We start from the raw sequence: 576,716 nt of genomic DNA, 5'->3' as shown, positions 1-576,716 counted from the left end.
TATAGAAATCGGAAGCACTTTCATTCGCTTAACGTGCAGGTGGTGTGCCTGGCCGACAACATCATATCCCATGTGTGTGCAAGATTTCCATTCTCCGCACATGACTCCCACATCATGCGGAGCAGCATTGTCCCCCAACTGATGGCAAATCTGCGTCCAGAACCTGCGTGGCTTGTTGGTGAGTATGCTGTGGGGACAGTTGTGTTTTCAGTGTGGCATGGGGTACCCACCAATTCTGGTTGTGATATTTGTGTCTGTCATCCCCCTACATAGGCGGCTCTGCGTACCCAAACCGGCCTTGGCTGCTGAGTCCCATATGTAATCCAACAACAGCGGGTGAAATGCGGTACAATGATGCCCATGGAAGGACACGTAGAGTTATGGAACGTACTTTTGGACTACTAAAGTCTAGGTTTCGGTGCCTGGATAAGACCGGAGGGGCCCTGCCTTACTCACCAGGCAAAGTATGCAGGATCGTGATTGCCTGCTGCATGCTCCACAACCTGGCCTTGCGTAATAACATTGAACTGATCTTGGACCCTGAAGACCAACAAGTTCCTTGGCCTCCCTTCCCACCCATTTCGACTGATGAGGATAGTGGTGAGGAGGAAGGTGTGGACCAGAGGCGTCAGCTCATTGATCGCTATTTCCCTTGAATGTGAGTAACTACCTCTTGTGCCGGTTGACAATGTGTTATGTAGTTTGCTGGTGGTGTGTGGATGTGGTGTTCATCAGCTGGCTGTTCTGGTATGTCATGTTTGCATGTGTGTGTGGTTATTCTTTTGGACATGCAAGTCTCCATGATGTGTGTCCTCTCATCCACTGATTTTGTGATAAGTGTGGTTTTTGGGATGTTGCACTGCAGTGTGTTGTGATGAGTGTGATTCAGTTCCTGACGTGTGTTTGCTGTCTCTCATTTTCCCTAGGTCACTCCCACAGAGGCATGATTCTCAACGACATGGATCCCTGCACCTGGTAACGTATTTTTCTGAGACAATCATGTGATTAAAACATGGAGGCAACACATCATTGAGTGTTTAAGTGAAATTTATTTACAGGTTGTGCATTGGTGCTGGTGGATATTTACAAGTAAGTGTTGGGTGGGGGAGTGTGAGTTGAAGGTCATGGTAGATGAAAAGACCGTGGTGACACCACATTGGGTGATGTCCAGCTAGTCCAGCTGACCTGTGCCAATACTTGGCGTAGTGGGACAGGATAGTTTGCGGGTGGATGGCAGCCTCAGGCAGTGTTAGAGTTATTGGCGGCCCCTCTTTGAGCGTGTAGATGGAGCATCCCCACTGCTCTCACCTACTTCCAGCCTCGGACGGCCCCTCTGTTTTGGAGTCGGAAAGGAGTCAGCTGGGGGGGCAGGTTGGTCAGGGGCCACATCCGTGTCCATGGCCTCAGGTGGCGGTGGCGGTGGTGTTGGTGACCGTGGCGGCTGGGCACTTGGTTGAGGGGGGGTGGTGTGGTGCGGGATAACCATTCCCTCCACAGTGATGTTTGCTGGCCCATGAGGTCCACTATTTGGCCAATGCGGCTGTCAATGGACTGCAACAAATTGCTGTTCTCAACCGAGTCCTGGTGGGCACGATCAGCCTGTTCCTGCCCACGCTCATAGGAGGCCTAGACTCTGGCTAGGGCTTCCAGTGAATCAGCACCAGGATGGGGTGGGTTTCCTTCCCCAGCTCGCCGGTGAGAAGTACTCCTGCTTGGGTGATGTGGCCTCAGCTCTCTCCTTTCCCGTCCACTCTCCCTGCTTGGCTGGGATTTAGATGGCCCTGCGTCATGCGGTGGGTCTGGCAGGGTGGCACAGGCAGGAGTGGTGGTACTGGTGGTGGTGGAGGTGGTGGTGGTGGCTGTACAGCTCACTGTGGCAGGTGTTGCAGGAGTGACACAGGCCAAGGTTGATGAGGCAGGGATTTCCAGTGAGCCAGATGGCCCTGGGAGTGTGCTTGGGCCCGCTCCCTCCTCCGCACCGGAGCTGGCTGTGGGATCGTCCCCAGAGAGTCCTGGATGTGAGTGAGGCGGGTGTTGCGGGCGGTTGCTGCCAAATTGCGATCACCTGAGGAAAAAGATTTTCATGATCAGTACTGTGGACGAGACATTTTTTATTTTTCATACATTAGATTTCACTGTCCTATCGCACACCCCACCCACTAAGCATGGGCGAATTTTGCAAATCTGGCGTTCGCAAATTTGCGTATTTGCGAACTCGCAATCCGCAAAATCCGCGAATTCTCGCGAATTTGCGTTTTTTTTTGTGTTCGCAAGGGTTTCTGACAATTTGCGAGGGTTTGGTACCAGTTTGCAATTGCGAACTTACTTGTCGGCTCGCAACGGTCGCGACTATGTTGTTTCTACGTCTGGTTCATCATCACAGGTTCCCAGCACCCTCTGTTTAACCACTGCCACCCTCTGTTTCACCCATGCCACCCTCTGGTACATCAATGCCACCCTCTGGTTCATCATCACTGTAGATTATGGGGGGGAAAAGCAAGCACACCTGCCCTGCTTCAACTGACATGAATTAATTTGGGGTTGGTTTATTAATGTGTCACTGTTTTAAAATTCCAGTCTGGCACCTGCTTCCTTATCTGTAATTTGCTTTCTGTTGCAGTGCAACTTTTTTTTCCAGGACCTTTGTGGCCTACTTGTAGCTATTCTATGAGCCTGTTCGACAACGGAGAAACAGCGGCCCTCATCCTCCTCGACCTCCCCGCGGCCTTCGACACTGTCTGCCACCGTACCCTAGTACAACGCCTCAGCAACGTCGGAGTCCAAGAAAAGGCACTGGAGTGGATCATCTCCTTCCTCGCCGGAAGGACACAGAGAGTCCGCCTCCCTCCGTTCAGATCTGAAGCCACCGAAGTCATCTGCGGCGTTCCTCAAGGCTCCTCGCTCAGTCCTACCCTCTTCAACGTCTACATGAGCCCCCTCGCAGACATCGCACACCAGCACAACCTCAACATCATCTCCTACGCGGACGACACCCAGCTGATCCTCTCCTTCACCAACTACCCCGCCACTGCCAGAGCCAACCTTCACGAAGGGATGAAAGAGGTAGCCGAATGGATGAAGAACAGCCGCCTGAAACTGAACTCGGACAAGACGGAATTCCTCATCCTGGGATCCTCACCCGCCGCTTGGGACGACTCCTGGTGACCCCCCGCCCTAGGCAGCGCACCCAAACCAACAGACCACGCAAGCAACCTGGGCTTCATCCTGGACTCCTCCCTCCCCATGACCAGACAAGTCAACGCTGTCTCCTCGTCGTGCTTCAACATCCTGCGCATGCTACGCAAGATCTTCCGGTGGATCTCCACCGAGACCAGGAAGACGGTCACCCAGGCCCTCGTCACCAGCCATCTGGACTACGGCAACTCCCTCTACGCTGGAACCACCGCCAAACTCCAGAAGAGACTCCAGCGGATCCAGCACGACTCATCCTGGACATCCCCCGTCGCAGCCACATCTCCGGACACTTGAGAGACCTGCACTGGCTCCCGGTCAACAAGAGAATCACCTTCCGTCTCCTCACCCACGCACACAAAGCCCTACACAACCAAGGCCCAGGATACCTCAACAGCCGCCTCAACTTCTACGCTCCCAAACGCCAGCTTCGATCGACCAGCCACGCCCTCGCCGCCGTCCCCCGCATCCAAAGAGCCACCACAGGGGGACGATCCTTCTCCTACCTCGCCGCCAAGACATGGAACTCCCTCCCCACCCACCTCCGCCAGACCCAGGACCACTTTGCCGTCAGGAAGCAACTGAAGACCTGGCTGTTCGAGCAGTAGCGGACCCCCCAGCGCCTTGAGACCCTCTGGGTGAGTAGTGCGCTATATAAATGCGATGATTGATTGATTGATTGATTGATTGATTGTTGTGAGGGTCAGAGCAGGGTCATACAATTGTTGCAACTAGCAACTGAACTCTGGAGGGGCCCCAGTCAGGAAGCACTACAGGGAATGGTTACTATTGCTAATGATGAGTTTGAACTTTTGCACCTGCTGAGTGCTTTCATTTTTGAAAATTCGTTTTTCTGCAGAGCAGCAACTGTAATGCCCCAAACAAACATAGGCAACTGAACTCTGGAGGGGGCCCTCAGGAAGTACTACAGGGAATGGTTTCTAATGATGAGTGAACTTTTGCACCTGCTGAGTGCTCTCTGCAGAACAGCAACTGTAATGCACCAAACAAACTTACTTATGAAAGTTGATTTCTAATCCAAAAGTGATCCAAAGAGAGTCAAAAGGCCTCAAATCCCAAAAAGTGCAGGCAAATGTCAACCTGAGGAGTTATTCTGATAAAAATCATAATTTTCAGAAGGTCTATGCTTTTTGCTAGTGGATTTCTTGTGCAGAATTGCAAATTTTGTAATTTCGCGAGCGCGAGATTGTTGCTGCCCGCCGCACCTACATGTTCGCAATTGCGAACTCTCGCGATGCGTCGCCAAACTCCCGCGGGATCCCGCAGCAAGATCCAAAATGGCGCAGCACTCGCAAAAATATCGAGAAAAACAACTCGGCAAACGCTGAATGACGGTAAGTGAACACCGCACGCCGTAAAATTGTATCACCAAGAAAAAAAAATCCGCTGCGTGCGAATTTGCGGATTTTGCGGGAAATTCGCGAATCTCGTGGATCGCAAATTTACCGAAAATCCGCAAAATTTGCGAGCGGAACGGATTTTCCGCCCATGCTTCCCACCCGCCCTGTGGACATGGGGGCCTGTTGGGAGTTGTAGTGCTGGTCTGTCACACACCCAACCCCCCACCACCCTCCCTGTGGACATGGGGGCCTGTTGGGAGTTGTAGTGCTGGTCTGTCACACACCCCACCCACCACCACCCTCCCTGTGGACATGGGGGCCTGTTGGGAGTTGTGGTGCTGGTCTCCAACACACCCCACCCACCACCACCCTCCCTGTGGACATGGGGGCCTGTTGAGAAATGTAGTACTGACCTCTCGCACACACCACACACCTCTCGACACACACCACCACCACCCTCCCTGTGGACATGGGGGCCTGTTGGGAATTGTAGTAGTGACCTCTCACACACCCCACCCACCACCAACCTCCCTGTGGACATGGGGGCCTGTTGGGAATTGTAGTAGTGACCTCTCGCACACACCACCCACCTCTCAACACACACCACCACCACCCTCCATGTGACATGGGGGCCTGTTGGGAATTGTAGTAGTGGCCTCTCACACACCCCACCCACCACCAACCTCCCTGTGGACATGGGGGCCTGGTGGGAGTTGTAGTGCTGGTCTGTCACACACCCCACCCACCACCACCTTCCCTGTGGACATGGGGGCCTGTTGGGAGTTGTGGTGCTGGTCTGTCACACACCCCACCCACCACCACCTTCCCTGTGGACATGGGTGCCTGTTGGGAATTGAAGTAGTGACCTCTCGCACATACAACCCACCTCTCGACACACACCACCACCACCCTCCCTGTGGACATGGGGGCCTGTTGGGAATTGTAGTACTGACCTCTCGCACACACCACCCACCTCTCGACACACACCACCACCACCCTCCCTGTGGACATGGGGGCCTGTAGGGAATTGTAGTACTGACCTCTCGCACACACCACCCACCTCTCGACACACACCACCACCACCCTCCCTGTGGACATGGGGGCCTGTTGGGAGTTGTAGTAGGTCTATGCTTTTTGCTAGTGGATTTCTTGTGCAGAATTGCAAATTTTGTAATTTCGCGAGCGCGAGATTGTTGCTGCCCGCCGCACCTACATGTTCGCAATTGCGAACTCTCGCGATGCGTCGCCAAACTCCCGCGGGATCCCGCAGCAAGATCCAAAATGGCGCAGCACTCGCAAAAATATCGAGAAAAACAACTCGGCAAACGCTGAATGACGGTAAGTGAACACCGCACGCCGCAAAATTGTATCACCAAGAAAAAAAAATCCGCTGCGTGCGAATTTGCGGATTTTGCGGGAAATTCGCGAATCTCGTGGATCGCAAATTTACCGAAAATCCGCAAAATTTGCGAGCGGAACGGATTTTCCGCCCATGCTTACCACCCGCCCTGTGGACATGGGGGCCTGTTGGGAGTTGTAGTGCTGGTCTGTCACACACCCCACCCCCCACCACCCTCCCTGTGGACATGGGGGCCTGTTGGGAGTTGTAGTGCTGGTCTGTCACACACCCCACCCACCACCACCCTCCCTGTGGACATGGGGGCCTGTTGGGAGTTGTGGTGCTGGTCTCCAACACACCCCACCCACCACCACCCTCCCTGTGGACATGGGGGCCTGTTGAGAAATGTAGTAGTGACCTCTCGCACACACCACACACCTCTCGACACACACCACCACCACCCTCCCTGTGGACATGGGGGCCTGTTGGGAATTGTAGTAGTGACCTCTCACACACCCCACCCACCACCAACCTCCCTGTGGACATGGGGGCCTGTTGGGAATTGTAGTAGTGACCTCTCGCACACACCACCCACCTCTCAACACACACCACCACCACCCTCCATGTGACATGGGGGCCTGTTGGGAATTGTAGTAGTGGCCTCTCACACACCCCACCCACCACCAACCTCCCTGTGGACATGGGGGCCTGGTGGGAGTTGTAGTGCTGGTCTGTCACACACCCCACCCACCACCACCTTCCCTGTGGACATGGGGGCCTGTTGGGAGTTGTGGTGCTGGTCTGTCACACACCCCACCCACCACCACCTTCCCTGTGGACATGGGGGCCTGTTGGGAATTGAAGTAGTGACCTCTCGCACATACAACCCACCTCTCGACACACACCACCACCACCCTCCCTGTGGACATGGGGGCCTGTTGGGAATTGTAGTACTGACCTCTCGCACACACCACCCACCTCTCGACACACACCACCACCACCCTCCCTGTGGACATGGGGGCCTGTTGGGAATTGTAGTACTGACCTCTCGCACACACCACCCACCTCTCGACACACACCACCACCACCCTCCCTGTGGACATGGGGGCCTGTTGGGAATTGTAGTACTGACCTCTCGCACACACCACCCACCTCTCGACACACACCACCACCACCCTCCCTGTGGACATGGGGGCCTGTTGGGAGTTGTAGTAGGTCTATGCTTTTTGCTAGTGGATTTCTTGTGCAGAATTGCAAATTTTGTAATTTCGCGAGCGCGAGATTGTTGCTGCCCGCCGCACCTACATGTTCGCAATTGCGAACTCTCGCGATGCGTCGCCAAACTCCCGCGGGATCCCGCAGCAAGATCCAAAATGGCGCAGCACTCGCAAAAATATCGAGAAAAACAACTCGGCAAACGCTGAATGACGGTAAGTGAACACCGCACGCCGCAAAATTGTATCACCAAGAAAAAAAAAATCCGCTGCGTGCGAATTTGCGGATTTTGCGGGAAATTCGCGAATCTTGTGGATCGCAAATTTACCGAAAATCCGCAAAATTTGCGAGCGGAACGGATTTTCCGCCCATGCTTACCACCCACCACCACCCGCCCTGTGGACATGGGGGCCTGTTGGGAGTTGTAGTGCTGGTCTGTCACACACCCCACCCCCCACCACCCTCCCTGTGGACATGGGGGCCGGTTGGGAGTTGTAGTGCTGGTCTGTCACACACCCCACCCACCACCACCCTCCCTGTGGACATGGGGGCCTGTTGGGAGTTGTGGTGCTGGTCTCCAACACACCCCACCCACCACCACCCTCCCTGTGGTCATGGGGGCCTGTTGAGAAATGTAGTAGTGACCTCTCGCACACACCACACACCTCTCGACACACACCACCACCACCCTCCCTGTGGACATGGGGGCCTGTTGGGAATTGTAGTAGTGACCTCTCACACACCCCACCCACCACCAACCTCCCTGTGGACATGGGGGCCTGTTGGGAATTGTAGTAGTGACCTCTCGCACACACCACCCACCTCTCAACACACACCACCACCACCCTCCATGTGACATGGGGGCCTGTTGGGAATTGTAGTAGTGGCCTCTCACACACCCCACCCACCACCAACCTCCCTGTGGACATGGGGGCCTGGTGGGAGTTGTAGTGCTGGTCTGTCACACACCCCACCCACCACCACCTTCCCTGTGGACATGGGGGCCTGTTGGGAGTTGTGGTGCTGGTCTGTCACACACCCCACCCACCACCACCTTCCCTGTGGACATGGGGGCCTGTTGGGAATTGAAGTAGTGACCTCTCGCACATACCACCCACCTCTCGACACACACCACCACCACCCTCCCTGTGGACATGGGGGCCTGTTGGGAATTGTAGTACTGACCTCTCGCACACACCACCCACCTCTCGACACACACCACCACCACCCTCCCTGTGGACATGGGGGCCTGTTGGGAATTGTAGTACTGACCTCTCGCACACACCACCCACCTCTCGACACACACCACCACCACCCTCCCTGTGGACATGGGGGCCTGTTGGGAATTTTAGTAGTGACCTCTCGCACACACACCACCCACCTCTCAACACACACACCCACCACCCTCCCTGTGGACATGGGGGCCTGTTGGGAATTGTAGTAGTGACCTCTCGCACACACCACCCACCTCTCGACACACACCACCACCACCCTCCCCTTTGGACATGGGGGCCTGTTGGGAATTGGAGTAGTGACCTCTCGCACACACCACACACCTCTCGACACACACCACCACCATCACCCTCCCTGTGGACATGGGGGCCTGTTGGGAATTGTTGTAGTGTCCTCTCGCACACACCACACACCTCTCGACACACACCACCACCACCCTCCCTGTGGAGATGGGGGCCTGTTGGGAACTGTAGTAGTGACCTCTCGCACACACCACACACCTCTCGACACACACCACCACCACCCTCCCTGTGGACATGGGGGCCTGTTGGGAATTGTAGTAGTGACCTCTCACACACCCCACCCACCACCAACCTCCCTGTGGACATGGGGGTCTGTTGGGAGTTGTAGTGCTGGTCTCTCACACACCCCACCCACCACCACCCTCCCTGTGGACATGGGGGCCTGTTGGGAGTTGTGGTGCTGGTCTCGCACACACCCCACCCTCCACCACCCTTCCGGTGGACATGGGGGCCTGCTGGGAGTTGTAGTGCTGGTCTGTCACACACCCCACCCACCACCACCCTCCCTGTGGACATGGGGGCCTGTTGGGAGTTGTGGTGCTGGTCTGTCACACACCCCAACCACCACCACCCTCCCTGTGGACATGGGGGCCTGTTGGGAATTGTAGTAGTGACCTCTCGCACACACCACACACCTCTCGACACACACTACCACCACCCTCCCTGTGGACATGGGGGCCTGTTGGGAATTGTAGTAGTGACCTCTCGCACACACCACCCACTGCTCGACACACACCACCACCACCCTCCCTGTGGACATGGGGGCCTGTTGGGAATTGTAGTAGTGACCTCTCACACACCCTAACCACTACCAACCTCCCTGTGGACATGGGGGCCTGTTGGGAGTTGTAGTGCTGGTCTCTCACACACCCCACCCACCACCACCCTCCCTGTGGACATGGGGGCCTGTTGGGAGTTGTGGTGCTGGTCTCTCACACACCCCACCCACCACCACCCTCCCTGTGGACATGGGGGCCTGTTGGGAGTTGTAGTGCTGGTCTGTCACACACCCCACCCACCACCACCCTCCCTGTGGACATGGGGGGCTGTTGGGAGTTGTGGTGCTGGTCTGTCAAACACCCCACCCACCACCACCCTCCCTGTGGACATGGGGGCCTGTGGGAATTGTAGTAGTGACCTCTCGCACACACCACCCACCTCTCGACACACACCACCACCACCCTCCCTGTGGACATGGGGGCCTGTTGGGAATTGTAGTAGTGACCTCTCGCACACACCACCCACCTCTCGACACACACCACCACCACCCTTCTGTGGACATGGGGGCCTGGTGGGAATTGTAGTAGTGACCTCTCACACACCCAACCCACCACCAACCTCCCTATGGACATGGGGGCCTGTTGGGAGTTGTAGTGCTGGTCTCTCACACACCCCACCCACCACCACCCTCCCTGTGGACATGGGGGCCTGTTGGGAGTTGTGGTGCTGGTCTCGCACACACCCACCCACCACCACCCTCCCGGTGGACATGGGGGCCTTTTGGGAGTTGTAGTGCTGGGCTGTCACACACCCCACCCACTACCACCCTCCCTGTGGACATGGGGGCCTGTTGGGAATTGTAGTAGTGACCTCTCGCACACACCACCCACCTCTCGACACACCACCACCACCCTCCCTGTGGACATGGGGCCTGTTGGGAATTGTAGTAGTGACCTCTCACACAGACCACCCACCTCTCGACACACACCACCACCACCCTCCCTGTGGACATGGGGGCCTGTTGGGAATTGTAGTAGTGAACTATCACACGCCCCACCCACCACCAACCTCCCTGTTGACATGGGGGCCTGTTGGGAGTTGTAGTGCTGGTCTCCCACACACCCCACCCACCACCACCCTCCCTGTGGACATGGGGGCCTGTTGGGAGTCGTTCACATTTTGGTGAGGTTGTGTTCCACATGCATGGGTTGGGGCCTGGGAGATGTGTCTTCTCAGTTGTGTGAGGCAGGCCATGTCGGTGTTATCGTCGTGCTTGCTTTGTACTTACCAGCCTCTTCTCCTTCGTCAATTCCTTCCAGGCTCTCTGGGTGCAGTATGCCCAACACCTTTTCCTCCCAATCAGTATACGGTATGGGCTCTGGGGGTGTGCCGCCGCCAGTGTGGTGTGCTCACAGGTGGTTTTTGGCACGGATGCCTTTGACCCTGGTTTTTAGGTCATGCCACCGCCTCTGGATCTCGTGCTTTGTCCTTGGCACGGTCCCTGACGCATTCACCCGACTTACTATCCTGTCCCACATGTGGTTTTTGGTTGCCACGGTGGTCTGCTGGACTAGTGTGCCGAATATGTGGGGTTCAAAATGGATGATTTCATCCACCATGACCTTCAACTCTGTCTCAGTGAATTTAGGGTTTTTCTTAGGTGCCATGGTGTGTGCTGATCAATGTGTGGGTGGAGTGGGTTGGGAAGTGCAGGTGTGTGGTGTGTAGGAATGGTGTGGTGGGTGTTTGTGTGGTGTGTGTGTTTGTGTGGTGGTTGTATGTGTGCAATTTGTGTCTGCTGTCCGTCGTATTGGGCCTCTTGCTAGCAGCTATGCTGTGATGCAAAGGATTGTGGTAGTGGGTGGGAGTCATTTTATACTCTGTGTTGTGGTTGTGTCCCAATGGTTGTTGCCAGTCAGGTGCTAGGTGGGTCTGTTGACTTGTGTGGATTTGTAGGTGCTTGGGGGGGTGTCATTGTGGCTTGTGATTGGTGTAGGTGTTTCAGGTGGGTAGTTGTCCTGTTTCGTGTGTTTTGTATTTACTTCCGTCGGACATTTTGTAATTGGTTTGACGGTAGAGATGTTGTTCGTGTTGGCCTTCCGCTGGGATGCACCGTTTCTTGTTGCATTATTTCCGCAGCAGCCGTGGATTGAGGTGAGTTCCGGAGGAGTGGTGGCATTATCCTAATCGCAGGCATGGAGCCTCCGCAGGTATTGCGGTGGCTGTGGCTGTTCCCGCGGTCATGTTCGTCCACGGCGGTCGGTGTTTCTTAGGTTCCGTCCGCTTGCGGCGGTCTCAGGTGTACTCCGTTCGCCGCGGACGGAGTTTGATGTGGTCGGTCCGCCGCGGTCGAAGTTTCGTTCCATTTTTATCCTAATCGCTATGAGAGGTTTATCCGCGGAGCGGTCCGGAGTATCTTGGCCGCTTCCTTGGCGGACGGAACCCGTTTCCGTCCGCGATCCTAATCGGCTCCTATATCTGGCTTGTCCTTGAAGCCAATCTTTTAATAGGTGACTGACTTCTGCAACTATACCGTGAATCAGAGAGGAAGGTCACAGAGATGAGAGAGGAAGAGGCAAGGGAGAGGACAGAGGCTGGGAGGGAGGAAGATGGACAGTTGTCAGGAAGATGCAGAGCAGAGAAGGTATAGGTGATAGCTTGCGACAGGCACAGCAGTGAAAATAAACTATGGAAATGTGCCATGGGGAGCGGTGAGGAATGGAAAGGGAGAGATAGATCAGTGGGGTAAAACTTGCCTAGCAAGAGCGTTGATACAGTGACCGTCTGGTAGAAAAAGCAGGTAGAGCTGGGGCAGAGTCAGTGTGACTGAAAGCGTCTGCTGCACTACCAGCCTTTTATGGGCACTAACTTGTTGCAGTATGCCCATAGAGGAAGACTGACCCATCAGCCACGAGAGAACAGGGTTCAAACAAACAGGAAAGCAAAATTTCCCAGGGTACCTATACTTCACAAATGCTCACTACTCACCAGACTCATTCAATCAACCATTATAAAATTCTAATAAAGATACACTCATCTACCACACAGGTTTTAAAGGGAAAGATATAGCTTTTAATATATTATAATCTATTATTTCAAAACAAACGTCGCCACATAAAACCATAACATATTAAAAACATTAAAATGACGCTGCACATAAAATCTTCAGGAGAAATATTTATAGACAGAAGAATTTGTCTCTGTAAACAGACACGTCTACTCAGTTCATCACTAGTTTTCTATGTATTCATTTCACATGTGCAAAACAACCAGTACCTTGTAGATTGCGACTTCAATCACTTTTCGACCCGTTTTGGTGGTTACTAGAAATACCAAGTACCTTTCTCAGGACCAAAATAATATCACTTCCCCAACCGTCAGTTCATTTGACATCTAAAAAAATCATCAAAGTGAAACTTTTTATAAATGTTGTATACCCATTTCAAATTGAAAAGTTAAAAGATTTATGATGGAGAAAGGTTTCACATATATCGAAACTTGCTCGTACTCAGCCCTCTCGAAATAACCTGTAATATATTAATTAACATGTTTTGTCCATTAACACCATCGGTGCGGTGCAGATTTACCCTGTGTGCTGACCAAAATAGATTCCCATTGCTCATGACGAGCTCAGCTCATCATGAGTGTACGAGAGGTGTACCTCATGACGAGCTGAGCTGGTCATGAGCATCGAAGGGGTTAATATTTGCATTACACAACATATTTAGTATCTAGGGGAAGCTTTTCTATGTGCTTTTACTAACAGTAACCCCAATGTCCTAATATGGCCTCCGAAAACGCAGTAAATTGACTGTTCATGCATCCGCCACATCTACGTGGCGTGATGTACCTCTGCTTTGGGTTTAAAATTCTTGCTTCTGCGCACTAGTGCCAGAAATGGCTGCTTCAAACCTCAAATGCTAATGCTTATGCTGCTGATTGTACTAAGCTTGTTCGTTCTGCTTAACTATTAATGCAAAAGTTAAAATTAATAGGGTTAGAATAGAGATAAGTGGTATACAGTGCATTAATTTATTTTTGTATTCTAATGTGTCTTTCTTTGACTTTGTTTCTAGCTCGTTTTTGGGCCTTGAATAAGACAAAACTTCATATTGAAAAGCTGCACCTGCGCAAAGAATCCCTGAAAGTCATGCAGGCATTGTAATTGAAGGACTGTCAACACCCTTCTTACCCACAATGTTCCTGGGAACCTGCTCAACTGATCTCTAACGAGGAATCGAGAAGACTGAAACAAATACAATGTATATAATTTGTATACCAATATTGATGGGTGGAATAAAATTGTGAGAAAATAAATTATGGGCGGGAACTTAATCAATACGACCTAATAAAGAATGATCTCATCTTAGTATGGTGTGATGACCTCTTTTCATCTTTCTGACCAATCATTGAAGGAGAACACATAGATTTGAAACATTTAGGGGTGGTAAATTGCCCTGAATATGGTATAACTAAGGTAGGTTTAGTTAGAAAAATTGTCCGACTTGTCTGAGTAGCTGACCTGTCACTGACAAAACGCATGCTATAGGAGATCGAGAGCAGAGGTGCTGGTGGAGCACTCTGTCAGAAGAATCGAGGTGTTTGTGGGAATTTGTCGATTACCCAGTCGGGTTCCAAATTTGCTACAGAGTAAGCATGGGCGAATTTTGCGAATCTGGTGTTCGCGAATTTGCGTATTTGCGAACTCGCAATCTGCAAAATCTGCGAATTCTCGTGAATTTGTGGATTTTTTTTTTGTGTTCGCAAGGGTTTCTGCCAGTTTGCGAGGGTTTTGTACCAGTTCGCAATTGCGAACTTACTTGTCGGCTCGCAACGGTCGCGACTATGTTGTTTCTACGTCTGGTTCATTATCACAGGTTCCCAGCACCCTCTGTTTCACCACTGCCACCCTCTGTTTCACCCATGCCACCCTCTGGTACATCAATGCCACCCTCTGGTTCATCATCACTGTAGATTAAGGGTGGGGAAAGCAAGCACACCTGCCCTGCTTCAACTGACATGAAATAATTTGGGGTTGATTTATTAATGTGTCACTGTTTTAAAATTCCAGTCTGGCACCTGCTTCCTTATCTGTAATTTGCTTTCTGTTGCAGTGCAATTTTTTTTTCCAGGACGTTTGTGGCCTACTTGTAGCTATTCTATGAGCCTGCTGTGAGGGTCAGAGCAGGGTCATACAATTGTTGCAACTAGCAACTGAACTCTGGAGGGGCCCCAGTCAGGAAGCACTACAGTGAATGTTACTAATGATGAGTTTGAACTTTTGCACCTGCTGAGTGCTTTCAGTTTTGCAAAACTTGTTTTTCTGCAATTTTGCGGGATTCGCGGGGCGCGAACGTGCGCGAGATCGAATGCGGAAGCCGCGAATTCGTGCGAATATGCGATTTGTTTTTTTGCGGCGTGTTAGTTCGCAAGGTTTTGTGCGTTTTAGCGAGCCACTTGTAGCGCAACGGCGCGAAGTTACCCTCACGGTCGTTCACGGGCGCGGCCATCTTGTTTGCATGACGTATTTCCGTTTCCGGGCGCGATGTGTAATCTCGCAAATTGTGCGGCTCGCTAGTACAATTTTGCGTGTGTTCGCGAGGAAAATCTTGCGCGAACGTACCCACGCGGTCGTGAACGGGCACAGCCATCTTGTTTCTCATTCATTGCTATGGTTCTGGGCATGCTTTTTCTATCCTCTCTGAATCTCTGCCATCCTTTGCTTGTTTGAAGCTTTTTTTAATCTATTTTACTTATTATCTATCCCTCTATTTTTCTAGCTCTATATTTTTGTGTTTTCTGCTACTTTTGGTTAATTTTAAACTACTTTTTTAAACTCTTTTCTTTTCTTCTTCCCTATTCTATTTTCTTTATTATTTAGCTTCCTTTCTGCCCAGATCTTGGTAAAGGGAGCCGGGAAGCATCCCGAGAAGGGGAAGGGTCCCGCACCCCTTGCCCGGCTCCCGTGCGGGCGTTTGAGGGGGGAGCAGGTCGCACCCCGGGAGATCTTCAGCCCGGAGGATGTGGCCGCACTAATTTTTTTATGTTCAGCGCCGCCTCCCCAGGACCATCATGGCAGGCGGCAAGATCGCTTGCGGGTACGGGATCCAGGAGAGCCGGAAGCGGTGGGAGAAGGTGTGCCGGGCCATGTACCAACACTCTCGGGTCCGGCGCACCTACAACCAGGCCACCCACCGTTGGACGGATCTCCTGGACCGGGAACGCGATCTGCTCGACCTGCTCGGCCTTGAGATCTCCGGGCTTGGTGAGTAGTAGTAGCTATTTCTTTACTACTCTGTTTTCTCCTGCTCTGTGTGTTATTATATTGCACATTTTTGTTTTTTACCAAGAGCATTAATGCTGCTGATTACATTGTAGGTAAATTATATTTCAAAATGTTCTGTGCATTTCAGGTGCACTGCTCTCCTTCTCAGTAGCGTTGCTACTATGCTTATTTGTTTTCGATTTTGTGTTAATTTCATTGGCCTGTGAAATTATGTATGAGTGTAGTTTAGAGAACTGCGTAATGCTAGACCGTAAGGGTCAGATTTTAAATTACCGGCGCATCCCTGCAAAGTAGCAGGGATGCGCCAGTAATTGTGCGCCATGCCACCACCACCCATGGTGCGCCGCATTTACAATTATTACAATTATTACGAATGGTAACTCCAGAATCTGATACAGAAATGTTAAATAATCAGAGTTTAGCTATTGTTCCGATCTTTAATCTATCCTCACATGAGCTTAGTTCACAGGAAGTGGAGATACTGAGCCATGGGCTTTCTTTTGTCCCTACTAACAGAAATGATGCTTTTCTGACATTTGTTGAGCTTTATAAGTTCTTCCGTACTATACGTTTGAAGTTCTTCTTCTCTGCAAATCCCCAAACAACTTTTGAATCCAATATCAGTGGTCTAAAGTGTCCCTCAACCTTTTTTCCACCGACCAGTATGATGCCAAAAGATCTTATCACGTTTGAGAATGCTGTACTTAATGAAATCCAACAAATGTTTCAAACCAGAAAATATGTTAAACATAATTTTTCAAAAGAGGCCAAAACAGTGCTACAGTCCCTGTCCAACCTGGATAATCTTATAGTGAAGCCAGCGGATAAAGGGGGTGGGATCATTCTGCAGAATAAAACGGATTATGATAAGGAGGTTCTTTGCCAACTTAACAACCCCATACACTATAGAAAACTTAGAGCTGATCCCACAATGAGAATACGAAAAGAGATCTTAGCACTTACAACCATAGGCCGGGATGGACTTTGGTTAAGTACTAAAGAATTTGACTATATGAACAAAAAGGATTTTATGATACCAGCGTTTTATACGCTTCCTAAGATCCACAAGGACAGTCAAAACCCCCCCGGTAGGCCTATCGTGGCGGGATGCCAGTCCATACTCCAACCCCTAGCGGAATATGTTGACTTTTTCTTGAAACCTTTTGTTCCTTTGACTAAGTCATATACACAAGACAGCAGAGACGTGATCACTAAACTTGAAGGACAACCATTTGATTCAACCAGCGATATCCTAGTAACTATGGATATTAATAGTTTGTATACAAACATTCCTCAAGCAGATGCACTTTCTATAATTAGTGACATTTTAGAGACACGTACACGACCACACCAGGTTCCCACTGATTTTATAGTTCAATGTGCGAAAATTGCTCTAAATGAGAATTATTTCATCTTTGACTCTGATTTCTATTGCCAAGTTAAGGGCGTGGCAATGGGCGCGATTTTCGCGCCTGACATAGCAAATCTCTATGTGGCAACCTTTGAGGATAGGGTAATATATAACAACAATCCCTATGCCAATAATCTACGTCATTATTTACGTTACATTGATGACGTTTGTCTAATCTGGAATGGCACTGAGTCCGTACTGAAAGAATTCCATCAATGGCTTAACAGACAAGACAACAACTTACAATTCACATTAGAGAGTGACAGCTCTACTATCAATTTTCTTGACCTATCTATTTACAATGATAACAACATCTTAGCTATGAGGCTGTATACTAAACCCACAGCGAGAAATACCCTCCTTAGATATGAGAGTCATCATCCGCGTAGCTTACGCGATAATCTGCCTTTTGGGCAGTTTTTGCGTCTTCGACGCAACTGCACTAAGAAAGCAGATTATTTTCGCGAGGCAAGAATACTACAACTAAAATTAACAATGCGATCTTATCCATGTAGACTAGTGAAACGGGCTATGAAGCGGGCCTGGTATTATGATCGAGAGGCCTTGCTGACAAAAAAAGAGGAAAAGACTAGCCTATCTGAGATCAACACAAGGCCTTTGACCTGTGTTACTACGTTTGGTTCTGAATCCCATCAAATCAAAACCATTATAAAAAAGAATTGGCACCTTATTTGTAAGGTTGAACCTCAATTGGAGTTACCTCGTTTTGCCTTCAAAAGAGGAAGAAACTTGAGAGATTATCTGGTAAGGGCTTATAATGAACCCTCACCCAACACTATCCAGTCTCAATGGGGGTTGCCACGTGTGATCGGGCATTTCCCATGCGGCTCATGTGCAGCGTGTGGGACTACTAAAACACTAAAAAACTGTATTGTGAATGGCAAAAATATTACATTGTATCACCACTCAAATTGTAACACTAAGAACGTTATTTATTGCATACAATGTCCGTGCATGCTATCATACATCGGTAAAACCACACAGCAAGTAAAGAAACGAGTGTTACAGCATCAATCAAGAATAAGATGCAATGTCTTAACTGCCCCTCTAGTAGAACACTATCAGAAAAAATTGCATATGCCTCATGAAATGCAGTGGTTTGTAATTGATGTCATCAAATGCACCAAACGTTGCCAGAATGTTGATCGTTTACTAACTTTGAGGGAGAACAAGTGGATCTGGACCTGTGACACTGTAGACAGAGGTTTAAATTCCCTTATTGAATGGCATACTGTGGCCATGATGTGAGTCAGCGAAGGACTTTGTTGACCTCATTTTATGCTCTTGTCTCCGTGAACCCTCTGATTGTGGTTTGGTCTTCCGTAAGTGTTTGGGTATATGTATTGCTACATTCAGTAGATGACCCTTGGAGATCATCAATACTAAACAGTGCTCTTAGGTGAAGTATGTGTAGTCCATTCATCACTGTTTTTATGCTTAGCTCTTTTTTGTTTGTTTTATGTTTAGTTTTGTTATAGTGGTAGACAATTCAGTTTCGGTTTCCCATTTATAAAAACTTTTATGGGACATTAACATAAGATGTTTCAACTTCTGAAGTGGAACGCTGATGTTTATTCACACTCGATCTATTGTTGATATATATTATTCATTTTTCACGTATTGAGCCCCACATTAGTGCCATGATTCGTGTTTTGCGCAGATTTTACTTAATACTGCTCCAAGATGGTCCTCGGGACACGGGACGTCCCGGCGTCTTTGACGCGGACATTAAAGCATATCCCTGCCCCTTGCGTGTGACGTCATTACGTGCTGCACGCATATATGCGGAAGTAGCCGCTTCTTCGGTTGAGATGCCGATACGAAGTTGTTGACTACGGCCCCCTCACCACCGACATTAAGTAAGTTGACTGCCAGCGATGGAGGTTAGATTACTAAGCCTGCTTACACTTCTGCTCACATCCATGCAATGTGGGTCATAATTATGATACTTGTGGGTTTTCTTTTGCAATTCGTAGGTGTTGCGAGTGACTCGGACTAATGCCAAAATCTCGCCCTTAACTGTTACATGAATTATTGGAGTTGGAATCTGCATTTTGGGAGTGAACATCCACATTGTTGGGTAGGTGTAGTGCCATGTCGACGTTTGTTGTTCTTTGAAAGTGAGATTAGCTCGTGATACTTATGGTGATTTCTTTGTTCAGACAGGAGGTTTATACAGTGTATAACCTTTCGATCATTTTGACTTCCGGCTGGAGGTCTTGGGTAAGCCCCCCCGTTTTGTGTATGTAATGTTTTTTATTTAGTTAGCTTTTAGGTGTTGGCACATGGGCTAATGGTTTATATTGGTGTTGGGTGTCATTTTATGTATCACACCTCAAGCATGTGTCACAGGTTCAGTCACAATTTTTGTTGGACTGGGTGGATGATGCTTTAAGGGCAAGGTTCTGATACTGCTATGTACATTTGGTTTTTAGATTAATATGTGCAGCGCATAGTCCTGAAGATGGTCCTGTGGATTATTTTAACCAATTAAGGACCGAAACGTCGACGCCTGGCAACGTTTTGCTTACTGTTGTCACATTAATTTGAATATCAAATAATTGTATTTTGGAAAATACTGGTTTCGACATGATATTTGGTTTTTCATGTGTATAGCAAAAGTTGCCTGATACTACTGAGAATTTTCGTCATCTGTATAGTAGTATTTTTGTTGCCATATTTTAGATTTGTGTATAAAAGAGAAAAATCCAAAAAGTGATAATTTTGAGTAATAAAAAACAGTTTAAATCTGTTCTCTTTTTTCCTTGCTCTATTTTCAATTGCTGACCACTTTTGTGGCAAGATTTTGAATTGACTGAATAGTATTGGAATAATTCCTTCAGGGACACCTGTTTAATTGTTATTGATAAATACCCAGTCCCTGTGGGAATATTGGGTGGCTCTATTGTATTTAGCATTTACAATGCGGCGCACCATGGGCCCAAAACGTCACCAAAGCGTTACGCATCTGTGCCGTAAAGGCGGGGCATTGCTGGAGTTGCGTCGCAACGATGGCGCAGCTCCAGCAATGCTCTGGGGTGCCCTATCTCCCCAATGCTGCGTCAAGCCGTACGTCTGCTTCAAGCAGGCGTAGAGTTTGAGTCACGCATCATTGTCCTCAAAGTGACTGATTGAAATCTTGTAGATTTCCCTCAGCCACTTTTAGGATGCGTTCCTGCGCAGGAATGCCCTCCCTTGTGCCGGAACGCCCCCTGATGGCGCAAGGCTTTACAACGTGATGCATCTCCCATATGCGTCACGTTGTTAATATACGCCACACCATGGCGCCTCTTTTGTTCTGCCGCTGCGTCACAAAAGTCACGCAACAATGGAGCAAAAGAGCCGCAAGGGGCTTCTAAATCAGCCTCTACAGACTCAAGGCCAGTCCTTCCTTTGTGCACATGGAGATAAGAAGAAATAGTGGTGGTGGATTGATAGTTTGAGTATTTTAATGACTGGTTAATGTACTAGGAAACTTTTTAGTGTTGTTGCTGATCTGCAATCACAATGGACTTTGTCTGTCACTTCGCGTGAAAATCAAGCAATACTAATAGCATAGTAGACCACATGAGATCGGTCAATATATCCCGTGGAATAGTTGCCTATTTGCTATTTCGCCAAAATATTTTGTTATTGTTCTTTTGAAATGTTTGATTTGGTTGACAAATATCATCCATGTTTTCTGGTCTTTCTTTCTTTCATGTTGTACATCAGCTCCCCCCAGGGTCAAGAGGACACAGGAGGAGGAGGCTGCTGTTCAACAGGATGCAGGCCAGGATTGGGCAGGCGAGGGCTCCTTTGCTGGCCCCGGTAAGTTTTAATTTTAATATAGAGTACCTATTTTTTCCTAGCGCTCCTCATTCGATTTTTTCTAAATCGCCTTTGATCTTCTTGTAGACTGTATCTAAATTCTTATCCTGCCTCGACTATGACTCCCTGTGGTATTACTAGATTATTCTTATTAGTCTGTCTGTGTAGCTAACTAAGATTGCACATTTGGCAATTCCATTGGACTCCCATTCTAGTCAGCAATAGCTCTATGCACTGAGTGCAGTCCTCTGGGTTTGTCCATAATGTCTTTTCAAGTCTTCTAAATGTTTATGCTTTGACAATTGCCAACAATAAAAAGGTGAATGACCACCAAGAAAGAATAGGATACTACTTTACTTTTGGTTTGGATAGGAGGACAATCCTTTCTACTACTGTTGCAGGGACAAATCTGCACAAACAGAACTATGGACACTAAATAATGCATTGCTTAGCTTATCAATTATAATAGGCGCTGTTAGACTTTCCACATACCTCAGTGATAACAGACTTTGTAGTTGAACCCCCAATCTCCTTACTGACTAGATAGTGTGGCAGAGTCATTTAGCTACCAAAGTCACAGATGATTGATCCCTAATGATGATTATCCAACGCAGGACAAGAGTACGGAGTCAGAGTCAAGAAGTGTCAGAGGCACGGACTCATGCTTACAAAAATTGCAAAACCTTTAGTTCAGCCACTCTAGTCTGAAGGACCAAACACCACAAAGTCTATTTAAGTTTAAAAGCTTTATTAAAAGTAAACACATTTATTAAAATCAAGTTTGTCATAAAACTAAACGTTTAACTAAAAATGTAAAAGTGCTTAGTGCTGACGATTAATTGAACACATTTCTTGTGGTCGAGCCGAGCTCTCACCTGGTTTGAACTTGATCTTGCTCGTGTTCTTAGAAGTCAAGCTTCTGTCTGTTAGGAGAAAAAGTGGTGCGTGTTAAAAATAAAAAGCAAGCATTCATCAGTTGTGCCAAAAAGTGCAGCAAGACAACAGCCTTCCCTGGAAAAAGGGACATTTTTACTTTAGAGTAGACAGTCACAAATTATTACATTGTTTTCTGTTTTTTTCACATTTCTTTATTCCTAGACCAAATATTATATAGTAGTGAGCGAGTGGTGTATTCTAACATTTTTAAATGTACTTTGTAGGTGGAACATCTGGTGGCGGGGCCAGCGCGGAGGTGGTGGTGCTGGATGAGGAGAAAACTTCTGGGGAGGAGGCGGTGCAAGTGCCGGACGACACCAATGTGCCTGTGAGGGTTCACACGGTGGTGGCGGGCAGAGGTAAGCTATATATTCCTTACTTATTGAGATTGAAGACTGCAGAGTGTGCTTTCTGCAGGGGTGTATTATAAATCAACCAGTTAGTAGCCTCTTCTAAATGTACTTCGACTTAGCTGTGAAGTTTTTGGCGAGAAGAATCCCAATCAGATCTGAGATGAACTTGATGGATGGGATGAATGAAAAGCGAAAGAAGAGTGTAAGTAAGTGTGGAAGGACGAGAAATTTAATGATGACTGGCAAAGAAGAATGATATGTGTTTGCTTGGTCCCCAAGGTGGCTGGGAAGGAAAGAATATGGTATGGTGCATGGCTGGGTGAATGATGAAGCAAGGATGGGTGGAAGGAGAACAGCCTGGGTGGGTGAAACAGAAACTGTATGTGTGCATATACTTTGAATGGATGGATGCCTGGATCATGGTACTATCTGACTCTTAGATAGCATATGTGTATCTAGAGAGAGTAGACGGTCACTGGATGAACTAAGTGTTACTTTGAAGAGCATGTAACACCGCACCCGCACGTCCGTTCCAGTGTAGGAAAGGCAAGGAAAAGAAGTTGTAATTTTGTCCAAATACTACCATGAATAGTAGCAGTAGTTTGTATTGCAACTGCAAGCACAGCATATATCCGGTTATTACGGTGGACACTCCCTACCTCTCTTAATAAGTTTAGTTTAGTAGTAGTACGTCATTCATGTGTGGGTGTATCACTGTTCACTCAATAAAAAGCAAAGCACCTAAAGTCATCCCATATGTAATCAAATACATCCCATGTGAAGTGATAGATAATCAGATTTAGCTTCTTCATTTTCCTTTTCTAGTACTCATTTGTTCTGTAGGGTGAAAGTTAAATTAATTAAGCAGTAGCCCTTTTAACAGAGTATTCTCAGTGCCACCCGTAATAGAAAAGTAAGAGCTTCACCACCTGCATGTACTGGACCGGTACAGTAACGCAAGTCTGTCTCACTCATCATGGTGTGCGTCTGTTTTTCTCGCGTGCAAGTTCACTGCGCTGGCATTATGCCGGCTTGCATAAGATAACGTACCAATTTTCCTAAACAAGAGAGAAGAAGAAGACTAAGACTGGTGTACTGTCATAGTCGACTGTAATGGAAGTCCATAGTGCTCGTAGAATTTGTTCCTTAAACTCCCACTAATGTTAGAGCAAGGATGAAGAAGTGGGAGGTTAGATAGATACTGGCCTCAATAGTTATGTACTGTGCTTTCAAGTTGCTAGTTGTACTGTGACACACCTTTCTGCTCAATCATTTTGTGTTAATCTTAAGGAGCATTGGTTACAGACTATGTTTTTCTTTCTTCATATAGTTGCTCCTTCCAAATCAACAACACCAACAAGGAAGGAGCGGGCTCGAATGGCCGGGCAACGGAGGCTGGATGCCACTGTCGCCGAATATCGGCGGCTGGTGGCCCTGGAGGAGGAGGACACGTAGTCTACTGGTACAACATCCATTGGGACAGCTGCATCCTCCTCCGTGCCCCCACAGGCTGCCAGCCAGCGCAGTGCTCTAGCGGTACGGAGCCGGACTACCAAAGCCAACTGCCACCGCCGAGCAGCAAAGACAGCAGCTGCCCCCCACAGGAGTTGCCAGGCACGCCAGCACCGCTTATGCCTCAGAGTGTCCTACCTGGAGCAGGAGGTCCTAACATATAAGACCTTGGTGGAGGGCCTCCGCTACGACCATGCCACCCTCCGTAAGGAGTATGATGCCCTGGCCGCTAAAGTGAACAGCATCCTGCCGTAGTGTCCCTTGCGCCTTTTTTAGAGACTTTTGGGGGGTGGGAATTGGGAGTTGGGTTGTTTTTGGGACTTTTGAAGGACAATCGTTGGGGTTAGGGAGGGTCTTGCGGGAGATTATTTTGTTAGGGCTACACAAATATACTTTTTGAAACTTTATCTGAGCATACCTTTTTTTTACTGCTTTTAAGTTTGGTGGGTGGGGGTTTAACTGTAAGTTTGTTTTCCTGAAACTTAAGTCTGTGTCATTTTCTTCCTTTAAGTGTAAATGGCTAAATGTTTTCAACACTAAGTGCCTCTCACAGAGTAAGTGAATTCAAGAGTCCTAGGACTTTAGTAGTACTACCGTCAATCTCTCGTCTCTCCTAATACTCCATTATACTACCTCCCACCAAACGCTTATCTTACCTGTAATTTGTGTTTGAAAGTAGGGCTAGGCCCAGGGCTGGCTCCACGGGAAATGGCGATTAAGGTTGGCAATCCTGGGCGGATGAAATGTCCTCATTGCGGTGGTACTAGTGGTGTGACACAGTGGCAGTTGCATGCCTATGGAAAAAAAGAAAATGAAACCTGGTTTGTCCTTACTGGAGCATTACAATGGTACGATAGAGAATATAGCAGGTGACAGTACACTAGAACAGTGCCACAATGTGGCCTAACAAATGGTAAAGTATTGAAAGTATAACTAGTACTTGCGTTGAATTTCTTTGACATTGGCTACTACTGTCACGGTCCAACGGCTCCTCAGGATCGGAAGATGCTATATGGGTTCCACCTCCAGCTTTCTCCGTGCTCTAGGAATAAATACCACCGAGCACGATAGTAAGCAGGCGAGGGAAAAAAGGTCCGGGACTGGAAACGATTGTAGACGAGGTTTCTGATTCTTCTCAGGACCTCTCCCTTCTACCTATGAGATACTTTCTCTCAACACCCGGATATTTATCCGATATTTTCCAGTCCCTTACTTTAAAAGGTTCTACTTCGGCTTTCTTTTTACTGACAAGAAGCCACAGGATTTATTCAGGAAACGAGAACTATAAAAGTTATGACTGTTCTGGTTTGATACCAAGTACCTTCTTCACCAGCTACCAATTATGGAACTACTTGAACAACACCCCATCATTTATGCTGCTCTTACCAGTCACCGGAATTGAAGAAGGAATTAAATGTCATTCCGAAAATACCATGGCACACCGACCATGAGAGGGGGCAATCCTGCGTCTCTCACGTCGGAAGAACTCAATCTGTTTACTGAAACAGATCAACTCGGTTGCGTCACTCGAGAGGGTGCAAATCCAGCGTCTCTCACGTGAACCCAAAAAACCCCACCACCAGTGTGTAAACAATATTCAAAACGCCGCACTCGAGAGGGTGAAATATGGCGTCTCTCCGAATGCCACAAAACGAGTTCTAACACAGTTCCCGAAATCACGAGAGGGTGCAATCCTCGCGTCCCTCGTGTTGGGTAGACTCGATCCCAGTACAAGGTAACCCCGCAGCCGCGGGTTACGGAAACACAATTTCGAACGCTTGTAATCCAGAAGACAGTCACTGAAGCTTCCAATCTCTGATCTCCGAAAAGACAAAATTACGTGCACCGCACTCCAATTCTCGCGGAGTTTTATGTTCTCATTCCTCACATATGCACGCTAGGCTTTCTGGGATCTGTAGTTTCTGGGCTATCATTGGGTAGGCACAGGTCGGATCCTGACAGTATGCCCCCCTCCCCCGTGCCTCCTAGCGCCCGGCTTCCCTGGATGCAGGCGATAGAAGTCCCGAACAGCCCTAGGAGCATGAACAGCTGTACTCGGCTCCCATGAATCATCTTCAGGCTGGTATCCCTTCCACGAGATGAGAAACCACAGAGTGCCCTGGCGGAATCTCGAGTCCAAAATCCTCCGGACCTCGTACTCCAACTGATCATCCCTCAGAATAGGAGGAGCCGCCGACATTTTCGCCCTCCCTGCTGGCTTCAACAAGCTACAATGGAATACTGGATGTATTCTCAAGTGTACCGGCAATTTCAGTTTATATGCCACTGGATTAATCTTCCGGAGTATGGTATAGGGCCCGATAAAACGTGGATGAAACACGCTATGATAGCGGAATCGGATATTCTTAGTGGAGAGCCATACTCTGTCACCTGCCTTGTACTCCGGCCCATCCTGGCGATGTTTGTCAGCCCATGCTTTGTAAGTTGCCTTAGATTGATTCAAGGTCTTCCGAATGACTTTATGGATTTTTGTCAATTCCTCCACATGAGATGCCACAGAGGGGTGGTTATGCACTTCACTTGGTATTACTATGGGCAAGGTCTTTGCATGGAAACCGTTATTAGCCCTGAATGGCGTTTCCTTGATGGAGCTATGCCAGGTGTTATTATATGAGAGTTCCGCCAGCCACAACATAGAGATCCATGATTGTTCCGCCTCTTTCGCATAACACCTCAGATATTTCTTAAGAGTTTGATTCATCCTCTCGGTTTGTCCATCCGACTGAGGATGGAAGCTGGTGGACAAGGCATCCTCTACATGTAGTGCTTTGCACCACATGTGCCAAAACCGGGCAATGAACTGGGGTCCTCTGTCGGACACGATGACTCGCGGAATACCATGTAGACGCACCACTTGTGTTAACAACAGGTGGGCAGTTTGTTTGGCCGTTGGAGGGTTATGGCAGGGTATAAAATGAGCCATTTTAGTAAGGCTATCCACTACCACTAATATGGTGCTGCAGTTCTGATCTTTAGGCAGCCCCACAATGAAGTCCACACTAATGGTATGCCAGGGATGAGAAGGCGTTGGTAGTGGCATTAGTTTCCCCTTTGACCTACACTGCTCCCCCTTTGCCCTAGCACACACCTCACACTGTCCTACCCAGTTCTCCACGTCTTTACCCATACCTCCCCACCAGAAATGGCGTTGTATTAGGAGAAGGGTCTTCTTGTTACCTGGATGACCGGCCACTACAGCATTATGACACCAGTTAAAGGCTTGCAACCTAAGGGAATGCGTGGGTAGATATAACTTTCCATTATACAAGGGTACCCCATGTTTCAGTACTCTGTTGTGATCCTGATTCGCCCAAGCGGACCACTGTATAGCACTCTTCTGCTTCACTACTTGGGACACAAACTGCTCTACTGCATTCGCACACAGCACTTTCTCTGAGGGAATGATGGCCTGTGTTTCTTGTATCAATGTTTCTTTTTCTGTCTGTCTTGACAGTGAGTCAGCCTTCTTATTGTCCGCCCCTGGACAGAACGTGACCACAAAGTCAAAACCAGCAAAAAACAACATCCATCTCATCTGTCTCTGTGATAAGTGGCGAGCTGTCTTCATATAGACAAGATTCCGGTGATCCGAATACACCGTGATGGTATGTCTTGCTCCCCATAAATAATGCCTCCACTCCAGGAAGGCCTTCTTTATGGCGAACAATTCCTTCTCCGCCACGGTATAATTGGTTTCAGCGGAGGACAGCTTTTTTGACAAAAAGGCCACCGGGTGTAATTGTCCAGTATTCTTGTCCCTTTGGGAGAGGATAGCTCCGACCGCGGCATCCGAGGCGTCCGCCTCTACCACAAACGGAACGTCCATTTGGGGATGTTTCAATATGGGGGCCGTACTGAACGCAGTCTTCAAACGATTGAAGGCTTCGTCCGCACCGATCGACCATTCGAATGATGTCCCTTTTCTCAGCAAACGAGTAATCGGAGCAGCCACTGCCGAGAATTGTGCTATGAATCTTCGGTAATAGTTTGAGAAACCTAAGAAACACTGCACCTCCTTCACACTCTTGGGAGTTGGCCACTGCTGAACTGCCTCCACCTTACGATCCGCCATACGGAAACCTAAGGGGCTCAATATGACTCCCAAAAACTCCACCTCATCTACTCCGAACTCGCACTTGCTAAGTTTGCAATACAAGCTGTTATCCAATAGCCTCTTCAGAACCAAAATGACGTGACTAGCATGTTGAGGAATAGACCTAGAATACACCAAGATGTCATCTATGTATACAATGACAAACTGGTCTATATAATCCTTCAACACGTCATTTAAAAAGTACTGGAATGCCGCAGGGGCATTGCAAAGACCGAACGGCATTACCAAGTACTCAAATAACCCGTATCGAGTCTTGAAGGCCGTTTTCCACTCATCCCCGCTGCGGATCCTCACCAGATGGTACGCACCCCGGAGGTCCAACCGAGTGTAAATGTTGGCCTCCCTTACTTGGTCCAATAACACAGGGATGAGTGGCAATGGATATCGATTCTTAACTGTCTGCCTATTCAACAGGCGATAATCGATACAGATTCGCAACTCCCCGTTGGCTTTGGCTATGAAAAACAGAGGTGAAGCCGCAGGGGACCGAGAGGGACGAATAAACCCCATGGCACAAAATTCTCTCAAATACTCCTGCAGGTGTTTTGTTTCAGGCTCCGAAAGGGCGTATTCTCTACATGAGGGTATCACTGCACCGTCCACCAGATCAATACGACAGTCGTATTCACGGTGAGGTGGCAACGACGCAGCCTTGATTTCACTAAACACCTCACTATACTCATCATAAACAGATGGTAGGCTAACATCTTTTTCAACGGCTGTAGCTACCTGATACCCTTGTGCTAGAGCAAGCAGATGATGGACCTTTTCTTTCATGCATGAAGCTCGGCATTCAGCCGACTGAAAGCTGATGGTTTTCTGTCTCCAATCCATAGTAGGATTGTGCAGACCTAACCAAGGCATGCCCAGGATAACCTCATATTGAGGTGCTTCGATGATATTCAGCACAATAGTTTCTACATGCTCCATAGGTTCTCCCGGGAGATGCAGCTCCACTTCTTCAGTGTGTTCTATAATGGGGCCGGACTTCAGCGGAGTGCCATCTACCGCCAGTACTCTTTCTGGTTTGTGCATAGCCACTCTCACCAACCCCAAACGAGCAACCAACCCTTCGTCTATGAAGTTTCCCGTGGCCCCAGAGTCCACCATACTATGGACTGGATGTAGCTTTCCTCGCACTTGTAACAACATAGACAATACGATGTGTGCTTCCGTATTCGTGGCAGAACCCCCTGCAAGAGACGGCAACCGCCATCCTTGTTCCTCGGGTTTTTCTTCCAGCAACAATGATGTACTCTCGGAGTCCCCCATGGCTGCTGGAACAGCCTGAGTCCTTCCCATCGAATACGGACGGCCTTTCTTGGGTTTCACCGTACAATCTTTGACATAATGGCCCTTTTTTCCGCAATACATGCAGAGCCCCAAGGTACGGCGACTTTCTCTTTCTGCTCTCGATAAAGGAGCCCTGATAGCTCCTACTTCCATAGGTTCAGCTCCACCTCCCTTCTCCGTGGGAAGACCGCCTTCAACTCTCCCCTGACCCCCAAGAGGACGATACCCACGTCTCCGTTCACCCGAACGATCCGCTCGACGATGGTCAAGTCTCAGTGTCAGATTGATAAGATCTGTACAAGTAACTGGCTGTGGATCGATCTGAGCCAGAACATCCTTCAGCTCGTCTGAAAGACCATGATAATATAACGCCATTCTCTTCTCCTCTGGCCAGGCCGTTTCTGCGATCAGACGGTTGAAGGCGGTCATGTATATAATTAAATCATTACGACCTTGTTTCAAATCAAGAATATCACTGTCTGCACTTAAGGTTGTGGCTCTCCTATCGAATATCCTTTCAAATTCTCTCCGAAAGGCACCCCAATCAGTTAGAAGAGGATCGTCGTTCTTAACTAGAGGCCCTGCCCAATTTGCTGAATCCCCGGTTAAATACGAAATTGCAAATGCTACTCTGGATAAATTAGTGGGGAAAGACGCAGGGCGACATGAAAAATGTAACGTTATTTGCGTCAAAAAGTTTTGTACAGATGTAGGACTACCAGAATATCGTTCCGGACTGGCCAACGGAATAGGCTGAGGGACTGTAACCTGTACCTGCTGAACACCTGCAGAAGCATTAAAGGGATTCCTGCCCTGTCTCTCTACCTGTTCCTTCAGAGCGGCAGCTTCCGCTCGTGAAGTAACCAACTCTTGTTGAACAAGCAACAATGCGGCCATTACATCTTCCAAGGTAGCCATCACTGGACTACCCGATCAGGAGGAGACTATTTCGTGGGCACGTAATTCTGTCACGGTCCAACGGCTCCTCAGGATCGGAAGATGCTATATGGGTTCCACCTCCAGCTTTCTCCGTCCTCTAGGAATAAATACCACCGAGCACGATAGTAAGGAGGCGAGGGAAAAAAGGTCCGGGACTGGAAACTAAGCATGGGCGGAAAATCCGTTTCGCTCGCGGATTTTGCGGATTTAAGGGGAAATTCGCAATCCGCGAGATTCGCGAATCTCCCGCAAAATCCGCAAATCCGCGAGCAGCGGATTTTGCTCGCACTGCTCGCACTGTTCGCGTGAGTTCGCGGCTTCCCAGTACAACTTTGCGCCCCGCGAATAAGTGCAAAATTGCAGAAATACGATCTTAGCAAAACTGAAACTACTTACCAAGTTCAAAAGTTCAGGCTCATCATTAGTAGCCATTTCCTGTAGTGCTTCCTGAGGGTCCCCTCCAGAGTTCAGTTGCCAGTTGCAACTATTATGTGACCCTGCTCTGAACCTCAGAATAGTTACACATATGCCACAAAGGTCCTGAATTACAGCTAAGGGAGACAAGCAGGAGCCAGGCTGGAAGTTCAAATCCATTAATCAGCCCCTAATTCATTATTGTAAGTTGGGGCAGGGCAGGTGTTGTAACTAATTTTGCAACAATGAAAGCACTTAGCAAGTGCAAAAGATCACTAATCAGGAAGCACTAAGGAAGCAGGTGCCAGCTAAAAAAATATTCTGTGACACATTAATCAGCCCCAAATTAATTCAGGTCACTTGAGGCAGGGAAGGTGTGCTTGCGTTGCCACAATAATGTACACTGACTGGACAACCAGAGGGTGCTGTGATGAAACAGAGGGTGGCATGGGTGGGCCAGAGGGTGGCATGAGTAGTCAGAGAGTGGCAGTGGTGACAGAGAGTGGCAGTGATGAAGAAGAGTGTCCCAAACAGGCTGGACACGTAGAAACAACAAGTTCACGAAACTTGCGACCCGACAGGTAAGTTCGCAATTTGCGAAAGTGTACAAAACCCTCGCGAACTGGCAGAAACCCGCGCAAACACACATAAAAAAAATCCGCAAATTCGCGAGAATTCGCGGATTTTGCGGATTGCGAGTTCGCAAATCCCCAAAATTCGCGAACGCGAGATTCGCAAAATTCGCCCATGCTTACTGGAAACGATTGTAGACGAGGTTTCTGATTCTTCTCAGGACCTCTCCCTTCTACCTATGAGATACTTTCTCTCAACACCCGGATATTTATCCGATATTTTCCAGTCCCTTACTTTAAAAGGTTCTACTTCGGCTTTCTTTTTACTGACAAGAAGCCACAGGATTTATTCAGGAAACGAGAACTATAAAAGTTATGACTGTTCTGGTTTGATACCAAGTACCTTCTTCACCAGCTACCAATTATGGAACTACTTGAACAACACCCCATCATTTATGCTGCTCTTACCAGTCACCGGAATTGAAGAAGGAATTAAATGTCATTCCGAAAATACCATGGCACACCGACCATGAGAGGGGGCAATCCTGTGTCTCTCACGTCGGAAGAACTCAATCTGTTTACTGAAACAGATCAACTCGGTTGCGTCACTCGAGAGGGTGCAAATCCAGCGTCTCTCACGTGAACCCAAAAAACCCCACCACCAGTGTGTAAACAATATTCAAAACGCCGCACTCGAGAGGGTGAAATCCGGCGTCTCTCTGAATACCACAAAACGAGTTCTAACACAGTTCCCGAAATCACGAGAGGGTGCAATCCTCGCGTCCCTCGTGTCGGGTAGACTCGATCCTAGTACAAGGTAACCCCGCAGCCACGGGTTACGGAAACACAATTTCGAACGCTTGTAATCCAGAAGACAGTCACTGAAGCTTCCAATCTCCGATCTCCGAAAAGACAAAATTACGTGCACCGCACTCCTATTCTCGCGGAGTTTTATGTTCTCATTCCTCACCGATGCACGCTAGGCTTTCTGGGATCTGTAGTTTCTGGGCTATCATTGGGTAGGCACAGGTCGGATCCTGACAACTACTACAAGAAATAGTACTGAAGCTGAGTAAGTCTAGAATATATCCTCGGATTCCTTCACCAGCCTGTTGCTATGACCTTATCCTCCCCAGCAAGTGTGTGGAATTATTGATGTCATTTAGTCACACATCAATCAAAACCACACAGCCCGGGGGAAGAGGGTTGGGGTTTGGAAAATGGATGGGAATGGGGGTTTCTTTTTGGGTAGGTTTTGTTGAGAGAAGAAAAAAAAAGCACAGCATGGACAAACAATAATTGAAGATAAAGAAATCTTTGGGTACAAAGGTAACCATAAATCTTTTAAGTGACATAAAGGAAGTGCATGCACTACTGCATGCATTGTTACTGAAAGTAAGTAGTACTTTCGACAACCGTGAATGACAGAATGCGACAGTACAGGGCTGCAGCGTTTTTACTTGCCTATCTCTGCACTCAGAGAAACACTTCTTACATTAAATTAGGTTTAAAAAATAACCGAAGTAAAACCTATAGAATGGCTGTAGGGATCAATTTAGAAGCAGAGAAAGATCCAAGAAATGCAGAGTCACACTCATAGAAGTTCACAGCAATAACATTACTTAAAAAAACATTACAAAAGAATGGATACTGTATCTGTATGTTGTTGTAGTTGTCCTGTTGAATTTGGTAAGTAAGTTGCACGCATCAAACCATTCCTCTTATTAGCGGCACTCCTCCATTCCAGCTGACGCTCCGTCCATTAATGTTGGTGATCAGAAGACACCCTGTCCACTGCCTGCCTGGCGGATGCTGAATTGCGGCTCGCTAATGTGAAGCCTGACTTCATCCTTTTTTTCCCATTGCACAGACTGATACCCGGCCTGTAATTATTGATGGAAAAACAGGAAGTGATATTAGAACTCCACTGACAAATAAATATAAGGTATGTACGATGTGTAGTGCAAAAAGTCACACTTTGAGTTTCCTAATAGACAGTACAATAATTTTTTTAAGTGTGTACTCTGTCTGAGTCTCTTTTTGAAGGATAAATAAGTATGGGCAAATTAATTTAGCGGATCTTTCCTCTCAAGCTAGATGTACTGTAAACTGTGTTTTAGAGCAAAATTAGACCTTCCCAGCAGTGCTCCCACACAGACCCTTACTAAAGCCAGTCGCGAAAATGTAGAAGAACCCCAATCAGATCTCAATAAACGAGGCCTAGTAGAAAACTGGTGACAAAACGTACTTTGAAAGTAAAAGTAGGCCCAAATACCCCCTTACCCACCGTGGATTGTATTCAAACCACTTGCAAGCAAGCAAAAGTATCCATACCCAGCATCGCTCCGAGACTCGCAAACCCTCCCACAAACAGCCCCCCACCCAAACACATGCAATACAAATACTGCTAACCCTAACAAGCCCTAAGTTAAGAATAGTGGAAAATGCTTTCTTTAACTATGCCAAATCCCCCCTTTCCCACCATGGATTTTCTTCAAATCACTTGCAACCAAAATTACACATTCCCACGAGTGCTCTAAGAACACCCCAGAACTCAGTTGCAAAAATCTAGAACACCCTGAAACACATGCAATCCTGCTGCTAGGGCTAACCCTAACGAACCCTAAGTTACAAAAAGTGCCAAAAGGCTTTTCCGCATGGATTTTGTCCAAACCACTTCTATCCGGTATTAGACCTTCCCAGCAATGCCCCAAGACCCGCCAACCCACCCGCAAAAAAGCACAACACCCCCAAACAGCCAAAAAGGAAAATATCATTCTTACAATATTTATCGGCCTTCGGTCCAAACGCGCTGTGCAGCTAGGTAATACCTCCCGTTTTCCACCACGGATTTCCTGAAAAGCAAATGCAATCAAAATTAGACTGTCCCAGCAGTGCTCCCAGACCCCAAAACTCACCCACAAACACCCGGAACCCCCCCAAAGAGCACCTCAAAGGCAAGCAAGTCAGCAAAAATGCAAAACAAAATGTGCCTCCGATTTGGTCCGGTATTAGAGCTTCCCAGCAATGGCCCCAGAGCCGTCAACCCAGGCGAAAACTAGTAGAAGACCCCCAAACAGCCAAAAAGCAAAAGTACAAAAATGGTGGACTCAGTCATTTTCATGGCAATTTCCAAAACCACTCCGCGCGCGCTCTGCAGCTAGGCCCTAACTCCCCTCTGCCAGCATGGATTTGCTTCAAACCTCTTGCAATCAAAACTATCCATACCCAGCAGTGCTCCCAGACCCCGAAACCCACCCACAAACACCAGGAAGCCCCCCAAACAGGCCCCCGAAAACGCTACATTGAGCAAAATGTCAGAAATAGCAACAAAAAAAATCAGCATGGATTTTGTCCAAACCACTTCTATCCGGTTTTCGACCTCCCCAGCAATGCCCCAAGACCCGCCAACCCACCCGCAAAAAAGCACAACACCCCCAAACAGCCAAAAAGGAAAATATCATACTTACAATATTTATCGGCCTTCGGTCCAAACGCGCTGTGCAGCTAGGTCATAACTCCAGTTCTCCACCACGGATTTCCTGAAAAGCAAATGCAATCAAAATTAGACTGTCCCAGCAGTGCTCCCAGACCCCAAAACTCGCCCACAAACACCCAGAACCCCCCCAAAGAGCACCTCAAAGGCAAGCAAGTCAGCAAAAACGCAAAAAAAAATTCGCCTCCGATTTGGTCCAAACCACTTTTATCCGGTATTAGAGCTTCCCAGCAATGGCCCCAAGACCCGCCAACTCACCCGCAAAGAAGTAGAACACCCCCACAAGTGCAGAGTCTTTCTTCATTGGGCGTAATCCAGCCCTCTGCTTTGAGGAAAATAGGAGTCTGGAGGAGGAGGATAGAGGAGCATGTTCTTGTGAACTTGTGAACCTGAGGAATGCACACTGCGGCACCTTCAAATCAATAAGCAAACAAGTGAAGACAGTTCTGCTGATGGGCTTGTTTTTGTGATTAGGTGAAAAAAGTTTTAATTATATTAACTGTGCAAAACAAAGAAATACAGACACACAGGAATAAAAGTGAAAAAGGACGAAAAAGAAAGTTATTGATTCATTGGCTCATTTTCAGGGCTCGGTGTCAGGGAATAAGAATAAGAGTTCGTCCTCATACTCTGCAAATTCAGGCAGGAGTAGGTCAGTGTCACCTAACAGAGAAGAAATTCCCTCATCCTCGTTGCTGTCCTCCTCGTCTTCATCCGGCGTGTGTTCTCGTACTTTGTAATCTGGTGGTATGAGGTGCATCTTGATCATTGTTAACCTCTCCACATTTTTGGGCGAGAGGCGGCTCCGTTTGGAAGTTACAATGCCACCAGCAGCACTGAAAACACGTTCAGAAGACACGCTTGCGAGTGGGCAAGACAAGTAGTTTATAGCCAGGTTGGAGAGCTGTGCCCACAATTCTTTTTTCCCATGCCAATACGCCAATGGGTCAGCATTAACATAGACCTCTGTTGAGTCATTCAGATAGTCCTGCACCATCGACTCAAGGTTCTCCAAGGTTCCTCCACTTTGCTTACTTTTTGCTGGGACCTTTTGAGAACCAAACCCAAGGAAAGTTAGCCAATCCTCTTCTTCACCCAATGTTACAGTTGTGTCTGGTGCAGATGATCCGGTTGCCGGTGTCTTAACGGCTGAGAGGTCACTTGTGCCACAGCCACATGTGCAGAAGTGGATTCTTTTGACTGGGGATGGCCTGCTGATGCTGATGTACTGCCCTTTCCTTCAATTTGCTGCCGTTCTCTTTCAAACCTCATGGCTGACAAGGTTAGCCAACGTTTGTACTTTGTAACATCTTCATCATCAAAAGCAAAGAATGCTCGGCCTGCCAGCGCCTTTTTGTAGCATGGATCCAGAATAGTAGAACAAATGTAATGCTATTCTGAGTGAATCATTTTAAGATGTTCATCGCCAAGTAGGCGCTCTAATAATTTCTCTGCCAAAACAAAAGCGTCTTTCTTTTCTTCATCTTTTTGAAACATAGAAGACACCGCCTTCAGTTGGTGCTCCAGCATGCGCAACAATGGGATAGCTTTTCCCAAATTACAGTCCTCCCTGCTGACTGCACGCGTGAAGACCTCAAAAGGACGAAGCATGTCTGTCAGGCTTTTAACTAGCTTCCATTGCGCCGCATCTAGCCTCAGGTCCTTCTGAGCTGTACCCAGTGTTAAGAAATAGTGATCGAGTACCGTATACTGCTCATACAGATGCTCAAGCATGTAGAAGGTTGAGTTCCAACGTGTTGGCATCTCCTGGATGAGTGCTTTCACTGGCATTCGACGTTCATGTAGCAGGCTCCTCAGATGCTTCCGGGCCTTAAAAGAATGGCTGAAATGGTTGCACATTCTTCGGCAGGTGGCCACAAACTCGCACGCTGGACTGTCCTCACTCAAGAATTTTTTTAACAACCAGGTTTATACAGTGCGCCAAACACGGCACTCTGAAATAGTGACCCAGATCCATGGCCTTAACTACATTGGCACCATTATCCGTGGAAACATAACCAATCTGGCGTTTTTTTGGGGACAGCCAGTGAAAGACCTTTGTGTTAAACTCATTCAAAATGCTTTCTGCTGTATGACGTTTCTCCAAGCCAAACATGGCTAGTGTTGCATGTTTCCGAGCAGCTTTAAAAACTTGGTCCGGGTCAACACCTGCGTTTAGCTTTGCTTTAACCCCTGAAAAAGAGATCCAGTGTGCAGTGATGCACATGTAATCAGCACCTGCGCCACTGGTCCACATGTCTGTTGTCAGATGTATAGTGTGAACAGCACTCTTCTGCAAAGCTGCCCCAATCACCTCCAGCACATCTTCATGTAGTGCTGGAACCGCAACTCTAGCCAAATAGAACCGGCTAGGAACCTTCCATTTAGGGCAGAGCGCTGCCACTAATTCTAGAAAACCAACCCCTTCTACAAAAGAAAAAGGGAGAAGGTCCAGAGCTAGCATTTTAGCCAGCTTAGTGTTATACAGACGCGTCAGTGGGTGGTTGCGATCATATGGCGCATCTGAAAACAACATAGTTCGAATGTTGGCCTGGACCATGCATTTACGGGATGATGATGATGATGACTTCTTTGACCCAGTTACGCTCACTGATGAACTTTTTCGCATTGGTGTCTCACTCTCTCCCACACTCTTAGTATGGCTCACATGGGGTGTGCTGCTGACAGGGGTACTGGGTGTAAGTGAAGTGTTTGACACGTCTTCTTCCTCCTCGTCATCATCAAATGAAACATCAACGTTTTCTTGACTTGCAATTCGGCCTTCCTTGATCTCCTTTAGGTGCGCAAACCATTGGACAGCGTGCTGTCTCTTAAGATGACCTCTCTGGCCTCCGGTACCATAGTTGGTACCAAACTTACCACGACTAACTGCAAGCTTACAAATGCTACAAATGGCGAAGTTTTCCTTTTTTGGGCAAACACTAAAGAAGTCCCAAACTGCGGACTTGAAATGTCTGTGGGGGCCGGAGGAGGCGGCGGTCATGCTTCTAATGCCAGATGCAGTGGAGGATGTGGATTGCCGAACTTTACTGCGTTGTGCACTTTCACCACCACTGATTGAGGTCGAGGTGGATGGAGGTCCCTTCTGGTAAAGAAGAAATATGGAAGCGGTAGGTGTTGGTGTACTAGTTAACTCCAATGATTGTGGTATTTCCATTGCCTCCTCGTCGACAACATCTTCACGCTCAGCAGCTTCTCGGGCTAGGGTCAAAATGTCTGTTTGCTGCATGCCCGCTGGGGCTGCAGTGACCTTTATGATGACTGGGTCGTAGTCGTGAGAGTCTTCATCAGTAGCAGTATCCGCCACTTCTTGTTGAGCCTCATCACACTCCATAACTATGAGACTTTGGACGAGCTTCCTTTTACGCTTAACTACCTTTGTCAGATCATGGTGTACCTCACTCTCAGACGGCAGTGGTGCTGGTTCCCAATTTTGATCCGTATCATCAGAAGGAGGTGTGCTTGAAGAAGATGTAGACCCCACCCATGATCTCTTCCTTGCTAGGGATGTGGAAGACAATTAATGATCATCAGGAGGAGTGGCTTCCTCAAATGATACCTCGGCTTGATTGTAGATTTCCTGTTGATGTGCCCCTACTTCGGGAGGAACAATTATTGTGGGCACTTGTGACCCTCCATGCACCTCTGCTTGCGCATCTCCTTGCGCTGCCTCTCCTTCCACTTGAACTTGGGCTTGTACTTGCACATGTGGTTGTTGTTGCGGCTGTGGTTGTTCAACACTCGTCAGATGAGTTACAACAACCTGTGTTGATTGAGGGACATTGCTGCTACTTTCTTGCGATGAGCCAACATCACTGGTCGATGGTGATTGAACAACTAGACTAAGTGCCTCTGCAGCACTCAAGGGCTTGGCCTTAAGTTGGCGTGGTGATGGTGGTGGCACTGAGCCCAGTGGAGCGGGGGTGCTGCTCCCAGCTTGGTCCCCAGCAGATCCCGCTGCTGCTGCAGGCTTACTTTTATTTACTCCCAAAAACTGTGGCGGGCGGCACACCAGTCTCCTTGGTAACTTGCTTCTTCTGCTCCTTACTGGCAACTTTCTTGCTAGAGGAGCTACGGGGACCTTTTTTTGGGGCCATCTTCTTCAGAGGTCAGAACAGCAGGCTGCAGTTGCATGAGTTGCAGTGGTGTCTGGGGCCAGACGTGACATTGCGTGACGTTATGCTGCACACACACACCGCTGCAGGACTTCTTCCTGGCACTGGTGGTTCTCTTGAGTCTTGTGCACCTAAAAGCAATGGAAGACAGAGGAAGATCAGTTCAGTTATACACCCCAAAAACTCGAAAACCACATACAAATCAGCACAATCCCATGCCATCCATGCCCTCCATGATGTTTAAATTCAAGACACCCCACAGAAAGACTAGGCCCATGCACCACTCACTACCCCTGGTCAAAAGGCCACAACAACAGCCCAAAAAACGAAAAACACAGAAAAATCAGCACAATCCCATGCCATCCATGCCCTCCATGATGTTTAAATTGAAGACACCCCACAGAAAGACTAGGCCCATGCACCACTCACTACCCCTGGGCATAATGGTTGAAACCTAGGCAAAATGGTTGCAGACCTAAGAACACTGCCTGCATTCAAAATGCCCCCCTGCCTCCCAGCACATGGCCTGCCTGTACCAGCACTCAAAATGGCCCCCACCCACATGGCCTGTCCCCATGAACACCCCAAAAAATCGAAAAACGCAGAAAAATCAGCACAATCCCATGCCATCCATGCCCTCCATGATGTTTAAATTCACGACACCCCACAGAAAGACTAGGCCCATGCACTACTCACTACCCCTGGTCAAAAGGCCACAACAACAGCCCAAAAAAACGAAAAACACAGAAAAATCAGCACAATCCCATGCCATCCATGCCCTCCATGATGTTTAAATTCAAGACACCCCACAGAAAGACTAGGCCCATGCACCACTCACTACCCCTGGACATAATGGTTGAAACCTAGGCAAAATGGTTGCAGACCTAAGAACACTGCCTGCATTCAAAATGGCCCCCTGCCTCCCAGCACTCAAAATGGCCCCCACCCACATGGCCTGTCCCCATGAACACCCCAAAAAATCGAAAAACACAGAAAAATCAGCACAATCCCATGCCATCCATGCCCTCCATGATGTTTAAATTCAAGACACCCCACAGAAAGACTAGGCCCATGCACCACTCACTACCCCTGGTCAAAAGGCCACAACAACAGCCCAAAAAAACGAAAAACACAGAAAAATCAGCACAATCCCATGCCATCCATGCCCTCCATGATGTTTAAATTCAAGACACCCCACAGAAAGACTATGCCCATGCACCACTCACTACCCCTGGGCATAATGGTTAAAACCTAGGCAAAATGGTTGCAGACCTAAGAACAATGACTGCATTCAAAATGGCCCCCTGCCACGAAGCACATGGCCTGCCTGTACCAGCACTCAAAATGGCCCCCACCCAGATGGCCTGTCCCCATGAACACCCCAAAAAATCGAAAAACACAGAAAAATCAGCACAATCCCATGCCATCCATGCCCTCCATGATGTTTAAATTCAAGACACCCCACAGAAAGACTAGGCCCATGCACCACTCACTACCCCTGGTCAAAAGGCCACAACAACAACAGCCCAAAAAAACGAAAAACACAGAAAAATCAGCACAATCCCATGCCATCCATGCCCTCCATGATGTTTAAATTCAAGACAACCCACAGAAAGACTAGGCCCATGCACCACTCACTACCCTGGTCAAAAGGCCACAACAACAGCCCAAAAAAATGAAAAACACAGAAAAATCAACACAATCCCATGCCATCCATGCCCTCCATGATGTTTAAATTCAAGACACCCCACAGAAAGACTAGGCCCATCCACCACTCACTACCCCTGGGCATAATGGTTGAAACCTAGGCAAAATGGTTGCAGACCTAAGAACACTGCCTGCATTCAAAATGCCCCCCTGCCTCCCAGCACATGGCCTGCCTGTAGCAGCACTCAAAATGGCCCCCACCCACATGGCCTGTCCCCATGAACACCCCAAAAAATCGAAAAACACAGAAAAATCAGCACAATCCCATGCCATCCATGCCCTCCATGATGTTTAAATGCAAGACACTCCACAGAAAGGCTAGGCCCATGCACCACTCACTACCCCTGGTCAAAAGGCCACAACAATAGCCCAAAAAACGAAAAACACAGAAAAATCAGCACAATCCCATGCCATCCATGCCCTCCATGATGTTTAAATTCAAGACACCCCACAGAAAGACTAGGCCCATGGACCACTCACTACCCCTGGGCATAATGGTTGAAACTTAGGCAAAATGGTTGCAGACCTAAGAACACTGCCTGCATTCAAAATGGCCCCCTGCCTCCCAGCACATGACCTGCCTGTACCAGCACTCAAAATGGCCCCCACCCACATGGCCTGTCCCCATGAACACCCCAAAAAATCGAAAAACACAGAAACATCAGCATAATCCCATGCCATCCATGCCCTCCATGATGTTTAAATTCAAGACACCCCACAGAAAGACTAGGCCCATGCACCACTCACTACCCCTGGTCAAAAGGCCACAACAACAGCCCAAAAAAAGGAAAAACACAGAAAAATCAACACAGTCCCATGCCATCCATGCCCTCCATGATGTTTAAATTCAAGACACCCCACAGAAAGACTAGGCCCATGCACCACTCACTACCCCTGGGCATAATGGTTGAAACCTACGCAAAATGGTTGCAGACCTAAGAACACTGCCTGCATTCAAAATGGCCCCCTGCCTCCCAGCACATGGCCTGCCTGTACCAGCACTCAAAATGGCCCCCACCCACATGGCCTGTCCCCATGAACACCCCAAAAAATCGAAAAAAACACAAAAAAATCAGCACAATCCCATGCCATCCATGCCCTCCATGATGTTTAAATTCAAGACACCTCACAGAAAGACTAGGCCCATGCACCACTCACTACCCCTGGTCAAAAGGCCACAACAACAGCCCAAAAAAACGAAAAACACAGATAAATCAACACAATCCCATGCCATCCATGCCCTCCATGATGTTTATATTCAAGACACCCCACAGAAAGACTAGGCCCATGCACCACTCACTACCCCTGGGCATAATGGTTGAAACCTAGGCAAAATGGTTGCAGCCCTAAGAACACTGCCTGCATTCAAAATGGCCCCCTGCCTCCCAGCACATGGCCTGCCTGTACCAGCACTCAAAATGGCCCCCACCCACATGGCCTGTCCCCATGAACACCCCAAAAAATCGAAAAACACAGAAAAATCAGCACAATCCCATGCCATCCATGCCCTCCATGATGTTTAAATTCAAGACACCCCACAGAAAGACTAGGCCCATGCACCACTCACTACCCCTGGTCAAAAGGCCACAACAACAGCCCAAAAATCGAAAATTCCAACATTGTAGTTGCAGCAACTGTAATGCCCCAAACAAACTTTCTTGTGAAATTTCTAATCCAAAAGTGATCCAAAGAAAGTCAAAAAGGCCTCAAATCCAAATATCCAGCAGCATCCACAAAAAGTATCCTTCCAGGTCAAGAATCCAAATGAAAGTGACCAGCACATGAAGAAAGCACTGGGAGGAGCCTGCTGGACAGGAACAGGAAGCTGGAGACTGTGGGGCACTTCCTTCCTCCCACCCCCCCACCCCCCAAAAAATTGACTCCTTGCAAAGAAAAGTGCAGGCAAATGTCAACCTGAGGAGTTATTCTGATAAAAATCATCATTTTCAGAAGGTTTATGCTGCTTGCTGGTAGATTTCTTGTGCAGAATTTCAAATTTTGTAATTTTGCGCATGCGAGATTGTTGCTGCTCGCCGCATCTACGTGTTCGCAATTGCGAACTCTCGCGATGCGTGCTGTGCAAGGTGGCAAGCCGCAATTACGTAATCGCGATCGCCAAACTCCCGCGGGATCCCGCAGCAAGATCCAAAATGGCGCAGCACTCGCAAAATATCGAGAAAAAAACTCGGCAAACGCTGAATGACGGTAAGTGAACGCCGCACGCCGCAAAATTGTATCACCAAGAAAAAAAATCCGCTGCGTGCGAATTTGCAGATTTTCGGTAAATTTGCGAGCGTTCGCGGATTGCGAATTTACCGAATATCCACAAAATCCGCGAGCAGAACGGATTTTCCGCCCATGCTTACTAGAGAGGGGTGTGAAGCTGGCATTGCACTTAGCTGAGGTCATCAGTCCTGAACTGCACCTGTCTTGTCCCGTGGGCACCTGACTAGTCGGGAGCCTTGTCTTTTGCCATAGCCCCTGACCAGGATTGGTCCTTGCACCTTTCTAGGTAAATATAATCCATGTGGTATGTCCTTGTGCTATTTCCCTTTCTCACCCTTCCCAGGTACCAATGTTTAAAGGTGTTACTGTGATTTCTTGCAAAATTTATATTCTATTAATCATATTCTTACTTATGAAATTTATGGTTTCTCTAATTTGGATGAAGACTCACCTAAAACTTGCATAGATAAAGCTTTGAAAACTTCTCTGAGTCTGTGGTTATTACAGGAAAGGTAAATTGTTTAAAACTACTTATTTATTCTAACACCCTTTTCGATCCCTAGGATTAATAGCTAAGGTGACAAGTATTGGTAAGTTATGGTTTACAGACATAAGTCCTAAAAGGACTCAAAGTACTGATAGACTGTAAGTAATAGAAAACGCAGGACTACTAGGTCAAGTGCGAATGTATATGGGCCCAGGTGAATATGGTGAAATTGAGCTAGTAGGTCCCACACGCTCTTTCAGTATACTTTTCTGGCAGCAGTAGTATGGTTAGGGTTTAGTTAAAAGTAGGTAGTTAGCTGCGTATCGATTATTGATTTTTATGTACTAACCAAAAATCTGCTTGTATTGCTATTTGTTGTCTGGAATATCCCGGGATAAGGAAAGAAGTTGGTAAATAGAATCCATACTGCTGTGAGGTTACTTGCCATGATGGAATAGGTGTGTAAAGTTAGGTAAAACTAGAAGCACAAAGGGCCAGATGTAGGTAGCCCTTTACCGATCGGAATCGGCCGAAAATACCGATTTCCGGCCGTTTCCGATCGGTAAAGGGCTATGGAGATGTAGGGGCACATATTCGGTAATTTTACCGAATCGTTATTATTACCAAATCTGTAATAAGTACCGATTCGGTAATAATTACCGATTCGGTAATATTTACCGATCCGGAAATATTTACCGATTCGGTAAAATTTCCGAAAATGCTATGTGGGTAGCCAATTTTCCATTGGAACATGGCTTACAGAATCGGTATTTTACCATGGAATACAAATCCATGGTAAAATACCGATTCCTGTGGACATGCACATCTGTGCATGTACACATGTGCCATGGGACAGACAGACGTGCCCTTAGGACATGTCTGTGTGCCACATTGCACAAATGCCCGTTTTGGGGGTGCTAGAGGGTGTCAAAGTGACACCCCCTGCACCCTTGACAAATTTGGTATTTACCGATTCAGTAAATACCGAATCGGTATTTGAATTGAATCCTATGGGCTTTAAGGCCCATAGGATTCTATAGCAAATACCGATTCGGTATTTACCGAATCGGTAAATACCGAATTTTTAAGGATTCGGTAACATATCCAGATGTTGGGACCTACATCCCATTTACCGATTTTGAAATACCGAATCGGTAAAATTCGGTATTTCAAAATCAGTAAATGGGATTTACCTACATCTGGCCCTAAGTTGGGGATTATTTTCTAGTATAAAAGTGAGCGTGATTGATAGCAAAGGAGTTCGCTGGTGAAACTTTGGTCTTATATCACCTAGAAAGGGTAATTCTGAAGGAGTAGCAGGTTCTTTTTGCTTAAGTGAAGAGTAAATGGAAGGTTGTTTTACTGGCAGTGCATAAAGAGTAGGCGGAATTAGGTTTACTTGTTGTGAAAGAAATTATCTTTTTTTTTAAATTAGTCGATCAGGCACAGTAGCGAATGTATTCATGTTGTCAATTAATGAAATGTATAATTGAAATTTTGAAAAGCAATTGAATTGTCGTATTACCTTACATAGGAGGGAGTCAGTCGCGGGTGCTGCACTGACGTCATAGAGAGCCGCGCTGGGTTTGGTAGAAACAGTGGGTGTGTATCTGTGAGAAAATTGTAAAGGAGCGATGAGTGCAGAGAGGGAGATTCATGTCACAAGAAAAGCCGTGCAATCATTGGTTAACGCTGCTTGTAAGTTTAAACCTCATTGGTCATTAAAATTAAAAGACGCGCTGGTATTGGAGAAATATTTCTGCAAAGTAAACAAACTGAATTAATTGAAATTACTAAAATTCTGTAGAAAATTAAATAGTGGTATATGTGGTATCTAGATCCAGCATTTATAAGAAATCGTCCTGATAGAAAATATTTGAGATTTTTTAAAGGACAACAGATTAGAGGAAGACCCTATATCATGTACGGAGGAAAGAGAAAAATTTCATTTTTCAAGAAAATAAAGAATGACTTTAAAAAGGACAAAGTTATTAAAACAAGAGAAGGGATTATTGTTCCACCACCCAATACGCCCCCATCATACATGATGGTAGAAAGGGGCTACCACACGTGTGTGGTTAGAAAACTGGATAGAATATACCAAAGGTGATGGCATATTAGCTCTACCAGAATATTGTACATTTACTGGTAGAATATTGCATAATTTGCCAACTCTCATGAATGAGCTACATCCCAGACCAAGATTAACCCAATATGAAGCCCTAGAGGAGTGGGAGACAGAAGCTTTTGAGTGAGATAGATCTCAAGGTGATAGAAGTCTTAGCAGATTTTATCCCAGATTTCCTAAAGATACTCGAGATAAGCAAATGAAGAGATGGAGACAGTCCATATTAGTGGAAGGATTGTATCCTGTAAGGACCCTAGAAGAACTATCATGAAGTAAAAGTACAGAGAAAACGAGAAATGTAATGACTAGTGGTGATTCGGATGATGATTATTTAGATGATTTGTTAATGAAAAATCCGCCACCTTACCAAGAAGAAACTCATAGAGTTACTCCCAGTGCTCCGTTTTTGCAACCACGCTTAGTTCCGCAGATTATACATGAAAACTCATTGGAAAAAGTACTCCAGGAAAGGAAGAAAGAAGCTTTAAACATACAGCGCAGTGAATTCATTCAGAAAATTTCTCAATTAAATACGAGTCCTGAAGCCCTGACAATATCAGTAACAATAGGTCCGGTAGTTCCTCTATATGGAGACAAGCAAACTAGTCATAAAACTCCCTTTCTAGCTACACCCATAGTACAGCCCAGGAAGGAAAATCTAATAGTCGATGACCAAGCAAGTGAGTGTGAGTTAGTAATTTTCTTGATGGATTTACCCATACGAGAACCAGTGGGGGATCCGATCAGGAAAATTACTCCCCGATGTTCAAAGGAAGTTCAGATTGAAACATCCTCAGGAACAAGAAATGCAACTGTAGTAAGCCCAGAAGAATTAGATTGATGGACCTGAGACATAGAGAAGCCAAAATCACAGCCTAAAGTATTGGACATATTCAAATTAAGGGTAGAATTGGAAGAAATGGTAGCCGGAAATGTGGGATTGGAAAGGTTAAATTCTTTTGATGAAAATGAATTGTTGTTTATATGCAGAAGTATTACTCAAAATACTAAAATATATCACGAAAAGTTAATGAATTTGGCTTCTGAAATGGGAATTGACATTGGCAAATCAAAGGTATTACACAAAACATGTAGAGCTGAATTTTCTGACAAGGATTTGGAAAATATGAATGTGTCAGGAAGGAAATTTCAGTTAAAGGATTTGTTGTCGTTGTTGCAAAAATGGGGAGATTTAGACAAATGGACTAGATGGACAAAGAAAAAGGAAGAGGCACATGCGAATAAAACCACATCTGAGTATTTACTAAAAGAAGCAGAAAAGGTCGAAAGATTGTGTCCGATGAGAGAAGTGCCAGGAGGAGGTTATGTACATTTCCCATGGTCCCGACAGGATATTTTATCATTTACTAATGATTTCCCAAAGCTCAGAGAAAAACCAGTAGAACTGTACCGACAAGTTGAAAGGTTTGTGAAAGTGTCAATGGTACTGTTGAAAGATTTAGATGGTTTATTTGACATTGTTGTTCCAGCTGATTTGTGGACCGAGTGTAAAATTACAGTAGATTGGCCAAATGATGAGTACCCTAGAGATCCAAAAACAGGAGTACCGTCAGAAGATGTAATGAAAAAATAAAATCAGGTGATAACTTACTTAAAGGGAAAGATTCTTCCAAAAGAAACTGATTGTACTAAAATCGACAGAACCAGCCAAAATAAAGCTGAATCTGTACATGCATATTATGAACATCTATTGCAGGTATTTAAACAGTACAGTGGTTTAGAAAACATTGATAATAAGGACATGACACATTTTATTTATCGTTTTGTGTCCGGACTAAAACCAGAAATCTTCAAAACGATTAAAGAGCATAAACTGTGTTGGCAAGCAAAGCCTGTTGATGAAGTCTCAAGTATGCAAAATACTGTGAGGATGAAATTGATAACAAACAAAAAAAAATTAAAGAAAAGGTAATGTGGGCTCAAGTAAAAATGGCAGAACAACAGGAACTTAAGTTAAGTCAGCAAGAAAATAATCAGAAAAGAGGAGAAGACCAAGGTGAAGGAAGTGGGGGCAAACCCAGAGGGAAAATGAGTAAAGAAGAGGTAAAGAAAAAGTTTCCTTGTCATGGGTGCGGAAAATTGGGGCATTGGAGAAACAAATGTAAATTAATACAGAATAATAATGTCCAAAATCAAAATTTTAATCCACAGGCGTAGAATGAGTTGTCAATGAGACAGCCGCAACAGGTAATACAGAATCAGTTACCTCAAGCCATTATGCCAGATTTTGTGAGTCAACCCAAATACAGTGTGGACACCGGATTTCAGGAGGGAAGTGGTAAGAATAATACGGTAACACCACAGGTTCTTTTACAGGACACATTTTTCGAGGACGAGTCCTACTGACAGAGGGTGGGGGGGCGAGGATTGTGTACTTGGCGCAGTTTGCCCAAATATTTGACAGTACAAAATAAGTCCGGAAATAAAAGCAGGTGTTGCAAAAGAAATAGAGTGTTTGGTTGAAATAGGCATTTTAGAAGAAATAATGAGCAGTCCTTGTAATTCACCCCTAATTGGCATAAAGAAACCAAATGGGAAGTACAGGGTGGTCCAAGACCTCCAAAAGATTAATAAAATTGTCGTCCCATGTTGCCCAGTGGTACCGAATCCAGCAGTGATTCTGTATTAAATACCATGGGAAGCAGGATGGTTCACTGTACTTGATTTATGCCATGCCTTCTTTTCCATCCCACTGCATCCAGACAGCAAGTTTTTATTTTGTTCAAATTTGACGAGCATGTTTACGCTTGGAATCGTATTCCACAAGGGTACCCTGAAAGTCCGTCCATTTTTAATCAGATTTTGAAAAGGTGTCTTGAATCACTGGTGCTGCCTGGACAATCAGTCCTTGTGCTGTATATCGATGACCTATTACTGGCTTAGAGAACCCGAAATGACTGTGTGATTGATTCCATTGCATTATTAAACCATTTAGCAAAAGGTGGACATAAAATGTCTCGAGAGAAATTACAATATTGTACAACCTCAGTCAAGTATTTGGGACCCCAAATAGAAAGAGGGGTCAGAAGAGTGACATCTCAAAGAATCAAAATAATTCAAAACATGAAATTACCACAAACTCAGAAAGAAATCAGAATGTTTTTCGGAGTTGTAGGTTACTGCAGGCAGTGAATTGTGGGATTTGCAGTGCTAGCAAAACCATTGATTTAAATGACAAAGAAACGAGCAAAGGACACAGTTGAATGGGTCAGTGAAAGCATGACTGCTTTCTTAAAATTGCGTAACAGTCTGTGTGAAGCCCCAGCATTAGGAACGTCTGATTACGCAAAAGAGGTTGCACTATTCTGTGACACAAGAGAGAATTGTGCCCTCTCAGTCCTAACCCAGACTTATGGGTTAATGCGACAACCTGTGGCATATTTTTCTACCACATTAGACCCATGGCATCAGCACTGCCAGGTTGTTTGAAAGTGGTAGCTCCAATTTGTATGAGTCTTGAGCAAAGTGAATCCATTATCATGGGTCACCCTGTAACAGTGTATATCCCACATTCACTTGTGATTCTGTTAACAAGGACACATACTCAGCATTTAACTCCTAGTCGGATGACTAAATATGAAAGAATTATCATTGGTTCAAAAAATGTGACAATAGTGAGGTGCACTATTCTAAATCCAGCAACCTTATTGCCAGATTCTCACTTTGAGGAAGTGAGAGAGGAAGTCGAACATGATTGTATCGACCTAACTGAATTCAGTACTAAACCTCACACAGACATACAGGAAGAAACTTTAAAAGTACCAGACCATGAGCTGTTTGTAGATGGCTTGTGTATGCACCATGAGGAAGGAGGACTACGCGCTCCTTATGCTGTGTGCACATTATCTGGTATAGTCGAAGCATCCTATTTACCAGGAGTCAAGTCTGCACAAGTAGCCAAATTGATTGCTTTAATAAAAGCGTGCAAAACTGGAAAAAATTGGAGAGTAACCATTTACACTGATAGCCAGTATGGTTACGGGGTTGTGCATGACTTTGGCCAACTATGGATGCAAAGGAAGTTCATAACTTCTTCAGGAACTCCTATTAAAAATGGACAATTTGTAGAAGAATTACTTGAAGCAATTCAATTGCCAAAAGAATTGGCCGTGGTCAAGTGTGCTGCTCATCAATCTGGAAATGACAAAGTGACAACTTGTAATCGATATGCTGACCAAGTGGCCCAACATTGTGCCAGATATAAAAAGGCAGTAAATAAGAAAATCAAAGTATGTGGAAACAGCTGCCAACTTATGCTATTGAGAGGTGTAAATACATGGGAGGAAGTGAAAGATTTACAAGATGAAGCAGAGCCCAAAGGAAAGGAAGACTGGCAGAAAATAGGTTGTCAGATCACACCTGAAGATGGTGTGATTCAATTCAATTCAAGCAAGCTTTATTCGACAAATGTCATAAAAGAATAAAATAGATAAAATTCATCTCAAATGTTAGAAACGTTTAAAATACATAATATCTAAAATACAATTCATCTTAAAAAGGGCATACATTTCATATTAACAGTATACCACAAAATACCACAGAAGCACAATTTGGTCAAATTAATCCCTTCATCATTTTACTCCTAATAGTCCAAGACCTCCCTAGGAACTTTGCCACTGCTATATATACACAGGAGGGTTAGCATTTGTGCAAATAATTCTAGTAGCTAACAAACCACTCCTGGTACCCAAAAGTTTACACATTGGGCGCAACCATGCCCTGCGGGGAGCGGAATACGCAGGGCACCCAAATAGCATGTGACCGATTGATTCCGGGGGGCCGGGCAACAGGGACAAGATACCTCTCCACCATTTGACCATCTAGATGTGAATGCTCTGATTGGTAAACTACCAATTCTGAGCTGGAAATAGAGTTTTCTATCCAGAGGCTTGGTTATATCATCCCAGAATGGTTCTAAAATGGTCTCATCTTTAAAATCCAGGAAAATTCCTGTAAGCGAGAGTGGAGCAGTAGTCCTGAAAGCTTTAGAGACCACCAACTCCCAGTAAATACCCTTAAGGACCTTTTTCGGTGGAAACCTAACATTGAGTGGATCCTCCCACAGCTCTTGCATTCCTAACTCTACAATGATCCGACCAATGCCCGATAACCATTTAAGTTTGTGGAAGGTATCACTTTTAATTATATCCATGAGTCCTGCAGCAAATATTCTTAGTTCAGGAGTTGACCATAAGCGCCTCCAGTACAATACTATTTACAACAAGGGGTGGTGAGGGACAGAGTCTCTGAATTAAGCAGGAAGCTCTCACCCAGTCAAGAGATCAGGGCTAGATCCAACACCGTTTTTTAGCTCACTGCACCATCCCAGTTTCAGAACCTGGCTGTATGCAAATTAGTCTGTTCCTGTCCCAGTGCATGATGGGAACAGGGCAAACCAAACTACAAAAGCCAATTCTTGGGAAGGAAACAAGCTCCCGGGGACCGGTTTCTGGCATTACATCCGTCTTCGGCCCGGTTTGCTTGAATCCTGATGGTGCAATGAGCAAGGGTCTCACATCTGAGAATACCCTTCCACGCTTAGGGTGGACAAAAATATTTACAACAAGGGGTGGTGAGGGACAGAGTCTCTGAATTAAGCAGAAAGCTCTCACCCAGTCAAGAGATCAGGGCTAGATCCAACACCGTTTTTTAGCTCACTGCACCATCCCAGTTTCAGAACCTGGCTGTATGCAAATTAGTCTGTTCCTGTCCCAGTGCATGATGGGAACAGGGCAAACCAAACTACAAAAGCCAATTCTTACACTGGGAAGGAAACAAGCTCCCGGGGACCGGTTTCTGGCATTACAGCCGTCTTCGGCCCGGTTTGCTTGAATCCTGATGGTGCAATGAGCAAGGGTCTCACATCTGAGAATACCCTTCCACGCTTAGGGTGGACAAAAATATTTACAACAAGGGGTGGTGAGGGACAGAGTCTCTGAATTAAGCAGAAAGCTCTCACCCAGTCAAGAGATCAGGGCTAGATCCAACACCGTTTTTTAGCTCACTGCACCATCCCAGTTTCAGAACCTGGCTGTATGCAAATTAGTCTGTTCCTGTTCCAGTGCATGATGGGAACAGGGCAAACCAAACTACAAAAGCCAATTCTTACACTGGGAAGGAAACAAGCTCCCGGGGACCGGTTTCTGGCATTACAGCCGTCTTCGGCCCGGTTTGCTTGAATCCTGATGGTGCAATGAGCAAGGGTCTCACATCTGAGAATACCCTTCCACGCTTAGGGTGGACAAAAATATTTACAACAAGGGGTGGTGAGGGACAGAGTCTCTGAATTAAGCAGAAAGCTCTCACCCAGTCAAGAGATCAGGGCTAGATCCAACACCGTTTTTTAGCTCACTGCACCATCCCAGTTTCAGAACCTGGCTGTATGCAAATTAGTCTGTTCCTGTCCCAGTGCATGATGGGAACAGGGCAAACCAAACTACAAAAGCCAATTCTTACACTGGGAAGGAAACAAGCTCCCGGGGACCGGTTTCTGGCATTACAGCCGTCTTCGGCCCGGTTTGCTTGAATCCTGATGGTGCAATGAGCAAGGGTCTCACATCTGAGAATACCCTTCCACGCTTAGGGTGGACAAAAATATTTACAACAAGGGGTGGTGAGGGACAGAGTCTCTGAATTAAGCAGAAAGCTCTCACCCAGTCAAGAGATCAGGGCTAGATCCAACACCGTTTTTTAGCTCACTGCACCATCCCAGTTTCAGAACCTGGCTGTATGCAAATTAGTCTGTTCCTGTCCCAGTGCATGATGGGAACAGGGCAAACCAAACTACAAAAGCCAATTCTTACACTGGGAAGGAAACAAGCTCCCGGGGACCGGTTTCTGGCATTACAGCCGTCTTCGGCCCGGTTTGCTTGAATCCTGATGGTGCAATGAGCAAGGGTCTCACATCTGAGAATACCCTTCCACGCTTAGGGTGGACAAAAATATTTACAACAAGGGGTGGTGAGGGACAGAGTCTCTGAATAAAGCAGAAAGCTCTCACCCAGTCAAGAGATCAGGGCTAGATCCAACACCGTTTTTTAGCTCACTGCACCATCCCAGTTTCAGAACCTGGCTGTATGCAAATTAGTCTGTTCCTGTCCCAGTGCATGATGGGAACAGGGCAAACCAAACTACAAAAGCCAATTCTTACACTGGGAAGGAAACAAGCTCCCGGGGACCGGTTTCTGGCATTACAGCCGTCTTCGGCCCGGTTTGCTTGAATCCTGATGGTGCAATGAGCAAGGGTCTCACATCTGAGAATACCCTTCCACGCTTAGGGTGGACAAAATAATTTACAACAAGGGGTGGTGAGGGACAGAGTCTCTGAATTAAGCAGAAAGCTCTCACCCAGTCAAGAGATCAGGGCTAGATCCAACACCGTTTTTTAGCTCACTGCACCATCCAAGTTTCAGAACCTGGCTGTATGCAAATTAGTCTGTTCCTGTCCCAGTGCATGATGGGAACAGGGCAAACCAAACTACAAAAGCCAATTCTTACACTGGGAAGGAAACAAGCTCCCGGGGACCGGTTTCTGGCATTACAGCCGTCTTCGGCCCGGTTTGCTTGAATCCTGATGGTGCAATGAGCAAGGGTCTCACATCTGAGAATACCCTTCCACGCTTAGGGTGGACAAAAATATTTACAACAAGGGGTGGTGAGGGACAGAGTCTCTGAATTAAGCAGAAAGCTCTCACCCAGTCAAGAGATCAGGGCTAGATCCAACACCGTTTTTTAGCTCACTGCACCATCCCAGTTTCAGAACCTGGCTGTATGCAAATTAGTCTGTTCCTGTCCCAGTGCATGATGGGAACAGGGCAAACCAAACTACAAAAGCCAATTCTTACACTGGGAAGGAAACAAGCTCCCGGGGACCGGTTTCTGGCATTACAGCCGTCTTCGGCCCGGTTTGCTTGAATCCTGATGGTGCAATGAGCAAGGGTCTCACATCTGAGAATACCCTTCCACGCTTAGGGTGGACAAAAATATTTACAACAAGGGGTGGTGAGGGACAGAGTCTCTGAATTAAGCAGAAAGCTCTCACCCAGTCAAGAGATCAGGGCTAGATCCAACACCGTTTTTTAGCTCACTGCACCATCCCAGTTTCAGAACCTGGCTGTATGCAAATTAGTCTGTTCCTGTCCCAGTGCATGATGGGAACAGGACAAACCAAACTACAAAAGCCAATTCTTACACTGGGAAGGAAACAAGCTCCCGGGGACCGGTTTCTGGCATTACAGCCGTCTTCGGCCCGGTTTGCTTGAATCCTGATGGTGCAATGAGCAAGGGTCTCACATCTGAGAATACCCTTCCACGCTTAGGGTGGACAAAAATATTTACAACAAGGGGTGGTGAGGGACAGAGTCTCTGAATTAAGTAGTAAGCTCTCACCCAGTCAAGAGATCAGGGCTAGATCCAACACCATTTTTTAGCTCACTGCACCATCCCAGTTTCAGAACCTGGCTGTATGCAAATTAGTCTGTTCCTGTCCCAGTGCATGATGGGAACAGGGCAAACCAAACTACAAAAGCCAATTCTTACACTGGGAAGGAAACAAGCTCCCGGGGACCGGTTTCTGGCATTACAGCCGTCTTCGGCCCGGTTTGCTTGAATCCTGATGGTGCAATGAGCAAGGGTCTCACATCTGAGAATACCCTTCCACGCTTAGGGTGGACAATACTGGTCGCAAGTTATCAATAAGTTTTATTGGTCTCATTCCTAAATCGTAAAAAACAGGACACATAGGGGTACTCTGGGGTAAATTAATGCGATTACGTAGGAACCTATTTTCGGATGCAGTCATTTTACCTAAATTCTCAAAACCCCAAATCTCTACGCCATAAAGGGCTAAGCTAACCACCTTTGCGTCGTAAACACGTAGAGCAGGGGGGACTGGTTTGGTGAAAGACTTTGCATTCTCTAGGGTCAACGCTCCAGCCAGTTGGTGTGCTTTAGCGTTGCCAGCTCAACCTGTTGGTTCCACCGCAGATCATGTTGGATGCTGACACCCACGTAGCTAAAAACCTTGACTTGCTCAAGGGGTAAACCATTCATGAATATATTGCCCTTATATGATTTATGTTGATTAAAAGACATACATTTGGATTTTAAAAATTAAAAATACCTAGTGCTTTTTGCAATCCACTTGGGGTCTTAGCAATAATTAGACAATCGTCAGCAAACATTAAGAAAGGTACTTTCACCCCTGCTAGAGTTGGGGCATCAACATTAGCTTCAGTCAGTAGCTTAGCCACGTCATTTACATATAGTGAAAAAAGGGTTGGCGCTAGCGCGCAGCCTTGTCACACCCCTCTTTCTACTGGAAACTGGCTGGTAACGCTTCCAGGAGGACCCCATCTTATCTGCGCATAATTATGCTCATAGAGTCTCATAATTAACTAGAGGAGGGCACGAGGCATACCCATATCATGTAGAATAGACCACTGGACCGAGCGTGGGACGAGATCAAAGGCTGCCCTCAAATCGATGAAGGCAGCATATAAACTACCCCCACCTAGTTGGACAGTCTTCCAATGAAGCATTGCAAAATGCAGTATTTGGTCAGCTGTATTAATACAGGCTCTAAATCCTGCATGAAGGTGGGACAAGATGTTTTGCTCACGCTCCCATTCCTGTACTTTGTTCAATATCAGTCTACCAAAGATCTTTTTCATGGTATCAATCAGACTGATTGGGCGGTAATTACCAGGGAGTGACTTATCTCTTTTCTTAAAAACAGGTATAATTTCCGCACCAATCCACGATTGGGGTATAGGTGCTCCCTTTGCTATTAGATTTACCAGCAATAAAATATACCTCTCCCAAGATTCCCTATCAGGAAAAAAAGTATCTGCTGGTACTCCATCTATGCCTGGCGCCCTGCCAGGTACCACAGAGTCTAGGGCACAATTTATATTTCCAATGTTAAATGGGTCTTCCAAGAAGGGTGAGCATATGACCTCTGCACTTGCATTTGGTTCCACACTTTTTGCATATTGCGGCTTAAAATAAGCCACCCACTCTTCTTGGGCTACCCAGTTTTGTGGCTTTTCAGGTTGGCCCTCACTACCCCACTTAAGTATATTCCAAAAACATTTAGAATTCTTTGGGGCGCTAGCTTCCTTGAGCTCTTGCCACCTCTTCTCATCCCAAGCTTGCTTAGATTTGGATATAGCACTTTTATAGGCTGCCCTTGCAAAGTGTACAGTGTTACTAGATCCAGACTTTATAGCTTGACCCAGATCATGACGTGCTTGTCTACATTCTTTGGAATACCAACGTGGAAAGTGATTAGTTTGTATCTTTTCATATTACATGGTCTAGCAAACAAACCTTTTAATTGGTTGAATAGTGTTTCATGTATCCTAGTACCAGTTTCCAAATCTCGATCCACGCCATCACTACTGGCAGGTACCTCCAGCTCCCTTGTTGCTTGCTCTAGCATGCTTGAAATAAAATCTATATGCTCCTGGCATTCTAACAATTTTACCCATGAACATGCATAGAGGATTGTGATCGCTCTCTAACCGATCAACAACCATCATATCCTCTAGGTGATTCCACATTCAGAGACTCACTAAAATATAGTCAATTCTGCTTTCCCGAAGCCCGCTCTTGAAAGTAGGAGCACCCAGCTTGTCCTGCGACGTCCTGCCATTAATTGCCCTCAACCCCTTGTTCAAGCACATTGAATTATTCTGAATTGTAAACTTAGTCCATCTTTTCAGGGGTTCCAATTCTAATTTAGGAACTCCGCACTGCTTATCTTCTTCATCCGTGAGGTTCCAGTCGCCATTTAACAACGGCTCAAAAGTCGTATTAAAATCAACTGCTACAATTATATGTGATTGTGTGGAGTATCTTTCTATAAGTTCTTCTAGGGCGGCATTAGTCTCTGATTTTTTTCCCCCTGTACTCCTCGCATATACATTGTAGGTATCTACAGGTTTAACCTGTGTGGACTTAAGGGTAACAATCTGTATATCCCTATGATTTGAAGGGAGCGCCTTTGCACTAACTTCTAAGTCCTGCCTGACCGAGATAGCTAAACCCCCTGAAGGTCGCCCTCTTTCACCCTTTTCCGCCGGTACACTAAAATTTAGGAACCCCGGGAAGTACTGCGCTTCAAGTAGCCAAGTTTCTTGGAATAGACAGATATTATACAAACTAATGAAGGAGGCCCACTCTGGAGTTTGCTTCTTCGCGTTCAAACCTGCAACATTCCAGGACAATATTGAGGGGAACTTATCTAGACCATCAAGGGACTTAAAATTCATACTTAGATTTAGGCCTTCTAGGACGCAACCTGGCATGGGGTTATCATGATCTTCCAGCAACCATGATGTTACTGGTGTGCAATAAATGCCTGGATTAGGATCTACATGCAGGATCGGACTTTTCACTACAATAGAGACTGGGAAGCCTGGTTGATCACCTTTGTCTAGTAGTCCATCATTGGACTCTAAGCCCGAACTGCCTTGTTCACTTTTGAATCCTCGCTTTCCAGTTTTAGCCAACCAATGTGTCGGGGGAGAAGATCTCATTTGAATGGTAGAATAATCTGGGGAGCAACTTCTGAATTCCAACAATATTAAATTTTCTGCCATGTTTTCCTGCTCAAAGACCAGTTCAATACAGTTGGTTTTGCCCCCTTGAATAATAAGCCTTTTTGCCCTGACAATATCATCTCTTATCACGGATCGGCAGCCCCTATTATGCCTGATCCAGTGGATAGCCTTATTAGTTAGAGATTCACTTGATTCTCGATCCCTGCCAGGGCCCAATTTCGGGACATTCACCAAATAAACTTTCGGTGTTTCATTCAGATTGGCATGTTGTTGTTGGTTACCTCCGGCCACTGTAGCAGCTTTTTTATTAATTTGTTCGGGCAAGCTAGCTTGGTCACGATGTCTACTACTCGATTCAAAATCATCGCCTTTTATCCATCTCTGTGTTTCCACTATCGTTGCATTAGGTTGTTTGGCAGCATTGGCATATGGAACTTGCTTCAACCCCTTCCTTTCCCTAGCTACTTCCCTATACAAAGAACCAGCCTGGTTCAAGACACTATCTGTACTTGAATGAGACACAATGCTTTGGGTTGCCACCTTTCCCTGATCTATTGGTATACCACTTGATTTCTTGTTTTCTAGACAGGTAAAACAGGGACCACAACCAAACATGGTGTTATTTACTGTGGCGGTAAGGCTTTCGATCTTAACCTGCATGCCCTCAATCAGTTTACATAATTGTTTGACCAAAGAGGTCAGGGCAGTGCTGTCTTCCTTAAAGGGAACGAGAGAGTCAAGAAGACCCCCCAGTAGTGATTCACTAGCTCCCTGGGAAACAGCCTTCTCATATGGACTTGATTGTGCCCCTTCACCGCCAATCGTGGGACTGGAACTATCAATGTTTTCTAAGGCTGAGAACCTATTCTTACAAATAATAATTGGATCAATCACAAGGGGGCATGTTGCTCTATGTTCTATGCCAGAATTGGTGGTCTCATTTTCCCCCTCAACATTCCCTGGTTCTTTGGCTCTGTCACCTTGTTTACTACCTAGGAACATATCAGGGACCACTATTGGACCTTGGTTAATCCCCCCTCTCAGCGCTTCCTCGGGGCTCCCAGATCCCCTTACTGGCTTCTCTTTGGGGAGGTGGTTGGTCGTAAGTAGTGCTCCTCATTCCTCGATCAAATCATTGATACGATCCATAACACAATTCCCCCCTGAATGCGTTGCAACTTTTTTAGTCTTTCTAGCCTTCTTCCCCTTTTCCAACACACTTGGGCCTCCCCCCTCCCTCCATACATTTTATTTTCCCCATTACTTTCACCTTCTTAATATTGTAGTACTCGTTCAATGTCAACAGTACCTTCTGGGGGCAGTAACAAGGGGTGTGGCCCAGCCCAGCCTCCTGCGGCCCCCGACGGCCACAGACGGCCTGCCTGTGACCCCGGCTTCTACCGGCGCCGCCCGAGCACGTCCCACGGGGCGGGAGGCGTTCCGCTGTTTTTTACGCCTCTGGGCGCAGGTGTTAGCGTCACGGGTGCGCCGGTGGTCCCCGGGGCACCTGGGAAATGTAGTTCTTGCCATTGCCCTCACGGCTGTGCAGAAGAAAGCTGCAGTGTTTGGCAGTTGTCCTCACGGCTGAGATTGAGGAAGCTGCTGCTTTTGGCATGCTTCGGTAAGTGTTCCTCACCACCCCTCGGTAAGTGTTCCTCGCCACCCGCCGAAGATGGTGTGATAGTTTTCCTGGATGGGAGACCAGTGTTACCTGACTGTATACTTGCACCAAGGCTAGGATGTACCATGGGGATACACACATAGGGAGAGATGCCATGATCCAATTGTTCAGACAGGATTGGTTCAATGCAAAGCTCAGGAACATAGCAGAGAGTCTTTGCCAGAGATGCTTAACATGTCAGCGAATGAACCCTGGTAAGAAAACTGTGGTTTGTCCCGGGAAAATTGGGAAGGAAGAAGGCCCATTTATCACACTACAACTTGATTTCATCCAGTAACCTGCTTGTCGAGGATTAAAATATGTCTTGGTCATTGTCTACCTATTTTCAAAATGGGTGGAAGTGTACCCTACCCGTAGGAATGACAGCCTAAATGTAGCCAAACTCTTTTTGAGAGAGCTTATTCCTCGGTTCGGTTTTCCAGTAACGATTGACTCAGACTGAGGGAAACATTTTAATAATGAAATTATTGGTATGATCTGTGAAGCATTCAGAAATGAGCAAAAGCTGCACTGTGCATACCGCCCAGAGGCTTCTGGAGTGGTAGAACAATTGAATGGAACAATTAATGCAAGATTGGGAAAGATGTGTGAATCTACCCAATTAGAATGGCCTGATGCTTTACCTCTTGTCCTGATGGGACTCAGAAGCATTCCAGACAAGAAAACAGGCTTCAGTCCCCATGAAATACTCATGGGAAGGGCAATGAGGCAAGCATGTGTGCCAGGACATCAGCTGTTCACTATATCTGATGATTTAGTGTTGGAGTACTGCAAAGAGTTGGTTGACCAAGTGCATTCTATCTCTCACCAGGTTGGGAAAGACACTGAAGCCAGAAATTCAACTCCAGCACATGATTTGAACCCTGGAGATTGGGTAGTGCTAAAAAATCACACCCGGGAATCTTGCCTAGCACCAAAGTGGGGAAAGCCACATCAAGTGATACTGGTCAGCACCACAGCTGTAAAGTGCAAGGGAATCCCCAACTGGATCCACACAAGTCACACCAAAAGGGTAACAGAACCTGACGAAGTTGAGGCTGAAGGTTGTGCAGCTGAAGGGTCTCAAGAAGTTGATCCTGAAGTAGTTGACAAAGAACAACCGAGCACCAGTCGGGATGAATAGATCCCAGTGGCTGACATACCTGAAATAAGAATAAGAACAAGAAGCCAAACATATTGAGACAGTCAGACTGATAGTGAGGATGAGATAGGTATAGAACAACGTACTCAGATTACAGAAATCCAAGTTAATGGTAATCATGAGGAGGACCAGATAAGGAAAGAGCAATATACTCAGACCAACGTAACCCTCACCAGAACATCTCTGTCTGAGGAGAAGCAAAATACTTGGGTGTGACCGTTATGGCCAACACAGACTCAATAGTGGAAGAAAATCTGATCCCACTATCATTAGATACGAAGAAAGCACTTAAGAAAATCGATCATCTGCATTTAACAATTATTGGGCGGTGCAACGTAGTAAAGATGACCTATCTCCCGAAGCTTCTATATTTCTTCAGAACAATCCCCTGGAATTCAATAATAAAATTCTCAATTTATTTGAAGAAATATTTTGCCAATTTATATGGGCCTATTCAAACACAAGAAGATCATACAAATTGCTTTCACTACCTAAGGAGAGAGGAGGATGGGCGCTGCCAAATCTTAAGCTATATTGCTGGGCTACTGTGTTACAGTATAGCTCGTTTTTACTTTATGATGACATGAACCGGGAGCATGCAGGCTTACCGTCCCCCTACAGAGTTTTACTTGGGGAAGACAGCAAGGGATGCCTCTGGAGACAACTTGAATTTGGCTATTACAAACGCGCTCGGTTTAAGTCCCTAAAGAACGCATACCGGGTTTCTCGAACTTTCGGAAACTTTTTGGCCTCGGTAAATTGAATTACTACACCCCTACTAAGAATAACCCTATGCTCCCTTCATTATTTGACAACTCATACTTTCAGAAATGGTATAATGCAGGCGTGACTAAACTGGGGGACCTGGTCACTCTAAATGGGATCCGATCCTTTTCGGATCTCAGAACTCAGTTCTTGTTTGAAGAAAATCAGGTCTTTCATTACCTGGCAGTCAAAAACTTCTTGGATCATAAGACTGGTGGCTTGGCGGGTTTTGATAAAATAGAAGTGATTGATAGAATTCAGGGGAATAAACCGCTACGGATTGGAGCGATCTATACCACCCTGAATGATAAGATGCCTGATCACCTAGGGAAAATAGATACAAAATGGCAAACAAAGTTAAATATCAGCCAGAATCTCTTTAGTAGTGCTCTGAAACTAGCCCATAAATACTTATTATCCATTAAGCTGCAGGCCCAATTCTACAAAACAGGGTTTTTTCTTTATATCACTCCGGACAAAATAGCGAAGTGGGGAACCGGAAGTGGAACCCTTTGCCCCAGATGCCTTGAATTTTCAGCAGACCAGGCTCATATGTTCCCCACATGCCCAAACCTAGCACCACTGCTACAACAAATACAGCTTTTTATGGGAGCGGTGCTGGGACAAAATATACAACTAACTTCGTCATTAATTCTATTGGGTCTGGATGACATTACCCGGGTCGGCGGGCCTCTGATTTTTGTCGCTATGACCATCTATAGGATTTGTATTGCGGCACATTGGAAAGATCCGAACCCCCCGTCATTCTCACAGTGGCAGGCAAGACTATTGGCGACATGTAAATTAGAGATGGAGATTTATTCAAAAAAGGGCAAACAAGGCAAAAGTATTGGGTTGGCGGTATGGGAGCACTTGGGCAAATGGATAAATGGGGCACAAGACTAAAACTCCATCATACGCTGTTCCAGGCCAAATCTAGTGGATATATATAGGGGAAGACTGTAGCATTCCGGCTTTGTCTAGGCTCCTTGCTATCAATGTAATTATTATCTTGTCTTACTTAATCAATCTTTTTTTTGTTTCATCTTTTCTTGTTTTCCTTCTCCATATTTTCTCTCTCTTTCCTTTTCTTTTCTTTTCTTCTCTCCTCTTTCTCTTGCTTCATTTATCTTTCCCTTTTCTCTTTTAGGACCACCTACTATGCATTGTGTAGCTGCTTTGGGTTGTTTTTCTTCGGTTGTTATGTGTCCAGATGGGGGAAAAAAAATGATGGAAGGTTTTTTTGGTGCCCGGGAGAAGGGGGGGGGGGGCGCTCTGGTCAAAAGTGATGTTAACTATGTACTTTGGTTTTTCTGTGGAAAAAAAAAGAACATCTCTGTCTGAGGAGGGACAGATAGGTACTAGACAAAGCACACAGGCAGACGACAATCAAGAAAATGCAAGACCTGTGCAGGACCAGACAGGATTAGTCAAAGGGGTTCAGGACGAAGATAAAATTCCAGGCCCATCAAAGTCATACCCTGAACCAGGTCAGATTAGTCTAGAAGAATCCATCCAGGCAGAACAGTCAACAATAATAAGCCCTGGACAAGGTCAGATAGCAAGGATACCTGAAGTTGATGAAAATCAAGTTGTACAACAACTGAAAGAAAACAAAAGAACATCTGAAGAAACTGAAAGCACTGTGCCAGCTAAAAGACTCAGAAAAGGCGATAAATGGCCAGGTTTTGTTAAAAGACTGAAATATTGCCTAGTTACAATAGATAAAGAACCTGAACAAGTGGACGAAGTAACCAGTCGAACTGAACCATCTACAAGCAATCTAAGGAGAAGTCCACGCCTGAAAAAGCTGAACAATAAATTCAAAGGCCCTGAATGGGCTTACATCATCCTTGAAGATTTCAAGAATCTGGAAATCAGTGATGAAAGGGATGAAGAATTGATTACTGATCAATCTACTGAAGAAGTGAGGCCAACTTGAGATAAAATCACAGGTGTATTCTCTGTGAAATTCTCAAAGAGGGGATAAGCCTCCTTAGTCAAAAATCATTGATAAAAGAGTTACTGGGAACTCGAAAAGAAGTTGTATAAAGACATGTTGTAGGATATGTATATGTAGTGTGCTTATAGTACTTATAGTATGGCTAGGATTGACAATAGCAATACCGCACTTAATGGCTGCTACACAGAATGACACTAGTATACACTGAAAGATAGCACACCACAAACAAGATAGAGTACACTTAGAAGCACCAGATGGGATAGAATTACATCACTTTAGAAATAGAAACAAAACTAATATGAATGAATTCACTAATCTATCCGTACACTATGGAGAGACAATGCAAATTAGTGACAGTTATGTCTGTATGAAATTACCAACTTCAGTAGCTGAAGGTGTTACTTACCACCATTTACCTCTGACCTATGGCATTTCCTGTAGTATATTAACTAGTTTATTTTATACAATAGGAAGGTTACAGTATTTCTATTCTAACATAGATGTCATTTGTTCTGAAATTCCTATAGGAAGAAGAATGAATCCGATCCTTAGTAGTAAAGATTCACAATTCATGGGTGAATATTTTCTAACGAACAAGGAAATAAATATAGATGATGCACAAAAAGACAATTTAACATGTAAACTACACGAAGAAGAAAATATATTATTACATTTAGTAGAGAAAAGGAGACAGGATTTCCATAGAAAGGCCACTGAAACAAAAGCCCAGATACACAAATGGGCTGAAAGGGAGGAATGTATGACAACTGGCAAAACTCATGCTGCTATGTCTTTGGACTTTGAAAAGAAGGGGAAAATCTGTCTCTATAGAAAGAAAACAGAGTATAACAATGTATTCATTCGTTCTAGTGAATGTGAACACAATTTCCTCATAATTGTGGGTTGGGGACTAAAAGGGGGAACTGATCCAGTATTTCCTGGAGTCTATTATTTTTGTGGGAACAAAGCTTACTTTAAGCTGCCTGATTATTGGTATGGGAGTTGCTATTTTGGAATAGTATTCCCAAAAGTATATCATGTAAAAAGAATTACTGGAAGCAATATAAAAGAGCTAGTTTCGCAGAAATTGTTGGTGATATATTCAGTGCATTGATACCTTCAGTGGGAGTAGTTCTGAATACTCAAATAATCTGTAAATTGTCTACAGTGGTGGATCGACTCACACTGCTGGAGGATTCTTGTTGATCAATACTGAATTTGTTGCGATCAGATCAATGGTTTTACTAAATCGACTTGCTCTTGACATATTATTAGCAAAAGAGGGCGGAGTCTGTAGAATGTTGAAGGTGCAACATTGTTGCACTTACATACCCGATAAAAGTGTTGAAATTGGAAACTATGGAAGAAATATTACTAATTTGGAAGAAGAATTGAAACCACTGGAGGTTGATAGTGCCTGGAAGAGACTAACAGGTAGTTGGATTTCTAATGTAGGTAGAAGTATTGTAGGTAAAGTACTGATACCAATAATGGGAATATCACTAGTAATTTTAGTGATAATGATTTGGTGAAAATGCTGCAGAAATAGAAAAAGGTATACTCTAAATGAGAACAAGTAGAAACGAAAATTAGATGAAATTCAAATGGAAGAGTTAAAGGGGAGTATATACAAAAGAATGAAAGTTTTCCAGAATGAATGTGGAGAAAGAACTCCCAAAGTAATTGAAGAAATTGAACTGGGAGAATGCTACGGTTGGCATCTGGTTCCTTAATTTGTGATGATATAAAATATCATCAAAGAGGAGACTGATAGAACAAGCTTGCTCGTACTCAGCCCTCTCGAAATAACCTGTAATATATTAATCAACATGTTTTGTCCATTAATATTTGCATTACATGGCATATTTAGTATCTAGGGGAAGCTTTCCTATGTGCTTTTACTAACAGTAACCCGAGTGTCCTAATATGGCCTCCAAAAACGCTGGAAATGTACTGCGCATTCGTCCGCCACATCTACGTTGTGTGATGTACCTCTGCTTTGGGTGGGAAATTCTTGCTTCTGCGCACTAATGCCAGAAATGGCTGCTTCAAACCTCAAATGCTAATGCTTATGCTGCTGCTTGTACTAAGCTTGTTCGCTCTGCTTAACCTATGAATGCAAAGGTTAAAATAAAGTAATGGGGTTAGAATAGGGATAAGTGGTATACAGTGCATTCATTTATTTTTGTATTCTAATGTGTCTTTCTTTGACTGTGTTACTAGCTCGTTTTTGCGCCTTAAATAAGACGCATCTCCATATTGAAAAGCTGCGCCTGCGCAAAGAATCCCTGAAAGTCATGCAGTCATTATCATTGAATGACGGCCAACACCCTTCTTACCCACGATGTTCCTGGGAACTTACTCAACTGACCTCTAGAAAGGAAGCGAGACGACTGAAAAAAATACAATATATATAATTTGTATGCCAATATTGCTGGGTGGAATACAATTGTGAGAAAATAAATTTGTGGGTGGGAACTTAATCAATACGACCTCATGAAGAATGATCTCATCTTAGTATGGTGTGATGACCTCTCCTCGTCTTTCAGACCAATCATTGAAGAGGAACAGATAGATTTGCAACATTTAGGGGTGGTAGATTGCCCTGTAAATGGTATAACTAAGGTAGGTTTAGAATTGTCCGACTTGTCCGAGTACCTGACCTGTCAATGACCCAACGCATGCTATAGGAGATCAAGAGCAGAGGTGCTGGCGGAGCACTCTGTCAGAAGAATCGAGGTGTTTGTAGGAAAGTGTTGTTTACCCAGTCGGGGGTACCAAATTTGCTAGAGAGGGGTGTGACGCTGGCGTTGCACTTAGCTGAGATCACCTGTCCTGAACTGCACCTGTCTTGTCCCGTGGGCACCTGATTAGTCAGGAGCCTTGTCTTTTGCCCCAGCCCGTGACCAGGAATGGCCCTTGCACAATTCTAGGTAAATATAACACATGTGGCACGTCCTTGTGCTATTTCCCTTTCTCACCCTTCCCAGGTACCAATGTTTAAAGGTGTTACTGTGATTTCTTGAAAACTTTATATTCTATTAATCATATTCTTACTTACGAAATGTATGGTCTCTGTAATTTGGATGAAGACTCACCTAAACCTTTCATAGATAAAGTTTTAAAAACTTCTCCTGAGTCTGTGGTTGTTACATGAAAGGTAAATTGTTTAAATCTACTTATTTATTCTAACACCCTTTTCGATCCCTAGGACTTATAGCTAAAGTGACAAGGATTGGTAAGTCATGGTTTACAGACTTAAGTCCTAAAAGGACTCAAATTACTGATAGACTGTAAGTAATAGAAAACGCAGGACTACTAGGTCAAGTGTGAATGTATATGGGCCCAGGTGAGTATGGTGAAATTAAGCTAGTAGGTCTTGTGCGCTCTATCACAATGTTATAAATGTTGTATACCCATTTCAAATTGGAAAGTTCAAAGATTTATACAGTACCCCCAATACTCACAATACCATCTATTTTTTTTCAAACATGTATTTCAGTAACCTAATGTAGTACATGTTGTAAGTTTGTATATCCATAAATCATACTGATGTTGCGAACAAGAACACAGGCTCCCATTGTAAAAAAAGGGTTGGTGGGGAAAACCTTGCACCCTGTGGGGGGCACCCCATGGTGCCTGCCACACTGTGCTTGGTTGGGAAGGGGGATCCCTTGGGTACTCCCACAGGCCCCATCTGGAGGCCTACGGGTGAAGGGGGGCCTGCTCCTGGCCCCCAATGTCCGATTCCCACAGCCATTTTGTCTTCGTCAAACTGATTTGGAATTGCTGTCCAAATCGGTCATCATAGTCGCTCGTTCAGAAACCATCACAGAGTGACTTGGGCTGCCTGAATCCCATTCGGAACTGATTCGGACAGCCCGGACGGCTTCCTTGCATCTTACTCAGTCATACAGAAAGGTAACCGATTTGTTCGGGAACAGAGGTACTGAATCACGTTAGGAGCCTTTCCTGACGACATCGTAATCGGCCCCTAAGTGGGAATCATGTGAACAATGTCTATTGCTTATTCCAGGAGATATACTGTTTTTTTAACAGATCTCCAATAATTAGTGCTATTGAACACACTGACTACACTTGATAGGTATGGTGAATGAATCATATTACAACATTCATCAAGTAGATTTTCATGAGAGGTAGGCGAGAATGTGCTTTTCCTTTCGATGTCTTTAAAATGCACTACTTCGGTCTTCATGAAAAAAAAGATAAGGAATGTTTTTTTTTAAATTCACATCTAGCTGACCCAACTTATGCTTAAAAAAAGTATTACCTCATCTTAGTCAAATGCCATCTGTTTTAGTTCAGAGGAACTTGAACAACACAAAGTCTTCTTGAAGTTGATAGGTCTCGCTCAATTGTGGACCTTAATAGACAATAATGTTTTCTTTATCACTGAAAGCACAACATAATCCTCACATAGCACTAATTTTAACCTCTTGTTCCAACATACAAAAACTGAGTTTGGTTTAAACCTATACATCTGTTCTTATGCTCCCGGATCTTCAAATGTTTAAAAGTCATGAATAAAAAAGAAATTAGTGAATAGATGGAGGGGATTGTGAGCAAAGTGAATAAAACGTTGGTACATTAAGTAAAGGTATGTTATACTTCCATTATAGTGATTGTTTATGTTGGTCAATTGCTACATCTTAAGTTTACAGCCACCAAAGATAGATGTAAATGAGACTTTCTTTACATTTCAATGAAGGATGTACCTGGACACTTAGAAATAGAACTATTTAGCAAGCCCATGGACAGGAATATGGTTTTACACTACACTAGTTATCATCCTAAAAGCCAAAAGGACAACATACCCTTTGGCCAGTTTCTCTGAAGAAACTGTACTTCTATTGAGGACTATATTAAACACTCCTGATCCTTACAACATAAGCTGAAGGATAGGGTTTATCCTAAAAAATTGCTCAATTGCTAATACAAGTGAGCCAGATATTATGGCTGAGCAAGCATGCTCGAGAAAAACAACAGAAGTAAAAATAAGAAGCTGATTGTATGTGTGAGCAGTTTCTCTGGGATGAGTAACAGGATTCAAAATGTGATAAAAAGGAACTGGAATAGTCTGAATAGTGGCGATCACACAAAGTTAGAGAAACCATTATTCAACTTTCAAAGAAAGAAATTTAAGGTGCAAAATGGTCCACATATACAGGGAACGAAGACCTCAAATATAGTCGAATTTGAACAATAAAAGGATTGAGGGCAATGCCCAAAGCATGTGCATCAAGTCTAACTGGTCGGCGTGACCCAATGGCAGCGGAAGGGCCCCGCAGGAAAGATCCAATGCATTTTCTGTGGTGTGAAATAGGACCTGGGTAATAATGAGAATGTAATAACTTAAATCAGGCGTTTCTGGGGATTATGGAGTGGTATGCTGTCAAAAAGTACAGTTCCTTATCATTTAGGGCTTGATCAAGGTTCCCTTCCCAATTTTTGCAAAGAGGTGTTAGGTGTAGGTGTGCACGCAAGCATTTATATAGCTATTTGACTAAGTACCTCCCAGCACCCATTTTGTACACTGCTTGGAAGAAGGAGTTTGTCTCGGATTCTGTGCCAGAGGGGGCCATGTGTGTCTGGATATAATGTGAAATGGTTGCATGCATTAGGAAGAGGAAGGTGGACAAGTCATGGTTTTGGGTAAGCTCTTGATGGGACATTAGTTCTCCATTGGCAAATAAATCTCCCAGTGTGAATGACAGCAGACTCCCAGGATTCCATTTTAAGGGAGGTGGGTGGGCCCATTGATGTCTTCAATCCTGCAGTGGTATATATGGAGCATAATGTGTAGATGTCTTCGTGTATTTTAGAGCTTGTCTCCAGTACGTTAGAGCATTACTTAAGAGTAGCGGTAGGTGCGGAGGACTTGACATACCCCGTAGCAGTAGAGCATGAAGTTTATCCTGTCATAGCGTCCGAGGAGTATAATCCATCTTGGTGAGATTGAAGCCTGGCAACCAGTATGCTAACCATTGTAATTGAGCTGCATAACAAAAGGCCCAAAAATCAGGGGCACGCATTCCACCCTTGTCCAGGGGTATTTGTAGTTTAGTCAGGCTTACTCTGCATCTCTCTGTAAACCATATGAGGTCAGTGAGTAGAGTATTAAATTGTCTAAAGTAAGTCATAGGGGCCACTATAAGTAAATTTATGAAAAAATACCACAGTCGAGGGAGCATCACCATATTAGACAATGCAAGCCGGCCTATTACTGACAGAGGTAGAGTGTCCCAGAATCCGACCTGTGTACGGAGAGAGGTAATAATCTTAGTTAAGTCACCATCTAGTAAGTCAGCCTGAGACCGGTAGATCTGTGCTCCGTATGAGAGGCAACTGGAAAAGTAGAAGTGCCCAACGATAATGCATCACCCAAGACTCGTTCCCTAAAGGAGAAGGCATAGGATTTGGTATGGTTAACTCAGAGATTGGCAAGATCCCAGAAAAGGTTTAGTAGGGTGGTGAGTGGTGCAAGATCCAGAGTCAAGTTGCGTAGATAAAGTATAATGCCATCTGCATACAGAGTTACAGCATGGCATTGGGGTCCCTGCATTATACCCTATCTGTAGGCTATCTGTCTGAGGCCCTGCTCTAGGGGTTCCATTGCAAGTACAAATATTGGTTGAGACATGGGACAGCATTGTATGGTGCCTCCGTAAAATGAATAAGTGGATAGGGTCCGTTCGTGCTTGTGCTGTTTTATTTCCTTTACAGTTTTATACAGTGTGAACTCAACCTGAAGGTATCAGAGCGCTTTGCATGAGCACCAGTTTCGTTACAGATGGACACATTAATTTTTTTTTGTTAGGCACGGGGAGATTAAGTGATTTGCCCAGAATCACAAGATGTTGAGCATCCCTGCCGAGATTCGAACCCGGATCCCCTGCTTTGAGATTGACCACTCTAGCCGTAAGGCTACATCCTCTTCCCTATCTGTTGGGTCCAGATACAAAAGTTTGAGCCATTTAATATATGTTGGGGGGGATGCTGAATTTGGTTATGGTGGTGAACATATACCCCCAGGGTATTGAATGCCTGCAGGAGGTCAAGGGAGAGATATCCTGCATGGGGCAGGTAGATTTAGCAACATCCATCACCTGATAGAAGCGTCTAATATTTAGGGAGGTGGTACGACAGGGAATTAATCCATTCTGGTCAGCACAAACTAAGTCTGGGAGTATAGAAAGCAGCCTTTTCACCAGAGTTTTGCTCAACATTTTTGATTCTATTACAGGACCGGAGGCTTCAGATTATGCTTCTTTTATCTTTCCTGCACAACACAGCAGCCAATAAAAACACATATTTTCTTGTATAAACAACTACATTGCCCATGATGCACACATATAAGCCACGCCTCCATAGTCCATAAGAACCATCTGCGTGGTCCCATCATCCTCTTTCTTTGCTGCTCACAGCAAGAGTTAAGGGTACCTTTCATGTTGTTATTGTGTATTGACATGTGTAGTCGCTTGGTTACATGCAGGGACTTGTGTTTTGTAGGGGCGAGCGTCCAACTTTGGCACGTTGCACGGTCCCGTGTTGGGGTTTAAATGAGCTTTTGCTGGTGCCCGGTTCCTACCTCTAGACGCGACGCTGCAGGTCGCTGGTATCAACGGTCTTTGGCCGGGCAGATCGGTAACCGGCTTCTACAAAGAGCCTTCGTCCCCGTTTTTTTTCTTCTTTCCCCCGATCGGCGCGCTTAACGCACGGGCGCCTGGGCTTCCCTGATTGCCCTTGTTGACGCTGCAAGCGCCGGGTGGCTCTTGGCCGACGCCCGCTCCCCAACGCACACATTTGGGCCACTTTTAGGTTCCTTTTGGGCACGTTTGGGCAGCGCGCCTCGGCGAGAATTCCCTGGCTCAACTGACACACATTCATAGGGGTTTTACCGGTCTGTTCAGAATCGCCTGCCAGGTTGTTAAAATCGGGGCCATTGGAGTGCGCACACGCTCCTGGAATGCATTGTATTGGCACAGGTCACTGACCTCTTGATTACAGCTTTTCTGAGGGGGTTTATTTGGCAAACTTTATATTTTATTGATTGGTGTGCAGGTGGGCTGACCCCCCCATTACTCCTCTTGGTGGTAGTATTACCAGTTTGTACAAGTGTTAGTGGTACTCCACCTGTAGTTATGGAAGACTGGGTGAAATATCCCAATGAGGATGAGGAGGAGGTATATGAAGAACGGCAGGAGGCTGTTATGGAGGATTCCCTTGTAGAGGCTCTAGATGCCTCGGTCCAATCCTCTGTCAATAAGGCAATAGAGAGTACGGTTCCCCAGACCGTCCATCAAGCTTTGGCCGCAGCCCTACGCCCTATTAAAAAACAATTGGAGAGTTTCGCCAAGCGTCATGGTTATGGCAGAGAGCCGCAGAGGAAGAAGTCTGAAGCTTCGGCTTCTGGTGAGGACACGGTTACCACAAAGCAATGGCCACATGCACAGGCACTGTCAACCCTACCCAGCAGTGGAGCAGGTGACCATTCTTATTCAGGTGCGAAGGCTAAGCAAAGAGTGCACACTGATACTGACACCACCACGATGGGCACTGACACAGATACCGACACTTCCGAGGAGCCTCCTCCTCAAAAGAAAGCAAAGACCTCTCTCCCGTCGACCTCGGAGCTTCCGAATACCTCCTTCCCGTTTGATCCTTCAGAGATCATGCACCCCGGTCCTCAGATTGGATCCCGCCTTCCCTGGTCTCTGACCACTTGCATGAGAATCTCATGAAAGGGTTTTCCAGAGAAGTTCGCAACCGGTTGAGGTCGGAATGCCCACGCCCGGATCTGCCGGACAAAGTGGCAGAAACGCCTGAAATAGATGCGAGTCTCCTCACCTTCTTAAACAACTTCTCTAAGGACCCCAAACGAGGCATAGACCGCGCCTGGCGCGGCTGTCAAGATAAAATGCTGAACGTCGTGGGCCCCTTAGCTAAAATCTTAGAGATGGCTCTGGCAGCCAAGGAGAGTGCTACTCCGGTAGACCCTGATATCCTGGCCGGCTGGACGCAATGGGCGATATGCCTGATTGGTAATGCCAATTGCGCGATTTCAGCGGAAAGACGCAAATCGCTGCTCATCAGGATGAATAGCAACCTCACTGAACTGGCGGACGCCGAACCTGGCCCCCTGGCGGGCGACAGCTCTTCGGATAGCGTTTTGTAAAGGATGTTTCGAAATATGTTGGCACCTTTACATCCCTGGATAAGGCGCAGACTGGCATAAAGCGAGTTTTTCAACAAGGTGTTTTTAACCGGGCCGGACGAGGCAGGGGCCGCTCGTCAGGCCGCGGTTACTAACAAGGCTCCCAAAGAGGCGATTTTGATCACGGCAGAGGGGAGTGGGACTCCACACGTGGCGGTACATTCTACCCTTCGCGCCGAAGATTCAACAAGGGAAGATTCCAGGATGGCAACAACAGGGCAAACTTCAAAGCCCAGCATTCCTCAGGTGAGTGTTACAGATCACTCTCATCTTCCTTTAGGGGGTCGTACTCAACACTGCCTTCTGCAGTGGCAGCAGCTGACTCAGGACGCGTGGGTGTTGCAAACCGTCAAAGGTTTTCACTTAGAATTTTATTCTCCTCCTTTTCAGCGTGATCTTCCCGCAAATCCCCATTTTTCCCTACAAGATCGCAGTTTTATAACCAAAGAAATTTCAGATTTTCTGCAGAAAAACGCGATAGCTCCGTGCAACGTGAGGCCTTACGGTTTTTGCAGAAACGTCTTCATTGTGCAGAAGAAAGGGGGTGGGAACAGACTTGTTCTAAATCTCAAAGACTTCAATCAATTTCTCACCTACAACCATTTCCAGATGGAAGGGATCCATCTGTCAGCGGACTTGTGGCAAGAAGGGGATTGGCTGGTCAGGAGAGACCTCAAGGACGCCTATCTCTTAATTCCAATCTTCCCGCCACACCGTCACTTCCTCCAATTCCGGTGGGACGGTCAGTGGTACGAATATTTGGCTCTTCCTTTCAGGCTCTCATCGGCTCCTTGGTGTTTCACCAAGGTGATGAAACCAGTGGTCGCACATCTACGGGAGCGAGGGATAAGACTGATAATCTATTTGGACGATATTCTGATCATGGCACAGAGTCCAACAACGCTCCTTCAGCATCTGCGTCTTGCAACAAAACTGCTCCAGAGCTTGGGGTTCGTGATCAACCTCGCAAAGTCAGTGGTTTCCCCAACGCAATTAATAGACTTTCTCGGTTTCACAATAGACTCCAGGGCGGCTCAGCTCTGCCTTCCCAAGGCGAAGTTGAGAGACCTCAAAAAGGAGATCCTTGTCTTACTGAGCAAGCAGACGGTCTCACTCAGGGATATTGCCAGAGTAGTGGGGATTCTTGCCTCGTAGATTCAGGCAATATTTCCTGGTCCTCTGCATTACAGGGCCCTCCAACGTCTGAAGATCAAACACATTCAGAGAGGGTTGTCTTACGCAGATAGCATCCCACTGTCTCTGGAAGTCAGGCCCGAACTACAGTGGTGGCTGGGTCACGTGTTAAATTTCCTGTCAGACAAAGCAGCGGAAGGCCTGGCTTACCGTTCAGTCAACAATTTTGGATCGGCCATTTCAGCGGGGCATGCGCTGGTGGATGGCGAACCGGTGGGTATGCACCCGGTTGTATGCAAACTCCTCAAAGCAATTAGGGTCACTAACCCACCTAAACCCAAGTATTCGGGTCTGTGGGACGTTTCCTTAGTTATATCCTTGTTCAATCGCTGGCCTGTTAATGCCCTCCTCTCTAGGAAGCAGCTTTCCGCCAAGTTGGCTATGTTGCTGTGCCTGTCGTCGTGCAGACGATCATCTGATGTGAGAGTCCTCGACGTTACAGGTAGAGTATTTACCCCAGAAGGGGTTTCTTTCACAATTACTGGACGTACCAAAACATTGTCTCGTCATATTGATTACAATGCTTTCCCAGAAAATGAGAAATTATGTGTGGTACAATGTTTAAAGACGTATGAAGAATGTACAAAAGTCTTGAGACCACAAGGTTGTTCTCAGCTGTTGATTGCGCTGCAGAAACCGTTTAAACCAGTAATAGCTGCCACCATTGCCTGATGGCTTCGATTTATAATGCAAGAGGCTGGCATTGATATCCAGATGTTTGGTGCTCATTCTGTAAGGGGCGCTATGGGGTCAAAATCATACATGTGGGTTCTAACATTCAGGACATTATGGGTTGTGCAGATTGGTCTTCTGAATCAACTTTTAAAACATTTTATTATAAGCCGGTGGGTGACATTACTTCTGTGGTTTTTGGTGAGCGTTAAACTAGCATAATCTGAAGCCTCCGGCCCTGTAATAGAATCAAAAATGTGCTAGCATTCGCGCCAAGAATTTTCAATTCTATTAAGGACACGGAGGCGAGGATTATCCCACCCGGCTTTATTAACGGTAAAAAAGCTTTCCCGCCCATATTCACTGTGATGACATTTTGGATTATACAGTGGTTACGGTTGTCTCATTTCCTTTATTTCAGGATCAGACAAGAAGTCTGAATAGAAGACGATGGATAGCATGAACTTGCGCTTAAAGACTTGTTTATTTTTCCATGTTGGAGGAGGTTTTTGGACTTATTCATGTTGATGTTTGGACTTGGTTCTCTGCAAAGAAAGAGGATGATGGGACCACGCAGAGGGTTCTTATGGACTATGGAGGTGTGGCTTATATGTGTGCATCATGGGCAATGTAGTTGTTTATACAAGAAAATATGTGTTTTTATTGGTTGCTGTGTTTTGCAGTAAAGATAAGAGAAGCATAATCCTCGCATCCGTGTCCTTAATAGAATTGAAAATTCTTGGTGCGAATGCTAGCAAATTTTTGATTCTGTTTATATTAATGATAGTGGCCTATGGGAGGACATCTCTCCTGGGTCATGGCTAACCATGGGCGTAGCGGGCCATGCAGAGGTCCACAGAGTTGTGAACAAACTACGTGAAACTTCACTACACCGCCTGCCTCCAACCCCCATAACAAGTAATTTAATATCAATTAAAAATACATTTAACACCATTTACCTCTGTACTACCGCATCTCTGGGCTGCCCTCTTCTCCCCGTCTCGGTAATCCTTGAGAAAACTGCGCAAGCGCATTTATTGCGAGGAATGCACAGGCGCACTCTGCAGATGATTCTGGAGCTCCCTGGTTTGCTCCATGACCGTGTTCCCTCTTACTCCCCATTAAACAGTGATTCAGGCTGCCAATATTATGCAGATATGAGGCGCCTGGACCACTCCAAAACACCCTTCAACAGGTGTCCCGAAGAAATATCAGTTCCTAGTCATTAGAAGGTTAGGAGACAGTGTGTGTCGGCAGGTGGTGTGCATAGCAATTGTTTGGTCCCAAGGGTACAGGCAAACAGTAGCAGGCAGTGAAGGGTGGGTCCCAGTGCCGGGGTGCAGACGTGGTGGGGCCACTTTGGAGTACTCAGGAAATTGAGGCCCACAGTAATAAAAAGGCCAGTGGGGCTGAGATTGCTGCAGGTTGATGACACCCACCTTATTTGGGAGTCATGGAGCAGATAAATCCACGAGGGAGGCCAGGTGTATGTGTTTTCTACCACCCACAGAAGGGGTCCCGTTCCTGGATGCCGTGCCGTTCACAGGTGAGAGCACCTCGGGCCGCTGTAGTTTCATGGGCCACGCAAGCCCGTTCTTGCCACACAGGCTCAGAGGGCCTCCAGGCCATCCAGCACCCGACTCGCTGTCCGAGGGGGGGGGTGGGGGGGGCGCCACCACTCTACCGGAAGCAGGCGCCCCACCCTCAAACAATTCTGTGGTCTCACCTTGGGCCCGGAGGCGCACCCGCCGAGCACTGCCGAGTCTGATGGGAAGCTCTCCACAAAGCGAAGCCCCAATTCAAGTCTCCAGACATAGGAGGCTGAGTGACGGATGTGGCTCCTAGGCCATCCTGGCTGCCTTGCCTACGTCAGGGCTATAAACTGCCCCACTGCCGTTCATTACAAGCACAGAGGCAGATATTCAGAGAGAGAGGGTAAGCAGCATCAAAATTTCTCCGGCGTTATAGTGGTGGTTATGTCTTGGAGAGCGACGGGTATTCAGTTAAATTTCCCAGTCGCCTCTCGGGAGCTTCACTGAATTCCATCAGCCATCTTAGGCAGCTGGCCACGTCCCCCCAGGAAAGTTTATGTTTGTGGTTTATCTTGTGCTTGAAAATGGAGAAGGATGAATAATCCAGCATAGTATCAGCCTAGCATTTTCTAATATACTACAATACCATTTATAATATAATACTTTTAAACATGTGGGGATCAGATTATTAGGGAGTAAAGGAACTGATATACAGGTTTATAATATACTTAGTTTTTGCATGTTGGAACATCAGAGATAATGGGTAAGCCCATTAATGAAAAGGAAATTAGTGTATGGAGGGAGGGCATTGTGAGCAAAGTGAGTGAAAAGTTGGGTAAATTTAGTAATGGTATGTTATACTTCTCTGATAATTGTCGTTATGTTGCTCAATCGCTAAATAGTAAGCTGGTGAAGGTCACATGAATCGAAGGTTGACACCATGCACAGGTAAAAATGTTATTGATAAAAAGTATAAAATAACATCACCAAGAGGTTCAAATTAATGCTATGTGGGGATTATTTTGCGGTTTCAGTGATAAGTTAACCTTTATTGTCTATTAAGATCCATAATTTAGAGACCCTATTAACGTATCCGCATTGAGAGGACTTTGTTTTTGTCAAATCCCAGTGAAATAAAACAGGTGATTTTAGACGAAGGTGAGATAAATAATATTTTTTAAGTATAAGTTGGGTCTGCTAGATATGATCCTTTTTGTTTTCAAACGTATTTTTATCAGACTTTTCCATAAAGACAATCAACAGTGTCCACCCACACTAATATCCACCAGCAGTGGGTAGAAAAGTGATTAAAAAACAATATAACATATAATCTTAACATGGGGGAGATCCACACTCAATAATTCACAGAAATCATATTAGTCAGTCGGAGAAATAGCAGTACAAGAATATTAAGAGGGAGAGAATTTACTACCAATTGATTTGTGTGCCGGTTGGGTAAGGCTAAATATGCGTGGGTATGTTGGGCAAGTTAATTCCTGAAATTCTTGAGAAAGGTAGTGTATCAATGGGCCCCAGGTATTAATGAAAAAGGATCATTTATGTTTAATCATTGCTGTCAGTTTCTCCATGCCCAGATGGGTCCAAACCTTATACAACTATTCTAACGTTGTTGGGATGTTATCAGTCCCCCATTTGGCCAAGATAATTTGCTTGGCAGCACAGAGGAGTAAAGTGATAGCTTGGACGCGGAGTGAATGCAGCGGGTAAGTGAACGTGTTGAGGAGTCCCAACAAACCATAACTGGGAAAGTGAGGCATATCTGTGTCATACATGGCATTGACCGTGGATAGGACTTCTGACCAAAAAGATTAAAGTGTTGGATAATGCCCAAAAATATGAGTGAGCGTTCCCTGTTGTCCGCAATGTCTCAAACATTGTCCATGCTTTCCCTGCATCAACCCGCCAGACAGACTGGCGCATAATACCAATAGATATAATACAAATAGTGTGTGACTTTTAAAAGCATTGCTTTAGTCCCCTACCCGTTTGAAGTCGGAAGTCTGCCAAAGAGTGTAGGATGTTCCTTGCATAGCAGGTGGGAAGTTTGGATTGCCCACAATTGTCGGTGGAGAGATGGGTGAGGAGAGATTCTTTGGTGTTTGTACCTATCCCATGTACCTAATGTTGCCCTAATCACTGGAGAGATATAAACCCCAACCGGTCTATGAACTTTGGGGAGCCAGGGCACCTTCCATATGTGAGTCCCAGCTATGGTCTGGTCTATGAAGCACCAATGCTTTTCCATCCTAGATCGGGACCACTCCACCATATAGGTGAAGCTGTGCCGCCTAATAGTAATGTATAAGATGGGGATAAGGAATTCCAACCCTCCCTTTCTCAAGGGCCAATGTTTGTTTTTTGAGCATGTGACCCATTTATTGTCCCAAATAAAAGAGCCTATGAGAAGTTGCAATTTCCTCAGCAATTGGTGGAAGTGGCAGTGTTTCCATTACATATAATATTTTAGGTAAAAAGGTCATTTTCATTGCCGCTAACCTTCCCAACCATGAAAGGAGGTGTAGAGAGGCAAAATTACGGTCCGCTGTGGTTCTCAAGGTAGAGTGAATGAAGGCCTAGGTCACTTTACCACTGGATTAATGCTAGCCTGGCTGATGAGCGGTGTTACCCTGAAACGGTCCCAGGATGTTTGTTTCCAATCCAGGGAAGACCTGGGTTGGCAGTTCGGGTTGGACTGTTCCCATGAGTCACAGGGTCAAGACTGATTTGTATATAGCTGGGTCTGAACTGGGGTGGCGAAGTGAGCTAAAGAACGATGATGGATTCAACCCAGATCTGTGAATGGGGATGAGTGTCTGAAACTTTTCAGCACTCCTTCCGTCCTCTCCTTGTGTTTGTTAGGTAAGCAACGCCATGGGTTTAGCAATGGAATGAAAATTGACTCTCAATATGGGCTCTGTTCGTCTGTGTGATTGTAATACCCAGTATTTGTGTTTTCTGATATTTGACATGAAACCAGGATATCCTGCAAAAAGCATCCAGCTCCTGCACAAGGTGGGATAGGGAGGTAAGCCACCATCACGTCATCAGCATACATGGCTAACTTATTTATGGTCCCTACCCCCATCTGTATCCCAGCTACCTGGGTGTTACCTTGTATCTTTCTCGGCCAAAGGCTGCATATATAACGCTAACACAAGCAGTGGGAGCGGACATCCTTGTCTGGTGCCTCGTTTAATGGCAAAGGGGTTCAAAAACCCCATTCACCCTAACACATGTCATCGGAGGGTGTAGCTGCTCCGTATCCATCTCTGAATGCGTGTCCCTACACCACATTTCTTCAAGATCAGGCAAAGGTATGGCCAATGGATGCAATCAAATGATTTTTCTGCATCATCGCGAGAAGTAGGGCCGGTGTTTGAGACTGATGTACCTTATCAATAAGGTGGCAAATACATTTAGTGTTGTCACGACAACCTAGTTTGGGTATAAAACCCACCTGATCCAGGTCCACTAGACATTGCATATAGAGGCTCAAGCAGGCTGTTATGACACTGGTGAATGTCTTAACTGGGGTGGCAGAGTGGGCTAAAGAACGGTGATGGATTAAACCCAGATCTGTTGACTGGGTGTGAGTGTTTGATTGGTTCAGATGCTCCGTCCATCACCACCCCCTTTTGTACCACTTTTTTCACCATAGGTTGGCAGGGTATGCTCAAAGGTGAGTCCCTAGCTCACTTTGCCACTGGATTCAAACAAGCCGGGCTGAAGACGGCTGAAATGCCAGAAACCAGTCCTCAGAAGATTGTTTCCGGTCCAGGGAAGGGATGGCTCAGCAGTTCGGGCTGGACTGTTCCCATGAGGCATAGGGTCAGACTGATTTGCATGTGGCCATATCTGAACTGGGGTGGCAGAGTGGGCTAAAGAACGGGGATGGATTAAACCCAGATCTGTTGACTGGGTGTGAGTGTTTGATTGTTTCAGATGCTCCGTCCATCACCAACCCCTTTTGTACCACTTTGTTCACCATAAGTTGGCAGGGTATGCTCAGACGTGAGTCCCTTGCTCACTTTGCCACTGGATTCAAGCAAGCCAGGCTGAAGACGGCTGAAATGCCAGAAACCAGTCCTCGGAAGCGAGTTTCGGGTCCAGGGAAGGCATGGCTTGGCAGTTCGGGCTGGACTGTTCCCATGAGGCACAGGGTCAGACTGATTTGCATATAGCTGGGTCTGAACTGGGGTGGCGAAGTGAGCTAAAGAACGATGATGGATTCAACCCAGATCTGTGACTGGGGATGAGTGTCTGAAACTTTTCAGCACTCCGTCCATCATCTCCTTGTATTTGTTAGGTAAGCAATGCCATGGGTTTAGCAATGGAATGAAAATTGACTCTCAATATGGGCTCTGTTCGTCTGTGTGATTGTAATACCCAGTATTTGTGTTTTCTGATATTTGACATGAAACCAGGATATCCTGCCAAAAGCATCCAGCTCCTGCACAAGGTGGGATAGGGAGGTAAGCCACCATCATGTCATCAGCATACATGGCTAACTTATTTATGGTCCCTAACCCCATCTGTATCCCAGCTACCTGGGTGTTACCTTGTATCTTTCTCGGCCAAAGGCTGCATATATAATGCTAACACAAGCAGTGGGAGCGGACATCCTTGTCTGGTGCCTGGTTTAATGGCAAAGGGGTTCAAAAACGCCATTCACCCTAACACATGTCATCGGAGGGTGTAGCTGCTCCGTATCCATCTCTGAAAGCGTGTCCCTACACCAAATTTCTTCAGGATCAGGCAAAGGTATGGCCAATGGACGCGATCAAATGATTTTTCTGCATCATCGCGAGAAGTAGGGCCGGTATATGAGAGTGATGTACCTTATCAATAAGGTGGCAAATACATTTAGTGTTGTCACTACAACCTAGTTCGGGTATAAAACCCTCCTGATCCAGGTCCACTAGACATTGCATATAGAGGCTCAAGCAGGCTGTTATGACACTGGTGAATCTCTGAACTGGGGTGGCAGAGTGGGCTAAAGAACGGTGATGGATTAAACCCAGATCTGTTGACTGGGTGTGAGTGTTTGATTGGTTCAGATGCTCTGTCCATCAGCACCCCCTTTGGTACCACTTTGTTCGCCATAAGTTGGCAGGGTATGATCAGACGTGAATACCTTGCTCACTTTGCCACTGGATTCAAGCAAGCCGGGCTGAAGAAGGCTGAAATTCCAGAAACCGGTCCTCGGAAGCTTGTTTCCGGTCCAGGGAAGGCATGGCTTGGCAGTTCGGGCTGGACAGTTCCCATGAGGCACAGGGTCAGACTGATTTGCATATGGCCATGTCTGAGCTGGGGTGGCAAAGTGGGTTAAAGAACGGTGATGGATTAAACCCAGATCTGTTGACTGGGTGTGAGTGTTTGATTGGTTCAGATGCTCCGTCCATCACCACCCCCTGTTGTACCGCTTTGTTCGCCATAAGTTGGCAGGGTATGCTCAGACGTGAGACCCTTGCTCACTTCGCCACTGGATTCAAGCAAGCCGGGCTGAAGATGGCTGAAATGCCAGAAACCGGTCCTCGGAAGCCTTGTTTCCGGTCCAGGAAAGTCATGGCTTGGCAGTTCGGGCTGGACTGTTCCCATGAGGCACAGGGTCAGACTGATTTGCATATGACCATGTCTGAACTGGGGGGCAGAGTGGGCTAAAGAACGGTGATGGATTAAACCCAGATCTGTTGACTGGGTGTGAGTGTTTGATTGGTTCAGATGCTCCGTCCATCACCACCCCCTTTTGTACCGCTTTGTTCGCCGTAAGTTGGCAGGGTATGCTAAGACGTGAGTCCCTGCTCACTTTGCCACTGAATTCAAGCAATTGGGCTGAAGACGGCTGAAATGCCAGAAACCAGTCCTCAGAAGCTTGTTTCCGGTCCAGGGAAGGCATGGCTCGGCAGTTCTGGCTGGACTGTTCCCATGAGGCACAGGGTCAGACTGATTTGCATGTGGCCATGTCTGAACTGGGGTGGCAGAGTGGGCTAAAGAACGGTGATGGATTAAACCCAGATCTGTTGACTGGGTGTGACTGTTTGATTGGTTCAGATGCTCCATCCATCACCACCCCCTGTTGTACCGCTTTGTTCGCCATAAGTTGGCAGGGTATGCTCAGACGTGAGACCCTTGCTCACTTCGCCACTGGATTCAAGCAAGCCGGGCTGAAGATGGCTGAAATGCCAGAAACTGGTCCTCTGAAGCGAGTTTCCAGTCCAGGGAAGGCATGGCTTGGCAGTTCAGGCTGGACTGTTCCCATGAGACACAGGGTCAGACTGATTTGCATATGGCCATGTCTGAACTGGGGTGACAGAGTGGGCTAAAGAACGGTGATGGATTAAACCCAGATCTGTTGACTGGGTGTGAGTGTTTGATTGGTTCAGATGCTCCGTCCATCAGCACCCCCTTTTGTACCGCTTTGTTCGCCATAAGTTGGCAGGGCATGCTCAGACGTGAGTCCCATGCTCACTTTGCCAATGGATTCAAGCAAACCGGGCTGAAGACGGCTGAAATGCCAGAAACCGGTCCTCGGAATCTTGTTTCCGGTCCAGGGAAGGCATGGCTTGGCAGTTCGGGCTGGACTGTTCCCATGAGGCACAGGGTCAGACTGATTTGCATAAGCCCATGTCTGAACTGGGGTGGCAAAGTGGGCTAAAGAACGGTGATGGATTAAACCCAGATCTGTTGACTGGGTGTGAGTGTTTGATTGGTTCAGATGCTCTGTCCATCACCACCCCCTTTTGTACCGCTTTGTTCGCCATAAGTTGGCAGGGTATGCTCAGACCTGAGACCCTTGCTCACTTTGCCACTGGATTCAAGCAAGCCGGGCTGAAGATGGCTGAAATGCCAGAAATCGGTCCTCTGAAGCCTTGTTTCCGGTCCAGGAAAGTCATGGCTTGGCAGTTCGGGCTGGACTGTTCCCATGAGGCACAGGGTCAGACTGATTTGCATATGACCATGTCTGAACTGGGGGGGCAGAGTGGGCTAAAGAACGGTGATGGATTAAACCCAGATCTGTTGACTGGGTGTGAGTGTTTGATTGGTTCAGATGCTCCGTCCATCACCACCCCCTTTTGTACCGCTTTGTTCGCCATAAGTTGGCAGGGTATGCTCAGACGTGAGTCCCTTGCTCACTTTGCCACTGAATTCAAGCAAGCCGGGCTGAAGACGGCTGAAATGCCAGAAACCAGTCCTCAGAAGCTTGTTTCCGGTCCAGGGAAGGCATGGCTCGGCAGTTCTGGCTGGACTGTTCCCATGAGGCACAGGGTCAAACTGAGTTGCATGTGGCCATGTCTGAACTGGGGTGGCAGAGTGGGCTAAAGAACGGTGATGGATTAAAACCAGATCTGTTGACTGGGTGTGAGTGTTTGATTGGTTCAGATGCTCCGTCCATCACCACCCCCTTTTTGTACCGCTTTGTTCGCCATAAGTTGGCAGGGTATGCTCAGACGTGAGTCCCTTGCTCACTTTGCCACTGAATTCAAGCAAGCCGGGCTGAAGACGGCTGAAATGCCAGAAACCGGTCCTCTGAAGCGAGTTTCCGGTCCTGGGAAGGCATGGCTTGGCAGTTCCGGCTGGACTGTTCCCATGAGACACAGGGTCAGACTGATTTGCATATGGCCATGTCTGAACTGGGGAGACAGAATGGGCTAAAGAACGGTGATGGATTAAACCCAGATCTGTTGACTGGGTGTGAGTGTTTGATTGGTTCAGATGCTCCGTTCATCACCACCCCCTTTTGTACCGTTTTGGTGAAAATGTATGCATCCACATTGAGGAGTGATATAGGGCGATAAGAAGCACATGACTTAGGGTCCTTTCCAGGTTTGGGAGTAACTGATTATGGCTTCTCTCATTGTGGTCATAAGTGTTTCAGAGCTGTTAAATGAAATTAAAAACGAGGAAGGATTGGGCTAGTTTAGGGCCAAGGAGTTTATAAAAATCAGCAATTTAGCCACAGGGCTCAAAAAATCCACACGCATTGTCGAGCAAGATTTATTCAAAACAAGCTATTATTAGGGGCTACTCGACCTTTCTGGCAAGCTGAAAATCCTCTAACTTCAGTCACAGACGAAGAACAAAAAGTAAATGTATGAAGACAAACTGACTTTTGATCTTTGTCCCTGAAAGCAGAGCAAACGTGACAAGATAACAAGATTTAAATGCATCTATATTGCTCACAGTGAAAGAGCAATAAAAATGCATTTAAATCTTACCTTGTTACATTTGCTGGTATTCAGAGACAGAGGTACAAAGTCTTCCTACATTTAAGTTTCTTTCAGTGACTGAAGTTAGAGGATTTTGTAAAGTGAACTGTGTCACAATTAAACTGTGCAAAGCATGTGAAATGAAAGGCTGTAAGATGCAGGGATGTGGAATTCCTATAGTGAAACGCCCAGGAGATATTATTTGGGGTCAAGGGCAACAAGTTTTAATGTGTATTTTGTCCTTGGGACAAGTAGGGCTAACCCCTTACAGCAGTGGTTCCCAATCTGTGCGCCGCGGCACCCAGGTGCGCCATCAAATGTAGCCAGGGGCGCCGCAAACAGTATGGGAACCACTGACTGATACACAATAAAAGTAATACTTGCGGTGAAGGGCAGGATGCTTCAGACACTGATTTGTGTTCGGTGGCAGTTTTGTTTATTCTTTCAGTAATGCAGTTCAGGAGCTGGGAAACTGGAGTTCAGGAGAAAGTTGAGAAATTCCAGACGGAAACGTGTAAGCACTGCAGCAGATGATTAGGAGTTCAGGAAGAGCCATTCAAGGGAGGAGGATGGGGCCTTCGTGGGGCACACAAGGTCAGCAAGTTGGTAGACAGGGCTGCCAGGATTTAGGTTAGAGGTGTTACTTAAGAACAGTGTTTAATGTGTAAAACATTAAGTCCTGGTGCTCAAAAACGGCATTAGTGGCGCCCTTGATTTTCCCATTGTATATGTACTGGGAGCTATCACCAACACCTAAAAGTTGCAATATCTAAGCAGACACAATTTGCGCCTAGCTCACACACACTACCATTACTGTTTTGTGACCATTTGTTTTCTATCACTGAGGCAGGCGACAGGAATGCACATTTGTTAACTTCTTCGAGAGAAGCCTGTGAAAAATGAATGTGCACTTGTGAAAACTAGAGTGGACATCCTCTGCACTATAAGTTCACTATGATGTCAAACTTGATCACTGACTGCAGTGACAAGACAGCAGGAGCGTGTAGTTTGACACAGCTTCAGTATCAGGAATTTTCTCTTAGTAAGGACGTGGGAGGAATCACAACTGTACACAGCGGAGTGGAGGCACCTCACATCGCCTCAGACAGGTAAAACTAGGCCCTGTGCAGACAATGGGAAGCAGAAGGGACACACTTCAGTTGCACGAGGGGGCCAAACGCTGGCGCATTCATGCAGCCAGGCATCTCGGTGCCAGCAGGCAGTCTAGCGCAGCCACCAGTCTGATGGAATCCCCCACCTGCTCCTAGTAACCGCCATCTGACTGGGAGCCAGTACTAGAACACATGCAGCAACTGACACCGGGGTGATGCTGAGCTTGCTGGAGTGAGTCGAAAAAATGCATGATTCCGGCCCTATAAATTAAGTGCCGGTGCTGAGCACCGGAAACCAGTAGCACAAATTAAGCACTGCTTAAGAAGGAAATAAAATGTCCTGCGGCCCTCAAAGCGAAACAAAACATTTGCAGACAACCTGCTTTTACACACAACGCACCTTGAAAAATAATGATTCACAGCGCCGGGGAGCCCTCTCTCATGCAGAAGCTGCACTCTTACACCTAGCGATCATGCAAAAGGTGCCAATGAGAATACGTTTTTTCATCCCTCGCCCATCTCCCCACATTTGGTTCCCAAGAGTGAGCCCCACATTAATCATTATAATACCTTTGTCGGCTTCATCCCAATTATTTTCAGGGAGAAAAATGGAAGGCTCGGTTTACATCCACCCACCGCCCAAAGAAAGTAACATAATGGGGAGCCGCAGCCAACGGCTAATAAGGCAAGGGAGCCGTGGGTGGAAAAAGTTTGGGAACCACTGCCTTACAGCACAAAGTCTTTGGCTGCCAGTTTACAGTAACACATTATGGATCAGGGAAGAGCAATGTCTGCAGTTAAGGTCATATTTGCGACCATGTGTTAATGCTGTTCAAACTTGTATTCAGGGTTCATTATTATTAGGGTGAGTGCTCAAAATGTTCGAAGCTCAGACTGTACTACTGACAGTGGTTCCAATAGAAAATGTGTACAAGCGTTTTTAAAGTTTAGCAATGTGAGGCTATGTATAATGCACAACGTTGGTATTGTCGCGTGGGACCTCACGATGTGTCCTGGGATGGGGGGCAATGGCCATTGTGTTTCAAGCCAGTCCAAAACTGATTTCGGGGTGTCAAAGAACAAAGTGCGCTGATCATGGAACACCCTTGAGCGACCCAGACACATGAAGGCATAAGGTGAGACCTTCTGCCCGGAGTTGCTTTTCAGCAGTGAGAAACGAAGATCGTTTATGTTGCACCGCTAGTGTGTAGTTGGGGAAGAGGGGCTCCACGATATTGTCAACTGGTATTGCAGCAATTTCTCTGGCTTTTTGGAGCACTGTGTCCCAGTCGCTGAAGTTTAGGATGCGGGCCTCAATGGATCTGGAAGACGCCCACTAGAGCGGTCAATGAGTGGGCACCCTGTGTGCCCTCTCCGCAGAAAATATGTCTGACAGTCCCTGTGGAGCCACCATGGTTTTCAGACAGGTTTATACAAACAGTCTGGGATTAGAACCCTTTTTGCCCTCAGGCATTCCTATAATGTGCATGTAGTTGTGTTGTCCTCTTCCTTCTGCATCTTTAGCTCGGTCATACAGAAGGCATATTTGGGAGCGTATGTCCTCCAATCATTTGTGTGAGCCTTTTGTTGAGGGGCAAGGGCCCCACGGTCTGTCTATGTGGCCCTGACACAATCAGTCAGTCTGCGATGTTCTTTGTGGAGAAGGCCCAGATCTGATGCCAATGTGCAAATGCATTGTTCTATGGCTGTTCTAGAGTCTCAAATTTCTTGCAATATTGGATCTAGTTTGTTAGGAGTTGTGTTGGGCACTACTGCGGGATATAGTCCACTCCTGTTTGGTCAGGTGATCCATCAGTATGGACATTTCCCGGCTGGGCGTAAAGGTTGATTTTGTTTGTTTAGAGTAGGAGAGTAGGCTCTGCTTACTATGGTTACCCCCACTTTTTGCTGGTGTTTCACTGTTTTTCGACTTTAGTCTGGCTGGGGCCCTGCTAACCAGGACCCCAGCCTAGCTGCTTTCTCTCTAAATTGATTGCATGTACATTAGGAACACTCCAGATTGATTACTGGGTTACCCTTGTGAGTCCCTAGTATACGGTACCTTAGGTACTAAGGGCATAGGTACCCCAGAGGCCTACCAGGGGCTGAAGCATGTATTATGCCACCACTGGGTAACCTTCCAAAATGGCACCACAGGTCTGCTACTGAAGCCTGGGTATGGTGGTGCTTGCACCCCTTACTGAGATATAGGTTACCTATGTCTACCTTATATCACTGACACATATAAACCTATAAGTCACTCCTATGGCAGGCCTTGACAATCCTGAAGGCAGAGTGCTTGGTTTTGTGTGAGAGGGTGCCCATGAATGAGCAGGAGCCCTCTGCAGATTTCGGAATCACTTCTCTGTAGCTGTTCTGTGATGCAGCCAAACCATATTCTCTTAAGTGCATTATAACCTCGCGGTTAATGCCAACTTTGGAATGGCTGCATGAAAACATGTGTTTGATTTCAAACACTTTCGAGTCCTTCCCCCCGCTAGTTCTGGCAGCGGGGGTAGAATTCCACCCTTTTAGAGGAAGAAGACATGTAGACACTTACCTAGTTTAAAAGAGCCCCAGCCTCACAAACTGGATGCTGCAGCCACAGACACAAGTTTGACCTCCTGCTGCTGGACAAAACTCCTGCAGGGGAGGCCTGGACAATAGGTTTCCTGTCACAGGGAGGTGTAACCACCTCCCAGACAGGCGTTAGTGTATTGGGGCTGGGTGGGTGCATTCAGTGAATGCTTTTCAGATAGTGCTGGTGGCACACTTGGTGTTCCAGTGCATACCTCAGTTCAAACCGGTTGCAGGGACACTCAGCCCCTGCTCTGGCGCGAAACTGGACAAAGGGAAAGGGGTGTAACCACCCCCTCTCTGGGTCCACCCATAGGTGGGACCCTACAGTTAATCCAACCCCTAAACTTAGTATAAGTATAGGAACCCAGTCCTTAGGACTTTAGATTACCATGGACGAAACTCTGCAACATATATCCTGTACCTTCGACATTCTATTTCGACTAGAAGACGGAAGAATCTCCCTTGGGGTCAAGGAGTGACTCCCCTGTTCAAACAGGCACCAAAGAAGCCTCTTGCTGGTCTGCATTTCCGAGGCTCCTGCCGGATCCCGGAGGTTTCGCGACACAGGACACGGACTTTCAGACACCTCCGAGGCCGACACGAGATCTCAGCAAAGCTGAGATCTGTAGCCAACACGAGAGACGTGGGACCGGAACTCCTGGACACAGCGCACATTTGCATGTGCATCATCTTTCCCGAGCTTTCCCGAAGTTGTGCATTGGGCTACTTGTAGTCCAAGCCCCGAGCACCATCTGCACTGAAGATTGTGGGCCTACACTCCACGAGTGTTCCATGGGCCCGCTTCTAGAATTTCCGCTCGAGGCTCCTTCGCGATCCCTGGTCCGTCGAATCGTGTGTCCACACAAAGGTAACTCTTTTGTTTCTTGAGCTTTCCTGGTTGCTCCAGACGTGCCCTGACTCCCCTCCAAAGGGTGAGTCCCTCAGACCTTGCTGGTCTGGATGGAAGCCAATCTTTGCTTTCTGCATGGGCTGCTGTTGTCAAGGCGTGTTGGGTCCAATCCGGAAACCGACACCGCAGCACTCAACATCCTTCGTGAGACAGCTCGAATCCAGCTCCTGGTCATCGCTGACACCTCCTGGTCCTCGTGGCTGAAGAGTCAAGCTTCACCTTCTTCACCTGAAATCACCTGACATTGGTTGGCATCTTCTCTTCGCCTTCCTGGTCACTGGCTAGTGACCCAGACTTTGTCCCCTCGGCTTTCAGGTGCTTCAGATCTCCGATCCACCCTTGGATCCATCCGAACACATTCCACTTGGTCGCCTGCAGCACTTCTTCGCAGCTCGCCATAGGAAACCACAACGAAACCAGACACGAAAAGACACCTATGCACCCGGCTTCCCTGGGGGAGGTAAAACGAGTACTCCGGTGTTCCCGTGGGTCTTGACTCTCAAACTGTCTAGTTCTGAAGGGGTTTGTTCCTAGTCCACTCCTAAGTGTCCTTAATCTATAATTTTCCAACTGCGACTTTCCCCATAGAAGTTAATGGTTATTCGCGGCTGTGTTTAGACACTGCATGCATCCCCCGTGGGTCCCCTGTGTCACTACCTTGGGTGGTTCCTGGTGGCCCCAGCGGTTCTAAAGGCTCTAGGCCTTGTATCTATGTCATTTGGTTCTTACACCACTTTCTTAGTATATGGTTTGTGACACCCCTAGGGCTAATCCTATATTGTGCTAATTTACTGTGTGCTAAATAAGTTTATGTTATGTACTTTTGCCTATAGCCTCATAAAGAGACTAGAGGGATGTGTTTAAAATAAATACATATATTTTAAATATATACCTGGTGTGGTTCTCCTTTCATTTGGTCATTACATGAGATTATAGACTGGTAAAACAAGCTGCTTTACATTCCTTCAAGACTTAGCCTGAAGGCTGCTCTCCACAGCTACCACTAGGAAAGCTTTCGATAAGGTTGTCTTTAACCTACATAAGGGTCTTTGGACTGGTGCAAGATGCCCACTAGAATAGTGGACAGCATATGCCAGTCCAACTTCTCACATTGGTGTGCAGCGTGTGGGATTCCAGCTTGCCATTTTTTTACCAGATAATCTCAAGTGTGTGATCATTTGAAAACCACTAAAGGTACCAGAGGTATATATAATACAAGCTTAAATACAGTAAGTTCTACTGAACTTAGAGTTGTGTGTCAAGGGCTTAAGCATACCCTTTCTACAACTCAAGAGAGTCCAGTAGGTACCCAACTAGAGTAGATAGTGCATAAACCACACCTCACTAGTTATGTCTTTAGGAGAAGGACATAGTATGTCCCTGCCAGATGTCAGTATGTTACAGACATCCAAGTATGACACATTCCATTTTTATGAATTAAGGGCTCTGTGTACTATGAGGAAACTAAAGACAACAAAAAATGCAACCACTCAGCATCTCAGAGAGGTGTTAAGGCTTGATGACAAGAGAAAGGCTTTAGAGCCTGAAAGGGTAGGCAGTGGGGTCGACTTGACTGAAGGGGAAGATGCCAGTGGTACCAATCCACAGGACTCAGACTCTGAAGTTGACCAGGGAGATGACAATGACCTAGACCTGGAGAACCCAACTCCAACTGGAGATGAAGATGGCCAGAAGGGCCTTCTCTTTGTCCCCCAGGAAGAGTTGGTGGTGGGCCCAGAAGATCCAGATCACCATCAGTGGAATCTGATCATTCTGTCTCATCAGTAGGAACTTCTGTTTCCTCTCCTAGGAGGGTCACCTCCCATGAGGGGAGAGAAAAAATGCTGGGGTTTGAAAAAGCCCAGCTGGAGATAAGGAAACAGAATGCATCCTTATAAAAGGAGTTCCTAGACCTTGAAAGACAAAGGAAAAAGATGGGACTAGCGTCCCATGGTGGCTGCAATGTCCCTAGAGGTTATGACCATAAAAACTTAAGCAAGATTGTCCCTCCCTACAAGAGTGGGGATGACATCCACAAATAGATAACTGCACTGGAGAGGGCCTGCAAAGTACAAACGGTACCCCAGGGGCAGTGGCAGTAATCTTGTGGCTCTCCTTTGTAGACAAAGGTAGAGACAAGCTCCTCGCTGTCAGAGAAAAGGATGCTGATAACTACAAAGTCCTGAAGAGTGCACTTATAGATGGGTTTGGCCTAACCACTGAGCAGTATAGGATACAGTTCAGAGATACCCAAAAGGCACAGACTTAGGACTGGGTTGACTTTGTTGATTGTGCTACTTGCTCTGGAGTGCGTGTTACTGGGCAGTAAAGTGTGTGACTATACAGGATTGTATAATTTGATCATGGGGTAGCAAATCCTTGCAAACTGTCAGAATCGGTTGTTGCATCAGCACTTGGTAGACTCTGATCTGACCTCTCCCCAAGAATTGGGAAAGAAGGCAGACAAATGAGTCAGAACCAGGGTGAAGCAGAAGGTACAGAACCAAGGTGGTGACCAGAAGAAGCAAGATCCTAATAAGGGTGGGGAGAAGGGTAGAGACTAGAGGTTTTCACAAGGTCCCCAAAAACCTTCTACTGGTGGGGATTCCCAATCTTCTAAGAAAGTAAAAAAGACAAAATAAACCATGGTGTAAAATCTGTAAGAAGAATAGCCATTGGACTAGTGATTGCACCAAGAAAGATGCAGCTCCAGACACCATTGCCCCTAAGGCAACTGTTCCCCCTAGTTCAGCTTCAAGTAGTGATACTCATCAGAAGGGTGTAGTAGGGGTAACTCTAAGTACTGAGATCGGCTCTGGCCTAGTCAGAGTTCCAACTCAGGCTGTGTTAGTCTGTGATGGAGGCATATCCTCCTTTTTAAGTCCCAGTAATCTGAGCAAGTACAGACAACAGCCTTTAGTTAATGAAAAAGAGGCTTTGGCCTACAGGGACACAGGGGCAAGTGTCACAATGGTGACACCAGACTTTGTGGACCTTTGACAGATCATACTTGGTGAGACTTACCAAGTGACAAATGCTAGCAATGTCAGGACCAACCATGCCCTGGCAGTTGTTAATTTCTCCTGGGGAGGGGTAACTGGCCTTAAGAAATTTGTGATAAGTGCAGACCTACCTGTAGAATGCTTGCTTGGAAATGATTTAGAGACTTCAGCCTGGTCTGAAGAGGAGTTGAGAACCCATGCAGAAATGTTAGGGATCCCTGCACATGTGTTTGCTGTGACCAGGTCACAGGTCAGAAAGTCTAACACTGAACAGGCCCTGGATTCTGGAATAATGGACCAGGTGCCTTCCAAGAAAAGGAGCAGTAGGGTTGAGGCAGTGCCTTCCCCCTGACTCAGAGTGATGATCAGTTTCTTGAGGGAGAAGAGTGTGCTCCATAAGAAGGAACTGTCCCAGAGGAGCTTGCGCCTAGTCAGGTTGAGTTCTTGGGGACAGGGGGCCCTTCCAGGGCAGATCTGAGTCAGGAACAGCTGAGCTGCCCTTCTCTTGAACCCCTCAGACAGCAAGCTGCTGCTGAGGCTGCTGGGAATGCTAGTGGCACCCAAAAGATGTATTGGGATGATGGACTCCTCTATTCAGAGAGTAGAGACCCTAAGCCTGGTGCAGCCAGGAGGTTGGTTATACCTTTGAATTTCAGGGGCTTCCTACTGACACTAGCCCATTATATTCCTTTAGCAGGACACCTGGGCCAGAACAAGACATGAGACAGTATTGTCCATAACTTTCACTGTCCCTCATGTCTGAAGAAACAAAGGAGTTTTGTCGCTCCTGTGTAACCTGTCAAGCCAGTGGTAAGGCAGGTGGCACCACAAAGGCCCCCCGATACCACTACCTGTGGTGGGGGTTCCCTTTGACAGAGTGGGGATTGACATTGTTAGACCAATGGATCCTCAGCCAGTATCTTGGCACGGGTTTATCCTAGTGGTGGTGGACCATGCCACTAGGTACCCAGAGGCAATTCCCCTTAGGACCTCTACAGCCCCTGTTGTTGCAAGAGCCCTCTTGTGAGGTTTCTCAAGAGTGGGTTTCCCTAAGGAGGTAGTATCTGACAAAGATGCAAACTTTATGTCTAGCTACTTGACTGCAATGTGGAAGGAGTGTGGAGTGAATTACAAATTCATCAGACCCTATCACACACAATGCAATGGTTTAGTTGAAAGATTCAACAACACCTTAAAGGGTATGATCAAGGGTCTCCCAGAAAAGCTTAGGCGGAGATGGGACATCCTGCTACTCTGCCTTTTGTTTGCATACAGGGAGGTTCCTCCGAAGGGTATTGGCTACAGCCCTTTTGAACTTCTGTTTGGGCATCCTGTAAGAGGCCCATTGTGTCTGGTGAAGGAGGGATGGGAGTTACCTCTCAAACCCCCTAAACAGGACATAGTGGACTATGAACTTGGTCTCCGCTACAGGATGGCTGAGTATAAGAAAAAGGCAATTAAAACCCTTGAGGCTAGCCAGGAATTACAGAAAGCCTGGCATGACCAAAAGGCTGTACTGACTGTTTACCAGCCAGGACAGAAAGTGTAGGTGTTGGAGCCTGTGGCCCCAACAGCTCTCCAAGACAAGTGGAGTGGACCCCACACTATTGCTGAACAGAAGGGAGAGGTTAACTATTTGGTGGACCTAGGAACTCCCAGGAGCCCCCAAAGGGTGTTTCATGTCAACAGACTGAAACCATATGTTTACAGGGCTGAAATACGCTTGCGCATGGCAACTGATGAGGGACAGGAGGAGGAGAGTGACCCTCTCCCTGACTTGCTCTCACAGAACCCTGGTGATGGGTCAGTGGATGGTGTAGCCTTGGCAGGCAGCCTCACTGCTCAGCAGCAAACTGATTGCAGACACGTGCTCAGTCAGTTTAGACATATGTTTTCTCTGACTCCAAGTCAGACCCCCTGGTACACTCATGAAGTGGACACTGGGGGCAGTCTGCCTGTTATAAATAAGATTTACAGGCAACCTGATCATGTCAGGGACTGTATCAGGACTGAAGTCCAGAAAATGTTGGATTTGGGAGTTATTGAAACCTCAGATAGCCCATTGGCTAGTCCAGTGGTCTTGGTACCAAAGCCTCACACCCAGGGTGGTAAGAGAGAGATGAGGTTTTGTGTTGACTACAGAGGCCTCAATCCAGTCACTAGGACTGATGCTCATCCAATTCCAAGAACAGATGAGCTCATAGATACTTTGGCCTCTGCCAAGTTTCTAAATGCATTTGATCTTACAGCTGGCTACTGGAGGATCAGATTAGCTGATGATGCAAAGCCAAAAACAGCATTTCAACCCCTAGCCGGCACTATCAATTTGTGGTAATGCCCTTTGGTCTGAAGAATACACCTGCCACTTATCAAAGGTTGGTGAACAAAGTCCTAACAGGCCTGGAAGACTACTGTGCAGCATATCTAGATGTTATTGCTGTCTTTAGCTTCACCTGGGGGGATCACCTGGTCCACCTGAGAAATGCTTTGGAGGCCCTGCAAAAAGCAGGCCTAACTATCAAGGCTACTAAGTGCCAGATAGGGCAGAGTCAGGTTGTGTACTTGGGCCACCTTGTAGGTGGAGGCCAGGTTCAACCATTGCAGAGCAAAATACAGACCATTATGACTCAGGTCAGAGCTTTCTTGGGCCTGACTGGGTACTACAGAAGATTTGTCAGGGGTATGGTTCTATAATGACAACCCTTAATGACTTAACTTATAAAAGAATGCCTAAGAAAGTTCAGTGGACAGTAAGCTGTCAAAAGGCATTTGATGACCTGAAGCAGGCCATGTGCACTGCACCAATTATGCAAAGTCCTAACTGCTCCAGAGGAATTCATTGTCCAAACAGATGCATCTGAGTTGGGGGTAGGGGCTGTGCTATTACAATTGAACGATGAAGGTCTGGACCAGCCAGTAGCTTTTATTAGCAGAAGGCTGACCCCTACAGAGAAACGTTGGTCAGCTATTGAGAGGGAGGCCTTTGCTGTGGTTTGGGCTCTGAAGAAGCTGAGGCCATACTTGTTTGGCACTCACTTCACTGTTCAGACTGACCATAAGCACCTCTTATGGCTAAAACAGATGAAGGGTGTAAACCCCAAACTTTTGAGGTGGTCCATTTCCCTACAGGGGATGGACTATACAGTGGAACATAGACCAGGAAGTAACCATACCAATGCAGATGGACTCTCCAGATATTTCCACTTAGAACATGAAGACTTAACTGGTCAAGGTTAGTTTAATGTCCTTGCATTTGGGAGGGTTGTGTAGGAGAGTAGGATCTGCTTACTATGGTTACCCCCACTTTTTGCTGGTGTTTCACTGTTTTTCGACTTTAGCCTGGCTGGGGCCATGCTAACCAGGACCCCAGCCTAGCTGCTTCTTCTCTAAATTGATTGCATGTACATTAGGTACAGCCCAGATTGGTTACTGGGTTACCCTTGTGAGTCCCTAGTATATGGTACCTTAGGTATTAAGGGCATAGGTACCCCAGGGGCCTACCAGGGGCTGAAGCATGTATTATGCCACCCCTGGGAGGCCTTCCAAAATGGCACCACAGGTCTGCTACAGCAGCCTGGGTAAGGTGGTGCATGCACCCCTTACTGAGATATAGATTACCTATATCTACCTTATTTCACTGACACATATAAACCTATAAGTCACTCCTATGGCAGGCCTTAAAAATCCTGAAGGCAGAGTGCTTGGTTTTGTGTGAGAGGGTGCCCATGCATGAACAGGACCCCTCTGCAGCTTTCGGAATTACTTCTCTGTAGCTGTTCTTTGATGCAGCCAGACCATATACTCTTAAGTGCATTATAACCTCGCGGTTAATGCTAACTTTGAAATGGCTGCATGGAAACATGTTGTATTTGGTGTCAAATACTTTGGAATCCTACAGTACTGGTGGTGGGGGTAGAATTCCACCCTTCTAGAGGGAGAAGACATGTACACACTTACCTAACCGGTAATAGTTTAAAAGAGCCCCAGCCTCACAACCTGGATGCTGCAGCCACAAACACACGTCTGACCTCCTGTTGCTGGATGAAACGCCGGCAGGGGAGGCCTGGACAATAGGTTTCCTGTCACAGGGAGGTGTAACCACCTCCCAGGCAGGCTTTAGTGTGTTGGGGCAAGGGTGGGTGCATTCAGTGAATGCTTTTCAGACAGTACTGGGGGCACACTTGGTGTCCCTGTGCATATACCCGGTTCAAACCAGTTGCAGGGGTACTCAGCCCCTTCTCTGGCAAGAAAGTTGGACAAAGGAAAAGGGGTGAAAAGCACCCCCTCCCTGGGTCCACCCATCGGTGGGACCCTAGAGTTAGTCCAACCCCTAAACTTAGTATAAGTATAGGAACCCAGTCCTTAGGACTTTAGATTACCCTGGACGAAACTCTGCAACATATATCCTGGACCTTCGACATTCTATTTCGACTAGAAGACGGAAGAATCTCCCTTGGGGTCATGGAGTGACTCCCCTGTTCAAACAGGCACCAAAGAAGCATCTTGCCGGTCTGCATTTCTGAGGTTCCCACCGATCCTGAAAGTTTTGTGACACAGGACAAGGACTTCCAGACATCTCCGAGGCCGACACGAGATCCCAGCAAAGCTGAGATCTGTAGCATTCACAAGAGACGTGGGACCGTAACTCCTGGACACCGCACACATTTGCAAGTGCATCGACTTCCCAAGCTTTCCCGAAGTTGTGCATGGGGCTACTTGTAGTCCAAGCCCCGAGCACCATCTGCACTGAAGATTGTGGGCCTACACTCCACGACTGTTCTGTGGGCCCGCTTCTAGCATTTTCTCTCTAGGCTCCCTCGCGATCCCTGGTCTGTCGACTGGTGGGTCCCCACAAAGGTAACTCTTTTTATTTCTTGGGCTTTCCTGGTTCCTCTAGACGTGCCCTGACTCCCCTCCAAAGGGTGAGTCCCTCAGACCTTGCTGGTCTGCATCGAAGCCAATCTTTGCTTTCTGCGTGGGTTGCTGTTGCCAAGGCTTGTTGGGTCCAATCCGGAAACCGGCACCGCAGCACTCGAGATCCTTCGTGGAACAACTCGAATCCAGCTCCTGATTGTCATCAACACCTGCTGGTCCTCGTGGCTGAAGAGTCAAGCTTCACCTTCTTCACCTGAAATCACCCGACATTGGTTGGCATCTTCGCCTTCCTGGTCACTGGCTAGTGACCCAGACTCTGTCCCCTCTGCTTTCAGGTTCTTGAGATCTCCGATCTACCCTTGGATCCATCCGGACACTTTCCACTTGGTCGCCTGCAGCACTTCTTCGCAGCTCGCCATAGGAAACGACGACGAAACCCGACAAGAAAAGACACCTATCCACTCGGCTTCCCTGGGTGAGGTAACACGATACTCCAGTGCTCCCGTGGGTCTTGACTCTCGAACTGTCTAGTTCTGAAAGGGTTTGTTCCTAGTCCACTCCTAAGTGTCCTTAATCGTAATTTTCCAACCGTGACTTTCCCCATAGATAAAGTTCATGGTGATTCGTGGCTGTGTTTAGGCACTGCACGTGTCCCCCGTGGGTCCCCGGTGTCACTACCTTGGGTGGTTCCTTGTGACCCCAGCGGTTCTGAAGGCTCTAGGCCTTGTATCTATGTCAGTTGTGGTTCTTATACCACTTTCTTAGTATACGGTTTGAAATGCCCCGAGGGCTAATCATATATTGTGCTAATTTACTGTGTGCTAAATAAGTTTATGTTATGTGCTTTTGCCTCTAGCCTCATAAAGAGACTAGAGGGATGTGTTTATAATAAATACATATATTCTATATATATATACCTGGTGTGGTTCTCCTTTCATTTGGTCATTATATGAGATTATAGATTGGTAAAACAAGCTGCTTTACATTTTTTCAAGACTTAGCCTGAAGGCTGCTTTCCACAGCTACCACTAGGATAGCTTTCTATAAAGTTGTCTTTAACCTACCATCAATAAGGGTCGTTTGGACTGGTGCAATTTAATTTAATTTAATTCAAAAGAATGTATAAAGCGCACGTATGCCATGCGGCTTCATGGCGCTAATGAACACTAAAACCAGAAACAGGGGAACAAGAAGATTTTTAGGCTGGGAAAGCTTCCAGGAAGAGAAAGGTCTTGAGTGATTTTCGGAACTCCATATAGGAGGCAGCTGAGCGTAATGCCAGCGGGAGGGAATTCCAGAAGGAGGGGGCTAGGACAGAAAATTTCAGGTCCCCCATCCGGCTCTTCTTAAAACGGGGAACTGTCAGAAGGCACATAGAGGAGGAGCGGAGCTCCCTAGTAGGCTGATAAACTTGAATTGCCGAGGAAATATAGGCAGGCGCCGTTGCCGCTCGGGCTTGAAAGGTGGTGCAACCTAGTTTGAATAAAGCCCGCTCCTTAATCGGCAGCCAGTGAGGGGACTTCAGTAAAGGTGAAGAGTGGTGAAATTTGGGCAGCCCGAAAATCAGTCGGGCTGCCTGGTTCTGAACTGACTGAAGGCGCTGGAGGGCATAGGCGGGAACACCGTTATACACGATGTTCCCGTAGTCTAGCCGGGAAAGAACTATCGCCATCAGAATCAGTTTAAGGGCAGGGACAGAAAAGAAACGGGAGATTTTCCGAATGGTTCGGAGCATAAAAAAGCAGGAAGACACAACAGAACTAATCTGGGAGTGAAGGGTGAGTTGATGATTGATGGTAATACCAAGGGTTTTAACAGAAGGGGAGGGTGAAGGGGGAGAACCTAGAGACGGAGGCTAAAAGATGGGGGACCAGGGACTGCCACTGCCGCCGGTCAAGACTAACTCAGTTTTATCCGGGTTGAGTTTCAGATGGTTGTGATTCATCCAATCCCGGATAAATAGCATGACCGACTGAAAGGAGTGAACACCGGATTGGGAAGGGGAAAGGTTAAAGATCAGCTGGAGGTCATCGGCGTAATTGTACACCGTGACCTCCATCTGTTGCAGGGCAAGCACGAGGTGGAGGATGTACAAATTAAATAATAAGGGAGAGAGGGAGGACCCTTGGGGAACGCCACACCGAACTTCTCGCGGGGAAGCGGAAAAGTCGGCTAGGTGGACAGCCTGAGTGCGGCCATTGAGGAAGGAACTAATCCAGGCCAAAGTCGAGCCCCCCATACCCGCCGCCCTGACACGAGATAATAAGATGGAGTGATCAACCGTGTCAAAGGCGGCGGATAGGTCGAGGAGGACAAGGGCCTGGGGAGTGTTGGTATCTAGTCCTTCCCTCAGCTGGTCCATGACCGAAATGACCACCTTCTCGGTCGAGAGTCGGTGACGGAAACCAGACTGGCAGGGAGCAAGATAGCCGCTGTCCTCCACTGAAAAATTCAGGGTCTGGGTGACATGTCTGGGTGTCCGTGTCAAAGGCGGCGGATAGGTCGAGGAGGACAAGGGCCTGGGGGGTGTTGGTATCTAGTCCTTCCCTCAGCTGGTCCATGACCGAAATGACCACCTTCTCGGTCGAGTGTCTGGGACGGAAACCAGACTGGCAGGGAGCAAGATAGCCTCTGTCCTCCACGAAAAATTCAGTGTCTGGGTGACATGAGTCTCAAGGACCTTACCCAAAAAAGGGAGGAGCGAGATCGGACGGTAATTAGCAGGGGAAGCAGGGTCAGCCCCTGGTTTTTTCAGAATAGGGATAATAGCGGCTGCCTTGTGGAGAGCAGGCACTGTGCCTTGACATAGGGACTCGTTCAGAAAAGTCAGAAATGGCAAGTAAGAATCAGAGAAAAATTTTCGCAGGACATGAGCCGGGCAGACGTCGGCTGGGGATCCTGACTTAACACGGGCCATGAGGGGAAGGAAAGACTCCTTGGTTAAAGTGGGTATGATGTTAATTGTCGACCTGTTAAACGGGGGCTGGGGATCAGAGAAAGAGGGGGGAGGGGGAAGGATGTTGGATTTAATCAGAGCGACCTTGTCGATAAAATAGTTATTGAGCGAATCACACAACAACTGAGAAGGAGGAATTTTAGGAGATGTCCTGTCAGAGGAGGCCAGCTCGCGCACTGTGGCGAAGATTTCTCTAGGCTGGCTCTCAGCGGCAAGGATTTTCTCTGAAAAGTAGTCAGTCTTGGCCTGTAGGATGCCATTTTTATATTCGTTACATACAGTTTTGTAGCGGGCTTTGCGGGAGGGGCAGTAATCAAGCCTCCAGGCGCGCTCCGCTTGGCGCACCTCCAGCTTTTTTGTCTTAAGGAGGGGGGAGAACCATTTATTTGCCTCATGAGCGCGTCTAACAGTGACACGTCTCAGAGGGGCTTCTTGATCACAAGCTCTCGAGAGCCAGCCATTAAGCATGGCTACTTGGGACAATGAAGGGGCGCCCGTTAGGTCAGGGCAGGAGGATGACAACGTAGCACAAAGAGCAGAAATGTCTACCTTGCTCCAGTTCCTAGCCCAGGAGTTTCTCGGGGAAAAAGGTATCTTTGCCAAGTTAAGGTCTAGGTGAAAAGAAATCAAAAAGTGGTCAGACCACACACAGGGAATAACAATAGGTGTGGTAATAGGGACGTTTAACGTCCAGATTTGGTCCAGAGTGTGGCCACGGGAGTGGGAAGGGGAGTGGACGTGGGAAACAAAATTAAGACTAAAAAGGAGCTGAGAGAAATCTCTTGACGGGGCGTCTTCCGCCAGGTCGCCAGGCCAGAAGTTGAAGTCCCCTAGAACTAAAACAGATGTGTTATTGACTACTAGGGTGGCCAATAAGTCCTGAAGAGCAGGAATGAACCCAGGATTGGGTGGGGGGGGTGGTAAACTAAGACATATGTAACGGGGACCTGAAAGGAAGCCGAACGTACCACTAGGCAGTCAGCGGAAGGTAATGGAGAAAAAGGAAGAACCTGAAAGTGAAGTCCAGTGCGGAAGATCAAGGCCACTCCATCCCCCATTTTCCTCTCGGGCCGGTCGGCCCGAAGGATTGAGTAGGAGGGGGGGAGGGTTGCCAGCACGTTGGGCAGAGAATCTGGTCTGTACCAGGTTTCTGTTAAAAACATAAGGTCAGGTTTATGAAGATCCAAGAAGCTAAAAAGCTCTGTCTGATGCTTGACTGCAGACCTAGTATTTAGCAGAAAAGCCGAAGTTGTGGGGACAGGCGTGTGATTGGGAAGGGAGGGAGGGGGAGCCAATGAAGGCAGCAGAGGGACCAGGAGGAGGGTGGAGGGCTTGGCCCGAGCCAGCCCAAGCTCTGTGATGCGAGTAAGAGTAGGGAAGGGAAGGACCCATGAATCCTGATATGAACAAAGTTGGGAGGCCGAATAAGACAGAAGAGGGGCATGGTGGAGTGCCCCTGGCCCCGGCCGGCCGTGGACGGGCGCAGACGGGCTTAACTTAGGCGCAACTTCGGCGCGCCTTCGTCGCGCCTGCTGCGCTCGTCCGCTGCGCGTCCGCATGGGGCGGTCCTTATGTGGGGAGAGGTGGCTGCCCTTCCCAAGATTGTGGACTGCAGCCCCGTCAGCCCTCAAAAGACCGACCCAGTGCCGGAGCGGGGCTAGGGGTGCAGCCAGCTGGAGCAAGGGGGAAGCAGCAGGTAAGCCCACTAGAATAGAGGCAACCTGTAAGGGCCAAGCCAAAGCTCCAAACTCCAGCTCATAAGGCCATAACCAGTGGCATTCCATAGGAAATGGTTGACAATGTACCCCTGCTCCAAAGGGCGTGTGTTGAGACCCAGTGGACCTCTCAGTCGGGTCTCACATACAGGAAGGTGGGACCGATCCAGTACACATTGGAGACAGATGCATGGAAGGTCCTGTGCCAGTAGACAGGAGCAACAGGAGCCCCTGTTATCAGGTAGGCCCGAGGGACTGGCAGGAGTGGTGGAGCAGTTGGTTAGAGCCGGTAGCAGGGCGCCAGGTGAGGTTGTCACCCATTGAGGCCTACAGTAATAAAAAGGCCCCTGGAGCTGAGATTGCTGCAGGATGATGACACCCACCTTTTTTGGGAGTCATGGAGCATATAAACCAGTGGTCGAAGTGGGGACAAAAAAGTAGGGGAACTGTCTGCGGAGACTCAGGGGGCGGGAATAAGCAGAGGATTGGATTAGTGGGCGGAGTCGGAGGTGTGGCTAAAAATAGCAAAACATACCAATTTTTAGTGCATTTGGCATTTCACTGACCAGTTACAGCTTATAACGTTATTTAATTCAAACAATCGATAAACATGTTCATTTGAGGTTTAATATACAAGTTGTTTATATTTAATTCATTTACAATGTGGGACATGTTTCCAATCACAGAATATTCCAAATATGCTTATAAGTGGAATCATAAGCCATTTGTCTCCAAGCCATGCAGTTTCTTTCATTGGCACTTCCTGCATTGCAAATCCCTGGTGAGTTTGCAATGCAAAATGGAGGCACCAATGGGTGAGGTCGAGCCTCCCCTTCCCACCATCATTCTGGCATCGATCAATACCCTGCTTTATACATACCCATGTTCTGTCCTCTCTTTGCCACCATTACTACCTGGCATCGCTCATTACCGTACTTCTGGCATAGCAGGGTTGAACCCTGCTCTTACCAACCTACATCTTGGCCTCACTCTTAACGCTGATTCCAGCCATCCCAGATCTAGCCTTCCCCAATTTTAATTCCTGCCATCGCACATTACTCTGCTTTTAACATACCCAGATCCAGCTTTGCTTTCGCCCCTCTCACTTCCTGGCATTGAACAAAATCCTGCTTCTGGCATAGCCAGGTTCAGCCCTACCCTTGCACCCTTAGCCCCTGGCAAAGTCGTTAGTATGCTTCTACCATACTTAGATCCAACCCTCATCTCGTCACCCCTAGGTTCTGGCTTCGCTTACTACCCAACTCCTTGCATACAGGGTATTTCCTTCCTGTCACCTTACTTCCTGGCATTGTCCTTTACCCTACTTCTAGCACTCCAGGATCAAACCATTCTGTTGCCACCCCTATTTAAGGCAACGCTAATAACTTTACCTTTAGGATGTCAGGAGCCAGCTCTCCCCTCACCATCCTCACTTTTTAGCACTGCTCATTACCATGCATCTAGCATACCCAAATACAGCCCTCCCATTACCACCCTTACTTCCTGGCACTCATTACCTTGCTTCTAGCATACCCAGCTTCAGCTCTTCCCTTACTGCCTTTACTTCATGTTATAGTTTATTGCCATGCATCTACCAAACTTGGATCTAGCCTTCATCTCGTCCTGCTTAGTTTCTAAAATCACTCACTACAAAACTTGGAGGATACCCAGGTACAGCCTTCCTCTGACCACCCTTACTTCCTGGAATTGCTCTTTACCGTAGTTCTAGGAGTGATTCAGCCCTTCCGGTGTCATCGCTACTTCCTGGCATTGCTAGTTACCTTGCTTATTGCATTACTAGAGTTAAACCCTATTTGCTAACCTTTCTTAAAGGTATCCCATATTACCTTACTTCTAGCATACCCAGATCCAACCATCCCCTCACTACCCTTACTTTTTAGACATCATTACCCTGCTTCTAGCATAGACAGGTTCAGCCCTTCCCTCGTCCTCTACCTCCTTGCACCGCTTATTGTTGGCCTACTCTAGAATACCCAGGTCCCACCCTCCTCTCGCCACCCTTACTGCCCGGAATCGGTTATTACCCTAGGTCTAGCCATAGTTGGATCTCGCCCTCCCTTCGGAAGCCCCACTTCCTAGAATCATTCATTCCCCCAGCTTCTAGCTTACATGGTTCATTTCTCCTCTTTCCACCTTTACTTCCTAGCACCACTCATTTCCATGCTTCTTCATACCCAGATTCAGCCCTTTCTTCACCCCTCTGTATCCTGGCATCCCTCATTACCCAACGTCTAGCATACCCAGATCCTGCAATCCCCCTTATCCTAACCTCCCGGCATCGCTCATTACCCTATATTTAGAGTACCCAACTCCAGCCCACCCTCACCACCCAAACTTCCTGGTATCACCCATTACCTTGCTTCTAGCATACCCAATTGTTCACCCTCACATCGCACATTACCCTGCTTCTAGCGTCCCCACATCAAACCCTTCCTCACCACCCATGCTCTCCGGAATTACCCTGCTTCTAGCATACCTACACCCAGCACTCCCCTCGCTACCCCTCACTTCCTAGCATATCATTACTCTGCTTCTAGCACACCCAGACCCAGCCCTCCCTCGACACCCTCACTTCCTGGCAATGCTCATTACCCTGTTTCTAGCATACCCACATCCTGGCCTCTCCTCGCTCCCCCTCACTTCCTGGCAACATTCATTAAACTTGTTCTAACATATCCACATCCCGGCCTTCCCTCGCTCCCCCTCACTTCCTGGCATCACTCACTACCCTACTTCTAGTATACCTGGATCCAGCCCTCCCTCACCACCCAAACTTCCTGGTATCACCCATTACCTTGCTTCTAGCATACCCACTTGTTCACCCTTACTTCCTCGCATCGCTTATTACCCTGCTTCTAGCGTACCCACATCAAACCCTCCCTCGCCACCCATGCTCTCTGGAATTATCCTGCTTCTAGCATACCTACATCCAGTACTCCCCTTGCTCCCCCTCACTTCCTGGCATATCATTACCCTGCTTCTAGTATACTCGGGCCCAGCCCTCCCTCGCCACCCTCATTTCCTGGCAATGCTCATTACCCTGTTTCTAGCATACCCACATCCTGGCCTCCCCTCACTCCCCCTCACTTCCTGGCATCACTCATTACCCTTCTTCTAGCATACCCACATCCTGGCCTACCCCCGCTCCCCCTCACTTCCTGGCATCACTCATTACCCTGCTTCTAGCATACTTACATCCTGCCCTCCCCTCGCTCCCCATCACTTCCTGGCATCACTCATTACCCTGCTTCTTGCATACCCACATCCTGGCCTCCCCTCGCTCCCCCTCACATCACTCATTACCCTGCTTCTAGCATACCCACATCCTGGCCTCCCCTCGCTCCCCCTCACTTCCTGACATCACTCATTACCCTGCTTCTAGCATACTCACATCCTGGCCTCCCCTCGCTCCCCCTCACTTCCTGGAATCACTCATTACCCTGCTTCTAGCATACCCACATCTTGGCCTCCCCTCGCTCCCCCTCACTTCCTGGCATCACTCATTACCCTGCTTCTAGCATACCCACATCCTGGCCTCCCCTCGCTCCCCCTCACTTCCTGGCATCACTCATTACCCTGCTTCTAGCATACCCACATCCCGGCCTCCCCTGGCTCCCCCTCACTTCCTGGCATCACTCATTACCCTGCTTCTAGCATACCCACATCCTGGCCTCCCCTCGCTCCCCCTCACTTCCTGACATCACTCATTACCCTGCTTCTAGCATACTCACATCCTGCCCTCCCCTCGCTCCCCATCACTTCCTGGCAATCACTCATTACCCTGCTCCTAGCATACCCACATCCTGCCCTTCCCTCGCTCCCCCTCACTTCCTGACATCACTCATTACCCTGCTTCTAGCATACCCACATCTTGGCCTCCCCTCGCTCCCCCTCACTTCCTGGCATCACTCATTACCCTGCTTCTAGCATACCCACATCCTCGCCTCCCCTCACTCCCCCTCACTTCCTGGCATCACTCATTGCCCTGCTTCTAGCATACCCACATCCTGCCCTCCCCTAGCTCCCCCTCACTTCCTGGTATTTCTCATTACCATGCTTCTAGTATACCCAGATCCAGCCCTCACTCACCACCCTCACTTCCTGGCATTTCATCCATAGACTGCAAACTGCCCAAGAGGCACATAGGGCGAGGGCATAAAAAAGACTTGAAGGGCATAGGCAGAGCCTATGTACTGTATTTGCAGGTTAAGCTGCACGTCTGGATTGAGATAGGCAGGGACAGCAGTGTCAAGCCCCTACCAGCAGCACAGCGAGCAGTGGCAGATCGGGATAGATGCCCTTCGGTGGAGCAAAATGCCAACCTTTTAGAAGAGTAAAGAGGGAGATTTGTTTAAAATAAACGGAAGAATGAATTTTCCCCATTGACTTCTGCAAAAGCAGAGGCCGCAGGCTGCAGAAATAAAGCTGGTTTTGGCTTTAAAGGTTGAGCGTCTCCCGCCCAAATCGGGCCTTTTGACATGTATGAATTTTAAATGCCCGCAGTGAGCCTGACATGGGTGGTGCCGCCAACTGCACTGGCTTCTGTGCAGGGCACTACACATTGAAAAAAAAGAACATAAAAAAAAGCAGATAAGAAAATTGACATTTTCTGTTTATTAAACAAAATGCAAGAGGTATTTTATTCCCCCCACTTACTTGATGTTTGTGGTGTTCAGCTTCAGAGGCAGCCCAGGCTCCTCGTGCAGGCCCTGGTTCAGAGAAAAGGGCAGAGCTGTAAAGGAGGGGTCGGGGACCTCTGGGCAGGCATGGAGAGTAATTTCCAGGAGAGGCTGGTGGGGCTGGGTCAGCTTTTCTGTGGCTGGCTAGAGAGCAGATTTGTAGCAAGTCACAAAGTCCCCCAGGTGGCGTCCGTCAGTATGCTTGACACCAAAGATTCCTGATGTGACCATTGTCACAGGCCACAGTGGGGCGGGCAGGCAGCGTCCTCACAAATGAGGTGTGAATCACGGGCTCATGGCAGCAGGGCCATCAGAAGTAGCCGCTTTCGCTATGCTACACTGATGTCCCTTTCCTTTCAGTCTCACTTTGCAGGCCCCTACACACAGCGGGGAAGGGGAGGAGGTCGGGCGCCCTGCAGAGGCCTTCGTCAATATTCACGTTGAGTGGAAAAAAAAGGTGTCATTTTAAAGTATGCCTATTCCTACAGTCCGGGTACGCTCTTTCAAAAACAAGAAGTAGGGGAACGGACTAGCATAATTTTTAGAAGTAGGGGCACGCCGTGTCCTTCCGTCCCCGCCCACTTCTAACACTGATATAAACCCATGAGGAATGCCGGGTGCCCAGGGTCTTCTACCACCCGCAGAAGGGGTCCTGTTCCAGGATGCCGTGCTGTTCACAGGCGAGCACACCTAAGACCACTGTAGTTTCATGGGCCAAGCAAGCCTGTTCTTGCCACACAGGCTCAGAGGGCCTCCAGACAGGGGCGTAACACAGGCCCCCGCAGCCCACGCTGCAGGGGGGCCCCTGCGACAGGGGGCCCTCTGCTCGCTCCAGAGCCCCTTCACTCAGCAGAGTAATTTATTAGTGTGATAGGCCGTGGTGCGCGCACGGCCAAGGGCTTAAGTTAACACAGGAGACCCCCGAAGCCCCGGGCCGTGTTGCAGGGGGGCCGTGCTCTAGGGGGCCCCTCAGTAATAAAATGGTGGTGGGGCACTGCTTGCCTGGCCTCTTAATTCATTAAACTGTCCGCCGTTTAAAAGGCAAGCTCTTTCTTAATTATGGCGCACGCAGATGCCTCCGCGCCTGCGTGTCTTCAGGGTGGGGGAGGCGCTGTCTCTGCAGCAGCAGCAGTTACGGGACTTTGCTGCTAGTCCTGGATGTTAAAGTAAGGAGTGCAGAGTTCCCGGTCGCTAGAGACATGCAGGGTCAGGTCAGACCTCGGTGCTTCGAGCAGTGCCACAAAGGCCTACAGGCAGGCCGCGCCAGTCGACGAGATTGAAGGGCAACAATGAGCAACTGCGAGGGCTGCCAACCAGATGTGAACTGAATTATAAACTGGAAAGTGAGGGCAGCTATTGTGTTAAAGTCCAGAAGAAGTCTTAAATATGGATCTCCCCCAGTGGTGTAACAAAGGCCCCCCGCAGCCCTCACAATGCGGGGCTCACCAAGCTCTTGAGTGTGGTCAGAGGGGGCCCCCTCCAGGAACTTTGCACGGGGGCCCCCTCAAGTTTCGTTACGCCACTGCCTCCAGGCCAACCAGCACCCGACTCGCCGTCCGGGCGGGGCGGCCACCACTCTGCCGAAAGCGGGCAAACCACCCTCGAACAATTCTGTGGTCTCACCTGGGGCCCGGAGGCGCCGCTGCTGTGCACTGCCGAGTCTGGATGGGAGGCTCACCACAAAGTGAGGCGCCAATCCAAGACTCTAGGCTAGGAGGCTGGGTGACGGATGTGGATCCTAGGCCATCCTGGCTGCCTTGCCTCCGTCAGGGCTATAAACGGCCCACCGCCATTCATTACAAGCACAGGAGCAGTTATTCAGAGAGAGAGGGTAAGCAGCATAAACATTTCTCCAGCGTTTTAGTGGTGGTTATGTCTTGGAGAGCGACAGATATTTAGTCATTCCAAGTCGCCTTTCTGGAGCTTCACTGAATTCCATCAGCCATCTTAGGCGGTTGGCCACCTCCCCCCAGGAAAGTTTATGTTTGTGGTTTATCTTGTGTTTGAAAAGGGAGAATTATGTATAATACAGCATAGTACCAGCCTAGAATTACCTAATATACTACCTTACCATTTATAATATAATACTTTTGAACTTGTTGGGATCAGATCATTAGGGAGGATAGGAACCGATATACAGGTTTATATTATACACAATTTTTGTATGTTAGAACATCAGAGGTAATGGGTAAGCCCATTAATGAAAAGGAAATTAGTGTATAGAGGGAGGGCATTGTGAGCAAAGTGAGTGAAAAGTTGGGTACATTTAGTATTGGTATGTTATACTTCTCCGATAATGATTGTTTATGTTGCTCAATCGGTACATAGTAAGGTGGTGAAGGTCTCATGAATCGAAGGTTGATATCATGCATAGGTAAGAATGTTATTAATAAAAAGTATGAAATAACTTCACCAAGAGGTTTAAATTCCTGCTATGTGAGGATTATGTTGCGGTTTCAGTGATAAGTTAACCTTTATTGTCTATTAAGATCCATAATTTAGAGAGACCTACCAACGTATCTGCATCGAGAGGACTTTGTTTTGGTCAAATCCCAGTGAACTAAAACAGATGGTTTTCGACTAAGGTGAGATAAATAATATTTTTTAAGTATAAGTTGGGTCAGCTAGATATGATCCTTTTTGGTTTCAAACCGATTTTTATTAGAATTTTCCATAAAGACCATTAACAGTGTCCACCCACACTAATATCCACCAGCAGTGGGTAGAAAAGTGATTAAAACAATATACCATATAATCTTAACAAGGGGGGAGATCCACACTCAATAATTCACAGAAATCATATTAGTCAGTCGTGAAATAGCAGTAGAAGAATATTATGAGGGAGAGGATTTACTACCACTTGATTTGTGTGCCGACTGGGTAAGGCTAAGTATGCGTACGTATGTTGGGCAAGTTAATTCCTTAAATTCTTGAGAAAGGTAGTGTATGCATGTGCCTCAGATCTTAACGAAAAAGGATATTATATGTTCGATCGTTGCTGTCAGTTTTTCTATGCCCAGAAGGCTCCAAACCTTACACAACTATTCTAACGTTGTGATGGTATCAGTCCACCATTTAGCCAAGATGATTTGCTTGGCAGCACAGAGGAGTAAAGTGATAGCTTGCACACGGAGTGAATGCAGCGGGTAAGTGAACGTGTTGAGAAGTACTAACAAACATAACTGGGAAAGCGAGGCATATATGTGTAATACATGGCATTGACCGCGGATAGGACTTCTAACCAAAAAGATTGAAGTGTCGGACAATGCCACCAAATATGAGTGAGCGTTCCCTGTTGCCCCCAATGTCTCCAACATTGCTCGGGCTTTCCCTGCATCAACCCGCCAGACAGACCGGTGTATAATACCAATAGATATAATACCAATAGTGTGTGACTTTTAAAAGCATTGCTTTGCCACCAATACAGCAGGCAGAGACGTGTGCTCTATGCAGGCTATCTGCCCAATCCTTGGGAGTGAAGGGCCTTTCACATTCAAATTCCCATCTACGCTGTGCTGATGATAGGTTTATTTATTTGGGGAATAAGGAAAGTGTAAATATCTGCTAACAATCTTCTGTCTGAGTCACAGGTGAGGAGCCATCTGTCAAAGGATGCAAGTGGTCGGGCAGTGTGTGATCCAATGTGTGGTTGTTTAATCTAGTGTGTTACAGGAGGTTATTGCCAGCGGGCAGTAGAGGGAAGACCATATATTGACTGAAGTTGGGGGTAATCTATAACACGCTCCTGTTCAAAATAGTCCCCTACCCGTTTGCAGCGGAAAGTCTACCAGAGTGTAGGATGTTCCTTGCATAGCGGTGGGTAGTCCACTATTGGTATCGGTGGAGAGAAGGGTGAGGATTTTTTGGTGTTTGTACCTATCCAATGTCGCCCTAATCACTGGAGATATAAACCCCAACCGGTCTATGAATTTTGGGGAGCCAGGGCATCCTCCATATGTGAGTCCCAGCTATGACCTGGTCTATGAAGCACCAATGCTTGTCCAACCTAGATCGGGACCACTCCACCATATAGCGAAGCTGTGCCGCCTAAAAATAATGTATAAGATGGGAATGGGGAGTTCCCAGCCCTCCCTCTCTCTAGGGCCAATGTTTTTTTTTGTATGCGGGCCCATTTGTTGTACCAAATAAAAGTCTATGAGATGTTGCAATTTCCTCAGGAATTGGTCGATGTGGCAGTGTTTGCATTGCATATAGTGTTTTAGGTTAAAGGATCATTTTCACAGTGGAGTGGTGTGGCTCACTGGTTAGAGGCGGCAGACCCGGAAGCAGAGGACGGCCTGGGACCAGGGTTCAATTCCCGACGCGGCAGGGTCGTGGACCAGGGTCAGCGGACTCGATAATTCTCGCCTTGGTGCCTACTCTAACCAGGGATCACACTTGGCAACTCTGGGCATTAGCTTGCCTTATCTCCACAACGGCCCCCCACATACGCTGGGGATGCCTGGTTTCACCTTGGAGATACCCAGCAGGGACCATCTCACAGGGAAAGCCAGGACGGGTTCCCCAGCGGTCTACAGTGCTGAGATACCCCATGGCGGGGTGATACATGCGCTTTACAAGACACCATTACATTACTTCCGCTAACCTTCCCAACCATGAAAGGGTTTATAGATAGGCATAATTATGGTCCGCTGTGGTACTCAAGGTAGAGTGAATGAAGGCCTAGCTCACTTTTCCACTGGATTAATGCTAGCCTGGCTGATGAGGGGTGTTACCCTGAAACGGTCCCAGGAAGCTTGTTTCCGATCCAGAGAAGACCTGGCTTGGCAGTTCAGTCTGGACTGTTCCCAAGAGGCACAGGGTCAAGACTGATTTGCTTATAGCTGGGTCTGAACTGGGGTGGCGAAGTGAGCCAAAGAACAATGATAGATTCAACCCAGTTCTGTGACTGGGGGTGAGTGCCTGAAACATTTCAGCGCTCCGTTCATCATCTCCTTGTGTTTGCTAGGTAAGGAACGCCAGGGGTTGACCAAAGGAAAGACAATTGACTCTCAATCTGGGCTCTGTTCTACTGTGTGATTGTAATACCCAGTATTTGTGTTTTCAGAAGCTTGAAATGAAACCCGGATATCCTGCCAAAAGCGTCCAGCTCCTGTACAAGGTGAGATAAGGAGGTAAGAGGATGTATAATAGCCACCATCACGTCATCAGGATACATGGCTAACTTATGGTCCCTACCCCCATCTGTATCCCAGCTACCTGGGTGTTACCTTGTATCTTTCTCAGCCAAAGGCTCCATATATAACGCTAACAAAAGCAGTGGGAGCTGACATCCTTGTCTGGTGCCTCATTTAATGGCAATGGGGTTCAAAAGTACCCCATTCACCCTAACACATGCCATTGGAGCGGCGTAGCTGCTTCTTATCCATCTGAAAGCGTGTCCCTAAGCCAAATTTCTTCAAATCAAGCAAAGGTATGGCCAATGGATGCGATCAAATGATTTTTCTGCATCATCAAGAGAAGTATGGCCGGTGTATGAGCGTGATGTACCTTATCAATAAGATGGCAAATACATTTAGTGTTGTCACTGCAACCTAGTTTCCGTATAAAACCCACCTGATCCAGGTCCACTGGACCTTGCATATAGGGGCTCAAGCAGGCTGTTATGACACTGGTGAAAATGTATGCATCCACATTGAGGAGTGATATAGGGCGATAAGAAGCACATACATTAGGGTCCTTTTGAAGTTTGGAAATAAATGTTCATGGCGTCTCTCAATGTGGCCATAAGTGTTTCAGAGCTGCTAAAGCAATTTAAAAAACGAGGAAGGCACAAGCTATTTTTACAGACTACTCCCCCCTTTCCAGCAAGCTGAAAATCCTCTAACTTCAGTCACAGACCAAGAACAAAAAGTAAATGTATGAAGACAAACTGACTTTTGACCTGTCCCTGAAAGCAGATGTGACAAGATAACAAGATTTAAATGCATCTTTATTGCTCACAAAGTGAAAGATCAATAAAAATGCATTTACCTCTCACCTTGTCACATTTGTTGGCTTTCAGAGACAGAGGTACAAAGTCAATTTGTCTTCCTAAATTTAATTTTCTTTCAGTGACTAAAGTTAGAGGATTTTGTAAAGTGAACTGTGTGACAATGAAACTGTGAAAAGCATGTGAAATGAAAGGCTGTAAGATGCAGGGATGTAGAATTCCTATAGCCCAATACCCAGGACATATTGCTTGGGGTCAAGGGCAACACGTTTTAATGTGTATGTTGTCCTTTGGACAAGTAGGCCTAACCCCTTAACGAACAAAGTCTGCCTAACCTCTTACAGCACAAAGTCTTTAGCTGGCACTTTACAGTAACACATTATGGATCAGGTAAGAGCTATGTCTGCAGTTAAGGTAATATTTGTGTCCGTGTGTTAATGCTGTTGAAACTTGTAATTTTATGGTTCATTAATGCAAAGCCTTTATTATTAGGGTGAGTGATCTAAATAAATGTTGTAAGCTCGGACTGTATACTGACAGTGGTTCCAGTATAAAAATGTGTACACACTTTTTAAAGTTTAGCAATGTGAGGCTATGTATAAAGCTCCCAGAATGCTCTCTGATTAGATGCATATATTTGCAGAGGCTTGAAAGCATGCTTGAGGAGTCTTTGCTTTCAAAATAAAATTTACACAAAAAATGCAAGTAGTAATAAAACATTTGGCTAAACTACTGTAAAATTATAAGTACCATTTCTTTGCAACATCATTTAGAAAGATGTGTTGATGTATGCTAGCATATCCCAAAGATATTCATAATGGAAAATCAGTGTAACCAGTTTCACTAAGATTGTGGGAAACATAAAAACAAACATACATTGGCAAAGCCAGTAGGTCTGAAATTGATGGTCAGCGTTTTGGTTTTGTCAAAGTCTGACATGGCATTGTTTTTGTAAAACCAAATTGGTCTGGACGCTGCCGGGTCCTCACCATTATAACAAACACTGGCAAAAGCAAAAATAGTTTTTGGCCTCAAAAAGCACACATTGCCACAGTAGTTCCTGGCACTGAACATAACTACTTTGTGTGCACCAGTATGTAGATCAGCAAAAACGTGCCAACATAAGGGAATGGCTAGTATTCAAACCCTACTATGGTATGAGCCTGACATAATTAGAGAGGCTAAATCAGAGATCGTATGTAACGAGATTGCTGCCATAATTTGTTTCCGCATTACATGGCACAAAAGGGACAAGTGGATTTTATTACAAGACAAGTAGATTTGTGAAGCAACCTGCCCCATGGGCAAGTGGATATTTTATTAAATTCCACACCCCTGAAGATGTCAGGCTTTTTTTGAATACGCCACTGAAATAGCTAAGTGAACTGTTCAAACATTTCAATTATATTTCACTAGTTATGAAGACCCATTTTTGCAATTCTGTGGTGATAAAAATAATTTTATAGGATCAAAACAAATTAGAACACTTTACTTGGTGATGTGCAAATTTTGAATATTTCTGCTGAAACCCAATTTCCAAAAATTGTTTATGCTCTAGTATCAGTAAAACTACATGTTACTAGGAAGGTTTTCTGACCATTTTAATGGAAATGATGCTATCTGTAGATGACAGTGCACTACCACATCATGCTATGGTAATTTATTTATGCAAAGTGAGTTTTTTATTTAAGCATGAACTGGGAATAGTTACTGCTCCTGCCTAGAAGGCAATGCTATTAGTGAACTAAGAGGCAAGCTAGGGATCATGTGTACCCTATGCATGTGCTCCGTTCTTGTTGTACATGGAGCAAACATTTAGCCTAGCAAATAAATAGGTTTTTTTTACAGCAGGAATAGTGAACTTGCATACTATTATGTGATAATAAAGAAAAAGGTGTCTCCATAAAACAAAATATTGGCTGGAGCCCGGTGAGCCCAATAGGTGTTGCAGCTTGATGTCAGTCATGGGGAAGTATGGTAAAAATTTATTCTGCTATATGTTTGATGGACAGCAGAATAATAGGTGTATGCTTTATCGGAGGGATGTATCTTGCGCCAAACATCCACAAGTCCCACATCTGCCGACCACTGGAGACCTGTAGCTGTAAATACTCTGGTGCCTACCATTCTCTGGGTCAATCTATCCATAGTGGGATTGGGTGCCAGATTAAAACCCCCACCCACCAATAAATATATCTGAATCAGGTGAAGTTAGTCACGACCCACTGCATCTTATATAAAAGGTCTCTGATGGTCATTAGGGGTATAAAATGTGGCAATCGTAAATGCAGTGGAATGTAAGGCAATATGGAGGGTGAGCAATCTGCCTGCAATCTCCGCCTGTGTTTATACCACTCTGCCTGAAAAAAGTGTAGCCAATAACACCGCGACTCCAACTCGTTTGTTGGGACCTGAAGACACAAACTAGTGATCAAACAAACGTGAGCGCATTCAAGGCCAGTCTCTCTGTAGGAGACAAACATTACATTTGGACTCCCAAAAAGTAATAAAAGATGGGCAATTTTATTGGGTAGCCCCAGTACTTCCTGCTTGCCCATGGCAGTCCGAAAAGGGTACTGACACTTACCACAAAAGAAAGGTTTTAGCAATACAACGAGATCCAGCGAGGGAAAAGCTAGGCACCGAGAGGGTGCAGAGCGTTGCGGGCAGTGTGCCATTGTCGCTCCCACCCCCCTCCTGAGTTCTATGGGGCGTGGCTCATTTTTCCTACAAACTTCTAGGTTCCTCGTAACTGAGGTAATTCCCCAAACTTACAAGTTTGTTTCTTTTTTGCACCTTTTTACACATAGTGCTATTTTTAACTTTCACCGCCTTTGGCAGGGTGGGCCTTAGCGAGCCCACACATGTCAAGGTGACACTCGCAAACTGGTCCTGAAGAAAGCCCTGTAAAGTCACACATACCACGGGCAGAAAAATGTTGACCTTTCTCTAAAAGGGAAACACCAGTATATTGTATTTGGTTAATTTTCCCTACACATAGCAAGTTTTTATTATGTCAGGTTGACCAGCCAATAAATGATTTTTTGGTACAACCTTGGACATTTTTAAACTCACTTTTTCACTCTTCACCCTCACAAGAACCTGCTCCGCAGTCTCCTGGCGTCGCAACACACCGGGGAGGTATTCGATCTCTCCCGGTGGACCTGATGATGAAGCATGTCACCACTAGGGTGAGTGAGGGTTTCCTGAAAAAATCTTGTATTTTTTCTTGAAATTGGTCTTTTCATCTGACCACTTATAACTGGCCTCATATTTCACGTGCTACAACCATTCTGAACCCTTCCCTAATGGACACTCTTCCTTTGTTTATTTGTTTAGCAATACAAAAGCAGCACTTCATCGCCACTACACAATAAACACCATTGCAGCCTGTGGTAGACGTTCTAGTTCGAATATTTAGTTTTTTTTAATTTTTATTTTTTACAAATTGTACTTGTTGCTGCATTAAAAAAACTTTCAAATTGGCTTTACTGTCTCCTAAAGTTAAGTTAAAACAGGAGAATCCGTACGATACAGGACCCTTTTAGCTCCGCGAGAAGGATCTTAGTCATGAAGTTCCTCAGTGACGTGAGACGCACCAAACAATCTATGCAGGAGGTGCCTCGGAAGAGATCAGGCGCTGCTGCTTCGAGCCCTCGCCGGGACCCGGACAGAAACAACGCCGGAATAGGCGAGCTCGTGAGTGCAAGAAGCCAGCAGCACGGCTGCTCCTTGTCCGACACCTGAGCTCAGGTCTCGGGCCCAGCAGCCCCTGCGGGAGGCGGCGCTGTTCCTGTATCCTGGCCGAGGTGAGGCACTTCCGGCTTACGGGCTCCGTGGCAGTGACGTGGCTCAACCGCGGCGGCAGGGGCAGCGGGAGCCGGGGTCGGGCTGAGCGTAGCGCGGAAGGTCGGGGAAAGGACCAGTGCTGATCGCCGTAAGAAGAGAGGCGCTCGCTGGCAGACAGGAAGGAGAAGCAGACAGGAAGAAGCGCCTCTCGGGCCCACTGCTACCAGGAACCAACCGGAAGCGGCCACTGAGAGCTGTCAGGCAAGGCCGCCGGGGGGAGTAGCAGCCGCCCAGCGGGCAACAGAATCCTCCGTGAGTTGCAGGAGCCCCAGGGATCTGCAGAAGCTACCCCGGAGGGAGACGGAGTAGTCACGGGAGGAAGATCCGGCGTCGGCGTGTACAGGACATGGACCCGTTAAAGATGCGACTGGCGATACTCCTCCTCTGCGCCTCCCCTCTGCTGCCCGTCCAGGCAGATGAACACGAGCACACGGTGAGTGGCACCGGACACAGAGGGCTGCCCTGGAGTAAATACAGAATGTGGTGTTACATTATAATGAAAGAGAGGGCTGGGGGTAGTGAAACCGGAGTTTACACTCTCGCCAAGGGTTGGGTTGATATTCGGGGGGAGGGGGTGGTATACAAGCCTGTATACTGCAAAGTGGGCCATAGTCCAGTCGAAGCTTGCAAGGGATAAACATAATCTCAGTCAAGAAAGCGGGAGGAACAGGGTTTGCTTTTTACTCTGTCTAAAGAAATGTCAGTTTGGAGTGGGGGAGGGAGCGGTGGCTTTTACTGGTCAACTTTTAAGATCTAGGTGGACAGGAATAACAACTAGTCATTCGAGTCGTGGGACTGGTATCGACGAAGTCGCAGTGCGTAGGCTAGGTGTTGGATGGAGAAACTACGCCTTGCAGGGGATGTGTAAGGCCTGGACGAAGCGAGACACAGGCAGAGCCGTTATTGACAGTCGCAGATTAAGTCATTTACTGAAGGAATAATGGGGAAATCAGTTCTCAGTGTCAGAGCTTTGAGACAACGAACGAGGGTGGCGTGTGGTTGAATCCTGAGGCTACCGAGTATTTACGAGTCGTGAAACATAGCTGTGAAATTGGCCTGTCTCATGAGTGATTTCCAATTCCTGCCAGTCCGTTTTTTGTTATTGTTGTTGTTGCTAACAACATCAAATTTTTCGAGCCTTGAAGGCCCATGCAATGAATGTGACCAGAGCTGCATATGACTTTTTGTTTCTCTTTAGTGCTGTCAAATAAAAACCCGGTCTGGTTGCAAGTCACCCAAAGACATAGGGCTACTTAACATCTGTGTAGGATAGGATAGAATTTGTAGAGTGCAATAACACCCAAAGGTATCATGGTGCTATTGAGGAAGAAAAGAATCGACACAAGTGAAGTGGCCAGGAAAGGGGGTACAAAGATTTGAAGAGCTAGGTTGTTAGGCGTTTTTTAAAGGCCGTAGAAGAGTCAGCATCTGAAATATAGATATGTAGGGCGCTCCATAATTTGGCGGCTGCTACCGAGAAAGAGCTACCACCCCATTTAGTTTTACAAAATTTGGGGATCGTTGAATTTTTGCAAGAAGTTGATCTCCTTTACCTCCCAGGAATTAACTATTGAAAACGCGTATTCAAGTGGGAGGGTACCTTATGATGCAGGGCCTTAAAAATCAGCCACAAAGCCTTAAAAGCAATGTGTTTCCTGACAGGAAGCCAGTGCAGGGACCGCATTCACGATCCTATCGGAATACTGGTTCGGGGTGTTCAAAATGAGATGAGCTGCTGCATTCTGTACAACCTGAAGTTTGTTCAGGGAGGAACTATTGATGTTGAGACACAAAGCGTAGCAGTAGTCCAGCAGTGAGGTAACCAGGGCAACGATGACTGACGGGTGCAGCTCCGATGGGATGTAGGGGACAACATTTTTCATGGTCCTTGTAATGTAGAAGCAAGTGCTGACAGTGCAGCTGTCCTGAGCATCAAAGCTCAGTGTAGTCAAAGATGACACCTAGGTTTTTGGCTGACCTGACCGGGGGTGGGCGGGTGGAGAGGCCACAGTCCTCTGGCCACCAAGTGCTTTACAAGATGGACTTTTGAGAACCAAGCACAAACACTTCAGTCTTGTCTGCATTAATCTTAGAGAGTTGTCCTTCATTCTGCAGGTGATACTGGACATACACTGATTGAACTTCCCCGCCACCCACTATAGGGCCCTAGAAATGGAGATGATATGCGTGTTGGTAGCTTTTGACTGCACTTGAAAACCAAATGAACTCACCAGGTCAGGCAGTGGGGCCACAAATACATTGAAAAGGGTAGGGCTCAGAGATGAGCTCTATGGTATCCTACAGGGAAGACTGAAAGACTTAGCCTTGAAGCCTCCCCAGCTGAAAGTTTGCGCCCTTTTGGACAGAAAAGGGTGGAGAAGCTGCAAGGCTGTCCCACTGACCCCCACTTCTTGCAGGCGTTGAACCATCTGTGCAGGAGAGATGGTATCGAATGCTGCAGAGAGGTCAAGCATTATCGAGATATGAGGATGACCCTACACTGGCGTCTACAGTCTTGGTAGGAATGGATTTGAGCCGGGACCTTTTAAATTAGCAGTCTAGAAGCAACCTAAACCTAGCCAGAAAGACGTTGTTTGTACTTCTTTTATAGGACCAATTCCAGCACCTGAGAGGATGTTAGATATGAGACACGAAGTAAGGCGCGCTACAGCATGGGGGTCGATTCACCTAAAGGCCAGGGTTGGTGGAACTGCCATTACATACACTTTTACCATAATGACATCACAGGAAGTGACAACACATGATTTTGTCTTCCCCAGGAAGCAATGCATATTTTTCCAAAGTAACACACAAACTATACCCTGCATTGCTTTCTTTTGCTTTAAGGGGGTAATACCCTGCTTTGCTTTAATGGGGTAATCCATGGGTGGTGCATGGGCCTTCCCATGCAACCACCCCTGGGTGTTGATGCAGATCCCTATCTACATACATTGGTAGACAGTATATGTTCTCTTCCCTTTTTTTATGTACTACTCCCGAGTATATTGAGTCACCTTGTTTAGATTTGCTACATATGTAATGAATTGTTTTTTAGTGTTTTGCTTGTATGATTTGTATTTCTCAAATCGAATAAAAGCTTATGACTTGACTTGGTAGACAGGAATTTGTGCCAAAGTGTTACTACTCCTCAAAGAGTTGCCGGTAGCCAGAACGGGTGGAGGAACTGCAGCTCCTCTGCACAAAAGGAGGATACATAAACTCATCACTGACCAGATCAAATATCTTGAAAAACAATACAACTACAGTACCCCGAGAACTGATCAGCTATATATTTTTGAAGATTTATAAAAGAAAAAAAGATCGCCATTGGATTAAATGGCCATTTATAAATATAGAACATCAGTCAGTAAATTATCAAGATAAAGAGTAATTACTCTACAAAGAGAGGAGGACTTTACTCACAAGATAATGTAAATCTGGTTTCTGCCTCCACTTAAGACTTCAGAATATGATGATAATAATTTCCAGAACTCTGCACTTTATGAAGTTTCTATAAGCAGATCAAAATTGTAGCACCAGCATTTGGCAATAGAATAACTAGTTTATTGAAGTCTGTTCATATCCAGAGAAACAGATCCGTCTAGTTGACTGGATATCTTCAAACATCGAGTTGCAGCCACAATTTACTCCAGCAAGGATCACATATACTTATATTAAACCACTGGTAAAGAAAAATCCTGAGGAAGGCAACTTGTCGAAACGCGTTGGTGGTAGTTTAACATCATTACCAGTGATGACAGCCATGAATTGATAAACAATGTTACAATGTTGATATAATAGTTGCTGTAACCAAGGCATAGAATTTGCATTATATGTATTAGATAGGATAGACTTTGGAAACAAATACAGTGGTGGTTGTTCATGTATGTATGATTACAATTTATTTAAAATGAATTTATAAATTGGAGAAAATTGATTATGTAAAAATAGGGCACATGATGTCTTTTTACTAAAAATATTTAAATATATAAAAAAATCATTTTTTCACTAAAAAACGATAAAGAGAATAATAATAAAAAAGTTTTTTATATCATTGTTTCCTTATGGTTATAATTTTGGATTTATAGTTTTTTCATGAACACATTATCTTGATATCAACATCGAACTTGATGTGAATTTAATCTCTTTCTTCCGTTTCCCAAGAGTTGTATTCCCTGATAGGGTTATCCTTCTTTCAGGGGCCCCGTGCATTGTCAATAGATACTACTCCTCAAGGTATGCATAACACAGAAAAATGTGTTTGTTTTTCCAACCTTGCATGTGTGCTGCGTTGTACAGCACACATACAAACTGGGAAAAGCCCTAAACCATAGTTTTTGTGTGGAAATAACTCTTTCCAGTACAAAACCTATGCTTCAGATATTGTACACACCATTGCATTGTGGTGCTAGGGTGCATGCGTTGGCACATGGCTGTAAACGTGCACCAGCGCTCAGTAAGAGGAGAAAAATGCACCATATCTTAATAGATATGGTGCATTATTGCTGCTGCGTTGCCTTGTCAAAGAACAGTACATCTGTGTCTCAGTCTTACTCTCACTCACTACCTGTCTTTTCTTTTCACCTGCACACACATTCTTGAAACCTCAAAAGTTTTGCAAAAAGAAGACCTATTAGAGAACTTTCTCTGGAATTGCCCCAAGAATTTCGAACTGTCTTCCTCTACAGATTAGGACCATCTTTTAAAAAACGAAGTAAAAACAAGTCTACTTGAATAACCTCCTTCCTATCTGAGGTGACTATCCATGCCAATTTGATTTTGTTGCTGATGTTTTCACTATGTCTCTTTGTATTATCTTTTCATTCTTTATATTCTATATTTTGTCCTTGTATACTTGATGCTATTCGTTAGGTTGTACAGCGCTCTTGACAACCCAAATCTTGGTCTTGCTCGCACTTTATAAAACAAATGAATAAAAATAAATTCTTACACGTATAGACAGATTCTCACGCTAACACTTACTCTCTTTCAAATAAACGCACGCTAACACCAAAGCATGAACACAACGTACATTTAAAGCAATTTTTACTTACAACTGTTTCCACCAAAGGTCTTGTACCAGCTAAGCGTGTTCCATTTTGTTTATAGCAAATAAATGATCAATGAAATGCTAACCATGCAAATATTCTCCCCTAGTCAAAAGATCTGGGTTAAATCCATTGTTCTTTTTCCCACTACCCCACCCCAGTTTGGACCCAGCCATATGCAAATCAGTCTCGACCCTGTGCCCCATGGGAACAGTCCAGACCGAACTGCCGGGCCAGGTCCTCCCTGGACGGCTTTCAGGGTATGTCACCCTTCTTCAGCCAGGCTAGCTTGAATCCAGTGGCACAGTGAGCAAGGGACCCACGTCTGGGCATGAATCCCACTTAGGGCAAAAAGTGTTACAGAAAACAAATGATGGACGGAATGCTGACAATGCAAAAATTCTCCCCCAGTCAAAATATCTGGGTTAAATCCGTTGTTCTTTTGGCCCAGTTTGGACCCAGGCATATGCAAATAGTCTTGACCCTGTGAACCATGGGAACCGTCAAGACCGAACTGCCAGGCCAGGTCCTCCCTGGACCGGAATCCAGCATCCTGGGACCGGTTTCAGGGTATGTCACCCTTCTTTAGCCAGGCTAGCTTGAATCCAGTGGCATAGTGAGCAAGGGACCCACGTCTGGGCATACCAATCCCACTTAGGGCGAGAAGTGTTACTGCAACCAAATGATGGATGGAATGCTGACAATGCAAACATTCTCCCCCAGTTAAAATGTCTGGGTGAAATCCGTTGTTCTTTTGCCCACTACACCACCCCAGTTTGGACCCACCCATATGCAAATAGCCTTGACCCTGTGCCCCATGGGAACCGTCCAGACCGAACTGCCAGGCCAGGTCAAGACTGATTTGCATATGTCTGGGTCCAAACTGGAAAGGCATGGTGAGCAAAAAAACCAATGCATTTAGGCCCAGATCTTAGTTCTGGGGTGGATGTACAACATTGTTCTGCATTCTGTCCATCAATTGTTGTTTTTACATTTGTCACTCTGAGTGGGACGGGTATGCCCAGAATTCACAGGATGTATAATAAATGATACACAGTGCTGATGGCGCAGTGTGCAATAAGAAATGAGTGGTTGTCCACAGAGGGTGTAATAAAGAGTACTATGCAGAATCATTATGGATAAGAACATACTGCATTTATTGTTCATCAAGGCTCCAAGCAATTTATACTTTGATCCAGTCTAGTGGCGTAAACGTCAACATTTCACCCCGTAGGACTAACGTTTGTGGGTGTCCTTTGGACAGGTATGTTATGTCAGGCTAAAACTATTCATCAGTGATTTTAGTGTTGTGTTCAGTGGCCAGATGACTGGCAAAATAAAAAGGAAATCCACTTGGTAGGCCAGTGTGTAATATTGGCCTACCATGTGGTTTGCACTGTCAGTGGTTGTTGTCAACTTAATTTCTATAGTCCAATGGATCAGGAAGTCTGGAATTGTTCTTGCTTCATCTCTTTGCGGCTTCTGACACAGGTGGCATGAGTAACTAGTAGTAATGAAAGTATTGCCGAAATTAAACTGGGATTGGCAGTAGATGGTTCTCTTCCTTTCTTCCCTATCATTGTCAATACGTTAGTTTGGGGAGTTTAAATTGGCTCAATCTGAAGTAACCTGTAGGGTTCCTAAGCATACTATGTCTCTTGCATTTGCAGTGCCTGCATGAAGCCATTGCTGGTCATTACCTCTGGTCATCATATTCTGTCATACACCTACGCAGATAACGTGCAATTTGTGGTACAAATTATTGGTCATAAACCTCACTTTTGATAACCATATAGCCTTAATCATGAATCTGGACAATTGGTTAATTCAGATATTATTCCATCTGAATCACTTTAAAATCAAGGTTATCCCTTTAGACTAGAGTAATGTTTACCATGCAGGTGTTTCCAATTCAACCCCATCCTCTCATATTTGACCTTTCAATTGCTCTCAAGTCTAAAGTCAAAAATGTTCTAGTTTACCTCGATGACAGCTTCACTGACTGGAGAGGTTACGTTTTTTTTGTCAGAAATAGGCTATACTTGGCATGAGCTATAGAAAGTTTGAGCTGCTTTTTATAAGGATGTGGACTATTCGGATAGGGGCATGTTAACTTTGAGTTAGAGTATTTCTTTGTCCTTAACTTAAGTAGAGCAAATAGGATTGCCCAGTTATAAAAATGCTGAAAAGCAGGGTTTCCCTGGACCATTTACCCAAAAAAAAGGAAACCCCTGTTACCTTCGAGCTTTTACTTTGTTACTTGTAGAAGCCGGGTGGTAGTAGTAGTAAACCTTTATTAATGTTTAGACTCTTTGTCTTTTAAACATAAATCTTAAAACAGGTTAAGATTGTACATTTAATTTAATCCCACCCAACCCCCAGTTCTTCTGTTACAGGCTCAAACGTCTTCACATACGCCAGTTCACCAACACTTGAACACACATTATCCATAAAACCCCTTCTTCCCTAACCCCCACAGATCTGACGTATCCATCTTAAAATACTTTGGCCAAGGCTCCTTACATCACTAACCCTAACATGTTTAAAAAAAAAAAATATAGAACACACACAACATCAAAAATTCCATGTTCATCAAAAATCCAAAGTCATTATTGCGATGATTTATAGCATTATAAAAAGTGGTTTTAAAATCAAGCGGCGAGTCCTATTAAAATGTCAACAATCATAAAAATTTTGGAACCTCAAACCATGTGTACAGTTATTCTCCTCTACCAGAAAAACGTAACATTTCTCAGCCCTTAAATATCTGGCATTCAAATATATCTGGAATTTAAATAGTAATAAACATAAATTGGCACCTGGAAGTGCTGATATGTGCAGGAATGCCTTTCTGTTTTCCCAAGATTCTAACATATACTTTGCAGAAGGTCTGTTTCCTACATACTCCGTATCAGCCAATCTAGACTCCCTTCCACTGGCCCTGTTAAATTTGGCTTTCGAAAGGTGGTAGGCCGCAGTTAGCTTGCAATTCTCCATTTGTTAGAGCCCCACAATGGTATCTAACCTATTTCTGACCTGCACCGCCCATCTTAACTCACTGCTTCCTATTTCAGTAGCACATAGAACGGATATCTTCTGTACCTTCGAGGACCAAAGTTTATCCCAAAATCGCAGGTTTGCTTTATAGGCCAAGAAATTCCAAGCCTGCAAATCCACATCAGTCCTAATACCTGGCCCATGGCACCTTTTGAGAGCGCCAACAATGTTTTCAAGTTCTTGTCCTCGCACCTCTCCCAACTTCCCTCCATACTTGGGGACAATACCTCAGCCCAACAAAGACATTGAGTAGGGACCATTGCATTATAGACTGTCAAAAGGAGAAACCAGGATGGGCCACCAAAGGTATTCTTAAAACAGACTAGGCCCCCTATCATTGCTGCATGTGTCGCCACCAATTCTTTAGGTACGGTCCAGTTCTGCTTTCTTCTAAACGTCATCCCTAAATACTTACAAGAGTATACCACCGCCATCCTCCTGTTACCCAGTACCCACTTATGCAGTTTAGATTTTTCCCCAAAGGGGTTTATTTTTTGTTTTTCCCAAGTTCACCTCTAATTTGTTAGCTTCACCATAATTATTCAATCTGTTCAATTTTCTCTGTAGGCCTACTTTGGTCAAAGTAAAGTCAAAGTCAAAGTTTTTTATTTTGTTTCGGTACTCTTTCGAGGACCACAAAATCATTAAAAAGAAAATACATATTACATTTACATACAATTTAATACATTTTCAGTGTTATTTTAAAAAATTTATAAATCTTATTACAAACATATTCGTTAGGTGGATTAGCACATATGGAAATGAAATCCCTTGCTTTCGTGATCCTGCAGGACCGATATATTGGTTCTATGCATGTTACCCTAGCAGTAACAACGACTTTATTTGGACATACAAAGAGCATGTGTTCTAAGTTCTGTTTACCCCCCGAACACAGGTTACATTGAGAGGAACTGTTTGGTTTCCAGGAGGAGGTAAAAGATAACAAAGGGAGAATACCCAGACGTAACATCATGGTCGTACGCCTTGCGCCATGGGTAAGGGTGTATTCAAGATATGGCAATTTTAACTTATATTCTTGGGAGTCAGCATAAGGTTTGTACAAAGATAGTTTAGTACAATGTAAATGATCTAGCTCATAACTTAGTCTTGGAGAAAATGTTTTTAAAAATAATTTGAGTTGTGCGGGTGTCCAAGAAGATAACATTTCTGCACTAATTTTTGCTAAACAGAAAGCCTCTCCCAAGTTTTTCACAAATGTAGAGTTGATGGCATCCTCTCTAAAGATCTCAATTTTTAGCAGATGTCGTAGGGTACCCGCATTAGAATGCAGAAGGTTATAGGCCCACCTTATGAGGCTTGCTATTGATATTACAAATGCGCTGGTGATCGTACATTCAAGCCTTAGGGCCTGTACAGGTGTTGAGTTGGAAACTTTCAATAGCTTTTTTAGTGTTTTCCCTTCATTTGTATCCATATAACTCCATTGTTTTAGGGGAATATGTTCTGAGGCGTAAGATAGAACCGGGGATATTTTGGCTCTATAAATTTTTATTAGTGCTGAGAAATGCCTGCTTCCTGTCTTCCTATACAAGCGTGATATTGCACCTGCGTGTAGATCACATTTCCTTTTTAGATGGGTGATTTGCTTCCTGTTACTCAAGTTATGCGAAAAGATTCTTCCAAGATAAGTATATTCCTTTGTCTGTTCCAAGATCTCTCTTCCCAGTTTCCATTGGTACTTCACTTCTTTGTTCTTTTTTGTAAATGCAACTACTTTAGTTTTATTTATATTCGGAATTAGAAAATGATCTTTTGAGTAATTGTGTAAAGTATCTAAGAGATTTTGTAGACCAAAGGGTGTCAGGTCGAACAAGACAATATCATCCGCATAAAGTAGACAATGTATCGGTTGAGCTGCCATTTTCGGTGGGGTGCTTTGCCCTTGTTGTAAATGCGACGGTAGGTCGCTCAGGTAAAGGGAGAATAAGATCGGGGCCAACAGACACCCTTGCTTTAGGCCGTTAGATGTATATATTATTTTTGACATGCCCCTCTCGCCCCCCATTTGGACACGGCACCAGGTATTGCTATGTAGGTTCACGATTAGTTGCAATAGAGGCTCTGAGATACCCATTTTTCTCAGTTTCGACCATAATGTCGGCCTATCGACCCTGTCGAACGCTGTTGAGTAGTCGATGAAGGCTGCATATATTGTTTGCGATTTCCCGGTTACGTATTTATCTAATAAAAATTGAAAGACAGCTATATTATCCGTAACCGAATGGTTCGATCGGAACCCGGCTTGAAACATGGGAATTAGTCCAATCGAAAAAGCCCAAAGCTTCAACCGGTCAAGAATTTCAGCCGCAAAGATCTTTCCGCCAGCATCCATTAAGGCAATTTGTCTATAATTGCCAGCTATACTCCTTTTTCCTTTTTTATAAATAGGAATTATTGTGCTTCCTTTCCACGAGTTTGGAATGTTCCCAGAGTCGAATATGTAATTGAATAATGGCGCTAACATCTGACCCCAAGCTTTATGGTCAGCTTGATAAACCTTTATCGGGATCTGGTCGGGACCGGATGCACCCGTACTTCTTGCCTTTTTGATATTCAAGGCAATTGACACTGCCGAGGCCCTGGAGAGTTTTATATCATTATTTTCCTTTTTCTGTTCAATTGCCTTTCTCGCCTTTCCCTTCATGTTGGGTTTATACAGATCGTTTAAAAATGTGCCCCAGTCTTCTTCTGAGACGGGGATTGCTTCGAGCTTCTTTTTAGTTCCCGTCATCTTAGCTATCAGGGACCAGTATTTTCGTTGGTTGCATTGCCTTGCTGCTCTTTGGATATCAATCCAGTTGCGGTCCTGTTTCAAACTTTCCTGTCTAGCACGTTGCCTACGAATTTGGTTCTTTAATTTGTTTATTTCGGCTTTATATAATGGTGTTTTACACAGGTACTGAGCCCGAATCATCCTGTTTAGCATTTTTACCGTTGGCTGATTGCAGTTTTTGTGCTTGCTGACGCACTTTCTTTGTGCAGGTCTGTCCTGTTTTAATTTGTTTTGTATTGCATATTTGAGTTCATTTAATACAATTTCATAGTTCTTGATAGGATCTTCAGAGTAAATATTGGTTAACAATTGGGATTGTGTAATTAATTCTTTCAAATAATCCAAGTTTTCCGCCTCCCAAGAAATCCGACGCTGGACTGGATTTACTTCTATTTTGGGATTACTGAATATTGGGTCGGTCTGGAAAGTGATTGGTGGCATCCAGAGTGTTGTTAAGCAAAGAATGGCATGATCGCTTTCCTCATTAAATTTAACAGACAAGTCAGAAATTTGTTCTCTTAGCTCATTCCCACATATAAAGTAGTCTAAAATGGAGGAGACTCCATTTCCTTGTCTTGTGAATGAAGCTGGCTTGTCTCCATTAATATTTCCATTTAATATTATCCCATTTATACTTGGGAGGAACGATAATAACAGGCTTCCTCTTTTATCCGACTTCACTCCTTTTGGAAGTTGCGGGAGTGCTATTTCCAGTGATTCCTCCTTAAATAACGTTGACCATTTCTTTATTTCGCTATTTGATATTTTGGCGTTTAGGTCACCCATCATAATATATGGTAGGTGATGTTGATCTTCGAGGATGTTGGATATAGTTTCTAAGAGATGATCGAATAAAGGGTCATGTTTTTTACTTGGTGGAGCATAAATGTTAAAAAGTAATATTTTCTTATAAGTGTCTGTTGGCTGTAATCTAAGTTGAACTTTGATACATTGTAGGTTGAGTGAATATGTATCAATACTTTCTTGTGACCAGCAATAGTCTTCTTTCAGTAGGATTGCCATACCTCCTTTCGCGTGACCCCTTTTAGATTTTTTTGCTGGGTTTTCGTAGACGTAGTACCCTTTTTGCGTAAAGGAGGTGGTTGACCATGTTTCCTGCAAAGCAAGAATATCTGGATTATCTTTTGTTACACCTTTCATTTTATTGTGAGTTTTCCCGGCCATATTCCATAGCGAAATTTTCAGACCTTTGCTAAACCTGACGTTGATGTAAATTGTCCATTTTGTTGCCGTTTAATACTTCTGGTAACCACGTCCAAGATTATGGTCAAATCTAGAATCGCCAGATCAGCTTAGAGTAGGCACAACATATGACCACCTTCTATTTTCAGCGAAGAGGACTGAGTTCCCGCCAGCACTCCCTGAAGGTCTGCTAGGAACAAAATGAACAAAGAAGGGGCCGGGACGCAGCCCTGCCATATCCAATTTCTAGAGGAATTCTTTTGAAAGGGCCTCATCCAAATTAAGCTCTACATGAGCCCAGTTTCAGAGTGCTATTCCTGCAGCATTGCCAGCACACATTGATGGATTCTGTGCTGAGTTAAGAGTTAATTTAGCCGAAATTATGCTGCGATCCACCAAAATCAAAAGCTGAGCTGAAATCAACAAAACATCTGAATAAACTCTGGGTTGTTCCATTAGCCTTTTTTCACCAGTGCCCGCAAACTGAAGCAGTGATCTATCTTTGAGTGCCCACGCTTATAACCCTCTTGTTCCATTGGGACTATTTCATTGCTCTCAATCCAATTATTCAAAGAGCTAAGGATGACTGTGGAATACAATTTTGCACCAACATCTAGCAGACTTATCAAGTGGTAGTTGCTAGGTACATCCATCCCCCTTTTTTATGTACTGGTTTAATTATTGCACCCTTCCAGCTGGACGAAAATATACCCGACTTAGATATGGTTATAAAAACTTTTTAAAACAAAGTTGCCCACAACATTTGATTAGATCTAATCACAATTGTAGGGAGATTATCCGGCCCAGCAGCTTTGTCACATTTATTAAAGTTATCAACTTAGCTATGGATTGGGCAGAGAAAGATTACAAAGTATCAACTGCCAATTTTGGCCAGGTATCCCACACCGTTGTCTCCCTGGCCTTATGAATATTGCTTCAAAAGGTCACTCAGTCAGTGTCTGCAACCATACATCGTACCAGGGGACACACTACTACACCCCATTTGAACTAGCTTCCATAACTTTCTTATATCTTTATCCCGTAGGGTGCTAATCATTAGGTCTCAATTTGACTGAAAAAATGTCTGCTTCTTTGTCCTAACCAGGACCTCATACTCCCTTTTTTTGAAATGATAGGTCTTAGTTTTATTTATAGGGTCCAGGAAGCGCCTGGCCATTCCTGCTTTCCTTAACTTCTTCCTTGACAATAAGAAGTCCTTATTAACCCTTTAAGTGCGCCCATCAGCCAACGGCCGTCGCAAGCACTACCACCGTAGTGCTGCGTACGTCAGTTGGCTGACGCTGCCCGCCCACTTAATGGAACGCCCCACACCGCGGCGGAAGGCGGGTAAACCACTGCTGCTTAGAGGGCCAGCAAGCATATCCTTTTTTGCCTCCTCATTGCATAACCTTACTACTGGTACCATATGATTAACTACCTCCGCAATGGTTTTAGAATACCATTCCTAAATTGATGGACCTACATCCCTTCCAAACTCCAACTCATTAAGGATTTGGTACTGCGTCAATTGGGCCATATGCCTTTCATCTATTCTAGTTGTTGGGTGTTTTGGATAATCTAATTACATCGGGACCACCCTCTGCCTAGATATTGCTGCTGCAGCTATGGCCATTTTTTGGCCCCAGTGCTCACTTCCCCTTATTCCTAACACCTTAAACTCTGTACAGACGTAAAAAAAACGCGCCGGAATGTACATATAATTAATTGGACACTGCTGGTTCCCATACAAAAACATTTGGGATGCTGGTAAATCCCCCTTAAAGCGGCCATCTAGGCAGAAAACCCCGAACTCAGAGAGGAATTGTGTTATTTTTTGTTCAAACGTAGACCGAACACATTCTAGGAAATTTGCATTGTGGATGCCATAACACTCGAACATATCTGAAACCCTGGGATCTACCTGTGCTGGAACAAGACGAAGATTAAAGTTCTCTAAAAGGAGAATCGGTGGGCCCCTTGGGAATTCTGTCAAACCCAACCGATCCCTCTGGAACACCTCCCACATCTCCTTCCGCGTCTCATCCTGATTTATATAGACATTAGCAACTATTACGTTATTTTGCCGTAGGCAGCCCTCCTAAAGATCCTGTGAACAAGCCAATCATTACTTGTCTGGACGATTATTTCTCCTTTACTGCAATTAGTAGATACCAGTGTCATTAGCCGACCTCTTAACCGCCTGGGCCCCATTTTAGTTCCTCCTTTTCCAAACTGTGTGAAACCACTCTGATGAAGAGTCACCCGCAACCAGGTCTCCTGGAAATAAATTCTCTCATTTCCTTCCCATAGTTGTGTGAGATCTGTTTTTATTAAGTTCCCCAACCCGTGAACATTCCGGGATTTAATCCCCAAGCTGGTGGTGCAGCAACTTCCTAGTCTACCTATCATCCCGCCCGCCCCCCCAAAAGGAACAATTAGACTCACAAATCTATTGCGAAGAGGAATCTTCTCTAACACACTCTCTCTTGGCTGGGATGGAATAGTTACCTTTAAGGTACCACAATTATATTGCACTACACTGGATCGGGTGGAGTTGCCCCTCCAATCACCAAACTCATTTGTTCATGATTTAAGCCAGCAGGATTTGCCAAGAGGGGCGTTTTTGGACGGGGAGGCGTATCTAACACAGTTGCCGGCACTGTTTTTATACCTAGTTTATTAAGCAGTCACTAGCCTCTAATACCAAGTCCACAAAAACAGGCAAACTAAAATTAACTTTAGTGACTTCTCTACCCGCTTTAGATTGGATGAAGGCTACATAATCCATGTCCTTTGACGCAACCTCCTCCAGTATCTTACAGGGTGAGAATGAGGTTAATATACTTGACCTGTTTAGCAGTTTCCTTTTATTTGGTTATTTTCACTTTTGGGTCGCCCTTAAATACACGTATTTCACCCTGGGCTTACTACAAATGGCGTATACCCGGCCTTGGGCTACATCTTCATCTAATTGCAGAGAAGCTATTATTTCTTGGCCCTCAAACTTCTTGGAACTCCTTACAATCTATAGAGGGAGTATAGTTCCCTGGGTACTTTGAATGGCATGACCTTAACTTTTTGGACTGGAACCTGCCCTTAGTTGGGCAAACTCTCTTCTACCTTACCGATCGGTTTCTGGCTCTTTGTGGTGGTAAACTGTTCTGCTTGGACTTCTACTAACCTATGCTTCCGAATGGGAGACCTTTTCTTTAAACCCATACTTTCTTTCCTCACATTTGATCGACCCATATGCCAACTTCTACCCCACCTGTAATTCCTTCTCCTCACCAACATTGGCCTTTTAGATGCATAGACAGTTGAGCATCTCTGTTCCCCTTCTTGGGACCTGTGGCACCTCGCTGTGCACAGATCGAGAAAATCACTGCCGTACCAACGAGGGCATAGAAGAATGATTGCTTTTAATTCTAAAAGGATCTCCTTTAGCAAACCAGGCTCTGTTACCAGCGACTCGTTTGCAGCAAGAGAAGCTTCAAAAAGTACATGTAATGTTTTTTGCATTAAAAGAAGTAGGTCCAACATTGAGTAAGGGGGAGTCGGTGTATGCAGCGGATAGTAGGTCCCTTGATCGCCACCCTGAAGTACCAAACTGGTTGTATCACGCGTACCAAGAAGCACTCTCCTCAACTGGCCGTTCAGATTCTTTCTTGCATAGTGAGAGCCCTTCTACACTCTCTTCTGCTCCAGTCCCCTCACCAGAGCATGCAATTCTCGGCTCTGACGGACGGAGCCAACAGGGAGAGGAGGAAAGCCGGGGTGAATCGCACCCGAGTTTCAAAAGCAGGTCTAAGATTTCCTTTTCCCGGGCTTCTAACCACTCCCGAGGGCTGCCCCCTGGGAAAGTAACATGTCCCACATTTACAGAGTCCTGCAACGCAAAGCGTTTAAAATGTTTCCCCGGAAAGTCCAATTCAAACCGCCAGTGATTTTGCTAACGAATGTGTTATATCTACAGGGTACCCCCAGCACCAGCTTTGTTTTCTTCATGGACTGGAGACCCGGGGTCAGTGTATCCGCTCTTATCACACCTACTCTTCTACCTTTTTCCTACTCACACAAGATTTACACCTTTTTCTTTGGCGGAGGCGTCTTTAAAGAAGCTTATACTGATTGCAATACAGTACATTGCTATTTCAACTCCTTAAGAGTGCACCTACCTCCCCCCTCCGACCATTGGTGACTGCAGCTGTATTGTGCTCCAACACTGTGCCGCCTCCCCGGTTCCGCTGTTTCACTTACAATTAGTGAAAGTCTTTCAGCAGGCCCCCCCATACCATGCGAGCCAAGCCCCCACTGGGCGTTCACTTCCAGCCACCTCCTCCTGCACGATTGAAGAAGAAATTCCCCTGATTCCAACCCCACGGCCACCAGCTGAGATTTGGGGTCTGGCAGTATCATACCGCCCACAGCACGTCGCTTCCTTCAGGCTCGGGAGGCTGGGTAGCAGCTGAGTTCCGTTTTGGTCACTCTGAGTGGCTGTCAGGACAGACTGCGATATTCAGATTTGCGACGTTACAGCTACACTTCAACCGCATTATTTATTATGGAACAGTAGTGATTAATAGCTGGATGGGCTTGTGAACAAGCATAGATTCGCTGCAGCGCACACACACAGCACATCAGACATCAGCAGGAGTGGGTGGAAGCTAGGATTTAATTTAAATTCCTGTACTTGCTCCTGGGATAGTAACACAATTATTTACATAGACCTTGCTGTTAAGTTTATTGATAACCTGTTAACCACCTTATTTATGAATCCAACAGACTATAACACTTTACTAAAATATCAGGGCTACCACACATGTGGCTTCAAAGATGGCCTTCCCTTAGGCCTTCTTCTGCTATAAATAAATATGACAAAAAGTTAACATGCTCCTTGAACAAAATAGGAGTAAGCACAATCGGAAGTGTGACTACCAAGGCCCCTGTAGTTGATCATTTTATGGAGACCTTCACACTAAAAATGGTATACAATGGCAAGTTATTGAAGTTGTGTTAAAAAAAAATAGCTTGAGGAGTTGAACCAGAGGACCTACTCTCCGACAAGTGTGTAAATGGAAACACCTCTTTAACACAATAATGGAATACTGAATACTTTGGACTTCCGTTATTAAATATTGATATATCATTCATCGTGCATTGTTTTGATTAATATACTCTGATTCTGATTTATGATGTATGTTTTTTGGTTTGTTATTCATCCATATTTCTGTTCCTTAAAGTTATTTGTTTGTTAAGCCATTTCGCTCTATCTTCGCAGGATCTTGATATATACTGTCCAGCCTTCGTTTATTCTGTCATGATAGTACCTTTTTTATGTTATCACATCTTTTCATTGTGTTTTGTATTGCTCCTCCCCGATATATCTATATATCTTGTCCACCTCTAAATATTTTTCACTGTTTCCTCTTAACTTGCTCCTCCTCACCCTTTCCTACAATACGGCGCCCTTGGTTCAGCAACACATGCGGATAGGTTCTTTTGTACTGGTACAGCGACGATTGCCCAGCCTCGCTAATCCAGTTTTTTTTGCGAATTATCCTGTGTAATTTTTGAGGGTAAGGTTTATATGTTTTCCCCATATATCAAGACTGCCGTTGTAAAAAAATTCTGTTGGGGATTTTATATTATTTTAGTGCCCCTTGAATCTTATCAGTCAAGCGTGTGTGTACACCGTTGGTTTTCTCATACTTTTTCACTTTGAACTTATTCATTCCCTTTATTTTGAATTACAGAATTTTAGGATTTTACGATCTTTGCGCACCAGCCAGTGAGTACGTTTTATGCTCCTAAGGTAGCCCAATTGATTTGTATTCTCCTGATACATTAAATTGTAACCCGGAAATCGCTTCAGTATATCCCTTATGTATTCCTGAACAGTATGTATATGTCACTGTTGCCCTTAAAATACATTTTGTCTTGATGACTATACCCTAATCCATATTGACAAAACGTCGTCTACAGAGGTTGAAGCTTTATCAGTGGCTGCTGTACTCACTAATAGTTAAAGATGAAAAGTCTAACAGACCCCTGGAATAGTGTAGCTTGTTTGAACACTAACTTATTATATTTATCTTGCACTTTGTTATAACGTTTGTCACTGTGTGTTTATCATAAGAGCTTTGCACCATTATTGTTTTTTCTTGTATTTGCAATCTTTTTTGAGTAAATGCCATTGCTGATTAAAAATAATGGGAGCATTTCGATTTACATTCTGTTTAGTTTGTAAACATTTAATGGCTTAAAATAAGTTCCCAGTGAACCGTTAATTCTCTTATTTATGTTTTACTCTGAGTAGTTTTTGGCATAAAGGGTTACTTACCCCAGTTTTATAAAAGTTAAAGCTGAGCTTTGAGAGGTCTCCCGTGTTGCCATAGGGCTGGATTTTTACAAGAGATACACGTAAAGTTACACTTGCCTAGAGCAAATGCATGTTTGAGATTTTTTAAATATGTTCATTGTAGAAAACTATTTCACATTTCCTAATAGCACAGACAGAAAAAGGGGTTGGCTACTACAATTTTCATCTTCTGAATGGATCTCAAAGAAATAAAGTGCTTTGTATAATGTCAAGTAAATCTAAATTTCAAGCAGAGATTGTAACACGGAGGCATGAACAGAAAATACTCCTCCCCTTGTGCCTTTTATTAAAATTTGAGTGCGTCTAACTTTGGGGCCTTGGTGAAGAATGGGGGAAGCCTATAACATTTCAGCCCTTAGATTAAAGTAATTAACTGTTCCTTTGATAGCATCTATGTGCCAGTACCAATATTTTAGGATGAGAGTCAGTGGCTCCAATGCAGCTGAACAGCTTGCGTTTATATATCAGTTTACCTTGGGTGATGGAAGCCTAGAAGCACGTTGTTCGAATATGCAATGAGTCTAGTGGGCTTCCTAGGTTGTGTACTATAGTTCTTATTTGTACCAATTTCCTTTTGCATTTATGTCTGCCAGTATGTTGGGTGATGTTTTGCATCTGCACCATTTTGGATGCGTTTCAGTCGTTGCAGGGGGTTCCTGGCTTCCCCAGAGGAAGCATGCTTTTTAGCTAGTGATTGAAATTCAGTATGTTATCCGTGGACCCTTTTGCTACTAGTGCTGCTCTCCGTGCCAAAAGGGTACTTTTTATAGAAGGCAGCTTTTGCTTGAGATACTTGATTCAAGTGCTGCTAAGTGCTGCTAAGTCTAGTAATGGGGCATGTTGGTATGCCTCCTTTAATGGTCTCTTCAGTATTATTTAAAGGAATGTCATTGATGAGAATGGTATTGCTTACAGGAGATCATTTGCAGAAGCTTGAAAGCAAGATTGATAAGCCTTTGCTTTAAAATTAAATGCTCCCATACAAATGCAACTAGGAAAAAACGTTTTCCTAAATACTGAGAATTTTTAGGTTCCATTTCTTTGAAACACCATCTACTCAAATATATTGATGCATGCTTGCATTGTCAAAAAGTATTCATAATGGAAAACCAGTGCAACCAGCTTCAACAGGATTATGGGAAACATGACAATAAACAATCATGGCAAACCTAATAGGTTTGACATTTGCGGTCAGCCTTTTGGTTTTTCTCAGTGCAAGTCTTGTGTTGAGATATTTTTTAAAACTTTATTGTTGTGGGAGATATCAGGTCCTCACCATTAAAACACCTTAACCGCGGCCGTTATTTCTGTCAGGTCTTTCGTTGTTGTTCCTCAGGATTGGATTGATGCTATAAAGGGGGCCCTCCTCTAGATCATCCCAAGTCTGGCTATCAAGTTCGCAGACTATTAAGGAGATCAAGCGGGGGAAAAAAGATAGGTCCGGAGGGGAACAGCTGGGCGGCTGGAACTGGAAACCTGTAAATATATAAAGCATGGGATAAGTGGAATCGTAACCCTAGGCTGATAACCTATCCACACAATAAGCTACGCTTTTCCTCACCTGAAATATCTTACAGGTATGCTGAAGCAAAGAGTAATAGAATGGGCGTCTTCTCAATTCCCAGGTTCTCATACTTAAAGAAACAACAAAAAAAAAACATAAATATGCCACTTTCTTTCCCACCTCTGGTGATAGCGTTCAAGAGAATAGGATATGTAGGTACACCTACCCAAATGGGAATGAAGAAGACCAGAAAGCCCCAGGATAAATAATGATCACCTATCACTCTTTTCCAAGTAACTTTAAATACAGTTTTTGTAAATATTTTCCCCTCCGAGGTGGATAAATGAATAGCAAAGTCAAGGGTCAGAGCAGAAGGCTTAAGTGTCTAACACCCTACACGTTTCATATACCACCTAAATGGAGTCAGCAATGTATGTTCCTGAAAACAAACGAATAAATGAAAAGCAGCCCAGCACAAAGCAAATGGAGTAAACCCAGCGTCTATGCAGATACGTCTCTGCAAGCGCAAGCAGGGACTGAACTTCTTCTCAAATCAAGCGGCACCTAAACCTAGGTGTCCGGCAGGGATAGGATCCAACCCCTAATTGGTTTGTTAGAGCAGAGAAAAAAGTAGTTTTCGCCAGAAATGTACACGACACAAGCACCCCCCAAACCAGAGGAAACCCGATACGAAGTTCTCAACTCTTGATGCGGGCGCTTCCTAAGCCCCTCCAAGGTAATCCAAGGTCTGGTGTCACACCGGTGAAGGTGACACGAAATCTCCAAGAAGCGGGCTCCCAGATACCAAGAACACGGGCGCTTCCTAAGCCCCTCCAAAGTAATCCACAAGGTCAAATGAACCAACGGTGTGAGCTTACCTCAGCCCACCGCAACAAGCACTGACTAGGAACTGGTAACTCGAGCAATCACTCTTGCTCGCCGGGAGGAATAATCGGCAGCGCTTCTCTCCGCGAGTGCCTGGATATTCCCTTCCGGTCGCATAGCGTCATTCCGGCGCGCCGCGCTAAGAATCATGGGTATTGTAGTTTTCGAGCCCATTACAGACTCGGACTGCAGGCAGTGATCTACCAGCGGCCGGGGAATCCTGACAATTTTGCAGCAGTGCGACGGTACCGCAGAGTGGGCGGGGATGCGTCAGCCGTTGACAGCACCAGCGAGGTAGTGCTCGCGACGGCAGCAGGGAAGGGGTAAACCAACATCAGCAAAAAACAATAATAGTTTTGGTCTCAAAAAGCACACATTGCCGCAATGGTTAGTCTCTGGCACTGAACAAAACTATTTTGTGTGCAGATGTGCTCCTTGTGAAAGAGCAGCATGCTGTCACTCATAGTGAAGCCAGTCTATTGATTAGGAGAGACAGAATTTTAATAAAAAACAAAAGGTCTTAGTTAACTTAAGACCAAATTAAGGGCCTAATTCTTAATAACAGTCACAAAAGTGCACCCATAACATATGCCCTTGCATTAGTGCAGATATACAGCTTTCATGAACTCACAATAATTTCTAAAAGTAGGCCAGGAAATTGTACTCCTAGAAAATATTTATGAAACCAATCGGACATCTTGGGATACCCTATTCCAGAAACCCCTGACTGTCCTCTGTTGGAGCTGCGGGATGACTCTCTAGAATGTCAAACATCGAGTGATGGGGCAGTACTGTGGCTATGCCTAAGAGTTGTCAAACTAGCAGCGTGGAAGAGGAAGAAGCGCCATCACTTTCTAAATGGCACTGCCAGACTCTGGCAAGCTTTTACAATAGAAAGAATGGCAGATATTTTTCTGCATAGCTACAATTTTTTGTAATTCATTTTGGGTTCCCTGGTGGAGTATCTCTCACGAGTCCTCCCCTTGTGCACATGCCCCACATGTACAAGAGATCTGCATCTCTTCAGTTTTTAGAGAGTATACCTCGACCAGGCCCTGCAGGGAGGCCTTAATGCAGAGATTTCCACCTAATGTCCCCTCATTGTAGGCTACTCCTACTTACTCTATTGTGATACATCCATGTACCTCTGTCATTCAGGGTTATTGCTTTGGGCGTTGGGAGGTATTATTGGGGGGCATCATTGTTTATGGGTACAATTTGCTTGATGACACCATAAGCAGAATGTGAACTGGTTCTTAGTTGTTTCCCTTTTAAAGAAGAAACTGAAACTTGCATTGCCAACCCTATTATTTGTAGAGGTGACTTGAAATGTGTTATCTACAGATGTTGCCTTTTTGCATAAACCAATAATGAAAGTTTAGGCAAAAAATATTTGTGAACTGCATTGTAGCATGAGCAAGGATGCATGTGTTTATTTGCTCATGTGAAAATCTGATGAGCGTTTACAAGTTTACTTTCCCTCCAACCACTTTCTCCCCAAGCATGTAAAAAGTTTTATTTCTGTGCGTGTCAGGAGTACATTTCCAACCTTTCTCAGTATGGGAAAAGACTGGAGCAGAGCTGCTGAAAACCCCATAACATTTCAAGTTAGTAGGTTTGCACAGATTACAAAGCGTATTCCAGCTCTGGCACTATTGCTTAATGCTACCTCCAGTCCAGTATGTAGATCTTTGGAAAGATGGCAAATTGTGGGTTTTGCGAGAATTCAAATCCTACTCTGAGCCCTGGCGTAATCAGAGAGGCTATTATTAGAGCTCTTATATAATGAGATGGCTGCCATAATTTATCGCTGCACTACTTTGTACTAAAGGGACAAGTGGGTTTCATTTTCTTTTTACACGACAAACACATTTATGAAGCAACCTGTCCCATGGACAAATAGATATCTTATAAAATTCCACACCCCTTGTAACTGACTTAATTTGTTCTAGTTATTCTAGTCCTCATACACATTACTTTTACAAATAGTGACCCACAGACCTGCTGGCAGTGATGGTTAAAATCCTTGATAACTATCTTAATTAGAATGACAGCTACTACAAATAATCTGATTGTTTTCGTATACTTTTATGCCATTCGTTTGAACATGGTCTCTTGAAAATAGTGCACATTATTCCTTATTTTTGCTACACTTTACTCGCACTGAAATTCTTCATATCTATCTTGCAACAGTGTTTATTTAAAAGAAAGTGTTCTCTGTAATAAGTCAGTAGAGTAGGTGTAATGGCCGGATTTTCCGCTTAGATGGGATCAGCCCCTAGGGGCCCCTATAACCCAGCCAAAACGTACTCACCTCCCTCCTTAGAACGTATTCACAATGGATATGGATAGATATATATATATGTAGATCGTACCTAAGGATGGGGAAATAGCAATACACATGCATAGATTTTCTACTATATCTTATTCACATCAGTTAGTCTCGCGGCCACTCTGACCCAGACTGATCTACCCCAGGGCAGATATGACACACAATCCGGTGCGTCTACACATGGGCCTGCAGAACCCAATGCTTTCTTTTCCAAACGGTTCGCAATCCGGCAAACCTACACACCAGTCATCCCCCCTGACGCTCTCACTTACACAAGCCACAATCCTGTGGGTATCCACGCTGGTAATCCCACCCAGCGTTCTCACTAACGCCGCATATCAACGACGACCACATTCCTATGAGCACTTATCGGAACAATGTCTCCTTTGTCTACTTGGGATAAAACTATAATAATAGAATTTGGTACGGTTTCCAAATAGTTCAATGTGCCTACTATCCTTGGCATCGAAGGTCCACGTTACTCCCTATTTATGTGATCACCTCTTACCTGATTGGGATTACTCGTCCATTCATATAAATGGAAACCACCTAGGAATGCTGTTTACCAAGATTGAACAAAAATACATGGCACATATTAGTTCACTAGAAACTATGGTATTTATTATCATCAACATATGTATAACACAATACTATGCAACACAAATTATGCAAAGAAAAGAAAAAGGTAAGGGTTAGAATGCGCGCTTATGGTGAAAAGAGCAGATGTCACCTTATTAACGTGAAGTCGGGACTCGGCAGTCATCTAGGTTCCCTTCTCGTCTCTGTGTCCTGGCTCGCCTCGCAGTCACACCCCAGCCGTCACAAGTACACGTCTGCACCGCTAGGCTCAACCTCGTCTGCTTCCCTCCAGGCCACCGGAACCTTGCTGGTTATTAACTACCGTCTCTCTCTCTCTCTGTTTCAGTGCGCTCCGCGCTAATTCTCCTTCAGTCTTTCTCAGAGAGTTTCAGTCTTAAATCTTTCTCGGACTTCAAAGATGGCGACTGTCCGCCATAGAATAATTAATGGCAGAGATGCTAACGGCTAGATGCCGCCTACGAACTGACTGACTAACACCTTCGCTAATATCAAAGCCTGTTCCTTCATGGAAAGCTACGGCCAGCAACCTGCCGCCCACCAAATTCTTGTACCTCCCCGTACCAAGGACACGTTCCCAGCCGGCCGGCCTGAAGTTGTGTCTTCGGAGTGGAGAAAAATACATTCCTTCGATAAGGGCCAGCCCGAGCTGGTTCTCTCCAAGCGAACAACAGCTTGAAACTAAAACATTACACTTGACCTAGAAGGCCTCTCGAGCTACCAGGCAGAGAGCAAGATGGAGTCTGTCTCGTTTAGGGCCTACAGGGCCCGCAATATGCGTAACTCCATGGAAAATATCCTAACACGTTAGCAAATGGGCAAATCATGATTAATACTCATGTATCTACCTCCTAACTTAAACTCATAAGCCCTACTCTAAGGAAAGGGACACGAAAATACTCTATTATATAAAAGGCAGGGATCCTGTCTATAGTCCTAATCCCTATGCTATGGGGGTGATAGGCTGGAGTCACTCTCCATCATTCTACCTCTTAAAGGAGCCAGAAAAGGGCAGCCATTACAGTAGGAACACTGTCTGCAAGTGTTGACCATCTTATCTTACTTCCCTTTGGTAAATGTAAGGTTATGTAATAATCAAAATGTGTTTATTGCCCTTTCATAGTAAATTCATGATTACCTTGTTGAAATTGTTAAAATTGTGGAATTAGTTATCTGAATACAAACTGTTACTGTGTGGCAAATTATCCAGAATTATCCAGAATTGTATTTTATGAAGCATTGTTTTAACATCCTATAACAGACCATGTTTAAGCTTATATTGACACAGTTGAAAGAACACTTCACACAATCATTTGATTGAGTAAAAAAACTGTCTGTTAAATACACTATTGCATCTGCCCAGCACCAATAGCCTAGGTGATTGTCAAAAGTCGTAAATTATTTTGACTAGTAGCAACCAACTAACTTCATGTGCTGCTCCTGTTTTAGAAGGATAACTGCACCATTTCAAAGCCACCTTGTACAGGTTAATTTTAAATGTGGAACAGTTACATAGGTCTGTACAAGCTACTACAACCTCCTGAGGATAGACGTTTATCTCATGGACTGTCAATCACAAGACTAGAGCATTTCTCTGTGGTAGTTCTAAAACCTTAAAACTTTCCAAATAGTTTTCATTGTCTGCCATGCTCCAGCACAAATTATTTTGCCCCTCTGATTCTTAATTGTACACTGATTCCATTTATATTTGATAGATATCTGTCCAAAAGATAACGTTTTTGTTCCTTGGCAACTTTTAATCTAACCGTAACCGGGTGTCAGTTGGTTTTCCAAACCTTTCCGAATGTACTCCTACATAAGCATTGAGAAGAATGTCGATTCTGCAGTTACTGATCTTTGACAAGACATTTCAACTACTGACCGCTACGGTGGAGTTCCACGCCTCCACGTAGCACCTGTGCACCCTGTTCCTGGCTCCTCCCTCCACGAGGATGATGGTGGCAGGTAGCTGGCGTTATGCCGGCTCCCGTTCTTGCTGGTCGGCTTGAGCGTTTTTTCGGCGGTTTTGGGTGTTTCTGAGCATCTCTTTATGCAACTTTTGGAGCCACAGCAGTGAAACATCTTGTATTCGGCTGAATCAGGAGAAAACAGGGCAATAAAGCGCTGGATTTTCTGCTTTTTTTTATGGGAGCTCTGATCCCTGCAGACAAAGCGATTTGCCTGGAATCACAGGGTGTTGAGCTGATGCCGAGATTCGAACGTAGCTCCCGAACTCTAAAGTTCGTAATTCTAGAACTTGTGGCGGGAGGTGTCTAAAAGTGTATGTCGGTGCTGGCCATCAATGAGAGAGACCTGTGCATTTTTCAAATGGGTGGTGAAAAAATATGAGTATGTTGCTGGAGATATGGGCCGCCGTGCCTCCAATGTACCTACCGGGGGAGGGTCAACACCCATTATTCCGCAACTTTCTTTCCGCATACCATCACTCCGCATACTTTCATTACGAAAGTACCATGACTCCGCAATGCCATTATAAGCGTGGCTTTACATTTTATATGCTTTTACCATGCATACATTTACAACGAAATTCGTTGTGAATGCATGATTGGTAATAGCATGTATTTTTTTTAAATGTTTGGATAAGGTAAGTATGGGTATAGGGGTATATGTTTTGGGGTACTGCGGTATATGTTTTGGGGTGTTTGGGTATTTTAAGGGTTCGGATATAGTTTTGGGTTATGGGGCACAGGGGTAGTTTTAGGGATAGGTAAGGGTTTTGGGTACAGGCGTATTTTTTGGGTTCAGGGCTAGGTTTGGGTTTTGTGGTATAGGATATTTTTAGGGTTCAGTGGTATGTTTGGGTTTTGGGGTACAGGGGTATTTTAAGGGTTCAGGGCTAAGTTTGGGTTTTGGGGTACCCAGGTATTTTTAGGGTTCAGGGCTAGGTTTGTGTTTTGGGGTACAGGGGTATTTTTAGGGTTCAGGGCTAGGTTTGGGTTTTGTGGTACAGGGGTATTTTAAGGGTTATGGGGTAGGTTTGGGTTTTGGGGTACAGTGGTATTTTTAGGGTTTAGGGCTACGTTTGGGTTTTGGGGTACAGGGGTATTTTTAGGGTTCAGGGGTAGGTTTGGGTTTAGAGGTACAGGGGTATTTATAGGGGTCAAGGCTAGGTTTGGAATTTCGGGTATAGGGGTATTTTTAGGGTTTAGGGATAGGTTTGGGTTTTAAATACAGGGTATATTTATAGGGTTTAGATGGGTTAGTGTTTAAGGATGTTGGGGTATTTTAAGGAGTAAGGGTGGGTTATGATTATGGGGTGCAGGGGTATTTAAAGGGAGCAGGGTGGGATTAACACACGATATGAGACGGCATGAAGGGCGGAACGTACCACACGCCCCCAGCGTTTGTCACGCCTCCAGCACACGCCCACAGCACAACGCAGACACGCCCACAAGGGACTACTTTGCTGGCACGGTTCTTTTACCTTTTAAATGTATATGGTGGGCGTCTGCATAGATAGCCTATGTCCTTCTGCTGCAACTGCCCTTTCCAACGTTGCATTGGGTGTTGTGATTGGTGCTGTGGTTCCTGAGATTACCCGCCTCAAAGGTTTGGGCACTCTATTATATTAGTATGGATATAATCACTGAAAAAAAACAGGTTTCATACATGTTATAGTTAGTTCAGCTAACTAGATCTCACGCGCCCGCATTGCACTGCTGATGACATCACATATTACATCACTCATGACATGGTCAGTGACATCATCCATTTTTAGGTTTCGCCTGGCGTTGCGCAGGTGAAATTTTGTTAGAACAGTATGTGGCTTTGTCCCGCCTCTCTCTTCCATTGGCTAGCTCCATAAATGGAGGCTAGCCATTGGAAGAGAGATCTGTCCGTCATTGTCCGAGGCGATTCGTGGGCGTTCTGGCGATTTCTTTTTTTTTTTCTTCCGCTCTCCGCCCCTTGTAGAACGTCATTGCGGCGGTGGGCGGTTGCTTTTTTTTTCTTTCTGCAAGGCGTGCTTTTGTCATTCCTCCGAAGATGGCGGCCGGGCAGTAGCCTTCATGGCGTGGTCCGCTTGTTTTCAGAGGTAATCAATGCTACATCCCTTGCCTATTAGTAATCTATGAGAATCCACGTAACGCAAGCCAGAACTAAAAACCATTTGTTGTAAATGGGTTACACGTGTACATTTCCGCGTTGCGCTGTAGGTCTGCTGGGGTTTTTTGCCTGACTCAGTGTTTGCTGCTCTGCCGGGAGCTGGGGGTGTAACTCGGAAGCGGTCACGAGGTGGCGGGGGCATTACTCGGGCGCAGTGTGTGCCGAGTCACGGCCCCTCCTCCCCGCAGAAGTGAGGAGAGGCGGCGGCCGTCCTGCTCTTGCACCGCAGTATTCTCGGCCTCCTCCCTCGCCCACCCCTGTGCCCCCACCCCCACTCGCCGTCACCCCCTCTCGCTTCTGCCCAGCCCTGCTTCAGTGTCGAGTAGTCAGCGCTCCACACGTGAGACGCACTTCATTTAGAAATCCCCCCAGGAGCGGGACACCCCCACCACCCCCGCCTGCGTGGCTCCCGCCTTCACTCTCAAGAACAGCCGGAGGAATCCCCCCGCTTACACTACGACACGGATGCATGTCTTTACTTTGACTGAGAATTTTTTCGGCAGTGCTTGTGGACTGGTGTGAGCTCGGAGGTGGGGGCCACCCTGAGTGAGGCATTTCTGACTGTACGCGACTCGGGGGGGCCCCCAAGAGCGCAGTTGCGCCCCCCTGCTTCCCGGGTGCATTATAGTAAATAAATGCCGTGGGGATGGTCGTCACACGAATGCCTCTTCCTGACCCTGTGTGCGCGTGTTTCTCCTGGTGTCTGCCGGTATCCTTCGCGCTGTGTTTTCACTGTAAGCCCCGTCCTTTTTGGATTGAGGGGCGTGTTTTTGTTCGTTTTTTTTTAAAAACACACCCCCCCCAGTCTGAAAAGGACGGGGCTTACAGCGAAAACACAACGTCATGGCGAGTGCTTGCTCCGTTCCTTTCCAGCTTCACACTATGATGTCAGATCAGCCCTTCGGCACTATCAGATTCCCCCACAGGCTTGCCTGACCCTTGGGGGCATAGTGTTCCTAGTGTATGAGAAGCATACCTCTCTTGAGGCTTCGATGACCCAGTGTCCGAGAGATGCACCTCTCTAGCATAAGAGCATATCAGATGTGAGGGTGGCATCCCGTCACAAGGAACTAACCCACCTCACATGAGGGTGGAGGCACTCTGAGGCATAAAAGCAGCAGAGGCTTGATTGTGAACTACGTGTTCCAAGGGCACCCTTACTTCACAGGAGGTATCGGCAAACACAACCTCGATAGCCCTGATTTCACCTGGGCCAGTTGCTCCTTGGTATAGGTTCATTACTAATAGGGTGCTGGGCTTTTTTTTGCGCGAACTCGACCCGAATGTATTGGAGCGCTTTACATGAGTACCAGTTATGTTACACAAGGACACATTTACTTTTAGTAGGCACATGGAGATTAAGTGATGTGCCCAAAACAACAGGATGTTGATACAACGCTGAGGCTCGAACGTGGTTCTCCAGCTCCAAAGTTGGCAGCTCTGAACGTTAGGTCACATCCTCCCAGTCAGTACTTCAAAAGCAGTGAATGCAATCTCACACTACTTCAGAAAGCAATTCCATCACAAAGGAAGTCCTCCTAACAAACTCTTCAGTTCACAGGAGGAGCTGGTTAAGAAATATCGGAGTGCCATTCCTCTACTTTTGGAAGCCACGAGTCAACTTTACTGAAATTTGCTGTTACTGCACCTATTATCTCCTCAAATGGTTACAGTAATATGTGCTTTGTGGAGCTCGCAGTGTGTGGGGGGGCTCTGTGTGGGTGTGTGGGGGGGGCTCGCAGTGTGAGGGGGGCTCGCAGTGTGTGGGGGGCTGTGTGTGGGGGGGCTCTGTGTGGGTGTGTGGGGGGCTCTGTGTGGGTGTGTGGGGGGCTCTGTGTGGGTGTGGGAGGGCTCTGTGTGGTGGTGTGTGGGGGGGCTCCGTGTGAGTGTGTGTGTGTGAGGGGGCTCTGTGTGTGTGGGGGGGCTCTGTGTGGGGGGGGGGCTCTCTGTGGGTGTGTGTGTGTGTGTGTGTGTGGCATTTGTGAGAGATTAGGCTATTGGCATTGTAAATGACTGCCATTTATTTATCTGTTTTCAAAACCAACACATAAATAAAAATGTTAGCCCTAACTTTTGCAAAGGCGAAACCGTTGCATTGTAAATGCTTGTTTATATGTATATCTAAAGGTTGATGGAAGAATAAATGGATAAATAAGTGTCTAAATGTTTTTTTTTTGTAAAATTGATTGTATAACTGACTTATTAAGTGTATCTTAGTGAATACATGTATTAGCGAGTCATGTTTAAATATTTAAATATCTGTATCGGTGTCTCACTTTGTATATAAGTGGCTGCATGGATTGGTGAGTAGCTACATGAGTGTCTATATGGGTTATTAGTTTGTTTTTTGAGTATCGGTATGAGTGTCTGTATGGTTTGGAGGGGGGTATTTTTTAGCGCATAGATGCATGAATGACTGACTCACTGTCTGTATGTGTTTTGAAGACAGCATGTGTGCAGGACTGTATGGGTGGATTAGTGTGTGTATGGGCGTGTTAGTGAGTGAATGACTGTCTCAATAGTATCCTTGAGTAACTACATATGTTTTAAACTAGTATATGTGAGTATTAATGTATATTAGTGAGTATATGTGAGAGATTAGAATAGTTCCTGTAAAAATAAGTATGTGTTTCTATAAGTAATTGTTTGAGAGCAAGTATGTGTACGTTTCTGTAGAAGTAAGTGTAGTGGTGTGTGTATAGCTGTATATGCAAGTACATGGATGTTTGATTTGCATTTGCGAGTATGTGTGAGTAACTCTATGGATGAGTGTCGGTGTGTAACAGGATGTATAGGTGTATGAGTACATATGATGAGTGAGTACATGTATGAGTGACTATATAGAACTGTTGGTGAATGGGTGGATGTGTATGTAGATGTTGGAATTACTGAATAGGTTGTTGTAAATGGTATTGGTATCCATTTTTTTTAAAAATGTTTGTTTCTATGTTTGAATGTGTGTATCAAAGGTTATATTACGGTGAGAGGTGGTCTGCTACTCTTTCACAAGGATAATGTCATCAGTGATGGCATTTGAGATGTCATCAGTGATGTCACCGACCATGTCATGAGTGATGTAATATGTGACGTCATGAGCAGTGCATTGCGGGCGCGCGAGTTATAGTTAGCTGAACTAACTATACCAGGAATTTCAATGGTTTTGTATGAGTGAAATGTCCAGCTAACTAAAACATGTGTGAAACCTATGGTTTTTTCAGTGAATTTCAAAGGTTTTGTAAATGATAATTTTTAAATGTATTAATTGTTATATTTTTTTTACATTGATTTACTACATTGTTTTAAACTATTTATTTTTAGATATTTTATTTTGTAACCCCTTGCATGGTGATGACGGCCCCGTCCGTCATGCATCACGGTGGGCGTGTGCTGATGACGGCTGGGGGCCGTCATGAATCCGCCCACTCGTTAAAACGGCCGCACATGCTCAGAATCTCAGCCGCGCCCAAGGGTTTAAATTACATAACATATTTTCAATATAAATTGAAAAAAAATGTTTTTAAAAATATTCAAATTGTAATATTTGTTTTTTTTAAATTTTATATATTTTTAATTTATGTATATTTTATATAGCAGGCAATGATATCCTATGGAAGGAAATTCAAGTTACTGTAAGTATGGTTAGAATTACTTTTCAGGATCAGTAGTGGGCTGAAAGATGCAGCACTGAGGTCTCTCCTGCTAACAGGTGAGTAAATCTGAATTCGTAGTTCGTCTGATTTTATAGGAATATTTTAGAGTTCCAAAACTCCACACTTAGAAGAATTTCCAAGTGAAACCACTCAATGTTAGCCTATGGAAGAACATTCAAGTTACTGTAAGTACAGTTAGAATTTCTTTTCAGGATCAGTAGTGGGCTAAAAGATGCAGCACTGAGGTCTCTCCTGAAAACAGGTGAGTTAATTGGAATTCGTAGTTCGGATGATTTTAGAGGAATTTTTTAAAGTTCCAAAAATCCACACTTTGACTGGTTTCACTTGGAAATTCTTCTATGTTAGCCTATGGAAGGAAATTCACTTAGCAGGTAAGTAGTGTTATCATTACTTTTTCTTACTCAGTGGTGGATCCTGGATCCAGCACTGGTGCATCTCCTATAAACAGTTGAAAGAATGCGTTTAAGTAATACAAGCGATTTTTAAGGAATATTTTTAGTTAGTGAAAATATACACTTAGAAACTTTTCTGGTGAAAACCAGACAATGGATTCCTATGGAAGGAAATACAAGTTACTGGTAAGTACGGTTAGAAATATTTTTCAGGGTCAGTGCTGGGCTAAAAGATGCAGCACTGGGTTCTCTCCTGATAACAAGTGAGTAAATCGGAATTCGTTTTTCGGATGATTTTAGGTGAATATTTTAAAGTTCCAAAACTCCACACTTAGAAGAATTTCCAGGTGAAACCAGTCAATGTTAGCCTATGGAAGGAAATTCAAGTTACTAGTAAGTATGGTTAGAATTATTTTTCAGGATCAGTACTGGGCTCGAAGATGCAGCACTGAGGTCTCCTGATAACAGGTGAGTAAATCGGAATTCGTAGTACATCCATTAAGCACCACAGAGCTGCATAGCAGAGAGAAGTAAAAAGGGGAACAGCATGCACCACCTCTCTGCAACGCAGCTCAGTGGTGCTTCCTGGAAGCACCTGGTGGACTACTTGGCCCCCACGGTCCCTCAGGTTTTAAGTTGAATTTTTTCCCCAAATTAAAATGCGCCACAGGGCGTGTTTGCGCACATCACGTCAGGCCCCGTCCCCTCCCTTCACCACTGTGTAAACGCGCCCTGTCACCGTTCTAATTTGAGAGATTAAGTCCCCTTCAATCCTAAGGATCCCTAGGGTCAAACTAGCACACTAGGTACCTCCAGTAAGCACCACAGAGCTGCGTTGCAGAGAGGTATAAAAAGGGGTGTGGCCTCTAAACACCTGTTAGGATTCCTCTTTAGCAGACTGATGAGTAACTACACCGCCGTTTTCGACCAACGTTTTTCCAAACTTCGGAAACACAAGCCATTGTGCTGTACAAGTTCAGGATGAGGGTCCCCGGCCTAGAAACCATCAACAAAACCAACCCCCCGTCCACTCCTGTCCCCCCACTCCTGTCTTGAAAAAGACCCGCCGTGACCATAGATTGCGGCACCATAGGGTCTATACGTTGACAATTGTCCTGGGGTCTAGCACGACCAGGATTCCAACTGAAAGAAAAGGATTCCTTGGCTAAAAATCAGTAGCTGGCCACCAACAAAAATTAAACCCTTGTATATATCTGTATATATGAAATTGTTTGCACTGTATATATCTTTCACCTTTTTGAGCACCTAACACAATTGTCACTCAATTGCACCTTGCCACTTATACTGACAGTCTACCCATGTACTGTATGACATCATAGAATGACTTAATTCTGATGAAAAGATACATTACAAACCATTCGATCTTATGACTTATTTGCTAAGTATTAATTTCTGAAGAAAGTGTGTACAGGAGAGTGTCCGTCCTAGATTGCATTTACTAGCAGTGTCAAAAGTAATTGTGTTTTACCCAACAGAACCACTTCTTTGTTTAACTATTAATTACCCAGGTTCTGAGGGACACAGGGTTACCCCTTTTCTTTAACCGCTAACCAGGCCTAGAGCCAGTGCTATGCTAAAAGACACTTAGAATACAATGTATAGGCATTTATATAGCGCACTACTTACCCGTAGGGTCCCAAGGCGCTTCGACCGCTGCGAAACCCTTCCTGGCTTCCCTGAGAGATGGTCCCTTAATGGGTATCTCCAGGGTGAGACCAGGCATCCCCGGCGGTCTGGTGGGGCCGTTAGTGAAGATGAGGCAAGCTAATGCCCAGAGTTGCCGAGTGTGATCGCTGATCAGAGTGGGCACAGAGGCGAGAGAATTATCGAGTCCGCTGACCCTGGTCCAGAAACCTGCCGCGCCGGGAATCGAACCCTGGTCCCGGGCTGTCCTCTGCTCTCGGGTCTGCCGCCTCTAACCAGTGAGCCACACTACTTCACTAATACAGTGAAAACACCTACATACACTAGGGAACACTATGCGTTGGGGTACCACTGTGATTTGCACGACCACGCCCAGGTTACCATTTATAAAATAATCCATTTCCCGAACTACATCCAGAGGGCTAGACTACGACTGGAGCTGGGCCTTCAAAGACGATCGATTTTCTGTGAGGCTGACACCGTGAAGTAATATATAAGGGCACTAAAAGCCGCAGATAACCCCCTTAAAGCCAGGTTAAAAGAAACCCTAGCAAGCCCCGGGAAGCCATGGAACCGTCAGTTTGTAAATGCCATAAGAACGCTACATCTTGACGAAACATCACTAAATGCAGACTCTATTCCATACACAGCCTGGAAAAGGGTCATTAACAAGCAGGTTAGACAAATTTCCTACCAGATGGACATTCGGGTCCTAAAAACATCAACTATTCTGCTCCCCTTGAACGACTCATACCTCCCTGGGCTACCACAACCTTGCCTTCTCGATAGTCTGAACGAGTGACCCGCAAAATATGTTTATACGTCTCCTAGGTCAACGCTCCACTGCATTCATCCGATGGGCTCCAATTAGTGAGGAGGGGGCTTGCAGACTGTGCAAGTATAGGTCTGAATCATGGCTGCTTCTTCTGTGCTGTTGTCCTGCCCTCGACGCTCTCAGAAGACTTCTCTTAAAACCCTTATATCTAAAAAAGGGGCATCAGCACATGTTGGGAGGCATCTGATCTCTGCTTTACTTCCCCAGACTTTCAAGGTCCGGGAAACATGTGAGACTCTTGGACAATCTGCTTTCTCCCCCTCCTGCCCCCGCCCTACCAGCTGCTCCTCCCCAAAAACTTATCACATACTATTTTTGCACTTTGCCCTAGTGTCTCTGCACCAAATCATTTTATCCTTGGTTTTAGAAGCTTGTCACGTGATTACAACAGTAACTATTATACTGCCTCGTCAGTAATATGCGTATGAATTGAAATTTGATGGTTTGCTTCTCTTTGCTTTTAATGTGGGAACAGAGCTACAAAGACATTTTATTGTAATGGATTTAATTAACTGTGCCAATTTAATAAACTAAACCAAACAGTGCCTACTGTGACAGTGTGTGCTTTTAGACCAAAAACTATTTTTGCATTTGCCAAGATTTGTTATAATTGTAAAAGCCCGGCAGAACCCACACTCAAAAGGTTTTACAAAAGGCTTACCAAAATTACCTTGTCACACATTCACAATACTAAAAAGTGGACTACTAATTTCAAACGTACTTGCTTTGCCAAAGATTGTTTATTTTTGTTTCCCATAATCCTATTGAAACTGGTTACACTAATTTTATATTATGAATATTTTTGAGGAAATACTAGCATGCATCAACACGTTACTAAATGATGCTGCAAAGAAGTGGTACCTGAAATTTTACAGTAGTTTAACGAAATGTTTTTTTCCTGCTTTCATTTTTAATGACATTTTGTTTTTTAAAGCAAAGAATCGTCATTCTTGATTTGAAGCTTCTGCATACATTTGCTTCAAATCAGAGCGCATTCTGAGAACATTATGCATAGCCTCATATTACTAAACTTCGAAAACGTGTGTACACATTCTTTTGACTGGGTCCACTGTCGGTAGTGCAGTCAGAGCTTACAACATTTACTTTTAGCGCTCACCCTAATAATAAAGTCTGTGAATTAATGAACAATAAATACAAGTTTAAACAGCATTGACATATGGACAAAAATATTACCTTAACACAGACCGTGCCCTTCTTTGATCCATAATGTGATACTGCAAACTGGCAGCCAAAGGATTTGTGCTGCAGGGGGTTGAGCCTACTTGTCCCAAGGGCAAAATACACCTGCACCCTCAGTTTCTCCTCCCCTTCCTCCTGCACATCGATCTGTAGCAACTCGCATGCTGCTGCCAAGCAATGAAATTGATACAGTTGGTCTTGCCAGCAGAAGATTATTCGGATAGGGTGCCCCAGGAGTAGGACTCCATATCCTGCAGGAAGGTCATGACTGGTCTTAACTGCCTCCTCTTCTGGAGGGTAGAGGCCGCAAGGTCTTGATATAGATGCAGAGTCTGATCTTGAAATGTGAGGGCCGGTGACACCCGGCCCGCCCTTAGGCTCCATTCATTTAGGGAGACACTGTAGACACAAGTCAGAATGTCCAGCGAGTGGGCAAATCCAAGGCCCTATTTACCTGCCCTGTGGGTCTTGTGTAGTAGGATCTCCGCCGCCGGTGTGTCGACCAGGATGTGAGCGAACAGGGCAGCCACGTAGGCTATTATGTCATCCCGCAGGGTTCGTATTCGTATAATATTTCGCCGGGGGCGGTTTTTCAAATCTTCTGCGTGGGCTGGCAAGTCTGTTTGCTGGTCCGACAATCTGATGATGTCCTGTTGCAATTGTTCAATCTCTTCATCCTGGGTGGTCCACCTGGACAGCCACGCTGTCGCCAATATCTGTGACCTCCTTTCAAACCACTTGCAGCTCGCTTGTTAGCTCTCTCTTGACTGCTAGGATGTAGTCTCTCAGAGCTGAGAATAATAACTCCAGGTAAGGTCGTGTGATAAGGCCTCCAGCTCTTCCCCAGCAGGTGAAGTGGCCCAGCGACTTCATCAGAATGTCTTTGATTGAGCTTCTTTCTTGGCCCTTGCCAGTGCCATCACCCTTACAGGCCCAGGCTCCCTGAGCAGGAGTCAAAGCACCCTGCGTGCTCTCCACTCAGGCCCGTCAAACACGGTCTGTTCCCCTATTAGAGTGCTGGTCTTCCAAGCGTATTTCACGGCTCAGACCTCCCCAGCATCGCAGCCAGGGCCCCCACCGGCCACGTGTCGACCGCTCCCTCTTCAGTGCCCTAGAGTAGTAAGTCCCAACTCAACTGGTTGATGAGAGCATGGGGACCCTCTAAAGGAACCCACAACTCTCCGGTCCAGCAGCGTTCACTTGCCTGCTCTCGGCGCCTTCCGCCGTCCTGCTCTCGTGGGACAGTGGCCTGCCTCTCCAGACTCCAAAGACTTGAGGCTCCATTGCGTGCTCCCCTCCGCCCAAGCCCTTGAATACTCTGGGACTCGCTTTTGCACGCCATTGGGACCCCACACCGGGGGCTGCTTCCCCCCATGCAATTCAAGTAGTCTTACTACCTCACCTCGGTCAGTCACACTGGGCTCTCTCCCGACCACTGCCCGGAGATGCTTGTAATATTGAATTCAGGCTCAACTCTGGTTCACTATTGTCTATGGGCCAACTGCCCTCCTTCCGCTAGCCTCACGTAGGCCTTCCTCTCCTCTCTGGATTGGGCGGGGATCGAGAGCGCTCACATGGGCCCCTGCCTACCCTCCTGGGTCGCCTGCCACACTTCCACGCTAGGCCCCTCGACTGGCTAGGCCTCACCTATCAGCGCCACTCGACTGCTGTCCACGATGGACTCCTCGGGATGGCTGCCCTTGCCCCTCCGCGAGTCTCAATCGCGGGGCAGCCCCACCTCCGCTCACCACGTCTCAATACTGTGATGATGTGGCGTTTTGCTCCAGAGGCCTCTCCTGCTTCATCTGGCCCGATGCTCCATCAACTTTTACCCCTCTGCTATACGTTATAGGGTCAGCGGAAGAGGCCGCGACAGAGCTGAAGATGCCGATGCCGAAGCACATGTCCTACTTGGCCGCCAACTTGGCCACACCCCTAACACATTCACTTTTACATGTCTGACCAACTATCTCTGGATAGTCTGTTTTGGCATCATATCTGGAGCCACAGCATTGAACCTTCCCTCTCTTTCACCACAAAATGTCTTTGGATTAATTTTCAGTAGAGATAGGATTTTTCCACCCTAGCTTCTTCACTCTCTCCAAATACCAGGACCCATATCTCAGTTAGTTTATGCAATTGTCTTCCACTTCTTCGCCTATATCTTCAAGGGGCCAAATCAGCTGAAAACACAATATGTGGTTTATTCTGTTTGTTAGACTGACAAAAATAATTTCGGTCATTGTACATTCTAACCAGAGAAATCTTAATTTCATTATTATGGATCAATACCTTTTCAGAATTTCTCAGAAGACTTGATTCTTGTTGTGATTCATTTGTTTCTTCTATTTTTTACACATTTTTTCAAGGATTTTTTCCATTGTGTACGACTTCTAGTATTTCTTGTTACAATAATAAAATATTTGATCATTTTCATTTATCAGTTTCAATCTTGTGTGAACTTCGTCTTGCCGTGTTTCTGCAGCATCTCAAACTCTTTTTTCCAACCACAGTTGATGGTAGCTTTTCTTTTGGATTAGCTTGGCATATGACAAATTTTGTTGTTGTTGGAGTCCTCAGATTTTGTAGTTAGCAACACACTGTCGGAAGGCAAAGATCCTCTGCCACCACCTGCTTCGCTCATGTATACGAATTTGAATCAAGGGAATACCTGAAACAAAAACAATATTAAAATAAATGAATAATATGATGGCTTAAACACAGCATTATAGAGCCACCAGAAGTATATAGGGCTCATGTTTTCTGAAATATTTCATCATCACTTCAACTCATCTGCTGTATTCAAAAATATCGTCCCAAAAAATCTGGCTTGGATTAGCAATGTCTACCCAAGCTAAATTACTTCTCTACATCAAGAGAGCGTGTGGTGCTCCTGAACTCTGTGCGGGCAGCTGCTGGACTGTGCAAACTGCTCCCGGGACTGTGAGCCAACTTCTCGTGGCACCCGCTCCGCGGGTGCCGCTCGTGGAAGAACTCTGTGGCAGTGACCAAGATCCTTATCTGACCCTGCGGGACTGCGAGGACCAGCGGGCTGTGCGGATTCCAACTCGCCACAGCTGGTCCTCTTCCCGCCCCCACCTCACACCGCGTTGAAAGGAGTGAGCCGATTTCCTACCTGTGGATTCCCTGCATCGAGAGAGCGTGTGGTGCTCCTGAACTCTGTGCGGGCTGCTGCTGGACTGTGTAAACTGCTCCCGGGACTGTGAGCCAACTTCTCGTGGCACCCGCTCCGCGGGTGCCACTCGTGGAAGAACTTTGTGGCAGTGACCAAGATCCTTATCTGACCCTGCGGGACTGCGAGGACCAGCGGGCTGTGGGGATTCCAACTCGCCACAGCTGGTCCTCTTCGCGCCCCCCCCACTTCTCTGACCTATTTGAGACAACAGGGACGGGCGCACGGGGGACGAAGCCCGGGCAAAAGGCGGGTCCTCTGAGGTCCTCAGAGGCCGGAAGACGTCTTTCAATCGAACTAATAAAGAATAAGCGGTCCTCATTGGGCCCTTTACAACAGGCCCTGTCTCCACTACCCTCTACTGATTGTGAAAGTGTTGGTAATAAAGTTTCTCCCACTAATAGTAACGGTATCCCACTACTCCTACAAAACTCTCTCTCACCAATAGTTACAACCAACGACCTCCTTATAGATCTTTTGTTTTCCCCAGAACTTATGACACAAGCGGCTGGGGGTTCGTTAGTATCACCACCTCCGGAGGTCAACACTGCCAACAGTGATATACAAGTCCCGTCAAATCCCAGGCACAAAGGACCTCCCTTCAAAAAAAGAAGGAAAGGAGGAAATAGACCCCGAATCTATAAATCAAATCATATAGATTGTACTAAATCAAAGAATCCTGCTTCCCCTATACCAGTGCCACCTGTCCTGCCCTCCGAACTACCCCTCCCAATACTCAACAATTAGGCACCATCTTAATGGGAAACATCGAAAAACTAATCAGATCGTTCATATTACCCCTGGTAGAGAGATTACAAAAAATAGGCCAACAACTGGGGAACCTGAAAAGAACATTAACCGACATTAAGGGAGGAACGAGGACTCCCGATCCTCCTCCAGTAGCACTGACTGCGAAGGAGGCTCCGTCAAATATTATAGACCTATCAGCTACTACAACTGTAAAGACCCCTACTTTGGAAGTTCAAAACCTAACACTAAGCAAAGTACCACTCACAACAGATAAAAACAGCGCTAGCGCAGGAGTACAAAAGGGTAAGCAAAACTCTCAAATTAGTGCTGATAAAGTCACCGTCCGTGAAGCTCCTGTAAGGTCTACCATCCCTAAGAGGCCAAACGTAGAGCTACCTCCAGAAGCACTACCATTAGTGGTGGTGCTTACTGGAGTCCCGCCCTTGGAGGAAGGTCTAGATGGCAAAAAGAACATTAATGAAAACTATAACCAATTAAAGAATAAGGTAATTTTTTGGCTAAGGAAAAATCGATCACTTCCCCCCACATGTTAACGGCGAAATCTTACATGTGAGGCGTCTCCCTTGGCTAGGTCCTAGCACAAAAAATATCTCGGGGGACATTGTTATAATAAACTTTAGCGATCCTAGGGCAGTCAACCACCGTGTCCTTCTGCATAGACTGGCGGATGCAGGACTTACCGGGACAGCAATCAACTGGATTGAATCCTTCCTTACAGGGCGCACTTTCCAAGTGTGGGACGACAATCATCACTCATTCACTCTCCCACTCACAAGCGGCGTCCCTCAGGGCTCCTCCCTGAGTCCGACGCTTTTTAATGTCTACATGGCCCCTCTTGAGGACGTGGTAACACCATTTAACATAAAAATGGTAAGCTATGCTGACGATACTCAGTTGGTCGTCTCCCTGTCCCAGTTGATCGACCATCCAGAAAACCTGACCAACTGCCTTACAGGAATTCACAACTGGATGAATAATTCATCATTAAAACTAAATGGGTCAAAGACGGAGGTGATGCTCCTAGGAAAACAATGGACGACCATCCCTCCAGCACTCTGGCCCGATGTGTTCGGGGAAATCCCCCCCCCGAAACGTGAAATTAAGACACTCGGTGTGTGGCTCGAACCAGAGCTTACTATGAAAACACAAGCAACCAAAACCTCGGGCACCTGCTTCGGGCTCATGCGCACGACCCGCAAGATCCTGCCCTTACTGCCACCTACTTCTAGGAAACTACTCATTCAGGGACTAGTACTGTCCCGCCTGGACTACAGCAATCTGGTTTATCTGGGAGCCCCTGAGGCCACCCTAACGAAACTCCAGCGGACACAAAATGCGACGGCACGCCTGCTCACTAACATCCCCTCCAGAATGTCCGCCAAGCCGGCCCTCAAAGCTCTGCACTGGCTCCCTGTGCGCCAAAGGGTGCAATTCAAAGCGATGTGTACGACACATAAGCTGATCAACGGACCTGGCCCGGCGATCCTCAGCAAAATGATCACCCCCTACACAGCTACCAGATCCCTACGATCCCAGAATGAGAACCTAGCTAGCATTCCTAGATTCGAAAGAACCCGCACAGGAGGACGACAATTCTCCGTTCAAGCAGCTACGGGATGGAACGCTCTTCCCCGCTCCCTCAGACTTGAACCTAACTACCTAGCATTCCGCAAGAAACTAAAAACTCATCTGTTTCCTAAATGAAGTCCCCTTGACTGTCTCCCCTCCCTCTCCTCCCCCTCAACAGGATCACAAATCTTATAGCGCGGGGATGCCCTTGGGTCACCAGGCGCTCTAGAAATCGTTATTAAATTAAATTAAATTAAATTCTTGATTGGTCTTCCCCAAATGGTACAAACGAAATCACAGCCCGAGACCTTATGTTTTTCTATCCTAAAAACCTGGTCTTTCCGACTAATACTAAGCATTTGACTAAATTTCAGGCAGATGAAATAAGATCTATATTTGACGAGGTAACTCCCCACAATAGACCATATTCTGATATATCTACGGAGCATTCCAGATTTCTACCGTATCAGCAGGCAGTTTCATCTAGGCCTTTTTATCCTTATCAGGCAAATTGTCATCGATCCATCCCTCAGCATTTTGCTGATCCGGTCAGGACTCGTTGGGGTCATTATTCCCTGCCATGAACTGGCTCTCACACATGGGAAGGGAGATATAACCACCCTCCGTCTGTGAGACGCTTTATGATTCCCACCCAGAACCGCTATGACACCCTTTCAGGCCTAGATTATAACGAGTGACTACATATCACCCCAGCTTTATTAAACAGTTACAACTCACATTTTCAGGGTAAGCCGATCACGGCGGTAAAATGCAATTTGAAGTAGGCCTATCGTAACGTGTCTACTGTTAAAATGGACCCCTTAAACAAAGTTTTGGATAACTGTGCCTTGACGGCCGAGCCCAGCGGTAAAGTCCGGGTCCCCCTCATGCCATCTCAAGGGCAGACTGCGGTGATGGTCCCTCCCTCTGAAGATCTTAATGTTAACACTCTATGTAAAACTGATCCCCCATATAACATAAATGATGCCGGTTTTCATTCCGAAGGACTCCATATCTTACAACATAACGCCCCTTCGTCGCCTCAAAAGCCAGCTGAACTCCAGATCACAAAGCGGCAAAACTCTACTAAGGTCCCAAAGCTGAGCACCCTGACCCTTTCAATTATATTCTAGAATGTCACAGGTCTGCGGACTAAAATTTAGCAACCTAATTGGCTAGAAATAGTCAGAAATCATACTGTAGTATGCTGTCAGGAAACATGGTCTGAAACCGAAATCCAACTACAGGGTTACAGACTGTATTTCTCGAGTGCCTGTCCTTCTTCTTCAGGCAGACCGAAGGGCGGCTTATCGGTTTATGTAGCTAACACCCTTCTACTTAAGAAAATCACAGTAATAGCATCTGAAGAGAACTATCAAATAGTTAAATTGTCAGCGGATCGGGGACCCACGTACCTACTGATAAACTTTTATAACAATATGTTACCCCCAGAATTGGTGAAAACTGTCAATAAGATAACTGCCACAGTAGAGCAGCAGCGGGAACATAGTCTTTCTCACCCAATTAAGTTAATCTGGGGTGGTGACTTTAATACTCCCTTATGTAGTGAACACTCCAACTCTAAATGTGGTATTGTGGATGAGGAGGGGAGCCCTTTATCTCACTTTGCTCATTCAAATGTTGGGAATGCTTTAAATGAGAAACTTTTTACGTTAGGACTGGGTTTTGCCAATGAGTTGGTTGTACCACCTATCAATGTCTCACCTACTTTCCATGGCAGGGGATGCAGCACCATAATTGATTTCATTTTGACTTCGAACCACATGAGGGATGATCTGCAATCATTCTGTACAGGAGATGACGCGAGCAGCGATCACTTCCCAAACAGCGTGATTATCAGAGCACCGTTTGGATCCTCCCCAATTGACAATTTGGGCCTGCTGAATCAAAAAGCCCTAAACCTGAATAAAAGTAATGGATACTCGGTGAAATGGGCAAAAGTTGATCCAGACATTATCACACAAAGTTATTGCTAAATCTCTCCCTATGCTAGAAGTATGTCTAAATCCCTTTTCCACCGCTGAGGAAACTTTGAATAATTTCATTGCCATAACTAAAGTGATCAGTAAGGAGCTCCTCCGTAAACAAAAACAGAATGCCCAACAAGAAAAAGGATGGTTTAACTCAGACTGTCGCAAAACCCTATCTGCCCTAAAATTAGCCCTACATAAAACAAAGAGGGATCAAATAGAAATTAGCAGGTTGAGAACTCTATAACAAGGCGTAAAAAAATTGTAAAAAAGAGAGGAAAAAAGAGCTCTGGGAGAAGCTCCATGAGAGCTGTAATAGGAAAGACAGCTTACAGTTTTGGAAAGTGGTTAACTCCCTCTTCCTGAACATAGTGAAAAATGGCCCCAGCGTGGAAGTAGCGATTCCCGCAGAGGGATGGGTTTCCCACTTTTCTCAGATCTTTGAGGGTGACAATCCACAATACTGTAAAAACCCTTATCTATCGCCCTACCCCATCGAACTTTCCTTTAGTCACGAGGAAGTAATTAAAGCTTTGTCTTCCTCAAAATCTGGCAAAGCACCTGGGCCGGACGGTGTGCCACTGGACATCTATAAGCACACCCAGGAGCTCTGGTCACCGGTACTAACCAGAGTAATCGAAGCCGCGTTAAAAGGAGGCCTTATAAAAACTTGGTCTACTTCCATCCTGCTCCCTATCTTTACGAAGGGAGACCGAAATAATCCAACATGCTACAGGCCCATCTCCCTTCTGGACTCCCTTGGAAAAGTGGCAGGTCGCTTGATCCTGGAGAGATTGCAGGCCTGGTCCAAAGACCATAACATCATGACAGACCTGCAATATGGTTTCCAGGAGGGTTTGGGTACCGGAGAGCAGGCTTTGAATCTCTCCCTTCTAATTGGAAAATATTTCCAGGCGAAGAAAGGCAACCTCCACCGGGTATACGTGGATTTGACCGCAGCCTTTGACTGTGTATCACACTCTAGGCTGTGGTCAATCCTGGCGGAAATGGGTGTGGACCCCCGTATTATATCTTTTTTACGTGAGCTGTACTCAGGTGCCTCGGCAAGGGTAAGATTTGGGGTAAATGGGGAGCTCACACATCCGTTTGGAGTAACTAAGGGAGTCAGACAAGGGTGTGTCCTGGCTCCTTTTCTATTTAACCTATATACAAATGGCCTTGAAAAGGCCATGTTAGAAGGGAGTCAGGACCTTCCAACAATCGCCCGTCGCCAGATTCCTGCATTACTCTATACGGATGACGCAGTAGTTATGGCCCGAACCCCAGTTCAACTCCAGATCCAATTAAATTCATACTGCAAATTCATGGCCTCGTTAGACCTAAAGGTCAACATAAAGAAAACTTTAGTCATGCATTTTGGGAAAAAGAGATCTAAGCATAAATCGATTTGTATTGATAATGCAAAGTTGGATTGTACCAAGACTTATCCCTATTTAGGTATACTTTTTGATAATACCTCCTCCTGGAAATCGGCCACTGATAGTAGATATTTCCTATTCTTAAGAGCCTCCTCCGCATTGATTGCCTTCTCCCGTAAAATAGGTAAGCCGCCCCCCCAAAGAACTTCTGCAAATATACTACCCCAAATGCCATAGCGCAGCTATATATGGCGCTGGGGTGTGGGGCTATGTACCTGTGGCTAATTTACAAAGGATTGAGAACATCTTCATCCGATATCTTCTGGCCGTTCCCCAGTCCTCTCCAACCTATGCCTGTCACATGGAATTAGGCATGGACTACATTGATGATCACATAAAAATCCAGCCAATACTATTGTGGCATCGCATTTGGACGACGGAGCAGTGCCACCTAACCCGTACATTAATTGAAGACTGTCTGGTTTTAGATAATTGGTTGAATGTTCCATGGCTGTTATATGTACATAACTTCTTAAATGACCTGGGCCTCTCTAAATATTTCAAAGACCTGGCAGTCTTAAATACTATTACTAGCAAGGCCCTACGATTGCTGTGCTTATCTCATCTGGGGGAAATCCGCTTGGCTCAAGAATCCCAAAAAGCCACAAACTGCCATATTTTAACCATCCAACGCTCCTTGGGCATCCAGCCGTATCTTACTTTCTGTTTGACTACTTACGAGAAGTATCTGTTGACTCGGTTTAGACTTAATTTGTTTTTCTGTTTGGTTATATTTCCAGGGAGACAGGACTGGTCAATCCCCAACATCCAGTGTCCCTGTGATAGTACCTCTGAACAATCAAATATACATGTACTACTGTTCTGCAAATATTATCTTGTACCACGCAAACGATGGATTATTCCTATCCTATCGTCCCTTAGTTTGAGAAGATGTCGTCCTGCCTTTATGGCATTACAATTCTTAGATACAGCATCAAATGCCAAATGTATAGCCATGTATTTAAAAACCTGTCTGAAAATCCGAGCCACTTTGGAGACTAACAGTAATTTTATAGAACAATTAGATCATTGTTGATCGACATGCTTGACTTTGTATTTTTAGCTGTTAGAATTATAGTATGGATGTAAGGCTTTATTGTACGTGTGTTCACACACTTTGTTTAATACTATTTTTATTGTGTAATTATGATGTATATGAAATTGTATATACTGATTGCCGCTTTTATGATTTTATATTTGCTCTAAAATCGAATAAAGCTTTCTTCTACTACTACTACTTCTCTAATGATAAAAAAAAACACAAATCAAAAATGAAAATTTCAGGACAGCGTATTTTTTATAGAGGAATATCAAAAGGCCATGACTACTATGTGTGATGGAACGTCCAGGCTCTGCAGTCTCATTGGTCTCAGAACCTAGGTAACCAGTCAGATTCCATCCATGATTTGGACGCGACTGCAAAGGGCCTGCAGTGGTGGTTTACCGACCACAGTTGAGTCGGCAGCAGACCTCTCTCCCTACTCAACCCAGAGGAGCTGACAGTGGTGACAGACCCCTCTCTGCTCAGTTGATAAGGTCATGTGGGTGAGGTGGAAATCAGAGGACTCTGGTATCTGGCTGGGACCCAGCTTCCACCTCAGTCTGTTGGATTTGCAGGCCATTCATGTTGGAGGTCTACCACCTGCCCAGCATTCTTTGCTCTGCATCACCCCTCGAAAGAGGAGAGTCGACTGCTTGCATCCCAGAGAAGCTCTGAGCTTTTGCATCAATCTTAGCAAAGACCATAGGATGGAGGCTCAATTGTGGGGTTCACTTAAATGAAAATGGGCATGCCAGTGCAGCAGAGGGCCATATCTAGTTGGAAAGTCTTCTATATAAACATCTGCTGTGCATTGGCCAAGAAGCAGCCCCCCAGAATGTCTGAGAGCTCATTCAACCAGAGCCAAGCCTGATATCACTGCATTGGAATCTGAGTTTCTGTTCAGAACATCGGTCAGGCTGTGAAATGGATGTCATTCTATATGTTCACAAAGCCAATCCTCAGACCATCCATCTTATCAGGTACTGCTTTGGTATCTATTCATGAGGACAGGAATCTGTGGTTAGAAGTACCCATTAGAATTGCAAGTTAATTACATTCGGTTACTCATTTTAGTGGTTACTCTAACCGCTGATTCTTCACTGCCTTCTAACCTTCTTATTCTGTGCAATGAACTCTGCACCGCACACAAAAAGATTCCAGATTAGCGATCTGCATACTGTTGCATCTGAACAGTTCATACGCACTGTGTCCGACTAGGCAGACCGATTCAATAAAGAAAGTGACAGCAGCTTGCTAAATTGATGCTTGTATGTGGCTCCCCCGTCACTTCCGGGGTGTAACGAAGGTAAAGCAGAGGCACACAACAGCACCTACCAGCATAAAAGCAGTGCTGAGAAAAATATGCGTATCCAATCTGGTGACTGGCAGGATACACAAGGTGAGGAATATGCAGTTAATATCCACCAGAAAGAGCATTACCAAGGGTACGTAACTTGTTCTTTTGTACACCGAGAACAGGAATATACTATTGAAGTGGTAAGAGCAGATATACAGAAAGCCCTAAATCCAACATACTTTACAATTAAGTCTAAAGGTATATGTACATGAGTAAACTGTGCACAGTGTTCTAATGTGATTAGAGGAGAGCAAATGCAACGTCCAACAATGGGCAAAAACTGAAAGTGAAACATTTTCCAACCTGCATGACAAGTAATATGGTGTATTTGGTATAATGCTCATGCTGGTAAGGTTATGTGGGCCAAACAACTGGAATGGTAAAAACTAGAATCTCTGAACATGTCTGATATCACAATTAAAAATAAGAACTGTCATTTTCTGGCTTAGACATCAATCACTAGCATATGTTTCCTCTAAATATCCAGTTTGCTGTTTCCGCTACCTTTCCAAAGATAACAGTGCTTTTACTTTATACTGTGAGTGGATAAAATGGCTTAGAAATCTAGAGTGGAGCATGAAGACAGGAATATGGGTGGGCTACGCTTGCACCTCAGCTTGGTGAAAGCTGTAACTGCTATTAATGGTAGTTCTAGTCGCCTCCCCAATTTCAATGGACTGTATAATTATAAGAGAAATGAGGGTGTTGCTGATACGTTTAGTGTGCATGTCTCAGCGTTATGTTAGCAGCATTTGTGTTGCACAGTTAAACCAAATGTATGATCCTGTACCATGTACTGATTTACTTACAAATTAAGAAGTTTACACAAGTAAAGTTATCTTTCATGCTGAAATGTATAAATTGGATTATAATTTCTGTTCTAGTATCAGGAAAAAGAAGAAGTGGTCTTATGGATGAATACAGTTGGACCATATCATAATCGGCAAGAGACTTATAAATACTTCTCACTTCCATTTTGTGTGGGTAAAAAAAAAAGTATTAGCCACTACCATGAAACACTAGGAGAAGCTCTGCAAGGAGTTGAATTGGAATTTAGTGGTCTAGACATCAAATTTAAAGGTAAGAACTCTGATTTTTGTTGTTGAGATCTGTTTAGGAATATATTTAATCCAATGAATTTACTTTCTTTACATTTTAATGTACAAAATGAAATTTTGTAAAAATATCATATAAAATGTATGCATTGCTTTCCAAGATAAGCATAGTTTTCTTCTTATTTTGTAAGTTTAATGACATTTCATTCCACCGTTTGAAGGTATTTGGTTGCAATTAAAAATGTACATGTCTTAGTCTTGTTTTTCCTAAACATAGCTGAGTGGATCTTTTTGAACTTGCGCCATAAGTCTTATTGAATGTTTTGTACCCTGTATGTTCAAACCTTGCAGCAGATAGACATTGACACACACCAACAAAATTAATTTGAGTGCATTATGGAAACTTTTTCTGTTTTGGTGGTTCTTTCGTCCCTAGCAGGAGCATCTTTTTTCGAACTAGAATGTACGGTCTTCGTGTTCAAGAGGTGTAACAAGAAAAGTGTTTTTCTTCTGTTTAAAAGGCATACTGTTCAATTTAAAGCTGCTTAAGATCTCTTTAGACAAAGGAAATAGGACCCTCAGTTAATTGTATTAAAATTCTCTTAAATAATGGTTACAATTTTGACTATTAACTATGCTACAATTCAAAGCAGCTCACTTCCATAAAGTGTATTCTGTGGAGACACACAGTCTTGATTATGACTGGTTATTTAGAACATGCTTATCCAACGAGCAGTTTGTGAGCTACTGGTAGCTCTCCAGTTACCAGTAAGTAGCACTCCTGAGTACAGCCCAGCCTACTGAATTAGAAGCATTTGCTTTGTTGAATTAATATTTTAATGTACCACCATTGGAAAGTATGTGCTTGAGATGAAAATGTGCATGTTTTCAAAAGTGATGAGCTGATATTTGGAGAAGATTGGCTGGCTGGATTTCAAATTTCCAGTTCCATTTTCAATTTAACCATTTGAACCATTGAGTTGGGTGACCGCAAACCTGTATTTCAGCATCTAGATACCCTTCAATGAGAACACGTGCTGTACAAATAACCTTGTTATGTTATACTTGAAGCTGATGGTTGAGTGAAAACATATGCAGCATTGGTGAGACTTTGTTGCATTAAACCTATGGCTGTTATGGTTTACGTAGGTAGAGATATGTCTGCTTCCATTTTAAAGTCATTAGAGCATCCCGTCATAAAATTGTAACAAAGCATTTTTAGATCAAAGAAACCCATGACACTTTGAGCTGCTCACACACTAGTCGTCTGCAGGAAATTTTGATATTGGTGTTTGTAAGGCAAGATCCTGGGTGAATAAAAAGCCACTTTAATGGAAAGTCTGTGTCTATGAAATAATCTTTGCCTGTTGCAGTTTTCGGTTATACCACCACAAAGATCATAATAATTTGTTAAATTCAGTGAGCATAGCCTCTTAGCACCAATGCCAGCCACCTGTCGCAGATGCTCCGAGTCCATTGGAAGACATCTGAATTTTGGACTATAACATGCTGTTTGTGACGTCCCCTGGACCACTAGGTTTTCTCTCAGGGGACTAGAGTCCGATTCAAAACAGACAATAACACAGCCATACGATTATGAAAAATTGATGCAATAATGCTGCCTGGTTAACTGCTGCGGGATGCAATCCAAGACAGAAACCAATAAAAACATTTATAGCAACCTATGATAAAGCAACATCAAACAATGAACAGGGTGCCATGGTTTTGTATCAGCAATGGACCCCAGATGTTTTATATCATCTGGAAACAAGGAAGTTCCCATAAACAGTAAAAACATTATTTTGCCGAATTAATATTTTCTGGAGTCATATGCTGTGCAATGTTAAAGGTGGTGTCAAGACTTATCTTGTTAGTCTCTTTTCTTCTTCTTCCCCTCTGGGTCAAGGCAACCATTTGGAGCTTAGTCTTCTTTCTGTGATAGCAGATGCCCGCTTCGGAATCCCCTTGGCGTGGTTGCCATCTTCAGATTTTTATTTCTGCCATTGGGTCTGGAAGCAAACCGAAAAGTGCGGAAGATTTTGGGCAAAAGGAGAGTTTTTCACTGAGGGATATTTGGGAAAACACAGAGAGGTTGCTGCAATGACATTGAGAAAAAAACGATTTCCCCAGAGAAAAACTAATCGTTGGATACAAATAAATCACAAGGGGTGGTCAGTGTACATAGGAGGATGAAGCATACTAACTTTATTTTTCGCTTAAAGTGTCACCATATATATAAGTGCAAAAAGACAGCCACAAGGTCTGCAACCTTTGCTTATGTAAAAACCACAATGCCCAAGGCTGTGACACATGTGCAGAATTCTAACTGACGACCATGAAGACTGGGTTGGGAGAGGGGGGACATAAGGTGAGCATGTTACACCATGGCGCAGGCAAAACATTTTTTAAAGACCTTGGCCTCTGCAGTGATTAGGAACTGCTCAAAGACATCAATGTAGTGCTGGGTGAAGACACAAACAACAAAAGGGTCACCGCAACAGAGCAGGAGAATTCGAAGAAAATGTCGGAGTCATCAGAGAAGCTCCAGGTAATACACAGGTGCAGACTGAGATGAAACATGTGAACTATAAATCAGAAGCTACCCCAACACCAAAACAAAGGGAGATCGAGGGTAAGCATAAACTTGTGCCGGGGCTGAAAGACACTGTTGGCATTACGTCCCTAAAACTGACCTTGAACCCGAAAGGCAATCCGTGCCGGAGGGAAAAAAAGCCCCAAGAAAAGACCTCCGCTCCATAGAGAAATGGCTTGAGGCTCGTGCCCTAACAAAGAATTTTAAGTATTTAAATAAAGAAGCGCAGACTTGAAGCAGAGATGGAATCCATCATGAAGAAGAAAAGGGAGTTTGACGATTCCTTCAAGGGAAATTGTATCACATTGAAGACACACGCAAAAAAGAGCAAGAGGTACAGCTAGTGGATCTTAAGCCGTCATTCCTTCAAGGGATATCGCATCACATTGAAGCCTCAAGCAGAAAAGAGCAAACGGTACAGTTGGTGGAGCTGGAGCCTTCAATAACACCTAGGTTCTAGGAGGCGTAAGAAGAGGAACTCTTCTGTGAGTAGGGAGGAGGTCAGTTTGTTGAAGGTTGCAGGACATATAGGCTGACTCCGCTGAGGAAGAAGTGGACACCTACCCCAGCAGCCCCTCTCCACCAGATGATATTGCAATGTAAAGCGCCCTGGTCAAAGGGGAAGTAGACACACATGGTGTCCAATTAGATGAGGAACAGTCCTGCTTCTTACAGAAAACCCTCTTACCAGCACAGAAGAGAAACCAGTTTCTCCCTATTCTACCAAGGGCCCTGGACCCAGGACGAGAAGCCCTCAGTGAGCCAGCAAAAACGGTTAAATCAGAGGCAGTGTGGGGGGCAGACTCCATTATTGTGACCGCCGCACCTAAAAAGGCAAATAGTCCAACCACTCAGGGGCCGCTACTCGACAAGTAGAGCATGTAGATGGAGATGATGAAGAGAAAAATAAGAGAGGTCAGCATTGACTCAATGATGCATCGCCAACTCCTAACTCCCACCTTAACAAATATTCTCACCAAGGAGTGGATATAGAGAATCTGATGCAGCATCTTCTGGACCAATGCAAAGGCAGAGCAAAAAAGCTCACCTAGAGTACAAGGCAGTCTAGAACACATGCCTCTAGTCAGAACTAGATGAGGCAGATACAGCGAGCAGACATCTATGTAAGGGTTCCACCCTGAGGAGACATGCATGGATACGAGGTTCAGTGTTCAAACAAGAAGTGTAAGCAGCGGTTCTGAATCTACAGTCAACTGGCGACAACGTATTGGGCTAAGCGTAGGCCCATTTGCTGAAGCAAATGAAAAAGGGTAGCAATGCTTTCAAGGTGAAGGGAGCTCTCCAATTCAAGGGACCTTGAGAAGCTAGCCACCACAAAGAAGGGCTTCAGTAAAGGGGAGAATCACAGCCAAACACAACTCATACCAGCTTTGGGCCCCAAGCCAGCTCACAAAACACACCACATAAGCGGTAATACCCTAGCGCACAAAGGGAGCCCTTTCAATGCAGATCTGGAGCCAGAGGTTACCTTCCGCTATGAGCGGGCATCAAAGCAATTGACTTAACATCAAGCCCCTCTCCTATATAGGGGTCAGACTCTGAGGATTCCTCAGGGAACGGGAAATAATCACCTCTGACAAATGGATTAAAAACCTAATACAGCATAGCTATTGTATAGAACTGTTAACCCCAACAAACATAGGACCAAAGACAACGTTTTGCAACAAAGACAAGAATATGCAACTACTACCTCCTAAACAGACATGCAATGGAAAGGTTACAGAAGGAAAGGAAAACCAAGGGATCTATTCAGTTTACTTCCTGGTACCAAAACCAGACAACACCCTCCGACCCCTTCTGGATCTGCATACTTTGATCAGATTCATAAAGATGAAAATGTTGAAGATGGTCACTCTGCAAGAAGTCATCTTGTATTGTGGAAGGGGAACTGTGTGGCAAACATAGACCTCGACGATGCCTACCTACATGTGTCAATGAAAACCAGACAAAAGTTGTTCCTGAGGCTTGTCATGGACAAGGTACTCCTACTAGTACATGATACTACCCTTTGGAATCAAATTTGCATTAAGGATTTTCACAAAGCAGCTTGCTGTAGTGGGGGTACCCTTGAGAAGAGGGGGGATACAGATCTACTCCTTTCTAGTGTACTGGCTAGTAACGGCAACATTGTTCATACAGTTCCAGGACAATATAAATACTGTTATAGGAGCACTCATCAAATTGGAGTTCTCCCTAAACATGGTTGCACAAAGAGAAAAGAAGTTCCTGGGGCAATACTAAAGTCGAATGAGGCAAAAGCCTTCCCAGCCTGCAAAATAAGACTGTCACTGGGGGGCCCGTTTTGGCAAGAGAGTACCTGCTCGTGTGGGGGCATTTCGTTCTTGCCCTAGTTCCAGCGCCTCATCCTCCTTTGCTCTTCTCACACCCTCCGCCGCCGCAAGCCATCTTTCATCTGCTTGCGGCCGCAGTGCGGGGGAGGGCTCTTGACTTCAGGCCAGCAGGGACTGCAGGGAAGCCGCACCGATACCGCCAGGAACGCGCCAGGAGGCGCTACAAAATCCGCCCCTTCCCCGGTGGAGCGTGGGCCCGTTTTGGCAAGAGTACCTGCTTCTTTTTAGGGGCATTTCGTTCTTGCCCTAGTTCTAGCGCCCTCATCCTCCTTTGGTCTTCTCACTCCCTCCGCCGCCGCAAGCCATCTTTCATCTGCTTGCGGCTGCAGTGCGGGGGAGGACTCTTGAGTTCAGATCAGCAGGGACTGCAGGTTCCAGCCTCCAACGCGGCCGGAAGCCGCACCGACATCTCCAGGAACGCGCCAGAGGCGCTTCAAAATCCGCCCCTTCCCCGCGTCGCGGGAGCGTCGCCGGGCTAAGCCCGGGCAAAGGGCAGGCCGTCTGTGGCCGTCTGTGGCCGTCTGAGGCAGGACGAGGCTGGGCTGGGCCACGGACCTTGGTCTCCGGACAGTGTATTTGAGCTTCAGCACCCCCAACAAAGTGAGACTTGTAACTATTTAACGTATGATTGTTTTGAATGCTTGAATTATAAGGTCGTAGGTCAATGAGTTGAAATAAGCCTTTTATCATCGTATTTAGGTCTTTGTGACGGTTGAAACAATTGTAAGTACCAATAATGTCAAAAGCCAAAGCAGTTAAAAACCCCCCTGTAACAGCCACGTTAGACCATTATTGTTGCAAAAAAGTTGTACATAAAATCAATAGTGAGCGACGTAAATCATTAGGCCGGGGGACTTCCTCTCTCTCACCGCCTACATCACCCATTGTATTGTCTGCATCCCCACCGGATGATAGTTGTGATGTTGCTCAACCCGACTTCGTAAATATGGAATATTCAGTTCTTTCACTCATAGAACCAATGCATAATCAGGATAAATCGGGTGTTCCTTATGATTCCACAGTTCAGCGCTCCCCGGCCCCGAGAACACAGAGAGTACTGAGATCTCGTAAGAACACTCAAATCAAACGAGGGGGGGGCGTAATAGCAAAAGAGCAGAATCGCCACTCACTAGTGTAGGAAATGCTACCGAATCAGTAGTTAATAATGCCACAGAGCAATTAGATCTCGTGATTGGCATTATAGATGCAAATATTGCCAAGCTAGATAAACCCCTATTGGCCAAACTTGACCTGCTGTCTGCAGAAGTTGTGAGATTAGGTAGCCTTCTGGGACCCCATATTGATACAACTGAAAGCGATAAAGCTGTTGAAAAGGGTCCTAGGGTTAATAATGAGACCGGCAGTATCTGTAGCTCCGTAAACTGTGCGTAAAATCCCATCGCCAGTAACCGGCCCAGAGAGAAAGATAGGGCGAGCAGAAGTGAAGAATAGATGCCTGGCTAACTTACAACCAGATCTACCACCAGAATGTGCACCGTTCGTGGCAGTCCTGACTAATGTTCCAGCCAGAATCCCACGATTTATTTATTTTGAAAGTTTTATATAGCGCGAACAAGATCTTTGCAGATATCAGAGCGCTTTACAAGGGCACGGGGGTGATGGTGTAATAGAATGTAATAGTTGAGGTAGTTAGGTACAAGGTGCATAGTTACATAGGTAGGTCAAAAAACAGGAGGTAGATCATAGGTGAGGTAGTGTCAGTACAAGGTGCATAGTCAAACAGTTGCGCCAATTCCCTGAAGAACAAAACCGTGTCATGGCTTAATAGAGAGTGCGGGTTTCCAGTGGCACTATCACACCAGATCTTAACCACTAGAAGAGTCAGCTGGATAGGAAGATCTCATAAGAATATTAGGGGTGACTGTGTCATTATTAATTTTAGAAACCCACATCTTGCCAATACTGCATTGTTAAGAGGTACCTCTCTACCCCATAACGACCAGGGTATTACACTTCGATCATTGGCATATTTTTATAGACATTTAACTCAGCAGCCCCTTAATGATTTACTATGGGGCAGAGGTAACAGCACTGATGGGTCTACTGGCCGTGGGGTTGCCACATTCGATCGTTATCAACTACTGAGTGGTCTAGATTCCAATGATTGTCTCGATCTTGGTGGGGTCCACCCTATACCTGGTGCAGAAGCTATTTACCGGTTATGGGGGAGGAGTGTGGAAATGCTGGAAACTCAGTGAGTACACGTGGGGGTGGAAATCCTAACATCACAGACATTTTGGGGGATGTAAATGGTGGTTGCAGTGATGGTATGGCGATAGCTAAGGTCCCTCGTCTAGGAACCAGGTTCCTTAGCTGGAACATTGCCGGGTTAAACAGTAAGGTAAATGACGCAAAGTGGAGGGACTGTCTCATTGATTGTGATATCGGGCTCCAGGAAACTTGGGACACAAAAAATACCTTTTTCCTGGACGGGTATGCGGCCTTTTGGTCGCCAGCAGTTGCTTCCCCTATGGGGAGGGTGAAGGGTGGACTCTTAACCCTTATCTCATTAAATATTGAGGGGACTTACACCAAAGTGGAGACAGGTACACCATACTGCTTGGCTGTGGAAATTTTAACCAAAACCAACGGTAACTGGCTCATTGTTAACTTTTACAACTCCTTTGATAAGGCCATTTGTAATGAACATTTAGTCAGTTTATATGATTTCTTAGAAATGTATAATGTTAACAGCACAAATTGTTATTCAGTTATAGTGCTTGGAGATTTTAATGTTCACTGTTGCAACAGTAATTGTTTTGTCTGGGACAGTCTAGGCCCAGCTAACCAAGATAATATTCATTTTGAGCATTCCCCGCAGGGATCGTATTTAGAAGATTAGGTCGCAGGAAACGATTTGATCTACCCTACCCAATTTAGAGGGGAAGTACCAACTTTCAAAGGCAAAGGCTCTGGGTCAACTATTGATTATGTCTTTGTCAGCCTAAATGTGGCAAACAGGGTTTGCCAGTATAATGTTTCTTGGTCCTCTTATGGCGATCATAACCCTATAAGGCTGACCTTGACAGATGACCTAAAGAAAAAAGATACAACTAATTTGACAGTTGGACTCCTAGATTTAAGACCCACCGAGCAAGCACGACGCTTGAAATGGTGCCGGGTGGTGCCTAAGGACTTTAAGGACAACTTGCTGGCAAAGGTCGGGCAAGATATGTCTACCTGTTTAACAGATGGTATTGTCGGTGAAGATGTCTTTATGGCCTCCTGTAGAATTTGCACCCAGATCGATAGCTATCTCAAAAAAGTAATCAAGGGGCCATCTAGGAATGGGGAGAAATGGTTTGACCACTATTGTTCAATTGTTACAAAACAGGGGTTGACCCAATTTAGTCCAAGGACCTGGGTATTCAGCAGTATAGACAACAATTGGTCCTTGACATAATTTTACCATTGAAAATAATCATAACATTTTATCAATTTAATTCACTCCACATCAAGACTGAATCTATAGTCTTAATTACACCGATAATACTAGCCCACATCAACAAAAAATCACACAGTAAGTGCCAATAAGCCAATGAAATCAAGAAAAGTCCAATCAGGATAGTCAATTTAATATACAATATAACAACGTTTGAAAATCAATGTATCTATGTACATATATTTACATGAATCATAAGGCAAAATACACTTTTATAAAAAGAGAACGTGCACAGAGAAAGAGGTAAAGTAGGTGCTCAAGTGAATGATCAAGAGGATCAGAAAATTAGTGTAGGTCATTTATATACAAAGAAACATGAGCCTGTCCTGGGTAATGCTTGTAAAAAATACTTCTTTTTTACTAGCCTAAAGCTATGTACAATTCCTTGGTCCTTAATTTGCACCAATTTGCAATAGGATTGTCAGGAAGAAGGGAGGGCAAGGGACAAGGGTCAACAGGTACAGGCTCCCAAAGGGGAATGTCGTCGACGTTTCGACCCAACCATATAACGGTTTGTTCAAGTCCTCAATAACGGGTCTTCATCAGGACAGTGTGATAGGGGGATGTCTCTCAGAGTGCACGTCAATTAAAAATTACTATCATTAGGCACCTGTAATGATAAATGAACAACGGGGCTAAGTATCACTGTATAGTGTCAATTGAGTCCACTAGTGACCATCATAAAAGAGCACTCACCCTTCCGTGGTGCTTTGACACGAAAAAACGTGCGACGATTGGTCCGCACTACAATTCTGATAATATCCAAAGTTATACTGTGAAATGGAAAGAAAAGGTAGCCATTAGTGCTACATAACCTATCTCCCATTTGTGTAACTATACATCAAAGAGAGTTGCTTTCATATGGAAGAACGGCGAATCCCATTTGGTGATTCCCGGTTTGTCAACCAAAGTCAATAATTCAAAATCTCAGCCAGAATGCAAGAATTAGAAATATAGATAATTACGGAGTCTAGGGGGGCCCATATATACATCGGGGTCTATTGCCTATCAAACAAAAGGGTTTGGCTGTTCAATAACTATGTATCCCCCAAACAATCTGGCAGTGGTAACTCACCCAACGTGTACATTCACGGGTGTTTTCAAAGTTGCTATCCAAACGAATCAGACATCGAATGCTGCAGAGGGGAAAGACGAAATACGTCTCCGTTAGAAATGTTGCAAAGGTGATTGTATCAGAGATTGCCTAAAAACCTGGTAAAATTACCCGGTTTCTGAATTCCAACATACCCCTTGTTTTTTGGTGGAAGCAAATAGTCTACGCTTTCACCAAAAAACAAGGGGACCTGCACAGGGATTTATCTGCAACAGTGAGGTATGACCAGCAGGGTAATTGTACGGAAGGTATACCCATTTCAAATGGAGTCAGGCAGGGGTGCATTTTGGCGCCCCTGCTCTTTACATTACATATTAACAACTTAGATACCACCCTAACTGCCTCGTGTAAAGATATTCCCTGTGCAGGGAAACGCTTGATTTCCGCACTTTTATATGCGGACGACTCCGCCCTCCTTGCGAGAACGGCAGTGGGACTCCAGTCATTGTTAGACTCTTTTTCGGCCTATATGAAGTCATTAGACTTAAGTGTAAACTTTACAAAATCTCACATAATGGCCATTGGACAGAAATCGTTAAAAGTCTTGACAAGAGCAACATCGGCTGTGTTGGGCTTCGCCAGGAAGTTAGGAGCCAGGCCAATGAAGGCCCTAATTCAAATATACAGAGCAAAGTGTATATCACTAGCCATGTATGGGGCCGACCTGTGGGGCATACAAAACACAAAGGCCATACAGATTGTTGAAGATAGTTTTTTAAAGAACAACAGCAAATTACATTGTCCACCAGGAATGTGGAATTGGCTTTGTTGAAGATGCAATTGCTGTGGCACCCCTACAGAAATGGTTAGCTACCTGGTTAAATCCTGACTTAGTGCTTAACCATAATATTCTGAAGGATTGCATGTCACTTGATCGTGGGTTGTCTATACCCTGGCTCAAATACATTCAGAAGCTATCGTTTAAGCTGGGTAGACCAGAATTATATAACTCCCCAGAAACATTAGAGAAGGGAGATATAAATTGGTCCAAGGAAACATACCTGCGCAGAGCTACCATGGATAGAGAAGAGAGAGAGCTGGTAAAGGTGACAGGAAGGGCCCACCAGCTATGTAAAACAACACTATTCATGGAACCATATCTGGGCTATGTTACAATTAACAACCACCGTTTCTTATTGACCAGATTCAGACTCGATCAACTTCATTTCCTTCTTGGTGAACAGAAAGGTTGGAAAAAGGTAGATGATCTTGGCCCCTGTACCTGCGATAACTTTTCGGGACAGGATCTCATACACATCTTATTTTTCTGTGAACACCTTACTGTCATTAGGAAACGTTTTATTTTTCCAATTTTAAGAAACAAAGGCTTTATGCATGTGAGACCAGCCCTTCTCTATTTGCAAATGTTGACAGATGTTTGGGAAACTTTTAACATTGCCAATTTTTTATCTGTTGCTGTACGAACCCTGAGGAAAATAACCTAATATTTTATTATGTACATTTTTATCATTGTGTTAAAATGAAATTAGTTTGTATTCATTGATTTTATGTGTATTTATGAGCTTTGATTGTGTTTTATATATTCGGGATTTACATTTGTTGACATAATCTGTTTTTTAGAATGCTTTTATGGTTTGCACATAAACCGAATAAAGATATTTGACTGACAGACTGACTGTCACTGGCAGAACAAACTTGCCTTTACCAGAGGGGACGGTCTCTGACAGCGAGTATAGTCTGGAAAATAATGGGAATTATGGTATTCCACATACTGCTGTTATCACAGTCTGATATTCTTCATTCGGTCAACAAATTAACCATAAAGGAAGCAAACGTACATTAAAAAGAATGATGTATACCAACTCATGACCCCACTTGTTGATAAAAAGCAAAGTTAAAATGATATTCAGCTCACTGAAAAGTTACATTAAAATTTGCTTAAACTTTTTTTTTAAATTCAAGATTGACTCGACTGGAGTTGGGCGATACTAAGCCAAGGTAAATAAGTTATTTGCAAACATCATAATAAGTAACAAAGCGGACGAGCACAGCAGTTCTCTTTTCACAGGGTAGTCCTACTTTTGATTGCATATTGTATTTAGATGCTGACAAACAAATATAAATAGAAGGCAGTGATTGAAAAAACTACAAGGCTTATCTGCAGTGCTCAAAATGAGGGTACCTCAGAATCGCCATCATGTAATATTTCCTAGGAGGTACATACAATTTGTAAAGAGCATAAAATACATTGTAGTCTGAGGGTAGTAATAGCCACAGGGGCATATAAGAAGTTTAGCAAAATATAGAATGGGAACTGAAGAACAGCCATGTAATCTACAGTATTCAGCCACATGAGTAAATATCTATGGTGGTTATTTGGGACCCAGATGAACCCAGTGGTGGTAGTAACTAGCGTGTGGTTTATCAAAGTTTGCTTTTCAAGTTGATTGTGGTCTCCAGCATTACTGCACTAGGCAATAAAAACCTTTACTTTTGTTTTTGGAAGATTTGCCTCCAGATTACCGAACAATTGTGGCATATGCAGACAATGACATTTATTCTTTATATAACCTAACCCTGGAATCTTCGTGACATTGTCTAATTTTATGCAGTCTGATAATAAAGGACAATTGAAGCTTGTTTCCTTCTTAGTCCAGCCATAGAAGGGGAGGTCACTTAATGTGATCCATAACATAATCCAGCCACAGTTCTTTATGGCATAAATAAGTAGACATGCTCTGGGGGACTGCCAGCAGTCTACTTATAAACCCATTCTCTATTTTCTGAATGACTGTATAGTCCTGCACGTCCCACAGCCCTGCACCATAGGTGGCAATCAAAATGCATTTAGATTTATATACAGCGACAATTTTACGAGAGGTTTTATCCCACTTTCTAGGCAAAGTTGAATAGAACCTCCACTCTTCTTGCAAAGTCAAGTGACCTAGCTTTTCCCAGAACTTCAGCTCGAATTATCCGTGAATAGGACCCCCAATTCAGGAAACATTGGGACAGGACTGATTATTAACAATATATTGAGCTTGGTTTTATTTCCACAGACCATTATGAGTCTTAGAATGATCTGCTGTCAGGTCTAAATCAGCAAGAAAGCTGGAAAATTGATCCGGCAATCTCTAAACCAAGTTGGGTTCTGGCAATGAGTACAGCATATTCAGTGTAGTGCAACACCGGTCTTTTGGGGGTACCTGCTTGAGTCAGATCTATGCTCAAGGTGGCCAGATGTTTATATAGAGTGAATAAAAATGACACAAAAACACGGCCCTGCAGCACAGCAACCCTCTCACACCTTTGAAAGGTTTTTGGTCTTACCATTCAGGTCACATATGACACTAGCGGTCATTTCATTAGGCAATTGCTTAAGAAAACACTATGAACCTCCATTACCATATCGGACATGATGTCCCAGAGTTTGGAACAATTTACATGGTCTAAAGCCAAACTTAAATCTAAGAAAGTAAAATTGAGCCCCCCTCTCTTTGGTAATGGCGTATATGTTTATTAAAAGGTGAGGGAATTACATTTCTGTGGACCCTCACCCCCAGGTAGTCTAAAGTAATGCTTCCCATAAATGTGTTAAATCAGTGAGGGATATGGGGAGATAACATTTCCCATTAGTGCCCTTTTAAACATAAGGCACAGTAATCAAAAGTGGCCAGGATTGAGGCAGGCCACACCTAGATATTGCCTTCTCCATTTTGGTCAAAGGGGGACCCATCAAGTGGTATTCTTCGTGAATTTGTCTGCTGTGACTCAATTGGAGCCAAAGCCTTATAACTAGGGCACCTATTTATTACAGATATTACTAATCTTGAGGCTTTATGAAATATCTTCACAATGCCCTGCTACGTTGTCCCCTATGACTGTAGAAGTCTCATCATTCACAGCTGAGCCAAAGTAGACCTTCGTAAAACAGTTTAACCGCTTTTCGGTAGAGATCACTTCATCAAGGCCAGACTCTAAAGAATCCTTAAAAATCTTTGAGCAGTAGCAGCTTATAGGGACTCGCAGGAATCTCCTCTAATGGCTTCCTTTCTGCGTTCAAGAGCCCTCTTGCAAGTTGTCCTACAGTAGCTTACATTCTCCATGCTCTTATGCACCGGTTTAAGACATTTGGTGAGATTTTCATGTGCCTTTGAGCAGTGCAAATCAAACCATCATACTAGCTTCGGTCTGCAATATTGTAAAAGAAGAGACTAAAAACTCCCTAATATATCTGCGTATGGTGCTATAGGACCTAACAATATTATTCGGGTCTGCTTCTTCATCCAGGCATTGGCAAACACAACTTTATTACTTAAAATGAGATTGGAGAGCAGTCTTCCTTTATCAACTCAGTCCCATCTCAACAAAACACCCTTATTTTTGTCCGCAATCAAGGGAAGTAGGTTAAGTTGTGTTTGCTAAGCGGTAGAGAAGTAAGTAATTGAAAATGTTGTTGTCACTAAAATTATCAAATACTTTTAAATGAAGGAAGCATCCATACAAATCCCATGAAAACAATATAACGTCAATTATATTGTATTGATCCCTACCAATAAATATTGGCCTTAATTAGCGAATGAATAAAAGGTAAACACCAAGCAAAATATTTGAAGACTAGCTTGTCCATATGCGAAAGCGGGTCAAAACTTCTCCTGAGATGGCCTGTTATTTGACAGGACTTATTACTTGATAGATGGCAGTGTTGATTATTACAAACCCTCATCCATACCCTAGATACCTGGCCATCGCTGTTACTTACAAACACCTCTATTTCCCTGCTCCGTAGATTAATAATATCACCTCTGTTAGGATTAAAGTTCTTATAAAAATTAACAAAAACATCTTTTGACTGCAATCAAACCACACTATTTGAAAATCGTTTGACCAAGTAATTCTTCTTAGGAATAAAAGTGAGACCAAAGTAGTCGGCCCACCCTTTGCTTTACCAGAGCTTGCAGGAATCGCCGGGATAAATTATGAGGTAAAGCAGTCTGTATGTTGATGATGTGTGGCCTATGTTTCCTGGCAACAAATGATATCAAAACCTTTTATGAAACACAGGCAATCAAGATTGTTTAACCCCTTCCATGCTGGTGACGAACCCCAGCCGTCACGCTCCACGGTGCTCGTGTGCTGATGACGGCTGGGGTTCGTCACGGCCCGCCCCTGTTCGTCCGGCGGCCGCACACGGGGGAAATCGCGGCCGCACGGAAGGGGTTAATTTTTAAACCATGCCTGCTATGTTCCATGAGTCAAATATTCAGGTACTCTGAATCGGTGTGGGAGACATTATAATGTCTGTATTGAGAGCAGGAAAAGAAAGATGAAAAGTGGACGAAAATAATTGACCTTTATGGTGAACCATAAGGTTGTGATCCAGAAAGGCTCCTATTGCAGGCCTTGATGCAGATTTGTTGTTTTCAGTCTGTATTGTCAGTCTGTGCCACATGGCATCTCTATTGGCCACCGGCATAGAGTACGATTGGGATGGTGAGAAGTCCCATCTTGAGTTACTCAAAGTAGGAAATGCTGCTGGATTAAAACTGAATCTATAGAAAACCCCTAATGGAGAGGCCTCAATCCTACTGTGACCCACAATGAAGAAATTAAACCTATAGATACAATTGCAGACATTTTAATTCCTAAAGTTAATGACAACAAAGTCGTTAGCACCACTTTTGGGTCTATTCCTTATCATGGAATTCTCTGCACATATTTATCTAATTGTGCAAAGAGTTTGTCACCTAATCTCCCTTTTATCCAGTGTGTGACTTTATTATTTACAAGTTGGATACGTTTCACCAAATGCCTCAGTCAAAGCGGTGGAACCCCTTTGAGGACGATAAACGGTGTTGCTCCAGGTGGAAGTATTAAGAGCAGAACATTTCTCTACACTTCTTGTTTAGGTCAGCTGACACATTTGGGTGGAGAATGTTAGATTGAAAGTCGAGGGTGATTGTCCATGAGTAGGTACAGCTAGTACAATAGTGTGGCGGCCGAAATATGCCCACTCCTTTGGAGTGGAAGTGGATGCTGCTTTTTTCAAATCAGACATGCTAAATCACACTTGCATTTGTTCCCAAGGTGTGACTTTCGGTGATTTTGGATGATTTTCAGATGATTAGTAACAGTCCTTAAACGGTCTCCTTCCTATAGATTATTTAGTTCAATACTGATCAAAGAGAGTTCAGTCTCCCTCTCCCCCCCAACTCCTGTATTCAATGTGAAACTCCACTCGAGAGAGATTTAACCACTGGTTTCCTCTTTACCTATAGAGGGCATCTGCAAGCTTTTCCGTTTTTAGCTGGAGGAGCACAAAGAATCCATGTTCAATGTAGAGCCTGCATTGTCTACTCAATCTATTGACGGGCTGCTCAAGGACACACAAAATATCCTTTTTGACATCATCTGAGACTCTGTGGACTAGTGGCAGAGGAATAATATTAGAGGGTTTTTGTTTTTTAAATGGTTTTTTATTGCAGTTTTCCTAAAGATGAGCAGTAAGGTACAGATTTAGCAAATCGGAGTGAGACTTGAACAACGGCACACAACCTTAGTACACTGGAGTGGTAAGGAACCTGAGGCATAATAACAAGGCCACCTTAATGATTGCGTGTCACATTCACATCTTTCACAGCAGTCAAGCCAGCAGGTTTCCCTCTGGGCCCAGGCCAGCACAGGCAACAGAAGTGACACTGGCAGCAACGGCGAGGCACTGGGCTCCGGCGACTGAACACTAGAAAGCCCCTTTTCCACCAGGATCCGACCCTGGGCATCAATTCTGAGGTAGGCCAACAAACTCGCAGCCCATGCATATGTATATTACCTGGACCTTGCGTACCCCTGTATGCTGCTCCATCCGAATCCGCTCCCTCTCAGAATTCACCCACTTGGCCAACTCTGTTCACCATCTATACAGGTTGAGCCCCTGGTAGATTTCCAGCGCATTGTCAGTTGCCTGTGGTCTAGGATAAGTACCAAAGCCGCAAACCTGTCAGTCATTCTACAAGTAGCCCTTAGACTAAAGAATGCCTAATAAGCACAACTGTGTAGAACACTTAAATGGTCTGTCTGTGGCCCGACAGATAACCTGCAGGACAGTGCCCCAACATGGAGCCAGTTGGGCAGGCCCAGACCATATGATTAAAAACCTGTAATGCCTGCTTCGAGGCAGGCCGATGAAGCCACCCAAAGCTGGTGCAACTGAGACCGATTAGCCTGTGCCCCCTGCAGTCGAGCCCTATAGGGAAATGTAGTAGCTCTTGTTCTCCCCGTTATGAAGTAATACATATCGAAGGCATTCATGTTCAGGGGCTTCATTAGCCCATCCCCCACCAAGCACACATCTTACCCAGCAGAGCCCTGTGCAGTAAGAAATGTCCAGCCACAACATCGTAGGCCTCTTTCAGATCCAGAAAGGATCTAGTCTCACCCCCGTAAATAAATCAACCAGAATGGAGAGTTTTGCGTCAGTCCACAACATCTGCAGGCCACTCCAGCCCCCTAGGTGCCACAAGTTCTGAACAATCATCAAGGGGAGTATGGAACATTGGCGTGCTTCCTCTGTAGTGCCCTCACCCAGACGTATCTTGCCGTTTTAACCAACAAATTCTCTCCACCACCAATGCCGCATGGACTGGTTTTAGCAGGATCCAGCAAAAAAATGCACAAAAAGGCATCCATGTTCTCTGTGACCTATAGCACCTCATGTAGTCAGTCAATCACCAACGTGCCACCCACTGCTATTGGGCAAGTATGGAGCAGCAATTCCTCCCCCATCCACCCCGAGCCACATTTTCCCCAGTGCCACCCTACGTTCCATGTCCCCCAATATAACGTAAGAAGGATGCTATCCAACTCCCTAAAAACGTTCTAGGGCATTAACCTGGTAAAGCTGCATACAAATGGAGCAGCCGCGGTTTTACAGATCCTCTTGCCGCTTAATGTCCGTGTATAGCTGGGTGCGCACACCCAACTTATTAGAGATACAATAGCCCTGCACAACCACCTTCAGGGCCTCCCACTCAGTCCCCACTGATGACGCTGTCCTGGAGTTCTCCTGCCAAAAACTATTAATTACTTCCCCAAGTGAGGCTCGAAATGCCGGATCATCAAGCAAGGCCGAGATAAGCTGTCAAGTTTGGGACACAAGGTATGTGAGGCGACTATCGGAAAGTGCATAATTAGAGGTTATGGTCATAATAGGTTCTCGCCAAATACCCCGCACACCCACCTATTCATACACTGTATCACAACATTATGTTATTATATGCCTCCTAAAGTTTACCTCGCTACCATAGTAACATACATTAGAGGTGTCATAAGAAGTTTCTTCAAAGCCCCAGAGATTAAGAGCTTTCTATAAGGGACAGAGAGGAGAGCTCTACCAAGGACGTTGCCCGCACCGCTATGGATTCTAAACCTATTATTAACACAATTTATAAAGACCTAATTTCAGCGGATGCATAAACATAATCTCAGATGCCCGAAAATAAAGGTGTTCATCTGCATATCCATCATGGACTTGCAACTAGTTAGTGAATTACAAGCAGTCACAACGTAAGAACGTTACTTACAAATACACAATGTCACAACGGTAATTTAGGACAAACGCACAATTGTTACCAATAGTCATTTCACGTTTCCTCGTTAGCTAAGCATTGCAACTGCTAGCCTAATCTAAAAATACAGACAGAAAGAGCCTTGAACGTGCTACCTACTATATAACTGTCAGAGTGCCATGAACAACTGTGGACTGCCTTTTTTGCAAGGGTTCATAGGTAAAAAAAGATGCCAGACATATATAGGCTTTTCAACTTTAGCTAAGTGGTAATGTAGTTTCTTATATAGCGCACGTATCACCACAAAGGGTATCTCTGCGCTTGCTTTGGGAACCCGTCCTGGTTTTTCCCTGTGGGATAGCCCAGCTGGGCACCCCCAAGGTGAAAGCCAGGCATCCCGCCGCGGGGGCCGTAGTGGAGATTGAGCAAGCTATTGCCCAGAGTTGCAGAGCGTGAACCCCTGATTCAAGTAGGCACCGAAGCGAGAATTATCAGGTCCGTGGACATTTGGGCTCCAAACCCTGCCGCGTCGGGAATTGAACCCTGGTCCCGGGCCGATCTCTGCTTCTGGGTCTGCCTCCTCTAACCAGTGAGCCACACTTCTCCAAAGTGGCTTTGAGAGAGCAGCGTATGCTTTTGTTGTTGAACCAATCTTTGACCCACCTGCATTTCATGTGGGAGTGGGAGCACAGGTTTTTCATTTCTGAAACGGGAAGAGGAGGGAATTTAAGAAAGTGGCCCTTGTTTTTCTCCTTTAATAATTTTTTGCTCCAGTAACACTGATTTCCTCTTAGCTTAGTGTTTCAGGATATAAGGTACAAGCAAGTATGTGTAAAGGAAGGCGAATGCCACTGTGTTAATTCAAAACAATCTCTCCTTAAAAAAAATACAATCCTAGTTATCAAATGTCTCAAATTTGAATCTTTCACTCCTTTATTAATACATTTTGTGACTGCTCATTTTTTTTTAAATTTCTTTTTATTTTAATAGAGCAGAAATAACAACTTGACATTTGTGAGCATACAGTCATAAACCAAACAGTACTACAGCACAGTACAGGGTATGCCTCAGCCCTTCTCAAAACCTTCCAGCAATCCAACCTCTCCTTGCTGCAGACTACCATCAGTCTCTGCCTGAATCCAGGGAAATAAAGTTTCTCCCACCGGTAGAGTACATGGATTGCCACTGTAATCATTCCATTTGGACCAGATCCCCCCCCCCATTTTTTGGGGCACCCAATCTTCACATAAAGTGCTTTTTCCTCCCACCATACACCAATCCATATCTTTCTTCCAATCCCAGAGCCTGGGTAGCAAGGCTGCACCCATTGTTATGCTATGTTGCATTTCGCCACCATTAAACCTAACGTAGCCCAAGTTTGTTCTGCACGCCCCAGATTTGAGTCCTCCCACACATTTAGGAGGCACAGTTTGTGTGAAGGGTTAAGCTCCTCCCCCACAATCTCCGACATGCAAGATATTATCGCCTGCCAATACATCTGAATCCCTGGATATGTCCCGAATATGTGGTAGAAAGACCCCACTGCACAACAGCTCCTGTTGCAAAGATAGTCAGTTCTGCGTCCCATCTTTACTAGGGTGGCGCATGATATGTAAGTTCTATGTAGATTTTTAACTCGACTAGTCGAAAACGGGCCCTAATGGCCACCTCTCTCAGGGAGGCCAGTGCCTCAGGCCAGTCCTCGTCCTGTACGTCTGTTATATTGTCTGACCATAGTTCTTTTAGTGTTCCGAAGGTATCGGCAAGATTATTGATCAGATTTAGATATGTGAATGAAATTGCTTTACGCTTCCAATGTTCTTCAAGCAGTCTACACTCAAGTGGGTACGACTCTGGAAGCTCCGATCCCCTGGGCATCACTGCTTGTATGACATGTCTGATTTGGAGGTAGTGAAAGTACTCGGATTTGGCCTAGTCGTAAGTCTTTTGCAATTGCTCAAAAGATAGGATTTTACTCTCTGTGTGCAAGTCCCCCAACTTCGAGGTTCCTATCAGGTCCCATTTACTAAAACTTTGTTGAAGTTTTCATGCACCTGGTTGTTGGGACTCCCAGAGCGGTGTGGCCCTGGTAAGTTTATTTTTCCATCCCAGCTTGGCCAATGCGAGATGCCACTTTCGGACTTTGACCGCCGTGGGCCCTCAATAGAGAGGCGGCGCAGATCTGTATGTAATGCATGGAGGTAGCCTCTCAGCTGCATCAATAATCTATCCACTGTATAAGCTGGCTCTGTCAGTGGCTGATGCACCCATTGATTGACCGTTGTCAGTTGAGCTGCCCTGTAGTATGTTTGAATGTGTGGTAGTGCTATTCTGCCGCCATACCAGCTATGCGTCAGTTTACCTAGAGCAATCCCCCTCCCACAGCAACGTATGAAGCAAACTATCAATAGTATTGAAATACATATCTGGAACTGGGAAGGGAGTATTTTGAAGAACATACAAAAAACGTGGGAGCGGCATCATTTTGAACAATGCCGCTCTACCTAGCAGTGAGAGTGGGAGGGCCAGCCAGTGATGGATGTCGCTTTTGAGGTGGTCCAGAGGGGGTTGCAAATTCCTGGACGCATAGACCACGGGGTCTCCAGTAATAAAAATCCCCCAGTATCTAAAACCTTCCAAGGTCACTTTGCCCTCTCAATCTGCTGGCAAAGTTGTACCCGGTCCGTTAAGCACATAGACCACTGACTTTGTCCAGTTGATAGTGTATCCAGAGTACCTTCTGAACGTGGCAAAAATATTTAATGTTCTCACTAGGGAGGCTCTGGGGACGCGACATACAGTAGGACATCGTCTGCGTAGAGCGATATCCTGTCCTCCCAATCTTCCAACCACAATAGGTCCTGAATTATTGGATCCCTGCGGATCCATGCCGCCACCGGCTCCAACATCTGTGCAAAAGTAAGTGGGGATAGGGGCGACCCTGTCTTGTCTGTAGATCTAAAGAGAAAGTGCAAGATCTTACCCCATTTACCATCACTTGCGCACAGGGGTCTGTGTATAGAAGTCCCAACCATGAAAGAAATCGGTGCCCAAATCCCATGTGTTTGAACACTGCCATCATGTAAGGCCACTTGATAGTATCAAACGGCATGCGCGCATCTAGGGACAGCACTATCATGTTTGCCCTAATTCTATGTGCGCGTCCCCTGACTCCATGCAGGCGTCTGAGGTTAGGGGCGTGCTATGCCTGGGCATAAATCCGGACTTATCCGGGTGGACCAGTGCCAGAAGTAAGGGTAAAAGCCGCTGGGCCAGCAGCTTCACAAGCATTTTTTGCTTCTGCGTTTAGTAAAGAGATTGACCTGCATGAGGCACATTATTCTGTGGGTTTTCCCTCTTTGCGTATCACAACTATCGTCCCTAATCTTTGATCTGATGGCAGTGTTCCTATGTCTCTACTTTACAGAAACATGGCTAGCAGATGGGTGCTGTAAGTTCGGCTTCAAGGCTTCTATGACCTGAGCTACTTCAATCACTGTAAAGTCTTCCTCTAACTGCCTACTTTCCTCTGCGATTAAGATTTGAAGCCTAATATCTTTCAGGAACTCAGAGGTTTCCTGTTCTGTATATTGTGTTTTGGCCATGTAGACCGCTGCGTAATAGTTTGTGATGGTCTCCGCAATCTCTCTTGGATCTTTAATCGTTTCTCCAGTTTGGGCAACCACCTACGGAACCCATCTGTCCCCCCTTTGGCGCTGTTCCAGCCAGGCCAAGAGTTTACCTAATTTGTCGCTTGCCTCATATGTTCGTTGATGTGTCTCCCTAATTTTATTCCTGGCCTCCTCTTTTACATGGTCTCTATAATCTTGCTGTTTCAATTTGTGCCTATGTTGCAATGCTTCGTCCACCTTTCCCACTACTTGAAGTTCGAGGTCCATATTTCTTGCTCAAGTGCCGTGACAACTGCCCTTTTTTTTCTTTTTAATACCCTCTGTTCAGCGAAAGGGCCTGGCCTCTCACCACCGTTTTGTATGCCTCCCATAATGTCTGCAATGAGGCGACTGTGTCCACGTTCTCAGGAAAATAGAAATGTGTGGCCTCTGTCAGGCCCTTTTCTATCTTTGGGATCTTAATATACCAGGGGTTTATGGGCACGGGACCCGAACATTGCCCCCTTCCCACTGTATATCTTGCCCACACGGGGGAGTGGTCAGAGATGCCTCTAGCCAGGTGCCTAACTCTGTGAATTGGGAGAGGAGGACTGAGGGGGAAATTCATAGGTTTATTTGCGACCGGCTACCTTTCGCCCCCAAATGAAATGTATATTCTAAGGCAGTTGAATTGCGCGCCCTCCAGATGTCTATCAGGCCTAGTGCTAGGAGAAATTTGGTTAGTCGGATTTTGCTGGCGTCTGCATTTTGGGTGGGAATGTCTCTTTACGAAGTGAAGAACTACATCACGCTTAACCTTACTCCACAGTCCATTGACATTCCAGGACAGAATTTTCATTTCAGCCGGAGGTTGTGCCTGCATTTATTAATAAATCTGGTGACTCTCTTGCCACTATGTTGCTAATGTCTGGATCCATGTTTTGTCTTAAGGATTCTAGGCCTTCAAAATTAAACTGTAGGGTTTAATCTGGGTTCGAAATATCATCTGCTCTACACTGCTCATATTTGATACATTAATAAATATTAAGCATGCCTTGAATATTTTTTTTTCAGTCAATCTTTAGAAGTACATTTTCCGTTGATATTCTTTGTTGGTTGCGATTTCAAGTAGTTTTTTAGAGTGGTTTACAGTGTGATCTGTTCTAGATTAATATTAAGTCTGGGCGGTGGGCTCCACTCCGCTCGCGGAGTTTGCAGAGTTTTCCTCACTCGGCGTTATGCGGAGCTTGCGGAGTTGGAAAAAAGCTTGCGCTCATCAGTGTCAAATTGGCGAGCGTGAAAAATCAACCTCCTGGAGAGATTTTTCCTCATTTCCAATCGTCCGCGTCAAGTTGCAGACCGCGAGCGTGGAAAATCAACCTACCGGTGAGATTTATCAACATAGGTGTTCGGATTTCTCATTGAGTGGTCGTGTATGGACGTGACCACTCACTTTGAGAAACCGTCCGTTTGTGTTGAGAAAGCTGCTGCTCGAATAAAAAATCTACTCGAGTGGCAGAAAAGAAGCATTGCCTGCTGACATTGTGCATAGTGCCCTTCGGAATGAATGCATAATGCGGACAAACACCCGGCGCTGAAAATCACAGCGAACATTATTTATCTTACACACTCCGTCGATTGCGGAGCTCCACGTAGCGCAGCAGAGGTTTTTTTGCACTTTGAACTCCGCGATCTCTGCCCAGGCTAAATTAATGTACTGTATATTAGTCCTGCATCTTTTTCTTTTTGTTGGACCCTAATAGCCCTATTTAAGTTTTAAAAGAAAAAAAACTTTTTCTTTTTAGTTATTGATTAAGGGGAAAGTGCGTGTAACAAGTAATGTCTGTAAGCTCAAAATGTTCAATTTTACATCTGCAGTCTTGAAACTTGTAAAAGTTTCCAATTTGAATTCACAACAAAATTATACCAAAAAAGGACCAAAAGCATGCACGTTGGACATTCCTTGAAAATCTTACCCAAGACTTTCTTTTTTTAAGATCGTTACTGTAGTTTTTGCTCATTGTAGGTCTACAGGTCATATAAAATGTTTGTTCTCTGCGAAATTGTTTAATCTGTGTAGTTTCTCCATTTTTAATTTATGTATATGAACATGATTCCAATTAGAATTTGCCCTAAGTGCAGGTGTACGTTTTTGTTGCTAACCAAACCATAAGTCTACAGTGGACTAGACCTCCATTGGGTGCAAAGCCTTTTCTTTTTTAAACTTTCCGAATTGGAACAAGAGGGAAAATGTTCAAGGCGAGTAAACATTTCAGATTGCAGGGTGCAGTGCTCCGTCTTTGAGGTTGGTGATTTAGATATAGAATGCACAGAAAAGATAAAGGGAACAGTGCTCAGAGTGCGAACGGGAAGAAGATTCCTAGTGGGTCTCCACCTCTTTCAGTACCAAAAGTAATGTAAGTGGTACCAAAGTCTTTTAAGCCTAGGATGTTTCTACCAAACATTTCTTAACTGAAGCACAGGGACAATCTTCTACTTTAACTGTTGAAGTAGAGAAACAAACTTTACATTGAAAAGCATAATGATGCACAGAAAAAGATGGGCCAGACTTCAACAAATGACAGTCTGAGTTTAAGGGACCTGAAGAGAAGTTGAAAATCGAAATGCATATTTTGAATAGCAGTAGTGGTTTAAATTACTACTTATACAGTTTGTTGAAAAGCAGCCAAAATGCAGAAACCCAGGCAGAAACAAATGTCATTAAAGAGGTTTGACTGAACCAAACTACAAGATGGCACAATAATGCACAGCATTTGATTATGGTTTGCCTCAAGTTGCCAAATTATTTTCATACATATGTACCTTGTTTGACTTCCTAGCTCTCTAAATGATTTTAGTGCATTATGACTGCTCACAGAAGTGCATTATTGGCAGGGTAAATTTGAAGTAATAATCCAAGTCCCCGTATCCTGGACTCGTGGTTTCTGCTACTTTATAGTCTGAGGAGGCTTTCACTGTTATGTAGTGCAGAAATCGTAACATAGACAAATTAGGATTTTTAGGTCATGCCTGCAAACTTCTTTCAGCTTCATGAGGAAAACCTCTTGTGTCCCATGCCAAAAATTTCTTGGTCTTTGTGCCAGCCCATTGCTTGTCATTGTCTTCTCACTAATTTGCTAGCTTAAGTGACGTTCTTCCCTCTTTGTGTGGTTGTCCCTCTCCCTTTTCTTCTATTGCACACATTCAGAGTTTAGCGTCAAATCCACTCCAATCTGTTCCACTCCAATCCTAAACAATCTCCCAAACTCCGATCCTAAACAATCTGCCACGCTTTAAAACAATCTGTCCCACTCCAATCTGCCCCACTCCTGTCAAAAACAATCTGCCCCACTCCTGTCAAAAACAATCTGCCCCACTCCTGTCAAAAACAATCTGCCCCACTCCTGTCAAAACAATCTGCCTCACTCCAGTCAAAAACAATCTGCCCCGCTCCAATCAAAAATATTCTGCCCGCTCCAGTCAAAAACAATCTGCTCCACTCCAATCAAAATCAATTGGGCCCACTCCCATCTAAAGCAATCTGCCCCACTTCAGTCTGCCTCATTCCAGTCTGCCCCACTGCAATCCAAAATCATGTGCCCCACTACGGTCGGCCCCACTCCAGACCAACACGGTCGGCCCCACTCCAGACCAACACGGTCGGCCCTACTCCAGACCAACACGGTCGGCCCCACTCCAGACCAACACTGTCGGCCCCACTCCAGACCAACACTGTCGGCCCCACTCCAGACCAACACTGTCGGCCCCACTCCAGACCAACACTGTCGGCCCCACTCCAGACCAACACTGTCGGCCCCACTCCAGACCAACACTGTCGGCCCCACTCCAGACCAACACGGTCGGCCCGCCTCCAGACTAACACGGTCGGGCCCACTCCAGACCAACACGGTCGGGCCCACTCCAGACTAACACGGTCGGGCCCACTCCAGACTAACACGGTCGGGCCCACTCCAGACCAACACGGTGGGCCCCACTCCAGACCAACACGGTGGGCCCCACTCCAGACCAACACGGTGGGCCCCACTCCAGACCAACACGGTGGGCCCCACCCCAGACCAACACGGTGGGCCCCACCCCAGACCAACACGGTGGGCCCCACCCCAGACCAACACGGTGGGCCCCACCCCAGACCAACACGGTGGGCCCCACCCCAGACCAACACGGTGGGCCCCACCCCAGACCAACACGGTGGGCCCCACCCCAGACCAACACGGTGGGCCCCACCCCACTCCAGTCTACGGTGGGCCCCACCCCACTCCAGTCTACGGTGGGCCCCACCCCACTCCAGTCTACGGTGGGCCCCACCCCACTCCAGTCCACGGTGGGCCCCACTCCAGTCCACGGTAGGCCCCACTCCAGTCCAACACGGTGGGCCCCACTCCAGTCCAACACGGTGGGCCCCACTCCAGTCCAACACGGTGGGCCTCACTCCAGTCCAACACGGTGGGCCTCACGGTGGGCCTCACTCCAGTCCAACACAGTGGGCCCCACTCCAGTCCAACAGGGTCGGCCTCACACCAGTCTAATCCACTGTACACCTGACTGCACTCTGACACACTTTACTCCCCCTACTCCACTCCTACTCTCCCGTCTCCACTCTACTTACTCTCCCTACGACACCTTACTGCCCCCTACAACACTCTCCTTACTCTCCAAACTCTACCCTAGGACACTTTACTTCCCCCTAACTCCACTCTAGGGCACTCTACGCCACTACGTTTTAGCACGCTGAACACATGCCACACTGGTGTACAACATGGCAAAAACCTTGCCAAAGCTAATAGCTCTTGTATAGGCCAGACCTATTGGCTTTGCCAATGCCTGTTTCATTTGCTGTTGGTACTCCATGTGAGTGTATTTATTTGGTTTCCCACTACACAATGTGATTTGTTTTTACATTACATAGTGCCTGACCGATACACACTTCATATAATGCTTATTGCTCCCTCCTCCTGTCCTGTACATTGCTTTCCCCATCCCAACGTGCTTTTTTATTTTTTTTAACTCCGTTGCCTTAGAGCCATTGATCAGTTTTGGAATGCTTCCAAAACGAAAATACTCCAATGCGACGATGGGAAAAAGTATGCCCCACTTTTCTCCTATCCTGATGATCTGGGACTGCCTCCTAAAAATATCTAAGAAAGAAACTTTGCAATAACCATGGCCTCCAAGTTATCAATAAATGCCCAAGTGGACAAATTATCAAGATCAAGCTTCATTACTATGAAAACTCTGTGACGCATGTTCCCCCACCTGGGCTTTCTACAGAAGGTCCAAGCCTTTATCTATCTTGTACTGTCTAAACTTTTATTACTCCAATCGCCTTTACCACTAATTATCTTTATCAACTATGAAAAAACTACAATGGATTCAGATGTCTGCTGCCATACTACTCCTACATGTAAAGCCACGGGCCCAATCTCCCCTGCCTTAATAGTCCTACATTGGTTATTGGTTGCTGTAAGATACACATTCAAGCTGCTTTATATCACCGGCAAAGCAATACATTGAACAGGTCCGCTTTTCAGCAGGAATAAAATTACCAAATACTTTCAGCTAAAGAACCTCTGCTCCAAATTGACCCCTAGTCTTGAAATTCCACCATACAAGAAAAAAAACATAGGTGGCACACCTTCAATGTTCAAGCGGCCAAACTATGGAATTCATTACCCCCAAACACAAGATGCACAGATAACTAATTTTTTCAGAAGTCTACTCCAGTTGGCCCTTACCTACATAACCACCATGCTCAAATACATATGTATATAAACATTTAATGTGATTGTGTATGTATCTAGATGTGTCTTTCTTGATGTAAATATGTATCATATGTACTTGTGTATTTATATATTCATTGCTTTACTCCGAATGTAAAAACAAATTTCCAAAGCACTACCCTATATTTTACCCTGTACCTCTCTCAATATTACCTCTACCTTCACTCTCTGACTCATCCCAAACTTAATTCTACTACTATGAACTCTAAAAGAACAATTTCTAGACTCTTCCTTCCTCTATCCCTCCTTGGATCACTCCAAACTTTATTTTAATACTATGATCCCCCAAGCAAATCTTCTAAATTCTAAATTCTTCCATTTTTCCTTTGATTTATCCCACACCTCATCTTACTACTGTGATCTCCCAATAAACACTTTCTAGACTCTTCCCTCTTCTGTCCTCCCATTATCCTTTTCAATCCAACTAACCAACTTGCATTCCTGCCGCTCAGTTTACGCCATAGTAATCCACAACAAATCATTTCTAGGTTCCGAGTAGCATGCTACTTTCCAAAAGCACTTTGACACCTCATCGGGGGTAGTAAGCACGATATAAATGCAATTACAATTCCCACCCTGGTCCTCAGGCTTGTCTGTTTTAATAGTTCTCAAAAAAACCCTAACCTACAACACCACCCCTGCCCCCTGGTACTATTTTTCATTTTTTTTCTTCTCTAGTTTTTGGTGGACTAGGCAGCTGCCAAGCTGCACCTTTTTTTGTTAAAATCGTTTTCTTTTTACTGCTGCAAGTGCTATCTAACAACTCTGAACTGTAAATAAGAAAAATAAATAATATGAGCCTGTACATTCCCTAGGCCCATGCATGCATAGTGACACATGTACTATACGTAGGCATTGAAATGACCCCCAGCAGTCACATGCCGCTGTGCGTGCATGCATGCAATCGTGCCCCCCCCCCCCCGCTGTAAAGAATCACCAGAAGGTAATGGCAAAGCCTATAGATCAAGAAATTGATGCTTGTTTGCTTTGCCAGTGCTTGTTTTATATATTTTGTAGGTCCATTCTTGAATGTTAGTACTTTTAAATCTGCAAACCATGGTTGATCTGGCTAAGCTGCTCTGCCTCATCTATGTTGTGATGTATGTCAATCTACAAGCAAAGTACATATTTGATTGAGAAGAGCGTGGGACCATGTATCTGCTGTTAGTACATTTCCATACATCTTTGAACATAAATAGCTGCCCTTCATGTAATTGGGTGTTTTTTAAGAAACATACTCCAGTTACTATATGGTTTTGGGTAAGAAAATTGGACATGAACAAAATGAGTGTTCATATACTTGGTACGTCTAAGTGTTTTTTCTCTTCGGCTCTACACCAGAAGCTGTGAACATGTCACTTAGCTAATTTTAGTAAAGATTGTAATCTGTAAATGTTGTTGGTACAGGGATTCCCATCCTAAGTGTTATTGATTGGCAGTAATAATGCCCAAAGCTTATTAACTATATTTTTCTGTTGATAGCAACTCTTTACAACCGTCCCTTCCAATCCGTTCAAGATTTTTTAAAATTCCATCCTTGTGGCTCTCAAAGGAAACTACATTGTTTCATAGCCACTGTGGAGCAGTTTGGAGGCATCATACATGATTTGCTCCTCAATGTTATATAGTCAAAAATATGTATTCTTTTAAATAAATCTTAGTAACAGTCTGTGAATGAATCTTCTAATTCAAATATTTGGAAACTAGTACAGTTGTGTTCATTATAATTTGTTAAATTAGTTTAAAGTTTAAAGATTGATTGTCAACTATTTATTTAAATTGTATATACTGTAATCTTATTAAAATGTAACATTAAAAATGTACAGCTTATTCTTAAATGTTTTGCTTTTGTTTTACTCAGATGATGTCATGCAGACAACCTACTGTGAAATTGAATTGGACAAAGCTTACAAAGATGCATTTGTGTATGCTATTAAGAATCATTATTGGTACCAGATGTACATAGACGATCTACCAATCTGGGGTAAGTCATTGTTATGACCAGATTCTCAGACCAGATAGAACCAGCTCACCAGAGCAACACCAACCTGGCCAAAACGTAACCACCTCCCTCCTCAGGACCCATCTATCCAGGCACCTGGGTACCTACCTGACAATGGGGAACTCGCAATATACAAGCTCATATCATTAGAAACACCACTAAATCTATAGGGATTACTAGGAATACTCACTGATTACTAAGGACGCCCATGCCCTACACCACACTCATACCCTCGCGACCACATGGGTCCATACTAATCTACCCTGGGGCAGTTCTGATTATTTACCATTACACACTGATCACCATCAGTGCTCACTCGACACGCAATCCGGCGTGCCATACACACTGAGCTGCAGCCCCAGTGCTCTCTTTTTATCCGATCCACAATCCAGCGGACCTACACACTGACCACAATCAGTGCTCTCACTAACGCCACTTTCCCTAGAGGCGATCTCATTACACACCGTATCTCCCCGGTGCTCTCTCAAGCCACAATCTTGTGGGTATACACACTGACCACAATCAGTGCTCTCACTAACGCCGCTACACAGCGACGATCACTTTCCTATGAATACCTTCAGCTCTCTCTCTCTCTATGTTGGGAAGTCTCTCTCACTATTCACTAAAGGTTCGCTACTACAGTAATATTATGGGATGGCCGAATCACTTAGTGTCAATAATTCCCTAGCTAAAGGGCTCCTCTCTCTCCCTAATTATTCAGTGGCTACTTACCGGATCAGGGGCAGCATCTGTTCTGGCTGTAACACCTGACTAGAAGGAAAGGTTACCTGTGCTTTAAGAACAAGAGACACACACTGTATGCAAGAACAACACATGCACACTGGATCACTAAGAACTGGGGTATCTTTATTACAATAACAATAGAAAAGGATTCATACACAGATCTGCGGGGTCTCTGTAACTAACAGGAACTGTAACACACCACTGAAAGGAAAGGGATTAAACATACAGTATAAGGACAAGGTTATCTGCGGGGTCTCTGTAACTAACAGGAACTGTAACACACCGCTGAAAGAAAAAGGATTAGACATACAATAGCCTAGGGAATAAAGACAAGATTAAGGTGTAAGTGTAAAGCAAACTAATTTAGACTACCTCACCTATTAGAAGGAATATCTCTCTCTCTCTGGTAGGATCAGGGATCTCTGTCTCTCCCTCCGTCACCACAGCTTCACGCCGATGGCTCAACTGCTTCAGCTGACAGCCTCAACTCCTCCATCTGCTTAAATGCATTCTGATAAACTGGCAGCCCCAGCTGATAGTTTCAGCTTTGTTCATATGACTGCTCTCTCCAGCTTCAGCAATCATCTGCCTTCTTTCTCCATTCCAGAAAACCAATAGAACTGAACTGTACTCTGCAGCTCCAGCAAACATCCTACTCTCCACTCTTCAAGAACCAAACTGACCACTCCTCTTCTCCTGCAATTCGCTAATATGGAATCCTCTCCTCTAGTGGAAAGCTCCAGCCAGTAGCCTCCTCCCACCAGGTCCATGCACCGGGCTCCTTGCTCTAGACGCTCCCACAGTGATCAGCTGCTTGTTTCGTCTAGAGACCTGAGCCCAGGGACACTTCTTGATTAGATTCAGCTCTGGCCGGTTCTCTCCGGTTCGCTTAGGACGAAAAACAGCTCAAAACCAAAATATTACCTTTCCCCTTCAAGCATCTCAGCACTGCAGGGACAGAAAGCAAAATGGAGTCTCTCTAGTTCTGGGCCTTGTAGGCCTGAGAAGGATGAAATAACCCTTAGCTCTGTCAGAGTACCTACACAAACCATACCAATATGTAATATAAAGTCAGGACCACAGGATCCACCCTCTACTATAGGCAGGATAATGAAAGGACACATAACTATGTCAAAGCCAATAGGCAATAGATGGATTAGAGTCAAGAATAAGGGATCTATCATCATATAAAGCAGCTATCCTCTTCTAGGTCTGGAAAAAGGGCTTAAACGGGCCAACACAAGGTAAGAATACAGATCCTAGATGAGAGCAAGCTTAAAGTCTACATCACTCCGAAATAGAGCCAAAAAACCTGTCAAGACATTCCACCCTAGACTTTATCTTGCGAACATCTATAAACAACAACAAACTAATAAACAAACATCAACACAATCTATCAACAAAACTAAAAACCAAAAAACTCCCTACAATAAATGACAACTTAAGGAAATTCTACCTGAAACTCGATATAGGTAATACAAATCTAACAACCAACTGAAAACAAATCAAAGCACCCTAGACCTGAATGCTAAAATGTAACTAAGATTGATCTGATAACAACAGAAACTAACCAAAGCACCCTTGAACTAAATGAGCCTCAACTTCTAGTGATAACTGATGAAAGCTATTGGTGAAGGGCCTTGTTTGTAAAATGCAAACAGCAAGGGGCCTAAATGGGGCCTACCTACTTCGGTCAACTTAAGAACTAAATGTGCCTCAACTTATGATAACTCATGAAATCCATTGGTGTAGGGCCATGTTTGTGGAACGAAAAGAACAATGGGCCTAAATGAGGCCTACCAACTTTGGTCAACTTAAGAAAGAATTTGGTGAAATCTAACAAATAAACATGACAAAGGATCCTCAAGGTCTGGGATAACATTACTAATAGATGTAGGACATAACCTGACTAAAAGACACACCTCCCAGGACAACTTAAAGTCTAGGATGACCACCCTTGGAACTAATCCCACTGTTCTAATTAAGAGTTGATGAATCAAAGTGAAAGTGTAATAACAGGAACATAAGGATAACCCCATTCCTACAAAATAGCTGGTGTAGCACTATGCATATCCAGCAATAAAATCAAAGAAAGTTATCTAAATGTGGTGTATATATATATTTTTTAAATCCCTGTAGCAAAAATAGCTAAATCATAGACATAAGCTTGGGAAATTGAGTAATAGGAGACTATGCCAAAGGCAATAGACAAAGGTCATAAATCGTAAAACAGTTTGCACCTAGTTCCTCTCTGTAACACGCTGTGGAACACGTGTGCACCATCCTTTAAAACAGTGCATTCTCTTCCATTGGCAAGACTGTTTTGCAGAAAACAGGAAAATTATGAAATAGGTGAAAGATAAACAAGTGTAAAGTCATTTTGTATCAATGATAGAATAGCATAGCATACTAAAAGCAAAATATATATGAACTATTTCATTCGTGTGGCACTGCATAAACATCAAAACCATGAACAGGACTGTGAGACTTTTTTTAAGTGGGGCCTGTATATGGTAACTGCAAAAGTGGCATAATGTCCATCTGAAATAGAAACATGGGAAAAATGCAAGGCTCAAGAATGCAGGCCAAGAAATTACATTTCAGACTCCTTCTGTTGGAAACATAATTATAACCAAATAGAAATGGGTTCAGCATTTCATCATTAGGGATCATAGCACATGACTCGTGCAATACTGTAATTTAGGGTTCAAAAATATATATTTTTTCAAAGAATTGAATATCTGGTTTGAACTTCAACCTGACTGCTAAGGCAGTCAATAGTCAATTTATAAAAAGTCTATTTGCAAAGGCCATCATTCTCCATCTTCATCTGTATCCGGTGCCAAGGAAGCACTTCCTCCGATCTGGTCATTAGTCACCAGCTTCCGCCGTTCATCCGCCACCATCCGGTCTGGTCTGGTTCCATATTCCAAAAACAACAAACTAACATAAAAATAAAAACAATAAACTAAAATAACAAAGGGAGTGGGAGGGGGGTGGGCCGACGCACACACCAAACACCACATCCCAACAACCTGAAACGAAAAACAAGTATCATTAATCTAGCAAAAATACATTTTCCATTTAAAAAGCACCCCAAGTGCTTTTTATTTTCGAAGAAACCTCCTAATTTATAAAAGGAATTCTTCTAAATTCAAGGAATAATTTAAATCATATTCTTTTAAATTTGTTTGGGCAAAATCCAATCTTGTCATACACAGCCAGAAGGGCTGGGGCCTAGCTACTCCTTACTCATCTGAGAAACAGCCCCTCCCTTCAGAAAGTTGTTCGCGCTCAGAGTTTTGAATCCGCTCCAATCATAATAAGCTACAGTGCGATGTAATTTTGAATCACTGCCAAATGCTGATCTCATTGCTGGAGCAAGGCTACTGCCAACCATTCTGTCCAAGCATCTCTAATCTCTAGTCAGGGAAGCTCACTTAGGCCTACTGTATTTATCTAACTCCAAGGGCCAAGCGTCTGCCAATTATTCTACATGTGCAAGGATCCCTTATCTGAAGTCAATGAAGCTGTCTGCACCGACAGCAAGGAAGAGCGACTTGACCCCCCCTTACATAAACATTTCTCCGCTGAAAGAAATTGGAACATAGCCAAGAATAACAAGCTGGCTCTCTCTGCTCTCAGGGAGCCTCCACCCTTTCAAAACTCAGAGCGCGAACAGATGCAGGGCTCATATCAGTCAAGGTCAAAGCAGATGCCTTGAAACTGAAAACATTACAGCCTTTCCCAGGGCAGAAGCACAGACCATTATTTTCTAACTAACTGAAGCAGATTTAAACGTGGTAAAAAGCAAATTAATAAAGACATATTTTTATAACTAAGTCACACATGCTAGCATTTTAAAATAATTCTATTATAAAATACTGCTACTAGCTGCAAGGGAAACATATTAGAAAAACATTGCATGCAAACACATTACATTTTTTCAAATTAAACAAGGGGCAACATTTAATTTTGCATTGCATAACCAAGAATTCATAATTTAGTGTGCCAGCTTTTCTATTCAACCTATTAAAAAGGGCCAGATTCATTTTCTGTTGAAATAGCCATTTTTTCTAACTGAGTGGGTTAACTTTCACACGCTATTCTAAAGAGCAGCTTGCATTGGAAAAAATAATCATGTATATTTTCTAGAACACATTTTTTTTGTAAAAGCACACGGTTGCATTTCACTAATTAAAAGCACATTCTATGATGGGTCTGTTTTATTTTGTTCTCAACCGCGAAAGCATAAATTAAAGCACCCTCCGTGCAAACCCTTATCTCAATCCGACTGGTTGATTTACAACTTTCCGACCTGCGAGTCAGACACATTAAATCATGTGTTCCAAGGCAAACCCACACAAATTCGTGGACGCATTCCAAATAGAATGTTAAATGAACACTGCTTTTCTCTCCATGCAAGATGTTACCAAACTGTCGGCAAGCTGACAAAGCACATAGGCAGAACCCAGCAACCAATGAAAAGTTAAATCAAACCATCATTCATCTAAACACTCACTGACTTTCAGTGTCAGCTCACATAACCATGCATGTTAAACTGCATGGTAAAATAAATACTGCAGTCTCAATCTAAGATATTAACCCTTTGGCAGCTCAAACACAATCATTCCCCAATGTCTACAGTACATGAGAAATCCAAGAACTTATCACTCCACGTTTTCAAATAACACGCGCGCACATCTACAAAACATTTTCCCCAAGCATTTGAAAGAGATCCAGCTCTCTCCTGCCTAACGCAACAATAACATGCACTGTACAAGCCATATCCACATGGCGCTATTCACAAGCCATATTTACAAGAAAGTCAACAAGTCCAAATAATGACATGCTCTTCACAAGGAATATATTCAAGGCGCAATTCACAAGGAACACAGCAAGCCAAAATGAGAACACGCTCCTCACAAGCCATATTTATATGGCGCTATTTACAAGCCATATTTACAAGAAAGTCAACAAGTCACAATAATGACATGCTCTTCACAAGGCATATATATAAGGCGCAATTCACAAGGAACACAGCAAGCCAAAATGAGAACATGCTTCTCACAAGCCACATTTACATGGCGCTATTTACAAGGAACTCCACAAGTCATATTACAATGAACACATTTCACATTGCACAGCATAAGCAAACGCAGCAAGCAATTTAATGGGCAATTTAAAAGCATTTTTCACACACATTTGTACAATTGCATCATCACAAAGATGTAATTGGCTCCCTCATGTAATGTCACCCTTCAAGCCTGACAGTTCAAACACCAAGATGAAAAACATTTCTTCCACCCTGCATAAGTCAAATGCCATGATGTACTGCAATCTCCTTACACTCCAACTGTTCAAGCCCATAGGCCAATTTTCGTGCCAAGTGCCAACCAAAAACAATACAGCGCACACAGGCTACGTAAACATTTTCGTGACGCCAGATGTTATGACCAGATTCTCAGACCAGATAGAACCAGCTCACCAGAGCAACACCAACCTGGCCAAAACGTAACCACCTCCCTCCTCAGGACCCATCTATCCAGGCACCTGGGTACCTACCTGAGGATGGGGAACTCGCAATATACAAGCTCATATCATTAGAAACACCACTAAATCTATAGGGATTACTAGGAATACTCACTGATTACTAAGGACGTCCATGCCCTACACCACACTCATACCTCATAGTCTCGCAACCACATGGGTCCAGACTAATCTACCCTGGGGCAGTTCTGATTATTTACCATTACACACTGATCACCATCAGTGCTCACTCGACACGCAATCCGGCGTGCCATACACACTAAGCTGCAGCTGCAGTGCTCTCTTTTTATCCGATCCACAATCCGGCGGACCTACACACTGACCACAATCAGTGCTCTCACTAACGCCACTTTCCCTAGAGGCGATCTCATTACACACCGTATCCCCCCGGTGCTCTTTCAAGCCACAATCTTGTGGGTATACACACTGACCACAATCAGTGCTCTCACTAACGCCGCTACACAACGACGATCACTTTCCTATGAATACCTTCAGCTCTCTCTCTTTCTATGTTGGGAAGTCTCTCTCACTATTCACTAAAGGTTTGCTACTACAATAATATTATGGGATGGCCGAATCACTTAGTGTCAATAATTCCCTAGCTCAAGGGCTTCTCTCTCCCTAATTATTCAGTGGCTACTTACCGGATCAGGGGCAGCATCTGTTCTGGCTGTAACACCTGACTAGAAGGAAAGGTTACCTGTGCTTTAAGAACAAGAGACACACACTGTATGCAAGAACAACACATGCACACTGGTTCACTAAGAACTGGGGTATCTTTATTACAATAACAATAGAAAAGGATTCATACACAGATCTGCGGGGTCTCTGTAACTAACAGGAACTGTAACACACCACTGAAAGGAAAGGGATTAAACATACAGTATAAGGACAAGGTTATCTGCGGGGTCTCTGTAACTAACAGGAACTGTAACACACCGCTGAAAGAAAAAGGATTAGACATACAATAGCCTAGGGAATAAAGACAAGATTAAGGTGTAAGTGTAAAGCAAACTAATTTAGACTACCTCACCTATTAAAAGGAATATCTCTCTCTCTCTGGTAGGATCAGGGCTCTCTGTCTCTCCCTCCGTCACCACAGCTTCACGCCTCTGGCTCAACTGCTTCAGCTGACAGCCTCATCTCCTCCATCTGCTTAAATGCATTCTTATAAACTGGCAGCCCCAGCTGATAGTTCCAGCTTTGTTCATATGACTGCTCTCTCCATCTTCAGCAATCATCTGCCTTCTTTCTCCATTCCAGAAAACCAATAGAACTGAACTGTACTCTGCAGCTCCAGCAAACATCCTACTCTCCACTCTTCAAGAACCAAACTGACCACTCCTCCCATCCTGCAATTCGCTAATATGGAATCCTCTCCTCTAGTGGAAAGCTCCAGCCAGTAGCCTCCTCCCACCAGGTCCATGCACCGGGCTCCTTGCTCTAGACGCTCCCACAGTGATCAGCTGCTTGTTTCGTCTAGAGACCTGAGCCCAGGGACACTTCTTGATTAGATTCAGCTCTGGCCGGTTCTCTCCGGTTCGCTTAGGACGAAAAACAGCTCAAAACCAAAATATTACCTTTCCCCTTCAAGCATCTCAGCCCTGCAGGGACAGAAAGCAAAATGGAGTCTCTCTAGTTCTGGGCCTTGTAGGCCTGAGAAGGATGAAATAACCCTTAGCTCTGTCAGAGTACCTACACAAACCATACCAATATGTAATATAAAGTCAGGACCACAGGATCCACCCTCTACTATAGGCAGGATAATGAAAGGACACATAACTACGTCAGAGCCAATAGGCAATAGATGGATTAGAGTCAAGAATAAGGGATCTATCATCATATAAAGCAGCTATCCTCTTCTAGGTCTGGAAAAAGGGCTTAAAAGGGCCAACACAAGGTAAGAATACAGATCCTAGATGAGAGCAAGCTTAAAGTCTACATCACTCCGAAATAGAGCCAAAAAACCTGTCAAGACAGTCATACAATGTGGTTTGGTATTCCCATGTAAGCTGGCTTGTACATCCTTAAGTTTACAGGTTCAAATAATTAATCCATATAAAACGTTTAACTACCTGAATGGTTGTTCAATCAGGTGGTGATGCCAATTAATTAGGGACTGGCAAAGAAGAATGGAACATTACAGCACTTTCTTCTGTATTTCACTGTTTGTCACCCACAGTGAGATGACCTCAGAAAATATTTCTTCGGAGGTTGTGCCTTTTCAATAATTGTAGAGACGAATATATGACGTTATCCCGCAGTAAATTAGTCCGCATACCATCACTCAGCAATTTTTACAACGCGGTTGCAATTACTCCGCGATACAATCTCCCCGCATATTTTTACCCCACATATGACTTTACCACGCATGCCATTACAACGCAAAGGCATGCGTGGTGAAGGCATAAACTTACTAAAAGTAATATATATGCGTCAAGCATTGGATGCGTTTTATTGATGACATTTTTTGTGTATGGGAGGGGGATATCCTGAGTGATCAAAATTTTGTAAATGCGCTCAACCAGAACCAATTTAACTTGTTCTTCACCTCCAGTATCAGCAACACTACGGCTGAGTTTCTTGATGTCTCCATTAATGTCGTAGACAATAAGATCATTACTGCCCTACACAGGAAGGCCACTGCTGGCAATAGTATTCTACATGCCAGTAGTGGCCACCCTAAACACGTCATCATGAGCATCCCGCTTGGCGAATTGTTGCGCCTCAAGCGAATATGTAATACTCAAGAAAAGTTTGATGAAGGGGCAACTGCAATGCTTGAAAGATTGGAGGCAAGGGGATATATAGCAAATCCTGTCTTGCTACTGCATTGCAGAAGAGTAGTGAAAGATCTAGGGACTCTTTATTGTCATCTAAACCCCCTAACATGGACGCAACATCCAATGCCAGCAGACTAATAACTACTTACAGTAGACAGCACCGCAAGATCAAATCCATTGTTAATAAACACTGGGCAGTCTTAAAGACTGATGGAGTTTTACGTGATTTAACTCCAGACAAACCTACAATCACATTCAGGCGTGCATACAGCATGCGCAGTAGGCTAGTACAATCCAGCCCTGAATTGCCTATGATTGCTCAATGGTTTGGTGGAAAGGGATTCCACAAATGTTCCTCATGTCGGGCATGCAAGTTTGGACAAAATACTACCCATTACCGCACTCCGTTTTCTGAAACCGAATTTCCAATTCACGGTAATTACAACTGCCGCACGGAGTTTGCGGTTTATGTCCCAATGGGTTGAATGCGACAGAGGACATGCACAACTTTCTGTAGGAATATTGACCCAGTACACACACTCTGTATATAGTAGATTAACTGAATACAAACGTGCGAAAATACAAAGAATTGTATATAGTTTGTATATATGTGAAATCTTGAATTTAAACACCTATTTTAGGTATCCTGTAGTCCTATCTCTTAAAACAGAGCAGTCTGCTTAGTTTTCTGAACAGTGCAGTTTTTTAACAAACACTTGGGGAATTCTTTTTGTTGGTGCTTCTTTTACACTGTACATTTACTCGAGCACTTTTTTTCAAACACAATTGTCTTGTAAATAGTTCTTATAGATTTATGAGATTTAAAGAAAATAAAAATATTCTCTTAAAAAACAAAATACATAGGACTGAAACTTATATTTGTGTTTTTTACACGAAGGTGCTGTTTTTTGGTGTTACACATAAATTGTTTTTACACAAGGTTGTTCCTGGCCAGGGCAGCATATTACACTGTACAGCTATGATTTGCATTTCTACAATTATTTTACAAGCTTTAGTTTAGTTAATAATCCAGAATTGTTTTTCTGATGTACTGTGAGGTATATAATGCATTCATGCAGATCATTGTATTTCAGTTACTAACGTAAAATAACATTTGCGCATTCATGCAGCAATTTTGTCACTTACAAATTTGTTTTTCTGAGAGTATTTACGTTTACAGAAATCAATCTGGATTGACATTGACAAACCAGTAAGCATATAATATTGTTTCTGTTTCCGATGCAACAAAGTTACAAGGACATAGCGTTATTGTGCACTGTTTCTTTAATTTGTTTGTACCTGGCATTGGTAGAACCATGTGACTCATGTTTGGAAGGTGGGCCCGGAAGGGTGAGTCTACACTGCATAGATAAAAGAATTTTCCATTTTGTGTAATGTGGTGTGTGAACAAGACTACGTTAGTAGTCGAAACGTTACATTTTGGGAGGCACAAGGAATAAATAACATCTTGCCTGGAGAACGTGGGGTCTGTCTCTTCTGTGTGTAAAATACATAGATGTACATAGATATGTATATCTATATACATCTATGTATTTTACATATGCATATATATTTGTACATATATACATATAGGGGTGAGTGATCGGTGTGGGAGCTGGAGGGCATTCACATTATAAGGTAAGCTCCTCCGAGCGGGAGTTTTTGGATGCCGAGTGAGAATTGAGTGGTGCCTGCTGGGAGAGGTAGTCTCGTATAGAGAAGAAAACAGGCAGTGAGTGACACAGAAGGTAATTGCATATTCAAAACAATGGCTGAGGAATGGAAAAGAGAGTGCGAAGAGGCAGCTCTTGATATTTTCAACGATGTGGACAAGAACAAGCGCAGTCTGCCAACAAAGACACAGAGCCAACTGCGACAAATAACAGGGCCAATATGATTCATGAGTTAGAAAAACTCAGAAAAAACGAAATGGTGGGAATGTAAGTCTCTACAAAGATGTATGGATGTGGATCCTTGTGGAGCCGACATATGAAAATCCAGACCCTGAAATGCTTAAGGACTGGGCTGATAACAGCGCTAAGTCATCCAGAAAGATGCTTCAGATCTTGATTAAATACGCCTATAGTGACCGCAAGACAATGCTAATGAAAATAGAGGCACTGTCTACTGAAAGACCTTGAAAAATGTAAAAATCAAGAAGAAATCAAAAAGAAACTGGGGGAAATGACAACCAGACTGATAAAGCATGAAGACTCAATCAAAGAAAGAAAGAAAGACCTCAAAATTCCAACATGATAGGAACGACTACATTCAAGGCAGAGTCTATACGTTTTCAAAGAAATTCGAAAATATCCGAAGGCAACAACTGTCAGCCACTGCTGAAATCCAAACAAAGGAAACAGACCCGAGCGCTTCAGAACTAAGCTCAGAAGTTGAATCTGAAAAAGAATTATTAAGCAATACGGCGCAAAGCCGAAAACCGCCGACAGTGGTCCAAGAATTGGGTTTTTTACGCTTAGAAAGACGTATGAGCCTACGCCCGCGGCCACCACGCCAAGAACAACAAAAAGGTGCAAACCGGGCGCAAAAAAGGGAGGAAAGAGAAAAGCCAGACGCTGGGGCAAGCAGTGCTCAAACACAACAACAAAAAACAAACAAACAGCCATACAGGAGAAACCAGCACAGATAAAAGAAAAGAGACATTGAAAACACAGTAATCAATCTAACAAATATGGATTTAATGGAAAATGAATGAAAAGCCTTAGGCCTTTCTTTTTGTGAAAAAACAAACTTTGAATGCTCACAAACACGAATAGATCTCTTCCAATTTGTAAGGAAATTGAAATTGCAAAAACACTTTTTTAACAAAACGAATACAAATGCTATTCAGTATGTGCGAATACACAAATAAGGGATTGACAGTACCTGATGAGACTCTACTACAGGATTTGTTAGAAATGGAATATGAAAACCAAGATACTTTTGAAGATGGGATGTCAAACACAGGGCCGGAGACACAGGGCCATATAAGCACTTCCTTTAAACCAAAGTCAGTATTCACTCCGATGATGCCAAAAGGTGGACTGGACATTTTCACCGAAAATTTGGCCAAAGACTTAAAAAACCTGGCCCTCAAAAGCGACAAAGAATTCACCAAGACACACAACATCAACAGGACAAAGTACAACAATGTTATGAGCAAAATTAAAAAACGCCAGGATGTTGTTGTCAGATGGTCGGACAAAGGGGGAAATGTGGTCCTTTGGCCCCTGGATGACTATAATGCGGAAGCAATGAAACAACTTAGCGACAAAGATTGTTATTGCCGCATAGCTCCAGCCGTCATTGTAGGCATAAAGGAGAAATATCATAAATCACTTTATGAATGGAGAAGTGCCAATTTGATTACTAAACCGGAATTTGAATATTTGAAAACTGATTACCCAGTGACACCCCAACTTTATCTAATCCCAAAAATCCACAAGAACGCCACAAAGCCATCAGGGTGGCCAATCATCGCAACCATTGGGGGCCTGTTTGAAAGTACATCACAATTTATTTACTTTTTCCTACAGCCATTAGTTTGTGAACTTCCATCACACATCAAGGACACTGGCGATTTCCTGACTAAAATTTACTATGTTAATTGGAATGATGACTGTGTGTTAATGACCCTTGACGTCAACTCGTTATACACGAGCATCAGACACAGGGATGGGCTCAATGCCCTACAACATTATTTGAATGAGAGACCGATCAACTTACAGGAACATTCACTAATGTTGTTGGATATGGCAGAATGGTGCCTTGAGAACAATGTATAAATCTTTGACAAATTGTTTTACAAACAGCTACAGGGCACAGCCATGGGTACTTGCTTCGCCCGCTGCTATGCTAATTTGCATATGGGCTGGTCGGAGGAGCAAGTACTCATGACGACACAAAAAACGGCTATGACTGAAAATGTGGACATTTATGTCCGTTACATAGATGATATATTCATTCTATGGCATGGAACAATACACCGTGCCGAAAAATTTGCCAAAGAACTCCATACAACAATCTAAACCTGTCATTCACCAGTCACACCAGCAAAACCTGTATTCAGTTTCTAGATATAGAAATGTATATAGAAAACAATTGTTTACAGACCAGAACATACAGAAAAAGCACAGCAGGGAATGCAATACTACACACTCACAGTTTCCACCACAACAGTGTTAAGGAAGGTATCCCCTACGCAGAGTGTCTCAGAATGAGACGTAACTGTAGCACAGAAGAAAGCTTAAGGAAATCCACCAATGAGCTCTTTAGCAGACTACAGAGGAGGGGGTACAAAACTGAAACTCTAGCCAAAGCTAAAACCAGAAGTGAGCTAGTAACAAGAGAAGACCTCTTGTTTAAAGATAAAGAACAAACTAAAAGTAATGCAGCAGGTACACCTAGACTCATCACAGGGTTCAATGCCTACCACACCACAGTCAGAAAAATACTTTACAGACATTGGAACACTGTTTGTAGTGAGCCAATATTGGGACCCACCTGCCCCAAAGTTCCAGCTATCAGTTTTAAAAGGGCAAAATCTATGCGCCAGGAATTGGTATGTAATGCACCTTCAGTAGTAAAAAGCCATAATTGGTTACAGTCACCCAAAGGCAATAAGTGCAGTAGATGCAAGGCTTGTAGACATGGTACCAACATGAAATCTGTCATCATGCCTTTCAGACAAACACCGTACATAATCCGTGGTACCTACAATTGCAAAACAGATTTTGCTGTATACATTTTGCAATGCACATGCTCTAAGGTCTATGTAGGCAGCACCATCCATCAGGTTCACGTTCGCATCCTACAGCACCTAAGGGCTATTGCGAACGATGACCACACATACCCAGTGGCACACCACATTAGTTCGTACCATGGAGGTAAGTCCCAGGACATCTCCTACTTTGTCATTGACAATGTCCCCAAAAATCCAAGGGGAGGAAACCGACAACTGGCATTACAGAGATTGGAATCGAGATATATAATTCTCCTCAACTCCAAATTCCCGCAAGGGATGAATGCAGATGAAGCGCTGAATGTCCACCTGTGATCCCTCAGTCAGGCACTCACGCCTCTCCTCTGCTATCCATTCCTCAGAGCGTAAAAGTTCTCACACCTTATTCATTGTCTCTATCGCATCCTTATCCCTAACTTTTTATTTTTCAATTATATTTTATGTTTTCACTCTTGTACCACGATACACTTTGCGCCCCGTCCAGGTTCAGTTTAGATATAGTTTTTGTTCCCCTATTGTAGTCATCTATTTGGTACCGCAAGCCCACTTGGGCAGGACAGTCCCTGCGGTGTGATAGCGCTTTTTCCTTCTATCCCCCTTTTTTCATTTAGTATCCGCACATCCCATGGTAGAACCCGTCTTCCCCTATGGCCTTTCACTTCCGTTCTAGGAGCAGACATTCGGAACCGTAAGACATTACCTTAGAGCCGCATCCCCAGCCAAGGGGGGAGTTGCTACATCTGCATCAGGAACAACATTTAACGCGTTACCACAGTAGCAGCTTTGTAAATCCCTGATGTAGCAATTGTCATTTACAGTTTACCTTAGTTTGTGCGTAACTTACTTAATTGATTATATAATATATTTCCAATACAGAAGGGAGGCAACACATGAACTACCTGTGTCCCTTCCATGTCCATGACAGGTATTTTCTTTACATCACACTCAAGGTTATGTCTACTCGAGATGTAAGGACGTAGGTAGAATAGATACATTTCTTTTGAACTACACATGAGTGTTTAATCCAACACTTACTGTATTATTAGGGGAACACAAATGTCTTATATATTATTTTGCAGTTTGTGTATTTTTTCCTCACTGTGTTTCAATTTATGCACTGTCATGTCTCATAGTCGCTGGCAAGCCTCTATGTCTATGAAATGTTATGGTTGCCACAGTAACCAAAGGATAATGGTGGCTGTTTATTTAAGCATTTTCACTTGCAGAACTTTTTATGCAGTGAACAAGGTGGTCCTGCCGCTTGACCTTGTTTGAATAAATCGCCTTCTGTGCCAAAATTATTCACGGAGTTGGTGTCTGTTTGTTGGAAGACTGTCAGGATGGAAATATATACATATATCTATGTATATTATATATGCATATTTATACATATCTTTTTTTAAATGTATCAATTTTTTATTTATTATTTTTAAATATACACATATTTATTTATATATACATATATATTTATATATATTTTTTAATGATAACCCTTTACACCATAAAAACAGAACCCACTGTGATTCCTTAAAATACCCCTGCACCCCAAAAACTTAACCCACCCTTACAAAAACTTCTGTACCCTAATACCCCTTAAAATTCACCTGTACTCCAAAACCCAAACAAACCCTTAACCCTAAAAATACCCCTGCACCCCAAAGCCTGAACACACCCTGACTCCTAAAAATACCCCAGTACCCCAAAACCACCCTGAACCCTAATACCCCCTGCACCCCAAAACCATCTCTGCCTGAACCCTAAAAATATCTCTTGCACTCCAAAACCTTAATACCCCTTAACCCTAAAAATACCCAAGCACCCCAACACCAAAACCGACCCTATACTCGAAAAATAACCTTGTGCATCCCATAACCCAAACCCACCCTCAACCCTTAAAATACCCCTGAATCCCAAAACATATACCCCTACACCCCAAAACTAAAACCACATACTTACTTTAAACTTAAATATTTAAAAACATGCTTTTACCATTCATGCTTTTACAATGAATTTCGTTGTAAAAGCATGCTTGGTAAAAGCATATAAAATGCAATGCCATGTGTTATTATAGTATTGCGGAGTAATGGTACTTTCTTTATAATGGTATGCGGAGTCAAGGTATGTGGAATGAAAGATTCGTTGTGAAGGTGTTTTACCGTAGAGGCAGCTTTCCTTATTTGCTACCACCTGTGCTTGCTTTAATCTTTTTTGATAGGTGAAAACAAATTGATTATATTAAACAACTTGGCAGTAATTTGTGGGAAAGTCATTGATTTCACTAATGTGAAGTAGGACCCCTGAAAACAGTTCAAACTAGGTTTGTTTCTTGTTAATCAAGAACAATACAAACCCATTAATGGTTGCATCTCATTTATTCATCAAGTGCGATTGTTCTTTTGAACTTATACTGCTATCTAAATAAGCTGCTGCTCTTAAGCTTCTTCCGTGAACCATATAAAATCTAACAGTGTGTAATGCTGGAAGGTTGCTAGTGCTTCCATTGTTTACATTTATATGTAATTTCCAATGTAAAACCAATATTTATTAATTTATATCATGGCTTCAATGTAGCCAATCCTGAATTTGTTGTTTTAACTTTGCTATCAATTAACATTTCAGTTTTCCAAGATCGACACAGCATTATATATTCTTGCTATCATATGTTTCCCTTTTTGAAGGAGCAAGCTTTCCATTTCATGACTAATTATCCAGAATAATCCAATAAAGGACACAAAGGGGGGATATTTTAGTCTTTTTTGTTTTTTTATTTACAATTTAAGAGTAAAGTGATTTCTTGAGGACTAAAAAAAAGATTTTTTTGTGATAACATTTTTAATTGTTTGCATGTTTTGCTGTAATTCATAGATTCGGAATTTCTGGCAATTCAGATAAGGGATTGTTTCACTTAAAGCTCCTCTTCAGATAAAGTAGTAGTAGAGCTCCTCCTTGTGGCACATGAAACTTTGGTTTGTTAATCTGGACATAAAAGCTAGGCAAGATTTGTAGATGATTGGGAATAGAATCATTGTTTGGATAATACAAATTCAGAGCTGTACAATCAACAGCTGTTGCTTTACTAAGTTTTTTGTGCATGTTTCAGAAATAGGTAGGTTTCCTTCATACCCAGTTTTTTAGGTCTCGCCTGGCGATGCAGCGCAAAAGCGCTGTCACCAGCGAGATCTATTGTCATTGACTTGCCTCTGAAGGGAGACAAGAGATGGGCACACGCAGGGCCAATGGAGGCCGTGAACATGCCATGCACCTCTCCTGTCTCCCTTCCGCTCTCAGCAACCTTATGCACTTAATTTTTTTTTTATGCACGCGTGCTCTTAGCACGGCACGCTTTGCAAGTACAGTCAGCATGCCCCACTTACCAGCTCCTGTGGGGACTCTGCAGCAACACGCGGGGCTCCGTTTTGCTCACAGGAGCCCCGCCTAAAATGTTGGTTGCGCTTTGGCGGCCCCCTCCCTGGGCCGCACGAGCCCCGCTGCACTCATGAAACTCCGGCGGCTTCTGAAGTCCACATGCGCAGCCACTGGGCACGAGCCGCAAAACATGCGAAAATTACAGGTACCGCACGTGCACCAACTAGCCCTCACCCTCCCAGGTTTCATATGTATAGCTTTCACTTTCAGCGATCGAGGGTCTTGTGTTGCTTCTCGCCAGTGGCGTTTTTTGACATCTTTATTTCAATTCCACTTTTAGAAAGTGCGTCGCTGCAACTTCACACGAGGCACAGACATGCCATGTTTACTGACCCTTTCACAAACTCTGGCGTAGTTGGTAGAGGAAACGGGAGCCTGCTCACTCCGCCTCACATCCTGCCCCCCTTCTCTCCGCCGCTCCTTCATTGCACCTCCCGTTCCACTGCTCCCGGTTTTATTTAATTTCAGTTTCCCCAGTTCATGGAAGTGCGGGTTTCATTGTTTTTCATGCCCACTTTTCGCGCACTGCTAAAACTACACGCTCCTCCCTTGCACTCACGCTATCCGTTGCTGCTGCACCCCTCCCTGGTTCCAATTGTATTTTTTAATTTTCTTTTTTTTAAATGGTTGGCCGGGGAACGAATATCTAGGACCTCAAGGTAAGAATAATAGTGGCGCCAAGCAGCTCTCGACAAGTCAGAGGGAAATCCCTGGAGTGTATTCGTTAACCTAATGTATCTATACCCTTACAGTTGCACTATAGCATCTAGGTTACAGGCTACTATAGATCACTGTATTACGGGGAGAAATTACATAATAACTTCCACAAAGAAAAAGAATTTGTTAACAATCTGTTTTTAATAAAAAGGATTTTTTACAATAAAAAAGGCACAATGTTAAAATTTCAAAGGAAAATTCCTTGAAAAGTAAAAAATACATACAGCTAATTTCTCACATGTGTAAATGCACAATACAGTAATTAATAATATGGAGCATAAAAGTACATATATAACACATTACATATCATAAACAGCAAATAGTTTTACCAAAAACAACCTATAAACCAAAGCAAAAGACCCCTATTATGACGGTGGCACCTAGATATTTTCACCACTGTAGATTTCTAGATCCAACAGCCTAGAGTTGCATAGACTATCATACACAAATGTGACAGAAATGTATGTACATCCAGTGTGTATTTAGGCTTCAGATGGATTCTTTCATTGGGAAATGCGTCGACGCGTTTCGGTGCAATACATTTAATTCTGTGGCACCTTCCTCAGGATTTCTTGATAGGGGTTTCTTGTGTCAATAAGATTTCACTCTCCCTGTTTAAGGGGCAAAATAATAGCGTGTCAGTATCTATTTTCTCAGGTTGCACACTATTTATTACTGACAAGTTGTCTATATATCCTCAGTTCTCCTCTACTTGTTGCAATCATAAACTTGTACACCATGATTCGGGATCTTGTAGACAACAGTATACATTACTGACATACAGCTGGCTTTTCTATTGATGTAATCTCATATTTTACCTCCTAATGCGATGCTTACATAAACATTTATGCACATTGGATCTTACACCCTCCAAATACATTTCATTGTGGAAACCATTATTATGGGAATCTCAGGTTAAAAAAGGAGAATTTAGGTGTCTCAAGCACTTCTCACAAGCAGCTCTCGCCCATTGTTTTTTTTTTCGCACCTTTCTTTGTTTGCCTCCTGCACTTTGCCTCCTCTGTTTCTTTCTCTCCCTCTCCTTTAACCTATTTTCCCCTCTCATTTTTTCGCTTTTTCACTTTGTTTGTCTCCCCCGTTTCCCTTTCTTTGTCACTGTTGCTTAGTTTCCCTTCAGCCCCTGTCTCCCCCTCTGCGCGCCCCGCCTGCTGTAAGGTATGCTGCGTGTGCGGATCCGAGAGGCCTGCGGTGTTCGGTCTCCCCATAATGCCGTAATCCCCCCCCCCCCTTCTCAGCTCCCCGGTGATGGACATTTCAAATCTATCCCAGTAGCACAGCCTGCTATTCTTAGCGTCCCAGCACCACAAAAGACTGTAGACAGTGTGCTTAGGGGTACCAGGAAGGTGGAGCTACTTCATCACCAAAGACATTAGGCCAACATTAGACAGATGTCCTTTTATACTTGGTAGCATCCAAGTTGCCCTTCCTTCTATCTCGACCATGCTGCTCCTCTTTCTTTATTCACACCTTCACCATCTTTCTCTATCCTTTTTACTCTTGCTTTGCCCCCTACTTCCTCCCTCATCATCTTTTGCTATCCCTTCCTAACTTTCTTTACCTTTTTACCCTTGCCTTGCCCCCTACTTCCTTCCTCCCTATCACCATCTTTTGCTATCCCTTCCCAGCAAGCAGATGTGCACTCTCAGCTGCTCAGGCGTGTGTACCTGTGAATGGCAGCAGGGGGCCCTTTTTGAGTTGACAGGTCAGTCACACATCAGCAGTGACTGGCTCTGAGCACGAACATCTAGTCACCTCCCCCCCACTATTCTGATTCACTTACAGTTTAGCTGGATGATGCTAATGCCAAGTGGTTTGTGGTGCCTATGCTGGTGTTGGTGAGTGGCGGCAGGGGTTGAGAGGGAGGGGAAGGAACGAGTTAAACGGATGTAATACGTTAGCTGTGGCAAGAAAAACAAGTATTTGCAATGCAATAGGTTTCGCATTTGCGAGAGTTCAAGCTATTGGCATTGTAAATGACGATGCCTTTTATTTATGTTTTAAAAACCTACAAGTAAATAAAAGGCATTGCCATTTACAATGCCAATAGCTCAAACTCTCACAACTGCGATACCTATTGCATTGCAAATGCTTGTTTCTGTCAGAGTTTACTATATGAATAGCTGCATGGTCGGTAGGCTATGGAAATTCATTATAAGCTGGAGCTTAGTTGTTGACTGAGTATCCTTGTTTGTTTGAAAACCTATATACCTTGCTTCCAGAAGGGTCTGACAGGTGTAACTGTATTATGCTTTTCTAAATTTGACAAAAGAAATTGCACATGAAAACGTCACCAATTGCTATTTTTTCTACTTATTTTTTATTTACAACTGGCAGTTTGATTAATTGTTTAGAAATCTACATAAATAGCACTGAATTCAGATTCATTGTAATTTATAGAAATGTACAGCTTTCCGGGCCCGCCCATTAGTTTCATACCTGTTACCAAAACAAACTGCAAGTAAGTTGAGGAGAACTACCTCCTTAAAAAAATGCAAAACTGTGGTTACCATTTTTTTTATTGATACAACTCTGCTTGTACCTGAAAGCTGGGAGGATGGTGATGCTAGCACAGCAAACCTTTTGTTGATATCATTTTTTGAAAAAACTCACGCTTTCTTGTGCAACACTTTATTTTCCCATTTTTTTCCCCCATGAAACCCCAATTTAGCTCTGTTTTGACTATTTTCTCTGTTCCCTCCAAGGGAATCCTCAAACTCTATGCACATTTATAATCCCCAGGGTGTTTCGGGGAGGTGTGGGGGAGATAAACACAACTTTGGCATGGATACTTATGCATTAGATCAAAATTTCCCAAATAAAAAGAAGGCTCAGCACTCTGGATAGAAAAACTGCAGCAGCTAAGAGGATTAGCCTTCGGAGTACAAATATGAAGAGGCTTTCACAGTGAATAAGTGATGTAAACCTGAACGCGCATTAAACATTGAGCCATAGGACAAATCTGAACATGCAGAGGGGTAGTCCTTCTTGACATATGGTGGAGATTATTGGTACAATTATTGCCACTATCACTTAATTCCTCCAGTGGCATAATGACAGTAATTATTGACTTACTCTAGGCACTGTAGGAATGCTTGCTGCTTGCCTTTGGTGCAATGCTTACTTATGATGGCATACTGTTACTAATTATAAATATGTGTTGTGATAAAATGGTGCCCGATTCTGGGGTAATGCTCAAAATGGCGTAAAATTAATAAATGCTGGAATTTTTAAAACCCTGTTACAAATACTGCCTGTATGTTTGATGTAGTTTGCCTGCATTCATTCATTCACTCATTGCCATTTATCCCTTTACCAGTGTATCCAGCCATTAGCCACTGCACTCGCCTGTTATCATTCTATGAATTTTCTCTTTGTAGTTATACATGTACTCAGCCATTTATTGATCCACTCTCGCTGACCATTGTATCCACCTGTCCAATCATAATTGTACACACAATCTTGGCAATGAATGAAGTATCACTTTAACTTCTAAAATAACTAGACTTATTGGCTTTTCTTGTTTTTTTGTTGGAAAACCATGCTAAAAAGTTTAATTTAAGGCTATTAAAAAACTTGCTATATCATTCTTTAAATGTATTTAAATTTGTATATTTTTCTTGTGTCTGAGCTGAGAACATAAAGCATGTCATCTGTTGTTTAGGTGCTACTTAGGCATGTTATAACAATTTGGGGATATATGTTCATCTCTTTAGCCCCTTCGAAGCTCATGACGAGCTCAGCTCGTCATGAGGTACACCTCTCGTACACTCATGACGAGCTCAGCTCGTCATGAACAATGGGAATCAATGACTATAAGCACAGGAGGGGACAACTCCAAGCACCAAAGGTGTTAGAGTCCGAATACACTAAAAGGTTGGCAGTGAGGCACTGCATAGTGTGAGAGTGGTCCTTTTACATGTAATTTTTTTCCCAGTTTTTGGAAAACATATTTGTTAATTCGGAACCCGATCATGTAGTTCTTAGCCAATTCTTATCTCTCCTGAATTCTGGTGGCCTGTTGGACAGTATATTAGTTCTCGTTGGAAATGACATGCACATTGATGGTACAGTTTTTAACGTTATCTTATCATATTCTTGTCAAGTGTTCATTAATAGGCAGGTGATCTCCTAAGAAGAGCTTTGTTAACCTCTAATACCTGTCTTTTTCATACTTTGGCTTTACTCCTCCAGCATCCATACGTCCAAGACATCTGTTGCCTATTGCATAGTGTCAGTCCTCTAGTGCCATCATGAACATCTTAAATGAGCATCTGAAATGCGTGTGTGTGGAGCGGGAGTAGGGGGTATCCAATGGGCCCAATTAGCTAATAGGCTGGGTTCCCAAAACACTTCTTAAATATTATATGGGCTTATTTTGTCTGAAAACATGCAGAAAAAAAATCATAAATAAGGATGTAAAGGAAACTTATGTTACCGGTGGTATGGGCCTCCCAGACTTTAGGGCGTACAACTATGCGTGCCAACTACAATGGCTGGCCTACTGGGTGGCGGGCCGCAACCTTCACGAGCTCAACATGACAGAGAGGGAACATGAAAGAGGGGACATACACAAGTTGCTCCTACCCCATTCGGACATGCCGAGAAATGCCCCACCACTCCTCCGGCTGGCGGTGTCATACTGGCGGAAGGCAGTGAAATACACTTCCTCCACGACATCTTATGCCCCCACGATCCCGCTTCTGGGCATCCCACTGGGCTCGGGTACACTGACAACGAACAGGCTGACGCCGTGGCAGGACGCAGGGGTGACCCATGTGGGAGACCTGTTCGCGGAGGGGCGCCTACTGTCCTTTACAGACTTCAGGGCTGTGCATAGCGTCCCTAGAGGCTCATTCCTATTACACGCAGGCCTTCGGCACTATATAACACACACCTGGGCGCCTGAGGGACGGGAGCCAGCTACCAACCCCCTGATAACTATGCACTACCTCATGGGCACGGGCGGCCACCTAACCAAATGGCTCACTGCTAGCATAAAAGCGGGGAGGGCGGTCCCTCTAACAACACTCAGGTCAACATGGGAAGGAGACATTGGTAGGCCACTGAGGGACAAAGAATGGGAACGCATCCTCCAGTTTCCCAAGAAGGTAGCCAGAAACCCCAAATACAAGTTTATTCAGCTGATGCTGCTGCATAGGGCCTACCTGACCCCACATCGCCTGCATATGATGTTCCCCGACGCGCGCAGCAACTGCCCCCGGTGCGACGCAGATGACGCATCACTAATACACATGCTCTGGCAATGCCCCAAGTTGGGTCATTACTGGGCCACCATAGCTGACTCGCTTGAGAGTGCCGGTACCCTGTCCCGATCGCTCACCATAGAGCACACACTACTAGGGTTGGGACCGTCAACACGCACAAGGACCGTGGCGGCACGTTTCACAGACCTGGCCCTACTACTAGCGAAGCGAGCAATCACGATGAGGTGGAAGTCCCCCAGACCCCCTGACCCGGATTTATGGAAAGCAGAGGTGATTAGATGGGGCAAGGCAGAGGGCGAGGCATTACAACGAGAAGAACACAGAGGTCTCAGGAAAACACTGATCTCCCTAGACTGGTATACGGTGCTGGGGACCTTCGAGACTGGGGGGGAGGAAGACGGGGGGGACACAGATGACTCAATACAGGCGGGATGATGGGGTCCGGCCCCTTAGGACATTCATGATGTATGGTGCACTGTGCTGGGGTGCGGGGAACCCCGTACCATTGATAATTCTATGGCAGCCGGCCTCTGTATGTGGGGAGAAAAGAGGAAAAGTCAGAAACACTATACTACACGGAGCAACAGGTGACCAGGATGTAAATGTCACATTTATTCGCATATGAGGGGAGTGCCGGGAGGGATTTTATCGGGTGGGGGAGGAAGTGGGTATGTTAGGGGATTGTTCAGTTGCTATGATTCCAGACGAAAATGGAAAATCAAGGATACTACACGCTTGTGAATACTGAGCAGACATATGAATGTGACGTACTGATTATTACTATGCCCGAATATGTATGTAACTGCTCCAATTACTATGCTAATAAACAGATTTTCAAAAAAAAAAAGGAAACATGTTAAAAGTCTGGCTGAGGGTCCCAGGGCTGCCAAATTACCCAAGCATGGTAAAGGAAATTGAGAAGTTGGTTTAATGAAAATGGTTGTAAATGCTCAGATAGAATTGGAAATGAAGCCAGGCAGGGAGAAAGAGAAAACGCAAGAAACAGCAAGTAGGAAAGGAAAGAAACGTGTGGGAAGATAGAGGAGGATAGGAAGGAAAGGTGATCGTAAGGAAGCATGGCTATGTGAATCTGAGTACAAATTGATAGATGAATGGAAGGGTAAAAGAATTATTGAATAGAAAGGTGATAGGATGTGTGCATGGATCGATAGAGCGATTGAAGGGCTGTACTTGTTATATCAGAAAGGGAGATAGTTTAATTTTCTGGCTACCCCTTTCAGTCATCACCAGTTATTCCTAGTCACTCAGTCATAAAGCTAAACCTCACCTTTGGGAATGTTAATGCCCATGTTTTTTGTTTGTACAACAGCAATAGAGTCTGCCTAATATTTTCCTCACTTGATATTTCAAAGTGAATGTATTTGTCTCACGAAAATGTGGTCAGATTTTGTACAAAGATTACATTCAGCAATTAAGCAGTATCATTCAGGAAGTTAAACAGATGTATATTCAAATTGTTTTTGTGTTGCAGGCATTGTTGGAGAAGCTGATGAAAATGGAGAGGATTATTTCCTTTGGACTTACAAAAAACTAGAAATAGGCTTCAATGGAAACAGAATTGTTGATGTAAATCTCACCAGTGAAGGAAAGGTTAAACTTGTACCAAACACCAAAATCCCAATGTCCTATTCGGTAAGTAGTCAAGTCAAAAAGTTTATTGCATTAATTAATTAAAATTATTACAATTTTCACATGATAAAATAACAGTATAGAAACAATTAAAATTTCCTAGTCATTTTACAACTCCGCATCCAAAAAATGTTATAAAATACGATTTTTTAAAATGTGAGTCAAGGCCGGCTTCAGCCATCTCTAAGGGGTCTCAATCAACTTTTGAGTTCAGTTTATGATTTTCATGAGAGTCCCAAATGTATTCGGTAAGTAGTTAAATAGGAATGTAACAATGAAAAAGTATTCCCAGTACCCTTGAATTGAGACCTTACTTAAAAGACCATTCTGATGGAAACTTCTAATTGCAAATTCCTCTCCTTGTGTACACCCCATTTTTTTGGATCAGTTTATTAGACTTTTAGCATATGTGCTACATTCAACAGGCAAATACATTGGACCAAATAGGACCAGTAGGCAATCTCTGAAACAAATTATTCAAAACATGATAGCGGTAATTCAGCATATAACGTATACCGATCCAGATCCATGTTGTATATTACCTTATCCCTAGTATAACCAGTAAATAAAGTCAATCCAAGTTTGTTGCATTTTCCTCATTGAAACACCCTATAATCGTATTATACCTGAACATTTTAATACCATACATACATCTTAAAGTGTTCCAATCAACCCTGCCGCTTTGACCCAGTGTTCGATCAAATGACCATACACATAGTTCTTTAACTTCAAAACAACCAAATGAGGAACAGGAAGGAAGAGCAGGGAAACCTGTGTAGGGGGAGGGTGGTCGATGTCCGTTGCAATATTGCTGATTACACATTTGTGCATAAGCATACTTAATCACCATTCCTTGTGTATACCCCATTCACCAGATTGAACCCGTATATTTTTCTCTTCCTTGCTCCCACCTGCCAACAGGTGGTGCAGCTGTGCATTGACTTCATCACGCCCCAAAAGTGATACAGCAGCCACAGATATCTGCCACGCATGCTTGCTGACATAGTTCCTTTTCTTCTGCGACTTCAGGCACGGATTTGGAGCTCGTGCCCTAGTTTTTTTTTCCTGGTCAGATGAGATTTTTTTGTGACATTCTACTTCAGTGAGAAAAATAATGTATCCCCACCTAAAACCACAGGATTAAGCCTTGTAGGGACTGTCGCAAGCAGCTGTCTGTGATAGCTTCTCATGAAATCTGCCTCAGGTGTCCATTGTCGTCATCACAAACCCAAGTTCTGCTCCTGCTTGAATCCCAAGGGGATCTGGCACAGTGAAGCACAACTCTCACTGGACACTGGCGAAAGGGTTGGTAAGTTGAACCGGTATTACTCCCCATCCCGCCACTGTTGTCCTGAAAAGTTGCACGGGCATCAGGGTTCGTCTCCGTTTAAATCTCGGACATGGTCCCATTTCGAGTGATCGGTCCATAAACTTGTCCTGATGCATACCAAATTTCTGGGTCTTTAAGCGACATTGCAGCAGATAAAGGCTTTAAGAGAAGCCATGCTGGCCATATTTGACACCCTGCCGGCTCGCTGTGGTACACCTTTGGGCCCCTCGGGTCATGGAAGCCTCCAGTTTGTTTTCTTCAGTGTGGTCTGTGCTTCATGTCCCCGCTGCAGTGTCATCCCAAATCTGGGGCAGATAAACAACCGGAGTTCAGTTTCCATTCCTTTCCCCACAATGCTCCCTGCTATGTCTGGTCTGGCCAGATGCTGCTGAGGCCAGAGGATAACCAATTGTATTGTCTGACTCCTAAACAAGTCTGACTTGACTTTGACCGCAACTGGTCCTGCCCCATTCAGACTCATATAGAACTCTTCCCATATAGAAACTATATAAAAACTGTAGGAGAGTAGGATCTACTTCTTATGTTTACCCCCACTTTTTGCTGATGTCTCACTGTTTGCGACTTAGATGGACTAGGATACTGCCATCCAGGATCCCAGTCTAGCTGCTTTCTCTTTTAAATTGATTGCATGTACTTTAGGTACACTCCAGATTGGATACTGGGGTACCCTTATCAGTCCCTAGTATATGGTACACCATGTACCCAGGCCATAGGTACCCCAGAGGCCTCTCAGGGGCTGCAGCATGTATTATGCCACCCCTGAAGACCATTCAAACTGACACCACACGTCTGCTACTGCAGCCTGTGTAAGGTGGTGCATGCACCCCTTACTGAGATATTGGTTATCTAGATCTATCCTAAATCAATGCACATATAAACCTTTCAGTCACCCCTATGGCAGGCCTTATCAATCCTGAAAGAAGGGTGCTGGGTTTTGTGTGAAAGGGTGCCCAAGCAAGAGCAGAGCCCCTCTGCAGCCTTTGGAATCTATTCTCTGGTGTTGTCTGTGATGTAGCCAAACCATATATACTTAAGTGCATTATAACCTCGTGGTAAATGGTAACTTTAAAACGGCTGCACAGAACCATGTTGTGTTTGGTGTCAAACACCTTGGAATTATACTTCCACATCAGTAACTGGTGAGGGAGGTATGATTCCTCCCTGTAGAACCACTAATGTGGGGCACCGGACCTGGGCAGCACAAAATGGATGCTGCTAGCCACAGACACAAGTCTGCCCTCCTGCTGCTAAGCCAAGCTCGAGCAGGAGAAGGTTGGACAATAGGTTTCCTGTCACAGACAGGCATTAGTGTATTGGGGCTCAGTGGTTGCACTCTGAATGGGCCTGAAGGTCTGCACTGGGGGCACCTTTGGTGTCCCTGTGCATAGTCCAGCTCAAACCGGTTGCAGGAGTCATTTGCTCCTGCTCTGGCGCGAAACTGGACAAAGGACATGGGTGTAACAAACCCTCTGTCCTGTCCCTCCACTAGGAGGGTCCCCAGAGTTTGTCCAACCCCTTCCTTGGGTATAAAGTAGGAAACATGACTACAGAACTTTAAATTTTACCTGGACTAAACTCTACAAGCAGAAACCAAGTACTTTGACAATCTAGACTACGCTGGAAGACTGAAGAATCTCCCGTGGTGTAAAGAAGCTACTCCCCTGCAAGGCAGGCACCTTTAACGCATCTGACCGGTTTGTATCTCCCGAGCTCCTTAGGACTCCGAAGATTTCTGCAACACAGGAGGTGGGTTCCCGAGCATACCTGATGTTGATCTGACTTCTCAGCAATTCTGAGACGAGTATCCCTCGTGGGGACCGTGCAACCCAAACCCCTGTGCACAGTGTACTTTTGCAGCAGGGTATGCTATTTAGTGATCCCTGAGGCTGTGCTTTGAGCTACATGTTGTCCTGACCCGAGCAGTAATTGCACCGAAGATTTCCGGCCTACGCTCCACAAGTGTTTCCTTGGACTGGTATTTCATGATTCAGCTCAAGGTCCCTTCGCTATCCCTGGTCCGTTGGCCTGTGGGTCCCTGTGAAGGTAACTTTGATTTCTCTTGGGCTTTCCTAGTTGCTCCAGACGTGCCCTGACTCCCTATAGCTTGGAGAGTCTCCAGGACCTTGCTGGTCCTCAACGTGACTGGTGTCCTCTGACCGCATGGTTTGCATTTGCCAAGGCTTGTTGGTGTTCAATCCGGACACTGACCCCTCAGCACTCTATATCCTTTGTGGGACAGCTCACCTCTGGACTTTGGTCGACGTCTCCTGGTCCCTGTGGCTGCAGAGTCAAGCATCCCGTTATCTCCCCTGAAGCACCCGACATCGGTGGGCATTAGTCTACTGAGCCCCTGGTCACCCTGAAGTGACCCCAGACTCTGTCACCTCTGCTTTCAGGTTCTTCTCACTTCGGATCCAGGCTTGGATTCCACCGGACACTTCATCTCCACAGCAGCAGCACTTCTTTAAGTCACGCCATTGAAAACAACGTAGGTTTCCGACACCACTTGACCCCTATGCACCCGGCTCCCCTGGGATAGGAACACGGGTACCTTGGTATTCATAAGGGTGCTGTCCTTAGAAACTTCTGTCTTCCAAAGGGTTTGCTTGAAGTCCTCTACGAACTGTAATTTTCCAACCGTGACTTTCCCATATAGTTGAACAGGTGGCAGACCCCTCTCCCTACCACACTCAGATCTGAGTCTGGTGACGGATGCATCTCTGTTGGGTTGGAGTAGCTATCTGGGAGTAGAGAAGACCAGAGGACTCCGGTCTCTGACAGAGTCCCAACTCAACATCAGTTTTATGGCATGGCGGGTGTTGAAAGTCTTTTACTGTCTTTCAAAGGGAGTCTGGTTCAGATTCTCGAGAACATCACCTCCCCCCCACCACCCCCATCAGTAGTATTGCAACAAGCAGGGCGGGTGGGGTTCTTGGTCTTCTGTCTGTTGGCACTGTGGCTCTGGAACAGGCTGAGTCGGCAGGGTATTTCCCTGCTTGTGAACTACCTGGCCCTAACTGTAAACGCCAGGCGGAGAAACTCAGATGCTGACATCTAGCGGATCATGATTGGCGGCTGCACCCAGAGGTGTCTCGGGGCAACTTCCGGCAGTGGGGAAAACACGCTCTAACAGCACTTTATTTCACTGGAGCACCCTAAAAGTCTCCCTTTCTGATATGTATTCTGCCTCGAGTGAAACACACAACTTCTGTGTGCCTTCCCGCCTTTGCCTCTCCTTCCCAGAGTTCTGAAGAAGATCAGGAACAACCAGGCCCAAGTCTTCTTAGTGGCTCGTTAGTTGGCCAGTAGGCTGTGGTATCTGGAACTTATAAACATGAGCATCTGTCCTCTGATCAACTGTCACTTTGGGAGGACCTCCTTTTGCAGCAGCAGGGCAGGGCTCTCCACCCGGTCCTGTGCAATCTGCACCTCCATGCGTGGGTTTAGCAGTGACAGTTTTCTGCTTTGGAACTTGCACTGTTTCGGGTCAATGTAATCTTTTAGAGTCCAGGTGACCAGTCACCATAACTATTTATCGTGGATCCTGAGACAGTTTTGTAGCTTAGTACACTCCCGGTCTACATATCTATTACAGGTACAGTTGTATGTGTTGCTTTTTGTACTGTCTTTAGCCCAGGAAGGACTTTCTTTGGCCACTGTTTTTTTTGTCTGCCCTTTTGCTTAGCTAATAAGTTTTCATTGTGCCATATGTGTGGCATTTTAAGAATATCTTTGTGACACCTAGTGTGATGCTTTATTGTGCGTGGAAATAAGGGAAGTATCAGGAAAAACTGAATGTAAACAATTAAAGCGTTTAGAAATGACATTAACACAGACCGAAATCCAACTGTGATCTTTTATAAAAGTCACAGGCAGAATGAACATTTCAGTCATCCAAAGCACAGGACTTCCTGCCAACTATGTCATGGCTTGCCACCTTCTCATCATGCCCCCATGCATGAGAACAAAAATAAATCTCTCTTGCGCTCTCTTTCTCGCTCTCTCTTTCTATTACTGCAAATTGGTCGTTTAGTTTGCTTTTAGTTTACTTTTGGAAATGTAGAGGCTGTAAACATCAATTTAGTTGTAGCAAACCACTAAACTCTGCTACAGTACTAAATAGGCCTGAGCCAAAACTACAGTTGCCAGAATGAAGTAGGTTATTAAATTACTGCTCTAGAGGGGGGCAAGCTTTTCACAATAGCACTACAAGGCTGCTGAGTATCCGCAGTACTCCTTCTCTTCAGTTTAGAAGTTGAAAGATGGAGTAGTCCCTGGTGGGAGCATATGATCTGATTATGAACAATGTTTGACAGCAAGGACTTAAACTACTGAGCTACATTGCAGTAAATTGATATCATACCATTAATTATTAAAGAGAATACAATTGTCCAAGATCCCTCTAAAGTGACAGGAATTAAAGACAATTTCTCTGATGCATGGCGATTATCAGATTGTGAAGGTACTCCTTTGGTATCTAATCACAAGGTGAGGAATCTGCAGTTAGAAGTGTCTACCTTCTGTAACGCTAGTTTTGGACACTCTATTTAACCACAGATTACTTACTGCCCCCCCCCCCCTACCTTTCCGTTCTGCGGAATAGACTTTTCTCCAGTATTGTATCTTTTATAGATTCACATATTTGATTCTTCCCTGTCGTCGTGGTAGGAGTCCCTCGGTAACAGTAAACAATAGCAGTGCTAAAGCAATTGCCCTAATCTCCATTGAAAACAATAGTATCTAGCAATCTATTTACATTGTTTTAAATATCCAAACTTCATCCAATCAGAGTAGAGACCCTGGAGTATTTATACCCTGAAGAGCCAACATACCTCTGATTTCTTACTGCATGTTGTGTCTTAGGGAGTCTCCCTGAGACTCCCTAAGACACATATGGGGAGGAAAAAGGGCACACATTTGGCCTTGGTGTCCTTTGTGGAAAAAAGAAATGAACCCTTATCCATGAACTGCCTCAAATGTGTGACACTTTGCACTAAAAGGGTTAAATATTAGGGTCGGGATAACAGCTACACATTATTTGTGAACGTAGAGGTTTATAATGCCACCTGAATTTTCTGTTAACTATTTGATTGCAAACAGAATAAAAGTGTTTCTAAGTAATTCAGATGAACATCTTTTAAATCTGGATATAGATTTACCTAAAGTAAGATTTTATTTTAAGAATTTTGATTTTGAAATAGTAATACTGAAAAACATGAGAAATATTGACTAAAACCTCTGCAATTTTCACTCATGCCCTGATTATTTTTTTTTAGGTAAAATGGAAAAAATCTGACGTCAAATTTGAAGATCGATTCGATAAGTATCTTGACCCATCGTTTTTTCAACACCGGGTAGGCAGCTGTTCTTGACACATTCATTTGAAGTAGTTTTGCCTCTTCTATCTTCACTCCAGATATGATGCGAATTGTTGCTGTTTGAAAGTTAGTTTAGACAATGACCTCTTTACAGTTAATTTTCCTCTTTTAGCTGTGTGTAAGAAGTGCTATCTATTGACCTAACATCCTAGAGCCATTAGAGGGTTTGTGATGATTCCTCTCAATTAAAAAAAGTCACGTTTTGTGTACATCTTTTGAGGTACTGGGTGGTGGAGGTGGGGGTTTAATTGAAGAATGCATACAAAAAAGGTTGGAGTTTCTCATTTGAATTCCTCAAACATTTGCTTTCCTCTACAGCAAAAACTGTGGCACAGAATTATACCAGACTTTGCATGCATCTAGAACTTTACTCACAGGAGTGTGTTACTTGGTTTTGTGCATATCTGTTCCTTTGTGTGTTTGAGATATTTGCTTTACAAAGCATGTTGGATGGGCATTAAGGAGTCAATGAGCCAGGTACAGCTGTACGTGTTTTCAGTTTATTCACATATCTACAGCCATCAGTCCTCCCAGGATTATGCATTTCAAAAATAAATCTCTTTGGAAAAGGGAACATTGTTTTCCCTTTGTCAAATATCGGAGTAATAGCTCTTCAGAGGGCTGAGGATCCAGGCAATCAGATTGGATGACAGCAATTGAAGCATTGAAAATTAGTGTACCCTCTGCCATTTGAAGAATCCATGGGTATACAACACAAGGAGAACCCTATATGCCCACCGGAGCCAGATTAATATTATGTAAACTAAACAGTTGTCCCGTGGTACCCATTCAGATTAATACCTTGCTTATGATTAAGGGGTAATTAAATGTATTTGGTCCGTGTGTATTCCTTTAATTTCTGAATCCTTTGTATGCATGTACCAGAATTTCTCCTCCCTGCAAGCCTGCATCCACTCAGGGATTCTGGCATCTTTGTCTCGAGGACATAGTAATACTTACGCTCAAGATGGGCCTTCTACCATCGGGCATAGAGCTTTGGAAAATTTTCCTAAAAGCCCTATGGATTTTGGACTGGTTATATAACAACTTGTTGTCGGATCTGTATAATTGGAGGGTTTGTGAAGTAAGTCGGTCAGAGTTGGCTAACCAAGCTAGAAGTCACCCCATCTTGTTGTGTTAGTTTTGTGCTGTGATGTAGGTTTACAATTAAAAGTCCGAAGGCGTTCAGTTAACACCAGAAACTTTTTCCATTCTGTTTGTAGGCAGTCTGGTTCTGCAATGTTACTGACTATTTATTTCCAAGTCTGCTAGAATATCCTCTAGTTGCTTGATCTCCCTGTGAGTTGGATGTCAATTCCTACCGTGTTGTCTATACAGTGACCTCTAATAACCAGATTGAATACCTCCCATTCTGCATGTGGTGAGGAGGCAGAGCCTCATTTTCTCAAAGTAATCACAAATCATGTCTCCAGGGCTTTCTGAAAAATATGGGAATCTAGCGCTAGAACATTCAGCCTCTAGGTGGAAAGGTATTCTGCCTAGGTAGTATAAGGCAGCTGAGCACAGTAAAATGTTGGATCGAAAAGAGAAGTCATGTATGCCAAAATATTAGGAGTAGAAATTACACTGAGGGTTATGCACTTTCCAGGTGTTGCTTAGTTTCCAGTCCACAGTCCAAGAGCGAAAGAGCTGAGCAGGTTTGTGAATGGGGGTTGTAATTTGCCGAGTTTGACATCTGCTATACAGTTTAAGTCTTGCCCTACTAGGAGTGAGAATTGTGTGACCATGGGGATATGCAGTGCTATGGAGAAAAGGAATGTGGGCAGATCTGTCTTCATGGCACATATGTTGTTGAAAGTGATGTCGTCCCTATCAGATTGACCCCCACCACCATGAAGCGTTCCTCCCTGTCAATAATCTTCACTTGAGGAAGAAAGGGGGTTTCAGGGAGTTCCCATATTTTCACTCCTCTACTAAGGGAAGAGTAAGTAGTGGTATAATCTTTCGCCTCCAGTGCTTTTGTAGCACAAAACTCTGCCTGAGTGAGTCCTGGAGGAATGCCACCTGTATTTCTCGCCTCTTAAGATACGTTTGAACTATGTAACACTTAGTTGAGGAATTGAGGCCTCAGACATTCCAAGTAATTACTCTGAAGGTAGCGGTTTTTCCGACCAGGAGGAGGGAAACAGGGATGAGAGCAAAGACGGCTGCTTGCCACCGGCAAACCTATTCAGCCGTTCCCACATAATGAGGTGATAGCGAGCATCTAGGTGACGGCGAAAATTGGAAAACTTCCAAAAGGGACAGAACAACTACAGAACTCGCCAACAACCCCCTCCCCCCCTCCCAAGGACAATCACGCCAGGATGCTCCGTCTAAACTACATGGAGCCATGACGAATTCTCACTGCGGGTGGCACCACTGTTGACTAGTCAAGTGAAAGCAGTGAGATGGAGGTGAGGTCTCAGTAGTAAACCCGTGCTCCTCTGCCCAGAGGCCTCTGAACAAGCCATGCAATGTCTATACCCAAAACACCACTAGAAGAACAGTGCTGGTAGTCAATTCCCGTGCTGGGGCCATTAGGGGAAGGGGAGGTCTCAGGGTGGCCCTCCAATAATGTCATCAGCATGGAGCATGGTGACTGTAGGAGGGACAACGCTGGAATCTGAGTAGGAGACACTCTTGGATCCAGAATTGGAGTCCTCTATGGAGGTGATGCTTGTGTGTGCCCATCAAGGCCGCTGCAACAAGTGTGGTTTCTGTAATTGTGTGCCTGATGTGGTGCGCGATGGACCGCGCCTCTGTGAGCTTGGCTATTTGTACCTTGTTGTCTTGTGCGAAAACGTTTGGTGCGATGGATGAGGGCGTACAATAAGGTGACGAGCCAGCTCCAGAAAGGGTGTAGGGATAGAGAGTTCTTGTAGTCTGTTTTTGACAGCCAAGAAGGAAGCCCTTTGTCATTGCACCACTGCTGTGTAGTCTGGGAGAATGGATACTTATGCGTTCTCCAACTGGAAAAGACCTGCAGTGTGGGCCTGTTGAAGCAAAAAGTCCAGGTCATGGAAATTCTAGAGGTCTGCCACCAACTGCCTCTGTGCAGCGCCCAGGGCGAGCAAGTCACCCCATATACATGTTCCAGAGCATAGAACTTTGAAAGGCCCTCTGGGCAAGCAACTATCTCCTGGAGCCAGTCCTCGAGGAAAATGAGTTTCAATGCCCTTGGGCATCCCAATCACACAGATGTTGCGTTTTGTCCTGCCCTCTTGGTCTTGGATCCTGGCCTTAAGTGCTTTCATGTGTCCTGTCAGTGCTTTGAAACGTATGGGAAGCCTTCTTGTTTTCTGTGTGTGCACCCCACAATGTTATGAAAGGTGGGTTGTCGACAGCTGGAGCTTGCCAACTTAGGCGTTCCTTCTAGTGCAGTCATACTCTGAGGCTCTGTGGTAATAATGGAACTTAAAGTAGTGTGCAGCTGGAGTGGAGCAAATAAGGTTAGGTGGCACCCCTAGTGCCCCACCAGGAGGATGAGGGGGGCTGTGAATAAAGTTCCAGAAGGTCGTCGCCAGTGGAGGTAGGTACGTGCAACATCACTTTAACAGGTGTACCAGGAGTTATGGAGAATGTAGGTCAAGCACTCCTCTGGTGTCCAGTATTGCCCACTTCTCTCATGGGGCCTCAGTGGCAGACAGGAGGTAAGGTCGAAGAGGGAGTGGTAGATCTAGCCCTCCAGGTAGAGCTGTGGGGGGTATCCTCCCTGTGATACGCCAGCAGAGACTGGAGTACGGTAGGAAAAGAAGTGCTGGGTCACCCCTGCACCTCATGTCGCTCACAAAAAACTGGTGTCAAAGATTGGATGGGAGCCAATCCATTGCTGGGTCCCCCTTTTTAGGTTTCGCTGGGGGGCGGAGCCGTTAGGCTCCTCCTCCAGAGAAATCTATTGAGTACAGTAAGCACTCTGGAACACGCCCCCCCCCGTCCCATTGGCTAGCTCCATAAATGGAGCCTAGCCATTGGACGAGGGGCCTGTCCATCAATGCCGGACCAGACACGGGGGCGTTCCCGAGATTCTTTGGCTTTTGCCGACGTCACGCGATGCCGGGAACGCCCCCGAATCCATCGACACGTGTTTGGTGCAGACTGAAGGTTTGTGAGCCTTCCCCGAGCAGAGCGCACTAAAATAACCTGTGTGCAGCTTCACCACCGCAACCCGGGATCAGTAAACCCCCGACGAAGGGCCCCGTACCTTGCCGGTACCAACGCGACCGAAAACGAGCCCGCTGCTCTCCGATTGGACGGGAGAGCCGAGCCCCCTCACCAAACGCCGCGACGGGATTGGCCCGTGCGGCGCAGCGTCACCAATGTTGCCGTGTGGTGATTGGATTCCGGGGTTTGCAGTAATTTGGTACCCCCGAGTGCTTCGTTGCACTTTATTCTTAATTGACGGGTGCCACCCCGATTATGGCGCCCTTTGCGAGTGCCCACCTCGCTTCACTGTTTACTTTTGGTCTCGAGGGTGTCCACCCCTCTTAAATGCCCGAGAATCACCGCCACGGCCCGAGCGCCGCAAAACAGGAAGCCAGGCACTACGGTGCCTGACGCGGGGCGGGACTTCCGCATTTGGAGGGAAGTCCCGCCGCGCACCGATTGGCTGCTCGCTGCCGCCGGGAAAAAGAAACAAACAGCGCGAGCCATTGACGGCCCGGTCCCGAGATGGGGGACCGGGGGAACAGGTAGCGGGCCGGGAGCATTGTGAAGGCGGGGTAGCAGGCGCTATTTAAAAGCAAGGGCGACACAGTACAATCTCTCAGAAAGTTCAACAAACAGACACTTTGCGGTGAAGCGTTCAAAGAGGGACATTTTTCTTTCTTATTCCTGTCTTTTCTGTGCTGACTTTAACCTGTAATTGTGCGAGAAAAAACTGCCTGGGTTTAGGGGCTTAAAGGAAGGTTTCATTCCGTCAAACAGCATTTCTGAACTGACACGGAGCAGTTAATGAAAATAAATCTCCCTAGAATAGGATCTTTAAAGGAAGAATTATTTTCATCCTCTCCTCAAGCAAACAATATCTGCGTCTGTTTGAAAAAGCAATTTCTCCACCGTGTTTTGCTTTGAATTTAGATTCGTGGACTCTTCCGGCTCTAGTGCGCAGAGCACACAGGCTGCTGGGAGGCACATGTTTATTCAGATGAGGGGTCTCAGGGATGCTGGGTTTAAAGCATAATATCATGAATAAATCCCTTCCTTCTCCAAATGCAAGCAGAAAGCTTGCTGGATTTCTTCTGTATTTTTTTTTTAAGTCCCCTGATGTATACTTTGGTGGCACGCGGCATTAACAGCATAATTTGATAATACGATCACCTGGGAGGATTGGATACAGGCTATGATATAGTTCATCTGTATCACATGTATGCGCCGAGAAGCTGCCTCCAGGCACTAACAGTCACAAAGGCCTAAAGAAGCTTGAGTTCCTAAACCATGATGCATTTGTAAGGCGCCAGCATGACACTGAGGTGCCTCCGAGGCGTGGGCCTCAGCTAGGGCTAGTCGGGGTTACCTGCTACTCGAGCCTTGCTGCTAGCACCTGGTGCTGTCCTGGATGCTCCTTCACTGGCGGGATAGTAGCAGGTGGTAAACAGAGCTCTAACCGCCATCTTTACTTTCTTTACCGTCCTTTCCTCCTCCTTACTTCTGGAGTCTCTCTGCAGACAATAAGAGGCTGCTTTGGGGGTAACGATGGGGAAAAGGGCCTGTCCTGTAATGTCATCGGAGGACAAAGGCTATCTGACATCACGTGTGCTACCCCTCAAAGTTTGGTGAAACAGCGCCCAATGTATTAGGGTCTGTTAGGATGCAACAACATTGAGGGAAGGCGGATAGGATGAGAGTGTTGGGTGGTTGTAGAGTAAACTATTTAGTTTGATCTCAAAGTAGACTTCCAAATAGTTCATGTAATTTTTTTTAGCTGACAAACAATTGGTAAATCCAGTCTTTACATTAGAGATGCAGTGATATGTTCTCACTCTGCCATCACAGCATACTGTTACACAACTTTCTGACTTAACAATGCTCTTCCTGTTTATATCGCCGTGTGATGTCACAGTACCCTCATTGTTTATACCACCCAGCTGTGCTCAGTTTCTTTATAGCACCTTGTGACATCACAGTGCTACTTGTTTACATTGCCCTGTGTGGTATCACAATGCTCTGCTTGATTACATCACCTTGTGACATCACAGTGCTACTGTTGACATCGCCCTGTGACATCACAAAGATCTGCCTGATCACATCACCTTGTGACATCACAGTGTTCTGCTTGTTTATCTCACTCTGACATCACAGTGCTCTGCTTGTTTATCTCACACTGACATCACAGTGTTCTGCTTGTTTATCTCTTTTCTGACATCACAGTGCTACTTGTTTACATCGCAATGCTCTGCTTGATTACATCACCTTGTGACATCACAGTGCTACTGTTTACATCGCCCTGTGACATCACAAAGCTCTGCCTGATCACATCACCTTGTGACATCACAGTGCTCTGCTTGTTTACCTCACTCTGACATTAGAGTGCTCTGCTCTTTTATGTCAGCCAGTGCTCTACTTGCTATTACTACCTAGTTATTTACATCGCCCTCTGACATCACAATGCTCTGCTTCTTTACATCACCCTGTGACATCACAGTGCTCTGTTTACCATCGTACTCTGCTCTTTTATGTCACCCAGTGCTCTGCATGCTTATACCACCTCGTTATTTATTTCACCCTATGATATTACAGTGCTCAGTTTGTTTTTCGCACCTTGTAACAGCAGGGTGCCCTGCAGCTGTACCTCACCCTAGTGTTCTGCTTGTTTTCTTTACTTTGTGACATTACACTGATCTGCGGCTCTGCTGTTAACATCACCCTATGACATTACAGCGCTCTGTTAGTTACCTCACCCTTCTTGCCCTTGTCCTGTCAGCTTCTGGAGGACCCTATAGACAATAGCTGATTCATTCAGTGATTGGTTGCTCTAACTAACCAGCATTCTAGCCGAGATGGAAATATATATTTCAATTTGTTATTCAATTTGTGTCGCAATGTATGGTGGTGCAGTGTATGACTGGGCGTTCTAGACCAAGTGAGTTGGGAAGGGAGCATGAATTGTATTGCACAGTCTTGAATACACTACCTCCTACAGGGACACCTGCTGACTCTCCTCTTGATACTCTTCTGCAGGAGTAAATGCACAAGCCAGTTTTCATCGTAGTGCAAAATGATAACTGAAATAGTTGCAATCCAAATCGCATTTGCGAGAGATTAAGCTATTGCCATTGTAAATGACAATGCCATTTATTTATCTGTTTTCAAAACCAACACATAAATAAAAAGTTTGTCATTCACAATGCCAATAGCTCAAACTTTTCCAAAGGCGAAACCGTTGCATTGTAAATGCTTGTTGCCTACTGGAACCAAGTAAGACCGGTAGTTTGGGTAAGTCATTATTCCACTCTCCTGCTTGGGAGGGGAGGGTCTCCTCCAAACAACTTCTCCAAGCAGCTGTGCAACAGACTCCAGAGTCATGGGGGTGGGGATCTACAGACGTTCTTATGCTGGGGTCAGTGATAAACTGGAGGGGGCGGGAATTGAAATAATCAATGCGTGGGGCAAGGTCTCTGCATTGTGGCGTGTAGATCGCTCCGGTGCTCCTCCTCAGATCTCTGCCCTTCAGCTACGCCGGGGGCATTCAATGGGATATTAGGTCTGGGGCAAGCCACCCCGTTCAAGGTCTCAACAGCCGGCAGGCCCTCGATCTGTTGGTCAGGCGGAACCCAGGCTGAGAGAAGGGTTGGTGTTGATGGCCAGGGATAATTTGTGGAATGAGGTGGGGTGAGGGGGAGCGATATGTAAGTCATGCCCCCCAGAGCTGTGACAAAGGCTTTGGGTATTCACTTGGGTCAAATTGCTGCCGACTTTTTGTCCACCGAGTGCGGTCTTGGTCTCAAGGCAGGGGCGTCTGACGGAGCGGCGCTCGGGGATCACCAGGCGTCTGGGGAGGTTTGGTGAACTTCCCCATCGAATTGAGCCCCCTCGGTCCATTGAAGTGGGGTCCAGAATTCATAGTGAGACAGAAGTCCCCAGGGATACTGAGGAGTTCTGGCAAGGCACTCCTCACAGCATGGCAGATGACTCGTCCCCACCTCCACCTTCTTGCGTAATATTGGGCAGCGGCACTAAATTTCTTTTCAACAGCCACCGGAGGTGGTCAATTTCGTTTTGTCTGTGTGTCCCCCTTCTACCAAGACTTTTTTTCTGCAATATGGAAAAGATTTGTTACTTGGTGACCTGATAAAGATCTGGATCACTTGTGGATTGCTTGAAGGCTCACCTGTAAGAGCTCCTTCACTTTACATTCTGTCCAGCTCTGCAGGGTTGTCCGGTGGGCAATGTCATGGAATACATTTCAGTCTTGTCAGTGTTACCTGCCATCCATACCCTTCCCTCTTTAAGGGCCAGATATACGACCTTTTTAGGTCTCGCCTTTTCCATTGGAAAATGGGGAGAATTCATGTCGGCAAAATAGTCTTCAAACCAAGGGCTTTCAGCCCCGCGGTTTTCTTGCAGTTCATGTGAATCACGTGAATAAACATGCACGCTCATCGGCAGCATTTCTCCAGCACAAGGCTCGCAAAAGGCTCTCCTCCCTCCCCACATCAAAGGCATCAATCACCCTCCCACAGGCTTCCCCAGCGCTGCCCCGCCCCCTGCTTCACGGCCAGGCCATCTGTTCCCTGCCAGACCTCTCACACCTCCGTCACAGCATGCCTGTGTACTTCAAAGGCTTATCACTTCACACGGCCACAGGCCGTGCAACCAGAGCACTTCAGTTGGTGCGCAGCCCCCCTCCCAGCACTGCCTTGGCAGCCGTGACTCCCTAAACACTTTTTATACTTAATTAGCAGCAGCAGCATTTTCCTGCGCCAGGCCACATCAATGGCTCTGTGCCACTTTCACCCACACAGCACCACTTTCAGACATGCAACGCCACTCACACCCACGCAAGCCCACTATCACCCACGCAACACCACACTCACCCACGCAACGCCACTCACCCAAGCAACACCACTCACACGCAACCCCACTCATCCACGCAACCCCACTCATCCACGCAACGCCACTCACCCATGCAACGCCACTCACCCACGCAACGCCACTCACCCACGCAACACCACTCACACATGCAACGCCACTCACCCACTCACCCACGCAACGCCACTCACTCACGCAAAGCCAGTCACACCCACGCAGTGCCACTTTCACACACACAGCACCACTTTCAGACACGCAACGCCACTCACACCCACGCAAGCCCACTATCACCCACGCAATGCCACTCACCCAAGCAACGCCACTCACCCAAGCAACGCCACTCACACACGCAACACCACTCACACACGCAACACAACTCGCCCACGCAACGCCACTCGCCCACGCAACGCCACTCATCCACGCAACGCCACTCATCCACGCAACGCCACTCATCCACGCAACGCCACTCATCCACGCAACGCCACTCATCCACGCAACGCCACTCATCCACGCAACGCCACTCATCCACGCAACGCCACTCATCCACGCAACGCCACTCATCCACCCAACGCCACTCATCCACCCAACGCCACTCATCCACCCAACGCCACTCATCCACCCAACGCCACTCATCCACCCAACGCCACTCACACACGCAACGCCACTCACACACGCAACGCCACTCACACACGCAACGCCACTCACACACGCAACGCCACTCACACACGCAACGCCACTCACCCACGCAACGCCACTCACCCACGCAACGCCACTCACCCACGCAACGCCACTCACCCACGCAACGCCACTCACCCACGCAACGCCACTCACCCACGCAACGCCACTCACCCACGCAACGCCACTCACCCACGCAACGCCACTCACCCACGCAACGCCACTCACCCACGCAACGCCACTCACCCACGCAACGCCACTCACCCACGCAACGCCACTCACCCACGCAATGCCACTCACCCACGCAACGCCACTCACTCACTCAAAGCCATTCACACCCACGCCCACACAGCACCACTTTCAGACACGCAACGCCACTCACACCCACGCAAACCCACTATCACCCACGCAATGCCACACTCACCCAAGCAACGCCACTCACCCAAGCAACACCACTCACCCAAGCAACACCACTCACACACGCAACCCCACTCACCCACGCAACGCCACTCACCCACGCAACGCCACTCACCCACGCAACGCCACTCACCCACCCAACGCCACTCACCCACCCAACGCCACTCACCCACCCAACGCCACTCACCCACGCAACGCCACTCACCCACGCAACACCACTCACCCAGGCAACACCACTCACCCAGGCAACGCCACTCACCCACGCAACGCCACTCACCCACGCAACGCCACTCACCCACGCAACAGTAGGAAAGTTGGAGCTATTGCTTTTGTAAATGACAAAGCCCTTTATGTTTTTAAAATGAAAACAAAAATAAAAGGCATTGTTATTTGCAATTGTAATAGCTCCAACTTTCCTACAGCGAGACCTATTGGCAACGCCAGTGCTTGTTTTGAGGTTGCAAACGGGAAAAAGGCCAGTTTGCGACCGCAAAAAATGGTGGTGGTGTGTACAAATGCTATTTTGCTAATCGGTGACTCGCAAAATAGTGTTTGCAAGTTGCTATTAGGAAGGGGCGTGCCAAGGGTAACCCCCATTAGGAATCGCAAACAGTGTCTGAGACACTGTTCTACATTCCATTTTGCGTGTCGCAAAACGTCGCAATTTGTGACTTGCAAAATTGAATGGTCATACATATGGCCCCAAGTCGTCTATTGTGAGAAGACTTTTGAAGGGAATTACTTAAAGGAATTCAAACGTAATGTTCTTTCATTCTTAAGGCTATCTATTGTGGCTTAAAATATTTAATCTTGTAACAGTTACTTAGGCAAGATGTTAGTGTCTTGCAAGCACTGAGCGTCTGAGCCCCATACACAGGCTGTTGACTTCTACTGATTAATTCATGCCTTTCAAAATTTTGGATTTCTTTATTTCCAGAATTTTAGATAAAATTCTGGCATAGTTATTTTGAAATAATGTAGTTCATCCTCTTCTATTATGTAAATGCTGAAAATGTGCCTCTCTACCAGCTTTCTGTTGCCTGCCATCCAGTTGCAACCAACAGCTTCTGTGAAGGTGTCTTGATACCTTCAAACACTTTCAGCATGATGTATAAACTATCTACCACCTTTGTTGCTAAGGATATTTTGAGTTCTCTCTACCTAAAAGTCTGTCCAAAAATGTCCAATTGTCAGGAAGGACTCAAGCGTGGCATACTTCAATGGTATGTATTCCTTCTTCCTTATGTTCTGGAATTGATTTTCTTAACAGCTACTGCATTTAAGGTTTTGTGAAGCTTCTGGGATTATCTGGTATAAATGCCCCTCCTTTTTAATAATACTTTTCTTCCTTGAAGAGTGTCCTTCACCTTACAACTGGACACATTTTCTGACTTCTGAAAGGAAATTCTTCTACATTTTATTACCAAAGCCTGCCTTTCACCATCTTACTTTTGATCTGTAGTGTTACACCCCCAAATTTCGTGCATCTGGAGTTCTACTTATAGCCTTTACGTACCATGTCAGTTGGACAGTTTTTTCTTTAACTTGCACACTTGTTTAGGAATCACTCTTTATAGTGGACTTTCCTGTGTTATGCAGGACACGTGCTTTTCTTTGACATCTTAAAGGAATTTGACCTGTTTTGTGTGACAGTCTATTAATTTTATTTCAGTTTTTTTTTATTCTACATCCTTCTCCCACTTTGTTCTTCCGACTTGTGTTCATCTCTTCCAATCCATTTTCCTCTTTGCCCAGTTCTTTGCCTCGTGATTGTAACCTATATGCAGCTTTTTTTGCCCGTAGACTAGTAACTCCTTTAATCTTTTGCATCTGGTTCTGATTGGAGAATAATGTTTCTGTTTAATTGGTACCTGACCTCACATTGAGTTGAAAGTGTGGATTCTTTATCTGCTGTAACTTCTAAAATAATACCTTATTCTATCAGGCTTTTGCCCACCTAACCTGGCAGTCTATCCACCCATTTGCAGGTTTAGTGGCACTCTATATGATGTAATAATTTATTTGTAAAGAGGTGTTCTACTTTAAAAAACTTAGATCAGCTTTTGGTCTACCTCCTCCGTAGGGCATGTTGCCTTCCATTATCTCCCCCTCCCCCCTTTCAAATATTTTAAAACTTCACTGCTAACTTTCGTAATTGATCTTATTATTTTATTTATTATGTTGCAGACTGTATTGTCAGTTGTTACAATTTCGTTTTTTTGTCATTACATGGTAGTGTTTCTTTTCATTATGGCTTGGAAACTTACGGTTTTGATGGAGAATTCTTTTGGAGCCTGCCAGCAAATACGGTGTTGACTACATTAATTTGCTTGTATTTTCTTTCTTCCGGTCTGTACATCAGCAAATTCAATGCTCTAATTCTTGATGATGCTTTTACAGTTTTTCAAAGTGATGAGCCAATTTTTGTACTTCGTGCGAAGTTTCACATGCTTGACTTCTAGTTGCATATGAATTAAGGTATTTATTTGCCTGTTTTGGTTCTCAATCTGGTTGAGCCAATTTGGTAGGGCATTACATATGCTTTCTTCTGCGGTTCCTATCAACTGCATTTCTGTTTTACAGTTCCTTTTATAGCTTTTGTGTGCTAATGACTGTTATCAAAGCAGATGTGCTCCCTGCTGCACAAATGGATCTGAGGGGTCACCTTGGGGGTGGGTGTCATTGGATCCCTCTTGATGTTATTAATGTGTTGTAAGCACTTCCTTCTTATGGCATTATGAGTTTGAATAGATGTGGAAATATTATTGAAGTATTCATGGAGTTCTGAAATTTGTACCTAGTAAAAATAGAGAAGATAACCCACTCTGGAGAACAGTGGTTACAGGTAACAATGGTTCCTTCTTTTTAATACATGCAAGTTTTTTCACATATCTTTTGCTTCTTGTAAAAAATGTTTTATTTCTTTTAGTAGTGGTATAATAGGAGAACGTCATGTTCCAGCCACTGATTTGCCCATTAGGTTAATCTCCAGGGATAATGGTGTTGATGTGGTCATTACTAATGCTTCTGTTCTCAATATGTATGTGTGTTCATGTGCTTGGATGGTGATTCAGGAAAGAGCTTTTCAGGCAGTTTGGTAGTTTAACTTGACCTAGAAGTGAGAATTTGTATTTTTATTTGTTCTAGCAGCGCTTGCATTTTAAATGTTTCTAGCTATAAAATCTTCTTTATCACCAATATCGCTGATTACAGTACTTTTTCGTGGTTTAAACATTTGGGTAATTAGCATTGACCTTTTCTTTCCCTTTAGATACACTGGTTTTCCATCTTCAACTCATTCATGATGGTTATATTTCTTGTGGGCTTAGTTTCCATGATTCTTATGAGAACTCTGCGAAAGGATTATGCACGATACAGCAAAGAGGAGGAAATGGATGACATGGTAAAATATTTTAACCTGACTTTTTTTCTGTTTCTGTACATCACACAGTTGATATGTTCTGATCCACTTAACTGCTCCATTACTTTCTCTGTTAGTCTTAACTTATAATCAATGAACATGGCATATCACATGATTATTGAAAATTGATAAGATTTGTTTTGAACATTTATGTTTAAGTGACACTGCTGTTCAATTGTGATCATGTTGGTTTTACTGGGAAGTAAAGTGGGAAGATGGACACCTTTGTATGTGCAACACCATGCTTGTGGTTTTATTTGTGACCGTGATATCTAGACCTATTATGTAGACTAGGATACTTGCAAACCTTACTGTGTAGGACAGTGTTTCTTGAGTCCCAATTAAGTACTAGACTTGTAAAGTCTGTGTAGTCACCCCAGGATGAGGTACACCACCTTCTCATTGTTAAATCCTTACATTTGTCTATGTTACCAAATAGTATAGTAAAGGTTTAACAGGCAGCTCCTGTTTAACGGAGCCGTCTGTCAAACTTAAGCTACACTGACCACAACTGCTGTGACTACAGTTCCTGCCAATGTTAAGAGTGGTCAGTGGGGCTGGTGGACAGCTCCTAGATTACCTCAGGATGGCAGGGGTAATATCTTCTAAATCACACCTCAGTAAGCTAAAGATCTTTCACTCCACCTTAATGTCATCATTAAATACAGGTAGAATTAGACAAAATGTGTGTTGTATTCCCATTTTGCCTTGGTAACCAATTCCACCGAGATTTTCCTGAACCCTTGCTTGCTGACTGTTATCTCCTTCTTTTTTTTTTTTTTAAATATTTTTTTATTAAAACAAGGCATCAATAAACACATCAGTGCATAGTACAGAAGAGGGTCGATCACAATGTCAACATGCGACACTAAGTATTGGCAAGGGGGGGCGGGGTACATGCATCATAAGTATTCACTTCTGAGGGACATTTGCAGGTGGTACACCGATATTTCCCCTGTACTGATTCCAAGAGCCCCAAATATTTTTCCATTTCCGAGCGCGGCCCCTAGCCAGGTACAGTTTTTTCACGGAACATGCACCAATCCATACTTTCTATCCACCCCTCTATAGTTGGCGGCCTTTGAGATCCCCACTGCTGTGCTATGTTTCGCTTAGCAATCATGGCCCCCAAAGTGACCCATTGGGTCTGTGCAGTGTTCAGGTCATTAGGCTCCCAAATATTCAGCAAACATCTCCTAGCTTCCGGCAAGAGAGCAACACCCGTCACTTCCTGCATAACATCATGGACCGTGCCCCAGTAATCTACCATATATCGACATTCCCATATGATATGGAGGAACGTCCCCAATTGACCACATCCCTGCTGACACAGACCTTCCTGCGTAAACCCATTCTAATCAGGCGTGGACCCGTGACATAAACCCTGTGTAGTATTTTCAGCTGGACCAGTCTCAGCCGAGCCGGAATCGCAACCTCCTTCAGGGAGGAAATTGCCGATTGCCAGTCCCCGTCGTCAATTTCAAGGCCGTCTCGGGTCCACTTATCCCTTAGTTCTACTAAGAGATCAGCTCTGTGATTAATCAGTTTCTTATAAACAAGAGAAATGGTGCTATCAGGCAGATGTCCATCTAGTATGCGATCTCCCAAAGGGGTTGCCTCCGGTATCTCTTCCCCTTCGGGGAATACCGATCTTATTGCATGACGAACCTGCGCATAACGAAAGTACTCTGTCCCACTCAATTCGTATTCAGTTCATAATTCAGCAAATGACTTAACCTTTCCCTTCGCCCAGAGATCACCCACAGTAGTAATCCCTATCAGGTCCCCAAAACCCTTCGTATTCCATAGCCTGCCAAATCTATCAGATCCAAAAAGCGGGGTCGCCAATGTCAAACGATCCTTCCAACCAAGCGAACTAGTAGCATCATGCCATATACGTACTGCCACCCTGGTCGGTCCCGTCAGACTTTTCTCTACTGATCTAGTGTACAGCGCTCTGCTATAACTACCGCCAGGAAGTGTCCATCTATCCATGGCATAACCGGGATCCGATTCGGACCCGTATGTACCATGGTTAATAGCCCCCAACTGCGATGCCCAATAGTATCGCTTAATATCGGGGAGGGCAATCCCTCCGTCGTACCACGGGAGTGTCAGCTTAGCTAACGCTATACGTGGTCTACCATCCCACAGCAAAGTACGCTGCAGACCCTCTACTTCTCAAAAATAGCTAGGCGGTAACGCATCTAGAGTATTTTGGAGGGCATAAAGAAAACGGGTAGAGGCATCATTTCAAAAAGGGCCGCCCGTCCTGGCATCGAGAGCGGAAGTTTCTTCCAGCCCGCCACATCACTTTTCTGCCGAGCCAATGGAGGGAGAAGCTTTTTCTCATACCGAACTGTGGGATCCTTGGAGATATAAACCACAAGACAGGGCTCGACAAATGTACTCGCCCGCTCGCAAATGCGAGTCAATTTCTTTCAGGGCGAGACAGTTTTCAGGCCTACTTGACCGGCCTGGCGAGTGAGCTTTATCGCTGTGCTAAAGTGCAGTGCCGGTAGAAGTCTTTAGAGGGCAGCTGGGTGAAATGTTCAGGAACTGACGTGACAAAATGCGGGAAAAGCAAAGGTGTTGATTGGCTGATTGCAACGCGGGCTCGGTCGGCTGAGGCCTAGTTGCAATCAGCCAATCAGATGGTTGCTAATCTCTGCACAGTAAAGTTTACAGACTTCTCGTTGGCTGATTACAGCCGCAGCAGGATAAGCGTGTAAACTGCTTTTGCCAACCCCTGTTCCCAATACACTTAACCGGAGGCAGGCCATGAACGACACTAGTGCCCTAGCGAAGCAGAAGTTCTCCTGCTGCACCTTGGATGTTTTATCATGAGCCTGGGAGCCCTGTGAGTGGAGCTTGGCCTGTGATGTAAGCCTGCGCCTGCCGAGGACGGCTCGATCTCTCTGCGGGGAACCCTAAGGTATGAGCGCTTGGATGGGAACACCGCCGCGGGTCAGGGACTTTTGCTCAGATTGTTGGGGAGGGTGGCTTTGAAGGGGCTATTGTTATGCTTTTTATTGTTTCAGACTTCAAGTCTTCTGGAAAACCACAAACTTACCGGCATCGTAAATAAACTGAGGTGACTAGAAATTAGCATTAGACATAATTATAATTAACGTGTGCATTAACATTAGCACTGCTAACTGCCTGTGATCAGAAGGTTGATAGTGCTCAGAGAAGCACAGCTAGATGAGGCACATGAGAACGGTTTGAGATTTGGAAACTGCGAACCATTCATGATATCTAATGAAAGGCGGCACAGGCAGCCATAGAGTACTTTCTGCACGTGCCTCGTCCAATGATAGGACACGAGATGCCAACAAGCTGCCTACGGTGCCCATTAAGGTGCCAGATGTCAGCGCAGGAAAGTTTGTGTTTTCTCACAGCTTAGAAGTTGGTTTACCCAGCTCTACAAGGCTGGTGCAGTCAGGGGTGCACCAGCGGGATGCAGAGGGTAAACAGCGCCCCTCGATTCCCTCTGTTCTTTTAATTACAAAAATATTTAGCTGCGTAATACGATCTATGGTAAGGAAGGAGTGAATGGGTGGGTTGGGAAAGATAAAAGTGGTATAAATATAAGGAGGCTGGAGAAAAGTGGACAAGAACCAAAATATATGTCCACTCCAAATTGTACAACCAATCACGTTAAACGCATATCATTTTATTTCCCTGGGTGATTTGTAATTAACTGTATATGAAGCATGGCCGTTCACAAGGGGGACCTGGCTGGCGCCGACTTCATTAAGTTGAAAGGCCAGGCCGTGAAGCACACCAGGAAGTAAAACATATGTAATGGGCAGATTGTACAATCTATGGTGTGTAATCGCACTGAAGGGCTTCACCGTCGCTTAACAGACAGGTCCCATGTCAGCGACCTGGAAAGGAGAGTGATGGAAAATGACGATATCATGTCATGAGCAAGCACGGCAGTATTGTTTATGTGGCCTGGGATGTGCTTACACAGCATGCCTGGTCGGATAGCTGGGACATAAAATACAATGCAAGACTCCGTAAAAACGTTCCAGTCATACAGTTACTTCTGTCCCAAGCCATGGCGCGATCTGCCCTTTCCTAGGCTGTGCACGTTTAAGGTACAGTAGTGTACCGAGTACTGGGAAGAGTGTTTTTCCTGGGCTGTACTACTCTAATATGTTTAAGGTACATTGGTGAACCCAAGTATTGCTAAGTTTTTATTTTTTGCAGATTCAAATAGCGCTTACTCGACCTGAAAGTATTAGAGTGATTTACATGAGCACCAGTTACGTTACAGACACACTCATTTTTGTTATGCACTGGGAGATTAAGTGATTTGCCCAGAATCACAGCATGCTGAGCCACTGGAGCCAAACTCTAGTATGTTTCAGGTTCAGCAGTGAACCTGAGTTCTGCAAAGAGTATTCATTATGTACCACCCTCCCCCATTATTCAATACAGTTGACATTAGAAACTCTCTTTACCCCCACCCCTTGGGCAGCAGCGCAGGTCCAATCCCATCCCCTGAATGGAAAGTTCGAACTGTCCGTTGCCAGCCCATTCCCCAACAAACCCATAACATGTACAACATCAGTATCCAGTGCACCATACTCCTCATTTTGTTGTGTTTGTTTTGTAGCTTAGGTTGGTGCATAGTATCCCATACTCCCTTGTTTAATGCCATGCAAGTGGTCGAGCAGACAGAAGAGTACGAGGCTAGGGCCTCCAGCTCTCTTCCTGTGTCTCTGCCTCTTAGGAGGGAAGAGCGAGGCCTCCCGCAGACAGCGAATTGTTTAACACCGTAGTTCCCACTCTACCCCCATCAGTAGCTTGTATACTGCGGGCCATGCTCTAGTGTGTGTTATGTACAGTAGTGTACCCGAGTACTGCTAAGAGTGTTTATCTGAGGCCGTACTCTAGTATGTTTAAGGGTCAGTGGTGTACCAGAGTACTGCTGAGAGTGTTTATCCAAGGCCGTGCTCGTAACTTTCAAAACATTGCAGTGAGAATAGTAATGAGGCAAAAAAAATCGATCATGTCTTACTGGTCATAGACCAACTGCGCTGCAAATGTTTTGAAGAAAAAGTGAATACAACCAATTTGTGGGTCAAGTGCATTGATGTTAGGTCGAGTAGAAAATTCTAGTCACTAGGCCTGCAGGTCAAGTGCGATTTTTAAGATTTGTCGAGCCCTGCAAGATACTTGAACCCTTCCTTTGCAGTTTGAATGGGACAATTCCGAGGTAGAATGGGAACGTCACCACATAAAACGTACAGATAGGATTTCGGCCAATTTATTATCAATCCAGAATTTCTACCTTAGGAGGCCAAAACATCACAGAGCACAGTAAGGGACTTCCTAGGAGAGGACAGATAAAGTAATATGTCATCTGCATATAAAGAAATCCGATCTTCAAACTGCGGAGACCAACGAATACCCTTGATCGAAGGTTCCCAATGAAGCCAGGCTGCGAGAGGTTCGAGGACCAACGAAAACAAAAGGGGGGAAAGCGGGCAGCCCTGCCGAGTGCCCCGCCCAAGACAAAATGGCGTCGAACACGACCGTTAACAACAACCTGCGCAAGAGGCTCAGTATATAATAGATGCACCCAGCTAATGAACTCGGAACCAAAACCAAATTTAGCCAGAACAGCCCACAGATATGGCCATTCCACCGTATCAAAAGCCATTGTCGCGTCAAGGGACGCTATTATTGCCGGCTCTCGCAGGGTATACGCCCTCGCAAGAACCCCATGCAATGGTATCTCATTCTTAATGGAGTATTACTATTCCACCCCCAAACCTAGCCTGAAATTTTGTCAAGCAGTCAATGTGACCATCAAATAATGCATCATGACTCCGTATAGAGGGAATGATGAAGAATGAAGCATTTATTCCCCACATCCCAAGTTAATCCTAAATCTAATTTCAACTTCATATCTTGATATTATCCTAAGGTTGATTCACAAAACTTTGCTCGCATTCATAAACCGTGTTAATAAAGGAAAAAAATGCAACAACACTAAGTTTTGCAGCGTGAATCTTTCTGGATTCACTATGCTGTGCATTATTCCGCGATCTGGTGGTTGGGTCCGGATTCGTAGTCTTTTTTCTCTTTTTTTTTTTTTTTTTTTGTAGCCCAGGTGGGCGTCGACGTCCCACCATTTGGTGCACCTTCGTGACGTCGGCACGCTTCCTGCGGAAGCTCCCACTCTTGGGCGCCATCTTCAGATTCTTTTTTCCGCTGTTGGGTCTGGATCGTCGCATGAAGCTCCGGAGAAGTTTCAGGAGAAAAGAAGGAAATACACGAGTTTTTGGAAGAAAAAGGACCGAGGAAGGTCGGAGAAGAAGACCTCCTAGAACCAGAACGGAGAAGGAGGAAGAAAACATCGAGGTTTTCGACAGCCAAGGAGAAGGAGCGGGCAGGGGACCCCCTGACCGAGCACATGGACAACACTCCATTAAAGTTCTGCCGTAATTGCCACCACAAGTACGCGCAGAAGGACCAGCATCCAGTCTGCAACCTCTGCCTGCCGGTCGACCACTCCAGCGAGGATTGCAACGCCTGTTCAGTCTTCACGCCGAAGACTTTGAGAGTTCGAGAGAGACAGAGGGTGGCCCACCAGACGATGCAAGGGAAAGGGACCACGCCGACGCTTTACGACCTGGGCGCCTCCTCCGAGGAAGAGGAGAACATCGCCGAGGGACCAGATGACTTCACGGTCGTAGAGACCGATGTGAGACCTTCAAAAAAGGTAGGAGAGTCTACGACCCCGAAAACCCAGACAGGGCCTAGAAAGCCTGAGGGAGAATCCCGAAAAACAGAGGCTAAGTCCTCGAAAGGAGCACCGGCGACGAAAATTTCGACGTCCGAAGTTGCATCCTCCGAAAAGCCCAGCGGATCCTTCGAAAAGGACTCCCAGATGGCGAAGACCAGCGAAAAGCATAGGTCGTCGAAGCAGGCCCTCGAGAAGGGACCCGCGAGCGAGAAGACGCTCAAAATGGCCTCCACGTCGAAGGCGCCGTCGAAGAGACCGGCCGAGAAGCTCGACGCCGAGCAGGCGGCACAGATGGAGAAAAAGAGAAAAAGGCACGAGGCCGAAATGGAGAGTATGCTCCAGAGGAAGAGAGACTTCGACGAAAAAATGAAGAACTACTCGATTCCCTCGAAGACCGCGACTGCCGCCTCGAGCACCGCAGCGCCAGCCGAAGAGGAGTACTTCGAGGCCAAAGAGCCGCCGAAAACTCCAGACCCCACAGATGAAGGGGAAGAGGAGGACTTCTACCGCTCGGAGGGAGATTACCTCCGCGAGAGCTACTACTCAGAATGCTCGGCGTCCTTAGACGAAGAATGGCAGGATCTCGAGGCCGATAACCCCGAGGAACCTGTGGAGACGTATCCGCCGAGGCCTTCGCCGCCAGATGACATCGGGGCTTACTATGAAGTCGTCAAGAAGGCTGCAACCGTCTACAATGTAAAGTTGGAGGAGGAACAGACAAAGGCAGACTTCCTGCTGGAAACATTGCTCCCCTCACAGACAAAAAGCAGTTTCCTGCCCATGCTGAAGAGCGTCACTGCACAAGGAGCTGAAGCCTTCAAGGAACCGGCTACATGCAGGTCGGTGACCCCGAGGACGGAGAAGAAATACAAGTTCTCCTCCGGGGACCCCCCTTATATCCAGGGCACCGTGGCAGCGGACTCTATTATCGCGGCAACTGCCAGGAGAAGGGCCAACGTGCCAACCACATCTGGTCCACCACCTGATAAGGAAAGCAGGAGGATGGACCTCACTGGAAGGAAAATAGAAAGGAATGCGGCCATGCATTGGAGGATGGCAAACTCCAACGCACTCCTGAATAGACACCAATACCAGCACTGGGATGAGATGAGCCAGTTGCTGAAACACATGCCTGAGGAGTACAGGCAGAGGGCAGCCCACCTCGTCGAGGGGGGAAAGGACATAGCAAACGCATGCCTGAAGACGGCCCTAGACGGGGCAGAAACATCAAGCAGACTGATGGCCATAGGTATCACTGAGAGAAGGCAGGCCTGGCTCAGAATATCAGGTTTCAAGGCTGAAGTACAGAACAACATCCTGAACACCCCCTTCAATGGGGAGACGCTGTTCGGAACAGCGGTGGATGACAAACTGGCCCAGCTGAAGAAAGACAATGAGACAGCCAAATCAATGGGAGCCCTACAATTCAGGTGGATGCGGAGAGGCACCCCCACGAGGAGACCAAATGGTAGAGGTGGAAACCAGCAATCACATTCGCATCAGTCGCACCACCATGGTCAACAAGGGGACAACCAATGGCAACAGGGTCAACAGAGACAGAATTGGAGCTCCCAGAATAGGGGCCAGTCCTTTCGAGGGAGAGGAAACGGACGGGGCCAAAGACGGAGAGGTGGTGATCAACCCCCCCAAAAATGACTCCACGAAGAGGGAGGCGCTCACCCACCCAAAGCCTCCGGGGGGAGAGCACCTACAGCTAAGGAGAGGCTCACACGGACACGGCTCAAGAGAACACACAACACCAGTAGGGGGAAGGTTGAGATTTTTCCTACACGAGTGGAGAAAAATAACCACAGACAAGTGGATACTAAGCATTATACAACACGGATACTGCATAGAGTTGGAAAGATACCCACCAAGCAGGAGGCCAAAGAGAAGGGGTCACAAGGGCAGAGAACTGCGCCTGCTCCAGGAGGAAGCTCAAGAACTGCTCCTCAAAGAGGCCATAGAGCCAGTCCCGCAAAGAGAACGGAACAAGGGAGTGTACTCAAACTACTTCCTAGTACCAAAGGCGGACGAAAGCCTAAGACCCATCCTGGACCTACGCTTCCTGAACACCTACGTAAAAACTCAAAAGTTCAAGATGACTTCCCTGCAAGAGGTCATCCCACAAATAAGGCCCGGGGACTACTTGTCCACAATAGACCTAAAAGAAGCATACCTGCACATCCCCATGAACAGGAAACACAAACACTTGTTAAGATTCAAGGTGAACAAAGACCACTATCAGTTCACGACCCTGGCTTTCGGGCTCAAGTCAGCACCAAGGGTCTTTACCAAATGCCTCGCGGCGGTGGCCGCACACCTGCGAAGGGAGGGTATACACGTGTACCCCTACCTGGACGACTGGCTCGTGAAAGCAAGCTCTTACACGAGGTGCAAAGCCCACGCAGAACAGGTCACAAGAACGCTCACGAACCTGGGCTTCTCCATCCACTGGAGGAAGTGCTCCATGGACCCAGAACAAGTAAAAATCTTCCTGGGAGCCCTGATCAACACTGTCGAATGCAGAGTGACACCCAGCGAGAAGAGAACACTCAGCCTGCTGAGGGAGAAACGTCACTACCAGAAGGGGCAAGTTCTGACAGTGAGGACGGTGAGCAAGATCTTGGGGATGATGGCGTCGTGCATCCACCTGGTCCCCAATGTTCGCCTAAAGATGAGACCACTACAGGAGTGGCTGCAACAACAATGGTCACAAGCAGAAGGAAGTTGGGAAGATCTAGTGGTTGTTACGCACAATGTGCAGGAGGAGATGACATGGTGGACGAAGGAGAATATAACGATGGGTAAGCCTCTAACGCCACCGGACCCAACTGTGACCATCACCACAGACGCATCCCAGAAAGGATGGGGCGCACACATGAACAGGCTCAGAGTGAGGTGTCTGTGGAACCCAGGAGATGCGGTCAAGCACATCAACTACCTGGAACTGAAAACAGTGTTGCTGGCCCTCAAGGCCTTCCAAAAGCACCTTTACAACAAAAAGGTGTTGATACAGACAGACAACACCACGACGATGTTTTACATCAACAAGCAAGGGGGGACTCAGTCATTCCCTCTGTCGAGCTTGGCTCAAGAAATATGGAGATGGGCGATCCCACTCAGGATAGACCTGCTGGCCATACACCTGCCAGGGAAGGACAATGTGGAAGCGGATTGGCTCAGCAGGCAAGCATCAGTGTCCCACGAATGGGAACTGAACAACCAAGAGACGGAGAACCTGTTCAGGAGGTGGGGCACACCAACAATAGACCTGTTTGCAACACGCCGGAATGCAAAATGCCAACACTTTGCATCAAGGGAACAAGAACCAATGTCCCATGGGAATGCCCTATGGATAAGCTGGTCAAAGAAATTTGCCTACGCTTTTCCACCGACGCCACTGATCCCCAGAGTCCTGAACAAGTGCAGGTCGAGCAACATGACTCTCATCCTGGTGGCTCCCCAATGGGCGAGGCAGACTTGGTACTCCCAGATTATGGAGATGGCGCAGGGCAGAGCACACAAGTTCCCAAAAAGAAGAGACCTTCTCTCCATGGAAGAGGGACAAGTTCTACACCCAGAACCAGAAAGCCTCTGCCTGTCAGCGTGGCTCCTGAGGACTTAGAGTTTGCTCATCTGAAACTACCAGAGAGCACACTTCGGGTGCTGAGAGAAGCAAGGAGACCCAGTACACGGAAGTGCTATGGGGAGAAATGGAAGAGGTTCACGCAGTGGTGCCATAAGAAAAACCTGGAGAAAAAACTGACTAGAGAGTCTACAGTACTCAGATACCTCACGCACCTGATCAAAGCCAAACTAAGCTCGTCCTCGCTGAGGGTTCACCTGGCAGCGATTGTGGCATACACAAGGGGAGAAACGGGGAGAAGTTTCTTCACTTCCAGAGTAGTGAAAAGGTTCTTGGAAGGAGCAAAGAGAATAGCGCCACCCAAGAGGATGCCGCCGCCGGCATGGAACTTGAACGTGGTACTGACGGAACTCATGAAGCCGCCGTTTGAACCCATCCATAAAGCGTCACTACAAATACTGACAATGAAGACAGCCTTTCTAGTAGCAATAACATCGCTACGCAGAGTGAGCGAACTACAAGCTTTAACGCTGCAAGAACCGTACATACAAATACACAGTGACAGGGTCGTGATGAGGACAGACCCGCATTTCATGCCCAAGGTAGTATCTAAATTCCACATGAACCAAAGTATCCAGATCCCTAGCTTCTTCCAGAAGCCCACATCAAATGCGGAGAGGGCGCTCCACACTCTGGATGCAAGGCGGGCAGTAATGCACTATATAGAAAGGACGAAAGAACACAGGAAGACAAAACAATTCTTTGTGTCCTTCGCAAGGAGTCTCCTAGGTAGACCAGTGACTAAGAACACCATAGCAAGATGGATTGCAAAAACAATACAGCTCTGCCACATGCAAGCGGGCGAGGAGCTCACGGAGGGGCCACGAGCCCACTCAACCAGGAAGAAAGGGGCAACAATCGCCTTCCTGGCAAACACGCCCATCCAAGACATATGCCTGGCGGCAACATGGGCTTCAGTGCACACTTTCACTAAACACTATTGCGTAGATGTGCAGATGAACAAGGAAGCACAAGTGGGCCAAAGAGTGCTTCAACATATCTTTAACAACCAACGCTCATCTTCCACCCAGCCGCCACATGAGTGACAAAACCGCTACGAAATCAATGCACAGCATAGTGAATCCAGAAAGATTCACGCTGCAAAACGAATAGTTTCTTACCTGTCGGTGTAGTTTTGCAGCTTGAAGATCTTTCTGGATTCACTAGCGAACCCACCCACCTCTGCCAGAAAGATGAGGCTGGAGAAGGTGGAAGGACATAGAGTAAGATGGGAACGCTTTAACAAGACAAATATACGTGAAGAAGTTTACGTTGAAGGAAAGTTTTAATACACATAGCCATGGATTCACCACAAAGGAGGAAAGAAAAAAGAATCCGAAGATGGCGCCCAAGGGTGGGAGCTTCCGCAGGAAGCGTGCCGACGTCACGAAGGTGCACCAAATGGTGGGACGTCGACGCCCACCTGGGCTACAAAAAAAAAAAGAGAAAAAAGACTACGAATCCGGACCCAACCACCAGATCGCGGAATAATGCACAGCATAGTGAATCCAGAAAGATCTTCAAGCTGCAAAACTACACCGACAGGTAAGAAACTATTCGTTATTATGGGTATTGTTTTCAGCAATATTAGGATTTAGACTTTAGTCCCCCATGGACTGAGATCCCAGTCCCCAAGTCATCCACTCTTTCAAGGACCTGTCCCCTCTACTTAAGGAACTTCTTACTGCAGATCCCCTTCAAGTCTAGAAGTTCTAGCCACATACTAATGTACGTTTTATAGACTGAGCCTAACTGATGTGAACTATCTTATTAATGGCTATTTGCAAAGCATGATTTCCTGTTCGCGTTTTCGTTGCATAAATAAGGATCTGAAAGAGACCGTTAAAGATTCCTTACCTTAGAATTACCCCCAGGTGTCAGACTGAATCCGGAGAATTTGTTTTCTCTTAGCAGTATACCCCTGCGCATCGGTAGGTGGTGTTTGTCGACTCCACATCCTGCATCATGGTCGCTGGGATGACGTCGCAGTGCCTACTTAGGCGCCGCACTGTGCACTGACGTCATTTTTTTCTTTTTCTGCGCCAGCCTAGCGCAGATCTGGAAAGAGCTTGCCCCTTAGTCACTTTTTGACTAAACATTTTTTGACTTGTGCCGACCCTCTTTTTTTTGAGTCATCGCCTTCTTGTGCGCGAGTGATGTCCCATTGATGTCTGGGACGGACCCGCACCTCATTTGCCTTTTGGTGTCTGGAGCGCGACCACAACCCACAGTCGTGCTCCGACTGCCGGGCCATGAATCCGAAGTCTTTGCAGCCGGCTCCGCTATGTTACTGGTCTCGCTCCAGAGGACCGCTTGTGGAGCCCCACACTTCGTCGCAATCTTCGCATTCATCGGGTAAGTCAAAGCACCAGAAGAAGGCATAGTCGCTTTTCACCTCCCCCGACGGACGCGACACGGGATCCAGAGCATTGGGCTCTGTCCTTGGAGCCTCCTTCAGGGACGACTCCGCGCCTCCCCCCATTTCCGGGAGCCGGGGCGTTCCCTGCCCAGCTTTGTGTTTTTTACCAATCCCTTCACAGCATCTTTGGGCAGCCCAACTCAGCAGGCGCACCTGCGGATTCAGTCGGGGATCCTGGGCTTTTGATGCTGGCCGCTCCGGCCCGACGCCGGAGGGCCCCCGAGGATCCGGGCCTGGATTCAAATCAATGCTGGTCGACATTACCTACCCTTCCCCGCACTGATATTGCCGACGATCCTCATGGCTCAGCTGTGTCCCTGTCCGACGCGGTCCCCATCCTCAGCCCTGAAATGGACCTGGAGCCAGGTCGACTGACGTTGAATCAGACGGCGGAGGGTACTTTTGTTCCCTTGTACAACCCAGGTGTTACCTATCGCCCTGAAGGTGGTGATGAGGATTGGAAGGGGTCGCTGGACCCTTTGGTAGACCGGCTGGAAGAACCGGACTGGAGAAAGGAATTGGGTGACACCAGTGGTCTGGATACTTCCCCAGACGTTGGCATGCTTTCTCCCCTACCCTGGATATGGAGAAGGGAGAGTACTATGCTGTAGAGGTGCGTAGGGCAGCCGAAGCCTTGGGCCTGGAGCTCTCTACAGTGGATGTCAGAACTAATCTGACGGAGGTGCTCCAACCTGCGGCAACTACCTCAGAACCCCTCTTGCCTTTAAACAAAGTCCTCACTGATGTCCTTCTGGGCACTTGGTCCAAGCCCAGTACAGGAGCTCCTGCGGAAAGGAAGGTTGCCCTCCGCCACCGTCCGGCTCTGGCCGATCCTATTTTCCCCACCCAATACCCTTCTCCCAAGAGCTGGGTGGTCCAAGATTCCCCTTCCAAGGAGCAGTCCCTTCTGCCCTTCCAGACAGGGAACCCAAGAAGGTGGATCATCTTGGGAAGCACATATTCTCTTCCTCCAGCTTGGCACTGCAGTCTGTGAATACTGCATGCCTCTCGGGCGATACTCCTACACCATCTAGGTTACGATACGCTGTGGGCTGTATACCACCGACTCACTGGGCAGAACGATTGCCACGTCATTAGCCCTTCGACGCTACACCAGTTTGAGGTCATCTGGCTTATTGGCTATGCCTTTCGATGGCCGTCGCCTTTTTAGTGGCAAGGCAGACTCTGCGCTGGAGTGGTTCAAGGATTCTTGAGCTACGGCCAGATCCTTGGGCTTCGCTGGGTCCTCCTGTCCACCACAGTCTACTTTTTGCCCCTTTCGTTGCTACAGTAGGGGCACCCCACCGTGTCCGTTCCAGTCTAGCCACCAGTCCTCGCAAGCTGCCCAGCTTCTGCATGGCCCAGGGACCCAGCAACCTCTGGGAGCAAGCAGGCAGGCCAGTCCACCCTTCCTCTACCTGCAGCAGCCTCCAAACCCTCCTAGTCTGACCTGTCCCATCAGCGGCCAGTGGGTGGCAGGATTCGCCATCACCTCCCCCATTGGCAATACATCACGTCATACAGGTGGGTTTTGCAGTTATTCCAAACGTGCTACTCACTCCCCTTCGAAACTACCCCTCCCTCCATGCCACTGTCTTTCGACCGTTTGTCGGAGGATTATTTGGAGCCTCACTGCCAGTAAGTTTCAACCCTCTTGGCCAAGGGAGCTATCAAAAGGGTCCCTGTGCCAGAAGTAGGTTGTGGTTGCTATCCCCGCTCTTACAAATATATCGTTACAGAAGGTAAGTAACTTGCTCTTTTATTGAAGGGGATCCGCATCAAAGTCAAAAGCATTAGAATATTGCCTCCCATAGAAAAACAGAGAGCATAAGGCCTTTATTGAAGAGAAAATTGTAAGAGAATGCAAAGGCAATATTAGCCAATAGGCAGCTTTAAAAGCATAACAAGAGAATACTGGTGACAAGACAGCTCCTGTCTAGGGGCGCACCGGCTGCAATAGGTGGATTTCTTTGACTTAAAAAAGAGCTGTGGTTAAAAAAAAGAAAGATCCTGAGAAACAGAACTCTTAATCATAGTAAGCTTTACTTACTTTTAATACAAGATTTAAAAAGGCAGTCTCCCTTTTTTCAAAGCACTGTGTTTTACATAGTCTTTTCTTTCATTTCCTGTTTTTTAGGTCGAGGTAATATCCGGTGTGCCGAAGGCAGACCGGAAGTACTGAGATTTAATGTTTCTAAGTGTGGACTATTTGTCCCGCCTCTGTTTTTGCCTCTCTCCCATTGGCTGGCTTCCTAAACGGAAGCCAGCCATTGGAGGAGAGAGTTGTCCCTCCGAATAGGCTCCGTCCTTTTCTGATTTGGAGGTGTGTTCAGTGTTCTTCTTTCCACTTTTAGGCCACGCCCATTCTGAGAACACCGAACACGCCCCCAAATCCGAAAAATTTCGGAAGCTTGAGGCCGCCATTTTGCTGCTGGTAAGGTTGAGGTAGGCTGCTCTCGCTCCCGCCGTCTTTTTTCCCGCCCCCTCCCCCTGTTCGTGTCTTTGTTCCCCTTCCGCTGATGAGATCGTCTCGCTGTCCCTCCCCCGCCGTGTCTTTTTCCTGCCCCCCCTCCCGGCACTCAATAGAGCTCTTGTTCCCCATCTGTCCCGCCAGCTCTGCTGTCTCTGTGCTCCGGAGCCTCCTGAAGTCCTACTTCTGTTTGTATCCGTAGTTATCTGTTCTGCACAGTTGGGTGATTAGTTACATTCCTCTCTACCCCTCCGACGGTGTTGGTCTGCCCAGTGATTGCAGGTTTTGAAACCTCATTGTGTGGTTCTCAAGTCGCAATCGTAGGACAGTTCGGGTTTTCTTTCTAGGACAAAAACAGTTCTATTCTGTGATCTAAAATGATAATTTAATAGAACACTTCACAGTGAAACTTTCCAAGCTGAAACAGAGCGATGCCCCCTCACTGCAGGTCAGGCAGCGCTGGTCGCCTCTGTCCCGGGGCGGATTGGCAAGAGTCGGCGTGGAGTTCCGGTCTGAACCAAGCCCCTCGCGCATGTACAGTGCAGAGGGAGAGGCCCAGAGTGCCGGCGGTAGAGCAGAGTGGATCCAGGAGGGCAGGTAAGGGCCGGGGCTGAGAATGTAAAGTATCGCGGGTGGGTGAATGGGGGTGAGGGTTTACACCTATGTATAGGGTCCGTGGCCGAGCACTCCTCAGAGCGTCGCGTCAGTCACTTAACCTCCCACAGAGAACAGACCATGAGAGTGAATACCTCCCAGGGAGGAGAGAGTTAAGAAACAATAGCCTTGCGTCACTAGCCCAGCAGAATGGACCCCTGTGGAGCAAAGTGTCCTCTCAGAGAGGAGCCCCTCGTTGTTAGCTATATTGAATAGCCTCGCCACACGAGCCCTGTCCCCGGGGTTTCTGTACACAGTTGTCTTGCATATTCCACTTTTTAAATGCTCATTTTCATGAGACGTGTTTCACTTGCCTTGTGCAAAACGCGTTACTGTATCGAATGTTCCCTGCTACACAGTACATTGGCATCCTTGCAGTGACAACCCTCTACCCCCCCATAATAAATAGTACCCAGCAGAGTCCCATACCCCGGATTTGAGACCTCCACCCAATGTGACAACCCCCCCCCCCCCCCCCCCCCCCCCGAGAGCAGCACTGATTAGCCACAGAAAAGAGCCTCAACTAACAAACAGCCCAATACCATGCCTCACATCCGGCTTTTCTGCCATTTTCACATGGCTTGATCTGTAGAACTGAACGAATTCTATTGGAGCAATGCCCCCCCCCAAACCCCCCACTAAATTATCGACCCTTTACTTCCGTAATTCACTCGTTTCTTCTGTGTTGTTTGAAGTTGTGCAATGACTCAGGTGCGCAGCACTTGGGCAGTTCCAGGAGAGAGCGCGAAGAAGGTGTTTCCCTCACCTATTGCCTTTTATCTGTGCCATTCCGCCTTGAGCGTTACTGCCTCATCAGGGTTGAGCTAGTCAGATCATTGTGCACATAGGCTACTTTACAAACCAAACTGCCTCTATGCGCGGGCCTCTAGTTTAACAGTGGTCAAAGCGCTACAAGAACAACTCTGAGTTGTGTCCGCTACAAGTTTTCTGTTTTTAAGTCCCAGAAGGCGAATCTAGGTGCAAAAAGCAGGGTACCGCTGGTTGAAGTGAGTGGGCACAAATTAACTCTTCAAAGACTGCTGAAAGGGACATGGGTAAGAGGCGTCTCCCTGTGCCTTGTTTGCTTGCCCCTTCCGCTCTGAGATCGCAGCTCCTTGCCTCTACGTTTAAAGATAAAATCAAACAAATCAAATCAAACTCTCATTACCCATGCGCTTGTGTTTCTGTGTGTGGTACATTGTGTCAATTAAAAGGTGTGTGCTAGGACAAGTAGTATTCCCCTTGGGCACTGAGCTGAAAGTTGCACCATGATTTTCAGTATGCTCCCTTCCTGTTTATCATTACATTTTTTTGTGACCGATGTCGCTCCGAGCTCCGTTACCGTTGTTGAGCACTTCACTCATGCTCTAGTGTGTTTCAGATTTCTGACAAATGTCTGCTCTGTTTTCTTTGTGCTTGGCGAGATGGAACATTTTGTGTGCACTCCTGCCTGCACAAACCATTTTTTATTTTTTAATCGAACATGTCGTCAGACGGTCTGGCACTAAGTGCATTTTTATTTGTGGTTGTCTATTTCTTTTTTTGTTATACGAGCATACTTCAGTAGCCCGGTCTGCACTTCTGACCTGTGTTTAATTTTGAGGGTGGAACTTACAGGAATATTTTACCCAGCAAGTTTATAAGGTGCATTGTAAATCACGAAGAGCACTGTTGGAATTCAGTGGTGTGTGTGAGACATCTGGTTGGTGGTGAGCGGCCCCAAGTTGGGACAAAGGGTAGCATGGGCCCGCTCACATCGGTTAATCGCAAATGAGACTCCTTTCACACCTTTTTTTCGTTTGATGAAAGGGCGTCCCTACTTTCTACTAAAAGCCAGTCTGTGCGTGTGTGGCTCTGTGTGGATAGATTTTTTTCTAGGTGGCTCTATGTGTGGGTGGCTCTGTCTGTGTGAGGGTGGCTCTGTGTAGGTGGCTGTGTGTGTGTGTGTGGGTGGCTCTATGTGAATGACTGTGTGTGTGGCTCTGTGTGGATGTAAATGCAATAGGTCATGCATATGGGAGCGATTAAGCTATTGGCATTGTAAATGACAATGCCATTTATTTAACGATTAAGCTATTGGCAATGTAAATGACAATGCCATTTATTTATGATTTAAAAAAATAAAAAAATCATGAGCAATGCCAATAGCTCTACCTTTAATAATACCGAGACCATTGCATTGTAAATGCTTGTTTTAAAGTGATATTAAAAATGGGTGGGGACAAACATTGCATCACTGTTAAAATTCTTGGAAAATGCAATTTTGGGTGTTTCCAAGGTGTATACTGGTGGCTGGGAACTATTGGAAGGTTATGTTTGTCCATAGGGCACGCTTGCTGTCGAAGAGTTGTTACAGGTCAGTAACCCTTCTGTTTTTAATGCTTTGGAATGTGCTGATCTTAACTCCTGAATAGTAGTTGTGATAAGCTTAGCTTGCATTGAGTATGTTGGTGATAAGTACCTTTTGCATTTACTTTTGTATTGTAATTTCAGGACAGAGATCTAGGAGATGAATATGGCTGGAAACAGGTTCATGGCGATGTTTTCCGACCATCTAGCCATCCCTTGATATTCTCATCGCTCATCGGTTCAGGCTGCCAGATTTTTTCAGTGTCTCTAATAGTCATCATTGTTGCAATGATTGAAGACTTGTACACAGAGTGAGTATACTTTAGCGATTGATATAGCTCATCAAAATCTGATTTTACATCTTTAAAAAAAGTATCCAAGAAAAAAAACATTGTGCATTCAAACATAATCTATACACTAGCTTATATGGAAATGGGAAAATGTAAAGCTTGCTTTCCTCTGCAATAAGTAGGAACTTCAACATTTTAATGTTGTGCAGTGGAAGTTACAAGAGAGAAGTATTTAATGAAAAAGGTGTTAACTTATTTCTAGCTCCACATTCCTATAACATTTTCTGACAGAGTTTTCATCTTAGAAAGATGTACTACCGAAACAAATTAAATGTTCTTTTATATGCATACATGTAGCCCCAATGTACATATCTTTTTGTGTATATTCTCTTAAGTTAGATCTTTTCAATTAAGTAATTTTGAATAACTCATGTGTGGCTGATTATCCTGAAACTCATTTGCTTTCTTTGTGTGTTTTTGCATTAAATAACCAAAAAGTTACCAAATTGCACCAGTAATTCTACTAGTAGTCCCTCCACCCTTCTTATTGCATGAGAATGTTTTAGTGGAATGAGATCACGTGCCGTAATGTATCAACACAAGGCTCTTATGTTGCCCTTCAACCCTAAAACCAAAAGGAAGTCCCTATCTTGATATGCAGCTAGTCCACAAGAAAGCTTTAGGTTGGTTACACCAAAATGCTCTGCTTCCCCAGTCAAGGGATATCCCATGTACCATAGATCAAAGTACCTTTTGCCACATAGAAGAAAGAGAATTGATAGTGGGCGACCCAGTATACCCTTGAGGGTTTGGGCAAAGAGTATGATGGGGTAAAGATACCTTCAAGGGATTTTAATAGACACAGGAATTTTGCAATCACTTAAAGGATGAGATTGTGTGGGCTTAGTGATTTGGACCCACTAATGCTGGTTATGCAACAACAAAAATGACATATATTCAAAGCTGTTACTTGTGAGTAATCAGTCAGGAGAGAGAGCAAAAAAAGATTGAAAAACGGGTGTATATAAACAAAGAGTATTTAATCTTTTTTTCAAAACAAGTTAAAAAGTTGTGTACAAGATAAACAGCAAATATGTAAAAGGGTAAAACCATTAATCCATACAGCCCTTGTTACATCAAATGCTCAAGCTTTTCTACCTAACACAAAATAAATTCAATTTTCAGTGGTAGATAAAGCCACAGTCGACGTTTCGGTCTTTATTCTTTCGTGTAGGAGACCATCCTCAGGACATGGATTTCATATCTTGAGTACCCTCAATCATGTAGGCGCATGTGTCAATCATGCAAGCGTCCGGATCATAAAGTCAATTTCCTAGCGCTGATACCGATTCAAGAATTATCGTATTGCGCTGAAGTACCCTTATGGGAGCCAACAGGTGTCCCTGGTAGATGGAATAGTTTGCACCATAGAGATAACAAATGCCGTGGCGGTATCTGATACAGCAGTGGATGCATCCACTGCTGTATCATTCGCTGCGTGAGGACGGACACATTGAACTCAGAACTGACTACCTCACTGAAAAAGATTTACAAGAAGGCGTCGCTATACCTTCGAATGTGTAAGGGAGTCCTTTAAAATTAACGAGGACCCCTCCCTAAACCCGTGGTTTCGGAAACGACCGACTTAACAGATACCGCCACGGCATTTTTAATCTCTATGGTGCAAACTATTCCATCTACCTGGAACACCTGTTGGCTCCCATAAGGGTACTTCATAACCAGCATTAGTGGGTCCAAATCACTAAGCCCACACAATCTCATCCTTTAAGTGATTGCAAAATTCCTGTGTCTATTAAAATCCCTTGAAGGTATCTTTACCCCATCTCACATAGAAGAAAGAGCAATACATTCCTTATAAGAGATGGTGATAACCAAAGTCCATTTTTGGATTAGAAGCAAGAATGTCATGTTTCCATATGTCACAGTTGAGATATTGAAGAAATTCTGACAATTGGGTCTAACCTTTTGTTTTCTTCTATACTTTTTGTTAGATATCAAACATTACAGAGTAAAGTGGATACAGCAAACCTCTTACAATTCAATGGAGCTATGACAATAATATGTCCAATACAGAAACTGTAATCCATACTGTATCGGTAATAGAATAAGAGAGAAAAACGGAGGGGAAATAAGACATATAGGGAGAGAATTCACTCAGCAATGAACATGAGGCATTTAGAGGCAGAGCGTTTTGACATGTGAACTTGTGATGTACATTATTTAGCATATGCCACCAGTGTTTGGTTTCTAACAAATAGAGACTATCCTGAGTCACCTGATGTCAGTTACTAGGGCAAATTACAGACCCCGCCACACCCCGTATTGCAGCGGGGGGCATGAGCTGTTCGAGAACAGGCTGACTGTAGGCCAAAAGACAGCAGCGCAGAGTAATCCTTGCAACGGTGATGTCTGTGTGGCCAAATCTAAATTGGTGTGCTCAGTGTGGTTTATACGGTTGAGCTGGCCAGACTCATTCAGACCCGCTACTCTTCAGCTCCACAGGGGGCATGAGCAGGTCTAGTAGTACCGTACAAGTGACCTCAGCTCAGCAGGTCTCACAGAGGTGGTATTTATTTGTTGTTGCCTCAACAATACAGTGGGAACAACCTCACCGCTGCCTTATTTTTTTATTTAGGAGATTTGTAGACCGTGTAGCTACCAGAGGGCCTCTCAGCGCTAGGAGACTGATGCTAAACGAAGGCAAGAGGTCGGTTAGTGATACTGATTGGACAGCCACGTTTTGATTGACTTCCTGAATGCTGCGTCCTTAGGCAGGATTTGAGATTTGCGTGGTAATGAGTTCCATAACTTGGGTGCTAGGTGAGTGAATGATCTGCCTCCCCACCTGGCTCTCCTGATTCTTGTTGTTTTTAGAAGTTGGTCGGAGCCAGATCTCAAGCTCCTGTTTGGGACATAAAGGGTCAGCAGGTTTCTCCTGTTTGGAACATCAAGAGTTAGCTGGTTTCTGACCTTTCTTGGACCCATGTTGTGTAGAGCTCTGTGAGTCATGACGAGTGCAGTGAATTTGATTCTGTACTCCACCGGGAGCCACTGGAGTGCTTTGAAATGCCTCTTGGCTGACTCCTGATTGGGTTTTTTACAGTAGCCTTGCTGCTGCACGTATTTGGGAGTTCCTAGGAAAAGTGAATTTCAGTTGGACAGGCGTGACGTGACCAGGGAATGGACCACTGTCTTTCTAAGCTGTATGATACTAGTTTCTTGGCTTGGGTCACCATTGTTAAATGCTTTTCGAGCCAGAAACCCAGATTTTTAATTGATTCCTTCAGAGTGGGTTAGCTTCCTAGGCAGTTGGGCCAACTGATTGAAGGCCTAGGTACTGCCTTATTCCCGAGGACCATTAGCCAGTTTTATCTTCATTAAAGTGTAAACATCTGCCATCTATCCCATCACTCTTTCCATACCGGGAGCTAGACTATCGGAGTCCCCATTGATTCTGGGGTCTAAGGAAATCACCAACTGGGTGTCGTCAGCGTAGGAAGTCATGAAAACATCAAGCTCTTGGGTTATCCATGAAAGTAGCTCCATATAGACATTAAACAGAGTGGGACTCAGCAAGGAGCCCTGAGGCACCTCGCAGGTCAGAGGCATCAAACAGGAGAGGAGATTGTTTTCCATAACTTGAAAGGTTCTCCCTTCCAGAAACTAATCCAGCCACTGTAGAGTGTTGCCTTGGACACCTGTGGCCATCAGTCTATTTCGCAAAATGTGGTGGTCCACCGTTTCAAACGCTGTGCTCAAGTCCAGAAGTAATAGAGCTGCAGAGCTTCCCCGGTCCAGAGACATTTTAAGTTCCTCTACAACTGTTAATAGTGCTGATTCTGTGCTGTGCTGAAACAAAATTCCATCTGCATGGGGTGAAGGCATTGGTTTGTTTCCAGGAACTCTGTCAGCGCTCCGTTTACGTGTTTTTCCAACAGCTTCCCAACAAATGGCAGCATTGAGATGGGGCGGTAGTTCCCTAATTATGCTGGGTCTAAGTTGGGCTTTTTGAGCAGAGGTTTGATAACCTGGGAGAACCCAGTTACATCCTCAGCACTACAGCAGCTATTAACAGTCCGCCTATTTAGGATTGAGTCCTGCTATACACTTGGTGGCCCTTCACTTCAGGCGGTCAAACAATCTCTAAGCCACATTAAAATCAATCGCCTCTGCGAGGCAGTAAGTCTTCCATAGTTCGCCAGTCGGTCCAGCGTTAACACATAATATATGCCGCACATGGAGTGCATTTACCGGCCAAATTTTAGGCAGTTAGTTGCAGTGAGGCACAGGCACCAGCTTTAGCAGTCATCAGTGAGGCGCTCCTGACACCGCAGTATCGCGCACCTCAGCATGGCGCCCAGGCCTCAGGTCATATTGGCGACATGTCGCTTAACCGTTTCGGGGGCCACACTCTGCAAGGTATCAGCGCAGAGTAATGCTGCTTCCTGTCTGAACCAAGGCCGCTTGGAGATTGGCAGCCAGCCTCCACCCAGTCTCCCGTTACCAGTTCTGCCTCCTCCCAGGCGTGGACGTCGGAGGCAGACAGGGAAGCCGCTCATGCCTTTGCGCTCAAAGCAGCTTGGAAAGAGGAACACAATGCAGTTCATAGTGTTCGAGGCATGTTGGCTGCTGAATTCATATCTGTGCATAGATCGCCGCCTAGTGTTGGGTCCGGATGATTGCACATTGTTGTCCTGGAAGAGTCTTCGAAGTATCACGAGATAGGTGGCTCCTCCCCTGGACTACAGTGCGCATGGGCATCGACTCCATCCTCAGATTGTTTTTTTCCGACATTGGGTTCGGATGTCTTTAATTCCCTCTTGTCTGAATCGATAGAAAACTTTCTTAAGACCAAAAGGTCTTTAGTCTATACGTCGGTATTGTCTTGCGTTCGGCATTACTTCTTCTAGTTCGGCTCCGAGCCGGATTCTCTACTCCTGCGTGCTCTCGGCGCGGAAGACCCAGTCGACGCTCCTGACCTATCGACCGTCCATCATGGAACGAAGTCCATTCAAGAGATGTCCGATCTGTTACTCGAAGTACCCCCACATCGACGTCCACCCGGTGTGCAACAAGTGTCTGTCGCCGGACCACAATGAGGACAAGTGTATGGCTTGTTCCCTCTTCAGGTCTAAGAAGACGCTTAAGCTTCGACGAGCTGCGCGCCTGGAGGCCCAGCAATCTGCTCCGGCGCCTGTGGACATCTTCGATGCAGGGGATGCCGAGGACGAATCTATCCAGGACGTTTCTGAATCAAACCCCGCGTCGGACGTCGAAGATGACTACGACGTGGATGCTGAGGTGTTCGAGGCGAAGAAGTCGTCGACGAGGTAGGAGACGACGACGACGACGGGGCCCTCGGGGCCATGGAGGATAGCTCGGATGAGGAGCTTCCTCAAACTGACTCTGGGGCCGTGCCGATTTATAAGGCCCAGGTCGAGGGATCTCCTTCGGGCCTTACCCAAGATCTCGGTATGGGTTCCACGGCCCCGCTTACGGGCCCAGCCACGGACATTGTTGCCGAGCCACTCCCTGGCAAAACGAAACCGAAAGTGAAACCTACGGTCTCGACGCCAGATACTGCGCAGGTGCTAACATCGAAACCGAAAGTGCGCATCGCTTTGGTCGGCTCCAAGGCCTCAGAGGCTTCGACGCCGAAGAAGGTGGCTGTCGAGCCGAAAACTCCAGTCAAGGGCGTTGAGACGAAGTCTGCCGCGCCAAAGGCTAAAGTGAAGGTGGTCGAGTCGGGCGCGTCGGCGCCGAAGACGATCGACACCGGCAAAAGCCTTGTCGACCCGAAGGAGGCTGTCGGCGAGCCGAAGAAGACTATCGGTGACCCGAAGAAGCGACTCAATGACCCAAAGGTCCTCACGACCCCGCGTCCGCACGACAAGGCCAAGGGCGCTGCGCCTCGAGAGTCGACTTCGAAAGTGGCCTCGAAGGATTCCATTGAACCGGCACGCCCATCCGCCTCGTTCACCAAGAAGGTGACTGACTCCCTGCAGCGCATCCGTGAAGGCACCGCGTTGGTCGATCCGAAGGATCCTCTGCCTGCGAAACCTGTGGAGAAACCACCTAAGGCATCCACGCCGATCCACTTCACGTTGTCGCCTAAGACGGCGCCGAAGGCTTTCGCTCCTAAGGCAGTGGCCGGCGTTCCCGAAAAGGTCTCCTCGGCGCCGAAGGCGTCATCGGTGGTTCACGGCCCGAGACATCGACTACCTTCGGGGGATGAGCGTCAGGAACACTTCATCGACGCCAAAATGGGCAGGCTTTCCCTCCTGAAGCGGAAAATCACCCCAGAACCCCAACTAGAGTCTTGCAAGATCTCTCTCAAGAAGAAGAAGGACTCTGCTTGCTCTCCCGTCTTGGTGGAACCCCTTTCCCCACAGACCCATGATGTGTCGCCCACTTACTCAGATGTGGACGCTGGTGAGGGAGATGATGAGGATGAGTACAGTTATCCAGTCTATACAGACCCTGAGGATACCAATGAACCCTGGGCAGCTGGTGACCCTGGGGATCCTCAATCAGGCCAAGACCCTCAACTCTTTTCTGCTAAAACGTCACCTACAGAAGACTTTACTGCTTTCAATGCCCTCATTGAATGGGCAGCTCACAATCACAACGTCCAGCTACATGCTGACCCTGTGGATGTGGATTTCCTCTTTGACACCTTTTCGGTATCAGAAAAAACTGTTAAATCTCTGCCTGTGCTGAAAGGTGTTTTAAAGCATGCTGCTGAGATCTTTAAAGAACCTACCAGGGCAAGGGTGATAAACCCTAGGATTGACAAGAAATACAAGTCAGCGCCTACTGATCCTACCTACATTAAAGGACAGTTGCCTCTGGACTCCCTTGTCGTCTCGAATGCCCGGAAGAGGGCTAATTCTCAGACTACGGGTGATGCTCCTCCCCCAGACAAAGAATCCAAGGTCTTTGAGGCTTCGGGGAAGAGGGTGGCAGCACAGGCAGCCAACATCTGGCGCATTTCTAACACACAGGCGCTTCTGGCGCGCTATGACAGGGCACACTACGATACACTGGAGACCCTGTTGCAACACCTGCCTGATCAATACAAGGAAGGGGCTGAGATGCTGATTCAGGAAGGGAAGCTAATCTCTAACGCTTCCATAAAGTGCGCTCTGGACGCAGCTGATACCGCTGCCAGAGCTATAAACACTAGTGTTATGCTTCAGCGACATGCCTGGCTGAGAATCTCTGGATTTAAGCCAGAAATCCAAACCACCATCCTGAACCAAACGGTTAACCCAGATCACCTGTTTGGCCTGGAGGTTGACACCACCCTAGAGAAGAATAAAAAGGACACTGAGACTGCAAAATCCATTGGTGCCTTACAGTCCCAGCAGTTTCGGGGTGGGTCCTTTCGTCGCTCCAGCACTAGAGGCGTCTCCAGGGGCCAGCTCTCCCAGTCCACGCAATACTACAAGGGCAACACTCAGACGACTTACACCAACAAGAGTCGAGGTGGATATCGTGGCAACAGCGCCAAGGGCAGAGGACATGGAAACAACAGCTCCAGATCCTCTGCCACCAGCAAACAGTGACGCCTTGTCACTACCCCCGACCACACAACACCGGTCGGGGGGAGACTCCAGCAGTTCCTGCCCGTCTGGAAGTCCATCAACACGGACAGGTGGGTCAGAAAACGTATCCAATACGGTTATTGTCTGGAGTTAAAATCCACTCCACCCAACATGCCCCCAAGACACCGTCCTATGTCGGACGAGCACTTGCACTTATTGCAGCAGGAGGTCACCGTCATGCTGCAAAAAGGAGCAATAGAGCTCGTGCCAGTGCAGGAAAGAGGCACAGGGGTCTACTCCCTGTACTTCTTAATACCAGAAATACCTCAGTTTCACCATACAAAACCAGCACTACCAGTTCAAGGTTTTGCCTTTCGGTGTCACCACAGCACCCAGGGTTTTCACAAAGTGCCTGGCGACAGTGGCGGCGCATCTCTGAAGACGGAATATCCACATCTACCCTTATCTGGACGACTGGCTCATCCAAGCAAAGTCGGCCCAGCAGTGTGCCGACCACATGTCCCACACCATTCACCTCCTGCACGATCTGGGATTCTCACTGAATTACCCGAAATCCCACCTCCAGCCCGCCCACGTACGGCAGTATCTGGGTGCGACCATAAACACTCTGGCTTCCACAGCACAGCCGAATTCAGTGAGGGTCAGCAGCATTCAATCGCTGATACAGAAATTCAGACCTCAACACTCGCTTCCAGCAAGAGTGTTCATGCAGTTGATAGGCATGATGGCCTCCTGCATTTCCATAGTCCCGCACGCGAGGCTACATATGCGTCTGCTTCAGGAGTGCTTGGCGCGTCAGTGGACTCAGGCTCACGGGCAGTTGAAAGACCTAGTGTTGGTGAGCGGTCGGGCATACAACTCTCTGCATTGGTGGAATCCACAAAACCTTTGCAAGGGCCGACCGTTCCAAGAGCATGTGCCACAGATCATCCTGACGACGGACGCCGCTCTCCAGGGATGGGGAGCTCATGTCCTCCACTACACGGTGCAGGGACTGTGGACGCAACAGCAACGGAAGATGCACATCAATGTTCTCGAACTGATGGCAATCTTCATGGCACTCAAAGCCTTCAAGGTACATCTGTGCAACAAGGTTGTGTTGATCCGGACGGACAACATGACAGCCATGTACTACATTCAAAAACAGGGAGGAACACACTCTCCGCAGCTGTCTCACCTGGCTCAGAGCAGCTGGCGGACCTGCTCAGCAGGCACAGCCACCAAATGCACGAGTGGGAGATACATCCATCAGTACTCCAACCGTACTTCCAAATGTGGGGTCATCCAGAGATAGACCTGTTCGCCACAAGGGAGAACGCAAAATGCCAAAGCTTCGCCGCCAGGTTCCCACACCCACAATCGCAGGGCAATGCGATGTGGATGAACTGGTCAGGCAAATTTGCGTACGCTTTTCCCCCAGCACCTCTGATACCACTGGTGGCACGCAAGCTCAGGCAGCACTCGATGACTCTCATCCTGGTTGCTCCAACGTGGGCTCGCCAACCATGGTACACCACGTTTCTAGAACTGTCCGTGGTACCGCATCTAAGGCTACGTCTCACACCCAGCCTTCTGACGCAGAGCCATGGCGACATTCAGCATCCAGATCCGCAACAGCTCAACCTGGCGATCTGGCTCCCGAAGTCTTAGACTTTGGCTATCTGCACTTGCCTTCTGCCTGCATGGACATCATTCGGGAGGCAAGGAAACCCACCACCAGAGCATGCTATGCGGCAAAATGGAAGCGGTTTGTAATTTATTGTGCAGACCACAACATTAACCCGCTGGATGCGTCTATTCAGAATATCATTTGTTACCTTTTCCATCTGTACAAATGTTCTCTGGCCTATGCTTCCATTCGCATACATCTGTCTGCAATGGCCGCTTATCTCCAGAACAGACAACACCTCTCCCTTTTCAGGGTGCCTGCCATTAAGGCCTTTCTGGAGGGACTCTAGTCATTCCTCCACGGACTCCACCAGCTCCGGCGTGGAATCTCAATGTGGTCCTCACCCGGCTGATGGGTCCTCCCTTTGAACCACTGCATTCCTGCGAGATTCAATTCTTGACATGGAAAGTGGCTTTCTTCATAGCGATTACTTCACTGCGACGAGTTAGTGAGCTCCAAGCACTAACTATCCAAGAGCCATTTATTCAAATTCATTCTAACAGGGTGGTGCTTCGCACTAACCCTAAATTCCTTCCTAAGGTAGTCTCTCAATTCCATATTAACCAAACTATTGAATTGCCTGTTTTCTTCCAAAATCCTGAGTCATTGGCGGAGCGGATGCTCCACACCCTTGGCGTCAAAAGGGCCCTGATGTATTACATCGATAGGACCAAGGATTTTAGGAAGACTAAGCAACTCTTTGTCGCCTTTGCCCCACACCACAAAGGTAACCCTATTTCCAAGGCTGGTATTGCTAAGTGGATCGTTTAATGTATCCAGATCTGCTATCTGAAAGCCAAACGTACACTCACCATTCCACCAAGGGCCCACTCCACCAGAAAGTTGGGGGCCTCTATGGCATTCCTTGGAAACATTCCTTTGGAAGACATATGTAGAGCAGCCACATGGTCTACCACACACACATTTACAAAGCATTATTGTGTTGATGTGCACTCCAAACAGCAGGCAGCTGTAGGGCAGGCTGTTCTCAAAACACTTTTCCAAACTGCTGCAGCTGGCACGGGCGGCCACCGTTAATGGAGGAACTGCTATGTATTCTATGCACAGATATGAATTCAGCAGCCCACATGCCTCGAACCTAATATGCTACTTACCAGTATGCATCTGTTCTTGGCAGCAATGTCACTATCCCCACTCTGCATCGGCCGCACAGTCTGCCATCAGGCCTCCTTCCTCCGAGGCTGCAAACTGCTCTACTTCAGGGCGAAATGTTGTAAATCTGTGCGTCTGGGTTCTGCGGGTCGTACACGTTTGCATTGCACTACAAGGAATAATGAACCCCCACTTTTTGGATGAAAAGCCAGTACCGTTATTGGTTGAACTTATGGTTGAAACTTACAAGTATGAACTCGTTTGGATATAAATTTACTTTGAATTAAACTTGTGGAAATACAATGGTTTAAAATGGTTTATAGTGAAAAAATATTTTGGAACTCATCTGTCGGAGCATATTCTTCATTGCTGTAACATCCTGGGTTGGGACCTGGCCAGGCTCCAGCACATTTTCTATTTCAAGTCACGCGCATGGACAGAGCACATTCCGGGATGGCACAGAACAATTGCAAGCCTTTGAGCAGTCAATCTAAAATGCGTGAAACCAGGTGTGCATTCTACCATTGTTTAACCACATCAGTGCTAAGGGAATTCCCCGGGAGTGCTGTTACTCCAGGATCCCCATTGTTCATGACGAGCTCAGCTCGTCATGAGCACACGACCAGTGTACTGCATGACGAGCTGAGCTCGTCATGAGCAGCGAAGGGGTTAATAAATGTGACGCATCCCTGTGTTCCATGTCCCTTAACTCTACATGTTCTATTTGTAAGCTACCCCTACACCAGCCCTATCTGGAAGAGACACGTTATTGATAGAGTCCTTACCTTAGAATATCCCCAGGCGTCAGACTGGATCCGGAAAGTTTTCGCTAGCATTACCTCTGCACGTCAGTAGGTCGCGTTGTGCGGCATCGAGTCCATGGCTGGCGTATGCGCCGAGATGATGTCACAGAGTCTACTTAGGTGCCACCCATGCGTGCTGACGTCAGTTCTTTCTTTTTCCGCGCCAGTAAGGGCAGATCCCGTTATCCCACGTACCTTAGTCACTTTTTGACTATTCTTTTGAGATTTTTGTCTCCTGAGTCTACTCTGGTGCACGTAGGGATGCCTGGTTTTAAGTCTTGTGGGTCCTGCCGTCGCAATATGTCGGTGGCAGACCCCACAAATTCTGCCTCTACGGCCTGGAGTGCAACCACGACTCTGTCCTGTATGGACTGTCTGACCATGGCCCCAAAGGCCTTGAGGGAACGGCGACAGAAGCTGCTTGAGGTAAGCCACTCGTCCCAGCGCCATTCACGGTCCAGGGGCCGCTCCACAGAACACTTGTGGGGCCACCATCATCACTCCTCGGGCTCCAGGTCTTCACCCTCTGATTCGGGTAAGAGACTGCACAAAAAGAAGTCGAAGAAGCGTTGTCCCTCTCCGACGTCCCCCATTGGTCCCCACCTTCAAACGAGGGGGACAGGGGTTCTGCCCGGGAGTTGCGCGGTCTTCCCACCTTATCCGGGTCCGTCAGCAACTCCCGCACAGGTCCTAGAATTCCTTGCTACCATGGACCGCCTGTTTAGGCCTCGGGATTCATCTGGTGCGCCTTCGGGACCAACGGTCCCGTGTCAGGATCCTGTCGACCCGTCGGCGCTGCAGGCCACTCCGGCGCCACAGGATCCTGCGCCGCTGGCTCCAACCACGGCGCCACAAGGTCCCACGCTTCCGGCCCGACACCACCCTTGGCTCCGCTGCCGCAGTGGGTGCCATTTGTTCCGCCCCTGCCCAGGTTCCAGGATATTTTTGTCCCTGCCTGGGATCTGCATTGGGACACGGCACCGGTTTGGCTCCGTCCATCGCCGTTTCCGGCGCCATTTGTTCCTTCCCCGGTCCCTGCCGCCGCAGTCTGTACCACATACGGCGGAGGTGGATGACGACTGGAAGGGGTCCGAGAATCCTCTTGCTTGTCAGTGTGACTCTGAGCAGGACTGGGCGGATGAGTTTGAGGAGCCCGGCGGCCTTGATGTCTCCTCTGACCAGAGGTTTGCCTCTCCTCCACCTACCATGGAGGAGGGCGCCTCTTACACGGCGGTGCTCCGTCGGGCAGCTGAGGTTTCAACCTTGATCTCCCTACGGTGGCCCTAAAAACTGATTTCCTCACTGAGGTGCTCCAGACGGCGTCCACTTCATCGGAGCCCTTGGTGCCCTTTACCAATGCACTGACGTCTTACTGGGCACTTGATCTCGGCCAGCCACAGGGGGCCCCTGTGGATAAGAACGACGCCAGGCTTCATCGCCCGGTGAACCTACCTTTCTGACCTCTCATCCTACGCCAGAGAGCCTGGCCATCCAAGCTTCGACGTCCCAGAGTGCCTTTCCCACGGCTCCGCCGGATAAGGACTCTTTAAGAAACTGGAGCAGTCTGGCAAGCGGTTGTCCTCTTCGGCCAGCTTAGGGCTGCGGTTGGTTAACACCGCATGTCTCTTGGGCCGCTATTTCCACGCGGTGTGGGATACAGTTGTACAGGTGTTGCCTCAGTGTCCTGAGGAGGTTCTAGCTGTGGTGTCCCAAGCTGTTGCCGAGGGTAAAGATGATGCTAAGTTTGCCATTTGGTGTGGTTTGGACACCGCGGACTCACTTGGTAGGGTGATTTCTACGACTGGCGATTCGTCGCCATGCCTGGTTGAGATCTACCAGGTTCTCGCCAGATGTCAAGAGCTCGCTCATGGACATGCCCTTTGATGGCACTCGCCGGTTTGGCGATAAAGCCAACAGTGAGCTGGAGCGTTTTAAGAACTCTCAGGCTAAGGCCAAGTCCTTGGGTCTCTCCACCACGTGCCCGGCCACGTCTACCTTTCCTTCCTTTCGTAGCCACTGAAGGGGTGCCCCTGCACGCTCGTGTAGTCAGAAGCCTGCGCAGAACCCAACTCAGCACTGCCGTGGCGGCACAGAGGGCCAGCGTGCAGGTCAGTCCACCTCTGCTCCCGCAGCATCCGCCTCAAAGCCTTCCTAGTCCGTGCTTTGGGGTGCACCCCATGCCTGTGGGCGGCAGGATTCGCCATCACCCTCCCCAATGGCGTTCTGTCACTTCAGAGAAGTGGGTGCTGCAACTCGTCCGGACGGTTACTCCCTCCCCTTCGAGTCTACCCCACCAGCAATGCCACCTCAGTTCCACCGCATGTCGGGGGATCACTTTGCGCTTCTCCAACAGGAAGTTATGGACCTCTTGGCCAAGGGGGCCATCGAGCGCGTTCCTGGGCCAGAAGTTGGGCATGGTTGGTATTCCCACTACTTTCTGGTCCCCAAGAAGGACAAAGGGGGCTTGCGCCCCATCTTGGACCTCAGGAAGATCAATCACTTCCTTCGGAAGGAGAAGTTCAAGATGTTGACTCTGGCTCAGGTCTTGGCTGCCCTCAACCCTGGAGACTGGACTTGCAGGACACATATTTTTACATCCCCGTCCTGCCAGCCCACCGGCGTTACCTGCAGTTCATGGTGGGCCAGGAACATTTTCAGTTCACCGTGCTCCCCTTTGGTCTTACGAGTGCCCCTCGGGTGTTTACAAAAGTGATGGCGGTGGTCGCGGCTTACCTGCGCAGGTCAGGGTTGTCCGTCTTCCCCTACCTCGATGTCTGGTTGTTGAAGGCGGGTTCTCCCCAAACAATTGTCACCCACCTTCAGACTACGGCCGACCTCCTGCATTTGCGGGGGTTCTCCATCAACGTGCCAAAGTCGCTCCTGATCCCCTCTCAGAAGCTCCCCTTCATCGGAGCGGTTCAGGATTCGAAGCAGTTTCGGGTTTATCCTCCTGAGCAGTGAGTCCGGGATATTCAGGCTATGATTCCGATCTTTCAGCCTCCATCCCGGGTTTAGTCAGGATGACCCTCAGGCTCCTGGGCCTGATAGCCTCCTGCATCCTGTTAGTGCAACATGCCAGGTGGCATATGCAGACTCCGCAGTGGGACCTGAAATTTCAGTGGGCGCAGCGTCAGGGCAACCTGTCCGATCATGTCCAGATCTCGGAAGGCACTGCACGACAATTGCAGTGGTGGTTCACGAAGCGCGATTGGGTCATGGCAGATCCCTCTCCTTTCCCCAACCAGACCACACAGTGGTGACGCATGCGTCCCTCCTGGGATGGGGAGGCCACTTGGGAGAGGCGGAGAACAGAGACCTCTGGTCTCCGGCGGAGTCCCAGCTCCATATCAACCTTTTGGAGCTACGGGCGATCCGACCTGCACTGAAAATATTCCTTCCCTCTGTCCGGGGAAGTGTGGTGCAGGTGTTTAGGGACAACACCACTGCCATGTGGTATTGCAACAAACAGGGCGGGTGGGGTCCTGCACCCTATGTCAGGAGGCTCTGCACCTCTGGACATGGCTGGAACGTCAAGGCCTCAACTTGGTGGTTCAACACCTGGGAGGTTCTCTGAACGCCAGGGCGGACAAGCTCAGCCGCTGGTGATTGATAGATTACAAATGGCATCTGAACTCTGACATGGCGCAAGGTCTCTTTCAGCAGTGGGGAGATCCTTAGTTATCTCTATTTGCCACCGAAGAGAACACGCTATGTCATGAGTTTTGCGCGTTGGAATTTCCAAGGCGGCACTCGCTCGGTGCCGCTTTTCGTCGCGAGTGGAGTTGCTGTCTATTTTACGCCTTTACACCTATACCTCTTCTGCCCAGAGTGCTGAAGAAGATTCAGCGCGACCGGGCCCAAGCCATTCGTGTGGCTCCGGATTGGGCACGAAGATACTGGTATCTCAAGCTACTCAACATGGCGATCGATCCCCCGATCCGACTTCCTCTCCGGGAGGACCTTCTGTCGCAGCAGCAGAGGATGGTCCTCCACCCGAACCTGTCCAGCCTCCACGTCCATGCGTGGAGATTAAGCGGCGACAGTTGACAGCTTTCGATCTTCCTCTTGAAATCTGTGATGTCATTTTGGCAGCCAGGCGTCCCTCCACTAAAACAGTACACGCCTGCAGGTGGAACAAGTTTGTGGCATGGTGCACAGCAAAAGCTGTGGATCCCATTTTTGCCCCTCTTTCCGAGGTCCTTCTGCTCCTTGTCTCTTTTGCCCAGCAGGGCTCGGCTCTGGGCACTATCAAATGTTATCTTTCGTCCATCTTCGACTTTCTAAGGCTTCCATATCAGCCTTCTCTTTTTGGTGCGCGGTTGTTGACCGTTTTTTGAAAGGCATTACGCACACATTTCCTCCTGTGCCATTCATCAGGCCTCAATGGGACTTAAACCTTGTCTTTACATATCTGATGTGTGCTCCCTTCGAGCCCCTTCCTAACTGTCCTTTGCGTCTTCTTACTCTCAAGACGAATTTCCTGGTAGCTATCACCTCTGCCAGAAGAGTGAGTGAGATCCAGGCTCTTTCTTCTAAACCTCCTTTCCTTTCTGTTCATTGGGACAAGGTGGGTTTTTTTTTGTAAAATTTTTATTTTGCAGTATATCAGATAAAACAGTAAGGGGGTAGGGAGACAGTAAGAAGGGAATCAGGAAAGAAAGTGAGAAAGACAGGCGACATACCGCCACAAAACCCCACACAGGGGGCGCAAAAATAGGGAGGGAATCATTCGCAGAAGAAGGGCAGCAAGGCTCCAAAGTCCACAAAGAGCTGGCAATAGTCCAAAAAAAGCAACGGGGGAGCGTCCGCCCAGTTCAGGCCCTCGTCCAGGACAGATATCCCAACAGTGGACGCGGCATCCTCGGATAGAAAGAGCAGCTCGGATTCCACCCAAAGCCAGTGGCCATCCCCAATCAGAGCTAGTCGCACCCAAAGAAAGAACAAGGAAGAAAGAAACAATGACCCCAACGACCCCCCTCCCTCATCCCTCCCCAACATCGCCCTCCCCACAGTGGCGGCAACCAGCAAGCATACAAAGCACTACAGACACTCGTGAAATCAAATTTCGAAGAGATGAAGGGACCGCAGCGCTGATGGACACACTGCGGAAGGCAGACCCCGGGACAGAAACCTCACAAGCGGGCCCCAGTGGCACATAAAGTTCTTGAAATTCCCTAGGAAAATGTCAGAGAGGCGTTCCATGCTCAACAGACGCCACAATCGGGCATGCCACAAGGAGACAGCAGGGGCAGATGGTGACTTCCACGCAGCTGCTAGAGTCATCTTAGCCGCACCCAGACACAGCCACATAACACGCTTATCCGCCCTAGTCTGGTGCTCGAGCAGCGGGTCTCTAAGCCCTAATAAGACAAAGGCCATGGAGTCCGGGATCGGGTAACCCAAGATGTCCTTTTTATGGGATAGGATCTCAGCCCAGAATGGTTTGATGGTGGGGCACTCCCACCATATATGGCTAAAGTCTCCCAACATCCCACAGCCCCTCCAACATTTATCAGAAGCAGTGGGGAAGATGCGGTGCAATTTAGAGGGATATAGGTACCAATCAAAGATGAGTTTCATATGTGCCTCCCTGAGGTCAGTAGAGTGATAATGTGCCGTCACGTCCCTCCATAGGCCCTGCCATTCACTAGTAGAGATGTCCCTCCCCAATGTGGCCTCCCAATGGTCTTGGTATTGCGGTCGTGGCGACACAGCAGAGTCCAGCAACAGTTTGTAAAGGAAGGAAATCGCTCCTTTCATGGTGGAGGTGCGGAGGAGGAAGGATTCAAATTTCGCTAAGGGTCTGGTGGCCCCATCGACCACCGCAGGTGACGTCGCCCAATGCAGAAGTTGGAGATGTCTGAAGCGTTCCGTTGGAAGAACAACATAATCCCGCATGCAGTTGTGGAAAGTGAGAGGTTCGACGCCATGGAACAAGTGGGTGAGGGCTCTACAGCCACCCTCCCTCCAAGCGTCAAAGGGACCTTCCGTCTGGGCAGGGGGGAAGGCCGGGTTGAAATGAATCTGGGTGAACGGGGACGGGAAGGTGGTCCAGCGGTCATCGCCGCTCACCGTGTCCCAGACCTTCAGCACTGTGCTCGTGGGAGTGCTAATGTAAGCGTTTTTGGGCCGGTCTGCTTTAGGTTTCCAGGCCAGATCCCAAATGGAGCGGCCCGCCACGCTCCGATCCATGTGGAGCCAATGCTTCTCCGACATCTGTTGGGACCACTCCACGATGATTCTCAGCTGGGCAGCTTTGTAGTACAAATGCATGTCCGGAAAGCCAACCCCCCACTCCAAGCGTGGGCGCCGCCGAACCGCAAATGGAAGCCGTGCTCGGCCCCCCTGCCAGACATATCGCAGCATCACGGTCTTCAATCGGCGAAAATAGTCGAGCCCGATCGGGATAGGCAAAGCCTGAAACAGGTATAACAGTTTGGGAAGGAGCACCATTTTAAGGGCGTGCACCCTGCCTAGCCACGAAATGAATTTAGGCTTCCACCGTTCCAGCTCAGTCTTAACGGAAGATAACATTGGGGGGAAGTTAGCGTGGAACAGAGCACCCACGGTGGAAGTCAACCTTACGCCCAAATAGAGCAAGGACGCTGATGCCCATGCGAGCGGAGTAAGCAGCCGGGTTAGTTGCACCTCCCCCGCCGACAGAGTCAGATTTAGGATGTAGGATTTATCAAAATTAACTTTGAAGCCCGCCACCTCCTCGTAGGTGGAGAGTACCGAGTGGACATGGGGTAGCGACAAGGCCGGGTCTCTGATGGACAGCAGGACGTCGTCAGCAAAGAGCAAAATCTTATGCTGTTCGCCTGTAAAAGGAAGGCCCAGAATCCGCTCGTCCTCCCGCACCGCCAGCGCCAACGGTTCTATACTAAGGGCGAAAAGCAGTGGCGAGAGGGGACACCCCTGGCGCGTCCCTCGAGAGTGACGAAAACTCTCAGATCTATGGCCGTTGACCAGCACACGAGAGGTAGGGCTACTGTAATTGGCTTCAATCATCCTTATGAAAAGGGGCGAGAATCCGAAGGCCACCAACGTCTAATGTAAAAACCCCCAGTCGACGCGGTCGAAAGCCTTCTCCGCGTCAAGCCCCACTAGCACCGCAGGTATGCGAAATCGTTCCGCCTTTTCGATGAGGTGGACGACGTGGAGCAGGTTATCATGAGTCTGCCTGCCCTTAATGAACCCGGACTGGTCGGGATGGATCAAGGCAGGCATCAGATCCTGCAGTCTACCCGCTAGTATAGAAGAGTACAGTTTGGCGTCCAAATTGAGAAGCGCAATCGGGCGATAGGATGTACAATCAGTGGGGTCCTTCCCCGGCTTAGGGATAATGGTGATCAATGCCTCGGCCATAGAGTCCGTGGTCCTACCATCCACCGCCATCGCGTTAAAGAGAGAGACTAAGTAGTTACAGATGTTGGAGGCGAACGTTTTGTAGAAGAGGGCCGTATAGCCGTCAGGCCCAGGGGCCTTGTGCAACTTCAGGGCTTTAATGGCATCCAGGACCTCCTCCCGGGTGATGGGGGAGGACAATAAGTCATTCCATTCGTAAGAGACTTTCGGGAGAGGTAGGCCCTCCAGGAATCTGGACTGAGCCTCCGGATCGAGAGCGTCACCCGAGTAGAGCGCCGCGTAAAAGCGCCCGAATATGGCTGCTTTGTCCGTATCTTTATGCTGAACAGAGCCCGCTCGGTCACGAATCCCCCCTATATAGTCTTTCTCACGTTTGTCCCGGAGTTGTCGGGCAAGATGGCGCCCGATCTTGTTGCCCTGGGAGTAGGAGGTGCGCCGAAGGCGCAAATGAGTAAATTCCGCCCTGTTATTATAATGGGCCCTCAGTTTCCCTCGTACCGCCGTCAGGGGGCGCAGTGTCACTCTGGAGGGGTTCGCCTTGTGGGCCTGTTCCAAAGAAGCCAGCTCCTTTTCAAGAGCCTCCCTCTCCTCGCGACTTAGCTTATTCAAGTTCGCGTTGAGAGCGAGGCACGTGCCTCGCAGAGAGGCCTTGCACGCGTCCCACGTGGTATACACCGATGTGTCCGCCGGGGGATTGAGGAGCAAAAAACTCATCAATAGCCTTGCGTAAGGCCTTACAGGACACCTCATCCCGCACCAGAGCCGCCGGGGAAATACCACTTACGCCAACCATCCCCCCCAGTGGCCCAGTGTAGTCCCAGAACCACGAGGCTATGATCCGATAGTGAGAGTGGAAAAATATTAGCCAATTGAATGTCCCCCCGAAGAGCCTGGCTAGTCAAGATATAGTCTATGCGGGAGTATGATCTATGAACGTTGGAAAAAAGGTGTAATCCCTAGTTTGTGCATGGAGAAAGCGCCAACTGTCGATTAGTCCCATATCACCCAACTGACGTTTAGTGTCATCTGAGAAGACACCAGTGTCCGCCCTGCGGGCCCCAGAACTATCCAAACCCCTGTCCCACACCATATTGAAATCACCCAGCAAGAGTAAGTGACCCTCCACAAAGTCCCCCATTTTGTCCAGTAGACCCTGCAAAAAGCCATTCTGACCCGCATTTGGGGCATACAATACAGCAAAAGTACACAGGCGGCCACGCAACAAACCTTTCACCAGTAGCCAACGGCCTTCCTTATCCACACTCACTCCCAGGGGCTGAAAATGCAGGGAAGCCCGGAAGAGCAGGGCCACCCCCCTATGTTTTGTGGGCGCAGATGCCCTGTAGATAAGAGGGAACTGTCTGTGGCGAAGCCTCAACTCGTCCTTCCTAGCCAGGTGGGTTTCCTGGAGGGCGACCACATCTAGATGGTGATCCACAATATACTTCCAGAGCTTCTGCCGTTTCTGCGGGGAGTTAAGGCCCTTCACATTCCAAGTTCCTACGCTGATATGCATAAGGGAAAGTTAAAACACCACGCCATGCAAACCTCCATACAGCCACAGTGCTCGTACCGGTCATGCACGTGAACCAGAAGCCGCATCCAAGGGAGACGCGCAAGCACAAGCATTCGAGGGGAAGAACCCAGCCACAACCATCCCAAAGAGACCGCAAGGTCACCTCCCCATCCCCGAGAGGCATCCACGCTTGCAGAGCTCGTGGGGGCCATAGAAGTCACACCACAGAGCAACGTCCAAAAAACAGGAGTGAACATCAAAAAATTTGTTGTCAGCACGCATTCAGCACACACGGTCGCCGCCACTACCCCCCCAGTCCCCATCCCCAACCCAAACCGCCCTGTCATGACATCCACACGAAGAGCATTAACAAACCCACCCTCCCGCAACAACCAAAGAACCAAAAAAACCGGGCACAGGGCCCGCAACCTGTAATGTACAGTCGACAGTTCCAATGGGCCACAGGTCACACGGTCCACATCAGACTGGAAATGGGGTGGGGGCACCAGATCAGGGCCCCCCAGGACCAAGACCTGGGGTGTCTTCTCCAAAAGTACCATAGTACCCCAGGGCCTCAGGAGTAGAGGCGCCCCGGCGCCCAACCAGCACAGAAAGCAGGGATCATGCCGCTCCAGAGGACTGCTGGGAATCCGCAAGGGTGGCCGAGGCCACCGACGCCACAGCCGATCCTCTTTCCTGCAGGCTCACAGAGTGGTACGGGCGCAGCCGCTCCGGGGAAGTCCCAACTCGGTGCCAAGAGGACGAGCGATGTCGTCGCCGCGAAGGTGAGGACTGGGACGCCTGCGATGATGGGTCCTCCTCCAGTCCAAGCAGCTCCCTCGCAGACTTCAGAGAGCGGATCTGCACCAACCTGTTCTGCCAGCGAAAAATGATCCGGAAGGGGTGACCCCAGGAGTAAGAGATGCCGTGCTCCCTCAGATAGGCAGTTACCGGCCGGAATTCCCTTCGTTTTTGAAGCCTGGACGCTGCCAAGTCTTGGAAGAGCTGGGGTCGATGTCCCCGAAAGTCCAAGTTGGAGAGTGTTCTGGCTTTCTGGAGAATGCGTTCCTTAGTCTGGAAGTCGTGTACACACGCAAGAATGTCTGGAGGGGGACCCCCTCGCCTGGGCAGGCCCACCCTGTGCACTCTGTCCAGTTTGATCTCCCGGACGTCTTCATCGTCCAGAACCTGTATGAAGAGGGCCTGCACGTAGCCCCTCAGATCTCCAGCCTCACCGTCCCAAGGGACCGCTCTGATACGAATGTTATTTCTCCTGGAGCGGTTTTCCAGGTCCTCGGCATACGCTTGCAGGTTCAAGTTCTGGTCCGTAAGGCGGAGAACATCTTGCTGAAGCTGGTGCACGTCATTGGCCATACTTAAATCGTGGTCTTCCAGCACGGCCACCCGTTCCCCAATGCCATCCACGTCCCTCCGGACCTCACGTAGATCTGAAGCCAGTTGAGCGCGGAGCTCGGAGATGTCCTCCTTGATCGAGGCAAAGAGTTCAGACATGAAGGCCTTAGTGGCCGGTGCGTCTTCATCTGATTGTCTAGTCGAGCCACTTGCCCCAGGGGAATTCGGTGGGTGCGATGTTTTGGCGGTCCCCTCCTTCACCGTCCTCCCCTTGCGCGGCTGTTGCGACATAGTGGCTGAGCAGCGGAGGCAGGCCGCGCTGGGACACCCGCGTTACCAGCGGCAGCTGCCCAAGAAAATGGCGGCACAGGGCCTCCCGCCGAGGATGCCGAATTCTCCGCAGCACGGGGTCAGGCCTGGGGGGAGGACACCCGGGGAAGCCGGGCGGAAGGCACCGCTCCTGGGCCGCGTGAGTCTAAAAAACAGTCCGTGGGACAGAGCGAAGACATTACGTAGCACGTGTCCAGTCGCAGGCGATCTCACAAGACCACCACCGCAAGCCGCAGGGAAGCTGTAGGAAACGCAGGTGAGCTGTAGGAAACGCAGGTGATGGGCCTCCCAAGGCCGAGCGATGTTCACACTGGAGGGGACCGGTGGGGTCGTCTCTCCAGTGGACAGAGGTCATCAAGGGCACCGATGCAAGGGGCAGGCAGAACCACTCCCAGTTCGTCCGGGCTCGCTAGAGTTCCACCGTCCAGGCGCACGTGGCCAGCCGGCCGACAAGGCGTCCAATCGCGCAGGACACGCCACAAAACAATCAACTCGCTGCAGCAAGGGGGTTGATGGCTGAGAAGGGCAGAAGACACCCTCCGGTCCGCGAGGCCTCACCAAGTCGATGCCGTGCAGCTGCATCACACCGCGGCTTCACGTTCACGCTAGGCCGGTACTCCGTAGGCCTCAAGCTGAAGAGCTCCCGGCGGCGTCGCTAAGCCACTCCGGGACGCACCGATGGTACCAGATCACTCCGCACAGAGCCGTTGATGTCTGTGGCTGCTCCAGAGTGGAAGGAAGCCCCGCAGGCGTTGCTGTACAATGCTTAGCAGGTCGGGCGCCGGAGCGACTCGAAAGCACGTCTTACTCCGACGCCATCTTGGCCACGCCCCCGGACAAGGTGGTTTTAAGGACCCGTCCTTCTTTCTTGCAAATGGTTGTCACGCCCTTCCAAATCGGGCAGACCATCACTTTGCCCTCCTTCCTTCCGCCTCCGCATCCTTTAAATGAGGAGGAGAGACTCCACCGTCTGGACCCAAAACGTGCGCTCTCGTTCTATCTGAAGCGCACACAATAGTTACGGGTGGATGACCAGCTCTATGTTGGCTACGTGGGCGCCAAGAACGGTCTGGCCATGCACAAACGGACCATCTCTCGTGGGTCGTTCTGTGCATCAAAGCCTGTTACACGTTGGCTAAGAAGGAACCTCCTGTGGGGTTGTGTGCCCATTCTACCAGGGCAACAGCAGCCACTACTGCCTTGGGACGCGGTGTTCCCATGCAGGACATTTGTCAGGCAGCTATGTGGACCTCGCTGCACATGTTTACCAAGCATTACTGCATTGACAGTAAAGTGCGGAGAGACGGCTTCTTTGGCCGTTCTGTTCTCCCTGACTTTCTGGTGTAATCTTGTTCGCAGACCCACCACCGGGGTTGGTATTGCTGGGGCATATATTCTAAGGTAAGGAATCTATCACTAACGTGTCTCTTTCAGATGCACAAGTTACTAATTGTGTAACGATACATCTGTGAGTCATTAGTTAGTGATAGATTCCTTACCGCCTCACCCATCCTCCCCGTTCTGCGATCTGATTTCTAGGGTTAAGGACATCCCTTTCAGGGCCCTAGATTCTTGGCACCAGTGGCCAGTTTTTTGCATGGCCCTGCATTCCTGGCGCGGAAAGTTGTTTACAGAACTGACGTCAGCGTGCATGGGTGGCGCCCAAGTACTCTCCGTGACATCATCTCGGCGCCTATGATGCCAACGACGGACGCGGAGCCGCACAACGCCACCTATAGACGCGCAGAGGTACTGCTAGTGAAAACTCGTTTGTGGCGCAAGGCCTATTTCAGCAGTGAGGAGAGCCTTAGTTAGATCTATTCGCCACTAAAGAGAACGCGCAATGTCGTCAGTTCTGCGCGTTGGAATTTCCAAGGCGGCAATCGCTGGGGGCGCTTTTCAACATGAGTAGAGCTGCAGTCTACCATACGCCTTTCTGCCTATACCACTTCTTCCCAGAGTGCTGAAGAACATCATGCGCGACCGGACCCAAGTCATTCTTGCTACTCAGCATGGCGATCGATCCCCCACTCCGTCTGCCTCTTCGAGAGGATCTTCTGTTGCAGCAGCAGGGGAGGGTCCTCCACCCGAACTTGTCCAGCCTCCTCCTCCTTGCGTGGAGATTGAGCGGCGGCAGTTGACGTCTTTTGACCTGCCTCCCGAAGTTTGTGATGTTATCTTGGTAGCCAGGCGTCCCTCCACTAAAACGGTATACGCCTGCAGGTGGAATACATTTGTGGCATGGTGCACAGCCAAGACTGTGGATCCCCTTTCTGCCCCTCTTTCAGAGGTCCTTCGGTTCCTTCTTTCTTTGGCCCAGCAGGGCTTTGCTCTAGGCACTATCAAGGGCTATCTCTCGACCATTTTAGCCTTTATACGGCTTCCAGATCAGCCTTCCCTTTTCAAGTCCCCTGTTGTAAATAGATTCCTAAAAGACATTACTCATCTTTTCCCTCCTGTTCCTTTCATAAAGCCTCAGTGGAACTTGAACCTCGTTCTAACTTATCTGATGTGTGCTCCTTTTGAGCCACTTCACAACTGTCCTCTTCGTCTTCTCACTTTAAAGACTGCTTTCCTGGTGGCCATCATCACTGCCAGAAGAGTGAGTGAGCTCCAGGCTCTTTCTTCTAAGCCTCCATTTCTCTCAGACCATCCGGACAAAGTTGTTCTGCGGACTCGTCCACCTTTACTGCCAAAAGTTGTCACTGCCTTTCACATCGGGCAGACTATCACTTTGCCCACCTTCTTTCCGCCTCTGTATCCCTCAAAAGAGGAAGAGAGGCTCCACCGTCTGGACCCAAAACGTGCACTCTTTCTATCTGAACCGCACACAACAGTTCCGGGTGGATGACCAGCTCTTTGTTGGCTACGTGGGCGCCAAGAAAGGCCGGGCCGTGCACAAGTGGACCATCTCTTGGTGGGCCGTTATGTGCATTAAGGCTTGTTATTCTTTGGCTAAAAAGGATCCTCTGGTGGGGCTATGCACTCATTCTACCAGGGCGACGGCAGCCACTACTGCTTTGGAACGGGGAGTTCCCTTGCATGACATCTGTCAGGCAGCTACATGGGCTTCGCTGCACACGTTTACCAAGCAGTAATGCCTGGACAGGCAAGTCCGGAGAGACTGCTTCTTTGGCCATTCTGTTCTCCAGGACTTTGTGGTATGCTCTTGGTTCGCAGACCCACCACCGGGGTTGGTATTGATGGGGTATCTATTCTAAGGTAAGGAATCTATCACTACGTGTTTCTTTCAGATGCACAGGTTACTTACCTTAGGTAATGATGTATCTGTAAGAAACATTAGTAGTGATAGATTCCTTGCCGCCCCACCCATCCTCCCAGCTCTGCGAACTGATTTCTAGGGTTAAGGTCATCCCTTTCAGGGCCCTAGTATCATGGCACCAGTGGTCACACTCTTGCATGGTTCTGCCTTCCTGGCACAGAAAGTCGTGTACAGAACTGATGTCAGGGCACGTGTAAGTAGCTCCAGTGACGACATCTCGGCGCCAACGACTCATGAAGAGCTGCACAACGGCGCCTACCGACGCGCAGGGGTACTGCTGACGAAAAACTTTCCCGATCCAGTCTGACGCCTGGGGGTAATTCTAAGATCAGGAATCTATCACTACTAATTTTTCTTAGAGATATATCGTTACCGAAGGTAAGTAACTTGTGCATTTCATATATATGGAGAGATACACAACAGCACAATATGAACCTCAAACCTACATTTCATAGAGCAGTGTTGCTTAAACTTCGGGAAAATACCAACCACTAGGTTATATACCCATTTAATACCCCTAACTCCATTGAATTATGAGCTTTATTAGAACAAATTAACAAAATGCTCTAGAAATGTCTTTCCAAAAGATTGATGTTAGGAGGATTTTTGTGCACTACATTAATTCTACTAAATCCATGACAACGTTTTGCCAGATGTTGTATTAGAAAAAGGAGATACTGCTTATAAATCTGTGTGCAGTATTTGTCACGTGCTGTACATAACAATTTTTGACTGTAACAGTAGGTTTGCAGCTTGCGTTGTAAAGCTGAGTCTGGTGGCTTAGTGGACTAATGTGTCCACTATAGAGGCTTGTGCTTAACTTCATAGTCACAGGTTAAAATTCCTGGCGTGTTCACTCAGCCTTTCATCCTCCTGAGGTTCATAAAATGAGTACCATTGAGTTGGATAACAATAAGCATCTGTTATTCTAAGCGAAGATGCCCACAGTAAACTTGTGCTTTAGAAATACGCGTGTTATGGTATGATGATGTGGTGGTTTTGTGTTTTGTTATGTGTTGTTGTTATGCAGTGTGTTATTTTTTATGTTATGTATTGCGTTATGTTTCAGTGTGACCCTCCCACGGTCCAAGCAGAAGCAGAGTTTTAATAAGATTATACAAGTTAGAAGCGCGCAGTCACCTATTCCGCTGGGGAAAAAATCACAAGCCATTCAATCTATGGCAGAAACCGAAACAAAATCTTAAACTAAAACAATTTGCAAAATTGTGAACCCACCACTGGACGGCAGTAGAGGACACAGCATGCAAATCGACTTAACAAAAAGCTTCCAAGCAGTAATATCTGAAACAAACAGGTTAGTGTTAGATGCCTTACCTTAGAATATCCCCAGGCGTCAGACTCGATCCGGAAAGTTTTACAGAGCAGTACCCCTGCGCGTCGGTAGGCGTTGTCTGCGGCTCAGCATCCGTTGTCCGCGTCGTGGTCGGCGGGATGACATCGTCGGAGTACTTAGATGCCGCCCTCGCGCACTGACATTAATTCTGGTTCTACTTTTTTCTACGCCTGGGTATATTCTAAGGTAAGGAATCTAACACTAAATACCTTTTCTTACAGATATATCGTTACCGAAGGTAAGTAACTTTTGCGACATGTAAGTATTATTTTCTTTACTGCTACTTAATTTAATAGAAAGCACGATTCCCATACTTCAAGATGCTAATTTTTAAAGCATATTAAATATCATAAAATATTGAAAATAAGTTATATTTACCCTATTACAGGAGAGGATCCATGCTTAGCACAGCGATTTTTGTATATGCAGCTACATCTCCTGTGAACGGATACTTTGGCGGAAGTCTTTATTCCAAACAGGGAGGTGAGTTTATCTGCTCTACTGATTACTTTTTTTTAAATATTTTTTTTAGTTTCCTGATTTACTATGCATGATATAGTTATGATGTCCTTGTGCACAGTGTTCCTAAGTATTTTCTCCAAAATACGGAGTGGTGAATCCACGTTGTTTGCTTAGCAGGTCACCATGCCGGTCTCGAGTCATTCCTGAATACCCATAGGATTTGACAGATTCTACAAGTTTCTCGTGAAAACCAAGAATTCTTCAGCCCATACCACTTAGTGTAAAGACAGGTGTTTTGAGCCCTGAAGAAGTCTCAGCAAAAGAGACGAAACGCGTTGGCTAGAAAAGAGAAAAAAAGAAAAAATTCATTGTGATTTGGATCATTTGTCTACAAACAATAAAGGATTGAAAATACACGTTGATCCAGCTCGGTCCTGTTCATTTGATACGGATGTTTCCTATTGTCTTAAAGGACATTATTTGTATTTAACAACAACAACTTTGTTGATGGGTGCTGATTCCAAAGTGTATGCTATATATATATATATATATATATATATATATATATATAATTTTTTTTCCATAACGCTCTGCTTAGACGCAGAATGACGGGCGTAGACCTTCTCATGTGCAAGCATTATTTATTGTAGCATGCTAGTCAAGACGCGTTTCAGCCGTCCAAGCGGCCTTCATCACATGATATATGCATTTGTGGCTTCTACTCTTTTCTTCAAAGGTGGTGCGCACATACCAATTCACCGTGTTTTGCATGTGACACGGTTTAGAAGCCCCCGCTTCACAAGTGACACCGGAATCATTGGCAGCGGCAGCTCCGGCTGCTGTATGGGCGTTTCTGTGGTAGCAGATTTCCGGAGTCCACCCTATGACCCCAGGAGAAGGAGAAGCGATGTTTAGGCAATTCCGCCTCACACTGGGCCCGGTGCATGGCCTCTCGGATCCTCGCGGAAAGGATCCCTGGGTGCTTAAGGTTGTTGCGGTGTGGGGACCCGAGGGAGCGTTTTTACTCAGGAATACAGAAACATGGTGGCACGCTCCACTCCTTGACTCACCTGCCTGTTTTTTACCTCCAGTGTGGTGTTTCCCTACCCTACATATCCTTTTCGCTGGAACCTAGCATTCTGGGACGTGTAGTCCGTGGCACTCCCGGGGACTACACGTCCGACATCCCGCTCCGGCTGGAGTGGGAGGGAATGGGTGACAACCTATCAGAACTGAGCAGGACTATTATAGCAGCTCAGGGAAGGGGCCTGTTCATTTTAGCATTACTGGGCACTGAAGAAGGCCTCACGGCCGAAATGCATTTGCCTAATGCACTCATGAGACTAAAACGGCTCCCTGATACTCCCCATTTGTGGCTTCTACTCTTTTCTTCAAAGGAGGTGCGCACACACACACATATATATATATATATATATATATATATATATATATATATATATATATATATATATATATATATATATATATATATATATAATTACCTACTGGCGGTCGCCTGTAGGTAGTTATAGTTAGGATTTTTTTCAATGTTAAATCTCAAAATTCTATTTGGAATAACTTTGGCGCCGGTTGACGAATCTGCCTGAAAATGTCCTCAAAATGGCCTTGTCGACCTCCGGTCCTTCCCTGAAAGTCTGGGGGGGATGCGTCAAGCGGGGGCCGAGATAAAAGGCGGGTCCCAAAACGAGTTTTCCCCATGTTAAGTTCCATAGGGCGGTCGACCTCACTTTTAGCCCGAACGGCTGAATGGATTTCCACCAAACTTGGCAAAATTGTAGGGACTGGTAGCCCGATGTGCCTTTGCCATGTCTCAAGATATGTGTTCCAGTGGATTTTGAGTAATGTATGTTCAAAAAAATATATATATCTATAAGCGCGCCCCGGTACGCGCTCCGGGCGCGCCACGCGACTTGCGCACGGAAAGCTGATTGGCTCGCGGGCGTCGGTAAACATTCCAAACGGTCCGGAGCGGCCGCCATCTTGTGTCTCGGTAGGATCGATACACAAGAGGTGGCCAAAACAAAGGGGGAAAAGACTATTAGGGGGCAGAGTAGGCCCCCCTGACCCCCTAGGTTTCATGTGGGGGCTATAAAAGGGCCCCGCGGGGCAAAAAAACATTAAAAAAAATTCCCGATTTGCGCGGGGGGAGCGCCCGGTACGCGCACCGGGGAGCGCACCGGGGAGAAAAGAGAATGGCAGAGTTTAAAAATGTAAGTCATTTTATATAAATGGGAGGTAGTTCTGAAAAGAACTGTTTTTTTTTTCTTTTTGTTTTATATTTTTTTTATTGTTTTTTTGAATTGTTTTTACTTTTTATGGCTTTTCTGAACAGTTTTATATTTTTTTTGTATTTTCTTGGGGGAGAAACAAAAAACAGGGAATTGTAAATGGCTCAACTGGAGCAAAAAAATTCTGCAAAAAATTAGGGTTTTTTCGGGCACTTATGGTTATTCCAAGCACAGATGATAAGTTTAACACTTTGCTCACCATAGCAAATTAACTTACCACAATATTTGCACATGATTTTAGAATCGTTAAATTTGGGTTGTATGATAGGCATTGTCTCTGTTGCCTCTGAACCCGATGGAGTTGGTTCTTTTGATGTTGAGGGTCTAGATGATGATGGGGGTAGCTTACTGCAGAGGTCCCTTACCTCTGCAGCAGAATAGTTGATTGGGTGCCAACGGATCATGTGCCGAATCATGGTATGATTCCCGAAGGAATATTTTTTGTTAGGGTTCCCCCTGGACAGCTCAGCATCACAAATCAAACAAGTCACCTTCGCAGCGTTGACTTTTTTGAAACCCCTTGGGATTTTGTAGAACTGCCATACAAAGTGCTCTTTTGGTTTGTAAGGTTGATGAACTTCTTGCAGGAACTGCCTTGAGCTTCCCTCCTCTTCCTCCTCCTCCTCCTCTTCTTCTTGACCACCAATGTGATCTTCTGGTGGTCTTTTTGATGGTGGTGGTGGTGGTGGTGGGGCAGATGCTCCAGCTGCTGCTGCTACTGTACCCATTTTTAATTAGAATATATTAGAGACAGATCTCCAAATAGGTCTTCCTCAGTCAAAGGACAAAGTCAGAATAAAGAAAAAAGGAGGGGGCTTTCATCATTTGGAAAAAAAACTGTTCTGGACCAATGAGAAGTGTTATTTTCAAGTCACATGACCAGGGCTTTCATCATTTGGAAACCAAAAGTGTTATTTTCAAGTCACATGAGCAGGGCTTTCATCATTTTGAAACCCAAAGTGTTGTGAACCAATGAAAAGTGTTATTTTCAAGTCACATGAGCAGGGCTTTCATCATTTTGAAACCAAAAGTGTTGTGAACCAATGAAAAGTGTTATTTTCAGGTCACATGACCCGACGTGCTTACGCTACGCGACCCGGGGCGTATGCGCATGCGTACTTCCGGGTGCGCTTACGCTGTGCGTCATATGACGCATCACGCGGCTACGCGATACGTCGCAATGTTGTTTTCGTTCGCGGCAATAGCGCTAACTGGACGCTCACCGGTACGCGCCCCGGGGCGCGCCTTAGCATTGCGCTTACCGGTGAGCGCATCGGTACGCGCCCCGGGAGCGCACCGGGGCAAACAAATAAAAATATATATATATATTTCATACCTATACCTACGGCGGGTAACACCATATTACACTCACGAAGTTACCATCCCCGTAGCGTCATCAACAATATCCCTTTGGGAGAGTTTTTGCGAATCAAACGCAACTGCTCGACCGCAAAGGAGTTTGCGAGTTCCAGGGAACAGTCCAAAACTAGATTCTCTCAAAGAGGCTATGGAAGAGGAATTCTCAAACAAGCAGAAGTGAGAAGCAATTTGGTAGAAAGAAAAGACCTGTTGACTGATAAAGTCAGGCCCTTAGATAACAAGATCAGACTAATTACTGACTTCTCTGAAAAATCTCCAGAAATCTTCAATATAATGCGCAAGAACTGGAAGATTCTTAAATCTGATTCTGCAATCTGGAAGTCATTGTCAGATTATCCTCTGATTACTTACAGAAAGGGGAAGTCTTTCAAAGACCATCTTGTAAATAGCCATTATGAAAAAAGAGAAAAATAACTGTTTCAGGCTTCTTTCCTTGTATGAAGTGCAAGGCCTGTAAGAATTCTCAGAAAGTCAAGGAATACTATATTCCGGGTAGAAAGAGGAAAGGCAGAATAACTAAACTGGTGAACTGTAATTCTGACTACACAGTCTATTGTCTGACATGTCCCTGTGGGAAGAGGTATATAGGGAGTACAGTGAAACAAACTAAACTCAGGGTCCTAGAGCATATGAGGGCCATCTCGTCAAAGGATCCAAACTACCCAGTAGCCCGTCATTTCGAGCAGAAACATGACAGCAATAGCAACCTATTGACCTATTTTATTCTGGACCAACTAGTCAGAACAGAAAGAGGGGGCAACTGGGTAAGGAAACTGAGAACACTAGAATCAAGATTCATTATCCAGTTGCAGACCAAGACCCCGGGAGGGATGAATAATGAAGAAGAGATGTGGACTCACATCTGAACATTCCTCCTGTTTTTCCTTACCTTCTTTCCACAGAATCAGGAATATAGACATGTACATAGTTCCTTCCATACACAGAGTAGTGTGACCCGTCACCACAAATGTTTTTTGTATTATTTCATTAATTTGGTAAATTTTGATGAAGCGCAGTATAAAATTGGATAAAACATGCTCAGTTTCTCATAAACAGAAACGCCCATTCAGGGCTAGACTGTAAACAATGCCAATGCCCATCCAGGGCTAAATTGTTAATAATCCAACTGCGACACCATTTTGGTAACTTGAAATTATGTGAACTGATGTGATTTTCACTAAAAAATTGAGAATGGAAATCACAGACTCAGGTACTTGCGGCATAAATACCATCTAGACCTATGGTTAACAAGTGAGAACAAACATTGGAGAAAATGTGATTTCATGTTTTGATTTTACTTAACAATGAATTAGTTATCGCATTCTTCTTACAATTGTATATATGTAAAATAGTAAATTATCTGTTAAAAGATGGCCGCCGCAATAATAATGAATGAATTACCTTATGTACCGTTTTCTATGTTTACGTTCATGACTGTAGACCACGTGACTGATGATGATCACGGTCTTTGATTTAAATGTAATGTGTAAATAATGTCAGTTTACACTGACGAAGGCGGCAACGCCGAAACGCGTTTGCAAACTGACTGCTGAGGAGGTCTTTGATCAATAAAAGACTTGGCGAACCTACGCCGTATTGGCTTGGAGTGCTCTCATTTCCTAACCCACAGTCTTGGGTTTTGCGTTTTACAAATATATATATATATATATATATATATATATATATATATGCAAGCTAACAGAGGAAGGGTTGGAGCAAAGTACCTGCACCTGTCGTAGTCCGTGACTATGAGTAATATGATGGTGCTTGAGAGACCTAGGAACACAACCCTATATGTTCCTCTCAAGGACAAAAGTCCTAAACAAAACAGCATACACTTTGGAATCAGCACCCATCAACAAAGTTGTTGTTGTTAAATACAAATAATGTCCTTTAAGACAATAGGAAACATCCGTATCAAATGAACAGGACCGAGCTGGATCAACGTGTATTTTCAATCCTTTATTTTTTGTAGACAAATGATCCAAATCACAATGAATTTTTTCTTTTTTTCTCTTTTCTAGCCAACGCGTTTCGTCTCTTTTGCTGAGACTTCTTCAGGGCTCAAAACACCTGTCTTTACACTAAGTGGTATGGGCTGGAGAATTCTTGGTTTTCACGAGAAACTTGTAGAATCTGTCAAATCCTATGGGTATTCAGGAATGACTCGAGACCGGCATGGTGACCTGCTAAGCAAACAACGTGGATTCGGAGTGGTGAATCCACGTTGTTTGCTTAGCAGGTCACCATGCCGGTCTCGAGTCATTCCTGAATACCCATAGGATTTGACAGATTCTACAAGTTTCTCGTGAAAACCAAGAATTCTTCAGCCCATACCACTTAGTGTAAAGACAGGTGTTTTGAGCCCTGAAGAAGTCTCAGCAAAAGAGACGAAACGCGTTGGCTAGAAAAGAGAAAAAAAGAAAAAATTCATTGTGATTTGGATCATTTGTCTACAAACAATAAAGGATTGAAAATACACGTTGATCCAGCTCGGTCCTGTTCATTTGATACGGATGTTTCCTATTGTCTTAAAGGACATTATTTGTATTTAACAACAACAACTTTGTTGATGGGTGCTGATTCCAAAGTGTATGCTATATATATATATATATATATATATATATATATATATATAATTTTTTTTCCATAACGCTCTGCTTAGACGCAGAATGACGGGCGTAGACCTTCTCATGTGCAAGCATTATTTATTGTAGCATGCTAGTCAAGACGCGTTTCAGCCGTCCAAGCGGCCTTCATCACATGATATATGCATTTGTGGCTTCTACTCTTTTCTTCAAAGGTGGTGCGCACATACCAATTCACCGTGTTTTGCATGTGACACGGTTTAGAAGCCCCCGCTTCACAAGTGACACCGGAATCATTGGCAGCGGCAGCTCCGGCTGCTGTATGGGCGTTTCTGTGGTAGCAGATTTCCGGAGTCCACCCTATGACCCCAGGAGAAGGAGAAGCGATGTTTAGGCAATTCCGCCTCACACTGGGCCCGGTGCATGGCCTCTCGGATCCTCGCGGAAAGGATCCCTGGGTGCTTAAGGTTGTTGCGGTGTGGGGACCCGAGGGAGCGTTTTTACTCAGGAATACAGAAACATGGTGGCACGCTCCACTCCTTGACTCACCTGCCTGTTTTTTACCTCCAGTGTGGTGTTTCCCTACCCTACATATCCTTTTCGCTGGAACCTAGCATTCTGGGACGTGTAGTCCGTGGCACTCCCGGGGACTACACGTCCGACATCCCGCTCCGGCTGGAGTGGGAGGGAATGGGTGACAACCTATCAGAACTGAGCAGGACTATTATAGCAGCTCAGGGAAGGGGCCTGTTCATTTTAGCATTACTGGGCACTGAAGAAGGCCTCACGGCCGAAATGCATTTGCCTAATGCACTCATGAGACTAAAACGGCTCCCTGATACTCCCCATTTGTGGCTTCTACTCTTTTCTTCAAAGGAGGTGCGCACACACACACATATATATATATATATATATATATATATATATATATATATATATATATATATATATATATATATATATATATATAATTACCTACTGGCGGTCGCCTGTAGGTAGTTATAGTTAGGATTTTTTTCAATGTTAAATCTCAAAATTCTATTTGGAATAACTTTGGCGCCGGTTGACGAATCTGCCTGAAAATGTCCTCAAAATGGCCTTGTCGACCTCCGGTCCTTCCCTGAAAGTCTGGGGGGGATGCGTCAAGCGGGGGCCGAGATAAAAGGCGGGTCCCAAAACGAGTTTTCCCCATGTTAAGTTCCATAGGGCGGTCGACCTCACTTTTAGCCCGAACGGCTGAATGGATTTCCACCAAACTTGGCAAAATTGTAGGGACTGGTAGCCCGATGTGCCTTTGCCATGTCTCAAGATATGTGTTCCAGTGGATTTTGAGTAATGTATGTTCAAAAAAATATATATATCTATAAGCGCGCCCCGGTACGCGCTCCGGGCGCGCCACGCGACTTGCGCACGGAAAGCTGATTGGCTCGCGGGCGTCGGTAAACATTCCAAACGGTCCGGAGCGGCCGCCATCTTGTGTCTCGGTAGGATCGATACACAAGAGGTGGCCAAAACAAAGGGGGAAAAGACTATTAGGGGGCAGAGTAGGCCCCCCTGACCCCCTAGGTTTCATGTGGGGGCTATAAAAGGGCCCCGCGGGGCAAAAAAACATTAAAAAAAATTCCCGATTTGCGCGGGGGGAGCGCCCGGTACGCGCACCGGGGAGCGCACCGGGGAGAAAAGAGAATGGCAGAGTTTAAAAATGTAAGTCATTTTATATAAATGGGAGGTAGTTCTGAAAAGAACTGTTTTTTTTTTCTTTTTGTTTTATATTTTTTTTATTGTTTTTTTGAATTGTTTTTACTTTTTATGGCTTTTCTGAACAGTTTTATATTTTTTTTGTATTTTCTTGGGGGAGAAACAAAAAACAGGGAATTGTAAATGGCTCAACTGGAGCAAAAAAATTCTGCAAAAAATTAGGGTTTTTTCGGGCACTTATGGTTATTCCAAGCACAGATGATAAGTTTAACACTTTGCTCACCATAGCAAATTAACTTACCACAATATTTGCACATGATTTTAGAATCGTTAAATTTGGGTTGTATGATAGGCATTGTCTCTGTTGCCTCTGAACCCGATGGAGTTGGTTCTTTTGATGTTGAGGGTCTAGATGATGATGGGGGTAGCTTACTGCAGAGGTCCCTTACCTCTGCAGCAGAATAGTTGATTGGGTGCCAACGGATCATGTGCCGAATCATGGTATGATTCCCGAAGGAATATTTTTTGTTAGGGTTCCCCCTGGACAGCTCAGCATCACAAATCAAACAAGTCACCTTCGCAGCGTTGACTTTTTTGAAACCCCTTGGGATTTTGTAGAACTGCCATACAAAGTGCTCTTTTGGTTTGTAAGGTTGATGAACTTCTTGCAGGAACTGCCTTGAGCTTCCCTCCTCTTCCTCCTCCTCCTCCTCTTCTTCTTGACCACCAATGTGATCTTCTGGTGGTCTTTTTGATGGTGGTGGTGGGGCAGATGCTCCAGCTGCTGCTGCTACTGTACCCATTTTTAATTAGAATATATTAGAGACAGATCTCCAAATAGGTCTTCCTCAGTCAAAGGACAAAGTCAGAATAAAGAAAAAAGGAGGGGGCTTTCATCATTTGGAAAAAAAACTGTTCTGGACCAATGAGAAGTGTTATTTTCAAGTCACATGACCAGGGCTTTCATCATTTGGAAACCAAAAGTGTTATTTTCAAGTCACATGAGCAGGGCTTTCATCATTTTGAAACCCAAAGTGTTGTGAACCAATGAAAAGTGTTATTTTCAAGTCACATGAGCAGGGCTTTCATCATTTTGAAACCAAAAGTGTTGTGAACCAATGAAAAGTGTTATTTTCAGGTCACATGACCCGACGTGCTTACGCTACGCGACCCGGGGCGTATGCGCATGCGTACTTCCGGGTGCGCTTACGCTGTGCGTCATATGACGCATCACGCGGCTACGCGATACGTCGCAATGTTGTTTTCGTTCGCGGCAATAGCGCTAACTGGACGCTCACCGGTACGCGCCCCGGGGCGCGCCTTAGCATTGCGCTTACCGGTGAGCGCATCGGTACGCGCCCCGGGAGCGCACCGGGGCAAACAAATAAAAATATATATATATATTTCATACCTATAGAGATTGAAAATTTGAAATTCACTGAAAAAAAAATAGGGTTGAGGCCCTATATGTAGTTAGAAATTAGCATTTAAAAAACCTTTGAAATTCACTGAAAAAACCAAAGGTGTCACACCAGTTATAGTTACCTGGAAATTTTACTGACATAAAACCATGAGTGATGTCACTGACCATGTCATGAGTGATGTAATATGTGATGTCATCAGCAGTGCATTACATGCGCAAGTTATAGTGAGTCCAACTAAATATAACGTGGGAATTTCAATGGTTTTATGTCAGTAAAATTTCCAGGTAACTATAACTGGTGTGAAACCTCTGGATATATATATATATATATATATATATATATATATATATATATATATATATATATATATATATATATATATATATATATATATATATATATATATATAATCAAAAGCTCCTCCTCAGCTCGCTCTGCGCTCGCAGACACTGCCTCCACGCCAGCAGAAATGAGGAACGGACCAACGAAGTCAGCAAAAAGGTGTTTTTATTTTTCCAACAGAACCAGCGACGCGTTTCGAGCGAAAAGCCCTTGTTCACGCTATATATATATCCCAGAAAAACAAACACTCAAAGGTTAAGCAATGCTGTGGGACCTTGTCTTTGCCATATACACAAACCGGGAGAACCAGGAGGCCCAAGAGACACTTGAACTGCCTTTAATGAATAGTAGCAAGGTAGTCCTGCAAAGAAACAAACAAGCATTGTTAACCCAAAGGCTGCATTGGAACTTTGTAAGCAAATGCAGTACATGAAAAATAGGCACCGTGCCTTTGAAGCAGCCATGACCCCTAGCTTCCCATCATGCCTCAGTGGTGACAGTTAGGTCAGTTGTTCTTTCCGGCCCCTTCAGTCAGCACCCTGATTACTCAGCTACACAGATGTTTTTGACTTTTTTGTCAGAGAAGATCTAAATGTTTCCTGGAACTTCCTTTTGTTCAACATACATCTGTTAGGCAGTTACTTCATTCCAAGCAGTGCGGCTGTTTGTTCACTCAGAGATGCCTTCTCTCTATTTGATCCTTGCCCTTCCTGTGGCAAAAAGAAGGCTAAAACACATTCCCATTCTGTTTGTTTTCTATGCCTTCCTGAGTCTCATTCTCCTGATTCCTGCCAACATTTGTCAAGACGCACTCTCAAGCAGAGAGAAAGGATTAGTCTTCATGGTCTCTGAGAAATAGAAATCCACCACCTCCAGGGCCAGGTCTCCTGTGAGACGCAAGAAGAAAAGGCGCAGGTCGACCTCCAGAAGTAAAGTCCTGGTCTGTTCTTATTTGGCATCTGGTTCAGCGTCCAATGCCTCCACCTGCGAAGAAAACGACTACGACAACCCCTCCGATGGCGGCATCTCCGCCAAGAGCATCGGCGCATCGAAAACTTTGAAGCACATCACGATCATCGAATCCTCCGCGACCATCAAACCGGCGACAGTCGGAGTTGAGGAGTCGTTCTCTGTTGGTGCTGGTTCATTGGCCAATGTTGTCACCGTTGTTACTGCGTTCAATGTCGAGGCGCAGACCTCCGTTGCAGTCAACCAGGCGGCGGTCCACTTCGAGGCCTAAGTTAAATACGACGTCAAGAAGGGCTCAACGTCGAAGTAGACTCCTCCGTTGCAGCGACGGTGACAACGTCAAGGCCTAGGTCTAGGTCGACTGTGTCCAGAGGAGGTTCGTTGTCAAGAATATGCTCCCCATCACCTTCTCGTATGATTTCGAGCCTCAGTACTCCGTTGGGTAATCCTCTCCCAATGTCAAAACACCAGTCTCCATCTACGGGGCATCGGTCTACGTCGAAACAGAAGACTGCTCCACGATCTCTGATGTCGAGGCCAAGAACTCAGTCGGTGGACTCTCAAATCTTGGTAATGTAATGTATAGGCATTTATATAGCGCACTACTTACCCGGAGGGTCCCAAGGCGCTTCGACCGCTGCGAAACCCTTCCTGGCTTCCCTGAGAGATGGTCCCTTAATGGGTATCTCCAGGGTGAGACCAGGCATCCCCGGCGGTCTGGTGGGGCCGTTAGTGAAGATGAGGCAAGCTAATGCCCAGAGTTGCCGAGTGTGATCGCTGATCAGAGTGGGCACCGAGGCGAGAGAATTATCGAGTCCGCTGTCCCTGGTCCAGAAACCTGCAGCGCCGGGAATCGAACCCTGGTCCCGGGCCGTCCTCTGCTCTCGGGTCTGCCGCCTCTAACCAGCGCATAGCTGCTCGACGTCGAGACACTCAGCGATCAATGTTAACATATCGACTGACCTAGATGAGACACCGCTCTGCATCAAAGTGCCTCTCTGAGCCTTCAGTGTTGGGGGCAGGATATAATCAGGTTATCTCAACGTTGAAGTATCTCTTCTCCATCTCCAGAACGGCGATTGCAAAAGTTCCCTCTGCAGACCACTGCTCCTCCTGCACAACGGGAAGAAGAGCTTAGATCTCCTTCCGTTCATCTTTCCCCAGGTGGCTCCTTCCAGTACACCACTGGCAGAAAATGACAGCTACTCAGATCCAACAGCCTCTGGACTATTCTAGCGCAGCAGCTTTATTAGGCCGCTATGACAGAGCCTTATGGGACTCCTTGGAAAGTTCAAGGAAAAGCTTCCTAAAGAAGATCAGAAGGATTTCGAGGAGGTCATCACAGAGGGATCCCATAGGGCCAACCAGATGATTAGCACAGCAGCGGATGGTGCTACTCTGTCGGCACATTCGTAGGCGCATGGGATTTGCACTAGGAGGTCTGCCTGGTTAAGACTGACCGCTCTTAAACCAGATGCACAACAGAGGATTCTTAAACTTCCTTTTTCTGGCTCCTCCCTGTTCGTCGCCCACACCGATGAGGAGATGGCTAGGATGAATACTGAACTAGACACCCTCAAGGCGTAGGGATTAGAAAAGCAGAAAGAATTCAAATGGAGATACAGACCCAACCAGCGCAAGGGCTGCCAACAGAGGGTTCAAACCCCTCAATGGTCACAACGCAAAAACCAAAGAAAATCACAGTTCCAAGGCCGTAAGTCTAACAGAGGTAGAGGAGGTCACCAGCAGCAATCCTCTAACACGGCCAGATCAGCAGGGAAGCAATGAGCAGTAGTTTCCGCTGGCGCCGTTGCCCACTCCAGTGGGAGGAAGTGTATCACATCATCTGAAAGAGTGGTGCAACATAACAAAAGATCGTTGGGTGCTCAGTATACTGCGCAATGAATACACACTACGTTTTCGTGTGCCTCCAAAGGACATTTCTCCGAAAAGATCTCGTCCTCACCAACTAGCGCTACTTTGGCAGGAGGTGATAACCCTTCTACGAAAAAAGGCCATAAAAGAGGTTCCTCCCGCTCTGCGAGGGAAGGGAGTTTGTTCCAGATACTTTCTTGTGCCAAAATGAGATTAGGAGCACAAATTCAGACTATCCTGGACCTTCGACTGCTGAACAAGCTCATCTTGAAAGAAAAGTTTTGCATGTTGGCGCTTCATCAAATATGTCCACATCTGCAAGCAGGAGATTGGATGTGTTCGATGGACCTCCAAGACGCGTACTTCCACATAACTATCGTGCCACGTCATCGCAAATACCTACGATTCGTAGTCTGCAGCAAGCATCATCAATTCAAGGTCTTGCCCTTCAGGCTGAAATCTGCCCCACGAGTCTTTTCCAAGTGCATGGCAGTGGTGGTGGCGGCGGCTCTGCACAGAAGGGATCTGTTTCTTTACCCTTACTTGGACGATTGGCTCCTGAAAGGGCCATCTCCTCGGAAAGTAAGGAACGATTTTCAAGTTTGCCTGATGCTGCTCCGCAGGCTGGGTCCTCATGTGAACATGGAAAAATCAGTTCACCGACCTACCCAGACAATCCATTATTTGGGCTCCACTCTGGATTCAAGCATAGGAAGAGTGTTTCCTTCGGAGGAGAGACTTTCTTCGATGCAACAGAAGTGCAAGACTCTTCTCCAGACAGATCACCCAAAGGTCCGGCAAGTGGCATCTCTGCTAGGATCAATGGCCTCTTGCATATTTCTCATTCCCAACGCCAGACTGAGAATGAGGCCTTTGCAGCAGGACCTGGAGGACAAGTGGAACCAAGCATCGGGTCACTGGGAGGACTGTATTGTGCTCTCTCAAGCAGCGAAATCCTCCATTCTATGGTGGACTCGACCAAAGAACCTCTTGATGGGAGTCCCCTTCCATCAACCAGTTCCGGCACAATCCTTTATAGCGGACGCATCTCTTCAAGGATGGGGGGCACACATGGATTGCCTGCAGATGCAGGGACAGTGGTCCATCAAGGATCAGTCCTATCATATAAACATGTTAGAGCTGCGAGCGGTCCACCTAGCTCTGAAAGCTTTTCATCCCTCAATCAAGGCCAACTCGATTCTTATCCAAACAGACAACACGACCACCATGTATTACCTCAACAAACAGGGTGGTACGCATTCACGACCGCTCTCCCTGGAAGCTCAAGCGATTTGGCAATGGCTCCTGGCCCGCTGCCTCTCCATCACAGCAGTGCTTCTACCAGGGGAGCAGACGCACTCAGTCGCCACTTCGAAGATCAGCCAGACTGGGTGCTAAAACGACGAGGTGGTGGCGGATATTTTCCATCAGGGGGTCAACCTTCCATAGATTTGTTTGCAGACGACCAAAACAAAAAATGCCACGCCTTCGCATCCAGGTTCCACCGTCCAGGACAAGGGGGAATGCGCTTTTTATGAATTTGTCCGGAATATTTGCGTACGCCTGCCTATGATCCCGATGGTGGTGTCCGAGCTCATACGATCCAGCATGACGATGATCTTGATAGCTCTGGATTTGCCGCGTCAGTGGTGGTACTCAGACCTGTTGCAGTTGTCTGTACTCCCCCACAAGAGGCTACCTTACAGACCGGACCTGTTGACCAAGATGGACAGGAAGATTCTCCATCCCAGCCTTCCCTCACTGAACTTGGCAGCATGGCTCCTGAGGCCCTGCAATATGGACACTTGAATTTACCGCAGGACCGTATGCACATCCTGAAAGAGGCAAAGAGACCTTCCACGAGGGCATTGCACTCTTTTAAGTGGAAGAAATTCTACTTGTGGTGTACACGTAATCATTTTAATCCTACAACGGGGCAGGAAGAGGTAATTCTTCCTTACCTCCTTGAATTAGCCAAAGCAGGTTTGAAGTATCCCTCAGAGTGCACTTGGCGGCCATTAAGGCCTACTGAAAGTCTCCCAACCAGACTTCCTTTTTTCAACTGCAGGTGGTTAAGGATTTCCTACAGGGGTAGAAGAAGGTGTGTTCGAGGCATGTGGGCTGCTGAATTCATATCTGTGCATAGATCGCCTCCTAGTGTTGGTTCCGGATGATTGCACATTGTTGTCCTGGAAGAGTCTTCGAAGTATCACGAGATAGGTGGCTTCTCCCCTGGACTACAGTGCGCATGGGCATCCTCTCCATCCTCAGATTGTTTTTTTCCGCCATTGGGTTCGGATGTATATTTGTTAACTCAAGGTCTGAATTGATAAAAAACTTTATATTTGGCCAAAAGGCCTTTAGTTATCGTCGGTATTGTCTTTGCGATCGGTACCCAGTACTTTTTCAGCTCTATCCTCGAGCCGGACGTCAAGAAGAGCCGCGTGGCTTTTCAGCACTAAAGGCCTGGTCGACGCCCGATGCCTTATCGACGATCCATTATAGAACGGAGCCCTTTCAAGAGATGTCCCGTTTGCTACTCCAAGTATCCTCACATCGATGTCCACCCGGTGTGCAACAAATGCCTGTCTCCGTATCACGATGAAGCCAGCTGTATGGCTTGTTCTCGGTTCCACTCCAAGAAGACGATTCGCCTTCGACGCGCAGCGTGAAAGGAGGCCCAGCAGACGGCACCTGACCCAGTGAACATCTTCGATGCCGAGGAAGATGAGGGAGTCGAGCAGGAAGTTCAAGAGAACCTGTCTGATTCTGCATCGGAGATCGACTCCAGTTACGACGCAGATGAGGAAATGTTCGATAATGAAGATGTCGTCAACAAGGTAGGAGACGACGATGAGGTCCTTTGGGGCCGTAGAAGATAGCTCCAGCGAGGAGCTAGGCCCAACCGTTGGTACGGGGGCCGAGACTAAAACACTCTATAAGGCTCAGGTCGAGGGATCGCCACATGGCCTTCCCCGAGATCAAACGCATAGTTTTACAGCCTCGCCTCAAGGCCAGGCTAAGGACATTTCCAACGAGCCATCGGTTGAACGATCGAAATCGAAACCAAAAGCATCGGTGTCTACAAAACCGAAAGCACCGGAAGCAAAATCGAAACCGAAAGTACGCATTACTATGGTCGGATCGAAGGCTTCTGAACCATCGGCACCGACGAAACAGAAGAGTGTTATCGACCCGGGGAGGTCGCTAAAGGGTGTCAAGCCGAAGGCCGGGGCACCGAAGAAAATGGTCAAGGACCTCGACCCGAAGAAGTCGGCGCCGAAGGACGTAGACACAAACAAGGGACTCGAAACTCAGAACGTTCTCGATCCTAAACGTTGACTCGACAAGGCTAAGTAGTATACAAGGGGGTTACCCAACAGAGTCACTGGGACCTGGGTTAAGTAAGTATTAAGAGGAAGGGGTCCCAGTGTGAACAGGGAGCATATAAAACACGTTTTAACATGAATTAATCAAAAACAATCGTTGGGATCCACAGAGTTTTATTCACCATGGGATCAAGTGTAATTAATACACATATTGTAGCAAACGATCAACTGTATTAAAGGTCATACAGTGCCCCAGGAAGGAGAAGGGGAGTGATGGTGTGAAGGTAGGGAAGTGATGGGATAATGTGACTGTAAAATCAGCAATTCGAAACATTTTTCATGCAATAACCAGTATCTCAACAACTGCCATGACAAAATGGCGACATTATTTAGATGGAGGCATACAACACAATGTACAAAATGTATACAAATATTCGCTTGTGTGGTTGCCGGTGCTAGAAAGACCGTCGACGTTTCGACCCTCTAAGAATGCAGGAAGAATTAGCCTTGCTGCGGGGTCTTCATCAGGACCAAGGAAGGGGCAGAGGACCTAATGATACAAGTATAAGGGACTAACGTTAGAGGTGTATTGAATAAACCCCTAATTATCACATAGGTAGTAGCGAATATCGAGCGGAAGCATCAATTGAAATGAGAAATGCAGACAAATCAAAAATATTATTATCACAATCAGCTCTTAAGATAAGGGTTCCAGTGTGGAAAGAGGTTAAGGTGCCTGCATGTATGAACTAGCAGGGCAAACGGCAAGATCCTAGGTAGTAGCGAGCGAGAAATAACAATCTCATCAAATAAATTAATGGTGGTTAGATTCAAGTCAAAAATAATAATGTCACAACTCAGCGTGGTTCACATTACATGTGGTCCAAAGTAGACAGAGGTCAGAGTGCCTGTATGAATAAGCTAGCAAGAATGGGCGGTGGACTACCAATTACTGAGCCAGGTATTAGGAGGTAAGGACAAACATACGTTACCAAATTGGGTCGTGTGAGCCAAGAGTAAATCTGAAAACGTAGCGATTAGATCAGCCGGGATCGAGGGAGTGACTAGAAACATTAAATAAATTAAATTAAAACGACGTACCAAAGGGTCAGAAAATGTCCGCTTGGTCTTTGGGTGATATGAAGCAGTTGCGGTTTCTAAAACTGCACCTATAATAAGCAAGCCTTGATTAACACGAACCGTTATAGAGTAAATGACAGTCAATCAACAATGGATTTGGATTCCAGGAGAAATGCTTACCGAAAAGCGGCGAAGCACGAGTGGCTGGTATTTAGTCGATTGGAGTGGCGGTAACATCCATCTTCCATCTAGTGATTTAATGATTGAACAAAGGGAGATCAGGGACGCCGCCGAGTACCAGTAAGTTAAACAGCGCTAGGGGCGGAGGAGACATGTACTCACTTGTCGGTATTCGGTCAAAGTGCTCCGTTGCAGGGCAGCCGATAGGCGCGGCATTTCCTGGTGTGGTAAAATAACCATGGAAACGGATCACGTGGTGATCCATATTGTAATAGAACAGGAAAACAGACTCATTTGAAGTCGGGCAGGCAGTTCTAACAAATTGTGAAAGGGATTGTGGACGTCCAGGTTGACCACTATATGTACATTTTCACGATAATAAACTGAAATAGTAACTAAGTTTGGGAGAAAGGTAAAAATACATCAAGTAATTGTGAATACCGGGCGTACCTCTCCAACATGAGGGTAGAGCCCTGCAGTAAAGTTTACAATGGTTAGGATGCCAGGTTGACCACTATATGTACATTACACGATAATAAACTGAAATAGTAACTAAGTTTGGAAGAAAGGTAAAAATACATCAAGTAATTGTGAATACCGGGCGTACCTCTCCAACATGAGGGTAGAGCCCTGCAGTAAAGCTTACAATGGTTAGGATGCTAGGTCATGCGGTAAAGCCAATGTACACACTTGAAGAATGACGTTCTGAATAACTGAGAAGTAAATAACACTTCTGAAGATTATTTAGCGATGACAGCCCACACAGGCTGAAATACTAAAGATAATCGTTAAATTCATTGGACTTATTCGGAATGACAGATCAGGTAATACATATCAATTCAGATACATAAAAGGTCACGTACCTCTCCAGACATGAGGGTAAGGCCACCTTAATAGGACCAATGAGTAATGTAGTCAGGTGTGATAGAGAAAGCCACAACCTACAAAGACAGATATTAAGATAACTCATTACTGAGAAAGAATATGAGTATAGCATACACAGATTGATCGATCATGTCAATGTGGCCAATTGGGTGAAAGAGCTGTCAGATTCATTGAGGCCAGTTTCAACCGAGTTGAAGAAATATATCCATTTCAACTCACGGATGTTCAGGATATCAGAGATATTACCACCTCGTGGTCCTAGTGAGGTTTTTTCTATGACCAACCATTGTAGGCTTTCTGGGGGATGAGCATTAAGCTTAAAATGTTCTACAAGAGGTGCGCCTGGAACATCACATCGAATTCGACTCATGTGTTGGAGGATACGAGCCTTAATTTTTTGTTGAGTCTGTCCGATATAGATCTTATGGCATGGGCATACAATCGCATAGATAAGATTATTGGAGTTGCAATTACTGAAGGCTTTTAGTTTGACAGTTAAATGAAGATGCACAAATTCTTTCGTTTGGATGGTTAGGTCACAAGCCTTACAATGGCCACATTTGAAATGACCTGTAACTGGTGGTAGATTCCACAGAGTATTGATAGTGGGTTGGCTGTTGGGAGGTAAAAACGAGCACACAACCAAGTCTTTTATGCTCTTGGCCTTCTTGAAGGCATGGAGTGGAGTCGCAGATTGATTAATCTCATCGGACACCAGGTGCCAATGTTTGTTCCTTCCTGGGGCACTGTATGACCTTTAATACAGTTGATTGTTTGCTACAATATGTGTATTAATTACACTTGATCCCATGGTGAATAAAACTCTGTGGATCCCAACGATTGTTTTTGATTAATTCATGTTAAAACGTGTTTTATGCTCCCTGTTCACACTGGGACCCCTTCCTCTTAATATATATATATCGACAAGGCTAAGAGCAGTAAAGACCTCAAGTCCACGACTAGCAGTGGCTCTAAAGACCCCGTCGAGTCAACACAGCCATCCGCCTCTTTTTCGAAGCAGGTGTCGGACTCGCTGCAACGCATTAAAGAGAAGGCTATTGCTGTCGGACCGAAGGCCATTCCACTCCCGAAGCCAGTCAGTAAACCTCCGAAGTCGTCGGCACCGATTAAGTTCACACTGCCGCCGACAGTGGTACCTAAGGCGTTCGCCTCTAAGACGGGCGTCGAAGCGGCCAAAAAGGTGTCCATGGGGCCAAGCCTAAAACTATGGAAGGGCCCACCAAGCATCGACAGACTCCGTAAGAAGATCAGTTGAGGCAATTCATCGACTCTGAGACTGGTAGACTTTCCATTTTCAAGCGAAAGATCGCCCCAGAACAGCCTATGGAGTCATATAAAATTCCATTGAAGAAAAAGAGGGATTCTGCTACGTCACCTCTTCTTTGTGAACCTCTACAACCATATGGACAAGACCCTGCTCCTGTTTCACCCACACATTCAGATGTGGATGTAGGGGATGGTGACAATGAGGATTACAGTTATCCTGTAGACACTGATCCAGAAGATCACACTGAACCCTGGACAGGCGCTGTTGACACAGGGGATCCACAAACTGCCCCGGACAGTCATGTCTATGCTATTAAAACCTCACCGACAGAAGACACGGCTGCGTTTAATGCACTTATTGAGAGGGCAGCAAAAAATCCTGATGTCCAGCTCCATGCTGACCCTATTGAATAGGACTGTTTGTTTGACACCTTCTCAACCTCCGAGAGAACTGTCAAGACTCTACCCATGCTAAAAGGTGTCCTGAAACACGCTGGAGACATCTTTAAGGAGACCGCAAGGGTAGTAAACTCCAGAATTGAAAAAAAATACAAACCAGCTCCTGTGGACCCTACGTATATCAAGGGACAGTTGCCGTTGGACTCTCTGGTTGTTTCCAATGCTCGTTAAAGAGCGAACTCGCAAACAACGGGTGATGCTCCTCCCCTGACAAGGAATCTAAAGTGCTAGAAGCATCAGGAGAAAGGGTGGCAGCTCAAGCGGCCAATGTCTGGCGAATCTCCAACACACAGGCACTCTTAGCCAGATATGACAGGGCTCATTATGATGCACTCGAAACCCTGTTACAACACTTGCCAGATGAGTATAAGGAGGCAGCAGAGATGCTAATACAAGAAGGGAAACTTATATCGAACGCATCTATTAAGTGTGCACTAGATGCAGCAGACACTGCAGCCAGGACGATTAATACAAGTGTTATGTTACGAAGACACGCCTGGCTGAGAATCTCCGGCTTCAAGCCTGAGACACAAACCACCATACTCAATCAGCCTGTTAACCCGGATTACTTATTTGGCCCAGAAGTGGACACCACCTTAGAAAAAATTAGGAAGGAAACAGAGACTGCAAAGTCTATGGGGGCTCTACAGTCGCAGCAGTTCAGGGGTGGTTCTTTTCATCGCTCCAACAATAGAGGAGCTTCCAGAGGCCAGGTGTCCCAGCAGGCACAATACAGTAAAGGAGGCCCGCAGACCACCTACAACAAGAACAATAGCGGTGGCTATCGTGGAAACAGCACCAAGGGCAGAGGTCGTGGAAACAACAACTCTCGATCCTCCGCCACTAACAAACAGTGACGTCTTGTCACTGCCCCCGACCATATCACACCGGTCGGGGGGAGACTACAACAGTTCCTGCCGGTCTGGAAATCCATCACTACAGACAGGTGGGTGAGGCAGCTTATCCAGTACGGTTATTGTCTGGAGTTAACATCCACTCCACCCAACATACCCCCAAGGCACCCTCCTATGTCCGCAGAGCATTTACAGTTATTGTAGCAAGAAGTAGTCAGCATGCTGCAAAAAGGAGCCATAGAGCTTGTGCCTGCGGAACAAAGAGGTACAGGGGTGTACTCGCTGTACTTCTTGATCCCAAAAAAGGACGGGTCCCTCAGACCCATACTGTACCTCAGGCCCCTAAACCAGTACATCCGATCAGAACACTTTCACATGCTCACATTACAGCAGGTTTTACCGTTACTCAGTCAGGGAGATTTCCTCGCAACACTAGATCTGAAGGATGCATATTTCCATATACCACTACACCCGTCACACAGAAAATATCTCAGATTTACCATTCAGGATCAGCATTATCAGTTCAAGGTCCTCCCTTTCTGAGTGACGACAGCACCCAGGGTGTTAACCAAGTGCCTAGCGACAGTGGCTGCACACCTACGGAGACAGAACGTTCACGTCTACCCTTATCTGGACGACTGGCTTATCCAAGCAAAGTCGGCCCAGCAATGTGCCACCCACATGTCCCACACCATTCACCTTCTTCACGATCTGGGGTTTTCACTGAATTATCCAAAGTCCCACCTTCAGCCCGCCCAATTACGGCAGTACTTGGGCGCGACAATAGACACTCTGGCAGCCAAAGCTCAGCTAAATTCAGTGAGGATCAACAGCATGCAATTGCTGATACGGAAATTCAAACCTCAACACTCGCTTCCAGCACGAGTGTTCAAGCAGTTGATAGGCATGATGGCCTCCTGCATCTTCATAGTCCCGCACGCGAGACTACATATGCGTCCTCTTCAGGAGTGCTTGGCACATCAGTGGAATCAGGCTCACGGACAATTGAAAGACCTAGTGTTGGTGACCGGTCGCGCATACAACTCTCTGCATTGGTGGAACCCACAAAACCTTTGCAGGGGCCGACCGTTCCAAGATCCTGTGCCACAGATTATACTGACGACGGACGCATCTCTCCAGGGATGGGGAGCTCATGTACTCCACTACAAAGTGCAGGGCCTATGGACAGCACAGCAGAAGAAGATGCACATCAACCTTCTGGAACTGAAGGCTATCTTCATGGCAATGAAAGCATTCAAAGTACATTTGTGCAACAAGGTAGTGTTGATCCGGACGGACAACATGGCGGCCATGTACTACATACAGAAGCAGGGATATACACACTCGCCACAGTTGTCTCATCTGGCTCAGAGCATTTGGAAGTGGGCCATTCAGAGAAACATCTTCCTCATGGCAGAACACCTCCCAGGCAAGGACAATCAGATGGCGGACCTGCTCAGCAGGCACAGCCACCAGATGCACGAGTGGGAGATACATCCATCAGTACTCCAACCGTACTTCCAGCAGTGGGGTCATCCAGAGATAGACCTGTTCGCCACAAGGGAAAACGCAAAATGCCAAAGCTTTGCCGCCAGGTTCCCACACCCACAGTCGCAGGAAAATGCGATATGGATGAACTGGTCAGGCATATTTGCGTATGCTTTTCCCGCAGCACCGCTAATACCGCTAGTGGCACGCAAACTGAAGCAACACTCGATGACTCTCATCCTGGTTGCTCCGACGTGGGCACGCCAACCATGGTACACCACGTTTCTAGAACTCTCCGTGGTACTGCATCAAAGGCTGCACCTCACGCCCAGGCTTTTGACGCAGAGCCATGGCGACATTCAGCATCCAGATCCGCAGCAGCTCAACCTGGCGATCTGGCTCCTGAGGTCTTAGAATTTGGCTTCCTCAACCTGCCTCCTGACTGTATGGATATCATAAGGGAAGCAAGAAAGCCCACCACTAGAGCATGTTATGCAGCGAAATGGAAGCGGTTTGTCATTTATTGTGCCAACAACGACATTAATCCGCTAGATGAATCTACTCACAACATCTGTTATCCGTTGCATCTTTACAAATGCAATCTGGCCTATGCTTCCATTCGTATACATTTATCCGCAATAGCAGCTTATCTCCAAAACAGGCAGCATCTCTCACTTTTCAGAGTGCCTGCCATCAAAGCTTTTCTGGAGGGACTCAAACGAGTTATTCCTCCCCGACACCCACCAGCACCTGTATGGAACCTGAATGTGGTCCTTACCAGACTGATGGGACCACCTTTTGAGCCTCTACACTCATGCGAGATACGAATCTTGACGTGGAAAGTGGCTTTCCTAATAGCAATCACATCGCCACGACGAGATAGTGAACTTCAGGCACTAACTATCCAGGAGCCATTCATACAGATTCACTCCAACAGGGTGGTACTAGGCACTAACCCTAAGTTTCTGCCTAAAGTGGTTTCACAGTTCCATATGAATCAAACTATAGAACTGCCAGTGTTCTTCCAGAATCCAGATTCAGTGGCAGAGAGAATGCTCCACACACTAGACGTCAAGAGAGCTCTAATGTACTACATAGATAGGACAAAAGATTTTAGAAAGACAAAACAACTGTTTGTTGCCTTTTCATCACAACACAACGGCAACCCCATTTCAAAAGCAGGTATCGCCAGGTGGATCGTTAAGTGCATACAAATTTGCTATCAAAAGGCTAAGCGCACATTAACGGTTCCCCCAAGAGCCCACTGAACAAGAAAGTTGGGGGCATCCATGGCTTTCCTTGGAAACATTCCTTTAGAGGAAATCTGTAGAGCAGCCACATGGTCTACCATACACACATTTACAAAGCACTACTGCGTAGATGTGCACTCCAAACAGCAGGCAGCTGTAGGGCAGGCTGTTCTAAAAACACTTTTTCAGACTGCTGCAGCTGGCACGGGCAGCCGCCGCTAATAGAGGGACTGCTATATATTCTATGCACAGATATGAATTCAGCAGCCCACATGCCTCGAACCGAATATGCTACTTACCAGTATGCATCTGTTCTTGGCATGTAGGGCTGCTGACATTCATATCGCCCGCCCTCCTCCCCGGCGCCTGCAGCGGCTGCAGCACTCAGAATTACTCTTAGCATGGTCATCACTTACTGTACTACACTCCATCTCTGCCACAATGGCGAAAAACAATCTGAGGATGGAGAGGATGCCCATGCGCACTGTAGTCCAGGGGAGGAGCCACCTATCTTGTGATACTTCGAAGACTCTTCCAGGACAACAATGTGCAATCATCCGGACGCAACACTAGGCGGCGATCTATGCACAGATATGAATGTCAACAGCCAAGAACAGATGCATACTGGTAAGTAGCATATTCGATCCCCCAGTTCGGCCTCATTTTCCTCCTTGGGAGTTGAATCTAGTCCTTTCTAAATTAATGGGTCCTCCTTTTGAACCCATTCATAAGGCCACGTTGCAGCACTTGACATGGAAGACCGCTTTCCTAGTGGCGATAACATCAGCACGCAGAGTAATTTAGATCCAAGCGCTATGTGCCAAAGAACCATATACTGTTTTTCACCACAACTGGGTAGTGTTAAGGACTCACCCTGATTTTTTGCCAAAAGTTCTATCTGATTTTCATGTTAATCAGTCGATCTCCCTTCCTTCCTTTTTTTCCCCAATCCTGCCACTCTTGCGGAAAGGTCCCTTCACTCATTCGACCATAAGAGAGTGCTCAAGTTCTATCTGGAGGGAACAGAGGCCATAAGGAGATAAGATCAATTGTTTTTAAATTATGGTTCCTTGAGGACAGGCTTTCCAGCTTCCAAAAGGTCCATTTCAAGATGGATAGTGTCCTGTATAAAATTGGCCTACCAGTTGGCAAATAAACCCCTATTGTTTAATTTTCAGTTTTGCCACTGAAGCACTAAAGTGTGTTATTTATTTTAATTGAACTTTTTTGTCAGGTGTTGGTTTTGTTTTTTCTATCAGAGTGTGATAATACCTTTTCTATTCTAGGCAGGCGCTGGATAAAGCAAATGTTCATTGGAGCTTTCCTTATTCCAGCCATGGTGTGTGGCACTGCCTTTTTTATCAACTTTATTGCGATGTACTATCATGCTTCAAGAGCAATTCCTTTTGGAACAATGGTAAGTGGCTTGATTGGTTAGTTTGTTTTGTGTGGATCTTATCCCATTATGTATTTCAAAACTGAGATTCATAGCATAGCTACGGTATCTTAAGTATTAAAAGTATGTTGTGCGCTTACGTTTAACATATTGAAGAAGTCCATTTTCTAGCACTTTAATTTGGTTTAAAATCGAAGTCCAGTTATCCAGATTAATACTACTATACTTTTGGCTGAAAAAACACTGTACTAATCCTTTTTTAAACCTTATAATTTGAATAAGATGAGCACAAATTGTGCTAAATAATAATGCATCTTTAAGAATTTAAGAGGCTTCTAGCTTGCCCATCTAGGAGGGCAGTCAGTGAGCTGTTTAATTTTTCTGGTTCACTTGAAAGGATCACCAACACTGCTACCCTTTTAGTCTGTTTTATGGCTAAAATCTATCGGGTATGTGTGTGGGTTTATTTGTCTTTTTTTTGCCATATTTGACGTTTTCTAATGTTTTCTTGAATGTTCAATATTTTTTTATTAATGAAGCCCGTTTTCTTTTGTGACATGTTCCAGAGATGTTTTTCTCCTCAATACTTTGTCTCTGTGACCCATCTTTTTAACAAATGTCCTTTGTATTCAGATAACGAGGTCCTGGCAGGATGAAAACAATGTGCACACCATTTTTCTTTTAGATTATTTCTCAATCTCATGGTGCAAAATATTATATATGAAATCACACTGGTATGTGAGGTGTTACTTCCAAAACCAGAATCTATGCTGATGGTGCCTTTGATTTAAGTGTTATTGGTAACCACTATGCACATGTTCCAGACTCTTGCAGCCATAAAACCTTTAAACAGAAGATAGGATGAAAAATTGAGACCTGTAGTCTCTGACCTGTTCCCCTTTAAAGTCTTCTGATTCTCTAGTTGTGTCTGCAGCTAGGAAACATTACAGTTTCCGCAACTCCACTTGGGGATATAGTCGGGAGCTTTGGGATTCCATGGATTATTGCTTCCTATAGATAACATGAACATGATGTTCGAGGCATATGAGCTGCAGATTACACACTATGCATAGATGGCCACCTAGTGTTGGGCCCGGATGTTTGCAGTTTGTTTTTGTCCTAGAAAGTCTTTGGAAGTCACAAGATAGGTGACTCCTCCTTTGGATCATACTGCGCAGGGTCATCGGCTCCATCCCCAGATTGTTTTTTCCGCCACCGGGCTCCGATGTGTTTCCAGCACTCCGTTTTGGAACCGATTTCCTCCGGTGCGCAATCTTCACCAGCTTCGACGGTATAGTTTTGAAAGCGTGTGCAGTCGATGCTACTCTTAACATTCGAAGTCTTCGATTCCGGTCGTCGACAAGGCCTTCGGGCCTACCTAGGCATCAACTTCCAACTCATGGAAAGTACCCCATTTAAAAAGTGTCCTCGATGTAGGTCGAAGTTTCCCCACACAGACCTACATGAGGTGTGTAACCTTTGTCTCTCACCGGAGCACGAGGCCAGAGACTGTTCCGCTTGTGCCTCTTTCCGCTCCAAGAAGACGATCCGGGACCGACTGGCTCGAAGAACAATGGCTCGTTCATCAGCTCTGATTCCGGACGACATCTTTCAAGAGGGCGTCGACGTCCCAGAACAACATCATGGCGTCAACAGCGACTCCGAGGCAGAAGATTCCGAAGTCGAGGACATCACTCCAGCACAGCGGGTCGTAAGTAAGACCGTCGACCCCGACCCTTCCTCAACACCCTCCAAAAAGGCTTCGGTCACACCCTCGCGCTCGGGTGCATACCGGGACACTGCTTCCACTCCCCCGCCTTCGGGCTCGGCTAAAAAGCTTACTAAGCCTTACGGCGACTCTGGCTCGAGTCAGCCTGCCCACCGTGCCGGCGCACACCTACCAGTACTGAAAAAGACAACAGCCTCCACACCAGCATCTAAACAATCGGCACCGAAACCTAGTGATAACCCCTCGTCACCGAAACCAAAATCGGACCCAAGCAAAAACGCGTCGGAGTCGAAAAAATTATCAGATCCAAAAGACCCATCGGAGCCGAAAAAGCCATTGGAGCCGAAAAAGCCATTGGAGCCGAAAAAGCCATTGGAGCCGAAAAAGCCATTGGAGCCGAAAAAGCCATTGGAGCCGAAAAAGCCATTGGAGCAGAAAAAGCCATTGGAGCAGAAAAAGCCATCAGAGCCAAAAAAGCCTTCGGATCCGAAAAAACCATTGGATCCGAAAAAACCATCGGATCCGAAAAACCCGTCGGAGCCGAAAAAATCATCAGAGCTGACTAAACCATCGGAGCCAAAGAAGGCTCATACTTCTCCGGCTAAAGACACTGCCAAACCACAAGCTCCAAAGCCAAAAGAAGCTCCCAACTCGGTGCCGAGAAAGCCCTCCGCACCAAAAGATCTGCCTCCTGCAGGGGACTTATTTCATCCAGACCCTACACAAAAGACTCTTGTTAAGGACCCAACCACTGGTCGACAAACTCTCAGTTAAAAAAAACGACCACTGGATACACCTACAACGGCTCCTCATCCAAAGAAGGACTTTGCTACCTCCCTTCTAAGGATTCCTTCTTCTCCTCCTCCTCCTCCTCCACATATACCATCACCACCTCCTCCTCTACCACAGCACTCCCCTGCATCTTCTATCATACCAGATGATGACAACCGGGATGATAGCTCTGACGACACAGGGGGTGGTGCACATAGTGAGCCACTAGATCACTCTATTCCTCCGGGCTCACCGTAACCTTGAGATGATTACAACACCCCAGACGTCCCTAACGTTCCTCAAGACTACATATATCCCTCTACGCCTTCCCCCACCAGAAGACACTATGGGATTTAATCAGCTAATACACAGGACTGCACAATACCATGGGGTTGACATGCATCCTGACCCTGTAGAAGAAGACTTCCTAATGGATACCTTTGATAATGCACAAAGGTCCTTGTCCGTTTTATTAATGCTTAAAGGAGTTATTAAGCATGATCCAGAAGTCTTCAAAGTTAGAACTCGGGTCATCAACCCACGAATAGAGAAGAAATATAAAGCTGCCCTTTCAGATCCAGCATATATTAAAGGCCCAGTACCATTAGACTCTCTTGTGGTCTCTAATGCACTCAAAAGAGCAAATTCACAAACATCAGGTGAAGCTCCCCCACCAGATAGAGTCTAAGCTCCTTGACGCATCAGGTAAAAGAACTGCGTCTCAGGCAGCAAACGTGGTGTATTGACAATACTTAAGCATTATTGGCAAGATATGACAGGGCACATTATGATGAATTAGAATCTTTAATGCAGCTCCTCCCCGATGAGTAAAAAGACAGAGCAAATGAGCTTATCCAAGAAGGGAAAAATATTACAAACACCTCTATTCGTTGTGCACTAGATGCATCAGACACTGCCTCCAGAGCCATTAATACAAGTGTTCTGTTGAGTAGACATGCATGGCTACGCATTTCATGTGTTGAGTAGACATGCATGGCTACGCATTTCATGGTTCAAACCTGAAGTCCAAAGTGCCATACTTAACCAGCCCTTTGATAAGCAACACTTATTCGGACCTAATGTAGACGTATCCCATGAAAAAGGATACAGATACAGCCAAATCTATGGGAGCCTTGCAGTCGCAGGCTCCCAGACACTCATTTCACCGCTTATCTTACAGAGGCACCAACAGGGGATACTCTTCAGACACACCCTCTACCTCTTACAAAGTCCCCACACAGTCCACCTATAGTAGGGGCTACCAATGGGGTGGTTACAGAGGTAACAACAATAAGGGCAGAGGTAAAAACAACACCCGCTCTGCCTCCACTTCTGCCCAATGACTTCCCTTCTCCCGCCCCATTCCACTCCTGTCGGGGGAAGACTACAACAATACCTACCAGCCTGGGAAAACATCACATCAGACCGGTGGGTGCTACAAATAATTCATTCAGGTTACTGTCTCGAACTAACATTTACCCCCCCAAACATACCACCAAAACAGCGTCTAATGTCACAAGAACATTTGATACTGCACAGTCTGAAGGTTCTATCCCTCCTCCAGAAAAATGCAATAGAAATAGTTCCACTGCATCAGCAAAACAAAGGAGTATACTCCCTTTATTTCTTAATTCCAAAGAAGGACAGATCTCTAAGGCCTATTCTAGACCTCAGATCTCAGACCCCTAAACCTGTACATACAATCAGACCACTTTCATATGGTCACACTCCAGCAGGTCCTTCCACTCCTTGTACAAAACGACTTCCTTGGCACTCTAGATCTCAAGGATACCTACTTCCACATTCCTATCCACACAGAAAATATCTCAGATTTTTACTAGACAGTCAGCACTACCAATTCAAAGTACTCCCATTCGGAGTCACAACAACTCCAAGGGTGTTTACCAAATGCCTAGCGGTAGTGGCTGTTTTAGAAGTGTATGCAATATGCATTACAAGGAAGGAAGAACCAAGGAGTCAATTGATTTTTAAAGAAGGTAATGTTATTTACCAAGAAGCAAAGGGGGATATTTCACATGACAATACAGTTAAAACAGCACTGTACAGAACGGATCATGTGACAACCCAGTGACACTTGGTGCAAGGTGCTATATACAATTGGTGATGGCGAATGTGCAAGTGCTAAAAACAGCAGTGTAGTCGACGCATGAACCAAAGTATTTACATCAAATAATGGCTCCCCAAAATAAATTGTAATCACTTAAAATACAATTATTTGTATAGAAGCACAAAACGTGAAATGCGTCGTATAATTCAAGCTGTACGCATGAACCAAAGTATTTACATCAAATAATGGCTCCCCAAAATAAATTGTAATCACTTAAAATACAATTATTTGTATAGAAGCACAAAACGTGAAATGCGTCGTATAATTCAAGCTGTACAGCTTGAATTATACGACGCATTTCACGTTTTGTGCTTCTATACAAATAATTGTATTTTAAGTGATTACAATTTATTTTGGGGAGCCATTATTTGATGTAAATACTTTGGTTCATGCGTCGACTACACTGCTGTTTTTAGCACTTGCACATTCACCATCACCAATTGTATATAGCACCTTGCACCAAGTGTCACTGGGTTGTCACATGATCCGTTCTGTACAGTGCTGTTTTAACTGTATTGTCATGTGAAATATCCCCCTTTGCTTCTTGGTAAATAACATTACCTTCTTTAAAAATCAATTGACTCCTTAGTTCTTCCTTCCTTGTAATGCATATTGCATACACTTCTAAAACTGTCTTCGCATAATACCTGTTGGGAATTGTTTTTGCTTACACGATACACCCATCCCAACGAGGTCTATGGGTTTTCTCCTGTTGTTCTTACACATAGCGGTAGTGGCAGCACACTTAAGAAGACAGCATATTCACGTCTTCCCATATCTAGACGACTGGGTCATAAAAGCCATCTCATACAGCCAGTGTGTACAACACACGGACGCCACAATTCAACTGCTCCACTACTTGGGATTCACAGTAAATCACATCAAGTCACATCTGCAACAACAGTCACATGTACGACAATATCTTGGCGCTACAATAAACACTGAATTAACACTATCCTACCCTTCTCCAGCCAGGATAACAAGTGTACAAACTCTCCTAACAAAATTCAAAATGCAGCAAACTCTTCCAGCTCGAATGTTCATGCAGTTCATAAGAATGATGGCATCTTGCATATTCATAGTACCTCATGCAAGACTACAAATGCGTCCACTTCAAGATTGCTCAACAAGTCAATGGAACCAGGCTCACGGTCAATTAACAAACCTAGTATTGGTAGACAGTTGGACTCCTCGCTCTCTGCAATAGTGGAGCACCAACAACCTTTCAAAAGGCCGACCGTTTCTAGAGCTAGTTCCTCAAATAGTCATAACAGCGGACGCATCGCTCTCCGGCTGGTGAGCTCACCTACTGCATCACACCATGGAAGGCAGGTGGACAGTGCAACAAAAGCTACTCCACATCAACCACTTGGAGTTACTAGCTGTATTTCTAGCCCTAAAAGAATTCCAAAAACAAGTATCTGGTAAGGCTGTCTTAGTCTGCACAGACAATATGACAGCCATGTACTACATAAACAAACAAGGGGGGACACAGTCTGCAACTCTCTGTTAGTGCAGCAGATATGGAGATGGGCTATACCACTAAAGATCTTCCTCTTAGCCCAACATGTTCCAGGAGTACAAAACACCGTAGCAGATCTGCTAAGCCGACAGTCACAGCAGATCCATGAGTGGGAACTTCATCAGCAAGTTCTTCAACTGTTCTTTCAACTGTGGGGGCAACCTCAGATAGACCTCTTCGCCACCCACGAAAACGGCAAAATGCCCAAACTTCGCCGCCAGATATCCACACCCGCTGTCCAAAGGCAATGCGATATAGATGAACTGGTCCGGAAAATTTGCGTATGCTTTTCCTCCTCTCCCACTACTTCCGTTAGTGATACGCAAACTACAGCAACATTCCCTAAATCTCATCCTAGTTGCTCCAACTTGGGCCAGACAACCTTGGTATACCACGCTGCTGCAACTCTCTGTGGTGCCACACCAGAAACTAAGCCTATCTCCACGCTTATTAACGCAGAACCATGGAGAGATCAGACACCCGGACCCAGCTTAGCTCAACCTAGCAATCTGGCTCCTGAAGTCATAGTTTGGTTACCTTAACCTCCCTCCAGACTGTATGAATGTGATTAAAGAAGCTAGACGTCCCACCACTAGAGCATGTTATGCAGCTAAGTGGAAACGGTTTGTAATATACTGTCAAAACAACCACATCATTCCATTAAATGTGTCTATTCAAAACATTATAGGATACCTATTACACCTGCAAAAGTGTAATTTAGCGTACACGTCTATCAGACTGCACCTTGCTGCTATTGCAGCATACTTACAAAATAGACAACATCTGCCTCTTTTTAGAGTGCCTGCTATAAAGGCTTTTATGGAGGGACTCCTAAGAATAATCCCTCCCAGAACACAACCTTCACCAGTGTGGAACTTAAACATTGTTCTCACACGGTTAATGGGACCTCCCTTTGAACCATTACATAAATGTGAATTGCAATTCCTAACTTGGAAAGTAGCTTTCCTAGTAGCTATTACTTCTCTCAGAAGACTTAGTGAACTACAAGCATTCACCATTCAAGAACCTTTTTTGCAAATGCACCATGATAAAGTGGTCCTCCGTACTAATCCTAAATTCCTTCCAAAAGTCATTTCACCCTTCCATCTAAATCAGTCTGCTGAGCTGCCTGTATTTTTCTCGCAGCCACAAACAGTCGCAGAAAGAGCTCTTCACACCTTAGATGTCAAAAGAGCATTGCATTACTACATTGAAAGGACACATACTTTTCGTAAAACTAAACAACTTTTTGTGTCTTTTTCACCACCACATAAAGGTAACCCCATATCGAAATCTGGAATAGCTAGGTTGGATTGTCAAAGGTATACAAATGTGTTACCACAAAGCTAAACGTACGTTATCTATTGCTCCTAAAGCCCATTCTACAAGGAAAATAGGGGCTTTAATAGCATTTTTAGGAAACCTATCCCTAGACGATATATGCAAAGCAGCTACATCGTCTACACCTCACACATTCACAAAGCACTATTGTGTATATGTGAATGAATGAATGAATGAATGAATGAATAAGGCTTTATTTCGATAAAAATATATCATAAAAGCACACATGTATTATAAAACATCAACATCTTAAAACTTCACAGAGGAAATACTTTTGCAAATAGTTTACAGAGATAGAGTGCAAAATAATATCTAGATGAGACGCCTAGTAATAAAAACTACTACATATGCATAGTTTAACATATCAAATTAAACAATTTCCTTTAACCTTTTCATTCTAATCAGCCATGCCCATCTCAAAAACTTCGCAAGGCCACATGCATACAGTGCTCTTGTGTCAGACTTAAAAATACGGAGCGCTACTATGTGGGATTTAGTGCCCAATTCTCTACATAGTGGTTTGAGCCAACAATTTATTGGAGATTTATATGCCGGACTGTCAAAGAAAATATGGGCCATTGATTCCAGCCTGCTAGGACAATACGTTCAAAAGGAGGATGTTTGGTAAGGAACTTTCCAACGAGCAGTCAATTCTCATATTGGCAGTGAACCCACCCGGAATCTAAAATATAGAGCCCTGTCAAAGGGTTTCTGGATAATATCAAGGTAAGGTTCACAAAATTCAACATCCTTGGCTATTAGGAATTCATCAGTTATTCTACCCAGCTTAGGTCAGAGTTGCGCTTACTAGTTAACCAGTTCCAATATAGCTTCTTCAAAGCTGCTTTAGATATTCCTGCTATATTCCAGCTAAGGATCTTTATCTGAGGATTATCTACTACTATAGCCGAGGATACTTCTATTTGGACTGGTGGGAATTTTGCATGCGGGTCGTGGAGTGTATTTCTAGAGACGATGTGGTAATAGTCTTCGCACTAGTTGTATTGCCCCCGGTAAGCAGGGGGACTATCCTAAGTAGGGTTGATTCATGAGAACCGTTAGAAGAGACCAGAGAGTTGGCTATGCCTGTCCCTGACTCTTGGGGTTTGCCCTCTAGTGGTCTGGCCAATACACCGCATGCTTTGTGTATCCATACCTAGGCTATCAGTAGGGCTAGTTAAGCTAGTTGCAAAGTTAGGATCAGGAATTTCCAAGGTCTCTTGCTGTTCTAAGGTCGTCCTGCTGCAAGTATGCCAAGACCTACTAGTACTGTTTACTATTAGGGCAGAGGTGCAGTAGCGATCGTGTCAGAACCCATAAGCCATTCCAAGTTGATTAAAATTTCTGTTGATGGCTGGTACTAAATGGGTAGGATACTCATTCTAGTTGTTAGGGAAAGGCCTCCCTCCATAGTGGGTGATAGGTAACCGGATCGTGCTGCAAGTAGGTGGATTGCAAGTGGAAATGGCTTAGAGATCATAAGTGCCAATTCCACTACTGGCCTGGCCAAATTGTTGTCTACATATAAACCTTGCAACACGTGCATCCTTGAAATTTACACAAGAATGCAATCTCCGGTGGTGTCCTTAACCCTGTTGCCCACCCAGTGTACCCGTCTCACAAGCAGGATCTGTCCATCAAGTCCGCTAGGGAGAGCTCTATTCTTGTTCAGCCAATGCATGGATTTGTTTTTAAGTCCATGGTAAGTTTCTATCTTACCAGGCATTAGCCGTGGTACGCCAGTTAGAACTACTACATAGGGGAGGCATTCGGGCGGTAAGTTTACATGGCCTAGTTTTTCGGGCACAGGCATGGCAAGGTCTTTAGCTAATATTGGGATATTTTGTTTAGCTACCTCACTGCCCAGCGCAAGAGGGCCTCCGACTGGGTCTCCAACCCCTTTGGCTGTAGACTCACTCGGAGGGCTCCTGCCAGGTTTGGTATTACTTTTTGATTGTCCTGTCACTGGACAATTTACTGCAGGCGGGGGAGCAGAAATTGCAACATTAAGCTGTTAGTGCAGGTACAGGGATAGTCGTGGGTTCTACCATAAGATTTTGTTTTGGGTCATACTCGTCCTGTCTACTCCTAGAATGGAGCTTAACTAATGCTTTTACAGAAAAGAAATTGTCTAGAGTGGCTTGTTCGAATCTATCTAGCCTCTCTGCCAATATCTTTACCCTCTCTAAGATCGGGAGGATAAGTGATTTTATGATCTGCTCTACTTGGGCTATGGGAGGGATCTGAGATGTACTATTTGTGGTAGTCGGTGGATTTTGGCTCAGGGATACCAGCTCAGGTGAAGTTGAAGTTAAAATATTTATTAAGCGCACGACTACCAAGCAGTTTTTTGGCGCTGGGGAAACCCGGGGGGAGCGAGGCACGGACGTTAAGGCGAGAAGGCTTGTGAGAAGAGGAAGGTCTTCAACGCTTTACGAAACTCAGGGTAGGAGGCGGAAGATCTAATGGAAAAAGGGAGGGTGTTCCAAAAGGAAGGGGCAAGGACAGCAAACTTTGTGACACCAGCTTTTTTTTTTCTAAAACTGGGCACAGAAAGAAGGGACTGGGAAGGGGATCGTAACTCTCTGCCAGGGTTATAAGATTTTGAGTTCGGAAGTGATGAAATCTGGAGCAGGGCCGATGAAGGCCTGGAAAGTGGTGCAGCCCATCTTAAAAAGGGCACGTGCTCTGATAGGGAGCCAGTGAAGGGCTTTAAGTAGGGGGTGTGACGTGATGCGATTTAGGAAGACCATGAATAAGGCAGGCCGCTTGGTTTTGGACCAATTGGAGGCGCCGAAGGCTGTAGGCTGGAACACCATTGTACAAGATGTTGCCGTAGTCAAAGCGGGACAGAACCATGGCCATCAGAATGAGTTTCAACGCGGAAAAAGAAAAAAACGGGAGATTTTACGAATTGTGCGAAGTGTCAGAAAGGAAGATGAGACCACTGCGGTAATCTGGGAATGCAGAGTGAGATGATTATTAAGTTTTATCCCTAATGTTTTGACTGAGGAGGAGGGTGATGGGGGGTTCCTAGGACAGACTGCCAAAACGAAGGGGTCCAGGGACTGGGGCAACCACCTACAAGTACCAATTCGGTTTTATCAGGGTTTAACTTGGTGGTTGCAATTCATCCAGTCCCGGATAAAAATCATAACAGATTGGAAATTGTGAATGGAACTTGGGGAAGAAGAGAGATTAAAAATGAGCTGGAGGTCATCGGCATAGTTAAAGACCGTGACCTCCATCTGCCTTAAAGCAAAAATAAGGGGGAAGATGTATAAATTGAACAAAAAAGGAGAGAGCGAGGAGCCCTGAGGGACCCCACATTGGACCTTGCGTGAGGGGGAGGAATTGTCAGCTAGGTGGACAGCCTGCGTACGATCACTCAGAAAGGAGGCGAGCCAGGCCAGGGCAGGCCCCCTGATGCCCGCCACCCTGACACGGGTAAGAAGGATGGAGTCGTCAACCGTGTCAAAGGCGGCGGGCAAATCAAGGAGGACCAGTGCCTGAGGCGAGTTAATATCTACCCCCTCTCTGAGCGTGTCCATGACAGAAAGAACCACTTTTTCGGTTGAGTGTGACGGACGGAAGCCGGCCTGGCACGAGGCCAGGCTGCGGCTCTCCTCCAGAAAAGCCCTGAAGACTTTGGTGATGTAACGTTCCAGGACTATGCCCAGAAGGGGGAGAAGGGAGACGGGGCGATAGAAAGGGAAGAAGGATCAGCTCCAGGCTTTTTTTAAATGGGGACTATGACCGCTGATTTATAGAGGTCTGGGACAATCCCCTGCTCGAGAGAGTCATTGAGGAAAGTGAGAGGAGGCGTCGGACAAGCCGAAAAAATCTCTTTCAGGACATGTGCAGGGCAGATGTCGGAGGGAGATCCTGACTTGACTTTAGCGAGCAGGGACAAAACATTTTCCTTAGTAAGAGGGGGTATGAGATCAAGGTTTGATAGGTTAGGCGGTGGTAGAGGGTTGGAGACGGAAGGGGAAGATGGAGGTATATTGGCCCTAATGACAGCGATCTTCTCAATAAAATAGTTGTTGAGAGAATCACAGAGGGATTGAGAAGGGGAGGGTTTAAGGGTAGCCCTGTCTGAGGAGGCCAGCTCTTGAACAGTTGCGAAAATTTCCCTGGGTTGATTTTCGGTTGCAAGGATTTTGGAGGAAAAATAATCCGTCTTGGCGAGGAGGATGGCTTTTTTATAGTCAGTCAAGATGGAGATATACTTTAGCTTTAAGGTAGGACAGTATGCGCGCCTCCAGGTGCGCTCTGCCTGCCGCACTGTGAGTTTTTTTCCCTTAAGCTCGGCATTGAACAATCTGTTGGGGTCATGGGCCAGCCTAATTTTGACGCGCCTGAGTGGAGCCACTTGATCGCCTGCTCTAGAAAGCCAGTTGTTGATAGTATCAACTTGGGATGATGATGGTGGTAGGTCTGCCAGGTTGGGATAAGTGGCAGAGAGAGAAGAACAGAGAGAGGGCTTGTCTACGTGATTCCAGTTGCGGGCCCAGGTATTCCTGGGAGGGGAGAGTCTTTTTGCAAGACTTAAATCAAGAAAAAAAGAGATTGAAAAATGATCAGACCAAGGACAGGGCATAACAACAGGGGTAGAGACAGGGATGTTGAGTGACCAAATTTGATCCAAGATGTGACCTCGGACGTGAGTCTGGGTATGGACATGTGATAGGAAGTTTAGACTGCACAAGAGTTCAGTAAAATTTTTCGACATGGTGCCCTCGGCAGGGTCAGAGGGCCAGAGGTTGAAGTCCCTCAGCACCATGACAGATGCATTGTTCACTGCTAGAGTCGCCAGTAGTTCCTGAAAGGCTGAAATAAAATGTGGTGTATGCTGGGGAGGACGGTAGATGAGTTCACAGGTAATAGGAACCTGAAAGGAAGCAGATCGGACAACTAAACAGTCGACCGCCTGAATGGGAGGGAAGGACAGCTGTTGAAAATGAAGTCCAGACGAATAATCAAGGCGACTCCACCTCCAACCTTCCCCCGGGCCGATCTACGCGCAGGGCGTAGTAGGAGGAAGGGAGAGCCGCTAGAACATTAGGTAAAGAATCTTGAGTCACAAGAAATTGTGCTGCCATCAGTGGCATTTGCTCTTTGGGGTGCTTGTATAGGTTTTGCCGAGATCCCCTGCCCTGTTGGTTTCTCATTCACGCCATGGAGCTTTAGTTTAAGTTTTTTGCAAATTTGTGTGGACTCTGCAGTTCAGACACAGCTATATGCAAATCAGTCTGACCCTGTGCCTCTTGGGAACAGTCCAGCCCGAACTGCCAAGCCGTGTCTTCCCTGGACCGGAAACAAGCTTCTGAGGACCAGTCCTCGGAAGCTTGTTCCGGTCCAGGGAAGGCATGGCTTGGCAGTTCGGGCTGGAGTGTTCCCATGAGGCACAGGGTCAGACTGATTTGCATATAGCTGTGTCTGAACTGGGGTGGCAGAGTGGGCTAAAGAACGGTGATGGATTAAACCCAGATCTTTTGACTGGGTGTGAGTGTTTGATTGATTCAGATGCTCCGTCCATCACCACCCCCTTTTGTTCTGCTTTTGGCCGCCATAAGTGTGGCAGGGTATGCTCAGACGTGAGTCCCTTGCTCACTTTGCCACTGGATTCAAGCAAACCGGGCTGAAGACGGCTGGAATGCCAGAAACCGGTCCTCGTAAGCTTGTTTCCGGTCCAGGGAAGGCATAGCTTTACAGTTCGGGCTGGACTGTTCCCATGAGGCACAGGGTCAGACTGATTTGCATATAGCCATGTCTGAACTGGGGTGGCAGAGTGGGCTAAAGATCGGTGATGGATCAAACCCAGATCTTTTGACTGGGTGTGAGTGTTTGATTGGTTCAGATGCTCCATCCATCACCACCCCCTTTTGTACTGCAGACTGGTAAGTAGCATTTTCCTTTTGGTGAATTGTGAAGAAGGAAGGGCTGGAATGTCTAACCAGATCATCAGTTCAGCAAAGGACTCAGCAGTTCGAGACATCATCTCCCCATGAGCACTCTACAAGGTTATGCGTGACATCCTTAATGCGACAAGATCAACAAAAGGTCTAGGTCATATGTTTCTCTGTCTCTTCCTTTTTCAGTCCACATGCAGATAAAATAATTCCTTCCATTCATTCGAGTGACAACTGTACTGTTCTAGAATTACAGAACAATACCCATGAACTATGTCAATAAACTATGGGGAAAAAGATCAAGAGTCCAGATTAGTAGAGTTACTTGCATTGGGCTTGGAGTAGAAACATTGCTCTGTCAGCAGTCCATCTTCAATGCTTGCAGTACTGGAAGGTGAATGAGCCTAGAAAGTATCTTTGAGGATAGCCACAGTTGGAGATAGACTGTGGTGTTCTGCAAGGGTTCTTTCTTGAAGTGGGACACTCTGCAGATCAGCTTGTTCTCTACAGAAGAAAACACAGAATGTGAAGCCTTCACATCCAGCTTCTCAGAGTTCAGGTGCAATGTCCTTTTGACGGACTTCATCCAGTGCCTTTGTACCTCAAAGTCCTCATTAAGATGATGTGGTGCAAGATGATAATGATTCTTTTTTCCCTGGATTGGCTTAGACACTATCGGGACCTACTTCACCCACTGTTTCAATCCCACAAGTCTGTTTTAGCTTGCTGTATGAGTGCATGAAGGTTCAGAAAGAAGCTAAGAGTCATTTCACTCAATCAATCAATCAATAAAAACTTTATTTGGTTACATATAAATAACCATAAAAGCACACAGTAAAACATATTAAAATGTACAGGGCAAATATCAGTATTTACACCAATGAAGACCGTTCTTCATACGCAGCAAAAATTTTATTGTCATAATTATCACATCACAATCGACTTCCTATATCTAAAAACATTTTTTTTAAAGGCGGGAACAGAGGCTACAACAAATATTGTATCTAATTGTTGAAGAGCCACAAAAGCTGGGCGACACAATCTCATACCAAGTTTTTTTAAAACTCGAACAATCCACCTTTTTCTTTGTACAGAGTAAAATTTACAGAAAAATAAAACATGTATGGTTGATTGATCAGAAATGCCGTCACACGGGCATTTACATAGCTGTTTTGACCAGTCATTAATAGTTGGGAAACGTAAGTCCCAGAGCAGCAGCGCATCAATAAAAATGTATCGTCGTCGTTAGTTAGAAGGCATAGGTATGGCTGAATTTTAAAAGTTGTTAATGTAAGGGTGTGTGCTTGTACCGTAACCGTACTCAATTCAGCATTAAGTCTCTGTTTGCTCAGATAGCGCAAACAATCGTTCTTAAGATCTTTCCTAGAGTGCCTTGCCATAGTGGGCGGATCATCATAGAATTCTCAATGGCCTATATTGTATAAAAACATTTTAACATAAGACTGCCATCTAATATTTGCCACTCCATCTAGGCCCCCACATTCTAATATGATCCCACGATTAAACTGTGTTTCCTCTGTTGTCCATATCCTATGCCACAACAAAACCAGCTGAGTCTTTAGGATGTCTTTCAAATATGGCAAACCTAGTTCCGTGTGGCATATGAAAGAGGAGGTACCATTAGGGACCATTAATAGAAATCTCAAAAACGTGTTTTTAGCTACCTGAAGGAAGCTTGCATCCGCATGTCCCCAAACACCCGCTCCATATGAAGCTACAGTAAAAAATGTTGCCTTATAAATATTCAGTAGTTCCACCGTGGGGCGTCTGCCTAGTTTCCTACTAAAATTAGCGAGTGCCGATAGTTTTTATGTACAGTAGTCTCCTAGTTTTTACAGCCTGCACCCATGACCCGTACGGTCAAATAAAATTCCTAAATAAGAAAATATCTTAGTATTTTTGATCCGTTTCTTCTCGATGAAAATTGATCTGGTCTTAATACATCCAGCTCCACAATTCATAATAAATCTTTTAGTTGAATTAATAGTAAGTCCCCGTTCTGTCATAAAATTCGTAAAGCCGGATACAACTCTTTGGAGTCCTAGTGGTGTGTGAGCATTAGGACCGCATCGTCAGCATATAACAATGCGGGAGGCAGGTTGTTACTTTCCTTGACTAAAATCTTTTCAAGGTCGTTTATATATAAGGTAAAGAGGAATGGGGCGAAGACGCAGCCTTTCCGCACACCACGTCTTACATTAAGATGACCCGTGTATTCCCCGCCCACCCCACATCATACCCTAGCCTTTGCCCCTAAATATACCTCTTAGAAAGGAAATTAAAACTGCTTCAACACCCAGCTCCTCTAAAATCAACCATAATTTATTGTGCCTCACACAGTCAAATGCCGATGATAGGTCGACAAATGTCAAATACAGGGCTCCGCTTGTTGCTTTAACATATTTATTCAGCATAATATCTAAATTCAGACCTTGCTCAACAGTACCTAGCTTCTTACAGAAGCCAAACCGCAGATCCCTTATCAGAATCCTTTCCTCCGCCCAGTCCTGGAGTCTATTCAATATGACCCGGCCCATAATTTTCACAGTTGAGTCCAACAGAGATATCGGACGATAACAGGCCAGGTCAGACCTATCCTTTTTTAAATATTGGTACCAATTGCCTATCTTTGAACTCCAATAAAAAATTATGACACAGAATGGACTTGTGCCATGTCGAGACGAGGCCGGCAGAGATACAGGCATTAAACACTTGTCAGCAATGGGCTCCACAAGGTGGTATAAGCTTTAAAGATGTCGACAGGGACACCATCAGGCCCAGCTGCCTTCCCGCCCGTACTTGAAGCAATGGCTGAATTTACCTCGTTTCGCTCAAAGTTGAGTACGTTTCCTAAAACCTTAAGGGAATTACGTGGCTCGACCACAGTAATTATATTGTCATATGACACAGAGCATAGCTCATCATACAACTTAGAGAAAAGCTCTATCCACTGGTGCTCTGAATTGCCAACTCAATAGTCACTACTTCTTTGTCCCTAAAGAAAGGTGCAGTAACTGCCTTCCAAAAGGCACTGGAATCTCTTGAACTGGAGGCTTCACGCAAGGTTATCCATGCATCTGCTCTTAGCATGCCTCTTCTCCTTTTTAGTGCACATTTATATTCTCTCCGTACCTCTCTAATCTCGTTCCTATCAAATACTTTCCTGTGTAGGGCATTCTTAAATTTTCTATAGGCCTTAGTACAATTTGAGTCAAACCACCCTTTTTTTCTTTGATTCTTTTTCCTATTATTTGCATTGACAGTGAGAGCCCTCTTTATATACTCTGTGATGTGAATAAAACCATCGACAATTCCTTTCGATGAAGTGGACTCATCCAAGCAGGCCATAATATTGACATAACAGTTTGTTACAACATTGGCTGTAAAATCTTGGGTTCCGCTTTGTCCCAGCTTAGCGTAACCATTTTGCCTAGATAATGATATGTTCTCCATTGTGGGGTTACGACTATCAGTCTTGCTATTCTCCTGATTAAAAAGCAGCATACCCACACATTGAGCAAAATGATCGCTCAATATAACCTGGTGATTATGAAAATCTACAATGCTTCAGCCATACCGGTTTGAAACCAGAATAAAATCTATTATAGAAAAGGTTCCACGACCATTAACGGTAGGGCTGAAAGGAACAGGGGAAGTACTTAAAGTATTGGTGAAGCCCAAATCAAGTTAGAATATTGTTTCATTTAAACTATTGCCATACCTTGAGTGCGGGAAATGAGAAAAAATAGTCTCAATATCATATGTGATTCCACAGTTCCCTGTGTCAGCAAAATGACAAAGAGAAGTGTTGAAGTCATCCCCCCAGACTATAGTCAGATCTTTACTCCCCAGACTCTTGCAGATATTGCAGATGGGAACATATAGCTCTTACAATCCCTTCAAGTTGATTAAGCGGAACATTATTATAATAATTCACCAATATTACTGCGCAACTTCCATTTACCCGTAATCTAATAATGTGATCAAAACAATCCTCAAATAACATATCAATTTTCTTAAAATTTGCTAAATTAGAAACATAAGTGCAGAGCCCGCTTTTAGCCCTGCCATGTAAAGAGGTTATCGCAGGTGTGTGTAGGGTTTTATAGCCGGTGATATGAATTGGATAAACTACCCATGTTTCCTGCAAACTTATAAGATCGAACTTCCGAATAAACTCCTCCCACAAGCTATTTGTCACCTTTAATTTTAAGCCAGCAATGTTCCAAAACATAAAATTACATTCCCCTATTCCTTTTTCATAACCATTGTACTCCAAAATTTCCTCAGTACTTGATCCCAAAGAATTGTCCTCCATTATATGCAGCAATATTGATACAGGCATAGTTAGTGAGGGCGTGCAACTTATATCACTATTAGTAGCTATATCTTCCCCCCCCCCCCCCCCCCCCCCCCCCCCCCAGGAACTTATCTGTGGGCATGAAGTGGTCACAAGGGAGACAATTGGTGGGTAATAGAATCCACTGCCACCACTAAAGGTTCAAAGGACAGTCAATCAATTGATTCTAGACCCGACAACGGAGCAAACCTATTGGTGTGGTTGAAGTCAATAAGACTGTCTAGAGGTCTTTTAAATGTAGGTCGATTTCCCCTCCCTTGCATAATGTGATGGAGCGGTCTATAAAAGAACCCCAATGGCAACAGGGACATTTTCCCTGTATGATATCCTAGGTTCCAAATCCCTAAATGCTCCAATAAGAATCTAACAACATGCCCATTGTTAAAGTTAGCTACTACACAATCACCCCACCCTTCCTTTTTGAGGTGTCCAACCCATGGGGCACGTCTGGCCAAAATCATCTGATTAAAAATATCCCAGGCCCGTATCCCATCCGCTTTCAATTGTGCAGTGACCCAGTGCATTGTTTTGGCCATTAGCTGTTCTGCAGATTCTATCTGCCCGTCACGTAGAATGGGAACATTCTTTAAAACCACTGCGAGAGGGGCAGCGGATGGTGGAAGATGTAGGGCTTTTGGTCCGTGTTCATCTATACTATAGAACAAAGGATTATGCACAGCTGGGTAATCGCCATCTAGAGGGCCATAAGCAGTGGCAGGTTGGTTACCTATCCCATGATTAGAGTTGTGTTGCATTGGGTTACTGAGTGTCCCACCCCGGACCCTGATGCCCTCCTCCCTAGGGGTGCTTGGGATGAGCTGAGTGAACTCACTAGATATGTTCTCTAAATTACCCACTTGTCCGGCCGGGGGAACTGGATCAACAACATGGACTATTCCTACTCCATCGTTCGTACCAGATGATACAGGGATTGTATTAGATGATAAAGGGATTGCACAACCAGACTTCGGTATAGCCTGATTGCACATGACACTTGTGACGGGTATTACGGGCCGATCAATTTTACCTATAGTGTCCTTAAAAGAACAAAGATGAGGTACAATTTGCAATTCAAAGTTTGTTAGTCTGTCCTCAATCAGCGTAAGTCTCTCCAGGATCGGGGTCAAAGATGTCGCTATTATAGCCCCCAGTTTAGTTAGCAAAACCTCATAAGGTTCAGAAGGCAAAACAATAGGTGAATCTTGGTTCGAAACTACATTGCCAAGGCTTACGGGCAGGGAGATTGATGACGAGGGCGATCCAGTCCCACCGTTCCTGTTAGACGTTGGCCTTTTTGCACTTTTCTGCCTCTGCGGGCCCCCTCCCCATTTCCTCTTTTTGGGCACTGTTGATGACAAATCCATAGATGGAGGATTATGTTTAGGTGTTGATCTCGTGGCAATACGTGAAAGTATACCACTAGGTGCACCTTCACAAGCATTCTCCATGGCCAATGGACTAAGTAAGTCCTCAGTTATTATTGACAAGTCCAAGGGGATCAATGGCAACTGTGTAGCACCTCTCGTTGGATCATGAAGCTCAGTTTCAGGTGCTGGTAAGTGCTCTGGCGTACGTGCCAATTTCAAACCGCCCAGCGATGAGCGTTTACCTTGTGGGAGATCTAAAGAGAGACGACGCTCGGTCAGTGCTATTTCATGGGCTAAGACCGATTTGACTGTAATCAGAAATTGATCTAAGGTCCCTGCGACGCTCCCGCCAGGGAACACATATCTGCTCTTTCCCTCGCGAGTGCTCATTATAATAATGCGTCTACAACAAGTAAAAAGGAACAAGTAAATCAGAGGAGAAGGATTCCCTGGATGATGAACAGCAGTAAACCAGTAGTACGTAGGTGTCCACTAACCTGAGTAGATGCAGGTGTCCGAGGGGGGGCCCAGACCGGCCTCTTCCGGACTCTAACAGGCTCAAACGGGCCCGCCCTTGGCCCTGGCGAGCCCACGTGCGTCCCGCGCCGTCGGAGCCCTGTCCCCCTTTTATGCGCCTCCTGAAGCGCTGTTGGCAGTACGCGGCGTCAAGCGCCGCAAGGGGTGATGGAAGTTGTGGTTTTCTACCCCCGGTCGGGCCGACTGACAGCAGGCAGGCAGGCAAATGTCACCAGCTCTCTCCGAATCTCCGTGTGTGCTTTTGTGGCAGGTGAGCAGAGTAGAAGGATACAAGGCAAAATGCTGGGCTCTCTTCATACACTTTTAAGTTTAACAGATATTGTGTTTGGTGTTATCAATGATAGGTGGGCTTGAAAACTTGCCATGAAGAGATTAATCTTCGGTACCGTACTTATTTAGTTAAATCTGGCGTTCAGATCTCTTCCGTAAAAGTGCATTTGGCTGTCATCACTGCTTATGTGAAGATTCTTTCCCAGATAATTATTCAGCTTCTCACAGTTTCAGGATTTTTTTTAGGTTGAACTCTGCAGTTGAAACCGTGCATATGGCAGATCTGCAATGCCTTTTAGGACAACATCTTTGCTCGAGCCTAAGATATCACCCATAGGCATGACTGAGTTTGAAGCTTCAGGTTTGCAGGAACCGTGTTTGGTTTTACACCTTAATGAATTTTCTTAAGAAATCCTTCTGCTCATATTCATGTAATGTAGTGTTGGGCTTGAACTGTTGCAATTTGTTTTTCTTCAAATAAGTCTTTTGAGTCGCAAGGTCTTGGTGGCTCCTCCTCAGATGGATTTAGGCCCAGATCCTTGTACTGTCGTGAATGTAAGACATTGATCTACATTCTGTCCATCAAATTGTTTTTTGTAATTTCCTCCTCAGATTGTAAATGCGCATGGGCACTGAATCCATTGTTAGATTGATTTTCTCTGCCATCAGGTTTGGACGTACATCAACTTTGTCCCTGATCTCATCATGTTGGCCGCTGACCATCGTGGTCCCAGAGCTCCTTGCCTTTTTTCCCGGAGCCAAGAAGACTTTTAGTCACATCTACCTTTCATTCAACTTACTCCTTTCAAACCGCTCAGCACATCGTTGTCGAATAACCAAGCTTCACGACCCTTCGGGTGCCCCCTCCTCCGCCCTTTCAGGGCAAGGCATCGTCCTTACCAACGACAAAGAATGAATGGAAAGGACTCATCAAAAAAAGATGCTCTCCATGTCACTCAAAGTACTCTTGGGCTGACCTCATCCTCGGAGACACTAGACATTACGGTGAGGCAGACGCGCTCCGACCCAAAGATGATGATCTGGTGTGTCAGTGATCTCCCACCCACCAACCCATTCTCAAGACTATCGGATCTGACTCCTCAGAGCCAGAGGAAGGAGTTCAAGAGGAGAAAGAGGTTGCTAAGGATGCCCCATCTAACTATGTCGATCCCGGACCTCATCTAAAAACCACGCAGAGATGTGTGAGTACAGTCAACACCAAACCTCTTCTAAGACACATAAGCGACTGCATGTTGAAGCCAAACACTGCCCTGTACATAGGCCACCACAGCTCTCTGGTGCGCCACCGGTTTTGTTCTCTGACCATCACTGAAACAAGAGCTGAGACAAGATGCAGCCAAAAGCCTCGACTCCCAGTGACTCAGGAGACCACGTGTCTGCGCTTAAGTCTTGAAGTTAATGCCTCTGTCGAGGCCGAAGCCAAAGACAGCCGACTCCGAGGAGAGTCAGTGAGGAGAGGAATGCTCCAGTAGGATCAGGGTTAAGTGCAGCAGCACATCATCATCCACACATGCAAAGGCAAGATTTCTACTTCAGAAAATACGTACCATCTTCAGACAGCTCTGCCGCCACCACATCCCAAAAGACCTAAGGACCAGGCTGTTGGTTTCACTCCTACATCCATTCCACTTTCTCACCCTCCTACTTCACCACCTCCTGTGACTTCCCCTTAGATGTCACCTGAGTCGTACACAGACACAGGCAGCGCTAGCCCCTACTCATCATCAGAATGCTTTGATGCCTCAGTCTACCCACACTCAACTGATGGTCCTTGGGACAGCTTTGATGTGGATCCTCCAGGGGCTTCTGACGTTTACCATGTCCCTGTTAGGACTTCCTCTCCAGACGGCTCCACAGCATACTATATCTACCTATCACACTAAAGAATGATGACTTTTTGGTGGAGAAGCACTCCAATACTGAGCTCTGTCTTCAGTATTTGCCCATGCTTAAGTTGATGATCAAATATGCCCCTGAGACCTTCAAGAAGACAGTGAAAATCTGGGTGGTAACAGCCAGGATTGAAAAGAATCTCAAGCTCATACAGTTCCTACTTTCGCATTAAGTTGGTGTATTTAGGCAACATATGCTTCACAACTGTGTGGGACTGAATCCACTCATATCCTAATATTTTAAATTAATTCCAGGATAGCTCACAGTGCGCATCTAGGCCCCTAAACTGACAAGGCACCTGATGGTGTCCGAAACTTCACATGACCAGTGTAATTCCCACAAGGAAATTGTGTAACAGATTTTACCCTTTTGTTAGTAACTCAATTTCAAAGGGAGACAAAAGTAGTAGGCAAACGGACATTCCGAACATTTATTGAAGGAAAAAAAAAGTTGTCCTCTTGTGTAGAATACATGCGCTGCAATGTTTAATAGATTGGAGCAAAACAATGTTACCACCATTACAAGTATGGTGGACAGAATAAATAATTCAAACATCATGCCTTTGCATTAGATTATATGAATACATATAAATGCACTCCTACCTAGGGTTGCCTATACTTTAAAGCATAGGATGTGCATGTTTGCCAGAATACCTCAGAGAGGTCCAACTTCCCATTTACCTGCCGATGTTTGTCATCAAGTAGCCAGCTTTGGTGTAGAATAGGCCTTTGTCAAAAAAGAGAAATTCCCTTTGGGCACATTACCAAGGACAAAATAACATAACATATAACAATCCTTCAAACACAATCAGAGCAATGCAATAATTAACCAAATTCTGAAACGACGAATAAATTCAATATGCACAGTTTATTCTTATAGTTAAAAGTAAGTTAAAAACAGATTAAAAAAGTATATAAATCAAGGGAAAACAGACAATATACAGGGGAACAAATGATACACAAAAGTTCATCCAATAAGTTCCTAAAACTAATCAGAGGGAGATACAAAGAAGGTATATTCAGCACCAGTCAGAATACTCCTTGATTAATATAAGATGGATTTTCTCCCCAATTCTCAACGCGTTTCGACGGACATAATGTCATGCAGCCGTCTTCCTCAGGAAAAATATTAGCTGTCTTCCCCAGATAACTTTAAAGGAGGCCTGCTTAATAGGTAGGGGATAGATATCTCCCTCCTCTCTGATAAAACGTAATTCCAGCTGCTAGCGGTATTTGTATTGATCTTTTTGCAGAAAATCCTATTTTTCTCTCAAGATCCTATCTGTGGATGCTAGATCCTGCCTCTTCATAGAGTGGATATATGCATCTCTTCTTTTTTATCTCAATCTTTGAGAATCCTTTTTATCTTGCTTACACGCGGTAAAACGTTCAGATTCTTAGAATTCGAAACTGATATAGCAATTAAATTCCAAGCAGGCGCGCTAAGACTTTGAGAGAGTGCCTTGATCTTCTCAGTCTTTAAAATCGCTGCCTCTCTGAAGCATGAAGGCCTTGATTCCCGCGTGCAGCTCCAGTGGTGTTCGATAGAATAGGCCGCCAACCTCTTCAGCAGGTTGTTGGAATTCAGTTGGGCTAGAATTCAGGAATGGGGCGACCTTCAACAATCCATCAAGATGCTCCTCTGCCTAAACAGAGGTGTTGTGTCATTTATATGCTAAACTGCACTATTTCGTTCTATGCCGGAGCCCTGCTCCTGGAGTCATTGTTGATCTTAACCATTCAGCGCGGTCGCCAAATAGACAACAATAAATAACATTTTGCTCAGTGTACAAGTCCTTGTACAGAATTTTCTAAGGCCTAATAATGTACCTTCGAAGAAGTGTAACTGTAAGTAAAACCATTTCTGAGCGCTTGATCTCATTAGGCTGCACTAGTTAATCTGTGTTAAGAGTTATTGTCTAAAAAAATGCCAACTCTAAACGTGAGAATGCAGAATGGAAGTGTGTGCACCAGGGCTATGTAACCAAACAACAAAACTGGCACCCACAGATCCATTCGATATCGGGGATCATGTCTCAATGGCTTCCAGGGTCTTTTCCACTGACTGGAAAAGAGCAGCAGCCCAGGCCACAGGTGAAACCCAGTCTCCTGAGAAGGAGATAAAGCGTATCGGTGCGCTAACAAAGGTAGTATTCGGTGCCGCCTCACACTGGTGACTCGCCAGTTCAATCGACCCCCTGTTTGGCTATGACAGCACACAGTGGGAAGAGATGGAGGCTGTACTCCAACATGTCCTTAACTAATACTGCAAAAGGGATGAGAAAGTAGTGGAAGAAGGGAAAGCCACTTCCATCAGATTTGCCTTGGACAACTCTAACACAGTTGGTACGGGAGCCGAGACCTCGGGCATCCTCTGCTGCCACTCCTATCTGCATGTGTCTAGCTTCAAGCAGGAGGTACAGCAGCAAGCAGCATCTCATCGACCTTCCTTTCGATGCGGAACTCTTCAAACCCATTCTTTCGGGGGCTCCTTTTGAAGGCAACAGACATGGGGTGAATCCAGGGACACTTCCCCGGAACCAACTCCGTCCTATCAATAACAGCAGCAGGGTTACCACCAACAAGGCGGTCGGTAGAAATTACCCTTGAGGCTCCCTCAAAGGAGAACAGCTCCAAAGGTCAGGCAAAGGCACTCCCACCAATAGAACCTCTACCTCCAAGTACTGACTTACCCCATGTCCTCCAATCACACTTCATCAGGGTAAGCCACCAGGGATTTGTTCCCCAGTGGGTTGTATCGAGCATGCCTACTGGCTCACGCTCACTTCACCCCACCAAATATCCCACCCCTCTCACACCCCCAGCCCAGATCGCCTGACTCTATTTCAAGAGGAGGTTCAGGCGCTCCTCCCCAGAGTAACCATAGAGCTAGTGTGTTTTCAGTCAGTGGCACCAAGTCCCAACACAAGTCACTTTAGGTCCAACCCTTCCTGTGGTTTGTCCGAAACTCGAAGCAAAGCTTACCCAAGCGTCTAAAAGATAGCGCCATTTCAGCAGCCTCTACCTCTTTTTCAGCCACTCTGTCCTCTCACAGTTCGAGCCAGTAATGTGCCTCCTCATTTGGATGGCCTCATGCATAGCCGTAGTCCATATGTGGAGGAGTGTGGCTCAATGGTTAGAGCGGCAGACCCTGATGCAGAGTTCTCGCCCGGGACCAGGGTTCAATTCCCGCCTCGTGGGTCTTGGGCTCAATTTCCTCAGACCTGACAATTTTAGCCTCAGTGCCTATTCTAATCATGGGCCCCACGCTGCAACTCTGGGCAATAGCTTGCTTAACCTCCACACTGGCCCCAACAGCTCTAGGATGCCTGGCTTCACCCTGGGGGTGCCCAGGAGTGGACACTTCACAGGGTAAGCCAGGAATGGTTCCACAGCGGTATGAGTAATAGCGCCAGAAAACCGCTTATCAGCAGTGCACTCTACAAATACCTTGACATTTGACATATGTGCCTGTTCCAAGAGTGTCTTTCAGGTCAGTGGTCACAAGCCCCGGGTCACTTGGAAGATCTAGTGTTGATAAGGGCCAGTAACCAATGCTCTCTGCATTAGTAGAATAGCAACAATCTGTAGTGGCGTAGATCTTTTAGGGACCTCAGGTGACCATCACTGTGGACTCAATAAGCGTGCACTGAGGGGGCGGGGGGGGGGGGGGCATTTCAACTACAATGACAGTCCAGGGTCGGTGGCGACCTTGCCAATAGGGTGTCAAGATCAACCATCTGGAACATTTAGCTATTTACCTAGCTTGCTAAGTCTTTCTTTATCAAATTCAGGGCAACTTGGTTCTGGTGCTGACCGACAACATGACTGCCATGTATTACCTATTAAAGCAAGGTGACACTTGCTTTCCTCAGTTGTCAGCCCTAGCACAACAAATTTGGCTTTGGACAATGCACCACAAAGTACACCTACAGGCAGAGTATCTCCTGGGTGTGAATAACGCCTTTGCAGACCAACTCAGCAGGATACAGCAACAAGTCTAGGAGTGGGAATGCCACCTACAAATCCTATTCCCTTGCTTTCATCAGTGCAGCACACACACAAATGCAAAATGCACAAATTTCACCTGCAGGTTTCCACCTTCCCAGTCCGTGGGCAATGCTCTGTGGATTCACTGGTTAGGGATCATAATGTAGGAAGCTGGCTCTGTATATACTATACCAAAGTGTGGTATAGTGTGCACGGAGTTCAGTGTATCCCCAAAGGTAGGCTGAGGTGAAGTTAGATAGCACCTTACTCTCTATTTGTGGTATTGTAGTCGAGCATTAAGGCAGTATCAGAGGACAGTGTTAAGCATGTGTGTACACACTCAATGAGCAAATGAATTCATACACTCAGACTGAACTTCAGACCAATTATTTTTGTATAAAAAATATTCTTGTAGGTATTTTATTTCCTAGAACCAAGCAAGCCTTGTACATGAACGTAATAAGTACTTTGCAGTAAAGATACAAATTGTAACACAGTTTGAATTGCAACTGTAAGTGTACTTTGATTTGATTACAGTAGTGTTGCTGATAAAGCAATGCTTTTCAGTATACAGTACATATACTTTGAATTGAATTTGCAGTAAGATTTCAGGTAAGTAACTTTGGGATTACTTTTCTTACTCAGAGGAGTATACCTAGATACTACTCTGTGACATTTCCTGTAAACAGGTAAGTAAAATCGTTTTTGTACAAAAAGTACAATTTTAAAGAATTTCTTTGGATTTTTAAACTCCACACTTAACTGTTTTTCTGTGAAAAATGTCTATCACAGAAAAACAGTTAATGTTATCCTGTGGACGAACATAGTGTTATCGGTTTTGAGGTAAGTATTTGGTAGTGGGAGTTGTGGTTCTGGGGGTAGACTCAGGGGTCCCCCAGGGTCAAGGATGCACTCTAGTTACACACTCAACAGCACTAGGGCGGCCGGGTGCAGAGTGCTGAGGTCCAATGTTATTCAATGGGCGATAAGGGGACTCCGGTTGGTGGCTGCTGGCAAACAGGTCACTTGGTTCTGAGAGCAAAGCTCAGCTCAGGGCAAATGGGGAAACAAAGTAGCACCAAAGGTGCACCCTTAGCTGCACTAGGGCGACCGGGTGCAGGGTGGTGTTTTGACGTTGGGGCGCCCTGTTGTTTTCAATGGGGAACCTCCGGTTTTCAAAGGCAGTGCAGGCTTGGGGATGAAGGTCTTTTGGGTGTGACCACCACTTCGAGAGGTTAGTTGGGAAGTTAGAGGTTGGTTAGGCACCAGCGGTTTGGCCACCCAAGGCTGTGGGGCGTCCGGTGAAGGGGGGCCTTTTGGGGTCGGATCTTCTTACCAGCTCCTGGTCACAGTTGGGGGGGACCTTCTGGGTTTAGGGTGCAGGCATTGGCTGGAGGCTTGAGCCGGTCAGGAGTCACCAGATCTCGGGTCAGGATCGCCTGGGAGACCGCCTTGTGGTGTTTGCTCACCCCAGCTCAGGCCGTGGACGGCAGGTGCAGATTGGGGTGGATTTGCGGTGTCAGGTTGGAGCCAGAGGTTGCAGATGAACAAATCTGGTGTTCACAGGATACAAAGTCTTTGGGGTAGATGGCAGGCAGGTCCTCCAGGGTTTTTGAGGTGGCCAACTGCAGGACGCACCGGGATTTCGCTGGAGCAGGTTCAAAGTGGAGACAGGCCAGTAGGGCTGGGGCCAAGTCAGTGGGCGTCTTCCTCTTGTTAGATGCTGCACGGCTGTTCGGTCCTTCTTCTTCTTGTCCTTGTAGTTTCTTCTTGTTTGAGGAAGCAAGGTTCAGGGGTGCCCCTAAATACTAAAGTTTGGGTTTTACAGGTAGGTAAAAGGCAGGGACCAATGAGTCCCTTCCATGGGGTGGGTACACCCCCCTAATATGCCATCCTCCAGTGGGAGGGGGCATGAGCCTGAATAAACGGTCCCGCTGAACTAATCATGCAGAGGGCCAAATTACAAAAAGTGCAACAATCTGTTTTTTGATTTTTGGTATTATTATTTTATTTAACTGGAACCTTTGTCGGATGAAGGGAGCACATAAGGATTGGGGAAAAGAGGTAAGGATCTGGGTAAATAAAATTACCAGTATGTATTCTAAGAATTTTTCATGTATAGTTTAAATACTTTTTGTAATGATATTCCAGTGGTGTGTAAATAAAAATTTTCAAACTTTGTTAGCGTTGTCTAAACAGTCAAATCCTGGTAATGGATTATTGGCCCTGTATGCAGTCAGTGAGTTCACATTTAAATGATTTGAGTTTATGGATTTAATTGCTAAAAAATAAAGTGTCATTACTGTACAGCTCTCAAGATAATTTGATATTCTTATTTTTTTTATTTAAGGTTGCTGTATGCTGTATTTGTTTTTTTGTTATCCTCCCCTTGAACCTAGTTGGAACTATTCTTGGCAGAAATTTGTCAGGGCAACCTAATTTTCCTTGTCGTGTCAATGCTGTGCCTCGACCTATCCCTGAGAAAAAATGGTGAGTTATTTTTAAGCATTTAATTTTCTTTCATTAATAGTTGACTTGTTACATCAGTATAGACCTGCCAACACTCAAAGGCGAAGGGGCCGTTAGAAATGTGAATGTTAGAACATCATTTTCACATTTCCTAGAATCTTTCAGTGCATAAACCGAGCTAGTGCCCAAGGTATAAACATAATATTCCATTGTACCAACTTAAATGTGTAGCTGCTATAAACCCAGCCCTCCTTAAAGATCTTATATATGTGTGTTGTCATCTGGCAAATCAGGATGGAAGTGATCCCTGGAGCCTGGTTGACCCTTGAAATCTGAGGTTTCTCCAGCATTGGGGTTTCCATACATTCATGTGGCTGGAAGGCCCACTGTTATTTTAGTTAGCAGTATAATAATAAACATAGCTTGGAAAAGCTTAAAACTGCCACATTGTTAGCCTACTTCCATTGTTTGAAAAGAACAAAACTTCAACCAATCTGGAGACCTTTCAGAAAACACAACATCCCTCAAGTACCACAATATCTCTGATCTTTTAATGCACCTTGTGTGAAGGGAGTCTCCCTGAGCTCTTTTCAGTTTATTTCTCTGAGAAAGAGATTTATTTCAACGTTTGACCTTTCTTCTAGCTAACACAAATCTGTAACTGTATCGTGGTGTTTTTCTCACAGAAAATACGTCCATCATAGCCTAAAAAGATCCCTTCAGGACTTGTGACTCATAGGGCAATGTAATGCTGCATTCTGATGAACCCCACACACAAAAAAAATCCTTTACTGCCCTTATCCTAAACATAAGGCCAAGTATACATTTTGCCATACTGTCTTAGCTAAAACACTGAAAGAGAAAACAGATTACTATTATAACTTCAGAAGATCAAAGCCAAGGATACCTTCTCTTCTGAGGATGAATAGGAATGTACCTTAAAGTTTCCCAAAAGGCAAAAAAAGAGAATGTCGCTCAAAGGGAGAGTCATCTGGTTAACCTCCCCGTAAGGTGCACAGAGAGCATGAACTGAGGCCTTCAGTACAGCAAAGCCTACCATTAGACATAATAGAATTTCAGAAGATGGTGGAATCATCTTACGGGACCAGAGAAAGCGAATTCTGAACTCTCAACGCGTTCACTAAAGGTACTGTTGTATGAGAGTTCAAAATCCAAGGTCAAAGCTCCAACAACGGCCCCTTTGTGGACGAGAGCAAAATCGTTGATTAATTATACGTTCGAGGCATGTGGGCTGCTGAATTCATATCTGTGCATAGTCCGCCACCTAGTGTTGGGTCCGGATGATTGCACATTGTTGTCCTGGAAGAGTCTTCGAAGTATCACGAGATAGGTGGCTCCTCCCCTGGACTACAGTGCGCATGGGCATCGCCTCCATCCCCAGATTGTTTTTTTCCGCCATTGGGTTCGGATGTGTTTCGGTTCCCTCTGTCGGAACCGATAGTTGTTCTACTTTATACTCGAGACCAAAAGGTCTTTAGGCTGGGCGTCGGTATAGTTGCGTACGGTTTTCTTTCTGACTCTCAGCTCCGATCTCTTACTGCCCTGCCACGTGCTTTCGACGCGGACGGGCCTACACTACACCCTTTGCTATGGAGCGGACTCCGTTCAAAAAGTGTCCGCTGTGTCACTCTAAATATTCTCACCTCGACGTGCACCCTGTGTGCAATACCTGCTTGTCACCGGATCATCGCGAGGACACCTGTATGGCGTGTTCGAAGTTCCGAAGCAAGAAGACTTTGAAGATTCGCCGGGCCAATCGGCTCCAGGCTCAGTTGTCTGCTTCGGCACCCCCACCAGATGACATTTTCCAGGAATCTGTCGAGGGAGAAGACGACGTGCGAAGGTCGGACTCTGGGCCCGCGTCCGAGGAGGAGCCCTACAACGCGGGTGAGGAGGACTATACCGAAGTCTCCGACGAGGTAGGAGACGACGACCTGGCTTGTGCCACGATGGGAGATAGCTCGGAGGGGGAGCATCTCCATACAGACTCAGGGGTTATTCCCCTTCATGCGGCCCAGGTCGAGGGATCGCCTTCGGGCCTTACCCAAGATCTAACTATGAGTCCTACGTCCCCGCCTACGGGCCCGGTCACGGACATTTCTAAGACATCACTTATGTTGAAGAAAACGAAAGTGAAGCCAACGGGTCACGCGCCTTCGGATGCGAAACCGAAACTGAAAGTTGCGCTGGTGAAGAAGGTTCTGGAGGCGTCAACTTCCAAGAAAACCAAAATGGCCGACTTGAAGAGACACGCCAAAATGGCCGACCCGAAGCCCTCTGGGTCGGCGCCGAAGGCGAAGGCCCCCGACGCGGCTGCGTCGGCGCCGAAGGGGGTCATGGACCCGAAGACGGTTCCGAGGAAACGTCAGGCCGATGACGCGCCTGGACATGGGGCGTCGGGGCCGAAGAAGAAGTCTACCGGTGATCAGGCTCTCGAAGATGAGGGGTCGCTCGAGCCGGTCCAGCCCTCGGCAGCCTTTACGAAAAAAGTGGGGGACTCCCTACAGCGGATCCGGAAGTCCACTGAGGTTCATGCTCAGGACACCGTAGCGCCTACGCTCACGCCTAAGCCTACTAAAGAGCTAACGCCCATTCGTTTTACCCTTCCTCCCAAATCGGCGCCGAAGGCCTTCGCGCCGAAACAGGGGCACGCAAAGGAGGTATTGACGCCGAAAGCTGCCTTGGTGGTGTCGAAGCTTCGGCTCCAGCCGCTTGCGGTGGAGGAACGTCGTGAGGTGATCATCGACGCCAACACTGGAAAATTGTCGCTCCTCAAACGAAAGATTACGTCGGAGCCGGCCTTGGAACCTTTTAAGATTCCGCTCAAGAACAAGAAGTACTCTGCGGACTCTTCGGCTCTAATGGAACCTGTGTCCCCACAGGCCTTGGAACACTCGCCAACGCATTCCCCCGCGCCTGATGCGGACGAGGACGATGCCGAGTACACCTATCCTGCGTACTCGGATCCGGAAGAGGAGCATGTGCCCTGGGCCGCAGGAGGCGACGCAGAAGACCCGCAGTCGGGTCAGGACACTCAACTTTTCGCCGCCAAGACGTCCCCGACAGAGGACTCGGCGGCCTTCAATGCCTTAATAGAGAGAGCTGCAGCGAACCATGACGTCGAACTGCACTCGGACCCTGTGGATGCGGACTTCCTATTCGACACCTTCTCGGTAGCCGAAAAGCAAGTCAAGACCGATGCTTAAAGGGGTGCTGAAACATGCACAGGAGGTTTTCAAGGAGCCCACCCGGGCGCGGGTGGTCAACCCTCGCATCGACAGGAAATATAAAGCGGCGCCCACGGATCCCACGTATATTAAGGGACACTTGCCATTGGACTCCCTGGTGGTTTCCAACGCTCGGAAGAGGGCGAACTCGCAGACTACTGGTGACGCTCCTCCCCCAGACAAAGAGTCCAAGATCTTTGAGGCATCAGGCAAACGCATTGTTGCACAGGCAGCTAACATCTGGAGGATCTCTAACACCCAAGCCCTGCTTGCACGTTATGATAGGGCCCATTATGACACATTAGAGGCCATTCTGCAACACTTGCCTGACCAATACAAGGAGGCGGGAGAGATGCTCATTCAGGAGGGTAAACTCATTACAAATGCATCCATCAAATGTGCCCTAGATGTGGCAGACACTGCCTCCAGGGCTATCAATACAAGTGTGTTACTTAGACGCCATGCCTGGCTTCGAATCTCGGGGTTCAAACCCGACATCCAAACCACGATATTGAGTCAAACAGTTAATCCTGACCATCTGTTTGGCCCTGAGGTGGATGCCTCCCTAGAAAAGATGAAAAAAGATACTGAAACTGCCAAATCTATGGGGGCTTTACAAAGTCAGCAGTTTCGGGGTGGTTCCTTTCGCCGCTCCAATTCAAGAGGCACCTCAAGGGGACAGGCATCCCAGTCCACACAATACTACAAGGGTAACACCCAGCCCTCGTATAACAACAACAAGGGCAGGGGTGGCTACAGAGGCAATAATATCAAAGGCAGGGGACGTGGAAACAATGGCTCCAGGTCCACCACCTCCAACAAGCAGTGACGTCTTGTCACTGCCCCCCGATCACACGACACCTGTCGGGGGGAGACTCCAGCAGTTCCTGCCGGCGTGGAGGTCCATCACCACGGACAGGTGGGTGAGGTCTCTTGTCCAGTATGGGTACTGTCTAGAACTTACGTCCATTCCACCGGACATACCGCCAAGAAGCCGTGCTATGTCCGGCAAGCACTTGACCTTGTTGCAGCAAGAAGTTCTAATCATGCTGCAAAAAGGGGCGATAGAGCTCGTTCCACTGCAAGAGCGGGGAACAGGGGTTTACTCCCTGTATTTTTTGATCCCCAAAAAGGACGGATCACTCAGACCGATCCTGGACCTCAGGCCCCTGAACTGGTACATCAACTCGGAGCACTTCCATATGCTCACATTGCTGCAGGTGCTTCCCCTGCTTCAACAGGGGGATTTTCTAGCTACGCTGGATCTGAAGGATGCCTATTTTCATATTCCCCTGCATCCTTCCCACCGAAAGTATCTCAGATTCACGATCTTAGACCAGCATTACCAGTTCAGAGTCCTGCCGTTCGGGGTCACCACGGCACCAAGAGTATTTACGAAATGCCTAGCGACTGTGGCGGCGCATCTCCGTCGCCAGCACGTCCACGTCTTTCCATACCTGGACGACTGGCTCATTCAAGCAAAGACGGAACAGCAGTGCGTAGACCACGTGTCACGCACCATTCACCTCCTGCACGATCTGGGATTCTCTCTGAACTACCCAAAGTCCCATCTCCAGCCCGCCCACGTGCGACAGTATCTGGGCGCGACGATCGACACTCTGGCAGCCACTGCGCAGCCGAATTCAGTGAGAATCGCCAGTATCCAGGCGCTGATCCAACGATTCAGACCCCAACACTCGCTTCCAGCGAGGGTGTTCATGCAGTTGATAGGCATGATGGCCTCCTGCATCTCCATTGTCCCGCACGCGAGACTACATATGCGTCCGCTTCAGGAGTGCCTAGCACGTCAGTGGACTCAGGCTCATGGGCAACTGACAGACCTAGTGTTGGTGAGCGGTCGGGCGTACAACTCTCTGCATTGGTGGAATCCACAAAACCTTTGCAAGGGCCGACCATTCCAAGAGCCTGTCCCACAGATCATCCTGACGACGGACGCCTCTCTCCAGGGATGGGGAGCGCATGTACTCCACTACACTGTGCAGGGACTGTGGACACTTCAGCAAAGGAAGACGCACATCAATGTGTTGGAACTGATGGCAATCTTCATGGCCTTAAAGGCGTTCAAAGTACATCTGTGCAACAAGGTCGTGTTGATCCGGACGGACAACATGACGGCCATGTACTACATCCAGAAGCAGGGAGGTACACACTCTCCACAGCTGTCTCATCTGGCTCAGAGCATGTGGAAGTGGGCCATTCAGAGGAACATCTTCCTCATGGCAGAGCATCTCCCGGGCAAGGACAATCAAATGGCAGATCTGCTCAGCAGGCACAGCCATCAGATGCACGAGTGGGAGATACATCCATCAGTACTCCAACCGTACTTCCAAAAGTGGGGTCATCCAGAGATAGACCTGTTCGCCACAAAGGAGAACGCAAAATGCCAAAGCTTCGCCGCCAGGTTCCCACACCCCCAATCACAGGGCAATGCGATGTGGATGAACTGGTCAGGCAGATTTGCGTACGCTTTTCCCCCAGCACCTCTGATACCGCTGGTGGCACGCAAGCTCAGGCAACACTCGATGACGCTCATCCTGGTTGCTCCAACGTGGGCTCGCCAACCATGGTACACCACGTTTCTGGAACTCTCCGTGGTACCGCATCAAAGGCTTCATCTCACTCCCAGCCTTCTGACGCAGAGCCATGGCGACATTCAGCACCCAGATCCGCAACAGCTCAACCTGGCGATCTGGCTCCTGAAGTCCTAGAGTTTGGCTACCTCAATCTTCCTCCCGATTGCATGGACATCATTCGGGAGGCAAGGAAGCCCACTACTAGAGCTTGTTATGCGGCTAAATGGAAGAGGTTTGTCATCTACTGTGTGGACCACAGCATTGACCCGCTAGATGCTTCCATTCAGAACATCATATGTTACCTCTTTCACCTGTACTGATGTAATCTAGCGTACTCTTCCATCCGCATTCACCTGTCTGCTATGGCAGCATACCTCCAGAATAGGCAGCACCTGTCACTCTTTAAGGTCCCTGCTATCAAGGCTTTTCTGGAAGGACTCAAAAGGGTCATTCCACCAAGGACTCCACCAGCTCCAGAATGGAACCTCAATGTGGTTCTAACAAGGCTGATGGGTCCTCCCTTTGAGCCACTGCACTCTTGTGAGCTCCAGTTTTTGACTTGGAAGGTTGCGTTCTTAGTAGCAATTACATCGCTACGGAGGGTTAGCGAGCTGCAGGCGCTCACCATCCAAGAGCCTTTCTTCCAGGTACATGCTAACAGGGTGGTGCTCCGCACTAACCCTAAATTCTTACCCAAAGTGGTCTCACAGTTCCACATGAACCAAACAATTGAATTGCCGGTGTTTTTCCAAAACCCAGAGACGCTGGCGGAGCGTATGCTCCACACTCTTGATGTGAAAAGGGCCTTGATGTACTATGTGGACAGGACCAAAGATTTCCGCAAAACCAAACAACTCTTTGTTGCTTTTGCCACACAACACAAGGGAAATGCAATCTCCAAAGCGGGGATTGCTAGATGGATAGTAAAGTGCATTCAGATCTGTTACGCTAAAGCTAAGCGCACTCTCACTATCCCACCAAGGGCCCACTCCACTAGGAAGTTGGGGGCCTCTATGGCCTTCCTAGGTAACATTCCCTTAGAAGACATCTGTAGAGCAGCCACATGGTCTACCACACATACTTTCACTAAGCACTACTGTGTAGACGTGCATTCCAAACAGCAGGCAGCTGTTGGTCAGGCTGTTCTAAAAACGCTTTTTCAGACTGCTGCAGCTGGCACGGGCGGCCGCCGTTAATGGAGGGACTGCTATGTATTCTATGCACAGATATGAATTCAGCAGCCCACATGCCTCGAACTGCAAATGCTACTTACCAGTATGCATCTGTTCTTGGCATGTAGGGCTGCTGACATTCATATCGCCCACCCTCCTCCCCGGCGCCTGTAGCAGCTGCAGTATTTATTCATATACACACATATGCTCATAGCATGGTCATCACTCACTTTCTTCACTCCATCTCTGCCAATGGCTAAAAACAATCTGGGGATGGAGGCGATGCCCATGCGCACTGTAGTCCAGGGGAGGAGCCACCTATCTCGTGATACTTCGAAGACTCTTCCAGGACAACAATGTGCAATCATCCGGACCCAACACTAGGTGGCGGACTATGCACAGATATGAATGTCAGCAGCCCTACATGCCAAGAACAGATGCATACTGGTAAGTAGCATTTGCATCTCTATCCACTGAGGGACCCAGTGTTCTGTGTTGAATTAAGAACAGTAGGGGAATGGTACTTCACGGACGGTTGAGGGACTTCTAAGATCATTGGCAATGAGTGAGAAGATCTGAAAGTAGCTTCTGGGGGAAATGACTCAGTAAAACATATTGCATATTAACCTGGCTTTGAAATGGGAACGGCCAAGGCCTATGATCTTGGCATTGGAGAATGGGAGAGGCAAGACAATTGCGATGCAAGCTGTAATTAACATTACACTGCAACAATATTTAACGGTGGGGGGGGGGGGGGATGGCGGCCGGTTAAGAAGTCCGGTCGGGAGCTCCATGCTCGCCACCGCACGGATGATCGATTAAAGGGAAACAGTAATGCCCAGGAATTGCCCGATTTCACAAAGCACGAAGAGAGCCACTGCACGGCATTAAATTTAACAAAAGGAATGACATTTCTGGTGTCAGGGCCGGTAGTAATATGCAGAGACAAACCTGAGGAGTCCCCAGCGGTGGTGGAGGAGACGAACAGAACTGCAACGAGATCTACCCTGCACAGAGCGCTATGAGTGTACGCCGGCTTGTGGGCGTCTTCCGAGGCACGGAGAAACTGCCGGAGGGCTGCCGGGAGAATTCCCTTCCTGTTACGGGGGAGCGGGGGCAGCGCGAGCTTGACGAGAACTGCAGCCGACGAAGGTGAAAGCACACGAGCGCGCTTGGGGAAGGATCTCACACAACTAACCCCGTATTGCTCCCTGTGATCCCGGGACCCCACGCAGAAACAAGACCACCCGAGGACTGGAGAGAAGCATATCCTATGAACAGGGTAAGTGGTACAGTGGGCGGTGAGGGGGTCGAGGAGCACGAGGATCTCAGAGGCAGCAGCCGTCTCAATAGAGTGGGGAGTACACAAGACATCGACCTAGAGGGGTCAGCTCCGGGCGTAGTTAGAGAGGAGGGTGGGGGGGGGTGGTCCTCCAACCACCTCAAGCTCCCCTGAAAGAATAAAGGAAGCAGTAGAAGAGGGGCAGAATAAAGACAGGTGCACAAGCTACTGCCTAAGAAACCAGCAGATCTTTAAACATAACCAACCAGCACCTCTCAAACAGAGTGTTGCTCCCCGCAGCACAAAAAGAAAAGCCAGAAGGCAGCCAAACACAGATACCCATACCCCCAGAGCAAAAAAAACAGCGAAGGAAAAGGTGGGGCCTGGAAGGCAGCCAGAGCCAGAAATTAGGGTAACCCCCTCATTAAGATCTTTTTTTAAGGTACAGCTGCAGGTACAGGGGTTGCAGAAGCAACAGACTAACTCACAACGGACCGGAGACCTTGCCCCTACAGCGGGCAACCCCATCTCTAGCCCTAAATCTAACTATAACCTCAAACTAAATACAGACAATAGAACAAGCATGAATAAAGCGACAGAGCTGACCTCACAACCTCCGCTTAACCTGGATGGGGGCACAGCAAAAGGGCGCCCCACCGAAACCAAAGGGGACACAGCGACAGACAGTGCTGAACACGCCACACAACCACCAAGCCAAACTCAGAGCCAAACAGAGAAGATCCTAGAAAAAATGTAGGGGGAAATGAGGGAAAATTTTGCAGTATCAGAAACCAACCAGAACAAGATCCAGGAGGCCTGTGAAGTGGTGGACACCAAGCTAAATGCTTTGGGGAAAAGAGTGACAGCGGTAGAAGCAGAGGTAGGCACCCTGGGTAAAAAAGTGGAGTCAAATCAAAGAGTTCAGAGCTCCGAGAGCAAATGACAAAAGCATCAATGAAAAGCTCAAATCTTTGGAAAACCAGGCAAGGAGGAACAACTTGAGAATTCTAAATATACCAGAGAGTCCTGAGGGAGCTGATATTAAAAAAAATCATAGTATTACTCCTTGCCAGAACACTTTCCATGGGTGAAAGCGGCTGAACTGGAAAAAGACTTACAGAGGGTACATCGAGACCCATTTGGCAAAAACAAAGAGAGGAAGACTCTGAGGAAAATACTAATAAACTTTAAATCCTACACCCTCAAGGAAAAGATCTTGAGTGAGGCCCTAAAAAAGGGAACTTATAATAAAGATGAATGGTCCTTCAGAACCTGCTCGGATATCTCCAAGGCTACCCAGGACAAGCAATGGTAGCTAGGGCAACAGATGCGGGAACTAAGATCCCTCGGGCCACAGTACGAATGAAGTTTCCAGCAGCCCTCAGGATAATGTGGAGAAACATAATGCACAACATCAGGGATCCAAAAGAGGTTGAGCATTTCCTGGAGCAAATGAAAGATAAAATGCGAGAACATCAATAGAAGATGTGCAGTATTAAACGGCGAAGTAGGCGAAGCAGGGAGCTCAAAGAGGGCGAGTAATACAGCCCCAAAAAGAAAGAAGGGAGGCTTCCCCAGAGAGGAAAATTTTAACGCACACAAAAGAAAAAATAAACAAAAAATGCAACACAGGGGTGGGAAGCAAACTAGGGAAATTTAAAAAAAAAAAAACATGTCCTCCAAGGAGAAAAAAAAGGAGAGTACGAGTCCGGCAGATATGACCAGGAGACCCCTAGGAAAATACAGAGAAAATAGAGAAAGACATGAAGTTAGTCCATATACTCTCATGGAATGTTAATGGCCTCAGAACCAAAAGCAGGAGAAGGAGGATTCTCGAATACCTGAAGACAATAGATAGCGAAGTTATTATATTACAGGAAACGCACCTCTTAAACAAGCATTTACAATGCAATGGTCTCGGCATTATTAAAGGTAGAGCTATGGCATTGCTCATGAAATTTTTTTTCTTATCATAAATAAATGGCATTGTCATTTACATTGCCAATAGCTTAATCGTTAAATAAATGGCATTGTCATTTACAATGCCAATAGCTTAATAGCTCGCAAATGCACAGAGCCCCACACACATATTGTCTATTATATTGACTGCCATGAATTCCAGTAATATAAATAAAAGCTTGTTTGTCGCCCCCCAATATTCCTAACAATCTGCAGAGAACCCATATTCCTATAAAATGGTGTCACTGCTTAGCCCCTTGCATTTATTTTAGTCTCATTACTATGGTTGTGGTTGAGAACCTTCATTGGAGTAGTTACAATTGTATGAAAAGATGATTGTAAGATCATTTATTCATAAATACTCTCTACACTGAAAGCTAGGGTAAGAACACGTGAAAAGAAACGCGTCAGGAAATTGGATGCATAACTCTTGTGACTGAACCATTCCCAAACCATGTTCTCCCTTCAGCCATTTCCCAGGAGTTCCCACATTCTGCACACCCACTCCAGTTTTTACACCTTGTGGAACGGGCAACATCTTTACTTTGTACGCAGGTGCGGTCAACAAGAATACGATGAATAAGAAGACGAAACAGGATGAATATAAAAGAAGACAAAAGTAAAATCAATACTAGGCAGGCGGATAATCCCGTGTGAATTTGCTGGATCTCAATGCACATTCGAAACTAGCGTGCTGCCAAGTTATTTTATTCTAGCACGTCTAGACTGTAAAATATCATCCCTTCACTAAGTGTACAACACTACAATGCAAAATACAATGATCGTGTGGACTCGCACCCCTGGGGTCAGATGTGCAGTCTATGGTTTAGAGACGGCAAGTCACCTGCAGGAACATTTTTGAAAGTAAAACTGGCACATCAAAAGCAAAGAAGTCTCATTTAACGACATTTACTCAAACTAGAAATGTTCATTACTAAACAAGAGCCAATGGATGCTCTAGCTGCTAAACAGCCCTTTTCTGCAGTCATTTTTTTCATAGTATATAGATGTCAGTGTTATCAGTGTCTAGCAATAAAACATATGCATTTTTAACAATAACCATTTTCTGTCACAATGTAAAACCAGCGACATCAATTTTACATAACAGTTTGCCTTTTTGAAGCTCATCTTCTAGCAGCTGGCAGTTTGTAAAAAAAAGTCCGGTGCATTGGGCATTAGAAGATAATTTTCAGGGGGTAGGGGGGGCGAAATTTCGACTGCCTAGGAGGCTCCAAATGGTTTAATCCTGCACTGCTAGTCTGGCCCTGCCCCAGTCTACTGCTGATTCCGTCTTCCAGCTTCAGCATCTCTGTGCCTGCTCCGGGTGCTCCTGCAGCTCTTGCGCAGTGCTTGCTCACAACCTCCCGCTATGCCTGCTCCAGCTTCTCTTTGGCCGCTTGGACACCTAGCTGTTCCTCTTTGTCAAGTGTTGTGCTCTCCCAGCATGGGCCGTTAGTTCATCCTGCAGGGAGGTTACTGCAGGCACAGTGGGGGGTGGCATAGGGCGGGGTTGGGCCCTCCACTTACCACTTCAGTCCTTTAATTGTTCCCTGCAGCGGCACACAATGGTAGCGCCGGCTCCCTGCGCGCGGGTGCAAAGCCGGGCGGGCGCTATAAATAAAGTCTTGTTGACGTGTCCAGATTCTGCGGCCTCATCCTGTCAGATCAGCCTGACTCGGCTCAAGCACGGAGAATGGCCGCCACTGCTTGCTGATTGGGTAACAAAAGACAACCATGTTTGGAGTACAGTGGGTGCTCACAGCCTTGGGCGGCGGTTCCACTGCACCTACTGCACTATTTTATAACCATATCCCCCGCTCTGTGCCCGTCATCTGTGGTGTCTAAGGTTGGGGTGGTGAGTCTTTTACAACCCCTGGCAGTCTTCAGAGCCGCTTCACGTGCTCGACAGCTGCAGGAAGAGGCGCCATGATAAAATAAAATACTCCGTGCAGGGAAAGGTAAAGGCTTCGTTACGTAAAAGTATGTATCTCATACTGCATATTTAAATTGTATTTCATTTTAAAGTGTGTGCCCCCGTTATGTTATATGCAGTCAAATGTACTCTGCTTGTACCTCACACCCGGACACTGCCCACACCAATGCCCACCAGACATGGGGGCCCATGTTTAAATTTTGAGCAGTAATTTGTTAGATGAGATTGCCTTACACTGTTGGCCTGCTGTCTTTTAACACAGTGAACGTGACACGATAATGCACATTCACCTTCTTAAGTCAGGATTGGTTATTTGAGGGCCCGTAGTACCCCAATCCTTCCTTCACCTATGTCTTCCTGTGAACTAATTAGATGAAGACATCAGAAATAATCTGTAAGAGCAATGCTTTTAATCTCAGAGTGAGGTGGTCATGCTAGTTTCAAACCTAAACCTTGCAAGAACTTAAAGCACAAACACGCACATGCATATCGACCAGCAATGGCGAAATTGAAGTTCGACATCGCCCTTTCCTATGAATCGAGTGCACACATAATGGGCGGTCGCACCGGGATACAGTTCATTGCAATATTATTTTGAAGAACTTTAGTGACTGCTAACAAAAATTACTAAACCCTATCTAACTCACTGTCTGTGAGGTGAGGGTCGGACACTTCCAGGAGAACTTCCCAGCCCCGCCGCGGCACATACCACTGCGCAGCCTGCCTCTGGTCAGAGAAATATAGGGAAATAATTACCTAAGTCTAAAGTCTTCTGACAGTTTGGCAAGCCACGATCCTGGCCACCAGCGTCATTAGGCTGTGGGGGCTGAATCGTGCCATCTAATGAAAAGCTGCAGGCTGTGACACCAACATACTCGCTGCACTGTAAATAGTGGTGCAGGCAACAGCGGAGGGCTCCAGACAACTTCCTGCTCCCCCGAACTGTTAGCTCGCTTGCGCCGCAGGCGCCAGGCCTGCCTAGAACTTCTCTCTCAGTATTCTCATTGGCCAAATCACGGGACACACACTGTCTATTGCAGTCCGTGAGGCCATCATGTAATTAAAAGGCCAGGGCCCTTAACTGATGATGAAGATGCCTTGCGCGGCATACCACCATTTAATTCACGAGGCCGAGTGCGCACCATTTAGGCTCCTTACTGGCAGGCTCTGCTGAGAGTGAGGGGGGCCCCCCGCACCGTGTGGGCTGCGGGGGCCTTTGTTACGCCCCTGCTCCTCCGAGCCACCTGTGGCTTCCTCGGAGGAAGTCGCAGCGTCCACGCCTATCTCCTACGCACAGGCACGGCTTGCAACACCAGCGCTGACCACCAGTGTGCAAAGCCTCCTCCAATCACAGCGCAGCGCTGCCTGTGACGTCATGGGATGTCCCTGAGGTTCCCGGGCTCGTGGCGGACCAATAATAGCGCGGCTCCTCCAGTCGAGCCCCCCCAGGGCGACCCAATCACAGCGCGGCCGCTTTGAGACTGATCGCGCGATACAGTTTATTAAACCAGCTAAGTTAGTAAGTTAATGGACACGACGGAGGAGAGCTGCAGCGGGGGAGGAGAGCTGCAGCAGGGGGGGGGGCGAGAGCGCGACGGAGGAGGGCAGAGGGGAGTCGAGCGGAGCCGAGCATCTCCTAAAAGCAGAAGGGAAGGGAGGCGAGCAGGGACAGAGAGGCTCACCTTCCTTGCGAACAAAACGAAATGGCGCCGCCGGCAAGCTCCGGGTTTTCGGATTTGGGGGCGTGTTCGGTGGGCGTGGCTAAAAAGTGGAAAGAAGCACACCGAACACACCTCCAAATCCGAAAAGGACGGAGCCTATTTGGAGTGACGGCTCTCTCCTGCAATGGCTGGCCTCCATTTAGGAAGCCAGCCAATGGGAGAGAGCCAAAATTAGAGGCGGGATTAAGAGCCCCTCTAAGAAAGATAATATCTTGCTACTTCCGGTTCTGACGAACCGGATAGTACCGAGACCTAAAAAGGAATGGGAACAAATTATAAAGAAGTTGAGTTGGGTCGATGCATATGTCTGTACTAACCAAGACTGCGTCATCAAAGGTATAGCTATACTTTTCAAGAAATCGCTCAAGGCCAAAATAGAATCTACAGAAGTGGATAAAAAAGGAAGATGGGCAGTCACCAGGGTAAGACTACACAATAAACTATACACCATTGCGGGATATTACGGCCCTAATACAGATGACCCAGCTCCCTTACAAAAGCTGTACACGCAATTACTATCTACAACCTCCCCGGTAATACCAGGGGGTGACTATAATATAATCATAGATCCTAAGGTCGATCGATACCCCCAGAGGAAGCAAGTAAATCTGCAAAAAAATTAGAGAGTGGTTGGGACTCTGTATAAAAGATCTGGGTCTGGCGGATATTTGGAAGGAGAAAGGCGACAAAAAGCTAGCCTTCACATTTCATAACAAAAAACTAGACTCAAGTCCAGGATTGATTATTTTCTAGTCGATAGAAGCCTGGCAGAAAATGTGCAGAAAATATAACACTTGCCAGCCCACCTATCCGATCATTCGGCGGTCCAGCTAAAAATACAAATGGAAAAAACAACTCCTTACCAAGATGGACCGTTGATCTTTCTATTCTATTAGACCCGCAAACTATAGAAGAACTTAAAATAGAGACCGATCATTTTTTGGAGAACAAAAATCTGACACCTCAAAACAAGTCACCTGGGACGCATGCAAAGCAGTAATCCGGGGCAAATTACTAAACCTGGTAGCACACAAATCAAAGATAACAAAACAAGAGATAGGATATTTAGAAAACACCATAAAATCACTGTATATACAAATAGCAGCAGAAAACATAATAGCCAGTAAGGAGAAATTGTAGACTGACGGGTTAAAACAAAGGGAACTACTTACAAATATTCTAGAGAACAAAGTCAGAGAGAAATGGGAAGCCAGTATATTGTCTCACTATGAATATAGGGAAGAGTGGAGCAAAATGCTGGCGTGGAAAACAAAAACTGGCCAAACCAGGAACAAAATAGCCAGCATCCAGCAGCAAAACCATACAGAACTAAGTATCTTTAACCTTACTGATAAACAAATCAGTTTGGCACAAAAAGGAGCAGATTATACAATTCTGAGCATTTAAAAACTCGAGATATTACCATTGACAATGTCAGAAAGACCTGTCATTGAATGGATAATACATGGAACGATTACAATTCCGATAACAACTTTCCAGTTTAATTACTGTCAAGAGTATATACCAGCAGGCCAGTATGAAAGGTTGGGTGAAGAATACATCAAATCAACCTGAGATTTACCTTAAACACACAGATGTTATAGTGAAGGAAACAAGGAGGTATTTCTTAATGGTAAAAATTGTAAAAAATCACTAAGCGGCACACTTCTGTGTCAAGGTATTAATTTGCATGGAGCCCGCGAAGGGTCTTCAAACAACCTTTCATGTCACCTGCATGGCACTCCTGCAAAACAGATAAGGCCATTTTTTAGACCACTTTCTAACGGTAGTTACATTTTAATAAGTGACCACAGCTGTTGTGGCATGCTGCCAGTAAAAGCCTATCTGACAGCTGTAACTTTCAGGGCCATTTGCTGTATGCAAGTATTGTATCCACACAGCAATCCAGATATGGGGGCTGCTTTATGGCCTCGGCTGAATATCTCTTCTATTCAAATTGATACTTTAAGCAGAATGAAGTCTATTCTTTTACAAACAACTGTACCTCTAACGTCATCAAAAGAAACATATGATCTGTAAGTTGCAAGGGCAGCAGCAGAGATACATACCCTTTTATTTATTTATTTATTCAAAGTTTTATATAGCGCGAACAGGATCCTTACAGATATCAGAGCGCTTCACAAAGACAGGGAGGGGCAATAGGAGTAAACAGAGATAATGGGAACAGTATAATAGTCAGTGACATGGTAATAACATGGATGATAAAAACAAACATAAAACCAATCCATATATGATCAGGTAAATAACATGGTAACATGGTAATAACATGGTAATAACATGGTAATAACATGGTAAGTAACATGGTAATAACATGGATGATAAAAACAAACATAAAACCAATCCATATATGATAAGGTAAGGGAGTAGTATAGAGCAGCACAGGTCATTGATCCGACTACAATGGCGTACAGGTGGATCAGTAAACCAACGTGTATCATATCTTGGTCGGTAGTAAGAGAGTAGCGTAATAGTGCCCCCAACAAGTCAAGTATAGTGCCAGGGGATAGGCAGAGCAGCGGTACAAGCAATGCAGAGTCTCTGACCCAACATCTGTAGCGATCAGGAGATCTTGGCCAGAAGCATTGTTTTCACCTCTTTCTTGAAGAGTGCAGTGGAGGTGATTAGCCTTGTTTCAGGAGGGAGCGCATTCCAGATCCTGGGTGCCATTCCAGAGAAGGAGCGTTTGTAAGTTTTCGCTTTCCGAAATCTACGAGGTTTCAGGAGTAGATTTTTAGTACTCCTATTGGATCTCGAACCTCCTGATATAGACAGCTTTTGAGCGAGGTAGTTGGGTGCCTTGTGGTGCACGGCCGCGTGTGTCATAGTTGCAATTTTTAGCTGTATTCTGGCTTCAAAAGGCAGCCATTTTAGAGACTTTAGGTCTGGGGATATGTGCGAGTGCTTTCTAGAGCCAGTAATGAGTCTCGCGGCAGCGTTCAGGGAGGCTCTTAAGGGTGCTGTTGTGGATAGTGGGAGACCGCTGAGGGTCGCAATTCCGTAGTCTATTCGAGGGATGACTAGAGCTTGTACAGCAGTTTGGAAGTCTTTGGCCGGGAGGAAGGGTTTAATTTTCCTCAGCGTGTTAATTTGGAAATTAGCTGCTTTTGTGGCTTTGCTGACGTGCTGCTGCATGTCAAGCTTGGCGTCGAGTGTGATGCCTAGGGATTTCGCCGAGTCCACGATGGTAGGTTGGACATTGAGTGCTGTTAGGTTGTTGAGCCAGGTTTGGGTGGTGGAGATTTTCGCCGGAGGTGAGATGAGTAGGAACTCAGTTTTTAGAGCATTCAGTTTGAGGTGATTATCGGCCAGCCAGGATTGGGTGTTAATAAGCGTGGAATTCAGCTGTTTGATATCTTCCGGGGACTGTAACTTTTTATCAACAAATTGCCCCGTACATTTCGTAGAAGTGTTAAGCCAAATCTTAAACATGTCTGATACCAGTGGCATCGCACATGTATTTAAGACAATTCTTTCGGGACTGTTAACACCCTTTGAAACAGTTCTGGGCATCTTCCCGAATTTTGTCCATTCTGTCTTTGGCGACCTACCCTTGGGACTCGTGGCAGGAATTTTATTTTTGCTTCTTCTGCACCGATATGGCAAGCCAATCCACAGGCAAGACTCTAGCAACGATGGAAGAAACAATCCTAGCAATACGATACCGAGACCGTATCACTAAGGTCCTCGGATTGGCCCGGCTAAGAGATCGGAGTACAACCGGGTTTCTTTCATTCAGACCGATCTGGCAAAATTGCATCATACCTGTGCTTCAATGTCTGCTATGCGGAGAAGAATGCGTGTTGGACATCTGTCTTACACTACAATCAGCAGGACCAATGGATATCGATAATTTGCTAGGTCCTGTAACGACTCATGCATGGTGTTGTCCCCAGCGACTACCAATTCTGATGACGGCATTTGTTGAGACTTCCCCACTACGAATAGGTGGCGGTGAAGTACGAGAGGAAAGCAGCACCAAACAGGTACAGCCTTCTGTGAGCATTGCTGATCCAACCATCGATGATAGCAATCACGCAGAAAACTGCACAGTTGCAGTATTTTCGAACTTGGTCGAACTTTCACCTGATATGGTAGACCAATTTTTTGCGGGTCTGTCTGAAATAATGTTCTCTCCAATCAACGAGAATAACTCTTAAATAAAAACAATGAACACACAGCGTTCCCTGAACTCTGAATTCGGCCTTCAGTTTTTGATAAACAAAGCTACAGAAAATATTTGGAACTTTTCCCCTGAAAGCGAAATTATTTTTGCCCATATTTTCAAAATATTTACCTTTTTCTTGGCACATGGTACTCTGCTTAAAGTAGAACTATTCTTAGAGAACAGAGCTTCTATTGTAGGATACTAAAGACCATATTTTACCTTAGCCTCTAGCACATATATAGCAATTTGTATAAATATGTGAAGAAATGGTCTCGACCTTCTTTTCTGTATTTAGAGCCATTTCATGTGTAATTTTCGCAATTCATTCAGCTGATATATATATGTCTTTATCTGAATGATAACACTGCTTGAAAAGCGTACAGTACAAATACTCATTTTTCATGTATTTACCTTATACCATTCAAATGCGAAATATGTATTTTGGGGTGGGTCGGAAAAAACACATGCATCATTGAATGTTTACTATTGCTTCGTTTTTAGTAATGATGGACATCAATCCGTGGAGTGGGTGTCGTGTTCATATCTAGGAGCCTAATTCGATATTCCCGATTTATGCCCTTGTGAGGTTATAATCAATAATGTCCTGACAAAGACATAAGAATCACGTTCATATTCAGTAATAGCCCATGCAATCCAAAGCACAGCACGGCTACTCCCATCGACTCCTAGAAAGCACAACGCGTTCTTTAAACAAACCAAGCCTCCAGCAGCCCGGGAAAACCCCCCTGCTTTTGTTTTGATTTGAACAAGAACTCCTGCAAGAACTGTTAATTCTTGGTGACGTCTTATGTCCAACCTTACGTCAAACCCGGCCCCTTTCAGGTATAAAATACCAACAGTTGCCTTAAGCAAACACACGGTGGTTTGGAGCAGAGCGGCCATCTACTTGCCCGAGAGCCCAGCTGATGCGAGTGCCCACGGAAGCCGCCCCTCCTGTTTGACGCACTGAGAGAGACGCTGTCTTTTTCTCCAGCCGAGAAAATCCAGCTCCGGTGTTTCCAGCCTACCCTTACGGGTTGCTGGGATATCGAGTCCTGAGGAAAGAGATACCAGACCTCCCACATTCTATTACCAAGGTACGGAGCTGACTAAACCCTTGAGAGAATTCTTGATGCAGATTCTTGGCAAAATAATCTTAACCAACTTAACTTAAACTGCTACTTACTTATCCCTTCCCACGTATTAGGCTTAGGTCAGGTACACCGGGGTAGGCTTAGTTAGAAGCACCAGTTGAGCCTTTTAGTCAATGTATTTATGTATGTATAGATTTTATCCATTTTAAAGTATCATATGGCTAAGAAACCGTATCAATGCTTTTACAGTATTATTTCATAATACTACTTTTACTGTACGCACTTTACTTTAAGTATTGCAATTGTGGCAATTCATTTCTCTTGCATGAGAAGGAAGACTGCTCAATAAATAACACCTTTTATTGAAAACGCCTGTCTCTCTATTTCTCTGCATTCTGGTGAAACTAAGTATGCACTGCTGACTGAGTGAAATAGCTGTCTATTGTTTTCACACGATTCTAGAGATATACTCTTATTCTGAGGGAGCAAAGTTGTCATGTTTATGCGGTTGTCGGAAACTGAATCCCTTCTTGTCTGAGCCAGGGGAGCTTGTCCCTCCCTATTCATTCAAGAAAGTTTCCAGTGACCTCTGAGCTAGCTAGCGCAAACCTAAATTAAGTTTAACATAGTCAGTAGAGACCTAGATGTCCTCAGTCCTACGTCTACACTGCTGTTTGTTATTCCAATGCGCAGAGCCTATTGGGAAAATAGGAACTACACTACAATAGGGATAGGCATTTTGGTTTCGGTCGGTTTAGGATTAGGTCTTCCTGAAAATGGTCCATGGAGGGTCCCTCCATTCCTTGTGGCACCCCCACCACCCTAATGTTGTTCCTGCGGGACCTCCCTTCTTGATCTTCTAACTTCACTGCCTTCCCTTTCTGCTGCTGCCCTAGTCGTTGCACCCTCCAGTATTTTAATGACCACCTGCAAGTCTCCAATATTTGTTTCTGCCAGTTTGACTTTTCCTGAGGTTTTATTTATGTTTGCCTGGAGAAGATTGACATCTATTGTTACTTTATCTATTGATATGCTGATTATTAAACATCCTGCTTGTTTCTGATCTCATAGAGTGTGGACTTGATCCTGCAGGGGATCAGAAACCTGTCTGTGGTGTCTGGCTTATCCCTACCAGTCAGCCAGCACACAAGAGGTTGGCAATATTTAAGGGGTACCTCTAATATTAATAAATCCAACTTTGGAATCAGTGTGGGTTTATTAATACAGGATGTTTGATACTAAGCATCTTTAGTTCCAGTGAAGCCATCATGTAGCTGGGGAAATCTTAATCACCAGTGCTCAATGCATATACTCAAGGCGGCTTCCCTGTTCATTGACAATGTTCAAGAATCGACATGGTCATCAGAGGGGAATATCATGTGGAGAAGTGTGGCTCAGGGGTTAGAGGTGGCAGACCCGGAAGCTGAGATCGGCCCTGGACCAGGGTTCAATTCCCCACCTCGGCGGGTCTTGGGCTAAAAAATTCCATGGACTTGATAATTCTCGCTCCGGTGCCTTCTCGACCCACGGGTTCACACTCTGCGACTCTGGGCAGTAGCTTGCTTAATCTCCACAACGGCCCCTCGCGGCGGGATGCCTGGCTTTCACCTTGTGGATACCCTGCCGGGGTTATCTCACAGGGGAATACCAGGACGGGTTCCCTAAGCAAGCGCCGGGAAACCCACTGCGGGTAGCTGTGCGCTATATAAGCTCAAATACATTTACATATCTGCGCTTGCAGATATGTCATCACATGTAATATAATGCATCCTGCACTAGGCCTGGAAGGCCAACTATGGGGGGAAATGACATATGGTGCATGCAGTGTCTATAAGCATGGCACACAGGAGGTGTGCCATGTTGTGTCTTAACTATTGTCTGCACCATACCACACAGCCTGCTATGGAAGTTTGCATGAGTATGGTGTGGGGAACCTTTAGGTGGTACAATATATGCTACAGCGATTAGAGACCCTCTTTAGTCTACCTGTCCTAGGTACCAATGTTACCATTTACTAGGGTCTTACAGGGGGTGCTAAAGGTATTGCCAATTGGGGGAACATTTGTATAGTTTTATGGAAACATATCTGGCAATGAGGACCTGGATAGCAGGATCCCAGTGCATGTTTGTCAACATTGTGTCATTTACCAGGCAAAAAGTGGGGGTGACCATGTCAGAAAGGGGTACTTTCCTACACAACCCCCTCCCAAACGACAGAGAATGAGAATAACCTTTCCCAAGTGAATCTGTTGTATTTGGTTTATGGTATGATGCATATTTCTTGCTTCTCTGCCCTTGCTGCTCAGTCAGTGGGCATCTGTGCTGTGGAATGTTGGTGTGCAAGGTGATGTATTGGAATTTGAGGATGCCTGGATGTGGAGTGTCAGTTGGAGTATGCGCTGAGCAGCAAGGAGGCTGCTCCTGGTGGGGATGAATACTTATCTACTACAAGACCATTTAAGAACTATTAGCAATAAGCCTTCATCTTTATTCTACACCTAGACTACTGGACTTATTACATTACAACAGTATACTCCTCATCTAAGTGGAAAAACAAGGAAAGGCTTTGGCATTATCAGTCTCAGGTCTGTGCGCCACTGTAAAGTCCATATCTTGAACGGAGATGTAACAATTTGGGGTTTTCACTTTTTATTTGCATCAGCCATCTGAGAGGCCTGTGGTCAGTTTGGACAAGGATGTGAAAACCAAACAGGTATGGTCTCAACTTCTTCAGGGCCCAAACCACAGCAAAGGCTTTCCTATCAATGCACTCCAACGCTGCTCTCTGGTAGTAACCTCCTGCTAATGAAAGCAACAGGCTGGTCAAGGCCATCATCATTGGTCTGGGATACAACTGCTCCTATCCCATGTTCAGAGGCATCCATCTGCACTATGAACTGCTTTGAGTAATCTGGAGCTTTTAGAAGGTGTGCTAAGCACTTTGCTTCTTTCAGTGTGTCAAAAGCCTTTTCACAGCTCACTGTCCAGTTAACTTTCTTTGGCATCTTCTTGGAGGTCAGTTCTGTTATTAATGCCATAATGGGGGTCATACCCTTTCTGAAACCTCCTTGTAATAACCAGTCAAGCCAAGGAATGCCCTGACTTGAGTCTGGGTGGTTGGAGATACCCAGTCCACAATTGTTTGGGTCTTTGGTTTTAGTGGTTGAACTTGGCCTCTACCTACAATGTGGCCTAAATATACAGCAGAGCACTACCCTATCTGGCACGTACTTGCCTTGATAGTGAGGCCTGCATTCGGCAGAGTCTCAAGCACCTTTCAGGTGATCCCGCCTAGATGAGCTATAGACCGCAGTAGCATCTAGATACGCTGCTCTAAAAACTTCCAGCCTAGCAAGGACTTTATTCACCAACCTTTGGAAGCTGACAGGGGCATTCTTTAGTCTCCATGCATTACTGTAAATTGGTAATGTCCATCTGGGTTAGAGAATGCTGACGACCTTTGCTCCAGTGGTCGGACCAAACATTCCTGTAGCCTGAAGTTAAATAAAAAGTATAGAGAAACTTACCTGCCTAGCCTGTGAATAAGTTGATCTGCCCTTGAGATAGGGTGAGCATCTGTCTTGTTGACAGCATTGAGACCTCTATAGTACACAAAAAAACTCAGCTTTGGTTTACCACCCTTGAAATGAGGTTTGGGGACCGAGAACGCTGGTTTAGCCCAAAGACTTTCAGAGGGTTCAAAAACCCATAACTCCATTATCTTACTCAATTCAGCCCTGATGCTTTCCTTCTCTTGGTCCGACTATCTGTATCTTATTTTTGATAGGCATACTTTCACCGGTGTCCACATCATGGGTAATCCAACTAGTCTGACCGGGGGTTGATGGAAAAGAGCCCAGCATACTGCTCCAGGGCTTGCCTGCAGCCTGCTTGCTGTTGGGCAGAGAGGGTGTCCGAAAAGACCACTTGTCCTAAAGCTGACCCATCTTTAGGACTTTGTGAGAGGAAGTCAGGGAAAGTTCACGATCTTCTTCCTGATCCCCATCAGTGACCAGTTTCAGGCGGTTCACATGGATGACCTTGTGAGGGCTTGTGCTAGTGCCCAGGTCAGCTAAGTAGGTAACCTCACCTTTTCTTTCAAGGATAGGGTAAAGACAACTCCATTTTTCCTGAAGTGCCCATGTGGCCACAGGCTCTACTACCCAAGCCTTCTGCCCTGGTTGGACCTCCACCAGTGCAGCCTTTTCATCATACCAGAGCTTCCGAAGCTCTTGGCTGGCCTCAAGCTTTTTGGATGGTTTCTCCTTGTTCTCGGGTATTCTTGAACGTAAACCAAGTACATTGTCCACAATGTCTAGCTTAGGCTCTTTGAGAGTGTTCTCCCAGCCTTCCTTCCCCAAACACAATGGTCCCCTTACAGGATGACCAAACAGAAGTTCAAAAGGACTAAAGCCCCCTCCCTTCTTGGGCACATGTCTGTAGGCTAAAAGCAGGCATTGCAAAAGGACATCCCATCTTCTTCTGAGTTTTTCAGCGAGTCCCATGATCATGCCTTTCATTGTTTTGTTGAATGTCTCAAATAAATCAATGGTTTGTGGGTGATATGGGGTAGTGAACTTGTAAGTCAAGCCACATTAATTTCATAAGCCATTTAGGTAGCCAGTCATGAAGTTATTACTTCTGCCCGGCACCACCTCCTTAGGAAAACCCACTCTTGTAGAAATATTCAAGAGGGCTCTGGAAACTGCAGGAGCAGTGACAGCCCTAATGGGTGTGACATTGATCCACATTCGGTCCATCACCTGTTGTGTTTGCATATTCCGCCCTAAGTGCGCTGGGGATGCCCAGACGTGGGTCCCAGGCACTCCACACCACTGGAGTCAAGCTAGCCGGGCTGATGAGAGGTGTTACCTCGAAACCGGTCCGGTCCTCGGATGCTTGATTCCGTTCTGGGAAGGACATGGCTTTTGTAGTTCGGACTGGACTGTTCCCATGGGGCACAGGGTCAGAGCTGATTTGCATATCGCCATTGTCTAACCCGGGGTGGTGTGGAGTGCAAAAAAACAATGGATTTGGGCCCAGATCTTTGGACTGGGGTGAGTGTGTGACATTGATCCACATTCGGTCCATCACCTGTTGTGTTTGCATATTCCGCCCTAAGTGCGCTGGGGATGCCCAGACGTGGGTCCCAGGCACTCCACACCACTGGAGTCAAGCTAGCCGGGCTGATGAGAGGTGTTACCTCGAAACCGGTCCGGTCCTCGGATGCTTGATTCCGTTCTGGGAAGGACATGGCTTTTGTAGTTCGGACTAGACTGTTCCCATGGGGCACAGGGTCAGAGCTGATTTGCATATCGCCATTGTCTAACCCGGGGTGGTGTGGAGTGCAAAAAAACGATGGATTTGGGCCCAGATCTTTGGACTGGGGTGAGTGTGTGACATTGATCCACATTCGGTCCATCACCTGTTGTGTTTGCATATTCCGCCCTAAGTGCGCTGGGGATGCCCAGACGTGGGTCCCAGGCACTCCACACCACTGGAGTCAAGCTAGCCGGGCTGATGAGAGGTGTTACCTCGAAACCGGTCCGGTCCTCGGATGCTTGATTCCGTTCTGGGAAGGACATGGCTTTTGTAGTTCGGACTGGACTGTTCCCATGGGGCACAGGGTCAGAGCTGATTTGCATATCGCCATTGTCTAACCCGGGGTGGTGTGGAGTGCAAAAAAACGATGGATTTGGGCCCAGATCTTGGGGTGAGTGTGTGACATTGATCCACATTCGGTCCATCACCTGTTGTGTTTGCATATTCCGCCCTAAGTGCGCTGGGGATGCCCAGACGTGGGTCCCAGGCACTCCACACCACTGGAGTCAAGCTAGCCGGGCTGATGAGAGGTGTTACCTCGAAACCGGTCCGGTCCTCGGATGCTTGATTCCGTTCTGGGAAGGACATGGCTTTTGTAGTTCGGACTGGACTGTTCCCATGGGGCACAGGGTCAGAGCTGATTTGCATATCGCCATTGTCTAACCCGGGGTGGTGTGGAGTGCAAAAAAACGATGGATTTGGGCCCAGATCTTTGGACTGGGGTGAGTGTGTGACATTGATCCACATTCGGTCCATCACCTGTTGTGTTTGCATATTCCGCCCTAAGTGCGCTGGGGATGCCCAGACGTGGGTCCCAGGCACTCCACACCACTGGAGTCAAGCTAGCCGGGCTGATGAGAGGTGTTACCTCGAAACCGGTCCGGTCCTCGGATGCTTGATTCCGTTCTGGGAAGGACATGGCTTTTGTAGTTCGGACTGGACTGTTCCCATGGGGCACAGGGTCAGAGCTGATTTGCATATCGCCATTGTCTAACCCGGGGTGGTGTGGAGTGCAAAAAAACGATGGATTTGGGCCCAGATCTTTGGACTGGGGTGAGTGTGTGACATTGATCCACATTCGGTCCATCACCTGTTGTGTTAGCCCTAATGGGTATAGCTTCAGGGTACCTGGTGGTATGATTCAGTGTGAATGTTCCCTGATGCAGTTGGAGGGTGCAAAGGGGCAACAACATCGACCCCCTACCCTTTCAGAGGGAACCCCAACCACTGTAAGTGCAATTGATGGGGCCTTTGGGTGGTTACCCGCTTTCCCACTTGCTTGGCAGGTGCAAAAACAACAATAGATGGACAGAATGTAGAACAATGTCATACATTCACCCCAGTACAGAGAACTGGCCCTAAATCCATCGTGTTTTTGCTCACCATGCCATTCCAGTTTGAAACCAGCCATATGCAAATCAGTCTTGACCCTGTGCCCAATCGGAACAGTTCATCCCAAACTGATGGACCAGGTCCTCCCTGGACTGGAAACAAGCATCCTAGGACAGGTTTCGGGGTTTCATCCCTCTGCAGCCAGGATAATTTGACTCCAGTTGCATGGATAGCATGGGACCCACATCTGGGCATACCTGTCTCACTCTGGGTGACGAATGCAAAAACAATTATTGATGTACAGAATGTAGAACAATGTCATACATTCACCCCAGTACAGAGATCTGGGCCTAAATCAATCGTTGCTCGATGGGTAACACAGGAGTTACAAAACTCCTTCACCTTCTGGGACATGCCTAGAGAGTAGAAGTGGGTGACTAACTTACTCCAAGGTTTGGTCTAGTCAAGATGCCCAGCTAAGGGGGATGTCATAAGCTAAAGAGAGTAAGAACTCTCTGTTCAGCTGAGGCACCACCAGTTCTATTGGCACCATGTTTGGCATCTCTGACCTCCTTGTACAGGAGTCCCTCCTCCCAATGTGTTTGGTCGGAGCCACTGACATCTCCCTTTTCCTGGTCAGTAGCTGGCTATCACAGGCTCTCAAGAGTGGGACAGGCCCCTGTCCCACTCTTGAGTTGGACAGATCTTCCCTGAGCCTAGGAGCACTGCTGTGTAATGTCTAAGTTCCTGGAACTTACTTCCCTCTGGGGCTGACATATCTGCTCCCCGAGGAGAGGGGACCTGAGCTTGTGTCTGATTAGAAGCTGGTTTCCCCACCCTTCCTGCCTTTTCTGTTGGGGATTTGGGCCATTATTCCAGGCTCCAACACTTCTTTTTCACCCTGGGCATTGCTTTGTGCCGGTCTTGCTGATTGAGAGTGCAAAGGAATCACAACAGCTGGGCCACTCTCTACATGCCCACTTTTTGTGAACTTAAATTTGAGTATAACCTGACCAAGTTAACCTAATTCCACCGAAAACCAAGACGGTGGAATTCTAGTTTTCGTGTTCACATCAACTAGCCCACCTTAAGGGTGGAAGCCTCCTGGTAAGCTAATTTTCCTGCCTGTCCAGCTACCAAATGAGCCAGAGGCATGGGGTGCATTTCTCCTCTCTTGGGAAAGCCTTGGTCGCATATCAAAGGCTGCAAAAGCCTTTGAAGCCTCCTGCCTTAATATGCTAATTATTAGCCATCCGGCTTGTAGGCGTTGACAACACCTCCGGCTGGAGCAGGCATTATTTCGTCTCCCTCGGAGAGCATGGTCTCTCACCTGCAGGGGGTCTGAAAATTGTCTGTGGTGGCAGGCTGGTCTACATCAGTCAGCCAGCACATTAGAGGTTTGTAGGTTTTCAGCTGGTGCCTCTAAGGCTCTGGGTCAGTTTGTTAATAAATCCAACTCTGGAATCAGTGTGGGCCTATTAATATGAGATTTTTGCACGGGAACTCTTAATCACAAGTGCCTAGTACATATTCTCAAGATGACTTCCCTGTTCACTGGCATTGTCCAAGAATCTGCATGAACTTCACAGGGGCATATCTGCTCTAGCAGATATGTCCTCACATGTCATATAATGCAACCTGCCTTAGGGCTGGAAGGCCTACTGTAGGGATGAATGGCATGTTGCATGCAGTGCCTGTAGGCGTGGCATACAAGAGGTGTGCCATGTCGTGTCTTCACTTTTTCCTTCATCATGCCATGCAGCCTGCTATGGCAGTTTGCAGAAGTATGGTGTGAGGTCCCTTGGGGTGTCACAATACATGCTGCAGTTCTTAGGGAAGTGCTTTAGTCTTCCTGCCCTAGGTGCCAGGGGTACCATTTGCTAAGGACTTAAAGGGGGTGCTAAAGGTATTGCCAATTGGGAAAATAATTGTACAGTTTTAGGGAAAGAGATCTGGCACTGGGGACCTGGATGATAGTAGGAACCAGTTCACTTCTGTCAAAATTGGATCAGTTACCAGATAAAAAGTGGAGGTGGCCATGTCAAAAAGGGGCACTTTCCTACACTGAACAGCCTATCAAGGAGACCGAAGACTTTTGGATATTTATTGGTATTTGGAAAGGAGTGCACTGACTTTACCTCAGCCACCCAATTGTATAAAATTAATATATTTTGAGAAATAGCATATATTATTCAGTGAAAGTCTCATTGGGTTGAATATTATTAGCTCCTTGCCAGCTGTTTTCAAATCAGTAAAAGTCTGGTGATCTTGCTTAGTACTTTTACTTGGCCAATATTTTTGCCAAGTAGCACAACTGGATGTACACTTATTGGCATTGTATTGAATGTTGGGCTGCACAAAGATCAGAAATATTCTTGTTTGTTGCCTGCTGATCCATAAATCTGACATGAATGCATGACGGAATCACGCTCGCCTTTTTCAGGCATGCCTTCAGAACGCCATCATTAGAATAAACTTATTGTTTTGACGCGTTCCTTTTTCCTTTAGCACGAAAGTCATTATAACGACTTGCCATGTATGCTAAACGAATGCCTGGTAATGATGCGTTTGTTCTATTGCCGATGCTGTAAAGGATACAGCGTGATTCCGGCTTTGTTCCAAAGAACGTTTCCCTTCTGAAACAGTGCAACAAAGGTCTATTGAGGATCTAGATTGCTCGGTGAGGATGAAGAAACAAAATGAGCACTTCATGAATACTATGCAGCTGAGATATTGTCAATCAAGTCTGAAAGTTTTACTCAAACCGTATGTGGACTGTGTGAAGAATCTTTTACTTCAGCTGCCTGTCGTTACATGGCGCCCTGCGAACAAAGTTAACATGCATTCCTTGTTCACAGTGTTTTGTACTTTTTGACAGTGACTAAATTGTAAAATCTCCTTTAGAAAGTTTGAAAAAAACAGGTGTGTTTGACTAGTACCATGGCTGGGTTGAATTCCATATTATAATTTTTTCTAATCTATTATATTCTAAATGTTGGAATGTGCCACATTAACTTATGCAAATCTTTTAATATTCAGGTTCATGGAACCAGCGGTCATTGTCTGCTTGGGTGGAATTCTACCATTTGGATCCATTTTCATCGAAATGTAAGCATAAACCTGTTCAAATAATGAATCCTAATAGGATTTTCTTCACATGAAGCAGACAATTTCCTTACATGGTATATGAGTATCTAACTGTCTCATTTTATTTCATTTAGGTATTTTATTTTCACATCCTTTTGGGCTTATAAGATATACTATGTCTATGGATTCATGATGTTGGTCCTCGTTATCCTCTGCATAGTTACTGTGTGTGTCACCATTGTGTGTACATATTTCCTGCTAAATGCTGAGGATTACAGGTGGTAAGTATGTGTGCCTCTTCAAACTGAATGTGAAATGAGATGCGATAGATTTAAGAAAAACAATGATATTTAATGTCAACATTTGGAACCTCATCTCAGTTGATTACAACCTTAGTCTCACCCTTTATTCTTAGAGTACTTACTTTGTCACGTGGTACTCATTTGTGACTGATTGTTTTAATTTTTTGAGGTGGTATTATATAGTGCAGTGGCATAAACTACAAAGTAATATACACAGATATCTGGAAAGCGGAGTCACATCAGAAACGGTCAGGCACAGTCAGCTGTTTTCTGAAGCTGATGGACAAAAAAGTGCATCACACTCAATAAATCTTTACAATTGTTTTTTAATGTTGCATTGTTCTTTTTGGGTGGGTCCCCATATGTGTTTTAATGACCGGCTGGGGTGAATGATGTCTTTCCTGCCCTTTCACCTAGGGAATATGTTAAATGGAACCTTCAAGCATCTAAGTCCTACCTTACTTTCAGCATTAGCCTTCTCTTGGACTCATGAGTAATTTAAATGCATTGCTTTTTTGTCCTCTCTTTCGCATGGGGCAGCATCTGGTTGTTGCCAGAACTGGGCGAAGGAAAGACACTGTTTATGTTGGTCTGTGTGCTCTCTCTAAGACATTAAGGGCCAGATGTAGGTGGGTAAATACCGGTTGGTAACGCCGAAATAAATTTCAACGTTACCGACCGGTATTTAGCTATTCCTAATGTAGGTAAGGAATCTGTAAATAAGGAATCGGTAAATACCAATTCCTTATTGCTCTTGCATTTAAGGAATCGGTAATACCGATTCCTTAAATGCAATGTAGGAAGCATTTTGAAGAGTGCTTTTGAGCCTTAAGAAATCGGTAATTACCACCAACTTAAAGTTGGTGGTAATTACCAATTTCCCTTTCCCTTAAAAAAACACTTTAGGGCATGTATGTGCGCCACATGTGCACACATGCACATTTCAGGGGTGCAACAGTGTGTCCTTTGGACACCCTGCACCCCTGAAATACCTCCCGGTATTACCGATTCAGTAATACCGAATCACTAATACTGAATGTCTTCACATTCATTCTTATGGGCCTCCATGCCCATAGAAATGAATGGGTAGGTATTCCTTATTACCGAATCTCAATTACTGATTCGGTAATAAGGAATATTAAGGATTCAGTATTTTTTGCCGAATCTTTACCTATATAGGAAATACCGATTTCTTAATAGCGAATCGGTAATATTCGTTATTAAGAAATCGGTATTTCTCATTTACCTACATCTGGCCCTTTGTGTCATGCACTTTCTACTCTTCCTCCTCCTGGTTGATTGTCTCAATAAGTCTTCTCTTAAATGGCTCCTTCTGAGTATAGGCATTCAGACTGTAATGGATAGTAGATAGTTCTTTTACTCTGCATTAAACCCCATTGTAGTGTTAAGCGTTTTGCAATTGTTATCACTAAATTTGATATCATTCTATTTGTGTCTAAACCTTGGCAGCCTAGTGGTGGTTGTATTTTAAACGGTCTAAGAATTTTATAATTGTGTGGTAGTATTCTGAACCCTGCAGTTTTGTCAAATTTAGCCACGATGCTTTTAACTAACGAAGTGCTTTTGTATTTTGATGTATGTATTCTAATTCTATGCAATACATTGATCTTGTAGGCAATGGACGAGCTTTCTGTCTGCTGCGTCAACTGCAATATATGTGTACATGTACTCTTTCTACTACTACTTTTTCAAAACCAAGTAAGTGTTATTATCCTTTTCTAGCACCTTTGAGTACAATAACCTGCCCTCGTTTTACTTGTCTTTTATCTATGCATGTACCTCTTTTATATACTAAGACTGCCGGAGACGGGGTGACATGGGAATATGGGAAATTGTAAACAAATGTCAACATGTCCAGATTCTACTACGCAGAGCCTAGCAGGATAAAATGTTTTTCGAGCATGAGGTCTTCCTCAGATTCTTATGTTGTGAGAATTATTTTCTTTAGGCAAGGAAGATATTAGAATAGTTTGAGAATGCAGCTTTTTTTTTTATAAAACCTTTTACACCACATAAGTGATCAAACTTAATGGATTCAAACACATTTTAATGTGCTGAATGAGACTTCTCCCTTTGGAGACCTGCACAGTATTAAAATGAAGGACGGAACTCCTAAAGCAGTAGGCCAACAGTTTTTATTTTTTTAGCTTAATTTGTCCGCATTTTGCACCGGAGGATGTTTAAACATGGCATTTTAAAACTATATTTCAAATATTTTTGGTGCAGAATTATTTTCCAGTTTTCTGTTATGTCTCCAGTTTGGCTTCATAACAAGATTGCAGTTTCTACTTCACGAAGGTATTTTTAAAAATCTTTTGTATGCAATAGTGCAGGTTTCTGCAAGAGTTTTCTCTTACTCACTGTAAACTATTGCAGGCAATAACTTGTCACATCTCTCCAGTGCTACATGGCAAATATTCAAATAGCTCTTCATCTCTGAAGGGAAGATGGCCCACATATACTGTCTGGGACATGTCTGGGATATTAGGAATACAGCAACATTGCAAATGTGGACTATTGGAAGTTGTGCCAGGTTTTTTCAGATGGAGGCATTATTTACGTGTCTGCCTCAAAGGTAAAGGTTTTGGCTCCCCTGCCAAAGTCTTATCTGTTTAAATAGAGTCTTGTTCTGGGGCATAAAATGTGGGTAATTCAAGGGAGGTTTTTATTCTCCTCCTGAAAAAGAGAAGTGTGACCATCACTAACAAACACCACCTGCCCCTTTCATGTTATTGTGTCTGAAATCTCCTGTGAGGGGGCCCCAACAACTTTGCAGATTAGGCATTTAATGCTGCTTTCCTTGAGCAATAAATCAATCAATCAATGACATTTTTATAGCGCGCTACTCATCCGGAAAGGTCTCAAGGCGCTTGGGCAGGGGGGTGGGGGGGTGGGGGGGGGGGGCAGGGGTCCGCTACTGCTCAAAGAGCCAGGTCTTGAGATGCTTCCTGAAGGAGAGGTGGTCCTATGTTAGCCGAAGGTGGATGGGGAGGGAGTTCCATGTCTTGGCTGCCAGGTAGGAGAAGAATCTTCCCCCGGCGGGGGCTCTTCGGATGCGTGGAACGGCGGCGAGGGCGTGTCTGGTCGACCGTAGCTGGCAGACAGGCGTGTAGAAGGTCAGGCGGTTGTTGAGGTACTTGAAGCCCAGGTCGTGGAGACCCTTGTCTACGTGGGTGAGGAGTCTGAATGTGATCCTCTTGCTGAAGGGGAGCCAGTGTAGGTCTCTCAGGTGGCCGGAGATGTGGCTGTGTGGGGGGATGTCCAGGACGAGTCGTGCGGAGGCGTTCTGGATGCGTTGGAGTCTTTTCTGAAGTTTGGCTGTGGTTCCGGCGTAGAGGGTGTTTCTGTAGTCCAGTCGGCTGGTGACGAGTGTCTGAGTGACTGTCTTCCTGGTTTCGGTGGGGATCCATCGGAAGATCTTTCGGTGCATGCACAGGGTGTTGAAGCACGATGATGAGATGGCGTTGACTTGTCTGGTCATCGAGAGGGAGGAGTCCAGGATGAAGCCCAGGTTACGAGCGTGGTCCGTTGGCTTGGGATTGGTGCCCAGGGCAGGGGGCCACCAGGAGTCGTCCCAGGCGGAGGGCGATGACCCCAGGATGAGGACTTCTGTCTTGTCTGAGTTCAGTTTCAGGCGGCTGTTCTTCATCCACTCGGTCCTTGACATCATTCGGCCTCTCACTATGGAGCTGTTCCATCTTGGACTCTGGTACCTAATAGGCCATGAGGTCTAAGCAGCAGTGTGAACATCAGACTGCCTAAACTGTGGTAAGAACCATTGTTAAGTGAGTTTATATGGGGGGGGGGGTGGCCTTGAATTCACTTAGTGTTGATGCTGAAGTGTCTCGTAGCTCTCCATGGGGGTTCCAGTGTTGTATGGTGTGGTGGTGCTCACGCTACCTGCGTTTCTGCTATTCACTCACAAAGTTTGTGATGGGGGAGTGGGGTGATTGCTGGATGCAATTGAACAAGAATTTCCTATGGAGGACTGCGACTGAGCGATTGAGCTGCCACAATGTCTCTCCCGGCAGCATTTTGACTCATGCAGATTTGCATCAGAAGGTATTGGACAGGTTTGATATTTATATTCAAGCTCTGCAGTCTTGTTTCCTTGGGGTGACTTCTTTTTGTTTGCATGGATTGATTTACCCAACTAAGAAGTTTTTCCTGACCCCAGGGGCGCTGACAGTCTTTTCCTTGAAACTCCGGTAAAATAGCAACAGACCTTGTTTGTATCCAGTTTTTGTAAGGGTTACCTTTTGACCGATACAATCAAAAGTGTACTTTTAGCTGAAATGCTTTGGCTGTTGGATCTGGAAAATGGAAGAACGTGCGTAGTAGAAAGAAAGGTGCATTCTCAGCTGAGTGGCAGAGAGGATGGATACTGTTAACTTGTGACCACTTTTGGACGGTTGGACTTTATTGATTCTGTTCTGCAAATGCAGTGTCATTCAGATGTTCACGGGTTGGTACTTAAGTGAAGTCAACTAGTTGTTCACCTTATTTTGTTCTTCTTGACTTGGATACTATAGAGGTCAGTGCTGAGGAGAATCTCTTGTTTAAGACTTAACATTTAAGGCAAGAGGTAAGGCACCGTGTATTTAATCCACCCTTCACCTTTAGTACTCTGTTCAAGAAATATGAATGCCTGAAGCCATGCAGGGTGGTTATTTATTTATGTAGAAGGTTCAGATTGTACAGAAGGAAACCGAGGGAAACCAACATCAGCTTGGGCAAACCGACATGGCATCATTAGTAGTAGCAATGGTGCAGACACCAAGTTCAACCACATGGTTTTTTGTCTGGTGAACCCTCTCACAAAGTGGTGCAGTTAACCTAAAACATAATGGCTTCATCTGAACGCCCTCTGTTATAACATGGAGGCGGAAGGCTATTGTCACCACAGAGTATTGCAAACTGTAAATCCACACAGTAGTGCAAACCCTTTAAGCTTGTGGGTGACCTTCCAAACCACTGTTCTCCGAGGAACAAAACTGTAGAGAAAAGGTTTAGGTCATTTTGTTAATTAAGACATTGAGTCACTAGTTTTGTGTGGATCCGTAGAGTTTGCATCTCCACAGAAAGGAATTTAGATGTGCTTCTACATTTTTCATTAAATAAAAGGTTCCATCCTTGATCTCCTTTTGCTCAACAAGTTGATCTTGGAGTGGACATTCTGGTTGATAATCCAGAATCTCCTGTCTTGATAAAATGAGATTTTTCTTTGTCTCTTCATTTGAAGCTGCATTGGTAGGTATTCCAGCCTTCAATAGTTCCAACAAGGTTCCTGAATTCTAATGGGTAAATGGATAATTTTGTGTCCTCTCACTTTACCTAGTATACACGACCCTATGATGAGGAGCTAACATTGGCAAGCCTTTGCCCTTATGCTTGGCAAAGGCCTACTATGTTGGCTGAGCAACACAGAAGACAGACTACTTGAATATTTGTCTCGTACTAGATGAGTAATCAGACTATGTACTGATTCAAGGTGGGACACATGTTTAAGAAACATAATTCCATCATCTAGAGGTTTCCATCAGTTGGAGGAAAGCTTGCATTGTTTCTGAAATTAAGATGTTAGAAAGAGCTAAAGGTTGACTTAAAGTTCAACTGTTTAAAGACCCGGGGTGCTAGGTGGCGCACGACCAAGATGGCCGCATACTTGTGAGGCTCAGGACCCATGGCTTATTATTTTTACTTTTATCCTGGATTAAACGGCCACAGCACTTTCCCACTGTATTGGAATGGCCTCCTAAGGACAACCGCTACCTGCCGCTACAAAATCAGCTCCTGAAAGCGTCACCCGGCACAGTTACACGCTGAAGAAACCCACTGCGGTCGGCGACGGCATCTTGAAGTGATCCGCGGGCGGCTGTGCTGCTTGGGAGAAGGCCGGGGCTCCATACGTGGCGTCAAGGCCACGCGGCCTGTGATACTGCCTACTTCCCTCCCCCTCCTACGACCTGGAGCCTTCCGCTATGAACGCTTGCCATCAACGCCAGCAATTCCGTTTACCACCACGGAACCCACGACTGAGAGATCAGGCTCTACGACCCTGTCACGCTTCATTCATTACGGTGAGTCAGCCAAAGCTTGCATTTGCTCTCCACCTTCTCCACCATCTCAGCTTTCATAACAGCTGTCCCTCAGCTCCCCCGTAGAGCGCTGCAGCTCCTGGTGGCTTGTTTCCTCCCCCGGCACACCAACCGTGCTGTCTCCATTGACACTGCTCCAGGCTATTGGCAGGCGGGGGTGAGTCTTGCGATCATGCTGCAGGACGGCCCACCCGCTGCCGCTGCCACTGAAACTCGATGAACCACCTGGTGCCATTGTCTAAGGGAGATACTGATGCTACCACGCTGCTCTGCGGGAGGGCTGCCTTCTTCTCCCTGCTTGCTGGAGCTTTGACAAGGCCACATGAAGCAGGCATACAACGCCATCCTCCCCCAACAACACTCCTAAGGTGGCCCCACGGACACCGCCTCCTAGGTCCCAATATTTTATAGCCCTACACCTTGTGCTCCAGGAGGAGGGGTTCGGACCGGGCTCTACACAGGAGGCGACTGCATCGTCTTTTTACCACAAAGAACTGTTTGGCTGGTTTGTTGCAGAGATTGCCCCGCATTGTTATTGAGACACTTAACCCTGATTCCCTTCCAACTGTCAAATTCACTGGCCTGCTGCACTCGGGGCCCCGCTCTCCTTGCCTGCCGGACGCCATTACTCCTGGGCTCTCACGTTTGCAGCTCTGACCCGTGCTGCTGATCCCTTGGCTCTACCTGTAAGGGACCAGCGTGGCACCCCTCTCCTGTGCTGCCATACTCTTGCAGTCCCTGCTGTTGGGGTGCACAGCTGTCTTCTCCTGTGCCGACTCCCCTTTCCAGGACACCTTCATCTTGGGGAAGCCCGAGGGCCGCCAAACCAAATTTCCCTATGAAACAAAGAGAGCTGTCACCGCTCTTCCGCTGAGTAAGCTGACCCCCCCAGCAACCACATCTCACTCTATCTCCCCACCAGCCCCGGAGAATGAGGTCCAGTCCCTCCTACTGGCAATGCAATGCAGCTTGACTGATCTTTCCACCAAAATGGACTCAGTAAGCACTCACATGGATTACATAGTACTGAAGGTGGAGAAATCTGATGAGCGGCTTAAGGAGGCAGAGAGGCGTATTTCAGACACGGACGATACCAGCTCGCAGGTGACCCAACAAATGACCCAGATGGATAAGCTCCTGAAAGTAATCTCCGCAAAAAACGAGGATTTAGAAGCTAGAAGCCGACGTAACAACATCCGCGTTACAGGAATTCCTGAGAGCGCGAATACTAGCCGGATGGAGGACTTTCTTGCACGTCTCTTACGCACCACCTTCGAAGCACACTCCTTCTCTCAATTCATGTAGAGCGGGCCCATCGATCCCTCGCCCAGCCCCCGGAGCTGCCCCGCGGCTGATAATTGCGCGCCTCCTAAATTACAGCGACCGAAATGCTGCGCTGAAGCTAGCCAGGGAACATCAGAACTTACAACTTGAAGGCGTCCATTTTTTCAATATACCCTGATTTCACGATGGCGGTGCAGGAGGCCCGGCCCAAACTTTTCCCGGCTACGCAGAAACTCTGCAAGATACAGATCCAGTATGCTCTACTGTACCCCGCCTGTTTGAGAGTCACCTACCGGGATAAATATCCCTTCTTCACAAATGAACAGCAGGTGTACGATTTTTTGGGAACTGTCAAAAAGGAACACTCAGACAAGAGAATCCCTGGTCCTCCTCTCCCAATCACCATCATTGAGCGCTGACTGAGCTTCCTTAGTTCTGGTCACAGATGTTTCTTCTAGTATGAGTAGATTGGCTCTGTTGGAGTTTGTCCCCATTGCTCGGAGGCTGGCTCTGTCTGCTGCATTCCCGACCCCTCGGCTGAGCTCTGAGTGCGATGCGAAACTGTATGTACTCTAACCATAATCCGCTCATGCCGAAGTGGAACACTTTACGCCCTACTCTCAGACCACAAATAAGTGATATTGCTGCATGCATATTGACTGAATAATTTCTCCTGTTAAATACTATTGCCTCGCCATATCTCATATTGGTACGATAAATCTCCCAACAGACGATGTCCTTTCATATGTACTACTCCGTTGTTGCTGGATGTACATAATACACCAAGATGCAAACAACCATACATAAAGCCCATGAGCTCACTGATGTCTGGCTCCATGTACATCCCGGAGAAAAAGAGGGCACCATTACACTGCTCTACATGCCTCCTGGGCTTGACTGGATTACTGGGTGGTCTCCTGGGGCGCTGTTTCCTGGGTCAAACGTGCCACCCATCTTGCCAGGACTTATTCCGATCACTCGCCAGTGCTCATAACATTTGCCCTTACCGACCTGTGGTCCACTCCCCGTCTTTGGCGGCTTGCTCCAGAGACCTTGCTTGATACGGTGTTCAGAGCTGATATCAGGGAAGAAATTGCTGCTTTCTTTCAGACCAATATGGACTCAGTCTCCTCAGTGGGTGTGGTGTTGGAGGCCTTCAAGGTCACGATACGCTGGGTTTGTATGGCCAAAAGCTTTTCAGTTTTGCGAGATTTGCACCGTACCCTTAAACTAGAGAATGAACTCAAACAGCTGGAGACCGACCTCTGGGGGGCTAACTCAGCCTGGACCCTTTCAACATTTAGGGATAAGCTCACAGAATATAAAGAAGCAGCCAACTTCGAGTCACGCTTTCGCTGTAAATACTACGTTGCACGTAAATATGGCGATGGCGAACGCCCAGGCAGGCAGCTAGCGCAATCAATCCGACGCCCTTGATTCGCCAATTATGTCCTTGAGGTTACAGACTCGTACGGAGTACGGCACAGAGATCGCCAAGACATTCTACACACCTTTACTGAATTCTATACTGCCCTGTAAGGCACCTGCAGAGATAAATCCCCTGACTTTGGCCCCTTCTTGCAGGATATTGCTCTTGGTTGTCTGGGTGACGTACAGCGGGAATTCCTTGTGGCTCCTTTAGAAAATGATGAAATACAGGAAACGATAATGCAAACGCATTTCGATAAGGCCCCGGGTTCGGACGGCCTCCCTGTAGATTTTTATAAAGCATATATTGCCCAGTTACTTCCCGTTCTTACACTCGTCTGTAACGAAGCACAGGAGTTCGGCTGTCTACCCCCCTCCATGAGTCTGGCATTGATATCGTCCCTCCTTAAGCCTGGTAAGGCATCGCATCTTTGTGACTCATACCGACTCTCTATCCTTAATTAATACCGACACAAAAATCCTCTCAAATACTAGCTAATCGCCTCAGCCTCTTAAACCCTTGCATGCTTGTGACGGAACCGTTCCGTCACAAGCCTCGGGTGAGATGTGCTTGTGACGGAGCGGTTCCGTCATGGCCCGCTCGCAGCGCCTGCGCGGCGCGAATTCCGCGCCTGCACTGACAAATTAATGGGCGGGCGGGTTCGTGACGGAACCATTCCGTCACAAGCACAGCTCACCCGCGAGCCGTGACGGAGCGGTTCCGTCACAAGCACGGAACCGCCGCGCGGCCGCCCTACCCCCTTAGCGCTGCGACGAAATAGCCGCCGCAGCGAAGGGGTTAATGGACAAATTGGTGTTCCCCGACCAGGCTGGTTTCATCCCAGGCTGGGCGACTACACATAATCTTCGCACGCTCTTCTCCACTCTCCGCACGGTAGACCCAAAGATACCCCTAGCCGCTGTATTCCTCGACGCCACAAAAGCGTTCAATTCAGTGGAATGGGACTACCTTTTTGTAATCTTGCAAAACATGGGCTTTCGCGGAGATTTATATCTGGAGTTCGCCTGCTTTACAGCAAACCTGTAGCCAAAGTCCTTATTAATGACTCCTCCTCCCCATCCCGATTTCTCGTGGAACCCGGCAGGGATGTCCTCTGTCGCTGCTCCTGTTTGCCCGAACGATTGAACCCTTTGCTGCCAAAGTCAGACAGTATCATCAAGATAAGGCGCTCCGCTGCCCACTCTGACATATTTTTATTTCTCTGTATGCGGACGATATCACATTATATGTCAGAGAGCCCCAGATAAACCTCAATCCGCTGCTTCGAGAGTTTGTGAGATACGGGGGGCTATCTGGGATCCATATAAACTGGTCCAAATCTCAACTCTTTCCCCTTACCTCCTCAATCACGAATTCCCTCCGGACTTCCCAAATGAGTGGTGCCCTGACTAGGTTAAATACCTGTGCATCTGGAGCTCCGCAAATCACGACGAACTGATGCAACTTAACTACGGTCGTGCCCTCGATGGGATAAGGGACAACATCACGTGCTGGATCGCCCGGCCGCTATCCATTGCAGGCCGCATATCCTTAATAAAAATGGTTATTCTTCCTAAACTTCTTTATTTATTCATGAGCATACCCTATAACCCAAATAGGACCTTTTTCACGATGCTCTGGACAGTACTCATCCTACTCACTTGGGGTGGCAAACAGCCCAGAGTACAGTGGGACATTCTCACCCCGCCCTACTCACAAGGGGGGTTCGACATACCAAATTTCGAACTTTATTACACCTGCGCGCAGGCTCATTATGCACACTTCTGGTTCCACACCCTCAGATATATGCCTCAGGTGGCCGCCAAGCATTGCTATCGGATCCCATACCTTTAGATGGAGCTATATTCACTGCCATTGCTGCATGCGCTGATGCTCCATCCCCGATCACCAGTACTGTTAAGGCGTGGCAACATATTGCTACAAGAACTCAGGCCCCTATGCTGTACTCACCTTTGCTCCCATTAACATATCACCCGACAATGCCAGTCCTCCAGGAGGGAGTTATTAAAAAAAACTCTAGCCCAATATGGAATTAAGAATTGGGGAAATTCTGTACCTCGCAACAACTCTTCTCAGAGCAGCCCCCTTCCCCTATGGTCATCTTTTTATACATCCGGTTGCGTCAGGGACTTAAGGAACATATTCCTTCCTTCCCCCGAGAACCTCCGGACGTTGCTGCGATTTGCCTCATATTGGCCAGAGACGCCGCACCCTATTTAGTTTCTTCCCTTTACCATTCGCTGTACACCACTCAGCACTCCTTACAGAACATGACGTCCCGGCAGTATTCCGCCTTTCAAATACTTTCATTCAGTCAGAACTGGAGCTAGCTATTATTGAGGAGCAGTGGACCTATTGTTGCAGGAAAACGGAGCAGAGCACGTCCAGCATCCGCCTCCGGATGCACATACTTACACCGTACATATTATACACCAGCGAAACTCCATCGCTTTAAGCTACAGGATGATGATAGATGTGGCTGATGTTGGACTACGGAGGCTGACTTGCTTCACTTGGCTTGGGACTGCACTGCGTTGCAGGAGTATTGGCTCCTGGTACTTGAAGCTTTAGAACAGATGACATTGCTATGCCTCCTACACACTCCCCTCTTCGCCCTCCTTGGCTACACTGAAACTATAGCAGTGACACACAGAAAATTTGTTTCATTCAGCCTCCTCCTCGCCAAACGGTGTGTTGCATGCCGATGGGGTCGGGGACGGGCACCTACATTTAAGGAGTGGATCCAGGACATGGTGTTTTGGCAGGACCAAATGTACGCTTTTGCTGAGCTGCTCCCCCTAACCTCCCTTCCTCTGGACAATTGGGGTCCCCTCACAACATAACTGCTTACATATCCTATTGCTAACCCCTATAATACACAGACTGATACAGTGCCACCCACTTGAGCCCCTCATACCTGTAATAAGCTGTTATAAGGCCCAACTCTCCCACCCCCCTTTTTTTTTCTCTCGAACTCGCCTTACTTATTATATTGCCTCTAATGTTTCTATGCATGGATTATTTTCCCACTGTGTTTTATTGGTCTTCAGGCCTATTTCACCAATTCATTGTATTTGTTCCATCTGTATATCTGTAATGATACCCTGTCTGTACTTGCGTCTGCTTACTGTTTTTTTTTTAAACGTATAAATAAATTCATAATTTTTTTTTAAAAAACGTTGTTTAAAAACTGTCTAAATACCCATTCCAGGCTAGCTCCTTGATTGACCCACACCTTGTGTGCCTCTGGAGCTTGGAACATGACCAGAACATGAAGATCTACGCTGATTCCCATGCCATGCACCCCAAGTTCTTGAGGGAGTGATCCCTCAAGCGCCTTGCTGCCCGACTAGCTACACCATTACAGTCTCCATCCCACTCAAGAAGAAAGTTCCTGGATCTGTCACAGAGTCCTCGTTGCATTCCAGGTTGTCGGACCACTTGGACAAATCTCACTAAAAGTAGTAAACTCGTCCATCTGCCGATGTGAAGAGGGAGCGTCTGCTTTGTGGCCTGGCTCCACAGTTGGGTTAGCACCTTGGTCAGCTCCATATTTCCAGAGGTTCTGGGAGTCGGAGCAACCCTTGCTCAACTACACAAGTTTTAAGAGGCCATGCGCCTCAAATTTGAGCAGCCCGCGCCCGCTGGCGTACCTTCATTCCCCACGGGTTCAGGAGGGGCCTGCTGGCTCCACACCAGCGGCCCCAGCTCCAGTCGGGGCCTGTGGATCCACAGATGGATCCGGACCAGCGAAGAATCTACCACCTTGAGCTTTCCCAGAGCCAGCTCTAATACAGACTCACCCCTCGCCATTGGCAGCGCCGTACCCATTCTGTTCTTCGACACTGAACAGGAGGGTAGTCATCCAATGCTGACTGGAGCCATGCCTTTCAGGCCTGGGCCCTCTTCCCCCGGGCTAGGAAAGGGCACGATTGACAGGCGTCGCTGGATCTTCAGGTATACCAACCCTTAGAGCCTCAGATGGACTGGAGTGAGGACTTTGTGGAGGCCAGTGGACTGAACACTTCCCCAGATACTAGTATGCGTTCCCCTCCTACTGTGGCTACAGAGGAGGGAGCATCCTTTGCAGAGGTAGTGAGAAAGGGGCCAAGGTCCTGGACCTTAGCCTCTGTTTAGAGGCAGAGAACTGAGCAAGAAGCAACCTTCTGAGGGCTTGTGTGCTTATTCCACCAGAGCCAAGTCGCGACCACTGTTATAGCACGCAGAGTTCCTTGTTTTTCACCACTCCCAACATTCTCCACTCAGTCTTATCTACTGTTCATTGCCACACAAATCAGGGTTTGGTAATGCCTTTCTGTGGAATATCGCAATTGAGTACACTAATCTGTGGATCATAAGCGATATCAAGACCTGGGTTATCTTGCCTGATCTCCTAAATCTAAACCTTCCGCAAAAATGCACTTGAAGCGCTCCTTTATAACCTGCCTGTCACTGGGGCCACACATCATACATGCCATATGCTTCACACCAATTTTGCTTCAAAGGATCTTATCTCAGTCAGAGGAGCATAGACCATTACCTGGAGCGATCACCTCTTAACTTGCTTCAAAGACAGAGCAGACCTGATGTATTATTCCTTTGTGTGCATGTGTAGGAAGCATAGCTGTTTGAAGTGTAAGTGAGGCTGGGTACAGCTCCACCCCCTAACCATCCTGCCAGATTTCTCATAGGCCCCATTTGTGTCACTGTCTAGGAGAAATACACAAACCTCAACACCAGAGCCATGCATAGTCCAGTGACACCAGACCGTGGCAAAAGGCACAAATGGTTGGAACAATAAAATACCATCTTTTTAAAAGTGTATTTTTCAGAATTGTGACTTAAAATCAGACTTTACCATTAAAGAGGATTGTAAATTGCAAATCATTTGAGTCTAAGCACCACATCACACCTCTCTCTACTCCCAATCCAAAGTTAGCAGTTATTAAATGTAATAAGGTAACCCAGTGTTAGTCATTGGGAAAGATAGGCCTTACCACAGTGAAAAAGTACATTGTTTTTCACTGCCAGAACATGTAAATTGTAAGTACACATGTCCTACTAGTTACATACCATTCATCCTGCCTACATTAGGAGTGACTTAGTATTAAAAAGGAATGTTTAGGCCTGGCGAAAGGTTTAATGTGTTATGTCAATATAGCGGTTTAAAACTGCACTATAGACTGCATTGGCAGTTCTAAGGCATATTTTAAGGTGCTACTTTAGCAGGTGGCACAATGAGTGCTGCAGGCCCACCAGTAGCATTTCATTTGAAGGCACTGGGTATATGTAGAAACAAATCCAGGGTCTTAAACCTTAAACCCAAATTAAATATGCCAACTGGGTGTTGGCCAATTTTACCATGTTTTCGTGAGAAAGCACAAGCAGTTCAGCACTGGTTAGCAGTAGTAAAGTGAACACAGTCCTAATGCCAACTAAAATGAATTAAACAAAACCGGAGGAGTGAAGGCAAAAAGATTGGAGCAATACCTTGCAAAGGATGTGAGAATTATATAGATCCTTTGAAGTGTTGTCTCCTCCACACTGGTCTTTGTCAAGGGGACATTCTGCTATAGCAGAAATCCATAATTTCTGAATTGGCCACTACACAGGCCAAGGGAGTAACCAGGGATCAGACCTAGTTTTTCGCCTCCACTGAAATATACAAAAGGTGCAAAGAACCAAGTCTTCCATTCTCTCAGTATTCCCTATTAGTGCCAACCCTATTAGTCCTGCCTGTTCCTTGACAGTGAGCCTATGCCCCACATAATTTTGTTTGTGTTTAACTAGCTACACTGATTTTCCATTATGAATATGCTTCATGAAAATGGTAGTAAAGTAAAACTTGTTTTTTTTCCTAGTTGCATTTATGTGTGAACATTTTATTTTGAATGCAAAGAATCATCAATCTACTTTCAAGCTTCTGCAAATATTTGCATCTAATCAGAGAGCATTCTTGGATTGTTATACATGGCCTCATATTGTTAAACTTTACACACGTGTACACATTTTTGTACTGGAACCACTGTCAGTGGTGCAGTCTGAGCTTAGAACATAACCTTAGAGTGCTCACCCTAATAATAATTAATAAAGTCTTTACATTAATGAGACATAAATACAGGTTTGAACAGCATGGCCATATGGACACAAATATTACCTGAACTGCAGAGAATGCCCTTCCCTGATTCATAATATGGCACTGTAAACTAGTTACAAGGAACTACCATTCAAAGCAACTTGTGAATTTTTTTGAATGTTATTGAAACGAAGGGGTCATTGGGGACGTTACTGTCCGTCAGTTTATTTACCCTCACGCTCAAGAGGGTTCACCAATGAGGCACCCAGAAAGGGTTTAATTTTCATTACCTTAACTTACCAAGGAGCGCAAACGCCCACGTTCCAATTGGATTTCTCTGTAAACTAGAAGCCAGAGGGTTTGTGCTGTAGGGGGTTCATCCTACCTGTCCCAAGGACAAAATAAGCATGAAAACCTGTTCTTGACCCAAAACAATATATCCTGCACTTCAGTCCATAGGAATTCCACACCACTGGATGCATACCACCCACCACACACATGCAAGAATCACACGCTGTCTGGTGCTAAACCCAATCCATGCAGGCCAAGGATAAGTTAAATGCACAGCCACAGAGCTTTAATGAGTGGGCCAGTAGGCCGCACTCCAGTGATGCTGGTAAATGGAACCTTTCACATTACTGATTCTTCTGGTCACAAAACTGGTGTGCTGCCACCACTGCTCTTGTGTCACTTAACACCAGTAGGGTAGTAGCACTCCATCTACACAAGAATAGTGCTTGGTGCACCTCTCCAGTTCTAAGCAGACTGCATTATCGTGAGGCAAGCCTAGGTCATGTCACATGCACATGATCTGTGTTCGTCCATGACTAAAAATGTGTACCAGGAATTCAGATATTTATGCAGCTAGGACACTCCGGGCAGGGATGCATGTCATTCCTCATGCAGGGGGCTTTTCTGTCCCAACACCACCTTGTACAACATTTTTCCCAACTAAGTTGGTGTTGAAAACCCAAAATTCCTTTCTGCTTAAAGCTGTCCTCCATTTCATGTCAGGCAGACAATCACTCTCTGAATTCTTATCTCCAGCTAATCTCTCTTAGGAGGAAGAGAGACTCTATTGTTTGGAACCTAATGAGGGAACAATTTGTTCGAGGCATACGAGCTGCAGATTACACACTGTGCATAGATGGCCACCTAGTGTTGGGCCCGAATGTTTGCAGTTTGTTTTGTTGTAGAAAAGTCTTTGGAAGTCACGAGATAGGTGACTCCTCCTTTGCATGATACTGCGCATGGGCATCTGCTCCATCCCCAGATTGTTTTTTTCCGCCACCAGACTCTGATATGTTTCCAGCACTCCGTGTTGGAACCAATTTCCTTCGTCGCGCAATCCTCACCGGCTTCAAGAATCTAGTTTCAAACGCTTTTCCAGTCGACGCTACTTCTCCACATCGAGAACTTCGACTCCGGTCGTCGTCGAAGGCCTTCGGGCCTAACTAGGCCTCGACTCCAGCTCATGGAAAGGACGCCATTTAAAAAGTGCCCTCAATGTGGTTCGAAGTTTCCCCAGACCCACCTTCATGAGGTGTGTAACCTCTGCCTCTCCCCGGAGCACAAGGCTAAAGACTGTTTGCCTCTGCCTCTTTCCCCTCCAAAAAGGCGATCCGGGACAGAAGAGCCAGGAGAACAATGGCTCGATCTTCAGCTCCGATTCCAGACGACATCTTCGAGGAGGGCGTTGACGTCCCAGAACAACATGGCGTCAAGAGCAACTCCGAGGCAGAAGATTCTGATGTCAAAGAAGTTACTCAACAGCTCAACGGGTCGTAAGTAAGACAGTCGACCCCAACCCTTCCTCGACACACCCAAAAAAGGCTCCGGTCACACCCTCGCCCTCGGGTGCACACCGAGACACTGCTTCTACTGCCCCACCTTCGGGCCCGTCTAAGAAGCTATTGAAGCTTTCAGGCGACTCGGGCTAGAGTCGACCTCCCCACGGTGCCGACGCGCACCCATCTGCACCAAAAAAGAGAACATCAGCTTCCACGTCGACATCTAAACAATCGACACCGAAGCCTGCCTCCACTACCTTGGCACCAAAACCCAGGTCGGAACCAAGCAAACACGCTTCGGATTCGAAAAAACTACCAGATCCGAAAAAACCATTGGATCCAAAAACCACACCGGAACCGAAAAAATCCTCTGAACCGAAAAAAGTTTTGGATCCGAAAAAGACTCCTGCTTCCCCGGTAAAGGACATTGGCAAGAAACCAAAACAAGCTGCATCGGTGCGGAAACCTTCCTCCGCAACAAAAGATCGATCTCCTGCAGAGGATTTACCTCCTCCAGACCCTGCTCAAAAGACTCTTGCTAAGATCCAATTATTGGACAGTTAATTTTGGCTTTAAAAAAGCGACCACTGGACACACCAGCTCCGCATTCAAAGAAGGAGTACATGGCTACCTCTACCTTAAGACTGCCTTCCCCTTCTCTTTCACCTGTACCATCACCACATCCTCCCATACCACAGCATTCCCCAGCATCCTCTATCATACCACAAGATGACTACAGGGATGATAGCTCTGATGATATGGGGGGGTCATATACCTGATCCAGCCACGCCTACAGGATCACCTGACCCGTGGGATGATTATACCACTCCAGATGTCCCAAGTGTCCCTCAGGATGACTTATACCCCTAAAGGCCTTCCCCACCAGAAGACACTATAGGGTTTAATGAATTAATCCACAGGGCTGAACAATATCATGTTGTAGACATACACACAGACCCTGTAGAGTAAGACTTCCTAATGGATACCTTTGATAATGCACAAAGGTCCTCATCCATTTTACCAATGCTTAAAGGAGTGATTGAGCATGCTCCTGAAGTCTTCAAAGACCCAGTTAGAACTCTGGTCATCATCCCTCGTATAGAGAAAAAATATAAAGCTACCCCCTCAGACCCAGCATATATTAAAGGTCCAGTACCACTAGACTCCCTTGTAGTTTTCAATGCACGCAAGAGAGCAAACTCCCAAACATCGGGTGATGCTCCACCACCAGATAAGGAGTCTAAGCTACTTGACGCATCAGGAAAAAGAACAGCGTCTCAAGCAGCAAACATGTGGCATATCGCAAATACACAGGTATTTTAGCCAGATACGACAGGGCACATTATGTTGAGTTAGAGTCATTAGACACCTCCCTGACAGGTACAAGGATAAAGCAAACAAGCTTATCCAAGAGGGGAAAAACATCACAAACACCTCTATTCGGTGTGCAGTTGATGCAGAAGATACTGCCTCTAGGGCAGTTAACACCAGCGTTTTACTACGCAGACACGCCTGACTACGTATATCAGGATTCAAACCTGAGGTACAATGTGCCATTCTTAATCAACCCTTTGATGAGCAACACCTATTTGGACCTAATGTGTGGATGTATCACTTGGAAAAAATGAAAAAGGATACAGACATCACCAAATCTAAGGGAGCCCTGCAGTCGCAGGCTCCCAGACGTTCATGTCGCCGCTCATCGTATAGAGGTGCCAACAGGGGATACTAGTCAGACACAGCTTCTACCTCATACAAAGCCCCTACACAGTCCACTTTAAACAAAGGCTACTAAAGGTGTGATTACAGGGGTAACAAAGGCAGAGGTAAAAATACCAACTCCCGCTCTGCCTCTACCCCTGCCCAATGACTTTCTTCCCCTTCCCCCGTCCCATTCCACTCCTGTCGGGGGAAGACTTCAACAATACCAGCCAGCCTGGGAAAGCATCACATCAGACAGGTGGGTGCTCCAAATAATTCAATCAGGTTACTGTCTGGAACTAACATCTACCCCCCAAACATACCACCCAAGCAGTGTCCAATGTCACAAGAACATTTAACATTGCTCAGACAGGAGGTAATATCACTCCTGCAGAAAAATGCAATAGAAATAGTTCCAGAGCATCAGAAATACCAAAGAAGGACGGATCTCTAAGACCCATCCTAGACCTCGGACCTCTAAACATTTACATACAGTCGGATCATTTTCATATGGTCACACTCCAACAGGTCCTTCCACTTCTGGTACTAAACGACTTCCTTGTCACTCTAGATCTCAAGGACGCCTACTTCCATATTCCCATCCACACAGCGCACAGAAAATATCTCGGATTTGTGCTAGACTGGCAGCACTACCAGTTCAAAGTGCTCCTATTCGGAGTAACAACAGCACCAAGGGTGTTTACCAAATGCCTAGCAGTAGTAGCAGCACACTTAAGAAGACAGCATATTCATGTCTTCCCATATCTAGACGACTGGCTCATAAAAGCCAGCTCATACAGCCAGTGTGTGCAACACACTCACGCTACTATTCAACTGCTTCACGATTTGGGATTCACAGTAAATCACATCTACAACCCTCGCACATACAACTGTATCTCAGCGCTACAATAAACACCTAACTAACACTAGCTTATCCCTCTCCAGCCAGGATAACAAGTGTACAAACTATTCTAACAAAATTCAAACCGCGACACTCTCTACCAGCTCAAGTGTTCATGCAGCTCATAGGAATGATGGCATCTTGCATATCTGTTGTACCTCACGCAAGACTGCTAATGCGTCCACTTCAAGAGTGCCTAGCACGCCAATGGAACCAGGCTCAAGGTCAATTAACAGACCTAGTGTTGGTAGGCGGTCAGACTTATCTTCTCTGCAATGGTGGAACACCAAAAACCTTTCCAAAGGGCGACCGTTTCTAGAGCCAGTTCCTCAAATAGTCATGACAGCGGTCACACCGCTCTCCGGCTGGGGAGCTCATCTACTGCATCACACTGCAACAAAAGCTACTCCACATCAACCACTAGAGTTTCTAGCCCTAAAAGTGTTTCAAACTCAAGTGTCAGGCAAAGCTGTCTTAGTCCGCACAGACAATATGACAGCTATGTACTACATAAACAAACAAGGGGGGACACACTCTCTGCAGCTCTCTGTTAGCACAGCAGATATGGAGATGGGCTATACCACTAAAGATCTTCCTATTAGCCCAACACGTCCCAGGAGTACAAAACACTATGGCAGATCTGCTAAGTCAACAAACACAGCAGATCCACAAGTGGGAACCTCATCCACAAGGTCTTAATCCGTTCTTTCAAATGTGGGGACAACCTCAAATAGACATCTTTGCCACCCCCGAAAACCAAAATGCCCAAACTTTGCCGCCAGATACCCACACCCATTGTCCAAAGGCAATGCGATAAGGATGAATTGGTCGGAACTATTTGCGTACGCTTTTCCTCCTCTCCCACTACTTCCGTTAGTGGTACGCAAACTACTACAGCAACATTCCCTGACGCTCATCCTAGTCGCTCCAACTTGGGCCAGACAACCGTGGTACACCACGCTGTTGCAAATGTCTCTAGTACCACACCAAAAACTAAACCTAGTTCCACTCCTATTAACACAAAACCACGGAGAGATCAGACACCCGGACCCAGCTCAGCTCAACCTAGAGATCTGGCTCCTGAGGTCATAGTTAGGCTACCTCAACCTTCCCCCAGAATGTATGAACGTTATCAAAGAAGCTAGACGCTCTACTACTAGAGCATGTTATGCTGCTGAGTGGAAATGGTTTGTCATATACTGCCAAAACAACCAAATTAATCCTTTAGTAGTGTCTATTCAACACTCATTGGATATCTATTACACCTTCAAAAGTGTAACTTAGCTTATACATCTTTTAGGCTACACCTTGCTGCCATTGCAGCATACTTACAAAATAGACAACATCTATCGCTTTTCAGAGTACCAGCTATTAAAGCTTTCATGGAAGGACTCAAAAGAATAATTCCTCCCAGAACGCCACCGGCACCAGTGTGGAACTTAAACGTGGTTCTCACAAGGTTAATGGTACCTCCCTTTGAACCATTAAATAAATGTGAATTGCAATTCCTAACCTGGAAAGTAAATTTCCTAGTAGCCACTACTTCTCTCAGAAGGGTTAGTGAACTACAAGCATTTAACATTCAAGAACCCTTTCTGCAAATGCATCATAACAAAGTGGTTATTCGTACTAATCCTAAATTCCTTCCTAAAGTCATTTCAAAATTCCGTCTAAATCAATCTGTTGAGCTGCCCGTATTTTTCTCGAGCCTCAGACAGTCTCAGAAAGAGCTCTACACACCTTAGATGTCAAAAGAGCATTACTGTACTATATCGAAAGGACACAAGCTTTTCGCAAAACAAAACAACTTTTTGTGTCTTTCTCACCGCCACATAAAGGCAAGACCATATAAAAAACCCGGGATCACCAGGTGGATTGTTAAATGCATACAAATATGTTATCACAAAGCCAAACGTACATTAACAATTCCTCCAAAAGCCCATTCTACAAGGAAAATAGGGGCTTCAATGGCATTCTTAGGGAACATTCCCCTAGATGATATATGCAAAGCAGCAACATGGTCTACACCGCACACATTCACAAAGCATTACTGTATAGATGTGCAAACTAAACAACAAGCCACTTTGGGCCAGGCTGTATTAAAAACTCTGTTTCAAACAACTGTAACAGATACTGGTGGTCGCCGCTAGGTGTGGGTACTGCTATATAATCTATGCACAGTGTGTAATCTGCAGCTCATATGCCTCGAACGGAAAATGCTACTTACCAGTATGTTCTTGTATCTTGTATCTGTTCTTGGAATGTAGAGCTGCAGAGTTGCACACGCCCACCCGCCTCCCAGGCTACCTTTATCTGTTTCAGTATTATCTTAATTAGATACAAATCAAATGGACATCACTACCTCTTGTACAGCTCCATCGCTTCCCTAATGGCGAAAAGCAATCTAGGGATGGAGCCGATGCCCTTGCGCAGTATCATCAAAAGGAGGAGTCTCCTATCTCGTGACTTCCAAAGACTTTTCTACAACAAAACAAACTGCAAACATCCGGGCCCAACACTAGGTGGCCATCTATGCACAGTGTGTAACTCTGCAGCTCTATATGCCAAGAACAGATGCATACTGGTAAGTAGCATTTTCCTTTTTATATAGATCGCTCAAAAGAACATCGGATTGATGATCAGCTCCCTGGTGTTCGTTGGGTCAAAGAGAGCAAGGCAATGCAAATGCGAACTATCTCCAGATGGATTGCTCTCTGCATGAAGATCTGCCACACACTGAGTAAGAAGTAGCCTGCAGAGGCTTTTGGACTTGTTTCACTAGAGCCAAAGCTGCTACCACTTTACTGGCAGGCGAAGTGAATGTCCTAGATAATTTTCAGGCAGCAATGATGCTGTTATATACGTTCTTAAAGCACTACTGCCTAGATAGTCGGGTCCATCGAAGGGCATTTTTCCCACTCAGTCTTGCAAGACTGTTTGACCTGAGCCAGTTCACAAACCTACCACCTTGAAGGTACAGCCATGGTATGTATTCACAAAGTGGGGAATTTTCTGTTAAAAGTATCCATCCAAACAACAAACTGCTTCCCTTTGTTAATTATCTTTCAGGTGGATACACTGTCTAACCACAGATTCTTCACCAATCATGCTGTCTTCCCTTTCTGTGAAGTGGACTCTTTCATCTGAAAAGTTTCCAATTTAGAGATCTGCACACTGGTCATGTCAATCAGTTGACTGTTCTCTGTGTCTAAGGGCAAGAACAGCCTGATAAAGCTACTGACATCAGTGTGCATTGGTGGCGCTTGTATGTGGCTTAGATCACTTATTGAGTGGAACAAAGAAGGCGCAGAGCTGCACTGTGAAACCCTGCTATAGCGCAGGGTTACTGCTTTGAAGTTTCCAGGTCTAGTCTGACTCCTGGGGAATATTCACTAGGTGAGGAATCTGTGTATGAATCAGGTATCCACCAGAAAGCTAATTCCTAAGGTAAGTAACTTGTCCTTTGGTGCTTTTGTTCACTAGCCAATGAGGCTTTTAAAAGGTTTCCAAATGAATGGAAGCCATCTTCAGATTAATACTATTGTGTGTGATCATGTACAAGAATGTAAAAATGTTTGAGAAAATGAGAAGGAATTCTAAAAGTGTTCATGCTTGAAGACAGCCGTTGCTTTTTAAACAGGCATTTGAAAAAAGGTTCTCGCAGTCTTCTACGTTGAAAGAGCCCACATTTGGACCATTCGCACTTTTGAGACATCTCACAAAACTGTTGATGGGTGATTGACATCCCAGTTCTGTAAAAAACCTTGGTAGGAAAACAGAGTGAGAAACCTTCATCTTCCAGGAAAAGACATGTCCTTAATCCTTTGCCAAGGAGTGTACAACATGTATCATGGCAGGGAAGGCCATTGCCAGATTTTCTTTATATTCACTTAAGATACATTTGCAAACAAGAAACTAAAAGAAAATGATGTGGTCAGTGGTTATTCTAAAATTCTGGCATGCATCTGGCCACTTTGGAAACTCATGCCTTAGCTAAAGTTTCATTTGTGAAGCAGCATACAGAAGGAAATTTTAAACAAGATTCACAGAATTTTTTTAGATTGTTTAAATCCCTCGTTATGGCCAAGTTACAATTTGCAGGTCCCATCCAGTTGTGAAGAGAGTACTGAAAGGGTTAAAAATACTGGGGAAAAAAGATTGTTTAAACAAAAGAAATAACCTGGTAAATATTAATATGCGGGCATAAATCTGTTGAAAATGTAGTGACCGTATGAGTGATTTATATACCTAGTAAAAATAATCAGCATTCTTGTCATAACTGCCATATTTGATTTTCTGGCTTAAATGAAAGAAGGCATACCTGTTTTGTTTTTTGTGATTTTTTTTTTTAAGTTGCATAGTTGTGTCAGTATTATGGCTAGTATAGATGTTAATACAACTCTGAAAACCTTTGGTCATCTTGAACACACCTTTTAAAAAAAAGTTTGATTTTTGTTTCATTCAAGCTTTTCTGGGGTTGTAATTCTCCTGCCTATCGTGTCTCACACTTTTAGAACTCTTGTCTTCTGTGGTTAAAATGTATTATTGCCACAGGAGTGAAAAACCCTCCCTGCGATGACCCCTCATGGTTGAGCCCTTATCCTTGACTTAGCAAATCCCTATTTTCTTCTGTGAGACTGACAAATGGGTTGTGACATACTAGTGTGGATTACATGTGTGTTAAAGCAGAATGTGAAGTAATTTTTGATTTTCATTATTTTAGGCATTTCTAATTGCAGACCTTTAAATTGAAAGAAATAATGTGCTTTTTGTTTTCCAGGATGTATGGTTTGTTTCAGACATCGTTTTATTTTGGATATATGGCAGTATTTAGTACAGCGTTGGGAATTATGTGTGGTAAGCTCAATCTAACTTTTACAACATTTTTTATTGAAGCTCCCTTTAGATGCATTCATTTGGTCTACATGTGGTTATTGCCAATTTGAATTCTTCCACTTTAAGATTGTTTTCTTCCTAATTCTATAGGAACAGAGCCTACATACATCAGATCCACTAACACTGCTATTAAAAGAAAACCCTGTACTATATTTTCTTTAACTGCAGGAATATGATCATTTTTAAATCATTTGCTTGGAAAAATAATTATTTTGCTTCTGAGGATTACAATTTTATTATTTTGATAAATTGTAATTTCTTTTTAAATATATTTTTTCCAGATCATTTGGCTCAAAGTAACTTTTAGTTGTCACCCATCCCTCAAACACCAGCCAGCCCCCCTCCCCTTTTTTCCTCTTGCATTCACTTTCCCTTGTTGTTTTTCTTTTAAATGTTCCCAAACCATATCCCTATTTTTTCTGTTTAATTGTAATTGTTTAACATATCTTTGGATCTGAAAAGGCTGTTGCTGTCTAGCATGGAGCTACAAGACCCAATTTCTCAATCCCCTCACTATGTAGGGTAAACCGATTGGTATGAAAGTTAGCATTCAAAAGATGATCAAAAAGAATGAAACATTGCTTTACAGTAATAAAAGGCTTGTCATGTGTTCCTGTTAGAGTAAAAAAACTAAGATGTCAGGTTTTTCCTTCACACAGAGTACAGTTTCTCTTTCCAAAAAGGCATAGTGTTGATGCAGTACTCTTACTTATGACCTATCATAAATACCATAGCATTTATTTGGGAATCCTAAATGACAGAATGATGTATTTTTAATGCAGAATGATTATCTTAATCCTGGTAATCAGTTGTTGAAAACGAATATAAAAGAAAAAGATAAAATAATACTTTTTAACTAGGTCAGTTTTATGCAGGTCCCAAACATTGCATATTGAGCAATACTTTTTTGACTCTACCAGTTCCTAAGTGTAAATTCACGTTGACTAATTTTGTACATTTTTTAAAATCAGTCCTCAAAAGTAGGTGAACGAGAGGTTTATAGATATTAATAATGCTGAGATTTGAGTAGCTAAGCTTATTTGCACACCGTCTGACTATGTAGAGTCAGATAACTAACCAAAAGAGCATTTATGGATTCATTTCTAATGGTCTATGAAAAAAATTGAGACTTTTTGGAACCTCTATTTCCATAGTCTCCAGGTGTATGGGGATTACATCTTTGGCAATTAGGTCTAGGGGTTAAATGAATTTTATGAAGACAAACAGGGATGTAATATAATAAACATTTATTATAAAAGCACATATGAAGATTTCTCTATCTGCTCCTTAACTTAAGTGATCACTTATTTAGTACAGTAAGGTATCCCAATGGTAGTATATGGCAGGCCTAGCCTTGCTGCAATTAAAAACAACTTTCATTACTAGGATATGTACACATGTCCTACTTTTCTAACAGCATGCCCTATGAGCCTTTAGGGGACTACCTTTGAGGCGACATACAAGTATTAGAAAGGAATGTTTAGACGTGGCAAAAGTTGTATTTTGCCTGGTCAAAAGTGCAGTTTAAGACTGCATTGAAGGCTGCAGAGGCAGACCTGAGACATGCTTTACAGTGTTACTTTAGTGAGTGGCACGATGAGTGCCTCAGCCCACTAGCAGAATTTAATTTACATGCACAAGGTATAGGCAGTACCATATGCTAGGGACTTATAAGTAAAGTAAATCTGTCAATCCGGGATATACCCAGGGCCACTGGAATTATGCTGCAGAGGACCAACTTATTATGCAGGGTTAAACAAATTATGCAGCAAGAAAAAGCAAATTATGCAGCATAATGTGGCACATTTTGTGATAGTATTACTTCCCTATTTTGTCATATTTACACCTGATATTAGTGTCTGGGAATGCAGTTTGCCTTATTAGTATCAATTTGACACCCAAATACAGCAATAAGCAACTTAAAGATGACCAGTCAAACTCTGCGAAAAGCATTCCAGTGCGCAGGTACAAGAGTTGCCATATTTTTTGTAACATTTGATCCATTTAAGCTAGAAACCAATTCTTTTTTTGTTAAAATCTGCAGATTATATGCAGCAGGTGACAGATTACGAGGCAAATGCGGTAAATACATAGTGCAAAAATCGCTGCAGAATCGCATTATTCCAGTGGCCCCCTCGATATACCAATTGTACTATGCTTGGAAGGTAAAGCAAAAACACTGTACTGCCAATTAGCAGGAGAAAAGTGTGCAGAGTTGACAAAAACGGGTTCAGAGAAGGTGGAAAATCTGAGGAAATACCACACAGAAGATCATCATTCCTAACCTGTACTTCCTAGCAGAAAGCAGAGAGAACTACCCCCCCTCATGGGAGTTTTCATTGCTACGGCAGAAAGGCCATCCGCTTTGGTGTGATCAATCCCAGGGCGATGTTCCACTGCAAATTCTATTCCCTGTAGATGGATGGACCACCTTAACCATTTTGGTTTCGCTCCCCTCATCTGCATCAGTCATCTGAGGGGGTCTGTCTGAACCCAAAAGTGAGTTCCAAACAGGTATTTAATTATTTATTAATTATTTATTATTACAATTTGTAAAGCGCATACGTATGCCCGTGGGCGTCTTGGCGCTAAGATTACAGATAGGATCTCTGAGGGTGGCCGCATAGTGCCAAAAAGGACTCATTACTGGTTAAACAACCACGTCTTCAGCAGTTTCCGGAACTGGAGAAGGGATTGACTCGATCTAATTGTTAACGGAAGCGAGTTCCAGAGTCTGGATGCTGTCACCGTGAAGCGCTTGTCTCCCCAAGTAGCCGTCCTGGTACGGGGTACTGCAAGTAGATGCTGTGACATAGATCTCAATTGTCTAGATGCACAGTAGGTAGCAAGCGGTTCTTGAAGGAACTTTGGCCCTTGGTTATGGAAGGCCTTAAATGTCAAACAGAGCGATTTAAATTTAATTCGATTTCTGATTGTTAGCCAGTGGTAGTTTCTAATAGTGTGGCTGATTTAAATTTAGGGGTCCTGGATAGTACTCTTGCTGCCGCATTTTGAATCATTTGCAGCTTGGAGATTACCCGGTTTTGTGCATTGGCAAATAGGCCATTGCAATAGTCTAAAGAGGAGAGCACGAGGGTGCTCACCACTGTTTTACCAGCGCTTTCCGAAAGAAATGGGATGATTTTTCGTATAAGCCTGAGTTTATGATGGGCGTTTGCCGCGGTTTGGTTAGCATGTGCCACAAAGTTGAGCTTCTCATCAAAGACTATTCCCAAATTTCTGACCGTAGCTGCTGGTACTGGTACGGCTCCCACAGATGAGGGCCACCATTCTGCTGACCATAGAGGGAAGATCTTCCCGAAGATGACTACATCCGTCTTCTCGGAGTTCAACCTAAGGCAGTTGGTCTTCATCCAGTCTTTGATTGCTGACATGCCTTCTTGAAAGCGTGCTGCCTCCTGTTCTCCATCGTTGTTAATGGCAAGCACCAGCTGGGTGTCGTCGGCATAGGAGGTAAGGCTCATCTGGTAAGTTTTAATAACCCTTGCTAGGTCCGACACATAAATATTAAATAGTGTCGGACTTGGAGATGAGCCTTGAGGAACACCACAAGGCAAGGCAAGTTCTGATGATTTAAAAGGTCCCAGCGTCACTGCTTGTGTACGGCTAGACAGAAATGAAGCCAGCAGGTCTTTGGCTCTGGTACGGATGCCCAAATTTCCGACACGGTCAATCAGAATGGAGTGATTGACCGTGTCGAAGGCCGCTGATAGGTCCAACATTATGAGGACAGCAGTCCCTCCAAGGTCTCTAATGGTTCTGATATCATCAGCCACCTTAATTAGGGCAGTCTCGGTTCCGTGAAGTTTCCAGAACCCGAACTGCGTGTCATCAAGCAGATTATTTTTCTCAAGGTATTCAGACAGCTGGACATTCATTGCCTTTTCTGGCGAGAGGTCTGTAATTCTTCAACTGCTCCTTGTCTAGACCTGGTTTTTTTAAGGAGCGGTTTTAAAAGGGTATTTTTTAGGATGTATGGATATATCCCTGACCTAAATATCATGTTACAGACTTGCATAATAGCTGTGCTGATGGTGTCTATTACTGGTAGGTAGACCTTGGGTGGGCAGGGGTCCAAGGCAGATCCTGTTTTTATTGACTGCATGATGTCCCTGATTTGTTCCTCCTCGAGTTCCTCAAACTGGGTAAGCGAGCAGGTGGGAGGACAGGTATGTGTGGTAGTTGAAACTGGTGGGTCGCTGGTCGAGAACTCTAGGTAAATGTCATTAACTTTGGAGAAGAAAAAGTTAGCCAGCGAGTTACAGAGAGCCTGCGATGGAATGAGTGCTATGTCTGCAGGCTTCCCAGCCAGTTGTTTCACTACCTCAAATAGCTGTTTGCTGGAATTTTTGGCATTATCAATTTGATCTCCAAAAAACTTCTTCTTAGCCTCTAAAATCATTTTTTTGTAACTAAGCTGTGTCTCCTTATAGCGGAGTTTGCAGACTTGATCGTAAGACTTCCGCCAGTATCTTTCTTGTTTTCTGCATTCTTGTTTCTGTCTCCTAAGTTCTACTGTGAACCATGGAGCCGAAGGCAGCTTTCTATTTCTAAAAATGGTCTTGGAGGGGACCAATAGGTCCATTGCATTTCCTATCCAGTCTAAAAATTGTTTAACGGCTAGATTAGGATCCGAGGGTATAATGGGGCAGGTCTTGATCAGGAGGTCTGTGAGAGCTACATTATCTATATCTTTCCATACTTTGAAGGGCTCTTGATTTAAATGAGCCTGTCTGGTTGGGGGAGATCCAGTGATGGGAAGAGCGCAGAGTATGGCATAATGATCAGACCATGTAAGGGGAAGGATATCCTGGACTGTTATCCCTTCTATGTTGGAAGAAATGCCATCTAAAGTATGGCCAGCCTCATGAGTGGGGGCATTAACCAGTTGATACAGCCCCAGGCTTTCTAGGTCCTCCCTTAGTGCTTGGGAATCTACATCCTCCCTTTTGTCTAAGTGAAAGTTCATATCCCTTAGACCCATCGTGGAGTCCTCGGTCGCCAAAGATTCAATCAATGAGTTAAAATTCGCCAAGAAAGCAGCACGCGGGCCAGGTGGTCTGTACATAAGTATTCATTTTAAGGTGAATGAGGGAGTTACCTTAATGGCAAATTGAAGGGCTTCACAGCAATTGGATGGAATCGGGAGGGTTCTGACAGAGAGGTTGTTAAGAAGAATAATAGCCAATCCTCCTCCTTTTTTTCTCTGTCTGTCTAGTCGATGTATCGTGTATCCCTGCGGTACAGCGACCACCATATCTCAGTTATAAATAACATATCTATGTTCTTATCGAGAATCAGATCTTGAATCTCCTGACGGTGTTTTCCAAGAGATCTGGCGTTAATGAGTGCAATTGTCATATGCTTGACTTTCTTTATGGTACTAGGTTTGGCACCTGTTTTGCTGGTAATAAATGGTAGAGGTAAGGTGCAATTAGGACGGTTATATGTTACCTTCATACCGATGTGCTCAGGATCATGTAAGGGGCAGGTATTATTTTGAACTGATCTTAGCTGTAGGAGGTCATCAGCCGAATAGCGTGCGAGCACACTTGTATCAGATGGACCAGGGATTATGGCCCTCGGCCCGGTCCTGGCGCAGACGGGCTTGCCTTTGGTGTGCCGCTGGCGCGCCCGCCCGCTGCGCCGTCGGGGGTTAGTGTTCATTTTAAGGAAGAGAGGAAAGGAGGGCGGGAGGCAGTGGCGACTAGCCCGTTACCCCTTCCTCACCCAAAATGGCATCCACCCACGTTCACAACAGCGTCCAAATCGGCTTTGCGGGGAATGAATGCAGGTAGGGGCAATGTCTTTTAGTCCAAATAGGTGTTTTGCTAAAAACACGATATGTAAACACACTAAAACACAATTTTAAAAGAGCGTGTGCAAGTTGCTCTGGACAAAAGAGAAATACGTTTTTAAGAAGCGCAATTAAAATAACGTGCTACCAGGTAAAAAACAGCCCCCGGCTTCCGCCTCAGGGGTACATCCACAAGTAATCTGTGTGGTCTTGACTTCATCAAAGCAGAGACTTTTTTCAAATGCCTCCCTTTCAATTTCACTCCATCTCTGTTCCACGGGGAAAAGCCTCCTTCTGTTGAAGGCTGCAGGTTGGTCTATGCCCTTATCATTTAGCTGTGAGAGGACAGCCCCACACCTATGCTCTGAAGTCTTGGGGCGGGCGGTGTGGGGATGGTCATGGTGTTCCCAAGCCAGGATGGTCTGTATCTTGGGCTGTAGAGGTTGTACCTTGCCACCATCAGGTTGTCGCCACTGAAGTTCTCCAATCCAGCCCGGACCCAATTGACCTGCCTGTAGAAAGTGGCGGAGCATCCTTTAAGCCAAAAGGCATTACTCTAAATTGAAAGTGGCTTTTAGGGGTGGATATTGCCTACCTCTCCTTGGCCTCCTCGGCTAAGGCAGCCTGTCAGTACCTTGATGTCAGATCAGAGGTACACATGAACTTGGCAACTCCCAACTGATCAATCAGCTCACCATCTCTAGGAATGAGGTGTGCATCAGTCTTTGTGACTTAATTGACACCCCTATGATTCACACCGAACCTAAGTTCTGGATTGGCACCTGATGAGGGCAGCCTTCGGTACCAGTGGACTGGACCATTGACTACAGGAGGGCTCAGCCACTCCCAGGAGAGGACAATTCATTCCACTGACCCATCTTGCTTCCTGGAAGACAGGTCGAGAGGGGTTCTCTCTGGGACTTGGGGCCTCTCAAATTGGGCCTTGAGGTCATTCACAAGCAGGACGCTTAAGGGGTTCCTGGATGTCTTGAGGTCCATTAGGTAAGAGACCTTGACTTTCTGTTTCTTCACCTCATAGGGCCCGGATCTTAAAGGCCCAGGGCTCAACCGGCACTATCACCCACATTTTCTGGCCAGGTTGAGACGCCGTGAGAGTGGCCTTGTGGTTGTTCCTACGTTTCATAATCTGATTGACGAACAGGTTCCCAGTGGCCTATTTTCAGAATGACTACTTCTGTGACCGGAGGGTCAACATGTAGTTCACTACTTCTTGAGGGGGTTTCATGGGAACTTGCTCCTAACCCTCCTTTGCAAAACTGAGTGGTCCACGTACAGGGTGGCCAGATAGTTCAAAGGGACTGGACACGGCTGCCTTCTGAGGCGGCACCTGGTACGCATCGAGAAGGCATGGAAAGAAGCCTTTCACTTTAACCTCATGGGTTCTGGTAGGTTCATAATGATTCTCTTGAGGGTCTTGTTTAACCTTTCAACAAGCCCACTAAGCTGGTGATGGTTTCATGTGGAGAACTTATGGGTTACCTTCCGCTCCTCCCCACAAGGACATTATATAGGCAGGTATGAAGTTTGTGTCTGGGTTACACAACATAGGTAGAAGGTTTAACTGCATTTTGAATACACCACATATAAATCCATGTAACTAAAAACGTTGTACATGCATCTCTCAGGCATATTGGATAACTGGGAAGAGGTGGGAATGGTGTTGACTAACAGAGTAGAAGTAAGTTGTGTTGCATGTCTTAGATGATTTGTTTGGGCATGCCAGAGAGGCAGATGTCCAAATTGTCAGGCCAACTGGCCAAACAGAACAGCCATAATCAGGAGTCACCCGTCGCCTCTATGCCCTGATTAATTCTGGGTGGTGACACCATGATATTGGCTTTGATGAATAAGCCAGACCATTAAAAAACCAAGGAATGCAGGGAGATTGAGCGCCAGGTTTTGGGTTTTGCAGGATAATAGAAGTCTTTGCAAGTTTTAGACTAGCTGCTATATTGGTCTAAGGACATTTGTAGAGTGTATGTCTTATTTCTTTTCCTATTGTTCCTTGTTCCCCGGCCAATCCCCCACAACACACAGGTACTCTCCTGTGTCTCACCATTTGCACAAATCACTTCGCTGTCTATTCAGCAAAGTATCAGTTAGTAAATTGCATGCAGAGGAGCATATAGTTTGTAGTTGGTGTCTTCACTCCTCTCATCTTGTTAATGAAAACATTATTTTACATATTTTATATTCTTAATATAGTCTATCATTGGTGACCTATAAAAGCAGCCTGAACTATAGACTGTGAATTGTTCCTTTTCACATTGTTACAACTATTGCTTATGCTTTTTTGTCAGAGAATCTAAAACAATGTTATTCTTTTACAGGAGCTATTGGTTACATGGGAACAAGTGCCTTCGTGAGAAAAATATACACTAATGTAAAAATTGATTAAGAATCAAGGAAAAATATGGGAACTCTGGATCCGTTACTGCTTTTTGGGGGGTGGAGCTTGCACAAAAACAGAAAAGCAAGAAGAGACTGGGTTTTAGCACTGGTACTGTGTGGGTCTCCATTTTGTGGATGGCTTAAAGTAGCATCTCTTTCATTGATCCTGTGTTCTTACTGACTGCTTTCACCAACTGTTCACAACAAATGTGTGGGTTATTTGCAGTAGGCATTACCAATGCTAATGTTCCCAAAAACAAGCTCATTTAAGATGAATAGACTAGCTCTCTTCAGTGAAGAGGACAAACAGTTTATTTCACACATTTGTTCCACTGAATACAAAAGGGGAAGCTCAGCTTCTAAAAGAAGTGATTGACGTCTTCTAGGCACCCAGCATTTTTTAAAGATGTTAAAATGCTGTCCCGAAAAGACAATTTTTTTCTAATTAATGCCATTGTAGGGAGAGTGGTATGTTTTATATTTTGATTCTGGGTGTTTTTTTGTTTTTGGGCTGTATCAACAAATGCGCCATTTGTTAAAAAATGGGGGAGAATAAAATGTGCATGTATTATATATCAGCTTTCCATGTAGTTGGACCAACTTCCCATGTATTTATCTTCAAAAAATAAATATTGTGCTACATCTTTACAATCCATCCAAAGAAGATACTCTGGAGAGGAGGGACGGTTCTCTGCATCTGCACTGCAAGTCTCTGTACAGTTAGAAAGCAAAATGTTAAATGAAGAGGTTCTTTGTTTTTATTACACATTCTGAGGTCTAGATTAAACAAAACAATTTATAACAATGCCTAAAATGATCTCCTTTTTCTCCCCAAGTTAGTCTTAAATTTGTTCATGTATTGTTTGGGTTTAAATGAAGGCTCTACTCTCGATATTAAAGGGGTAATATGTGTATATAACATTAAATAATGTAACTTAGGTGTAGATCCCAAATGTATTTGGATGTACAGATTTACTACAGAGTACTTTTTCCGATGATGATTCCATGTACAAATGTGTGAATTTAAGTGGCTTTTTTCATCTTGCCTGCCACTGCATGAAACAATGATTTCTCCACAGATGCGTTTTTGTCATGGTTTTTGCTATGTTACTTTTCAGAAACTGCAATGTCAAATTTGCAATTTAGAACATTTAATTTTTTGTTAAACTTGTCTGAACATCCAGAACATCTAAAGCACAGGTGCTTTATGACATGTTCAGAAAACTGAAATAAACTTTCAGAAACCAATTGTTACCCCTTGTGGAAATATATGTTTCTACAATTTAAAAAAGAACATTTGTTAAATGCCAGTTTTGCACAGTGTTTGTGTCCTTGTCAGGTGTTTATGATACACTGTTCAGAGTAAAAACAAAAATGCACTGGCTTCCTCTGTCCAGATCACTTCTGTAGTGGGGAAGAATCAGCGTGTGGCTCAATATAGTTGAACTAGGTACAGGGCTGGATGACTTGGATACTGGGAAAAATAAAAATCGTGACTGTTGAGGATTGTGTTTTAGTTTGACAATTTCAATTACTTAAAAAGAAGTAAATTAATATTGGGATATTTCACTCAGAGTAATTAATTGTTTGGTAAACTAGTTTGGTTTAAATATTTTTCTACCTGCCATTTTCATTTGTCTCATACAGAAATGGATCCTGCCCTAGCAGTTTGTTTAATAATTGATGTTCGAGGCATGTGGGCCGCTAAATTCATATCTTGTGCATAGATCGCCGCCTAGTGTTGGGTCCGGATGATCGCACCTTGTTGTCCTGGAAGAGTCTTCGAAGTATCACGAGATAGGTGGCTCCTCCCCTGGACTACAGTGCGCATGGGCATCATCTCCATCCTTAGATTGTTTTTTTCCGCCATTGGGTTCGGATGTGTTCCGTGACTCTCGTTCGGAACCTATAGGAAAAACTTGTTTTCTTCAGGCCAAAAGGCCTCTTTAAGCGTTGGTATTGTACTTCGTTCGGTTCTGAGTTGACTTATCCGGTTCCCGGATACTTGAGCACGTGTGCTCCCAGCTTTTAGGCCCGATCGAAGATTGACATCGGCGATAGAATTCCAGGCCCCGTTTAAACGTTGCCCAGTCTGTAACGCGAAGTACCCTCTCTCAGACGTGCACCCTGTGTGCAACAGATGTCTGTCTCCAGACCACGACGAGGAGAGTTGCTTGGCCTGTTCAAAATTCAGGTCGGAAGAGGAGCTCGCTCTTCGACGTGAGGCGAGACTACCGGCGCGGAGAGCGTCGGATGTGGAGGATATCTTCGAGGCTGGGGACGACAAGGGTGTCCAAGAGGAGGAACCGGAGCGCTTCTCCGACTCGGCCTCCTGTCAAGATTCTTACTGCGGAGAAGAGGTAGACGATGAGAACATCGAAGACGATGAAGCAGTCGAGGTAAGAGACGACGGTATGGCCATTGGGGCCGCAGAGGGCGGCTCCAGCGATGAGCAAGACCCAACCGAATCTTCGGGGGTCGGAAGTGACACTGTCTTGTCAAAGGTTCAGGTCGAAGCATCGCCGGAAGGCCTTAGCCAAGATCTTTATACTCATTGTACAGCCACGCAACTTGGCCCGGCTAAGAATATTTCAGAGCCTTCGGTGGGTACGCCTTCGAAAACGAAAACGAAACTGACAAAAGGCAAATCGAAACCGAAACTGGTCAAACCAGTATTCGTTTCGCAAAGCCTCGTTCCATCGGATACTAAGAAGGCTCGGAGTGTCATTGCCCTTCCGGGGTCACAAAAGGGTGCCAACCCGAAGGTCGGTACATCCAAGAGGGTGCCGAAGGCCAAACAAGACGGAGCGTCGTCATCCAAGGCTGCCCCCAGGGATGTGGACACTGAAGACGGACTTGAGTCGCAGCCGCCCCTCAGTCCGAATGCATACAAGTTGGTGCTGGTGAAGGTTCTCTAAGACAAGAACAAAATGCCACGTTGGAACGTGACGCATCAAGCCGCGGCCATTTTGGGAGTCCCAGCGCGACAACTGGCTCAAAGTTGGCGATGGCCGTGCAAAAAGTCAAACAGCCATCGGGGCCTCCACCTATAGTCTTTGGACTGCCTCCGACCGCAAGACCTAAAACGTCTAAGCTGGCACAGGGCGCTGACACTGAGAAAATGATGTCAAAACTTAAAGGGACGACCGCCACTCCTGAAGGTGTCGGTTCCACTCAACCTTCTTCTGAAAGCTCAAAGAAGTTGTACATTGACTCTGCAACCGGAAGACTCACCCTTTTCAAACGTAAGATCTTGCCGGAGAAGCCAATGGAATCCTATCAAATTCCACTGAAAAGGAAAAGAGACACTGCTTCCTCGCCAGTTCTTTTCGAGTCCGTAAGGCCTTATGGACAAGCCTTTACACATTTCCCCACACGCACGGATGATGGTGGGGGGGATGACCAAAATGACGAGCAATTCAACTATCCTGATGAATCTAATCAGGATGCCTCGCAGGATATGCCCGACGATCAAGGCACGGCGGACACCCACTGTTACCAAGTCAAGACAGCACCCACAGAGGATACTGAGGCGTTTAACGCCCTGATTGAAAGGGCAGCGTTGAACCACGATGTGGTCATGCATGCAGAACCAGTTGAGGAGGACTTTCTGTTTGATACCTTCTCTACATCGGACAGATCGGTGAAGACGCTGCCGATGCTGAAGGGTGTTCTTAAGCACGCCAATTACATTTTCAAGGACACGACCAGAGCAAGGGTGGTGAATCCACGTATTGAAAAGAAATACAAGCCTGTTCCTGTGGACCCTACGTATATAAGGGGTCAATTGCCATTGGACTCTTTGGTGGTCTCCAATGCCCGGAAGAGGGCGAACTCACAAACCAGTGGTGATGCTCCTCCCCCAGACAAAGAATCTAAAGTATTAGAAACCTCTGGGAAGCGGGTTGCTGCGCAGGCAGCAAATATTTGGAGAATAGCCAATACACAGGCTCTACTGGCTAGATACGATAGGGCTCACTATGATACCCTAGAGCAATTGTTACAACACTTGCCTGATGAATATAGAGAGGGGGCGGAAATGTTGATTCAGGAGGGGAAACTGATATCAAACGCTTCTATCAAGTGTGCGCTAGATTCAGCTGACACTGCAGCCAGGGCCATTAACACTAGTGTGATGTTAAGGAAGCAGGCATGGTTACGAATTTCAGGATTTAAGCCAGAAATACAAACAAGTTTGCTCAATCACCCCGTTAACCCAGATTTCTTGTTTGGGCCTGACGTTGACACAATTCTTGAGAAGATCAAGAAGGACACAGAGACGGCTAAGTCTATGGGGGCCTTGCAGTCTCAACAGTTCAGAGGGGGTTCTTTTCGTCGCTCAGGTAGTAGAGGGCCGTCAAGAGGGCAAACATCTCAGCAAACACAATACAATAAAGGTGGTGCACAGACCACCTTTAACAAAAACAATAGAGGTGGATACCGTGGTAACGGCACCAAAGGCAGAGGACGTGGAAATAATAACACCAGGTCCTCCGCAAATACCAAACAGTGACGTCTTGTCACTGCCCCCGGCCCATGTAACACCGGTCGGGGGACGACTCCAGCAGTTCCTGCCGGTCTGGGAAGGCATTACCACAGACAGGTAGGTGAGGCAACTTATCCAGTTCGGGTATTGTTTAGAACTGACATCCACTCCACCCGACATACCCCCAAGACACCCTCCTATGTCCGCAGAGCACATAAACTTATTACAGCAGTAAGTGGCCAGCATGCTGCAAAAAGGGGCCATAGAACTGGTGCCTCTAGAGGAGCACGGAACAGGGGTATACTCTCTCTATTTCTTAGTCCCAAAGCAGCACTGGTCTCTCAAACCCATTCTGGATCTGAGACCCTTGAACCTATACATCCTTTCAGAACATTTCCACATGCTGACTCTGCAGCAGGTCCTGCCATTGCTCAGTCAGGGGGATTTTCTGGCAACTCTGGATCTGAAGGATGCCTATTTCCATATACCCATACATCAGGGACACAGGAAATACCTCAGGTTCACCATACAAAACAAGCATTACCAGTTCAAGGTACTACCCTTTGGGGTTACCACTGCTCCCAGAGTGTTCACCAAGTGCTTGGCTACAGTGGCAGCACACCTTCGGAGACAACACATTCATGTCTACCCTTACCTGGACGACTGGCTTGTGCAAGCAAAGTCGGCCCAGCAGTGCGCCAGCCACGTGTCCCGCACGATTCATCTCCTGCACAGTTTGGGATTTTCTCTGAACTATCCCAAGTCGCATCTTCAACCCGCTCAAGTACAGCAGTACCTGGGAACGACGTTGGACACTGTGACGGCCACAGCCCAGCCAAACTCTGTGCGAATCGACGGCATGCAACTGCTGATTCGCAAATTCAGACCACAACACTCACTACAGGCGCGAGTGTTTCTGCAGTTGATAGGCATGATGGCCTCCTGCATATTCATAGTCCCGCACGCGAGACTGCACATGCGTCCGCTCCAAGAGTGTTTGGTACGACAGTGGAATCAGGCTCAAGGGCAATTGAAAGACCTAGTGTTGGTGACCGGTCATGCGTACAACTCTGCATTGGTGGAATCCACGCAACCTTTGCAAGGGACGGCCGTTCCAAGAGCCTGTACCACAAATAGTGCTCACGACGGATGCATCCCTCCTGGGGTGGGGGGCGCATCTCCTTCATTACACAGTGCAGGGACTATGGTCGGATCAACAGAAGAAGATGCACATCAATCTGCTGGAATTGATTGATGGCAATCTTCATGGAAATGAAGGCTTTCAAGATACATCTGTGCAACAAGGTCGTGTTGATCCGGACGGACAACATGACGGCCATGTATTACATTCAGAAGCAGGGATGCACTCACTCTCCACAGTTGTCCCACTTGGCACAGAGTATGTGGAAGTGGGCCATTCAGAGGAACATTTTCCTCATGGCGGAGCACCTACCGGGCCAGGACAACCAGATGGCGGATCTGCTCAGCAGGCACAGTCATCAGGTGCACGAGTGGGAGATTCATCCATCGGTGCTGCAACCGTACTTCCGGCAGTGGGGGCATCCAGACATCGACCTGTTCGCCACAAACGAGAACGCAAAATGCCCAAACTTCGCCGCCAGGTTCCACACCCGCGGTCTCAGGGCAATGCGATATGGATGAACTGGTCAGGCAGATTTGCGTACGCTTTTCCGCCGGCTCCACTCATACCTCTGGTGGCACGGAAACTCAGACAGCACTCGATGACTCTCATCCTGGTTGCTCCAACGTGGGCGAGGCAAGCATGGTACACCACGTTCCTAGAACTTTCCGTGGTGCCTCATCAAAGACTGCGCCTTACACACAGTCTTCTCACTCAGAGCCATGGCGAAGTTCAGCACCCTGATCCGCAACAGTTAAACCTTGCGATATGGCTCCTGAAGTCATAGAATTTGGGTATCTGAATCTGCCTCCTGATTGTATGGACATCATTAAGGAGGCACAACGGCCTACCACTAGGGCCTGCTATCCTGCCAAATGGAAACGTTTTGTCATTTACTGTTCCAGCCGTGACATAAACCCGCTAGATGCATCGACACAGGAAATTATTTGTTACCTGTTGCATTTATACAGATGCAATCTGGCATACAGTTCTATACGTATTCATTTGGCGGCAATGGCGGCTTACTTACAAAACAGGCAATGCCTTTCACTGTTCAGAGTGCCAGCAATAAAAGCTTTTATGGAGGGACTCAAACGAGTCATTCCACCCAGAAGGCCACCTTCACCGGTCTGGAATCTTAATGTGGTTTTGACCAGACTGATGGACCTCCTTTTGAACCTCTCCACTCATGTGAGATACAGTTCCTAACGTGGAAGGTTGCCTTCTTAGTTGCGATCACGTCGCTGAGACGGGTTAGTGAGTTGCAAGCCCTAACCATTCAAGAACCTTTTATACAGGTCCACGCAAATAGGGTAGTACTACGCACTAACCCTAAATTCATGCCCAAGGTAGTTTCCCAGTTCCACATTAATCAAACTATTGAACTGCCAGTTTTCTTCCCTAATCCAGACTCAGTGGCAGAAAGATCACTGCACACATTGGACGTCAAAAGAGCCCTCCTGTACTATATAGACAGGACGAAGGATTTCAGAAAGACTAAACAACTCTTTGTTGCTTTTTCACCACAGCACAAGGGAAAACCCATTTCCAAATCGGGTATAGCTAGGTGGATTGTTAAGTGTATTCAGATTTGTTATCAGAAGGCTAAACGCACACTAACCGTCCTCCCAAGAGCGCATTCAGTACGCAAGATAGGGGCATCCATGGCTTTCCTGGGTAACATTCCATTAGAGGACATATGTAGAGCAGCCACATGGAATAACATACATACATTCACCAAACACTACTGTGTTGATATACATTCCAAGCAGCAAGCTGCTGCAGGACAGGCTGTTCTAAAGTCCCTCTTTCAGGCTGCTGCATCTGGCTCGGGAAACCACCGCTAAGGGAGAAACTGCTATTTAGTCTATGCACAAGATATGAACTTAGCGGCCCACATGCCTCGAACGGAATATGCTACTTCAGTATGCATCTGTTCTTGGCATGTAGGGCCGCTAACATTCATATCGCCCGCCCATCCTCCCCGGTGCCTGTCGCAGCTGTAGCAGTCAGAATTATTTATAAAGCATGGTCATCAGGTATCGTATTGGACTCCATCTCTGCCACAATGGCGAAAAACAATCTAAGGATGGAGATGATGCCCATGCGCACTGTAGTCCAGGGGAGGAGCCACCTATCTCGTGATACTTCGAAGACTCTTCCAGGACAACAAGGTGCTATCATCCTGACCCAACACTAGGCGGCGATCTATGCACAAGATATGAATGTTAGCGGCCCTACATGCCAAGAACAGATGCATACTGGTAAGTAGCATATTCCTTTCAGTAGACCTGCGTGTTCAAAATGGACCGTATGTGTGCTTAGAAATTGTGCTAAGCAAAACAATGAATTTTAAAATTAACTTCCTAATAATCATATTTTAATTTTTTGTGTTTTTTTTATCCGTTTCAAATGAACAGAAGCAAAGCAATACAGCTGTTTCGCTAGCAAGTGACAAGGAGTCAATAAGTCTTGTCATTTTACATATTGAATCTAAGTCAAGGCACAGTATTTGTCTTACCCTAAAGTCTCGGTGAACGTTCAGAAATTGCTCCTAATTGACGCAGCATGCAATTTTTGGGGGTATACGCTTAAAACAACTTCATATTTCTTGTTTAAAATCTAGCTAACATATATTTTAATGTTGACGTCAACTTGACTTTTCACTTTCAATTTGATGGGGTAAGTGCGGTTATAAGGTCCCAACCTGAAGGCTTGCTTAAGTTAGGCCATGCTTTTACATTACTTTTAAAACTGCTGCTCTCAAATCGCTCATGGGAATGAATGCAAAAACATTTAAAGTCAATGTGTTGATTGTTGGTATCTAAATGTAAACTAAACAATAGCACCAATGCAAACTTTTAAGAGTGCATAGACCATTTATGGCGTGGGTGCTGGGTCAGTAATTGTTTTGCCTGAATAAAATAAACACAATTTCGATTTCCTAAAGTAGACTTTGAAATTAAGCTTTCTGAAATGTGTTAAGTTGTTTAGCAAGTTAGCACAAGTAATCCGCAGTTTCCTGTACTCTTTTTGTGCAACAAAATGGTAAACTTTTAGATTATTGTGTTTTGTGTTACTTTTTAATCTATAGCCATGTCACATGTAAATTAAGACATTGTTAGTAATTTTTTTTAGTACCTTTCCGGTGTAACCTCAAGATCCAATTCCTTCATATTGTTTGAACATTTTGCCCCTTTAAGATAGCGCTTGTACATCCTCAGCCTACATTTAATTTCTATTTATGGGATTTTATTACCTCAAAGGCAGGCACTGGAGTGGTGCTCAAAGCTAGAGGTTAGCGCACCAGCGTACTGAGCCCAGCACATTGCACTGTGTTCTGTGAGGTCATATGTGTGACATTGCACTTCTTTAATTTGTGCTATCATAGTTTGCATCCTTCCTCTTGTGGTAATATCCCCAAAGTACCTTAAAAGCCTAATAGTGTGCTTACTCCATGTGAGACCGTGTGACCAGTCTCACCTGGAGTATAAATGTCCACGGGCCATTTCAGAAATTGTCCACATAGCAGAACACTAAGCTAGAACCAGAGGTGCAGCAGTGGTCTAATTTTGTTGCAGGCGTCTAACTGTATACAGTTTCCCTCAAAAGCTCTGACTCTACTCTCACGCTGTTAGAAATGGGGGTCTCTAGTTGGCAATGGTTTGCACCTTTGTCCAAGTAGGGACCCTTCCTTCTAGTCAGGATAAGGGAGTTATACTCCTAAAATAAACCCTGCTCACCCCCTTGGTCACAAAAGTCACGGTCAGTGTGCACCAATGACATTGGTGAGACCAAGATGGCGAAGTGAAGCGAGGCTTTGCAGAGGGTGGTAACCACAGGTTATGGTGCAAGCAGCTCTCGGTTCACCATGGCAACTGGAACCACGGATCCAGTGGCGGTACACAGAGGTTGGTGAAGTCTTTGCAGACCATGAGACTTCAGAAGAGGACGCAATCTCTACTTCAATCCCTTGGAGATATTCAGCACAAGTAAAGAAGGGTCAGTCTATGTCCTTTCAAAGCCCAAGGCAGAAGCAGCAATTGCAGACCAACCCAGCAAAGAAACAATGCAGCAAAGGGGCAGTACTCCTCCTGACCGTTCTTCCAGCTTTTCTTCTTGGCAGGCTCCTTGATTCCAGCGAGTTCTCTGAAGCCTTTTATCTCCCTGAGACATCCAACAGGAGGCACGCTCTACTTCAAGCCCTTGGAGAAAACTGTCACAGCAGGATGATGAAAGTACAATCCAGTCTTTTCCCTGCCCAAGACAGAAGCAGCAGGGCAAGCAGCAAAGTGGCAGTTCCTCCTAACAGCTTTTCCAGATCTTCTTCCTGGCAGGTTCATTAGTTCAGCGGTAAAATGAAATACTGGGGTCTGGGCCCCAATATTTATACAGCAAATGCCTTTGTTCTTTTGGTGCATAGTTCCTGTGCTTAGTCCAAGCCAGTGCTGTCCTCTCTGGTCCAGCTTCCCAGCAGGAGGTGGAGAAAACATTGCCCAAGGCAGACAGGTCCTCTTCAGGTGCAAGGGAAATCTCCGCCCATCGCTCTAAATGCAGACCGGGCCTTTTCAGGTGCTAGTGAAAACTCCTCCCACTACTCTGAATTCAGCCCAGCTCTGACTCATCCAGGAAAGGTAGGAGACACATCAACCCTCCCAGTGGCTGTGTGACAGAATGCACATCCTCAGCCCATGTAACTCCAAAGCCTGGCAAATACTTACTTTCTAAAAGTGGTATTTGCAAATATAGATTGTAAAAATCATCTTCACTAAAAATGCATTTCTACATTAGTGTTAAGGCATACTAAACTCAATTTTCCTATCTTGTCCCATGGGAAGATATACTTATAAGATGTAATAATCAAACTCCCATTCCATCCTATTGGACAGATAGCCTTCCCATAGTGAAAAATGAAATACACTGTAATTCACTACCAGGACAGGTCACATACCTCAGTACATGTCATACCTTTCACATACACTACATCCTGCCCACGGGGCAACCTTGGGCCTACCTTTGGGGTGACGTGTGTAAGAAAAGGGAAGATTAGGGTCTGGCAAGTGGGAGCAATTTTCCAGGCCTACCTGGTGGTTACAAACTGTGCACAGACACTGCAGTGGCAGGTCTGAGTTATATTTGGAGGCTGCTCATGTGGGTGGCACAATCAGTGCTACAGGCCCACTAGCAGCATTTGATGTACAAGCCCGGGGCACACACAATGTACTAGGGACTTACCAGTAAATCAAATATGCGAATCATGGAATCACCAATCCATAAACCCAATTTACAGGGAGAGCATAGGCACTTTAGCTCTGATAGCAGTGGTAAAGTGCCAGGGATCCTAAAACAAAACTGGAGGCCAAAAAGCAGAAATTCTGGTGGAAAACCCGCTGAAAAAGCCAAGTCTAACACATGCCCTTCATATCTTTCGCCTCTCAGGGGTTGAGACCATCACAAGTATGCTTGTTTACCAGTTCCTTGATGCCAAAGTAGTTCTGTGGCGCTAGTGCTATCAGCAGTTGAAGGTTGGTCTGGTATTTTTCCCCACCTGCACACTTTGAGCCTTCCTCTTTTGAGACGTCCTACTCCAGAGGGGTATTTTCAGGGGTCCTGTTATCCATATCCATCGTTAAGGAGCTTTGAAGAGTTGACCTTGGTACACACACCTAGGGCTCAGGATCATCATTCTCCAAAAGTTGGGCAACATCCTTACAGACTGTTTCGAAGCAAGATAGGTCATTGGGGTTCCGGGGTGCTGTTAGTAGTGGACTTGTGGGTCCATCGGGTGTGGAATTTTATAAAAAATAAGTACTTGTCCAAGGGACAGGTTGCTCAGAAATCTACGAATCCTGTTAAAAAAACTATATGTTCATCTGCATATAAGAGCTGAAAGTAGGCAGGAAGCTGAAGATCCAGAGACTGAATGCCCTCTGTATGAACCCACAGATTAACTAGTTTCAGGATATTAGTTACTTCTCTCCAATCTATGCCACACTGGAAAAGGTTGGACATGTTCTCCTGACAAGAGCAGGTGCAGTGCTTAATTTGAGCCAGCCACTGCAGGTGACTCAATGGCACTCTTTTTTTTAATTATTTTTTTTTAAGGACCAGGACTTGTTTTAATCACCAGACTTCCTCCCTGAAGAAGCGGGAGAAAGGATGCAGAGGGGGCAATTTGAAGGGGTTGAAGAATGAGGAAGCAGGGTGAAAAGGAATCTGCAGGAGTGAGATAAAGGGACTTGGGAGAGTTTGGAGGCAGATGAAGGAGGCAGGAGATTGAATTGGGTAGATAGACTTAGTATTCTGTAACACTGACATCAATCATTAACATAAACTGGATTCTGAGAAAAACTTGGGCACTGGCACTTCTTGTTTTACAAATTAAACTCTGGGCAGGAGTCATTTTCTAGGACTAGGGAAAAATAGGTGTGTAGGTGAAGTGAATATGCAACCACACTTGCTCATGTGAAAACAAAATTTACAAAACATTTCTAGGAGTACGGTTGTCATGCCTACTTTGTATAGTATTTTGAATTCCTGAATTTCTGCACCGCCAAATCCTCACCAAACACTATTCTGTATGTACTGATCAGGACCAGAAGACCAAGAGGTCAACTTCTACTTAACATCCATAAAACCTTAACAAAATCCTTCAAAAATAGAGCCCTCTCAATTGCTGCTGCCAGGGAATGGATTATGTTCTCCAGTAAAATATGGGCCACCACTCCACTGATGCTCTTTAGCAAGCTATTGAAAACTAACCTCCGTAATCTGAAATTCTTCCCAAAATTTGAGTTAACGCCAAGAACATTTATATACATGCACTGAACTAATAATTACATAACAAAACTTGAAAATGTGCTCCAACCCAAGGACTGGTAGTTACAGGTACACTTTTGTGACTTTCTTTAAGAATCGGACCCCAATCTATTATCGTTGCCATGATGGTTTTGCCCTTATTCTCCACCATTATTATTCTTATTTTTTTACACATTGGCATACATCAAATACTTCAGTGAGTGTTACCACAGAGAAATGGTATTTAAAGTTGACAGTATTTTTTTGTTTGATTTTTATTTTGAAAGAACATTTTAACCACTTGGATGCTATGCTTCTGGTGGAACTTCAATGTAATTTCCATTGAAATCAATGGAAACTCCATGACGAGTTACCCTTGTCATTAGCGGCGAAGAGGTTAAATCCTCCTTTTGTGCATATGTATTTGCATACATGTAATCAGGGAGCATTCCGGGAACATCCGTTTGCCTCAAATTGTTCAATATTTCAAACATGTTTACACATTTGTATATTGGAACTACTATTAGTAATGCAACGTGAACGCACATCCCACTGCTTTAATTTAATTACTAAACCATATAGATGTTTGGTGAACTTATACATGTCGATATAAATCATCCCCTTAGTGGCAGACATACTTGTTCACAGATCTATTAATATTGTAACCTGACAAAGTACAAGCTATTTGTCCAGTAGGCAAAATGAATTGGAAAACGTGTTGCCCTGGACTCTAAACAGCATGTTATGCAAGTCGAGCAATTGGGTGAAAAGAGCTCTTCTGAATTTCACATTACTTCTGGAGGTATGAATGTGGCTTAGCCGGTGCTACTCACAATGTAACTGTCAGCTGTCAGCCATTGACTCCATAATTGCTAAGATATAGTGGTTACTCAGCGGCAGTACCTCCATCAGGACGTAGGAGCATCCCCACTACCAAAAATACCCCCCCCCGAAATCCCCAAAGATTAATTACATTGTAATAAAGTTAATTTATTCGCATTTTATGTTTCATCTACCCGTCCTGAACCGACTGTCATGACAGGGCGAGCCATTGCTGCTGAGTGGCAGCAGTGAGCTGTGCACTTCAGTTTAAAGTGTGCATTTATTTTTGGTTAACTGTCTTGCGACGGCCAGCCATTTAATTTTCTCTAACCTAACTGTCTTAGACAGCTGGGTTAGAGAAAGTTCTGGCCTCCAGTTCTGAGAGAAGATGCTCCCTCCAATTTTGGCTCTTCTCTCATGCTGGTTACCAGAATGAAGCAGCACCAGGTTTGGTGAGGAGAATTTGCTGAAACTCGAGGAGATAGAACAGAATACAGACTGGTGCGAGGAGGAAGTTGGACATCCTGCAACAAGGAAGGTGAGGGGTTATTTATTTCTATTTACACTCACTTTGCATGCACGCACCGACCACACCGACGTTTGCCTCGCACGCTCTGCCCAAATGCTAGCCACCGCTGTGCTTACTATAATGTGCCCTATCTTGTGATACCTCGTACAAAAACGGTCTCATGGGGTGACAGAAGATTCCTGGTATCAGCCCCTAAGTTATCCAGTATTAGGGGTGTCTTTCATAGATTCACATGCCTGAATCATTCCCCGTCGTCGAGACGGGAGCCTCCCGTAAATAAAAAAGTAGTGTCCATAGACATACATAGAGAGAAAGGGTCCAAGGGTCTCCCCTTAGTAGCCTTTCCTTGTCCTTATGTAAAAAGGACCAAACTCTCACAGTCAGCCAATCAGCTCCGACCTCCCTCTAGAACCTTCCTGGGAGGAGCCTCAGTCCCTCAGATTTTCTACCGCACGTTGTGCTAGGGAGTCTCCAGCCTGAGCTCTCCTCAGGATTACCCTAAATTCATCAAACTTTCTTTGAAAGTGTTCTCTGAACCCTCAAAACTCTTCAAGGACTTCACCACACTGTCCTGACAGTAAGTGTGTTTTTCTACTGCTTCTTCCATGTCTGACTCGAAGAAGAAAGCCCTGTTCAGGGCCTGCTCTTCCTGTAGCAAGAAAAGAATACATGTGGATGATCAGCACGACCTGTGCTTGTATTGCCTTTACCCGGACCATAATTCGGACAAATGCAAAATCTGTAGGTCTTTTCCAAAAAAGACCGTGAGAGACAGGGAAGGTCGCCTTCTGATTTGGTTGGACAGGCTTAAGGACAGAGACAATCTGGACTCCTCTGTGAGCAGTGTTTCCAGGACCTCTGCTGTCTCAAAAAAGAGGCCTAGGGAAGCTTCCCCGGGCCCCTCAGACACTCCTCCTACGAAGACCCACAAAAAGTCTTCAGAGGCGAGATCTGCGTCATCTTCAGTGTCTGCTAAGGAGGATAAAACTTTTAAAAAGCCTGCTCCGTCCTCTAGACAAGCCCAGAGGACTACCTCAGTCACAACCACAGTGTCTACCACATCAGCATCGTCGCCCTCAGCATCGACGACGACGACCACGTCCTCCTCATCTTCAGGTAGACCTGTTTCTTCAATTATTCTCCTAAAATCGTCGTCGACGACAAAGACCATGTCGACAACGAAGACTACACCGTCGACGACGCCGTCGTCAGCGACGAGCCCATCGTCGTCGAAACCGTCGACGACGAGAGTGTCGACGAGAGACTCGTCGACGAGGACATCGTCTACGAAGGCACCGTCGGCGAAGACGTCGACGACGACTTCGCAGTCGTCGACGACCAAGATCCCATCGTCCACTCCACCGTCGACGAAGACCTCGTCGACGACTCCGTCGACGAAAGGCTCGTCGTCGACGACCCCGTCGACGAAGACCCCGTCGACGAAGGGCTCGACGACGACACCGAAGACTCCGTCGACGACTGACTCGACGACGACACCGTCGACGGACGACTCGTCGTCGAAGGGAGCACTGCAGGAGCCATGGAAAAAATCAAAACTGGTAGAGGCACCAACCCTGATGCTGCCACCGTCAACGGTCCCCTCGACGACGACAGGCTCTGCCATGCAGTCTGGCAAACCATACAAACCACAAATTACCCCGGAAACGACGTCTCCAAGCAAAGTGGAAAAGCAACCACCTCAAGAAATTTTCCAAAGCGAAGAATCCGAAGAGGATGACCATCTGGATCCCGCAACTTCGGTCTCAGACCTTCACATAAAATGCCAAAGCACTGATGAGGAACAGGAAGACTTCACCTATCAGGAACACTCCGTCCATACCAGTGTCCGCACAGAAGTCACCCCCATGATATGCTTACCAGCGGCCCTGGTTGATGACTTACGATTCCTTGTGCAAGACTACAAGCAACGCTTTCCGGAGGCGGACAGAGGCGGTCAAGCGCCTAAGAGTCCCGCGCCAGAGGACAAGGGGAATCAGACACCTTCAGTCCACGTAAAGGTGTCCGCACCAAAACAAACTCAGCTTCACCATCAAACCCACCATGACATCCAGCCTCAGGTGGTGGTCTCTTCGGACGATGAGGAGGAGGAGGAAGAACTGGAGGAAGGAGAGGTCCAGGAGGTACACTCGGACCACTCAGACCAGGATGAAGAGGATGAATATATAGCATCATCCCCAGCTTCACCACAACCACGTCAAGCGGACTCCCCCCCGGTGGACATTGCCGGCTTCCACAAGCTTGTGGAGAGAGCAGCGAAGAGATTCCACATGGTGGTGGAATCCACAGAAACAGACGGTTTCCTGCACGACTTTAAGGAACAGACTCAAAAATCCGCAAAAGCTGTTCCAATCATAGAATTTTTGTGGGAACAAGGAAAGAAGTTAATGCTAACTCCTGCTTCTGTGCCGGCGGTGGTCCCACGCCTAGATAAGAAATACAGAGCGCCACTCACTGCGGCAGCTTGCCTCAATGGTCACCCCAAACCGGACTCGGTAGTGACGCAGGCGGCCCAGAAACACTCCTGCAACCCTTCCTCACCACTGTCCGCTCCCCCGGACAAGGAGGGCAGGAAACTTGACACGATTGGAAAACGTTTCACATCCACATCGGCCATGTCCATCAAGGTGGCCAACTCCATTGCCTTGTTGGGGCGTTACAATCGCCAGCTGTGGGAGGACATTGCCCCTTACGTGAAGGAACTACCTGACTAAGTCCAGGGTGAGGTGAAAGCGCTCCTCGTGGAAGGTCAATCTTCTGCAGCGGAACTCATAGACTGTGCTATCGACGCAGCCATGACAGGCTTCCGTCAACTCGCGGGAGCTGCTGTACTGAGACGCCAAGGATGGCTAAGAGCGACTTCATTCCGCCAGGAAGTCCAAGCAAAGGTTCTGGACATGCCCTTCGACGGCCAGCACCTGTTTGGAGAAAAAATCGACGAGGCTCTGCAGGCCATTAAGAAGGACACAGACACGGCAAGGGCACTGGGCACTCTGCAGTCTAGAAACCAGTCCTTTCGGGGCAGCAGGCCCAGAGGTCAGTCCTCCTATCGAGGCTCATATCAGAACAGGTCCTCGTTCTCATACAGTCACAAAGGCCAGTACCAAAACAAACAACAGCAAGGCCGACAGTCTTCATTTGGAAGATCAACCTACAGAGGTAAAAATACCAAGAGGGGCGCTGGCGGCCGCCAGTGACCGACTACTCCAGCCAGTCCAAACACCCTCTCCATCCTTTCAAATTGGAGGAAAGCTGACCCATTTCCTCAACAATTGGCAGTACATCACCACGGACCGGTGGGTTCTTCAAATTATTCGATTCGGCCACTCTCTCGAATTCACCTCCATCCCTCCCAATACCCCTCCACGCAGACGGACACACAAACACCCACGCCTGCTTCTGAAGGAGCTTTCGACAATGCTACAAAAAGGAGCAATCGAAAAGGTTCCGACATCCTCAAAGGGGAAAGGATTTTACTCCCACTTCTTTCTTGTACAACAAAAAGAAAACAAGTGGAGGCCCATCCTGGATCTCCGGGCACTCAACACCTTCCTGCGGAGCCAATCGTTCAGGATGGTGACGATTCAAGAAATCCTGGGCATTCTAGAGGAAGGAGATTTCATGGTATCACTGGATCTCCAGGATGCATACTACCACATCCCCATCCTCAGAAATCACCGGAAATTCCTAAGATTCGAGGTGGCGGGCCGTCACTATCAGTTCAAAGTCCTGCCGTTCGGCCTCAAGTCCGCGCCACGCATTTTCACGAAATGCCTTGCGCCAGTGGCAGCCTTCCTGCGTCAACTGGGCCACCAGGTCTTCCCCTACCTAGACGACTGGCTGGTGAAAGCACCCTCACCTGGAGACGCAATCACATCCTCCAACGCCTGCACCAATCTCTTTCAAAATCTGGGATTGACGCTCAATCTCAAAAAATCCTGCATGGTCCCCGCAACGAAGATTACCTTCCTAGGGGCCACGTTGGACACAGAGTGCACAAGAGCCTTCCCCTCGAAAGAGAGGACAGACAAGATCTTATCTCTGGCCACGGCTGTGGCAAAGACAACGCACCTGAAAGTTCGGACTTACACCTCCCTCCTGGGGATGATGTCTTCCTGCATACTCCTCATCCCGCACTGCAGGCTCAGAATGCGGCCCTTGCAGGAGGCACTCGCGAGCCAATGGACTCAAAGCACCGGCTCCTTCGAAGACATCATTCGGATCACACCGAAAATTTCCAAAGCTCTGCAATGGTGGACACGTCGCCGGAATCTAACTGTGGGCTTACCGTTTCTCCTTCCAGCATCACCGCTGGTGATAACAACAGACGCCTCCGTAGAGGGATGGGGCGCGGTGCTCCAGGACCTACAGATCAGCGGCAAATGGGACTCTCAAGAGCAATCGCTCCATATAAACCTCTTGGAGCTAAGAGCCGTGTAACTGGCTCTCCAAGCCTTCTTGCCCCGCATCCAGAAATCCCCAGTGCTCGTCAGGACAGACCACACACGACGATGCACTATCTAAACAAACAAGGGGGAACGCGTTCGCTCTCTCTCTCACGCGAATCGCAAAGGATCTGGAACTGGCTAGTGCTGCACTAAATCCAACTCAAAGCGGATTATGTCCCGGGAAAGGACAATACCATTGCGGACGCCCTGAGCAGGCAAAAGTCCCTCTCCCACGAGTGGGAACTATCAGACAGCGCCCTCACTCACATCTTTTCTCTTTGGGGAGTCCCAAACATCGACCTCTTTGCCACCAAGAGGAACGCCAAATGCCCAAGCTACGCAAGTTGGCATCCCCAACAAGGATCACTAGGAAATGCATTTTCCATCGGATGGTACAGCGCCTTTGCATACGCCTTTCCTCCATTCCCGATGATCCCACGGCTCCTCAGGAAGATGAAGGTGGAACCATGTACCCTGATCCTGATTGCCCCGTTCTGGCCGAGGCAACACTGGTTCTCGGATCTGCTTCGACTCTCCATCAGATCACCGATTCGCCTGAACCAACACCCGGCCCTTCTGACGATGTCCACCGGGCAAGTGCAGCACCCGAACCTCCAATTGCTCAAATTATCAGCCTGGCTCCTGAGCACAGAGAGTTCGGTGGCCTGAATATCCCACAAGACTGCAGGGATGTACTAGCCAAAGCAAGGGCAGACAGTACGAACAAGATCTACTGTCTCAAATGGAAGAGGTTCTGCATTTGGTGTTCAGACCAGGGCCTACGGCCCCTCGCCATCACACCTGAACAGATATTACCATACCTCCTGCATTTGGCCCAGTCGGGACTGGCGCATGCGTCCATTAAGGTTCACCTGGCAACAATCTCGAGGTTCACCAGAACTGTCACAGGACCTTCTCTGTGGTCTAGTCGGCTAGTCAAGCAATTCCTCAAAGGGCTATACAGATCCTTTCCGAGGCCTCGGAAAGTACCTCCCACATGGCAGCTTAACCTGGTACTCAACCAGCTCATGCGTCACCCGTTTGAGCCCATTCACCGGGCTTCTCTTAAACACATCTCATGGAAAACAGCGCTCTTGCTCGCTCTAACTTCGGCCAGAAGGGTTAGCGAGCTGCAAGCCTTGTCCATTCAGGAACCATATATGCAATTCAGACATGACAGGGTGATACTGCGACCAAACCCTAAGTTCATTCCAAAAGTACCTTCGGACTTTCATCTCAACGAACCAATAGTCCTTAGGTCCTTCTTTGCCAACCCTTCCACAGCAGCGGAAAGGTCGCTGCATTCTTTGGACCTTATGAGGTGCCTAAAGTTCTACCTGGACAAGACTAAGGCTCTCAGGAAATCCTCACAGCTGTTCGTGGCATACAGCAGACCACGAATGGGCCTGACCCTCACGAAGCAAAGCATCTCCAGATGGATCTCCTCGGCGATTTCATTCTGCCACGACAAGGCCGGCCGGCCTTTGAATGACCGCGTTCTGGCTCACTCAACCAGAGCGATGTCCACGTCAGCAGCACTGTTCGCTGGAGTGCCGATCCTGGACATCTGCAGAGCGGCGACTTGGAAGTCACCGCATACTTTCTCCAGACACTACTGCCTGGATATCGAACTCCAGAAGGATGCGGCAGTGGGCCAGGCGGTGCTTCGCCATCTCTTTCAGTAAGGTGAGCCTTCCTACATCCCGCCTTCCAGGTATGCACATTATTGCTCTGATGATATTCTATCTATGCTGTCTCTTTATTGTATGATATTATATGCATTATCTACCATGACGGCAGAGCAACTCTGTTTTACAAATGTGCTACTATGATTGCTAGCTATTCTGATTCAGGCATGTGAATCTATGAAAGACACCCCTAATACTGGATAAGAAATGCGTTACTTACCTGTAACAGCAGTTATCCAGTATTGGTGTCTTTCATAGATTCACATGCAACCCTCCCGCCTCCCCTGGAAGGACTCACTTCCCTCTCGGACTATATTACGCCAACCTAGCTGGGTGCGTACGAAAATCTGAGGGACTGAGGCTCCTCCCAAGAAGGTTCTAGAGGGAGGTCGGAGCTGATTGGCTGACTGTGAGAGTTTGGTCCTTTTTACATAAGGACAAGGAAAGGCTACTAAGGGGAGACCCTTGGACCCTTTCTCTCTATGTATGTCTATGGACATTACTTTTTTATTTACCGGAGGCTCCCGTCTCGACGACGGGGAATGATTCAGGCATGTGAATCTATGAAAGACACCAATACTGGATAACTGCTGTTACAGGTAAGTAACGCATTTCTTGTGGAACACCCTGCCACAAGTGATTAAAGCCAGTCCATCCTTATGGTCTTTTCGTAAACAACTTAAGACCTGGTTGTTTAATCAATAAATCATGTCTAGTTCTTTTAGGGTAAACTTTTCAGATACTCAGCGCCGAGACCCCCATGGGCCTTTGTATGCGCTTTACAAATATCAAAAATAAATAAATATACATGCACATGTTGCTCAAGCATTTCGACTTATCGAGGGTAGGCACCTTTTCAGTCTTCTCCCTTGCCATGTGAACAGCAGATGATGCTTACTTCTAGTGCACTTGATTAAATCCTCTCCTTCATTACTCCAATAAAGGTGTCATCCTTGATTAATGTCTTCTAGAAAGTTATTGCTTAAGCATGTATAAAGGTGTCACTCACTATACCATGTTAACAACCAATGACGCCTGTAGCTCCACTGCTACCAACAACCGTCATTGTGTCCACCTGGGTTCTTTGTGTATTCCTCATTTTGACAGCAACTAGGTCAAATGACTCCTCCAAAGATGTTAGAGTTGAGCCCCGTTTCATATACTGTATGAGTTTTTCCTAGACAGATCCACATGATCCCTGCATGTGATGTTTTGGCTCTGAGCGAGACCTTGATATGCAACTAGTTTTCATTGTTGCACCTGAAGAACATCCGGAAGATGGTGGCCAAACTATTTTTTGTCAAAGCAAACGGATATGCTCAAGTGTTCCGCTTCCTCTTTAGGTAAATCCTACAAGAAATGGGGTCTAAAAAGATCGTCCTTCAAAAACAAAACTTGTCATATCAAAAAGAAATTCTTTTCTGAGGAAATTATTCTGCTCCTGGGACAATTCGGAGTCTCACAGCTGCTCCAATTGCAAGGCTATTCCACTTTGTTAGAAATTGGGGTCTCTAGTTGGCAGTTGCTTGCACCCTGTCCAAGTAGGGACCTTTCTTTCTAGTCTGGGTAAGGGGATTACACAGCTAAAATAACCCATTTTCCCTCCCTTGGCACGAGCAGTCCGGTTTATCTCCAGCAATATATGAAGCATTTGCACATAACACAGAGAAAACACTGCAAACTGACGCCACACCAGTTTTAGAGAAATAGCCATTTTTTATCCGTGTATAAGAAGACCAAAACAATAAAAATCAAACATACATAAATTAAGATATGAATGTTGTGAGAATCAGCTTAATGTACAGCTCCGCCAAGTGGATCGCTTTGTCCGGGCTATCGTGGCATCGTGATCACCAAATCCTACAGTTTAGGCAGACCACAAGGTGGTGGGCCAGTCACAGTGTAAGGAAGATCCGCAAACGTTACTCTGAAAATGCAGGACATTGTGAACCTTGAGTTAGGATCTGAAGATGTAGCATCGGCAGGCGTCTTCTCCGGAGGTTGATGCAGAAGTCATCCGTCCCTTGAACACTCATGTGTTGCACATCGAACTCCATGATGTTTAAGTCAGGATAACCGGTGTCGCCTGGGGCTGCAATGCGAAGCAGGTTGGTGGAACGTGCTGTGCCACCCAAGCCCTCGTCACCTGCAGGCGGGACTAGGGCAACACCCTCTATGTTGAAAACCACGTCCAAACTCCAGAAGATACTTCAGTGCATACAGACCGCCTCTGCACACCTCATCCTCTACATCCCCCACCACAGCCACATCACTGCCCACCTGAGGGACCTGCACTGGCTCCCCGTCAACAAGAGGATCACCTTCAAGCTCCTCACCCACGCTCACAAAGTACTCTACGATGCCAGACCAACATACCTCAACAAACTACTCACCTTCTACACTCCCAACCGCCAGCTTTGCTCTGCTGACCTCGCCCCCACCACTGTGCCACGCATCCACCGAACAACCACTGTCTGCAGATCCTTCTCCCACATCGCCGCCAAGACATTGAACATCCTCCCACCCACCTGCGACAGACCCAGAACCTTCTGACCTTCAGGAGACTTCTCAAGACCTGGTTGTTCGAACAGTAGCAGCTCCACCCTCCCCCCCTCGCCTTGAGACCCTCATGGGTGAGTAGTGCGCTCTACAAATGTTTGATTGAAGGTGCATCTGTCTGCTATTCTGTACTTCGCTCTTTCACTAGCTTGGGAGGGTTTGTGTGGTGAGCACTGTCAGCTTTTTCAGATTGAATCTCTACCCTCGCGTATAGCCTTTACTTTTTAAATCTAAAGTTGTCATCATTTTTAAAGGGGTGGCCTCATGTTGCCTCCTAAACTTTTTGTGATGCCACAGTGGGATCCTAACTTAGCTTGGACTTCTCTGATGAGATCTTCATTTGGACACCTTTACCATTGTCTGTTGAGGTTGCCACTAAAGAGTTTTTATGTTGGATGTAACTTTGGAAAAAAAATCAGTGTGTTGCATGTGCTATGTGTTAGTCAACCCTCCACATGCTTCTGTCCAGAAAAGCTTCTCTTGACTAAAAAAAGGCGATGACCAGCTACCATCTGGGATAATCCTTCACCCTTCCCATCTTTTTTCCTCAGCTACATCCTTCCAAAGAGGAGAGGCTACAGCAGTTGGATCATTGAGGCGCAATCATTAATTACTTTGACCGGCTGAGGGAGAGGGCAGTGCAGTCCAGAAGTGGATCTATTCACACTTTCTCACCTTTTATGTTAAATCGTGTTAGCTGTTGACAAGAAGTCATGTATGGTAATCTGCTTATTTACCAGTGTGAAGTTTTAAACTTGAACACATGACAAGGGTGTTCCCATGGCTGAGCTTTGTCATGCCAAGACATAGGCTTCCGTTCACCCTTTTACAAAGCAGTATTGCATCAAAAGAAAAGTTACTTGCCTCTGGTAACAATCTAATGGGTACTCAAACTGCAGATTCCTTACCAACATCACCTGCCTCCCTGTTCTGATGGATGGCATAAGCCACTACTACTATTACGGTTTCCAAATGAGTTTGTTGCACTGCATATCTACACTTGATCCATAGTCCCCCATGGCTCTGCTTCTAAAGATTCAGAAAAAAATGGATGAGGAACTGATGTTGATGTTCCTTGGTGGAGCTGTATGGCTCCAGTGACATCCCACCTGCCCCACTTCCACTGCTGAGATGTAGACTGTGCCATATGCCAGTGAAGGAGAGCTATGATAAGTTAATGGTTCAAGTCATGCATTAGAGGATAGAAGGTGAGGAATCTGCAAGTAGATGGAATATCCACCAGAAAGATTATTACTGAAGGAAAGTAGCTTTTCATCTGTCGAAAACTCGATTCCTATTCTTCAAGTCCTCTGCCTATTAAGCATAATGACTGTATACATCCAGTTGGTGCTGCAAGGCTAATGGCAAATCCGTAGTGCCAAAGGATGCAATGACTCAAGCATTAGGGGAGCGTCTAGGCTCGGGTACAGATTTTTCATTTAAAGCCTGGCTCTGCACTTGTGGATCATCCCTTCAGTGCCCTTCACTTGTGACTACCTTAGTTAAAGAGCCCATGCAAGGATGTGGCCGGCATCTGGGTGTTATCACTGTGTAGGTCATTTGTTCTGAATCACTTAGTGCCTACACATAAATGTGTTGGAGCTGCATGTGGTCAGTCTTGCCTTTAAAGCTTTTCTTCCCTTTTTATGGCATGCCATTTAGGTTCTGTCCGATAACACTGCAAGTCTGTTACACTAGTTGGCAGATAAAGTTGTGATGTCATTGCTCCTGTGTTGAGAGGCAATTAAACTTGTGCTGGGTCCAGCAATGGGGCATTATTCCCTAATGGCACACCTTGCAGGCCCTCAACATAAGTCTCCTCTCCTTGGCGAGCCACAAATAGGATCTTCATCTAGAATTGATGGAATTTTCCTTTTTTAGATTGGCTTTTCCATTTGTGGGTCTCTTAGACATGCCCCAAAACAGAAAGTGTCCTCTGTATTTGTGCCATACTCTTCCCTCTGAATGATTGGTTCCCTTGAGGATTTCTCCAGGCCAGGGTAGACTGGTCACAGGGAGTTTAATCAAATAAGATTCACTAGGTTGGAAGTCACTCCAGATATTCCCTGATGAAAAATACTTATTTTTCTTAAAATAACCCTCACACACCAAAAGGCCCCTTGATGGCATGCTTCATCATCGGGTTCTTCCCATCCCACTGAGGGACAGGGCATGCTTTGACTGACAGAGACGTGGGAGCACTTTTGAGAGGTGGGGACTATATTCTAAAAATTAATAGGGAATGCAAAGGGTCAGTGAGATGTGGAGACTGGTCTCCGCCTGCTTTGTGCATGTTCGCCAAACCCAATTCTTCCGTGAGCCTTGTAGAAGGGGTGGAAGCCGTGAGCACCACTGATCCTTACAATGAGGAGAATTTGGTATGCCAATATGATGCCACTCAGTACTCAACCCTATCTTTTCTCCTGCACAGGATGGGCCTTATCTTGAAGCACAATGGCCAGGTACTTCATGCCAAGCCTTGTAGTGTTGTAAGCTGAAACACTTTTGCTGACAGCCTGAAGTTGGGGTTGTCATTCTCACTGCCAAGAAACTACCACAAAATCTGTTTATGTGGAAGTGTTTTCATTGGTGGTAGTTGAAAGCTGAAATATTTTCATTCAAGCTTTTAGATGTGCTTCAGTTCACACTGTCTCCTGCCCTAGCAGTGGCCACAATAGGAAGTCATTTGGGAGACTTCATGTGTCTGTCTGACCAACCTTCTTTGTTTCTAAACACTAGAAGTGCATTTTGTTAAAGGTTTACCTTACCTTCAATTCAATTCAATTCAAAAATCTTTATTCGGATTTCAAAAATCCATAAAAGCACACTTTAAAACAATTGGCATTTACAATTACAGTTACAATAGGTGCAATAGACACTATAAGGTACATTATTAGTGCATTTACTACGTCACGCATTTCAAAAGTGCAAGAAAGAAACAATAGACATTAATAATTCATGGGTATTCCATACTTCTACGTACATTAAAAATAACCTTTAAAAAACAGCTTGTCCGAAATATGAGTTCATCATCCTCCAGTCTTAAAAGCATCAAATAAGACTGGTTCAGGGAAATGGGTCTACATTTTTTAAAATATGGTGCTAAAAACCATTTAATGTATTTCATATAAAACTTACACATGAAGAAGAAATGTACATCATTTTGTTTGCTGGTTCCGTCACAGGGACACGGAGTCTTGTCAACTACAGTGTGTCCCAGAGGAAAACAAAGTAAAAATTTTACCGTTCCTGCTTTCAGTCTGAACAATAGAGATCTTTCCCAGTAGCACATTGGTAGAGTCAAATACAACGGAAGCTGCTGGGTTAATAGACCATTGTTAATATAGGACACAACAGTTTGTTTCTTTATCTCTTCTGACAATCTTTTTTCCCTGTAACTGGCATACAGTTCAAGTTGGACTACTTTTTTGTCTGCCCTCTGTATACAAGATGGGTTTTCAAAGAGGTTGCCCCTGTCTATACTAGACAGACTCTCTTGTATGCCACGGAACCATGGGATCTTATTCCATTTATCACAAGCCAGACATTCCCTCAAAATGTCATGTGTTAGGCTAGCATATTCGTTTACCCAGATAGCTAGCCAAAATAATGCAGGCCTGGCTGCAATAAAGTCACTAATATAGGGTGCATTCAGCTCCGAGTGACAGATAAACCCTGACGATGAAATGGGAGCTCCCAGTAGCTTCCTACAGAGCCGATTTTCTTCTCTTTGTATTGAGGGGGTTTTTACCGACCCCCAAATTTCGGCACCATAAGTTGCCACTGGGATGCATTGGAGCCTATAAATCTTTAAAATTGCTTTAGTTGCTCCAACTTTCCTCGGTTTGGGGAGAGATAAAATAGAGTTTATGGCCTTTGAGAACTTGCCTGTGGCGTGGGCAATATGCCCACTCCACAGGCCGTTCGCAGCAAAGACCATACCTAAATATGGAAATGTTTTAGTTAGGAGCAGCTTGTCAGCTCCTATCGTGATAGAATTTAATTGCTTAGCACCCGGCCCACAGGACATGATGAATGATTTTTTAAAATTTACTTTTAAATCCAAATTCCCCATATATGATGCAAAATCCCTGACTAGTGCCTGTAGGGCGTTGGGTGTTAATCCCATAAGCACAGCGTCATCCGCGTATAAAAGGCACGGTAGTTGCTGACCTTTAATTTTAGGGACATCTTGGGTAGCCTTTTTTAAGGAGTCTCTCAGGCCATTTATGTAGATAATAAATAATAGGGGTGCTAAAACGCACCCCTGTCTCACCCCCCTCTCTACATTAATTGGACCAGAGAGTGTACCCTCCATGTCAATCCGTACTTGTGCCTTTGTATCTTTGTGTAAATAGGCAAGGAAGTGTACCAGGGGGGGGTCCAGGCCATACGACAATAGAATCGACCACAATTTTGACCTGTTTACCAGGTCAAATGCGGACGATAAGTCCATAAACGCCAAGTAAATGGGAGACGCCTTAGCAATATTATATTTGCTAATTAAAAGGTTTAAATTTAAACATTGTTCGATGGTTCCCACCTTGCGTCTAAAACCCATTTGGCAACGGTCAAGTACCCCCATTTCCTCAGCCCAGTCATTAACTCTATTATAGAGTACCCTACCCAGGATCTTTAAAGTATTGTCCAAGAGCGAAATAGGCCTATAATTTGCGGGCTCAGATCTTTCGCCCTTTTTATAAATAGGCACTATTATGCTCGTGGACCAGGTTGCGGGTATTGGGGCAAACGGTAGACTATTAAAAAGGTTGACAAAAATATTTCCCCAGAGTTCTGGGTTGTGCTTAATTATGTCTATTGGGAAGCCGTCGGGCCCAGGTGCCTTGTTTCCAAGGCTCTGATTTATGGCCACGATGACTTCCCCCACAGTGATTTCTAGGGATTCCACTGTTCCTGGGGTATAATCCTCTAAAACCACGCCAGGGCTGGCATATATTTTAGAAAAATGCAATTCCCATTGCTCGCTTGCTATGGTACAACTGGTCGGGGTTAATTGCTTACCCATATCCCGCATCTTTTTAACGGCAGGCCAAAAGGTGGTGCTGCTCCCCAGGGTGGCAGCAGTTGTTAGTGCCTCCCATTGCTCAGTTAGTAGAGCAGCCTTCCTTGAGCTTGTAGCTGTTTTATAATTTAGTCTAGCGGTCCTCACATCTGTTTTACTTCTCGGTTTACAGTTTAAAGCTCTACGAAGAGCTTTATTTGCTGCCGAGCAGTGACGATCGAACCACCTTGGCTCAGGGGCGGTTTGTTTGATAGGGACACTTAAGAGGGATTTAATAGTAATGCAGAGTTTAGAAAAGTCTTTTACTATTCTGCAATGGTTCCCATCATCCAGAGAACATGATTCAAGTAACGGACCATGGTTGCTTGTGATAGTGTCCGTTATATGTTTACTATTTACCCCCCGCCATTTTAACCTCAATTTGTTAGTTGAAACCGTAATATCCCTTGCCCCCAGGGATCGAGCAAGGGCATTCGTGGGGCCTAAGCCAATGTTGACCTCTAAAGCGTTATGGTCCCCAAAGGCAGTTTCAAGGATGCCAACCTTATTAACTCTATCTATTAGGTCAGAGGACATGAAAATATAATCCACTGTACTAGAAGAATCTCTTCCTCTAAAGGTTGGAATATAGATAAGTGGCTCCTTTTTGTCAACATCCATTATATCTATTAGGATGTGTTCATTAAGGAAGCATTCTAGTTCTTTGCCCCGTTTGTATGCCCTATCTATTTGTACATTGTTCGTTTTTGATGTTATAAACTTGGCATTAAAATCTCCTGCCAATATTGTCCTGGTGCTTATTTGATAATGGAGCTTTTCCTCTATTTTAGATAGTTCTCCGAAAAGTTCAATAAAATTCCTATTCGGAGTAGAGCTAAAATCGTTATTATAAAAGTTAATAAGATAGTATGGTACCCTTCGAGTATACTCAATTATTTGGATATTTGGATTGTTTGAATGAATCAATTTTATAGATCCTCCTATGCTTATCTTAAACCCTGTCAGTAGACCTCCAATTGGGCGGCCAAAGACAGGCTTTCTGGCATTGATACAGTAGCAGTGGAAACCCTCTATATGCACCGCTGTTGTCGCCCAAGTTTCCTGGAATAATATTATATCCTTTTCGGAAATAACCTTTAACCATTCAGGATCGGAGACCCTTTGCTGTAATCCAGCAACATTCCAGCTTATGATCTTAAACTCCTTATTATGCTCCTTTGGGTATTCACTACCTTCATGTATTCCCAAATCATGGGGTGTGGCACATTCTTCTTTTCCGTAGAGCACTAATTGCCCCAACACACCCAATGCATTGACCAATCCTTGTACTGGTGTGGCATTTATCTCATCTATTTGTATGCTTCCTGCCTGAGCTTCGTTGATATTTTTGTCCCTAACACTGGCATCTAATGGGTTATTTTGAAATTTGAGTGGTAATGGGAGTCAGTCTACCATATCCAAAGTATTGAAGGCATCGAATCTATTGGATGTAGAGAACCCCCAAGTTGGATCCCTTGCTAAATGGGGTCTTTGAAAATTCCAATGATTGTTATTATTATTTTGCCTATGGTTATTTCTCCCCCATTCTCCCCAGTTGTTTCTCTGTCCTACCTGGGTCCACCCTTCGTCTAAACCACAATCATAATCATCATAGCATTGTTGTCTGGGATTTCCTCTTGGCGGGTAGAAGTATGAAAGGTGCCTTGTCTCAATGCCCTCGGTATATCCCTCATTAACCCAGGAACAAATATAATCCACTGTGCGAGGGTCATTGAAATTAATAATAACACAATCACCTTGAACTCTCTTTTTCTCGTGCCCAACCCAAGGTACTCTTCGTACTGTCAGGATTTTACTTACATAGTATGATGGTAAAGGCCTATTATTATTCAGCCAGTGTGTAACCTTGTTAAGTAGCGACCAAGATGGCTCATCTATATTATCGGGGGTCTCAGGTACTCCTGTCATCACTACAACATAGGGACTTGAACCTGGGGGTAGATTGGCTGCAAATCGTTTATTCTTCCCTTTGTGCCACTCATTTCCCTTATTTGCCTCTTTGGCTTTTTCTTTACCAATGGTGGAATTATCCCCTGCAATATTTTTGTTATTGTCTTGGGGTTTTGCAGTTGGGGTTTGCACCATTGGTTTTGTTGTCAAGTTCTTAGCCATCGGGAGTGCCTTAGAGTTAGTTATGGCAGTAGTAGGGGGTGGATTAGTTCTTGGTGTTGGCTGGGGAATTTTTTGCTGAGGAGGGGGTGGAGGTTTTAGGGGTTTAGCTGGGGGTCCTTTAATTATGGTGCTTAATTCATTCAGTTGTTTTTCTATTAGTCCCAGTCGTGTATCTATGGTCGCAAGATGAGCAGTGACAAGTTCTCCAACCTTCATTATTAAATGACTGTTGGAGGTACAATCTTTACACAACAGGGCTAGGCTGGGCGTTTCCCCAGCACATACAGGATCTGCAGTTCCTTTTTTACTCCCTTTTTTAAGGCTGTTCTTTGCTTGATCCTTCCCCTGCTTTTTCTGAACCTGAGGATTCCCCTTAGAACTTGGTACATTTGTAGCTAACTTTTGTGGCGGTAGTTTTTGTACAGCCCCCTCCCTCAGACCTCTCAGATTTCTTGAAGTGATAGTTGAGTCATCCAGAGTATTACTACTGGTAACTATGGGTATGTCAGGAGTAAGGTTAGGAACAGAACGGTCCAAATTTATGTTTAATGTATCATTCACGATAGAGGTATTTTCAATATTAAAGATGGCTTGCGATGCATCTATCATAATTGGGTCTAAACCATTGGCAAGATTTACCAATGGAATGGACTCAGTTACAATATCTAATTGTGTGTTAAAGTCCTCTATCAGATCTAAATTTGGTGACTTCTCCAGACTCAGTTGTAATTCAGATAATGACTGAGTAGCAGATAAATCAACAGTGTTTGGCATGCTGTGTATCTCCACTATGGCAGCAGGTTGATTAAGTATTCCAGGATCTCGATGGGGTGTTTTCGCATTGGCTAGCAGACCCAGTGATGACCTTTTTGCTTCTGCCAACTCTAAAGAAACGCGTCGATTTAATAAAGATATACCCTGGTCTATTGCATCATTTGCTTTCGCAATAAAATTATCAATGGGTCCAATCACCTTTGCTCCTCCAGCTGCAGTTTTGCTCCGGCTGCCCCTTGTGGACATGATCACCGTTTAAACACAAACAAAAGGCAAAAAGTATATGTTACAATGGATAATAAGTTATTACTTTATCCTCACAAGTCACAGGATCCAAGTGTAAGGGGGGTGGCCCGTCCCGTCCCCGGTCGTCCACGGACGGCCACAGACGGTCCCGCCCTTGTCCCGGGCTTCTCCCGCGCGCTCCCGCGCCGCGGGAACGCTCTGTCTGCTTTATAGTGCCTGGGATAGGATGGGGGGGGCGTATCCTGCAGGGAGAGCGCCCAGGTGTGTTGCTTGTGGGCGGGCGGTCAGGCGGGCGCTCCTGGGACAGGTAGTCCTGCGCCTCCGCCTCCGCCTGCTCGCAGCCCTCACAGGATACTTTACTTCTTCTGCTCACCCCTTAATTAATTACTCCTTCACAAGACGAAGCGGGACCCGCGGAGCGGGTTCCGCAAGTTGCGACGTGAAATGCAGAAACGGGAGGGATTTTCTGCAAGTCTCCCCTGTCGGTCAGCAGGCAGCAACCAGTGCACGAGGGTGAAAGAGATCCCGCTGCAGCTCCAATCCGGCAGCCTTTTTACTCCAGTCAGTTGGGGGCGTATCCTGCAGGGAGAGCGCCCAGGTGTGTTGCTTGTGGGCGGGCGGTCAGGCGGGCGCTCCTGGGACAGGTAGTCCTGCGCCTCCGCCTCCGCCTGCTCGCAGCCCTCACAGGATACTTTACTTCTTCTGCTCACCCCTTAATTAATTACTCCTTCACAAGACGAAGCGGGACCCGCGGAGCGGGTTCCGCAAGTTGCGACGTGAAATGCAGAAACGGGAGGGATTTTCTGCAAGTCTCCCCTGTCGGTCAGCAGGCAGCAACCAGTGCACGAGGGTGAAAGAGATCCCGCTGCAGCTCCAATCCGGCAGCCTTTTTACTCCAGTCAGTTGGGGGCGTATCCTGCAGGGAGAGCGCCCAGGTGTGTTGCTTGTGGGCGGGCGGTCAGGCGGGCGCTCCTGGGACAGGTAGTCCTGCGCCTCCGCCTCCGCCTGCTCGCAGCCCTCACAGGATACTTTACTTCTTCTGCTCACCCCTTAATTAATTACTCCTTCACAAGACGAAGCGGGACCCGCGGAGCGGGTTCCGCAAGTTGCGACGTGAAATGCAGAAACGGGAGGGATTTTCTGCAAGTCTCCCCTGTCGGTCAGCAGGCAGCAACCAGTGCACGAGGGTGAAAGAGATACCTTACCTTACCTTACCTGTTTTCTACCACTCTGTTTTATTGTTCTTCAAGGTGATTTTATTCTTATGCATACCCATTTGAGCTGATAGACGTTTGCCAAGTAAGACTTGTGACTAAAAACAATCTTCTTTGTGGCAAATACTTCAGCCTGTGGGGTCTGAGAACTTCAGTCCCCATTCAGTGTTCTATCCAGATAGGCTGAATGCCCATCTTTCTTGCCAAAAATGCCACCTGCCTTTCACTTGTAGTAGACCATGACTCCTTAATCCTACCTACCCCCTCCTTCCTCCGTAGAGGAGGATTGAGTGCGTTGACTGGATCCCAGGCGTGTGTTTTAATACATTGATCATACCTAATGGGACAGAGTAGATTATCAGCTCTTTATGTGCTTTACTTCATCCAGTAAAAACAAAGTGGTTGCAATGTACATCATTTCCTGTTGGGTTACCTTTTATATCAAAATCTGATATGCCTTGACCAAGAAAGCAGTCATTAATGTCCTCTCCACCAGGGCAATGGCAGCTCCTCCTTTCTACTGAGGCTTTCCTGTGGCTGAAATGTGCCGATGGTGACTTAGTCACCCTTACATACTGATGCAGTGCTAAACACTACTACTTTGCAGGTCATACATACAGTGGCAGATATTTTGCAAGGGCTTTGTTGCAGGTTTTCTTGGTTAATTGACACTACTTCGCCTCCCGCTCAGGGAGGTGGAGTTATGGGACTCATTCCTAAGGTGAGGAATGTGTGGAAGGAGATTGACCCCAAAAGAAAGTTGTTTACCTTTACTAACCGTTTTTTGGGGGATACTCCTAGCTACTCAGATTCCTCACCATCCATGCTCCTCTTGTGTGACAGTGCTTTGATCCCCAAGGTATGCAAATATCATCCTGTACTGTTGCTCTTTTATTTCATTAGCTGGGGTGGGGAAAAAGGAATGGACCTGGGCCCAACTTATATACTCTGAAGTAACCATAGACCAGTCGAGCAAAGTCTGCTTGTGCTACCTGCCAATACTGTAGAGCTTTTACCAGAGAAGGTTTTCAGATCTAGTCTGGCAACTGCTGCATATTCATAAGCTGAGGAATCTTCAGGAAGATATATTATTCACCAGAAATATTGCTTCCCATGATAAGTGACATTCTTACTTTTTGAGGGATGGGGAATGGAAGAGGTTAAGACCTGGTATGATCTTATGGAAAGTTCTTTAGAGGGTAGCAGAAAGAGAAAACTGCATTTATTTTTTATTTAGAAAGTTTTTATACAGCGCGAACATGACCCTTGCTGGTATCAGAATGCTGTACTAGTGAACAGAGGGCAGAGAATTTTGCCCTCATACAAATGATTATAAAAGTACATGCATAAGAACAGTAAATTCAACAAACATCAAAAACGGAGACTGCCAACAGCTGTCATGCGAGTAATTGACGCGATCAGGTGAGCTTGCTTATGAGTAAAGTCTTCACTTCTTTCTTGAAGGAAGCAGGTATGGGGTTCAGTCTGGTTTCTGGGGGCAGTGAGTACTAGATCCTTGGGGCGAGCCCAGAGAAGCCTCAACTATGTTTTCTTTTTGGAAAATCTTTGTGGTTTCAGCAGTAGAGTGCTAGAGCTCCTGGAGGATTTATCACTGCCAGAGAGCACCAACTTCTGAACCAGATATCTCAGGTATTCTAGTGAAGGACTTTGCGAGTCATGCAAGCGATTTATAATAGAATTCTTGCTTCATAGGTGAGCCAATTGAGCGTTTTAAGGTCAGGGAAATGTGGCAGTTTCTTTTAGAACCTGTGATGAGCCTAGCAGCTCAATTAAGGAAGGCTCTTAGAGGAGCTGTTGTAGACCTGGGGAGGCCGCAGAGGGTTGCACGCCCATAATCTATTTGAGGGATTGCTAGGGTTTGTAGTGCTAATTTGAAGTCATTAGGTTGGAGGAAGGGTTTTAATTTCCTCAGTATGCTCATATGCTCAGGTTCACCCCTTTGGTTGCTGCACTGATATGCTTTTGCATGTTAAGCTTCCTGTCGAGTGTTATTCCCAGAGAGCTCACTGAGTCAATAACTTGGGGCTGGCAGTTAAGAGCTGGTGACTGGTTGGGAGGAGGGATTAGGAGCAATTTGGTCTTAGATTGTTTAGTTTGAGGTGGTTTTCTGCAAGCCAGGACTGAGTTTTTGTAGAGTTGAGGTAAGAAATCTGATATCATCAAGGGAGGAGAGTTTTAGGTACAGTTGTATATTGTCCGCACACACATGATAATGAATGTTGGATGAGTCCTTAATTTCAGTAAGCGGTTCCATAAATAGATGAAAGAGCTTGGATGAGAGGGAAGAACCCTGTGGGACTCCTAGAGTAACCTGAATAGACTTAGATAGTGACTGATTGACCTTGAATCTTTTAGGTCTATTTTGGAGAAATTAGGGAAACCAGTTTAGGACATATCCTGATAAGCCCATTCTATGTCTCGGGAGATCTAATAGATTGTTGTGTTCAACTGTATCGACTGCCGAAGATAGGTCAAGAAGGATTAAGAGGCAAGATTCATTCTGGTCCAGAATTTTTAGCGTATCATCCACTATGTGAGTCAGAGCAGATTTGGTACTGTGCCTCTGGCGGACGCCAGATTGCACAATTCTGCTTTCTGGACCATTTCCAATGTGGTTGCAAAATTGGATCTGCACACATTTTTTCCAGGGATTTGCCTGTGTTGGAATGTTAGAGATTGGGCAGAAATTGTTTAGGTCCACGTGGTCAGTGCACTGATTTTTTAGGCAGGGGGCCACCTTACCCAATTTTAAACATTCTGGGATAATACCTAGAAGTAGAGAAGCATTCACAATCTTGGTCCATAGAGGCAGTTTCAAAATTTGATTTCATTGAAGAAGTTAGAGGGCAGAGGATTGACAAAGTGGTTAGAGGAATGCTGCAAAAATATTGAGGATTTTGCCTTCATTCAAGGTTTTGAAGGAAGGCATTGTTTTTGAGGGTGAATCCTGATGGGCAAATGGGTAAGGTCATCAGGGAGGGGGGAAAGGGTGGGGATGGGAGAGAGAATATGATGCTTCAAAGCACTCTGCAGGTCAATCTTCATGTTTTCGGTCTTCTGAAAGAAGGAGGAGGCAAATTCCTCACAACTTGGTACCAAGATGGGTCTCACATTTAGGGGGTTGGGTAAGCCATTTAATTGTGATTTAACGAGTTCAAATCATTTTTTTAGTTGGTTTTTAGCTTGGTATAATTGGTTTCCAAAGAAGGTAGCTTTTGACCTTCTAATGTTTTTGTAGTAGGAATTCCTGGTAGCTCTCAGAAGCTCAAGGTGATCAAGGGAGAGAGATGCTCTCCACCGACGTTCAACTATTCTTACGTCTTTCCATGTTGCGGCTGCCATGGTACCATGGTTTGGAGTCTTTGGTGGATAGTCTTTTTAGTTGTAGCGGTGCAATGGAATCTAGGATAGTCGTCATGGAACTGAGGTAGTGGTTTGTAAGACCCTGGACATCTAATATGTTTTTGAGGAAGGCATGAGGTTGCCGCTGAGAGAAGTCAGTTGATGTTAGTATTTTTTTAGCTCGTTTTCCAGATTTTTGGTTTTGTTGGTTGACCTGAGTTTAGTCTCAACTTCATTAATGAGAAAAGTGATGAAGTAGTGATCCGACCAGTCACAAGGGAGGATCGATTTAGGTTGCATGGGGTCGATTTTGGCAATAACAATATCTAAGATTGATCTCGTCATGTGTGAAGCTGTTGCCAATTTGAATCAAGTCGAGGTCCTACAGGAATGTTTTGAGGCTGTTCACAGGAGAGTTATTTAGACTGTTCCTGTGTAGGTTGAGATCTCAGAGGAAGATTTGGGTGCCTTGTTGACCTGGGTTTGTAGTAATTATATCAATAAACTGTTCAATGAAAGAGATGTCCCCTGGAGGGTGGTAGAACGTGTGCAGCATGCAAACTGGTCTGTTGTTGCATGTGATATCAATACAAAAGTATTCGCAAGAGGATAACACAGGCGAATTAGATTGTTTCCCAGTGAGGCTATTACGGTGGATGCAAGCAATGCACCCACCAGCAATCTGAAAGGTCTGTCTAATCTAGTTGTACCTTGGTTTGGAGGGACTAGTTTGTCCAGGATGGGTGTAGACGGATCATTTAACCAAGTTTCAGTCCGGATTGGAAGGTCTGGATCATGTGCAAGGATAAGATCAGCATTGTCTGCCGCATGTCTTGAGGCCGATCTACAGTTGGATAGTATACATTTGAGATGGGATTTGGCAGTAGCTAGGGTATCCTGTAAGTGGGTAACTCGCTTAAGGTTCTATTCATTTATTTCTATATGGTTTGGTTTTGGATCCCTATGTGGATTAGAAGGTATGGATTGTATTAGGGCATGTTTGTATGTGTTATCAGGAAGAGATTCATTTTTACTGTGTTGCAGAAGATCATAGGAGTGAATGGATATCATTGTCTGATGTAGGGTCAGTCAATCTGAATGGCTGAGTGGGCACATTGGGGTAAGGTAAAGTTCTCCATCGTGGATGTGTGAGCTTCGGAGAAGGGGAGAGCCCGTTGGGTGGGAGGTTTGTGGTTTGCATGGTGGAGAGGTTGGGAGAATGGTCATTGCAAATCAAACTGCTCGTAACCAAATCCCGATCAGGCCATCTAGACTTGGATGACTGTAGGATAAGGCCAAGCAGACTTTGTAGGTCTATTTTGAGTAGGAGTAGATTGTGTCTAGTGAGGGGTGTGTGCACATTATATTTGGTTCTAGGGGCAGGGGGTAAAAGGAGGAAGGGAATGGAGTTTAAGGGTTTGGGATACCATAGGACTATGTGGGGTAGCAGGGAGAAAGGATGATTAGAGGAAAAGATAAGTTAGGTGATAGAGGAAGATGGCGAGGCGCATAAATGTGGGGGAAGCTAGAGATAGGTCGCTAGTCAAATTTAGTGGGTCCAGCTGAAGACGTGCCATGATTTCGGGGATTGACAGGTCGGTGGTGTTGTGCCGGAGGGGGAATGACTTTCATGGTCCGGGGATTCTGCCAGCTGAACTGGGTGTGTAGTGGGTAATATGTGGCTACATAGTGAGGGACTCCAGTGACGTGTTAGAGGTGGTTACTGAGTTAGGAAGACCATGGGTGGGGGAATTAAGACCTGGTAGCCATTTTCTTGGTAAGAGGAAAAATATCTTCTAGTAATTCCAGGTTGCAGTCGGATAATTGTATGAGGATGATCCCATTGTTCTATTTGGTGATTGTTGCTTCTGCTCTGTAAATCGATGAGGGGACAATCGAAATGCTGAATGCATGTGCAGTTTTTATGGAGGTGGGGATAGGAAGCAATGAGTAAAGGGCTTTCCTCCATTGAGATCCTCTCTTCGTGTAAAGGATGATGTCATTGGTTAAACTTCCTTTGTTAATGGAAAAGTAGGGATCCAAGAACAGGGTCTCAGGTGTGATTTGAAAAGTCTTTGTTTAAAACTTTTGTCAAATTTTTCATCAGATTTGGTGGGTACTTAATAGCCTTCAACTGAGGAATCTGGTTCCTTACCATCGACCTGGAATGCCACCGTCTTGTTCAACCATGGCGCCAGCTTGTCCCTCTGAGACCACCATGCCTCTGCCTCTTGCTCTGACACTGCACAGGGAGCCTAAAAGAATGCCAGGCTGAGGTACACTGATGCCAATACTGACCTCGCTGCCCAAAGAGGTGGCACCAACTGTGCTCTTAGACAACGACTCAATGCCAGTCCAACCTCAACCGATATGCCCGAAACAAACTGAGGTGCCCATTTCTGCTCTCGACTTACCACAAGGTGCATTCCCTTTTTGGCACGGACACTGATTAATTATTGTGACCCTAGTGATGAATATGAGCTTACTCAGCTCAATCAGGATGACAACTAGTATGAGGACTTGCAGGATGCCAGTAGACAAAACCTTCCCAGAGACAGCTCTTTTCTCCCCTATAGGACAGGCAATGGAAGAAACGGAATCCTATTCAATTCAATAAAACACCCCTAGGTAACTATAGGTCTATAGCAACTTTCAGACCTAACAGAGCATAAACATGATATTGGGGAGTCAGTGTACACATGAAGTCATTCAAAGTTCATTTACTTTATACAAAATTCTTTAAATTAATTCTGATACATTTTTCAACAATTTCCAGGTGTAAACACATAACATCTCGACAACTTATAAAATACAATAGACCAACATCTTGATGACAAATAAAAAAGAAAAATGAATAATGATATATTTCCAAAAAACACTGGACATCCAAGGAATAAACATTTAAATCAGGTGGTTAAATGGTGGAACTTCTACACTCGTTTCGGTGTGCACAACGCCTTCGTCAGGAATGCCACAGTGATTCCAAATGTAAACAGGAAATGCACAGTGGATGGAAAAGTGACAAGTACACAAATTTTGTGATGAGCTAGATGTTCAAGGCCAAGTGATTCAAGAAGCTTGAGTCGAAGCTGAAGGATTCCATGATTACACAGTCTGGTATAGAAGATTGTCCTGAGTCAACTGAATTGACGTCTGTTAATAACCAGGGAATCAGGCTTCCAGATAGTCCAAGAGTAGCAATTTTAAATGCCAGCAATGGGTAGGTGGCCCACGTGCAGACAGCCCAGGGAGTTGTCCCACACAATGGAATAGGTTGCTCTGCATGTAGTCCGTGAAGAAAAGGTTAACTTAATACACTGGATAGATGGTAAAACTTATTTGCAAGGGCAGCATGGGTAAATGGCAGTCAATGAAGGTTCCATTCTATGGGACAGTTGCCTGGGCTGTCCGCACGTGGGCCACCTACCCATTGCTAGCTTGTAGCATTGCTACTCTTGAACTATCTGGAATCCTGATTCCCTGGTTATTAACACATGTCAATTCAGTTGACCCAGGACAATCTTTTATACCTGACTGTGTGATTGTGGCATCCTTCAGCTTGGAATCAAGCTTCTTGAATCACTTGCACATTACCATCTAGCTCATCACAACATTTGTGTACTTGTCACTTTTCCATCTGCTGTGCATTTTGGAATCACTGGCTTTCCTGACGAAGGCGGCGTGCACGCCGAAATGGGCGTAGAAGATCCACCATTTGCCACCTTATTTAAATGTTTATTCCTTGGATGTACAGTGTTTTTTGAAAATATATCATTCATTTTTTCTTGATTTTTGTCATCACGTTGATGTTTCTATATTGTATTTTGTAAGTCATGTTGTGATGTGTTACACCTGGAAATTGTTAAAATATGTATCACAATGATCTTAAAGAATTTTGTATAAAATAAATGAACTTTTAATGAGTTCATGTGTATACTGAGTCCCCAATATCATGTTTATGTTGTGTTAGGTCTGAAAGTTGCAATAGACCTATAGTCACCTAGGGGTGTTTTCTTGAATTGCGCTATTTTCCTGCCCTAGGAATCTACATTAGTAGCAGGGTGGTCCTTGTTTATGACTTCAATAGAATCTGAATCCTTTGCCATTATCATGCGATCCAGTGGGGACCTGGCTTGGTAGTTCGGGCTGGACTGTTCCCATGAGGCACAGGGTCAAGTCTAAACTGGGATGGCATAGTGAGCAAAAGAATGATGGATTCAACCCAGATCTCTTGACTGGGGTGTATATTGCGATTTGTTCTGAATTCCGTCCATCGATTGTCTGGCTTGTGCTTTCTCGCCCTAAGTAAGCCCGGTATGCCCAGACGTGGGTCCCGGGCTCACTGTGCCACTGGATTCAAGCTATCCTGGCTGATGAAGGGTGAATCTCCGGCACCGGTCCTAGGATGCTTGTTTCCGGTCCAGGGAGGACCTGGCTTGGCAGTTCAGGCTGGACTGTTCCCATGAGACGCAGGGTCATGACTGATTTGCATTTGGCCAGGTCTAAACTGGGGAGGCATGTTGAGCAAAAGTATGATGGATTTAACCCAGATCAATTGACTGGGGGTGAATGTTTTGATTTGTTCTGCATTCCACCCATCAATTGTGTCTCTTTTGCTTTCTTGCCCTAAGTTTACTGGGTATGCCCAGACGTGGGTCCCGGGCTCACAGTGCCACAGGATTCGATCTATCCTGGCTGATGAGGAGTGAAACCCTAAACCGGTCCAGGGAGGACCTGGCTTGGCAGTTCGGGCTGGACTGTTCCCATGAGGCACAGGGTGAAGACTGATTTGAATGGTGAGCAAGAAAATGATGGATTTAACCCTGATCTCTTGACTCGGAGAATGTTTTGATTTGTTCTGCATTCCGTCCATCAATTGTGTGCCTTTTATTATCATGCGCTGGGCAGCCAAAGTCCTTGTTCTCCAGCTCTCCACCATGGAGGTAAAAACTAATGTTCTGACTGAGGTCCTACGGCGATGCCGGACTTCTTCTGAGCCCTTTCTGCTTTTCAGTGAGGTTCTGACAGACACCCTGTTGGGACCTGTGCGAAGCCCTTCTCTGGACCACCAGTTAATAGACAAATTGCCTGGGGTAACTCCAGGATACCCACCTATCTTGTCCTTGCACCCTTCTACAGGAAGTCTTGTGGTGCAGGCTCTGTTATATATTATTTTAGGACCCTCTTGTAAGTTTCCCGATTCATGCCCTTATATAGGTATAAATCACCATAACCTTATATAGGCATAGAAATCATAACCATATTTAGGTATAGCTCATGCAGTCCAAATACGGCAGGGCTACTTCCACTAGTTCCGAAAATCCACAACGATTTCTTGGAAAACTCAGCTTCAGCAGCTAGGGACTTCCCCTTGCTTGAATATTGATTTGTCAAAGAACTCATGGAGTTTTCAAAGAACTGAGACTCTTTGATGACGTTATTATGTTCAACTGTACGTCAAACTTAGCACCTTCACGGTATAAATATGCCCACACTCCCCAAAGCAGACACACAGTGGTTTTGAGCAGTTCGACTATCTACTTGCCCGACGCGCCCTGCTACAGCAAGTACCGAAGGAAGCCGACCCTCCAGGAGAGGCACTGAGAGACGCTGTCTTTTCTCCTGCTGAGGAATCCAGCTCCAGTGTTTCCAAGCTACCCTTGCGGGTTGTTGGGAAATCGAGTCCAGAGACTGACCTTCTTCATTCTAAACTAAGGTACGGAGCTGTTTAGACCCTTAGAGAAATCTTGGGCAGATTCTTGGCAAAAGAATACTACATTTATGCTTCACCTCACTTACTTCTTCCCTCGTACTAAGCTTAGGTTAGGTATACCGGGGTAGGCGTATTATAGAAGCACCAGTTGAGTACTTTTAGCCTCTGCTATTTATGTATGTATTTATATATGGTTTAGGAACCATGCAATGTTCTTAAAGTATTATTTTATTCTACTATTTATACTGTATGCAATATATTTTACAAACAGTTTTACGATTGTAGCAGTTCATTTCTTATGCATGAGAAAAAGGCTGTTCAATAAATCCTTTTATTGAAAACGCCCGTCTTTCTACTTTCTCTGCACCTCTAGTGAAACGAAGCATGCACGATTGACTGAGTGAATTATAATTCTATTGTTTCCACGACTCTACGATTTATCTTGAGGAAGCAAAGTTGTCATGTTTATGCGGTTGTCAGAGAATAATCCCTTCTTGTGAATTCGAGAAAGTTTCTAGTGACCTATGAGCTAGCTGGCACACGCAATTAAGTCTGGTATATTCGATAGAGACCTAGTCGATCTCAGTCCTACGTCTAATCTATAGGATATATTATTCCAATGCGCAGAGCCTATTGGGAATATAGGAACTACACTACATAGCGCCCAACATTTGGTAAGGCACTAATTTAAAGCTAGATACTAGAGTAACTCAGTTGTGCTTTTCACAGAGACCCCTTTATCCTGTAAAAACTCTAATAGACATCTGGAGTGGGTTAAAGGATAAAATATCTGCCTTAAACTGAGTAGGATGAAAAATCCTATGTATTAGTTTTTGGTTTTGTTCAACGTTGAAGGATTCAGTGTTCCAAAATATTGTGCACCTTATCTTTATTTCCTTGAAACTTTCTCTGCAAAACTTGCAGCAAAATGCAAGATAGCGACGAAGAGAGCGGTAGACCTGCAGGCACTATTACTTGACCGGGTTTAGACGAGACAGGTCTCCAACAAAATGAACCGAATGCTATAATCATCCAGGAAAATGTCAGGAAAACTATAGCTATAAAACCTATAGAAAATGGCCTATCAGCAAGAGGTGGTAGTCATATTTGTCATAGAGGCACATGAATATCGGCATACAGAGGTATTCTATTCATGGATTGTCTTTCCACAGGCGAATCCAACAACACATGTGTTCCACTTCTATAACATAGAGGAACCTCCATCGGAATGCGTTCCTTTCGAGGACATTGAAATTCCACTAACTTACCAAGAGCATCCTCTCTGGTTTAAAGGCGCCCTACAACATCAAAACCACATCACCAGACTCGGTCCACTAGGCAGACCAGGAACTACATGGCCGGTACTAGCCAGCGATACACCACATCCTGCCATAGAACAAATGACAGGTCCAGAACTGTTAGCTCAGCTAGAACAATTAATTAAAATACATAGACAATTGGTACAATATGTCAAGCAGAATTTAACAGTCCAACCTGCTATAAGAATTCCACAGCACACGCCTCATCAGGGGAACACAAACAAAATCACACCACAGGCTATACAGTCAGTAGTCTGTAAGTTGTCCGTAAAAAGGGAACAAATTCCATTCTGGTTAGCCCAGAAAATTACTCAAATAGAGGCAGTATTTCCCGATCGTACACCTCCTGAGAAACACAGGATTCTAACAATCTGTTTACCAATGGGGTTTGCACCACACATAGAGGACTGTGACACTTGGGGTACAGTCTTTGCTTCAATCTACACAAAAACACATGGTGTCCCGTCTATTGCCGTAATACCAGACGTTCTAAGACCGATTCAAAATGAATACGGTCCAGAACCGGCCTTGAATCTAGGTATGAAATTACTGAAAGATTTCAAACAGGTCTCGGCTATCTTATTAGCTAACATTAAAGGTGAAGCGGCATCAGTGGCAATCCGCCACAAATTAAAAGAACTAGATATCACTGAGCAACCGTATGAACTTACCAGAATTATTGAAAAATCCTATGAAGAACTAAGAAGAGATAGTTTGGGAGGGACACCTGTAAAGCCTGAACTAACAGAAAATCCTGAAAGTTTTTATCAAAAACAATCTAACCACTCCTAAAAAGAAATGGGAAAATAGTAGACAGTCACTTCCTAAAGAGAAGCGCTCTCAGTCCAGAGGTAGATCTCCTCAAAAGGAGCACTCTGAAAAGAGATATAACCTTAGAAATAGGGATAATATAAGAAAACCTGATAGATATCAAGATACTGATACACGATCCTCTCGTACCTTTCAGACTTCCTCGCAGAAATCCGAAAGAAGAGGACGATCAGAACAAAAAGAACGCCTGAAGTCCAAATACGATCAACGCTTTACAAAAAAATAAGAAAACTCAATTCTCCAAAAAGAAGGTAGCAAGTATTAAAATCAGATATGCCGAGGATTTTGAGGACACAACTCAAGAATGGGGAGTGGGCCCAGACAATGCTGGACAGCGCAGCAGAGGTCACCAAAGCCCGCAGGATCCTGAAAGATCATCTGGAGACAGTGGATCTGAATGAATACATTCAGGTTGAAACTACAGACACCAGGGCTAGTGTACCCCATAAGGTATATGAAGTAACACTCCGAATAGAGGGGGATATAACTAGGAAGATAAAAGCACTCTTTTGGGAAAAATTATCTAAAGGTTATGACATCCTTCTAGCTGAAAAAGACTGGCCACCTGAATTTGTCAGGGAGTGCCCACATGGCAAAGAGATCATTATGCTAGCCTTCTCAAATCGTATTCCTATTCATAAATAATACACCTATGCTAGAAAATTGGCTGTGGTCCAGGCTCCAGCATTATACAAGAATTATGTGGGATTGGATGAGGACTCTCCTCACCATAAAATCCAGTTGAAAAATCAACCTACTGCTCAGAGGCAGTATCCAGTAAAGCAGGAAGCTAAACCAGATGAAACATATCTAGTTTTGGATTACAGACATTTAAACACTTGTTGCAAAACTTTTGCAGTATAAAATTCACACAGTGCAGCACTAATGAATAACCTCGTTCGCAAGAAATACAAAACCACATTAGATATTTCAATTGGTTTCTTCTGTCAAAACATTGCACCAAAAAGCAGGTACTTGACTGCTTTCTCAATAATGGGGACCCAACGACACTTCTGTCGTCTTCTCCAGGGATTCAAGAATAGTCCAGGATTATTTTCAGCCAGAGTAACAACAGAGTTACTACAAACATATGATGATGAGGCATTATCTTATGTCGATGACATCTACCTTACAGATGATTTGGACAGGCACTTGAACAGGGTGAACACCATAATACTTGGGTTTGCCTCAGAAGGGTATGAATTAAACTTTAAAAAATCAAGAATTGCACACCTCAACGTCCTATTCTTGGGATACGAACTTTCGAGTGAAGGGAAAAGCCTGGCAGCAAACTTTTTAGAAAAATGTACGTTGCTCCAAACTTCAAAAACCCTAAAAAAAGTAGTCAATTCTAGGATTCCTAAACTTCAGAAGAACTTACATTCTGAATTACGCAGAAAGGGTTAAACCTCTCTACGAACTAATCAAACCTGATTTCAAACCTACTAATTGGACTCAAAAACACACAGAAATTTTGCGTTCAGTACAAACAGACATGTTGGCAACAACACATTTACAAACGGTCAACAATGTATGCAACCTTGTTATCCGAATCATCCCAGGGAGATGTGGATTCACATACCTAACTTTTTTTGTTTTTTTAAAGAAATTTTTATTGAGATTTCAATTACAAGAAGTACAAAGAGAAATAAAAGCAATAAAACAAAGAGTCATAAAACTTACAGCATAATATATACAAAATAAGGTAAAATGGAAAAGCGTAATGGATTATTATAAGTGCGAAAAAATTACAAAAGTTCCCTTTTCGTCTGATCTTAAGTAGAGAGACTGAAGTCTCTGAGGGATCTTGGTTAAAGACTTCATATTTATTCATAAAAACACATTTCATTATTAAAAAAAAAAATGTTTCTTTTCTTTTTTCTTTTTTTGTTTGGAATTGTTTTAATAATGAAATGTGTTTTTATGAATAAATATGATGTTTTTAACTCACAATACATGTAAGAATTAGATAATAAATACCAGAGATAAACCCCATCTTTCTGTTTCTTCACTCATTGTTCAGCTTGTTGCCTGATGTAGACAACTGAAATACATCAACATTGCAAAAATGTAAATTTGTTAATCCAGCTATAACTTTAAAAACCCAGTGTTTGCCCATTGCCTTTAACCAAGATCCCTCCGAGACTTCAGTCTCTCTACTTAAGATCAGATGAAAAGGGAACTTTTGTAATTTTTTTCGCATATATAAACCCCCTCCCTTTTCAATAAAGGGTTTCTCCTAAATTTTTGTCATGGATTATTAGCATAATCAGAGGAAAATAATAGAAAGGGAAGAAAAGAGAGAAAGAGGGGAAAGATAGAAAAGAAGGAGAGAATGGTGGATAGATATAAGGGGGTCGACAATTGAAAAAGAATAATATGACAGAGAAAAAAGAGAAAATAAAAAATGTATGTAAAGGATTGTGAGTAGATAGATAAGATGAGAAAGGGAGCCAAAGGAAATCCGCTTTTATTTTTTGAGAGACGGAGAGAGAGGAAACATTAGCAATTCAATGCTTGTCACAAACAAAATTCCACCAAGTAACAGATGATAACGCAGAGTTATCTTTCCAGGATAATAAGGCCACTTTAAAAGCTAGTGCAATAAAAAGATCAAATAACAAGGAAACAGGAGATGAGCAATCAATGTCAGGTGATAAGGAACCTAGATATACATTTTGTAAAGTCAATGTAAGGCTCCACTTAAACATTTTCATGCATGTGAACCAAACAGATATCCAAAAGTTAAATACATTAGAAAATTCATAAAGTTGGTGTCTCAATGTGCCAGTATCAGTAGAGCAGGACCAGCACAAAGGAGAAGAGGAGGGAGAAAACTTAGAGATCCCAACTGGGGTCATAATAGCTCGATTATAGATGAAATATAAAGATTGGTTAATACGAGCAGCAGCAAAAACTTTAAACAATTTTGACCATATTTTATCCCAAGTTGCAACAGAAAAAGAAACCGACAAATCAGTTTCCAATGCAGTTTCAACAGGAGATTTCGGTCTCTCAATAACACGAAAGAACAATAATTTATATACAAGAGCAGCTTTAGGTCTGTGTGTGGAAAGGAAGAGATATAAAGAAGAGGTTGGAGTAAAGGAAGGTGTAACATCTGATATAATAAATGTATGTAACTGTGATTGTAAGGCATAGGAAAGTATATTATATTATTGAGTACATGAATCAGGTAAATGATACTTTAGCTGCAGAGTAGAAAAGGGAAGAACAGAGTTTTGAGAAACCAACTGATGAACATAAATAATACCCTTCTCCTTCCAAAATTTGTAATAGTGATTTACCCTTGTATCTGAGATATTTAATATACCAAATTGTGGAGGATAAGAAACATTGGAAAGGGGTGAAGTCATTAGAAAATATATTATATAGTAAACTCTGGGAATATTTTAAAATAGGATTATGTGACAGGAAAGTGCTATTAAACATAAAAAGAACGTTTGGAAAAGAAAAATCCTTTAATAAGGAGCATTCATAAAAAATCCATCTAGTAATAGGGATATCAACAAAGTCATAGGATAAAGCAAAAGCTTGTTTAATTAAAAAAGCTAAATGATAAGCTCTGACGTTAGGGAATCTGACACCACCCTCCGCTTTAGGAGAAATAAGCCTGGTAAGAGAAATACGAGGGCGTTTCTTGTTCCACAAAAATTTTATGCACGCAGAATTAATTTGAGAAAAAAAGGAAAGAGGAATTCGAAAGGGAAGCATAGATAATGTATAAAGGACATGAGGGGCAATCATCATTTTTATAGTATCCAGCCTACCCCACCATGAAAGAAATAAAGGAGACCAAGTGTGAAGAAGTGACTGAATTTTTGTACGTAATCAATTAAACGTGTACTTAAGAGTAGTGTGCAGAGAGGAAGAAAACCAAATACCAAGGTATTTAATTTTAGAAGGACACCAAGTAAAAGTAGTATTGTTAAATATAAACTGATAACATATAGGATTTAACGGTAAAACTTCTGTTTTGAGAGATTTAATTTATACCAGAAATACTAGAGTATAAGTGGACCTCTTCCATAAATGTCGGGAGTTAGTCAGTAGGGTTGGACATGTAAATTAAGATACCATCTGCATAAGCAGATATTTTGGTCTCAATAGAATTATGAATATAACCAGAGATACGTGAATTAATATGAATACGCTCCAAGAAAGGTTCAAGACATAAAATAAAAAAGTAAAGGCGAAAGGGGACACCCCTGTCTTGTACCTCTAGACAAAGAGAACATTTTTGAAAAATGATTATTTAGAAAAATACTAGCTCGAAAGGCAGGAATATAATAATTTAACAAATGATATAAAAGTAGGGCCAAAACCAAACCATAGAAGAGTTTTAAAGATAAATTGCCAATTGATCCGATCAAATGCTTTTTCGGCATCTAGGGATAATGCTGCAAGAGAAGACATATTTTTTAGCATAAGAGGTAATATTTGTGAACATTCCTGCATTATCTGATGCCAATCTACCCTTGACAAATCCGACTTGATCAGTTTTGACTAATAAAGGAATGATCCTTTCAAGTCGTGATGCAAGAATCTTGGCAAATATTTTACAATCATAATTTATTAGAGATATAGGCCGGAAATGTTTGCACTGTGTATGGTCTTTGTCTGGTTTAGGGATAATACCAATTAAGGCATCCATAAAGGAACCTGACGTTTTGGCATCGTTAATAACGGAATTAAAAAGTGCTAAAAGGTGCGGAACAAAAATGGAGGTAAAGGTAGCATAAAATTCAACAGATAGTCCATCAGGACCAGGAGCTTTGGATTTTTTGAGAGAGTTAATGGCATTAATTATTTCCTGAAAAGTAATCTCACTCTATAATTCATTAAATACTTCAGGGATAGATGGGGGAAAAGGAAGAACTGAAAAAAAAATATGTCAATTTGGATTAGAGGGAAATGTATCATCAGTATGAAGGGATTCGTAGGGGATTTGCTGAAGGTGAAAGACCTAAAAGTTTGGGAAGAAATTTCTGAAGAAATTGAACCATATTAGACCCTTCTACATTTTCCGGAAGGCCGTACAGGAGTAGGTTATTTGTACGATTTCGATTTTCAAGGTACTCTGTATGGATCTTTAGCTTGAGAATTTCCGGCTCCAATATTGGAATTTTTGAAGATACGTCTTGTAAGTCACTAACACGTTGTTCCAATTCTGTTACATTGCTTTCCATAACAATCCACCTCTCTTCAATTTGATTTAGCTTTACATTTGTTGCAGTCATAAAAGGTTGAAGACCTCGAACTTCATCTAGAATAGAATCCAGAACTGGGTTTGGAGATGAATGAATAGGAGATGGTGGATCATTTGTGTGTCTCTTTGGCTTAGTACCGGTTACAGAAGATCTGGCGGAATGGGTATCGTGAGCCATTGTGATTTCACTGAGGAGACTGTCACCGCAGATCGTAGTGTCCAGACGCGGGCATTAAAACCTTCCAGAAGCGGCAGAAAAACTTACTGCATCCTCAAAGATAGAAGCCCGGCACACCGAGGCCAGAAGAGGCAAGAAAGAGGCTCCTCAGACGGGTACGCGTTCCGCGACGGAGGGGAGCTCAAGCTGGGACTGACATCTTAGCTTGGCGCCCAAGCCACGCCCCCCACATACCTAACTTTTAACAAAGGCAAAAAGGTACTAATAGCTTACAAATCACACTTGTACACACAAGCTGAAATGAAATTCACTTCAACAGAAAAAATTCTGACAGCGGTTCAGACTGCTGTAGGAAAGGAGAGAGCCCTCGCAGGATCTGCAGATATGGGTTCAAAATGGTTTTAAAAACACAACAGGTGGCACAATCAAGCATAAAATGCTTTGAGAACAAGTAGTTTTTTTTAAAAAAGAACTACAAAAGACTCATGTGATCCATACACTGAGTACGCGTTCACGTTGAAGGGAATTCATTGGCTGATGAAGTCGCAAAGGCAGCTGTGCAAACGGCTTCCGTAGCTACAATCAATCGTTCGAAAAAACCAATAGACGGTGAAACCATGCTCGCTGTCAATGCCACGAGCAAAGGCAGCGGAGCCGTGTTACCTCTAAATTATCCACTCGAGTATACATACATAATTGATACAAACTCTGTTCCTTTTGCTCAAATCCCTGGAGTGGGGGATAGAGTAATTCCAAACAGGAACCGGAGAGGTGCTCTCATTTTTGAAGCCCGTATGGGAGAGGGTCTGATACATCAAGGGATCTCTAAATCTCTATGAGAATTAGAAGAGATGTACTGGTGGCCAGGGATGAAAGCTCACGTATACGAATTCAGAATTAATTGCGATGACTGTTACAAATACCACAGCTTTGAACACCACCAGATTCCGGACTACAGAATAGCCAGCCCAGTACAGACACCACTGTTAGACAGCATAAGGCTATATACATGCGGACGTCCGAATGGACTGATGCAGTCCCACAAATATTAAGACAGATTAATTTGAATGTGGCTTCAGCGCTCATCGGACGCCCGAACTGTTATAAAAGATTTGCGAGTCTTTATCGGCATATACGCAATCGGCACGCTACATTCTGACCAGGGTCTGTGTTTAGCTCTAGGGCTTACAAGTAGGCCATGGCCAGCTTGGGCTTTGCATTGCGATTTTCGAGTTTATTCCATCCTGAGGGAAATTCGGTTGTGGAGAGAAAAAACGGTGACATAAAGCAATCTATAGCAGCTAGGGTATTAGGTTCGGGTGATGGGTGGGTCAAACATCTAATAAATGTCCAACGTAGTCCTAATAACCTCCCAAGAAATTCTATGGGTGGAATCACTTCATATGAAATCCTTTTTGGTACTAGAATGTTCGTTGAAGACCTCGATCATCACACTTCAGTGGTGGAACAAAAACCCTTTGATATCAAAGATCGTTTGGCTGTTTTACAGGACTTAAATGAAACAAGAAGTCTAAGCAATACCAGTGAAAAGCCAACGACCACTGAAGAAAAACCACCTGTCCCAGCAAGACCTGTCTGGATTCCAAAGATTGACGATCTGGTCAGGGAGAAAATAGTGGACAAGAAGGAATTTGGGCCTTCTTACAGAAAACCAGTACCTGTACTAGCAATCAATGATCAAGAACAGTACAACTGCCTCCCCTTGCTGGAAAAAAGGAGAACCGGTCTGTCAATTGACCTGGTAAAACCACACCATGTGGCTGATAATAAGTAGTAGGCCCAGTGGACTCCCAAGGTGTAGCAGACGACCAAATCTTGCTACTATCCCAGAGGTTCAAACTGAAAGACTCATCACCTTTGAAGATTCTAAAGTATGAAAAGGATTATGCAATAAAGCCATGGAACGTGTGCCTCTTGAAACCCAAATAAATGTTCGTCAAGAAACTCCTGTCTACAATGATGTAGCATCTGATTATACAAACATGTCAAAGGAAAAAACAGCTCCAGCGATTTCAAATAATCCGGATGCGATGCCAACAATTGACAGAACTGCCTCTGGCTATTTTATCAACTTCAATAACTTCTCTGAGGATCCCAGTGAACATGAAACTACGCCAGCAAACAAAACTTTCAAGGAAAAAGTAAAGGAACTTGGTCAAGAGCTTACAAATACATATCTGGTTTCACCTTGGGTTGAACTTTGATTGTGTTAGGTGTACTTTATCTCCTGCAATGGCTCATTCTTGTGTTAAGTTTGGGAAAGCTGATAGATGGAAAGCACATTAAAATGGACATAGCAAGTAAGAACATCAACTTGCTCCTGAAGCAACACAAATCATCTCATTGTGAACAACGAGACCTGTCATTCGTGAACATCACAGCAGTCCCACTACCTGGTGGAAGCATGGGATACAACTGATTATGACAGTCATGGCCCTGTTGAGCTGCTAAGGATTTCTCATCAATTTAAGGTTTCCTTGAGTGATTTTGTCTCACCAAGCACATTTTCTGATGATTGGGACTTTGAGACTGTTAATAACATGATTGCAGACTTAGAAATGTCAGCAAAATGTACAAAACATGAATACTTAGAAGGTTCATCAAATTATGAAGAAATGTATTGTTTTAATCATTTTGGCCATCATTACTTGCAGAAATTTGCAAACCCTAGAAATGATTTAACTTCTAATCAATGGGAACATTGACCAACTCCTCCTAAAGGTACTTCTAAAGCGTTTCTTAGAAAATTGCCATATTTCACAGGTTTTAATGTTACAGACCCTGAAAGTTTTTACTTTAAACCCTTCGCTGCGGAGGGAATTTTTCCGCAGTGCTAATGGGGCGGGGGGGCCGAGCGGCGCTCGCATGCTCGTGACGGAGCCGCTCCGTCACGAGCCGCGGTTGAGCTGTGCTCATGACGGAGCGGTTCCGCCATGGCCCTGCCCGCTCAATAGAACGTCCAGCGCAGGCGCGGAATTCGCGCCGCGCAGGCGCGCAGAGCAGGCCATGACGGAACCGCTCCGTCATGAGCACAGCTCAACCGAGGCTCATGGCGGAGCGGCTCCGTCATGAGCATAGAAGAGGTTAAAAATGTAAATAAGACTGGCATGAAATGTATGTTGATAAATACTAAACAAATGTATTCTGCTGCCTTTTATGCTCAATTGTCCACCTTAGGCTTTGAATTTTGGAAAGACAACATTGAGACAAAAACTGTTTGGGGCACAAAAGACTGGCAGGTACAAGGTTTAGAAGCATTGTTCAGAGCCTGCATCATCCCAGAACAAATGAATTTCCTAAATGACACTGTTCAACAGATATCTTGTCTTCAGATTGCTAAGATAAAAGATTTAAACAAACCATCCATACCTAAACCCACACCTGATAGTAATTTAACTTCAGATGAGGAGGTAGATGTAAATTTTATTTTACAACATAACAGAACAGATCCTGAATGGAAAAAATGGTTAATCTGGCCCACAGACACGAATAACTGTCAAGATAGATTCCTGAACAAGACACAAGGGTTCACAGTAACTCGGCCAGATCCAAGATATATCCAAAGACAGCATCCAGGGATAATAACAATTTATAGTGTGAAAAAACTATGCCTTGAATGGCTGCAGAAATCCACACTTCCAGAAATAAAACAACACTTATCTTTGCTTAAAGATGGCATTAATTTACGAGAATTCTTAATGGGACCTCGTAATGCACGTCATAAACATTTCCTATTTGCCGGTATATACGCTGCTTACAATGAAGCTTGGAAAGTCACGCAAATGGAAACAGCTGAAAGAATACGAGAAATTGATTGTATTATTTAGAGAAATCACTCTGTGTAGTTGACAATTGGTTAACTGCTCTGTCGTCCAGAATGTATTCTTTGGACAGTATTGTATCATCTGCCATAGACATAATGGAATAGGACTTGCTAATCTTACAATATGGCCAGTTTCCATTAAGTTCTATAATGCTATTAGGCTGGACGTTGCAAAACGTTCGTTCTGGCTATGTGCCCTGGAGTTTAATCAACACTACGTCACTGTTTACTGTATTTAACCTTACAGATAAACAAATCTCGTTGACACAGAGGGGTGCAGACTATACGGTGCTGAGCATTGAAAAACTGGAGAGATTACCATTGACCGTTTCTGAGAAACTATCAGTTGAATGGATAATACATGGCACCATCACGATACCAGTGACGACTTTCAAGTTTCAGTATTGCTTAAAACACATACCAGCAGGCCTGTATGAAAGGTTGGGTAAAGAATACATTAAGTTGACCTGGGATTTACCATACACACACAAATGTTGGAGTGGGGGAAAGGAAGTATTTCTTCATGGTAAAAATTGTGAAAGCGGTACACCATTGTGTCAAGGTAATAATTTACACAGAGCCTGCAAAGGTTCTTCCAATATTCTTTCTTGCCACCTGCAGGGTTCGCCCACAGCGGTGATAGATCCAATTTTCAGGCAGCTTTCCAATGGTAGCTACATTATGTTAAATGATCATAGCTGTTGTGGAATGATGCCAGGAATAAGCTATCTTGTTACTGTGTCAGCTAGGGTCACTTGCTGTATGCAAGTATTGTTTCCTAAAACTAAGACAGACGGGGAGTCGCCACTATGGCCTTCACTGAACATCTCTTTTATACGAATTGATACTTTACGCAGAATGAAAGCCATTCTTTTGCAAAAAACTGTGCCACTGACCTCGTCCAGAGAGACGTATGATCTGCAAGTTGCAAGGTCCTCTGCAGAGATACATGGATTATAATCAACAAACTGCCCAATACATTTCGCAGAAAAGTTAGGTCGTATCTTTAACATGTCTAATACCTGCGGTATTGCACATGTAATCTGAAAGAGACACGTTAGTGATAGATTCCTTACCTTAGAATATCCCCAGGCGTCAGACTGGATCCGGAAACTTTTGCGTAGCAATACCCCTGCGCGCCGGTAGGCGTCGTCTGCGGCTCCGCGTCCGTCGTCGGCGTCGTGAGCGCCGGGATGACGTCGTCGGAGTACTTAGACGGCGCCCATGCGCGCTGACGTCAGTTCTTCTTTTTTCCACGCCAGCTAGCGCAGATCCGGAAGAAGCTCTACCCCCAGTCAATTTTTGACTGAAATTTTTGATCCTTTTGATCTCTCTTTCCTTGTCGATTTCTCGACTATCGGTGCCAGGGATGCCCGGGTTCAAGCCTTGTTCGAAGTGCGGCCGACTTATGTCGGTCACGGACCCCCATCGCCGGTGCCTGAAGTGCTTAGGCCTCGACCACGACGATCGATCCTGCTCCGACTGCCGGGCCCTGACGTCGAAGGCTAGGCGGGAGCGGTCCCGCAAGCGTCTTGAGCTGAGGCAGTCGGCCCCGCGCCGCTCCAGGTCCCGGTCCCACGGGAGGTCGAGGGACAGGTCGCGAGGTCGGAGTCATCGACGCTCCGGAAGTGGACACCGATCGTCTGGTTCCAAGTCCTCAGGTAAGAGGCATGAGAGGTCGGAGCGACGTCATCGATCCTCCGACCCGCCCCGACGCTCGCACGATGCGGCCGGGGACTCGGGCGACACCGCCCACGCGGCTCCGCGGGAGTCGCAAGCGTCGCCGCCTGCCCCACACCTTCGGGTCCCTGGGCACGGCGCGACGCCGGAGGAGGTCGAGAGGTACCTCATGGCCATGAGGGCCCTCCCTCCTCAGTCGGTTCCCGTGGCGCCTTCGGGCCGATCGGTTCCGTCTGGAGGTCCTTCCGGGTCGGGCGCTTCGGCCCCGACGACGTCGGGTACTTCGGGCCCGGCGCCGCTGGCGACTTCGGTCTCGGCGCCGCAAGACCTCGCTGGATCCGGCTCCGGATCCGGGACCTCGCCGGTCGACCCTACGACCTCACCGGCGCCGTCCCTTCAGGTGTCGTCCCCGGTAGCCGATGTGGTTGCCGCCCCCAATGCCTCCTGCGGTTCTGCTCAGGCGTCGGGAGGGCGCCGCTGGGCGCCGATTCCGTCGGCCTTTGGAGAATTTTATCTCCACGAGGAGGCCCTGGCTGTTAATCCTGGTCTCCAGGACACAGGTGAGGAGGAGCATTGGGAGGGGTCCGAGGACCCTCTGGCACATGATTGCCAGTCACAGCAGGACTGGACATATGAGCTTGGGGAGGCCGATGGTATTGACACCTCGCCAGACACTGGATTTACATCGCCCCCGACTGTGGCTTCGGAGGCGGGTTCTGCTTACAGCGTAGTGTTGACGAAGGCAGCTAAGGCCTTAAACCTTCAGCTCCCCGTCGCGGCCGTGAGGACTAATCTCCTCACTGAGGTCCTCAAACCGCAGTCAGGCTCCGCGGAGCCCCTCCTGCCGTTCAATGAGGCCTTGTGTGATGTTCTTCTGGGCAGTTGGTCCAAGCCCGCCACAGGCCCGCCTGTGGACAGGAACGTGGCCAGACGCTACCGCCCGGCACCGGGCGACCCATGCTTTTTGTCCACCCATCCCACCCCGAGAGTCTGGTCATCCAGGCCTCAAACTCCCAAACCGCATTCCCGTCGGCCCCGCCCGACAGGTAATCCAAGAGATATGAACAGTTCGGGAAGAAGGTTTTCTCGTCTGTAAGCCTAGGGCTGCGGTCTGTGAACACCGCCTGTCTCTTGGGCCGCTACACCCACACCCTTTGGGACACGGTTGCGGAGGTGCTGCCTAGATGCCCGGAGGAGGTCCAGGCTAAACTCAGCCAAGCCCTTGCGGACGGCCGAGATGCAGCACGCTTTTCTATCCGGTGTGGGCTGGATACAACGGACTCACTGGGCAGGGCGATGGCAACGACGGTGGCGGTTCGACGCCACGCCTGGTTGAGGTCCGCCAACTTCTCGGCCGATGTCCAGGCCACTCTCCTGGACATGCCGTTTGATGGCCGTCGCCTCTTCAGCGACAAGGCAGACCATGCGCTGGAACGTTTCAAGGACTCCAGGGCTACGGCCAAGTCCTTGGGTCTTACGGCCCCACGCCAGCAATCGGGTGCCTTTCGCTCCTTTCATGGCCACGGAAGGGGCGCCCCACCACGTACCGCCAGCCACACGCCGCAAAATGTCCAGCAGCGCGGTGGCGGACGTGGGAACCGCCGAGGCGGTGGTCGGGGAACACGGCGAGGCCAGTCATACCTCCCTCAGCAGCACCGGCCTCTAAACCTTCCTAGTCCGAGTTTTCAGGCCCATGTGACGCCTGTGGGGGGCCGGGTTCGCCTGCCATCACCTCTCCCACTGGCATACAGTCACTTCGGACAGGTGGGTGCTGCAGATTGTCCGAAGGGGCTACTCCCTCCCCTTCGAGGCATCCCCTCCATCCATGCCACCACAATACCACCGTGTGTCGGGGGATCACTTGCAACTTCTGCAAGAGGAGGTCTCGGCCCTCTTGGCCAAGAGGGCCATCGAGCGTGTTCCTGGGCCAGAAGTAGGGTGTGGTTGTTACTCCCACTACTTTCTGGTGCCCAAGAAGGGCAAAGGGGGCCTATGCCCTATCTTGGACTTGCGGAACGTCAACGGCTTCCTCCGTACGGAGAAGTTCAAGATGCTCACTTTGGCTCAGGTCTTAACTGCCCTGGACCCAGGAGACTGGATGGTAGCGTTGGACTTGCAGGACGCTTATTTCCACATCCCCGTCCTGCCGGCCCACCGGCGTTACCTGCGGTTCACGGTAGGCCAAGAGCACTTTCAGTTCACCGTGCTTCCCTTCGGCCTTACCAGCGCCCCACAGGTGTTCACGAAGGTGATGGCGGTGGTCGCAGCTCATCTGCGCAGGCAGGGTGTATCAGTCTTCCCCTACCTCGACGACTGGTTGTTGAAGGCGGGCTCGCCCCAGACAGTCGTCAGCCACCTTCAGACTACGGCCGACCTCCTGCACCTGCTGGGGTTCTCCATCAATGTGCCGAAGTCACACCTGTGTCCCTCTCAAAAGCTCCTCTTCATCGGAGCGGTTCTCGACTCGGCGCAGTTTCGGGTTTTTCCACCCGAGCAGCGGGTTCGGGATATTCAGGCTCTAGTTCCAATCTTCCAGCCGTTATCCCGAGTCTCGGTCAGGTTGACGCTGCGGCTTCTGGGACTGATGGCCTCCTGCATCCTTCTGGTGCGTCACGCCAGGTGGCGGATGCGGGCTCTGCAGTGGGACCTGAAGTTTCAGTGGGCCCAGCATCAGGGCAACCTGTCCGATCATGTCCTGATCTCGGAGGGCACTGCGAGACAACTGCAGTAGTGGCTCACGGACCGCAAATGGGTCAGTGGCAGGTCCCTCTCCCTACCCCACCCGGAGCACGTGGTTGTGACGGACGCGTCCCTCCAGGGCTGGGGGGGCCCACATGGGAGAGGCGGAGATCAGAGGCCTCTGGTCTCCGGCGGAGTCCCGGCTCCATATCAACTTGCTGGAGCTTCGGGCGATTCGTCTAGCACTGAAAGCGTTCCTCCCCTCTGTCCGGGGACGGGTAGTGCAAGTGTTCACCGACAACACCACCGCCATGTGGTACTGCAACAAACAGGGCGGGGTGTGGTCGTGGACCCTTTGCCAGGAGGCTCTGCGCCTATGGCAATGGCTGGAACATCAGGACGTGACCCTGGTGGTTCAACACCTGGCAGGCTCTCTGAATGCCAGGGCGGACAAACTCAGCCGTCGGTGCATGATGGATCACGAATGGCGTCTGAACTCGGACGTGGCGCAAGGTCTCTTTCAGCAGTGGGGAGAGCCTTGGTTAGATCTATTCGCCACAGAAGAGAACGCGCAATGTCATCTGTTCTGCGCGTTGGAATTTCCAAGGCGGCACTCGCTCGGAGACGCTTTTCGTCGCGAGTGGAGCTGCGGTCTGTTGTACGCCTTTCCGCCTATACCACTTCTGCCCAGAGTGCTGAAGAAGATCAGGCGCGACCGGGCCCAGGTTATCCTTGTGGCTCCGGACTGGGCACGAAGATACTGGTATCCCGAGCTACTCAGCATGTCAGTCGATCCCCCGATTCGTCTGCCTCTTCGGGAGGACCTTCTGTCGCAGCAGCAGGGGACGGTCCTGCACCCGAACCTGTCCAGTCTCCACCTACAAGCTTGGAGATTGAGCGGCGACAGTTGAGGCCATTTGACTTGCCTCCTGAAGTCTGTGATATCATTCTGGCAGCCAGGCGTCCCTCCACAAAGTCGGTATACGCCTGCCGGTGGAACAGATTTGTGGCATGGTGCACAGCAAAGGCTGTGGATCCTCTCTCTGCCCCCCTTTCGGAAGTGCTGCTCTTTCTTCTTTCCGTTGCCCAGCAGGGCTCTGCTCTGGGCACTCTTAAAGGGTACCTCTCTGCTCTTTCAGCCTTCTTGAGGCTACCAGATCAGCCTTCTTTATTCAAGTCCCCTATTGTAAGTAGATTCCTGAAGGGCATCACACACATGTTCCCTCTTGTTCCCTTCGTGATGCCCCAGTGGGACTTGAATCTTGTTCTCACTTATCTGATGTGTGCTCCCTTTGAGCCACTTCATAACTGCCCTCTTCGTCTCCTTACTCTGAAGACTGCATTCCTGGTTGCCATCACCTCTGCCAGGAGGGTGAGTGAGCTCCAGGCTCTTTCTTCTTCTCCACCTTTCCTGTCTGTTCATCCTGACAAGGTGGTGTTACGTACACGACCTTCCTTTCTGCCCAAGGTTGTCACGGCCTTCCACATCGGGCAGTCCATTACCTTGCCCACTTTCTTTCCGCCTCCGCATCCCTCGAAAGAGGAAGAGAGGCTCCACTGTCTGGATCCAAAACGTGCGCTCTCCTACTACCTAGATCGCACACGCCAATTCCGGGTGGATGACCAACTCTTTGTTGGTTACGTGGGCGCGAAGAAGGGTAAGGCTGTGCACAAGAGGACCATCTCTAGGTGGATCATCTTGTGTATCCAAGCATGTTACTCCATGGCGAGGAAGGAGCCCCCGGCTGGATTGCGGGCTCACTCCACTCGGGCCACGGCAACGACAACTGCCCTGGGCCGCGGTGTCCCCCTGCAGGACATTTGCCAGGCAGCTACGTGGGCCTCGCTGCACACGTTCGCAAGACACTACTGCCTGGACAGTCAAGTCCGGAGGGATGGCTTCTTTGGCCGTTCCGTCCTCCAGGACTTTCTGGTGTGATATTGGTTCGCAGACCCACCACCGGGGTTGGTATTGCTGGGGTATCTATTCTAAGGTAAGGAATCTATCACTAACGTGTCTCTTTCAGATGCACAAGTTACTACTTGTGTAACGATATATCTGTAAGAGACATTAGTTAGTGATAGATTCCTTACCGACCCACCCATCCTCCCCGTTCTGCGAACCGATATCTAGGGTTAAGGTCTTCCCCTTTCAGGGCCCTAGTTTCATGGCACCAGTGTTAGTTCTATCATGGCTCTGCGTATCTGGCGCGGAAAAGCTGTGTGTCAGAACTGACGTCAGCGCGCATGGGCGCCGTCTAAGTACTCCGACGACGTCATCCCGGCGCTCACGACGCCGACGACGGACGCGGAGCCGCAGACGACGCCTACCGGCGCGCAGGGGTATTGCTACGCAAAAGTTTCAGGATCCAGTCTGACGCCTGGGGATATTCTAAGGTAAGGAATCTATCACTAACTAATGTCTCTTACAGATATATCGTTACACAAGTAGTAACTTGTGCTTTAAGGCGATTTATTCGGGACTGTTAGCACCCTTTGAAGCAGTCTTGGGCATTTTTCCTAACTTCGTCCACTCTGTGTTTGGCGGCCTGCCTCTCATTTTGGGACTCGTAGCAGGGATCTTATTTTTATTCCTCCTGCTCCGTTATGGCACATCTGGCCACCAGCGATACCCAAGCCAGCATGGAAAATGCGCTCCAGGCCATGAGGTATCGTGAGAGAATAACACAGATCCTTGGCTTGGCTCATTTGAGAGATCTGAATACCACATGGTTCCTGTCATTCAGCCCAATCTGGCAAGATTGCATCTTACCTGTTCTACGATGCCTGCTTTGTGGAGAGGAATGCGTATCAGTTATCTGTCTAACACTACCATCGTCTATGCCAACCCATTACTGGGTCCGGTAACAGCTCATGTGTTGTGTTGCCCCCAGCGGCTACCAATCCTGATGACGGCATTCATTGAGATCTCACCGCTAATCCAACTGAAGGTGAGATACGCGGACCAACAGACACAGGTACCATCTGATATGAACATTGCTAACGCGGTTGACACTGACGGCGATGCTTCGCATCTGTGCACAATTGACCTTCTTAATGAAGTAGTCGAACTTTCACCTACTGTGGTAGATGATTTCTTTGCCAGCCTTGATGACTTAATGTTTTCTCCTGACACCAAGAATAATTTTTTTAATTAGCACACAGCATTCTTTCGAACTCTGAAATTCTTTTTTTTGCAATTTTTATTTCAGCAATTAGTTGTATATTGACAAAGATACAGAAAGGAAATCAAGAACAGATAAAAGGGGGGGCGCTAGAGGGCGCACTGCGGGATGAGAGGGCGCACTGCGGGATGGCTGGCTCCTGAGGCAGCTCCGCCGGAGGGGAGACTGTTACGGTGAATACTGCGGTGCTAAAGCTATCCAAATGAACGGACTTTGCTGAGCGAGCAGTCGGAACATCTATGGACTGCCGAACGGGTGTTTCCAAGGTCTGAAGCTACCTAAATCAGAACCTGCGGGGCGGAACAGTGCGGACTGCGGACGGCCTTTCAAAATGGCGGCGGCCGCGATGTGAGGTGACGGCAGAAAACGAGCACCCCGGGACATCGGAATTGGCCCCCGAGTGCTCACCTGGAACGACGGAGTGACCGGAGGCCCTGCGAAACAGACAAATTGCCTCTTGGCAGTGTGGGAGACGAACTGTGAGTAGGCTGCAACATGCGTTCCACGTAGCGCAAGATGGCGGCCCGAGTGAAATGCACAATAATAAAGCGCGCCCTTGCCCTATAGCACACGCCAAAGCGCTGTTTTAAATGTGTTTGCTCAATGAACGTGGAGGCCTCTAATTGCTTACATGCCCCGCACTAGCGACTGTACCTCTGCTGGGCCGATTGCAACTGTCTGCTGGAGGGTGCATGCAGGGGGCTGGAAGTTCTAGGAGTAACTCTGTTAAAAGAAGAACGACGGAGACGGAGGAGTTGAAGGCCGCAGGCCACGCGGGATACTGGCTGCCGCTGGGCGTGTGGCCCTGGAGTGACAGCCCCTTGGAATGTGCCCACGCATTATACTATACAGTGATCTTACTAACGCGAATCGGCGATATATAAGAGGGGTTTGCGTGCGAAGTGGAGCGCTGTAATGGTCCCATAGGCGCGGTGGCGCTGTATCGACGTTATCTGGCAGAGGAGGAAGGCCCTACATGACCTTGAGAGCTGCCTGTACCTAGCGAGCTGCTCATGCCTTGCCACAGGAGATTACGTACTTGGCGGAAGAAATGCCCATGAGAGGAGATGTGAAAAAACACACTAACAGAGAAGGGATACATGCCCCGAAAGCGATTATTAACGTTACTGGTGAGGTCTCTGTACAAACACATATATTAGCCTGCATTATCACTAAGGGCCAACAAGCGGCGAATAGACTGCCTCAATTGCGACTGACCCTGCTGTCAGAGTTATCATAACTGCACCCTACGTACATAGAGCTAAGCAGCAAACGGATGACTACAGTGACGAGAAGGGCGCACGCCATTCAAAATCTGCTGAGTGCAAACCGCGGAGTATCTAGCATAACAGGCACGATGGGCAAGCCGGAAAAGCAACAGACAAAGCTGCAATTTGAAGCAAAGAAGCAGACTAAAGGGGCGACTGGAGGATCGGAGGCAGAAGGAGACCATGAGAAAGAAGAGGGAGCCGGAATGGAGGTAGTACTGTGTGCTATACAACGCAGCCTGCAAGAAATCTAGAATCTAGTCACTCCTGAGGCGCAGCCGGGAGATTTTAGTTGTTTTTAAAACTTGTGTAATACTGTATTTTTAAACCTGATCCTACCTTAAGCGCTGCTCGCCAGGGCGCTCACTTTCTCTCTGCCCCCCCCGCGCAACCGAGCTCAGCGCTGACGCGGGAGAGGGAAATCTTGTGCAGGCGCCATTCCCTGCCTGCCTGGTAACCACGCCCTCTTTGCCAAGGCCACGCCCCCGCCTTCTTAAGCGTGCTCAATACGAGCCGCTTACAGAATCTAGTCACTCCTGAGGCACAGCCGGGAGATTTTAGTTGTTTTTAAAACTTGTGTAATACTGTATTTTTAAACCTGATCCTACCTTGAGCGCTGCTCGCCAGGGCACTCACTTTCTCTCTGCCCCACCGCGCAGCCGAGCTCAGCGCTGACGCGGGAGAGGGAAATCTTGTGCAGGACACGCCCTCGCATCAGAGGCCACACCCCGACCTCTCCCTCAAAAAAAATGTGTTTGCACCGGACGCGCAGCAGATGGGCACAGCACGCGCGCCGTCTGCGCACCGATGGCGCGCCTAAGGCAAGCCCGTCTGGGCCCGTCCGGGCCCGGACGGCCCTAGGCCCTGTCACCATGCCCAAATCTCCGAAATGTCAACTTACTTATACTCATGATAGGCTACTTAGATTGAACCCGCCTAAACACACTAATTGCAAATACATCCATACAGGGGATAACCCCTTTATTAGCTGCGAACTCCGCAATCCGGCCTGCGCTGAGGCAGACTGCCACGGCCTTCAACTCGGCCTCCTTAATTGTAGATCCCTCGTTAAACACGCCCACGAGATAAACCTCCTTATCCGAGACCTTGCCATTGACATTCTGTTTCTCACGGAAACGTGGCTTACACCTAACAACGACTTCGATATCGTAAATGCCCTGCCACCTGGCTATCAAATTTGCTCTCTGAACAGAACCCCGGCAGATGAGGTGGCCTGGCTGTAATATACAGAGAGCTCTTCTCCTGAAGAATTGACAATGGCAATATCGAAGACTGCGAAAGCTGCCAATTCGCTTTACAGATATCACCTGTAACCTCTCTTTCCGGGCTTCTAGTATACCGCCCTCCAGGTGCACCTGCAAAATTCCCTAGCACTCTCATTGACTCTGTCACCCTCATGGCTACGACATCCTTTAATTTCCTACTCCTAGGAGACCTCAATCTCCACTTTTTAGACCCCAAGGACACTACGGCAGCCGAATTGCTGCTGGATCTCACCTCCGTTGGCCTACGGTTACTTAATCTACAGGCTACCCACGATAAAGGCCATCTTTTGGACCCCATCTTCACCAATATTCATGACTCCAAATCCCGCACTCCCCTTCCCCTTCCTTGGACAGACCACCTCTTTATTCCTATTGATTGGCACCTCGAGGTTCCTCCACCCCAACTGCCCAAAACCCGGGTCACCAACAGACGCTGGCACAAACTTGTGCCTGAAGAATGGGCATCTAAGCTCAAAGAATCTGCCCCTCCCCCTGCTCTGGACCCCGGCGGGCATTTGCTTTGGGCTCCTTAGGTCAGTCAGGAAGATTCTTCCCCTGCTCCCTCCCATTTCCCGGAAACTGCTGATCCAAGGCCTTATTCTATCTAGGCTGGATTACAGCAATGCCATCTATCTGGGAGCCCCTGAAGCCACCTTCAATACCTTACAGAGAATTCAGAATGCCGCTGCTCGGCTTCTCACTAACACCCCGGCCAGAACATCGGCCAAGCCAGCCTTAAAGCAACTTCACTGGTTGCCAGTTAGAGAAAGAGTTATGTTCAAGGCTCTCTGCCTTTCCCATAAACTCCTTCATAACAAAGGCCCCCCCATCCTCAAAAACGTCATCAGCGGGGGGCGTGGCCAAGATGGCGGTGTAAGAGGTTGCACTTGCCGCGATCTCCTCCACACCCGGGCCCCTAAACTACTGCAGTGTTGCTGATCTCCCCCCACGCTGCGATTTCTCGGCAGCGGAAGGTGTGGGGAACTCAAGCGTCTCACCCCGGAGAGCAACGAGCCTTGGGGACGCCACTGAGGAGCTCCGGAAGCTGTGCCGGGATAGGAGACGGCCTTCGAGTCCGGCCGGAAGTGGTGTTGGGCTCGCCAGGCGGAGTTGGCTGGGCCCGGGGAGCTGCCCTGGTGTGCCGGATTCGACCCGGACCAGAGCGGAGGAGCCCTGTCGGGGCTGGCGGACACCCGTGAGGAGCCGGGCACAATACCCCTCACAAGCGGAGACACAGGCGGCTGAGGGTCCGGGCCGGGACCGACTGCGGAGCAGGGCTGAGTCGCGGCCAGGAGGAAGAACCGGGTGGTGAAGGGTGTGTCCCCGGGCTTGGTCCCCGGGCTTGGTGGGACTCGAGGACGGTTCAGTGGCGGCCCCCCCGGCGGCCGGGAAGTGACGGAAACCCGCCTCCGGGAAGGGGAGGCCACTCAAGGCCGCCTGTGCCCCCGGCGGCCGGCGGGACAGCTGACCTACGCGAGGCCCCGGCTTCCCTCACAGAAGACCTGGGTGATTTGGAGGAGGGGCGCACGAACGGAGGACCAGCGCTGCCTCTCCAGTGCCCAGGGGCGAATCTGGGAGCATTGTGACTGAGGCATTGTGGACATGCACCGGGGGTGATTCGCTGCCGGCCCTCACGCCAAGGGGGGGTGCTCAGACACGGAGGCCTACCGGAGTCTGTGAGCAGCTCTGAGGGGGGGGGATTGGGGCTCTTCCCCCTGACCCTACTAAGCCGGAGAGGTGAGGAGCACGTCGGACTGGGAGATTGAGGATTGCGTGGTCTGTTGGCGAGGGAGGCAATGCGACGCCACAGCTGAGGGCCCTGAGTTGTTAGTGTGGTGCAGGTCTCGGAGGCGGAGGTGGAAGCGTACCTGCCCGGCCCTCTTCCGATATTTCTTGGGGGGACTGCTGCCGGCCGGCCGATCTGGTAGGTGGCTGGTCAAGATTATTAGCGGCGCAGTGGCACAGCGAGACGGCGGTGGGCCTCAATAGCCTTTGGGATATACTCGGCCTTGGAGCGTGAGGTCCAGCCTCAACCTGGTCCGAGTGGTGGCGGAAGACATTGGCGTGGCCCTAGGAGGGGTCGGCGGGCCTGGTGGTGGTCTGGGGTCTTCGGAGGAGTGGTGCGGGGCTCTGGTAGACCACCTCCCCGTCATTGCCTACGGTTGGGCCCGGCGCCTGGAGCTTGACCCCTGGGGGCTGGCCGGATTGGGACAGAACAGGCATCTGGAGACGGCATAAGGGCGCAGGGATCTCAGGAGACTGGGGCTGACCGACTGCCTGGTGGTCCAGTGGCACGGCGCTCTCTGGTGTTCCCAGTGGTGTTTGCAGAATCTAGAATATTGTTCAGAATGGCCTGCAATAAGGGGAACAAGAAGGGTGACCGCACCCTACCGGATATGCTGAGCAGGGGCGCAGCACGACAAGACCGAGGACAGCACTCCCCAGGACAGTCGAGCAGCTCCCAAGGGGCAGGTGGAGGGGAGCCGCCGGTCACCAGGTCCTTTCTGGAATCCTTGTTTAGAACCCTCCGTGAGGACTTTCAGACCCTTAAGCAGGAAGTTGCGGGGGAGGGAGGTCGATGGCCTGGGAGAGCGAGTGGCTACAGTGGAGGAGGCCGGACACGCCCGGGATGAGGAACTCACGCAGCTTCAACAAGAAGTGATACGGCTTCGGGACCAAAAGATCGATCTTCAATCGCACGTGGAGGATCTCGAGAACCGTTCCCGGAGGAACAACATCCGGGTCCGGGGTGTGCCTCTCGGAGAGGAAGAGGAAGACGCTGCGGCCTACTTGCAGGATCTGTTCAGGGAAATAATGGGCGAGCCGACCGACTTTCTTGTTAGAATCGACAGGGCGCCTAGAGTGGACCCGCGGCGCAGATCACCAGCGCCCCCTCCCGACCTTTTGGCCTACTTACCGGACTACCCCCTAAAGGAGAGGATCCTCCGGGTGGCCCGGACCAAGCCTTCTCTGGAGTTCAGGGGTCACCGGGTGGCCCTCTTTCAGGTACTCTCTGTGGTTACACTACAGAAACGCAAATCCTTTAAAATTGCGACTGACTTTCTACGAGAGCACGACACTCAGTACTCTTGGGGCCACCCGTTTCGCCTCATTTTCCGATGGAATGGTACATTGCATCAACTGCGCTCCCTTCAGGACACCTGTGCGGTCTTGGGCATCACTGCAACGGATGAGGACGCGCCGACCCCGTGCCGTCGATGAGTCACGAGAGACGGCTGGCAGTCGGTCCCTGGCCGCCGGGATTCAGCTTCTTTGGCGAGGCCTGACTCGCCTACTATCCGAGCAGAGATGGATAGTGCAGTGAGAGAAGTGGCTAGAGACACGGCGACCGGTAAAGTTGCACTGACCGCTTAAAGAAAGCTCCGGGGGGGGAGCGACATCGCCTTCTTGAAATTGCAGGTTTGGGGGCCAGGGGGAGGGGGGGCAGAGCGGGGGTTGCGTGGTGGCTGGACGTCCACATTTGTGACTTTCCATAGACTTGCCCGTTATGGGCCGGACTTGGACATTCGTTCCTTTGGAACGAGTTGTGGGGAGAAAGGGGTGCGGTTTTGGTGGGGGGGGCTTAGTTAAGGTATGGGAATGTTGTGGTGGGACCCGGGAGTTGGGTACGGGGGCAGAGGTCGTCCAGTGCACCAGGCAGGCATTTGTTACTTTAGCTGTTTTTCTTTGCCCCGTTTTGGCCGGGTGGGGGCAAGATGGGCATGCAGAAGGGGGGGGGATGGGTTGGATGGTGCGCGGCGCAGCATGAGGGCGCGTTGGATTCAGCTGCGTGCAGCAGTTGCCCTAACAGGGACCTGGGTTGGGGGGGGAAGCACACACCTTCCATGACCTTCACACAGAGTGGCTACACTCCCACGTACACTATCCACTATGCCTCCCTACACTTTTAAAGTTGTGACCTTGAATGTCCGGGGTTTGAACAACCCGGTCAAGAGACGGGCAGTTAAGCATGAGCGAATTTAGCGAATCTCGCGTCCGCGAATTTTGCGGATTTGCGAACTCGCAATTTGCAAAATCTGCGAATTCTCACGAATTTGCGGATTTTTTTTTGTGTGTTCGCGCGGGTTTCTGCCAGTTCGCAAGGGTTTTGTACAATTTCGCAAACGCGAACTTACCTGTCGGGTCGCAAGTTTCGCGAACTTGTTGTTTCTACGTGTCCAGCCTGTTTGGGACACTCTTCTTCACCACTGCCACTCTCTGACTACTCCTGCCACCCGCTGGCCCACCCATGCCACCCTCTGTTTCATCACAGCACCCTCTGGTTGTCCAGTCAGTGTACATTATTGTGGCAAAGCAAGCACACCTTCCCTGCCTCAAGTGACCTGAATTAATTTGGGGCTGATTAATGTGTCACAGAATATTTTTTTAGCTGGCACCTGCTTCCTTAGTGCTTCCTGATTAGTGATCTTTTGCACTTGCTAAGTGCTTTCATTGTTGCAAAATTAGTTACAACACCTGCCCTGCCCCAACTGACAATAATGAATTAGGGGCTGATTAATGGATTTCAACTTCCAGCCTGGCTCCTGCTTGTCTCCCTTAGCTGTAATTCAGGACCTTTGTGGCATATGTGTAACTATTCTGAGGTTCAGAGCAGGGTCACATAATAGTTGCAACTGGCAACTGAACTCTGGAGGGGCCCCTCAGGAAGCACTACAGGAAATGGCTACTAATGATGAGCCTGAACTTTTGAACCTGGTAAGTAGTTTCAGTTTTGCTAAGATCGTATTTCTGCAATTTTGCGCTTATTCGCGGGGCGCGAAGTTGTACTGGGAAGCCGCGAACTCACGCGAACAGTGCGAGCAAGCCATAAAATCCGCTGCTCGCGGATTTGCGGATTTTGCGGGAGATTCGCGAATCTCGCGGATTGCGAATTTACCGAAAATCCGCAAAATCCGCGAGCGAAACGGATTTTCCGCCCATGCTTACGGGCAGTGCTATCCCTGCTGGAAAATGCTCAAGCGGACATATGCCTTCTTTAGGAAACGCACCTACTGCCGCAGGACACGCACAGACTGCGCTCACACAAATTCCCGACGCAGTTCTTTTCCTCTTGCGCCACCAAGACTGCAGGGGTGGCGATTTTGGTGGCCAGACATTTTAAGGGGGAACATCTCCACAAGTTCACTGAGCAGAAGGGCAGGTTGCTGGCACACAGGTTCAGAATGGGGGGACTTACGTTCACTATCGGCTCCCTCTATAGCCCCAATGACAAGCAGGAACGTTTCCTGCAATCGGCAGTGGAGGATATTACTGCTTCGCCAGACAGACACATTATCCTCGGAGGGGATTTTAATATGGTCTTCGACTCTGCCGTGGATAGATCGGCGCAGCGCTCTCCGCAGGTCGGGGAATTCTCGGCCTGCTGTAAGGCACGGCTTGCAGAGGTAGATCTCCTGGACCTCTGGCGTTGCAGGCACCCCACGGACAGGGACTATTCGTACTATTCTCATGCGCACAAGACCTATGCAAGGCTAGATCATCTTTTAGTCACTTCACCGGTGCAGGTGTTGGTTTCTTCGGGGGACATGGGAGTACTATCCTTATCGGACCACGCTCCGGTGGAGGCTTCATTGTGTCTGCCCCCCGCCACTCAACCCTCGAGGACTTGGCGCCTCCGGGATACTTTGTTAAATAGGAAGATGGTGGTGGATCGTATTGAAGAAGTGCTCCGGGACTATATGGCTCACAATGATAACGCCAATACTACCCGGGCCACGCAGTGGTCAGCATTGAAGGCTGTCCTCAGGGGGGAATTTTTGTCAATCTCCGCTGCCGACAACAAAGACCAAAGGGCTAAGAGGGAAGAGCTTACGGATAGGGTTCGGGAGCTTGAGTTGATTCATCGTAGGACGGGGGCGCCGAGGATTTGGTGGCAGCTTAAAGAGGAAAGGAAGCTTTTGGCGGCCTTGGATATGGACCGGGCAGAATACGCGGCTCTCCGGCTGCGTCACGCCTTTTATACGGGGGGTGATCGTAGTGGTAAGCTGCTAGCCAATAGACTCCGGAGAAGAGGAAGGCAGATGGCCCTAGGCTCTGCTGTCCAGAATATTCTGATACACTGGCGCACTGTCACACCGCCCACCATCACAGGCTGGCTCCACAGATTGTGGCATGTGCTGGGTATGGAAAAGCTTTCGCTGGTAGTGGCTGGAGACGTAGCACAATTTAACGAGCCGTTTCATTCCCTATTGCTTACGGAGTTCAGAGAGCTCACCTGTCCGAAATATCTCCGCCTCCTGCGGCTCACAAGCCCACCGACACCTGACCGGTGAATTGGTAAGGGACTCCCCTTCCTTGTGACCTACGGCCTTGAGGTACATACTAGAGGATGATTGTGCACTGGACGACGGGTGGGGGGTGGTTGGGTTGGGGGGACTGGAAGTTGGGGTGGGGGTAGTTTTTGTATTAAAATGTTATGTCACACTAGGTTTATGCACCCTCTCTATTGCTAGGCTGGATTACCATGTGTGGCCTATGCCTAATAGCTTTCTATGAACATGGGGTTTTTCCGGCGAACAAAGGTTGCTCTGTGATGATGTGTATTTGCCTTGGTGTGTCATGCTGAATAAAATACTTTGAACTTAAAAACTTAATCATCCCTTACAAAGCCACCAGATCACTCCGGTCGGACCATGAGAACTTCATCACAGTCCCCAGAGTGAAAAGGGCCCGCACCGGGGGACTGCGATTTTCTGTGAACACGGCGAACCTCTGGAATACCCTCCCCCGTAAATTGAGGATGGAATCTAACCACCTCCCTTTCAGAAAATCATTGAAAACGCTCCTCTTTCCCTGATCCCTCTGACTCGACTGTCTAGGTTCCAGCGCTGGGATGCTTACGGGTTACTACGCGCTCTAAAAAAAAAAAAAAAAAAAAATGAACAGAAAATTGGATACTCTTACACAGAGAGTTGAACACATGGCCGCCAAAATGGACAAACATGGGGAAAGACTAGTAGAGGCAGAAACAAGGATACCAACACCAAAGCTTGCGCCACCATGGAAAAGACAATGGAAACACTGCGCAATAAGACGGAGGATTTGGAAGCGAGGTCCCGCCGCAACAATATTCGCATAGCGGGTCTTCCGGAGTCAACGAACACTGGTAAGATGGAACTGTATGTGGAAAATCTCCTTAAAGAACTCTTTGGAGCGGAAGAATTCTCGACTGTGTTCCTGGTGGAGCGGGCCCATCGTTCCTTGGCACCACGCCCGAAGCCAGGGGCACCCCCACGCATCTTCATAGCACGTCTGTTGAACTACAGGGACAGGGACACGGTCCTCAGACAGGCACGAGAAAAAGGCAGCATCAGTCACCAGGGAAACAAACTAGATTTCTATCCGGACCACACCATGGCGGTCCAGTTGGCCCGCAAAGAGTACCAATGGGCGAAAAAGAAGCTCAGACACCTGGGTGTGGAATACTCCATGCTCTATCCCGCAAAACTTAAGGTGAACCACGCAGGAAGTTCAACGGGTTTAACCACACCGCAGGCAGCCCAGGAATTTATAAAAAAACTAGATAGCCGGAGACGGACGTCGGAACGTGAAGAGCAACAAGAAGACGAGAGCTGAGAGGCCTGATAAGGTAATGTTGTTCCAGTGTTGACTTACTGGGCTACGCACTCTGTTGTTTTTTTCTTTCTATGGGCTTTGTGGCGGATAATATAAAGTACTACTGATGCCCTGCGCTAACTAAGACAAGGCGGGCTTTCTTGTCTTCCGCTAATCGCACAGCGTCCACATAAACAATAAAACAAAGACAATCTGTGTTGTTGGAGGGTGGGATGCCTTGCACATTACATAGGCCGGGGACACGATCCCGGGGCCGTTTATACCAAACTCAGCATGTTAATGACAATTGATGTTAGCATATGTCCTGCAATAAATAAATCGTGGCACAAGGGATGCATGATGCATGAGCCACTCCAACACAGTCTGAGGTAGGGAGATGGCATCTGAATTAAGCATGGGCGGAAAATCCGTTCCGCTCGCGGATTTTTGCGGATTTTCGGTAAATTCGCAATCCGCGAACGCTCCCGAATTTACCGAAAATCCGCAAATTCGCTCGCAGCGGATTTTTTTTCTTGGTGATACAATTTTGCGGTTCGCGGTGTTCACTTACCGTCATTCAGCGTTTGGCGAGTTGTTTTTCTCTATATTTTGCGAGTGCTGCGCCATTTTGAATCTTGCTGCGAGATCTGCGGGAGTTTGGCGACTGCGATTACGTCATCGCGCTCGCCACCTTGCACAGCGAGAGTTTGTCAACGCTAGTACTCCATGATCACGTTTCGCGGGAGTTCGCAATGCGAACTCGTACATGCGGCGAGCAGCAACAATCTCGCACTCGCGAAAATACAAAATTTGCAATTCTGCACAAGAAATCCACCAGCAAGCAGCATAAACCTTCTGAAAATGATGATTTTTATCTGAATACCTCCTCAGGTTGACATTTGCCTGCACTTTTTTTGCAAGGAGTCCATTTTGGGGTGGGGGGTGGGAGGAAGGAAGTGCCCCACAGTCTCCAACTTCCTGTTCCTGTCCAGCAGGCGCCTCCCAGTGCTTTGTCCATCTCCTGGTCACTTTTCATTTGGATCTGGAGCTGGAAGGATTACTTTTTGTGGATGCTGCTGGATATTTGGATTTGAGGCCTTTTTGACTTTCTTTGGATCACTTTTGGATTAGAAATTTCACAAGTAAGTTTGTTTGGGGCATTACAGTTGCTGCAACTACAATTTTGTAATTTTCGATTTTTGGGCTGTTGTTTCGGCCTTTTGCCCAGGGTTACTCAGTTGTGGGTGGACTGAGTCTTTCTGTGGGGTCTCCTTAATAAAAACATCATGGAGGGCCTGGATGGCTTGGGATTGTGCTGATTGTTCTGTGATTTTCATTTTTTTGGGCTGTTGTTGTGGCCTTTTCACCAGGGCTAGTGAGTGGTGCATGTGCCTAGTCTTTCTGTGGGGTGTCTTGAATTTAAACATCATGGAGGGCCTGGATGGCATGGGATTGTGCTGATTTTTCTGTGTTTTTCGATTTTTTGGGGTGTTCATGGGGACAGGCCATGTGGGTGGGGGCCATTTTGAGTGCTGCTGCAGGCCCTGGCCATGTGCTGGGACGTAGGGGGCCATTTTGAATTCAGGCAGTGTTCCTAGGTCTGCAACCATTTTGCCTAGCTTTCAAGTTTATGCCCAGGGGTAGTGAGTGGTGCATAGGCCTAGTCTTTCTGTGGGGTGTCTTGAATTTAAACATCATGAAGGGCTTGGGATTGTGCTGATTTTTCTGTGTTTTTCGATTTTTTTGGGGTGTATAACTGAACTGATGTTCCTCTGTCTTCCATTGCTTTTAGGCGCACAAGACTCAAGAGAACCACCAGTGCCAGGAAGAAGTCCTGCAGCGGTGTGTGTGTGCAGCATAACGTCACCCGACGTCACATCTGGCCACAGACAACTCTGCAACTCGTGCAACTGCGGCCTGCAGTTCTGACCTGCTCTGAAGAAGACGGCCCCAAAAAAAGTTCCCCGTAGCTCCTCTAGCAAGAAAGTTGCCAGTAAGGAGCAGAAGAAGCAAGTTACCAAGGAGACTGTTGTGCCGCCCACCACATTTTTTGGGAGTAAAAAAAAAAAGTACGCCTGCAGCAGCAGCGGGATCTGCTGGGGACCAAGCTGGGAGCAGCACCCCCGCTCCATTGGGCTCAGTGCCACCACCACCACCACGCCAACTTAAGTCCAAGCTGCAGAGGCAGTCAGTGTACTTCTTCAATCACCATCGACCAGTGATGTTGGCTCATCGCAAGAAAGTAGCAGCAATGTCCCTCAATCAACACAGGTTGTTGTAACTCATCTGACAAGTGTTGAACAACCACAGCCGCAACAACAACCACATGTGCAAGTACAAACCCAGGAACATGTGGAAGGAGAGGCAGCACAAGGAGATGCGCAAGCAGAGGTGCATGGAGGGTCACAAGTGCCCACAATAGTTGTTCCTCCCGAAGTAGGGGCACATCAGGAAATCGACAATCAAGCCGAGGTATCATTTGAGGAAGCCACTCCTCCTGATGATCATTCATTGTTTTCCACATCCCTAGCAAGGAAAAGATCAAGGGCGGTGTGTGCATCTTCTTCAAGCCCACCTCCTTCTGATGATATGGATGAAAATTGGGAACCACCACGGCCGTCTGAGAGTGAGGCACACCATGATCTGACAAAGGTAGTTAAGCGTAAAAGAAAGGTCGTCGAAAAACTCATAGTTATGGAGTGTGATGAGGCTCAGCAAGAAGTGGCGGATACTGCTGCTGATGAAGGCTCTCACGATGACGACCCAGTCATCATAAAGGTCACTGCAGCCCCAGCGGGCATGCAGCAAACAGACATTTTGACCCTAGCCCGAGAAGCTGCTGAGCGTGATGATGATGTCGACGAGGAAGCAATGGAAACACAACAATCATTGGAGTTAACTAGTACACCAACACGTACCGCTTCCATATTTCTTCCTTGCCAGAAGGGACCTCCATCCACCTCGACCTCAATTAGTGGTGGTGAAAGTGCACATTGTACTAAAGTTCGGCAATCCACATCCTCCACTTCATCTGGCATTTGCAGCATGACCCCCACCACCAGTATCGCCGCCTCCTCCGGCCCCCACAGACAATTCAAGTCCCCAGCTTGGGATTTCTTTAGTGTTTGCCCAAAAAGGGAAAACTTCGCCATTTGTAGCATTTGTAAGCTTGCAGTTAGTCGTGGTAAGCTTGGTACCAACTATGGTACCGGAGGCCAGAGAGGTCATCTTAAGAGAAAGCACACTGTCCAATGGTTAGCGCACCAACAGGCGATCAAGGAAACCCGAATTGCACGTCAAGAAAACGTTGATGTTTCATCTGATGATGACGAGGAGGAAGAAGACATGTCAAACACTTCACTTACACCCAGTACCCCTGTCAGCAGCACACCCCATGTGAGCCACACTAAGAGTGTGGGGGAGAGTGAGACACCAATGCGAAAAAGTTCATCAGCGAGCGTAACTGGGTCGAAGAAATCATCATCATCCCGTAAATGCTTGGTCTAGGGCAACATTAGAAACATGTTGTTTTCAGACGCGCCATATGAATGCAACCACCCAATCACGCGTCTGTATAACACTAAGCTGGCTAAAATGCTAGCTCTGGACCTTCTCCCTTTTTCTTTTGTAGAAGGGGTTGGTTTTCTAGAATTAGTGGCAGCGCTCTGCCCTAAATGGAAGGTTCCTAGCCGGTTCTATTTTGCCAGAGTTGAGGTTCCAGCACTACATGAGGATGTGCTGGAGGTGATTGGGGCAGCTTTGCAGAAGAGTGCTGTTCACACTATACATCTGACAACAGACATGTGGACCAGTGGCGCAGGCGCTGATTACATGTCCATCACTGCACACTGGGTCTCTTTTTCAGGGGTTAAAGCAAAGCTAAACGCAGGTGTTGACCCGGACCAAGTTTTTAAAGCTGCTCGGAAACATTCAAGACTAGCCATGTTTGGCTTGGAGAAACGTCACACAGCACAAAACATTTTGGATGAGTTTAACACAAAGGTCCTTCACTGGCTGTCCCCAAAAAAACGCCAGATTGGTTATGTTTCCACGGATAATGGCGCCAATGTAGTTAAGGCCATGGAGCTGGGTCACTATTTCAGAGTGCCGTGTTTGGCGCACTGTATAAACCTGGTTGTTAAAAAATTCTTGAGTGATAAAGACAGTCCAGCGTGCGAGGTAGTGGACACCTGCCAAAAAATGTGCAACCATTTCAGCCATTCTTTTAAGGCCCGGAAGCATCTGAGGAGCCTGCTACATGAACGTCGAATGCCAGTGAAAGCACTCATCCAGGAGGTGGCAACACGTTGGAACTCAACCTTCTACATGATTGAGCGTCTGTATGAGCAGTATACGGTACTCGATCACTATTTCTTAAAACAGGGTACAGCTCACAAGGACCTGAGGATGGATGCGGCGCAATGGGAGCTAGTTAAAAGCTTGACAGACATGCTTCGTCCTTTTGAGTTCTTCACGCGTGCAGTCAGCAAGGAGGACTGTAATTTGGGAAAAGCTATCCCATTGTTGTACATGCTGGAGCACCAACTGAAGGCGGTGTCTTCTGTGTTTCAAAAAAATGAAAAAACCAAGACCGTTTTGTTTTGGCGGAGAAATTATTAGAGCGCCTACAAGGTGATGAACGTCTTAAAATGATCCACTCAGAACAGCTTTACATTTGTGCTACTATTCTGGATCCACGCTACAAAAAGGCGCTGGCAGGCCGAGCATTCTTTCCTTTTGCTGATGAAGATGTTACAAAGTACAAACGTTGGCTAGCCTTGTCAGCCAAGAGGTTTGAAAGAGAACGGCAGCTCATTGAAGGAAAAGGCAGTACATTAGCATCAGCAGGCCATCCCCAGTCAAAACAATCCACTTCTGCACCTGTGGATGTGGCACAAGTGACCTCTCAGCCGTTAAAGACACCGGCAACCGGATCATCTGCACCAGACACAACAGTAACATTGGATGCTGAAGAGGATTGGCTAACTCTGCTTGGGTTTGGTTCTCAAAAGGTCATAGCAACAGCTAAGCAAAGTGGAGGAACCTTGGAGGACCTTGAGTCGATGGTGCAGGACTATCTGAATGACTCAACAGAGGTCTATGTTAATGCTGACCCATTGGCGTATTGGCATGGGAAAAAAGAATTGTGGCCACAGCTCTCCAAACTGGCTTTAAACTACTTGTCTTGCCCACTCGCAAGTGTGTCTTCTGAACGTGTTTTCAGTGCTGCTGGTGGCATTGTAACTCCCAAATGGAGCCGCCTCTCGCCCAAAAATGTGGAGAGGTTAACAATGATCAAGATGAATCAGCACCTCATACCACCAGATTACAAAGTACAAGAAAGCACGCCGCATGAAGACGAGGTGGACAGCAACGTAGATGAGGGAAGTTCTTCTCTGTTAGGTGACACTGAGCTCACCCTGCCTGAATTCGCAGAGTATGATGACGAAGCCTTATTCTTATTCCTGGACCCTGACACCGAGCCCTGAAAATGAGACAATGAATCAATACATTTCTTTTTCGTCCTTATTCACTTTTATTCCTGTGTGTCTGTCTTTCTTTGTTGTGCACAGTTAATATAATTCAAACTTTAATCACCTAATCACAAAAACAAGCCCATCAGCAGAAGTGTCTTCACTTGTTTGCTTATTGATTTGAAGGTGCCGCAGTCTGCATTCCTCAGGTTCACAAGTTCAGAAGAACATACTCCTCTATCCTCCTCCTCCAGACTCCTATTTCCCTCAAAGCAGAGGGCTGGATTACGCCCAATGAAGAAAGACTCAGCACTTGTGGGGGTGTTCTACTTCTTTGCGGGTGAGTTGACGGCTCTGGGGCCATTGCTGGGAAGCTCTAATACCGGATAAAAGGGGTTTGGACCAAATCGGAGGCGGAAATTTTTTTGTGTTTTTGCTGACTTGCTTGCCTTTGAGGTGCTCTTTGGGGGGTTCCGGGTGTTTTTGGGTGAGTTTTGGGGTCTGAGAGCACTGCTGGGACAGTCTAATCTTGATTGCATTTGCTTTTCAGGAAATCCGTGGTGGAAAATGGGAGTTATGACCTAGCTGCACAGCGCGTTTGGACCGAAGGCCGAGAAATATTGTAAGTATGAGATTTTCCTTTTTTGCTGTTTGGGGGTCTTGTGCTTTTTGGCGGGTGGGTTGGCGGGTCTTGGGGCATTCCTGGGAAGGTCTAATACCGGATAGAAGTGGTTGGGACAAAATCCATGCAGAATTCTTTTTTGCTATTTCTGACATTTTGCTCAATGTAGCAATTTTGGGGGCCTGTTTGGGGGGCTTCCTGGTGTTTGTGGGTGGGTTTCAGGGTCTGGGAGCACTGCTGGCTATGGATACTTTAGTTTGCAAGAGGTTTGAAGCAAATCCATGGTGGCAGAGGGGAGTTAGGGCCTAGCTGCAGAGCGCGCGCGGAGTGATTAGGGAAATTGGCAAGAAAATGACTAAGTCCCCATTTTTGTACTTTTGTTTTTTGGCTGTTTGGGGGTCTTCTACTAGTTTTCTCCTGGGTTGACGGCTCTGGGGCCATTGCTGGGAAGCTCTAATACCGGATAAAAGTGGTTTGGACTAAATCGGAGGCGGAATTTTTTTTGTGTTTTTGCTGACTTGCTTGCCTTTGAGGTGCTCTTTGGGGGGGGTTCCGGGTGTTTGTGGGTGAGTTTTGGGGTCTAGGAGCACTGCTGGGACAGTCTAATCTTGATTGCATTTGCTTTTCAGGAAATCCGTGGTGGAAAACGGGAGTTATGACCTAGCTACACAGCGCGTTTGGACCGAAGGCCGAGAAATATCGTAAGTATGAGATTTACCTTTTTGGCTGTTTAGGGGTGTTGTGCTTTTTGGCGGGTGGGTTGGCGGGTCTTGGGGCATTCCTGGGAAGGTCTAATACCGGATAGAAGTGGTTGGGACAAAATCCATAAGGAAAAGCCTTTTGGCACTTTTTGTAACTTAGGGTTCGTTCAGGTTAGCCCTAGCAGCAGGATTGCATGTGTTTCGGGGTGTTCTAGATTTTTGCAACTGAGTTCTGGGGTCTTAGAGCACTCGTGAGAATGTGTAATTTTGGTTGCAAGTCATTTGAAGAAAATCCATGGTGGGAAAGGGGGGATTTGGCATAGTTAAAGAAAGCCTTTGCCACTATTCTTAACTTAGGGCTCGTTAGGGTTAGCAGTATTTCTATTGCATGTGTTTGGGTGGGGGGGTTTTCGAGTCTTGGAGCGATGTGGATACTTTTGCTTGCTTGCAAGTGGTTTGAATACAACCCACGGTGGGTAAGGGGGTATTTGGGCCTACTTTTACTTTCAAAGTACTTTTTGTCACCAGTTTTCTGCTAGGCCTCGTTTTTTAGATCTGATTGGGGGTCTTCTACATTTTTGCGACTGGCTTTAGTAAGGGTCTGGGTGGGAGCACTGCTGGGAAGGTCTAATTTTGTTCTAAAACACAGTTTACAGTACACCTAGCTTGAGGGGAAAGATCCGCTAAATTAATTTGCCCATACTTATTTATCCTTCAAAAGGTGACTCAGACAGAGTACGCACTTTCAAAAATATTGTACTGTCTATTAGGAAAATCAAAGTGTGACTTTTTGCACTACACAGCGTACATACTTTATATTTATTTATCAGTGGTGTTGTAATATATCACTTCCTGTTTTTCGTTCAATAATTACAGGCCGGGTTTCAGTCTGTGCAATGGGGAAAAAAGGATGGAGTCAGGCTTCACATTAGCGAGCCGCAATTCAGCATCCGCCAGGCAGGCAGTGGACAGGGTGTCTTCTGGTCACCAACATTGATGGACGAAGCGTCAGCTGGAATGGAGGAGTGCCGCTAAAATGAGGAATTGTTTGCTTCATGCAACTTACTTACCAAATTCAACAGGACAACTACAACAACATACAGATACAGTATCCATTGTTTTCTTCTATGAGTGTGACTGCATTTCTTGGATCTCTCTCTGCTTCTAAATTGATCCCTACAGCCATTCTATAGGTTTTACTTCGGCTATTTTTTAAACCTAATTTAATGTAAGAAGTGTTTCTCTGAGTGCAGAGATAGGCAAGTGAAAACGCTGCAGCCCTGTACTGTCGCATTCTAGTACTACTTACTTTTCAGTAACAATGCATGCAGTAGTGCATGCACTTCCTTTATGTCACTTAAAAGATTTATGGTTAGCTTTGTACCCAAAGATTTCTTTATCTTCAATTATTAATTGTCCATGCTGTGCTTTTTTTTTTCTTCTCTCAACAAAACCTACCCAAAAAGAACCCCCCATTCCCATCCATTTTCCAAACCCTAACCCTCTTCCCCCGGGCTGTGTAGTTTTGCTTGATGTGTGACTAAATGACATCAATAATTCCACACACTTGCTGGGGAGGATAAGGTCATAGCAACAGGCTGGTGAAGGAATCCGAGGATATATTCTAGACTTACTCAGCTTCAGTACTATTTCTTGTTGTAGTAGCCAATGTCAAAGAAATCCAACACAAGTACAAGTTATACTTTACCATTTGTTAGGCTACATTTGAGGTTCCGTGACAATTGTAAGTGGTGTTTTCGACTCGCACGAATATGGTCGAGTCTGGTATCTATGAACCGCAAATGACGAGTTTAGTAAGTGTGCGCAGTTTCGCTGTGCTAACTTAAACCGTTCGTTTGTTATGTGGGTTTTTCATCTGTACCCACGGGTTCCATCTTAGATACGGCATCCATTTTGTCTCTTGCCCTCAAGTAGCCAGCGAACGGACGTTGTCCGCTTCGCGACCCTGGGACTCCCAAGATATTTGCGGAAGACACATGTTCTTTGTAAGTGTCTTTATGACGAGGGGGATGCTACTGTAAGGCAGATGGCGCCGCTCGAGGCTCATCTTGCCGCACGGACTTATTGTCTCAGCCGTGCATCTCATTAGGCACGTCCCTTTGATGCCTGTATCTCGTGTTTCCCGACACCTCCCCTTTTACACCCTTTCCGATCTCCCCACTGTCTCCGTCTTCCTCTGCACCTGTCTTTGTTCCTATTTCGATCTATTTTACTGCTGATTGGAATTTGCTAATGGTGGGAAGATGGTTTTTACAGTTGGGAACCGCCAAATGTTTCCGCACTTATGTTCCGGACCTTGTGTGTTTCAAAGTGACCAAAGCGACCCCTCTGGGGGATAATTGTGGGAACCGGGTTGTAAACTTTTGTGTTCAATGTTATCCTATGGGTAAAAACTGTATAAAAGGAGCGATTCACAGAACCAATTTGAAGCAGTCTCCCCAAGTTGCACGTGGTGTACTTGTCGTGATCTCTGTGTTCCCTGCAGCAAATAAACCTTGAATCTTTGACGCCGAAGGAAGTGTCCTGTGTCTCTGTGACTTGTACGCCGGAGCAGGTTACCCACGAAGGTTTCAGGTGTTGTGCCCTGGCACCGCTGGGTCTTAAAGAACCCAGTCCTTCAGTTGGCGCCCAACGTGGGGCTGCATCAGTGGTACCGGTCCAAGCCCGACGATCGTGAGGAACTTCGTGTGAAATCTCCGAGGGAAGGTGCACTCCGCTTCATCGATCCTGTTGTCGAAATAAGTGGCCCGAAGACTTTTCCCGCGAAGATTCCCGCCTCCTGACGGCTGCGACGGACTGCTGCCCTGACTGTAGACCTGTTTTGGCGCCTGGTGTAGACCTTGGTATAGCGAGACGATTGACGGGCCTTCCTGGTGACGCCATCGATCTTTGAGTTAAGTATTTGTGGGTCGCTCCCAGAGTTCTTGGTTGTGGTTACTTAGTGGTTGCATGGTTCCATTGCATTTGTGGTTCTTGGTACTTTGTTGTGTTGTTTGACGACTGCAGCCGCCAAAAACCAAGGGTTTTGTTCTTTGCTGGGACTTGGTAAATCCCGTAACCCTTGAAGTTTGTGAAACTCGGCTAGTGTGCAAGATGCCTGGTCGTAGTACTTTGTTTAGTTGTTTTAGACCTTGTGGTGTGGATTCCCGACTGGAGGACTCGTGTCCGATACCTCCGGTTGGGACTCCTACTTATGACCTGTATAGCAAACATGGGCTAGGCCCGATTACCTTTAACGATTATTGGATTAAATATACAAAGAAAGACGGCGACCTTCGTTGGCCACCTCACGGTAGCTTCGAGGCGTCGATCTTAGATAATCTAGAAATGAAGTTGTTCGAACATAAATCAAGGCCGGCCATGTTTGATGCCTTTCGGTTGTGGCGCAAAGAAGCCCGACAGAAAGAGATCAGACAGAATAAACGTAGTCAGCGAGATAATGTTGCTACCATAGTGAAGAAAGCTGAGCAGTTTCAGCGTGATAAGGAGGATAAGGATAAGGAAGTGTTTGAACGACTACAGCGTATGACCATAGATAAATGTTATCCTGCTTTGCCTACGGAGTCGGAAAAGAAGGAAGAGTCAGTTGAGGATCCTTTAATGTCTTATCTTATGAAGTCGCCACCTCCGTACGTACAGGGTACCGCAGCTCCTGTGGTCCCTGCCGTACCTGTTCTTCCACCTATTGTTCCTCCACCTGTTCCTCAACCTGTACCTGCTCTTCCGTCTGTTCCTGCTCCTTTGTCTGTTGCTATCCCTACTGCTCCTCCGCTTCCACATACTCCTGCTCCCGCTACTGCTCCTGTTTTGTTAACCCCTGTCGTTTCTACTGTTTCTACTCCTTCTCTTGTTAGCCCTGTGTCTTATTCTTCTCCCTCTACTCGTAATCGTAATTCTCCTCTTGCGGCTAGTTTCTTTCAGTCGCTCGGACCTGTTCATGGGTCTGCTGGTTCCGATGGTCCTCAGAGACGTAGTCAGCTTCCTGGAAACAGAGAACGTGTTGCGCTGTATAATATGGCGATGGGTTGGATGGTAAACCCTCTTAGAAATCCACCCCGTGTTGTCCTCGAAACGTTTTGTCAATTCAACATACCAACCCAGAGATATGTGTTTGACGAAATGTGCAAGTTCCTACATGATCAGATAGCGGCCAATGCGCCTGACGAGGTGCTGACCGCCCTGTCTGAACTTCGACTTCAGTTCGCAACTGGACTGATAGTAGATACTAACGTCCGACGTGCTATTGAGCGGTTACTATCTTTCCGTCCCGCTCCAATACCTCATGCATTGTTTGTTGAGGATATTGAAAACCAACCAGACGAATCTGGCCAATATCCTATGCGTGAAGTTCCGCCGGTTTGGATACCAGCTGATGGTAATGCTAATCCTCCGGTAGCGGCGCATTTCCAGAAAGTGTGGATACATCTCCCGTGGAAACGTTCGGAAGTGTTACAGGTGAAGCAATCTTTGCCTGATCCACGCAAAAATCCTACAGGGTATTATAAAGAATTATCGCAGCTCGTAGATGCTACGGTAATGAATCTTGCCGATATCGACATGTTGTTTGGCAACGTCGTACCGCAACCGGTATGGGCTAAGATTCGTCAGGAAAATCACGCAAATGAATTAGGCGGTGATTGGGCTGCCATTATAGCGGCAGATGCCGGACAAGTGGCTGCTACTAAACCCGACCAATTGATTACTGCTCTTCCTCAGCGAATAATAACATTAATGAAGACTCTTATGCCAGCTATGAGGGTAAATTGGGACAAATTGTCAGCCTGCAAACAAAAGAAAGATGAGAGTGTTTCCGACTTCTTTACGAGGTTCGAGGAAGCATTCATTGACCATAGTGGACAGGATATGGGTACTGAGGGTGGACAAAGGTTGTTTGTGGATAAATTTGTGTCGAACTTATTGCCCGACTTGAGCAATAAATTAAAGAATTCGGAGAGTGCATGGGCAGTTTCTACCTCAGCTCAGATATTGGCGACGGCGCAATATTATGAGAATAGGGAGAAAGAGGAAAATGACCGTGCTGACAAAAAGACGAAAGAACTGAAAACTAAAGTGTTGTTACAACAAGCGTATCCGCCGCGTTCTAATCAGAATGCGCCCCAACAGAATAGATCGCAGTCGCAATCGAATCGATCGCAGCCGCGTAATGATTCCTCCTCCCAAAGATCATCATTAGGGTACAATCAATGTGCTTATTGTAGACAGGAAGGACACATTAAATTCAATTGCCCCGTTCTAAACGAACGTAATAGTGGTAATTCATCTAAAGGAGGCCGTGGTGGTTCACAGCAGGCATCACGTGGTAGAGGTCGTGGTGCTCAAAACGATCGCTCAGACAACTCATCTAATTCTAATAACTGTTTCGATCAATTTGGATCGTCGCAAGGGCGATCTGCGCAGTACAATGTAGACGATTATTACGTCGACCAGGGAACTGACGACAGTAATTACTAGGACAGCCAAAGACAAGGAGAGGGAGTGGTATCAGTTCCGGTTGATCAGAGAGGGCCTTACGTCGCAGTTGCTACATCGGGCGTCGTTGAGCCTTTTCTGTTGGACACTGGTGCAGCGAAAAGTTCTATCATGCATTCGAAACTCCCTGGCGCACCTTTGTCTGGCTTAACAAATGTTTCCGTTGGATTCTCTGGCGCCCCCGTTAGCAATCCAGTTTCGCGCCCTTTGCCCCTTACAATAGGGCCACGTGAGCTCCAAGCTCCGTTGATTTTGACTACTGGTTGTGGTGAAAATCTTTTGGGCCTGGATTTGCTTAAACGTTTGTACGCAACTTTGGATTGTTCTCCTGCGGGTGTAAAGCTTACGTTAGGAGAGAGGGTTGTCTCTCCTATGTATTTGTCTCTCGATAAGCTTCCACCGGAATTGAGTTCTCTTCCTGCGTCTTTGTGGGCGACGGGTCCAAATGACGTGGGCCTACTTGATATCTCTCCCTATGTTGTTCAGTTGAAAGCTAATGTGCGATTGCCACGTATTCCCCAGTATCGTATCTCCCTTGATGGTGAACGAGCTTTGTTAGCGATCATTTATGATCTGATCGAGAAAGATGTTGTTGAAGAGACTCGGGGAAACGTGTGCAATAGCCCTGTACTGCCCATTCTTAAACGTACTGATCCTACAAAACCGCCTGTTTATCGCTTTGTTATCGATTTACGGGAGGTAAATAAAATTGTGGTTCCTCAATTCCCTGTTGTGCCTGACATCACGGCGCTACTGACTCTGATTCCAGCTACTGCATCATGGTTTTCGGTGATTGACTTGAAAAATGCGTTTTTCAGCATCCCGATTGCCGAAGAGAGCAGGGACCTTTTCGGTTTCTCTCTCGGTGGACGTAGCTTCCGGTTCAAACGCGCTCCTCAGGGCTACTGTGAAAGTCCATCTATTTACAGTCAAGCCTTGAAGGGTCAACTGGATGCATTTAGGTTGCCGGTTGGTGCGGCTTTAATCCAATACGTCGACGACTTATTGGTGGCTGCCGATACTCAGGACATTTGTAAACTTGCTACAGTGTCGTTGCTGCAACATCTCTGTGAGTTAAATCACAAGGTGTCACCTTCTAAACTCCAATATTGTTGTCAAGAAGTAACCTATCTAGGTCACTTATTGTCAAAGGAGGGAAGGAGATTGACCCCAGAGAGAATTGCAGCGATTGCGCGAATGGCTGTGCCAAACACCCAAAGAGATGTGCGTGCCTTTCTAGGTATCACGTCGTACTGCAGGCAGTGGATTCCTAATTTTTCATTGCTAGCGAAACCATTGGTGGCTCTTACGTGCAAGGATGTTTCAACTCCTTTACCATGGACGGAAGAATGTCAGAAAAGTTTTTCTGAACTGCGTGATTCATTGTGTTCGGCTCCTGTGTTAGGTACCCCTGACTACAGCAAGCCGTTTACGCTATATGTTCACGAGAGGGAAGGTTGTGCTTTGAGTGTTTTAACGCAACCTTTTGGTGGTAAACAGCGTCCATGTGCATATTTTTCCTCGACCTTGGACCCAGTAGCTAGAGCATTGCCGAGTTGTTTACGAGCAACAGCGGCAGCTGCGGTCTCCATCCGACAATCAGCAGGATTGGTCATGGATAATATGCTTACGGTGATGGTTCCGCATGCAGTCGATACTCTTTTGAATCGAACGAAAACTCAGCACTTGACGAGTGCGAGGTTGTCTGGGTACGAATTGACGCTCTTGGCAAGCCACATTCAGATAAAACGTTGTAACGTTCTGAACCCGGCAACTTTGTTACCAATTAGCACAGAGTCAGATGAAGTAGCAGAACATGACTGCTACTTGAGGACTGAAGAAGAAACGAAAGGTCGAGTGGACCTTAAAAACACCCCATTGGAAGATCCGGATGGCACTCTGTATGTGGATGGGTCATGTTTTAAGTTGCCGAATGGCGATGTGACTACCGCTTATGCTGTTGTGACGTTGAATACTGTTGTTGAAACTGCAAGATTGAATCAGAATTCTGCCCAAGCTGCGGAATTGATTGCTCTCACTAGAGCATGTGTGTTAGCAAAAGGGAAACGTGTGAATGTGTACACCGACAGTCAATACGCGTTTGGTGTAGCGCATAGTTTTGGACGATTGTGGCGTGAGAGAGGTTTCTTGACGTCGCACGGTACGAAGATACAGCATGGCCAGCTTGTGAACGATCTTTTGGATGCATTGACTTTGCCTACGCAAGTTGCGATTGTTAAGTGTAGTGCGCATCGTAAAGTGACGGATGATGTTGGTCGTGGTAATGCGTTTGCGGATGAGATTGCTAAGGAGACTGCCCGGAACCTTAGCACTCGAATGTATGTGACGAGTTCGGTTAGGTGGCCTACAGAATCGAGTATGTGTGAAGATACTATCGAGAGCGTGAAAGCAATTCAGAATGAGGCCACTGAGACTGAAAAGACGAAGTGGAAAGAAAGTACGGGAAAGTTGGATGCGAATGGTTGTTGGATTGATTTGTCGGATCAGAAAAGATGGATGTTGCCTGATGCGTATGTGCTGGCCGTTGTGACAATGGCACATGGGTTAGCACATATTAGCGCGAAAGGTATCTGCAAGTTGTTGGCTGCTGTGTGGAAGAATGATGGCATTACGAAATGTGCTGAACGTCTGGTGAAGAATTGTATGGTGTGTATAATGTACAATCCTGGCAAAGGAACCCCAACTCCCCCTGGCAGTTTTGCTCCTCCTTCGTATCCCTTTGAGGTGATTCAATTGGACTTCATCCATATGGAGCGATGCAATAACCTGAAGTACGTTTTAGTTGTGGTTTGCGCATTCTCCCGATGGATCGAGGCCTATCCTCTCAAAGACAATACTGCTTTGTCTACTGCGAAAATCCTACTGAAGGAATATTTTCCTCGGTATGAAATGCCTAGAGTCGTGTGGTCAGATAACGGAAGTGAGTTTGTTGGAAGTGTGATGAAGAGTGTGTGTAAGGGCCTTGGAATAAATCAAAAATTCCACAGCGCCAATCATCCCCAGTCAGCTGGATTAGTTGAGGGGTACAACGGCACCCTTAAACTAAAGCTAGCAAAGATTCAGGCTACGACTGGTCTTTCGTGGCCTGACGCTTTACCCTTAGCATTACTGTCAACTAGGGCGACTGTACACTCCCGAGTAGGGCTTAGTCCCTATGAGATAGTGTTCGGCCGTCCTGCGAATGTGTGGGGGGTTCCTAGGCCAGGAATGTTTTCTGATCTTGAGTATCCAATGTTGATTGACTATTTACATGACTTGACTGCTAAACTGAGGTTAATTCACCAACAGGTTTACGACGCATTGCCGACGCAGACGGAGGGTCCAGGCCACCAGCTCCAGCCCGGAGACTGGGTGGTAACACGAAACTTTTCACGCAAGAATAATCTGGACCCAAGGTTTACCGGACCTTACCAGGTGCTCCTGGCCACGAGGACTGCCGTTCGTCTTGAGGGGCGTAAAAATTGGGTGCATGCTACGCACACCAAGCGAGTCCCTATCCCTTTGCCGGCAGACCCGTGGGTAAGGAAAGGCATTGCGTCAACAGAAACAGAAACATTGCCGGCGTTTGTGCCTTTCAGCGACGCACAGCCTGTTGGAGAATCCTCAGCGCAGCAAAAAGCCACTGTTGAACAATTGTCAGCAAAAGACTCAAGACCAGAACAATCAACAGATCAGCAGGACGCTGTCTCTTCAACGGATCCTTTGTTCGACGAGCAGACACGTCCCGGGAAACACCGATATTCTTTGCGATCTCGCACTAAGGACAAATAAAATTTTTCTTGCTTTGTTGAAATTGATAATTGCATTATCCCCGTTTTCCGTGATCAGTTTTGAACATTCATATCACTGTGATTTGTGTACATATATATATATATATCGAGCTTCCTCCCTTGTATCTTTTTACTTCCACAGCCGAGAGACTTTGTGCTTGTATATACATATTGTGTATTGAAGGCCGTAGGGCCGCGCGCGTACTTCCTTCTGGATAGTAGGTCTTGACGCTAGGTTAAAGGCCGTCGGTTCCTAGGAACTCCTAGGGATTGACTATTGCTGCACAGAACGAAGTGCGTCAAGAAACGTTGCGGACGGTCGTAGGGAATGGCATTCTCGAAGCTGAATGATTTGGAGGGGGCTAAGGCGCACAGACTTAAGCTGCAGCAACTCAGTCGTACCAAATGTTTCATATTCCAACTGTTTGTACTGTTTTTGACTGCTTCTGCATTATTGGCGGGTGGGGTGTATTACACGATGTCTTATTTCTTACCTGCTACACCTACTCCTACTCCTTACCCTAATCTTACCTCTACTGCTTCTCCCCATTCCTTTCACATGTTACCGGAACACGAGCAGGCTAGACGTGTAGAATTCCGCAACAATTCCTTTATTCAGCTCCTCCATCAGCATCAGTTAGTGGTTAACACTACTAATTGTTGGGTGTGTGGGTTGATGCCACATACTACGGATAAGGGAATTCCATATCTGGTATTACCGTATAGTTCCCAAGGGTCAGCTCGAGCATTTCAAACAATGTTTCGAAGCGCACTGGGTTTCCACCCCATTCGAGAACCACGTTCCCCCTACTCTGGCCCTACCTCGTATCAGAAGCCTTTGTCGATAGCCATAGAGGATTTAGATAGTGAGATCTATGATCCTTCGCTTATTCCCGAAGAAGAGGTACAGGCCTATAAGGTCCTAAGTAGAGGTGAATATAGTGTGTTCACTAGTGAAAAGCAGCTTAAAAGCTCGCCTCCAATATGGGTCGTACCCCACACTGGTAATTTCTGTCTTATGGGTCGTGGCCGAAGATCGCAAGCCCGACTTGGAGCAAGTGCTTGCACTGAAAATTACATTCTGCCGATGTTCTCGTCCCCTGTGTTTCTGGCTGCCAAGGGTACATACTTTATCTGTTATGATCGTGCATACACATGGTTGCCCGCAGACTTCATGGGCTCATGTTTCATTGCAAATCTGTTGCCTCCGACGTTCACTGTAGATGCCGATTATCATAAGACTAGAGTTGTACGAGGCGTAATTAGCGAAGAAGACACTGCCGGTCAAGAGGCAGGAGACTTTTTCAAGGGTTTCCTCCCGTTTTGGGGACCTATGGTTAACAGTAGGAACCTGAGACAGTTGACTCGAGTAGTAGAATCGACAGCTAATATTACTGCCAGTGCCCTTGGTAATATCACCACGGAACTTCAGGCGGAGCGACTTATGACGTTACAAAACCGTATGGTTTTAGATGTCATTTTAGCAGATCGCGGTGGGGTATGTAAGGTGATCCATTCGAGCTGCTGCATTTTCATTCCAGATAATGCTCCTACTGTCTATCAAGCCATCTCGAGGTTGCATAAGATCTCCGAATCCATACACGTGGATGTAGGGGATTGGACGCTACTTGGATGGTTTTGGGGCCTGATGTCGACTTGGGGTTGGAAAATTCTGATGATCATTGGGGTTGTGGTAGTGTTCCTGTTCACGTGTTGCCTTTGTGTGCAGTGTGGTCCTGCCTTATGTGGCCTTTGTGCTACGACGTGTATGAGACAACCATCTGTTACCAAGGGGACTCGGTTGGACAGAGCTATGCTACAGCAACATCTCGATGGTCTGATGAATATCGAGTATGATTCCGACTAGTGCTTGCCTACATGAGGGCAAAAGGAGCGTCTGAGGTTCCGTGACAATTGTAAGTGGTGTTTTCGACTCGCACGAATATGGTCGAGTCTGGTATCTATGAACCGCAAATGACGAGTTTAGTAAGTGTGCGCAGTTTCGCTGTGCTAACTTAAACCGTTCGTTTGTTATGTGGGTTTTTCATCTGTACCCACGGGTTCCATCTTAGATACGGCATCCATTTTGTCTCTTGCCCTCAAGTAGCCAGCGAACGGACGTTGTCCGCTTCGCGACCCTGGGACTCCCAAGATATTTGCGGAAGACACATGTTCTTTGTAAGTGTCTTTATGACGAGGGGGATGCTACTGTAAGGCAGATGGCGCCGCTCGAGGCTCATCTTGCCGCACGGACTTATTGTCTCAGCCGTGCATCTCATTAGGCACGTCCCTTTGATGCCTGTATCTCGTGTTTCCCGACACCTCCCCTTTTACACCCTTTCCGATCTCCCCACTGTCTCCGTCTTCCTCTGCACCTGTCTTTGTTCCTATTTCGATCTATTTTACTGCTGATTGGAATTTGCTAATGGTGGGAAGATGGTTTTTACAGTTGGGAACCGCCAAATGTTTCCGCACTTATGTTCCGGACCTTGTGTGTTTCAAAGTGACCAAAGCGACCCCTCTGGGGGATAATTGTGGGAACCGGGTTGTAAACTTTTGTGTTCAATGTTATCCTATGGGTAAAAACTGTATAAAAGGAGCGATTCACAGAACCAATTTGAAGCAGTCTCCCCAAGTTGCACGTGGTGTACTTGTCGTGATCTCTGTGTTCCCTGCAGCAAATAAACCTTGAATCTTTGACGCCGAAGGAAGTGTCCCGTGTCTCTGTGACTTGTACGCCGGAGCAGGTTACCCACGAAGGTTTCAGGTGTTGTGCCCTGGCACCGCTGGGTCTTAAAGAACCCAGTCCTTCACATTGTGGCACTGTTCTAGTGTACTGTCACCTGCTATATTCTCTATCGTATCGTTGTAATGCTACAGTAAGGACAAACCAGGTTTCATTTTCTTTTTTTCCATAGGCATGCAACTGCCACTGTGTCACACCACTAGTACCACCGCAATGAGGAGGACATGTCATCCGCCCAGGATTGCCAACCTTAATCGCCATTTCCCGTGGAGCCAGCCCTGGGCCTAGCCCTACTTTCAAACACAAATTACAGGTAAGATAAGCGTTTGGTTGGAGGTAGTATAATGGAGTATTAGGAGAGACGAGAGGTTGACGGTAGTACTACTAAAGTCCTAGGACTATTCAGGAAAACAAACTTACTGTTAAACCCCCACCAACCAGACTCAAAAGCAGTAAAAAACAGGTATGGTCAGATAAAGTTTCAAAAAGTATATTTTTATAGCCCTAACAAAATAATCTCCCGCAAGACCCTCCCTAACCCCAACGATTGTCCTTCAAAAGTCCCAAAAAAAACCAACTCCCAATTCCCACCCCCCAAAAGTCTCTAAAAAAGGGGCAAGGGACACTACGGCAGGGTGCTGTTGACTTTAGCAGCCAGGGCATCATGCTCCTTGTGGAGGGTGGCATGGTCGAAGCGGAGGCCCTCCACCAAGTTCTTATAGCGTAGGACCTCCTGCTCCAGGTAGGACACTCTGAGGCATAAGCGGCGCTGGCGTGCCTTGCAAATCCTGTGGGGGGCAGCTGCTGTCTTTGCTGCTCGGCGGTGGCGGTTGGCTTTGGTAGCCCGGCTCCGTACCGCTGGAGCACTGCGCTAGCTGGCAGCCCGTGGAGGCATGGAGGAGGATGCAGCTGTCCCAGTGGATGTTGTTGTTGTACCGGTAGACTGCGTCTCCTCCTCCAGGGCCACCAGCCGCCGATATTCGGCGACAGTGGCATCCAGCCTCCGTTGCCGGGCCATTCGAGCCAGCTCCCTCCTCCTTGATGGTCTGTTTGATTTGGAAGGAGCAACTATATAAAGAAAGAAAGACATAGTCTGTAACCAATGCTCCTTAAGATTAACACAAAATGATTGAGCAGAAAGTTGTGTCACAGTACAAGTAGCAAATTGAAAGCACAGTGCATAACTATTGAGGACAGTATCTATGTAACCTCCGACTTCTTCATCCTTGCTCTAACATTAGTGGGAGTTTAATGAACAAATTCTACGAGCACTATGGACTTCCATTACAGTCGACTATGACAGTACACCAGTCTTATTCTTATTCTTCTCTCTTGTTTAGGAAAATTGGTACGTTATCTTATGCAAGCCGGCATAATGCCAGCGCAATGAACTTGCACCCGAGAAAAAAAGACGCACACCATGATGAGTGAGACAGACTTGCGTTACTGTACCGGTCCAGTACATGCAGGTGGTGAAGCTCTTACTTTTCTATTACGGGTGGCACTGAGAATACTCTGTTAAAAGGGCTACTGCTTAATTAATTTAACTTTCACCCTACAGTGCACATGAGTACTAGAAAAGGAAAATGAAGAAGCTAAATAATCTGATTATCTATCACTTCACATGGGATGTATTTGATTACATATGGGATGACTTTAGGTGCTTTGCTTTTTATTGAGTGAACAGTGATACACCCACACATGAATGACGTACTACTACTAAACTAAAGTTATTAAGAGAGGTAGGGAGTGTCCACCGTAATAACCAGATATATGCTGTGCTTGCAGTTGCAATACAAACTACTGCTACTATTCATGGTAGTATTTGGACAAAATTACAACTTCTTTTCCTTGCCTTTCCTACACTGGAACGGACATGCGGGTGCGGTGTTACATGCTCTTCAAAGTAACACTTAGTTCATCCAGTGACCGTCTACTCTCTCTAGATACACATATGCTATCTAAGAGTCAGATAGTACCATGATCCAGGTATCCATCCATTCAAAGTATATGCACACATACAGTTTCTGTTTCACCCACCCAGGCTGTTCTCCTTCCACCCATCCTTGCTTCATCATTCACCCAGCCATGCGCCATACCATATTCTTTCCTTCCCAGCCACCTCGGGGACCAAGCAAACACATATCATTCTTCTTTGCCAGTCATCATTACATTTCTCGTCCTTCCACACTTACTTACACCCTTCTTTCGCTTTTCGTTCATCCCATCCATCAAGTTCATCACAGATCTGATTGGGATTCTTCTCGCCAAAAACTTCACAGCTAAGTCGAAGTACATTTAGAGGAGGCTACTACCTGGTTGATTTATAATACACCCGTGCAGAAAGCACACTCTGCAGTCTTCAATCTCAATAAGTAAGGAATATATAGCTTACCTCTGCCCGCCACCACCGTGTTATCCCTCACAGGCATGTCCGGCACTTGCACTGCCTCCTCCCCAGAGTTGTTCCCCTCGTCCAATGCCACCACCTCCGTGCTGGCCCCGCCTCCAGATGTTCCACCTACAAAGTACATTTAATAATGTTAGAATACACCACTCACTCCTATATAATATTTGGTCTAGGAGGAAGAAAGAAATGTGAAAAAAACAGAATACAATGTAATAATTTGTGACTGTCTACTCTAAAGTAAAAATGTCCCTTTTTCCAGGGAAGGCTGTTGTCTTGCTGCACTTTTTGGCACAACTGATGAATGCTTGCTTTTTCTTTTTAACACGCACCACTTTTTCTCCTAACAGACAGAAGCTTGACTTCTAAGAACACGAGCAGGATCAAGTTCAAACCAGGTGAGAGCTCGGCTCGACCACAAGAAATGTGTCCAATTAATCGTCACCACTAAGCACTTTTCCATTTTCAGTTAAACGTTTACTTTTATGACAAACTTGATTTTAATAAATGTGTTTACTTTTAATAAAGCTTTTAAACTTAAATAGACTCTGTGGTTTTTGGTCCTCCAGACTAGAGTGGATGAGCTAAAGGTTTTGGAATTTTTGCAAGCATGAGTCCGTGCCTCTGACATCATTGGGGATCAATCATCGGTGACTTTGGGAACTAAATGACTCTGCCACACTATCTAGTCAGTAAGGAGATTGGGGGTTCAACTACAAAGTCTGTTATCACTGAGGTATGTGGAAAGTCTAACAGCACCTATTATAATTGATAAGCTAAGCAATGCATTATTTAGTGTCCATAGTTCTGTTTGTGCAGATTTGTCCCTGCAACAGTAGTAGAATGGATTGTCCTACTATCTAAACCAAAAGTAAAGTAGTATCTTATTCTTTCTTGGTGGTCATTCACCTTTTTATTGTTGTCAATTGTCAAAGCATAAACATTTAGAAGACTTGAAAAGACATTATGGACAATCCCAGAGGACTGCACTCAGTGCATAGAGCTATTGCTGACTAGAATGGGAGTTCAATGGAATTGCCAAATGTGCAATCTTAGTTAGCTACACAGACAGACTAATACGAATAATCTAGTAATACCACAGGGAGTCATAGTCGAAGCAGGATAAGAATTTAGATCCAGTCTACAAGAAGATCAAAGACGATTTAGAAAAAATCGAATGAGGAACGCTAGGAAAAAATAAGTGCTCTATATTAAAATTAAAACTTACTGGGGCCAGCAAAGGAGCCCTCGCCTGCCCGATCCTGGCCTGCATCCTGAACAGCACCCTCCTCCTCCTCCTGTGTCCTCTTGCCCCTGTGGGGAGCTGATGTACAACATGAAAGAAAGAAAGACCAAAAAACATGGATGATATTTGTCAACCAAATCAAACATTTCAAAAGAGCAATAACAAAATATTTTGGCGAAATAGCAAATAGACAACGATTCCACGGGATATATTATTGACCGATCTCATGTGGTCTACTACGTTATTAGTATTGCTTGATTTGCGGACCGTCGAATTGGAAACTTCTTATGTAACTCACTAAACAAAGTACTAAAAAGGTTTGCCTAGGATTGGCAGGCAGCAGTCCGCAGCACTCGAAGTGACAGACAAAGTCCATCGTGATTGCAGATCAGCGACAACACTAAAGTTTCCTACTACATTAACCAGTCATTAAAATACTCAAACTATCAATCCACCACCACTATTTCTTCTTATCGCCATGTGTACAAAGGAAGGACTGGACTTGAGTCTGTAGGGGCTAATTTAGAAGCCCCTTGCGGCTCTTTTGCTTCATTGTTGCGTGACTTTTGTGACGCAGCGGCAGAACAAACGAGGCGCAATGGTGCGGCGTATATTAACAACGTGACGCATATGGGAGATGCATCACGTTGTAAAGCCCTGCGCCATCAGGGGGCGTTCCGGTGCAAGGGAGGGCGTTCCTGCACAGGAACGCATCCTAAAAGTGGCTGAGGGAAATCTACATGATTTCAATCACTCACTTTAACGACAATGATGCGTGACTCAAACCCTGCGCCTGCTGGAAGCAGACGTACGGCTTGACGCAGCATTGGGGAGATAGGGCACCCCAGAGCATTGATGGAGCTGCGCCATCGTTGCGACGCAACTCCAGCAATGCGCCGCCTTTACGGCACAGATGCGTAACGCTTTGGTGACGTATTGGGCCCATGGTGCGCCGCATTGTAAATACGGCGCACCATGGGTGATGGTGGCGTGGCGCACAATTACTGGCGCATCCCTGCTACTTTGCAGGGATGCGCCGGTAATTAAAAATCTGAACCTTAGTGTCTAGCATTACGCAGTTCTTTAAACTACACTCATACATAATTTCACAGGCCAATGAAATGAACACAAAATCGAAAACAAATAAGCATAGTAGCAACACTACTGAGAAGGAGAGCAGTGCACCTGAAATGCACAGAAGATTTTGAAATATAATTGACCTACAATGTAATGAGCAGCATTATTGCTCTTGGTAAAAACAAAAATTTGCAATATAATAACACACAGCGCAGGAGAAAACAGAGTAGTAAAGAAATAGCTACTACTACTCACCAAGCCCGGGGATCTCAAGGTCAAGCAGGTCGAGCAGATCTTGTTCACGGTCCAAGACATCCGTCCAGCGGTGGGTGGCCTGGTTGTAGGTGTGCCGGACCCGAGAGTGGTGGTACATGGCCCGGCACACCTTCTCCCACCGCTTCCGGCGCTCCCGGATCCCGTACCCGCAACCGATCCTGCCGCCTGCCATGATGGTCCTGGGGAGGCGGCGCTGAACATAAAAAATTAGTGCGACCACCTCCTCTGGGCTAAAGATCTCCCGGGGTACGACCTGCTCCCCCCTCACACACCCGCACGGGAGCCGGGCACGGGGTGCGGGACCCTTCCCCTTCTCGGGATGCTTCCCGGCTCCCTTCACCATGGTCTGGGCAGAAAGGAAGCTAAATAATAAAGAAAATAGAATAGGGAAGAGAAGAAAAGTAAAGAGTTGAAAAAAGTAGTTTAAAATTAACCAAAAGTAGCAGAAAACACAAAAATATAGAGCAAGAAAAATAGAGAGATAGATAACAAGTAAAATAGATTAAAAAAAACTTCAAACAAGCAAAGGATGGCAGAGATACAGAGAGGATACCAAAAGCATGCCCAGAACCATAGCAATGAATGAGAAACAAGATGGCCGCGCCCGTTCACGACCGCGCGGGTAAGTTCGCGCGAGATTTTCCTCGCGAACACCTGCAAAATTGTACTGGCGAGCCGCACACTTTGCGAGATTAAACTTCGCGCCCGGAAACGGAAATACGTCATGCAAACAAGATGGCCGCGCCCTTGAACGACCACAAGGGTAACTTTGCGCTACAAGCGGCTCGCTAAAACACACAAAACCTTGCGAACTAACACGCCGCAAAAAAACAAATCGCATATTCACACGAATTCGCGGCTTCCGAATCCAATCTCGCACGTGTTCGCGCCCCGCGAATGCCGCGAAATTGCAGAAAAACGAGTTTTGCAAAACTGAAAGCACTCAGCAGGTGCAAGAGTTCAAACTCATCATTAGTAACCATTCCCTGTAGTGCTTCCTGACTGGGGCCCCTCCAGAGTTCAGTTGTTAGTTGCAACAATTGTATGACCCTGCTCTGACCCTCACATCAGGTTCATAGAATAGCTACAAGTAGGCCACAAAGGTCCTGAAAAAAAAATTGCACTGCAACAGAAAGCAAATTACTGATAAGGAAGCAGGTGCCAGACCTGGAATTTTAAAACAGTGACACATTAATAAACTAACCCCAAATTAATTCATGTCAGTTGAAGCAGGGCAGGTGTGCTTGCTTCCCCCCCCCCATAATCTACAGTGATGATGAACCAGAGGGTGGCATTGATGTAACAGAGGGTGGCATGGGTGAAACAGACGGTGGCAGTGGTGAAACAGAGGGTGCTGGGAACCTGTGAAGATGAACCAGATGTAGAAACAACATAGTCGCGACCGTTGCGAGCCGACAAGTAAGTTCGCAACTGCGAACTGGTACCAAACCCTCGCGAACTGGCAGAAACCCTTGCGAACACAAAAAAAAATCTGCAAATTCGCGACAATTTGCGGATTTTGCCAGATTCGCAAAATTCGCCCATGCTTAATCTGAATGTCGACGAAAGACGAAGACCACACTAATGCACGGGTGACTGAGACCTGTGACACGTTTGATCAGAGATAAACGAGTTGAGGATACTTCTGAATAGAGCAAATAATGGGGTTTTAATCAGTTAATGGAACTTCTCGGAAACATTGGCGGAAGGGGCGGACTGTGTGGCCTGGATTCGCAAACATTTCCCTTGGACACTAGGCAGGCATATGGTCATAACAGGGTGTGTACTGCCTGAGATCCACATAGTAACTGAGAGAGACCTTCCTAATACAACCATGTTGAACTATAATAAAACTGGTGTCGGCACTCTAGGAGTGAATACAAAATGAACTCAGATGGAGATTTTGGGGCTTTGACACATAGCTCAAAATAACGACAGTGCAAGAAAAGACCTTAGATTATTAGCACCATGATCGCATTTGTTTAATGAGACAGTCTACCCGTCCACATCCACAATGTGGGTGGAGAAGTGTGCACCTGGTGGACCCCCTACATGGGTGTTCCCTGATACATGTTGGTTTTATAGTTTAACCTGTTTGGGGTTTTGGCTTTGGCAGGATTGGGTTGCTGAAGTGGGTGGGGGGAGAAGAGTAACTGTTGGGGATTTTCATTACAAATCACTGTATCTGAGAAGCTTTGCAAACTCCGAATTACACTTTCTGTATAAGATGGTAGATTTCCTTGTCACTGTCAAAAGGCCGAATCGCAAATTACATATGGTAAACAGCGCCGAGAAAATGAGATGTAACAGAATCACACACTGAAGTACTAACCTAAACTTTCTCACTTGGAATGTAAGGGGTGTGAATCACCCCAAGAAAGTACGTCAAATATTTGCATACCTCACTAGGCACAGGATAGTCATTGCTTTCCTCCAGGATGCGCACATTGCAGCGCATGCGCCGACAACCATAGGAAATAGATGGGCGGAGTCTGTGCATAGCTCCAACTACTCATACGCACGAGGCGTAAGCATACTAATACGAAAGGGTATTAATTTCCGAGTATCGAAGGTACTCAGAGATCCGAAAGGTAGATATGTCATAGTGCTTGGTCTGCTCAGACACCGGACTGTAGCTTTAATAAACACGTACGGACCAAACACGGATGACCCCGGATTCTTCACTAAACTATGGCACATTATCTCCGATTTAAATGTACCGCATTTGGTGTGGGGTGGCGACTTCAATTTAGCATTGCGTGATGGGTTGGACAGATCACCTAACACAGTAGAAACACACAAACGAGCACGAACAGAGTTGCAAGATGCTATAGAAGAGTTACACCTAAGCGACATTTGAAGGACACGTAATCCAGGCTGCTCCACCCGGTTCCAGCGGCGATGGGTAGGTGCATATAAATGAAGCTCAGGCATTCACCAACGTCATGGTGGAACATCTCCTGAAGCTTTACCTGCTGGACACTGTTGTTGTCTGATTGTTTTTAACTTTAGGTATTAACAATCGCAACTTGAAGAAGGGTAATATTCACCTGTTCTTTCACTAGGATGGTAGCCCAACGAGCATGCATACACCATACCAAGTAGCAATAGTGTAGACAGTTACATATACTCTCAGACACTTTTTTCATTAGTCCCCTTGGTCCTGAAGAATCGCTCAGTAAATTGTAGAGTAGCGAGAAACATGTTGACCGGACTTTAACATCCTCCAGAAGAGAGTAGGAAACATCACTTTCCACTACTCTCCTCTAGGAACCCCCCCTTTTAACTAAAGCAGTAGCCCTCCTGAATAAAATTGACTCTGGTACTACTAGCTTTATTTTACTTCACACACTAACGTCTACCCTGAATCCTGGCCCCATACCCGCACTTCATCTATACGGCAGTTGGAAAAAGATCTCCGCCAAAGAGCCCCTCTATGAGGTGTTGCCCGTTGGGTATTGCACCGCCGACCCAACGAGGAGCAGGCCCAAATGATGAAGCATGACACCTGAAAGGGTGTGTGAGGGCATTAAATCCAACAAAATGGATTCCCAGGGCGACCACTTGGTTACCCTGTTCTAATCCACTTGCATTACAGACTACACAAACCTCTTTCTTTGTCACTAGGAACAACACGACAACTTTTGCATTTCGTGCACAGAAGCCACACACGTCTCGGCTGCGCATAATAGTTGGTCGAGGCTTGACTATTGGTTAGGGTCAAGTGATGTATCTTTATGGACAGCAGATATTAAGCACCTATCACGTACACTCTCAGACCACAGCCCAGTATTACTGTCAATATAATTGCCTAATTACGTATCACCGCCCTCCACCTGGCGATTCAATGCAACAGCGCTTCTTGATGCAGCATACACAGAAACCATACTCAAAGCCATAGTAGAGTACTTTGACCTCAACGCTCCAGCGACTGAGGACAAAGGGCTATTGTGGGAAGCATTTAAAACAACGATAAGGGAAAAGTGTATCAGCACAACAGCGGGGATACTGAAAGACATTAGGCAGCAAATACGGACTAGGGAGTCTAAATTGAGTGAACTGGAGCGTCGATACGAACACACACACAAGACATTGCCATACTGGGGGATATCAAACAGATCCTGACTGAATATCAGGAATATGCAAATGCTGAACTTAAGTACGTCATGAAGCGGGGTATGGCCAGAGCATACGGGGAAGGTGGTAGACCTGGAAGGGCACTGACTCAAAAGATATGTACAGGTCGTGCCTCACAGCACATTCATACAGTGCGAGACACCACTGGAACTAACAGATATGACATGAAAGGGATATTGGAGGAATTCCGAAAGATTTATGGCCAACTATATGAGTTGAACCTATGCATGTCACCTGACACCATATTAGATTATATGGCGGATGTTGAAATCGCATGGCTATCAGATGGTCATAGAGCATACTTGTCCAGCCCGATCCCGTTTGAAGAAGTGACCGAGATCATTAAAGCTCTCCCGAACGGCAAAGCACCAGGGCCTGATGGCTTCACTGGTGAGTTTTACAAGGTGTTTGTGGATCAGTTGGCCCCACACTTGGTGGAAATGAATGGGGAGGCGCATGAGAAGCAAATCCTCCAGGTGTCGCTTCGAGAAGCGATGCTAATAACACTGCTAAAGCCCGGGAAAGACCCAGAATTATGTGACTCATATAGGCCACTATCACTTATTAACGTAGACGCCAAGATACTTGCATGTTTGCGAGCCACACGTCTTAAGCCTCTGATGCCATCACTGATTAGACCAGATCAGTCAGGTTTTATACCTGAGAGATCTACGACACATAACACGAGAACACTGTTTGCACTTTCCCATTACTTAACACCAGAAACCAAAGCTGTGGCGATCCTACTGGACGCTGCGAAGGCTTTCGATACAGTTGAATGGGAGTCTTTACATGCAGTGTTGAGACGCATGGGCTTTCGGATAATGTTTGCACAATGGATATCAATGCTATACATGGACCTGTCAGAAAGAATAAGGGTCAATAGTTATGTTTCGGACCCCATAGCGATAGGTAGAGGGACTAGACAGGGTTGCCCCCTGTCCCCACCACTGTTCGCGTTGGTGCTAGAACCTTTAGCGTGCAAAATCAGGCAACATCACCATTACTCAACGCTCCAGTTCCCAACGAGACCCCTGCACATATCCCTAAATGCAGACGATATGGTGCTATATGTGAAAGACCCTGCCCAAAACCTCATCCCCCTGATGAGGGAATACATTAAATTTGGCCAACACTCTGGTCTGCAAATCAACTGGGCCAAATCTCAAATACTGGCGCTATCAGACAGCACCACTCCATTCGCATTAGATTACCCGCTGGAATGGCAGGAAGAACCCACAAGATACTTGGGCATCTGGTATCACCGAGACCCCAAACTGGTCATTCGTACGAACTATGGGAGGGCCATTTCGGAATTGGAGGAGAGAATAAACAGATGGAATAAATTGCCGCTTTCATTAGCAGATAGAACTGCCATAGTAAAAATGGTGCTTCTACCCAAATTCTTTATGGCTGGGATACCCGCCCCCCCCTCTCAACACAATCCCCAAGAATGGGAATACGGAAACATTTCTGAACTTTTGGAAGGCGGGAGGGAGTTACCCTCCCGGCCGTATTTATTAAAATATGAAACAAAATTAAAACATTAAAATAACAGTTTCATATCATGTACAATTTCATTTCCACATTACGATGTTTTGGCTGACCTTAACACATTTCTAATACAAAGGTTCTCCTAGCCGATACTAACATCCTACAAATGCATTTTCAAATTGAAATTGTACATCCTAACGTTAAGGGCCAACGGCAAGGTCGTAACCGGTGTCAGATCCCTAAACCAGAACTCCCCCCTCACTTGTGAGGGGTGGCCGCACAGAGGACTGCACCTCATGTGCACATACCAATTTCCCTTTTCTTGACGGGGGCCCCAATTAACTCGACGCCATCTTAATGGTCGTCCGAGGACTCGTGTGAGGTGTCTAGAAGGTAGCGTAGACCCCCCTCCCCACCCCACACAACTTACCACATCTGCCGTCGCAGATGTCCTGGCCCCGGGAAATTCCCAGGAGGGGCCCGTAGCCCCTCCTATCCAGGGAGGGGCCTTGACCGCCTTCCCTTTCCTTTCGGCGTCCCATCCTTAGAAGGGACCGCATCCCCGTTGAGGGGCCAATGGCCACCTCCCCCCGGGCGCTCCCATCCGTAATGGGTGACGCCCCCCCCTAGGGATCTTCCAATTACTGCTCACCGATCATGACCTTACCGCCCGACCAAATAATAAATACGACAAACTAAACTAGAGAGACTAATTACTAAAGAGGAAAAGACAAAAAGATATTCAAAGAATGAACTGTCGAAACATCACTGATCAACTCTGGTGTAAATACTTTTATTCGATAAAGCATACTGTAAAGAATTATCCACTTTATTGCATACTGAATCACAACTTTATTCAGAACAACCTGTAAGAAAAAGTGAATTACCACGTCAAAAACTTTATTTCAAAAACCACTTGCTGTCTTCAGGGGCTGGTGGGTGGGTCAAAATTGGCTCTTCGTTCCGTCTCGAGCTCACGTGCAGCGGGGAGGTGCAGCTTCAGAGCACAGGAACAAGAGGTTGCTTCCTTGGCTTGTCGCTCCTTTTATCCTTCTTCGGGCGGGCGTAAACCCGCCTCCGCCCGCCTCCGGGGGCGTGGCTGGCGGCTTCAGTGTCTAGGACAACCCACTCTTGGGCGGGAAAAAGCGCGCCCCGGCTATGCCGCTTTGGGCATACCAGCCGAGACTCGCCTCCCGCCCAAGATGGCTTCCCGGGGGGATCGGGGTACTCCACCATACGTTCGGGGGGACCGAGTGGTCGCCCCTTTCCATATGGCTGAGATACCTGCCACCCCCTCTCAACACAATCCCCAAGAATGGGAATACGGAAACATTTCTGAACTTTTGGAAGGCGGGAGGGAGTTACCCTCCCGGCCGTATTTATTAAAATATGAAACAAAATTAAAATAACAGTTTCATATCATGTACAATTTCATTTCCACATTACGATGTTTTGGCTGACCTTAACACATTTCTAATACAAAGGTTCTCCTAGCCGATACTAACATCCTACAAATGCATTTTCAAATTGAAATTGTGCATCCTAACGTTAAGGGCCAACGGCAAGGTCGTAACCGGTGTCAGATCCCTAAACCAGAACTCCCCCTTCACTTGTGAGGGGCGGCCGCACAGAGGACTGCACCTCATGTGCACATACCAATTTTCCTTTTCTTGACGGGGGCCCCAATTAACTCGACGCCATCTTAATGGTCGTCCGAGGACTCGTGTGAGGTGTCTAGAAGGTAGCGTAGACCCCCCTCCCCACCCCACACAACTTACCACATCTGCCGTCGCAGATGTCCTGGCCCCGGGAAATTCCCAGGAGGGGCCCGTAGCCCCTCCTATCCAGGGAGGGGCCTTGACCGCCTTCCCTTTCCTTTCGGCGTCCCATCCTTAGAAGGGACCGCCTCCCCGTTGAGGGGCCAATGGCCACCTCCCCCCGGGCGCTCCCATCCGTAATGGGTGACGCCCCCCCCTAGGGATCTTCCAATTACTGCTCACCGATCATGACCTTACCGCCACAGGCCGGATAGTTGACCGGCTATCCAGACCCCCCAAAAAACTCCTACCTAAAGGTCATGCTGTAAACTCTTTAACCAAGCTACGAGGTCTCCTATGAGTAAAGAATTCCCCACTCGGGACAAATGGACCCCATCTTCTAGATACATATGGTCCCCCCTGATACACCCATGAGGAATCGAATGCAATGTACTTGTACGGAACAGTCTACCAAGCTTGTTATTCACCTTTTTCAAAGAATGATTTATAGCAGACACTGAATTAGCCCCCCGCCACACCTTTCGTGGAATCATATGGGACCATGCAATCGTGCACCCTGGAACCCTTCTCGCCAACCAACTTACTGTGGATAGTATCGCCTCGAGAAGTAGTCGTCTACCAGTGGTCACCAAATCATTGCCCCCAAGATGCACTATGATTATAGATGGCGGTGACCTTGTCCGCCCTAACAAACCCTCGAAAAAAGGTTGAAACTGGTCAATACAGAGCCCGCCCCTTCCGTAGAAGGTCACCCTGTACCCGTATTCCCCAGCCATGTGAATCATGTCACCTGCTTTGAATTCGTCCGCGGCACGCCTCACATATGAGTGGCCCACGACCCACACCACTTTTTCCTCAGCCGGTGATCTTTGACCGCTGGTTCCCAGGTGTCGGGTCACTGCACAGTCCGCCCCGCCTCGTAAGCTTGCGAAACTGTAAACCAAACAAAAACAAGAAGCGTGAGTACATGATATCAGCTTCACAACATGTGCAACCGCACATACCTTTTGTAACAATTCGAGGACCAACGCCCCAACTGTTTCACCTTTTCCACACTCAGACCCCTGGCTGTAGCCTCTGTAGCAGCCCCTATCCGGAAGGAATGGGTCCCAAACTCGCCCGGGTTCAAGCCCGCGGCCGAAATTGCCATTGCAAGCACCCGCTGGAACTGAAACCTCGTCAGTGGGGTGGCATCAGCGTGTCTCAACAAGGTCCCCCCCCATGATGCCGCCCTCTGCGCCAAATATTCCTCAACGCATACGACGGGGCACATGGGAGATCCGGGAATCCGATGGACTACTACACTGTCCCCGATCGCACCCTGATCGGTCTTGGACCTGGCAAACGAGACAATCATCGTCTCCCCCTTAACTTGAATGTGCTCTCGGCACAGTCCCCCCCGTATCCTGCTTGTTCTTTGCCACCAGTTCGCTTACCCGCATAGCCCCATGGAATGCTAATGCAAAAGCGGCCCGGAATAACACTGTTTCTGACTGGGATGAACATGTCGCAGGGAGTACGGACAGTAACAGGGCCAACCTTTCCAGACCTATCGGGTGCCTTTCATCTACTCTGCGACCCTCAAGGCGTTGCCACCCACGCAGCGCTTTCTGTACTACGAAAGACGCTGTAGGGTCCTGGATACCATGAGCCCGTGCCATGAAGGAAATGGCGGCCCGATGCCTCTGGGCCGTGGCTACCGATTTGCCTGCCTGATGTAATGACAGCAAAAACTTTACGACAAACTCTTCCTGGCCCCAAAGCTCCCCCCTAGCAGAACCCAAAAAGGACCAATAGGAACGGAACGCCCCTTCATATGCCTTCCTTGTCCTGGGTGCTAAACTCTCTCCCACGAGGTTTTGTAGTTCGGGGCACCGAGAGACCAGAGAGCTTCGGGAAATGGTGCCGCCACCGGGTCCGCTGTGGGCAGAAAACCCCAGAAGGCCTGCATACGGAAACGAGAAAGCGCATCAGCAGCCTGATTCAGCACCCCTGGCACATGTCTCGCCCTAAAGAGCACGTTCAATTGCATATATAGTAAAACAATTTCCTTGAGCAATCTCAGAATCCATTTGCATCGTGCTGCCTGACTATTGATACACTCAACCACGGTCATGTTATCAGACCAGAACACCACAGAGTGATCCCGAAACCCCTCAGGCCATGTTTTCAAGGCCACCAGAATAGGGAACAGTTCGAGAAAAGCAATGTTACTTGTAAGCCCACACTCGTGCCACCATGACGGCCACATTTGAGCCGACCAGTGATTACCAAATATGGCGCCAAAGCCTATACTCCCCGCCGAATCTGTCCACAGCCCCAACTCCTCGGAGGACACCGCCGGCTTGTTCCAGACAACCCGACCATTGAAATCTGCCAGGAATGCCAACCAAATGCGCATGTCCTGGCGAATCTCTGCCGAGAGCCTCGTGCGGTGGTGCCCCTCTTTAAGACCGACCATGGCTTGTGCAAACGAGCGGGAAAAAGGGGCGGGCCATTGGCATCACTCTAAGGGCAAAATTCAACTGACCCACAGTCTGCTGCAATTGATGCAAATTCACCTTAGTCTCCCTAATACATGTTTCAAGCGAGGCCCTGAATTTCCTCACCTTTTCTTTGGGCAACCGGAAGCAACCCTCTTCGGAATCGAGCTCTATTCCAAGAAACTCGAGCGAAGTTGATGGCCCCACAGTCTTACCTGGCGCCAATGGCACACCAAACTGACTCATCAGACCACAAAATTCTTTTAAAGCCTGTGCACATTCTGGGTCCCCGGCTGCCCCCAGGAACAGAAAATCGTCAAGATAATGCATAACATGCTGAAACCCCGTCATTCTTGTGAATGCCCATTGCAGAAAACAACTGAATTTCTCAAAATAAGCACAAGATATGGAGCATCCCATTGGCATACATTTATCCATGTAATAGCGCCCCTGAAACATGAAACCAAGGAGACGCTGATCGTCTGGGTGTACCGTGAGCAACCGGAACGCTGACTCGATGTCTGATTTGGCCATCAGCGCTCCGGACCCCAGGCGATTCAACATGGCGACGGCATCATCGAAAGATGCGTACCGCACCGAAAAAGCCTCCGGGTCTATCGCATCGTTCACCGAAAGACCTCTCGGGGCTGACAAGTTATGTATCAATCTAAACTCACCCGGGTCCTTCTTGGGGACCACTCCCAAGAGTGAACAAACAAAATTAGCAACTGGTGGCATGTCGAATGGTCCGGCAACCCGACCCCGGGTCACCTCCTTCCCAATCTTTGCTTGTACCACCGCCGTATTCTGCAGGACCGACAGTTGGTTCCTACAATGTGCTTTACCCTGAAAATTCCCCACTGGGATGCAGAAACCAAACGAAAAACCGTCTCGCAACACCCCAGCGGAGACATGATCCGGGTATTCATTGAGCCAAGGAATCATTGCCATGGTATCAACCGGGGTAGGTAAAGGCGCCCCTCGGACTATTTCAGACCTGTTTGGCGCTTCCCCTACTTCCGTTATCACCCGTTTTGGCTCTGCACATGGTCTCGGGATGCGAGGACTGTCCACACCCCCCACAGTCGTGCCTAAACTTGCATGACCCCTGGGGCCTTGTACACTTTCCCCTGTTAAAATTCCAGCAGACCCCTTTTTTACCTGTATTGCCATTCGACCTTGAGTGATGCTCGTTACTTGAACCCGCCCGAAAGGGCGCCCTAGATGAATGGCGGGAAAATTCGCCCCCGTTTCCCCCCAACAATGGCGCCTTTGTCATGCCTGATTTCTCCATTTTTTGCCAGGAAATGGAGTCGTAACAATCCCACGTCAGAGATGTGTCGAACTCCTTGGCCTTACGAAAAATATTATCATAACAAAACCACTGATTGCCCTCATATGTCTGAGAAAACTCCATAATACGTGTCTGGTACACGGGTAACTCGGCCAACAGTTCAGGCCTCCGTTCCCCCATAATTGCAGTGAATATGCCAAATGCTCTGCCCCAATTACCTATCGTCTCATCGACTCTGAAAGCGGCCATCTTGGCGCGCCAAACACTCGGGTGCATAAACTCTTTTTGAACTTTCACGTGCTCAATCTCGTAATGATCAGTTAATAAAGAAAACATGTTTATATATTTCTCAGCCCATATCCTCTCCTTGATTTCCATCGGAATATGCTGAGCCACTTTCTCCCTTCTCGAGGGTACTGACCCCTCCCACGCAATCGGCAGTAGCTGCTTACCTGAACCAGAAGCTGTAACCGTAGTCGCTGCCGAACTCAGTTGACCCACTGGAGCCTGCGGGGGAACAAAAGGACATGGAGCCTTTGCAGCCTCTCTTGATTGCCGCAACTGCCTCATTACTGCCCTGGCGTCATCTGCCGTAGCCCCCTCACTCTCTTTCCCCAACCATGCTGCCAGCTGTGCAGCCAACTCGGGAGGCATATCCTCCCCGTTCACAGGGGTGACTACAACGGGAATTGGTTGCCCCTCCTTCGGGACCGGGATCGGCGCCTCAGTCGGTGTATCAGGGTGCGCCGGCGGCGCCTCGGGAACCGGGGCCTCTTCCCCAGTTGCTCCCTTCTTGGCCCTTCTACCTCTCCCGTTAGGGACTACTCCCGGCAATGCTGGTCCGACGACTCGCTTAGGGCCCCCTACACCGTTCATTGCCACCATCTGTTTCTTCATCTCGGCCATGTCTTTTACGAGCATGCGGAGCATCTGATCGGTTCCGACCCGCTTTCCGGCCTTCTTGCCCGGCATTTTCCAACGCTGATTCTCTGGAAGAACAAAGACAAGAATTAAAACGCTCAAAATTGGCTCTTCGTTCCGTCTCGAGCTCACGTGCAGCGGGGAGGTGCAGCTTCAGAGCACAGGAACAAAAGATGCTTCCTTGGCTTGTCGCTCCTTTTATCCTTCTTCGGGCGGGCGTAAACCCGCCTCCGCCCGCCTCCGGGGGCGTGGCTGGCGGCTTCAGTGTCTAGGACAACCCACTCTTGGGCGGGAAAAAGCGCGCGCCGGCTACGCCGCTTTGGGCATACCAGCCGAGACTCGCCTCCCGCCCAAGATGGCTTCCCGGGGGGATCGGGGTACTCCACCATACGTTCGGGGGGACCGAGTGGTCGCCCCTTTCCATTATCTATTCAACAACATCCCCATTAAACCACCGGCAGAAGTCTTCCGAAATATAAACAGACTGGTATTGAACCTCATCTGGGCAGGAAAACAAGCTAGACTTGAACTCCGAACGCTAACGCTACCTTATGCACAGGGTGGTTTCAAGGTACGGGATCTCTATCTTTATTATCTGTGCGCACAAGCGCAATTTGCTTTCTACTGGTATCATGAGATACCGTTCATGTCGCACGTAGCTATTGAAAGGGGAGATGCCCACCCCATTCCATTATCAGCAATACTGGCACACAAACGCCCGCCACTACACGCAAAAGACATAAATACAATAGACGCCACCAACACAGCATGGTACCTGATGGCCAAAAAGGCGAAAAAGCTCCCATTGTATGCACCTGACATGCCTTTAGCACATCATCCAGGGCTCTCGGTGACGCAAGAAACAGTAGGAATTGTTACAACAAGTAGGAATAGATAAAATGGGTGATCTTTACGAGGGAGGGCGGTTCAAAACACTAGATGCATTGAGTTATATTAGTAACACAACGTTACTATTCACTTTCACTTATTACCGATTGCAGAGAGCAATGAAAGAACTATACACTATGTATCCTGAAGAACCTCAGCAACTGCTCTCCTTACAATATCTATTGACAACGCCCACAGCAGCACATATAGTCTCTAGGCTGTATGCCAGGTTACAAGAAGACATTGCGGGTAGCACTGACAAAATGAGACTTAAATGGAACAACGCTATAGTTGAACCACTATCCACAGAAGAATTGTCCACAGCATGTATGCTAACTGATAGGCTTACACCGAATGGAAACTTAAGAATAATTCACTACAAGTACTTACATCAAATGTACTACACACCACACAGACTTCATAGGTATGGTTTGAGTGTGGACTCTAGATGCAGGAGATGTAGAATGGAAGATGCAGATTTTATACATCTGGCTTGGAGCTGCCCCAAAATCGCTGATTATTGGAGAGCAGTGACAGACGCACTAGGCGAAATGTTGGACACGCATATAGATTGTTCAGTAAAGTGTGCCCACTAGGCCTGGTTCCTAATATACCAGCAAGAAAGCGTAAGTACTGTGTGATAGCACTACTAACGGCTTAGCGCAGAGTCTCGCTCAACTGGAACAGCAAAAAGTGCCCCAAGCTGAAGAACTGGTTGGCAAATCTCACATACTGTAAAGACACACTAAACACCTATGAGGAAGAGCTGCCTGCCGGCTCTAGACCCAAAGACTACTGGATGTACCTAATTGAATATCTAAAGGGGAGGCCATCGACAGATGAAGAGTAGACTGAAGACTCTTAGATAGGCCCACAGGTGCGGGGAAACACCATGTCAGGAATTAACAACAAAATACACAAAACACGGTAGGTGTGAGAATGTTGTAATGCAGTGATCATTGTATAGTTATGGAAAGGTTAAGTATGTTTATACACAAGAAACTACAAAAATTTCTACTGTAATGTCATGTCAGATATGTTTTGCCCAAGGTACATAATATGTAACAAATATTAATACCAAACGCCACCGGATCTCTGGGTTGTCGGTAAAGAGGCTGTGTCAAACCGTTAAATACCTCACTATCGCCATAACTGACATGCTGCCGGCCCCAGGGTTGTAGGCGCAAAAGCGGTGTACTGTATGTCAGATGCAATAAACCGTTTGAACACCAAAAAAAAGAACAGATAAAAGGAAGAAGGTATATACTTCAGATTACCGGGATACAATAACCGTAAAACGATACAAAATCAAACCCAATTTGAGATAGAAGCCCATACATTTTGCCCAAATGTTTTCTTTTTTTTACCTTGTGATCTATACATTGCTATTTGTAATTGATAAATGGAAACTAATTTTGATTGCCAATGATTGAATACTGGTGGCTCGGGGTCTAGCCAGCGATAGGTGATAAAAACGATAATTTCAGCTGACAATTGTACATCAGTCCCTAGACTATTATTTAAGAAAAATTGAACATCTGTAATAAATTGAAAACCTTTCGGGCAGTTAAAAAACACATGTATAGAGTCAGCAGCTACAAAATCACATCACTTGCACTTATCCCCATTTTTAACTTTCCATTTTGCCAACTGAGCAGGAGAATAATATAAATCAAAAATAGCCATAAAGTGTTGGCTTTGTAATGGGCCATTAAATAACATATTAATTGATAATTCAATTGATCGGGATAAATCAACATTATCTGTTTCAAGTTTTTTTTGCCACTTCATTTCAACCAAGGACAAGTCATCTTCCAATTGGTTTAACATCATTTGATATACTGTACCGATTTTCTTTACCCTTCTACTAGTTTCCAAAATTTTATTTTTAGTCATTATTGGGTTATTAAGGAGACCCCTATATTCCAAAAAACTTTGTGCTTGAAGATATTTAAAAAAATTCATTTTTATATAAATTATATTCCTGTTGTAAGACAGTGAAAGAAGCTACTTGACTGCCTTGGTATAGGTCTCCTAATAACCGAATACTAGCTGCATGTCATCTATTCTTGATTTGGTCTTGAAAAATAGCGGGTAGCATACGATTGTTACAAATCGGAGTATGGAAATTTAGATCACCACAACGAAGAATTTTCTTTTTTATCTGCTTCCATATTATCGAGGCCGTTATCTGATTTTAAATTTTGTTTTTTTATAATAGCTGGGCTCTAATATCTTTACTAAACATTGATGAACTTCTTCCTCCAATAGCATTTCATAAATCGATGGGCTAGCCGAATCTTCCAGTCTTATTTCTGGAAAAATAAGTATGCCCATATATCTAAGTAAAATAACCCAGTAATAGACAAAAGGGGTATAGTACGAAATAAGTACAAAAATTTAGGAAAAATCATCATTTTTCAAATATTGGTACGACCATAAAGTGAAAAATTTAAATTTTTTAACCTTTCTAGGGTTCTATTTGCAGATCTTAACACCGGTTCTATGTTGAGACACACTGTATCATCTACTTTGGGTGATATTATAATCCCAAGATAATGTGCTTCTGTGTCAATGACTATATCATTAGGGCGGCCCTTTTCTGAATGAATTATCTGTGTTTTATTAAGGTTTAAACTTATAGCCCAAAAGATTTCCAAATTCACTAGCTAAATCAATTATTTTAGGGAGAGCACGCCTGATGTCCGAGGTGGTGATAGCGACGCCATCTGCATACGCGAATACTTTGAAATCATTTTGTAGAATGGAGACTGGAGTAATATCAACCTCCTTTTCTAATTTATTAAGATAGGGTTCTATATACAGGGCAAACAACAAGGGGGAACAAGGACATCCATTACAGCCCACAGGAACCTCCAGGCGACCCTGTCGAACTCTTTTTCAGCGTCCAACAGGGCCACTGCAACCTGGGATTCTGTAGCCTGCGCCCAGTTCAAAAGTGTTATAATTTTTTTAACATGGTCTGTGTTGTCTCGCTTCAGGATAAATCCATGTTGTCTCGCTGAAACAAGGGACGGCATAAAATCATTCAATCTGTTTGCAAGAAGTTTTGAATTTTTTTGCTATCAGCAGTGATAAGGGAGATGGGTCTGTATGACCCTAGCTCGTCGTCAGCCTTCCCTTTCTTTTTGAAAATAACTATGGTAACGAGCGACCAAGAGTCAGGGGGATTACCTAAAAAGGCTTGTTGAAATACTTTAAGCATCTCGGACTTAAGGAGATTCCTAAGTATGCAATAAAATTCTAAAGGCAAATTGCCCGGTCTCATTGCCTTCCCAGCTGCCAAGCCCAAAATTGCTGCTTCCATTTCCTCCCATACAATGGGAGCAGACAATATGCTCTTCTGGTCTTCTAGTAATCCAACGTTATCTAAGTTTTGCAAATATTGAACGATTCCTATGTCTAAAACATCATCGGACTGATGGTATAGCGACTGGTAAAACTCCCTGAATGCTTTTAATCTCTCCCCTTTAGAAGTCCTGAGAATCTCATTTACATCACAAATTCTTAGGATTTCATTATATGCTGCCTTCTGGCGTAATCTCTGAGCTAATAATTTATCTGTTTGTTCGCCTAATTTGTATCTTTCTGTTCTATATTGTCTAAACTTAGACGCAACCTGATCAGCTACGTGGGAATAAACTATACTACGTTTAATGGATAAGTCTAATTCAGCTTCTTCAAAGTTCCACCTAGATTTAATATTTTCTGCTAATTTTATCTCTGCTTTCAAAACGATATCACAGTCACTTTTAAATTTATTTTGTTTAGTTTTTTGCTGAAAATTCGAGTAATTTAGAGTTTCCCCCCTGACTACGGATTTAAATGTGTCCCAAACAATTGGAATAGAGGCAGTATTATTATTAATCCAAAAAAATTCTTGAATAATTTTGGTCATGTAAACAAGATAATCATCCTCAAATAATAGATTTCTTTGGAATGACCATTGCATTTTAGACCCTTCTCTAATAGAAGGAAGTCGAATATTTAATAGTAACGGATTATGGTCTGACAGCAGTTTAGGGAGAATTTCAATCTGTGTTTTATCAATAAAATATTGGGAAACAAAAAAATAATCAAGCCGAACAAATTTCCAATGGGGGGGGCAGAAAAAAAGCTATATCCTGGATCCTTAGGGCATAAAGTGTGCCAGACATCTATAAGGCCATTATCCAACACTAGATTGCGAAGAGCTTTATAAATCCGGGGTTTATACCCTAGGTATTCCTTACTTTGCCTGATATCACATCCGGCTTTAATGTGAATATCCCCACAATAATGGGCTGATTCCATAAAGCAAGCTCTAGATTCAAACAATTCAGCAGCTCAGAGTCATCTAGATTTGGGCCATATATTGTGCAAATCGTAAACTTATTTTGAAATATCTGAAGTTCTGCCAGTCCCCATCGCCCCCATTTATCTGCTAGGGTTTTAAGACATATACCTAAACCTCGCTGCATGAAAATAGCGATACCCCTCTTAGTCCATGTTTGTTTAGAACAAATTTGCAGATCTAGACCCAGATTTTTTAACCAGTCCTTTTTTTCCCATGCAACATATGTTTCCTGAAGACAAAGAATATCTATTTGCAATAATTGTATCATTTTAATCAAGATTCCTTTCTTCTTTGCATCATTAAGACCATTAACATTCAGCGTACAAACCCTCACTTTCCTATCCATTTCGTAAATCAACAATACCCATGTGTAGTAATACAAATACGATTTTCATTTTCATTTTCGTACCAAAATTAGTAGAAGAATTCAAATTCAAAAGCAAATTAAAGCCGGGCCCGATTAACCGATGCTCAATAACAACTGTTGCTAATTTACACCCTTTCCCACCACCAACCCCCAGAACCTCTTCTTCGCCCACCCCCATCCTGGCTCCTTCCCCACCACCCTACCCAACCCACCATATGAGGCACAAGGTCAGAAAGAGAAAAGGATATCTATAATAATCAATCAATTTAACCAGAACTAACCAAGCTATCATTCTAGTATTGTTAATACTTGCATATAAGACAATAAAACTTGAGCATGTAAGAAAACATCACTTTTTCCATACATTGTTTTTTTTTCACAAAGTAGTTGGGTATTCTTTTGCAGCAATTTCCGAAAAAAAGATTTTTGTTTGACCCTTAGCAATAACTTTTAATTTGGCTGGATTTTGTAAATAAAATACAGCACCCTTCTCTTGAAATCCAGCGATCAGCTGCCTATGATGCCACCGTTTAGACACAGTTGCCTGGCAAAAATCAGGCCTAACAAAAAAGTTACACCCCTTGGCAGTCCGCTTCTTGTCTGGTCTTGCCAGACCAAAAACAGCTTCCCTAGCTAGGAAATTACTAAATCTAACCAATATTGCTCTTGGAAGATCGCCTTCCCTCTGTCTATTTTTATTGATAGAAAATGGAAAGCGGTGCGCTCGTTCATCCACTACAGCCCAATCCCATGTGGTGAGTTCAGGAAATGCCTCGGAAAATAATTCACAAACAAAATTCCGTGTATCGGATACCCCTAAATTTTCCTGGATCCCGCAAGTTATTTCTCCGAGTTTGATTTTCTAACTCAGTAAGTTTAAAACTAATATCGTCGCGTTGATCTTTGACAGAAGAAAGTTCTAGTTTCTGTGCAGCAACCTCGTCTTCAAGAGTAGATATTCTTGTCTCTGCCTCAGAAACCCTGGTAGAGATGTCCGTACAAATTTTAGTAACACGCCTAACAGCGTTCTGAACCTTACAACAGGTGGCCTGGGTACGTGCAATCTCGGTTTTTATTTCAGATCTATGTGAAATCATTGTCGGATAGATCATGGTTAATGTGACTTTCTGATCAGACTCCTCACGTTGTACATGCTCTTCTAAAGAGCTGGGTTGAGGCAGATTCTCAAATAAAGGATCAATAAAGTCATTGGGTTTATTCCTCCTACTATGTGACTTCCTGGGTCTGTGTTTTTTAACCGTGATAGCTGATCTTGGAGAAATCTCACTAAACCTTGATTCCTCATCGATGCTGCTATCATCTGGATAATCCGCCCAGTCTCTGTCTATGCTTTCATCTGACGTATGATCGGAAATTAAGAAAAATGTATCAGTGATTTCTTGTGTATCAATAAAGTCTTCACCAGAAGATTTGGCTGTCTCCACCACAGAAATCGGTCCAGATAAATTAGACACACCAGCCAAAGTTTCATTGTTTTTACCGGGAAACAGTCTGGACACTACAGTTCCCAGAATGCCATTTACTGTGAATTCAGATTCGGAAACGGGCTCAAGCGTTTGCACTGCATCAAGCTTTTCAGATGGATTTTTCAGAAACTCCTGAGGGGGTTTTTCGTGAATTGTTATAGTTACAGTGCTGCTGCCGTTAATTATTAAGTCTGGGTCTGTCTCCAAAGCTGTGAGGGCAGTTTCATCACGCTGAGTCCGCACGTTTCTAATTGACTGCTTCTCAAACAAAGCTGGCACAGTTTGAGAAAGCAGAATATTTTTATTAGAACGGTCATCTCCTTTTTATGAGATAATGTCTGCTGCATGATAACTGACTCACCAGCTGTCTGAGTGTCTTGCGCGGAGCAAGCGCCAGCGACATCTGCATCCAGAACAGCCTCGGTAGTCTCCATGGTCTTCATTTTTGCCCTCCTGGTGACGGGCAGTTTCAGAGGATTTGGAGGCTTTGTGGGCATTTTACAACAGCTGCCACCCCGTGAAAGTCTGAGACGATGAAAAAGAAAACGCCAAGCCTGAAACGGTCCGTTTAACGTACCAGAGAGTAACAGCAACCGGTGAACCATAGGGAGGCGGGTCCTTGCAACGCCAGCACTGAGATGCCGATACCGGGACCAAAAAAGACACGGTCACCCTGTTCGATTCAGGCTTTTCCTCGATAACTCAATGCCCAGCAGTAAATAGCATCGGGAATTTATAACAGGTCCTATGCCCCGGGGTAGGTCTTTCTCTTTTTCCTTCCCTTTCTGACCAGGAGCGGAGGACTCAGGAACTCACACCGTCTGCACAGAGGCGGCCATATTGCCTCTAGAACTCTGAAATTCAACCTTGATTTTTTTCCCCCCAAAACAAAGCTACCAAGTGTGGAACTCTATTTTTACGACAGATTTATTTGACTTTTTCCAAAAAACAAACCGAACTTTGGCACAAAAAGTAATCTGCTTAAAGTAGAACTATTCTTAGAGAACAAGAATTCCTTGAACACTTCCTAGAAACAATATTAGCCTAATCCACAAACCTAAACAGTTTGTATATTCGGCTATGAGATGGTGTCAACCTTTTTTTTCTGTAACTAAGAGCCATTTCATAAATGTAATTTTCGTGATTCATTCAGTTAGCATTGCTAATATCATATCATATGCTTACAATGAAGTCATTTCCCTTAAATGTGTACTGTACAAAATGCTCAATTTTTCATGTGCAACCATTTCAAATGCATTTTTATATGATTGTTTGGGGGTTGTAAACACATGCTCTAGATTATATGTTTTAGTGCTTGAACTTAGATGAACATGATAAGGTGGATTGGGTGTTATGTATTATTTTAGGACCCTATTGTAAGTTTCCCAATTCATGCCCTTATATAGGTATAAATCACCATATCCTTATATAGGCATAGAAATCATAACCATATTTAGGCATAGCTCATGCAGTCCAAATACGGCAGGGCTACTCCCACTAGTTCCGAAAATCCACAACGATTTCTTGGAAAACTCAGCTTCAGCAGCTAGGGACTTCCCCTTGCTTGAATATTGTTTTGTCCAAGAACTCATGGAGTTTTCAAAGAACTGAGACTCTTTGATGACGTTATTATGTCCAACTGTACGTCAAACTCGGCACCTTCACAGTATAAATATGCCCACACTCGCCAAAGCAGACACACAGTGGTTTGGAGCAGTTCGACTATCTACTTGCCCGACGCGCCCTGCTACAGCAAGTGCCGATGGAAGCCGACCCTCCAGGAGACACACTGAGAGAGATGCTGTCTTTTCTCCTGCCGAGGAATCCAGCTCCAGTATTTCCAAGCTCCCCTTGCGGGTTGTTGGAAAATCGAGTCCTGAGAATGACCTTCTTCATTCTAAACTAAGGTACGGAGCTGATTAGACCCTTAGAGAAATCTTGGCAAAAGAATTCTTGGCAAAAGAATACTACATTTATGCAACACCTCACTTACTTCTTCCCTCGTACTAAGCTTAGATTAGGTACACCGGGGTAGGAGTATTTTAGAAGCACCAGTTGAGTACTTTTAGCCTCTGTTAATTATGTATGTATTTATATATGGTTTAGCTCTTACAGTATTATTTTATTCTACTATTTACACTGTATGCATTATATTTTACAAACAGTTTTACGATTGTAGCAGTTCATTTCTTATGCTTGAGAAAAAGGCTGTTCAATAAATCCTTTTATTGAAAACGCCCGTCTTTCTACTTACTCTGCACTTCTAGTGAAACGAAGCATGTACGATTGACTTAGTGAAATATATATCTATTGTTTCCACGACTCTACGTTTTATCTTGGGGAAACAAAGTTGTCATGTTTATGCGGTTGTCAGAGAATAATCCCTTCTTGTGAATTCGAGGAAGTTTCTAGTGACCTCTGAGCTAGCTGGCACACACAATTAAGTCTAGTATATTCGATAGAGACCTTGTCGACCTCAGTCCTAAGTCTGATCTATAGGATATATTATTCCAATTCTCAGAGTCTATTGGGAATATAGGAACTACACTACATGGCTCCCAATGTTTGGTAAGGCACTAATTTAACGCTAGATACTAGAGTAACTCAGTCGTGCTTTTCACAGAGACCCCTTTATCCCTTAAAAACATCTGAAAGTGGGTTAAAGGATAAAATATCCGCCTTAAACTGAGTAGGAGGAAAAATCCTATGTATTAGTTTTTGGTTTTGTTCAACGTTGAAGGATACAGTGTTCCAAAATATTGTGCACCTTATCTTTATTTCCTTGAAACTTTCTCTGCAAAACTTGCAATAAAGTGCAAGATAGAGACAAAGAGAGCGGTAGACCTGCAGGCACTATTACTCGACCGGGTTTAGACGAGACAGATCTCCAACAAAATGACCCGGATGCTATAATCATCCCGGAAAACGTGAGGAAAACTATAGCTATAAAACTTATAGAAAATGGCCTATCAGCATGAGGTGGTAGAGTCATATTTGTCATAGAGGCACATGAATATCGGCATACAGAGGTATTTTATTCATGGATTGTCTTTCCACAGGCAAATCCAACAACACATGTGTTCCACTTCTATAAGATAGAGGAACCTCCAGCGGAATACGTTCTTTTTGAGGACATTGAAATTCCATTAACTTACCAAGAGCATCAGCTCTGGTTTAAAGGCGCCCTACAACATCAAAATCACATCACCAGACTCGGTCCACTAGGCAGACCAGGAACTACATGGCCAGTACTAGCCAGTTATACACCACATCCTGCCATAGAACAAATGCCAGGTCCAAAACTGTTATCTCAGCTAAAACAAATAATTAAAATACATAGACAATTGGTACAATATGTCATGCGGACTTTAACAGTCCAACCTGCTATAAGAATTCCACAGCACACGCCTCCTCAGGGGAACACAAACAAAATCTCACCACAGTCTATACAGTCAGTAGTCGGTAAGTTGCCCGTAAAAAGGGACCAAATTCCATTCTGGTTGTCCCAGAAAATTATTCAAATAGAGGCAGTATTTCCCGATAGTACACCTCATGACAAACACAGGATTCTAACAATCTGTTTACCAATGGGGATTGCACCACACATAGAGGACTGTGACACTTGGGGTACAGCCTTTGCTTCAATCTACACAAAAACACATGGTGTCCCGTCTATGGCGGTAATACCAGACGTTCTGAGACAGATTCAAATTAATACGGTCCAGAACCGGCCTTGAATCTAGGTATGAAATTACTGAAATATTTCAAACAGGTCACAGCTATCTTATTAGCTAACATTAAAGGTGAAGCAGCATCAGTGGCAATCCGCCAGAAATTAAAATAACTTGATATTACTGAGCAACCGTATGAGCTTGCCAGAATTATTGAAAAATCCTAGGAAAAACTAGGAAGAGATAGTTTAGGAGGGAAACCGGTAAAGCCTGAACTAACAGAAAATCCTGAAAGTTTTATCAAAAACAATCTAACTACTCCTAAAAAGAAATGGGAAAATAGTAGACAGTCACTTCCTAAAGAGAAGCGCTCTCAGTCCAGAGGTAGATCTCCTCAAAAGGAGCACTCTGAAAAGAGATATAACCTTAGAAATAAGAATAATATATGAAAACCTGATAGATATCAAGATACTGATACATGATCCTCTCGTACCTTTCAGACTTCCTCGCAGAAATTCGAAAGAAGAGGACGATCAGAACAAAAAGTAGAATGTGTGAAGACCAAAAAACGATCAACACGTTCCAAAAAATAAGAAAACTCAATTCTCCAAAAAGAAGGTAGCAAGTATTAAAATCAGATATGCCGAGGATCTTGAGGACACAACTCAAGAACGGGGAGTAGGCCCAGACAATGCTGGACAGCGCAGCAGAGGTCACTAAAGCTCACAGGATCTTGAAAGATCATCTGGAGACAGTGGATCTGAAAGAATACATTCAGGTTGAAACTGCAGACACCAGAGTTAGTGTACCCCATAGGTTATATGAAGTAACACTCAGAATAGAGGGGGATATAACTAGGAAGATAAAAGCACTCTTTTGGGAAAAATTATCTAAAAGTTATGACATCCTTCTAGCTGAAAAAGACTGGCCACCTGAATTTGTCAGGGAGTGCCCACATGGCAAAGAGATCACTATGCCAGCCTTCTCTAATCATATTCCTATTCATAAAAAATACACCTATGCCAGAAAATGGACTGTGGTCCAGGCGCCAGCATTATATAAGAATCACGTGGGATTGGATGAGGACTCTCCTCACCATAAAATCCAGTTGAAAAATCAACCTACTGCTCAGAGGCAGTATCCAGTAAAGCAGGAAGCTAAAAAACAAGTCAAGGAGATCTTAGATCAACTTAAATACCAAGGGGTGATTAAAACATGCACCTCATCAATGAACAATCCGTTGTTTCCTGTCTCCAAACCAGATTAAACATATCATCTAGTTTTGGATTACAGACATTTAAACACTTGTCGCAAAACATTTGCAGTATAAAATTCACACAGTGCAGCACCAATGAATAACATCGTTCGCAAGAAATACAAAACCACATTAGATATTTCAAGCGGTTTCTTCTGTCAAAACATTACACCACAAAGCAGGTACTAGACTGCTTTCTCAATAATGGGGACACAACAACACTTCTGTCGTCTCCCCAGGGATTCAAGAATAGTCCAGGATTATTTTCAGCTAGAGTAACAACAGAGTTACTACAAACGTATGATGATGAGGCATTATCTTATGTCGATGACATCTACCTTACAGATGATGATTTGGACAGGCACTTGAACAGGGTGAACACCATAATACTTGGGTTTGCCTCAGAAGGGTATAAATTCAATTTTAAAAAATCAAGAACTGCCCACCTCAACGTCCTATTCTTGGGATACGAACTTTCGAGTGAAGGGAAAAGCCTGGCAGCAAACTTTTTAGAAAAATGTACGCTGCTCCAAACTTCAAAAACGCTGAAAAACGTAGTCAATTCTAGGATTAGTAAACTTCGGAAGAACTTACATTCTGAATTACGCAGAAATGGTTAAACCTCTCTACGAACTAATCATACCTGATATTAAACCTACTAATTGGACTCAAAAACACACAGAAATTTTGCGTTCAGTACAAACAGACATGTTGGCAACAACACATTTACAAATGCTCAACAATGTATGCAACCTTGTTACCCAAATCATCCCAGGGAGATGCGGATTCACATACCTAACTAGTTTAAGAAATTTTTATTGAGATTTCAATTACAAGAAGTACAAAGAGAAATAAAAGCAATAAAACAAAGAGTCATAAAAAGTACAGCATAATATATATAAAATAAGGTAAAACGGAAGAGCGTAATGGATTATTATAAGCATAACCAGAGGAAAATAATAGAAAGGGAAGGAAAGAGAGAAAGAGGGGAAGCATAGAAAAGAAGGAGAGACAGGTGGATAGAAATTGAAGATAAATAATACCCTTCTCCTTCCAAAATTTGTAGTAGAATGATTTACCCTTGTATCTGAGATATTTATCATACCAAATTGTGGAGGATAAGAAACATTGGAAAGGGGTGAAGTCATTAGAAAATATATTATATAGTAAACTCTGAGAATATTTTAAAATAGGATTATGTGACAGGAAAGTGCTATTGGACATAAAAAGTATGTTTGGAAAAGAAAAATCCTTTAATAAGGAGCGTTTATAAACAATCCATCTAGTAATAGGGATATCAACAAAGTCACAGTATAAAGCAAAAGCTTGTTTAATTAAAAAAGCTAAATGATAAGCTCTGAAGTTAGGGAAATGGACACCACCCTCAGCTTTAGGAGAAATAAGCTTGGTAAGAGAAATACAAGGGTGTTTCTTGTTCCACAAAAATTTTATACACGCAGAATTCATGTGAGAAAAAAAAGGAAAGAGGAATTCAAAAGGGTAGCATAGATAATGTATAAAGGACATGAGGGACAATCATCATTTTTATAGTATCTAGCCTACCCCACCAGGAAAGAAATAAAGGAGCCCAAGTGTGAAGAAGTGACTTAATTTTTGTAAGTAATGAATTAAACGTGTATTTAAGAGTAGTGTGCAGAGAGGAGGAAAACCAAATACCAAGGTATTTAATTTTAGAAGGACACCAAGTAAAAGTAGTATTGTTGAACATAAACTGATAACAAATGGAATTTAACAGTAAAACGTCTGTTTTTGAGAGATTTAATTTATACCCAGAAATACTAGAGTATAAGTGGACCTCTTCCATAAATGGCGGGAGTGAGTCAAAAATACTAACTCGAGGGCAGGAATATAATAATTTAACAAAAGATATAAAAGTAGGGCCAAAACCAAACCATTGAAGAGTTTCAAACATAAATTGCCAATTGATCTGATCAAATGCCGTTTCGGCATCTAGGGATAATGCTGCAAGAGGAGACTTATATTTTTTAGCATAAGAGATAATATTTGTGAACATTCGTGCATTATCTGATGCCAATCTACCCTTAACAAATCCAACTTGATCAGTTTCGACTAATAAAGGAATGATCATTTCAAGTCGTGAGGCAAGAATCTTGGCAAATATTTTACAATCATAAATTATTAGAGATATAGGCCGAAAGTTTTTGCACTGTGTATGGTCTTTGTCTGGTTTAGGGATAATAACAATTAATGCATCCATAAAGGAACCTGATGCTTTGGCATCGTTAATAAAGAAATTAAAAAGTGCCAAAAGGTGTGGAACAAAAATGGAGGTAAAGGTAGCATAAAATTCAACAGATAGTCCATCAGGACCAGGAGCTTTGGAGTTTTTTTTAGAGAGTTAATGGCATTAATTATTTCCTGAAAAAAGTAAACTCCCTCTCTAATTCATTAAATCTGTCAGGGATAGATGGGGAAGAAGGAAGACCTGAAAAAAAGTATGTAAATTTTGATTAGAGGGAAATGTATCATCAGTATAAAGGGATTTATAAAAGTTATGAAAGACTTCTGCAATATCTTCATCTGATGATACCATTGTTTTAGTAGAATCGTTAAAGATAGGGCCAATATTTTTACGTTCAGATTTAACTTTCATGTAATTGGCAAGCATTTTACCCACTTTATTTTGACCACCGTGGTATTTGGATTTAATTTTGAGAAGAATATTACAAGCTTCAATAGTAACTAGTTTATTGAGTTCCGATTTGGCCTTGATTAATTCATGGAGAGTGGAAGGGGATTTGGAGGTATATGTGCGTTCCAGTAATTTAAGATGATGTAACTGATCAGTATATTTTTTTCGCATGACCTTCTTGTTGGCGGAACATAGGAAATAGTGAAAGCACGAAAAGAGGCTTGAAAAGCATCCCAATTATTAGTGACAGAGGTATCCATTGGATTATTAAAATTAAAAAATTGATTGATAAATGTGGTGGCTTCTGTAATATAAGTAGTATCAGATAATAAAAAACCATTGAGTTTCCATCTACTGAATTGAGGGGAAGTAAGTGAAAGGTCAAGAACAGCGTGGTCAGAGATAAAAATAGAAGATTGAAGAGAAGGGATTAGGGATTTGCTGACTAGAACATAATCAATCCTGGAACGAGTATGGTGAACATTAGAAAAAAAAGTATATTCAAGCACATCAGGATTACATGTCTTCCAAACATCATAAAATGGACGAGAGGTGATGGCCGATTGAAATGCTTTATGAGATTTATCAGGGTTAAATTTGCATTTAGATGATCTATTTGAAAAGGGGTAAATCCACTGAGTCAAATCATCAGCAATAATAATATCAGGGCAATCAATAGAAGAAATCAAAATTTTAATTTCATCCCAAAATGTAGGGCCTGGTTTGGCAGGACCATAAATGTTCAAGAGAACCAGGGTTTTGTTGTGTATAACAACTTTTGCCATCACCCATCGTCCAGCATCATCACATTGTGTAGATAGAATTTGTACAGATAAAGATTTATTAAATAAAATGGCAACACCCCCTTTTTTATTTAATGCAGGAGAGTAGACAACTTGTCCCACCTAATTCCTCTTCAACTTAAGCGATTCAGCATCAGTACAGTGAGTTTCTTGAAGTAAAGAAACTTGAGATTCAAGTTTAGATAAATGAGATAGTACCTTCTTACGCTTAACTGGGTGTCCAAGACCACGAACGTTCCACGTAACAAACTTACGGAGAGTTAGGAAGGTATAATACATATGGAGAAGAGACACATCAGGAGCACAGCTACAAAAAGGAAACAGCACCCATGAGTTATGTAGAAGAGGAATAATGCAAAAAAATGAAATACAGTACCATTGTAAACAGACAACAAACAATTAATATTGATAAATTGAAGAAAAATGTATGAGATTAGAGGAAGATAGAAAAAAGCACACACAGCCAAAAGAGAGGATTAATAGAACAGTAAATACAAAAAGGGAAAAGAAGAGAAAGAAAAAGAGAAAAGGAAAGGGTAAACAGCCCAGGAAAATGTAATGGGAAAGTAGAAGAGAAAAAAAAGAAAGAGAAAGGGAGGGAAAGAAAGAAAAGAGACGAGGAAGAAAATGGAAAGCAGAAGGGACGGGAAAGGGTACAACAAATAAACAGATCAAAGCAAAACAGCCAGACCTGTAAGAAAAGAGAAAGAAAAAGAGGTGGGAGCATGCTGACGCAGAGGATAGCGGATCCCAGTAATAAAGATAAAAGAGAAAATAGAGAGAGAGCCTCATAGGTGGATGAAAACAGAGAGAAGTAGGAGGCAAAACAAGAAAGAGAAACTTGAATAAACAGAAGAGAGAGGAGTATATTCGCTTCAAAAGAACATGACTGAAAGGCAATAGAAATTCCTTACGACGATGGTTGCATTAGAAATATCCCGCGATATGAAAATATTGTGACCAGACCAATTAAGACGACGCTTGAGTTTAACTGCTTTTAAAACATTCATCAGTTCAGTAAATTCTAGAAAGAGCATAATGATACCACTGGGTTTTGCAGCATTGGTGGTCAAGCGTCCCAGACGGTGAGCTCTTTGGATGTTGAGGGGATTTGCTGAAGGTGGAAGACTTAAAAGTTCTGGAAGAAATTTCGGAAGAGATTGAACCATATTAGACCCTTCGACATTTTCCGGAAGGCCGCACAGACGTAGGTTATTTGTACGATTTCGATTTTCAAGGTCCTCTGTATGGATCTTTAGCTTGAGAATTTCCTGCTCCAATATTGGAATTTTTGAAGATATGTCTTGTAAGTCACTAACACGTTGTTCCAATTCTGTTACTTTGCTTTCCATAACAATCCATCTCTCTTCAATTTTTTTTAGCTTTTCATTTGTTGCAGACATAAAAGGTTGAAGACCTCGAACTTCATCTATAATACAATCCAGAAATGGGTTTGGAGAAGAATGAATAGGAGATGGTGGATCATTTTTGTGTCTCTTTGGCTTATTACCGGTTACAGAAGATCTGGCAGAATGGGTATTGTGAGCCATTGTAAGAAAAGAAAAATATGAGACACTAAAAGAAAAAGAGATCTGCGTGAAGGACTCAATGCAAACTCCAATAAAATGGAACTGGTATCGAAGGAGCGAGTAGGTTGAAAGTCTAAATGCACAAATAAACTCCCTCACAAAGACATCCAAGATGATTAACTCCTCAGTAGGTAAGTAGCATGAGGTGATTCAGAGCAAGTGGACTAAATAAGCAGTAATGAATAAAACGGTACGTAGACTCTAAAACAGGAAGCTCTGCAAATAATATTTGATGATAATTAAGATAGTGTAGATGTGGTATACTAGTAATGGCACAATAGAGAAAGTTGAGGAAACATGAGCATCAGCGACCAAAAAAGGCAGCCGCCCATGACTCCAAAATAAGAAATAGCGCCAAAAAGCTGATTAGCACGTGAAAGAAGTAAATCGAACAACAATGCAGACAGAAATCATGCCATTGTGCACAACAGGTCAAGCATAGCACTCCATGTTGAAAAAAAAAACTGTTCATTGAGGATAGAATTTCCTGTCAGTACAAAACAGAGTTGCACGCTGAGAAGAGAACAAAGTCAATATGCAGTATTACTTGCCATTAGCATTGTAGTAGAAATAGGCCACATGCTTTAGCTCTGTAAGGTAAATTCCTCTCCGGAGAGATGTGAGGTAGAATAGACGGGCCGGTAAAGAAATACGAGTGCAGCACCGTAAAATGGCGATCGTCCGCGATTTCACTGAGGAGACTTTCACCGCAGATCGTAGTGTCCAGACGCGGGCATTAAAACAATCCAGAAGTGGCAGAAAAACTTACTGCATCCTCAAAGATAGAAGCCCGGCACTCCGGGGGCAGAAGCGGCAAGAAAGAGGCTCCACAGATGGGTACGAGTTCCGCAACGGAGCGGAGCTCAAGCTGGGACCGCCATCTTAGCTCGGCGTCCAAGCCACGCCCCCCACATACCTAACTTTTAACGAAGGTGAAAAGGTACCAATAGATTACAAATAACACTTGTACACACAAGCTGAAATGAAATTCACTTCAACAGAAAAAATTCTGACAGCGGTTCAGACTGCTGTAGCAAAGGAGAGAGCCCTCGCACAGGGTAAACGCATAAAAGTCGTTACACCTGTACCTGCCTTCGAGGCAGTGACAAAGGCAAGCATTCCAAATGCAAAAGCTCTACATCCAAGATGGATACAATGGGTTAATTCTCTTGCTGCAACAGACATTGAATATCAAATCAAATCAAATCAAAAATCCTTTATTCGGTTTTTGTGTTGTAAAAAACAATAAAAGTACATGTGCAAAACAGAATTTCACCATTAAAAGTACTATAAAATTGATTATGTACAAATTTAAAATACACATTTTTTAAAAGATAAAATTAAACTGTCATGAGTTTCAATAGTCGGAATCTGTAAGACATGTATATAGACATGGGGTATTAATAAAAAAGATCAAAAAACGATATTCCATTAAATTATTCAAGATTTGTCCTATGTATTATTATAAATTTCAGAAATCTGGCAACCTGTTTCGCAATATGTTCCTCCTCTAGGAATTGAAGATGGAGAAATGCTGGTCTGTATCTTCGTAAATTCATAGATTTGAAAATGGGACAGATCCAGCGCTTCCTGTGCTCAATAAAAAACTTACAAAATAAGACAGTGTGCATTGTGGTTTGGGAAGAAGATTCATCACATGGGCAGGGGGATAGCCACTTTGCCCAATCGTTGGTTTGCGGTAAGGTGACAAGTCTAATGAATATGTTTTTGACCCTTACTTGAAGACACAAGAATTTCTCCAATACAAACAAGAATGTCCTCTGCCTACTGAAATTCTACCTCTAGAACCATTACGGCTGTATAATATATACAGACGGATCAGCTCAGCCCACAATAGGGGGCAAACAAGCTCATAGAGCAGCGTGCGTGATTGTTAAAGGTCGCTGGCGCGATGGTAAATTCAGACCTATGGTCACTAAAACTCAATCACTAGGAGACTGTACAGCTCAGGGAGCTGAACTCCAAGAATTCAAGATGGCCCAGGAAAATACTGATCGCGAATTCCCCACACTCATAGTGTGTGATTCGTATAATTGCGTCCGGAATTACAATGAGTATCTGCAGACATGGGTTCAAAATGGTTTTAAAAACACAAAAGGTGGCACAATCAAGCATAAAATGCTTTGAGAACAAGTAGTTCTTTTGCAAAAAGAACTACAAAAGACTCATGTGATCCATACACTGAGTCATCAGCGTGATGGCGTTCACGTTGAAGGGAATTCATTGGCTGATGAAGTTGCAAAGGCAGCTGTGCAAACGGCTTCTGTAGCTACAATCAATCGTTCGAAAAAAACAATAGACGGTGAAACCATGCTCGCTGTCAAAGCCACGAGCAAAGGCAGCGGAGCCGCATTACCTCTAAATTATGCATTTGAGTATACATACATAATTGATGCAAACTCTGTTCCTTTTGCTCGAATCCCTGGAGTGGGGGATAGAGTAATTACAAACAGGAACCGGAGAGGTGCTCTCATTTTTGAAGCACATATGGGAGAGAAGGTCTGATACATCAAGGGATCTCTAAATCTCTATGAGAATTAGAAGAGATGTTCTGGTGGCCAGGGATGAAGCTCACGTATACGAATTTGGAATTAATTGCGATGACTGTTACAAATACCACAGCTTTGAACACCACCAGATTCCTGACTACAGAATAGCCAGCCCAGTACAGACACCACTGTTAGACAGCATAAGGCTATCTACATGCGGACGTCCTAATGGACTGATGCAGTCCGACAAATATTAAGACAGATTCATTTGAATGTGGGCTCAGCGCTCAGCTGACGGCCGAACTGTTATAAAAGATTTGCGAGTCTATATCGGCACATACCCAATCGGCATGCTAGATGCTTTAAGGCTTACAAGAAGGCCATGGCTTGCTTGGGCGTTGCATTGCGATTTTCGAGTCCATTGCATCCTGAGGGAAATTCTGTTGTGGAGAGAAAAAACTGTGACGTAAAGCAATCTATAACAGCAAGGGTATTAGGTTTGGGTGATCGGTGCGTCAAACATCTAATAAATGTCCAATGTAGTCTTACTAACCTGCCAAGAAATTCTATGGGTGGAATCACTCCATATGAGATCCTTTTTGGTACTAGAATATTGGTTGAAGACCTCGATCGTCACACTTCAGTGGTGGAACAAAAACCCTTTGATATCAAAGATCATTTGGCTGTTTTACAGGACTTAAATGAAACAAGAAGAAGTCTCAGCAATACCAGCGAAAAGCCAACGACCACTGAAGAAAAACGCCTGTCTGGATTCCAAACATTGGGGATATGGTCAGGGAGAAAATAGCAGACAAAAAGGAATTTGGGCCTTCTTACAGAAAACCAGTACCTGTACTAGCAATCAACGATCAAGAACAGTACAACTGCCTCCCCTTGCTGGAAAAAAGGAGAACTGGTCTGTGTCAATTAACCTGGTAAAACCACACCATGTGGCCGATAATAAGTAGTAGGCCCAGTGGACTCCCAAAGTGTAGCAGATGACCAAATCTTGCTAATATCCCAGAGGTTCAAACTGAAAGACTCATCACCTTTGAAGATTCTAAAGTAAGAAAAGGACTATGCAATAAAGCCATGGAACTTGTGCCTCTTGAAACCCAAATAACAGTTAGTCAAGAAATTCCTGTCTACAATGATGTAGCATCTAACTATACAAACACATCAAATGAAAAAACAGCTCCAGCGATTTCAAATAATCCGGATGTGATGCCAACAATTGACAGAACTGCCTCTGGCTATTTTATCAACTTTTCTGAGGATCCTAGTGGACCTGAAACTACGCCAGCAAACAAAACTTTCAAGGAAAAAGTAAAGGAACTTGGTCAAGAGCTTACAAATACATATCTGGTTTCACCTTGGGTTGAACTTTGGATTGTGTTAGGTGTACTTTATCTCCTGCTATGGCTCATTCTTGTGTTAAGTTTGGGAAAGCTGATAGATGGAAAGCACATTAAAATGGACATAGCAAGTAAGAACATCAACTTGCTCCTGAAGTGACGCAAATCATCTCATCGTGAACAACAAGACCTGTCATCCGTGAACATCACAGCGGTCCCACTACCTGGTGGAATAGCATGGGATACAACTGATTATGACAGTTATGGCCCTGTTCAGCTGCTAAAGATTTCTCATCAATTTAAGGTTTCCTTGAGTGATTTCGTCTCACCAAGCACATTTTCTGATGATTGGGACTTTTAGACTGTTAATAACATGATGGCAGACTTAGAAATGTCAGCAAAATTTACAAAACATGAATACTTAGAAGGTTCATCAGATTATGAAGAAATTTATTTTTTTCATAATTTTGGCCATCATTACTTGCATAAATATGCAAACCCTAGAAATGCTTTAACTTATAATCAATGGGAACATTGACCAACTCCCCCTAAAGGTAGTTCTAAAACGTTTCTTAGAAAATTTCAATATTTCACAGGTTTTAATGTTACGGACCCAAAAAGGTTTTACTTTAAAAATGTGAATAAGACAGGCATGAAAAGTATGTTGACAAATACTAAACAAATGTATTCTGCTGCCTTTTATGCTCAATTGTCCACCTTAGGCTTCGACTTCTGGAAAGACAACATTGAGACAAAAAATGTTTGGGGCACAAAAGACTGGCAGGTAAAAGGTTTAGAAGCATTGTTCAGAGGCTGCATCATCCCAGAACAAATGAATTTCCTAAATGACACTGTTCAACAGATATCTTGTCTTCGCATTGCTAAGATAAAAGATTTAAACAAACCACCCATACCTCAACCAACACCTGATAGTAATTTAACTTCAGATGAGGAGGTAGATGTAAATTATATTTTACAACAGAACAGAACAAATCCTGAATGGAAAAAATGGTTAATCTGGCCCACAGACACAAATAACTGTCAAGATAGATTCCTGAACAAGACACAAGGGTTCGCAGTAACTCGGCTAGATCCAAGATATATCCAAAGACAACATCCAGGGATAATAACAACTTATAGTGTAAGAAAACTATGCCTTGCATGGCTGCAGAAATTCACACTTCCAAAAATAAAACACTTATCTTTGCTTAAAGATGGCGTTGATTTACGAGAATTCTTGTTGGGACCTCGTAATCCACTTCATAAACGTTTCATATTCGCCGGTATATACGCTGCTTACAATAAAGCTTGGAAAGTCACGCAAATGGAAACAGCTGAAAGAATGCAAGAAATTGATCGTATTCATTTAGAGAAATCACTCTCTGTAGTTGACAATGGGTTAACAACTCTGTCGTCCAGAATTTATTCTTTGGACAGCGTTGTATCATCTTCCATAGACATAATGGAACAGGACTTTCTAATGTTGCAACATGGCCAGTCTCCATTACGTTCTATAATGCTATTAGGATGGATGTTGCAAAACCTTCGTTCTGGCTATGTGCCCTGGAGTTTAATCACTGTTTACTGTATTTAACATTACAGATAAACAAATCTCGTTGGCACAGAGGGGAGCAGACTATACGGTGCTGAGCATTGAAAAACTGGAGAGATTACCATTGACCGTTTCTGAGAAACTATCAGTTGAATGGATAATACATGGCACCATCACGATAACAGTGACGACTTTCCAGTTTCACTATTGCTTAAAACACATACCAGCCGGCCTGTATGAAAGGTCGAGTAAAGAATACATTAAGTCGACCTGGGATTTACCATACACACACACAAATGTTGGAGTGGGGGAAAGGAAGTATTTCTTTATGGTAAAAATTGTGAAAACTCACTAAGCGGTACACTATTGTGTCAAGGTATTAATTTACACAGAGCCTGCAAAGGTTCTTCCAATAGCCTTTCTTGACACCTCCAGCGTTCGCCCACAGCGGTGATAGATCCAATTTTCAGGCAGCTTTCCAATGGTAGCTACATTATGTTAAATGATCACAGCTGTTGTGAAATGATGCCAGGAATAAGCTATCTTGTTACTGTGTCAGCCAGGGCCCTTGGTGTATGCAAGTTTTGTTTACTAAAACTAAGACAGACGGGGAGTTGCCACTAAGGCCTTCACTGAACATCTCTTCTATACAAATTGATACTTTAAGCAGAATGAAAGCCATTCTTTTGCAAAAAACTGTGCCACTGACCTCATCCAGAGAGACGTATGATCTGCAAGTTGCAAGGTCCTTGCAGAGATACATGGATTATTATCAACAAACTGCCCAATACATTTTGCAGAAATGTTAGGTTGTATATTTAACATGTCTGATACCAGCGGTATTGCACATGTATTTATTACGATTTTTTCGGGACTGTTAGCACCCTTTGAAGCAGTCCTGGGCATTTTTCCTAATTTCGTCCACTCTGCCTCTCATTTTGGGACTCGTACCAGGGATCTTATTTTTATTCCTCCTGCTCCGTTACGGCACATCTGGCCACCAGCGATACCCAAGCCAGCATGGAAAATGCGCTCCAGGCCATGAGGTATTGTGAGAGAATAACACAGATCCTTGGCTTGGCTCATTTGAGAGATCTGAATACCGCATGGTTCCTGTCATTCAGCCCAATCTGGCAAGATTGCAACTTACCTGTTCTACGATGCCTGCTATGTGGAGAGGAATGTGTGTTAGTTATCTGTCTAACACTACCATCGGCTATGCCAACGGATGCTGACTCATTACTGGGTCCGGTAACAGCTCGTGTTTTGTGTTGCCCCGAGCGGCTACCAATCCTGATGACGGCATTCATTGAGATCTCACCGGCTAATCCAACTGAAGGTGAGATACGCGGACTAACAGGCACACAGGTACCATCTGATATGAACATTGCTAATGCGGTTGACGCTGACGGCGATGCTTCGCATCTGTGCACAATTGACCTTCTTAATGAAGTAGTAGAACTTTCATCTACTGTGCTAGACGATTTCTTTTCCAGCCTTGATGACTTAATGTTTTCTCCTGACACCGAGAATAATTTTTTTAATTAGCACACAGCGTTCTTTCGAACTCTGAAATTTGACCTTGATTTTTTTTTTCCAAAACAAAGCTACCAAGTGTGGAACTCTATTTTTACGACAGATTTATTTGACTTTTTCCAAAAAACAAACCGAACTTTGGCACAAAAAGTAATCTGCTTAAAGTAGAACTATTCTTAGAGAACAAGAATTCCTTGAACACTTCCTAGAAACAATATTAGCCTAATCCACAAACCTAAACAGTTTGCATATTCTGCTATGGGATGGTCTCAACCTTTTTCTTGTGTAACTAAGAGCCATTTCATAAATGTAATATTTCGTGATTCAGTCAGTTAGCATTACTAATATCATATCATATGCTTACAATGAAGTCATTTCCCTTAAATGTGTACTGTACAAAATGCTAAATTTTTCGTGTGCAACCATTTCAAATGCATTTTTATATAATTGTTTGGGGGTTGTAAACACATGCTCTAGATTATATGTTTTAGTGCTTGAACTTAGATGAACATGATAACGTGGAGTGGGTGTTATGTATTATTTAGGACCCTATTGTAAGTTTCCCGATTCATGCCCTTATATAGGTATAACTCACCATATCCTTATATAGGCATAGAAATCATAACCATATTTAGGCATAGCTCATGCAGTCCAAATACGGCAGGGCTACTTCCACTAGTTCCGAAAATCCACAACGATTTCTTGGAAAACTCAGCTTCAGCAGCTAAGGACTTCCCCTTGCTTGAATATTGATTTGTCCAAGAACTCATGGAGTTTTTAAAGAACTGAAACTCTTTGATGACGTTATTATGTCCAACTGTACGTCACACTCGGCACCTTCACGGTATAAATATGCCCACACTCGCCCAAGGAAACACATGGTGGTTTGGGGCAGTTCGACTATCTACTTGCCAGACGTGCCCTGCTACAGCAAGTGCTGAAGGAAGCCGACCCTCCAGGAGATGGACTGAGAGAGATGCTGTCTTTTCTCCTGCCGAGAAATCCAGCTCCAGTGTTTCCAAGCTACCCTTGCGGGTTGTTGGGAAATCAAGTCCCGAGACTGACCTTCTTCATTCTAAACTAAGGTACGGAGCAGATTAGACCCTTAGAGAAATTTTGGGCAGATTCTTGGCAAAAGAATACTACATTTATGCTACACCTCACTTACTTCTTCCCTCGTACAAAGCTTAGGTTAGGTACACCGGCGGCGGGATATTTTAGAAGCACCAGTTGAGTACTTTTAGCCTCTGTTATTTATGTATGTATTTATATATGGTTTAGGAACCATACAATGCTCTTACAGTATTATTTTATTCTACTATTTATACTGTATGAATTAGATTTTACAAACAGTTTTACGATTGTAGCAGTTCATTTCTTATGCTTGAGAAAGAAGACTGTTCAATAAATCCTTTTATTGAAAACACCAGTTTTTCTACTTTCTCTGCACCTCTAGTGAAACAAAGCATGCATGATTGACTGAGTGAAATATATATCTATTGTTTCCATGACTCTGAAGATTACGTTTTATCTTGGGGAAACAAAGTTGTCATGTTTATGCGGTTGTTAGAGACTAATCCCTTCTTGTGAATTCGAGAAAGTTTCTAGTAACCTCTGAGCTAGCTGGCACACACAATTAAGTCTAGTATATTTGATAGAGACCTAGTTGACCTCAGTCCTACGTCTAATCTATAGGATATATTATTCCAATGCGCAGAGCCTATTGGGAATATAGGAACTACACTACAGCTCCCTCCAGCCGTTCCAATCCAAACTCTTTTCCTACCACTTTTCCTGATAGGGAATCCAATCCAGTGGAGAAATTCAGTAAGCACCTCTTTTTGTCCACTAGTTTGGCCCTGCAAGCGCTTAATGCTTCCAGTTTCTTGGACTGTTATAGTAACACAATTAGGGATTCGGTGGCTCAAGTCCTCCCTGGTCTGACAGAAGATCTTGTACCTATACTGTCTCAGGCAATTCAAGATGGTTGTTGAGCAGACCAGTTCACAAATTCGATGTGATTTGAACACACCAAGGGTGTGTAATTGACACCAGTGTTGCCATGCTTGGCTGTGATGGACTGGGTTCTCTGGTGATGTCCAGTCCTTCTTGATTTAAATGCCCTGTGGCGGGACTTGCCAGTTGTAAGAAAGTGCCCTCTTTTTGCATGGTTGCCCCCACTGTTTGCTAAACTGAGGATGTACTTTGACTGAGTGTGCCCTGGGTTCCTACCAAACAGGTACCGAGGGCCTATGTTCTTTCTCTAAATGCATTACAATCAAAACCCAATTGGCACTCTTTGGCCTCAGGCCAGTCTCATGTAAATGCTATCACAGGTACCAAGGACACTGTGGCCAGGGAAGGCCCCCAAGGGTACTTATTGTGGCACCCTTAGAGGCCCTGTACCTCTAAACAAACACACTGCCTTTGCAGGCTTTGTGTTTTAGTGCAGAACAAAATGAAGAGTTGACATGGCACACATCCCTACATGCCATGCCTACAACCCACTGCTCTGGCATAGGTCAGCCACACCGCTAGCTGGGTGCACTGTACCAGTGGTGAGTGTACAGGTGCATGAGCCCTGTACCCCTAAAGTGTCTAAACCAATTCTTATACAGTGTAAGTGTAGTAAGAGTTTAAGGCTCTGGGATTGTCATTACGAACGCCACAGCATCATTTGGCTTTAATGAAAAACTGGGAAGTTTGGTACCAAACCTCTCAGCACATTAAACCCACACTGATACCAGTGTGGGATTTAATGAAAAATGCACTCAGAGGGCATCTTAGAGATGCCCCCTGAAAAACGACCTAACACTAGTGCCCAGATTGAGTGGCTCCTTGTTAGCTGCCACCACCAGACCTGTTTCTGGACCCCTGGGTCGGGAACTTGGTGCTCTCTGGGGTCTGAAACAATGCACATTCTGGGATGAGGCGCCAAGCCTCCTCCCCCAGAATGGGCAGGGTCCAAGAAGGAGAACATTCAAAGGCTTGGCACCTTTGTGAGCTACATCAGGCCTTTGCTGCTTCCAGCAACTGGCCCCCACCGGTTCTGACCCCCACTTTGGGTAGGAGAATCTGTGGGAAAACCAAGTGAGGCGGGAGTTTTGCCCACCTTTGCCAACCCCACCCCTCAGGTGGGGGAGACAAGGTGAAGCACAACTCTCAGTCACCGCCATCTTGCAGATGAGGGGACCCAGCCAAACAGAATGAGGCATATGCCCCTCCAAATGGAGGGTGGCATAATAGGGAGTGTATCCACCCTAAGGAAGGGATCCATTGGTCCCAACCTTTACCTACCAGTAACGTCCCTAAATCTAGTAATTAGGGGAAATCCTGAACCTTGCCTCCTCAGATTAGAATTGACAAAAAGGAAAGAAGGACCGAAGAAACAGTACAGAACTAAGAAGAGGACGCCCACTGGCTTGGCCCCAGAACCACCGGTCTGTTCCCACCTCAAACCTGCTACAGCAAAATCCTGGTGTGTCCTGCAGCCAGCAACCTCAAGAACATGGAGGACCTGTCTTGCGTTCCAAGTCAAAGACTTTGTTTTCCGTGAGCACTGGATTTTCTCACCCACAGACTCTAGCTCGGGCCCAGTCCACAAGTCTGCACCACTCTGCACCGGACGCCTACGTCCCGAGTTCAAGTGGCCCAAAACCATGAGGAGGTCCACCTGGTCATCCTGAACTGAGATCTGGTGATCTCTGAGTTGCCTACAATGTCCAAGTGAAGCCTATACTCTCTTTCTGGAGGATCCCCCCAACAGCGACTGGAGCTGGTACGGAAACCCGGATGCATAAAGACATCCCTGCACCCGAAGTCCCATGGCCTTGGGTGGCCCAAACAATGGTGTCCCAGCTTCCCCAGGCATCCAAACTTACCTGTCCAACTGGTGGTCACCTCCAGAAAATCTTTGTCCCTGAGCCTGAAGTCTTTGTTGCAACCAGAGAATCCCAATTGAAATCTACAGGACTCCCACCACTAAACCAGCATCCTACACCCAGCCGCCCCAGCGCCGATGCGGGTGTACTTTGGGCGCTAACTCGGATCCCCCTTTTCCCTGAGCCTAACACCAGAGGCTATGCTCCCACAACCTTGTGGCCTGCTTGTGAGCAGCCACCAACCGGAGGCCCCCTATCCTGATTGGATAACATTGGGCCTCAGGAATCTACACCCGTCTGACCTAGTGCAGCTGAGGGTGTTTTGAGAGTGCATCCATGACCCTGGGGGAACCCTGATTCTAGCCCCAGAATACCAACTCCCACAACCAAGTACTTACCTGTGAACCAATAACCACATTTTCTCAATAGGAATACATTGACTGTTTTTCCTTGAAAATTGTTCTAAGTGTGGAGTCGGTTTTGTATGAGAACTTTAAAAACTACAAATATCTAAAAACAGCTTTACTTAACTGTTCTATAGGAAATGTCCCCGTGTGATATCTAGGCATATCACACTGAGTAGAAAAAGTAATCCATAAAGTAATCTGCAAAGTAATGTAACAGTAATTTCAATTGTATTCAAAGTATTTACAAACCTGTAACAAAGACACTTTCATTCAATGTGCTTGTATTGTTCAACCTGACTTGAAAAGTACCATTTGCAGTGACCTGTACCAGGCTAGCTGGGTTCTAGAAAATAAATCTAACTAAATAATGTTTTTTATGCAAACTAATTGGTCTGAGTTCAGTCTTTGAGTGTGTGACATCATTTTCTGCCTGAGTGTGTAAAACAAATGCTTAACACTACCCTCTGATAAAGCCTTACTGCTCACCCACACTACCACAAATAGAGAGTAAGGTGCTATCTACTTTTACCTCTGCCTACCTTTGGGGTTCCACTGGAATCTGTGCACACTATACCTCTTTTTGGTATAGTATAGACAGAGCCAGCTTCCTTCACTTGTTTAGAAACCAGGCTGACCACACCCTCAAACGTTTCATAGAGAGTAGTGCCAGCATTAGCTCTCCGCGCCTTTCTATCCCACCTACCAGAGGTGCCTATCACGGCAAAGGTCAGCGCGCCACTCAGCTCACCCCCAGCCCACCTGCCAAACCTGTTTAGTGTACCTGTACTGGGTCACAGCCACCGGATGGGAGGCAGAAGCCACCAATTCTATCCGAGTTGACAGGCAAACGCATTGGACAGTTGGGCCTACAGATTAATGGTAAAGGCTACAACTAGCCCTTCCTGTTCTCCCTGCTGCACCTGCCAAAGTTGACCCAACGACTGACTGAGGAATCTCCATTTTGTGGCAGGAAGTGTGTTGGACTTTGCCGTTTTTGCAGGGTCATCATCAAACTTTTTTCCATTCCACCTGTATTTTGGCTGACCTGTTTTTGTTGGTTTTGTGACTCTGGGCACTTTATCACTGCTGATCAGAGCTAAAGTGCATGTACTCTCCCTATTGTAAATTGATGTATGGATTAGTGATTCCATGATTGGCTGATTTGGTTTACGTGTCAGACCCTAGTACAGTGCACTGAGTGTGCCCAGGGCTTGTAAACCAAATGCTGCTGGTGGGCTTGCAGCAGTGGTTGTGCCACCCCCAGAAGCAGCCTGTAAAAGTATATTTCAGGTCTGCCATTGCAGAGCCTATGTGCAGTCTGGTACTGCCATGCTGACTGGGCAAGTGCACCCACTTGCCAGTCCCTAAACCTTCCCTTTTATTCATTTCAGACACCCTTATGGCAGGCCCCAGGGCAGGGTGCATTGTAAGTATTAGGTAGAACAAGCCCTGATGTGTGTTGTATGTCCTAATAGTGAATTACAGCCATTTTCGTTTTCCACTATTGCAAGGCTACCTATTCTTCATAGGCCAGAATGGGCAGTTTGGTTATTGCATTTTATAATCCTAACTGACTCAGGGAAATAGGTAGAAATTTGAGTTTAGTATGCTGAACTCAGAATGGGAAATGCATCTTTTAGTGAAGTTGGTTTTAACATTCTGTGTTTGAAAATACCTCTTTTAGAAAGTAGTTTTTTTTTCTTGTCTAACTATCCAAGCCTGCCCCTGGTAGGTTGGATTGAGTGACAGGGGCTGGGGGATTCCAGGAAACAGGTTGAGTCAGCCTAGTGCTGAATAGATGCTCACTAAAGGGGGGTAGGACGGGATGGGGTGAAAGTGCTGAAATGGATGCTCACTAAAGAGAAAAAAAACAACATTTATAATACATTCTAGGTATGACTAAGAGGAAAGAATGTAGCGAAGTAAAAGTTCACTTCATTGTGTCCCATTTGTAACGGATGAGAGCTTACCTGTCCGATAGTAATTCAGAAAGGGGGGGACAGGCTCATGATTCCGTCCATGAGTTAATCAAAACGTCTTAACAGGGCCAACCTAAAAGATAATATTCCTTCTAAGAAAACCGATTTCAAACATAGCCAGAATGATAAGAATCCACAGAGTCAGTGACAAAGCTCACCTGCCCGTGAATATATTGACGAAAACCAGGGTGCTGGCTCAATCACAAAAAATCTCAAAATTTTGAAATGCCGCCTCTCAGGTCCAAATATCTAAAAGAGCGAAGGTCGTAATTACCACTAACTATAGTATCATACTGTTAACTAATAGACTTACAAAAAAGGGGGACTTATTCTGTAAACAATTACTGGTCTCAGAATTATGTCCTTACCTAATCTCGGAATATGCAAACACAACAGGTGATGGACCGAATGTGGATCAATGTCACACACTCAACCCAGTCCAAAGATCTGGGCCCAAATCCATCATTATTTTGCACTCCACACCACCCTGGGTTAGACAATGGCGATATGCAAATCAGCTCTGACCCTGTGCCCCATGGGAACAGTCCAGTCCGAACTACAAAAGCCATGTCCTTCCCAGAACGGAATCAAGCATCCGAGGACCGGACCGGTTTCGAGGTAACACCTCTCATCAGCCCGGCTAGCTTGACTCCAGTGGTGTGGAGTGCCTGGGACCCACGTCTGGGCATCCCCAGCGCACTTAGGGCGGAATATGCAAACACAACAGGTGATGGACCGAATGTGGATCAATGTCACACACTCAACCCAGTCCAAAGATCTGGGCCCAAATCCATCGTTATTTTGCACTCCACACCACCCTGGGTTAGACAATGGCGATATGCAAATCAGCTCTGACCCTGTGCCCCATGGGAACAGTCCAGTCCGAACTACAAAAGCCATGTCCTTCCCAGAACGGAATCAAGCATCCGAGGACCGGACCGGTTTCGAGGTAACACCTCTCATCAGCCCGGCTAGCTTGACTCCAGTGGTGTGGAGTGCCTGGGACCCACGTCTGGGCATCCCCAGCGCACTTAGGGCGGAATATGCAAACACAACAGGTGATGGACCGAATGTGGATCAATGTCACACACTCAACCCAGTCCAAAGATCTGGGCCCAAAACCATCGTTATTTTGCACTCCACACCACCCTGGGTTAGACAATGGCGATATGCAAATCAGCTCTGACCCTGTGCCCCATGGGAACAGTCCAGTCCGAACTACAAAAGCCATGTCCTTCCCAGAACGGAATCAAGCATCCGAGGACCGGACCGGTTTCAAGGTAACACCTCTCATCAGCCCGGCTAGCTTGACTCCAGTGGTGTGGAGTGCCTGGGACCCACGTCTGGGCATCCCCAGCGCACTTAGGGCGGAATATGCAAACACAACAGGTGATGGACCGAATGTGGATCAATGTCACACACTCAACCCAGTCCAAAGATCTGGGCCCAAATCCATCGTTATTTTGCACTCCACACCACCCTGGGTTAGACAATGGCGATATGCAAATCAGCTCTGACCCTGTGCCCCATGGGAACAGTCCAGTCCGAACTACAAAAGCCATGTCCTTCCCAGAACGGAATCAAGCATCCGAGGAACGGACCGGTTTCGAGGTAACACCTCTCATCAGCCCGGCTAGCTTGACTCCAGTGGTGTGGAGTGCCTGGGACCCACGTCTGGGCATCCCCAGCGCACTTAGGGCGGAATATGCAAACACAACAGGTGATGGACCGAATGTGGATCAATGTCACACACTCAACCCAGTTCAAAGATCTGGGCCCAAATCCATCGTTATTTTGCACTCCACACCACCCTGGGTTAGACAATGGCGATATGCAAATCAGCTCTGACCCTGTGCCCCATGGGAACAGTCCAGTCCGAACTACAAAAGCCATGTCCTTCCCAGAACGGAATCAAGCATCCGAGGACCGGACCGGTTTCGAGGTAACACCTCTCATCAGCCCGGCTAGCTTGACTCCAGTGGTGTGGAGTGCCTGGGACCCACGTCTGGGCATCCCCAGCGCACTTAGGGCGGAATATGCAAACACAACAGGTGATGGACCGAATGTGGATCAATGTCACACACTCAACCCAGTCCAAAGATCTGGGCCCAAATCCATTGTTATTTTGCACTCCACACCACCCTGGGTTAGACAATGGCGATATGCAAATCAGCTCTGACCCTGTGCCCCATGGGAACAGTCCAGTCCGAACTACAAAAGCCATGTCCTTCCCAGAACGGAATCAAGCATCCGAGGACCGGACCGGTTTCGAGGTAACACCTCTCATCAGCCCGGCTAGCTTGACTCCAGTGGTGTGGAGTGCCTGGGACCCACGTCTGGGCATCCCCAGCGCACTTAGGGCGGAATATGCAAACACAACAGGTGATGGACCGAATGTGGATCAATGTCACACACTCAACCCAGTCCAAAGATCTGGGCCCAAATCCATCGTTATTTTGCACTCCACACCACCCTGGGTTAGACAATGGCGATATGCAAATCAGCTCTGACCCTGTGCCCCATGGGAACAGTCCAGTCTGAACTACAAAAGCCATGTCCTTCCCAGAACGGAATCAAGCATCCGAGGACCGGACCGGTTTTGAGGTAACACCTCTCATCAGCCCGGCTAGCTTGACTCCAGTGGTGTGGAGTGCCTGGGACCCACGTCTGGGCATCCCCAGCGCACTTAGGGCGGAATATGCAAACACAACAGGTGATGGACCGAATGTGGATCAATGTCACACACTCAACCCAGTCCAAAGATCTGGGCCCAAATCCATCGTTATTTTGCACTCCACACCACCCTGGGTTAGACAATGGCGATATGCAAATCAGCTCTGACCCTGTGCCCCATGGGAACAGTCCAGTCCGAACTACAAAAGCCATGTCCTTCCCAGAACGGAATCAAGCATCCGAGGAACGGACCGGTTTCGAGGTAACACCTCTCATCAGCCCGGCTAGCTTGACTCCAGTGGTGTGGAGTGCCTGGGACCCACGTCTGGGCATCCCCAGCGCACTTAGGGCGGAATATGCAAACACAACAGGTGATGGACCGAATGTGGATCAATGTCACACACTCAACCCAGTCCAAAGATCTGGGCCCAAATCCATCGTTATTTTGCACTCCACACCACCCTGGGTTAGACAATGGCGATATGCAAATCAGCTCTGACCCTGTGCCCCATGGGAACAGTCCAGTCCGAACTACAAAAGCCATGTCCTTCCCAGAACGGAATCAAGCATCCGAGGACCGGACCGGTTTCGAGGTAACACCTCTCATCAGCCCGGCTAGCTTGACTCCAGTGGTGTGGAGTGCCTGGGACCCACGTCTGGGCATCCCCAGCGCACTTAGGGCGGAATATGCAAACACAACAGGTGATGGACCGAATGTGGATCAATGTCACACACTCAACCCAGTCCAAAGATCTGGGCCCAAATCCATAGTTATTTTGCACTCCACACCACCCTGGGTTAGACAATGGCGATATGCAAATCAGCTCTGACCCTGTGCCCCATGGGAACAGTCCAGTCCGAACTACAAAAGCCATGTCCTTCCCAGAACGGAATCAAGCATCCGAGGACCAGACCGGTTTCGAGGTAACACCTCTCATCAGCCCGGCTAGCTTGACTCCAGTGGTGTGGAGTGCCTGGGACCCACGTCTGGGCATCCCCAGCGCACTTAGGGCGGAATATGCAAACACAACAGGTGATGGACCGAATGTGGATCAATGTCACACACTCAACCCAGTCCAAAGATCTGGGCCCAAATCCATCGTTATTTTGCACTCCACACCACCCTGGGTTAGACAATGGCGATATGCAAATCAGCTCTGACCCTGTGCCCCATGGGAACAGTCCAGTCCAAACTACAAAAGCCATGTCCTTCCCAGAACGGAATCAAGCATCCGAGGACCGGACCGGTTTCGAGGTAACACCTCTCATCAGCCCGGCTAGCTTGACTCCAGTGGTGTGGAGCGCCTGGGACACACGTTTGGGCATCCCCAGCGCACTTAGGGCGGAATATGCAAACACAACAGGTGATGGACCGAATGTGGATCAATGTCAAACACTCAACCCAGTCCAAAGATCTGGGCCCAAATCCATCGTTATTTTGCACTCCACACCACCCTGGGTTAGACAATGGCGATATGCAAATCAGCTCTGACCCTGTGCCCCATGGGAACAGTCCAGTCCGAACTACAAAAGCCATGTCCTTCCCAGAACGGAATCAAGCATCCGAGGACCGGACCGGTTTCGAGGTAACACCTCTCATCAGCCCGGCTAGCTTGACTCCAGTGGTGTGGAGTGCCTGGGACCCACGTCTGGGCATCCCCAGCGCACTTAGGGCGGAATATGCAAACACAACAGGTGATGGACCGAATGTGGATCAATGTCACACACTCAACCCAGTCCAAAGATCTGGGCCCAAATCCATCGTTATTTTGCACTCCACACCACCCTGGGTTAGACAATGGCGATATGCAAATCAGCTCTGGCCCTGTGCCCCATGGGAACAGTCCAGTCCGAACTACAAAAGCCATGTCCTTCCCAGAACGGAATCAAGCATCCGAGGACCGGACCGGTTTCGAGGTAACACCTCTCATCAGCCCGGCTAGCTTGACTCCAGTGGTGTGGAGTGCCTGGGACCCACGTCTGGGCATCCCCAGCGCACTTAGGGCGGAATATGCAAACACAACAGGTGATGGACCGAATGTGGATCAATGTCACACACTCAACCCAGTCCAAAGATCTGGGCCCAAATCCATCGTTATTTTGCACTCCACACCACCCTGGGTTAGACAATGGCGATATGCAAATCAGCTCTGACCCTGTGCCCCATGGGAACAGTCCAGTCCGAACTACAAAAGCCATGTCCTTCCCAGAACGGAATCAGGCATCCGAGGACCGGACCGGTTTCGAGGTAACACCTCTCATCAGCCCGGCTAGCTTGACTCCAGTGGTGTGGAGTGCCTGGGACCCACGTCTGGGCATCCCCAGCGCACTTAGGGCGGAATATGCAAACACAACAGGTGATGGACCGAATGTGGATCAATGTCACACACTCAACCCAGTCCAAAGATCTGGGCCCAAATCCATCGTTATTTTGCACTCCACACCACCCTGGGTTAGACAATGGCGATATGCAAATCAGCTCTGACCCTGTGCCCCATGGGAACAGTCCAGTCCGAACTACAAAAGCCATGTCCTTCCCAGAACGGAATCAAGCATCCAAAGACCGGACCGGTTTTGAGGTAACACCTCTCATCAGCCCGGCTAGCTTGACTCCAGTGGTGTGGAGTGCCTGGGACCCACGTCTGGGCATCCCCAGCGCACTTAGGGCGGAATATGCAAACACAACAGGTGATGGACCGAATGTGGATCAATGTCACACACTCAACCCAGTCCAAAGATCTGGGCCCAAATCCATCGTTATTTTGCACTCCACACCACCCTGGGTTAGACAATGGCGATATGCAAATCAGCTCTGACCCTGTGCCCCATGGGAACAGTCCAGTCCGAACTACAAAAGCCATGTCCTTCCCAGAACGGAATCAAGCATCCGAGGAACGGACCGGTTTCGAGGTAACACCTCTCATCAGCCCGGCTAGCTTGACTCCAGTGGTGTGGGGTGCCTGGGACCCACGTCTGGGCATCCCCAGCGCACTTAGGGCGGAATATGCAAACACAACAGGTGATGGACCGAATGTGGATCAATGTCACACACTCAACCCAGTCCAAAGATCTGGGCCCAAATCCATCGTTATTTTGCACTCCACACCACCCTGGGTTAGACAATGGCGATATGCAAATCAGCTCTGACCCTGTGCCCCATGGGAACAGTCCAGTCCGAACTACAAAAGCCATGTCCTTCCCAGAACGGAATCAAGCATCCGAGGACCGGACCGGTTTCGAGGTAACACCTCTCATCAGCCCGGCTAGCTTGACTCCAGTGGTGTGGAGTGCCTGGGACCCACGTCTGGGCATCCCCAGCGCACTTAGGGCGGAATATGCAAACACAACAGGTGATGGACCGAATGTGGATCAATGTCACACACTCAACCCAGTCCAAAGATCTGGGCCCAAATCCATCGTTATTTTGCACTCCACACCACCCTGGGTTAGACAATGGCGATATGCAAATCAGCTCTGACCCTGTGCCCCATGGGAACAGTCCAGTCCGAACTACAAAAGCCATGTCCTTCCCAGAACGGAATCAAGCATCCGAGGACCGGACCGGTTTCGAGGTAACACCTCTCATCAGCCCGGCTAGCTTGACTCCAGTGGTGTGGAGTGCCTGGGACCCACGTCTGGGCATCCCCAGCGCACTTAGGGCGGAATATGCAAACACAACAGGTGATGGACCGAATGTGGATCAATGTCACACACTCAACCCAGTCCAAAGATCTGGGCCCAAATCCATCGTTATTTTGCACTCCACACCACCCTGGGTTAGACAATGGCGATATGCAAATCAGCTCTGACCCTGTGCCCCATGGGAACAGTCCAGTCCGAACTACAAAAGCCATGTCCTTCCCAGAACGGAATCAAGCATCCGAGGACCGGACCGGTTTCGAGGTAACACCTCTCATCAGCCCGGCTAGCTTGACTCCAGTGGTGTGGAGTGCCTGGGACCCACGTCTGGGCATCCCCAGCGCACTTAGGGCGGAATATGCAAACACAACAGGTGATGGACCGAATGTGGATCAATGTCACACACTCAACCCAGTCCAAAGATCTGGGCCCAAATCCATCGTTATTTTGCACTCCACACCACCCTGGGTTAGACAATGGCGATATGCAAATCAGCTCTGACCCTGTGCCCCATGGGAACAGTCCAGTCCGAACTACAAAAGCCATGTCCTTCCCAGAACGGAATCAAGCATCCGAGGACCGGACCGGTTTTGAGGTAACACCTCTCATCAGCCCGGCTAGCTTGACTCCAGTGGTGTGGCGTGCCTGGGACCCACGTCTGGGCATCCCCAGCGCACTTAGGGCGGAATATGCAAACACAATAGGTGATGGACCGAATGTGGATCAATGTCACACACTCAACCCAGTCCAAAGATCTGGGCCCAAATCCATCGTTATTTTGCACTCCACACCACCCTGGGTTAGACAATGGCGATATGCAAATCAGCTCTGACCCTGTGCCCCATGGGAACAGTCCAGTCCGAACTACAAAAGCCATGTCCTTCCCAGAACGGAATCAAGCATCCGAGGACCGGACCGGTTTCGAGGTAACACCTCTCATCAGCCCGGCTAGCTTGACTCCAGTGGTGTGGAGCGCCTGGGACACACGTTTGGGCATCCCCAGCGCACTTAGGGTGGAATATGCAAACACAACAGGCGATGGACCGAATGTGGATCAATGTCAAACACTCAACCCAGTCCAAAGATCTGGGCCCAAATCCATCGTTATTTTGCACTCCACACCACCCTGGGTTAGACAATGGCGATATGCAAATCAGCTCTGACCCTGTGCCCCATGGGAACAGTCCAGTCCGAACTACAAAAGCCATGTCCTTCCCAGAACGGAATCAAGCATCCGAGGACCGGACCGGTTTCGAGGTAACACCTCTCATCAGCCCGGCTAGCTTGACTCCAGTGGTGTGGAGTGCCTGGGACCCACGTCTGGGCATCCCCAGCGCACTTAGGGCGGAATATGCAAACACAACAGGTGATGGACCGAATGTGGATCAATGTCACACACTCAACCCAGTCCAAAGATCTGGGCCCAAATCCATCGTTATTTTGCACTCCACACCACCCTGGGTTAGACAATGGTGATATGCAAATCAGCTCTGACCCTGTGCCCCATGGGAACAGTCCAGTCCGAACTACAAAAGCCATGTCCTTCCCAGAACGGAATCAAGCATCCGAGGACCGGACCGGTTTCGAGGTAACACCTCTCATCAGCCCGGCTAGCTTGACTCCAGTGGTGTGGAGTGCCTGGGACCCACGTCTGGGCATCCCCAGCGCACTTAGGGCGGAATATGCAAACACAACAGGTGATGGACCGAATGTGGATCAATGTCACACACTCAACCCAGTCCAAAGATCTGGGCCCAAATCCATCGTTATTTTGCACTTCACACCACCCTGGGTTAGACAATGGCGATATGCAAATCAGCTCTGACCCTGTGCCCCATGGGAACAGTCCAGTCCGAACTACAAAAGCCATGTCCTTCCCAGAACGGAATCAAGCATCCGAGGACCGGACGGGTTTCGAGGTAACACCTCTCATCAGCCCGGCTAGCTTGACTCCAGTGGTGTGGAGTGCCTGGGACCCACGTCTGGGCATCCCCAGCGCACTTAGGGCGGAATATGCAAACACAACAGGTGATGGACCGAATGTGGATCAATGTCTTACACTCAACCCAGTCCAAAGATCTGGGCCCAAATCCATCGTTATTTTGCACTCCACACCACCCTGGGTTAGACAATGGCGATATGCAAATCAGCTCTGACCCTGTGCCCCATGGGAACAGTCCAGTCCGAACTACAAAAGCCATGTCCTTCCCAGAACGGAATCAAGCATCCGAGGACCGGACCGGTTTCGAGGTAACACCTCTCATCAGCCCGGCTGGTAGACAGTCAAAATATCGAGTTGTAAATATCGACTTACCATAATATCGAGTCTGTAATATCGAAGGAGCATAATATCGAAGGCAAGAATATCGTAGGACAGAATATCGACCCAAGGTAAGTAATATCGAAATACTTAATATCGATGTAAGTAATATCGAAGTTAGTAATATCGATAGCATATATATCGATGTTAATAATTTCGATGACACTAATATCGATATTTGTATTATTTTATAGTTTTTTATTATGTATGTGTTATATGTTTAATTTAAGTATTTAAAATAATTACTATTATATGTGTATACATTTTCTATAATAATATAGACATTTATAAGTAAATTTGATGTTTTAGTACCGGAGCGGGTTGTGGGTTTATAGGGGAATAGGGTGGGAAGTAATTTAATTATGGTAAGTTGATTAATAATTAGTAGGATTAATTAATTAATTATAATTATTTGCTAATTAATATTGATTAATTGGGAAATAATTAATTGATTAATTGATATATATTTTCTGTAGCGGGATGTGGGTTTATAGGGGAATAGGGTGGGGAGTAATTTAATAATAATTAATTAATTAATATATGTTTTTAAATATTTATAAGTAATTAATTGGCAAATAATTAATATTAATTAGTTAATTAATTAATATAATTTGGTACATATTTTAAATTAGTAATTAATTGGTAATTAAATAATATTAGTTAGTTAATTACATTATTAGAGTAATTTATTTATATATAATTTTTAGTTACTGTTAATTAATTAATTGGGGAAAAATGATAATAATTATTAAATTATATTAATTACAGCTTATGTGCTAATATATTTACTTTATTGTTATTGTTAATTAATTATTAATTGCTAATTAAATAATATTATTTAACTTTGGGTTAAGGAGTATTTTTAGGGTTCAGGGTCATTTTTGGGTTTTTGGGTAAAGGGGTATTTTGAGTGTTTAGGGGCAGTTTTCAGTTTTTGGGTAAAGGGGTGTTTTTAGGGTTCAGGGTCAGTTTTCAGTTTTTGGGTAAAGGGGTATTTTTAGGGTTCAGGGTCAGTTTTCAGTTCATGGGTAAAGGGGTATTTTTAGTGTTCAGGGTCAGTTTTCAGTTCATGGGTAAAGGGGTATTTTTAGGGTTCAGGGTCAGCTTTCAGTTTTTGGGTAAAGGGGTATTTTTAGGGTTCAGGGTCAGTTTTCAGTTCATGGGTAAAGGGGTATTTTTAGTGTTCAGGGTCAGTTTTCAGTTCATGGGTAAAGGGGTATTTTTAGGGTTCAGGGTCAGTTTTCTGTTTTTGGGTAAAGGGGTATTTTTAGGGTTCAGGGTCAGTTTTCAGTTCATGGGTAAATGGGTATTTTTAGTGTTCAGGGTCAGTTTTCAGTTCATGGATAAAGGGGTAATTTTAGGGTTCAGGGTCAGTTTTCAGTTCATGGGTAAAGGGGTATTTTTAGGGTTCAGGGTCAGTTTTCAGTTTTTGGGTAAAGGGGTATTTTTAGGGTTCAGGGTCAGTTTTCAGTTCATGGGTAAAGGGGTATTTTTAGGGTTCAGGGTCAGTTTTCAGTTCATGGGTAAAGGGGTATTTTTAGGGTTCAGGGTCAGTTTTCAGTTCATGGGTAAAGGGGTATTTTTAGGGTTCAGGGTCAGTTTTCAGTTCATGGGTAAAGGGGTATTTTTAGGGTTCAGGGTCAGTTTTCAGTTTTTGGGTAAAGGGGTATTTTTAGGGTTCAGGGTCAGTTTTCAGTTCTTGGGTAAAGGGGTATTTTTAGGGTTCAGGGTCAGTTTTCAGTTCTTGGGTAAAGGGGTATTTTTAGTAAATTAATTATTAATACTTATTGTTTAGTACATATATATTATATCTTTACTGTATATATTTTTATTTATTAATTTTAAACATTATTAGATACTTTTAAATATGTTTATTTTATTTATTAGTGTTATATACTTACTTTTACATTTATATATATTAAAAAAAAAATCGATATTTTTAACATCGATATTTTTTACAACGATATTATTTTTTCGATATTTTTGTACTTACCATGTTGTAGATAGGATGTCGATATTTTTGCCCTCGATATTGTTGACTCGATATTCTTGTAGGTCGATATTTTTGTAGTCGATATTCTGTCATAGATCCAGCCCGGCTAGCTTGACTCCAGTGGTGTGGAGTGCCTGGGACCCACGTCTGGGCATCCGGTCCTCAGATGCTTGATTCCGTTCTGGGAAGGACATGGCTTTTGTAGTTCGTACTGGACTGTTCCCATGGGGCAACAGGGTCAGAGCTGATTTGCATATCGCCATTGTCTAACCCAGGGTGGTGTGGAGTGCAAAAAAACGATGGATTTGGGCCCAGATCTTTTGACTGGGGGAATGTGTGACATTGATCCACATTCGGTCCATCACTTGTTGTTTTTGCAATTGCCGCCCTAAGTGCGCTGGGGATGCCCAGACGTGGGTCCCAGGCACTCCACGCCACTTGGAGTCAAGCTAGCCGGGCTGATGAGAGGTGTTACCTCGAAACCGGTCCGGTCCTCGGATGCTTGATTCCGTTCTGGGAAGGACATGGCTTTTGTAGTTCGTACTGGACTGTTCCCATGGGGCAACAGGGTCAGAGCTGATTTGCATATCGCCATTGTCTAACCCAGGGTGGTGTGGAGTGCAAAAAAACGATGGATTTGGGCCCTGATCTTTTGACTGGGGGAATGTGTGACATTGATCCACATTCGGTCCATCACTTGTTGTTTTTGCAATTGCCGCCCTAAGTGCGCTAGGGATGCCCAGACGTGGGTCCCAGGCACTCCACACCACTTGGAGTCAAGCTAGCCGGGCTGATGAGAGGTGTTACCTCGAAACCGGTCCGGTCCTTGGATCCTTGATTCTGTTCTGGGAAGGACATGGCTTTTGTAGTTCGTACTGGACTGTTCCCATGGGGCAACAGGGTCAGAGCTGATTTGCATATCGCCATTGTCTAACCCAGGGTGGTGTGGAGTGCAAAAAAACGATGGATTTGGGCCCAGATCTTTTGACTGGGGGAATGTGTGACATTGATCCACATTCGGTCCATCACTTGTTGTTTTTGCAATTGCCGCCCTAAGTGCGCTGGGGATGCCCAGACGTGGGTCCCAGGCACTCCACACCACTTGGAGTCAAGCTAGCCGGGCTGATGAGAGGTGTTACCTCGAAACCGGTCCGGTCCTCGGATGCTTGATTCCGTTCTGGGAAGGATATGGCTTTTGTAGTTCGTACTGGACTGTTCCCATGGGGCAACAGGGTCAGAGCTGATTTGCATATCGCCATTGTCTAACCCAGGGTGGTGTGAAGTGCAAAAAAACGATGGATTTGGGCCCAGATCTTTTTACTGGGGGAATATGTGACATTGATCCACATTCGGTCCATCACTTGTTGTTTTTGCAATTGCCGCCCTAAGTGCGCTGGGGATGCCCAGACGTGGGTCCCAGGCACTCCACACCACTTGGAGTCAAGCTAGCCGGGCTGATGAGAGGTGTTACCTCGAAACCGGTCCGGTCCTCGGATGCTTGATTCCGTTCTGGGAAGGACATGGCTTTTGTAGTTCGTACTGGACTGTTCTCGTGGGTAACAGGGTCAGAGCTGATTTGCATATCGCCATTGTCTAACCCAGGGTGGTGTGGAGTGCAAAAAAACGATGGATTTGGGCCCAGATCTTTTGACTGGGGGAATGTGTGACATTGATCCACATTCGGTCCATCACTTGTTGTTTTTGCAATTGCCGCCCTAAGTGCGCTGGGGATGCCCAGACTTGGGTCCCAGGCACTCCACACCACTTGGAGTCAAGCTAGCCGGGCTGATGAGAGGTGTTACCTCGAAACCGGTCCGGTCCTCGGATGCTTGATTCCGTTCTGGGAAGGACATGGCTTTTGTAGTTCGTACTGGACTGTTCCCATGGGGCAACAGGGTCAGAGCTGATTTGCATATCGCCATTGTCTAACCCAGGGTGGTGTGGAGTGCAAAAAAACGATGGATTTGGGCCCAGATCTTTTGACTGGGGGAATGTGTGACATTGATCCACATTCGGTCCATCACTTGTTGTTTTTGCAATTGCCGCCCTAAGTGCGCTGGGGATGCCCAGACGTGGGTCCCAGGCACTCCACACCACTTGGAGTCAAGCTAGCCGGGCTGATGAGAGGTGTTACCTCGAAACCGGTCCGGTCCTCGGATGCTTGATTCCGTTCTGGGAAGGACATGGCTTTTGTAGTTCGTACTGGACTGTTCCCATGGGGCAACAGGGTCAGAGCTGATTTGCATATCGCCATTGTCTAACCCAGGGTGGTGTGGAGTGCAAAAAAACGATGGATTTGGGCCCAGATCTTTTGACTGGGGGAATGTGTGACATTGATCCACATTCGGTCCATCACTTGTTGTTTTTGCAATTGCCGCCCTAAGTGCGCTGGGGATGCCCAGACGTGGGTCCCAGGCTCTCCACACCACTTGGAGTCAAGCTAGCCGGGCTGATGAGAGGTGTTACCTCGAAACCGGTCCGGTCCTCGGATGCTTGATTCCGTTCTGGGAAGGACATGGCTTTTGTAGTTCGTACTGGACTGTTCCCATGGGGCAACAGGGTCAGAGCTGATTTGCATATCGCCATTGTCTAACCCAGGGTGGTGTGGAGTGCAAAAAAACGATGGATTTGGGCCCAGATCTTTTGACTGGGGGAATGTGTGACATTGATCCACATTCGGTCCATCACTTGTTGTTTTTGCACTTACCTAATCTCGGATCACCGTATAACGGACTTCATTTATCTCCGTTGCGAGTACCGGCGACAATGACAGGCAGCTCAGCTATTAATATAGTGAATTCAAACGGCTGACAGCTCTAGGGTCCGGATATCAATAGGGCGGAAGTCGAAAGGAACGTGGTAACCACTGAGTTGTTTGTAATAAAATGGGCTAACAGCTCGAAAGAAAAGGGGCTAATCCGTGTACAATTGCTAGTTTCAAAATAATGTCCTTACCTATTAACAGGTCCCCGTACAATGTGTACATTCAATCCATCTCCGTGGTGGAATTCCGAAGCACACCGGCACAACAATAACACGTAGGGCTATTCGTGCACGCAGTTCAACAAGGACTAAACAGCGGTACTCAAGGGTTGTGGCTTCGACCCGGTGCGGAAAAAGCGAGAAAGGACTATAGAGTGTTCAGTAACTAAGCAACCACTCGTCTATTAGAAAGAAAACTTATGTTGCCTCTAATACTTTCATGGGTATTCTGCAAATACTGCTTAAACAATCCTTAGCGAGAAATGTAATGGTGAGCACTGTTAAGCAATTCTTAGTGTGAATTGTAATCGGGAAAAAACGGGATTGTATGGATATTCAATATAACCATCTTTTACTCAGGAAACAACTGCAAAAAAATGGGGGTTAACGATCCCCTGCCATCCAATCTAAATACAGAGAAAAGGTGGAAGGGCCCAGGTAACTGTGATACTACAATAGGATACTGAGTTGTATTACATATTAGGATGTGATTACAAGACGCATACCTACCAAAACATTGTGGTAAACACGTCCGACTGCAAATATTTGCTAATATTCAACATGCCATAAATATTAACAACAAAGCCCAGATTAATAAAAAGTTGAGTAAAAAGATAAATAAAACGCAGTGTTCACATATCACGCAGGATAGTGTAACACCGGGCCTATAGCAGAAGATGTTTGGAGCACGTACCTACCTTGCAAGGTGGTAAAGGTGCAAAACCAAGGATAGTTTCATAAGTATAGGGTATAGTAGGAATGAATAAAGGAAGTGAGTGACAGTAGTCTTTATAGATTAGCTAATTGTGCGAAACTACTCTCAGATTCGTTAAGCCCATTTGAGACAGAGTCAAAGAAAGTGATCCATTTCAATTCTCTCATATTCAGAATAGGGGCTATACTACCTCCTCTGGGACCAAGTCTCACATGTTCTAAAATAATCCATTTCAAACTTTCAGGTGGATGGTTTTTTTGATACAATGGTCAACCATTGGTGCTCCCACCACTTCGCATCTAATGCTGCTGCAATATTGTAAAAAACGTACTTTAGCCTTTTGTTGTGTCTTACCCATGTAGATTTGATCACAGGGGCAAGTTACACAGTATATCACATCCGTGGTATTACAATTAGTATGCGATTTTAGTTTGATCTGGCGGTGTCTGAAACAGAATTCTTTGGATTGAATGGCTTGTGGACAGGCTTTGCAGGTGCCACAGCGAAAGTGGCCTACAATTGGTGGCAGGTTCCACATAGTTGGTAAAGTTGGAGTGATTAGTGATGCCAAGAAACAAGACACAACATGGTCCCGTATGTTCTTGGCCTTCTTGAAAGAATGCATTGGAGTGATTGTACTTCCTAGATCCTCTCCAATCATTGTCCAATGTTTATTGATTATACGTTTGATGGCATTACTCTTTGTCGAAAAAGTTGTTACACATATCAAGCGTTGTTCCGTGTTATTAGTGCGTTCGGTTGGTTCCAGGAGAGACTCTCTGGGATTGAACCACGCTCTTTTCCTTGCCTTTTTAACGAGTCACTTGGGATATCCTCGTTCGATTAGACGTGACAACAGATTGTTGGATTTGGCCATATAGTCCTCCTTTTTACTGCAATTACGCCGGAATCTCAGAAATTGGCCAAAAGGAAGGTTATCTCTGAGGCCTCTGGGATGATGACTAGAATACTGAAGTAGCGAATTGCGTTCTGCTGGTTTTCTATAAAGAGTTGTGTGGAGTATCTCATCCTCAGCCACAATGGACAGATCTAAGAAATCCATTCTCTTCTTGTCTGATTGGATGGTAAATTGGATGTCAGGCGATCTACCATTCAACCAACCATGGAAGGCAACAATCTCTGATTCGGTTCCTGTCCAAACCAACAGGATATCGTCTATGTAACGCATCCACAGTTGTATATTGGACCTGAAGGGATTGAAATCATTCAGTACAAAGGTGTCTTCGAAGGCAGACATGTAAATGATTGCCAGATCAGGGGCGAAGGCTGCCCCCATCGCCACACCCTTTGTTTGGAGAAAAAAACAGTTTTGAAACACAAAGAAATTCCTCAACATGGCAATCTTCAGTAGCAGGATGATAAAGGAGGTAGGCACACGTGTAGGCGCTTCCCGTCGGTCGAGAGCTGCTGCAGCAACCACTAGCGCATCGTCTTGTGGAATGCTAGTGTAGAGTGACACAATGTCACAAGTTGCCAGGAGTTGGTCACTGGGATTGAATGGATGGCCATCGATGATGTTGATGGTATGGGTGGTGTCATGCAGATATGTTGTAGTTTGTTCGGCCAATGGTTTCAGAAAAAAGTCAACATAGCGGCACAATGATTCAAGTAGCGAGCCGCAGCCGGAAACTATCGGACGGCCCGGCGGTCTGTGCATGTCCTTGTGTACTTTTGGGAGCGGGTAGACGAGGGTCCTTTTTATTCAAGTACTGATACTCCTGTTCTGATAAGAAACCTTGATCAAGGCCATCTTTGGTTACTCGCTGGATTTCGATCGCGAGATCTTTGGACGGATCACTAGCAAGTTGTTTATAGCTAATGCCGTCATTAAGTTGCCTCATGATTTCCTCTTTGTAGTTGGATACATCCTGTACAATTATGGCGCCGCCCTTGTTTGCTGGTTTAACAATGACCTGCCTGTTGTCCTTAAGCCTGGAGAGGGCCATATTCTCATTTCTGCTGATATTAAATTTAATGTACTTGCGCTCCTTGAGGATTTTCTTGACATCACGTATTACTATGCTTTCATAAGCCAGTATCCTTTGTGTCATGGCATAGGTAGGAGGGACAAAGGTAGATGGAGGTCGCAGACCGGTGGTTGATGCATTCAACTGTGTTGGTTTGTTTTTAAAGAAGTAGCGCAATCGGATTTTTCTAAAAAATCTGTGTAGTTCAGCGAGTGTGCTAAATTCATTTGCCATTGCTGTCGGAAGTCGAAGTCTCAGGGACAACAGACTTCATCCACCAGCTCCCCAAGAGTTCTTTGGAAGTGCCTGCCATTGTGTTGGACTTACCGAGAAACTGGGTGTCGCAAGGAGCTGGAAGCGCTACTCACGAGCAAGTAGCGTGATGCCGAACTGCTGCTGCCACTTCACAACACGAAACCTCCTCGCATCGCCTGAGAAGAGGATCAACGTCGCCGCAGACACCGCCGCATTACAGGGAAGCGTGTCGCAGGGCCTGGTGCATCCCAGAAGAACAGTTGAGTCATTGCAGGTCCTCCAAAGCGCCTAGTATCGCCGGAGAAGAGGATCGACGTCGCAGCAGACGCCGCCGCATCACCGGGAATCGTTTCGCAGGGCCTGTCGTGGCTTACATGGTTGTCAAAGGCAGCACCGCGCATCACCGGAGAAGCGGATCGACATCGCAGCAGATGCTACCGCATCACCGGGAAGCGTGTTGCAGGCCTGTGCCGGTCCGCATTGTGTCCCATGAAGAAGAAGACGCCATCCTTGTTTCTTTGCACCAGATCTTCATTGCATCACAGTGTTGCGGGCTGCATCACCACGAAAGCGCAGTATGAAACCGAGGCATCACCTCCTCTCACAGAGAGAACTGACGCATCACTGTCCCCTACGCAGCAGTAGGGAACCAACGCATCACCATTCTTGCTTGTAAGGAACAGATGCATCACTTTCGCTGTATAGCGTTACGCATCTTTAGGTACATTGACTCAATTTGACGCATTTTAAGATCTAAAGAGAACTAAGCTAATCCTACCATTTTGAGTACAGCATTGTGGATTTTTGGTGTTTGTGGTCTTGTGTTAAATCTATATAAAAGATACTTTTTTTAATATATAACTTGTGTGGTTCGATCTGTATATTGTCACTTGGTTACTGTATGTGTTCACAAATGCTTTACACACTGCCTCTGAGAAAAGCCTGTCTGCTTGTGCCAAGCTACCAAGGGGGTGAGCAGGTGTCCAAGAAACTATGTCGCTCCCTCGAGAAGGCCTGGAAAAAAGACCCAAACACCAGCACCAAGGACGCCTTCAAAAACGCCACCCGCATACACCACCAACTTATCCGGTCTGCCAAGAAAGCCGCTTTCAAAGACCGACTAGATAACAACGCCCACAACAGCAAGGAATTATTCAACATCGTCAAAGAATTTACCAACCCATCAGCCAACTCCAACGACATCACCCCCTCCCAAGCCCTATGCGACTCACTAGCTTCCTTCTTCCACAACAAAATCGCAGACATTCACAACAGCTTCGACAACCGACCCGGAGACCAACCCACTCAACCTACTGCAGGACCTTCACCCCCCTTGAACATCCTTAACGACTGGAACCCAATCTCAACTGAGGACACCATCCGCCTGATGAACTCCATCCACTCAGGATCCCCAACTGACCCATGCCCTCACCAGATCTTCAACAAAGCAGACTCCATCATAGCTCCACACCTCCGAGCCGTCATCAACTGCTCCTTCAACTCCGCCACCTTCCCGGAAAGCTGGAAACACGCAGAACTCAGCGCCCTTCTGAAAAAACCCACAGCTGACCCCACCGAACTCAAAAACTGCCGCCCCATCTCGCTTCTTCCTTTCCCGGCCAAAGTCATCGAGAAAGCTGTCAACAACCAGCTCGCCACCTTCCTCGAAAGCAACAAATCCCTCGACCCCTCACAGTCTGGATTCCGAGCCAAACACAGCACTGAGACCGCACTCATCGCAGCAACAGACGACATCCGAACTCTATTGGACAATGGAGACACAGTCGCTCTCATCCTCCTCGACCTCTCCGCAGCCTTCGACACAGTCTGTCATAGCACCCTATTACAGCGCCTCAGAAACATCGGAATCCAAGGAAAAGCACTGGAATGGATCACCTCGTTCCTTACCGGAAGAACTCAGAGAGTCCGGCTCCCTCCATTCAAGTCAGAGGCCTCTGAAGTCATCTGCGGCGTGCCACAAGGATCCTCACTCAGCCCCACCCTCTTCAACGTATACATGAGCCCCCTCGCAGCCATCGCACGCCAACACAACCTCAACATCATCTCCTACGCTGACGACACTCAACTGATCCTCTCAGTCACCAAAGACCCTAACACCGCCAAAAACAACTTACACAAAGGAATGAAAGAAGTAGCCGAGTGGATGAAGCACAGCCGTCTGAAACTTAACTCAGACAAAACAGAAGTCCTCCTCTTAGGCACCTCCCCCTCCGCCTGGGATGACTCTTGGTGGCCAGAGGCCCTTGGAAAAGCACCCATCCCGACGGACCACGCACGGAACCTGGGCGTCATTCTGGACTCCTCACTCTCGATGACCAGACAAGTCAACGCCGTCTCATCATCTTGCTTCAACATTCTTCGCATGCTCAAAAAGACATTTCTCTGGATCCCCACCGAAACTAGAAAAACGGTCACTCACGCACTGGTCACGAGCCGCCTGGACTATGGAAACACCCTATAGGCCGGTACCTCCGCAAAACTCCAGAAAAAACTCCAACGCATCCAGAACGCTTCAGCCAGGCTCATACTAGACATCCCGCGTAAAGAACACATCTCTGGTCACCTGAAAAACCTCCACTGGCTCCCCGTAAATAAGAGGATTACTTTCCGCCTCTTAACCCACGCACACAAAGCACTTTACGAACTTGGACCCGAATGCCTCAACCCACGACTGTCCTTCTACACCCCCTCCCGTCAGCTACGATCCTCCAACCAAGCCCTTGCCACTGTACCTCGCATCAACAAAGCCACCATGGGAGGTAGATCCTTCTCCTACCTGGCAGCTAAAACCTGGAACTCTCTTCCCACTCACCTACGCCTTACTCAGAACCACCTAGCATTCAGAAAACAACTTAAAACTTGGATATTCGACAAGTAACTCCCCCCCCCCCCCCCTTCCTCAAGCGCCTTGAGACCCTATGGGTATGTAGCGCGCTATATAAATCCTGACTTGACTTGACTTGACATATGCCAACTAGAGACCCCCAAATCTAACAAAGTGCAAGCCTATTTAGCCAAAGGGGCTGTCTAGAGGGTGCTGGTGCCAGAAGTAGGGCCTGGTTGCTATTACTGCTACTTCCTCATGCCCAAAACCGACAGAGGCCTTCGACCTATTCTGAATCTGTGCCCACTCAACACACTTCTCCGAAAGGAGAAATTCAAGATCGCCCAGGCACAGTTTCTACCCTGGAGACTGGATATTGGTGTTAGATTTGCAAGATGCCTACTTCCATATACTTGTCCAGTCAGTCTATCTACACTACCAGAGGTTTGTGGTGAGAGAGGAGCTTTCCAGTTCACTGTGCTCCCCTTTGGTCTCACCATCTCCCCTCAGTTATTCACAAAAGTGGTGGTAGAACACCATTGGATTCAGGGTAGCCAGTCTTCCACTACCTCGGCGATGAACAGCTGTTGAAGGCGGGCATGCCCCAGGCAGGCACCACCCACCCACCACCAGACTACTGTTAACCTTCTGTCATCTTTGGGGTTCACTAAACATTCTCACACTCTTCTCTTCATCAGAACCATTCTGGTCACAGTTCAGTTTTGTGTCTTTTCCCTGAGAAAAAGATTCTAGGACATTCAAGATACAATCCTAATCTTTCAGCCTCACTCCTGTATTTTAGTAAGGTCAACTCTCAGACATTGGGACTGTTGCCCTCCTACATCCTGCTTGCCGAGGACGCTAGGTGGCATATGCGGGCACTGCAGTGGGATCTGAACTTCTAGTGGGCCCAACATCAAGGGGACTTCTCCGACCACCACATTCAGATTTTGGAGGAGACCTTTGATAGAATTGTGGTGGTGGTTACTGAACAGTGATGGGTCAGTGGCAGACCCCTCTCCCTTCGCCACACAGATTTGATAGTAATGACTGAAGCATTGCTTCTGGGCTCTGGATGCCACCTAGAAGAGATAGAGATCAGATGTCTCTGGCAGCATCCCGCCTCCACATCAACCTTCCGGAGCGGAGTGCAATCCACTTGGTGTTGATAGCCTTCCTGCCGTTTATCAAGGGGAGGCTGGTACGGGTGCTCACAGACGATATACAGTCATAATATCGAATAAAAATATCGACTGGCCAAAATATCGAGTTAAAAATATAGAATGGACACAATATCGAATGGACAGAATATAGACTACAAAAATATCGAATAGAATAGCATTAATATCCAATCCAAAATATAGAATAGACAAAATATCGAATGGACAGATTATAGACAATATAAATATCGAATTTGAGGTAAGTAAGTTAATATGAATTTTTTAAGGTGTTTTTTATGTTACTATATGTGTGAAAAGTGTATATTTATTTTATAATTCATTTTAATTAATTAATTTAATCGTATTTAATTTTTGCGTAATATAATTCTGTAGCGGGTTGTGGGTTTATAGGGGAATAGGGTGGGAAGTAATTTAAATATAATTAATTAAATATGTTAATTTATTTATTGGTATTTGTGTTGAATTATTTGGTAATTATTATTAATTGGTAATTAATTAAAATATAATTGTAATTAATTTTAATTTATTGATTAAATGATACTTATGTTAATTAAATTAATGTATTTTCTGCAGCGGGTTGTGGGTTTATAGGGGAATAGGGTGGGAAGTAATTTAAATATAATTGATTAAATATGTTAATTTATTTATTGCTATTTATGTTGAATTAATTGGTAATTAATTATTAATTGGTAATTAATTACAATATAATAGGTAATTAATTTTAATTAATTGATTAATTGATAATTATATTAATTAAATTAATGTATTTTCTGCAGCGGGTTGTGGGTTTATAGGGGAATAGGGTGGGAAGTAATTTAAATATAATTAATTAAATATGTTACTTTATTTATTGGTATTTATTTTGATTTCATTGTTAATAAATTATTAATTGTTAATTAATTAAAATATAATTGGTCAATAGTTTTAATTAATTGATTAATTGATAATTATGTTAATATTATTAATTTCTTTTCAGTAGTGGGTTGTGCGTTTATAGGGGAATAGTGTGGGAAGTAATTGAATTATAAATATTTAAATTTTTTAATTTATTTATTGCTTATTTTTGTTGCAATAATCAATTTTTTATTAATTGTTAAATAATTTAGTGTTATTTGGTAAATAATTTGTATTAGTAGGTAATTTTTTTTAATAATTACATTTCATTTGTATTTTTAATTGATTAATTAATATATTATATAAAATTGTTAATTATTTTATATTATTTGTAATTGGTATTAATATTTAATTTAATTAATATATGAAGTATTTACTTTCCCTACTGTTGCACTCACTGGAGTGGGAATAGTAATTTTTACACCTACGCTATCCAACGCTTTCCCTACTGTTACACTCTCTGGAGTTGGAATAGTAATTTGTACCTCTACGCTATCCAACGCTTTCCCTACTGTTGCACTCTCTGGAGTGGGAATAGTAATTTTTACCCTCCCGCTATCCAACGCTTTCCCTACTGTTGCACTCACTGGAGTGAGAATAGTAATTTTTACCCCTACGCTATCCAACGCTTTCCCTACTGTTGCACTCTCTGGAGTGGGAATAGTAATTCTTGCTCTCCCTCTATCCAATGATTTCCCTACTGTTGCACTCATTGGAGTGGGAATAGTAATTTTTACCCTCCCGCTCTCCAATGCTTTCCCTCCTGTTGCACTCACTGGAGTGGGAATAGTAATTTTTACCCCTACGCTATCCAACGCTTTCCCTACTGTTGCACTCTCTGGAGTGGGAATAGTCATTTTTACTCTCCCGCTATCCAATGCTTTCCCTACTGTTGCACTCATTGGAGTGGGAATAGTAATTTTTACCCTCCCGCTATCCAACGCTTTCCCTACTGTTGCACTCACTGGAGTGGGAATAGTAATTTTTACCCCTACGCTATCCAACGCTTTCCCTACTGTTGCACTCTCTGGAGTGGGAATAGTAATTTTTACCCCTACACTATCCAACGCTTTCCCTACTGTTACACTCTCTGGAGTTGGAATAGTAATTTTTAGCTCTACGCTTTCCAATGCTTTCCCTACTGTTGCACTCTCTGGAGTTGGAATAGTAATTTTTACCCTCCGGCTATCCAATGCTTTCCCTACTGTTGCACTCACTGGAGTGGGAATAGTAAATGTTATGCCTACGCTATCCAACACTTTCCCTACTGTTGCACTCTCTGGAGTGGGAATAGTAATTTTTACCCCTACGCTATCCAATGATTTCCCTACTGTTGCACTCACTGGAGTGGGAATAGTAATTTTTAATCTCCCGCTATCCAACGCTTTCCCTACTGTTGCACTCTCTGGAGTGGGATAGTAATGTTTACCCCTACGCTATCCAATGTTTTCTCTACTGTTGCACTCACTGGAGTGGTAATAGTAAATGTAACCCTTTCGCTATCCTACGTTGAAAATATTGTATATGTTTAGTTAATATTATGTATATATATATATATATGTATTAAAAAGAAATTTAAGTTACAATAATTATTTATTAATTTTACGTTTATTTAAGTATTTTAAGTATTTTTAAATTAATTATATCTATTATATTAATTTTAAATTACTTTTAAGACATTTAAAAAATTCGATATTTTGACTGTCTATATTTTTTACAACGATATTTTTGAGTCGATATTTTTGTACTTACCTGTTTGAAGATAGGAATTCGATATTCTGGCATTCTATATTTTCTCCACGATATTTTGGCAGGTCGATATTTTGCTCCTTGATATTCTGTCAGAGATCCCTCACAGACAACACTACCGTCATCTGGTATTGCAACAAACGGGGAGGGAGGGCATCTCGAACCCTGTGTCTGGAGGCCTTGCCCTGTAGAAATGTTCGGACCATCAAGGATTTTTTTCTGGTGGTAAACTACATGGCTGAATTGTTGAATGCGTGGGTGAATGAGCTCAGGGTGCCATGAATGGCAGCAACACCTGGAGGTTGCATACGTTCTCTTTAATGACTGGGGGAAACCTTGGCTTGATTTGTTACCTACTACTGACAACACGCACTGTCCACACTTCTCTGCACTGGAGTTTCAAACATGTGTCTCGCTCTGAGACTCATTCCTCCTCAAGTGGAATACGGGACTCCAGTATGCTGGTCTGCAGAGAACACCTCCTGCCCGTGTTCTCAAGGACAGGCCAGGCCCAAATCTTTCTAGCAGCTACGGATTGGGCACAGACATTTCTTGGACTTGATCATATGTTCTCTGATTGGGCTGCCCCTCTGGGAGGACCTGTTATTGCAGCAACACGGCAGGATTCTGAACCCAGGCCTTTGCACTCTCCACCTTCATGCTTGGCAAATGAGGGGTGACAGCTGAACACATTCGATTGGAGGTGGTTAATGTCATCTTGGCAGCCAGGCTCCCGGAAACTGTATATGCCTATAATTGGGACAAGTTTGTGGATTAGTGCTGCACACGCCACATTGGCACACTCCAGGCCACACTAACTGTCTGATGTTTTCTCATTTGTTCTCTCTCTCGCTCATCAAGGCTTTGCTTTGGGCACAGTGAAAGGGTATCTTTTGGCCTTCTCTGCCCTTTTATGGTTGTATAATCAGCCCTCTTTGTTTAAACCACCAGTTGTAATATGATTTTTAAAAGGGCTGCAACACGTTTCCCCCTTCTTCTTTTGTCATTCCCCAATGGGACATTAATCTAGTCCCAGTTCTGACTAATCTGATATGTACTCCATTGGAGTCACTTCGCTGCTGCCCTCTGCAGCTCCATGCCATCAAGACTGTTCCTAATTGCTTTCACCTCAGCATGGAGTATAAGCAAGATCCAGGCTCTCTGTCAATCCACTTTACACTTACTTCTTTCCAGACAAACTGGTTCTGCAGGCACATGCATCCTTCCTGTCAAAAGTTGTGATGCTATTCCACGTTGGTCAAACTATAACTTTGCCGTCATCCTATGCTCTGCCTTCCCCTCTAAGGAGGATAGGCCCCATCACTTAGACCCCAAGACAGCACTGAGCTTTTACATAGATCACACCAAAAACCAGCGGGTCAGTGAGTGGATGATAATCTCTTTGTAGGGGATTTCTGGAGTAAAAAAAAGCCAAGCAGAACAGAAGCTTACTATCTCCCTGGACCTTGCACTGTGTTAAGATCTGCTATGCATTAGCTGAAAAGCAGCCTCCGGGATGACTGCCTGCTCATTCTACCACAGCCAAAGCTGCTACCACTGTGGTATCCCTGTCCTAGATATTTGCCAGGCAGCTACATAGGCGTCCCGCCATATGTTCACAAAGCATTATTCCCTAGGGAGATCTATTTCTGGAGTGGAGGCATTTTGCCAGCTCAGTCCTGCAGGATATTCCAGGTTTGAGCCCATTAACAGATCACCCTACGAATAGGTATGACTATCTGTTTAATAGGTGAGGAATCTGCAGCTAGAGGTCTCTCTCAAAAGAACAAGTCACTCTCCTAAAGTAACGCTCTTTCTGGTAGAGTCTGTCCATCGGCAGATTGCTCACCACCCCACCCTGTTGGACCCTATCCATTATTATGATCCCATGTCTACAAATCTGCACTCTGTCTACCAATTAGCTTTTTGGGTTGTGCGTTTGAGAGGCACGGATAGTCTTGAAAGCTACTGATTTCAGCTTGGAGGAGTGGCGCCTACATAAGCCCCACACATCATTCTCTTGGCAGAATGGCATTCGTGTTGAGCAGCAAGGTGCAATATCCCGCTATGCAGAGGTACTGGTGATAAGTTTCTTGATCCAGCTGAACACCTTGGGAATATTCAAAAGGTGAAGAATCTAAAGTTATATATACCCCCAGATGCATCAAGCACCCATTTTGCGATTGCTTATTAGCAAACAATAAAGATTCGCTAATAAGGAATAGCAAAATGCTATGCATGAAGATCTCACTTAAAAAATATCGATTTCTTAAAATTCCTTAATTGCGAGTCGCAATTAAGGAATACCTCCCCATTCATTCCTATGGGCCCAGAGGCCCATAGGAATGAATGGGAAGACAATCTCAATTTGGGATTCTCAATTAGAGAATCGCAAATTGAGGTTGCAATTTCAAAGGTGCCAGGGTGTCAAAAGGATACCCTGTTGCACCCCTGAAATCTGCATATGGGTACATCTTGCACACACACATGCCCTAAGGGCATGTTTGTGTGTAAAATGGAACTTAAAATTTTTTTTTTGCAAATTACCATTAAGTTCAACTTCATGGTAATTTACGCCCCCTTATTAACGAAATCACTCATTTTTTAACGTTATTGCATTGCATTTAAGGAATATCACAGCAATTTAAGTAATCGCAAGTTTGCGAATTCTTAAATTGCGATTTTTGCATTTGGGATGATGCATCCCAAATGCGAAAATACCGGTCGCAATAGGGCAGATTCTGAGAATCTGCCCCTTTGAGAGCGGTTTTTATCTTGATGCATCTGGGCCTTAGTCTCTACTGAAGGTAAGTAACTTGTTCTACAGGACCTGGAACTGAGCCCCCAAGTCCTAAACAAGGCGACGGCAACATGTTTGTTCTTGTTGACAGAAGCCGATTTGATGTTCCTTGGTGGCCTGAAATATACATACAGTTTGAAACTTCATTTCTCAACAACTACTGAACCGATTTACAACTAATAACGAAAAGCATGCTTTTTGGGTGAAGAATAAGATCTAGCTTTCTGACAAATGTGATGTATTTCTGTTCAGCCATCTTTTTTTCTCTATCATTGTTCACTTTTCCAATGAAAAATTGTTACATGGACAAAATGGAATTTTGCAACCTCCCCTCCTCCATTTTTCTCGCTGTGGCAGAATAAATATAGAAACCAGACTATTTCTGGAGAATTGATGAGCTGACACATAAACATAGACAAATTCAATACTTCAACTAACCTCATATTTAAAATCATATACAGTTTCAGATGTATAACCATAAAAATATGATATAGGGCTTGGTCATTTCCTTGCATCTTGATCATCATAACACAATACATACGACTGATTAAACATGTAGAGGCAATATGTTTACAACTATTCACAATAATAAAAATATGTGCAAACTGCACCAATGTTCAATATAAGCAATTTGAAATAATTCATCACAAATTGTGCAAAATGCTGCTTAATTAAGTCCAAAGCCTTTTCCTTATCGTCTGTTTTCACATATATCTGTTAGTTGTCAGTCTTGTGCCATTGTTATACCAAGTAGAATACCTTGCTTTGAGGGGTGATTTAGCTCACAATGATTACATCTGGACTGACTTTTCGCAGTATAACTGTATTTGATTTCATCCATCAGATGTGTGATATAATATGTATTGAATAAATATTAATGCCCATGTGGGCAGTGTCATGTTATACAGCCACCTCACTAGTCAGATAAAGTGCTGGAAGTGTGTTGACGTACAAAAACAAACGGAGGGACCTATAATTATAACAAACAGAAAAATCGGAGTGCAAAGCTAAACTGCAGGCCCTGTAGATGCAATGTCGCATGCTGTCATAGATTGCCCAATGGAATCAGAGAAATTATTCAAATTGCTAAGCATGTAGTAAACAGTATTATCAATAACAGGAGAATGTTAGACCAGCATTAAAGACAAGTATACATAATTTCACTAGTATTGAGCCCATGCTGAGTCTCCGTGTCTAGATTGAAAATATATCTGGTCTCCAACTTTCTCAGTACGGCTTCCTGCTTGCCTCCACGTCTTAATCTAGGTACAGTGTCAAGCACAGAGGTCCTCATTTATGAGAAATGACGCATCGCTGCAAGTCGCAAGGAGTTACAGATACGTCAGTATTTCTGACGTATCTGTAGGCGCAAAAGTGACGCATTGCTGGAGTGTATCACAAAAGTGATGCAACTCCAGCAATGTGTACTTTCACATGGAAGTCACATGTTGTTCGTGCCTGCGTCAGTCTTACGCCTGCCATGCAGCAGGCTTAAGATTTTGATGCATTAGCGGCCAAGAAATGGCGCAGTGAAATCTTATAGATTTCACTGGGTCACTTACATGGCCCTTTCTTGGGTCAAAACGCCCCCCTTGCATACATTATATCAGGCGCAGATATAATGTGGCGCAGGGGTTTACAAAGTGGCGCAGGGGTTTACAAAGTGGCGCATCTACCTAGATGCGTCACTTTGTAAATATGGCGCAACAAGGTGCATTTTTTATGCCACTGGTGCGTCACAAAAAGTGACGCACTGGCGGCGTAAAAGTGACGCACAGCCTCATAAATGAGGCCCAGAATATTTAAGGTGTCTCAAATTACTGCCATGGAATTCTTTAATGTGACAAGCCACTGGATAAACGGGATCAAAGTTTGCAATTGTCCGAATGTGGTGCAAGACCCGTTTATGGACTTGTCATTTGCTGCTACCAATGTACTGTAACCCGCATGTACATTCCAAGACGTAGATGGAAAAGTCTGTTTTGCATGTAAGAAATGGGTTAATCTTGACTGGTCTCTCATGAAAAGGAGTTTGGTATTGTGTCATGTTCCTACCAAATTGACAAGCCCTGCAGGAATTGCATTTGAAAAATGCCTTTCTAGATGGCAGCCAATTGGCCCTCTCTGAAATTTCAGTTCTGCTGTTTACTAGGGCATTACTCATAGACATGTCTGTCCTAAAAGTGATCTTTGCTGATTTAGGAAATTTAGGACCTATTACAGGATCACTGAGAATTAACGGCCAATCAGCCTGATTCATGAAATCCGAAATCTGCGATTTTCAAATTGTGATTCACAGCGAATCGCAATTTAGAAATCGCAGATCGGCATTCATCAAAATTACCGAGAAAATAATGCGATTCGCACGCTGCCGCAAAAAGCGTTAGCGATTTACTGAAATCGCAGAATAATCGCTATTTCCATCAACATCCGTGTAGGAATTGCGATATCGCTAATTGCGAGATCGCAAAATCGAGAGATCGGAAAAACGGGAAGTTGCATTTTGAGCACAGTGATGACATCACAACCAGGAAGCAGCCAGTTCCCACCCCCATTCAGAACAGTGAGGCTGATCTTGAGGCTGCAACTTACTGAGCTCCCACCAGGACACCAGCAAACTTGCAAATCCACAACTATTCTTACTGCAGCAATGGCAGAGGAGGCTGTACCAGGGCCCAGCAACACCGGGCGCAAGAGGAAGATTAAATTCTCCGAACAGGAGTTGGAGCACCTCATTGATGGGGTGGTTGATAACCACCCAAATCTTTTTGGGAGAGAATCCAGGAGGGTGCCTGAGCCGGAGACACGGCGAATCTGGCTTGGGATAGCGGCCCAAGTCAACTCTGTGGGCGTGGCACACAGGTCGCTGGAGGAGCTCAAGAAGAGGTGGTACGACCTCCGAGGTCGTGCCAAGGAGAGGGTGGCAGAGAGGCTGGCGAGACCCTGGCCACTGGAGGGGGAGAACCCACAGTCCCTCCCAACACCCCCATGGAGGACCGCGTTGAGGATACTTTAGAGCCAGAGGCGTGCATTGGGGTCATCAGATTGGACTCATCCCGCCCCACCGAAGAGAGCCAAGGTAAGTGGCATGCGACTGCGACCCTGTCCCCTATCAATGGCCATGTCCTATAGCCTCCCATAATCTTCCAAAGTCATGCCATCCATGCATATTAGGTAATGCCTTAAAGCATTGTGGGACATGTAGTCTGCCCACAATGTACAAGTACCCCAATGCAGCCAGACATGTCCCAAAGTACGCAATGCCACAGCCAGTCAGGGAATGTCATCCAGCATGCATGTAGGAACTGCAGGTGTGACAGATACATGCAACTAATGAACGTCCACTTCCCCTCACAGGTGGCGCTGACAACAGCAGCGACAGTGACAGGCTGCTCATCGACGAGCAACCAGAGGATGCCGAGGAGGTGCCAACAGTGACACATCCTGCACCAACAGGCGCACCACCTACCCCCGCAGCCAGGGTCACAGCATCTGCGCCACCACCATCAGGCGCAGCACCTACCCCCGCAGTCAGGGCCACAGCATCTGCGCCACCACCATCAGGCGCAGCACCTACCCCCGCAGCCAGGGTCACAGCATCTGCGCCACCACCATCAGGCGCAGCACCTACCCCCGCAGCCAGGGCCACAGCATCCGCGCCACCACCATCAGGCGCAGCACCTCTGACTATCTCAACTTCACCACCAGCTGGACCCTCTACATCTGGTCCAGCGACTGCAGTCACAGTGCGCACACCCACTGTGGCCAGCCAGCAGAGCAGGCATGGCAGGGCTCGCCAGCACAACAATGCACGCAGCGGCAGGAGGGGGATGGATGTGTGCGTGCCAGGCTTGAGCATTGAGCGTCGGATGCTACGCATACACCAACTGCAGGCACGACGCCAAGGGGCGATACAAATGCAGCTCCATAACATTGGCCGCAATGTGGCAAATGTGGCAGACAGAATGGACCGCATGACGGCAGCCATGGAGACCAACACTGCTGCACTCATATCGCAGCGCAACACCACCCGCCGCCGCCACCGGCAGCTACTGACGTGGCTGTCCGCATACACTCGCTCTAACTATAATATAGGGAATGCGACCTCCCAGCTCTCGCGACGTTCCCTGGCGCAGCAGCAGCAGTTGATCCAATGCTGTGAGGACGTGGCCCGAGTGTTGGAGCACGTCACCACTGCCGTACTGGCACTCCATCCCACTGGGCCAGGCAATGTTGGGGGGGAGGATACCAGCGAGGGCACCTCCAGTGTGAGCAGCCTGTCTGCCTCACAGGTTGCAGTGTTACGCCGGAGCACCAGGCCCACTGCAGGGTCACGTGCCATGGCAGAGGAGGAGCCGGAGAGGCGCTTGGGTGCTGCGCGCCGGAGGCGCACTTGAGTTTCATTTACTTTTGCAGGGACATGCTGACACTACAAGCCTGTCCTGTGTTTTGTTCGCGGCAGTATGGGGCAATACTGCTTGCATAGAAAGGATAGAAACTTAACACTATTATTGTGAATTCAACAATAATATTTATTCTTACATCATACATCGGCCTCCTGCCATTATTTCCATTTGCATGCTATTGTGAATTGTTGGGTGAGGGGAGTGGGTGCACTAGAAACTGTTCATTGTGATGTGGTTGCGGCGTCTGTGGCCTTCAGCTGGGTTCTCCCTGCGTGCATGACGCACATGTGCAGGTGGCCGGTCGTCCCCTTCCGACTCACTGCTAGAGATGTCTACAGGTATCCGGCGCTTGGTAGCAATGTTGTGTAGTATTGCACACACAGCCACAATGCGGCAGCACACATCAGGACTGTAGTACATGGCCCCACCTGTCTTGTGCAGTATGCGGAATCTGCTCTTCAGTAGCCCAAAAGTCCTCTCAATGCAATTCCTTGTGCGTATGTGTGCTACATTGTAATGCCGTTGCTGTGGTGTAGCAGGGTTGAGGTATGGGGTGAGGAGGTATTCACGGAGGGCGTAGCCACTGTCACCTGAATGAGAGGAGCAGAGGGTGAGTGCCTGTGCAGCGCAGCTACTTCATCGCAGTGTGACATTGTGGGCAAAGTGTACTTACCAAGTAGGTGTCCTTCCCCAAAGTCTCCCCTGGCCAGTCGTGTGTGGAGGCCGCTGTGCCGGAATATGAATGAGTCATGTGTACTCCCCGGGTACTGTGCCACTATGTCCGTGATGTATGTCTTAGCACTGCAGACCATCTGGATGTTGAGGGAGTGGTAGGACTTGCGATTGCGGTACATGTACTCCATTGCTGCTGGTGGGCAGATGTGGATGTGGGCACAGTCAATGCATCCTATCAAATGTGGGAAATGGGCAACATTGCAGAATTGAAGCTTGGTCTCATCCAAATCCTGTTGGCTGGTGGGAAATTTGATGTGATGGTGTAGCTTGGTCAGCATTGCGTCAAGGAAACTCCCTAGGCAGCGGGACATGGTGGGCTGGGATATCCCCCCAGCAGCCGCAACTATCCCCTGGAAGCTCCCGGAGGCCAGGAGGTGCAGGCTACACAATACCTGGACATGTGTTGGCACGGCATTGGTCCGCCTTGTTGGGTGCTGCATCAGGGGGTCAAGGTCCTGAATTAGCTTGATGATCATTGCCCCATTCAGGCGGTACTTTGCGTATATTAGCTCTCTGGTTTGGCCCAGCAGGGTGACCCGCTGGCGGAATATCCTGTCCTGGATTCTGCATCTCCTCCGTGCTGCTCGCTGTAGCGTTCGCCGCCTGACCACCATGTACAGTCCTGGCATTCTGACACTCCTTATGCTGATGCTGCTTCTCCTTAAGTGTGTTTGGTCAGGCCTGCACCAGTCACTGATTGGCCAACGGTTTTTCGATTTTTTTTTTACAATGGCTTTGATGATTACCACCTGCTTTGAGTTGTCCTTAAATTGCGCCTCGCAAACAGCGATTTTGGGGTTTTTCGCTAATTTCGATTTTTCATGAATACCGATTGCGATTGTATTGCGAAATCGCTATTATTTTCGCAGATTCCGTGATTTCTCGCTATTTCCGATTCGCTAATGGTCTACTGCCGGGATTCTGCGAATCTTTTAGCGATTTCGCAATTCTGTGTTTGCGATTTCGCAAAATTCGTGGTGAATACCGATTTGGGAAATTGTGCCCGCGATATCATTTTCGTAGCTATTGCGAGCACAATTTTGCTTCATGAATCAGGCTGAATGTTTCCTAAGTATGGCTCTAAATTTCCATTTCTGCTTAATGAAGGTCAACATCAACCTAGTTTCTCCTTCCATTTCCCGGTGATGACAGGCTCATTGGGCAACTCTACCTTAAACCAAATAGTAGATTTTCTCTACTCACACCCTAGCTACAAAATTCTCTTCACTTTCTTTTGATCCCCTCCATATTACAAAGAAATCATCAATGTATTAGAGACAGCAGATCACATGATTATCCAACAGCTCACGGTAGTCCTCCATGAGGACCCTCCTCCAACCAGCCCATGTGCAGACATGCATAACTGGGGTGAAGCAAGCCCCCATAGTGACCCCACGAATCTGCTGGAAAATCTCACTATTGAAAAAGAAGAAATAATTCTCTAAACAAAATTGCGTAATACATAACCACATTCGGATGTGTTCATACAAATTAAGAGATCTATCGTTAAAAAAATGTTGCATTGCTGTATGCCCATCTTTGTGATTTATGCTTGTACAGAGGTTGATAACGTCGTAAGTCATAAGTAAGTAATTTGGTTCCAAGGAATATCATATATTTGTTTAAAAAGTCTCTTGTGTCTTCAATAAAAGATGGTAGACTTCGAACATATTCCTGTAAAAAGAAACCTATATATTGGGAAGTGTTCTCCGAGAGACTGCTTCTGGCAAAGATGATAGGCCTGCCCAGTGGAGTTGTCAAGTTCTTATGTATTTTGGGAATAAAATAAATGAAAGGCATTTTCCGGGTGATCATTTCGTAGAATTTGTATTCATCAATAGTAAGAAGACCATCCATGCTACTAGTTTTGAATATAACTTGTTTTATGTTTCTCTGACTGTTTGTATGTTACTTTTCCTGTAACAAAACGTGTCATCCAAATTCTTATAGGCCTCTTGCATATAATCAGATTGAAGCCACATACAGCCTGATTCATCAAGCCGAAATCGGCTCGCAAAGGGCCAGATTCTGAGAATCTGGCCCTTTGCGAGCTCTATTTTTGCATTTGGGATTCATCATCCCAAATGCAAAAATCGGTAATAACGATGTCGCAATTTTGCGAGGAATTACATTTAAGGAATCTCTATTTGAGATTCCTTAAATGCAATTCATCATCCATTAAAAAATTGCGAATTCGCAATTTCGGCCCGCTATTTACCGCGAGGTCAAACCTCGTGGTAAATAGCGAAAACTTAGAAAAATGCTTTTAAAAGCATTTTTCTAAGTTGCATGTTGCACACACACATGTCCTTTGGACATGTGTGTGCACAACACCTGTTTCAATTTTCATTTAAGGGGTGCTACAGGGTGTCCTTTGGACACCCCTGGCACCCTTTAAATCGCTATCTTATTTGCGATTAGCTAATTGCTAATCGCAAATAAGGAATACTCCCCATTCATTCCTATGGGCCTTTTGGCCCATAGGAATGAATGGGGAGTTATTACTTATTTGAAATTAGCAATTTGCTAATCGCAAATAAGGATTCTGTAGGAAGCGCAAATCTTTTTGCGATTCCTACATGAATCCCGTTTTGCGAGTCTGTAATAGCGATTCCTTATAAATCGCTAATATAGACTCGCAAAATGGGTCTATGATGAATCAGGCTGTAAGTGATGTTACGGCCTTTATCGGCATTGCGAATAACTATGTGTTTGTTGTTCTGTGATTAGTAATTAGCTCTTGATATTTCCGATTGTGGTCACTATGCTCAATATGAGCTGTCTGGGTTGCATGGTTAAGGTTCTTGATCTGAGCCATTAGACGTTCATTGAATATATCAATTGAGTAACTAGGCCTAATTGGCGTGAAAGTTGATTTCGGTTTAAAGGCCGTCGTAATGGTGCCATGGGTCTTTTGTCCCAGTTGCATTATTATTGCTATGTAGATAATCCTGGGCTTGTTTCTAGACCTTCATTATGTAGCTCTTTCAATTCCTGACAAAGCGAATGTCGGAAATCTGTAAATTGTCCGAAGTACTGATATTCTTGTGAACAGCAGCGGATGGCATGTCACAACATGCAAACACAACACTTGCGCAAATGAACCCGCGCTGGGCACATTTTTAAATAACTAATCTGCCCCCGCTTCACGTTCCTATAGCTCGTCGGCGGACATAATGTGAATTTGGTTCTGAGATTATGGTCCATTACCTGTTCAAACTGTCTCGATCCCGGACAATGCACATCTCTCAACCTGCCACTTTAGTATTCTTACCGTTGTGCTCTCCTGCGTCATGCGCGTCCTCCGACCCGAATTTAGCAACTGCACCTTCAGTAACACTCCACTTGGCAGGGAGCTCAGGTCAAGTCAAGTCAAGAAAAGCTTTATTCGATTGTTGAAAAGCAATCATAAAAGCACACAAATATAACATACAAAGAGAATTTCATAAAATAATCCATAATAAAAACATTACAAGTAATTACATAAAAATATTACAGAGCGACGATCATAAAATTGTAACCATCGTTACTGTGCAAAGTGAGCATTCGAGTGACCATAAGTTTCCTTTGAAAAAACAATTTTTTCAAGAAGGCTAAGATTCTTAAAACACTGTTTTCATTGACTAATAACTGTAAAGACAGTAATGCCGGGCGACATTGGCGTAATCCAGATCTCTTTAAAATAGGAACTTCAATATTTAATAGAATAACATTTACAGAATAAAACGACATGGATCGTAGTTTGGGGGGAAGTGTAATGACAGGGCCGGAGATTGTGAGTCCAATCATTCATGACAGGGAAAGTAACTAAGCTATGGAAAGTCTCCAGCCTGAAACAGGTTAATAAAAACCTGTCATAAGCACCGGGGACGAAAGATAAGTAGGGTTGAATATTAAAAGTTGTTAAAATCAATTGATTATGCAGGACAGTGGGCTTTAGAATCTCTGATGTCATTCTCAGGTTGCAATATGTAACAAAAGGGACCCCCTGATACTACTAGATAGTTCCTAGGTCAGGGCACAAATATTATATAAATAACTTATCCTAGGCAACTAATATGTCCTGAGGGGATAGCAGGTACTGTGAAACATCAATTGTTGTAGCCAAACAACATAGAACATCTAATGTAGTGCACATCAAAATATTAACAGTAGAAAAAAGTGTTGTTCATGATTCATTTATTAAAAATACACAAAATATTTATTTAAATCACTAACAATTAAAAAATCATACAATTCATTTCTCGTGGATGTTACAAATTACAATATTATAAATGATGGTAGTTTCAGTTTATGCACATATGTTAAAAAACAAATAAAAAGACCAGGCAAGTGGAGTTATTGGTATGTCTCTACGCGCGTTTCGGCATATTCACGCCTTCTTCTGGAGAACCGCTTGATATTTCTAAAAGAGAATAAAATATATTTACAACTGTGTATAGAGCATATGATTACAGTTTATGTGCACTACATTTACAGACTATAGGCTACATTCATTAACTACATGAGGCTTTGGAGTACATTACTCAGAATGCTGGCTGCGGCATATTGAGGTATAGATTAAATTCTGTTTTTGGACATTTTTAGATGTCGACTATAACTTTACTCCTAGATCAATATGTCTATAAGGGAAGGGGTATGTTATGAGTCTCTATAGGGTCCTAACATATGCAATTCGAAATCAAGGGATCTTATAGTTGGGTATAGCTAAGGAACTTATCCTTCATAACACTTCTCATCAAGTTCTTACCCCAAATGTTTGTGTTAGCAGATCAATCTGGGTCTAAGTTCTATCTCTGTAGGCAAATCTTTGGAAATAATGTTGTGTCCTTTAATAAAAGGTAAACAGAGAGAGAGAAAAATGCAGATGTAATATTCAGGATGTGTGTGCACTACTTATTTGATATAGAGGTACATGTTTGTGATGGTTACCTTATGGATAGAAATCCGTGCCTTTAATTTATTTCTCTATATTCTTTGAGTCAATATGCAAGATGTGTTGATCTGTGAACTTTTGGCTTGTGGTACTAGTTTCAAGAGATGCACACTGCAGAACATAATATGTTACTGTTAGGCTTTATGACCGGTTGCTTTGTTTAAACAAACCTATAGTACTACCTAATGCTGTAGATGGTTGATACCTTAATATATACTGACCGTGGTTTGGATGATTATGTTTCATGTGCGATAGTGCATCTGTAGTCAGCCAAAATTGGAAGGTAACGATTTACACTTGGCGATGCCTTGGGTAGAACCTATAAATGCAGGGTATGGTGAGGCTAGAATCACGAAGTTAATCAAATATAGACAAACCTAATTAAGTGGTTCTTTCTCTTAAATAAAATATGATATCAACTGAACAAGCAAAAATTGAACTCAGATAGTACCTTATGGTTTGATAGCTCTAGGTTCCCAATATAGGTAGATAGGGGCATAGATGACCTCCTATTCCTTGATTTGATGTCTAAACCGAACAGAAAAAAACAGAGCGTCATATTAATTAGTTGTAATTTTAATACTCCTGCGCACCATACCGTGCCCTATCCAAGTTAGTGAACATGCTCTGTACTTTGTGTGTATGTACACACAGGGAGACATGGCTTTATTTCTAACATTTTGTATTTAAATAATGGCCATGTATAGTTTAACAAGTGGATTCTTGGATTTCCAGTATTTAACATCAAGAATGATTAATTATCATGTTCGATGTTAAGAGTTAAAGCTCCTTGGTTTCAAGCGTGATAACAAACTATTGTTGCACCGACGTTATATAAAGTATCAGATTTGTATCTTATTTTTACATCCTATACGTTCGTGGGGGATTGGTATTTCATAGTTTTTTTTTAAACCTTTATTTGGAGATAAGCAAGGAAAAAGGAAGTGCATACATGATCCATACAGTCATAAATGGCTATTACAGTATAATGAAATACTCAAAAGAGTCCTGAGTACAGAGTGGCATATCAATCAGTATATACAGTAATTGTTGAGATCACATAGCATGTAGGAGAGCGATGACCCAGGGGCACAAGTACACTGATGAGATGGTACAGCATGGGCATATTCTGTGAGCGCAAAATAAAACAAAGGAGAAGCAGAGAAAAGGACAATACATGTAAGAGGAAACAAAAAAAAATGCCAGTGTCAAACGACACAAGCATATTACATGCATGATGTACTCCAACAGGCCCCCCCCAGCCGCCACCTGAAACCTGACAGGGGTTCGATCTCTATCCCCACCATCTGAGTGGCATACAAGGAAATACAGCCCCCTCGATCTCGCAGAAAAAGAAAGCAGTTCAGCCCCCCCCCCAATACCTGAGGACCAGCAAATGCAGAGTGATATCGCGGCCCACCGTGCTGGCGTTAACCAACCCCTACTCGGTCCTCATGTTCAGAATCAGAGTCCTGCACAGCTCTAGTTAGGAGGTACACCTGTAGCGGGCTCCAAAAGTCTTTGGGTCTACACCTCACGGGCATCAGTTCAGAATAGACATTATATTGGTCCTGACAGTATATGAGATCATTCAACCAATCCTGGAAGCGCGGTACCCTGCCACGACCCCAGCAACAAGCCACCCTACGCTTGGCCAGAAGCAAGGCCACGTCAACAAATCTACGATGAGGGGCAGGCACGTCCCTAGAATAACCCAGCAACATCACCAAGGGGTCAAACGCCACCCCATCCTCCGCCATGACCTGCAGGGCCACGTGGACCTGAGTCCAGTATTCCAGCACCCCCGCACAACTCCAAGCCAAATGCAGAAAATCAGCACCTTCCTTTCGACACCTAGCGCATCTGTCATCCTCCGCTAAGTGGAAACGAAGTTTCTTCGCCGGGGTGTAATAGTACCTCTGGACAAATTTGTAATGGATGATTTTCAGGCGACAACTGGAATAGACATTGGCAGTAAGTCCACAGCAATACTGCCATTGCTCGTCGGTAATAGGGGCTCCCAGTTCAACAACCCACTGCTCACGCACCCGATTGGACGGGACAGAGCGCTGTCGGCGAATAGCACCGTATAATTTCGACACCAGGTGACGCACATCTGAAACCAACAGCACATGGAGGGGGAGAGTGACCTCCGGCTCCGAAGGAAAATCCGGTAGCAAGGCACGCATGCCCTGCCTCAGGCGAACATAGTAAAACAGCTCCAAAGGGGAGCAGGCAGCAGCTCCAAATAAATGAGCCTGGGTACGGAAGGAGCCTTCATGAAACACGTCACCCCACGTAAGAATACCTAGTCGCCTACACAATCGTTGAAACCCCGTTTCCAGCAACAGAGACAAATCAGGATGATAGGATAGAGGCAGGGCCGGCGAATAAAGAAAGGAGACGCCCAGCAGTCGTGCTACCCGTTTCCAGGCATCCACCGTGCATGTCACCGTCGTTTGAGGCGTATCCACATCTGACACCTTGCCCAATACTAACCCCTCCAGCGGGAGCGGATGGGCAACCCAATGTTCGGCCGCTATCTGGGGCATAAACGGCGTGGGGCGCATCCAGTGATAAGCGTAATGCGTTTGAGCGCTAAGATAGTAAAGCTCAAATTCAGGGACATCAAATCCTCCATCAGAATAGGGTAGTGTAAGGGTAGCCCAAGCCACCCGCGGCTGTTTGCCCCCCCAAAACAATCGAATAAGCTCAGAGCGAAGTCTACGAAAAACAATAAGCACCAGGGTGATATGGAAGGTTTTGAAACAGGTACAGAAATCGGGGCAAGACCGCCATCTTGATGAGGGACGCCCTACCGGCCATGGAAAGAGGCAAGGACATCCATCTAGTGACGTCATCTGCCAGTTTAGTAATAGCCACACCATAATTAAGCCTGATCGTTTCTTCTCTGTCCAATGACACAACAATGCCGAGGTACCGCAGCTCCGAATCGCACCACTCCAAAGGGTAATCAAGAGGAAACCTACGCACAGCCGCAGTAAGGGGGAAGAGTTGGGATTTCCGCCAGTTGATATGGACACCGGAGACACCCCCAAAAGCAACCAGCTCTCGCAAGAGCGCATTAAGGTTGTTTTCAGGATCTTTTACATAGAGCGTGACATCATCCGCGTACAAAGAGATCCCGACCTGACGCTGAAGACAATTGAAGGCGCTCTGCTGGTGTAACTGACGAATCCTGCAGGCCAGAGGCTCAATAGCAATGGCAAATAGGAGGGGCGAGAGGGGGCATCCCTGACGAGTCCCCCTTGTAAGAGGGAACGGGGGGGATAGCACCCCATTCACCACCACCCTTGCCATCGGATCAGTATACAAGAGCTTAACCCATGAAATGAAGATCCGAGGAAAGCCCATCCGACAAAGTACATCAATAAGATAGCCCCACTCAACGGAGTCGAACGCATTAGTGGCATCAAGGAAGATGGCGGCGACTGGGATATCAGGAGCAATGGTCGAAATAAGGGAAAACAAGGTACGAAGGTTGTGGGAAGTAGCACGACCAGGCACAAACCCCGACTGATCGGGCAGAACAATAACAGGCATGAGCTCAGCGAGTCTCACCGCCAGGACCTTCGCGAGTATTTTGACATCGCAATTGAGCAATGAGAGGGGCCTATAGGAACCCACATCCAGTGGATCCTTTCCCGGTTTGAGCAGCGACGTAATAGCGACCTCCCGCAAGGAACACGGCAGTCGCCCCTCCTCCAGGGATTCCTCAAAAACCTCGCGGAGAACGGGGGCCATAATGTCCACATAACACTTATAGAATTCAGCAGGAAGGCCATCCAGACCAGTGGCCTTCCCATTATTCAGAGACATGATTGCATTCCTGACCTCTTCCACCTCTAGGGGCCTACCTAAGAACGCCTGATGATCATCCGACAACCAACAAAGTGCCAATTCATCCAGAAACCCACCATACCGTGTCTCACCAGTCTGCTGCGTCGTGTAAAGGTGTGCGTAGTGGTCAATAAAGGTACGCTGAATCTCCGCAGTGTCCCGACAGCGAATGCCATCCGGCAAAACCAATTCCAGCACGTCCGACCCATGCCGTGGATGCCTAGTAAGTGCAGCAAGGACCTTACCGGGCCTCTCCCCCTCACAGTACCTCCTCGCCGTCCAATACTTCCCCCTATGTTTAGCCTCCCTGGCAGCCTCCTCCTCATACTCGGAGAGCTTGGTGCGGAATCGACTCAAAAGATCGGGATCCGAGCCAGCCTGCCTCCTGCGTTCTAAGTCACGCAAGTCTCCCTCCAAGCCCCCGAGAGTCCGAACAATCAGTTTAAGCATTCCACAACTTTTAGAATAGTGACTTCCCGGATCGTAACCTTGAACGCCTCCCATATAACCTCGACACTGTCGACAGAGCCCTTGTTTCTGGGGAAGAACGCCTCCACCTCCTCGCCAAGCTCCGCCCTGAACACAGGGTCAAGCAAGGTAGTTGGAAAAAGGCGCCAAGGCGGGCGCGGCCTGTGCATCCCGGGAACAGACAGGACAACCTTCACCGGGCAGTGATCAGAATACGTACGAGCAAGATGTACAACCTCCTGTAGGCCAGCCACCAACCCCCTAGAGAGAAAAACATAGTCCAGCCTCGCCCATGAGCGCGCATGTGCAGTGTAATGAGTGCCCTCCCTAGTGGCAGGGTGAGAATACCTCCAGCTGTCAACCAGCCCAGCCTCCTCCACAACCCCACGCAAAACTTCTCTAGCTTGCACATTATACTGAGGACTCCCGTCCGATCTATCCAACTGAGCATGAAGTGCAAAATTGAAATCCCCCCCCCCCACACAATGTGAGTGGCATCGACAGCAAGCACATGGCCCCACAACGTAACGAAAAAAGTTGGTGTGTCAACATTGGGAACATAGCAATTAACAAACAGCACAGTGATCTGCCCAAGCCGCCCCCATAGTAGCACATAGCGTCCCTCTGGGTCTCCCATAGATCCCAGTTCTTGAAATGCGAGCGATCTTCTAACAAGGATAACAACCCCTCGAGCATAAGAGGAGTATGAAGCAAACATCCTGGCCGCTGCCCACCTCCCACCAAAGCTGGGGGAAGGTCCAGGACGCAGATGCGTCTCCTGGAGGAGGGCCACATGAATAGAATGCCTGTCCAAATACTGGATCACATTTCGACATTTCCTGGCATCATTAAGACCCCGTACATTCCAGGACAGAATAGATATCTTGTCTATAGTGACAGTCGACATTAGCCATATTCAGGGCCCCACAGGACCCAATGAGCAAGAGCGGTGTGTCCAACTCCCAGCAGCAGCCAGCAGCAGGACACCAGCCCAGGACGCAATCGTCCCACCACATACACTCCACACACATCCCAGCCATCTCCAAACCAAGCAACCAGAACCCCAACAACTCCCCCCCAACAGCACCATCCGTGCAACAGGCACCCAGGAAACACAGCGCGCATCACGCAGCAAATACAGCTCATCCGGCCCAGAACTCGCACACGCGTCCCTCGTGTAGCGTGCTCACCACCATGCGGTCGCCGGACATAGCGGCCGTGTCTCTCAGGCTCACAGCGAATGAAGGCAAGGGCCCCAAGACCAATGCTGCACAGAAAATTAAAGGACCAGCCGAAGCAGCGGACACGGAGCCGCGTCCGTACACACAGACAGCAATAGCAATCAACGCAACGACCCATGAGGCCTGGGCGAACACGTGTCGTCAGCATCATCCCCACCCCAACCACCCACCTGATGACACCCCAACTATCAGGCCATGCATACTCCCTCCCCCCTCCATTCCCTAACACACATCCAGTCAACCAACAAAGGACTAGATTCCAAACCAAAGGTACAAGTGGGGTACACCCTCCGGGGAACCCTCTAGAGGTGCACGGCACCACTCCCACACACCACGCCAGTGTCCGAGCCAACAAGTCCCAAATGGCCCCAGGTGCAGCGCGGGGGGGTGGGTGCCCAGAGCGCGAAACCAAATAGCGCCATCCTGCTGTCCCATACCGACCCCAAGAACCGCCGCTCACACATACACTCGCAAACAGCCAAGGTAAAGCCCCCTCCCTAAAAGCGGATGGCCGCGCGGCCTCCGACGCAGACAAGGAAGTCAATGCAAAAGACATACGTCAATAATGTCTCAATACAAAACATGAACAAGGTCACCCCAATCAGGCAACCTCCTCCTCAGCCGCCGAATGTTCACCCTCAGGGTCTCGATCGCCTCCTCGATCTGCAGCCGCTCGATCGCGCTTGAGGCGCTTAACAAAATCCTCAGCATGCTGTGGGTTAGTGAAAAAGTGTTGCTTAGCCTGGTGCGTCACTCTAAGCTTGGCAGGGTAAAGCAAAGCATAGTCCACCTGCAGTTCCCGAAGTTTCTTTTTCACCCCTAGGAACTTACGACGCTGGTCCTGCACCATCGGCGTGAAATCGGGGTACATA

At 45.9% G+C, this 576,716-nt stretch overlaps 1 protein-coding gene across 1 annotated transcript; it reads left to right on the top strand.

The window, feature by feature from the left end:
• The first annotated feature begins 114,613 nt into the window (after positions 1-114,613).
• TM9SF3 (transmembrane 9 superfamily member 3) lies at positions 114,614-399,326 on the top strand. Its single transcript, XM_086922322.1, has 15 exons — positions 114,614-115,305; positions 162,806-163,001; positions 192,314-192,436; positions 217,154-217,314; positions 223,939-224,016; positions 237,434-237,565; positions 256,035-256,201; positions 282,947-283,041; positions 307,704-307,834; positions 336,028-336,167; positions 365,029-365,097; positions 365,211-365,357; positions 367,014-367,097; positions 389,480-389,556; positions 397,765-399,326. The coding sequence occupies exons 1-15, from the start codon at positions 115,219-115,221 to the stop codon at positions 397,830-397,832; spliced, it is 1,755 nt and encodes a 584-aa protein (XP_086778448.1). The 5' UTR covers positions 114,614-115,218; the 3' UTR covers positions 397,833-399,326.
• The last annotated feature ends 177,390 nt before the right edge of the window (positions 399,327-576,716 follow it).

Source organism: Lissotriton vulgaris, chromosome 5, assembly GCF_964263255.1.
Source record: "Lissotriton vulgaris chromosome 5, aLisVul1.2, whole genome shotgun sequence".
Lineage (NCBI taxonomy): Eukaryota > Metazoa > Chordata > Amphibia > Caudata > Salamandridae > Lissotriton > Lissotriton vulgaris.
The sequence above is the reverse complement of the archived record's forward strand: the minus strand, read 5'-3'. Positions and strand labels throughout refer to the sequence as shown.

What these genes read in the sequence shown, in the direction of transcription:
- TM9SF3 (XM_086922322.1), top strand. Translation starts at nt 115,219, where the DNA reads ATGGACCCGTTAAAGATGCGACTGGCGATACTCCTCCTCTGCGCCTCC. An exon ending in AAATCCCAATGTCCTATTCG is followed by an intron (nt 217,315 to 223,938) that starts GTAAGTAGTCAA and finishes ATTTTTTTTTAG; the next exon opens with GTAAAATGGAAAAAATCTGA. An exon ending in CATCGTTTTTTCAACACCGG is followed by an intron (nt 224,017 to 237,433) that starts GTAGGCAGCTGT and finishes CTTTCCCTTTAG; the next exon opens with ATACACTGGTTTTCCATCTT.